General features: G+C 49.5%; 6 protein-coding genes, 4 long non-coding RNA genes and 1 other non-coding gene across 22 annotated transcripts; 5 read left to right on the forward strand and 6 right to left on the reverse strand.

Moving 5' to 3' along the window:
* The first annotated feature begins 1,711 nt into the window (after positions 1–1,711).
* Positions 1,712–27,582, forward strand: LOC149362596 (nose resistant to fluoxetine protein 6-like). The gene is made up of 16 exons (XM_089569767.1): positions 1,712–1,841; positions 3,567–3,907; positions 7,588–7,811; positions 8,801–8,924; positions 10,676–10,763; positions 11,132–11,241; positions 11,729–11,902; positions 15,267–15,360; positions 15,528–15,623; positions 16,809–16,974; positions 17,382–17,461; positions 18,167–18,289; positions 23,823–23,943; positions 24,856–25,042; positions 26,202–26,344; positions 27,121–27,582. Exons 2-16 carry the CDS (start codon positions 3,610–3,612, stop codon positions 27,412–27,414), a joined length of 2,322 nt encoding a protein of 773 aa, XP_089425893.1. The 5' UTR covers positions 1,712–1,841; positions 3,567–3,609; the 3' UTR covers positions 27,415–27,582.
* A 2,228-nt stretch (positions 27,583–29,810) lies between these two features.
* Positions 29,811–70,342, reverse strand: LOC149362597 (uncharacterized). Of its 3 annotated transcripts, none has more exons than XM_089569768.1 (12): positions 70,046–70,342; positions 65,978–66,070; positions 63,379–63,471; positions 60,416–60,522; positions 59,689–59,750; positions 57,304–57,367; positions 55,197–55,264; positions 43,376–43,485; positions 41,773–41,841; positions 36,334–36,453; positions 33,095–33,174; positions 29,811–29,947 (listed from the first exon to the last, which is right to left on the reverse strand). In XM_089569768.1, exons 1-12 carry the CDS (start codon positions 70,250–70,252, stop codon positions 29,818–29,820), a joined length of 1,203 nt encoding a protein of 400 aa, XP_089425894.1. In that variant the 5' UTR covers positions 70,253–70,342; the 3' UTR covers positions 29,811–29,817. The 3 variants fall into 3 exon arrangements, 2 of the variants coding, with proteins under 2 accessions (XP_089425894.1, XP_089425895.1); XR_016288516.1 differs by having other exon boundaries at positions 29,913–29,947; positions 36,235–36,453; XM_089569769.1 differs by lacking the exon at positions 63,379–63,471.
* Positions 70,343–77,945: 7,603 nt separating this feature from the next.
* LOC149362598 (uncharacterized) lies at positions 77,946–123,562 on the reverse strand. The gene is made up of 11 exons (XM_089568341.1): positions 123,465–123,562; positions 116,543–116,815; positions 114,591–114,721; positions 112,271–112,345; positions 106,193–106,351; positions 93,213–93,401; positions 92,714–92,797; positions 90,066–90,226; positions 82,578–82,745; positions 80,594–80,656; positions 77,946–78,071 (listed from the first exon to the last, which is right to left on the reverse strand). Exons 1-11 carry the CDS (start codon positions 123,560–123,562, stop codon positions 77,946–77,948), a joined length of 1,527 nt encoding a protein of 508 aa, XP_089424467.1.
* Positions 123,563–139,567: 16,005 nt separating this feature from the next.
* On the forward strand, positions 139,568–139,765 carry LOC149362599 (U2 spliceosomal RNA). The gene has a single exon (XR_016289303.1). It is a non-coding gene; the product is annotated as a U2 spliceosomal RNA (small nuclear RNA).
* A 17,973-nt stretch (positions 139,766–157,738) lies between these two features.
* Positions 157,739–324,864, reverse strand: Atg1 (serine/threonine-protein kinase unc-51-like protein Atg1). Of its 4 annotated transcripts, XM_089573115.1 has the most exons (24): positions 324,283–324,864; positions 295,060–295,152; positions 274,737–274,787; positions 273,984–274,016; positions 206,032–206,068; positions 188,347–188,397; positions 186,852–187,048; positions 186,268–186,369; positions 185,699–185,757; positions 185,338–185,420; positions 185,183–185,227; positions 184,378–184,592; positions 183,079–183,121; positions 181,079–181,434; positions 178,159–178,252; positions 176,859–176,981; positions 174,792–175,004; positions 173,387–173,494; positions 171,901–172,091; positions 170,011–170,139; positions 168,218–168,535; positions 166,602–166,715; positions 164,872–164,962; positions 157,739–162,374 (listed from the first exon to the last, which is right to left on the reverse strand). In XM_089573115.1, the coding sequence occupies exons 1-24, from the start codon at positions 324,370–324,372 to the stop codon at positions 162,301–162,303; spliced, it is 2,910 nt and encodes a 969-aa protein (XP_089429241.1). In that variant the 5' UTR covers positions 324,373–324,864; the 3' UTR covers positions 157,739–162,300. The 4 variants fall into 4 exon arrangements, with proteins under 4 accessions (XP_089429241.1, XP_089429242.1, XP_089429243.1 ...); XM_089573116.1 differs by lacking the exon at positions 173,387–173,494; XM_089573117.1 differs by lacking the exons at positions 273,984–274,016; positions 274,737–274,787; positions 295,060–295,152; positions 324,283–324,864 and adding an exon at positions 261,864–261,883.
* On the forward strand, positions 194,729–205,485 carry LOC149362601 (uncharacterized). The gene is made up of 4 exons (XR_016289027.1): positions 194,729–196,199; positions 197,073–197,166; positions 197,712–197,787; positions 204,963–205,485. It is a non-coding gene; the product is annotated as an uncharacterized LOC149362601 (long non-coding RNA).
* LOC149362602 (uncharacterized) lies at positions 247,858–257,032 on the forward strand. 2 transcript variants are annotated; one of them, XR_016289025.1, is made up of 4 exons: positions 247,858–248,084; positions 248,181–248,238; positions 248,651–248,803; positions 256,852–257,032. It is a non-coding gene; the product is annotated as an uncharacterized LOC149362602 (long non-coding RNA). The 2 variants fall into 2 exon arrangements; XR_016289026.1 differs by having other exon boundaries at positions 247,858–248,052.
* Positions 267,309–273,964, reverse strand: LOC149362603 (uncharacterized). The gene is made up of 2 exons (XR_016289028.1): positions 268,346–273,964; positions 267,309–268,219 (listed from the first exon to the last, which is right to left on the reverse strand). It is a non-coding gene; the product is annotated as an uncharacterized LOC149362603 (long non-coding RNA).
* A 428-nt stretch (positions 324,865–325,292) lies between the features above and the next one.
* On the forward strand, positions 325,293–421,585 carry LOC149362604 (KH domain-containing protein akap-1-like). 6 transcript variants are annotated; one of them, XM_089573121.1, is made up of 8 exons: positions 325,293–325,465; positions 393,478–394,562; positions 408,657–408,906; positions 410,068–410,210; positions 411,826–412,006; positions 413,690–413,837; positions 415,600–415,667; positions 419,686–421,585. In XM_089573121.1, the coding sequence occupies exons 2-8, from the start codon at positions 393,528–393,530 to the stop codon at positions 419,886–419,888; spliced, it is 2,028 nt and encodes a 675-aa protein (XP_089429247.1). In that variant the 5' UTR covers positions 325,293–325,465; positions 393,478–393,527; the 3' UTR covers positions 419,889–421,585. The 6 variants fall into 6 exon arrangements, with proteins under 6 accessions (XP_089429247.1, XP_089429252.1, XP_089429249.1 ...); XM_089573126.1 differs by having other exon boundaries at positions 393,664–394,562; XM_089573123.1 differs by lacking the exon at positions 325,293–325,465 and adding an exon at positions 351,682–351,704.
* Positions 335,221–383,818, reverse strand: LOC149362605 (uncharacterized). Its single transcript, XR_016289029.1, has 3 exons — positions 383,588–383,818; positions 379,303–379,599; positions 335,221–335,468 (listed from the first exon to the last, which is right to left on the reverse strand). It is a non-coding gene; the product is annotated as an uncharacterized LOC149362605 (long non-coding RNA).
* A 4,385-nt stretch (positions 421,586–425,970) lies between the features above and the next one.
* Positions 425,971–430,559, reverse strand: LOC149362606 (uncharacterized). Its single transcript, XM_089568342.1, has 2 exons — positions 429,573–430,559; positions 425,971–426,028 (listed from the first exon to the last, which is right to left on the reverse strand). The coding sequence occupies exons 1-2, from the start codon at positions 430,520–430,522 to the stop codon at positions 425,971–425,973; spliced, it is 1,008 nt and encodes a 335-aa protein (XP_089424468.1). The 5' UTR covers positions 430,523–430,559.
* Positions 430,560–442,927: the final 12,368 nt, after the last annotated feature.

Raw genomic sequence — 442,927 nt, forward strand, 5'->3', positions numbered from 1 at the left:
GCTCTTTTGACTAACCCTGCTTGCCGTGCGGCTACATGAACAAAACAGTCGTAGATTCTTGCATGCCACCCCTAAAACTGGGCTGTCAGGCATGCAGGGGCAAGAGGACTCTGGACTAAACTATTCAGGATGGTAGCGCTTGTCTCGTGTCATTCTTTGTCTGCGCGCTGTCTTTTGAGCACTTGGTCTTGAATCAAAACTTTCCTCGTAATTTTCGTCCCCCAAAGTTTTTGTGTTTCGCATGCATCGCAACGAAGCTGCCGTGACAGGAGTTGAGCGTGCGGCCCAAGACTACCAATGCGGACCGGGGAGGTATCTGCCCTTTCAAGGTTATAGCTGCACTTAGATGGTAAGTGAGACACACCCTCATATAAGTATTGTTTAAATGGAAGGACGGATCGTCCAATTTCATTATGCAGCCACTACTCTTTGCGGTCGTCGGACGCGTCTGGCAGCATCTCATTAGAAAATCAAACCCATAATTGCGAGAGTGAGCCCACACGCAAGTGTGGGCTCTTATTTATTTTTATTTTGTGAAAATCTAACATGAAACAGATTAAAGATATATCAAGTTGCAGGAAACAAAGACTTTGGTATAAAAAATGACAAGCAGTTTCCTTCACATAGTCAAACGCCGGTAAAACGTCACTTCTAGCACCGTGCAAGGATCCTTGAATGCCATACGGGAAGTTTTCAAGTGCGCGCCCTTTTGATGAAGCGGTGAAGGGCCCTTTTGGGGTGTATTCCAGAACCAGCAAAACAACTTCATTTCCTAAACCCTCAAAAAACTTTATCATGGACCTGACCACGTTCATTTTTGCTTTAGTGTGCAAAATAATTATTTGTGCACCCACACGTTTGCGTGGGCAGGGTCAGACAGGGATGAGGCAACTTGAACTTATTATGTGCCTTAGCTGTGTTGGATTAGGAGTAAAAAAAAAATACTGCTCGTGAAAACACGTCAGTTTCTGCAGCAGCGGCAGTTTCTAATGGCGCTCACCTGCTATTCAAATACTACTAAGCCACCATAAGTGGCTCTTCTAAGAACCAAGGAAAGGAAAAAGAAATCCGTTTAGTGACGTCAGCAGGCGTTTGTGAACAGAATACGTACGATACGTGCGGCATGATCACAGTTGTCTAGCTCGCGCGGTCGCTGTTTTTAGGCGTTATTCGTGAAGCTATGACAAGAGAAAGTCTTACTGGCTGGTGTTACTGGAACAATGAAGCGTCACTGTTCGAACGACCAAGTTTATTTCTAACGTTCTAAGCCGATGTGTTGAGTTGTTTTGTGTTGTGTTGTGTTTTCTTGTGTTGTGTATCGTTGTATGTGTTGTGTTGCGTTGCGTTGCGTTGTGTTGGGTTGTGTTGTGTCGTGTTCTATGGCACATGAGTAGCTAAGGCCACCATGCGCCGAACACAGTCAAGCAAATGTTTTCGGCTCCCTAACCTCCTTAAACACGCACCGATCTTTTTTTTTTTGTGTGAACCCTGGTTTCGCACACTTTCAGGCGTCAGCGTATCGAGGGATGACCTTGCACCTCTACTGTATGAAGGCAGCCTCTGCCATGTACGACGCGCTGCTACGCACTGCCGCCCTTCGTTTGCGTCCATCGGTCATACGCGAGCTCTGTTTGATTAGCTGCATCGCCCGAGCTGGCCAGCCACGGGCATTGCGATGCGTCCTTTTCCAAAACCCTCAGCTCGGCGCACCGGTACTTACGTGCGAGGTCACTGTCTACGATTGTGCCATATCGAAAGGGGCCGCACAAGTCGTCTACAGAAGTGGTGATTTGATGGGACTTGCGCTTCGTTGGTCACTGCGCTTCTCTCTCAGAGCGAACGTGAGTGTTTCGGTATTTTATCAGCGGGGATCAAAAACACGCGGTTCACGAGGTTTTTTAAAACCACTTTGTCCGCACGTGGGAATTTTATATTTGGTCTGGATTCATTTCATATTTTGCAAACTGAAATATGCGCGGTCGACAAGAATACACACCTATTCAGGCATACAATGGTAATTGTGTGAGCTAGTTGGTTGTTCGTGATTAAAAAACGGTGCAAACTGACGCAGAGACGAAGATAGCAGACACGAAGGGCGCTGTGTGAGCGTATACATGTTCGCGCTGTGTACTCGACCGTGTTATTTGTGCTGTTTTGTAAGCTCTTTAGGCAGATTGGTGGAGTGGTTGCTAAGCGCATAAAAATAAAAGAGTACAAGAAGGTTATCATACACACAAAATGAAAGCGCGAATGGATACCGATAATGGACAGGGTTGCGTTTTATTTATCTGCGTTTTTTTTTCTTTTAATGCGCTTACAACATGTGCGTAAGAGAGCAAGACAATTCTCTTTCTCTGCATACAGGTTTTTTGGGGAGAAGTTCGGTTAAGTATTTAGACTCGAGTTTTAGCAGCACAGAATTTGACCGGGGGACATCACGCCTTGTCCGCGGGCTTGTCGAAAAGAGCGACTAAAAGCTGCCTAGTGATTTCACCGAAGCTTTTATTTATCTTAAAAAAAAGAACAGTGATGCTAAAGATCATTGCTCCTGCATCCGCTCTATGATGTGATGTCATCGGCAGAAAAAGTGACAGGTTTAATTGTGGGCTTGTGCTCTGTTTTTAAGTACGCGCAGAACAAGAGTAAACTTTCATGCAATAAGGCAGCGGTATACGCCGTACCTTTAATGTCATAGCTCGTGGCAAGTCCTAATAAATCGTAACCGTGGTGCGCTCAAGCCTCGCTGTATCAAGTAGTCCCGGCTCATTCCAGATGCCTGATCGTGCCAGAGACGCATGCTTAAAAAAAAGCAACGTGGTGACATAATTACCATGCAGATATCAATCACGAGGGATTACTTCGTCGTCCGTAATGTTCCCCAAGGTTAGAAAGCTGAGCTAGTCAGGATTGTTCCACTTTGAAGAAACAGAAAGGGCTAGTCATACTTGCCTCTTCGTCGCTTCTCTCCTGCCACGTGCGTCGTCTGCCTGCGCCAGATGCGTCCCAAAATTCATCCGGCAAAATACGTTAGGGCTGACTCATACTCTCGTCTGCCCGATATTGTTTGCAGCAGTTGATTTAGAACTTGTCGCTGGCCTACTCGGTACATATTTAAGCGAGCAGAGTGAGTGAGGGAACAAACGCGGGTTAATGACACCCTTGTCGAAATCAAGAGGAAGCAATGGACTTGGGCAGGGAATGCAGTGTGAAGGCAAGATAACCGGTGGTCCTTAATGGTAATGGAGTGGATTCCAAGAGAAGGCAAGCGTCGCAGGGGACGGCAGAAAGTTAGGTGGGCGGATGAGATCAAGAAGTTTGCGGGAATACGGTGGGCGCAGCTGGCAAATGACAAGGTTTATTGGAGAGACATGGGAGGGGCATTTGCCCTGCAGTGGACGTAGTTTGGCTGATGATGATTTTCAAATGAAAATAAACACACAGAAAGTGGGCACAGGAAGGTAGCTCGTCGTGTGCCCTTTTTATGTCCGCATGCGCCGCTCTTCGGTCTGAAATATTCCTCCTGGGCAGTTAATTTCACTGCCCCTACTCCTGTCCTATTACACCAGAGTCCGACCTGCGCGTGCAAGAGAGAGCCACGACCGCCCCGCTATGCGCGCCAAGCACGTGGCAGCCTGCGGCCTCACGATCGTGTGCGGCGTGTTTGGGCACCTCGCGGTTGTCTCACAAGGGCTGTCAGCTGTGGACGACGGAGACAGAGGTGGAGGTGGTGGCAAGGCCGGCCCACCGGAAGGCACGGCAGCCTCGGCTCTGCTGCGAGGTCTGGTGGCCAGCGCGGTGCCCGTGCTGCAGAGGTCTTTCGCGCACGCCAACGTGTCCGCGACGTGCACCGGGGCCCTCATGGACTTCTCTAGGAGAGTGCTCAGGATGGACATGGCTGCTTGGAGATGTGAGTATGAAAACGGGCTGTGTGCTTCCTGTTCTCCTACACGAGAACTGGACGCGCGCAAAGATGCCGGTAGTGCACAGTGTATGGCTAAGACGAAATCTAACGTTGCACAGAAACTCGTCTGGTCGGGTAGAAGATTATTCAATTTAATGGATGGAACGCCGAGCAAAAGTTTGTTGTTAATATGAAGACTAAGACGTTTCGGCTTCCATACGGAAGCCTTGATCACTGGACGGAAAGCCCAAAGCACATCGCTTAAGTGCGTTGCAGTAATCGCCCCAAGCATCTTGCGTACGTAGGCGGGAGATTGCCTGCGTTGTGGTTAAGGGTTTTTCCTGATGTTTGGATTATTAGAGATTCCAGATATCGACGTGATAGCCAATTCTTTTCTCTTGCGATGACTGGTGCTTCTTCCCAAGCTATTCTGTGTGTCGCGGCTTCCACGTGTTCCGCAAGTGCATTAGATGCAATCCTCTTGTTCCTGACGTCGTTCTTGTGGTCCCTCAATCGTCTTTCGAAATTCCCGCTCTCGCCGATATAGCAGTAGTCGCAATCTGCGCAGGGAATCTTGTAGATGACGCCAGGAAACTTCTCTGTCTTTATCTTGTCTTTGACGGCCACCAGCTCGTGCCTCAGCTTCCACGCAGGAACGTGAGCGACGTTCCTCGGTGTTATTTCAACGAGCCAGGAGGTTGCCAATGGCTAAGACTACGTATACAATCCAGAACTCAATGTTCTGCGCTCAAACCAACTCGTTCTTGCCCCTTGAAATACTGGAGCTCGTTTTGTCTACTGATGTTTCCTTTTAGCACTATTTTAGACCATCACTAGTTTCCCGTTGGGCAACGATGTCTTCGGCTGTTTTCCTCCTTTCTCTCTGTCTTCCTCCCCTTCTCTCCCTGGCGAAAATCTTTCCCAGCCCAAATGGTTTATGGAACAATTTCCAGTTGGTTACAGTTGAAACCAGCTGGGTTCCAGTTGGTTCCAGTTGGAACCAACTGGAACCCAGCTGGTTTCAACTGTAACCAACTGGAAATTGTTCCATAAACCAGTTGAGCGGGGAAAGATTTTCACCTGGGCTGCTTTCAGACTCACAGCAGTCTCTCTGCTCAGCACTGCTGGAAACCTTCGACGTTATTTCAACGAACCAGGAGGTTGTCAATGCCGCGAACGAAGGATCTTTCCAGTCACTTTTGTTCGTAGCAGTCCTTTCTGCAGAAAAGTAACGCAGGAAAATGACATCTACGATTCAGACTTTCACATCTACCATAAGTGTGCAGTATTGTTTGCACATGCGTCTAGGCGACTTGCACAGTGCACGCCTCAACCAAGAGGCCATTTTTTGCAACTAGGTACTCCAATTTGAGCCAGATGTTCGGACTAAAAATATGAATCCCAATTCGACAGCCCAATTGTGTTCAAGGTTTTCAGATTTATCTGCCGTTGGGATTATCAAGTTACAATTCTATTCTACAATGTTGTTTTCAAGTTTGAAATTCCCAGTTGTATGTCCAGGTTCTAATTTCAAAATTCCCTTCAAGTGTGAATCTAGTTGGTAAGTTCAGAAGACAATGGGACTCCAGCTGTGGTGTTCCACGTCCACGGGGAATTAAGCACTGGACCTTAATTTGAGTCTTCAACTAGAAAAAGGTCATCAGACCAATCGGACTTAATTCCACTTTTAATTTTGGAGACTGCAATTAGAAGCCCAACAAACATCTTATAAACCAATCGAATGAACATAATGTCTCATGGGTTTATTGGCAACACAAGAAAACTTTCCCTGCCGTTCAGGAACTAAAAGAGTGAGGAAATAGATTCTTTCCATGCTACTGCATGGACGTTCGTACTTGGTGGAGCGATCTGTCGGTTTAATGCTGATAACAAACGAGGCTCTATGGCCTGTTAAATATGTTGGTGGTTCCGGTCTCTTATAACATTTGAAACAAAATTCCCAATAAAAAAGGCATTGGTAGCTTCTGAATACACAACTGAAACCATGCAGTCAGAAAAGAGTGGCTGGTTCTATTCGGATTACAACGTTCTCCGATTCTCTTTTTGAAAGTTCAAGCTGGTGAATTTGGACTGACAGCCCCTCGCAATTTTCCCGCGTTTAACAACAAATACCGAGTAGGCACGAATCAAAAGCTGGTACTGATCACTACCATTTGTAGGGACCACCAAACACTGCTACCTACTAAAGTCCTGCATTACGGATAAGTAGCGAGGGCCTAGTCGAAAGCCGCTCATGTCCAACTTTCTGGGACAAAAAATTTGAAAATTGGAAAATTGGAAGATACTGTTATGGACGGACCTCCGTCCAAGATGTTTTCGTTCAAATACTGTTGTGGAAATATTGAAGGTAATGGTTCATTGTTCTCATATGTTGAAAAATCTTTCTTTTAAAGTGTTTCCATCGATCGCTCCGAACCGTTGAGACTGCCATAAAAAACCAGCGGGGAACGCTTTTGATGATAGCACAAACGTTAATAGAAAAAAAAAAACCGGACTGCCGTCGGGTGATCTGTGATATACTCATTGTTATAGTGAAATCTTATACATTATATGAAAAAAAAAATGCGTTTATAAACGGCTTCCCGCTCAAAAATTCTTTTCCCAGATATGTTGGATATTTTACGCATAGTTGTTGCTGAGTATGAATCCCAGTGGTACCGCACATCAACTGAGGAAAAAAATCTTCCTTCGCCTGTTTGCTAAGCTTACTTGGGTGCTTTCTTTTCCTCTTTCTTTGATTCTTTCTTTCTTCCTTTCTTCCTTTCTTTCTTTCTTTGTTTCTCTCTTTCTTTTCTTTCCTTTCTTTCTTTCTTTCTTTCTTTCTTTCCTTCTTCCTTTCTTTCATTCTTTCTTTATGTCTTTATTTCCTTCTGTCCTTCTTTTCTTTTTCTTTCTTTCTCTGTTTGATATGGGACACCGAGAAAAGGGGTTACTCGGTTTCACATCCAGCCTTCCCCCTCCCCCTCAGCCAACTTACTATAACATTCCCTAGAGTCCGCACACTGTTCTATTTCCTTTTTTTTTCCGAATATACTATCGACGTGTTTCCAAATCGATTTTTTTAGTTCAAATCCGACGTTTTTTTTTTATTCTGTAAAGTCATTGCAACCAAATTTTACAGTCCGGACTTCCAAAGTATTCCAAATCCGCATTTCGAATTCGCATTTAGTTTGTAAAGCGCCGCACGCGACTTGCCGCTACCTGCCAGGCGCTGCCATACAAGCCCAATGAGGCTTCGGCAGGCCTGAATCTGTAAAATGTCTGCAGTGCAGAATAAACTGATTGATTGATTGATTGATTGATTGATTGATTGATTGATTGATTGATTGATTGATTGATTGATTGATTGATTGATTGATTGATTGATTGATTGATTGATTGATTGATTGATTGATTGATTGAAGTTTTCCATGTCAATCAATGGCTTTCTCGTTTTGTTTACAACTACTCTGCCCCGGACGTGGGGAATGAAGTTACAACAGATACATCACAGCGCACACTGCATCGTTGTCCAGCACTGCAGCTAAAACAAATTTAGCTTTGACACTACCACGTGACGATTTGTTTTACTTTTGCCCTTGGACTCTATGCGCTTTGTTGTGATTGCGGCAGGAAATCTAGGTCCTTGTTATATACATGCTTTTGAGATGTCGTCCCTTGCACAGTTCTCGACGCTACGGGCAAGTTCCCTTCGGGCATCCTGGAGGGCACCACCGGTGACCTGGGCGCCTACGACGAGTGCTTAGCCACGAGGCTCGAAGATCCCGGAGGCACCGAAGCGTCTTCGTTCGTCTCGCGAGGCCAGTACTGCAGCGTGTTCCTCAAACCCAAGCAAACCCGAGCCATGGACAGGCTCATCGCCCAGCTCACGCGGTACTCGGTCGTCAAGGTGAGAGCAAAATGCACTTGCGTGAAGTACACAAGGCTAAATAATTGGTCTTTTGTTTATTTGCGCTCGCTTAATTCGGACTTTCAGTTTATTCAGAATGATGTTTTTGGGTCTGTCAACATTAAAGGCGTATTAGAAATGCCCTCCCTAATTGGAATTTCGCATGATAAATGAGTTATACAGGTAGAGCAGTACCATGGGTGTAAAAATTAATATGCAGAAAAACCAAAGCAATGTTTAGCTGTCTCGGGAGGGAACAGCAGTTCACAATTTCTGGCTAGGTGCTGGAAGTGGTAATAGAATAGGTCTACTTAGGGCAGGTAGTGACTGCAGATCCGGGTCAAGAGAGTGAAACAACTAAAAGGATAAGAATGGGATGGAGCGCATTTGGCAGGTTCTCTCAGATCATGAATGGCAGTTTACCAACATCCCTAAAGAAAAAAAGTATACAACCGCTCTATCTTATCGGTACACACCTATGGGGCAGAAATGTGGAGGCTAACGAAAAGGGTTCAACCTAAGTACAGCGCAGCGAGCTATGGAAAGAAAAATGATAGGTTCAACATTAAGAGACCGGAAGAGGGCGGAGTGGGTAAGGGAACAAATACGGGTTAATGACATCCTAATCGCAATGAAGAGGAAGAAATTGGCTTGGGCAAGGCATGTAATGAGAAGGCAAGATATATTATGGTCCCTAAGGGTAACAGACTGGATTCCAAGGGAAGGGAAGCGTTGCAGAACGCAGCAGAAAGTTAGGTGGGCGGATGAGACTAAGAAATTTGTGGGGATAGGGTGTCAGCAGATGACACAGGACAGAGTTGATTGGAGAGACATGGGAGAGGTCTTTGTCCTGCAGTGGCATTGTCGTGCTGCTGCTGCTGCTGATGATGATGATATTTCGAGCCAGTGCGGAATGCCCAGTGTTTCCAGAAATGTGGTAAACAGAACGCAGTTCGTCTAGAAAGTATCCCACGTTGCGGCTTTTGCAGAAGCGGTTCAACCTGACCACCGTGCGCAAGGCCATCAAGAAGGGTAGGATACGCGGCCTCCGCTTCGGGATCTGCGTTCCTTCCGCCTGCTCGCCCGGAGAAGTGGAGGCCATCCTGAGATCGCGTAATCCGGTGTCTTACTCTCTTGGGCATATGCAGGGATTTCTTAACTCCTTCCTTACCGTGCATATTCAAAATCGTTCAGTGTGAACGATGGCGCAAAATGCCGCATTGGGAGAAATTCGAGCCGCTTCTGGACAAGTAATGCCATTCACTTTGTTGCAAATCTGTACCTCAGTTGCAGAATCGGTTTTCTCATGAACAGCATGAGGAAGTATTTTTAAACCTCGCTCGAAATTTGTCAACATGGAGCGACTGCTCAAGCATGACGTCCAAGGTGGCGTCTTCTTCCCGTACTGAGCCTGCGTAGCTGCGGCGGTATTCTAGCGATTTCGTAGCATTCCCTTGACTCTGGTGATGAAAGCGACAGGTTTGTGCGAAAAGCTGACGTCTATTCTTTTTATTTTAGTTGTGGAGAGGTGGAAGAGGTGGTCCTCCCAGCTCGGACTATCCACAGGTTCCCGTCTGTAACATTCGTTGCCGCCTTTGCCGAGGATATTCACTGCTTTCAGGGCCTCTCTTAATCTACCGGGCATGTTCTGAACGATTCCGTGCCGCCAGCAGTGAGGCAACATATATTGCGTTTTTTATTGCATCATTGGAAACAAAATTCTATCAACTGAAATATGATGTGCTGCAATAAAGAAACTAAACGAGTGAAAAAACAGTTATGCAGACTACCCTGAAAATTCTTGTTTTCCCGCGATAAGAAAATAATTAACGGGATTTTTTTTTACACTGGTGCTATGAGAATGCAGATGCGGGGTCAAACTGACAACATGCTCTGTCAGATTTATACCGAAGACGTATTGGAGTTCCCTATTGCCAAACGATTCGCTCCTTGACCGCGAGCGAGTATGGCTTTCTCATAGATAACAGCGTATGTTGAAATCATGATAGCGTTTCTTTCCAATAGAAAAGGCCCTTGCGTATATAATGTTTTTCGCCATGAGCAAGAGCGGCCTGTGTAACTGGTTCCTTATTAACGCCACAGCATTAGACGCCTCAGTGCGGAAGAAACACTGCATGGTTATTCATACGAAAAAGCGGCGTGGTCGAGATAGTAAAGAAGTCTCATGGTCACGTGATACAGCCTAGCACTGATTGGTCAAAGGAATCTGTGACATAATGAGACAACGTGACATGGCCGAGTTGGCAGGGACTCTGGCAGCTGACAGTTGACATGGCCGAGCGCTGATTGGTAGCCGGGGTATCTGACGTATGAGACCACGTGACATGGGATCATGTGACGTGGTCATGCACGGTGGCGGGCTCGGCGGCTGTTTGCACCTTCGCTTGGTTGTGTGGAGGTGTTTCAGACATCTTCGAGTACCAGATTGTACTGGAGCCAGAATTAAAGCCGCGTGTGTCCACCGCGGCTTTTCATGCGCAGATTTCCATGTGCAGAGTCCATGCGCAGCTTTGAAATGTTAAAACCGCATACCTTAAGGCGCTTCATGTTCGGCTACGCTCAGCTATTCCGCTGCCCCAAAGCGAGCGTTAAAGCATGAAACTGTGGTTCATTTGTTTCCAAAACGACTACTGGCGCGATAAGTTTGATGAGCACCGTCATTTTTGCTCTCCAAAATAGCAAGAGTGGACATTTGGGCTAGTTGGTGCTGGTTCATCTTAAGAAACAGTACAAATGACAGTACAAGAAAGAGACAACAGGACGAGCATTGACTATTTATAGACGTTCTATTTCAGAATCACTCCTTGAAGCCACTCTTTTTATCGCCGTGTCTTCTTGTGCAGTTACTCAGCTTGTCAGCTTGACTTCAGCAGTGGCAAGCTGCCGAACTGACGACAGGAACGAGCTGAGCGGCACTCAGGTTGCTTTCATGTAGGTATACTCACGCATTTGCGTCATCCCTCGCGTCCTCAGTTTCTCACGTGGTCAATAAGAAATGCTCAAAAATAAACCAGCATTTAAATACGTTGTCTACTTCTACCTTTTCTTTCCCACTGCGCGAGGCTTGGGAAGAAGAAAGGGCGGGAGGGGGGGGGGGGGTGTAAAAGAAGAGAGAGAGTTGGGAGTGTAATTACGGTGTTGGCATGAGTGTTGCATTGCCATTCTAAAAATAAAACTAGGGAAAATTGAAGAAGGGGACGTGGCCAAGGTTGCGTCTGCGCGTTTGTATAATAGATGTTGTATAAGGTCTGCGATATATAAGAGGTGTCAATTCTTATTTCTGCTTTTCTTTCTTTCAGAGTTATATATTCCATTCTAGCATTTCTCATGCTTCTGGGAACGGCAGTCGACGTGTTGTCAAGGCTGAGCAAAGAAGAGCCACTACTGCTGCGAAAGGACCGGGAAAAAGGCAAGGCGTAAGCCATAGCGAAGTGTAAGCGTAAGGAAGGAAGTAAGTTAAGCAATGACTGTGCACAAACATCCGGCAGGCTGGAATTGAGGATTCACAGTTGTGGTACGAACAGCTGCATCCACTGTATGTACCGGAGGCCAAGCGTGGATCGCTCCACCAACCAGACAACATAAGCCTCCGAATCACCATGCTTCGCTAGTTGTGCCGAAAATAACTACAAGCGCAAAGAATCAAGCGTATCACGTCATGAAGGCTTATGTGATGCCGCTGTGTCGTCCTTGTTTACCCTGTACAGTAATCCGTCAGTACAGCGTCCCTACTGTCGTTTAAGCAGCCGGTCAAAGCTTTGTTTGATGCATACGTTTCCGTAAAAAAGATAACTGAAAGCAAAAGAGGGTGCATTAAATGGTCCTTATTGTACGCGCTTTTAGATAATGGCAGTCATTGTTGCTTTTTAATACAGTGTGGTTCTCACGATGTGCAGCGCGCTGGACAGAGACGCTGAAAGCGTTCTCTGTCGTGAACAACACGGAATCCCTGCTGAAGAAGACACCGCCCGAGCACGACTGCCTCAAGTGCCTGAATGGGCTGCGTTTCTTCACCGCCCTATGGGTCATCCTGGGTCACAGCTACAACATCCTCGACCCGCACATACTGGGTGCGTCTGCAGCTCTTTTGTGCTGCAAAAGACGTAAACGCAGCGCAAAATCACAGACCCAATATTGACGCTCTCGAAGTGCGGATTGCTACAGCGACTCTGCTCGGACAGCATGTGACCTTTATGCTCGTTACCCTGTGTCGCTGGCGACGCGAAGTGTTTGTTTGTACACGCCACGAACGAGCAGAGCCATAACTGTACAATGCGTGCAATTATGTCTGTGTTTGTTTGCGGGTGGCGGGATGTCATGTTCTCGCACGGAAAAAGAAGTCCTGCTGCGCCTGTGCGCCAGTAGGATGCCGGCGTACATCCGGCCGAACTTTTAACTCGTGTGATTTTTGCATCCCTAAATGCGCCTGGTAAAAGGCTTCTCCCGACTAACCCGCTGGCATATTCATGCTGTCATTTAACGAATGTGGTGGCATTTGGTGGTCCTTTTTTTTCATGTTATGCTTGAGTGCACTAATTGCCTGATTAAATCATGATTATTAGTAATCTTCATCGTCCGCGGCTACGAAGAGCCTTGACAAGGGGGAAACGTAGTAATGGTTGTGGTGGCGCAACCACGCTTACTCTGTGCAAGCGACTAACCTAGCATGGGAGGACAAGTTTGCTCAGAGGAGGAATCAAGATCAACCAGAACCATTACTGCTTGTGCCGCTTATTCTGGCTCTTCGTAGCTGCAGATGATGCGGATTTCTAATAATTTTGAACCACTCAGCCATGTGCACCACTCAAGCATATTATGAAAAACAAATAGACCAACAAATTCTCTCCACAAGCGTCAAATTACAGCATGAATATCCTGCAGTTTAGCCGAGAGAAGCTCTTTACAAGGTGCAATTCGGGATGTAAAAACCACGCCAGTTAAAGATTTGGCCGGGCGTACATGCGCTACCATGCTTCTCTTGGTTTTCATGGCAATGGATCAACTTGGTTGCTTGAAATGCGTTAGCCAAGAGTTTCACGGCTACGACGCTAACGCAAAGGGCAGGCTGTTGGTCGCATGCGTGGGCATTCAATTTTTTTTGCATTCTACAGTCACAGGCTTTTCTATTACTGGTGAAGCGCAACGAGCTACATCTTCGAAAGCGCGAGCCAAACAATAACTCTGGATGTAATTCGCACTATTTTTGAACGATAAGGCCGACAAGGCTATAGAGAACTCTGTATAGCGCAGCCAGCTTACCACGCTGAAAAAAAAAAAAAAGAAATGCTCGTAGAGGTCCAGAAGGTTAATCTATCTTGTTTCCGTTAATATTTTCCCTTGGAGGTCCTTCAAACTCTACAGTGGGTGAACATTCAAGAAAACGTGTTTTGTTCAAGTAGCTTCCGAATTCATGACGAGCATACTCAATCACCATACATTGGTAACGTAACTGTGAAGGTGATAGTACGCGCAGTTGTGTCACAGTTATCAAACTTGTATGACAGTGTGTAATGCAGTTAGATAAGGAAAGTTCGTGCTCCATCTGAATAGGCTGAACTATGGTTTCCACCATGAGCTGGACGTAGAGAGAGCCTCGGTGGAGGCTATACGAAGTATACGCTGTCTGGCACTTCGATGTATTTTTGTTAAAATGTAGCACTTTTTACCAATATTATCGGCTGTAAATATTACTCTTTATAAATTTAAATATCATCGCAATGTCATCTGCAAAACCAAGCTGTTTGAATACTTGTCGTCTTTTTTTTTACTTTATTATAAAAAAAATTTCGAATATTCAACATGCTTAATCGATATTGTTTCTTTACTTGTCACATTCTGCAATCTCAGTAAAGTTTGTTAAATGTAATGATCATCTTCCAAATTTGCACGTATTCTATACTTGCACTTGGGGAGGGAGCGGGAGGGGAGGGGGGATGTTCAGTGCAGTGAATACAGCAACTCTGCTTTCTTAAGTAAGATGACAAAGAAAGTTTCTTAAGAGACTTCTGCTCGCAAAACAAATTAGTCATTAGATAGAATGTTTGCAGTAATATGCGCATTATTTCGTCGACGACACGAAGCGTTGTGAGACATTTTGCTCAAATAGTACATAAAAACAGGGAGCGAATTTGAGCATAGGTTTGGTGGCTGTCTTCGATTGGTATAGCCGTCCATAACGGTGACAGGACCGAGGACAGCTAGTGATAGTGCGACAGGAACGACTGTGTCTTGCAGCGAAGCTACGGCAGGAATTTTTCCAGCCGTACCTCGGAACCTTTTTCTCAACTCGAGCGCGCGGCTTGCAGTCGACGTTAACAAAACATAATTTAAAATGGGAAATCCCATTGACAGTTTTTAATTCAGGACTTCCTTCTGTAGTAATCATATTTTGTGTGTCATACGTGTGCTTATTGAACAGAACCTGCAACAATGCATAAACAAATCAATAAACGAAATGTAGATAAAAAAGTAGTTAAAAATCACAACTACATGCACGCTACACTGCTTGGATACTACATCCGCGCTGATATATGTATATTAGTGTCAACGTAGAGTAGCGTACATGCTTATTACAATGCGCCAGCATATGTGGGCTAAACGCACAGAAAATCCAGCACTCGAGAACTGAGTCCGGAGCTCTACGGTTCACCAGAAGGCAAGCAATGGCGGTCGTGCTCGTGTTGTGAACCCACATTTTGGAAGGTCCCCAAAATCGGGACATGTCTGAATGTATATGGTTTAGAACGGGGCGCCACCATGTATTCTATTCCTTGCGCGGAAAGTCCCGTCAGCTTCAAATGAAACTCAGATGCCTGTTTCTTCTTTCGAATGCTTTAATACACATCATGGGGCATGTCACACGTTGCGTAATACTCACTCCTACACAACAGTTATTGTTTCAATGGCAGATGCAGTTTCAACCGCTATGCGGCAACAGGAAAGGCGGGTCAGCCGTTGTCACGCAGCCGAAGCCTTCGCATTTGGGGCCCCTATACCAATCGACATTCTATACAGGTACACGCCTGCACGCTTCCGGAATACGAGGCGCCAATCGTTCTCTAATTTGCTAAACGACCAATCATCTCCTTCTGAAGTGTCATCGACGCATTCTGGTCGCTCCATCTCGACTCGCTCGCGCTCAGTGAATACCTTTTTAAAGTTCTTGTTATATTTTTTTCTAAGCGATCAATATCGAGGCATGGGACGAATTCAACGCGTCGACCTGCATGTATGTCACCTTGAAAAAATGCCTCTGATTGACCGACCAGTCAACGCTCCCCGAGGCGTGCTTCTGAGAGCAGCTTCTGGAATCATTCTGTGAACTTATTCTAATGAGCGCGTTTTTGCTTGAGTGCTACCTGTGGGCTCCAACCTGCACTTGCGATCGAAGCACACTGCAAGCTCCTCATTTTGTTGTTTCTTTTCTTTGTTTAGGAAGAGCTCTCGGAATCTTCGAGATGACGAACGAGTTTTTCTTCTGCATTATTGCGAACGCTTACCCAAGCGTAGAAACCTTTTTTGTCATCAGGTGAGAAGTACGTAGCCCATCATAAATGTTTCATCAATTACGTACTTGATTCTGGCCGCTATTACTGGCGCCAGAAGATTTTAATGAATAACTTATACCAATATTATTGCTGGCGGGTTAACTGATTATTTGCCTTGACATGTTATACTGAACTTTCACTTTTTCAGCGGCTTTCTTTTAGTGTACCAGATGTATCCGAAGCTAAAAGACGTTCGTTCCAGAATAATAGTCGTCTTGACAGCGGAAATAAGACGTTACATCAGGTGCGTGGGAACTTTTTTTAGAGTTTTTTGTTTCCTAAGCGGTAAATACACTGTTGAAAGGTGCAGGTGCGTGTGCATGCAAAAGAAAATAAGATGGCTGCCTTGTTGACACTTGGATGGGTACTTCACCCCCAGCGGCCTTGCACCTACAAAGGCCGCTAGCAGGTACAAGGGAGCTGACGTGGACGTCTTGACAATGGGTCGGTTCCATCAGCTGCAGGGCCTCCTTCTAGGGGCACTGGTCGCTTCCGTTCTCGAATTAAGCGTAAAGCGCCGAACTGAGAAGAAGACGGGAAAATAGGGCGAACCAGCGCCTTCCACCATGACACCCCATAGAGGCAACATTTTGTGACTATTTGTTTCGTTATTACTGTTTTCCCTCTTTAACGCTGAGAGCTACCGTCTGCGAGGTCAAGTGCTGATAGCTATCTAACGATATGGACAGCCAAAAGGCACAGTTGATCATTGTAGTATAGAAAAATCGGATGATTCGGGGAAGCATTCGCAATGTATATTACGGTCTCTGAACTCCTCAGAACATGCGAACATGAATAGAACATGCACAAAAGGAACACTAGGGATGTAGCGATAAGGGACAACAGTCCATTGATCGCTCTTCCTTCTCTGTGTGCTCCGTTAATACGCGGTAGTTTTCATCGCACCTCGCAATGGCGCGCAAGTACCGCAAGCCTGGAAGACAAGGCAGTGCGGCCGGGACTCTCCAGACTGTGCGTCACTAAGGTCCCTTCATATATGAGCGACATCAAAAAGCGTTTTATTTCGCGGTGCTCCCTCTGATTTAGACTTCATACTGCCTACTTCTTGTCGAAATAAACACAGACCACGCTGGAGTGGCTCACGCTTTTCAGTCAACACGTTCACTGCGTCGTGGGTCACAGGTGGGTCACGTCATTTATCCATGCTGTGCGGCCACGAATACCGGTTCACACAATGAAGCCGTGTGACATATTTCTTAGTGTCGTCCTCCTCCTTAGACCTCACAATAAAATCTGTCACATGGCTTCAATGTGTGACCCAGTATTCGAGACCGCACAGCATGGATAAATGACGTGAGCCACCGGTGACACACGACGCAGTTAACGTGCTAACGCACCTAGAACATACTGGTGGCATGTTGCAACAAGAGCTACGCCGGCGTCAAGCACTGCGTTTCCGGGACCACAGGCTGACCGTTCCCGCGGCGCTCCTCTTGGGTGTGGTGTTTCTGTTGCCGGCGCTGGTGCGAGGTCCCGCTGCTGACCAATGGCTGCCGGGCAAGGTGGACAACTGCTACCAGAGCTGGCCTGCCGTGCTTCTCCACTATAACAACTGGCTCACGCACGTCCACATTGTAGGTGCCTCACCGCAATGTCCTTGATTACCAGCTGTAACGAAAGTGCAGCGACCTCAGCTCCCCGGCGTTGAGACGACTCTTGACGGCCTGAGCTCGAAGCCCAATGTTTCGCGGAAGGACGCTGCGCACGCCTTCTAGGCTATGACCAACCTAATCACTCAAAGCGTATTTCGAGCACTGCTGCCGCCATTTCTGCAGTCACTGTAGCTGTGTTAGTCGCGAGCTGAATTGAAGGCGCACACTTCGCCCTCAGCCGAAATTCTCAATGTTTTGCGGTCTTTAAATGTCCGCCACCGACCTTATCCATTCGACCATAACGAACCGGGCGATATGCGTGAGGACCGAAGTCGACTGATATGAGCGTAAGTACCAGCGTGCTGTCTTTCCTTCTCAACATGGCACAGTGTGCGGGCCACCTGTGGTACGTGGCGTGTGACATGCAGATCTTCACCCTGGTGTCCATCCTCTGCGTCCTGCTGTCGATGTGAGTGGTGCGCGAGCTCTATTTCTCGTAGGCTTTTTCAACAACTGCATCCATTGACATCCTCCCTTGCCTTTACTTTTCCGTACTAGTCAGTGTCACTATAATTTATTATATTACGTCGCCAGACCTTGAAACACAAGATCGGAACGTGGACGATTCAATTTCGCGCTCGAAATGCAACGCAATACCGGATATAGAAGGACGCAAACTGACTGCGGTATTCATAACCTCAAGAATTTTTTTTTCACTTCCTTTCAGTTCTTATTCTAACGCCTTCTACTTGCACACGGCGATGATCGCGGCCCAAACGGAGACACTAGTCGGCAGGCCCGTGTGCTTAGCTCTTGTTTCTTGCAACCACATAACACTAGTAGTCACTACTTGATACAGCAATATGCACCAGAGTGTTTAAAGGAGCACATTTTTCAAAAAGTCTAAAGGTTGAAAGATACGAATTGGCAGTAACGTGACCATAATTACGTGCGAAACAGCCTTGAAAGGTTATAATTAGGATGAAAGATAAGCAATAGATCACTCATATACTTGACGATGATCTTGATGCACATGGTGTCTCCTGCTGTTAGGATAGATTCCCGACGAAAATTCAGCGTGATCGGTGGCTTTTCCGTTAGCTATTCAAGGGCTGCATGTTCAGGTCATGGAATTCACCGTGTTCGGCACGCGTTTCTTTCAACTGTCTTCTAGAAACACACGGCTGGGCATTGCTGCCATGGTCTCGTTGTGTGTTGGCTGCAACGCCTTCATCGCCTACTTCACGCACACGGCACAGATCGGACCTTCGAGAGTCAGCTCGGGCGGAGACGTCTCGTGAGTGTCCATCAAAACATCGCTGCTCATTCCTTTGTTACAGAATGACGGCCGTTACAGCGAGCCTTAGCAAAAGAAATCTGAAAGCAAGTTTGCGGTTGTTGTTTCGAGAATGTTCTATCCATTGCTTCGTCACACGAACATCTCTCTGGAAAAGAAAACACGCCCATCTACCGCTTGTCTTTTTACGCTGAGTTATCCATAGCGCTAAAGTTAGCGTACTCACAATATAAGCGCCGGCCTACAATTTTATTTTATTCTTCGATGCAAAGTTCTTCCTTCAAAGACGTTTTCGACGCTCAGAGATAGCATCAGCAGTGCGGAATCTGCACTACCTTTCTGGTAGGTCCCGTTCACAAGTCTAAAGTCAGATCCGACATTGGTAAGTCTATGTGATAGCGCCATTTTACACTTTCTGTTACTCCGGGCTCAATCACGCATCGGCGTTTTGAGTAACGCTGGCAAGAACGCTGACAAAATATGTTAATGTTGTGTCCCCTTATTGCTTTTGTGTGTGTGTTACCAGTGCAGTGTTCCGTCCTAACGGCCACTTGCCTCCTCATCGCGCGCTGTCGCCAGATGCCCCCCCCCACGGTGCGCCCCCGCATCCTCCTCCTGTTTTGGGAAGCCACTCCCTCCCATGGACGCTTCTCCGCTCCCTCCTTTCTTCGGGCGGCCAGTTCGGCTCCTGCCTCGGTCGACGCTGGTCGCACCCTCATCAGCTTTAAATAAACAAAGTCTTAAAGTACCGTGTGCGTCTTTCGCTGCATTCAACACAGCGACCGGACACGACAGTGGCGACGAGAAAGTGGATTCGACCCGCGCTACGCAACGCTATTGACAAGCCATGGCTACGCGAGGGTTTCCCAATCAGATACCAGAATTCAACGGCTCATCGTGGTCATCGTGGGTTGGACGCCTTCAGTTCTACTTTGAAGCTAACAACATCAAAGACCCAGCCTTGAAGAGGGCCAACCTGCTGACGCTGTGCGGGGAGCAGACCTACGATACTGTCTGCGCCCTTATTCAGCCAAGCACACCAGCGGCAGTGTCTTACGACGACATCGTATCAGCACTGCAAAAGCACTACGACCCAAGGCCATCCGAGGTCTACAGCCGCTCTCGCTTCCAACGACGAGATCAACTGGAAGGAGAAACTGTGAGCGCCTACGTAGCCGCGCTCAAGAAGCTCGCTGCCGACTGCAATTTTGGAACGCTGTCGACAACAGCTACCGGGCAGGAGGGAGACGCAGCTTCTTCTGCTAACACCATCATGCTTCCCTTGGACGTGATGTTACGCGACAGATTTGTGTGCGGACTGAGTGACGAGTCACTGCAGCAGCGCCTGTTCGCTGAGAAGGACCTCACATTCAGCAAAGCTTACGACATCGCCGTTCGAGCGGAGAGCGCCGGTCACCAGCAGAGAGGGATTCGCCGGAACACCGAGCCGGTACACCAGACAAGCAACCAGGTGCGCAAGCCTTCTGTTGTTGTAAAATCGGTCAAAAAGGCACAACGCTGCTGGCGGTGTGACGACCAACACAACCCCCAGGGATGTCGATTCCAGTCAGCCACGTGTAATTTTTGCCACAAGCGAGGGCATATCGAAAGAGCATGCATTACGAAACGGAGACTTGCCAAGATAAAGTCACCTTCCCAGCCTAATCACAGCGTCAACGCCTCAGAGAATACGCCGCTATCTGATCTCCATGGAGCAACATCAGCAACACCATCTGTGTTGTACGACCTGAACACCATGAATCTCGGCACGCGACCGAAGATTTTTACAGAAGTAAGCGTACATCACCAGCTGATTAAGTTCGAGGTGGACTCCGGCGCAGCCTGTACTCTGATCAGTGAGGACACGTTCCGAACTTCATGGCCATCTGACGCACCCGCCCTGCAACAAGACGACACGCACCTGCGAACGTGGTCAGGACAGAATCTGCCACTATTGGGCTCTGCCAACGTGCAGGTTAACTACAACGGCCAGACCCATACGCTACCTCTGCTTGTTGTGAAGGGCACAGGATCAAGCCTTCTAGGGAGAAACTGGTTTTCTCCACTAGGCGTGATGATATGCGGCATACACCAGACGCCGAGCCAGAACATGGTTGAGCAACTGCAAGAGAAATACGAAAGAGTATTCTCGGAAGAGATTCCAGGAAACGAAGGGCCCCCGGTCACACTGGAGTTGTTGGACAACGCGCAACCCAAATTTCTGAAGGCCAGGCCGGTGCCGTTTGCTCTCCGAGATTCAGTTGAAAAAGAGTTGGACAAACTGGAGCAGCAAGGTGTCATCGAGCCGACGCAGCATTCCATCAAACTCTCAGCGTACGACTACGCTCTGGTCTACCGCAATGGGAATAAACATCAAAACGCCGATGCGCTAAGCCGCCTGCCATTAGACGCAACTGTTGACGAACCATTTCCACCAGGAGACGTTCTGATGTTCGAAGCACCGCCAGAACCTCCGCTTACAGCAGGCACAGTTGCAGCATCTACGCAGAAGTTCGCAGCTCTCCGGCTAGTTTACACAGCTGCTCAACAAGGCGACGTGCACAAACTCAAAGGGGACAACTTCGACGCTTACCGCAGGCGAGCTACAGAGTTGAGCACCCATCGCGGCTGCATCATATTTGGGTCGCGAGTGGTGATTCCGAGAGAACTACGCGCACAAGCTATGTCTCTCATCCACGCTGGACATCGCGGCATCGTTGCAATGAAAAAGTGTGCCAGAAGCTACATGTGGTGGCCTAACATTGACAACGACATCGAAACAGTGGTGCGAGAATGCAAGCCTTGTCAAAGCAGCCGGAGCGCCCCGCCGAAAGCTCCTATCCCAGAATGGGAAAAGCCAGACACACCCTGGCACACATTGCACATTGATTTTGCAGGACCAATTGAGGGCTGCACTTTCCTTGTGGTCGTAGACGCCTACACAAAGTGGCTTGAGATAAGGCAAATGGGACAGACGACTTCAGTAGCAGTCATTGACAACCTCCGATCACTATTTGCTACGTTCGGCCTGCCACGCAAGGTAGTATCGGACAACGGAACACCGTTTGTGTCTGCGGAGATACTCAAGTTTTATCGCGACAACGGGATCTCATCAGTTACATCGGCCCCCTACCACCCAGCGACAAACAGACAAGCTGAGCGCTACGTGGCCGAGCTAAAACGCGCCCTTGAAAGAGATCAGGCAAGCTCACTGCAGCGCCGCCTTGCGCGCTTTCTCTTCAAGCAGCACACGACGGTTCAGAGCACAACAGGCCAGACCCCAGCGAAAAAGATGTTCTAGCGCGAAATGCGAACCCAGCTCACAGCCATCCTCCCCGAGCCAAAGGCAGAGACGTTCCGGGAAGAAAAACCAATTCCGCGCTGCGGTACGCTTAATGAGGGGCAGCGCGTCCTCGCCCGCCAGTTTCTCAAAAAGCCACGCTGGGAGGAAGCTACAATTGTCAGACGCATAGGCCTGCGCTCTTGGCTCGTCAACATACATGGCACAGCAGCACGCCGACACCTCAACCAGCTGCGTAGATTTACGACACCGTCTGAGAGCCGTCCGGCAGCGGAGAAAACACGTGCACCATCGACCCACATAGCCTGGCACCTCTCCCCGGAAGAAGAGACTTCGCCCAGGACAGACCTAGGAGACACAGCGAACAACAGCCAGCCTACAAATGTTTCTCCCCCGAGCGCACAAAGCCAGCGCGCCTCCACGCGTGAGCGCCGACCCCCTGCACGCTACCAGGCAACTTTCTAAGGGGGAAGGAAGTGTTGTGTCCCCTTATTGCTTTTGTGTGTGTGTTACCAGTGCAGTTTTCCGTCCTAACGGCCACTTGCCTCCTCTTCGCGCGCTGTCGCCAGATGCCCCCCCCCCCCCCCCCCCCCCCCCCCCCCCCCACGGTGCGCCCCCGCATCCTCCTCCTGTTTTGGGAAGCCACTCCCTCCCATGGACGCTTCTCCGCTCCCTCCTTTCTTCGGGCGGCCAGTTCGACTCCTGCCTCGGTCGACGCTGGTCACACCCTCATCAGCTTTAAATAAACAAAGTCTTAAAGTACCGTGTGCGTCTTTCGCTGCATTCAACACAGCGACCGGACACTACAGTTAAGAAATATATTTATTGCCATCTCTGTTGTGTTATTGTTTTCCTGCACTTCTCTCATGATAATGACAGCTTAAATGAGGTGCGCAAGTAGGGTTAGTTGGTGACTTGACAACATAGTAAATGCGAACAGCACAGAGTAGGCAGTACACAATGAGAGCACGAACCTCAAACACACATTTATGTGTCCATCGTCCGTTAAGTCGGTTATGTGATATGTGGCACGCATACATACCTCCCCGGCTATTCTTTTATGAGCAGACTGTTATTACTCATTTCGGAGCCGGAATTTCAAGTCGCGATTGGTTCTTGACCTGCGCGTTTTTGTTTTTTTACAGTAAGCGTCAACTCTGCGTCATTTCTGACGCGATCTATGCAGTTTCATAGCTGAGCCATTTTAGCTAATCGCCGTGTGTTGCGGTCGAGGAGTAACCGATGCATTTTTTTTTTCAAAGATTTCGTAATTCTTGCGTTTTCGTAGCAACACTGACTTGAATGTAGCAATTTTTGTTTCCTGTAATTGTTTAACAGTACCGTTTGCAGGGGCACGCTGCAATAACTATGGTGTGAAGCGGTGCTATTCTTGAAGCTATTTTATACTTTTCGAGAACGATGTATTGTCGTAGATCAATGAAACTGCTATAGTCGGACACAACTTAAGTCTGCAATGAAGCTCCACCCAAGAATTCCTCCACTACAAAAAAGTAGTGCTGTATTAAAAACTTTTCTTGCTACCTAAATAAGAAGCTAACCACAAGAGACAGCTATCCACAAGAACTTTCTACAATTTTGATGCCTGGCTTGTTCAATAAAATCAGACACTAAAAGCTGACTTCGTTTACTGTTGAGATTGACCAGCGGAGTAATACAGAACCCCGAAGACTGTGGCCTAGTGTTACCAGCTGCTGTTCTTTTTTTGTAATTTTCACCTTACTATACTTGGCGTAGTGACACTACAGCTGATCAGACATCAAAGTTACCATTAAAGCAATGAGTTCCCTACCGTGTGCTACGGTGACGTTTTCCTTGGCTGACCTTCAGTTGTGCTAGGCAGAAAAGGCTCTGTAACAATAGGCGTGGTTACGACTGGAATAGGTCCACCCACCACAGTATTGTCTATTACGGACGTGCTCTAACGCTTCGACGCTACCGTAGGTTTGAAGAATGGTACAAATTTAAAAAAAACTTTTTTGATGTTGTGAGAAAAGTTTGTGACGACAAGAGCACGTTGACACTTGCTAGCATTTGGCACGAGTCAGTACGGGTAGTGCGAAACCTCTGTAATGCGTCCAGGAAGGGTTGGCAACGTTTATTCTGCAGATATTTCATGTGTCCGACTATATAGCTTGTTTCTGTTCTGCCACTGTCGTAGCTCTTTGTAAAGTAGCCCCTATTAGAAGCTGATTGATCAATATTGTGGCGCAGCAAGATGATGCAGGCACTGGACCTGATCCACCAGCGGCCGTACCCCCACGTCGGCTCGTATGTCGTCGGAGCTCTGACGGGATTCGCTTTTCTTCGCTTCAGGAACGCGCGTATCGGTAAGGTGAGTGCACTCGCTGGCTGAAGTATTTAGCAAACAAAACTCTGCCGTTCGTGAAGATAACGAAAGCTGTGCGTTATCTCGTACCTGGACAGTGAATCATGCTTACAGCACCCAGAGAGCTGAAGCAGGATTCTGATATAACAAGCATCCGACATCTTTGCATACTTTTATCCAAAAGGCTTGCTTTGCTCTGTCAGGATATACGTAGCGTGAGGTGAGGGCGAGGTGTCCACATCTCGGTGGGCACCTGAGCCAGAGGGAAGGCGCATAACTGCCCTCTTGGAACAGTGGACACCTCAGCCGTGCTTTAAGCTAAGTGGCGGCAGTGACAGGTGTGCGCTGCATGCGTTGGCATTGACAACGTTGTGCCAGAAACGCGGCGCTAAAGCCATAGGCCGTCGGTGTTCGTTGTGTTCATTGGCGTTGTCGTTGTAAAAGTTTTACACTCCAATCATTTTAAGTAAAGGAAGGCGAGCGCGCGCGGCGAGGCGCGCCAGCTGTTCGTAGTGACGTCACTTGCTCCTCGCGCATGCGCAGCACGGCTCTCCAGGAGCCACGCGAAACTACTCAACCTCGGCCAGTGTAGCCCACTCTACAAAAACGGCCAGGGGCGGGCCCACCAGTTTAGGTTGGGTTCACGATGAAGGCTAGTTTAAAAATGTTATTTTTGGCACCTGAGAAATATTACAACAGTTCTTCGCAGATAATCACCTCTTTTCGGCAGGCAACCACGTGTTAGGCTTCCCTCTATCTATTGCCTCACTGCAACGGCCCAACCCAGGCAAAACTGTAAGCCGAGCTGCCCGAAACGACATACGGATACCACGGACATGTCGACCGTGTCCTCTGCGCGGCTTCTCAACTTGACCATGATGCCCTACCGGGGGATCTAAGTTCGTCTACGCAATGCAGATGGTGCAGCTGGCACTGTGGTCCTCCTCTGTGGCAGCCTGCGTGTACGGGGTGTTCGGCGCCTTCAAGTGGCAGAAAGGCGCCCCTCCGACGGGCCCCGACGTCGTATTCTACAACGGGATGCACCGCACGCTCTTCGCCATGGGCGTCGCCTGGGTCCTCTACGCATGCGCGTCGGGACATGCAGGTCAGACGGCGCACAAAATTAGAGCACATGCACCATGCCCAAGCTGCCTCCTGGCAGAGAAGTTCAGCATGAAAGAAGCGAACTGCGCGAAAGAGACACCGACGGCAAAGAGGAAAACATGCATAGAAATGCGTCTGTGACCCCCCGGGTGTTGCTCTCCCGTGTGCTTTTCTTTTGCCTTTAGAATGTACGGATGAATAGCAACCTTTGCCTCCCGATTCTTGGTCGATCCCCCAGTGTGGATATGTGCCATCTTTTCAAAGACTAACAGCAACAACGCGTTTGTGAGAGTCTGCCTCTTCGCCGACCGTGTCTCTTTCACGCAGTTCTTTCTTCGCATCTGTAATGAACCAACTAGACCGAAAAGTTCCACTGACAAAAAACCGTTTCACTCTGAGACGGTACTGTCAGATTCCTGTCAGCGCGCCGTTCGTGTAATTATTCGGGAGGACACATATAGGCTACTTTATTTTCAACACAGGGCAGATGAAGAGGAATGACTAACGAGCATTATTAAATTTTATTTTTCTTTTCCTTTGCTCTCGGCTCACGATTTCGCTGACTTAGTTTCCGATGCTCAACGAATACAGTAGTAAGAGGCGCAGACGCAACATTTTGCTGAGAAATATTTGCACATACTTCATTTTGTTATAGTAACACTGAGGCTGGTATTAATCAATCAATCAATCAAATTAGTTTTATTCAAACGGCTAGTAAAAGATATATCCGAATCATCTGGGTCCTTAGCCGTCTCGGCTAGACTTGGGCCCATGCACGATGTGCAAAAATAATCATAGTGAGACAACCCAGTATTATACACAGAAATCATGTACATGAATTCATGTAATGGTAGGTCACATTACTGAACGCACGCGTGCTTAACGCGATAGTTTGAAGAAAATGAGAAACTACTAGTTAGTTTTTATGCGCTACTGATATCGAGTTCGAGGTTGTTACTGGTTACAACCGAGACTAGCCCACTAGTCCTGCGATAAACATCGCCACTTACTCAGCCGCAATTAACTCTCTTTTAGACAAATGTCTAACAGATGCCATCCCGATTCGCAGTTCACATGTGTTTCGCAAGATCCTCTTTGTCGGGTCCGCTGCCGTATTAGGCTTTTTGTGCGACCCTTTCCCGCTGTTTTGGTTGGCGCAGAACTGGTGAACCGTTTCCTCGCCTGGGAGGCGTTCGTGCCGCTCGGCCGGCTGACCTTCTCCGTCTACCTCGTGCACTTCTTCGTGCTAGTCGCTTCGCCCGGAATGGCACGAGAGAGAATATACATCGCCCACTGGTTTCTGGTGAGCCCGAATTGCTGTTGGTCGAACTTAGATCCCTGAAGTTGTTCAATAGTCTTTGAAAAATTGACACTGGTGCCTTGCGCACAGAAAAACGAACGCCATGATCACGTTGTTTTGTCGGTCGTTGAAGGTTTGAAAGCTTCCTGCGCTATTATCTGTCGCTACTTTGCGTAAACTCAACAAGTTCGATAAAACCTTGGTTGCTTTCGAGCACACAGAGCAAGACCGAGAAACGACTACCAGGCAAAGACAGTTAATTGCTTCATTTGAAGGCTGTACACATTTCTTACTGACTAACCGACGCTTCATCGACGTGGTTCAGCCAATAAGCTGGTAGCTAAGCATTCAAACAGTACCCATTTGCCGTTTGCGCCATTCGCGTGCATTCGTTAGCTATGCTCTAAAGTTCATAATCAGGTAGACTGAGAGTACAAGCTGAGCTTTTAGGGATCCTTGAGAAAGCTTAGTTTGCAAAATTCCCCCCCCCCCCCTTTCCCGCAGTGCGAAAGCGACAAGGCTAAATTTTAGAATGTGAGCTTATATTTCTGCTGCTAGACATGACGTACCATGCTTTTATTAAGCCCATAGCCTATCGAACGGCGAGGGCTGTAAGTAAACTTGGTGCAGTTTGAATCAGCTTCACTAGAATAAAGGCCAAAGCAAATAAAAACGGCTGTCTTGTCTGCAGAAACCGAGGGTCTCGATGCAGCTTTCAGTGAGTAACGGTGAGCCACTCCGCTCTCATGAGCAGCCTTCTCTCTCGCCCATTCCTGCAGGTTCGCGGATTCCTGGGCAACACGGTGCTCAGCTACCTGTTCGGCTGGCTCTTCTACCTGGCCTGCGAGAAGCCATTCTCGAACATCGAGCGCTCCTGCTTCACCCGTCTCCTTCGAGGCCGAGCAGAGGCGCGCGGTGCTGACGAGTCGAGCTCGTCGTCCCTCGTTGTGCTCACCGTCAACAGGAAAAACGAGCTCCTCGACGACGCAGCCGCAGAGAACAAGGCGCAGACTGAAGCCCCCTCTGGCGTCGCCAACCCGGACTACGGAGGCTGCTGCCGCGACGCTCCTTAGCTCGAGTAGTCGAGCTAGCGTCTAAAGCCATTGTTTCACACATTGAACGGTACGCACGGCAATTTTTTCGCTATTAAACCACAGGATTTTCCCGAGGTGCATGAGCCGATACGCAAGTAGGTGGAACAAGGCACGACGATGGTAGTCGCCGTTGGTTGCGAGGACGTAAGTGTCATGTTTTCTGTAAGAGACTTATAGCACGAGGTATCAGAAATAGGTATCAGAACAAGTACAGTACGGTCCACTGTTAAAGGGAACATGCGATCGCGTGGCCTCCGCGCTTCGCGGAGCGCTTCCGCCGAGAACTTGTGGGAATTGTCGGCACAAGACGCATGCGCAGTAAGCATAACGGCTGGTCATTCCGCGCATGCGCCTGATGCCGCCTATTCTCGCCGCATCTAGGCGGCAGGGCTCCGTGAAGCTCGGAGGGCACGCGATCGCATGTTCCCTTTAACAATGGACTGTACTGTACATACGTGTAATAAACAATTTGTGCTTGAGCTCCGCTTTTTTGCTCTGTTCTGCATCTAAGGAGAAATTTCCTAATGAAAAGCTGCGGCCAAGGTCTCCGTGGGCTTCTGAAAGATCGCGTAAATAATTTTTCTTTCTAATTTGCAACGCAGTGAAAACAGCGCTACGCGGGCACAGACCAGTGAGAAGCTAACCTTTCCATAGCTTGTAAAGCAGAAGAGCACGGCGAGGACAAGAAAGCAAGCATTTAGTTCATGCTAGCAACGCCGTATACTGATCTATAAGAGAAGCGCTTACTATGTACAAGGGACACGTCATTTTGTCTCTGCTCCTCTTCTGCCTCACCTTCGCCGAACGCAAGACAAACAAATTTCTACTCTCTGCCTCGTCACCGAGAACAGCAGTAAGCATGAAATGCATTGCACGGAAGGTGTAGCGGCGTATTCTAGGACGCCTGATAGGTAACGGTAAAACACACTAGTAGTGGCCAGGTCTGTTCGCTGCTTGGCATGCGGCTGCTTTCTCCGTTCTAGTAGGATACCTGTGGAGCGTGCGCATGACCTCCCTAGCTGCCTTCGCTGTTTGAGGGGTCGTCTTAATCAGCTGCTTGCTTTGAGCTGTCATCTCCGATTTTCATGACTTGCGTGCTGCCGCATACACCCTCAACGTCCCTCGCTGCTGTTCGTGCTTGACGCGCCATGGCGTACGCCAGTTATTAAGTGTTAACTACGCATTAGGCCACCTAGGCCAGATTCTCACATGCGGGTTCAACCGCATAAATGTGCATTGTCGATATATAGGCGAGGCTGCCCAATTTTTTTACTCTTCCGGTTCTATTACACGACTACGGTGGTAACGCAGAACTAACAGATTGAAGGTGATGGAAGAGATTTAAAACATGTAGCTCAATGAGCAGCCGATCAAAACACGCAGGCGGTGATCGAGTGGTCTAAGGTTTCAGGAAATGAAGCACTGTGTTCGTGCTGGCGGCGGTTCGAATCACCGACATATAGTATTGACCATGTGAAATATATCAGCCATGTGAAAAGTGTGCGAAAATGCTGATATTGTTGGGCATTTTCGGACGCATTTTCGGTTGCGCCCCACATAGTGCCGTTGACGCTGCAGTAGACACGCCAACGCGTGGTTTACGTCGACATTCTCGCAGCTCGTTAGAAAAGTAGCCAAAGACAAGATATATAATTTTTTATTAAAATAATTTGTTAGTTTTGTCTACACTTTACTATTAAAACACCATTGTAATCATGAACACTGCCTCACCCGCCTTCCCTACTTCAGTAATATGGAGTGCTCGGAATATACAGTCGTGCTTGGGTCACCGAGTCGAACAGCGCCTTCAGCGTGCAGCGAGTAAACTACAGCATGGCACAAAAGTCAAGACACCTCCCTATGTACCGACTAATCCTCACATTCGCCTTTAAAATTTGCTTCACTGCCGAAAGTTAGGGTCCAATATAATATCCATAATGTTGCTAAGAAAGTTGATGTTTCTACATTTCATTTCATAAGAGAAGCAAACATTATGAGGACTCGGTGGAAACTTCTATTTAGCACCGCGCTGACCCCTTAGATATTTTGGCACGATTATCACTCATAAGAAAGAGCGAAGTAGCCCATTGGAAGAGTAAAAAAATTAGGTCTTCTCTTACACCCACCACTGCTGCATCGCTGGAAAGAGCGACGCTGTCTCTAAATGACACAGCACTGTCCCCATTGGCACCAGCGCAGCAAGCGTCCGACTGTCGTCACGTGGTATGCTGAGCTGAGACGAAAGCAGGAAGTTTAATGTATCGGCGCAGTCTCCATGGTCCCGATCGAACTACTGGCACAAAACACTAAACCAAACCCTCATCCTCCCCCCCCCCCCCCCCCTCCCTCCACAATAAAAGCGGGCCCTCATCGGCGACCGGGCTACGTCCATCCGGGTGGCGCCCCGACTGCCGAAATGCAGCGTCTTGTGGGCTCCTGCGCGTACACGTCGGTATCGCTGCAGTTGAAGATCTCGCGGAACTTCGGCCAGTAGCGCATCATGTAGATGAGCCTGCGTGCGCGAACACGAGAGAGATTAAGAGAGGGGGAAAGGCAGGGATGTTAACCAGAAAGGTTTCCGCGTTGGCTTCCCTGCACTGGGGAAGGGAATGAGGGGATTCAAAATGGAAGAGAGAAGGAACGAGAGACAAAGTCACAATCTAGCAAGCAAGGCAGTCTCTCGGAAAGACAAAAAGAGTGCCTTGTGAGCCTTGATGGTAGTGGCTTGTTGTGGCCACGGGCCGATGATCTTGCCTCTGTGAAAGGGCGGGGATAATCGTAAAATGTTGGGCAGATTCGGTTCACAGATAACCAGATTGGGAAGCGGTTGTGTCTGAAATCTGGGACTGGAGCCCGCGGGCATTCCACTGGAAAATAAAACCATGCGTGACTTTCTTCAGAAAAGGGTTCCGGCGGAGCCATGGTGTCTTCTTTTGTAGAGCTGCAAGAACTGGCAGTAGCGCGTCCAGTACTTGCAATGCTTTGTGTGCTACTGGCGTGCGTAAGCTGGACAGCAGATCACGCATGACATTCATCAGTGACGTGAGGATTGGAATCAACGCGAACACAAAACAGAGAAACTGGAAGCTCTGCTAAAATGAAGGAAGCAATAACCATATTACATTTAAAGTGACATCAGGGCCTTTATTGATGGTGTACGCTATTCTAATGACGAAAAGGCTAGTTTCATTTAAAACGGAGCTTTTGCTGCCTACAAAAAGCAGCAAAAAAATGCGTACTGCTATCGCCGCCACCAGCTGCTTTTGCAATCAGACTGCGGTGACGTCAAGGCATTCGTTTCCGCGCAAATCCTTGTGGCGAGGGTGCACAGCCTTTCATTTCGGAATAGAAATCACGCAGTGCTCCTCAGTCTTATTCACGAGTCTGAATCGAGGGAGGAGAAAAAAATACTATTTTTAAATCCAATTCCTGAGCGATAAATGCGTATTTCACTGCTGAACAAATCTCAGCATAACCAGAAAGGTATATATAGTATACGTGGCATTTAACAAGGAGTTTAAGAATCGGATGGAGTTGTTCTTGGCCTCCCTTTAAAAGAGTGTTTTAAGACTACATCCAATATAGTTGTACGGAGAACCACCTAGAAGAATGCTTGGTTTGGTTTGGTTTTGTGGGGTTTAACGTCCCAAAGCGACTGAGGCTATGAGAGACGCCGTAGTGGAGGGCTCCGGAAATTTCGACCACCTGGGGTTCTTTAACGTGCACTGACATCGCACAGTACACGGGCCTCTAGAAGTTCTCCTCCAAAGAAATTCTAGCCGCCGCGGCCGGGATCGAACCCGCGTCTTTCTGGTCAGCAGCCGAGCACCATAGCCACTGAGCCACCGCGGCGGCCTAGAAGAATGCATTCCTTGAGACGGACACTCCTTACTTTGCCGGCACCTTTTATAGAGCGTTAGCACTAGAGCTTCCTCTCAGCCGCTTAGCCGTTGCCTACGAGATCCTTAAATGGTTGAGGACGACCAGTCCTAGGTGGCCCACCAACAAAATGGGTGCCCCCTCCCCCCCGCCCCCCTCTCTTAGGGCCACCTAGATCATGTGACCTTGTGACAAAAGTGCTCCTGGGAAAGGAATCGACTGCATCTCGACAATCCTGAGCCAAGGGATACGAAGTAAACTTTTCATTAAGCATGCATGAGCCGCAGTCATGAGCAGGTTTACCGTCGGCTGTCATTTTTATAACTATATTATTGGCGGATGCGACTCGAGAACGAGGCGGCAGATGCCCTCAGTGGCCTTCCAGCCAATGGAGTGGACCAATTTTCGTGACGCCCAATTAATCCAATGTGGTGGAAATGTGGAAATTAATGTGGTGGAAAGCCTAGTGAAGTAGCTAAACTCTGGGAAGCGAAAAGAAAAGGCTCCCCAGACTAGGCGTCCGGCGGTGATCCCCTACATGCACAACGTGTCGCACCGGCTTAAAAAAGTGGCCGAGAAGTGCGGGGTATCCGTCGTGTTTTCAGCGCCCAATAAGCTCTCACAAAGGTGTCGAGCTGTCAACGAGGTGAATGACCATCCTGGGTGCACAAAGAAGCATGCCACCCGTTTCACAACCTGCGTCACAGGGGTAGTCTACGAGATTCCGCTCTCGTGCAAGAAGTCGTACATTGGCCAGACAGGCAGGTGCCTGAACGATAGGTTGAGGGAACACCGTCGTGCTGTGCAAGTGTAGCAACGGATGGGCACCTAGCAGAACACTGCAAGTCATGCAAAAAATGTGAAGCAAATGAGCCGCAGTTCAATGCCACACGCACGTGCGGTAAAGGAAAAAAAAAAGAGGCTAGACAGATAAATTATAGAGCCCTATCACATTGTAAGGAAAGCTGAAAATTGTATCAGCACTCCTTCCCTGACCTTATCACGCAAGGAAATTGCTTACCTTGATACCTGTTCACGCTAAACACACTTGTGATAAAGCCGATTCATTGTTTGGTTAATAATTTGTTTCCGCCCTCTATGTATCTGTATATATGTGTTTTTTTCCCGAGTAAAGAACTAGTTGATGTCAAGCGTTTGTCCTGCGTGCTTCTTCTTCTTGTTGTCGCTGTCTTTTTATTGCGCTTTGCTAAGTTCAACATGTATTACCAACTCGCCCAACTTTCTGCATTGCTTGTAATCCAATTAAGCCATGGTTATTTCCTTTTCATCTGCCACTCCTTGCGATTTCATGCTAGCAAGCCCTAAGGGATCGATCAAACGGGAGAGGGGGAGAATCCGGAAAGGAGGAGAAACGGTCGACGCCATTGGCTCGAGGGGCTCCTTTGAGGGACATTTGCCGCTTCGTTCTTCAGTTCTATCCGACTGTATGAACTGACACTCGGAGATGCGTCCGCGAAAACAAAACGGCTTGGTTTGCAGTGCTTTTCTGTTTTGTTTGACAAAAACGAACCCTCTGGGCTATAACATAAAGCTTTGAGCGAAATAACCTAATTTATAAATGCAAAACAGCTATAACCACTTTCCTTTCCTTTCCTTTGTAGCAGTATGGCTGCGCTCGGGTGGACGTCAATGAGTAATTACTCCCTTATTACAAATCTACTCCACCTTGGGGGATTCCCCTTAACATTTGGTCAACTATAACCACTGCGTGGCGCACAGGCTACCGACGTAACGCGACATATTCGCATACATAGCTCACCTTTGCTTTCGACTCATCCCGTTATTGGTCCTCTCTTTCCGGAACTGCTTGATGTCGTCGTCCTCTTTTCGGCAAAAGTTCTTGAATGGGAAAAACAGAAAAAAATTAATAAACGAAGGACGAATGGAAAAGACACAGAGAGGAATAAAGAAAACTCCGCAGGAATGTGATCACAGAATGAAGCCCCAATGAGACACTGAGAAGAAAATTTCTTTTTAATCCAGCGAAATGGTCCAAATCGTATCGCAGAAATTCGAACTGGATGTCAGTCATGTTCATGGTCATGTATCGCAGACCACGATGCGTTCCTTCGCGAAATATGTTATTCACTGAACGCGTTTGCTGGGGTGCGTCACTTTCTGCCGGTCTAAAGGACGTCTCACTCAAAGTCAGCGGAATCAGCAAATCAAATTTTGTAATTGTTCTGCTACTCACTTTGCTTGGCGACATGTCAGCCGGCTGCATTGGCTGTGCTCACCAGTTTTTACAGTTCACCGACAGCGGTTCATGCAGGCTTAACAATGCGCTTTCCAGCCGACACCACACAGATACTAGTCAGCTGCTAGGCTGTTTGGGACAAAAACAGCTTGTTTAATTAAGGGTCTTTAAGGGCACGGCCGGATTTATTGGTGTCTCTTGGAGGGGGCCAGCAGGAATTCGGGACAGCTCTCAGCCAGTGCCGATAAACCTAGCAGCCAAACGCGCTCTGTTCTGCAACCGGCTCGGCCACTTTTACTTTCTTACCTCACGGATGATGTCAATGCACTATTTTTTGAATCTTGAAAGCCATGCGCCATGTGGCTGCAGCCAAGGGAATTAGACGCGCTTGTCTCGAATTCCTGGTAATGTTATCGCTAGAATTCTGTCGTACGGACCTCTCTAGACTAATAAAAAGTTTTTTTTCACCAGTCTTTGCCGCTTACGCGAGAGACAGAGCAATGGCAACGACACATTGGTGATGATGCGAGCGGACTTCGCTACTCTGACCACCATAACCTCGTTTCACCGAATGCTGCCATGTTGCCCGCCTTATCTGGCATTAGGAGGCTATTCTACCGTTTTGGGTTAGCGTCGCCCGCTACCTAAAGAGCCAAAGGGCGTTTGCGTTCTACGCATGCGAACTGACACCCCACTATTCCCTTATATATCCCTGTAGCCGACCAGGTCACACTATTGTAAAACTACCAGTGCTAAAACTCTGTCGTCGAAGAAGTAGGCTTGGCTGCTGAACCTCAGGCTGCAGAGATGTGCACTCGCTGGCGGCGCCAGTTCGGTAGGTCAGGCTACAGGCAGGATTACGATGCGTTTGCTGTACGGACTCAGCGTACTAAGAAGAATCGCCTTTGCAGGTGCAGGTTATGCGCGCTTGCTCAAACGCTGTTGTTGGTTAGGGCCTGCTACCCGTTAACAAAGCAACACCGAGTCACCGGTGGCAAACCCATTTATCCACGCATGCCAAAAAGCACTGTGTTGCTTCTTTTTAGCGCATATTTCTGCTCTTTATTATACCCCGTACACATGGGATCCTCACATTCCCTCGAACTTAGAAACGCGAGGCCGTACACAGTCGAATACAAGTCAAGAAGGCCCCGCAGAGAGGGCCCTCCAGCCAATGGCGTCCACCGGTACTCATGACGTCGCGGTTGCAACGCATCAGAGATTAGGAAGGTAAGGGAAGATGGGCCTTTGTCCCCGTGCTGTAGTGAGTGGGATCCTCAGCACTAGCGATTCCGCACAGTCTCTCCAATTTCCCCCTTCCACCCACCCGCATCCCCGGCCCGAACAACTAAAAACTCCTTCCCTACGGAACGGGGCCAAAGGCCCCCCTCCTTCCCTTTTCTGCCTAGCTTTTCCTGCATTGCCACGAAAAGTTGTCCTCGAGTAGGGCGCCAAATCGCAACTGACTGGCAAGTGCCTCTGCGAAATAGGATTAACCGCGACGTCAAGACAATCGATCGACGGCAGTGGCTGGAAGACCTCATTTGAAGGGTATTCGCCGCTGAGGTTTATCTTACGGTAGGGAGCTCCATTTCGTGGAAACGGAGTTCATTGTCACACAGCTTGTAAGCAGGTTTTGGCAGATGTTGTCGGGGGTCCATTAATCACTGGTTATTTGACACCTGATAGCAAGAAAACTCTTTCGTGCAACTTCCGTACACGAAGGACGAAATAACTTGACACTTAAGTAGCGAAAAAAAAAACATTAAGAGCCACTTTTTTCAACACACCCGAATTTGCTGTCATGCATTATACTTCGGGCCGATGGCATCCACATCTCGTGAACTGTATTGTTGCATGGCCAGTCTTCGAGTTCGTGAACACGAGCGACAAGCCTGGGGTGAAGTGAGGACATGCAAGATTTCGCTACAATTTCCAGCCAGTTTCTTCACATTTTTTTTTTTCAGTTCTCGAATCGATTGAACTTCGCGCTTCTCCTCAGTGCACCGGAGGAGTGCAGAGAAATTCAGCGTGACGTCACGGAAGGTATGATTTCAAATTACCGCTGTCGTCAGCCATACCCTGCCCTCACTCGTTAGAGGCTGCCAAACAACTCTCGGCAGGGTTCGCCTTCGGTGGCGTTGGTTTGTTTCCTTCAAAGCAGGCGTTTGTGCGTTGGAAATGTAGCCCATACCTTCGATGACGTCATCATGCGCCACCCCCCAACATGGCGTTGTACGCTGCAGAGAAGCTTGAAGGGCGGCCGCATTTTAATCGGCGATTACCTCACCATTTCAAGTGCTAGCCCAAAAAGACTTCGCATGCTTTACCTGCAAGTTTCACACATTCGACCCTCTTAAGCTCGTTGATTTCTATAACCTTTGCAGTTTCCCTTTAGCTCGAGGCGTGTCGGGCTGCGGCGATAGCCTAAGTGTTCTCGCCCAGCGGCCCAGCGGCCTGTTCGCGCCACCGAGGGTGCGACTCCCAGTCGTGGATATTTATTTGATTTGTTCTTAACTTAACATGGCGTCGCCCTTGCTAGGCTACGGCACAGGAAAGATCTAGACAAGTTTCATGGTCGGTGTTGGTGAGCATATGAGCGCTTTCGCACTAAGATTAGTAAATTTTCTGGACGTCCACACTAAGAAAGCACCGCACTTTTTAGAGGGGAAAGGTCTGTGGTGGATACGCAGTCGCATTACCGCGTTTCCATTCGGCGACAGCTGTAGGCTTCACGTGCGTCGCCGGGACTTGTTCCACGTGCGTCATTATCAGACAGCACCGACGACAAGGGCACTCACGCTTCCGAGGGCAATGACGAAGAGCTTGTCTATGGTGACGTCCGGGTAGTCGTGCAGGAAGACCTGCTCCGCAGTGGGCTTGTCCTTCATCTTCCAACTCTCCGTCTTAGACATGAACAGCTGCGAATGGAACACTTTGCATGACTATGTACAGTTGTAAGTTACTTGAACTTTTTTTATGCGTAGCATATTGCAATCACTCAGTTCAGCCCTTGGGCGCGGCCGGGCAGCCACCGAACCACGTGACGTGACGTCACGACAGCCGGAGGAAAAACCGTAGGTAAAGATGATGGCGATTCTTGGTGAGAATTGCAAACAAAGGAAAAAAGAAAGGAAAACAAAAAGAAAAAAATAAATAAAAAAGAAAAAAACAAAAAAGAAGAAAAAAGAAAGAACGGCTGAGCATGGTGGCGGTTGCCACCGCCCCGTTTCAAAGGGGGCGCTCCTATCCATCCATACGTCACGGAGAAAAAGCTGCTGAGAAAATCGAGTGCCGCCAAGCAATACCTCGCGCAAAAAGACCGCGCAATATGCAACGCATTCTTGGTTTAACCAAGCTAAGCCTGGGCATCTTTTTTTCTCGTCATCGCGAGCGGAGACTGGGACTAAAGGTACCAAGCACCTGACGACAGGTCCCAGCCCCCTACAGTAAACAGAAGGAAATACATACAAAAGGCAGAAGTACAGAATTTACATAAGTACACATATATTTCACTTGTATATATTACATACATGTAAGTACACACATATTAAACTTGTATATAATACACATAACACAGCCGCAATGCACACATAGAACAACTGCACTCTACATATTCATTTTGTGAACGGATATACGTACACACAAACAAACAGAAAAGGAGCAGAATGACAGTGATCAAGAAAAGAAAACAACTTCGGTTAGTAGCAACGCGGTACGCTCTTTTTTGAAAGTATCCAATCAAGCGCTAAAATCTAACAGTTCCTCAACCTTGTTTAATATTTCAGTTGACTTATATAAGAATGTCTGCTTTCCATAATTTGTTCCTGTTTTCGGCATGTGTCTGATGTTTCGCCGCAGAAGGTGCCCAGATGTATCTGGATTGGATGTTTAAGAGAGTAATTTCTGTTTGTTTACTGTAAGCAGAAGCTTCTTATACTTAATTTTGTCGGCGCGAAGAAGTGAATAACGCCGGAATAATGTAGCTGTTGCAAGACCTGCGTAACGGCCATGGTAATTGCTGTATATACGAAGAATTAGCTTTTGTAAAAGAATTAGTTTGTGGGCTTGTGTTGTTGTTATCCAAAGTTTGCGTTCATCTGTGTCTCTTTTTTTCTCTCATATGTACTGTGTGTTGCGCAGTCTTCCTTGCACTACCTCTAGACGAGCTATGTAGAGCTAACTGTTTTCGCCGCTTGCGCGCGGGGTTGGTTTCTTTCGACCGAATACCCAGCTCGATCAATTCACTCTTGGTGCCCGCCGATTGGACAAAATTCTTCCCTCGGCCGCAGTGTAAGAGGGCAATACGTGTTAACAGAGCACGAGGAAAGAGTGCGACTGCAAACACTTTCACGCCTAACTAAAATAATTAGTTCTCGTGCACAAAAGACTGCAGCGCGAAAGCAGAACACCAGATAAAGATTTGCAAAATTATGTTCCGCTCAGCCACTCACTCCGACAGTGGTCATGAAAATGCGGTCGCGGCCTGGAAGATGTTCACTGTGCTCGTGGAACTCCTGATATGTAATAATGTATTCCGTGTTTCCAAGTTGGATGATGAGACCTAATCGAAGAAAGTGCAGCTTCGCAAGCGTCTGAACTAAATCATCGCATTCGGGAAATTCTTACCGCACACTACAACTTAAATGCTGTAAGATGTTGTAGGTCATCCATATCTGTATACCCAGAGAAAAAGCTCAATGAAGGTCTGAAACAGTTCCACAACGCATAATTTTCTTCGTCATGATACCTCCAGACTAGCTTTCACGACCTCCTCAGTCATCATCACTTGTGCCCAAGGGCTGTTCTATTGTTTCCACTGCATCAAAGTTAACTGCTGACTGAAACAAGCAGTCAGAACGTTAACACATATCAGGGTTGCGCTACCGGCCAAGATAAAACCGGTATGAGGTAAAAATACCATTCGAGACGAAAGTGTCCAGCGGCAGTATTCCTGTTCCATTCCGGGCTATCAGATTAGTATGAAGCTGAGACCTTAACGGTGGATGTCGAGATACTGGACACAAAAACTAGCTCCCCCCCCCCCCAAAAAAAAAAAAAACAATGTGTACGTGTAATCGCCCGCGAAAATAAAACTCTTCTCGGAAGAAAATCCAGTCAAAAAGTGGACATTCTTATCAGGGGAAAAAAAAGTGTAATGAGCACTCAGAAAAGTCACTATACGATTGCACGGTAAAAATTCGAGACACCTAGTCCGCGTCCTTGCCGCTAAGCCACGCCATATGACTTTTTTTTTCTTTATTGCACAACGAAGCATTTTTACTTGTGAGAAACAGGATGATATTTTCAATTCCGCCAGAAGTATTGTGCTTTAGTGACATGTAACAAAAACTAGATGCGCTTTTTCCGCTAGAGCTCTTTTAATCACCCGCGAATCCAAAAATGGAATAGGTTTGGTTGACTTGGTTTATAGGGTTTAATGTCCCAAAGCAACTCAGGCTATGAGGGGCGCCGTAGTTAAGGGGTCCGGAAATTTCAGCCACCTGGGGTTCTTTAACGTGCACTGACATCGCACAGTGCACGGGCCTCTAGAATTTCTCCCCCAAAGAAATTCAACCGCCGCGGCCGGGATCGATCCCGCGTCTTTCGGGTCAGCAGACGAGCACCATAACCACTGAGCCACCGCGGCGGCCCCCGAAATGGAATAATTTAATTGAGGATTGCAATTCGAGCAAGTGGTAATTTCACAGCATTATAAATGTGCGCAGCGCTTGTGGTTCGTCTTTTTATTTACCGCACGCTTTATCTACTTCGCGCTGTCCACATTTACAATGAAGAAAATAATTAGGTCGCCCTGTTTGAGGAATGCTAGTTTCAAAACCTCTTTAGGTGTGTTTCAGCGCCGTATAGCTGCCTGTTCTGCTGTTTGAGTATAACGTTTTGTCCGCGCGTTAAAGCGGCTAACTTCAGAACTAATATGCTAACACTGTAGAATATGCTGTAGAATATGCTAACACTGTAGAACACTTTAGAACATGCTAACACTGTTTGGTTTCCTCAGTCTGTAACCAATATTTCACGACTTGAAAAAATTCAACGTAAAGCAGTCAGATTTATTCACAACAAGTACATAAAAAACTGACTCACCAACACAACTAGCTGTAATCTCCGGGCTCGAAACACTATCAACTAGGGCAAAGCGCACGACTAAAATTCCTTTATCAGCTTCTTAACAACACTTTTAAGATCGATTCATCAAAGTGCATTTCACTGTCACAAAAACGTGTATTAAGAAACCAGCACGCCTATACGCTAACCGAGTATCCTTATCACAGTAACACTTTCAAAGATTCTTTCTTCCCACTAGCAACAAGAGAATGGAACCGTCTAGACGCATCTATAACTAACGCTGATTCATTTTCAAATTTTTGTTCTGAACTAGAAGGCGCGTTTTAAAACTACAGTTGTGGTTCGAAAGCTTTTTTCAACTTCAAGGAGTATACGATATGTTATGCCCATGTTTATATTATGTTTATGTTTCTGAACTAGCACGCTTTTTTCTTTGGTTTGCTTGTGGAAATCTGTCAAACTTCTTTTCAGTTTTTCTAAGCTATGTATTGTCTAGATTATTGCTGTCTTTTGCACAGCCACTTTTTGAAATGTTTATCCTTTACCCTGTATTATACATGTAATGCCCACCTGCTAAGGTCTCAACCAGAGACTGGCAGTATTTCAAATAAATAAATAAATAAATAAACACGCTGGAGACATGCAACAGGCAGAGTCATTAACAACGTTTAAAACAGCTACAGGTAAAGCGCTGCTAAACATATAAAAATAAAAAAATTGGCGGGGTTATAACGTAGTGAAACGGAGTAGACGTGCAAAAGCATGTGTTTAATCTGGTGGACTCATGGTTTTGCTTTGCTGGGTCGTCGGCACGTCTGGCGACGACCGTGACTAGACTCAGATTAAGCTCTGATCGAGGTTAAGCTGATCTGATCTGTTCGGGACGCAGATGGAAGACGACGGTGTACAATGCACAGTGCGAGTGTGTGTTGCAGTTTAAAACATGAGGCTCGACCGGCTGAGGCGACGGCCTAAGTGTTCTCGCGCAGGCTTCAGCCTGTGAAGCTGATCTGTTCGCGACTCCCAGCCGTGGATATTTGTTTTGTATTTTATTTCGGTAAGCATGATCGGCGCTTCTGAGCCTATGAGTCCTTTCGCACTTACAAAAAAATGCATGTTTGACCGGCTTTCGACTTTGCCACTACTATTTCCGACCAATAACCAGGTTATCCTGCGCAAAAGTTTTGCTAATGCTGGCCTTTAATTGCAGCATGCGGAGGTATGGAGGTGAGGGCAACCCAATTTATGACTTTGGGCAAAAAGTCTAGATATGGTAGGAACAATTTGTATAGTGCGCCACGAAAAAATCGAAGTAGAAAAATAAGTACAGTCAACTTTCACAGTTAGTTGACTGGAAGGAAAATGTCATAGTTGAATTCCGCTGGTTCGCTAGCAAAAAGTTTTTATTTCTTGATATATTTGCATGGGACTTTTTGAGCGTATTAAGAATTATTTTGCGAATATTCTGATAAAATATCGCCGTTATGTACCGAGAAAATTATTTTCTAATTATATTTTTGGTGTTAACCTCGTGAAACGGCTGCAGGGTTAAGAAATTATGCCAGGAGGCTGGTGTATTAAGAGCGAAAATAGAATTTTATGAAAGAAATTTAAACTTTTAAATTTTGAAAAACAAAGGTTGTCTTGACCTTCACTACGCTCCTAGGAATGCAACAAAACAACAGGCTTCAAAATAAATAAAATAGTCGTGCAGAAATTATGCTCTCTCTAGGCAGAAAACGTAACAGAGAAAAACACCCATTGTTCGAACGCTTTCCCGCAATGCAGATCCGCCGCAGTTCACGAATCAATTTTTCTAGGGTGCTTACTGATCGATTTCAGCAGTGAAACTTCGAGATATAAAAAGCGAGACATAAAAGCAGATGCATCAATTCTCGAAAAATCATTTTTGGCCGTTTTTTTTTTTTTTCAGAGCCGCGTACCCGCTTAACCGGCCCATGCGGGCACATAGTTATCTCACAAAACTGAAAGTTCATTCCGAGAGACGTCCATCCGAAGCTAACGAACTGCTAAGCGCATTCAACTCGCCTCCTTAAAATGGACGCTTCTGATTTGCCCGCGTCGATCGTCTCCGAATGCACTTAAGCGATTAAATGAGAAGCAGCGCGAGAAGACGTAAAAACACTCACATTGTAAAGGAAATCCACGAGGAAAGGTTCCGATGCTGCGCGCCATGCGTCGGAAGCAACCGGAGCGAACTGCGAAATAATCAAGCGACCACAACAATCATCATCATCAGCCTGACTACGCCCACTGTAGGGCAAAGGCCTCTCCCATGTCTCTTCAATTAGCTTTGTTCTTTTTTTTTTTTGAGTACCGAGAATGTTCGCCTAAAAAATTGGAACTAATAAATGGAGTGACACGTTCGGTTTACACTCATATGCACTGATTAGTCCTTCTATATAAAAAAACAACAACTTTTAGTCGATCCTCGGTGAATCGTTTAAATACGTTCGCATATCCGGGTTTTATACACTAAAATTCGATATATCGGAGGTTGTAACCTTATGTTCTTTATATCCGAGGTCGAAGCACAAAATTTCGTTACTTCCGAGGTGGCAGGTGTAGAAACGTTCGTTTTGTCGCACGTTACGGCAGTTGCCATTTCTACTTGTAGAGACCTTGGAAAGCAGTGCATAATAAAGGATTTTTTAGTGCAAATTACAGTATTGTTAATAACAGAACTTGCCGTAAAAATAATTTCTGTATTCTGCGGCAACAGGGGCTACGAAATATCCTCAAGTGCCAGATGGAGAGTTATAAAGTGAAATGTCATTCGTCTGGTTCTCATTTTTCTCTTCTCATTTCAAACTCTCCAGCTTTGTTAAGAAAGCGAAATCCCGAAAAGATTTCTCTACACAAGCCATGCACATATCTACCATTTCACTGGACATGCGCAACAAGCGGCCAGTTGGGCCTGTATATATTTGAGCTAAGCATTTATAAAAGCGGCGAATAAACTCGCAACTGACGTCGAAAGCCGATGCGCACCAAACAATACGCTGCAGATCCCTCAGATAGTTCGAAAATTTCATTTTCTTACAGCGCAACCAGTTGGGCTTCCTTTTTCTTCGCTTGAGGAAACATTCCTTCGTACAACATCCCGTCACTGAATGCAGATTCAGTTGCTGCACATCCTGCGCACTCGTGGCGCGCTGTCGACCGTGTTGGTTAAAAATTGGATGAATTCAATGGAAAAGAAACATAGTGTAGAACTATATCGATACTGGAAAAGGCAGATCAGGAAAGAATTTTTCTATGATAACTCAAGAGGCAGTGCCCTACTTTTTGAAGCTAGGTCAGGGTGCCTTAGAACGCTCAGCTACAAAAAGAAATTTAACAAAGAATATGACACATGCGCAGTGTGTGGTAGATCTGTGGAAACAATTGGACACCTCATAATCAAATGTGATGGTATCCATCCGGATGTCGATGCAGGCGCAGTCGCTCTTTCTGAGGCCCTAGGGTTTAAAGATAACAATGGTCATGTAAATAAATCTGCAGTGGAAGTTCGCAAAAAGCGATTGGAGGATTGGTGGCTGAAAAGCAGAGATGTGGCATAAGGTTAGAATTGTAGGAAACCGTTGGTAAAGATGATGGCGATTCTTAATGAGAATTGCCAACACAGTAAACGAAAAATTAATAAAGAAAGAAAAGCTGAGCATGGTGGCAACTGCCACCACCCCGTTTCAAAGGGGGCACTCCTATCCATTCATCCATCCATCGACTTACCCCGAGTCCATGGAGCATGCTGACGTGGCACACCTGACTTCCCGACCAAACCCTGTCGTGTCGGAAGCCGAAAGAACCTCCCGTTTCACCAGTCAGCAAGGCTGTCGCGACTGCAAGAGAAAAAAAAAAGAAAGGAGGAGTGAGCTAATTATTAGTTCGGTAACATTAGAAGCTGAATCGGCAAAAAAAAATGCCTGGGGTTCAACGTGGCTTAAACCTAGTTATCGGAGAAAGAGCTCTGTTAAGCATGTTTCCACAGTCTGAAGTCAAATTTCAAGGACAAAACTCAAGGTCAAGGTCAGGTGCCCATTGGTCATAGTCATATGATCACGTGGTCATACTACCAAGCTTGGGCCATACCACCACGCACTCAAGTTCGATTTGACCTTGTGAGGCACTGAAGGTCACTGTCAATGTGATGCACACTGCCTCAAATCAAATGTCAAGGTCAGGTACCCAATGGTCACACTCATATGATCACCTGGTCATACTACCATAGCTTGGGCCATACCACCACGCAGTTAAGTTCGGTTTGACCTTGTGACGCACTGAAGGTCACTGTAGATGTGATGCACACTGCCGCAAATCAAATGTCAAGGTCAGGTACCCAATGGGCACACTCATATGATCACCTGGTCATACTCCATAGCTTGGGCCATACCACCACGCAGTTAAGTTCGATTTGACCTTGTGAGGCACTGAAGGTCACTGTCAATGTGATGCACACTGCCGCAAATCAAATGTCAAGGTCAGGTACCCAATGGGCACACTCATATGATCACCTGGTCATACTACCAAGCTTGGGCCATACCACCACGCACTCAAGTTCGATTTGACCTTGTGAGGCACTGAAGGTCACTGTCAATGTGATGCACACTGCCGCAAATCAAATGTCAAGGTCAGGTACCCAATGGGCACACTCATATGATCACCTGGTCATACTACCATAGCTTGGGCCATACCACCACGCAGTTAAGTTCGATTTGACCTTGTGAGGCACTGAAGGTCACTGTCAATGTGATGCACACTGCCGCAAATCAAATGTCAAGGTCAGGTACCCAATGGGCACACTCATATGATCACCTGGTCATACTACCAAGCTTGGGCCATACCACCACGCACTCAAGTTCGATTTGACCTTGTGAGGCACTGAAGGTCACTGTCAATGTGATGCACACTGCCGCAAATCAAATGTCAAGGTCAGGTACCCAATGGGCACACTCATATGATCACCTGGTCATACTACCAAGCTTGGGCCATACCACCACGCACTCAAGTTCGATTTGACCTTGTGAGGCACTGAAGGTCACTGTCAATGTGATGCACACTGCCGCAAATCAAATGTCAAGGTCAGGTACCCAATGGGCACACTCATATGATCACCTGGTCATACTACCAAGCTTGGGCCATACCACCACGCACTCAAGTTCGATTTGACCTTGTGAGGCACTGAAGGTCACTGTCAATGTGATGCACACTGCCTCAAATCAAATGTCAAGGTCAGGTACCCAATGGGCACACTCATATGATCACCTGGTCATACTACCATAGCTTGGGCCATACCACCACGCACTCAAGTTCGATTTGACCTTGTGAGGCACTGAAGGTCACTGTCAATGTGATGCACACTGCCGCAAATCAAATGTCAAGGTCAGGTACCCAATGGTCACACTCATATGATCACCTGGTCATACTACCATAGCCTGGGCCATACCACCACGCACTCAAGTTCGATTTGACCTTGTGAGGCACTGAAGGTCACTGTCGATGTGATGCACACTGCCTCAAATCAAATGTCAAGGTCAGGTATCCAATGGTCACACTCATATGATCACCTGGTCATACTACCATAGCCTGGGCCATACACCACGCACTCAAGTTCGATTTGACCTTGTGACGCACTGAAGGTCACTGTCAGTGTGATGCACACTGCCGCAAATCAAATGTCAAGGTCAGGTACCCAATGGTCACACTCATATGATCACCTGGTCATACTACCAAGCTTGGGCCATACCACCACGCACTCAAGTTCGGTTTGACCTTGTGACGCACTGAAGGTCACTGTCGATGTGATGCACACTGCCGCAAATCAAATGTCAAGGTCAGGTACCCAATGGTCACACTCATATGATCACCTGGTCATACTACCATAGCCTGGGCCATACCACCACGCAGTTAAGTTCGGTTTGACCTTGTGACGCACTGAAGGTCACTGTCAGTGTGATGCACACTGCCTCAAATCAAATGTCAAGGTCAGGTATCCAATGGTCACACTCATATGATCACCTGGTCATACTACCATAGCCTGGGCCATACCACCACGCAGTTAAGTTCGGTTTGACCTTGTGAGGCACTGAAGGTCACTGTCAATGTGATGCACACTGCCGCAAATCAAATGTCAAGGTCAGGTACCCAATGGTCACACTCATATGATCACCTGGTCATACTACCATAGCCTGGGCCATACCACCACGCACTCAAGTTCGATTTGACCTTGTGACGCACTGAAGGTCACTGTCAATGTGATGCACACTGCCGCAAATCAAATGTCAAGGTCAGGTACCCAATGGTCACACTCATATGATCACCTGGTCATACTACCATAGCCTGGGCCATACCACCACGCAGTTAAGTTCGGTTTGACCTTGTGAGGCACTGAAGGTCACTGTCGATGTGATGCACACTGCCGCAAATCAAATGTCAAGGTCAGGTACCCAATGGGCACACTCATATGATCACGTGGTAATACTACCACAGCTTGGACCATACCACCACGCAGCTGTGTTCGGTTTCTTTTTGGGGCATTGAAGGTCTCCTCCACATCGAAATCTGAAGATGTACCCCGTGTAGTAGTGCTCTTGCTGCATAAAAAATCGGCGTCCGTCCGTCACACAATTCCCAGGGTCTGAAGTGACACTACCAGACTAATGTGGCAGCTATATGTTTCGACGTATCATAAAATGAGTCCGCGTCGCAATCTCTAGACACCTTCCTGGAAACATCTAACCACCAGCTAGATGACCCGAAGAGATGGCTGGTTCAGTGCAGGCAGAGGAGCCCGAAAACACAAACCACCAATGAATGACACAAAACTCGAATTTTTTATACGAAGCGGAAAGCAACCGACGCAATGTGCAACGCTAAATCTTAAGGGCGTACGGGATCCGCCTTGTCATGCAAGCGACACAATCGGGTACACAAGCTAATAACTCAGCACCGGATCTCAACAGCAGTACAATTTTATCAAGAATACGCCTACGTGGGAGTAAAAAGAGAGTAGACCGTCCTCTAGCGCACTCCCTTTTAGGGGCATGGTATGCTGCCCCAAGTTACGGAGTGCATTTCGGTTACTAAATAAACGAAATGCTTGCTCTCGGCAACAGAAATATATTCCTACTGCAAAGCATGGTAACTTGATGTAGATAGCAATAGGAGGAGGCTTTTCAACGCGGCTCCGAGGTGCCTTGAGGTTAGCGAAGAGAGTAAATCTTGGTTAATATCGCCGTAAGTGCCAGAACATCGCATGTTTTGAAGAGGGAATTTGTCTCCGCTGCCAACCTTAAGTATTCCGCATATTTAATGATGAAAATGTACCCCAGGTCTTGGATAGCAAGCCCTGCCACGTAAAGGGAGTGTGCTTGAGTACCGTTTACTCTCTTAGATGCTGTAGATGCTGTAGAGAGTGTAGATGCTTCTGATACTGTCAAACAATGTACCCGATAGCAAAGACGAAGAGCGGTTGTACAAAATTCTGACTATCAGCCACAGCCTTCATACCGCGGCACTGCCCACCCTTCGCTTTCAATATCTTTCACTAACATACGCAGCATCCTTCCAAAGCGCACCGAACTTTACTCGATCATATCTTGAAGATAGTAACTCTGACATATTAACTTTAACAGAAACGTGGCTGCACTCGGATATAACTGACGACGAAATCTTACCTGACTCTCGCGATTTTGTTATTTACCGGAATGACAGACTTAATAAAAGAGGTGGTGGCGTGATGATCGCCATAAAAAAACACATTCCTTCCTTTCGTGTTAACATTTCGTCCCCTCTAGAAATTTTATGGGTTTGCATCACGTCCTCATCTCTTAAGTCTCTTCTTGGTATATGTTACCGACCACCAGATAGTTCAGTTTCTTTCGTAACAAATCTGCATGCCAACCTCTCAGATATAAGAAGCAACTTCCCAAAGGCCGACATTTATTTATTCGGTGATTGTAATTACCCGAATATCAACTGGAATACCTTAACTGCATCGGCACAGGACTCGCTTAATTTCGTTGAACTAACATTAGACTTTTCTTTAACTCAACTAGTTTCTCAACCTACGCGCGATCTTAAAATATTAGACCTTGTTCTCACATCGGCTCCAGACAATATAAGCCCGATCTCCCTCACGGATGGTTTCAGTGATCACAAACTGCTCCATTTCAATCTAAAAATGCCGTCACACCAACGCAGACCACCTCAGAAATATATCTTCGACTATAACAGAGCAAACTACGATGCCATTAACCTCGGATTAAAAACCTTCTGTGATTCCTTTCTGCAATCCTTTCCTAATCAATCTGTTAACGAAAACTGGCGTCAGTTCAAAGATAAACTTACGCAGCTAATGAACACCTATATTCCCCTCATATCTTTCCGTGCTAACTCATCTAAGCCGTGGTACCACAGGAACCTTCGTACGTTGATGAACAAAAAAAAAACGACTTTTTAAAACAGCTAAGCGGCTCAAAACACCCGCGTCATGGGAAAAACATAAAAACGCTGATAAAGAATACTGCGCGGCCATACGGAAAGCTAGGCATAAGTTCATGGCTCACGATCTGCAATCCTTCCTTAAGCACAATCCAAAAAAATTTTGGAAAACATTATCACCTTCCGAAACTTCTTCAGATTTTACGTTGATTGATGAGGCTGGAGACCCCATTGCTCAAGACGAACGCCCTCAGACTTTCAGTAACTTTTTCGCCAATATGTTCACGAAGAAGACTATTCCAATATTCCATCGGCACCAGAATATGACTATGACTACATGAGCCCAATAGACGTTACTGTTGATGGAGTTGCGTCATTGATTAACAATCTGAAATTAAGTACTTCATGTGGTATTGACGGGATTAATTCGAAAATTTTGAAACATACCGTGGCTCATTCCAGCGTCATACTCACTCATATATTTCGGCAATCACTTTCAACAGGCGAGATACCATACGAGTGGAAAATTGGAAAAGTTATTCCAATTTTCAAATCCGGTGACCGAACTGACGTTGATAACTATCGCCCAATATCTCTGACATGTATATCTTGCAAACTTCTCGAACACATCATTGCATCTAACACGGCATTACATTTAGAAGGCAACGATTTCTTCTTTTCAAAACAACATGGGTTCAGAAAAGGGTTATCATGTGAAACACAACTACTCGAATTTACTAATGAGCTGCTTCACGGTATGGAAGAAAATCTCCAAATCGACTGTATATTCTTAGACTATGCTAAAGCCTTTGACCGCGTTCCACACTGTCGTTTAATAGCGAAACTCTCATCCTTGCGTCTCGATTCATTAACAATTTCTTGGATAAGAAACTTTTTGTCATTTCGTAAACAATTCACTGCTATTGATAACCATTCATCCACTTTAATTGATGTAACATCAGGCGTACCGCAAGGTAGTGTAATAGGCCCGCTACTTTTTCTGATTTACATCAATGACCTCCCATTAGGCATTACCTCAACACTCAGAATGTTTGCAGACGATTGCGTTATTTATCACAAAATCCGCTCCTTTAATGACCACATCGCCCTTCAAGAAGATCTACATCGCATTAATAACTGGTGCACATCATGGCAAATGTCCCTTAACACTGATAAATGCCAATTAATGACATTTAGCCGTAAACGGTCTAATTATCTTTTCACTTACTCGTTTAACAACAGTCCAGTCACTCTTGCGTCATCATACAAGTACCTTGGCGTCCACTTTTTATCTAATCTCTCATGGAAAACCCACATAGAAAAAATTACTGCCAAAGCTAGCCGTACATTAGGCTATTTAAAACGTAACCTCAGAGGTGCGCCTTCTTCCACACGCCAGCTGGCATATCAGACATTCGTCCGCCCTCAACTTGAATACGCATCTTCCATTTGGTCACCCCACCAACAGTACTTAATTCCCTAGAGCGTGGACAAAATCGTGCCGCTCGCTTCATTTCTCGCAACTATTGCCGACATTCCAGTATAACTAACATTAAGGCTTCGTTATCCCTTCCATCCTTAGAATCTCGCAGAACAATAGCTCTTATCTGCCTCTTCCATAAAATTGTTTACAGCCATCATTCCTTCACACTACCCCTTTCAAAACCGGCCCGCACATCTCACCGATTGCATAATCACCTCAGTTTTAAACGCCTTTCGGGAAGGACCACTGCATTCAACTCATCAGCCCTGCCCCGTGCAATCATTTATTGGAATAGTCTTCCTGACAACATTGTTCACATCACAGATTATGTTATTTTCAAAGAAAAAATAAGTAGCATTTTGTTCCGAAGTGTGCTTTTCCCTGAAGTGTGTTCTGTAGTGTGTTTTTTCAACTTAGTTTTTCAATTTAGCTCTATTTTCTGGTTGGTTGTTTGTTACTTGTATAACGATGTTAAAATAACCATGTTCTACCTGCTTCTTTTTCCCACCCCAGTTATGTAACCCCCCTCACATAATACTCCAGTCGGAGCCCGTGAGGTATTTGAATAAATAAATAAATAAATAAATAAATAAATAAATAAATAAATAAATAAATAAATGCATTTCATTAGCCTGCCTGCATTCCTGTAGCATAGAATGCGGCTTCATTTCAAGCTTGGTTCGACATCTGTAGTCGCAAGACTGGAATGATTGATTTTGTTTATAGCAGCCGCGGTGCCTCAGTGGTTATGGCGTTCGGCTGCTGACCCGAAAGACGCGGGTTCGGTCCCGGCCGCGGCGGTCAGATTTCGATGGAGGCGAAATTCTAGAGGCTCGTGTACTGTGCGATGTCAGTGCACGTTAAAAAACCTTAGGTGGTCGAAATTTCTGGAGCCCTTCACTACAGCGTTTCTCATAACTTGAGCCCCTTTGGGACGTTAAACCCCAATAAACCAACCAAACCAAACCGTTCATTTTATATAGTGTTGCAGCAAATTACACCAGAGCTATTCGCTTTCCTGCAACACCTACACAGTTTTGGCCTGTTCCGAGAATTCGAGGTTTGGTGCGTCAATGCCCTGGGTAACTGGCAGCGAAGGTTGTCTGTAATTAAATTCATGGCGAACCCATTCTAGCATGGTGTCTTCACACGCTGAGCAAATCGCCGAAAATTTGAGGACGAATTGTCGAACGAGTTTTCTGTGTAAATGGTTATTTTTTCGAGATTATGCTGAACCTTTGCGCCGGTACCTATGCTTTTAGGCAGTGCAAGGAAAATACGTTGCTTCAGGCCGAGCTTAACTTGTACGCTAAGAAAAAGCGAGCAACCTATAGAGCGCCAACGGCGATGTTCTGATGGTAACTTCCGCACGCACTTGGAGCGCCTTTCTTTCTTTCTTTCTTTCTTTCTTTTTTTCTTTCTTTCTTTCTTTCTTTCTTTCTTTCTTTCTTTCTTTCTATCTCTCTTTCTTTCTTTCTTTCTTTCTTCCTTTCTTTCTTTCTTTCTTTCTTCTAAGGGCGTGCGAATATTCGAAATTTTCGAAGATGTTTCGAATATTATATTTTTAGTATTCGTATTCGATTCGAGATCCAAGTATTCGTGTTCTTTCGAATATTCGACCTGACTCGAATATCCGTATCTAGCCGAATATTCATTGTGAGCACCGGCGTTCATTTCGGTCCGCAAGCCCTATCGACAGAGACATAACAACATGGCGGCGCCCAGAGCAATGCGCATGGGTGAAGGAAAATTTTTCCTTCGAATTTTTCCTTCGAGGAAAGCAAATTTTTCCTTGCAAGAAAGCTCACCAGCGCAGTCAGCTACGGCATGGCCCTTGGAGGAATGAAAATTTTTCCTTCCTCCAAGGGCCATGCTGTAGCTGACTGCGCTGGTGAGCTTTTTTGTGGCTACACCTGCGAAGCTGGTATAGTCAGAGCTGTGTACGAAGTACCTCGCGATACGTGCCAGGTCAGTGCCAAGTGAGAGGGAATTTTCTGTGGCGGGAGAAGTCGTTTCAGCTAGAAGGGAACGACTTCTGCCTGACCATGTGAAGCAGCTGGTTTTCCTTCTCGACAACCTTTTATGTTCATCCCAGCAACGCGCTTTTGTGCTGATGGCAAGCTAGCCTTGATCAATGCTGTGTACTAGCCATCCTCTCTGATTCTTCTACTCCTCTAAGAATAATGTTCCAGACTTTGATACTTTTTGTGCGGCCACACACACCTTTTGTGTTCATTTAATCATCGATAGTTGAACTGTGATGTTCTTGGGTGCTCAAATAAATGTTTTGTAGTGGTTAAATGCATCTGTCCTTGATTATTCGATATTCGATTCGATATTCAGAACCAAGTATATTCGTATTCGATTCGTATTCGAAAAATTTGATATTCGCACACCCCTACTTTCTTCCTTTCTTCCTTTCCTTCTTTCTCTCTTTCTTCCTTTCCTCATTTCTTTCTTTCTTTCCTTATTTCTTTCTTTCTTTCCTTATTGCTTTCTTTCCTTCTTTCTTTCTTTCTTTCCTTCTTTCTTCCTTTCTTTCCTTCTTTCTTTCTTTCCTTCTTCCTTTCTTTCCTTCTTTCTTTCTTTCTTTCTTTCCTTCTTTCTCTCTTTCTTTCCTCATTTCTTTCTTTCTTTCCTTATTTCTTTCTTTCCTTATTTCTTTCTTTCCTTCCTTCTTTCTTTCTTTCTTTCCTTCTTTCTTCCTTTCTTTCCTTCTTTCTTTCCTTCTTCCTTTCTTTCCTTCTTTCTTTCTTCCTTTCTCTCTTTCTTTCTTTCTTTCTTTCCTTCTTTCTCTCTTTCTTTCTTTCCTTATTTCTTTCTTTCTTTTCTTCTTTCTTTCTTTCTTTCCTTCTTTCTTTCTTTCTTTCTTTCTTTCCTTCTTTCTTCCTTTCTTTCCTTCTTTCTTCCTTTCTTTCCTTCTTTCTTTCTTTCCTTCTTCCTTTCTTTCCTTCTTTCTCTCTTTCCTTCTTCCTTTCTTTCCTTCTTTCTTTCTTCCTTCCTTTCCTTCTTTCCTTCTTTCTTTCCTTCTTTCTTCCCTTCCTTCTTCCTTTCCTTCCTTCTTTCCTTCATTCTTTCTTTCCTTCTTTCTTTCCTTCCTTCTTTATTTCCTTCTTTCTTTCCTTCTTTCCTTCCTTCTTCCTTTCTTTCCTTCTTTATTTCTTTCTTCAGCGGCTTTTCATGCAGTACTTGTGTTACAAGTTCTGCGGGCAAAAAGGCTTACATGATTCTTTGCGCTACTCTGATCACTGCAGGATTATATGCGGAAACGCTGGTACGGCCACTACGGAGGATGCTTAATGATCTATTTATTTATTCTATTCAAATACCTCACGGGCTCCGACTGGAGTATTATTTGAGGGGGGTTACATAACTGGGGTGGGAAAAAGAAGCAGGTAGAACATGGTTATTTTAACATCGTTATACAAGTAACAAACAACCAACCAGAAAATAGAGCTAAATTGAAAAACTAAGTTGAAAAAACACACTACAGAACACACTTCAGGAAAAAGCACACTTCAGAACAAAATGCTACTTATTTTTTTCTTTGAAAATAACATAATCTGTGATGTGAACAATGTTGTCAGGAAGACTATTCCAATAAATGATTGCACGGGGCAGGGCTGATGAGTTGAATGCAGTGGTCCTTCCCGAAAGGCGTTTAAAACTGAGGTGATTATGCAATCGGTGAGATCTGCGGGCCGGTTTTGAAAGGGGTAGTGTGAAGGAATGATGGCTGTAAACAATTTTATGGAAGAGGCAGATAAGAGCTATTGTTCTGCGAGATTCTAAGGATGGAAGGGATAACGAAGCCTTAATGTTAGTTATAGAGCACACTGGCTTAGAGCATGCTATTGTTTACAGCACACTGGTTCAATTATAGAACTATTTCTCGAAGTAGAAGTCCTTCGAATTTACCGTACAAACGTCGATCACCACAGCGCATTTTCTCGTTCTGCAACCCTCACATGAGTGCGCATTCCGACAGCTTAAGCACACCTAGAGTATGGCCAGACAAAGTAGACGTTACAATGTCGTTCGGCATCCTGGAATTCGATGAAGTGCAAAAGTTGGGTCCACTCGCTTCACAAATTGCGCCTAATCTTGGAATCATCACGCTACTGATAAGACATATATGGCACTACACAGAGCCTCTATCCGAGGCTCGGTCACTGTTTATCGAGCCCTGAGGTTTCGTGGCAGCTGGAGCACTCGATCGGGTAGTAACTGAGAAATTTCTGCCCGATTCAAAATTATAGCCGTATTCTACCATTACTTGCGTATGGGGAGAACCTTGGAGGCTAACTAACAAACTTCAAATTTAAATTACGTGCAGCGCATCGAACTGTGTAAACGGGAATAATAGCAAGTTGACATAGGCAGGGCGCATGTGGTGCGGAGAAAGGCAATTTACCAATTGACCATTTAATTGACCATCTAACTGACCGATGGTCAATTCAAATAACGGTGCTGATTTCAAGGGAATGCATACGTAGCATGGTAATGCCGAGAGTCAGGTGGCCATATGAGACTAGGCGGCTTGCAGGGCTATAAAGTTGTGGCAGATGGCGCAGGAGAGAGTTAACAGAAGTACAATGGGAGAGGGATTGGTCCCCTGCAGTGGACGCAGCTGCGATCATGATGATCATCGCGGCTCGTGGAACCTCGTGGAAGAAAAATCGCAAGATTCATGTAGGTTTTCGGTTCACCTATATGCTGCCTCTTGCTCTCTCTACACACCTTCCCTTTCCCCCTCCCCATCTCCTATTGGTGGCAGAGTTCAGCCGCTCTGCGCTATGCCCACCGCTATGGCTGCTTCTATTGGCCAAACCATCCATTTGCTGAGTACCACTACACCGCGTTTAGCTACAGCCTCAGCCCATCCACTTAATTAAATCACCGACCCGTACCTGCGGCGCATAACAAAGTTTTAAAGCCACAGTTGTATGTATGAACATCGTTCTGCGAGACCATGCCGTTGCCTTCGGCGGTGGTGTCTGCGCACGCTGCATTCCCCTCGCCCTAATCACCTTGTAAAGAAATCTACTGCTATTCTTACGTAGGGGCATCCAGATACGTCTCTAACGCCGGGCCACAGGCCCTAATTACAAATCAGCCTTACGGATATGCTTTAGGTGCAGATCCTTAGATGTCGCCGCATATTCGACGACCACTGGCGAATTGCGACAAGAAGCATCGAGGAGGATTCGCAATCCTAGATAGAAAACCTAAGAAGTTGGGAGGTCGCCAGTCGCTATAACCACAGAGGTGCATTTTTTCGGCGTGTGTGTGATGGCGTGGCGCCTTCACTACTGAGTAATGAAAATTAGGGGCCGACAAAAAGAAAAGCATCCTTGTCGCCATCATGGTTTCACATGCGCCGAATTGCTATAGATTTCTAGAACCACAGTGCAGTAAATTGATGCAACGTTGGCTAGAATGCACGTTCGTGTCTTCCATCTACAGGGCATTCAAAGCTGGCATTACAAGGGCTCTTCCACCCCTGGAAGTAGCCCTGTAGCCTCGCCTGTCCAGCGCACAGAACATAACTTTGAATACTGGTCTGGATAGCGTCACATCTCGGTCAGAGTGTCTGAATGCTTGGAAGCAGCGAAAATATTTACTTACGACCTTCCGACATCATGGCGGTAATCTCATGCAGTATGGGCCACCAGAAGATCGGCAGATCCAATGGGCTGCGGATAAGAATCGGTAATTGAACTCAAGTGAAGCCAGTGAGATGTGCGGTACAAATAAAAATGAGTGCAGCCAAACAGGTGATGAGGAGAGCAAGGCGCGACTGACAGCCTTGCTTCTACTCTTCGTTCTGTCCAGCTAGATCGTTTTATTCCCAAGCAACGCATGCGAATCTACGGTTCTCAGTGATATGTGTGCCTCCTGAAGCCTTAAAGCATCGCATGCACCCAAGGACCATGGGTAGTAAGGGATGTTTAAAGCCAACGAAAATTCGTGCAGATAACTAGCAAGCAAACCGTCCAATCACATTGCACTCGCTTGTAGAAAAGCAACGGACACTCCGGTCATACGAGAGTCAGAGCGGCACCCTACCGAAGCATTCTATATGAGCCGCTCGTATGAAATTATAGGAATGTTGGGTCCATAATATATGGAAATATATATGGAAATCTATGTCTTTTGCGCGGAGCCCATGAGCATTCAGCATAATTTCATACAATTTCCATACATTGTGCAAGGCGTCATATGGAGTCCGTAAAATTCCATACGTGGTTTCCACATAGTTCACATCGACTCTATATGCTCCATACTGGACTCCATATAGTCCCTATTGTAGCATATGAACTCATGGGACTCGTTATACGGAAACTTTCAGTTGGTGAAAAAAGGAGCATCGAGTCCAGAAAGACTTAGCCGTGGCTTTGCAGAAGCTTACGTTTTCAGTTAGCAGCAAATGCGCTCGTGCATTCCTTCGAAACATTACAATAGTTCATGGGTTGAGCAGGGAAGTTCAGAACTGCGTGCAGCAGCATAAAAAGAAAGGTTGCTCGTCCTTAGCCGCAACGAGCAGATACACTAAGTCTGTTTCATCGGCAGCAGAGGTTCAATCCACAGATGTCGATTACCGTATTATCGCTGCCCTTTTGTTCCAAATGTGCCAGCCATGAGTACACGCTACATTAGGCCTCCCCTACATCCCTGCATGTATCCTGTGTGCTACGCCTACACTACGCCGCGTCCTGCTAACGAGTACGGATAGGCCAGACAGTGGATGTTTGCTGCTTTCTGCTTGCAGTACGTCGGTAACGTTAACCACGAGAGGAAAACGGTGTGGTTCCCCGAAAGACTGCCTAAAGAGAAAATGCGCTCCAAATTTGAGTTCTAATTCAAACTTTATCAAAATGCTAAAAAAATGTATACTATAAATATATCCGTAAAGACTGCCTAAAGAGAAAATGTGATCCAAATTTGAGTTCTGATTCAAACATTATCAAAATGCTAAAAAAATGTATACTATAAATATATGCGTAAATGTCAAATTAAAAATAAATTGTTACATTACTCGGTTTTTCCCACCATTTATCCTTTTCTGCGGTATGCCCAACACGCCGAAAAATGGCTTTGTCTAGTTTTAACGCTTGATACCTATAATTTCTCCATTTTCTGCTATCTTTTAACAACCGTCCGGCCTTCTCAATAGATAGCAAACGGGTACTGAGGAACTCGTAAGCCGTGTTCGCGTATATTTCTGCCTTCGTCTATGTTCTTGTTCGGGACGAGGCTGCGTTAAGCAAACAAAGATGAGTGACTTGCTGATGTGCATGTGAGCCACGGCATTCCTTTGCCCCCAAATTCCTTTCAACTCGTTTCTAAGTATCTCGCTTGTGCACGCAGTTATCCTAACATCACGGAGTTGGTTAAGTTGGTTTAATCGCCCGGCCATTGGTCACGGCCCAAAAGTAGGAACCACGGTTCGACTCAAGCATAGTGCCTGCAAATGCTGCGTGTACGGCGGTAGTTAACACGACAACTGCCCGGATATAAGCCGAACCTAAAAGAGAAGGACAGAAACTCGCGCACACTTTTAACAGTAACAGCGCCTTCAACCGCTAAACGTCACACTCCCATTTCTGTCGCTACGCGACAAACGACTCCTGTCAGCGTCCTTATTCTGTATATTCCAACCATAGCCTCTCAGTTATCATCAACCCCGCACGGTGCCAACTGAAACGGCCGAGTATAAAATGACGCTCCTTACATGGCCTCTGCTTCCTTGGGGTCCGTCATTGACCAGATTCTCTGGTAGAAGACAGCCGGCACATCTAAAGAAGGAAAAAACAAAACAGTATGCCCCTAATTGAACAAGGCTCTTTACCGAAACTGGGCGTGGTGTTTTCTAGATGCTCTTCTTTCTTACGCCTATACCCCTTCCCAGCGATCATTTGAACAAAGGAAAAAACGAGGTGGAATTAATCGCGCTTCTTAGCAAGCATTGATGTTGTTATTAGTAGCAGCAGTATAGTATTAGCACATAGCATATAGTAGAGTAGTAGTAGTATGTAGTCGTGTTACGTAGTAGTTGCAGTATTAGCAGCAGCTGTAGCAGTAACAGTATACTGTAGTAGCAGTAGTAGCAGCAGGAGTAGTAATAGCAGCACTACTGGTAATAAAGTAGTACTCTTCCAGAAATTCAGAGCAAGCGATTCTAGTTCCCTGGGCTGTAACCATAGGTCGCTAGGCTTAGCGGCACAGGATGGGAGCAGTTCGAATTCCTGGTAATGGGTACCAACTAGAGGTAAATGGCTCGACGACAAACACAGAATGATATGAATTATTCGTGGGCTTTAATATTAAGGTCAATCGCTTAAGTTTGAAACAGACTACAGCATGTAAAGCCGCCTAAGATGAAACTAAACTGAATGGCGGCAACCTCCTTGAGGGGCAGCTGTGGAGGTTTTTGTGGTTGGTGTATTTTCATGAAACAATTACAGTGTGTTTTCTGTTCTGTCTTCATCATTTAGGGCAAGTTCGCTACCAGCACGTGGTTTCATTTCTGTGCAAACAATTTTAATGAATTTTTTTCTGACCTCAGTTTAGGCGATTTCTACGGGCAAAAATAGGTTTGCGACGTTACAGACATTGCCTGCTCTTTGACACCCGATCCGCACTGGCTGAACCAAAACATTTATTCCTGTATATGGCAATGTAAGACATCTAAGGAAGAAGTCATTGTCTGCGTCATTTCTACCGTTTAACGCGCGACCAATAGTTTTTTTTTTATACAATGATTACGAGGTCAACGCTTTTCGCAAAAGCGATAACTACGGTCACTGCAAGCTTTTTTACACCTCATTTAAAGAAGACTTCCAATAACTAGGAGAGGTAACTGCAAAAGACATAGTGCGACCATCAAGCCGAATTTTCAAAAAAACACCGAAATAGCCCTTTAAGAAAAATGCTTGCTTACACGGAACGATTGGCTCACCAACGAGTCAGGCGAAATATTTTCCGGTAAATATTCAGTTCAAAGTAAATTAAATAATTTTCTCTTTGAGAATAGACTAGTATAATTTATTATTTATAAAAGTAGGTGCGGCACATTTTTTACGGCTGCTCTTACTTGTGCATTACGAGGAGCGCAGCTTATGATTCGGATGAGTATATTGTCACCCAGCGGCGACGGCTGGCAGTCCAGAAGAGATGCGTGATGGAGTTTAACGTTCCATGGCGACTCAGGCTATGAGGCACGCCGTAGTGAAGGGCTCCGGAAATTTCGGCCACGTGGGGTTCTTTAACGTGCACTGACATCGCACAGTACACGGCCTCTAGAATTTCACCTTCATCAAAATTCGGCCACCGCGGCCGTGATCGAACCCGCGTCTTTCGGGTTAGCAACCGAGTGCCATAGCCACTGAACCATCGCGGCTACCTCTAGAAGACGAACTTTCGTCGAACTTGGAGAGACTTGTGCCCTTAAGCAAAAGAAAATCAGCGGCCATAGCAGGTGTTGATCTACGAATCGCATAATTCAAACTTATATTAATATCTACTACAGCTGTTCACCTTATTTCGGTTGATCACAGAATTCCCCTCGTCTCTTTTCTAGACTACCCGCCGTCACCGCTACGTGACAAAATTCTCAGTGAAACTACTCCCAAAATAGCCACAAAATAACCACACAAAGAATAGCCACAAAAAAAATACGCCCTAGTTACAGACTCTTGTAGGATTGCGACGGTCATATATCGGTAACTTTTTCAAACAAGAACTGCAGAACTAATCAGCTGCTATTTGATTGCCAGAAATATGGCCGTATGATCAACGCCGATTACGACGAGAAGAACCATCTGCGTGTGACAGCCATCTGTGACTTTGTTCCACGATGTGTTTATATTCATAACCAAAGGCTTGTAGCTACGGCGGTGGCTCCCGTAGCTGCTGAGCCTTTCGCTCCGCGCGCTTGCAGACGTGTCCATTGCGATGTGATATGCCTATCCTCGAACGACGTGTGCTTAGTTTCTGACGTGAATTTTCGCTCGCACAGAATAAATGTTCCGAGTTATCTATGTATGTTCCCCATCTCTACGTCATCCTTGTCATTCCCTATGGCAATATATCCACACGCGCACACGTGCAAACTCACACAACGCTCGGAGATACGTGCTGTACCGGGGTTCATTCTCCAGGGTGCTAAAGTGCATCCACCTGCAGAAGAAGAAAGCGACCTCAGGTGAGGGCTTATTGAACGAGTCTTTCAAAAGGGCTGGCCAAAGTTCACTAAAAAGTTCACAGTTCACAATGTTCACAGTTCAAGTTCACAGTTCAAAGTTCAAGTTCACAAAGTTCGCAGTACACGGGAGGCCACAAATTAAGATTAGAAATCAGAGGCACCAGAGCTGGAGTTCAAACGGAATCGAATGTTTGTGATGACATTGTAAGGACAGGTTTGGTTTATTGGGGTTTAACGTCCCAAAGGAAATCAGGCTATGAGGGACGCCGTAGTGAAGGACTCCGGAAATTTCGACCACCTGGGGTTCTTTAACGTGCACTGACATCGCAGTTACACGGGCCTCTAGAATTTCGCCTTCATCGAAATTCAGCCGCCGCGGCCGGGATCGAACCCGCGTCTTTCGGGTCAGCAGCCGAGTGCCGTAACCACTGAGCCACCGCGGCGGGGCCATTGTAAGGACAGTAGCGCATTGTAAGGACAGTAGTCACTGCTAACCGCCTACCTGAGCTTCTGAGCATAAACATGTGCACTAATAGAGCCTTGCTCTAACACCTGCCCCGCCGCCCAGATTTATTCCTTTAAACTAGCACCTGCGTGCTAGGACCGATTTCTGGTCCTTTTACATCACTCGCGTACTCACGTCAAATTGTGGGCGTAGCGATGGTCTTGCATTCCTTTGTCCCAAATTGCCTTCTTGATCAGAGAGAGATGTTCCCAGAAAGTGGCGTTCTGCGGCACAGGAATCGGCTGCAGGCAAAGAAATGAGCGAAGAAATATGCCTTTGCATCTATCCAATAATGCAATACTCATCACCCAACCTTTCTCTGCGTTATTAAAATAAAATGCTACTACGTATACTGAACACCCTTCTTCTCCGAGAGAAGGCTGTACTGATGAATGCTGTGTCAAAAAAAATTGCAAGTTTTCAACCCCGTCAGATGGTAAGAGTCCGCGACAGCAGTTATGCGAAATACGTTAGAAAGGGCTTTAAAAAGAAAGAAAAATAAAAGAGCCCTGCCCGCACCGACAGGTGCCACAACGGGCAGCGGGAATCTGTTGCACGCTTGCTATTTTGACGGCACCAGCACTGTTGAACATACTTATGACCTCGCAATGACTGTCATGGTCCGCACGTCTCACCGTAAGCCAAGACAGACTAAAATGATAATAACTAACAGTTGCTGGCCCAGACATTCGCCTGTTTTTGGTCTAAAACCACGATTACTCGCTGCCGCCCAATTGTTCAACCATCGGTCAGTCTCCCTACAGACCGCACACAGCGAAAGAACAGCTAGTATTGCGAGGATGCGCTCAAGAGACAGTGTTTATCGTTCAGCGCTCTCATGTATCTGTATCCAGCAGCCTCAGCGGTCAACATTCTCCAAACTGAGGACAAGTCGGTCTTGTCGATACTCAGGTCTCCACGAAACCCGAGTGGATGGGAACGCACGAGATACTGGATGGGTTTGTACGTGTGAAACCAATATGTTTTGTATTGAAGCACTGGCGAATAATTGTGTGTTGCTAAAAGGGCTGCTTCACATTTTTTTTTGTTCTTCATTAGCCGTTCCCGTTAGAGAAATGGCAATAATTCTCAAACTTCACAAGAAATGCATGTACAATGTGCCATGCTTTTAGAGGGCGACATTTTTGGAGGCATGGAATCAACGACGCTGCAATATAAGTCTCCTTTCTATGAAAGGTTGCCAACTTATAATAGCCGCTGTGCAAGTCGCCGCAAATAATAAGCACGAAAGCCAGCCTGTAAACGACATGAAGTTCCAGTGAATTTTGTGCAAGGCTCAGTGCCTCACCGTAGTGAATAGGCTGAAAGTCTGTTCACTACGTTTAGTGAATAGCCTAGTGAATTTCTAGTGGATAGGCTGAAATCCTTTTCACTATAAATTCAGTAATATTCACTACGATTGAGAAGGCTGCACATGGGCTGTTCGATTCGGTAGAATCTAATAGGCGCTATGCCTTGTCTATTTGCATTCCTTTCAGGTGCGCATCGCAGCGCTGTAAGCCGCTCATGTACACAGCACACAGGAGTTTTAAAAAAAATAGTTTAACTACAATAGCGAAGCTGTTGTAAAGTACTCGTAACTTCTATTTTTGCCCCTAAAAAAATGACTGATATGAGAGAGTGCACTGTGTCCGATTGGCCTGAGAGAAAGTGTGCTTTTTCGCATCCAGAGAATGTCAGTAATGCATGAATACAAAACACAGAACGTACGACACTTTGCTTAATAGTGACCCTACAATAAGCTTTCTCACTTTATGACAGGGTTTCCACAGCTCCTTCCAAACAAGGCCATTTTTGAAGCAAGACAAAAACGATATACTTACTGTGGGCAGCTGCGAAAATGAGTTGTGCATTTAGCATTTAGACACACGTAAAAGGCAGTTTGCGAGCGCAGTAAACACAAGAGGTCAGCATCCTTGTCTAGAGCGCTCGAGCGGTGCTATCCAGATAAAGAAAAAAGCAAATTTTTAAACCAGTTACAGAGTTTTCAGATCATGCTCTCTGGACAAGCGTGGTCACGTCTTTATATAAACGGGCTGACCACCACATACAAAAGTGATTCTGCTGTAGCTGTCCATGCGTTTCCACATGTTCGTAAACTAGCAGCACGTGGCTCATACACTATGAGCACTCAGGAATGCCTGTTGCTGAAGCGAATGACTGCTGTGCAGGCGCGATTTGTGCAACGCGGAAGAGAACCGCAGAATCGGGCTACGCTGCAACATAACATAATTAGCCAAAGACATTCCATGATCCGATCTGTCCAGACGGCCGGTAAGCATTCGACTTCAAATTGGGCAAACTGCTACGTATTGATATGAGCTAACCGAGAAAAAAAAATCGGCACAAGGAAAAACAGGACCAAGCCCAACTTGCTGCTCTTGTTACCCTCACATCAGGAGATTTGCGCGCAGCTTAGCTTATGCACCTGTGGACTCGAAGAAGCCTATCTAGCAATGCCACTTTGATAATTGTTCTCTAACTTGACTCCTCAGCTCGGTTCTCCTCTTAGCTCATTATGTATCGTTATTGTTGCAATAACCACATTCCGTTAGTCGTTGCTCGGAAAGTTTTAGTACCCAGGTTCACGCAATGCTCTGAATTCATTTGCCAAAGATGATGCGGTGTTGATCGGCCGCACATCGTTGACTCTTGCCCGCTACGGCTTCGGCGAAAGAAGTCTTCCACGCTACAGGCTTGCCGTCCGCTAGAGCGATTTCGAAAAGGTGACGTTTATATTTCGGCTTTTACACGTTGGCTGGTTCAAGTGGTCTTATTTGATGCTCTTAAATGTTAGGCCTAAATGTTAGGCTTAAATCTTAGGCCTAAATGCCTCCTGACTGACCAGATTACCGGTGTCGTTTTTCGTGGTTTTGCTTAGTCAGCGGAGCGCGACAAGCCAGTCTGCCGACAGAAATCGCTTGCGTAACAATTCTGTTCACCACTTCGCTTCCTGCTTTCGCTTTCAACGCATCCAGTGAGCATGGCGATGGCCGTATCTACGGCCAGCTGCCAGAAGTCGCTTAAAGCCGTAATCGCCAGCTATGGCCTCGGTTGTAAAGCAGGAAGGCGCTCACCTGATACACCAGTCTGGTGAGCGGGTACTGACCGACTTCATCGTCCGTCATGTTGCTGAACGGATACATAAACAGCAGCCGCAGTTCGTCCATCTGACAGCCGGATAGATGCGTGGAAGAAGGGTAAATCGCTTGCGCGTCGCAATTAGTCAAACGACAAAAGAAATGCTTCCAGTGAAAGCATTACGACCGAGGAAAATTCGAGCAGCAGCTGTGCAAAGGCCACCCTCTGTACATACCCCCAAGCAATTTAAATTTACGATCCGTAAATATATTTGAGACTAAAATTAAGCGACAAAAAGATCCTCGGTATCATCAGCCCGACTACGTCCACAGCAGGACAAAAGTATCTCTCAGTGATCTTCCATTCACCCTTTCCTCTGCCAGCTGCAGCCGCCTTACCCCCCGTAAACTTAATGTCATACCTCTGCCTGTTCTGTCGCCCACCGCTACGTCTGCCTACTCTTGGAATCCACTCCGTTTCCCTTAACGATCATCGGTTATCTTGCATTCGCGCTGTGCATATCCCTTTGTGTTGCAAGACGGTGCGGACAGGGCAATTGTTTTTCTTTAGCCCAATCTAACCTCTGTACATATGCTGTCCATGTTCATGTCCTTTTCTTCATTTCAAATAGGTATCATTAACTTACGTTTGTTCCGGAGACGCACTCTGCTCGCTTCCTGTCTCTTAACCTCACACGCGTAACTTTTCTTCCGATGGCTCGATGCGCTGTTCTGAATTCGGTTTCAAGCATTTCATTAGCCTGCAAGTTTCTTTCGTTAGCCTTCTAACTAGTGATCTTCTAAAAACTCGGTTTCTTCATATGAAAGCATGATGGACGGCGTGTTCATGAATTGGACCACGTTCTTTGTTGACAAATGCAATGAATCAGTCATGCGCTGCGATTACCACGGCAGTATCATCATCAGAAAAATTGCTAGTTGAAAATAGAAAATTCAGTCGTTTTTATCCCTAGTTCTTGACAGTCCAAACATGTAACAAAGAAATAACCACGAATAGTTTGTCTCTTCCTGCCCGACAACCTTCTGCATTGGTATATTCTGCCCCTTATCATATGGGACGCTACGGTAGCTCTGTGGCCCCTATTATTCTCGAACACATTTATATATGTATTTTCGGCATCCCTGTTACGCAATGCCTGCATGACAGCCGAAGTTTCGGCTGAATCGAATGCTTTGTCGCAATCCTGAAGGCTCTATTAGAGGTTGGTTATGATGGAGGCAATTTTCTGTGACCGGATAATGAACCGAATATGCTCTATTATCAGGTTCCGTTTGGGAAAGCTAACCGGTTTCCTTAGTTGACTTAGTATAAGGTTCCTCTGATTCAATGGTTAATGTGCTAGGCTGCTGGCCCGAAAGGCTCTGGTTTGATCTCGACAGCGCCAGTCGCATTTCGATGGAAGAGAAATGCTAGAGGCCCGGCACTGTGCGGCGTCAGTGCACGTTAAAGACCCCAAGCGGTCGAAATTATCCGGAGCCCTCCACCGCGTAGTTCCTTATAGCCTGAGTCGTTATGGTACGTTGAACCTCATAAATCAATCAAACCATCCAAAATTGCTTTTATTTCATTAGCGGTTACTTATTAAAAAATTCAGGGGGGCACTTTGTTGACCTAAAGTGCGGTGAGGCGAAAGCCTTTAGTGCGGTGTTGCTGCTTGTGTCACTAATGTGTGGTTAAGATGTTAATTAAGTATAGAATTGTTTGTGAATATTAAATGCTGGAGACACTAGAGGGCGTTTGGGAGGCATCCGCCTGATTCGACGCCTTTCTGCAAACACTCTCCAGCGTCCTAGACAAGAACTGCAGCCATTAGCGTAGCCATTAGCGCGCTCGTCTGCGGAACGGAAGCATGGTGGTTTGAATAGCATCGTGCACAAAGATTTTTTTTTCTGGTCTGACTAGAAAAGCGTGATATCTCTGCTGACAACCTTCTCTCGACAACGATGAGGCATTGAAGGCTCTCGCATTAATACGTTGTGAGCAACGAACAGTAATGTGGTCGGTATCGGCCGTGGTGGCCGCATTTCGGTGGAGTCGAAATGCAAAAGCAATCGAGTGCTGCCTGGCGTCCGTGCACACTGAAGAACCGCAGGTGTTCGAAATTTATCTCCAGGCCATCCACTAAGGGGCATCCATAGCCCACGTACAGCATCGAGACGTTCAACCACACATGCTACTACTACAGTGTACGCCCGTATCCTACGTAGCTTCTCGTGACTGGTGGCGATAAGGGCTTGCCTAGCCTATTTTAAGCGGGATTTCGCTTGGTGCTTCCTTTGCAGCGCACAAGCGAGATGTGAATACGCAACATTAGATTCGTTGAGTTGACTAAGGCTAACATTCAAGCAAGAAAATGAATGCCTTAGCACATAAGGGCGGAAACATTCGAAAGCACATGGAATTAAGAGAGGAAGCGTCGGGCATTGCGGTGGTTTAACATCACTAATGATAAATTTGCTGTCGCAAATGTGTTCGATTCATACTTCCAGGGAAGGAGGAGCAGGCGTTATGCAGGGTTAATGCGTGACTCAGAGAAGATATTATACTGTCCAAAGAGGAAATCGTTCCACTCACCCTGTGGACCATGTATTCTTGGAGATCGGGGCCTGCGAAGGTAGCGTTACGCATGAACATCTTGGAGTACTCATGAAACTTGGCGTACAGCTCCTACGAGTGCGGGAAGAAAAGAGAGGCAGGGGAAAGGGAGTGGTGAGCTGATATGAACAGGCGCAAAGCGTGTGCACGGGCAACCACAGCGATTGTCAAATACTCATTAGAATCCAATTTTAATGCTATAGCATAAGAGGCCCCATGGATCCAAAATGGGATGTCGGCCATAAAATTGGCATATCGGCTGGAGAAAGCGACGTCACAAAACCAGATCATTCGCATTGGCTGGAGGGAAGTGACATCACCAAACCGGATCATTCCCATTGGCTGGAGAAAAATGACGTCACCGGACGGAAGCATTACCATTTGCTGGAAGGTAGTGACGACGGCAAACCGGGAGGGACGTCACTTTTCATAAAAGCAATAACAGTTGATGTTATCGCATTCTCAACACAAAGTACTTAGGTGTACCTCTAGTTTTTTTTAAGTCAACGTATGTTACCTCAGGACTACAGAGTGTTTTTAATGTGTGTTTTACTATTGCGATAAACGAGGAAACTACTCCCTATCAATTATTTTGCTCTAATTTTTTTTTTTCTCAAAGGTTTGGCATATGGCTGCGATTTAGTCTTTTGTTTGCACCACTGCAAATACGCGTACTTAACAACAGAAGTAAACCCGCTCCAAGATCCAGAACAAATGAAACACGACCAGGGCAATCAAAACCTGAATAGGAGAAAGCCAAGGTATTAAAACAGATGCCTGCGTGGTCAAGTGCGACGACCGGTTCTCAAAAGTACTTGAGAATTCCGTTCGTATTTATGAAGTCATTATACTTGAATTTCATTTTCCTAGCCGCCATCATGGCGGCTCGGTTACTTTTAACGCGATAGCGTTAAGGAACTTGTGAGGTCGAAAAGCCGGCGTCGTCGTCGCCACAGGGCTGCCGCGGCTCCGTCGCATCGTTCGTGCCTGAAAAATTTCAGGAGCACAAGCGGTGGAGGCCTTGCGCAGCTGCTCCGTAAACGAGAGAAACCGGCACCCCGTCCCGTCCCCACGCGATGCAACGCAGCTTAATTTTAAACGCAAATTAGTTTTAAATTATCTAGTTTTGTGGCCTCAACCAGGGTGAGCCTCGCCGCGGTGGCTCAGTGGTTACTGCGCTCGGCTGCTGACCCGAAAGACGCGGGTTCGATCCCGCGGCCGCGGCGGCCGAATTTCGATGGCGAAATTCTAGAGGCCCGTGTACTGTGCGATGTCAGTGCGCGTTAAAGAACCTCAGGTGGTAGAAATTTCCGGAGCCCTTCACTACGGCGTCCCTCATAGCCCGAGTCGCTTTGGGATGTTAAACCCCAATAAACCAAAGCAACCAGGGTGATTTCTACGGGCAACCTTCCGTTAGTAACGTTACGGCAGTTACGAGCAACACTCCCGTCTATATGTACTCTGCCATTGCTGTAGAAGAAAAAAACTACACCTTGTTTTTTTATCATTTCAGACAAATAATAATCAAAGCTATTCGCGAGGGAAAACTTTTTTGGCTATGCAGCAGAGGCTGGGCAGGAAAGAGAGACAGGCATTTGTCCCCGTGCCTTGGAGGAGTGGGCTGCTCAGCCCTAGCGACCCCCCTCCAACCTGCCCCTTTGAACTCTCCGCAACCCTAACCCGAACGACAAAGAGAAAACACCCACAACGGCACGGAGGCCAAGGCCCGTCTCTCTCTCTTTCCTGCCTAGGCTCTTCTGCATTGCCAAGAAAAACTGTCCCCGAGTATATCCCATGCAGCGTGTCCTATTTTCTAGTTCCTTGCACCTTGCAGTCGCTGCTGTGAAGATTCAACGCCCACTCCAGAGGATTCGTGACAGTGTCCGTGACATCATTTTTTGGTCTATCCTGACGCCATACTTTTATAGAAACCCAGTTTCGGTTTCAGTTTCCTCGTTCTTGCTGTTTAATAATTATTTCGAAGAAGTATCAATCTGATCTAAGCTGGGCAAGTCCGATAAATGCAACGTATTAGTCAGCTCGAAATGTTCAAAGATCATCCGGAGTTACCCTGGGCAGCATGCCTATTGAACACCCTCAGACCTCGCGTCACTGTACCTCTCTCTCATAACCGCATTCAGTTTCATTTGCACGCAACTCGTATGCGCGCATTTCAAAGGATGCAGTGGCCCAGTTATAGTTCGTAGACGACCGACACTAAGGAGGAAGGAAAAGGTAGGAGAGGCTATTGTGACGTCATTTTATGTGAAACCGGAAGCACAGTCTACAAGTACACTATACCGGAAGAGAAGGGATCCGAGCAGCATGCCATTCTGCGCGGGAAAGTTATCCTCATTCTCTTTCATCCTATTTCCTGTTTACATGTAGGCTTCCTGTGCGTGCGCATTTCAGTGCAGCGGCATACGAACTCTGCCGCCGATAAGCACTACAGTTTTCTACGCACCATCAACTGCAACGCCGTGGCCACAATTACGATATAACTATCGTAATTGTAGATATCGTATCGTAATTGACGGTATAAACCGGCGGCCGTACTCCCATGACTGCCAGCTCCAAGCTATTTCTCACTGTGGTCACAGTTACGGTAACGCGTGTTGACATCCTGCTGTTACTTTGCGTAGCGAATGCAGGACATACAACCAGGCAACATCAAGCGTTTTATATCGCGTGATCCTAAGAGGTACGTACCATGCTGGCCGCTATAACCATGAAACTGAAAATCGTTGACAGGTTCTAGCAAAGTTTTCAAGAGCACGGAGTTCACAATTACAAAAAAAAAGATATTTATTTTAAACAGACGGACCAATTTCAACGCTTGTTGAGGCAGTCCGAACGACAAAACAGAGCGGTAGTACAACTCATGGGTGCATAGTATGCACCTTAAACACGAATATGTCTACACTGGTGTAAAAAGGGAGTAATCTGTGCACTAGCGTGCTCTCTTTTATATAAAGGAGTGCACTAGACGACACCTTACTCTCTTTTTAGTCCTCTCTGTTTAGAGTGTACGGACTCTAATGCGAAAGCGCCGTAAGCACAGCATCTGTACATTCTTTCCAGCCGCTGTTGCAGCCATTAATTACGACAGAGTTTCTTGATAGCCTGCCGCTCTGGGGTGGAAAAAATGCATGGTGTACTAATGTGGCAACATCGAACATTTTAGATCATGTGATCAGCTAACAGGTACCATGGTGGACGCTCCAAATTTTCAATTATTAATATCCGGGTGACCAGCTCGGAAATAAAAAAATATTCCCTTTCAACACGAAGCAGTTAGTTGTCGATTTTGATCCTGCTTTGGTGCAAGCAATCTTGGGGTTACCAGAAAAACGCCGAAAAGGATTAGCACTACCCGCTTACCGCGTTTTGCCTCGTTGCAAAGCAGTAAAAGGTAAGAAGAGGTTGTACCAATCTGACTCGGCGCCGTAATGGCAGCGAATTGAATTAGCAGCAACGCTTGGCGTCTAGCTTTAACAAGCGCTGAAAGCTTCTTGAACAGATCTTTCGGTATGCCTGAGTCCGCCGTGGTGGCTCAGTGGTTATGGTGCTCGACTGCTGACCCGGAAGACGCGGGTTCGATCCCGGCCGCGACGGTTGAATTTCTATGGAGGAGAAATTCTAGAGGCCCGTGTGCTGTGCGATGCCAGTGCACGGTAGAGAACCCCAGGTGGTCGAAATTTCCGGAGCCCTTCACTACGGCGTCTCTCATAGCCTGAGTCGCTTTGGGACGTTAAACCCCATAAGCCAAACATTCCTGAGTCCCCTGATATTGAAAATGGTCAATTTCAGTTTTATGTTAATTATGACATCAGGGTAAGACCACAGGTCACGAAATCTGAAAAGATCGCTGTTGCAGGATCAGTACGCCATTGATTCTGTCTGCATAAGAGCGGTAAGCTGTTAAGAGGAGTTCCATAATGGCTTCCACAACGGGGGGAGCGGCTCCAAAAAATATGACGTAACCGCCTCCCATGAGTTCCTTCCTTCCCCCATGGTACCGAGGCACACTACGCCAAGCGCGCTCACCCTGCCCCTGGCGGCTGCGTCGTCGGTGTGCAGCATGGCCCGCACCCGGTCGAAGGCGAACGGCCGCACCTCGGTGTCGAACAGCGTCAGGCAGCGCCGCTCGGTGTGGGCCTTGCCGAGAATTCCGCCCATCAGGGCCAGCACGGCGGTGGCCGACGGCTCGATGCCCGTCGCGAGAGCGATGCGAGCAGCCAGGTGGAGCCACATGTGAAGGCGCTGCGTGTTGTATCTCCGGCCTATATTACTGCACAGACACGTGATCACTCATGCAACCGACCCGCAAGATGTTTTTGAAGCGAAAAGCTCCACTAGGCTCGTCAACACCGCGCTTCGCGTGAGCCACCCCTTGGCGCCGCCGCGGCGCGCTACGTCGCCACTTCTCCTCGCCACCGGTTTACCCCCCGCCGCTGCCGCGCGGTCGCCGCCGCCGTCGCAAGAGGAGAGGGCATAGAGTAACATAAAAGTAAAGAGCGGACACTCGGGCCCTTTCGCGGCCGAGTTCGGCGCTTCCCCGTTTCCGCCAGATGGCACTCAACGTGCAAATAAAAAAAAAAAGAAAAAGAGTATGGTCTTGGCATATCTTGGCTTGCAGTGACGTGCGCTGCGCGCCTACGGCCGCAGTTACGTCAGCAACAGCGGCGTTTTTTAAGTGCGTCAAGCCAACGGGCAAGCACGTCCAGGCGGCAGTGAGCGACGGACCGACGGTGTGAGCGGCTGTATTTTTTTGCGGCGTCTGCAAGCTTCGTGGGCACGTCCGTTTTGTGTACTGCTGTGGTGCTGCGACGGTTGTTTCTTGGTAAGACCGCAGTTCGCTATTCTTGCTGTACTGTCTGCACGTAAATATTCCTCTATGTGTCTCGCTGGGGGGCATAGCCCTAAATACGCATATTTCGAACAAGAAATAGCGCATAACTGTAGCATTCGGCGCGAGGGCCGTTTGTTTTATTTACTAAAGCTGCACACGGCGGCTTCAGGAGATGTGAATTCAACTATGATATCGCCTTTGTGTGAATTTGGTTAGCTACGCGTAGCATGCGTTGTGAGGAATTGTGTATTTTGTATTTTTGTTAGTGTTCATTAGGTTTATCTCAACGCAGGAATTTGCCGATATGCAAAATTGTGGCTTTTCTATGTTCTCAGGCCATGCCACCGGGAAGTGGGGCTACGGCAGGTACTGCTGTGTCACGTGGTGCGGCAACAATGAAAAAACTCGAAGGAAGCCAGGCACAAAATTCTTCTGTTTGCCACGAGACAGCAGGTATACATTTTAATTGTTTAATGTTGCCACTTGTTTTCAACGTAAGCTGAATTTCTGTGGAGACGTCAGTCTGTGCACACATGTGTTATATTTCTTTTCATTTACTTTCAGTTCTACTCGTCGAAAGCATCCACATTCAGTTAGTTTAAAATACCGTTGTAAACTTCAAGCGTAGCCGTATTTATTTTTGACGCTGCACATCTTGCAAGTACACCCATCACGTCTGATAGCTGAAACATCGTCTTGGGACAACTACTGCCTGCTAATATTTTCTACCGATCCAGTGCTGTTTTGGTCAAAATCACCCTTGGTGTCACCTTCTGCCATGTGTTGTGCGTAAATCTAGACATTCTGATCTGTACTTGTTCTGTGAGACATTTTTTGTTACCTATCCTTAGTGCATTTATGTAACCTGCTTCCCAGACATCAACAATTTCATGTGTTTATGTACATATATTCACTACACTGTCTTTTTTTGTCCCAACTTTTTCTAATGCACCCGCACTCTTTTCTGCTATGCCCGCTGGCCTTGAAGGTAATTAAATGGAAAAAAAAATGTCTCCTGCTCATCCATGTGTAGCATTCTGATAGGCATCATTACAAGCTATAAATCACAGATTAAAGAACGGTGTGTCTATTCGTTTAAGCACGTGAAAACTTGTAGATTAATTTATCAAGGTGGTGTTCCTCACTTTTCGTAATTGTCATAACTGAACATTTTTGGCAGATATATATATATATATATATATATATGCCAAAAATGTTATATATATATATATCTGCCAAAAATGTTCAGTTATGACCATTACGAAAAGTGAGGAACACCACCTTGATAAATTAATCTACAAGTTTTCACGTGCTTAAAGGAATAGACACACCGTTCTTTGATCTGTTATTTATAGCTTGTAATGATGCTTATCAGAATGCTACACATGGATGAGCAGGAGACATTTTTTTTTCATTTAATTACCTTCAAGGCCAGCGGGCATAGCAGAAAAGAGTGTGTATATATATATATATATATATATATATATATATATATATATATATATATATATAATATGTGTGTGTGTGTGTGCCTCTTTTCATGAACTGTAAAATATGGCTTGGTTATGCCATCCTGCGTGAGCAAAAGCTTCATGCCAATAGGTTTTCTGAAGTATGTTTTTCAAGCATGTTTTGCATAATAAAAACACACCTCAGTCAAGATCATCTTGTGTGATTGTGTCGTTGCATTTACGTTCTTTTGCGTGACTCCAAGCGGTAGGTTAATAGCATGTAATAGCAATGCAAAGTTCCGTGCACTTGACACCTGGGCAAATCTGCACCAACCGACGCTATGCATGCGAGAACGAAACCGAAAATGAAAGTAGAGCCTCCAAGATTCATTTTGTAACCTATCATCTCTGAGGCCAGTGCGTTTCCCCGGGTCCGCTAGGTGCGCTGTGCACAAAAGTCGGCCGCTGGGGCCTACGGGAGTGTCCGCTCTTTACTTCTATAGACCAGAATTTTGAGCCTCTCCCGGGCGCGGCCATTTTGCGCCGACTGGCGCGCCGCGGTGCGGGCGTTTATTTGGGGACTGCGGGGCTGCGGCAGTTCCGCGGCCGCGTCTGCATATAGCCGCGCTTCGGGCGCTAAAAAAACATTGTCGAGCATACTTCCGCTGCGTGGCTGTGTTGCAGGAAGTATTTACGTTATCAAAGCGATAACATTGACGCGTTTTAATGACATTTAGTTTGACATTCAAGTTAATTGTGCCGGCGCTTAGAACGCGCTCGTGCTTAATCGAATTCCGTCTTGGTGCTCCACCGCAAAGAAACTTTTTATTCAATATCAAGAATTAGGTGTGCGGCTAGTATGCAGTTCCAATTCCCATGCACTCTTATTCCTTCCTGCCGGCCATAAAGCCCCCCCCCCCCCCTTCCACAAACGGCTTTCTTGTCGCCGCGCCTGTTTATCAACAAATTACCGCTGTGAGCTCAACTGAGTCGCAGCGCCAACAGAAAACAAATTTTGTCATGGTTTATGCAACCTGGTGCATAAAAACGTACTTTCGCTTAATTTATAAAAGCTTGAATAGATATGAGCAGCTAATCCAGCTTTCACTAATTCTGAGGTCCGAAGTCGCGTTATTTTAGTCAGGAGCTCTCGCCGCGTGTGAGAGCGTTGCGTAGGCGTTTGGCTAAGTGTGGAAAATGTAATGAAATCGCGCATATTTTCCTACGAATAATGTAGATACCGCACCGCTGCGGTGGCTCAGTGGTTACGGCTCTCTGCTCTGGCCCAAAAGACGCGGGTTCGATCCCGGCCGCGGCGGCCGAATTTCGAAGGAGGCGAAATTCTAGAGGCCCGTGTACTGTGCGATGTCAGTGCACGTTAAAGAACCCCAGGTGGTCGAAATTTCCGGAGCCCTTCACTACGGCGTCCCTCATAGCCTGAGTCGCTTTGGGACGTAAAACCTTAATAAACCAAACCAAGCTAAGGTAGATACCAACAGCAGAAAGATACTATAGATAAACCTTTCCCCAGATACCTCTAACATGCGTGCGGAAAAAGCAGCTGAAATCGGTAGCGGTCGTGCTTACAATCCTCTGCATGAAATGTGTTTAATGGGAACAAGAGCAAGCTCAGCGCAAGGGTGCCGAACACGTACATGGTGATCGAAAACACGCGCTCCGTCGGGACAACCTTCAGTCTGCAGCTCGCCTATCCAGTTACTACTCCACTGAGTCAAATCAATAGATCTACATTCTGATGCATAAAATTATCATAGATGATATCGCACATAAAAGGCGACGACAAACGACACGACAGCGCAGAAATCTGCTTAGAAGTGCCGGTTTCCAGTCCGTACACTACTTGGTCGACTACACTCGGATGTCACGTTAACGAGTAACTGCGCACAAGATAACCGCAGCACTGTCTGGAAGAGGGCAAATGTGAGTAGTGACGCACAGCACACACCCTCATACGTTAGCTGATGGAGCACAAAACGGCAGAAGCGAACACGTAAACATGCGTTCTATGCGCGGCGCCGGCGCGACCCGCAGTCCCTCGGGCCGCGCGCGCCGACAGATGGCGACTGGCGTCGAGAGTAGGCGCGCGTCCGCAGCCTGCGTGCGAGGGTAAAAAAATCTGGTCTATATTACTCTATGGGGTTCTTTCGCAAGGCGTTGCGAGAACGCGTGAGCGGCGGCGGCGGCCATGAAAGAGGCCGCGCGCTACGTCGCCACTTCTCCTTGCCATCGTTTTACCCTTCGCCGCTGCCGCGCGGTCGCCGCGGCCGTCCCAAGAGAAGGTTCTTTCGCAAGGCGTTGCGAGAACGCGTGAGCAGCGGCGGCGGCCATAAGAGGCCGCGCGCTACGTCACGCAACTACGTCGCCACTTCTCGCCATCGTTTTACCCTTCGCCGCTGCCGCGCGGTCGCCGCCGCCGTCCCAAGAGGAGAAGGTTCTTTCGCAAGGCGTTGCGAGAACGCGTGAGCGGCGGCCGTAGAAGAGACGCAGACATTCGCCATGGAAGGAGGAAAAGAAGGCCCAGAAGTGGTAGCAAGGGAGTTGGCTACTGCGCGCTTGCCTCCTCGCCAACGTTTGCCCTTCCGTTGCAGCCGCGTGTTTACCACAGTTGCCACGCATGCGGAAGGAGGGCTGATAACGCGCTTGCCTACACCGTTATCGTGGTGCTCCCAGTGAATTGTGCGCGAACTGCGATAGCCATGACGTCAAACAAAGCATAACTGCAGCTTTTCGCTTGCATATCCAGGCTTAACCAGAGCTAAGCCACTGCCAATTTTTTGGCTCCCATTCTCAGCAAACACGGGCAAATATCGTCTCGAAACTTCGGGAAAGCCGCCGCTGAAGCTGCAGCTGAAACTATCGGGAACTTTCCACATTTTCTTCCGAACGGTACCCAGCAGAAAAAGATCCCAGAGGGAGCTTAAGACTAGTTACGTACGTTGAATGCGAAATGATTCTTTTATTTTTATTTATTCTTCGTTTTTATTTTTATTTTTCATCTACCTTTCTAATGACACACTCACACAGTAGCACACAGTCGTAAGGAAACGCATATGCTAGGTCCATATTTTTGTTCGACAAGGAGCAATGCGGTTGTGTGGCCTGCCAGCGAAGCTAACTGGGACAAGTCTTTGAGACTGCGGAATGGTGTTTGGAGCAACACACTTCCGCTTCTTCAAAATATGCCGTGGTCTGTTACACCTGCGAGGTACTTCGGAGTACCGCTTGAACAGTAAAGGACCCGCAAGATTACTGGAGCGATGAGTGCGAACGTGTACGCGAAGCGGGGGGGGGGGGGGGGGGGGCTTGATTTGTCAATGTTTGCGCGTTCCGATGGTAATTTCTTCATTGTTCCAACAGTGTCGTATGTATTGCAAGCGCTATCCTTGTCATGAGTTACTGTACATACAATGCACAGAGTGCTTCATGACTTACCTGATTTTTTAGTGTCGTCTAGAAGCAGAAGCACCAAACGCAGAAGATCGGGCGGGTTACTTCGCGGAATTGTGGATGCTTTTATTATACTAATGTTCTCACTGCAATATCTAAGTTCTGTGAAAACAAGTCAGGAAACACTTGCTTGATGTCATGTTACCGGTTCCTGTTTATCGTTCCTTATACCGTGGAGGCGAAGGTAAGACGTCTAAAAAAGACGTTAGAAATACATATGCCAGTCCGATCGTCAACAAAAGTTTCTTCTTCCTTTTACATTGCGGTACATTGCCTGTTAAACCATGGTTGAGAGAAAAAGGCGTGTTTGTTCTATGATCGGTTGAGTGCCTCATATGCCGTAAACCGGAACCCACAGACCACATTTTTCTTCACTGCTGAGACGCAATGCCTCTCTGGAACACCTTGAAGTGGGCTTTAAAAAGAGATCTGCAAGTCCCGCCATATAGTATAAGGCTCCTACCTGTCGATAATGAAGGCGGTTTGCCATACAACTTCTTCATGTTGCTCTGCCTCCACAGCGTATGGAAAAGAAGAATGGCTGTAAAACACGCTGATGTGGATGTTCACTCAGCAAGAGAGTTCTTCATCGAAAGAGGGGCTTATCAAAAATAACTTTACAATGCCCAGAACGAACAACCTGATTGAATACCAGCGTTGAGTAATCTGACAAACTTAAACCGTTTTTGAATCACAGCGCAGCCTCACTTGTGAGTGCCACTTTGAATATTATGGTTCATATTCGCGGCCACGACCCTGTCCGTCCGTCCGTTACATCTGAAGTAAAAGTCGTAACTAGTCATTAACCAGTCGTCAACTAATTAGTCATGACTAACTAGTGATTAACCCGTCGTCAGCTAACTATTCATGACTAGTCAGTCATTAACTAATCATGGCTAGTTAGTCTTTGATCAATCATGACTAGTTAGTCATGGGTAATTAGTGATGACTAGCCAATCCAAATCACAGTAGCAGCCAAAGTTGCCTGTAAAGGCTTTCGCCTCGCGCACTTCAGATCGTCAATGTGCCGCCTGAATTTTTTTCCTAGCGTGCTCTGCCGTTGTCTACTTCGAACCTGCCGTGGCTGCGACTCTGCTCCACGGGTTGGGGAAACGTGTCGCGTACGAGTAAACACCTGCGTGTAGCCGGCACAGAAGCTCGCCTTCCCGGCCGGCTGGACGCAGTGACCCCATAGACTGCTGCTTTACAACTTGTCGCGAACATCGACGCCGTCGTCATAAACAGTCTAAGACACGTGGGATACATGTCTGCAATCGAACATGCCACTAGGTTGTCCATCTGGCTGTATAACTATGGCAAGAGCTCAATTTTCGAAGTAAGGCAAGCCCAATCATGTTGTAATGTTATGCAGTTAGCCGTGGATGCAAAGAACAAGGTGCCCTCAATTCTTGTGCGTTTATGCGTGGCGTGTTTTGTCCCCAGACATTGTTGTTAAAAGCTTTAAAGTCATGGGCATATCGAATGCACATAAACTGAACAGAAGAGGACTACCTTTATTAGGGAGATGACGATAACGGCCTGAGCAGCGCCGACAGTGACGAAGAACCCGAAAGCTATCTGGAACTAGGCGCTAGATATAGCGTCAAACTCTGATGGACAATGAAGTAGCTACCACGGAATATCGCTTGAGAATTTAATTGGAAAAACCACTTTCGGGTAACGGCCGCACCCCGCCAAAATTTCGAAAAAATTTCGAAAAGTGCGGCCCTTACCTGCATATATACGGTATTACAGTACAAGGCTTCATTCGAGAAACTAATACTCTGTTCGCGTCGGCGTGGATTCGAATCCAGCTCGGGGCTCTTTTTGGAACTTTTTCTCGCACATATGACTATGCCTTTCCAAACAAAAATTTCGCCTTCAGTATGGGCGTGATTTCGGCAAGATGTCCGACTGATATTGGCTACAATGAAAAGTAAGATCATTTAATGCTCGCGTCCTTTGCATCATGAGGCCTTCCATCATTCATCTGATGTTCTCAGCATGCATGCTTCTGTCTCCACATGTCATACCCTATAACTGGCCATGGACAGGAATCAATGGTCACAGCGCGTAAAACCAAGGGGCTTGTCGCAGGACTGCAGTCGTGAGTCATAGGTTTGTAGAAAACAAACTGTATCCGTCCCCTGTTTCTGCCAACGCGTAAAATGTTCACTTACAGATTGTGAAATTGAGTGGCGTAGTTGAGAACATCGTCGTACATGATGCGTATTTTCCCTTCGTAGTCACCGTACATGGAGAGGATGTCGTTAAAGGCCGCGATTTGCTCCCTGATAGTATCCTGAAAGCATGAGAAACAATGACAGTCACCAGCCGTCATGGGCGACCAAGACTTTTCTCCGAGTCTACAAGGCAAGGAGGATGGTGTTCTAGTAGCTTTTCAGATCCTTCATTTTATAAAAAAAAAGCCTAAGTGACGTTCGCTTCGACGCACCGCTTCCAATGCACTCAAGTTCAGAGCTTCATCCGCTGGGGTCCGGCTCCAGCTATTCGCACAAGCGAAAGTTGTGCATTCACCCCGGGTCTGCCACTGGCGAACAACACACCGCCTCTTCTCGCCCGAGCAAAGAGTAAGGTAACTGCGGCTCTCGCGTTTCATTCAGACGCGAAGGTCCTCGTGGTTCTGCCTTCTGTCGTGCTGTACAGCGTCCCCAGTTAAACTACCACCGACCAGAATTCTTTGTTTGAGGCGTGGTTTCATGCCTATGACAGCTGCCTAATCTAACTACCAATCTGAATAGCCCCCCCCCCCCCACCCCCCATCTATTTTATAGGCATTAGTACGGCAGCTACAATCCAAGAATGTGGTGGGAAAGATAGCCACGCCATGACAGGGTAAATGACTGAACTATACAAGCAAAACAACTAAAGCGGTCGTTGACTGGAACAAGCTGGAGTTCGTTTTTCTAGTTTTTTTCTGAATTATTTTTCTTAATTGTCGAAATTGTAAACTGTGGGATACACTCTACAGTTTTCAAGACTAAGCTTATTGACTGATTTCTCGCTTACCCCAGAGGAGCCAAGTAATGAAAACTGAAAGAAAGGCAAACCTCGGCTTGCAGTACTCACTGCGCCCATTGAGTCATCTCGCGAAGGCAAGGTGCTCAAGGAGGCTCTGGTTTTTTTGTTTGTTTGTGTTTTGTTTGTTTTTGTTTGTTTTTTTTTTGTTTGTTTGTTTGTTTGTTTGTTTGTTTTTTGTTTGTTTGTTTGTTTGTTTGTTTGTTTGTTTGTTTGTTTGTTTGTTTGTTTGTTTGTTTGTTTGTTTGTTTGTTTGTTTGTTTGTTTGTTTGTTTGTTTGTTTGTTTGTTTGTTTGTTTGTTTGTTTGTTTGTTTGTTTGTTCTGTTTTTCGGCGACAGAACTTGAGGGGCCAAGGCGGTGCCTCTCATCGCGGCACAATAGTTTGTAAACTCACTTCAGGTTAAAATTAAAAGTTTTGGCTGATAATGCCTCAACCACGTTGAAGAGTGCTCTTTACACTTTAGCCTCGTATGCATGAGCCCAACGCTTCTGGGTCGAGTCTGGTCGCGCCAGATGTCGGATTGAGTCAGCCCGACCCGGCCGCATTTATACAGGTATGAACCCGTTTCTGACGGCCCGTGATCGCCGCTGCACCTAGCGTCGGGCAAAGTAACCCCGCACAGACACAATACCAGTGTTGATGGAGGTCAAAAAACCGGCGAATCGTGTTACCTAGTAAAGTGATTAACTGCGTAACCGTACTAACTTATCACAATAGCTATATCGCTATATTAACTTATTCTAATTAACTATATTCGAATAGCTGCCTTTTAGTTTTTACCAACAGGCACCCCACTGCAATGAGAATAACCGGCCGTTAGTAAAAGCTATATCAGTTTTTTGGAATTTTGAAAATGGGATCACCCCCGCCGCTGTGGCTCGACTAATTTGGACCCTTTCTCACGCCATTCAAAACCGCTCGCTATCGGGAAGGCGCAGAGTGATGTCAGTCAAATCGCGATACTCCGTGATGCACATGCAACTTGACATTCTCCGCCCCGCCTGCGCTGGAGCAGGGATAGTATTCTAGTACACTGTAGCGGAGACGTGGCGACGAGCGGGGAGCACTGCAACACGGGAGGGGCTGACATTGTCGCGTGGTACTTGAGTCACGGAGTGTCGCTATTTGATTGACGTCGCTTTACGCCCAGCCGCAAGCCCGCGGTTTTCGAACGACATGAGAAATGGCCCAAATGACGCAAGAGGGGCCGAGCTGAGGGCGGAGGAAAAGATGGACCAAGCACTCCGTTTATTCACCGTCCTTCTCTTCTGCCAACCACTGTCCACACGTGGACCATCACATACATGTCAACCAAGTGTGTACTGTGAATCTGGGTGCTTTTACTGCTGACGTCTTTAGAACATAGAGTGAAGCATGGGGTTGACGCCGAACCAAGGAAACGCTTAACAGCTGAGCAACGACAGCATTATGTGCCAGAACAAGGCCGAACGCATCTCTAAGGTTGAACAAGAAAGGTGTACTAACGCCTCCCTATAAACGCCCAGCCGAAACCGGTTCCATGAAAGCGTTTTCCAGCATGTCTGACCTAACGTAGAACATGCGATGAACCTCCACCTGAAGGGTAGGTCTTCTAGCGTTCTTAAGAGACTTTGTAAAGCGTCATACGTGTCACGTAGCAGGTCGCCAATTTTTTATTCGTTGTTTTCTTACCTGCATTAATTTTTCACCTATCAGTTGTTGTTTCGTGTGTTATCTTGCGCATGGTGATTATTTCTGAACGCCGTAGAAACCAGATACACGAAGTAAAACTCAGTGTACTTACATTTTCGGCGTAGTGTACCTTCGTTGCAATGAAGGGCTCCACTAATTCCGTGCGTATTGATGCCTGTGCGTAATAAAAAAGCGCAACAGGAATAATTGCTCTCTCGTTACAGCTTTAGCTTCATGAACACTGCTTAACGAGAAGACAGGAAATGAACCACAGCGTGCACACGCGTTCTTTTTTCTTTCTCCGTGCACCACGTAATGAAATGAATGTATTCACTGCAGTAGCTCTGCAGCTATGTCGTTCGGCTCTGAGCCCGAGGTCGCGGTAGCGAATCCCGGTCATGGCGGCCGTGTTTTGATGACTGCGAAATGCGAAGACGCCGAAGTTCAGCGCAATGTCAGTACGCGTTAAACAATCCCATATAGTAGAAATGAAGCTGGAACCCTATCCTAAGACGTCCCTTACATCCCATTGGCAGCTTCGAGACGTTATAGACGCCATGCTACCACCGCATAAGTTATATATTGCTATCTGATTTCTGCCATCGGTCCCATAGGAGTCGAAAGTTAAGTTATCGGCAAGCCCGCTGTAACTTTGTGCGACTCAGGGTGCCAATTTCAGCTTCCATTACTGCTGCAGTATTAAGTGATACCCCGAAGTGCAGCCCGAATGTCAGTTCCATCCCCTTTACAAACTCTAAAGTAGTAAGTTGAGCACAATAGAAAACAGTATAGATATTGAACAGATATGTGCCTATGGCAACAAATAAGTTTTTGTGTAGAGAGCGGGCCGTGGTTCAGGCCTCTCTTGAGACTTTCGTCGACGTAAAGGTTACTGACGTTACTGATGGATCAAGTTGAAAAGCCGCTTCTATGACACGCTGACTGGAGCAGAGAGATAAAGGTCTTAATTGCACTGCGCATGCGCGATCACAGATTACGGATCACAACGCAGAGTCCGCCAATGGGTTCTTAGTGACTTGAGAAGTGAGGTTTTGTATGACGTATACACAGAGCCTTGAACTGAACACGGTACAAGCGGCACTGCGAAATCTTAAACTTCATACACAGATGCACTGAAATATGTGTCCTTTTATCACCAATGGGTCCGTCTATCACGGTGTGCATCGGTTCTGCAAGCGATCGTCCCGCAGTCGCCGTTGCGAAAGGAATTTTTACGTGCTAGATGGAGCTAGACTTTGGCAAAAATAACAGGCGCGCAGCGTCTCACCAACTAGAAACAATAGACTTTCCGCACTTTCAAGAACTTCGAACAATATAGAAGGAGGCTTCACAGCTACGTCTTTAACCCTACACTGTTATCAGCAACCTCGTATATTCAGCATTTGCAAGGCGGTGGCGGGATCCTTGTCTTCACTAGAAACGTGTAGCGCTGCGCATGTCATTTATTCCCCCCCCCCCCCCCCCCCGCTGATGTCCGCTCCCCACACAGCTATAAACGTTTCAAAGATGCACAAACTAGCCTCAGTCGTTCATACTTCGCATTCCTTCACACCGCGATGTTGCGAAGATGTGGTGGCGGTGATGTCGGCTCAGGGCAATCATCAACCTTGGGACTCAACGAAAGTTACGCTTACGTGCGTCCTACCGCATCAGCGAACCCGCATCGAACGTTAACGAAACCACATGCCCAGCTATAATCTCTAGTTTTTGAGCAAAACGGTGTCGTCAGGGTGCTTTAGTTTACGCACATGAAGGAGCTCTATGGAGAGCGCACAACGGTACGCCGGTAAGCCAGCGACGCGATCTCTGTACAGGTGCCGTCAGAAGTAAATGGAATGCAGTATTTCTGAAAAAAAAAATTAATCATTGCCCCCCAATTTATGCATCCTTGAATGCATATGTGCAGCCTAATTGTGACTGTGAGAATTACACTGTGCACCAACAAACATGGACCATTATGCTTTAAATTTAAAGAAATTAACATTTTTTGACAAAGTAGCCTTCCATTTACTATTGACGGCGAGTGTACAGTGCAGGACACATGCAGGTGAGGAAAGAGGCTCGGTGTCACGTACCTTCCCAAGAAATTGTTCGGCCTCTGCAAGAGTTAGCGCCACTCCGTCGCTGATTCGCAGCTCCGGACTTACGCCCCGCAACACGTCCTTGATGAAGTCCATCGAGTAGAAGGCGCCTGATCGAGTTGCAGCGAACCCGGGGGGCATGAGCGACGTCTCTCGTCCTAGCTGCGAGTCAGTATTGCAGCCGCAGTTAAAAGGCGAGCAGTCGGTTCTCACAGTGAACTTGGCCCGTCGCAAAAGACTCCGAGCCACTCGGCTTCAGCTCCCGTGAAAGCTGCTCTTGCCAAGAATAACGGAAGAGCAAGCGGTATTCGCTCTACTGTGGTGGCACATGCAGACATTTTGTTTTCACTCTGCTTGAGAAAGCGCTAACTTTCATCTTTCCGCACTTCCGCGCCGAAGAAACGGGGAGGCACCTATTTACATGTCAATAAAAGTGTACCGGTACATGTTTCAGACCAGAAGTCATGACCAGTCTATGGGCCTTGGCTCAGGACAATCCAGGGAAACCACAATACATTGTAACAGTTGTTACACTGAAAAGGAACTGCAGCGGCTGAACGAGGGCACCAGAGAAACGGACCTACACTTCAGCGTCGTCTACTTCTAGCGGCTGCGATCTCTTTCTTCTTCTACTTCCAATCCTCGTGTCACTGCCCCCTCTTCAGGAGCATCGCCCCGATGCGGTGTTACCGTCAGACCGAATAGCGGGGAGAAAAAGTGTTCAAGAGTTACACCACGAGTGTGACATCACGGAATATGACTACATGCAGCCGGAAAGTCACTCGGGGGGTCGCTCGTAGTACGGCTTCATTCGCACCACATGCACAACGTCGCTGCGCTTGCCGTTGTGCGATGAACGAGCTGGCGAGGCTGGCGCAACTTCGTACGTTACGTCGCTGAGGCGGCGGCCAACAAGGTAAGGGCCGAAGTAGCGGCGCAGTAACTTTTTGGACAGCCCGCGGCGACGAACGGGCGTCCAAACCCGCACATAGTCGCCTGGGTTGTAGGTAACGTAGCGGCGTCCAAGGTTGTAGCGGTCAGCATCGATCTGCTGCTGACGGTGAATGCGGTGTCTGGCCAGTTGCCGCGCTTCTTCCGCGCGCTGAACATAGGCGGCGACGTCGACATCAAGTTCACTCTCACTGTCAGGGGGGTCCACGGGTAGCATAGCATCCAGGGGGGTGGTAACCTGTCGACCGAAGACTAATTCGAACGGAGTGAACTGCGTCGTCTCTTGCTGCGCGGTATTATACGCGAATGTTGCGTATGGGAGAATTTCGTCCCATGTCTTGTGCTCGATATCAATATACATGGAAAGCATGTCGGTCAAGGTCCTGTTGAGGCGTTCCACCAAGCCATTTGTCTGTTGTACGTCTATGGCTGGTGTGCGTGACCTTGAGTACAGCCTGAGTGAAGCGGGCCGTAAATGCAGCTACACGGTCAGTAATGATAGCTGCAGGAGTGCCATGACGCAGGACGATGTTGTGGACGAAGAAGTCGGCGACTTCAGCAGCAGTACCATTTGCGAGTGACGTGATCTCAGCGTATCGGGTCAAATAATCTGTCGCGACCGCAATCCACCGTTTTCCTCTGGTCGACTTCGGAAAAGGGCCGAGGAGGTCTATGCCAATTTGCTGAAAAAGGGTCTTTGGTGGTGCTGTGGGCTGCAGAAAGCCGGCTGGCTTCAGAGGAGGAGATTTGCGCCGTTGGCAATCCCGGCATGTTGTTACGTATCTACGCATGGATGGTAGTAAATTGGGCCAGTAATACTTAAGCCGAATCTTTGCCAGTGTGCGACTAACCCCCAAGTGGACGGCAGATGGTTCATCATGACAAGCGCTTAAGATTTCGGAACATAACTGGGATGGCACAACAAGCAGAAACGTTTCCTTGTTGCTGTCAAAGTTGCGCTTGTAGATGACTCCATGCCGCAGAATGAAGGACTGTAGTCCACGGCGAAACACACGAGGTACATGAGAAATAAAACCCTCCAGATACTTAACGAGTGGCGCCAACTCAGAGTCTGCTCGTTGAAGCTGCGCCATACGGCAGATGCTAATGGCACAAAGAATAGGGCAATCTTCGGTGATGTCTTGCGTAGCCGGTTCCACGGGCGCTCGTGATAAACAGTCCGCGTCCTGGTGCTGCCGACCCGATTTATAGACGACCGTAACGTCGTACTCCTGTAAACGGAGGCTCCATCTCGCCAACCGGCTCTTGAATGCTGGCTAACCAGCATAGCGAGGGATGATCGCTGACAACACGAAACGGTCGGCCGTAGATGTAAGGTCGAAACTTACTCAGAGCCCATATGACGGCAAGGCACTCTTTTTCGGTCGTCGAATAGTTCCGTTCCGATCGAGAAAGTGTGCGGCTCGCGTAGGCGATTACTCGCTCTGCGCCGTCCTGCCACTGTACGAGGATCACTCCGAGGCCGACATTGCTGGCGTAAGTGTGGACATCAGTCTCTGCATTCTCGTCAAAATGAGCTAGTATTGGTGGACTTTGAAGGCGGCAGCGGAGTTCCTCGAAGGCTGCGTCTTGGGCACTTCCCCATACGAAGGGTGTGTCATCTCGAGTCAAGGCAGTCAATGGCTCAGCTAGGCGAGACAAATCTTTAACAAAGCGGCGGTAATACGAGCAGAGGCCCAAAAAACGTCGGAGGGCCTTCTTGTCAGTTGGGCGTGGGAAACTGGAGACGGTGGAAGTCTTGTCGGGGTCTGGAAGAACACCTTGTGCGCTGACAACATGTCCTAAGAAACGGAGATCCTCGAAGGCGAAATGGCATTTCTCTGGCTTGATCGTTAGTTGTGCAGACTGGAGAGCTTGAAGGACAATGCGCAATCGCTGCAAGTGTTGTTCGAAGCTAGACGAAAAGATGACCACGTCGTCCAGGTACACAAGGAACGACTGCCACTTCAAACCAGCTAAAACAGTGTCCATCATGCGTTGAAATGTGGCCGGAGCGGAGCAAAGTCCAAACGGGAGCACCTTAAATTCGTACAGACCGTCGGGTGTCACGAAAGCCGTTTTCTCGCGGTCTCGCTCGTCCACCTCGATCTGCCAATATCCGCTTTTCAGACCTAAGGAAGAGAAGAACCTGGCGTCCCGGAGTCGGTCAAGGGCATCATCGATCCTCGGGAGTGGGTATACGTCCTTTTTGGTAACATTATTCAGTTTCCTGTAATCAAAACAGAATAGCAACGTGTTGTCTTTCTTTTTCACCAGGACCACCGGCGACGCCCACGGACTTGTTGACGGCTGTATAACGTCGTCTGCAAGCATTTCATCGACTTGCGTTCTAATAGCTTCGCGCTCTTTAGGCGAAACGCGGTATGGACGCTGACAAACTGGTGGCGTGGCCGAATCGGTGACAATGCGATGCTTGGCTACCGGCGTGCGTCCGACCTTGGAGCTCGCCGCGAAGCAATCTTTAAAATCAAGTAGCAGCGACGACAGAAGGTTCTTCTGATGAGGTGACAACTCCGGGTTGATTTTAACCTTCTGAAGGGCGTTACTTGGTGCGGCATCGTCGTGAAGATTCACCTGTACGGGGCAAAGATTCGGCAACCTATCCACGTCGTCGAGGAAGGCGACGGCCGTTCCCTTGGTGAGGTGCTGAATTTCGTTCGTGAAATTCGTCAGAAAAACTGTTGCACAGCCGTCATTCAGTTCAACAAGACCGCGCGCGATAGCCACACCCTTTTCGAGCAACAGCGAAGGGTGACTGTCCGCAATACCTTCGTAGTCGCGAAACGAATCGTTCCTCACTAACACCGGCACACTGGACCGCGGTGGCAGCATTACGTCGTCTTCGACTATACGCAGAGCGTTGACTCCTGGGCCTTCTGTGTCACTGTGCGCCACGGCTTGCTTCGTCGAAAATGTGACTCGCGCCTCGTGTAGATCGATCACAGCACCGTTTGCCTGTAGAAAGTCGAGGCCCAGGATCAAATCTCTCGAACACTCGCTCAAGACGACGAATTCACCCACGTAGACGAAACCGCGGATGCCGACTCGAACTGTGCACCTTCCGGCCGGGCTAATGAGGTGACCTCCAGCCGTGCGACTGCTAGGGCCCAACCATGGTGTCAAAACTTTGCTCAATTCCTGGGCGAGGGTGTGGCTCATCACTGAATAGTCAGCCCCAGTATCAAGTAAAGCGATGGTGTCAGTTCCGTCAATCGTCACACACAAATCAGAAGTAGCGCGTCGGATGCTGTCGCTACCCTGCCCCGGTGAGGAATCAGCGTATCGGTATATCGGCGGCGGAGGATCTTCAGTTTTCCCGACAGCAGCGGCCTTGCCTCCGGAGACCGCTGGAATTAGTTTTCCCGACGTGGACTGGGAGAACGCCGCTCAGGGTAGCCGGCGTCTCGGCGAGGGCTTGGGGAACGGTAACGCAGCGGAGATGACCTAGGATCGTAGCGACCGTATGTCCCAGGCCTCTGACGGGCCGACAGATGAGCTTCAATTTCGAATGGTCGTTCGCCATTCCGGGGGCAACGGTCGTCGGGCGCGAAAACACGCAGACCCACTCGGCGGTACGGGCAGGCCCTGTAAAGATGTCCCGCCTCACCACAGTGGTAACAAAGGGGCCGCCGGTCCGGTGCACGCCACACATCACACTTCCGTGGCCGCTGATAAGCTGGTCGAGCAGGCACACGGGAAAGACCAGACTGCTGCGCTGCGTGAGTCGTGGTATTCACGTCGTAGCCTGGCGTTGGGGCCCGGCAGAGGATAGATGCATAGGTAGGTCTGACCTCAGTCTGACTTGGGATCTCAGGCAGTTGTTGCTGCTGTGCTGCTAGGCGCACCTCGTCCCGGACGACTTCAGACAGCGATGTAACAGACGGCGCGCTGGAAGGCAGCTGGAGGGCTTGTAATTCCTCCCTGACGATCGACCTGATTAGGTCCCGTAAAACGGCCGCATGACTCCCTAGCGGCATCGAAGAAACAGCGAGCCCAAGCGTGCTTACATCCCGATTGTATTGCCGGGCTCGTTGCAGGAGCGTCGTCTCCATGGTAGACGCTTCCGTGAGGAATTCGGCAACAGTACGCGGTGGACTGCGCACAAACCGGCGAAAAGCTCCTGCTTGACCCCGCGCATGAGGTGGCGAAGCTTCGTCTCCTCCGCCATGGATGGGTCAGCACGCTTGAAGAGGCGCGTCATGTCCTCTACATATATGCGGACGCTTTCGTTAGTCCGCTGGTTACGGGAGCGAAGCGCAGCTTCAGCTTTCTCCCGGCAGTCTGCGTTGGGGAATGTAGCTATGAGATTTTGCCGAAATGTCTCCCAGGTGGACAGGTTGCTTTCGTGGTTCTCGTACCATGTGCTAGCCGAGTCCTCGAGCGCAAAATACACATTATGGAGCTTACGGTCGTCGCTCCAACCGTTGTAGCGGGCGACCCGCTCGAAGGTGTCCAGCCAGTCTTCCGCATCTTCGTACACGTCGCCGTGAAAAGATGGCGGTGTTCGCGGCGTGTGGTAGAGGATGGGCGCCGGGGACCTACTGTCTGTCGCCATTTCCGGTGGGACCGCCGGTCGAGGCTGCGTCTTCCTTGTCGGGTTGGCAAGAGGCCCGAACTCAGATGACTCACCGCGGAGGCGGCGGCTTGGGCGCTGATGGACCGGTGTGAGTTCCGTCGTAGGCGTACGCAGGTCGGGAAGCGTACCCAGCACTGCTTCACCAGATGTGTAACAGTTGTTACACTGAAAAGGAACTGCAGCGGCTGAACGAGGGCACCAGAGAAACGGACCTACACTTAAGCGTCGTCTACTTCTAGCGGCTGCGATCTCTTTCTTCTTCTACTTCCAATCCTCGTGTCAATATAACTCTGTAAACACAAAACACAAACGGAAAACTAATTCCGGTAGGAAGTAAAATCAACTGTGCGTTCCATGAACCACACAAAACGCAGGCAGCATAGAATTGTATGCATAGTTATCGCAACGCGGTAAAATACCGCATAAGACTGAAACCAAACAAGTGTGGTGAAAAACTTTGGAGTACTACCATAGGGCCTTTCTCACAGATAAGCTGCTCTCACCAAAGGTCGCCGAAATGTATTTCACCTGCTTAATGCTCGTTCCTCGTAGTATATACCATTCTTAGTCATTCTATTCAGGGGAGACCTGCCTATGCGGGTTTTAAATAGGCGCCTACTTGGCCAGGGGCGGAGGTGTGGTAAGACAACCGCAGTGTCACCGAACACTCAGGTCCTAGCCCCCCCCTAGACCACAAGAGGCGCACCGTTGTAGTAGGCCGCTGTATCCTCTTCATCCCTCTCCTTAGACTACCAGCCTGAATTGCCCGAGTTCCCCTTGCCCTTCCTGTCCTGACCCCGTACCGATAGCGGCTAACCAAAGTAGTCCCATATAGTGGGTCTTCAAGCCGTAAAGGAACGGCTTTTCTTCTTGGCCCCTTTCACAATGTGTTCGTCATGTTGTGAAGAACAAATAAAATGAATGAATGAATGAATGAATGAATGAATGAATGACGGAGAGAGGCAACGGAGCGACGCACGCACGAGCGGCTGGTCAGCGAGAGGGCTCACTCCGGCAGCACGGAAAGCCTGCATCTACCGAGTGCTTCAGAGAACGTTTTCCAAAATTCTCAAAAATATGCTTTCTGGGCTCAAAAATATGGCTTTTGAGGCATAGTATTACCAGTGTTGGCGGCCACCAGAAAACCGGTGAATTGTCCTAAGTAGTAAGCTGGTTAACTAATTTCTGATAGCTGACTTTTTAACTATCCCAGATAGGCACCTAACTGCAATTAACGATTTGTAGCCGGCCGTTAGTAATAGCGATATCAGTTTTTAGAATTTCGAAAACACGATTAAGCTCGCCGCTGTAGCTCGACAAAATTTTGCTGTATCGTGCCAAAATACATGCGGTTTCGAAACCATGCAGGCAAAGAAACCCCTCTAGGATTCCTCAAACAACCCTTATGTTGAAAGCTTTATCTAAAAAAATTAGTGTTGCAAGTTGTTTTCGTGCATCTTAGTGTCATCAACTGCATGTCCTCATTTTCTCTAACTTCTATTTTGGTTAAGTGATATGTACAAATAAGATTTTTTTTTTTTTGCTACTGTCTTGCAGATTGTACAATGCGTGTCGAGGCCTTCGTCAGTCAAGCCAGCCTTTTGTCTCGGCGCCGCCTTTCCATGGAAACAAAATAAAGAACTGCACTGAATTGAACTGAACCTCTCTACTTTCTCTTTTTAAGGAACATCTCTCTCTCTCTCTCTCTCTCTCTCTCTCTCTCTCTCTCTCTCCATGACGATCTTCTCTGTTTTTTTTTTGTTTTTTTTGTTTTGCTTTTTGCGTGCTTCCGTTGTCGGGAAGCTTTACCGTACCATTCTTTCTGCTCCCAGCACACGAGACGAAACACTCTGCTCGGACATTTTTGAAACTCGCCAGAGCGACGCGGCCCGGTTTACGATGGGGACGATCACAGTGTTTCCAGCGGCGCTTACCACCATTGATTCTGAGCTCCTGTTTTCCTTCCTCCACGGGAAGGCGCTAGTAAAGATGTGATGGAAGACGGGAATCATCTTGTAGGCCTCCACGATGGCCGCCGTGAAATTGAGTCGGCGACTCGCGAGGTATTCGGTCAGGTTGTAGGGCAGGGGGGCCGCTGAAACAGGAAAGCGGGGCATAAACGATGTGAGCATGCCTGCCCGCACCGCACATGGGAACGAAACTTTCAGGAAAGAAAGTGAACAAGTGCAAAGAGCTTTGCACACTTTTCGTTACAGTGGCCCAACCACCTTACCTCCAACTGCACATCTTCTGAATCAATTAAGGCTGCTCATGTAAGCAAGTTGGTAACGATTCATGGTTTAGAAGCGCGGAGGTACACAGCAACACGGAGAGCAAACAGAAAAAAATGCACAAAAACAGCTGTTGTTTTTCTGTTGGTTTAGTTTATGGGGATTTAACGACCCAAAGCGACTCAGGGTAAGAGGGACGCCGTAGTTAAGGGCTCCAGAAATTTCGACCACCTGGGGTTCTTTAAAGTGCACTGACATCGCACAGCACACGGGCCTCTAGAATTTCGCCTCCATAGAAATTCGACCGCCGCGACCTGGATCGAAACCGCGTCTTTCGGGTCAGCAGGCGAGCGCCATAACCATTGAGCCACCGTGGCGGCTGTTGTTTTTGTGTGTTTTTCGAGTTGTTATGCCTTTCGGCGCTGTTAAACCATGAATCAGTACCAACTGCCCAAACCGCATCTTTAATTAACGTAATTCCTAGCACCGCGGACTCTCTTCTGTGTAGAAAGCTTGAAGTCCTGATATCATCCTGTCCCTCAACGCCGCGCCTGTTTGCAAGGCCAGTGTGCTTTCTTGGCATGTGAGGTATGCGCGTTGCCTACCTGCCGTTCAAAAGGTGTGCGGTTTCTTGTGGCCATTAAGAAAACTGACCGGAAAAGTATGCAAGATCGTGAAATATAAATTATAGCGACAAGCATGGCTGTTCAAAGACGATCATTACGAGTGGCGTGCTTCAGGACCAGTCGGCAGCGAGATTTCTCGAATTGGGGTCTGACGACGGAACGTAACCTCTGGAAAACGGTACGTCCCACTTTGTATAGAGACGGAAGGAGGACGTCATTGAGCCGGGAAAGGTTGTAATTTTGGGCGACTGTGAAGTGCCGTAAGGAGACCTGTGAACGCTTAGGATGGGACCTAAGTTTGCCGACGAGCAGTGTTTGAAGCCGGCTGAAGCACTTGCCAAAAAACGTTTACAGGCTTGCACAAAGCTAAAGCTTTTCGCAGTGCATCTCGGAATGCGTCGGTCTCCTCGAAAGCACGAATAAAACAACAAAACATCTGTAGCATGAGCAAGCCGGCGTAATTCGGAGCACCCAGCGGCCTCAGACTCATGGTTTTTGGTAAGAAAAGGAGCTTCGTGGTCCTTCCTGCGTGACGATTTGAATAAAATGTAGCCAAAGCCATAAAAAAATAACCCTGTGTCATTCGAAGCAAGCAAAGTCAATGCAAGTGCTTTTCGTCTTCTGAAAGAAAATAACCCAACCTGCAACTTGTGTTCTGCGCGTTGTCGTGTCTTCCCGCGCTTTTAGACCACGGCTCTAAACCGATGAAAGCGCTCACTCCGAGACCCGAAGGGCAATGCCGAAGTACGCACTTCGCGTAATGCTTGAGCCGCCTTGAACTGCTCCGGCGAATTCTGTCAGACTGAAAGCAGTCCGCCGAAGCCTATATAAAATGTCACTCAAGGTCAGGTGCTTCTGACAGAGCCAAGCAAAATGTGAAAACTGGCGATTCGCCTGCACATTTGCGACTATTCTTCGTGAGTGTCACACAGCGCAATTTATGGCCCTGGAACGGCGGGAAAGCCAGGGTATAATTGATCTGCAAGCTTCCGTACATGCCACACCATGAACTCGCATGAAAAGCGATGCAGGGAAAGGCCGATGGGTCGCAATGCTGCGGCGACACTGACAAAGCCTCGAAAGACAAAAAAAATTTGCACGCGATCTGCCCGGCTAAGCGTGGAATATCGTGCAGTAGCACTATATACGGTGAGAACTTAAGGTCTTTGCGTGCTAAAGACATTTGATCTCAATGCCCTTACCCGGAAAGTATTTACCATGAAGGCATTCACCCTAAAGGCCTTTACCACAAAAGTCTTTGACCTAAAGGCCTTTACGCTGAAGGCAATTATCTTGACGGTTTTCACCCAGGTAAAGGTCTGACAGGTTGCCTACAACCCGGCGGTTAGGTAGGTTGCCTGCTATGAAGCAGGCTTCAGACACGCTACTATCACGATGGAAAGAAACGCGTACAGCGCGGCGCCTACGTGCTCCGCTGTTCGATTTTTTTTTTTTTTTGCGCTTTTACCTGGGTGGTATGAAGACTTCAGAGTCACCCTAGAATGAGTCACGGACAATTCCGGCGTGTCTCTGCTTCCACCGAAGTAAAAGCGTTTTTAAAAGAAATGCTAACAGCGGAGCGCCTAGGCTCCGCTCTGTTCGCGTTTCTTTCCATCGTGATAGTACGTATGCCCGAGATCGGAATACGCGCTTGTGCTACCCCACGATAAAAAAGGAGCACACTAACAGGTACTACATGCGCGTCGAGTGAGATGGTCTACTTACGGGCTGCGTCGCCGGTAATGCAACGTTCGTACAGAGGCGACGTCAGTTCCCACAGGTCCTCGGCCACAAACTTCCGGTCCCACACTGAAAGTGGAAGTTGAATGCTGGCTGTCTATATCATACTCCAATAACGCTTCTACACACTCACAGTAAAAAAAGCTTGTGACGCAAGATAGTCCTACTGGCCAAAAAACAAAAGGCGACATAACGGTGCTCGTATACGCTCAAAATCAGTTCATGCCAAGGGCAAAAGCCACGTGCTGAACAGATCCCCAACAAACCAAGAACTAAGATTCCGGCAAGCCGAGAACCGATCTTGCTATGCGACGCTTAAGGAATAGCCTTGTGTGTTCACAGTTACGCGCACGGATCACCGAATACCATTGAATAAATAAAATACCATTGAATTGGATAAAACTATGCAGCGTTCAGATAGACTCGCGCTTCGGACGGAGAAAAAAAAATGCATCGAGGAAGCAGGGGCGAGAGGTGCACTGACCGGGCCCATCCGAGACGTTCCGCCGGTAGATGCCGTCGAGAACCTTGGTGAAGCGCGCGTAGTCCATGCCCGGCCTGGACCACTTGAGGTGGTCGATGTTTGCCTCTTTCTCGTAGCCCTCGCACACGTACTCGAGCAGCTCGTTGCACGGGTCCCGGCTGAAGTTCACGAACGAGACCACCTCGCGTGCTGCGGTCGTCCGAGCCGAGCAGTCAGTTGTGCATTTATGTACAACAGGGTCGGCCAAAAATTCCCAGGCGACAGGGTCTACTTTCGGGCGCTATAGTCGGCAGTTAGGAGACCCCCGAAGTCTAAAATCTCTGTAGAGAATAGGAGAAGTATCATTCTTCCCTCTAAAAACCTTGATAGCTTTATTGCCATTATAAGTGACAGAATATGACGCTTAAAAGCAGAGCGCATGCCTGGGGACTTTTGACCGACCATTTACCTCTTTGATCGAAAGTCCTGAATCCACCCGGTATACTTCACTTTGCCCAATCACGGCACTCGTGAAGCTCGAAAAATCTGGAGGAGTGAGGACCACGGTTTCCCTACTCTTCTGGAGATGCGAAACTTCGGGCGGGCCATGGCTGCCTACGAGGCCTCGAATCTTTTGACAGGTCCTGCACCGTGTTGTCGTCTATGACGCGTGCAGTCGTCGATGAGTAGCACGTCACAATGCAAGGGAGTGGTCTTCCAAAGAGTGTAAGCCAATGACTCCAGGGGTCGTATTCTATAAGCCGTCCATTTTCCAGTGTCCTTTTCGAACACTGTCACTGGTCACTCAGGTATACCCGCCGCTTTCAAGCGCCAAGGGGGAAGCGAGCCGGGGTTGACGACCAGCCCCGACCATTGGCTGCTATATGCAGCCAGTGGTGAAGTCCGGTCGCCAACCACCCAATGGCATGGTCGCTTTCTACAGACGCTTGAAAGCCGCAGCTATATCTGACGGACCAAAGGCAGAGGACCAAGTGGATGTGAAATGGACATGAAATGGACGTGAAATGGAGAACAACAGCTTATAGAATACGGTCCCAGGATATGCCCAAAAATATAAGCGTAGCTTGAATGCATTTTCTCAGCGCATATCGACGAAACGCAACACAAAGTAAGCTACACGCTAAGAACGAATGCGTATTCTGCGTGTGTCCATTACTCTGCCCTGCACTGTAAAAAATAAAACACCTCTAAAGGAGTTTCCAGGTGTCTATAACTCGCACCCTTGCACCCGGCCCAGAAGGGTGTTTTGTGATTTCAATACACCTTTAACGTGGGGTGTTTCATGAAAGAACCAACCCGAAAATGATACAACTTGACCCAAAGGTGTTGAGGTGTATCACACGCTATTACCACCGAGCCACAGGAGTTTTATGCTTCTTACACCCCTACACCCTTCAGGAAAAAGCATGCAATGGGTTCATAATTTGTTCCCACTTTTATTACTTTTCTTAAGCGTTCTTTAAATTTACCATTATAATGCCTACGTATTGCAATATACCTGTATTACTGGAGCTCTTCATAGCAGTAAACAGGCTGTATGCACCTAAGAAAAACGTTTGACAAAACTCACAAAACTGCAGAAATGTTGAATGTTTTTATTAGAACAAAACACATCCATAAAACAATGCACAAGAAGCTTCTCCAATGAATTCCTCACTGCCATCCAAAGAACTTAAAATTTTAAGGTACAACAGCCCCATACCTGCTGTTATTGGGTTTATGGTGCTGCAAGAATAAGGTTCCATTGCACTTACTCTACCTCCTAATTTTTCAGAGCAAACAGAATGAAAAATTCATGCCTGTGCAGCCTTCTATACCAGCCTGAAGAAGGCTTGGACTGTGACGCTAACTACCAGGAAAAACCAAAAAAGCAAACTTAAGGCAGCTTATGCTGAACACCCATATTCCTGACATTATGGCAGTTGTGGAGTGAGCCGCAGTGGTAAGCCTGCTGAGTAGTCATCCTCCCTCGATGAACAGGTTCTCAGTCACTTCAGGATTGTCTTCGGTGAACAGCATACATGGTGTGAGTCTGCATTTCAGACAAAAACAGTAAAATATTTCATATCAGTTTACACTGCTCAATGGTCCTTATAAATGCCAACATATTGCTCACTAACAATGTGTTTTATAATGCATGCTAACGCTAACAGAAAGAAGAAAATCTGTCCAAGTGGCAAGCAGGCGCCAGCTGTTATTTTTTTAACCATTCCAAAGAATCCACTGTGGTTTAGAAAAAAATAGCTCTAAACGGCATTATATAAACAATGTTTTAGCTAAAAAGCTAGATGTTATGAAATGGAATGAAGGTGGTCAGGCCATGCAATTAATTCTGCACGAACTGCTACAAGCTAGTGCAAACCACTGGCCTGCCTGGCGGGTAAACTGATTATAAAAGGCACAAAACACCATGACAACAAAGGCGAAAACAGAGCACTTCAAAATGCTTTACAATAAACCGAACGACAAGTAATGTGCAACATTCACTGTAACAGAAAGCACAGTATCTGATCAAAGTCAGCAATACGACCCCTTCTATGAGAGTGGTCGGCTGCAACTAACGCAAAGCATGCATTCATTATTACACCAAGCAAGTGACATCTTGAAAGGCAGGCAACAGTGCTAAGTTAACATATCTCCCATGTCCGCAGCCAGTAAACTCAAAAATCCATCAAGAAAAATTTGCACAAGGCCACTAAACTACTACAAGAAAAGGAGCTCGGCCAGTTGGTGTATGAATCTTTGCAAAACCACGCAGGATAACAGGACACAGACAAGACAGCTGCAGCGATAACTTCGGAATTCATTGTTTAGTTTGCAATGAATACAGGAACCATCATCCAAAATACAAAGAAGGAAAGTCATGGAATCGTCATTTTGTCAAATCTGTCGTGATTATTTATCCAGGTAGTTGATTTCTTTTTCGTTAAAGTTAGTGATCATGTGCTTAAACAGGTTGAACAATTCTTATGTACTATGCACGTCTCTTACATTTCCTCAGAATTTTACATTGTCGAAAGTGTGATATACACTCACAGTCCGATACGTGTCTTGGTAGCTTGCTACCATATCCTTTCTCAGTATTCCGACATGTTGCATTAGATAAATGTTAACATGCTGGCCTTATTTCCCAACACAGGACGCTTCGCGTGACGGAGGGATCTTGTAAACTATAGTTTACCACTGTCGCATGCCATGAATTTGTCTCTGTGCTTCGTCTTATGCTGGGCTGTTTTTGAAGCACCTTTGCTAGGAGCATTGCATACTACGTTCAGCTACTTTCTGTGAAAAAGCAAATGAAGTCACTGCAAAGAACTTCCACAAGCTGCAAACGAACGTCAAGCCAACAACTTGACCAAACTAGGGCTGGTTGTGAAAAAGAGTTAGGGCCTATGCCTGAATGCCTTCTTTATGGCAACAACGCAATGATAACTGGCCTTTCAGAGTAATTGTCTTTGAACAACGATCGTGGCAGCAACCCTTAGGGCAGTATCTGCAAGAATTGCTCTCCTTGCTCACCGTGGAAGACCTTTTCCTGGTAAAGAAGCCAGAAGTGTCCGCATTCCTCTTGAACAGCCGTCTAGAAGGAGTGTCTTCTCATTGTCATCAAGGACTAACATTACACGCTGCCACATACCACCTTGTTTGAGACGGTAAGAGAAGGCATTGATTCAATGGGAGCAGCACGATTCCAGAACCAATGCAGAATTAATGCTGATAGATTCCTCGAGCTGCTAACCATCTATTATTTTAGTTTAATGACCTGCACACACAGTGGCAAGGAGTATGCACCAGTTCCTGCGTTGCACTAATTCTCATTGTCCTGCTAGCCTGTCAAGATAGCCAACTATTAAAAAGCTTTGCATGACACCAATTTGATAATGACCTTCGAATTCTTGGACGACTTCCAAGTAATCCACAAGCTTCATAAACAAGGGCAACACAACGGCATTGTTCACATATTCAAGACCTTCTCCGAAGTCCTTGCTGGAGGTACAGCTTCTCGATCTATGGCTGCACATCAGAGAGGCCCATATGTGCTGGTGTTATGTTCCACAGTCGAAAAAAAGACTGTTGCTACTGGCACACTAAAAAATGTCTCAAACAGATTGTGTACTGAGTGTCGGCAGGAAAGCGTTGAGGCCCAACTAACATAGTTACCTGAAGCTAGTTTCCCGGATGACCTCGTCTGCACCCTTCGCTTGAAGATAATGAAAGAAATTTGCTGATCCACCCCAACGAGGCTTCAGAAAGAAGAATGGAAGTTAGCTGTGACGGCATATGTGCATGGTATCAGCCACGCGCAAGAGAAAGTGGTCAGGCGAGCTGGTGTGAACTTACTAAACAAGGTGCCTAAGTCACTGTCGCATGCTGCGGATTTGACAGCCTTCTTTTATACCAGGCTGTCTTTGAAGCACCCTAGCTGGGCGTGTTGCATACTAAGTTCACACCAGCCTGCCTGACCACTTTCTTTAGTGCGTGGCTGATACCATGCACCTATGACCTTAATCACCGTGTTTCCCACTACCCTACTGGCTTCCACGTACTCCTCTGGCTCCCTGCACACCATGTGGGCCTGGGTGAGAAGCTGCTGCCTCGTTGCGTGGTTCCTTACCGCGTCTTCTCTTCAGGCAACTGAGCAATGTGACCTATGCAATCACATGCCTGCACTCCCGCACTCTTCTCCCGGCCCCCTCCACAAAGCTCGTGCACATCACCTGTCTTAAGCCCTACCATTCACACCACCTTAGGGCGCCCAGGGGCTGTGCTTCCTTCCGCGAGGCGGAGGGGGTAGTGCTACAGTGCAAGTCGCAAGGCGAAAAGGACGTTGTTTTGACACTGGGCAGTTGATGACATCAGAGACGCTGCAGCTAGTGCTCGGGGTGACTTGGTTTGGGGTGCCTTCTGAGTGCAACCTGTCGCGCCTGCTGCTGAGCTAAACCACATAATAATATGCTATGGCAGCTACGTTCCGCTCTTTCTGAAGCCTTTTAGAGGTAGATAGGCAAATTTCTTTAAACTGAAGCCAAGGCTGCAGATGAGGTCATCTGGGAAATCAGCTTCAGGTAGCCATGTCAGGTGGGCCTCAAGGCATTCTTGCTGACGGTCAATACACGAGCTATTTAGGATATTTTGCAGTGCGCCAGTAGCAACAGCCTTTTTTTCGACCCTGGGAAGTAACGCCAACACATATGGGTCTCTACAAAGTACAGCCATAGATCGGGAAGCTGTACCACCAGTGGCATTTCTTTGGTCAGCTCAAAGTTAGCAAGAACTTCGGAGAAGGTCTTGAAGATGTCAACAATGACTTTGTGTTACCCTTGGTAATGAAGCTTGTGGATTACTAAGAAGTCGTCCACAAATCGGAAGGTCGTTATCAAACTGGTGCTATGCACAGCTTTTTAATAGTTGGCTATTTTGACTGGCTAGCAGCACAATGAGAATTAGTGCAACGCTGGAACTGGTGCATACTCCCTGCCACTGTATGCACACATCATTAAACTTTACATAGGTAGAACGGAAGTAGATGGTTAGCAACTCGAGGAATCTATTTGCATTAATTCTGCACAGGTTCTGGAATTGTACTGCTCCCATTGAATTAATACCTTCTCTTATCGTCTCAAACAAGGCAGCATTTAGCAGCGTGCAATGTAAGTCCTTGATCAGAATGAGATGACAATTCTTCTGTACAGCTGTTCGAGAGGAATGGGGACACTTCTGGCTTCTTTACCAGGAAGAGGTCTCCCACGGTGAACAAGGAGAGCAATTCTTACTGCCCTAAGGGTTGCTGCCTTGATCCTTGTTCAGCGACAATTACTCCGAAAGGTCAGTTATTGTTGCGTGTTTTTGCAATAGCGAAGGCATTCAGGCATAGGCCATCACTTTTCTTCATAGCCAGCACTAATTTGGACAAGTTGTTGGCTTGACACAAGTTTTCAGGTTTTGTTCTTCACTGTTTGGCGCTTGGCCTTCTTTTGCAGCTTGCGGAAGTTCTTTGCGATGGATTCATTTGCTTTTTTGCAGAAAGTAGCTGAACGTAGTATGCAACGCGCCCAGCAAAGGTGCTTCAAAAACAGCCCAACAGAAGATGAAGCACCGAAACAAATTCACAGCATGCGACTGTGGCTTAGTTTACGAGATCCCTCTCTCATGCGGAGCGTCGTATGTTGGGAAATAAGGTCAGCGAGTCAACATTTGTCTAATAGAACAAGTCGGCAATACTGAGACAGGATGTAGTAGCAAATTAGCAAGACATGTGCCGAACTGTGAGTGCACTCCACACTTTCGATGATGTAAAATTCTTAGGAAATATAATTAACAGCTCATGCCGAGATATAAGAGATGTGCATGACACATAAGAATTGTTTAACCTATGGAAGCACATCATCACTAACACCAACGAAAAAAGCAATTGACTATCTGGATAAATAATCCCGACAGATGTGACCAAATGATGATTCCATGACTTCCCTTCTTTTGTATTTTGGATGATATTTCCTGTATTTATAGTGAGCAAAGCAATAAATTCCTCAATTGTTAGTCAGCGCAGTACCTGTGTCTTCCTGTCAGTGCCCTGTTACCCTGCACGCTGCTTTGCCTAGACTAATATACTATCACACATTAAGAGATGAAGTCTACATCTGGAAAAAGACCACAAGGGGTTCCAAGCTGTTTCCTTTCTGGTTCGCGTTCCCTTTCTTGGAGGCATACATGCACTATGTAGTGAACAAAAGTACAAAGTAGATAAATAGAATTGATCATCTTGCAAATATCACTACTGTAAAATGGTGTTAAGAAATGGCCACATTCATCCTTAGGACAGATCTGCATTTCATCTGTCACTACATATGAAACATGAAACTACCAAGCAGCCAGGTGAATGAATACATTTTTCCCAGAAATTTACCGAAGGTACACACAGTGATACCATTCCAGTGGTTCAGTTGAGTATGCTGCTCAGGAGCAGCAATATTCATATGGGGTGAACGCTAGCAGCATAAAATATTGGCAACGCAATACAAGTTTGCATACAAGATGCGAAATAAATGGCATGATATGGAACCATTCCAATTATGCAAGCAGAAAAAATTGCATTCAACCTACACTGCAATATTAATCGAGCTACAAAAATATTATAAAGGCTTCTTCAAATCAGCGCACAGTTGGCATTTATATGCCATTGGGTCATTCCATGCCAATGTTCCAGGCTTAGCACTGAATCTTCGATTTCTTTAAAAAAATTCATGGCTTATGGCATTACTTAGGCAAACATTATCCCAGCTTGTTCTAGGCGGAGTAATTTTTTCCCGTCGTGGCCGCCATCTCATGTTTGAAAGTGATAGCCAAACGTAACCTTGCAAAAAAATTTGTAAAAAGGAACATTCTTACGCAGGACTATGAAGTTTCTGTTATATAAATTAAAGGTATTACATATGCAATGCAGTAAATTGAACTTATTTTGTTTTAAATAAAACAGGTAATAAGTACAAAATATAAAAATTTGAAATCTTTTATCAAATTTTATGTTCTGACAGTAGTTATTCTATTTTCTAAGCTGTCGAGAAGGCAAAGGCGATAAAAATGTTTGAGAGAGCAAAACACGTAAGGCAAGCCAGCGAAAGCATTCTAAAGTCGAGAAAATTTGCTTTTTGTGACATATTCAGTAGTCTACTACATAATGAGGTGATCTTAATTAAATTATGAAAGATAGAAAGTTAAACAATACTATTTAATGGCATTTATTTGTAGCTCTTTTTTGTTTTAAGCGAGAAAACAATCTTAAAAGTTGAGTCCCTGCGTTCAACATCGACACTGCTCAGTGCTTCCTTTTCACTCCAGCACACTTTGCCACCAGCTGTAAATTACACAAAACCAGCACTCCGCTGCCCGAATACAATGGTGTGCTGGTCTTCGATGCCACCAGCTTCAGTAATAAAGAAACCTGCTGAAGGATAGATTTACAAAAATTAAAAATGAAGTGGCCACATGGCAGGACGGCTCTCGTTCCTCGACACAAACAGTACTCAGCCGGGAAGCACTTTAACGGCATTGGTGGAAGTGTGAGGCCCCCTGCAGCAACAGAAAGCATTCAGAGGCCATAGAAAGGTCGAATACTGATCCTCTATAAGCTGTTTACATGGGCGGAGAAAACCATTAAGAGTGTCGTAGCCCTCTGGGTGCTCCAACAAATGATTCAAGAAAATAAAGGTGAACTGACTAGGCAGTTTACAAAAGTGCTACCATTAAAAGGAATACGCATTTTTCACCACATCAAGCCTTTATCTTTCTCTCAATGGTGCATGCTGGACTTAAGTCATGCTCAAGTTTGAACTGACAAAATTTGAGCGAATATGCCAGCAGACTTCTCAAAACCAAAATATGAGGAGCATCCACATAGAGCACCGTGCAGCAAAGCTTTGTGTCTTCTTGATGCCGGCTCTAGCATGCACCGCAGTGTCGAGCAAGAAGCCAGCAATGCTGGGGTTGAAGGTAGAGACTCAAATTGCGAAATTATTTTCTCGCCTAAAACGAAAATTGCTCCAATTAAAATTTTAGAAATGTCACAGCCATTAGAAAGTAAATGAGGCCAACCGCACTGTGCAACTGGTGGCTGAATATGCCTCAAAAATAGAATTTTTTTCAGCTGACTGACGTGCCTCGCGTTTTTTTCATCCATGAAACACTTTTATTCCATCCTTTGCCTTTTGGATAACCCAGAAAAATGGTTTAAATGACTTATGAGAACATAAATTGGATAAAAAATATCAATTTCCAATATTTTTGTACCTTCTTTCATGTTTTATACATGAGTCCAATTTATTGGATATGAAAGCACATCCTTTATTTACATGAAAAAGTTTCAGTCATGCGTAAAGCGTTTATTTTTAACATGTTTTTTGCAAGACTTAGCTTTGCTATTGCTTGTAAACATAGGATGGTGGCCACGACATGAAACTTCTTTTTCTCTGCCAAGAACATGCTGGAAAAATCTTTGTCATGGTAATAAAATAAGCCATGATTTTTTGTTTCTTTAAGAAATCAAGTGCAGTCGAGTGCAAAAGTCTGGATAAGGTGGCGTGGAATCACCTTATTCAGTATTGCACAGCAACAAAATAGACAGCCTACTTATCACCAGGCATATAGCAGCTTCCATATAGGTCAATATATTGGCTGGACTTTAAGAGGCTTCTGTAACACTAGAAAAATTACAATTGCAAGTTACAAAGACGACACCAATCTGAATCTTTACATTGTACAGATGTATAACCCTGACACTGAGAACTCCCACTCCCCTACTTCGATGGTGGCATTGTTCCTGCCAGTCTACCTAATATAGTCCCTGCAATATCATAATGAGTCGAGCATTTTGCCTTCTGTAGACGTGAGCAGCAAAGGAGACTTAATGCTGGTGATAACAAACATAAGCATCCGAAGAGTTTGGTAAGCTTGCAAAATTTAAGCTTGTTCGGTTCCAAAAAGATGCAATAGCAATCTGAATGGTCATTCATTCAAACCATGCGAATGCAATTGGTAAAATGGCTTCACAATGTAAAAAGTTACTTTCTTGAACAAGTCGGTACATGTTCGTCAGCATGAAGGGCATAGCATGGCAGTAATGGGATGAAAGAACTAGACAGACTTCGGCGCGCTGACTGACGATCTAAAGATCGCCACAAAATAAACAAGTGAAAAAAGGGCACAACCAACATTTTTTTTGCAACAGTTTGCCTGCTTGCAAAACATGTGGCACTGCATTAAAGATTGTCTGCAAAGGGCAAAAATGCTGGCGAATAAAAACAAAAAAAAGTGTTTAAAAATGTAGAAAAACCATTACTCTGCCGTCTAAACTGCTGAGGTAGCCTAGTTCTTTGCATGTGAGCACAACAGTAGGTTTGCTGATGCATTTGTCTTGCTCCTGACGGATCAAACGCATCAACAAATCTCCCGCGTGTGCTGGTCCTTATGTAAGTGTACAGTATGGTTGGCTGAAAGCACAGGCGCAGTTTACACACGACTGCCAATATATGACCATATTGCTTTCGGGAGGTGGTTTTAAGGAGCTCTTGTGTTCACTCAGACAGTCGTTTAGGCATCTCCTGTTTGACTGATACAGCCCGTTCCGCGGGATAGCTCACTTCTGTGCGCCACATTTTTGGGGCACTTGTACATAAGAGAATTCTTGGTTCTTTTCGCATTCTGCAGGTGCCAACCCTTCACAGTTGACACTCTTGCAGAGACGTTGCAATTTGATTCGAGCTGAGAATACTACTCGCGCACCGGCCCTAGCTCCTATTCTTTTCAAGTTGTGAGACACGTGTGAGACGAGATTGTTGTTGATGCGTTTGATCCATCAGGAGCAAGACAAGTGTGTCAGCAAACATTCTGTTGTGCTCACACGAAAAGAACAATACTTGGGGACAGCTTTCTGTGGCTATGCAGTGGAAGCTATGAGGGCAAGGCTTTTACAAGCGTGCCTCTTATCACACCGTCACGAGGGACAGAGATAGGTGTTTAAGCTGGCGGTGCGTGCTCGTACCTTCCACTGCATTGCCACAGAAAGCTGTCCCAGACTATAGGCTACCTTAGCAGCTTAGAAGGCAGAATAGTGATTTTTTCAACATTTTTTATTCTTTTGTTTTTATTCGCCAATGTTTGTTTTGCTTTATGTAGTCAATCTTTGATGCAGTGATACGTGTCGGTAGTGCTCGTTTTTCATCTATTTATTGCCTATGCTCTGCGCAGTTGAAATAATTGTGATGCCAGCTACTGCTACCTCAAAAAAAAGAACAGTGGGGTTATGAGCCACACAGTTAGCTATTCTGCTTTAACATAGACCGGACTGGCATAAGTGACTGTACAGGAAATAGAAGATGTATTAAATCCAAAAAGCCATTCAGCTTGCTCTTGCCTACATCTGTAAGTGTGCTCTTGGTGCCAGATGTCTCACAAACTAACCCTCTAGGCTTTCTATGCCACCGTTATCAATGGCTTTTAGTTGATTCTAGCTGCAGCTAACTAACTTGAATGCTGATGCTACAGTAAGGGTCTAGGTTTTTTTTTTAATTATCACTCTTGATTGTCTAAGTATTCATACCTGCTTCTGCATTGGGCTTCTGACTGGCTTATTTAAATGAGTGTACCTGCATTATATTTGTCATACTGAGACCCTTACATATGCCCACATATATTTAGTTACAAAAGCAGGTCTTAAAGTGAGCACCCAGTGAGTAGGGGTTCTGTTTTAGCACAGGATTTTATTTTGAAGCACTTTTTGTAACAACCCATTTTCCATTATCAACAACTGATAACGACAATGTTTAGAAATTCCCAACTTCATGACACACAAATAAAGATGCACCAAGAAGCTCTAGTTTTTGTCCTAATCCCATTCACACCATACAAAACAAACCCATCCACACATTTGGCACTTCATTTGCCGTCTCTTGGAATCCACTCCGTTGGTCCTCAAGTGTAACGGAGAGGATTCCAAGAGAAGGCAAACGTAGCAGTGGGTGGATGAGGTGAAGACATTATGCGGTAGCACACTTTTTATCACCAAATGCTAGTGCCAAGTTCGCAGGGATATGGTAGCCGCAGCTGGCAAAGGCGGTCCTTTGCCCTGCAGTGGGTGTAATCAGGATGATGATGATGAGAAAACTACGTTCAACAACACTCAAACTGGTTTGCAATAACCCTATGCTGACAACGAACTAGCAAGGATGTACAAATAAATGAGGGCATGGTAAGGCTATGTACCCTGTTTCATGAAGCAGCTTGATGAAGGAAAGAAGGGAAAATGGCCCAAAAGAGAACCAAGCATACAACATAAAAAGAAGCTTGCGGCAAGAACTAAAACGCACCTTTGCTTCCATACTGCTCATGAATATTGCCCAGCGGCAACAAGGTGCAAGCTGTGGCTGTGGACTCCCATGTGGATGTAGATGTTTCCCCCTGCAGACATCCATTTAACACCATCACGATTACAGACCGCCAAAATTCAGAAATTAGGTCACTATGGCCAAACAATGAAGCTTTTAAAAACTTGAAAAAGCAAGCTAAATATACCTAGCTGGCACAGCACAGGATTCTTTTATCTGGATGACGTTGTAAAAACAATTAAAAACCAAAATAGATAGCAGCGTCAACAAATTTATGCAAAAACCTGGTCTGATGCAAAAACGACCAGCGGTCAGCGCCTGCAGCACACAAAATTGAAAGCTTATCTCAGACGTCCCGCTGACGCAACGCATTTTACGCAGACATACAGAATAGATCTTACGCACGGGCGGAAAAATTACCATGTGCAGATAAACCGTAGGACAACGAATTTGACAAAATAGCGTTAAACGGCTTTAAATTTGACAGAACACACATACTAGAGCTCTTAAGTAGCATGAGGCAGTACTTTGCAACATTCGTTTCGTCAGAACAAAAACAGCTCTGAGTAGAATGATTCTCGGCGAACTCTGTTCAGTGCTGCTTCTCTTCCTGGATACACGGAAAGAGCTGCCTGTCTGCAGATCTCGGCACTTTGGTAATAGAAGCGGCAAGCCTTGAGGCCGCTCTTCCGTAAAATATGCTTTGAATAATGCAAACCAGCATGCATGAAGACATAGGATTGCTTACCATTCGAGGCAGGTGCGTAGCCGTGCCGAGCTGAAGTACGTCTCCAAACCCCCGCAACGCTCGTGTTTTTCATTAACGCCGACTTCAGGACAACGGTTCTACATTACAAATGCATTGTGGTGCATAAACACGCTCACATTATAACTTCGCCCTTGCATCCTGATATCAAACCTTTAAAACGTGAGCGAGCGTCGGCCTTTCTGCCAATCTACAACAAAGAAACGCATTCGGCAGAGCCTCCAAAGGCTGCTTCTGTTCCGATACGTGAGATACGAGTACATGGACAGCAGTGAACGAACCTACGCGCTACTCCAGTTATATATGCACAAAAACACTTCAGTTCAATGCGGTACCTCGGAAAATGCGGTCGAAAACGCAGTTCACGTCAACCACTGAAGCCCGCACACCACGACGCCGCGGCCACACCACGTGACACACAACAGGCGGGAACATGGAGGAAAGAAAGAAGGGTGGGAATAAATCAACAAAGTCCCGAAGGTACCGATGGCCGCCTAGCGGCGGAAATGCAGTTTCAGTTTCAGTTTTGAATTCAGTTTATTGGGCTTTTTACAGTGCGTACGTAAGCTAGAATGTATTTGCAGCACCGGAACAGCATACGCAACGATTGCCAACAGTTACCAGCTACGGAAAATGCGAAGTGATTAAATTAGATATATTTCTTCAGATTCAAAAGTTATCATGAATTGGTCCCCTTGCCGTTTTTTTCTTTTACGTTCACTCCAGCGGCTGCAATTCGGTAGTGGCAAAATATATATTAAAAAAAGTGTAGCCTATATCGTCGTCGAAAGTGGAGGAAGCATGAAATGTATGGCAGGCAGGTCGTAGCACATTTTAGGACGGCGGCCTCACCGTCAAGCGACACCTTCGAAGCGCCGCACAGGGATGGTGCCAGGGCATTCGTGGTGAGGTAGCTCAGAGAGGTAGAAGATGGGCGGGAGGGCGCTAGGTTATGATGGATAGGCATAATGCCCCTAGGCCTGTGGCATTGCTCTTCATAAAATTAAATTAATCAACAAAACGCAGCGGTGATTGAGAGGAACACAGAAGGCCGAATGCGTACTGCAAGGTCTGATCGCGACAGATGTTTCTGCGGTCAAGTAGACCTTCGGCTCCCTTGGCGCTCTCATGGGCCCGCACAGCGTGCTTCCACTCGCGGCGCGCCTGTTACAAGATCAGCGGGAGGATGGAAATGTTCGCTTAAGGTTCTAAAAGTTCTAGCTCATGTTCTATGTCCTGTGCGCTGCTGTGCGTAGACGATGTTCGCTAGTTTGTCCAGAACGGAAACCGGAAGCACTAAATGCCTAAATTGTCCGTGTGTTGTGCGAATGTCAGAGCTCGTTAAAGGACCCACGATTGCCGAAAATAGTATGTAGTCAAGGGCGTCCGCAGAATTTTTTGCAGGGGGGGGGGCCCCGTTGGTGCCCCGGGGGGGGGGGGGGGGGGGGGGTATGTTCGTAGCAGAAAGGCGCTATTTGCGGAGTAAATTTATTTATTTATATATAAATAAAAATTAAACAAAATGCACACATGAAAGAAAAATTACAAACAGCAAATTAAAGCGCGGCTAGGAGAGGTACATTGGAGTTTATCAACGAAGAAACAACTAAAATTAATAAAAATGCAAAAAGATGCTATATCACTTCGTGGAGAAGAGTGCTCAGTCTTGCTGCATACGGGTTCTCGACTCACCCGGATTGATGACCAGCACACAGCACAATATGTTCACAAACACGCAACTACAGTCACTCAGTCAGTCTTCCTTGAACAGCAACTGTAGGCGCCTCGGATTTTTCTGGGCGAATTGCGTAATTACACGTGTGATAAATTCACTTCTGTGCTTCATTACACGCTCTCGGTGCACACTCATCATACACATTGATTGGAAAAACTGTTGAACGCGTACGTTGAAAACAAAAGATGACTATATATACAACGAAAACTTATTTACAAGATAAATGCACGCTCGCAGCTTCATACACCTCGCTCCATCTTGCTTGCGCATCCGCACAGTCGAGCAACCGCACACACACTGCTCTCCGCTCGTCGTTTTCTCGTCCGCTGTCTTGGTTGTTCTCAGCTTCGCTGACAACCGGCCACTAAAAACACCCAAGCACAAACACAGAGGCGCGCACACGTGCAAGGGCTTACTTGCCGCAGTATCCCCGAATGCGCACTTTGGGGGTGAAAGGAACGCACAGTACATGGGCGCTGTTGTGATTTGAGGCCCAGCCAGAGGTGACAGGCGAGCCAGGCAGGCGCCATCGGGCTGCGTTGACCAAAGGCGCTGGTTTTCGCAGAAGACGCAAAGAACGCTGGTGTGGGGGCGCCTCGGGAGACTGCGTCGCCGTGAACAAAAGCAGCTAATCCCCTTTGCCGGAGATTCTGAAAGCGGCGCTTCTACCGAACTGCGCTACCCGTGGATCGGAGGAGACAGCGAGCGGCGGCGGCGCCAACTCATCGCCCGCTTGCCCCTGAGCAGCCCGACAAAGCAGGGGTGGACACGGCTGATTTTACCTTCCCTCCTTAAGAATTCATCGGTGACCGGCGTAACGATAGGCGAAAACAAGATGCCCCGTGCACTGTCTGCCTCCGTGTCGCTATCTCTCTAGAGATCAAAGAAACAGACACCCATCTCAAGGCGGCTCGAAACACATGCTCGCCGGTGCCGCTGTATGTCTGGAACAGGTCGCCCTTCAGTAGAGCTAACGATGGCGTGGTTTGAAAACGGCGGAACGACGCACGCCCGGACGCGGCATTTCGCAGATGTGACCATGCGGGGCTGCTTTTACCCTTTTGACTGAGCGCACCACCGCCCCTGGCGTGCGGCCATCACTCACGGTTCGAGTGAGTGATTTTCCAGGGGGATGCAGCCGCCCCCCCTTGCCCCCCCCTCCGGACGCCCATGTATGTAGTCCTCCACTACGGTGTCTCCGATAGCTCAGGTTTAGCTTTCAGACATTAAACGCCGTATACCACAGCATTTTTTTTGTAATGGGTTTGCACAGGTACCTACTGCTACTCGTTCAGTTTTTGTTCTCCTCCCTTTGATCTTTGAGCTTCTCAAGCTCTTCTGGGAACCTAATTAACTTCAGGTCTCCATAGTTACCTTTCTTCCAGTTGACACAGAGGTTGCTTCAAGAAATTGCTAATTTGGGTCTTGTTGTTTGTGCGTAGTTTCGTGTGTAAAGTAGAATGATTTCGCGTAGACAGTACTCCGTTTGAAACATATACAGGATGTTTCACGTAACTTGAACCAAGGATTTTAAAAAAGCGGTACACCGCAGCCAGCTGAAACCAACGATGCACTGTTCGCCATTATGTGGCGCTCCTCAGAATATTTTTTTATTGCGCTTAATTTGTTAATTAACTAAGATGAATTATGCAAATTTTCAAATATTCACTTTAGTGCCAAGACCGTTACGTTAGGTTGTAGAGCAGATTTATAAACAACCAATCCAGTTCATTGTAGCATCGTATCCCATACGGGGTCCTTTTTTCCGGCATCTAAAAAAAAGCCCGCGCGTCAGCACTTTCTGCAGCGGCGCGGCGGCCGTTCACTTCGCCACGGTCAGCGGGCACGCTGCGTTTGCTCGAAACGCCGTTGAGAGCGCTGCAATTTGGTAGCGCACGAGCGTAGTCACATGGTATTTTTTCATATTTCGCGGGCTTTCTTTAGATGCCGGAAAAAATGACCCCGTATGAGATACCATGCTACAATAAACTGGATTGGTTTTTTATAAACCTGCTCTACAACCTAGCGTAACGGTCTTGGCACTAAAATGAATATTTAAAAATTTGCATAATTAATCGTAGTTAATTAACTAATTAAGCGCAATAAAAATATTCCGAGGAGTGCCACATGATGGCGAACAATGTATCGTTGGTTTTAGCGGGCTGCAGTTAACCACTTTTTTTAAATACTTGATTCAAGTTACGTGGAACACCCTGTATTATCGCAAGACATTAACGTAATGATTTTTCTATTCACTGCGATGCAGTCGTAACAGCTTCACCTTGATATGGATTCAGTATAGGAGCACGTCATTATCAAAACAAGCAATGAGCACCCACATTCGTGGCATAGATATTATTCCAGCAATTTTTATTGGCATTTGTAATAAAATCAATAACTTTTTTTCAGCTGCGAGTGAACCAATATTTTTCTCGCCACTGCATGTATGTTCTCGGCTGCGAAAGATGTAAACCATGCCTCAAAGTGCAATCCTCAAAAAGCGCATACTATCACTCCCGTCAGAGCGTTTGTACTGCCTTCATAATTAGTTAAGTTGGGATCGCCATGTGGAATGTTGCCGTAACAATCGCGTCGATGCATCAGTGAAACATGGATAGAATGCCGAAAACGCATGTTACTGCTTCACACGTGCACGTGTTGTTGTCACAGGAACCACGCCAACATATTTTGTCCCATAAAACACACGAGCTACAGCTATATTTTGTTTTTTACATTTCCCTTCCCCAATTAGTCCGGCATGCATAACTGAGGTGAAGCCAGCTTTACATTTTTTAAAGGAACACCCTTGCTTGCACTGGGGGGTTTTTTGGCCATATGCACCCGCCCCTAAAATGCTAGGTTGCAGGACGGGTGCAGGACGGGTGCACGAGTAACAGAAACTCCTATTTTTTCGGGTGCGGGGGTGTGTTAGTCAGTTTGTTCCCTTTAAAGGTGTGAAATTTTTTACAGTGTGTGTCTCGTTGAAAAGCGCTGAGAAAGTGCATTCAAGGTACAGAAAAATTACCCGTCTTTAAAAAATACAGTGAAATTCCTCCAAACAGGCATCGAACAGTGTCCAACAGCCCAACGCCACATCCTCCGATTATCGCGCTTAATTTTGTTGAAGACATGAAGACACAAGGCATGAAGACACAAACGGCATAAAGCCACAAACGCGTTGACGGTCTAGTCGTGCAGTTCATTTCCGGATTGGCTTTTGAGAGCCGCAGATCCCACTTGAACAAATTGTAAGGCAAAGTGCAGAAGGGTCCCCTGACACCTAACGGCGCACAGGCTTAAACACTTCCTTCCTACGCCCTACACATGCATGAAACCTAGAGGGAACATTGCTAAAGTCACATCTTCACCGTCACGCATGACGCGGGAAATGCTGTTGTTGGCCATGTATTCTTAGCATGGAGGAAGGAAAGGCTAAGAGGGGCCTTCGCTATCCAAACTGCATCACAAAAACTGTGCCGGCAGTCGCATGTTTCCGCAACAGCTATTGTGATTGTCTGACCCATAGGGTTGCGGCGTCGTCTGCATCACCAGCGTATCTGCCAGCTGTCGGCGGACCGACGGAGACGCGAGATCGTCTGCTCGCCTTGGTCTTCGAGGCGCAAGCACTCTGAAATGCATGCCAAATGGCATGGTGGAGGACACACTTCCGGCTTCAAAAAACGTCCTCTCCTAAATTTTTTCCTTCCTCCATGGTTCTCAGGCAACGTCCAAGAGCTTCAGGGAAACGTTCCCTCTCAGCTTTTACCTTTGAAACAGCGATAGCTGCATAAAGAACTTTCATTGCGCAAATTACGCGGGCGTTGCGTGTGGTAAACAAAACGTTCTGTGATCTCAAGCTGTCCAAAGAAAACGATGTCTATTTCAAAGCTCTGATTGCACAGTTCGCAACCCCTAATACAAACTGTGCATCAAAATCTACAAGTCCGTCCGTCCATCCCCACAAACCACCCACCCTCCGCCAAGCGCCCGCGGCCAAGACGAGGTTTCTTATTTGGCTTGGCTATTGTTGGTCATAAGACGTGGATTCAGCCGTAAAAATACACCTCATCTCGAGGCAAACTCGAATAAATGCCGTGAAAGTTTGCATAGCAGCTTAACACCGAACTTTCACTTGCGTTAAATTTATTGTAGTAGTTAAAAACACAGTATTAAAACACTTTGATGCACGCACAGATGAGAGCATCGCACCGCAGCTACCGATTCCGAGGTATAATCCATGTTTTAGGGCCAACCCAAGCAAAGCCAAATAATAAACGTCGCCTTCCCGGCATTCCCGTGGGTGATGAAGTGCTCTCTACGAAACTCGCATAGACGGTGGCGCCAACTTTCCCTCTGGCTCTGGGTAATATTGAGAAACTCTGCGCCCGCAGCGAATAGCATGGTTTCGAAGTGGGAGCTTCACAAATGGTATGATCAAAAAATTGTGGTGCAGATGGGTATACGGGCATGAAGGGCAGGGAATCGGGTACTCCCGCGAACGTGCCCGGCAGGCTGTCATCACCAGACCTCACGTGGGCCTCGGTTCACCGGCATTAATGTCTCTCACCACTAAGCGGGCATGGTAGTGAGAGCTTTATATCTTTATTGGTGTGTGTGTGTTGGGGGGGGGGGGGGGAGGCAGCAATGCTATCACTACAAACCTGGAAACCCTACTTACTAAAGGACTTGCACAGCTTGGTGTTACAGTAGAGGTCCCTCAGCTTTGGTTTCTTCTTTACGCCTTTGTCGATCACTGCGAAGAAGAAAAAACGAGTTCGACAGGACGGCTGCTTAAAAACACGTACCGTCTTTGTCAAAAGTAACCAGGCTGCATGGTTTGCCTCTAGCTTGTGTAGTGGAGCCCTTGTGGCTTTCCTAAAAATCAAAAAGTGTTGGAAGGTAAGAAGGCCCCCAGTCCTTACCTTTGACGACCATTTCAGCTTCAGGGAAGCTTTAAGGGGTCCACTGTAGGAGGTAGAAGCAAACCATGTACCCTGGTTACTTTTGACAAAGACGGTACGTGGTAGTATACTTCTTGTAGTTTTTAGAAGCGCGGTTCTGGGGAAAGCAGGAGTCCTGTTAACGACCTGAACGTACAGGATGACGGGATAATGCGGACTGCCGGCATTGTCTCGGTGCAAGTGCAAGCCCATGCAAGTGTACCGGGCGTCCCAGCTAATAGTAACCAAGATATTTTAAAGAGACCGATCGTCCCAGGTGACTGAAATGAACTGAGTACTGTTGAGAATCACCTGGCCTAGTAAGAAGGATTTCTTTCCTTCTGGAAACAGGCCTAATTAGCGAGGTTTTGAAATATAGCTGTAAGGAATAGTGTCAATGCGGAAGTCTTAGATCGCCTTGAAAAACAGGCGTTTCAAACGTTCGCACCGTTAGATGTCAGACGACCCTTCTCCACTTTGCCTTATAATTTGTTCAAGTGAGATCTGCGGCTCTCAACAGCCAATCTGGAAACGAACTGCACGACTAGATAGTCGACGCATTTGTGTCTTCATACCTGTGAAAAAATGCATTCAAGCTACAGAGAAATTACCCGTCTTTAACAAATACACTGAAATTACTCCCAACAGACATCGAACAGCGTCCAACAGCCCAACGCCACGTCCTATTAAGTTGTAAGGAGACCTACAACTTCTGAATTAACACTTGATTCCTGAAGTGAATGTATAGAAAGTTAGATAATTAGTGTTTACTAATTAGTCAAATTTGAAGAATGAAAAGAAAACGCTGTAGACTGCCACGCGATCCTCAACGGTACTCAGTTGGTTTCATTCGCATAGGACGCTCCATACTCTAAAAAGAGAAAGGAGCAAAAAAAGGAGTAAGCTGTCCTCTAGCGCACTACCCTTTATAGAAAGGAGTGCGCTATAGGCCGTGCTGAAGTATGACCGGCACTGCAAGCGATCGTCCAAACAGCGCTGCTCAAGACTGAAAAGTGCGCGGTGCAGTGTCGCCCTCTGACAAGCGCGCATCGGCAGGCGTGACGACGACAGTGCCACTTGTGAGGGATCCACACCGCTACCGCCTTGCCCTGTGACGCACCCAACACAATTCGTCAGCCGTGCGCACGTGCGAATTGCATGGATAACATTCGCTACTGACATCGTGATTCAAGTCGTGCAGACGAAATACGGCATTGTTTTGTTTCCCCACTTGTGAAGCGCGTTACAGACCTCGACTCGCAGAAACCGAAGTCGAAACTATTTCACAGAACCTACGTGATATTAGATTACGTAAAGCCTACCATGGTGAGCAATATGTCCCGTTTTCAAGGTTACTGACGCTGCACATTATGTTTACAGACAACCGATAAATTTGTGGTTTGTCTGATTGTCGCCCGACCAGTCAATGGCACGGCTTCGCAATACTGGGAATACATGTTAGAAAATGGGACAGGAGGGTGCCGTTAGCGACATGTGGCCCTAGCCTTACAACGCAGGGCCGGAAACTGCTACATCCGGTCTCCGTCTGTAACCAGAATAGGACACGGTAGCCGAAAACGGAGAAAGTGGTCGGCATTTGTACTTTGTGTTTACTTCATCGGTCCAAACGAAACAGACTGCATCACCACCACACAGGCGAGTTTAGCTGTACAGAAATCACGCTAATAGTCTGCGCTGGATGGCTTTCAACCGACTCGACAGGTCCACCTGGGTGCCCCGCTCAGGTAACGATGCTGGGTGTTACCATCAGTGCAGAAGTATCGTGGTGGCCACTGCGGATATAGGCAACAACTCTTCTTAGACACAGCCTGCAGAAACGGTGCTGGAGTTCACCCATCGCCATGGAGAGGTCCGAACGCGCCTTCTAAAGATCACCGCGAAAAAAGTCGTCACCGAACGCGGAGTACGAACGCTTCAGAACACAGTGTCTCCTGCGAAGGAGAACTCGAGTAACGCGACGCTTGACGACGCGCTATGTTGCGCACTAACGCACGAAGTGCAGCGCGCGTGTTGGCGAAGCCTCCTTGCGACACTCACCGGTGACGATCTCGTTGTCGAAAGCCAGCACGAAGAGCAGCAGGGCGATGAAGATCAGAATGATGGCGGACGAGACGAGGAAGATGCAAAACTCGAAGGCACGGCTTCGCGGCTTCGCCTGCTTCACCACCCTGCGCAGAGCGAGACGCCGGGGAGTAGCGAGGTAAGGAGAAAGGGTCGAGCTCGAACGACATGCTCTCCTGCTTAAAAAGCGTGAATGGCGTCACGTCGACAGGCCCGTGAATGTAGAGATGTAAAATTTCAAGAAATTTGGAATGGCATAAAAAAAAACGTTTTTTTTTTCATGTTTTTTTTCATGAAAAATTGTAAATTTTGCAAACCTTAACAGAAACAGATTTATTTGCGACAGCACAACGATCAATAATAATGCTCCGAAGTTCAGTCGACTATGCAGTTATAGATGTCATATTGTGAAACGAACTTCTTGTTCTATTGCACCGAGAAGATAAATAATGATTTGCACTTCAGGCGAATATGGAGATATAAATATCATATTTCTGGAATGAACTTCTTGTTCTAGTGCACCGAGAAAGGGAACATGAAAACTGATCTATAAGTCACTCCATATCGGACTCAGAGTCACTGTCGCTGGATGCGGCACTACGCGCAGCAGCATGGATTGAAGCTGTGTCCACAGCTAGGTTCGACTGCACATACACAATCTTTCGAACGCGTTCCCCTGAAAGCCTGTTGCGAACCCTTGTATGGATGTTTCCGAAACATGACCAAGTTCGTTCGTAGCTGGCGGATAATGGTGGTATCTGCAGCAGTCGGCAATCCAGACGAGTTAGCGGCTGGTTGGTGCAAAGGCCTTGCCACCAGGTATATGGGGTCACTTGCTTCGCTGAAGACCCCTGTCCTGGACCATATTCCTGCGGATGTCCTGTACTCTGCTACGTTGGAAATCAGGAAGCTAGGCTTGTAGTATTTGTTTAAAACCGCTTACGAGCACAGCAGCCTATGTTATTTATGCCGTGTGTGTAGCGCCGTAGAATTCGCAGCCATTATACTTCAGCCGTGAGTTCAAGTATTATTGTGTTTTTAAGTCAAGCCTGGAACTTATATGTGACCTGGCCTTCAACCTACGTACTCGCAGCAGAAACGTTTTAAAAGCACTACTTGACACCGGCGATGACGACTGCTCTCCATTCGTTCAACGATGCACGCTGTAATGGTTTTCAAAGCAAAAACAAAAACCTAAACTAAAAGCAAGCAATCATAATACCTTGAAATTACATTGTGAAATTTATAATGTTTCTTTCCATTTTTTCTTGTCTGAAAAAAACGAAAAAAACCGGTTTTTTTTCAAAATTGCAGTGTTTTTTTCAGGCCTTCACATCTCTACGTGAATGTGGCAGTTTATTTGTTCTACCAGCACCCTGCTTTAAACCTCACTTGAAACGTAATGTTGGAATGATATCAGTAAAACCACACGTATCTCGATTGTAAATTGAGCAACTTCAGAATATCCCGACCTTGAGCGTTAGAGCTTGATGATATTACGTCGTTTTCATTGGTATCACTTATGCCGATAGTTCTGTATATCGGTGTTACCTTAATCATCGTGTGACTGCTGGCCGACAAGAATGTTAATTGGGTTAATGCAGGGAATGCGCCCGTGAGGAGTCACGCCACCTTGGTAGCCCAGCTGCACACGACCGGAAAGTGTGATACCTGGGCAGCCATTGAATGAGTACACTGACAATGCCTCCTATATTATGGTACTGGTGATTGGGCCATATATAATACCGTGATCGACGAGAATGTGGTAATGGACGCCACTGGGGGTAAAGCGTTGGGTACAACAATAGGGTTCATCATCATTTCATGGCGCCTCTGTGTTCCGGAAGCCCTTGCAGTCCCCTGCAGCCCTCAGCACCGCGGCAGCAATCTGCTGAGTCGAAAGCGCACACCCCCCCGTCGGGGCTCACCGCACAGCCGGCTGCTGCTCGGCTTCTTCCAGCAGTTCATCGGCCAGCTCCGGCGGCGGGCTGGTGGTGCCCGGACTGGCGCCACCGGACGGGCTGCGGCCGCCGGTGGGGGTGGCGGTACCGGAGGGGCTGCAGGCGCCGCTGGGGCTGGCGGACGGGCTGATGGCTGGGCTGGCAGAGCCCTCAGGGCTAGCGGCGCCCCCAGGACTGGCATTAGCGGGGCTGGCTGGGCTGTCGGTGCCGATGACGCGTCGCCGCCTCAGCTGCTGCCCCCTGTGAAAGAGCGTAAACGTCGTCTCACTATGTCTGGAGAAAGAGTGTTCAGTTCTGCTTCCTTATGAGGACTGCAGGGTGGTTAAGTTGGGGGATTTGACAGCACAGTATTTTATTTTCAAGAAAAGCGAGAAACAACGCGAAGTAGAAAGAACACAAAGAAGAGAACCCTTTCCGCAAGCATCGTAGTCGGTGGTCTCTTCTTTGTAGTCTGTCTACTTCGACGCTTGAGATTAAGACGAAACCTTAGACGGCTAAATCCGGGAATGCTGACTTACTGAGATATCGTATTGTGTTAAAGAACCACAGGTGACTGAAGCTCACCTTCGGCCATCCACAGAGGCTTGTCTCATATTCCGTAATTAGAAGTTAGACTTTTCGTTTTAAACCAAAAAGATAAAAGTACGTCGAAAGTGCGTCGATAAAAGTACAAGCGCGCCACAGCTAGATGGCTATTGAATAGATATTACTAACTCAAAGGATACAACAGAAGTCCGCAAGACACGGGAATGCTAGGACGGTGGTACCGTTGGTGCAGTAGCGCACTCGTATACGGTTTAAGGCATTGCTGCGTTACTTTACTCGCCTCTGCAGACTCAGAGGCCCAACCTCCTTGCCAAACGTTACCTGCCAGCGCAGCAGTGTTAACTGTCATCACCCGATTTGGGCAGCGGCTTGATTAAATAGGTTTCCTCGCCGCACGTAAGGACACTGACACGAAACTATGCATGAGCGTCACGAAAAATGTCATCTTCTGGCTACCACGACAGTTAAACGGTAGTTCCATCGCTGCCGTCAACTCGCAAATCACGTGAAACCCCGTCCCTTCGCTTATCTCAGCGCAACAACTTAGGTATAACATGGCAACTCACGTTTGGGCAATCAACTTCAACTGGAGTTATTGACTGCCGGTTTCATTATTTACGTTCCGTCACTCTTTTTAACGGCGATAGTATATTATTCTACGAGCAGTCTTCTAAACACGACCGTTCGAGCGTTAATTATTTGTTACTCAAATGGTCAGGCTCCCAAGATCAACCAGAAGTGTCCTTTTACCGCACAGGATTACCACACTACATCACTGATATAAAAATACAAAACGGTAGTTGACCAGTATAAAATAATATTCACCGCAAAAAAAGAAAACGAACGTTGTGTTCTGAAATAAAGTTAACGGTGCTTTAGCTTTGGTTAAACCGAGTGAGAAGCGGTAGCTTCATGATGGTTTACCCTGGCTATGTCTTGTTATGCTGTTGGTTGAGCGTTTATTTGGTATTTTCCAGGCTAAACCATCGTGAAGCTACCGCTTCTCACTTGGTTTAACCAAAGCTAAAGCAATGTTAATTTTATTGAAATTTCTAAATGTTTAGGCACGCCGCTGCTGCAGACCCTGATATCACGGCCTAGCACGTGAACACGTGCACGTGTGCACTTCGTGCCAGGCGCGCCGGGGCTACTTCCGTTATGTGCTCGGTTTAGGAGGGCATGACGTCACGGCCTAGCACCTAGGAATAAGTCGCATGTCGACTTATTCCTAGGCGCGCCGGCGCTCCTTCCATCATGTACACGGTTAAAGATGCGTGACGTCACGCCCCATCACGAAAACACCACGTTTACGCTTCTCGGCGAGCCCAAAGTCGATCACGTGACCAAACTCGGCAAGGGGTGGCAGAAAGTTGGGTGGTTGGATGAGAGGCAATTTCCTCGCTGGCGTCCCAGAACCCTCCTCGCAGCGCCGCCCCTCCTCCTGTTTTTCTCCCTTCTCCTCTTTTTTTCTTTCAGGGCTGTTGCGCTCGAGTCTGCCCCCGCGCACCGCCGCCGCGAATCTGCGCGTCTTCTGGACCGCGGCCTGGTCAGCGCGCCTCTCAATGTGCTGACGCATGAACACGTAGGTGGTGGTGGAAACGTTTATTGCCAATGATGTAAATCGTAGGGGCGCCTGGTTTGCCGCAAAAGTTTGCATGATGAGAATTGGTCTGGGTATCGGGCATGCAGCAGTATTGGGTATTGAGCAGTCCGGGTTTGTAGTTGTCGCCAATGTGCAGCCTGCGCTATGGTGAGGGACGGAGCGGGGGGTGCGTATTCCATTCGTTTGTCTCGGTAATACGAGAGAATATCACGGAAGGAGACCAGGTAGTGCGCGGGCCGCGGGCGAACGGACCGTCGTGTGAATCGCCCTTTAACGCCATTTTAAGTACGTGCGCAGTCGCCTTCTTTGCGCGAGGAACGTGCCGGCCACACAAATGGGTCGAAGGGCAACGCGAAAATCGCGAGCCGGCCGCCCTAGAAGCTCGCCAGGAGCAGAACAGCTGTGAAAGAAAATACGAGCAGGGGCGCTATGCCGGAAGGCCCGAGTTTGGCGCTCGCCCGAGTTTCATCCGAGTTTGCGATGACAGCAGTCAGTGAACGAAGATAGCGCGGAACGTGCGCAGGCAGAGGACAATAAAATGTAGAGATAAAGCCTCGTAAAGGCGATACAAGCGCACCCTGCGCGCCTGTTTCACACTTGAAACACAATACACTGCGCAATACCAGGCCGCAGCGCTACCTGAAGTTATCAGCGCCATATCAGCAATCGCGAAATCGTGACTTCTCTGCTATCTATCTGCACACTCGCCGCTAGCTGTTTGACACGCCTTTTCGGGCGCGTCAAAGGCGGGTCTTCTCTTTCAGCTCTATCTGTCTCTCCATTTCCGAATACGAGCAGTGCGCACTAGGTGCACTCTTGTATCAACCCTTTCTCTTCTCTCGAACACATTAAAAGGCAACAGATAATATTGTGAACATTTTGTTCATTTTCAAATGTATTTTAAAATCTGAATACAATGAAGTGTTGTTGAAAAGCATAGCTTTAGGAAATCAACAAAGATTTGACACTTTCTGCCGCTAGAGGCGATAGTGAGGCAATTGCTTTCAGCGTGGCTTGCATACGAACTAGAGCGGCAGCCCACCGTGTCGAAAACGAGAGAGCTCCTGCGCTGACACGCCGCCGGTAGCGCTGCCTTCGACTGGAAAGACTGGGCAACTACTACACGCTGAATCTGTCTTATTTTTCGGCCATTGCGGTAATATATTTTATTGTGTCGTTTATCAAAATATAACAGTCATGCATCTTCTGGCTTGCATAATAAACAAACGCAAAAACTGAGCTTCACTGCACCCCCGCGTCACTGCTGCTCTCTGCAGTGACCTGAGGTGGAGCTCTCCGCTGCTACGGCCGCTGCCGCACCCCGCTATGGCCAACCATTGCTTTTAGTACGCTCTTGGCGAATCTCAGCGGTAGAAATTGGCAGTGCGAGCGGCTGTGATGCGGCGTGAGAAAAAAAAATTGCTGTTTGGCTGTGTTCAATGATTCATTACGTATGCCTGTTGTGTGTGACGCCTCTTTAGTGCACTGCGGATGCGAAGAGCGTGCTACCCAGCGACACAACTCATCCTATGTCATCAGACGCTGACTAAAAGCTGTGAAGGGGGTGGCGCGCGTATCTGCGTAGTATTTGTTAACGTCGCGCACTTCAAGGTTTTGCGGACTGGTTTGGTCACTAACGTCGATCGCCGTTGTACACCGCAGGGACATCGCATTAATATCATTCGGGCAGGTGAGGGATCCTGTTTGTAATAATGGAATCGGACTTATAACAGAGAAAGGTATTACGGTTCTGAAGTACGCAGTGCTTGCGTGCTAGAAATTACAAACACTTTATTGCACTGGGTCTGGAGCAGCGATCGTTTGTCGATCCCAGATGTATTTGACACATTGATGCTGAGCTTTATCACCGATGAGAGGACGGCCAAGCCAAACACCTGTGATGCGATGTTGTTGGAGTAGGACGTGCTCCAAGCACCGGTTCGCCGTCGTGCTCCGTGTTTGACGCCTTGCAAGCAGGTGTGACGTGCTTTCAGCGTTGTGCTGTGTCTTACGTGGTTGCAACAGGCTATAGTGTTGTGCAATCTTGGTATGCGAGCGAAGAAATCGGCGGCTTTCACCACGTTGCGTGTCCTTCGCAGAGGTGCTTAGATTTATCAGTGACGACGTCCGTTTTGCCTGTTATATTTCGATGGTCAACATCGTCGATGTCTGTCAGCAATCAGCACAGCCGCGCAGCATACCTGTAGCCGGCAGGGATGTTGGGAGTGGCCCACCCATAGCGCGTACGCCTATAATTTATGTACGGCACGCCGGGGGCGTGACCAATGGTTTTGATTGACAGGTGAACTCGGAGCTAAACTCGTGAACGGTGAAGTGCCCCGAATTCATCTCGGGACTGTCATGGCGGCAGCAGCAGCAGCCTGGGTAATCGCTTCCTCTGACGGCAAATGTCAGTACGGCCGGCTGGACCCGTTTACTGCCTTGGCCGACGACGAATTCTAGCGACATTTTCGCCTCTCCAAAAAATCGGTACGATGGTTGTGTAAATAGTTAGGCGACGACCCACGCCTGCGGAGAGTGCGTACCGGGCTTCATTCGCTTTCGGTCGAAGAGCAAGTCCTCTGCGCCCTCCGGTTCTTCGCGACTGGGAGCTTCCAGGGGAGCGTCGGCGCAGACCGCTTTATTGGACGCCAATAAAGCACTGTGAGCCGCTGTGTGAGGGACATCTCCAACGCGCTTATCGACGCGGCTGTGCAGAAGCGGTGGCTCGCATTGCCCACGACTGCGGCCGAGCGTGCGTATGTTGAGGAGCGTTTCCTTCTGCGCGGCGGCATCACAGACGTCGTGGGATGCGTCCACGGGACCTACATTGGCGTAAAGGCCCCTTCGAAGTCGAGCCCTGACATGGTGAAGGCCAACTATTTCACGAGGAAGGCACATTATGCATTGAACATTGCAATCAGTAAAAAAAGATAATTGTTCTCGCCAAGTCCTTTGGGCTATCTCTACAGCACAGTGCCAAAGTCGGTCCCAGACTCCTTTGGCGAAGACTGGATCAGCCGCTAACCGGTTCCACAGAACAATTCATAACATGCCAGGTACCTTAAGAGAGGCCCACAAAAAAAAGTGGGCTCCTCGGCAACGGCGAAATTGATAGTTGAAGATGGCCACTTGTTAATCGGGCCACTGCAGAGCACTCACCACTGTGCTAATTAATTAAATCCGACGAATGAATGTCGTCTTTCGCACACACCTCTCACTTGCATCTAAAAAGTATAGTCACAATGCTGCAGAATAGGGAAGATAACCGCCACTGCTGACCAAAAACCGGTGCGAGCTCATTGACAACGAATTTCGGACAGCTCACATTAACGCGGTATGCATGAAATGAACAGATGCATGCAGTTCATTTCAGAACACGGCATAATATTCAAGCGATTCTGAACAAACCGAGTTTTCTCATTCAAGTCACGCGAAATTCAACTTGCCATGAAAAAAAAATGTGTGATAAAAAAGTTTCACCATGCGGGATTTGAACCCACGCGCTCCCATTGCCTGTCGACTCTCCGGAGCGACGCGTTAGACCACACGGCCACAGAACAGCGCGGAGTGATACACCTCTCTATTTTATTTTTTGCGGACTACTTCCGTAGCGTTGCAGATGTACCTCGTCGCCATTGGCGGTCAGCTGATCACGGGCGTTGGTATCGTTCCCTCGCGGTACAAGGCAAAATTTAATAATGCATAAATCACTCCAAAGCGCTTTAAATCCAAATCTTGCACACTATAAAATGCTTATAAAGGTGTACTAAGTGCATTATAAAATTCAACAAACCTTGTTTGTCTAATTGCACACGCAGTGCACTTGGTGGAGCGACACACAAATGAAAAGTGCACCGGCGGTTGGCTCAAGTGACCCGTTCTTTGTAGACCGCCCAAGAAGCCGATGAGGTGGCGCCGATGTGATGATAATGCACGGAATATATCCAGATAGCCCAATGAAGTTGGAGGCGTGACGAGGGTGGGATTTTGTCTAGATACCATTGGTTCACTCATCTGAGGGCGTCGCCAGAGCTCGGGAAGATTCCGAGTTTCAGCAAACTCGGGCCTTCCAGCATAGCGCCCCAGAATCGCTTTATTAAGGCGAAAGCCTTTAATGCCTCATACTGCCGTGAGCAGGGAATGCTAGCAAGTGTGTTCGAGTTCCGGCGAAGAAAACAAAAAAACTTTATTGAGACTGGGAATCGAACCAGGGCATTTGGCACTTCAATGGTAGTCGCCGCCACGAACACGGTTTGAGCAAGAATAAAGGCAGATCTAGTGAACGCGCGGGTTTCGTGAGTGAAATAAAACAAATGAAAAAATTGCGAGTATGAAAAGAAACAAAAATATAAGAAATTAGATCATAAAACACGAAAAATATTAGAGAAAAGGCACATCTAGTGAACGCACGGGTTTCGTGAGTGAATTAAACAAATAAAAAATGCAAATATGAAAAGGAACAAAATAATAAAGAAATTAAACTATAAAACATGAAAAATATTAAAGAACACAGACCGCGTGGTCCAGAAGACGCGCAGATTCGCGGCGGCGCTGCGCGGAGGCAGACTCGCCGGAGGAATAGACCGAAGAGCGCAACAGCCGTGAAAGAAAAAAAGAGGAGGAGGAGGAGAGCGGAGGAAGAGGGGCGGCGCTGCGAGGAGGGTTCTGGGACGCCAGCGAGGAAATTGCCGGATGAGATTAGTAATGATGATGATGAACATGCATCTCGGCACTTACCCATCGCCCGCCAGCCCTGGCTTGGGCTTGCCCGCGGGAGCAGTGCTGGGCGCTCCGGAGTGGAGGGTCTTGCGCGCTGCGCTCGTCGATACGGCCATAGCTAGACGGGGCTACCGGAAGTCCTGCACCACTGCGAAGGCAGATGGAAAGAGCGATTTCCTGTTCCATCTGTGGAGGCTCCGCCGAGGTGGCTCAGTGGTTATGGTGCTTGGCTGCTGACCCGAAAGACGCGGGCGGGTTCGATCCCGGCCGCGGCGGTTGAATTTCTTCGGAGGACAAATTCTAGAGGCCCGTGTACTGTGCGATGTCAGTGCACGTTAAAGAACCCCAGGTGGTCGAAATTTCCGGAGCCCTCCACTACGGCGTCTCTCATAGCCTGAGTCGCTTTGGGACGTAAAACCCCATAAACCAAACCAACCATTTGCGGAGAACAAGTACACTGGATCGTGGCAGCCTTGGGCTAGTGATGCGAGAGTCGAAGAAAAAAAAAAGTTAGCCGGGGTTTGACCTAGTTAGACTGATTTATCCGTGCGAAAGCCCTTTTTGGCACAATTGTGCATGTTTGGTGTGTTATGCATTAGGATGGGTACCACACAGTTGTCCCGCACCCACGAACAAAAAGTTCAAGTTCAAAGGGTCAAGGTCAAATGTCGTAGGTCATTACTGCGAATTTACAAGGTCAGGCATGACGTCATACTAAGTTAGGCTTAGACTAAGCATAGGCGTCGCTGCTGCTACAGCAACTACAGGTGGGGCACAAGACCGTTGGCGACAATTTTCTTGCTCGGGGTAGAACGGCTGGATGAGCGCTTTCACACTAAAAAGAAGTTCGGGAAAAAAACTTCTTCCTGGTTCTTTCGCGAGGTATTAGAAGGTCGCAAAAAAAACTGGCCGCGTTCCAGTGGCCCTTAACAATCAGCAGTTATTTTGGTCTTCATTGAGTGTGAGATGGACGACTGTGCCAAAATAAACGGAAATAGTATTCATGGTTCAATTACAAAGCAAATCGGGGTTTAACCACCCCACCACGCATACATGCCAGTTCATAAGAGGGGCTTGATTTACTACGGCACGAAGGTGGGGCTTGCTTAATCCTCGTGCCTTTTTGCTTCTCATTCTAACCGCGTTGGATCGAAGACTATATATATTTTTTGCGGCTCAATTCTGCATGAGAAACCGGCAACAAATGGTGAACACTTTTAAAAGGCGTTTTAAAATAAGCTGGCGTTTTAAAATAAGTTCCAGGTGGGTGTATACCACTCCTGTCCCAGTACCATACAAATTATAGGAACGATGGATGTGAAGAGTGGCGCCAGCGTTCGGGAGAGATGGAAACTATTATCTTATTCGAGACGGAATAGAGGGAAGATCCATAGACGTGCAAAGGAAATTTCCAAAACGTCAGAAAGCAGCTAGGATGCAAATAGAGGAACGTCCACTTCGGAAGGAAGTCTCAAAATGGTTGAAGAGACTCCGTCATGTCCACCTTCGCTAGTCCTTTCAACGTCGTGTGCCCTGTTATTTGCAGGTCGCAAACAAGTGCTGAGCACAAGGAGCGGAAGTCCATACGTCTAGTAACCTCCAGTGTGCTTTATATGTGCGCTTCTGAATCCTTATATGGCAAGGAACTCACGTTTTTCCCGTAAGAAAAGCAAGGAAAGTAGCCGGCTTTTTTTTTTTTTTCCAACGGTCGTTCACCGCATTTCAGATGAACAACCTTTTAACAAAGGGCATGTCCCGTAAAACGCACCGGAAGTGAGGAAATATCTCTCATGCCGCACCACTTCACCGCCGTTTCTGCGGATCGATTGTTTCAAGTGAGAGGCTCATGACAACATGCTCTTAGCTACCTGCGTGTACAAATTTATGGTCTAAAAGAGCCAAGCTTCAGCTCCACTCAGGCAGCTAATCTCAGCTTAAATTTTCTACCAACTGATCTGCAAGCATTGCTAAGATAATCTACTAAAAACTTGCACCGTGTTCTATCTGCAAACATTGCTAAGCTAATCTAACAAAACTTGAGCCGTATTCTACCGAGTCGGATATAGTGAGCAAGCCAACCCCAAGAAATGCAACCCCAGCTATCGCTTTGATAGACGCCACGCTGCAGTGTCTGCGACAGGATGGCCTGGCATCCTCGAACAGTGCACTGTCTTACGTCCGCAAAGCCGTAGCGAATACGGAACAAGAATGTGGGAAACATGGCAGCACAAACCTGATAAACACGAGTTGCTGGTTGTAGACGAACAGAGCCACTGGAGCTCTTGATACTTCGGTTTCTTTTTTCGAACGACGTCGACACGCGCAGACCGTGGCGGCGTCAGTCGTCAGCGTCTTCGGCGCTAGTAATAATTGCTAATCAAGCTGCGCGCTGCTGCGTATTTGCCGACTGCTGCCTGTACAGCCGCAAGGCTTGAAACCGTATTTATTGACCACGACGATTCAAGAGTTTCATTCGAGCTTACTAAAAGAGATTAGACACCCCAGAGAGTACGTATAATATATATCAAGGCGGAAATTTTGAACTTAAGATACAGAAATGATTCGCCAACCGTGTGACCAATTTTTGAAACGAAGACGGCAGAACAAGTTTAGCTTAGGGGGTCCTACACGACGTTATAAGCCACTAAGCATCTCGATTTGCGACCTAAAAGGTTGAATACAGCCAGAGATAATTATGAGTAATTTTCTGCAATTATGGCGGTGATCCGCCGCTGGGCGGCGCTGTCATCGTTATCTTTACCGGTTGCACTTCGCAAATAGGTCGCGCGCCTGCCCGATACGGCTAGAAATGGAAGCCATGTCAGCAGCACTGTCAGCCAGATGATTCCCATTAAACGATTAAAGGGAAGCTGAAACGATTTTTTGAGAATTCGAGGTTATTCAAGAATTCGAATCTATCAAGCTTCTAAACAAAGCATGCAAGGTATTTTTGCACTAGCATTTAAAATGGGGACATAATCGTCGATTAAAACCGCGACGATGCTTACGCTTCTCCTCACTACGTTGCAGGAGTGCGAGGAAACTCGGCAGTGACGTCATTGTTGCCGAAATTTCAGATGTCCGCTGCTTACGCCTGCATGCTGCTGTGCGTCGTAAGATGGCGCCAAACAATGCATCGTGTGCTTCACCTTCGGTGGCGTCGGTCTTTCATGGAATAACCGTTTCTCCGCTGGAAACGTAGTGCCGTCATACGTGACGTCACCTTCGATTAGCCTCCCGCAAAATTACTAACCTACCATGTCGTCGACCCAAACTCGAGTATGCATGCACTATCGGGGCCCCTACCTAGCTATAATTTACAATCAGTTAAAAACCGTGCTGCGCGTTTCTTTTTTTCTGATTACTCATACAAATCTAGTATTATTCATCTTAAAGCGCCAGCTAACCTCCCCAACGACCCGCATTTCTTCCACGAACTCTGCCATATGAACCCACTCGCATGTAATTTTACCGCCTATCATTACTCCTGCCGCATCATCCACTACTATGCTTTGTGGGGTTTAAAATGGGGGGATAAATACGTTCTCCCCGTTTTACCGCGGCTGACACAGTTCAAAGCCGCGCGGACCCCACCCAGTGGTCGCGAGCGCTACCGAGCGCTCGCCGACCACGGCGAGCGCTCGGTAGCGCTCGCCGTGGTCAAAGGAACGAACACACTGGCTGCGGGAACAAAGGAACGACACACTGGCTGACACAAACACGGCATTTATTGCTGCCATCTGTGGCAGCAAAACGCCATCCGTGGCGCTGGTGTCGCTGCGACGCGACCGGGGACCGGGGACAAATGCAGGCAAGAAAACAAGGATCTAGTTAAGTGCCTCAATGACGATATAAAGCAGATTGGAGACGGTGTCGATATTATTTTGCTTGGAGACATGAACGGCCACATCGAGGATCTGGATGGATACACAGATTGTAACGGGAAGTTAATGCTAGACTTGTGTGAGCGGCACAACTTAGTTATTGTCAATAGAGAAACTAAATGTGAGGGACAAATCACGTGGGAATCCCGTAACAGGCAAAACAACCATTGACTACTGTCTAATGTCGCAGGGCAACTATAGCAAGCTCGCAATAATGGAGATAGACAAAGAGGGGAAGGACAGCCTAGGAAGTGATCATAAACGTATTAGTCTACAGTTGGGAGCCCTAGTCAAAAGAGAAATGCAACGAAGTCCAAAAGACAACGCAAAATTAAATGATGAACAAATAGCGCTAATATCAGCCGATATAGAAGAAGTAATTGAGAAACGCCACATGGAAAATTGGGATTATAATCAGTTGGAACTGCTCATCGCTACAAAAATGAAACAAGTGAAAGGAGTTAACCGCTGGAGAGGAAAGAAGAAGCCACGAAGCTGGTGGAATATGGAAATTAAGGAGGCCATCGAACAACGACGGGTGGCTTCAAGGGAACACAGAGAAGCAAAGAGGGCGCAGTTATCTGTAGAGGAAATAGGAAACAAATGGGAATCTTATCGACAAAAGAAACAGCAAGTTCAGGTCCTAGTCCAGGCTAAAATAAAGCAGTCCTCTGATAAATGGCTGGCTGAAGTTCGCGAGGCAAATAAAGGGGGGCCAAGAAAATTCTGGAACCATATAAGCTGGTTGGGAAAAGCAAATCAAAGAACGCAGGAACAGATTATAGATGCTGAGGGAAAATGTTTAGAGGGAGACGATGCTGTGGACTACATTACGTCATTTATAGCTGCGTCTTTTAGCAACACCAATGGGGTAATCTCCCCAAGTGAGGCGGCAACACAGGACAGCACAATAGAGAACAGCTTAGAACTGACTAGTCTTAACTGGGAAAAGGCGGAAGCGAATATTCCTAAAACCACATCCGCAGGGATAGACGAAATTCCAATTAAGCTGATTAATGAACTTGGCCCAAGAAGCAAGGGCGCGCTGATAAAAGCATTGGAGGCAGTCATAACAAATCAGCAAATTCCGCACAGCTGGAGACAGAGTAAAATGAATTTGATTTATAAAGGGAAAGGAGATAAGATGAACATAAAATCCTTCCGTCCGATTACGATAACATCTGTTATGTACAGGCTGGCAATGCAGGCGGTAAAATTAAAAATTCAGTCATGGGTAGAAGGGAATAGGATACTCGGAGAACTTCAGAATGGGTTCAGAAGGGGTAGGCGGTTAGATGATAGCCTGTTCGTGCTTACCCAATGCATAGAATAGCTAAGGCAGAAAATAGACCTCTGTTTTTAGCCTTTCTGGACATAAGCGGTGCATACGATAACGTGAACAGGGAACTCCTGTGGAGCATATTGAAAGATTTAGGTGTTGGTGATGAGGTAATTGATTTTCTACAGGAAACCTACCGAGATAATGAAGTTGAAACTACATGGGAAGGGAAAAAAAGTACCACAACTGTGGGGGTGCACAAAGGATTAAGGCAAGGTTGTCCTCTATCACCGCTGCTGTTCATGCTTTACGTGATAAATATGGAAAGAAGGCTAGAAGAAAGTAATCTGGGTTATAATCTATCGTACAGATTAGGCGGAAATGTAGTTGAGCAGCGACTCCCGGGTTTAATGTATGCGGACGATATTGTACTGTTAGCAGATAGCCAGGAAGACTTACAAACTTTGGTTAATTGCTGTGGAGGCGAAGGAGACGCTCTAGGATTCAGTTTTAGCGCAACTAAATCAGGTGTGATGATTTTTAACGATACAACTGATCAGGTGCTTACAATACAAGGCCATGAAATACCCAAAGTGGCCGAATACAAATACCTCGGGATATGGCTAAACGAAGGGCAGATATACACGGAAAAGCATGAACAGGCTCTTAGGGCAAAAGGACGAAGAGACGCCGGGATAATGAAACATAGGGCATTATGGGGGTACAACAAATATGAAGTACTAAGAGGTATTTGGAAAGGAATAATGGTGCCGGGACTTACTTTCGGCAATGCGGTTCTGTGCTTAAAGGGAAACTGCATAGGTTTTAGAAATCAACGAGCTTAAGAGGGTCGAATGTGTGAAACTTTAAGGTAAAGCATGCGAAGTCTTTTTGGGCTAGCCCTTGAAATAGTGAAGTAATTGCCTATTAAAATCCGGACGCCCTTCAAGCTTCTCCGCAGCGCACAACTCGAAGTGGGGGACACATGGTGACGTCATCGAAGGTATCGGTACATTTCCAACGCACATACGCCTGCTTTGAAGGAAAAAAAACCAACGCCACCAAAGGCAAACCCTACCGAGAGTTGTTTGGCATCGTCTAACGAGTCAGGGCAGGGTGTGGCTGACGACAGCGCTAATTTTAAATCATACCTTCCGTGACGTCACGCTGAGTTTTTCTGCACTCCTCCGGTGCATTGAGGAGAAGCGCAAAATTCGATCGTCGATTACGTCACTATTTTAAATGCTAGTGCAAAAACACTTGGCATGCTTTACCTACAGCCTATATAAATTTAAATCCTTGTATATCGCGAAATTCTCAAAAAAGTGCTGCAGTTTCCCTTTAAGGGCAGAAGTTCAGTCGAGATTAGACGTAAGTCAGAGAGCTGTTGGAAGATTAGCACTAGGTGCCCACGGCAAAACCACAAACGAGGCAGTACAAGGGGATATGGGCTGGGCATCGTTCGAGGCACAGGAAGCTAAGAGTAAAATACTATATGAAGAACGCCTGAGGAAATTGGACGATAACAGATGGGCAGCTAAGGTATTTAAATATTTATACAGAAAGAACGTTGACTCACAGTGGCGTAAAAGAACTAGAAAACTAACCAGTAAGTATGCCGGTCATGAGGACGGAGAAAGAAAGAGCATTAAACGACAGGTTAAAAACGCGGAAGTTAAAAATTGGATGAATTCAATGGAAAAGAAACATAGTGTAGAACTATATCGATTCTGGAAAAGGCAGATCAGGAAAGAATTTTTCTATGATAACTCAAGAGGCAGTGCCCTACTTTTTGAAGCTAGATCAGGGTGTCTTAGAACGCGCAGCTACAAAAAGAAATTTAACGAAGAAGATGACACATGTGCAGTGTGTGGTAGATCTGTGGAAACAATTGAACACCTCATAATCAAATGTGATGGTATCCATCCGGATGTCGATGCAGGCACAGTCACTCTTTCTGAGGCCCTAGGGTTTAAAGAAAACAATGGTCATGTAAATAAATCTGCAGTGGAAGTCAGCAAAAAGCGATTGGAGGATTGGTGGCTGAAAAGCAGAGATGTGGCATAAGGTTAGAATTGTAGGAAACCGTAGGCAAAGGTGATGGAGAATCTTAATGAGAATTGCCAACACAGTAAACAAAAAAATAATAAATAAAGAAAAGCTGAGCATGGTGGCAATTGCCACCACCCCGTTTCAAAGGGGGCGCTCCTATCCATCCATCCATCCATCCATCCATCCGCGAGCGCCCTCCCTGTTAGTTAAAAATAACCGAACCGAGAGGAGTGCTTTGCGGGGGAGCTAACCACAGGGAACTAGTGCATTGAGGGAAAGCGAACGCAGGGGACGAAGGCGTCCCCACAGCTTCAGCCAGTTCATGGGCCTCTCTTTTCCTTCTTTTTTTTGTCTACAAAGTACAAATATCCAAGGACTGTAATGCTTTCACGCTGCAGCTGCCATCTATCGCGGCCCTCACGCCTTCAAGAATGTTGTTGAACATTTCATCTCTCATTAGAAATGCCCACCTCTCATGCACAACATCATTGGGGAATTTTAGGTATTGAAAAATAATTTTTAAAAAATCAAACAAAATTTGTTCTTGAACTTACCGTTGGGCTTTGCATAGTTATGCACTCAAGCAAGCAGCGCTGTTAGTCCCAGAATATACCGAAAGCTCTATACGTGCTATATACTCGAATCTTCGTAGGTTAACAATATCGGGTATGGTCCCGTGTTCAAACTGATAGAGTGTTTTTTATTTAATTGCAGCCAGTGAATAAAGTTTCACAGCTTTGCTTTGAGCGCGTATGGAGTGCAGGTGTTGGTATATAGTATTCCCTTTCTTGAACACGGCTGCCTCAGCCTCAGGGAGGATTCGCCACAATGCAGTTGCCTAGCAAAAGCACAGAGCGGAGAAAGCGTCCACAACCAGCCGTATCTGAATAGCTGCTTAATTTCAGCGCAGGTATCAAAATGCTCGGCGTCACATGGCAGTTATATACAGCTGCCTAGTGGAGGAAGCGTACACAGTCAGCCGTGCCTGAATACCTGCTTAATTTCAGTGCAGGTAGCACATGATGCTCAGCGTAACATGTCCCTTATTGGGACAAGGTCCGTGGCTGCCCAGGGTCTAATGCTTACATCACCCTATGAGGGGAATGTATACATGTTGGGCAAGCCCACATTCCGCTTGGCCCTGTCGAATCTGCATAGGCCAATAATGGCATTGGCAGGGCTGAACGGGCCGACATTCCCCTCATCCAACCGGCATTCGCCTAGTTTGGCTTTGTGTTGGACGACTAGGTGCAGATGCGGGCGGCGTGCAGGAAAAGCCTCAGTAAGCCCAAATTGTGCTATCTACAGGATATCGCTTCACCGGCGGTGAGCGGGCTTAAATGTCGGCATGCTTCCAATCTACTAACATCGATCCCCTGTGGCCTACAAATTTGCGCATTAAATGTAAACCTGCGCTTCATGCTGGGAGGACCTTGGCTAGACCAAATCGGGCTGGACGTAATACCATATATACTCACTCGGACTCTGCTGCAGCAGAGCTGAAGGAGCTAAGCCTGCACCCTATCAAGATCTGTCCTCCATTCTTTATGGATCGTTTCTGGAAGGGGCTGTTGAGAGGAATGAGGACGGGGGGGGGGGGGGGGGGGGGGGGGGGGAGCGGTCCCGCTTGAACCATATGCATTTCTTTGATTATTTTCGCATGTACTGTTTCTAGCTTGGACGGCTATCCGTCCCTGCAAGCCCCAATGGCGACGCCGACTCATTACCGCAGCCACACAGACACCGGCCATGGCGCGGCTGAGGCTGACGCGACTGCATGTACCCTGCCGATCAGTGCATTGCCCCTTGAGGGCGGACTGACGTATACAAGGTGTTTCAGATTTAAGCCCGTCAATGATATTTAAAAATAGGCTTCCTGAAACCGGCAGTGGCGGATGACTGGAAACAGGTTAGTTATTGGTTGGTTATTTGGGTTTAACATCCCAAAGCGACTCAGGCTATGAAGGTTATTTAAGGTGCACCGACATCGCACAGTACACACGCCTTCAGCATTCCGCGTACATTTCCATTGAAATGCGACCACCGCGGCCGGGATCGAACCCGCGTCTTTCGAGTCAGCAGCCGAGCGCCGCAACGACTGAGCCATCGTGGTAGCTTTCCGAAAACAGGTGAATCATGTTAATCATAAGCTGACTATGCACAAATTCTAATGCAGTCGAACCCGGATATATTGAACCTGGTAAAATTGGTAAATTGGCTTTTGATGAAAGGCTATACGCACACAGATTATCCTCCTGAAAATCCTGTGTAAAATTACATTAAAGACGGGCAGTACTCCAATCTCTCCGGTCGTTCTATATATCGAACCGCGCGCCGCGCGTGCGAGTGGCGCTTCTCCTAACGGCGTGTTGACATGTTTAATGCGCACCACATGCAAGCTCCGTCATTGTGTTCAGCCTTCGTTCGCTCGCACAGGGAGGAAGACTGTGTTTGTCGGCTGGTTCCTGCCGCGGCTCCCGCTCCGCTTGGACCGCCCAAATAAGCGATGTGGAATGCATACTGCTGGAGTTTGTGGTTCATAGGCATGGCGGAAACATATCCCAGGATTCCTCTCCATGGCGCCAGTGCAAGCTATGTATATTGTTGGTTGATTGGTTTATGGGGTTTAACGTCCCAAAGCGACTAAGGCTATGAGAGACGCCGTAGTGGAGGGCTCCGGAAATTCCGACCACCTGGGGTTCTTTAACGTGCACTGACATCGCACAGTACACGGCCTTCTAGGATTTCGCCGCCATCGAAATTCGACCACCGCGGCCGGGATCGAACCCGCGTCTTTCGGGTCAGCAGCCGCGCACCATAACCACCGAGCCACCGCGGCGGCTGGAACGACGCATTCGCAAATCTAGTTCGCAGTGCGGCGGTAATTATCGTGAACTGAAAGGGTCTGCAGGATTACGCATGTCGCTTCCCCCGATCACGCCCACGCTGCCCAAGCTCCACCACGCTGGAGCTTGAGTCACACATGCTCCTTCGGCGCCGCATTCTTTTTCCCGTTTGTGTGACATGCGCCGGAAAGACACTATGATGGTGGGTGGGGGGAGCATACAGATAAGAAGCCTGGGTAGCCGGATGGGTTAGGCCAAGCTTATCGTCTCACAGCGCAAAAAAAAGACGTGGGCACTGGAGAGAGCACTCCAGAAGAGTTGCAATCTGGGTAAGTTGGTAGTACATACATGGTCTTGAATAAATTTACCAAACGACGAAGGACAGAGCAGAGACGCAGTTTCAGTGTGTGCCTAGTCTCTGTCCTTCGACGTTTGACTGGTGGAGTGGAATAACCTTTATTGAGGGGAAAGGGGGAGGTGGTTTGGGGACCGCTGGCTGTGGCTCAGATGCCGTGTAGACTTCTGGCTCGGCAGGCCCACTCGATGACATTGACTTGCACGTCTTTGTCCTCGCTGGTCCTTCGCAGGTCCCAGGCTTCCTATGAAGGATCTGGCAGGATGTCCTCGGGAGGTCTATATATGGTGTCTACAGGCCCATATCATACGGCTTAAGTTGTTCTCCCCCGAAAAAGCGGCAGACAGGATTTATTCCGTCAATAAATTCAGTAAAACAGTTCGGGTTAGGGTAAGTGTCTGTTTGTATTTGTCTTGAGGCTATCTGTTTGAGTCTGTTCAGTAACTTAAGTGTTGGTGGGAGAGTTCCTCTGGTTATAGTTTGCTTCTCGTTGTGACCTCATTGTAGGTTATGAGTGGCTCTTCCTGGGTATCCGTGTTGCGAGGGGTGTCACCCCTACCCCTCCCAGAGAGGCATGGGAGACTGCCCTCCTCAACTGCTCCTCGCTTGAGTCCCAAAGGGCTCTGGTGAAACGGGAGAGAGACGGGGCCTCGTCATGCGGTGTCCCGGACTAGGGACGCCGACCATGTAGTGGGGCCACTCTGTGGCTCCCAAACACTTTTTCACAAAATAAAAGTTTTCACCACCACCACCACCTGCTCGGCCGGCGAGTACTCGAGCATGCCGGTGCGCTGCCTCATTCCCAGGTTCCCCTCATAATACGGAGTCCGAATTATTTGACTGGTTTATTTATTCAAGACCGGAGACAGCAATTCCACAGCGCGCGCGCTGACTCGCGGGGGTAAACCTATAGCACGATAAAATACCGCCTGTGCTTGGAGACGGCAGCTGCGCGCTGCTGCGCGCAAGTAGGAATTTCTCTTTCCATTATAGTCCAGAAAAGAAAGCATTTTCTTCCTGCATGCCCCCAACACGCGTTCACTTGTGGTCGCTACTTATTTGGCGCCAAACAGCGAAAGTTAAGCAAATTAACTGCTTGCGCCCCTGCAGCAACACTTGAATGGGAGCGCTGAGGCAGACAGGATACCGGGTGGGTTTTAGCGCTTTGCACGGTTTTCGCCATGGTTTTCGCAATTCGCTCCATTGCGATTGCGCAACTAGCAACCTGCGGATAAGCTTGTGATTGATAATGGCAAAGTAGATTAATTAAGTCGTTCGACTGGAATTCGCTCTTACAGCAGAATCACTTAGATGCTTATGAACTCCTTGCTGAGCAATTAAAATCAATTTATAATGCCTCAGAACCTAAGGTCAGGATGAAATAGAAATAAGGCAAGTTCGTGGATAAACAGGGAAATCATTGAATTATCCTATATATAAAAGTAAACTTTTAAGAAGGTGCCATGCCCATCTACATAACATTGCACTAAGGGAAGAATTCAAGCAGCTGCGTAATAAAATCACAGCGAAAATACGACTGGCGAAAAAAAATGGTACCAACTTAATCAATTTTCGACATGCAGTAAGAATGTAGAAGAAACATGGAACTTAGTACAAAACACTGTAGGAAAATCACCCAAGAAAAGCATTCATGACGTGTTAGAACAAGCATTTCCAAATAAAAACAGTGTAGACCTGGCTACCGAGAGAGAGAGAGACTCTTTAATGAAGAGCAGAGAATTTAGCCGGCGTTTAAAAATCGCTGGCATGCTACTCTGCGTAGGGAGGGGAATTTGGGAGATAAAGACAGAAGGAGAGCAGAGTGGAAGAGGTAAAAAAAAAACGAAGATAAAATGCGGCCATGAAATGGGTACTAAGGATGCAATGGCGAGTATTGATGTAACCTATGGAGTGATGGAGTGCATAGTCCGTCAAATGGGCTGACGAAGTTCACTGCATGAAGAATGCATGAAGGTACGTGCAAGTGAATTTAAAGCTTATCGAGATGTCCAATGTCTTTTAAATATGTGAATAGAAAAGTCATTGCAAGTCTCTGTTGCCTAAGACAGGCTAAGGGACCTAAAACTTTGTCCATTGTAAGGGGCACTGAGCAGAGCTTCTGCATGCAATGTTCATAGTACGCACGCTCGTTAGCATATGCAGGGCACTCAAGCAAGATATGCTCCACAGTTTCTATCGCGGCACAGTTGTCACAGTGCGGACTGTCCATTTGTCTAAAACGGTATCGTAAGCCGTTTGTATATGCAGCATTAAGACGGAGTCGATGATAAAGTGTTTCCAGATGTCGAGGAATTCTGGGTGAGAGCCTTGATCTAAGATGTGGGTCGATTGAGTGAAGAAATTGGTACTGATATGTCGGCAAACTCCAAAGTCGATACATTTCTTCGGAAGCAAAACTTTTGGCCACCTGGGACGCATCAGATTTCGTAAAAAAAATTCTAATGTATCTCCGATGTTGATGGCCCTTACGGGCCGCTTCATCTGCTTTTTCATTAGCCTGAATGCCACAGTGAGCAGGTACCCACTGAAATGTTATGCAGTGGCCTGCGTTAATAGCTAAATGATGTAGATATCCGATGTCCAGGGAAACTGGCTGGTGATTCGTTTTCTTCAGCAGGTTGGCCAGGATCTGGAGAGATGCTTTCGAATCGGTGAAGATAACCCAACGGTCGGCGGTTCGGCGCAGGATGTAAGAAACAGCTTCCTTAATGCCGTGAAGCTCAGCTGTCGTAGAGGATGTCCTCCGCTGCAGCCGGTAAGAAAGGGCATGGCCTGTTGAGGGCACATAAACGCCACATGAAGAGGTTTCTTTAGTAGTTGAACCATCGGTGAAGATATGGGTGTGCTGCCTATATTCCTCCGTTAAGTAGGCGAGAGTAGTTTGCAGAAGCGCTGCCTGTGGCATGCGGCTCTTTGCATTCACACCTGGAACAAACTTCTTCACCTTTAGAGGAGAGAGTGTCCATGGAGGAAAGGCCGGAGGTAGTAGTTTCTGTGGCTGATTAATAGTAGGGATGGGCAGGAGCTGCACTGCCTGGCCAAAGCTAGAGTTGCTGTGAGTTAGGTGGACAAGGTGCAGGAAGTGCTTCTTCCCTTGAAGAACATGGCGGAGATGGGTATGCATAGTTTCCTGGGCGGCAATCACCTCTAGCGGGAGACATCCTGCCTCCGCTACTGTTCCTAATGCAGAGGAACCCTTTGGGAGGCCAAGGCATATTCGCAGGCAGTTGTTCCGTGCGGCAACGAGAGACTTATTGCTTGATGTAGATAATCTTTGAAACACTGGTAGACAGTAGCGCAAGGTTCCTTCAACGTAGGCTTTTTCAAGCAGAAGCATTGATCGGCAGTTGCTACCCCACCTTGTTCCAGCCATGAACCTAAACACTTGCGATGCTGCAGTGATCCTCTCGCGGAGTTTTTTTATCTGAGGTGTCCATGACAGATTATAGTCGATTACAACACCCAGGAATCGCTGAGATCGTACATATGGTAGCGATCGTCCGCCTAGGAGCAGCGGATATCGGGTCATCGTTTTTCTTGTAAACGCCATTGCAACACTCTTTTCTGGCGAGAGACGAAGACCTCTGGAAGCCAGGTACATTGAAATATGCAATAGCGCTCTCTGTAGACGTTGCTGGGTGATATAGCGCGAGCGTGATGCGGTCCAGATGCAGATATCATCAGCATAAATTGTTATACGGACCCCTCGCGGAAGGTTTCTTCTTATGTGTATAAGGGCAATATTGAACAGGAGAGGGCTGAGCATCGCTCCCTGTGGTACGCCCCTCTCCACTGTGTGAAAGCGTGTTGGACCGTTTGGAGTGGTCATAAAAATTTTCCGTTCTTTCAAATAATGCCCAATCCATTTGTATAGCTTTCCTCCAAGGCCAAGACTGGCAAAGGCGGCGAGAATTGCATGGTGAAAGACAGAGTCAAAGGCGGCCTTGATGTCTAGGAAAACGGCTGTCGGGATGTACCCAACATGAAGGTACTCCTCAATTGATGAGACGAGGGAGATGATATTGTCAGTCGCAGACCTGTTTTGACGGAACCCGTTCATTTCTTGGGGGAACTCATTTCGGCTTTCTAGGAACCAAGTTATGCGTTTGCAGATCATGCGCTCCATCAGCTTACCTACGCAGCTCAGTAGGGCAATGGGCCGGAATGATGCGTAGCTTGTTGGCAGCTTACAGGGTTTCAAAACAGGCACAATTTTCGCCAGCTTCCATTCCGTGGGGACCTCACCAGTCATCCAGGAAGAATTGTAATACTCCAGGAGTCGAAGACGGGAGGTGTGGGGTAGCTTTGCAATGGCTTCATAGGTCACCTCATCATGACCCGGAGACGTGTGTCTATTTGTCTCCGCGATAGCTGTGGATAGTTCTTCCATTGTGAAAGGCAGGTCTAACGCTGGCACTGCCGCCTTTGGGATGCCTGATTGACCATTTGCGGAGAGTGTCGAATGAATGGCTACCGAATTCAATAACCACTTCATAGAATCTCTTTCCTTGTTGTGTAAACAGGGAACGTCAATGAGGAAGGTTACTGCTGCTGCTTCAAACATCCATTCAGCTTACGTGCCTGCTGTTACTGAGCTAGAATTATGGGACGTATTGAAAACAATGTCAATCACAAAATCGCCAGGGTATGATGGTGTTAGGATGAGGGATCTCATAGTGCATTTTGACAGATTTAAAGCCATATTACTTTATATTATCAACGAAATTTTCACTACCGGACACATTCGTAGGTATATGAAAATAAATTTATAAGACCATTCATTGCACAAAAAATGCTCAAAAAGAGCCTTTTTCCATTCGTTCCTTCCCTCAGAGAGCTCGTCGGTCGCGTTGCCGCTGCTGCCGCTGCGGCGTTTAATAGCGTTTACGAGCGCATGGGAGTAGCCTTGTTGCACGCGCGTGACGGCCCTTCTCATTTTTTTCTGTTGAACTGCACTTCTCCATTGACGACTAATTCCGTTTCGTACGGGGATCATAGGCCTAATAACTGCAGATACAGGCAGGATCCTTCCCGCACCCTTACCTTCAATACAAGATGTACCCGGAAAGGTACCAGAAGGAATGTGATTTCTGCAAGACTGAGTTAGGCACGCTCCAACATGTCATTGGAGTATGCAACTTCATCAAGGAAATCCCCCCACCTCTTACCTGCCCCACTACCCCACCCCATCCCTCATCCTCATGGGAGACCTTGCTAACCAGCCCCGCCGTGGAAGACCAGCTCGTCCTGATCTCCAGGGGCCAGGCGGCCAGGGATGCATATGGGTCCCGTGAAGAGGGAACCACTCCCATCGACGGCGTCTAAGCAGACGTCGTATTTAGCTCGAGCAAATAAAGTTGTTTCTCTCTCTCTCTCTCTTATATCTAGCTTCATGCACTCGTATGCAATCCTCGGTGGTTCCGCGACGACACCGCCAGGACGACCGCTGGCGATTTTCGTCATTGGTCCGAGTAATCGCCATGCAGTTTGTGAGCAGATTTGGGTATTATTAACTTCGAAGCACTAAAAGGCAAGCGCCTATGCAGCCACAATGGCCAAAGGAGCAGGCGCATTACGAAAGACACTGGAATTAGGGAGCATTGCCGCTTGCAGTTTGCAAGGTACCTGGGGCCATTTCGAGGGTCGACCGAGGGGGCTCCGAACTGTGGGCGCATTTGCCGGTTATCGCTTCTCGGCCTCTATATGGCTTAGATAGAAAATGTAGTATCTGTTCTTATCAGCTTAATATCTGATACGGGCCCTATGTGGGCCCTCTGGATATTAACTCAATTTTTGCAGTGCGGCAGAGTGCTTGAGGCTTGCTTCACCTCTGCCACGGGTCGGCCCGGCATAGCACTATAGCTGGGATCGGCCTACCCACCCCCTTATATGGGGGGTGGGGTATTTGAAATCCAAAATTAGATTCCATCTACTGGCACATACCGCTTTCACTTCAGCGCCCGTTACGAGCGGAAGTCCCAGCCCGACATTACGGCAACAAAACAAGTGTGTACTACGTGGACGCCTCATGCCCTTACAACGGGCCGGATGGTACACGGCCGCAGTAATTTACAACAGCAACACAGTTCGTGGCCTCACCCGTAGTGCAACTCAAACTGAAGAGGTCGCGATTGCTCTCGCGGTCTCACATGTTCCGATTCAAAATATATAATCACCGACTCGCAGGGGCCTGTTGGAACGTCTAGCAAAGCTGCACTCCCTTCCTAGCCTATCAAAACTACCAAAAAAAAATTACTGTAGAAATTACTGAAAAATTACTTTGGAAATTCTGAAGTGTGCTTGGCGAAAGCCTTGTGGTCAACCCACTGCCGCTTCCCCGAACCGCTTGGCTAAAACACATGCCATTATGTAAGTGAAACTTGCTTATCCAGGAGTGAAGTTATAACACAAAATGCCGTTGTTTTTAACCAGTTCTTTAAAAAAGTCTTGAAAAGGTTTTGGATTTCATTATTTTCAAACAATTACAAGCATAGACAGCCGAGCATGGATTGTCTACCTGGGTCAGAGCTTGAGAACAGTGGTGAACGTGCCGGCCATCCTGTGCACACTTTTCGGTAAACTGGCTATGAAGGTTGTATGATCGGGTCCTCAGGCCACGTGCACTGTTTTCCACTTGAGATTGAGAGCATATGGATCGTTGTACAGCTTTTTGAGAAGCATATCCTGTAGAAATGCACGACTGTGACTTGAAATCTTAATATTTATAATTATAAAGGGTACTTTAGAAGCAAATACCTCACATACATGTGTTGAGATACAAAAAGAATAGAAGATGTATAACTGTATCCCCAATAAGACCAAGTGGGATATCTGCCGGATAACCTGTCAGGACATCTAGAATAAGGACATCCCTAGTCCTCCCTCGGAAGATCTAGTAGGGATGAGGATACGGGGCTATGACTTGGATATCCGCGGCACCTGTTTTCAATGGGTTACTGCCAGGGAGCAGCTCCTGCTTGAGCACGGGTGTGCTGGCAGTAGCTTTGCTCTACTGTTTGCAGTTCTCTGATGCCTTCTGATGTGTTTCACGCTGTTGGTACCTTTGTCACAGGAGTGCCCTGGGTTTCGATGGCAAGCAGGCCTTGTCTAAAAGTGCTGCCATGAGACACATGCCGTGGCACATGACCAGTGTACACTGGCAACCTCAGTTTTGTTTTTATCTGTAACGAGAGGGCCAGTTCCTCTCTGATTCCTTCTTCAACAAGAGTGGTGCACATGCTATCGAAGTGGGGCCATGGCATGTTGGTGTGTAGTACCTGCAGTGGCTCAAATGGTTTGGTTTAGTTTAGTTTATGGGGTTTAACGTTCCAAAGCGACTGAGGCTATGAGAGACGCCGTAGTGAAGGGCTCCGGAAATTTCGACCACCTGGGGTTCCTTAACGTGCACTGACATCGCACAGTACACGGGCCTCTAGAATTTCTCCTCCAAAGAAATTCCAGCCGCCGCGGCCGGGATCGAACCCGCGTCTTTCGGGTCAGCAGCCGAGCACCATAACAGCTGAGCCACCGCGGCGGCAGTAGCTCAAGTGTTACACATGTGCACATAAGGTGCAAGTGACCATTTGCTTGTGGTATCTGCTCTGAGCACGAGTGTGTTGTAAGGGCGTTTATGAATCACGTGCATGCATGACCTGTGGCAGTTCGCTGGTAGCGTGGTGATCGAGTGTGCCACAGGGGGTGGGAGGAGGAATAAATTTACTTAGACAGGCCAAGCTCAGGGAGGGGAAAGGGGAATCGGAAAAATTGGGTCTGTTTAGTCATAAACTTGATCAGTCGATGTTCTTGATGGCAGTAGGTGTGGTTTGCTTGCAATAGAGGTTTTCTCAGTAGTGTTGTGTTGCATGCACCACAAGTTACAAGTGCCAAAAAGGGCAGTGTCTTTCAGCACTTCAACTAGCTAGGCGTTGCTGTTGCCATTAATGATGCAGAGTTTAGATTGTAATCCAGGTGCTTCCCAACAAACACAAAACCTCCTCAAAATCTCCCAAAAATGACCCATCGGGACATCTGGAATCTCCCCAGGAGGTGCTCATTTTTCCTGAACACATCTAAAAAACGTCCCCACAACTAGCAATGTCCAAAAAGTTGTGCGTCCCATGGAAAGCCCCAAAAGGTTAATGCTCGATTTCTCGGCTCTGGTTCAATAAAATTATTCCTCATTTTTCGTGCAGCCTGCAGGCATCCAAGCGCACATATGTGCCAAATTTCAGGTGCATACTTACGTTACAGGTGGTGTAATCCACCTTTCCACTCGTCTGAATGCGTGCTGGCTCGGCCGTTCGGCACTTATCCGTTTACGTGAAATGTCCTAGCATTTTGCACACAAAGGAAATATGAACTCAAAAAGTCACCCGATTTGGCTCATATAAGAGCAAATAGCAGCGCCATACAGAAGTAATTTCAGTTTACTAGGTGTGCTCTTAGCACGAATTGCATCCTGTCGTCCATGCCGGCGACCGCACCATACACCACCACAATCAAAATGCATTCATGTTTCAGTCAAAGAAAAACAATACAGACCGAATTGAAAGTCCGTGCCGAAAAACTTACGTTCAACGGCGCAAATCTGAACGAATACAAAAAGCAGACGCAAACGTATGCACCATTTAATACACAGTGTACATAACACTACGGCGCCATGCAATAATGATGGCCACTTTTTTCTCCAGCCCTGAGAAATCTGCAATATGAAGCAAGTAAAACAGAATACAGGCTGAAAGTTGATGCACCTTAAACGAGCATTCTAAGGGCTTCAAAAGCAGATATGCACATGCAAAAGCAAACGTATGTAAAGAGCAACTTCGGTGACAAAAGAAAAGACGAGATGGGCGTACGCTGCAGACACGCAGTTTCAGGTCACGGATTTTCTTCAACTTGAAACCCGCCTCACGCTTAGAGACTCGGAGCAAGCTTCAGCGACGTGTTATCAAAACAGAAAAAAAAAATATTAGTTCTACTAGGCGAAAATAAAAAAAAAATGCGAAAAGGGCCTGCAGTATGCTTAAATAAATAAATTAAATAAATAATTAAAATAAACCAACATACCTTGACAAGTTGACGGCGTTGCCTACGGAAACCCAGGGATGAAATACAAGAAGCGTTTGCGGGACGGCAGGCTGGAAACGCTGATTGGTCGATGGGATGCGCTTCTCCGTGACGTTTTTTGACTTCGCCCTCGTTCTCAACCGGACGTGGCGTCAGCGCGCCTTTCTCGACCTCTCCCTAGAGCGCCTGGGGAATCGCTAGGTGCACCCGCCGCGCCGCGCGTGCGTGGTGAGCGGGCATTCGTTTCGTGATCCTCGGCGCGCTCGTTTCGAGGCGTGTGCAACGCGGTGCGCTCGTCGGCGACAGCCAGCTGAAATTTCTGTGCAGTTTTTGCTTGCGGCTTTCGCCGTTTCGCCAGGAGCACGTGGCTAGTGTCGTGCTCGTATTTAAAGTTTTTGCCGCGGCACTACAAGGATCCGCATCAGGCGCGCTTTGAGGACCGCCGTTTGACAGCTACGCTGACGCGTTTGTCGGGCGTGCGCATTCTCAACCCCGAGGTAAGGACTGAACTACATTGTCGCAAGTTTTCTCGTGCATTGAGGGCTCACCAAATTTCGGTGCTTGTAACGAAACTTTGTTTTTGCAGCATCGTTCCCTGGATATGCTTCTCGGAAGCCGATGTCATTGTTCGCCGCGGACGCTGGGCCTACTGCTCGCCGCCACGCCGCTGTAGGTTGACGTTGAAGAGCTGCTCCAAACGGCCTTTTCAGGGCCGCTTCATTGCTTCCTGGAAGATTGCGGGCATCCAATCTCGCGGCCGTGTTCCCTCTCTTTGTCGAAATCGGCGCCAGACATCAGAACCCGCGCTAGGCCTCGTTGCAGGGTTAAACGAGTGCAGTGTGGCTTTAGAGAAGTTATGACTTGCGCTTAGTCTAGCTATATCATTCACCCAGTGCAGTGTGCCTTTGCTTCTTTAGCGACTTCTCACGCCTTGTCGAAATCAGATTTAAAGCTCACGGCACGCCTCGTTGAATGGGTTAACCGAGTGCAGCGCCTAGCTTTGTTTTTGTGTTCTAACCTGTAAGCAGTGCACCTTTCTTCGCTCCTTACTTTTGTTCTTTTCAGTCGTTTCCTGAATCCGTCGAAAGAGCCGGGCTTGCCGGATGGTTGTTCGCTGTGAATGGAACCACGAGGCGATCACATCTGCATACACAGCACGACTTTGTTCCCTCGTGTTTTTTTTACCAAGGATTGCTTCGACAGCTCGAGCAAAACGAGGACTGCGCACGCCGTGTCGTCGCTGCTTAGTGAAGAGGCACAAAACGGATGTCGTCCTTACTAAAGGCCCTTCTCGGGGCCACCTCAGTGTTTCCTTGCAGACCACGCGCTTTCCGCCCTGTGCACATGTTCCCCTCATTTCCAATCATTTGTAAGTTGCATATCAATGAATTAATAAATCAGTCAATGCACTTTATTTACCAGAAAAATCTGGCTGGTCACCCTGGGCTAAAAGCTGTGCACACAGCTTGACAAGGCCCAGGGGACCATTAGATGACAGTTTTGAACGTAGGAAAAACAAGTTGGTACTTTAAAAGAACATGGAAAGTACACCAAACAGTATAAGAGATAAACATTACAATCGCGCATTACGGTAAAGAAAAAGAAAACACTTTGACAGCAGACATACAGTATCAATTTGCACTATAATACATACAAAAATTACGACATTCAGCATTATGGCACGAAATATAAGAACAGCACATAAAGCAAAAAAGAGAATGCAAGTTACAATAGTACAGATAGATTAGCTATTTACATATGCATAAAATTAGTCCTCGTCTCCTTGGGCCTCCTTCCAATCCTGCAGAAGGCTTGAATTTGCAACTGCTAATATCAAAGAAGATTTAGAAGAACTTCATTTTGGGATACACGGTGCATAGTACTTGAGAAAACAAACAATAGCGCCTACAATGACACACACAGAAGAACTATGCAGCACAAGCGCTATCCTGCGCTCTACAGTATGGAACTGTGACTGAAAAATGAACCTTCCCGTCAGTGAAATATGAGCCTTTAGGCTGTCTACAAATCGTTATTACAGAAAGAAAGAAATATTAGTGAATGTCGTGTGAGAGGCTTGCATATTACTCTGTTTGTTTATTTATTTATTTGCCCCTCAAGGCCAGTGGCATTACACAGGGGGAATGGTAAATATACGAAAACTGAGAGAAAAATACAGTTGATTACATGAATATTAAACAGCGCCTGAATATACAATGTTAGCTAGTGCTACGCGGAACTGCTCGTAATTTTCAGTGCCGGCAACTTCTGCGGTAAGGTGGTTCCAGTCGCATGAGGTTCGCGGCAGGAATGACTGCGAGCAGCATTTTCTGTTGCATGACATACTTCCAACTTTGTGATCATGATCAATGCGGCGGGATACAGAAATTGTATGGGGGATGAGGTGATCACGAAGAGCGGGATGATGGTACAGCTTGTGGAACAGGGTGATACGAAACACTTTTCTACGCGATGTCAGTTATGGGAGGCAGATATTAGACTTCATAGTAGTTATACTCGCTGTGCGGTTGTAGTTAACAAGGATTAAACGCACAGAGTTATTTTGCACCAGCTCAAGATCATTAATGAAGTTGTCATGAGCAGGGTGCCATACACGTGTTGCATGCTCGAGTTTTTATCGTATTAGTGTTTGATAAAGCAGTAGTTTCAAATTGGAAGGAACGTTAAAGAAGTTGCGACGTAAGTAGCAAAGCATGCGATTAGCATTTTCAATCATGTTCTCGGTATGAAGAGACCAGTTAAGATAATAAGTAATGTGGACGCCGATGCACTTATATGATGAGGCTGATTCCAACGCACTGAAGTCGCACTGAAGTCAGTGGCGGTCTCGTCAAGTAGTCCCCTGCTTTGTACGTTCACCTTGTTAGCGGCTGTCTTATTTCACACAATTCCACGTTCAACACGTTGATAGGTATCGTGTTCCTGCCTTGCCGCCACCGTTGTCTTGCCATGCCGCCGGCGCGGCGGCGACGGCGGTGCCATTGACCTGCGGTTGTGGTGGCCAACAACCTCATCGGCGGGGGGGAGGGGGGGGGGGGGGGAGGGAGCCACCCATTCATGTCTTTATCCCACCATGGGACACAGCGATGCCAGCGAGGGGACCATCCCTTTCTGGCTTGACAAGGAGCGCCGACCAGCCGCCTTGAGGACTGAGGGAGGAACAAATTAAGCCACTTCCCAGAACTGAGAAATGAAGGCCGCTAACCCCACTGGTGAAATGTCCGGGCAGGTGCTTTGACCTTAGTGGACATGTCGTGGCGGAATATCTCAGACGTCGACTCGTTTCCCCTGGTATCGAAATGAATATTGCTCGCGTAAACGTTAACATTCAAAGATTGAGTAATGGTATAACGTCTATAGCGTTCGCCATTTATTTTTCAACAACAAAGCGGAAAAAAATTTTTGTGCAAATAAAATGAAAAATCGTTGTTTCTATTTTTTTTCTTTTTTTTATATACAGCAGTCTGTCCGCTCCCCCTAAAACCACTCTCTGTGACCGCCACTGACTGAAGTAATGTAAGGTTGTTAGTGTTGGTTATTTCTCTAAAAATGACGCAAACATCAGCGAATAGGTGAATATGAGAATCCATAAGAGAGCGGGGATCATTAATGTTAAATCAGGAACAGTACCTAGGGTCCAAGAACTGAACCTTGTGGACCTCCGGAAGACACCTCTGTAAAACAGGTGTTATAACCGATAGCAAAAACTAATTGTGAGCGATTAAGTAGACATTCAATACATTTCAATAAGTTACAGTCAATATTCAGATGTTTTAGTTTGTGATCCAAAAGGTTGTGACATACATCGTCGAAAGCCTTCGAAAAATCCAGAAATATACAGTCAGTTAGTGATGGTAGGTCTAGAATACAGTGCAATGCATGTGTAAACTATATTAATTGTGTTTCGCAAGAATAAGGTTTTCGAAAACCATGTTGCGCTGACATAAACAAGTTGTTCAATGAAAGGAAGTTAACAAGGTTGGTGAATATTATATATTTGAACATTTTGGGTCAAGTATTGGTAAGGGATACGGGACGATAATTAATAGGGGATGCTTTGCTGCCGGATTTGTAGACTGTAACCACCTTTCCGATCTTCCACTCAGTAGCAGCGTTGACTGGTCAATGCTGGAAAAGTTTGGTTAGTATAATGGGCGAATAAGCTGCAGTGCTTTTTAAGTAACGCAGTCATAACCCGGAGCGGAATGAACACTGAGTCCATCAATAAGCTTATTCACACCAGTAGGAGCAACAGTTATAGGTGGCATGAAAACATAAGTGGTGAGTTGTAGGCATATGTATACATCAGATATGGGTGTAAAGTTGTCAGTGATTGCGTGGTTAAGAATCGTGACCCAAACGTTGGAAGGGATGGGGTCGCCTAACGGGTCAGATAACGCAAAACTATCGTCAGTGGAAGGATTAATGACCCGCCAGAATTTTTGACATTGGTGGTTACATGTGAGTGGAAGTGCTTTTAGCGCTTTTGAGCGCCTGAACATACATGTTGGAAGCCGCTGAATACGAAGTCCGATCACTCACTAGTTGGCGAAAACTTTACGATGCGGTAGAGGCTTTCTTTTTGTTAGATAAACGTTTAATGTGATTATTACACCAGGGAGCTATTGAGTGGGTGGTGGCAGTGCGTTCAGGAGTGTATTGTTCTGTGAGTTGGGTGACTATAGCTGTGAACATGCTCCAGTTGGTTTGAATGCTGCGGACACCAAAGCTATGGGAAAGCATCGATAAAAAAAAATAGTTCATTATTTATCGCCTGATAATTTGCTCCGTTGTAGTCTCGTATTATTATTTTTTTCTTTTTGTTAGTGTTCGGAGTGGCTAGATTAATGTCAGAGTGCATTAGCAAGTGGTCGCTGATGCCTGGCAGGTATGTAATAGGTGAGACTATGTCAGATCGATTTGTCAGGATTAAATCTAGCGTATTCGCCGCGTTGGCTGTTATAGTCCCTTGTGAGCACAATTGTTCTATGAGTTGGGTGACTATAGCTGTGAACATGCTCCAGTTGGTTTGAATGCTGCGGACACCAAAGCTATGGGAAAGCATCGATAAAAAAAAAGTTCATTATTTATCGCCTGAAAATTTGCTCCGTTGTAGTCTCGTATTATTATTATTTTTTTCTTTTTGTTAGTGTTCGGAGTGGCTAGATTAATGTCAGAGTGCGTTAGCAAGTGGTCGCTGATGCCTGGCAGGTATGTAATAGGTGAGACTATGTCAGATCGATTTGTCAGGATTAAATCTAGCGTATTAGCCGCGTTGGCTGTTCTAGTCCCTTGTGAGCACAAATGCACTAACGAGAATACTGAGCGCACATCTAAAAATTCGCGACTTCGAGACGAGAACGGGGACATTAAAGGGGAGTTGGTATTCCATGTTATCTTCGAAAAAATTAGATCGGCAAATAAAACAATATTGAAATAGATCATGATGCTTTGTTTTTAAGTGTTTCCATAAAAAAGTATGGCAACAGATAAGGAAAGGCTTAGGTGATCGTGATCGAGGAGGTTAGAGTGAATTATAGTGCAACAGCTTGAAACAGGTCTTCACATCATTCATATGTACTGGAACATTGCAGGAGCCCGGACAAAGCAAAATTACACAAATTACGTTTGAATAGAGATCATGGCAGGAAAGTGGATGAAATATAGCTAAAAGAAGAATTGTGAACCGAAGCAAAGTATGTAATGAGCCGGAAATATGCCTATCAAAGAAGACACTGCACTGAGAAAATGGACAGCATGAAATAAATGAGCAGCACAAGTGCAGCGTACAGGCCTTTATCAAATAATTTATTTTTTGTTTATTTACCACGTCGTGGTAGTGTTAGCTCCATAAAGCATTATCAAAATTATCACAATTTTCAGTTTTATTTGCTTAGGAGAACGTTAGAGCAATAAGAACTTGGTTCATAAATGCACTTCAAATATTGCCATGTATGAACTCAAAATATGTGTGTTTATTTATAACGAAATAAAAACAAATTACATTAATTTTTTAACACGTACCTAAATAGATCCACTGGTTACAGCTTGCGTCAGACTTCTGTTGTGGTAAATAGGTCTCGCACCAACTACGGAACACAATCAATTGAGCACCAAATCATGTTGATGTGTAATTCTCATCCGTTTGTAATAGATGCAGCTAAAAATAGTTCCACGCGCAGGGGTTTTGAACGCATCTGTTCGTCTTTCTTTTTGTCTAACGTTGTGTCCTAGACGACAAAATGCTTACTTCTGGTTCCGTTTGATGTAACCCTGCTGGGGGGGAGTTCTATGATGCAATGGACTCATAGATCGTTCATCGTGGGATGTCGTGCGGTCTGTGTGGCATATCGTGCAGTCTGTGTGATATGTCATACAATTCGTATGATATGTCATACGGATTATGCGGTGTGTCGTGCAGATTGTGTGGTGTTCTGTGGTGGATGGTCTGTGGGGTTGTTGCGTCGTGGAGCTTTTTTTCAGCAGGGAATGCTATGTCGGTTCGAACAACCCTAATGTATTGTATTTCTGTACCATTTTTGTATATGATTTAGTGTGTATTATTATTTTATTATCTGTATATATTTACAAGAACTGTTTATGATGCGTCTGTTGTGCAAGTGATGGCAAAGACAGCCTTTTTTTGTTGTATAATCCAATACCGCTCCTGCTTCTGTACCCAGGCGAGGACAAGACCCAGTCAGGAGGTTCAGCACCTCCTTTTGTCTTGCCTCGTGGGCAATATCTGTATGTTGCCCGAAGGATGAAATAAAAAAAAAAATCATCGTACTCTTCGTCCTGGGCCACAAGAGCTGGGGCTTCATGAGATAATTATTACGGTGCATCAACGAAAATTTCAACATGCCATCAGCATGCAAAGATATTATACTGGCGCTGAAAAAACGGCATTTTTAAAATTTTCACTGGCAGGAGGGAGTAACTTTCTTGACTGCGCTGCTTTCTTCCTAAGCAAATGAAAGACGTGTATGCCGACCTCTTATACCTGTTCTGCAGCAAAAACAATTCGAAAATATGTAGCGTAAGATATAACACTAATGCACTGTGAAGCTTGATGCCTTATTGGTCCAGTAGAGTGGAGAGCTGGACGAGTTAATTGGTTCACGATTGTAGAAAGAAAAGCAGCGCAAAAGACGGGGACACAGTACTGGGAACACAGAATACAGGAACACAGAACACAGCGTCGTCCTGTGTTCCTGTTGTGCGTCTCCGTCCTTTGCCCTTGTTTTTTTTTCCTTAATTGGCCATGCACTTGTGGCAATTTAAGTGCACTTCCTGTGAATTTTGCACAAAAGTAGTGTATTTTTGCATTCACCTTTTTACACGCTGAGTTGTTTTATCTTTTGGTCACTTCAGAAGGGAGGAGTTAGTATAGAAGTAATTTACTTGGAGAATACAAGGAAATATATCTTGCGATGAATTTTCTCATATTTTAATTCTGCCTGATGGTAATGCATTACGCGTCATACGGTGTTACAACCAAACGCCCAGGGCTCTAAGTTGGGCAAAGCATGTATCATATATGTGGAAATGCGAATATGGCTGTGGTGCGCTGGGCGTCTTGCATGCACAGCAGGAAGTGATTTGTGTCTAGACCATCCAGGAGGGAATGTACAAGGACGGGAGGGTAGTACAAACGCTAAAAAAAAAGCTAGCTGGGGCTGGAAACGCGTTTTTGGTTCTAGCAAGTACCAACCTTGGGGAAAAGCAACCAGTTTTGGGCGCCTTGTAAGAAGAAAGGAAGGTTCTGGGAAGCGGAGGCAGGGCTGCGTACGGCGCACGCGAGGTCGCGGGGTCACGGAGTCGCGCGAGATGTCTATCTTGCAGCAGCACATCGGGAAAAGGTTAAATTCTTCCACTCGCCACTCGCAGCGTACCGTACCGCAGAGCCGGCAGCCTTCTCTCTTGTCCGCCTACCCGGCAGGAGCTACTCTCTCCCGTTCCGGCCGGGGAGACGGACAATAGTCGCGGGCGAGAGCGAAGGGGTGGCCCCCTCCACATGAATGGCATTAGAAGAATGTCACTGGCGCCTCCACTTAAAGGCCCGTTCACACTTGCGAGTCGCAGAGGTCGCGCGACTGTTTTGGTCGAAAAGCGACAGTCGCAAACGGTCGCCCTAGTCGAAAAGCGACAGTCGCGGGCCAGTCGCTCGCTGCTCGATTTTTCAGCCTCGCGACTGCGAGTCGCAAACCTCTGAACCAATCAGCGACCGAGCCAAGCTTCCGGCAACGACACCGCTCGCGGGCGCGCCGGGCGACGACCTGCGCTGCTCCCAGCGGGCTGCCGTAGTCGTCACTAAGCCTAGCCGGTTTCATATCGATGTCGCAACTGAGGGCGCTTCGGATCCTGGCCAGCGCTAGTAATTAAGATGCTGCTTTCGTCACCGCTTTATTGTTGACCTTGTATCATAATAATATCAAGACATGCTCGACTTCCGCGACGCCTTCAGCAGCGGGGCTAGCAGACAACAGTCGAGCCGCATGGAGCAGCAGCAGCAAAGCGGCTCTGGGAAGAAATTTGCTTTTGTCGCTGTTATCCCTTCTACCAGCAACTCGGTACTGGTCAGCGATCTTCAAAAATGATTCATTTTTTACATTCCTGTACCCAAGGGCTTGGTATGAACGCGAACAAGCAATATTTGCGCATTTTTGTGACGCCGCTGCGGCCGGCATACTGCAGGCTGGTAGCCCGGCCCTGCAGAGAAGCGCGCCTCTGTCATCATGACGCTTGTACGACCACGGTGCACATCAAAACTGTCACGACAACCTAATCTTCGCTCGGGTAGTTGTTCTACATTGTGAATAGCAGTTTAGACGACCGAGCGCGATGCACTGGAGGCGCGGCCAAAACAGACGAAACTCTCGAAAGCACGCGAACAACGTCATTCCCGAGAGTTTTCGCTTCAAACGAGAATCTAACGAGAAAGCGACCCGCTGGTCGCGCTTGCAAGTGTGAACAACGGTGTTGTCGAGCTGCTGCCTGGTCGCAAGCGACTGCTGGTCGCGGGTCCTTTGCGACTCGCAAGTGTGAATGGGCCTTTAAGCTCCACTACGGCTCAGCTCGTACTGGTTGCTGCGTTTCGCCGTAATTGCTTGTCAGTGAAGTGAACACAGCACCGTGCCTTCCCGTGAATAGTAGAAGCAGGGATGTCGCGGCCACATCGGCATTCGCAGGATAGCGCCGCCCTGTCGCTTATTTGCTCGCTTATCCTCTGACAAGTCAAAATCTTCCTGTCGTGGCACGCCATCCATGGCTTACGACACCACGTCTGTCATTCTCCTTCGTACTTCAAGCGTTTCTATTCTTGCTATGAAAGTATTAGCCGTTGCGGCCACCAATTCAAGCAGCGACAAAAATTTCAGCGCCGCAGGATTCGTAATGAAAGAGTGCCGCTCTTGTTTCGATCAAGCCATCATCAATGAACAACTTGCATATTTAGAGTGATAAATCTATACCTTTATGCATTGTGTTTTGTGTATAATCCCAAACTGTGATCTGGAATGCGAGGTCAAAATTTGAATGCCATTGAAATAAACTCATTTTCCTGAAATTCTCTTTTTGTGTCGTCGCCGCTTTGCAGGTCGGGCCGAGCACGAGCGTGCTCAGGGTCCTTCAGTGTCGGGCCGGGCTTCCTGTCGGTAGGTTAGGCCCCGGTAGTTCACTATAGGTCCCGGGCCGGGCGCGGGTTCGAAATTGCGGCCCGTGCACAGCTCTATTCAGAAACCTAATCACATTTCCTTTTGTGAAAAAAGAGCTATGTGCAGAGTTTAAATGGTGCAAGTATGAAGCTACAATGAAGTCAATTACAGACTTCTGTGCAGCAGCTAGAGGAATTTCAAGAGCATGCTATACGTGATGCTATACCTCAGTCACAATTGATGCAGTCAAGTATTATTTCGTATATTTTTTTTTACCCAACAGACATGAAATGTCTGAAGATGAATATGTACCAAACACATCGAAACATCAGTTGTGATGCCTGAAAAAAGTTGTACTGCAACATATAAATGCTCAAGTCTCGATAAGCAGGAATACTGAAGGGGAATAAAAACAGTTTTCTTTTGTTCGGGCTCACGCACCTGCTACAAACATATTCTTTATACATAGCAATAAAACTTGAAATAACTGTTTAAGAAAGCCTTTTGGTCAATAGTAAAGCTAAGTATGACTGAAAGGAGTCCGCAAGAAATGCACAGAAGCAGGCATGCAGTGTGACAGCGCAGCGCGACAGGTGCGCTTTTTAATCTCGCGCGCGCTCTGAAGAACATGGGTTTATGGTTTATTGGGGTTTTAACGTCGCAAAACGACTCAGGCTATGAGGGACGCCGTAGTGAAAGGGGTTCGGAAATTTCGACCACCTGGGGTTCTTTAACGTGCACTGATATCGCACAGTACACGGGCCTCTAGAATTTAGCCTCCATCGAAATTCGACCACCCCGACCGGGATCGAACCCGCGTCTTTCGGATCAGCGGCCGAGCGCCATAGCCACTGAGCCACCGCGGCGGGTCGAAAGACATGAGGCGAGCAGCCCCGTCCGCTGACGAGCGGTGGCGGGGAAAAATCTAGGGAAAACTGCCTGTCCCCAACCGGACATGACGTCACTAAATATTACGTGACCTATGACGTCACGCGTATGACGTCATATTTTTTTTGACCAATCAGCGTTTCCAGCCTGCCTACCCGCAAACGCTTGTGAAATACAAGGCTGCAACAGCTGAAACCATAAATTAAACGCAGGCTTCTGTCCTGCGCCTTCTCACAGCACAGCGAGCGCTCAAACTACGCGTTACACCCTCGTAACGATCCTGGGAGTTTTATTTTCTTGTGACTAAGTGTGAGGATAAGACTGCTTGGAGCCAGGCGGGAAGGTGAACGTGCTCAGGTACGTGCGGTGGCGCGCTGCATCCATGGTGCGGCAGACCGCGCATGCGGCACAGTCCAGCGTGGGAGTCGAGATAAGGCACGATTAATCCAGTGGGAGAGGGTCAATATAACCACGCGAACACTGCACAAACTATACCGCTGCGGCAGGATGGCTGCGCGGTGGCGAAGTTGGTAGAGCAGGCTAACCCATGGGCACTCGCAGAAAGAGAGTGGTGGGTCTCGGAAGGTCCTTCCCGCCTCAGACCGTAGTAGACGGCCACGCTGCCACCACCAACGTGCTGCAGTCGTCGGAGGCGCTGAGGAATGCAGGGTGCGTGCGAGGAGTCACCTATTGCCACGAACTCCGCTGCCACGAACGCCGCCTCTAACAGCGGCATCAGTAGGGCCGTGGAGCTGCGCAAAGGACTTGCGATGCGCAGCCGCGGCATCAGTTCCAAAAGGAATGGTGTGGGCACGCCGAGGTGCGCAGGAAAACTTCCGTGAATCCGTAGCTACGAAGTCCACGACAGCCCAGTTGGCGCAGTGACGAGAGCAAGAACTGCCGCGCGCTGGGGCTTGTGCTCGAACGACTGGGGCAGCGCGAATAAGCGTGCGCAAAATGGCGCCCGTCCAGCGAGGAAGCCGGGCGAGCGACGGGAGGCCATTACCGCACTTCTGCTAGACAGCGGCGCGGCGAGGAGTGCCGATAGTCGGAGACGCCTGGAGGGACCACCACACAATTTTGAAGTTGGGCGTAAGCTGGGAAAACGCTAGAAGACGGGAAAGATGTTGACCGCCGCTGCCGGCGGCGCGATGAAAATGCAGACCGCCGCCGCCTGCGTGCAGCATGGAGCCGACGGCCCCCGTGCGAGAAACGCATGCACCGAGAGAGATGCGGGGTTAACCGCTTCCTTCGGCTGTTCGAATGAAACTGCCGTTTCATCTCTCAAAACGACGAGTGCAAGAGCAAAACCTTCTCTCCCCGCAGCTTGTGGCGCGAAGGAGAGAGAAAAGAGAGCGCGAGCAGTCGATTTTTATTTCTTGTTGAAAATCATTGGTCCCAAAACGTTATGCCCAGTTACATTTCTGGGACGAAAATGCATTAACTCGCTTTTGTTGCTGCTTAACACTCCAGAAAAAACGTTTCTAGACCTTTAGTGGGAGCACTGCCTTTTTGCTTGTGTTTCTATGTCGTGCCTCTATGGTCTGGAAACGTTTGATAAACGTTGTACTGGGACTGGGACATTCCATCCTTTTTTGGAGTTTCTGAGGAGGTTATGTGTTTGTTGGGTTGTTATTGTGCTCTAGAGCGTGAATGCAAAAATGAATCTTGGAGCTGCAATAGTTTGCTCATGTGCCTGGTCTTATCTACCTCCAGTCTGACTTTTGGGCTCTCAGTCGTCGTGTTCAACTCTGACAGCAGACTTTGAGATCAGAAGGCCGTCACCTCTGTTTGTATGAGGCTTTGCATGTTCCCCTCTCAGCTGTGTCCCTTGTCACATGCTGAATTACACGTCATTTTCATCCTTCAATGCACTGCAGTTTCCCTATGTGCTGCATGCAGTGCATCTGGAAAAGGAAGGTCTTCTGGGAGCGATGGCAGTGAGAATGTGACAGATTGTGACTAAGTTATTCATTTCTTTGAAAAATTCTCTCCAGCTTGCATCAATGTCGCATTGTGGTATCAGCTGCAATTTCTTTCTGGAGCAAAACACGAAGATGAAACTAGATATTATTAAATGAAAGCAGATGCAGCTCACTATCATTAAAGACAATGCTTCACTGGACATTGCATTTTCCGGTAAGCAGCTTGGCATCCTGTCACGAGATCCAGCTCTACATACCTACATAGCATGCTCCCTTTTTGCATGCCTCGCGCTTTGCTTCCACCTTAGAGAACCTGGCACACATGGAGTGATTTCACCGGGGATTCCAAGAGGGGGTTTGCTGTAGGTGTACAGGAGAAGTGCTAGTCATTTTTAATGTCTTATTTGAGCTGACGTATCCCATAGGAAGAACGTTTATGCCTCCAGCATCCATGACAGAGATGGCGAAGAATTACTTAGTTCACATGACACAAGGACAACATAAAGTGTGTCGAGAAACTATGCAGCAGTTCAGACTACTAGAAATAAGCCTTATAAATAAACTAGCTGTTCAACACCACTCGCATAACGTAGACATAGAAAATGTTAAACATGTGCCTGTGCCCTAAGCTAATAATTCGCAGTCACCACGACGGCTCAGTGGTTAAGGCGCTCAGCTGCTGACCCGAAAGATGCGGCTTTCATCCCTGCCACGGCGGTTGAATTCTGATTAAGACTAAATCCTGGAGGCCCATGTATTGTGCGATATTAATGCAAGTTAAAGAACCCCAGGTGGTCAAAATTTCTGGAGCACTTCACTACGGTGTCCCTCATAGCCCGAGTTGCTTTGGGACGTTAAACAAACCTTAAAAATTAAATGCACACACCTAGAAGTCGCATCAGCTGGCACTGGTAGGTGGGAAGTGAGTGAGGTTGGAATACAGTAGGGCAATATATAAACCAGACAAAGCTTTTACCGTAGTGGGAAGCAGATTACAGGCTATAGGGACCCAATGTGCAATGCCTACAGACACGCCACAGTGGTGTCTGAAAGCTAGGCATCTGGGCCATAATGAACAATTCAACGGAGGGCTTCATATTAATATTGACTGCACAAGGCCATCCTATGCATCTAGCCTCCATCAAAGTGCAGTCACTGCGGTCAGGAACCAATCCCACAACCTTGGGCTCAGCAGCCAAGCACCCAAGCCTTGGGAGACCTACCCGGTGATGCAAAGCTGTACTCCTTCCTTCATTCGACATCAATAACATTTATTTACCAACTACACGAGTCGCAGTGAATGACAAGCTACCAAAGGAATTGTAGGGGGCTACAAGCTCCGTCATAAGAGTGTGACACGATTGGTGTAATGGGTTAATCCTCATATATGCAGAAGATCAATCCCCTATCTTACATTCATACCCCTCCTGGTACAGTGGTGCAGCGGTTAAGCGATGCGACACTAGCCCGTGATGGCAGATTCTCCCAGCGGTCTGCCTTGTGCAGGCCTGGTTGGTGTTCTTGACCGACCAATCATTAATTTAAATGAAACCTGCCACGATGAGCAGTTCGCTCACTATCCGGTGGGCAAGTTGCGATCACGCCACAAGGTCGCGTGACTTCAGTGGCCCACCTGCCTCCTAGGTTGCTGCTCTCTGGGCGCCACCTGCCAGAGTCAAGCTTCCGATTTTGTTGCTTTAGCAACACTATGCCAGGTTTTCGCCTCGTCGCGTAGCCGGTAGGCACAATGACCTTGAACCGCTGTTGCCTAGCAACTGTTTCTGCCAAGCTCCGCCAGGTGGCGTCGCCGTCATCGGCGCCGCTGCCGCGCGCGTAGTCGCTCGCTACGGCCAGATGCGTGCTCTCCACCGAGGTAGAGGGTGAGGAGGTGGCGCTTCGCGGGGGTGTACGCGCTTCGCCTCGGTGGAATCTTGTCGTTATGGAGAGTGCTAAAGAGAAGCAACGACGACAGGACCAAGCTAGAAAGAGACAATGTGCTAGAGAGACAGCAGAAGAACGCACAGCACAACTCGAGAAGTGTCGCAGCTAACGCAACTGACCAGGCTCAGCCAGAGCTAAACCATGCCTAACTTTTTCCCTCACAACTCCGACGCTGGATTTTCTGCATAACGGGGCCTTTAACGCTATCAAGTTAAAAAACGAATTGAGCCAGGAACTAGTGTTTCATGGGCTTTCCTTGGTCCTCTTGTACTAGATCGCAATATTTATAAATAAAATAAAAATAAAAAGATGTAGGTGACTCACTAACCAAGAATATTAAAGACAGAACAAGGCAAGCTACAGGCAGCAGACAAACTCTTTATTACAAACGACTGTACAAGATCAAGTCTTTTTTGTGAGGGTTTTATACTTTTTTTGCCTTCTGCTCCTCGAGCGGGAATAAAATACAAGCTTCCAAGGCAACCAAAGAAAGACAAAACAAGGACAACAATAAAACAGCACAGCTCAAAAGCATGCTACAATACAGTTTGCAACACTCTTTTAACTCAGCATGCACAACACAGTCAGTAAATGCACGCACACTTTGTCGAAAGTAGTTCATACAAGAAAAAAAAAACTGCTCAGGAGACATGCTTGTCGCAGTTTTAAAGCTTGCTCCCCCCTCCCCGACAAGCATGCTGGCACTCTGGCAGCCAACAAAGCCTATGTACAGTGTTCATTGTTGCATGTATACACAGCTATGTACAGTTGCAGCACAAAGAAAGCTGCTTCACACCTTCTGTCACTAGACACAGACCACGCACACATACCTTTTCTGCTCTAACGTCCTAACCAACCCAGCAGTCGAACAGGCACCACTCTCTATAGAGGCCAGCCATTTTTACACCAATGCTAGGCCATGACACACGTCAGCCAGGAGTGCACACGGATTAAATTAAGATAAGGAGAGTTCCAAACTGTGAACGCAGTGCTTGGTGATGACCACAAACAAAGGGTGTAACAAGTTTCTCAAACACAGGCTACTCCTTGGGGAAAGCATACAAAAACAGTGTGCCCTCGGGTAACAATGCCACAATCATCCACAGAGGTGGAGTTGGCAGCAAAGGATAGCTAGATCTTTGTAGATTGGCCAGCTGAACTTGCTTGCATTCTCAGAAAAGAAAAAAACAAGATCACTCAAAGAGATTTCCTTGGATAGTGCATATCAAAGCAGTCTGGCAACAATGAAAAAAATATAAACCATCTAGTACCTGAAGGTACTAGATGACAACAACCGCGATGACAACAGCTGGCCTCGTCAAACAGTGAAACCTGTTCGCAAAGTGACACACTGGCAGCATTTCTACTACACATGCAAATCCAAGCAGGCTCAGGTGGCATATATACTCCCTCGACGGCAAAGAAAAAAGGCCACATGGCATGGATTCTTAGCTTTCTTTTTTTTTTTTTCTCCCCTCTACATTCAGCATCGGTGATGCCCTACAGTTATAGTGATGCACAACCATTTGCGTTATTTATACAGTCTTATATAGCAGCAAAAAAGGAATTATCACAACACTTCCAAAACATTCACAAACAGCCTACAGCATTTTTTTTTTTATCCTTCTACTACGCTTTCCGAAAGGTACCCGCCTGCATTAAAATCGTGCTGTTTCCTTAGGTATATATACCAAGCAGAGTCACGAAGGAGTTTCTGCACGCTAGGCTCATCTAGCACAGACATAAAAAGAGACTGCCAGTAGTAGTGACCTCTACTTTGAAAACAAGACAGGAACACTAAAAAGGACAACAGGCGGCACAATAAAAATGATGCTGGCACAGACTCATGTTCACTAAATGAGATGGACGACAAGGACAATAGCTCCCATATACTACAGAGCATGACGTGTGCACACGGCGAAACGCTAGGGGCATTAAGATCAGTGAAGAACAGAGAGCAAGAAGTACCTCTTGTGCAAACTGAAATGAAGCCTAGCGAGTGTCTTGCAGTCCCTAGAACTGCTGCCCGGCGAGCTCAAACAATGCAGGATCACTATCGCCTCTACTGCACAGCTTCTAAGCGACTTCCGGGGATTACACACTACGATGGCCCAGCGCTACACCGTACATAACCCGTCCACAGAGCTCTCTGAGCACCTCGATGCTAAGCACAGTCACACTTGCGGCTATCAAATAAAAGACGGGTCAACTGAAAGGGACATGCCTAGGGGAACGGAACAAAACGACATAACCGCACATAATATACATACACACTACAGCAGTGGTGACTCGCTCAACAAAACAGGCACTTCCAAGACAGAAACAGTGCGTGGCACCAATTGCAAACCATGCAATTACACTTTGGTATATGGTATGTATTTCATCCACACGCTCTGCCATTCCAAAGGAACCTCATACTCGTTGAAAAGTGAAGCATGCAAGAGGAAGGGGATAAAAGTAAAAAAGGCAGAAATAAATGGCAGAATGAGTTTGTTTCAAGCTTCCCACAAAACATTTTTTTTTTTTGCCTTTTCTTTCGTTTCTTATAATCACGGGGTAAATAGCATTACATTCAGTGTGAATACAATGTACACAAGTGTTCCCGTCGCATCCCCTACATTTCATAGCGTGCGCGAGTGAATCAATGGCTTAAAAACAGGGTCTTTTTTCTTTTTTCTCAAAAGCCTAGCCCTGAAATAACAACGAAAACTCACGCAACCCCTGGTCTCCAATGTGCCAAGTGGCACCACAAATGGCACTTAAAAAAAAAACGGCCACAACTGCAGCGCTACAAGAAATCCTTCAATCTACGCCTCTCCACTCGACGCACTTCCTTTCCAAGATCGCTCAGAGCTGCTCCTCTAAAGTTGGACCGCAATCCACGTAACGGACAGGATTGTCGCACAGACTACTCCATTCTGAAAAGGCAAGTACACAGCATGGCGCAACCCCTGTGAACATTCACGGTCCTGTCTTCTCAGGCGCACTCGACAGTTGGTACACTAGGAAGGACCAAAATATACACAGCTTAAAAAAAAAATAAAGTTATGAAAAGTGCCCCGCTCCTGTTATGTTCTCAACTCTTCTTCAACAGCGAAAATGCCGCATTTTTGATGTCGTTGGATCATAAGTGCAAACATCCTTTGACGGCCACTCAGCGAACAGAACGCTTCTTCGCAATCAGACAGACTCGCAACACACTGAACCAAGTTACTCAACAGCAGTTTCACTTACTCCCTCTCTCAAACGTAATGGGGCCGAAAGCCATGGGAATAACCGGTAGGCTCAAATGCGCAACAGTGGGCTTCGATAGCTGCTAACTCGAGTCTTTTTAGGCTATAATCAGCCAACTTTTCAACTGCATGATGAAGCAGCTGAAGCACAACCCCAGACAGGACTGTGAATCATGTATCTGAATAAATGAGAGCGGGGAGTCAAAGCCTCTTCGAACCAGGGAAAAATGATGAATGGTCAGGGACCATCTCTATGTGAACAAACTGAGAAAGGAGGTTCTAGTTTTAGCTACACAACACAACTCCAGCTTTAACTACCAATCCTACGAATATCTCACAGTAGGCTTCACCGGCATTAACAAATTCTTCCCCTCTTACATCAGCTACAGACCAAACAGACAAGGAAGGAAATCAAACTAGGCCGAACACTCGAAGCGGAAACAAAAGTAATCCCCACCAGTATTCGAAGAGAACAAGACATGAGCCACACAGTCACTAGGAGCCCCGTGGCCTTGGGCTCGGAATGCACAGCGGTTCAGCATTCATCAACTGCTTCCGTCCTTCTCACTCAGGCTATCTGACTAGTCAACGCGGCAGCGGTAGAAAGCGCGGGCATGTTAAGGAGGAAGGGGTGGAGGGGAGCTGGCAGCCTGCGGAGGTTGTGACCCCTTTAGACACGCACAGCTTGGTCCACAGACAAACTACTGCACTGAACCAAGTGCCTGGCGCAATCAGCCTTGCCGCGTGCACATAATGTTTTATCACAAGTTTCCCCGCAACATCTGTCCGGGGTCGGGGAGAAAAAAAAAATGCAAAGAATAAGGTAAGCGCGGCAAATAAATTATTCGGAGAAAGGGGTGGGAGTGCTCTTGTAACTTAGATGCTGGCAGAAACGCTGGAGAAGAGAAGACAGAGGACCCAACGATGTGCAAAGCGAGGGGGTTTTTACTTGGCATTTCTGCCTCGGTTGCACAGTTTTGACTGTTGCAGCTAAGCTGCCAAAAAAAGGTTGCCTCTATTCACCGTTACTTTTTTTTTTATTGCGAACAGCCCATGAGAAGACTGGTGGCTTAAGAGGCTGTTTGATTGCAAACACCATGCCGCACTCACGGCAGCCAGAGTAAAATAAGCGAGAAAATTGCGAGTGAGCGAACAGTCGAAGCCTCGCATATAGCAAAAGTATGGGGGGAAAAAAATAAAGAAGTTAGAATAGCGCGCAGACCATGGCTAAAGACATGGAATCCATCATTATATTAATCAGCTGGTGCTTTTTTTCCTCTCTTTGCCCAAAGTTGCAATGAGCAGGCAAGACATCCTCATAGTGCAGGTTCACAAAAGAAATATGAAGAGGACGCGGCATTGTGCGGGATTCTTCTTTTTCTTTTTTTTCTTACTAAAATAGTGAAGAAGTGAGAAAGGTGCGCATGGAAGAAAGGGAAAGGACATGATGGATGGTTTTGGTGAATGGCTGACATGCAAGTTTGTGAAGACGAAGAAGTCCAGCTCTCCAAACAACCAGGAATAAAATTAAGGCGGCAGGCAAAAAAACAAGGGGCAATAAATGAAGGGTGATGGAGCCACCCAGCAGCAGCAGCAGCAGCAGCATCATGAAGCACGCCGGTGAGGGAGGATGAGGCGGAGGATGCGGAGAAGGATGCGGAGGACAAGTGGTGCCTTCTCTTCTTCCTCAGGTCGAGTCGTAAGCACACACAAGGCCCTCGCTTTGGAGCACGTAGAGTCGTTTCTCCACCGCATCCTTGTCTGAAAGGCCCAAATAGACAAAATGTTTATCAGTGTACTGTTTATCCACCAAAAAAAGAGCACACTAAGTGCTTACTGCAGTGCTCAAGCTTTTTGAGGTCTTAATACCAGCAATACTGATATCTCCACCCGGAGAGAAGATGAGTGATGGGTTCTCGAAGTGCATGGTTTGGTTTAGTTTGGTTTATGGGGTTTAACGTCCCCAAGCAACTCGGGCTATGAGAGACGCCGTAGTGAAGGGCTCCGGAAATTTCGACCACCTGGGGTTCTTTAAAGCACACTGATATCGTGCAGTACATAGGCCTCTAGAATTTCGCCTTCATCGAAATTCGACCGCCATGGCCAGGCTCGAACCCACGTCTTTCGGGTCAGCAGCCGAGCACCGTAACCACTGAGCCACCGTGGCGGCCCTCAAAGCGTAAGCTGGCATGTAGTATTTTCCCTTAATTTCCCCCATTTCCGTGTAGAATTTTTAGTACAACTTTATCATGCCCTCAAAACTCTTTTCTGTTCGTATGCACTGAAATATCGTGATCTGCATTCTCTCAATGAGTCAACAGATCTATTACAGAACACTGTCCTGTTGTAAGCATGGATAATGCTTGAGCACAATGACAGCTAAAGTTCATGCCTTCTTTTTTTTTTTTTTTTGACAGTGCTTACCGAGAAGTGTCAAGTGTTTCCAGAATTGTTTAATAAGTAACTTTCCAAGTCCCCGCGAGATTTTCCTGCACTCTTTATTCACTTATTAAGCACAGGCCTAGCGATGCTTCTAGCCATGCTGGCTGTATTCTGTGTTGTGCAAAATTACTGCTTTTTCTGCACAGACTAGAAAAAGTCAAGCTTTGCCGTCGTTACACAGAAAATCACATCCCTGTCTTAGGCCCAAACTCTGAAGCCTTCCTTGCCTTCGACCACTTCCTAACCTCAGCTTAGGAAGCTTTCATCGTGCCTCCTTATCGCAAATTATTAAGGGAGGAAGCAAGCACAACTCTGAAAGCTCCATACACGTCCTCAAGAAAGGAGCGCTTTCTTAAGTTAAGGAACGAACGCTGCACATCTAGGTTCGAGGGCACCCATCAATGCTTTATGCATATGCCTTTAACCAATAAAGGAAAGGAAATTTGTAGCACAATTTTAAAATTGAAGCACACAGGTGCTTTCTTCTAATTTTGTTTACTCAACGTAAAAAAATGCCACTGACCAGCGCAAAACAATGTGGTCTAGCAACACTGGCACGCCAGCGTCTGCCCATGCTACCTACCGACACTGTCGTTTTCCTCCGACTGTGTTTATGCTAAGCTCACGTCTCAACAGGCAACAGCACGCATGCAGAAGCGAGCATCAAGTGGGGCAGCAGTGACAGGTAGTGGTTGCCCAGGGGCAGGAGCAAAAAAAGAACGCATGACAGTATAACTTCGAGCTGTCTTACACAGAGGGCCCTTCACTAAGCAGGCTTGCCGGATGGCATAAGACGGCCTCACAGCAATCAAGGCTTTTTTACTGAGGTAAGGAAGGTTTCACAGTTTGGGTCTTAGGACATGATGAGTATCAGTGTATGCTTCCCAAATAAACTTTTGTACTCTCACTGCGTTCATTTTAAGCGATGAGACCTGCTAAAACCTGGTACCACAACTGTCGGCAACAGAGTGCAAACCAAACAGACCACGGAGATGAGTCTGCAGAAAAAAAAGCTACTTTAGTGGCATCTCTAAACCCAGAGGTGCCTCCTTCTTAAAACATTTCATGAATCACCTGACGACCCAACACACTTGACAATTACGGCAACGATCTTTATTCCTCTGCTCTTCCATCCTGCCTCCCTACGCTGCCCTGCCCCTAGTAACCTCCTGTGCCACTGCTCGCAACTAGGTCTGTTGCAGCAGATGTCTTCACCACCACACGCTTGTAGCAGACAGTCAACTGTGCTCCAGTGTTTGCCTCATCTGCCTACCCCAGGCAAAACACCTTTGGTTTGGTTTGGTTTATTGGGGTTTAAACATCCCGAAGCAACTCAGGCTATAAGGGGCACCGTAGTGAAGAACTCCGGAATAATTTCGACCACCTGGGGTTCTTCAACGTGCACTGACATCGCACAGTACACGGGCCTCTAGAATTTCGTCTTCATCGAAATTCCGCCGCCGCGGCCGAGATCGAACCCGCGTCTTTCGGGTCAGCAGCCGAGCGCCGTAACCACTGAGCCACCGCGGCGGGTCGCAAAACACCAATTCATATTCAGTTCACACTATGATTAGTACCTGGAGTGAGTTCATTTCAGAGCTGCACAGCGTCTGTCAAATTTCAGAGCTAACCAAAAGTTGGCAAAGCTGTAGAACTGCACACACGCTACTAGGGTACACCTATTCAGCAGGCAATAGGAAGCAGGCAATGTCGGAATATGGCCACAATCAGGCATCAACTTTCACGCGCGAGTAAAAGAAAACAACAGCAAAAAAAAAAGAAGAAAAAAAAAAGGGATGTGGGAAACCGGACTCACATCGGTTGAGCAGTGCCCTGTCTGAATCGTTCTCCACTTGTTGTGCCAGGCTGTGCAGAAGGATCTGGGCCGTCTGGTAACGCCTGAAGCACTGCACCCATAAAAAGTAAAGATAAACAAGACAACTCCAAGGGCATTTCCCCTCAACTCCCTGGCTATGGTGCTGGCAAAATGGCACCCAGAGGTATAGCAGAACCAGCACTCGATCTTTTTCTTAATTTAAGTAAAATGCAAAAATATGGCAAATGGACGGCGGCTACACAACAGACAATTTATATGGCACATGTCTGCTCTTCATACAAGCTGCATTACCAATTCTTCCTGTTGTAGTAAACTTCTGCAACAACTAACTAGACCATCTATCAGTCCTTTCATTGTTTTTTTTTTTAACTACTGTCCTTACTTCCTGACTTTATGGCACTACAGCCACCCCCGCTGCAACGAATGCCGCGACAGCAAAGCTTCCGCTGAAACAAAGTATTTTCGATTCCCCCCGTCAGCAAACCATGAAAGGCAGTGCAATTATTTCCCCCCACAAGAAACAATTTTTAGAGCAAGGTTCCGGCTTCAATAAATTTTTTCTGATAAGTAGCCACTTTTTTTTTTTGTGCATCCCCATATGCCCAATCTCGTTAGGTTTCACTGAAAATGGCTGCCGACTCAGTCTACACTTTCTATAGCACAACTACACTACCTGTAGAATTGTAATTAATGTGCAAATATGTGCACATAAGGTAGCGACGAGAGGCGGGTTCTAGATTTTTTTCGCTCCCTTTGGAGATGAAAGAAATCATAATGGAAATGAGTTCTGCGTTATTTTGGTGTGAAGTTATGTTGATGGAAACTGTGAGAACATTAAACAATGTATGATAGGTACTAGCTAGTTCAGAGCGTCTTTTCTTAAGTACCAGTGTGGAGCACGTTAGACCTAGCAACACCGAGCAAGCGGCACGCAACAATCTGCTGTCGCCTGGCATGTTGGTCGAGGGCATGTTGGCACTGGCAAGCATCGCGATAGCGTTTTATTTTTTTCTTTCCATTCTAGTGAACCCAGGCACTGACCTAGTACAGGCACGGCAGCGTCAATGGCAGTGCGACAGTCGTTCTAGGCGAAGTCTCAACAGAATGACATTGTGACCGCATGTTTGTATTGCACGTCGCAAAATGTCTTTCCAGAATCTGAGCAACATTTATGACATGTAGACTAAAGCATAGATTTCGAGGGGCATATGACGCATTCAGTGGACAGCGATGTAATCGAATGTTTACCTAGTCTTTGCCGAAACGTCTCCAAGCACCGCTGTAAAAGCAGGGATGCTTTTATAATGCATGTGGCAAAAATGTGCACTTTGAGAGCAACTAAAGCGGGCGTGTTTATTACGCGAATACGTCCATTGCCCGAGGCTTTCGGAGTAGCACCACGGCACTCATTTCGAAACAGCGAAAGACCAAAGCTGACAGATTTTTTTTTGCAAACAAACGCTGTTCATGAACTATCCAGACCAATCCCTCAGTGTTTTGGCCAGATTTCATGACAACGAAGCTTCTGCATCAGCAAAATTTTTTGTGGGTGCCATCAATTTCGTTGTAGCGGGATCAAACTGTACCTACGAGCCCAAGTTACTTCTGTGGCTAAAAATTTGCTCTCTAGCATGATTTGCAAACAACAGGCAGGCATAAGGTAACCCTAAACAGCACACAACTATGCTGGGGCCCAAGGGTGCACTTGCCTCTGTGAGGGTGGCGGTGACTGCCTCGCGGCTGTGCTCGCTCGACGTGCCATCGAGGGCGCCCGTGTACTCCTCCGTGTGAACATACAGCTCACCCATAGCAGCCGTCTGGCACTGAAAGGTCAACAAATGCATTGCAATGGCTCAGACCACTGTTTCTCAAACAACTCCGTGGGACTCTGGTTCCCTAGAGTGCGTGTTCCCCAAGCACCCACTATACTCCGTTTCACACATAGCAGGCAATGCTGCCAAAGCCAGCGCACCTGTTCGCGCAGGCTAAGTATGCACGCAAAAAGTAGTTCACCATGCAACCAAAGCGAACACAAACATATTTCGAAGCGACAAATCTTAAGTGCCGTGACGGGCACCTCCTGGACTTTTTTTCACCTCCTGCCACATTTTCGTCTTGCCAGTCGTCAAGATTTCGAGAAGCAAAAAGTACACGTGGCGGTATGATACGTGGTTGGTTGGGCGAATCGCTTCTACTAAATCCGGGCCCAAAAAGTAGTTCACACTCCGTGAAAATTATGGCCAGAGAGCCCGAACACTGAGCGCCTCACAGCTTCGACCATGATTTTCAATGCTACCACATCGTTTTATACCGCTCTTTGTATTCGTCCTGTAATGACGAAGAAGTGCCCGCACGGCAGCGGGACTGCTCTCGGCGAGCGCGTGCTTCCTGTTGGTGCTGTTGGAACCGCTGACTGTCGGTGAACGCCGTTGCGCGCTTATTGCTTTGTGCCGTGCTGTGTTTTGTGTTCTGTGCCCGAAATACCCATTACAAGTGGTGGAGGTGGACTCTGATCCCGTCCTGGAAAACCCAGTACAGTCCAAACAATGACCGGAGTTTCGAGAAAAATGAATGATACGTGGCGGAGTAATATGGTTTCGCGGAAGCACTACTTCAGCAACCTCCGCAGCGCTGCCTGCTATGTACCGCGTGTTCCGTATTTATCTGTCCCTGTTACGAAAAATTCCGCTGCGCAATCTACTGAACTATATGGGCTCAAAACGCCGACTCTAAGGTACCTTATGATGGTCTTCGTCTTTCGATAAGTAATTTAACATCTAAAATTGCCTGCATTTTCAGGAATCGGCGAAAAACTGCATTCAGCTGCGGCAGAACTTTTTGTCCAGGCGAGCAAAGAAGCCAGTTTGACAGACTGCGCCATCTGACGAGCCGTGTTAACTTCAAGGAGCAGACGACACACACATCCGAAGAAACCGCGCAAGGTGCGCATTCCCGCCACAAGCCGTGACATCGGTTGCCTCACCGCTTGCCAGATGGTGCAGCCTGTCAAAGTGGCTTCTTTGCTCGCCTGAACGAAAAGTTCTGCCGAAGCTGAATGCAGTTTTTCGCCGATTCCTGAAAATGCTTACAAGTTTAGATGTTAAATTACATATTGAAAGACGAAGACGAGGAAGCTACCTAGTAGTCGGCGTTTGAGCCCATATAGTCCAGTAGTTTGCGCAGGAGAATTTTTTCTAACACGGACAGATAAATATGGAACAGGCGGTATGAAACGGAGCATAAACACTCGTAGAGCAAAGCACTTCATGCTTACACCAGAGGGAGTGCCCTTTTTCTAGCACTGCCCACCCACTGAGCAGCTCACCATGTCGATGGCGTAGTTGTAGAGCAGCCGATCGGCCGTCAGTGGGGGTGGTGCCGATGAGCCCGCAGCCTGCAGCACCCCCTGGTGGGACAGCCGACGGCAGCAGTCCATGCAGCGGTGCAGGGTCTGCTGCATGCCCCGCAGCAGCTGCCGCACACTGGACGAGGCCCGCAGCCGCCGCTGGGCCACCTGGTCTCGGGCCAGGTTGAGGGCGGACGCCAGCAGCTGCACGGCCCGCACGTACAGCACCAGCTGCTCTGCCCGCCTGTGGCCCTCGCCCAGCGCCCTCGCCACCTGCTCCTCCGGGGAGGTGCAGCACTGCCAACATGGATGGGGGAGAGGAGGAAACACCGCCGTTAACACCCCATCACAGAGAAAACGGGGCTCAATAAAAAGAGGAGTGCATGTCCGTTTGATGAATGCACTCAGTCTCGTACCTAGCGTGCAAAGCTAGAATGTACAGCATGACTGGCCACATGTTCGAGCCCATTCACTCTCAGTTATTTGTCATTAGTGGTGCACACAACTGGGGTAGCACAACCATCAACACTGTGTAAGAAGGCTGATGATACACTCCCAAGCCCTTTTATACATGACAAAATACTGTTGGTGGTGCACTAATAATACTAATAGTAATTAGTTTTGCACTATAATATACTATAGTTACTTAACTTCTGTACTTTTTTTTTTCTTTAAACTAAGTCTTCATGGAGGTGGAGGAGGGGGCGGGTGCAAATTGTCCAAAGATTTCGCAAACACGTCCTAAAAAACTCTCCAAAGGTCATAAAACACCCACCAACCATACATGGCAAAATGACTTTTTAAATTAAATTACACCACTAATTTCTTTGTAATAAGGGAGTAATGACCCACTGGCATCTACCTAAGTGCAGCCATATGGCTACAAAGGACGTCAATTTGTCCTGGTCCGGGGTTCGAACCCGGGACCACCGCTTCACCGGAGCAGTCGCTCTACTAATTACTCTCCCTTATTACAAATCTACTCCACCTTGGGGGATTCCCCTAAAACATTTGACCAATACTAATTTCTTTAAGGAAAATTTCTAAAACGTAATTAAATTACATTACCGATTAGAGCTCACAAAAAGTAACGACACTGCATTACGATTACTGTCAGAAAGTAAGTGTGATTATCTCTAAAATACTTTCTATTCTTCGCGCATGCAAAAAAAGTGCACTGGATGCAGCTTATACAAGCATATCAATCATATTTCGCACTTTACTGCATTGTAAGAGTCGATGAATTTCAAAGTGGGGTTTAAATTTTTGCCTGCTTTGAGGATAGGTGCCCTTCGTCATGCCAAGTAGCCGTTCTACTGATGCATTTTAGGGCAGCCCTGTCTTGTGCATGGTGAAATGCTTTATCAGCCTTGGGCACAAATAAAAAAATTGTAAAATTGCGTGCCAGTATGTCAGTGTTCATATGAAGCCTCAGTAACTATTTAGCTTTCCCTTTCCCTCAGTTCCAAGGCGGTGGTAAAGGCCATGCGCACACCGCCACTCTCCCGCAACAGGCTTAAGCGAATTTTAAAATTACAAATTGGTCCACGAGAGGGCACAGTGAAGTGCACACATGCAGAGAAAAACAAATAGAAAATAAAATCGCAAAGCGACCTTGCAGCTGGAAACAGGCAGGCCTGGACCCCAGAACCACCCAGTGAAAAGATAGGAAGGAATGGAATGTTAGGCAGAGGGAAATGAGTTATGTGGTAGGGGTACTGATAGTTTCGTTTCCTGCCCAGCGTGCCAGTCCTTGCTCAGTGCCAGCCTACCTGTCGCCAGTAGACGGACTCTGTGAGGGCCGCAGCCAGGGGCTCCGCCTTGGACCGAGCCAGCTCCACTATGCACCCCACCAGGGCATCGATGAAGTGCAGCTTGGCAAGGGTCTCATTGTGCTCCCTCTGCAAAAGGGTGGGCATGTACTAATCTTGAGTGATTGCACATGCTTTTGAAAACTCTGCAATAAAACCACCAAGTCGCAGTCATCCCATTTAGTGCAAGGTCACAAAGTGGCTCAAATAGCTGTACAGAACGGGCAGCTACATAGGGGCAGTCAGATAACCCGTCTAGTTGGCAGCGTCATCGCATTTATCTTACCTGTGTCACAATAATAAGTGAACATTTTTGGCAAACCTAAACAGAGTGTGCCTGTGAAGAAGCTTTCCTCACGTATGAATTACAAAGTGTGCCAAAGCTTCTGTGGTGGTCTCCGCAGCCTCAAATACCGTATTTACTCGCATAATAGGTGCACTTTTTTCCAGAAAATCCGGCACAAAGTTCGGGGTGCGCGCCTATTACGCGGGGTAAAATTTCCGGGAATTTTTTTACTCGCAAAATTGAGCATACCGCATAAACGCACTAGTGTACGGGCCGCACCCCGTTTTCCCGAAGAAAATATTTTCAAAATATCCGTGTAGAGGCCGCACCGAAACTTTCCACGACCCACGCGGGAATAGCCTTCGAAATGCACGCGCCGAGGCCTCCGCGGTCAGCTCCGGCTGTGCGCAACGGGCGCCTGATCACAGAGGCCACACATGCGCACAGGAGCTTACAGACGCCGCCCACGGAGGGCGCCCGAGGCCAAGCTTATCATCATCATCATCATCAACGTTTTCCTCCGCGGCGAGCTTTCGTTATCTATATCGCCATCAGCATCAGCATCACCAGCTCCACTTTTTTTTTGTTGTTGTTAAGCACAGAGGAAGATGCTGTCAAGTGCTGTGATCTGCGGTAGTGCGTTAGTTCATCGTGGTTTGTGGCTTTGCCGCCGAGTGTTGCTGTTTTAGCTCGACGGGCAAATACCTTAATAGCTACACGGCTGGGAGTTTGCTCTCGAACACGGCAAGCGTGCGGCAGGTCGGAAATTCGACGTGGCCGAGAAGTGCGGCAGTTGCGACTGTGGCGTGCCTAAATTTTCGTACGTGACTCCAGGCGCTGAGGTTTTCGCGGGCCTAAGTCGTTAAACGTTTCCGGCTGAAGATGAAGCTTTCCAAACAGACGTTTAATGTGAGCATCCCTGAAAACTGTGTGCAGCTGTTCTACGCGATGTCGCTGTACGTGCTGTGGGTCCGCAGCAGCTGCGACGGCAGCAGCACTAGTGAGGACTAGTAGTCAGTTCAGCAAAAACTGTTAAAATAAAGACTGGGGGGCGGCGAAGCGTTGGCTTGCAATCGTGTAAATACAGTATTGGTCACAGTGCCAAGTTCGGGGTGCGCCTATTATACGCGGAAATAAAAAAATCTGATTTTTCGCGACCAAACTAGGGGTGCGCCTATTATGCGAGTAAATACGGTACTTTTACAGCGTTTCCAGCTCCCTCCCTCCTGCCACCTCAATCAAAAAAATTAGGCGTGGTTTAGCTCTGGCTAAGCCTGGTCAGTTGCGTTAGCTGTGACGCTTTTCGATTCGTGCAGCGTGTTCTTCTGCTGTCTCTCAAGCGCGTAGTCTCTTTCTAGCTTGGTCCTGTCGGCGGAGAGCACGCATCTGGCGGGAGAGAGCGACCACACGCGCGGCGCCAATGACGGCGACGCCACCTGGCGGAGCTCGGCTGAAACGGTTGCTAGGCAACGGCTGTTCAAGGCCATTCGTGCCTACCAGCCACCGGCTATGCGACGAGGCGAAAACCTGGCGTAGTGTTGCTAACGCAACAAAGAGAGACTCACATCCAGCAGGGTCTCCTGGGGCAGCTCTGGGGGTGGCACAAAGTTTGGTGGCTCGCCCGTGGGTGGTGAGGTGCCAAAGGGGAAGCAGCAGGGGGCCACTGCGGTGGCCCCCGGTGAGCCCAGTCGGCCACCTGGCCAGTCTCCACTGCCCGGGAACAGGGCACCCATGCTGCCCGGTGGGCTGTACGAGCCTGCACACCATGCACACTCCAATGTTGAGAGCATGCACAGGGGAGTCGGCCTCTCCAACATGAAAATCACTCGGGGCAAGATCCAGGCTCTTCCACAGGCCACAACATTTGGGAAATGCAACAATAACACAGTCACATGCAACAATAGTATGCTGGGCTCAGCACGGCAGGTTACAGTAAAAGTCTGTGAATAATAAGAGGTTTTTTTTTTTTTTTTTTCAGATTTTAGCATGTCAAATCTCCATCTCTTATTGCTATATGTGGATCAAACAATTTTCAGCCTAAATCCGGAGTTCTGGTTTTGTTATTCCAGCGAGAGGAGGCACTATCTAGCGGTGGCACAGGTTGGTAGTTTTGATATCACTAGGCCGACCTGACCTCGCAATGCCCACTCTTATCAGAAGCAGGGCGACCGCACCTCGCACAACGTCAAGACCGCAAAAGCAGTACTCGGCTGCTTTTAAAAGAAAAGTAATTGTAGCTGCCGAAAGCTTCAGCACCACGTCAAGCACTGCCACATGGACTGGATGAGGTAGGAAAGACCTGCGGTTACTGGCACGTGGATACGGGCCTCTTCAGCAATGCTGTGTAGTTGGATCGCGGACGCTTGGGCCCAGCATTCCTGAGGAGCCCGCTGGTCACGATTTCAAGAAATGTGGAATATCGAACGCGCTCAACGGTACTGAAGACATGTTTCTAAGGAAATGCATCTCTGAAAAGGGCCTCTCGGAAGGCAGTACACCCAATGACAACAATCATTAAAACTAACTCTGGAGACTGCCAAAGCTTGCGCGCCTGTGCATATGCTGTAACCAGTCTGCGCATGCATGCAGCGTCCGGATATGTACTATCAGCAAGAAATGAAATGCGAACAAGGCAACTGAACCACGGACAGCAAGATACGCAGCTCTTAGCCAGGGGAAGCTGAATACTGGCTTCTACTATTTTATTTTCGAAGGCGCGAAGACTTTTCTTTAGAAGTGTTATTCAACCTCACTAGTATTTCTCATCCAGGAGCTAATACTTCGGTGTTATTGTGTTGCCACCGACGTTTTCTTGTTCGTGTTTCATTCGTTGCTGATAGTACCTGCCAGATATCTGGTGCATGCACTATGCACACCGCACAAGCGTCTTATCCAGCATGTCAGCATACACCAATCGGCATCTGCAACTTCCCGAACTAGTTTTCGATTTGATTACCTTTCCTTACTCGCATTATAAGCACATGAAAGCTTTCTTTTTTTCGTTTTTATTTCTAGCTCCAGTGCGAGGTAAGCAAGGCAGGGATCACCCACCAAGTGCAGCCTGTTCAGAAGCCAGGTTGGCCCCCCTGAGGAACGCCCCGTGGTCGTACAGCCTGCCCCCAGCACTGCCAGACTTGTGGAGACTACCATCCAGTTGGTCTGCACCAAGGGGAAGAATAGAACTGTCAGTAAGTTGCCTTCTTCTATCCGTCTTCATGCACGCACTGACACTGCAGTGCACAGATCACCGATAAGATAAGGTTGCAACGCAATTGCATGTAATCGCAGCAACATTAGTAATAAAAAAATTCAGGGGGCACTTTGGCTCTCTAAAGTGCTGCAAGGCGAAGGCCTTTCCTGGCACACTGTTTGGCATTGACTGCGAGACTGTTTGTGCTGTACTAGTGCTTTATTTGACTACACATTACAACTACACACTTTGACTGCCGACTTTGAATGCTTCTTTAGCATGACTCCCTCTCTGCTTCGATGAGTTTGGCTGTATCCATGGCTCTGTCCGCAGTAATGAAGTATGCAATGTGGTCAACCACGGACGCCTTACGGGGGGGGCGTAAGGAGCGGACTACAATTATTTTTTATTAGTTGTCGTCTGCTCCAAAAGGGGGCGTCAGGCATCCGTGGGTGACCTAATTACTTCGAATCCATGCACTCTGGCGTCATAAGCATTTCGACCAACCGAAAAGCGTGACACCTCTGCTGACAACCTTCTGTCGACAACGATGGGGCATTAAAGGCTTTCCTCTGTAGGTCACAGAATGATTGCTCTGGCAATGCAAAACCTGTATTTTAGTCCGTTAACATGTCTACAGCGGTAGTGATTTTTGGCCTATATATGCGTAGCTGCTGATATGCAACTCTTCTGGGCAAAGATGGTGATCTAATATTGGGTCCTCCAGATAGTTCATTGATAGCTATTCGGAGATCATGAGAGGTGGCAACCTCCTAGGTTTACACGGTTTCTATCAATAGCTCAATTGCTGGCTCGGTATCGTCCGTGGCTGCGCGTGCCCTGAGAACACTGTTGACGTGTAGATACTAGTGCTTCATGGCATCATGTCACGAGCCTTGACTATCGTGCTTCTGTATCGCTCGTTGCAATAGTAGCTGTGAAAACAATCGGCAAGAATTTGGCCTTGGCCACCCCCGAAATATGAACTTGTTCGATTTGGGCCAAAATCGATATCCAACCATAATTTAGTGCACCCAACACGATGGCGGCCTCCAAATTAGACCCGGGCCACTGCCATCAATCTGGTCCGGGTGGTTAAAAGGTACAGTATGCCAATGCTTATGAAAACACCAGTGCATCATCCCGGTAAGAGTAGGTGCTAGAATGATGAAGAGTGACAGCTGCCAGCTGAAGATGAACTACGTATCAAGAGTCCACTGTACTCATGCTCAATCAGCATTCCAGCCCATGCAGTTCACTGTGTACCTGATCCACTGCTGCTGTCCCTGCGCATCTCGGGCAGAGTCATGGCCCGGGTGGCCAGGGCTGTGCCCCGCAGGCTGTTGAGGTTGAGGCCCCCCACAGCGCCCCCTACGTCGCCCTCCCGGCCAGCCAGGGGCGAGCCCAGGATGGGCGGCAGCTGCTGCTGGGGGTTCCCATTCAGCACCGCCAGCTGGTTCACGTTGGCCATGCCACACACTGCACGAGACGGCAGAGACTGCGATGCACAAGTGCCCCAGACGAGGGGAACTACACCAGCACCACAAAGGCATTCGGGACTGTTGTGGTGCAAGACCACTCCTCATAAGTTGCAGCCACTTGGGAGAACACCACTGAAGTTCTTGTTCAGACCACAACGCCAAGTAAACACAGCATGTCTGTACAAGTCTCTATCCTAGTCCAACGTGTGCAGCATTGTGGTTACCTGATGCCACCAAATGCTACCGTGATTTTAACACTTCTAAGTTTGCACTCGATTTCTTGCATAAGCGCCATTTGGCAGCTTGTTTTGTTTTACAGAAATTTTGAAACTGGCACACATGCCTGTTTTGGACAAAATTATGTCCACCTTGCCATGGTGTACGACGGCAAGTAGCAAAATAAAAATAGCAGAGTTTCCCACTGAAGAAGATGGCAGTTCCAGCTATCACAAGGAGGGTGAATGCCTAGACAGTGCCAGTACTCTGTCAACAGCAAAGTTCTGAATTTTCCGCAGACTGCCGCAAACTACAGGATCACGGTGACAGCTATGATGACGTCCCGGCAAACAGCAGAATGGAACAACATGCAACAGTCCAAAGAGCCAAGCACAGCAGGCCAAAATATGCAACCGCATAGCATGATGCGCAGTACACCACGTTACTATTTAGAACCACTCACAAGATTCGTCAACTCACTCAAAGATTACCGTAAAAACCCGCGTATAATACGAGGTTTTTTTTCCCATAATTAGCGTCCTAAATTTCCGCCTCGTACTATTTGCGGATCCGAACAAAAATTTTCCAAGTTGCTCGAAGTTTTGGTTTCGTTTTTGTAGCGTGGCTACGGCTTGGCTTTGCTACTGGTGCGTGGCTACGGCTTGGCTTCGTTACTCTCGACAAACGACGTCACGACGTCATTTCTTTGTTGATTCGTTGGGTGCGCCGGGGGGTCGCGGTGTGCCGTGCGCCTGTTGACAACGTGCGTGCTCACATGTAAGGCACGCTTCGTCAAGTGGATATTGTTTTAGGAAGCACGATGTCACGGTCTCGAAAACAGTACTCGGCTACTTTCAGGCGAAAAGTGATTTTAGCTGCGGAGAACATCAGCAACGGTGCGGCCGCGAGGCAGTTTGGTGTCGTCAAAAGAAGCATTCGTGGATGGCCACGACAGAAAGAAGCCCTTTTCGCGTGCAGCGGAACGCGACGAAGCTTTCGCGGCCGCTTGATGGTTGTGTAAACAAACCGTTCAAGGATGCAGTCAAGCGGTGCTACGCAGAGTGGATGCGCTCAGGTGAGCCTGCAGTGACGCCAACCGGGCGGCTGAAGCAGGCTTAAGAAGTGCGGTATCTCGAACGCCCTCGATGGCACGGAAGATGAGTACATTTGGGATGATTTGTCGGTCGGACAATGAAATGTCCGAAGAAAGATCTACTGAAGAAGAAAGTAATTGAAGTGAAGTGCAGGATGTGGTTTGAATAAATGTCTTCTATGAGCTTGTGTCACTCGTATTATACGCGGGTGAAACTTTTTTTTCTCCATTTCACGTCTCTAAAACTTCACCTCGTATTATATTCGGGTTCGTATTATATGCGGGTTTTTACGGTATATGTATCAAGTTTGATAGTGTGAAAAACAAATTGCGATTCCTAGAAAAGCAAGCTGCTGGGTTTGCTGCTTTTCGAATTTCATGAAATTTCTGACTAAAGAAATTAACTCTCAGCTGCTGCTGCTGCTACCGTTGTCCAAGATAAAGCTTTAGCTCCACAAAGGAGCCCCTGTGAGCTCATCACTGGCCGTGCAGTGCCAGCCCTGGTCAGATGGCATGCGCAGCAGGGGGGAGTGGCGTGCTCACAGTGTCGTCGCAGTGGGGACCCCGAGGTGGCGATGGGTATGGAGTGCCTGACCCTCGGTGGGGTGCCTCCACTCAGGTGGCGCCGACGACCACCCCCGGGCGGAGTCCCTATGTGGAACTGCACTGCAGGGAGGAAGAAAATACTGTCATATATCCCGGCAGGCAAAAGGGAGACACAGAAGAGACGCCGAACACATTCAAAAGAAGATCAGAGGCATGGTAAAAAGCAAGATCTCCCGCCCTTCCCCCCCCCCCCCCCCCCCCTTTTTTTTTTCAGTGGCACCCTACAATTAGAATCACATGACTGTCATGTGCTCAGAGCTCAGAGGTAGAGCACCGGACGCGTAATTCGGAGGTCGTGGGTTCGGATCCCACCGGCGGCATGTGGTTGTTTTTTCTTCTGCTTTTCTAATCAGTTATCTTTAAACGATAACATATTCAGTAATATTCTAAATTGATCAACACCACAAAATAAAATAACTTAAAAAAAAAAATCCCCTGTGCCCCTTGGTTTCTGTGGCTGTTGGCTTCTGTCATGTCATGCCCATCGGTTCGTTATAGGTTACACTATATTAACACTATGCACACTCAGTAAAATGACTGATACCTACATCAATCTGTTTCCAGTCTCTGCAAGTCATCTGACTAGATGCAACAATGGCATTACCCCCCCCCCCCCTTCCCCCCAGGACAAGTTTCTCAACAAGCGAACATAAATACTGCCGAAGTTGCAATCTGACAGGTGCTTCAATACAGCTACAAGCCAGGAGGCTTCATTGGTCTGGCCGCTTGTTCAAGTGTGAACGGTAGAAATGTTCCCACCTGCTGTGAATGACCAGAAAACACTTCTGAGGGCACACACACCATTCCACAACTGTCAAAATGCAGTGATATGGATCTTCACATGTTCAACAAAATGGTGAAAAAACAGCATAGAACACCTACGCAGTCCACTTTTCCACAAAATAACAAATACTCTTCATTCAACAGAAACCGAACACAAGCTGCATTTGGGACAAAAAACTGTGATGTCAGAGGAAGCAGGCCATCAACACCACAAAATCAAGCTTGTAAAAGCTCACAGGCCTGTGTGCATGACTCGTTCAGCCAAATGCACCACAATGTGGTCCTTAGATTCCATTTAATTTCATGCAGTAATTGAAACTTCTCGCAATACAAATGAAATGCAGTGGACACCCGCAGTTTAAACCACGATGCCAGTAAAGTGTAGGTGTTTTACGCCGAGCTGAACCACGTTATACAAGCAGGTTCCAGCCTGTTCACTGCAGCAGCCACGTACCTGATGGAGGGGACAGGTTGGAGAAATCTGGTGTCCTGCGCCCTAGGTCGCTCGAGTTCGACCCCAGCGAGTCCTTACGCTCCAGCTGCATCAGCTGAACACAAACACAGAAAAAAAAAGCAATCACCAAATTTATCCCGCAGTACCACAGTCAGACATGAGTTTTCATGGTGCATGCCTTGAGAAAATTTTGTACAGCCAGTGAAAAACACAATCTACACATGTGCATAGAGCAAAGAACAGAGTAGAATCTCAATGATATGATCACATGAACTTCAGCATGATATGAATTTGCAAAATTCCCTGGCCAAAGTGCATTGTGAACAATGGACAGAATTTTGGATGTTTCGAACAGAACACCCTCCCCCCTTGTGTGGTCTGTATCATTGAGATTCTAATGCACATGCGATTACACAGTAAAACTGGGGAGTGACACTATGGCAGCAGAGCTCTTGTACAAAACTTGCCCTTCCACAAAGCTAGCCACATTAAGGGGTTCTCTATTTTGTTCAGCAATGCAGTCAGCTGAGCAAGCTCTGCCAGTAAGGGTGTCATGAGCAAAATACATGACCCACTAAGCAAGTGTTTACAGTGACAACAAAACGGTAGAAAAACTGTCACATGCAAAACAAACATATGAACCATCTGTCATACACCAGAACAAGCATGTTTTCGCCAATGCCTTCTTACGCTCTTTTGTAAAATATCGATCAAACCTTTACTGAAAATAGCAGATCACTTCAGTCACGTGTTGTATATCTTGGTGACGGTAATTTAAGGGCAATAAAGCATGTGGCTACTAGTCACCACCTTATCTTCTCTGTTCCCTGTGTACACTGCACATACAGTAAAACCTCGCTTACCCGGATCTCGATAACTCGGAAATTCAGTTAACTCAGACACGCACCGCGGTCCCGGCAAAAATGTGTGTAGTTCAATGGGGTTAAACGCTTGTTAACTCGGCAGCATTTAGCCGCGTATCGGTTAACTCGGACAACCCCGGCGAGAGCTATCAAAATGTCCATACTCGGCGGCCCGAATGTTCAAACACCCCTAACCGACGACGAAGCCGGCGCAGCCGAGGAGAGCCGCACAAACTGAAACAAGACGAGAAACAGCCGCAGGAGGCGAGAGATGTGATTATGATAGTGAGAGAGCGATCAGTGGCCAGGTGGCGCAAGCCACCACCCAACGCACTGGTCGAGCATTCAGCCATCCAGCAACCACTAAAAGTTGCAAAAGATGACGGGACGGCTTGCTAGGTGTACTTTGTCACCGGATCTACGCGCAGGCTGCTCAGCCCATTCGACCCACGCTATGCCTGTGCTGCAGCTGTGTTGTGTGCGGACTCGTGCCCGTCTACGCTGACGCTGCAGCTGCTTTTTTTTTTAGTTGCGAGTGTGACAAGCCGCATTGCGCGCGGACTGGTGCATGCTGTCTCTGCCGTCACGCTTTGCTGTCTCTGCCTTCACGCTTTGCTGTTATGGCGGCCGCCCCCCCCAGCGAAGCGGCAACAGCAGCCGGCCAATAATGACATCATATCGGAAGTGCTCGGCGTGGAGGAGAATGAGTGTTCCGATGATGAAAATCCAGATCAGTCGCCGCGACGTCGCACTGTGTGGGAGGCCGCCGAGGCTCTCGCCGTTCTAGAGAATCCCGTAGAATCCCGTGACAGTGAGCGTGCGAACCATCACCTGATGGGGTTGAGAAAGATCGTTGTAGCGAAGATTCCGGCGACGAAACAAACGAAAGTAACGCAGTTTATCAAGCAATAAAGGTATGTGCATGCTGCGTACATTTGTTTCTCGTTTTCTTGGTACATTCGATAATCCGGAATTCGGTTAACTCGGACATTTTTCCCAGTCCCGTGAGATCCGGGTTAACGAGGTTTTACTGTACTAGCAAAGAAAATGGGGCACCAGTATGGCAATTATGTGGCTGAGCACTACTTGCTTTCAGAGGAATATACGTAACCAGGAGTGAAGGAACATCAAAATCATGTTTTCAAAGCTGTACAGGTAAAGCTGTACAGGTAAAGCTGTACAGGTAAAGCTGTACAGGTAAAGCTGTAGAGGGAGACCTGTACAGATCTGTGATGAACCTTTACTGCCAGAAATTTGTGCCAGATGATTCCCTGAATGAAAATGGCAACAAATATTTACAAAACAGCGCAAGGCAAGAGGCAGTCCCTGCATCTTAAAGGTGCACTGAAGAGGATTCTGAACTTGTCTTTTTGCCGCGGGAACTCGATCTACACGTTCCGAGCATTCTTAGAAACTGCGACTTATTGCCCGGTGTGGCCGATTTCCCTAATTAAATTGAAATAACATTCGGCTCCCGCCTTTACTTTTTGAATTCTTCCTCATACGGTGGGCGGAGTCGATCAACGCGTGAAGTGCCTTTCAGCCAGCTCCGTGGAGGCTTTGCTTTTGCTTTATTTTCTTTTTTTTAGGTTTCCATGAATAAATAGTTTCATTCGCAGATAATATAGCCGCAACATAAGCCCGAAGAAATAAAAATACGCGCGGTCTATTTGCTACTACGGACTACTACGTATTACTCCGCCGATGGCAGAGTGGCAAGCCGCCACGGGACTGGGTGAAAGGCACTCCACGCGTTGGTCGACTCTGCCCATCGTACGAGGCAGAATTTAAAAAAAAAAGGCGGGAGCCGGACGTTAATTCGATTTAATTAGGAAAATCGGCCACACAGGGCAATAAATCGAAGTTTCTAAGAAAGCTCGGAACGTGTAGATCGAGTTCCCGTGGCAAAAAGACAAGTTCAGAGTCCTCTTCAGTGCACCTTTAATGCTTAAGGATCCTACACAAACTAGCCTAAATACATGCACTCCTCCAAAAGATGATGCTGCTTGAGCCTATGCATGCCCTCTATCCTGTCAGAGTCCCTTTTTAGGTCTCACCCGTGGCGATGACGAGGCACCAGTGAGGGGTTCGGTGGGCGAAGCAGCTCCATCTGAGGGCAGAGCGGCGACAGTCGCTGTGGCTCCGCCGCCGCTGCTGCTGCCACCACTGCGCTGCATCTGCTCAAAGGCCCGCTTCTGGGACGGCACTGGGATCGGCTCAGTGCGGGGGCCACACGGAACCCTCGACGGCTGAGGCTGGGGCGGCTGCTGCTGCACGGGCAAGAACGAGGGCCGCGGGGAACCCTCGTGGCTGGTGGGGGATGCCGGTACGGTCGCCCCCGAGGCCATCTTTTTGGCTGGGGTGCTCCCCGAGTCCTCGCAGGGCCACCGAGTCCCTCCTGTCCCGCCGCTGCCTGCGCAAGTGGCAAGCCACAGGGAACTCTTAGTACGATGACAGTTGTTCGCACACCTGTAAACCAAGTGCCCTCTACAAGGCACCCACACTTGGAGGACAATTGGCAGGAGTGAAGGAGAATAGAAGAGAAATTTGTTTCATATTTAACGTCGCAAAGACAAACCATAGAGACGCCATAGTAGAGACCTTTGCATTAATTTCGGCCACTACGGATTCTTTAATGGGCACTAACATTGCTGAGCCCACAGCCACTTCAGCCTTTTGCTGGCATCGAAATGCGGACACCACAATTGAGATTCACTCCCGTGACCTCAGCCTCAGCACCTAAATGCCACACACACTAGGCCATCGCGGCAGGTAACAAAAAACAGCTTTCATATAGGCAAGTCCAAAAGACGTTCTGAATGCTTAGCGTCTCAGCGCTATCGGAGCTGCACCTATTATGGATATTGTGTGGTGGGCATTACCGTGCAAAGAAAAATATCCTGCACATATATAAGGACGCATATGTATAAAGAAATGGGCACTCACACAGACAACCGGACATTATGTCAAGGCTATCTTCTCCTTCTCCTCCCTCTTGTAAGCCCACCCAGATAGCAATGTACTCTGTCAAGGCTGAAGTAGACTTATGAAAAGGGCAAAGGTTGGCCCTGCAAATGCCTCACATTTCAAGAAACATTACGCACTTCACGTCATAATTAGGGCGCTCTAATGGTTCCGAGGCCAGATTCAAAACAGTCAGTACGACGCAAGATTGGTTCATATATGGCCAGTGTAAGGGAGCTTCCCAGTCAATAACTTGCAAAAAACTGGCTTTGTGAATTAGCACCAGCTCCACCCCGTATGCTTGCAAGCAACTGTTTCTTTTCTCCCTTGTTTTGTGCGCGTGGGTTTTCCTGAACACAGTGCCCTGCCCCAGAGTTCCCATCATTCTGTCTTTACACCTACTAGATGCTGAACTGCACCCAGACATTTTATTTATTTATTTATTTATTTATTTATTTATTTATTTATTTATTTATTTATTTATTTATTCAATAAACCCCTAAAGGCCCTCAATCGAGGGTATTACATAGGGGGGAGCAATGACACACAACGCAAAATAAGAATGAGCAAGCACCAAGGTGCAATACATAAATACAAAAAGCACATGTAGAAAACAAATCAAGAAACAAACAAAAACCTGTAGTATACATTGTAATTAACACGAAAAAAGAACAGATAGTGTTTTAGAGGCAATAACAATCGCAGGAACAAAACAAAATAATAAAAAAGCTCAATGCAGCAAGTGGTACAATCAATTAGTAAAGCTAAACAGACATTTGGGTTAGAAGGTCCTGAAACTTGTTAAGATCAAGTACAACAACATACGAATATCACTTAACGCGACTGGATTCCTTCGTGCCCTCCCCACACCAACTTTTGGGAACCTCATGAAAGGCTAATGAGAGTACATTAGCGTGGCGTTCACATTGGGCGTGAAAAAATATTTGTAGCACGATAAGGAGGAGACAAATTTAATTTTAACAGCCAATAGCAAGGTGTACAGCTCACACATCCCAAGAGGAATGGTGTACAATATACAGCAGCAGGACAAACATCTATGGGTGCTACAAAAGTGGGTTCCTTGCACACTTACTTTGCTGGTCGTCTGCAATCGAAGCTGGCACAATGACGAAGTCCTGCAGAAATTGAACAGAAACAAGACTGTCAAATGTCGCTTTGGGGCAGAAAAGACATACAGGCATAAGGAAAACAACAACAGAAATAGAGCCGAAAATGAAATTTAACGACTTGAAAGAGTTTGTAGGTCAAGAGTGACCTCCGGATTCTTAAAAGACTGCCTTTAAGCACTTGACGATAGTCAAGGTGACCAGTAAGGTGAAATGATCTTTTAGGCAAGTCAGGTTGAGTTTTCAAGCATCACCATTGAGCAAAAAAAATTTGTGTTCATAAGACAAGGACACACCCCAGCATTTGTCCTCGTTAATATTGTTTTCTTACATGGCAATAGGGGATATTCAAAATTCCGCAAGTGCGCTTTCCCACACAACTATGTTGCCCCAAACAAGATGGCCGACGTCGCTATAAAGGAACTATGTGGGCTACAGGACAGGCGCTAAAGGTGTGGATAGAATGTAAGAACCGTATTTTGGAAGAATCAAACAAAAAACCAGTCTTTCTTGCTTTGTTTCAGCTGGAAATGCATGGTCAGCCATCTTGTTTGGGACAACTTTGTTATGCGGGAAAGCGCACTTGCGGAATTTTGAATATCCCCTATAGGTGTGCGCACCCATCAGCACGGTATAGAGCAAGAATATGCAAGTTTCCCACGCATGCAAGCACGAGCACATCGAAATGTAACAACACTCCGAAAAGACTGTGCAAGAAGGAGGCCTAAGCACAGCGTAATGCCATGGATGCAGTTCAAGTACAAACCTCCAGCGTAGTTCGATGCGAGCGCATGTGTTCAAGAACTTCAGACTCCTCGCGGAAAAAATTCAGCATCACGAAGCATGTGATAAGCGTGTGAGCATAGTTGTCGTTCCAACTGACTAGAACCTGAATATTTTGTGACACTACACGGCTGCACTAATACCAAGCGGAACTTCTTCTTCGGTACATTCTCGCCCTGCAGACTTGGCACACCACCCAAGAAGAAAAGATTTCTTTCGGTTTTATAGGGTTTAAACTCCCGCAGTGACTAAGGACATGAGGGATGCCGTACTGGAGGGCTCAGGATAATTTCGACCACCTGGGGTTCTTTATTGTGCACTGACGTCGCACAGTACATGGATTTATGGCATTTCGCATCCATCGAAATGCAACCACCATGGCTGGGATCGAACCCTCGTCTTTCGGGTAAACAGCCGAGCCCCACAACCACTGAGCCACCGCGGCAGCACGGGAGGAGAAGGGGCGTGCATAAAGCTCTCACCTGGTCTTCGGGGGAGGAGGAGGAGGAGGCGCTCTTGAGGGCAGCCGCCTGCGTTGCCCCCGAGCCCCCCAAGTCCTCCCCGCACCAGCCCTGTGGGGAAGGGGGCAGCTGTCCCGACATGGGAGAGCCCCAGACTGCGGCAGTGGGCGCCACTGCTCCCCCGCCCACATCAGGGGGAGATGCCGACCGCCTCGATGGCACAGGCATGGGAGAGCCTGCAGCACACAAAGGAAAGCACAACCAATTGCAGGCATAGCCATTAACCATCCCTGTCATCTTCCGCCACCATTCCATCCACTCCCGTGGTAATAGCTGGATGTGCTTTTGTTCCCTGTCTTGTTTCGACATTATGAATCATGCTGCCAGTTTATAATAGCTGCCCTATTGACCTGCCCATTTTCTTTTATTTCTGGGCACTTATGTTCCCTTTGCTTTCAAGTGTGTGAATTTGCTTCCCTTCCTTGTTGGCAATTCAAACGTTACCAAGCTGCACAGGTACGAAAATAAGGAGCATGCCAAGAGAAATACTAATGATCCAGTAATAATTATCTACCTCCAGCCCACAGGGAAGCTGAACACACACACACGCACACACACACACACACACACACACACACACACACGCACACACAGGTTGCGAGAGCATGCAGTACTTGATTGCTTAAAGGAGTATATAGCAAAGTATACACTTTACTAAAGGAAACATATTTATTTGACTCAACGTTCCATCGGAAGACTGATCTTTTTCAGCCACATATAATATATATAGAGAGAGAGAGAAACAAGAGAGACTGCGGGTACTCACTCAGTTTAGCCACCCTCTTCAAGAATGGATGTGAGAAAAACTCATCTGCAAGGAAGGAACAAGAATAACAAGGTAAGCCCACACTTGAGATCAGGGGATGACGAATCAACAGCAGTGCACAGCTAGGGTGCAAAACTCAAAGGGGAGCGTCCTACCAAAGTCCATTCTGTCCTTCGCATTCTTCTTCAATAGCCTGCTCAGAAGGTCATGGAGTTCACGAGATGTTCCCGATGGGATCCTAAAGGAGGAGAAGGCACGCCTTATGTTTTTGTCACACCTCCAACCTCGGGTGGTTCTAGCTGTTGTCCTTTCACTTTGATCCATATCGATACGATAAGACTAAAATAATGGACACTATGCAGTAAGACACAGAGCCCATGCAGGGAGTAGCATGATAAAGTGTGTTTATCATAATTGCTCTGCTGGCATCCCTTAGGTGCGAAAAATCCTTAAAATATCCACACCCAAACACGCATCACATGCATGCCAGCATTCTCATCTTACACAGAGCCTTACCTGGGAGCTAGGTTAGTTGCTTTCTCATAGAACTGCTTCAAAGCCTGGGGTGTCTGTGCCTGGAAGGCGAAAAAAAAGGGGGGGAATTCAGTGGACCAAAAGGGTAACTGCTGATTATGCACACAGAGAAATGCTGACCCAAGATTCCAGGCCATGATACCCCTGTGGTTTCATCTCTGGGCATACAAAGACATTTTTCACAAAGTATTCACGCAAATGTAGCCTGGAACATATTCTCGTTTGTTTTTCAACACACATGGAATGGCATACCAAGAGTGCTGCACACAGCAACATGCAGACACATGCAGACCCTTTCAGCGACACATGAATGGCCAAAACGCTGGAAGCAGATCATCGACTTCCACCGTTTCAGCCAATTGGATGTCGCTGAAAGGGCTGTTTGCAAAAGAGACATTTCCGAAAGGGACACAAGTTGGAATACAGGTCCTGGTGTCCAGAAGCACATGAAACCATATGCTTTTCAGCTACTGCGCTTGGGTACATAGCGTTAAAAGAGGCGGCATCACCACCGCCGTCTGCAGATGCATCCGCGCATAGTGATAGCGTACCTTGAAGGGCGCAGTTCCCGTCAGGCACTGGAACACGATGGTGCCGATACTCCAGAGGTCGGCCTTGGCGTCATACTGGAGCGACATGATCACCTCCGGGGCCTGCACACGACAGAGAGAGCCGCATACCTATCACAACGAGGCTCTATAAAAACACAAGGCATGGGGCCTCGCGGACTTTGGTCGTTGGGCAAGATGGCGGGCACATTTGCCCATAGCAGACCTTTCAGATAACACCCGTTACGAAGCGTAGCAGTTTCCAGCTCAGAGACCAACGCAGCCTTCAATCACATGGCCCTGTGGAGAAGTCCACGTGCGCACAGCCAAAAGCCCACGCTGCTCCTACCATTTTCGCCTCATTGAGCCACAAGTTTATTCTCACAAATGTTACTAGAACAGGTGACATTTGACGATACCGAATTGTTAGCCCCAGTTTCGCACACTATGAGGGAGCAGGCCAGTGGTTTCACTGAGATGTTCCCTATGCACGTATCACTCGTGGATCGCGCTTACACCTTACACCGCCCTGGCACCCTACTGTTGGTACAATGCATATTCCCTCTTAAACAGGAAAGAGTACGCACCATGTACATGGGCGACCCACAGAGCGTGGCTGCCATGACTCCGTCCTGGAGGAAACGCGCAAAGCCAAAGTCGGCGATCTTGAGCGTGATGTCCGCAGGGGCTGGCTTGGGCCGCGGCCCATGGCACAGCAGGATGTTCTGCGGTTTCAGGTCTCGGTGAACGATGAATCTGGCGTTCAGGGCTCGCATGGCACCAGCTGCAATGGCGGCGGACACAAGGTTGAATTAGAGCACACCATGGCTACAAACACTGCTGCTTCTCCACATAAGCACCCACACAGTTTTGGAGCAGGCGTAACCTGACACGAGATTCTTTCTTCTGTTTTAAGGCGAATGCCTTTAATGCCTCATCGTAGTTGACAGAAGGTTGTCAGCAAAAGTGTCACGCTTTTTGGTTGGTCGAAATGGTTATGACGCCATATGACGCCAGAGTGCACGGATTCGCAGTAATGAGATCACCCACAGATGCATGACGCCCCCTTTTGGAACAGACGACAACTAATAAAATAGTTGTCGTCCACTCCGACAGGGGGAGTAAGGCGTCCATGGGTGACCTCACAGTCAATGCCAAACATCGGGCCAGGAAAGGCTCTCTCGCCTTGCCGCACTTTACAGAGCCAAAGTGCCCCCTGAATTTTTAAGGACACATGCTAAAGCATGCTGGTTCCAACCTCTCCATATACTCGTACACTTGGTTCCAGAACTATCTTACTCCCAAGCTCTTAGCGATTAATGTCTTAAAACAAGCACTTGTAATGGGGAGTGCTCAAGATTTGTGATTTAATGCTCCATCAAGGATTAACTACTTCAGTTTAAAACACCGTGATCCCCTGCCTGCCTTCTCAGACCTCGAGCATCAACGTTGACCTGTACAAAGAGATTGGCTTTAAGCCTAACAGTGGCTCATAGAGCCCAACATCAATTTGAATCCATATATATATCAAAGAAGGCAGGAGCACAAGGAAAAAAAAGAAATCATGCGGTACAAATACGGCAACTAAACCACATGCTCGAGCTGGGTGACGTTTCTAACGCTAGCACGGTTAAGGTTAACAGCCAGCTAGGGCACCTCATGCAAGTAAATAGAGCAGAATGCAGGTGAACTCCACGGAATATGTGGCCTCACATCGCCCCTTGACTGAACGTGGTTTCGACAGGTGTTCCTAGCGAAAGATGAGCGACCTCAGATTTTTCACCTTCCCGAAAAGCTCACATCCAAAACTGCATCAAAATATACCTATTGATTAAGGCGGAGTGCACAAATTTCATGCGATACATACAGCTCCTCATCCAAAATAGCCACTGCTCTTAGTTTACTTTAAGCAAAGTCTCCAAACAGTTAACTGCATGGACCCTAAACTCCACACTCCTAAAGTGACAAGAGAATCAATAATATATGAGCTGTCCATAAAGTAAGCGACGAGGCACACGGGCACAGAAAACGATCATAGGGAACAATGAAAACAAGGCAACAGTTGCCTCCAGCAAAACTCACCAATTTGCCTCAGGAAAAGACGGATGGTATTCTCACTCAGCGTGCCCTTTTCTGCGATTAGTGAACGAAACAAAAAAAGCGGAGGAAAAAAATTGCGCATTAATTAACCACGAGCACAGCATTTACTGCAGGCCGCCACATGAACTTGACAGCCACGAAAGCTCAACTCGAAATGACATCATATACATCAAATGAGGATGAAAGTCAGTACTGTGTAAAGGAGCAGACACAGACTCAAAGGAGGAAGTCGACACGGCACCCCTTCCTCTTGGTCATGCCCCACCTCCCTTACAAATATTTTTTAGGCAGTCTGCAGAACACAATATTTTGCAAGGACTCATTCGTGTGGCCTGACTGACCCAGCTGTTATCTCTAAACTACAGAGACTAAGAAAAAAAGAACTGTTAGCTTCTGCCCTGCTCAGAGTGCAACACATCCTTTGGGAGATACCTATCTGTCTACCTGAGTTCATTTACAGCCGTGTTCCTCGTGCAAGGAGATTAAAAAAGAAAACTTTTCACCATCGTGTTCTTGTTTGTGAGTACAGCATTGCAGTGAGCAGTGAGGTACGCTATGCACAGCTGGTACCTTGACAAGAGAAAATGATAACTGCATAATAAATGGTTAATGGCAGCCGAGCAGTGTTCCAAGTGTTCTGTAGGTAAAAATCTGCAACTCACAAGAGACTAAAGGACTATGTTACATCCATAAAAAGCTGCATTAGAAAACTACAGCTTCCGTTAAGGTTACTTCCATCACTGTCCAGGAGGAGATTCAAAATGCCTTATGGCCTCTGCAGGTGCAAACTTGACTTTATTAATGACAGCAAACACCTACTGTGCATGACACTGCATGTTCAGATCGGTGGCTTACTATAGTCTGAAGCAAAGCCTAACTGTTAGTGCATCTTATGCAGGCTTGACAGGTTTGCATTTTGAAGCGGGGAATTAGCAGAAACCAGGCAAAAAAAAAAAAACTGCCCCGTTCAAAACCATCGACTAGCAAGTTCACATAAAGCGCTTATTGAGCGCACAACCAAGGGTCAAGCACCACGAATTGTGTGACCCTAATGAACATTTTTTCTTGAGCCTATAATAGGTGAACGTGTCCTCCAGCTAAGGTACGTCTAGAGGCCCTAGGGGCACAATCAGTACCACCTTGGATTACGACAGGCTCCGCCACTTTTAACGCTCAGCCTCCTAGCCGAGACGGGGGTGAAAGGCGCAGCGCAGCGTTATGTTTCTGCCCGCGAGCTCCGGGGACGCACAGATCCACGGGGTCCCGGACTTGGCAATTAAACGCTCGCAGCACACAGAGGCCCACAGAGAGCAATCACTGTCCGCCGCGGCACAGCTCGGAGTGAACCGCACGCCACCAAGGACGACAACACATCAGCAGAGAGGCCCGCACGTGGGAATAAAAGCGGCGCGCAAAGCGAGGCGACGCCCGAGGCGGTAATTTCTTCGCGGCCCGCACCTCCGCGAGAGGCAAACAAAAGGTTCCGTAACCATGTCCGTAACCCCATCCTCCTCCTTTCCCCTCGGCCGCAGTTGGGAGCGGGTAGTGCGCGAACCAAGCAAAATAAGGCGATCCCGTTGCGCGAGAAACCCGTTCTCTCTTCGTTCTTTTTATTTTTTTTTTCTTTCTCTCTGGCCAGCGGGGGGGGGGGGGGGGGGGGGGGTTATGCCAACCTCCAGCATTGCAGCAGCCGGCGGCGGCCGCCGCGTTGGGGTGCGCTGCTGTTACAGACGCGGAGCGAGGACATACACGGCGGCGTGTCAATTATGATTTGCCGAGATAGCGCACGCGCGCGAACTGGACGCCGGTTATACTGCTCCGAAGGTTCAGGGAGAAAGTGCATTGGCACGGATAAGCACGCGCGCGCGCGCCTTTCTCGGAAAGCTTTCACGCTGGCCAAGGAACTCAAAACGCGAGGCCGCCATACGGCTTATTAATACGCACCGGCAGGTATAAGGCGTGTGTACAGAATGCGCCGTGTTTCCCCGCACTGCATGCTTGCATAGTTCACCGGCACCCGAATTCCAATCTACGCGGCGCAGGAGGCCTTGAGCGCGTCATCCTTTCCTTATCCTTGTCGCTGGCTGCGTTGTCGTTGGTTCTAATCATATCTGCTGCTGTGACTGTTTCTAAATAATCTCAATCTTGTGATACCGAAAATATAGTTTTGTTTTTCACCCTCTAATCTTTAATGCGTACTACAGACTTTTTACACTATATTGTGTGCACTGCCGCGCCGCGGTGGCTCAGTGGTTACGGCGCTCGGCTGCTGACCCGAAAGACGCGGGTTCGATCCCGGCCGCGGTGGCCGAATTTCAATGAAGGTGAAATTCTAGAGGCCCGTGTACTGTCAGTGCACGTTAAAGAACCCCAGGTGGTCGAAATTTCCGGAGCCCTTCACTACGGCGTCCCTCATAGCCTGAGTTGCTTTGGGACGTTAAACCCCAATAAACCAAACCATATTGTGTGCACTGTATCTTTTAATCTACACGCGTTAGGCATTACACGCGTTAGGCATTACTGTAGATTAAATAACCTGTAGTAAACTGCTCTTATCCTGTGCGACGTTGTAACCACCCACTCCCCTATGCAATGCCCTCTACATGGGCCATATGGGGGATCTTGGAAAAAAAAAAAATGTAAGACGCACGGCTCTCTTCGATGTGGCTGCGGTGTATAACGTAGGGGGAATCGATGAAGCAAGAAATCGGCGCCGGTCGATCGCTCGAGCTGCCAGCTCTTTTAATTGGCATCCCAAACCGCTCGGCATAAGCAGGGGGAAAATCGACTGCTTTTAAGGTTCTCTTCCGCGCACAGAGTGCCTAGGCATTTCAATTCAATTCAATTTAATTTATTTCGCATTTTTTACAACAGTACAAGAATGCGAGGGCAAGCAACAAAAAGCTGCTGATTAGCAGCTTGACGAAGGTTGCTGCCCTTGTATATTTGGCAGGTTGAAGGGCGTTAACATAAAGCTTTTCATTGAAACAACTATAAATGTCTGGATTAAAAGCAGAGATCACTTATACATATCTTGTAGACATTCTCATTGGACACAATCAACCTCTGAGGCATGAAGAACGGCTGAACGATCGGCTTAAAGCCACCCCCCTCCTCACCTGCCCAAGAAGGAAAATACCTGCTGTTCCGCGACACAAATATGGCGCCCAGATTGGACAGCTGTCAGTGGGGCTGCTCAGAACGCACGAGGACAGTGACGCACACAGAAGCCTGACAGTTCCACAGCGAGTCGTTACTAATTGTTCGACGAAAGGTTACTGTACTCGGGGAAACTTACTGCGAACCAGTACCACCAGCTGCAAAAGTTCCCCAAGCCAATGCACCGGCCTGTGTATTAAAACGCCAACGTCAAAGTTTTGTTAGCGCCCATACACTACGATCAACAAACATGTCGCCAAATAGCAAAATTTAGCACCTGCTCCCTTTTGAGGTGTCAGCGGAGTTGTGTGAAATACCAAGTCGAAGGCCAGGGACAGAAGGCAAGTTTTTGTGCAGAGGAAGTAATCCTTCCGGTCTTGCGATTCTCCACGTCCCAAGCAGACGTCGCAAACGGAAGAACAAAGACACTGTTTCTGCTTTGCTTTTTTTGTTTTTTCTTCTTCCAAGACCTGTTGTACAGGTCAGCAAAGCTTGTCGAAATGCGCGAAGCAGGCACAAGGATAGCGAGGGGACGCACCGGTAGCGTTCACTTCAAGCTCTTTTCTTTTTTTTCTCGCCATCCCACGCGCCGGCAAAAAGCAAAAGTATGAAAAAGCAAAACACACGTAAGAAACATTACTTTCCTAATTGACGACCCCGATTCTGAAAACAGTTTAGTTTAGTTTACAGGGTTTAACGTCCCAAAGCGACTAAGGCTATGAGAGACGCCGTAGTGAAGGGCTCCGGATTTTTCGACCACCTGGGGTTCTTTAACGTGCACTGACATCGCACAGTACACGAGCCCCTAGAATTTCTCCTCCAAAGTAATTCGACCGCCGCGGCCGGGCTCGAACACGCGTCTCTCGGGTGAGCAAGCTGAGTTTAGTTTAGTTTATTGGGTTTAACGTCCCAAAGCGACTGAGGCTATGAGAGACGCCGTAGTGGAGGGCTCCGGAAATTTCGACCACCTGGGGTTCTTTAACGTGCACTGACATCGCACAGTACACGGGCCTCTAGAATTTCTCCTCCAAAGAAATTCTAGCCGCCGCGGCCGGGATCGAACCCGCGTCTTTCGGGTCAGCAGCCGAGCACCGTAACCGCTGAGCCACCGCGGCGGCTGGTGAGCAAGCTGAGCACCATAACCACTGAGCCACCGCGGCGGCTGATTCTGACTCTGAAAAACACGCTCTCCCTTACTGACACAAGAGTCGCCCACACCCGCAATGTCTTTACCGCTTCGATAATTTGGTTTCATCCGGCAAAGTCTATTGCCCAAATATATAGCAGCTGACAAGGACAATTATCGAAACGGCGGAGGACTCGAGCGTGCGGGTGAGTGAGTGTCGGTAAGTGAAAGTAGTGCCTACGTAGCCCGAGTCACGCCATCGGAAAAGGCGCGCGCATTTTTAGAAATCAAGGTCATCTACGGGGAACTACACGTTGCATCACTGTGTTTCAAGGGAGCAACTACTAGCGAGTGACTGAGCAAAAACGATTCTGCGGACACTTCACGTAGCTTTTTTTTGTAAGGAGCAAACCTGCGCGGCTGAAAAAAATTCGTCCCGGTGCGGAATACCAGCTGTGGTTTCTACGGTGTGCACATGGCCACCAAACACCACGGGTTCGGGTGACGCCAAGGCACCGCTGCGGCGCGCTGCGCCGAGAGGTGGCCTAGCTGTGCGCACCGTAGAAGCCTTACAAGGTCTCGGGTCTCTTAAAACGAAAAAAAAAAAAAAGTTTTCTTCGTTGATGGGAAATTGCGAACAGCGGCCACCTCCGAGGTGTGACCTCCTTCCGCAGCCGTATTAATTTATTTATTTACTTATTTACTTCAATACGCACAAATCGCCCAAATAGGTGGATGTTGGTGCGCGATAACCCCCCTGATTGACATACTCATCTCTCCTCACTAACGACGGATTATCACTGAAATCGGCTTTACTCTAGTAAACATCCAAGACTCGGAGCAAGCGTTTAATCCAGGTAAGATCAATCGCTGCTTTGTGATGACGGCTCACAACGTTGTGCCATACATTGGTTTGGTTTACTGGTTTATTGGCATTTAACGTCCCGAAGCAACTCAGGCTATGAGAGAGGCCGTAGTGAAGGGCTCCGGAAATTTCGACCACCTGGGGTTCTTTAACGTGCACTGACATCGCACAGTACACGGGCCTCTAGAATTTCGCCTCCATAGAAATTCGGCCGCCGCGGCCGGGATCGAACCCGCGTCTTTCGGGTCAGCAGCCGAGCGCCGTAACCACTGAGCCACCGCGGCGGGGTGTGCCATACATTGATATGTGCTATACGAACAGCAACGAAAGTACCAGATTGCAGTGTATCGGCTACAGAGTTTTTCTGCTGAAATTATTCACAATGACAACCCTAATACGTAAGAGCTAAATGTCGCAGCACTAAACAAAGCAACGGGATGATGTTCACAAAGCAGAGGGATGTATGATGTCATTTATAATATTACACAACACTCTAAGAACTGATACTCCTCCATTAAGAGTAAAAGAGCCTCGCTACTCCTGCAGGTCTCAATCTACTCTCTCTACAAACGAGAAAGAGTGAAAGGTCCTGTTCACTCCTCTTGACAAAAGAGTAAAATGGCATTTCCACTCCTGCGTACTTCAAGGGAGTTCAGTGCTTGTTTTACTCCTCCGCCCTTACGGCCATACATTCGTAAGGGCGCGCTAGCTTCTCGGGGCCGGCCTGCCAGCCTGGATGCCGGCGTCAGAAAAATGCACTGGTATTGTTTGTTCACGACCAAAGCTCTGGGATAGAGTATCATTAGCCAATGTCGAGTTGTTGGTAGAAGCGATAACAGCCATACAAATTTCCTCCCATAGCCGCTTTGCTGCTGCTCTGGAGTTCGCCTGGCCTCTGCTATAGCTCCGCTCCTGAAGGGGTCGCGGAAACCGAGCATATATTTATTTCCCTATGACGCGGGGTTCAGAGTAAAACGGTGCCGAGGGTAGCACCTAAGTGCTGGCCAGTTTCGAAGCGCATTCAGCTACAGCATCTATGTGAAATCGGCTAGGTTTAGCGACGACAAGGGCAGCCAGCGAGCAGCGCACAGTTCGTCGCCCGGCGCGACCGCGGGCGGCGTCGATGCCGAAAGCTCGGCTCGCTCAATGATTCGCTCCGTAGCTTGCGAATCGCGCACGCAAGGCTGGAAAATCGAGCAGCGACTGGCCTGCGATTGAGCGAGCCTTTAGGCCCACGTTTGCAGCACAGGTGAACAAATTTAGCACACATGTATGCATGTAATATCGGCTGCGTTGCGGCGATTCTTAAGCTCGTCCTCGACGCCATCATCACCGTTCGGGTCGACCCGAGCATATCTTTATTTCACTACGAGACATAGTTCACAATAAAACGTACTTACAATGCAAAGAGTAGCACCTCAGCGCTAGCCAGTTTCGAAGCGCTCTCAGCTCTGGCATCGAAGTGAAACCTCCTAGGCTTAGCTACGAATACGGCAGCCAGGGAGCAGGCCGAAGCTCGTCGCGCGGCGCGCTCGCGAGCAGCGTCATTGCTGAAAGCTCGGCTCACTCACAGATTGGCTCAGAAACTTGCGAATTGTACTCGCAAGGCTGGTAAATCGAGCAGCTAGCGGCTGGCCTGCGACTGAGCGCACGTTCGCAGTACAGGTGAACAACAATTAGCGCACGAATGCTTGGGATACCGGCTGCGTTGCGGCCACGTTAAGGCGATTCTTAAGCTCGTCCTCGACGCCATCGTCACCGTACGTGACACACAGGCTGAGAACTTAAATTCGAGTACGTGCTAAAGTAAGCTGCTCGTATTTCTCGGAACAATCTGAACTCGAAAAGACAGTTGCTTCTGTCGGCTTCCATGCATGTGGGCTTTTGCTAGTGAAAGTACACTCGAACAGGATGCGGCGAGTGCGGGCCGCTGTTGCATATAAGCTAAAGTGTGAAGCAAGTATCGTCGTAGTTCCGTAACGCAGTTGATATCACAGTAATCCGCTTGTACGGGTCACATTTAAGCTCTGTTTCATGTAGATCTCCGTCGAGCATGCCAGTGTCGCGTTGAGTAATGCATCGCAGCAGCTCTTTGTCCTACCGCTCGCGTCGAACATATCCTTGATATGGACCAGTTTGCGATACGGTGCGTTTCTTCGCGTTTTTTGTCGCATTTAAGGGATTTTCGCTGCCGTCAATCGAAATTGCATTCCGTCAACAGCGTCGTCTGCGCCGTCGTCTGCTAGGACACCCGGGGATGGGATCACAGGATCGCAGCTTCTACAAACGACATGTCAGCAAAAGTATCTAAAAGCGCTTTGGTATTCGCATTTAATAAAGAAATAAAATGAAAAAATATAAGTTGTTTTTGTTGCGAACACAATTCAAATATTAGTAATAAAAAAAGCGCATTTGTAGGTTTTTTCAACGAAGCAAAACTGCAGCCGTCGTCACGTTTTGTGTTATTTGGGTTTTCGTAGCATTGTTTGAGTGCTCGTGCGGTGGACGTGTATGAAGAACACAAGTGTGTTTTGGAAACCAACGACGAGAATTACGCCCTGTCAACACTGGTGATTTTGAACGGGTAAAGCCGTGAAGAAAGGTAGCGCTACGACTTCTTGTCATCTGGAGAGGCAACGAAGAAGAATGTGCGGTTTTGCTAAGCCTTGATGAGCCGTCTGAACGGTGAGTCCCGTGTACGTTTCTTTACTTCTGATCTCTATTCGCACGCGTTATTAGTGTGCGCCTATATAGGGATGGCAGTGCAGGCAGTCTGCGTGCGGTTGCCTCAGCTATAATGCGTTAAGGCCGATTCACACGACGGTCCGTTGGCCCGCGGCCCGCGCACTACGTATTCAGGCGCGCTGTCGGCCGCGGCCACCAGTTATCACAACAGAGTTATGCGGTCGCTTGCTAGCGCTGCGAAAAACAACAGACAATGTTTATTACATTCCAATAGCATAGATTTGTGCTACGTAGGAGAGGATGATGAGCGTGCAGAGCGCTCTTGCTAGGCCAGCTGCGGACAGACAAGGGAACTGACAACGGTCGAGTTGCCTCGCGGCTGGTGTCCGTCGGATTGATTTGTGCTACTTAGAAGATGACGATGAGCGGCAGTGCCGCGCGACAGAGCACTCGCGCTAGGCCAGCTGCCAACAGACAGTGCTCAGTGTGTGTACTCGTGGGATTAGTGCTTACGCCTTAATATTTGTCATACAATTTTTTCGGGGACAATGATCGCGTGCAAAAGGCTGGGGCATATCCCTTGCCTAGTCATTTGTAAATTTTTATCTGTGCTTCCCCATGGAACAGAATTTGACACAGTATTATGTCAAAGTTAGATCGTTCTTGCGTCTGCCCTGAGGTGTAGGTGTCGATGCTTCCTCGCCTTCAGATTTTGAGAACTGTTTGGGATGCAACTGCGCACTTATTTAGGATTTCAAGCTTTTTGCTATATCCCTCGTTTGTGCGGCCCGCTTTCAAGTCGTTCGCTATATCGGTGATGGTTTGTTATTGATTTTCACTTTCTCTTATTTATTCTTGGTTGACTGCCACCAGCTGTGCTGCCGGCGATTCTCCGCGCTCGGAACTATTCCCAGGCACGAGACCCTACCCACAGACCTCCCTGCACCACACTCACCAGTTTTCTTCGGTATTTTTTTCCCTTGCTCTTACTTGCATTGCCACTAGGCAGTTTTTATTTCTGTGCAGATTTGTTAAATGCAATACCAATTTTCGTTTCATGCTGTGATGTGAGATATCGTGCTTCTTGCTAATGAATGCATGCCTTTTCCATCCTCTCGTCATTTGTGCAAAGCAGACGAGTCTACTGGTCGCTACGTTCAATTTAAAAATACCTTCGGTGCTGCTCCAAAGCACCCTAGTAGTAATAATTAAATCCTGTGCATGCTATATTCGAATAGTTACGCTCTTTTCATCATGCATAAAAATAGTGGTATTCCAGCCTGCTCATCTTTCTATGCGGTTGTGACAGTCATGTAAATCTACTGAAAAAATGTATATCGGTGCATCACATACAATCTGTTCATTTCTTTTGTCATGGGCCATCTCATTGCTTTTTGTGTTCCTATGTGAATACCTTATTCTAATTTATGAAGCAGTAGACAATTTCTTCTTTGTCATTCATGACATTGTTACGGCCACTGACAACAGTTGCTCTGACATATTTATTTGCAGTTGCCAGCTGCCAGTATCTACTGGGCCATTCGTGCTTCCAGCTTTTGGCTGTGCTATCTCTCCTCAGCTGTTTGTGGTAGGTATTGTTTTCCAGTGATGCATACCTTACCTGCCTATTTAGAAAAATTTCGTAGACATAGGCTCACAGCCGGGTTTAGAAATGCATGCAGAGCTCTACGTGCACTTAGCAGCAGTACCTCCCTGTATAATCACATGAATCTGATCCTGAATTACATGAATGTAATTGCATGATCTGTATGAAATAGTCGCTCATGAAGCTTTTGACTGCTGCTGTTAACATAATGGAGTTTACACTGCTTCAGGTGCAGTGACTATTTCACACATGTTGCCTCTTATGCATATGTGCCCTCTGAAAGGGCGAACATATTCCTTTATCCCTTTAAAAAACATTGTGTTCTATCATGATGCTTTACCGGTATTTCTGGTGTATAGACCAAAATGTCACTCAGTATTGTAACATGAAGCGGGAACTCAGTTTGTCCAATGTTTTAGAGGTAACATGAAGCGGGAACTGAGTTTGTCCAATGTTTTAGGGGTCCTAAAACATTGGACCAACACAGTTCCCACTCGAGTTATTGATCACTTCGCTCTCGCCCTACCATAAGCTTGCCGTCCAGGTTGGACAAATTGGTAGAGCGACTGCTCCAGTGAAGTGGTGGTTCTGAGCTCGAACACCGGACCAGGACGAATCTTTCTTTAACTACGAAGTTTCTGTGAAAGCTGTATAGCTTTCCTTTGTAGCCATTTGGCTGTGCTCGAGTGGATGTCAATGAGTAATTACTCCTTATTACAGATCTTTTGTCAACGCCAAACTGATTCAGTAGCAACAAATAGTAGAAGGGTAAAAGCATGCTGCTCCCAAAAATTCGTTAAGCATGTTATAAAATGTATGCTGTATTGTTTTAACTGCTGCAAAGAAATAACGGTGATGTTAGATGCCCAGCCCCTATTAGGTAAACATAGCTCGCAATTAACACAGTGGATCGAAAAGAAATATGTACTTCAACCCTCACGACGACCCTCACCCCAGTAAAACAAAAAGTGCCAGTGTTGCCATACTTGAGAGCTTTGCTCTTTAAAAGTGCAGTAGACTGCTACTCAAAGTTGACAAAAAAATGCGTCTCGTTTTCTGCATGTGCATTCCACAGTGCTGGTGCCATTTTCACTGGCCATTGACATTCAGTCGCATGATGTGCACCCCGCTCCTCGAGTTGATTTTGTTTGTCTTGTGAACCTGCCGTCAAAATCAGTGCAGGATAATGCTTCCCCAGTTGATCTGCAGTTAACCTTGTCCTTTGCCAGCTGCTGTCACCCTTTCTCCACAGAGAAGGGCGGTGGGAGTCCAAGCCAGGTGGAGTTGAAATATTTGACTAGTAGTGGACAGGGATCCTGCGGTTTGTTGAGGACACAGGCAAATTGGAGACTTATGGAAGAATTTTTTTACCAGCCAAAAAAGACGCATACACAAGAGAGAACCGCACAGGACAAGGGCTGGTAAAAGCCGTAGTCCTCTGTGGTTCTCTCTCTCTTGTGTATGCGTGTTCCTTGGCGGGTAAAAAAATTCCTCTGTAAGTCTCCAATTTGCCGGCTTCCTCCACAGATTGGAGGATCCCTGTCTGTTACTAGTCAAATTTCACTACTCCACCTAGATTGGACTCCCACTGCCCTTCTCAAACTTTTGAAATCCTGTTGCCCTAGCAGATCATCAGCTGTCGGTTGTATTACTTTCGCTTCAGTGAAATTTGACATGTAGCGGACAGGGATCCTAGAATTTGTGGAGTACACAGGCAAACTGGAGACTTATAGAAGAATTTTTTTACCAGCCAAGGAAGACGCATACACAAGATTCGTTGTCTGTGTTTCACTACTGAAAGTTCTAAATGTGTGCAAAAGTGTATCGTGCATTCGCACGTATTTTGAAAACTCAATTTTTGCAGCGTTAGGTTTTCGGAATTGGAGCTGTAGCATTGCCGCCACAGAATCCCGCTCGTGAACAAAGCGCACACTTATTTGCTAGGTATATATTCGGTATACCGCAACCAGTACACGTCACTGTTTGGAAGGTTCTGTCGCGAAATTTCTGATTGTGCAAGGTAGCTTTTCTTTTAAATTCAAGCGCTCTCTATTTGCTTTTTCCTGTGCATATTCATCGGTCGTTTCAATTCGGAAACGTTGGTGCTGCAAGATGTGCATACGGAAGCTACTTTTGTGCACAAAGCTCCTGAATTTTTGAAAGCGCAGCTCTGACAGTTCTCGTTGTCATAAATAAGTACAAAGCAGCCTAATCTTTTTGGACACACCATTTCATGCTCTTAGCTGTTTCTGAGAAACAGGCTGCCTTTTTTTCTGTTTTTGGTGTGAAACATTCCTAACAACTTCTTTCTTTCTCCATGCACAGATAGCCTATGCATACACGGGCAGCTTGATTGCAATATTTAGGGCAATATTTATAACAGGTGCAGTGAGCCTTGGTGCATGTGGACAGAAATTAAGCTAGGGTGGGGTGGGGTATTTTCGCACAGGGTAATGTTATGCGGAGGGTCTGGCGTATTGAAACCGAGTCTTTCTGAGCTCTTATTAGACGTCCCAGCACCAGGACAGTAGTTGAGGCTTTTCTTCTTTGTTGTCCAGTCAATGGTTTCCATCACATAAAATAGCCTTAATTCTAGCTATCCCGTGGCCGTCTAACAGAATGATGCAGATATACTGAAGTGATCAGTGTTGTATAAAAGTAGTGAGAACATTGCAAATGCAAGACAACTTCATTGGTTTGCAGTGCACTAACGTGGCAGTCATAGAGAATTACACATTACATTTGCAAATCTAAATTGTGCATAATAGTATGGACTGGCACGTAATGTGCGAAGTAATCACAGTTATCTCGTTCATGCCAAATGCTAGTGTCAAACATTGTCAGTATTGCATATTTATAAAGAGCAGACATGCTGTGCCTAACTTGTCGTTGGATAGATTTTATTACTATGAAAGCAAAAAGTTTACACATGGCTGTCGTGTTCTTGCGTGGGAAGTAGTATTATCTTAAATGAGTATAAACACCAAATTTTTGGTTATGTGTGTTCTTTGTAGCGACGTGCTGGGCATTCGTATACATAGAAGTGTTGAATAGTATTCGTCTCCAATCGCTAAATAATTACAACCAGATTTCTTTTCTTCCCTGTTTCAATAGCATAGCAATTGCTATGACATCAGTGTTCAGTATAGGTTATGGAAGGCACAAAAAAGCTACGATATCGCTACTTCATCATTTTAATTAGTTACAATGCTAAAGCCAGCCTGCCTTAAGAGTCGGAATCACAATGAATGACGAAGCCGCAATTATATTGCAGTTTTCCTCATGCCTCCCCTGGCTTATACTGACCTTTGATGCCATTGCTCAGTTTTTAAAAGTGAAGCAGGAGAGAGAAGATATTTAATTACAAATTATTTAGCAGTCATAGGCGAATACTGTGTGGTTATCCGTGCATAGTAATGCCTTATGCATCATTAAAAAAAAAAAATGTGCAACTGAAATTTGCTCGGCTGCTGACCCAAAAGACGCGGGTTCGATCCCGGCCGCGGCGGCTGGAATTTCTTTGGAGGAGAAATTCTAGAGGCCCGTGTACTGTGCGATGTCAGTGCACGTTAAAGAACCCCAGGTGGTCGAAATTTCCGGAGCCCTTCACTACGGCGTCTCTCATAGTTGAAGTTCAGAATGGCGCAAAAGACACACACACAGGAAAAAAGGGGATGACACAAAGAGCGCCTACTACCAACTGAATTTATTTCAGAAACACCCTCTTTTATAAGGCAAGACATATCAAACACGAACCGGAAGCAGAAAAAACACATATTCATGGTTTGATTTCACATTTTGAAACACCATCGGCAGAAAAGAAAAAGCCACAAGAACAAAAAACAGAATCTAGAACTACACGTGCCCGTCTAAGAAACCCAGCTCCTGGCGGCATAGTTTAATCGATGAAGTGCTAATGCACGTGGACCCAGCTTTCTGTATATGGTATGCTTCTATAATCTCTCTTTCAAATCGCTCCTTGCCTCTGCCGATAAACGTTGCCTGTTCCAGCATCGGTCCGCAATCTCTGCACTCCCTACAGTGATCCGGCAGGTTGCCCCTGTCATTGTTTTTAATTGTTCTTCTGTGCTCGCTAGCTCTCTCATTGAAACACCGGCCAGTCTGGCCAATGTAGGCGGATCCACAGCTGAGCGGTATGCGATACACGACTTCGGACTTGCATTCAGTGAACCGTATCTGATGTTTGATAGCGCATCTTCGGGGTCGTCTGTTCATCATGGAGCAAATTTTTGCAAGTTTGCATGGTGCTGAAAACAACACATTTACACCATATCGACCCCCTACCTTCTTGATATTGTGCGCTATCTTATGCATGTACGGAATTACCACCACAGGCCTCTTGTCTTCCTGCTTGCTTTGCGTATCACCGCTAGAAGTGACCTTGATTCTTTGTAGCAGAGATTCACATATCGCTGTTATCATCATACACGGGTAGCCAGCGCTACCCAGTCTCACTAGCTGCTTGTCAAAGCCGGCCTGCACACAATGATCGCAGGATTTCGAGAGAGCTGCGTGTAGGCACGTGATGGCAATGCTGCGTTTGACCAGTTTGGAGTGGGCACTGCTGAACGGCATGAGGCTTTTCTTAGAACGGGGGTTGTACACCCAACACACATGGTCTTTTTTAGAAAAATCAAACAATGTCCAGGAACTGGATTTTACCCTCTTGAGGCAGTTCCCAAGTAAAGGTAAGGCCTTGAGAACTGTCTCTAAAAATGTTAAGAACATCAGCAACAGCATCGTCAAAGATATCTTTGACGATGCTGTTGCTGATGTTCTTAACATTTTTAGAGACAGTTCTCAAGGCCTTACACCTTTACTTGGGAACTGCCTCAAGAGGGTAAAATCCAGTTCCTGGACATTCTGTTTGATTTTTCCAAAAAATACCATGTGTGTTGGGTGTACAACCCCCGTTCTAAGAAAAGCCTCATGCCGTTCAGCAGTGCCCACTCCAAACTGGTCAAACGCAGCATTGCCATCACGTGCTTACACGCAGCTCTCTCGAAATCCTGCGATCATTGTGTGCAGGCCGGCTTTGACAAGCAGCTAGTGAGACTGGGTAGCGCTGGCTACCCGTGTATGATGATAACAGCGATATGTGAATCTCTGCTACAAAGAATCAAGGTCACTTCTAGCGGTGATACGCAAAGCAAGCAGGAAGACAAGAGGCCTGTGGTGGTAATTCCGTACATGCATAAGATAGCGCACAATATCAAGAAGGTAGGGGGTCGATATGGTGTAAATGTGTTGTTTTCAGCACCATGCAAACTTGCAAAAATTTGCTCCATGATGAACAGACGACCCCGAAGATGCGCTATCAAACATCAGATACGGTTCACTGAATGCAAGTCCGAAGTCGTGTATCGCATACCGCTCAGCTGTGGATCCGCCTACATTGGCCAGACTGGCCGGTGTTTCAATGAGAGAGCTAGCGAGCACAGAAGAACAATTAAAAACAATGACAGGGGCAACCTGCCGGATCACTGTAGGGAGTGCAGAGATTGCGGACCGATGCTGGAACAGGCAACGTTTATCGGCAGAGGCAAGGAGCGATTTGAAAGAGAGATTATAGAAGCATACCATATACAGAAAGCTGGGTCCACGTGCATTAGCACTTCATCGATTAAACTATGCCGCCAGGAGCTGGGTTTCTTAGACGGGCACGTGTAGTTCTAGATTCTGTTTTTTGTTCTTGTGGCTTTTTCTTTTCTGCCGATGGTGTTTCAAAATGTGAAATCAAACCATGAATATGTGTTTTTTCTGCTTCCGGTTCGTGTTTGATATGTCTTGCCTTATAAAAGAGGGTGTTTCCGAAATAAATTCAGTTGGTAGTAGGCGTTCTTTGTGTCATCCCCTTTTTTCCTGTGTGTGTGTCTTTTGCGCCATTCTGAACTTCAATCATGAACCAACTAGCCCCAAAGCAAGTTCGTCTCTCATAGCCTGGGTCGCTTTGGGACGTTAAACCCCATAAACCAACCCAAACCAAACTGAAATTTGTTGTCTGCCTCTTTGAGATGAAAAATTTTGAATTTTTCCTTCACTATTTTAGAGCATGAAATTCAGTTAATGGTATCTGAGAAACAGGAATTGCAACAGCCATTTCTCTTCAGCAAGAAAACTGTCATTGGTTTAGGTGTTTTCCCGATTCAAGGTTACCTTATATTTTAAACTGCACAATGTATTATGTGACAAGAAACCGTCAAGCACAATAGGTGTGGTTTTAGAAATGACTGGAAGTGATAAGGGAATACATTTACTTAGAGCAGGTAGTGACCGCTGATCCGGATCATGAAGGGTAATAACTAGAGGAATATGAATGGGGTGGAGTGCATATGGCAGGTTCTCTCAGATCATGAATGGCAGTTTTTCAATACCCCTCAAGTGAAAAGTATACAACAGCTGTATCCTACCGGTATTCACCTATGGGGCAGAAACGTGGAGGCTAACGAAGAGGGTTCAGCTTAAGTTAAGGACAACGCAACGAGTTATGGAAATAAAAATGATAGGCGTAACGTTAAGAGATCGGAAGCGGGCGGAGTGGGTGAGGGAACAAACGCGGGTTGAAGACATCCTAGTCGAAATCAGGAGAAAAAAGGGTGCTAGGGTAGGGCATGTAAGACGAAGGCAAGATAATCGCTGGTCCTTAAGGGTAACGGAGTGGATTCCAAGAGAAGGCAAGCGTAGCAGGAAGCAGCAAAAAGTTCCATGGGTGGAGGTTTGCAGGAACACGGTGGACATAGCTGGCGAAGGACAGGGTTAATTGCAGAACATGGGAGAGGCCTTTGCCTTGCAGTGGGCGTAGTCAGGCTGATCATGATACTTGCAGAAGAGCTTGCTCATGTTAAAATTTTCATTTGGTAAATATGTGCTTGTTTTACATGCACACAGCTTTTGAAAGGACTAGGATAGTGATAATTGTATTGGGCTTAATAAAATTGTAGCTCTGAATGAAGGTTTGCAATGAAAGGTGTCTGCACTTGGTCACAATATAGGTACGCACTAGTGGCGACATGACACACACGATCAGTACATTCTAGTTGTATTCTTTCTTTTTTTCCATGGGGTTATATGCAGGATAGTATGAAAAGGGCATTGGAATTGACTCTTACTTGCATTATTTTCATTCATGTTTGCAGGCACCCGGAGAAATGCACGCATAGCCAAAGCTCCTTCACTCAGCCGAGCAAGCTACGGCATCATCCAGCATCTTAGTTTCTTTTGAGCGCTTACAGCTCACTGCGGTGGATTTGGTAGATGGGTTTGCTTTGCTTTTGGCAGTGTTCTTGGCATTTAATGTCAAGTACACCCCAAAAACAAAGCGGGTTTGTCTGCTGCTTGAGACACTAATGGGGCTTGATCCTAGCGAGCGCCTCCCGAGCGTGTTTTGGGCAGCCACAGCAATCACAGCAATGACTTGAGAAATAAAAGTTATCAGTGTTGTACATTTGTGTCATTATTTCTTGAACCATTGTTATTCCCAACGCAGACAGAGCACCATACTAATGTGCAAACTGTAGTGTAGCCATAAAGTAGTTGTATGAGCAAAAGTTATTCTACTCAAAGATTATAATCCCTTTTGCTCATTACTCTTTTGTAGATGTAGCGCAGGTGGATCCTGCAAAACATATGACCAACTTGCTCTGAAGAATATGTGAAATAAGAAAATTAGTAGGATACTTTGAAAACACGTGAAACTCCTTTTGAAGGAGTAAAATAAGATCTGGGCTGATACTCCCTGAAGGAGTATAGTCACTCTAACAAACGGAGTCCTGGAACTCTACCTGAAAGAGTAGTAGGATGCTGTTTCAATGTGGTAGCTTTACTCCCTCGGAGGAGTGCCTGTACTCTATTGCAGGAGTAGTACAGTACTCCTTGAGTAGGTGTTGGATCACTCTTTGTCCAGAGGGAGTAATTTTATTCTGGAAAAAGGAGTGGAATATGGGACAAGCGAATACTCCTTCAAAGTGTGTTCTGGGCACTCCTCTGCACTCCTTTAGTTCTAAGAGTGAAGAAGGCTGCAAGCACGTCAGTCAGTTAGCTGGGTCAGTCATTCAACGATTTCCTGGCATCACAGCTGAGCTATCTAATAAGTAGTTCCAGGTGTTAGCTGTCACAAAATCTATCTACAACAGGAGAAGCTAGAAAGAAAAAAAAAACGGGACTCTCTCGCCTTCTGACCCGCATAGAAATGTAGCTGGAACTCACCTAGAAGATACTCGGCCAAGTCTCCTCCATTGCAGTACTGCAAAGAAAATGGAAAAAAAAATAATTAGCACACCTGTCGTCCACTCACAACTTGAACCAGGTGCAATGCCAAGTGGCTTGCTCGCTCAGGACAGTTTCAATTTCGAACTCGAGATTATTATCGACCAATGACAGATATTATGCCAAACAAATGAACTTATTGTACACCGTCACAGCTCTGTTGCCTGAAGGGAAAGTGCAAACTTGGCACTGTAGAGACAAAGGAGAACGGCGACCACTGTCCCAGCATCCGCAGACTTTTCCGCCGCACCCAACTATTCGTCCCTGCATCTCCACAAAAAAAAACACCTCACGCGTGAGAGTACCATGAAATGTCGTGACGTAAGTGCTGACCTTTCACATGTTGTTTATTTGTTTATTAATATTTCGCATTTCTGTATCTGGAAAGCAATAAATGACTTAGGGTGAGGGTTTTCGGGCTAATGGGTATTTAACATGAGGTCACATATCACTGACCAAAAAAAGGACAAGGTTTTAGTGGAAGTTTGGCGCTCGTGTCTCGCCCCCTTTGTTTTGCGCTACTGGAACCTCATGTCACATAAATGACAACCAGCCCCTATCTTATCGCATTATCTCGGAATGTGTACACGTTTGCTGGGAACAGGCCCGGCTGTGTACTAGTGCACGTAGCACTACCCAACCGATACGGCCCAAAGGCAAGCACGCATTGAAGCCCTCACCGTGGTACATTGAAGCATACGCAGTGCGCACTGGAAACTAAAATTAAGGCAGTTTTTTTTTTATTTATCAACATGCGTAGCAGCTGCACTAGGAATGGCCGTCGTTACCACCATCACTGTAGGACAGAAAAGCAATAATGAAGAGAACATGCGCCACCCGCCGCTAGCCGCACTTCGGCCCAAGCATGCAATTTTCGCGCAAAACTATTCACACGTGCACCGCACATACCCCTGCTATACTACACCCTTCCTCCGTCATCCGACTTTACTTGCGGAAAAACTTGACCCAAATGAAGAAAAGGATGAGGGATGAAGGATGAAGCAACACGAGAGCAGAAATTATCTGCCCGACAACTCTGAACAAACTGCGTCCGGTTTTAGTACTTGGCAGCGATGTTGCACGAGGACAATTTGAAACGCTGGAGCGATCGACGTCTACCGACGTAGTTTACCAGCACGTTCCAGTGGCTCATTACCAGCGCGTGAACGCAAGCTCATTCCCGCATACCTACGCTCGGACATCGACCGTTCCACCCAGGTAGCACAAAAACGGGGGTGCGTTATTTTCGGAGGTCCAGAGGACGCCCGCATGCCAAATTTGCCGCAGCATGGTGCAAAACGTGGACCCTGCGGGCACTGTACCATGAGCCACAAATAATCACGATGGGAGGAAAGGAGAGGTGGGGGAGGGGTTTCTCGTTCGGTGTTGCACGAATGAGGAGCAAACAAAAGCAAAGAAAGAGCAAGAAAGGGGGTGAGGGAGACCTCCCCTCTCTTCCTCCTCACCCGTTTCCCACGAGCCAGAAAGAAGGTGGGCGTCCAGCAAACCGCAGGAATAGCGGCACACCGGAGTGCGAAATCGGGGAACAGAACAAAGAGCGAGGCCCAGCGGTCGAGGGGCGGGAAGCGAGGGGGAGGGGGGGGGGGGGGGGGCGCCCTTGACGCCAAGCAGCAGTGACCTCGGCCGGCGGCGTGCCCGCCGTGGCGCGGCGCCGCGCAGACTGGGCCAATCGGCGGCCACGTCCGGGTCTGCCCGCGGGGGCGATCCGGCTGGCGCCTTCCTGGAGTTGCGCAACCGTCTTCTACGAAGAAGACGCCAGTGCCATCCACGGTGCGCCCTCACCCAACCCCGATTCCCCTCTCTGCCAAGGCCCGCCATCATCATTATGCCCGCTGCCCGTGACAAGATGTCAAAAGCTCGGCCGGTTTCACGCCAGGGACGCCCCGAGGGGAGCGAGGAATTATAGAGGCCGGGCGCCAAGTGCCACGACTCGTCACGGCTGGCGGGTGCCTGCGCTGCGGAACCCTGGGATGGGAAGGGCTCCAAGAGGGACCGCAGTCTATTCGAAACGAGCCCGCGGGAGGCCGCCACGCACGAGGTAAGAGGCTCTCTGCCAGCACCCGGCGTTGGACGACTAGCCCACCGAGCGTAGCACGGGTGGCAAATGCTCGGCTCACGTCAGGCGGCTCTCCTGGGTGACTGAGAGCTTGAAGAGTGTGCGAGAGAAATTTAAGCCTAACCAGCGAATGCAGGGCTGCTTCGTTCCCCGCGCGAGTAATTTACGAGCTGCAATGCCCGTCCTCAACCAGGCCATCCTAGAAAAAGATGACGTCACACTGCGAGGAGGGGAGCCGTTTTCGGTCACGCGTCATCTGAGCAGAGAGCAAGTGTAGAAACGCGGACCTCGCGGGCAGCAAACGACGTCAAACGCGTTATACAGCGATCAAACTTCCAGAGAAAGGCATTGCGTAACACGACGGCGGCGCAACGCAACGCCGTTAAACGAGCGCGGAAAAAAGACGACAGCCGGCAGCGCGGGTCTAGAAATGTAACAGAGCGCGCGAAGAACAAAACAGTCAAAGGTATCGAAGAGTTGGAAGGAAAAAATGAAAGCAAACTTCGTGGCATCGCGTTGCAGCACCCGGCCGCCCGTTGTCGCGCAAACCGAGAAATCAGACCCGTTGGCAAAACACGCCGTCCGCGTGATGCTCTCGCGAGCAGTCGAAGGCAAGGAGAGTGCAAAAGGAACGGGAGACAACAGGGGCGGCCGGCTGACGGGCATGCCGCAAGGGACTATACGCCTACACGCCTCCGAAGGAAAAGAGACGAAGCCACAGTCCTTGTCATCGTGGCTGCCACGGAAACGTTACAAAACAGGCTTCAATAAAAGCGCACTTCAGTAAGCACCGAAGCGGTGGCCTTGTGGTTTGAGCATCCGCCTCGCATGCGGGAGATGCGCGGTTGGATACCGAGCGCAGCCGGGTACCTGCCGGTGATGCAATGGGTACAGGCTGCCCCCTGGCCTGGTACTCGGATTTGCTGTGGTGAAATGCTCGGAAATGGGTCTTGGGATCCCACTTTCAATATTGCAAACACCTTGCGCCGTGGCTCTCTTTGACCAAAGCTGCCCTTGCGCCATTAAAATGCATCACCATCACAAGTATTTGATGATGGTGACGATTAGTGTTAATCGCTGGGGGTCCAACCACGCATCTCCCGCAAGCGAGGCGGATGCTCAAACCACAAGGCCACCGCTGTGGTTAATCAACAGTACGGAAACAAACCTGCGGTATCAATAAAAAAAATCAATAAGAAAAAGTCCGGTAAGCCTAAGTCACGGCACATATTGGGTAGAACAGGGCAAGCGGACGAAAGACGGAAAGAACAAGGAAACAACACAGACGGACAGCTTTAACGGCACGCGATTGAAGCCACACAAACTTCTCTCCGACGGCGTCCGAGGGAGCGTTCTGAGATCGACAGAAACCATTTCGACGCCAATGCATTACGCTCTCAATGAAAAAGCCGCCGTCGGCAGGGGAAAAATAAAACACGTCGGTCTCAAGGTTGCCAGACACGCTAGCGCGCGAACGAAAAACAAACTTTCGAAAGAGCGTGAGGGGAATAAAGGAAAAAAAAAAAAATCTTCGCCATCGCGCGCAGCACAACGCGCTGCGGACAGCTCCTTTTTCCAACAGTCTGCCGGGTACATGGGCAATCGCAGAACGCAATGCGAGCCAAACATCTTTGGATATGTGCTTTTTTTCATCCACACGAGCCGATACACAGAATCGCCCTGCTAGAACCGCCCATGTAAAAGCTAACTTCGATACCACAAAACACCGGGCATCTTGCATCTGAACTATCCTTACGGCGTGAGTGTGGCACGCTACGTCGGAGATCTGGGCTAACTACCCCGCGTCCATCGCAGTGGCCACAGCTAACGGCAGCGAGAAGGCAGCTACCCCCAGCGATTAACCCGAAACGGAAAGAAAGCCGGCGCAAGCCAGCGGAGCGGCAAGGTCAGCGGGACGCTCCGAGAGCGCCTTCTCCCACCAACCACGCGCCATGCAGCCACGGCCGACACATGCACCAGAACCAAATCTAGGGGCACTGCCGGCCATTCGATCGCGATGACTACGGGCTACCGGCGATTCCAATCTTCTGCGCCCAACTTCTCCCAACAAAGAGGGATTAATGATCGTTAATAACACACCACAATGCGATGAGCGCAAAGCGGAGACGCGAGGCCGGGACCTGCTATTATTCAACGCGACCCGCAAACGCACAACAATGCAACGCCCAGAGAGACGCGGCCAGCAACAACCGCTGAGGGGGCAGTTACACTGCTTACGAACCTCCAAACCGCACGCCCACCCTTGCCGCCAACCCTTTGGCCACTTTGCATACCGCGATAGAAGAGGATGAGGCCGACAGGTATCACTAATAGCGCCGAGGCGGTGTATACGGGGGGGGGGGGGGGGGGGGGTGCGTACCGAGCGGCCGCTCACGAAACCCGAGCGGGGGACGGTGCAAGGACAGAAACAATGGAGGAGGAGGAGGAGGAGAGGCGCCGATAACGACAAAGAGGGGGGAAAACATGGCCAAGAAAGCGAAGCGAACGATGCGCGAGGAGGCGTTCAAGGTGCAGCAATTTCGCGGGAGGCCGAAGTCCACACCAGCGGGGGGGGAAGGATGAAGGGGTGGAGAGCGGCTGGCGATGCTTGGATGCGCGCGCGCGCGCGGGCGCCCAAGCCGCCACCACCACCACCCTGTGCCCCCCCGCCGCGCGCACATAAACACGCGCGTCGGGAGACAATGCGCTTCCGGCCGAGGCTAATTGAGCGCAGGCACGGAGGGGAGTCCCTCGCTTCGGTCGAACCCACCACTGTACCCTGGAAAACGCACGAAGTGGCGCAGAACCGGGAGAAAGGGGACGCAAACACGACCGAGAGACAAAGGCGCATACTGACTAGGGACATACCTGCTGGTCGCACACAACACTCGGCTTTATGCAATGCGCAGGAAAACAATCGCGATTCTGCAGAAACAATTCACAGCCCCCAGGGGCTGCTGCGCGTTAAAGAGTCGCACCGACTCTTCCAGGTGAACGGACAGAGCCTTGCTGGTGTTTTTACAGGGCGTGGGAATTGCTTCATTTGAGTTCTGAACCGACGCACTGACTTTGGCAGACGCGCATTGGAACCGCTCGAAGCGCTACGAAGCGGGAAGGAATACGCTCAACCTTAAACTGCTTTAACTGATCAGCTGCTTCGACAAATGTACAGTCTTTCTCAAAAGTATACAGCCCCAGTGGTATGCTGCTGAGCCCTGGAGCGCGGCTCCTTTTGCATACTCAGGGACCCAAATCTCACGAAGGCGGGAGGAATTCGAATCCTCAACCCTCCCCAGCTTAGGACTGTCAAGTGTGCTTAAGAACCCCGCTACATGGATTGGAAACAAACCCCATGGGCTGTATATTTTCGACAAAGACTGTACCTCGGAATCGGACCAGTTCGATCCATTCACAACATACAACGAGATCCTACGACACCTCACACCGCATGCCAAAAACGTTAGCAAAACGAGGTGATTTACCTCCATAGACTACAGGCTCAGATATTACACAGTCCTTTATACTACACGCCATAAACCCGGATTCCGTCCAATCAAAATGAAAATTCTGCGGGGAGAAGGTAGACCTGTACCGTATGGTACGAGCCTGCCAAGAAAACCAGGTCATGGATAGTATAACTCAGCCAACGCGGGAGAGGTGGGAGGCAGCACTGTCTAGCTAAGGACGTCAACGTCAGCTTATCGAAGGGGCAAGGGAAGCAGCTTTCGCCAATGGACTCCCGGACTAAGGACACCACCGTACAGCTGTACTTCAATAAATACTTCCATCATCATCGATCTACCCCGCGTGGACAGTCCGTTTGCGCGTGCATGCGACACTACATACAGTGACGAAGATGTGGGCCAAGACCAAGCACTGCATCGCGAATCGATTCGACCAGAAGGCCCGAAAACGGACTTCGGACAGCGCTCCCTCTCTCCTCGCCTTCAATCCAAATGGGGCGCTGGAGATGTGCCGGCCAAGTTCGTTCACAGACCCCCGCGAATGGAGCGATCGTGCACCGTGGTCCAAAGAAGGACCGACGCGGCCACGGGAACAAAAAAAGGCCCACGTGCCCTATACTATATTCCATTCGCCGGCTGTTGGTCCCGGGGCGAACGGACGAGAAGTGCGGACGCCAGCCCGCCGGCACAAATGCATGCAAATCGCCGCTTTCGCCCAGAAACCCCCAATCCGCCGAGGCTGCGCGGCGGCCTCGAAGAGTCTGCGAGAGAGGAGTGGCGCCATGGCGGCTGCCAGGCGCGCAGCAACAAAGGACCCCCCCCACCCCACGCGGCGGTTGCCTCCGAAACGGCTTTCTCTTCTCTGCCCACGCTCCCTGGGTGCACATTATATTCTCTTTCGTTGGTTTATTTGCGAATCTTATTTATCTATTCCCGTTTTCTTTTCTACCAGGGACGACCGACGAACCCTTCCCGTATCTTCGCCCTGACGAGCTCGCTCGTAGCGCCGTTGGCCGAAGGCAGTAGTGAAGAATGGCTGTCTGTGGCTGGCGCCTCGTCTCAATCGATTTGAAGCGGCAACGCCTAAAAGTTGCGGCGGAATCTTTTGCAAGTTTATGTCGTGGCCGATGCACACCATTTATTCATCTCCGGAAGTGGCTGAAAAGAAAGCGAATTCCGACGCGCAAATGTAACGGTTGCGTTGAAGCATCGGCATCTGCGCCCCCTAAGACACGTCATCCCTCACCTACATCGCCGGGATACAATACACGGCCAAACATAGAACTTGCAGCATAGATTCGCATGAAAGAAAAAAAAAAGAAGAGAAAATGTAGCCTTTTGTGCGTTCTTTCAGGGCTAACCCATAACGTGTGCAAGCAATTCCCGTCTTCGTATGCATATATGTGGGCAAACGTGCCGAAAAAGCTGCACTTGTTTACCTCGGTCAGGACGGGAAGGCAATCTAAAGATATGCGTTCGCTCAATCTTCTGCTGTCTGTAAGGAGCTGAAAGTTCTCTGCTGAACTGGTCAGGCCGCGGTGGTTTTGCTGGAAGGGTACACACAGCCTACAGCATTTCCCCCAACAAAATATATGCGCAGCGTCAGCGTCAGCGGCCGTTCGCAGTTCGCTTCGAAGTAACGTACAGCAGGCGGCGCTCCAGACTAACAGCTGCGTGACGTCAAATGCACTAAACGAGTGTTCACCTTTGCACATGAGCTCAATACAACGCCAGGACGACTGGCCATATCAATGGTAAGGCGTCGTTTAGGTTTGGTTTGGTTTGGTTTATGGGGTTTAACGTCCCAAAGCGACTAAGGCTATGAGAGACGCCGTAGTGGAGGGCTCCGGAATTTCGACCACCTGGGGTTCTTTAACGTGCACTGACATCGCACAGTACACGGGCCTCTAGAATTTCTCCTCCAAAGAAATTCAACCGCCGCGGCCGGGATCGAACCCGCGTCTTTCGGGTCAGCAGCCGAGCACCATAGCCACTGAGCCACCGCGGCGGCAAGGCGTGGTTTAGCTCTGGCTAAGCCTGGTCAGTTGCGTTAGCTGCGACGCTTTTCGAGTCGTGCAGCGCGTTCTTCTGCTGTCTCTGGAGCGCGTAGCCTCTTTACAGCTTGGTCCCGTCGGCGGAGAGCAGAGCACGCATCTGGCGGGAGCGAGCGACTACGCGCGCGGCAGTGGCGCCGCCTGGCGGAGCTCGGCTGAAACGGTTGCTAGGCAACAGCTGTTCAAGGCCATTTGTGCCTACCGGCCACCGGCAACGCGAAGAGGCGAAAACCTGGCGTAGTGTTGCTAACGCAACAAAAACGGTGCGAGCGCAGGTGAGGGTTTGCGAACGAGGAGAAGGTGGAGAGGAGGAGCTTTTACGTGAACAAGCGTCGCAGCGACACGATTCACAGATTCAGTCGGGCTCATACTGACTGGCTAACGCTGTGGCTCAGTTGGTCTCGTACACCGACACTAGCTACCTACTCAGGCTGACACTCATTTGATCCGGAACATGCCTGCCTGAGCTAGCTCGCCGATCAAGGGAGCCAAGAACCATGACGAACAGGGGACAGCGGGGAACAGGGGACCACAGCGCAGCAGGCGAAGATAGCAGAGCCGTCAGCAATGGCAAGGCGTGCCACACATCCAATGACACGCATGAGGACACTGCGGCTGGGTGCGCGGCGCTACGCGGGGCAAGACACACGCCCCGCGCACGGCGGAGAGCCGACATATATGGGCTCCGCAACAATGGCCCCGAAGCCTCTTTCTGCCGCCAACCATGACCGCTGTGCACAACGGTCATCTTCGGCTCCGCACCCGCATCGCTCGCGACTCTGTCTCAACGGCTGTTTTGGCCGCGGGTGCCTCAGGGACTCTAATTTGCCAGCAACACCGCCAGCGCGATAGGCAGATCGCTGTGACAGGTGGAAACTGGGGCGTGTTGGGTGGCTGGAATCCCGTGTCAAAGAAGGATGCACCCGCAGAAAAAAAAAAAAAATGTGCCATGGCGGCACTAGAGAGCGACAAGGTAGAGTTCCAAATAAAGTCGCTGACTTTCAAAGAACGCTGCGAAATTACGACCGGGAAAGCCGGGCCGACGATTGCAGCCATAAAAGCGTAAACTGCAAGCAAGTGGTGCGGTGAAACATGACAGGGCAGACAGCTCAGTCCGGGACAATGACCTCGCCGAGTGGGGGTGCTCCCGCGTGCCACGCTGTTCCTCTCGCAAAGCATCTTAAACTACACGTAACCACCAATAAAACTTCGTGAAACTTTGCTGGTTACACCTGACTGTGACGGTCCAGACACACTGTAAACGGAAGCATATACAGCGTGTTCCGTGTGCACCCGACTGGCAGGAAGGAAGGAAGGTCGTACGATACATGGCACGCTAGGCCACGGCGCTTGACCTTTCCACATGCAACGACCATCCTCCTCCTCGGTACACGTTCGGAAGTAGGGCCAAACAAGCTTCAAACATCGGACGCGACTGACCACTGACCACTCATCCGAACATCGAGACGAACGGACCCCGCGCCACAGAGCGCGTGCAATGCAGGGCTTCGATATTGAAATTTCAATCTTAGGGCCGCCGCCGCCAGCTATGTAGTGCCTACACCGGGCAAGGAGAGACGGCGAATTTCACCACCAGCGAGGTTGGGCAAGGGCCTTTCGAGCGTTCACCAAATACCACGCTCAGGCAGGCGGATAGCGCCGAGAGACAGCGCGCGCAGAAAACACCGCATACCCTGTCGCAAGCTCGCACCGCACGCGAGTCCCCGGCGAAGGCGATTGCCTCAAGAAGAGTATATAAAAAGAACCCGAGAAGAAAAGTTGGACGGGACGGCATTCCACCGGAGCGAGTACTTCGGCTGTACGTTACGCGATCGGCCGCAGGTAACCCGAAGACGGGAGGAACATCGTGCATGCGTCGCGGCCCACTCATCTTTGCCCGCGCAAACAGTGTCCCCCCCTCCTTCCCCGCATCGCTCCCCGGCGAAGGACTCGCCGGTCGTCGCGTAAGGAAATCTCCGCCCGGCAACGCTCCTCTACCACACACACAAAGGACGCTAATCGAATGCGTACAAAGTGCGCGCTGTGCTGCGGCCGCGGGTGACGAAAACTGGGCGTTCAATGGGCCCATTGTGCGCGCCGGAACGCACGCGCAACAGGCATGTCCGCGCCGTGCAATGCGATCCAGGGGCCAAGAGCTTTGCGTAACCATTCCGGAACCATTACCAGAGTACGCTCGCCTCGGTGACCAGAGCCATCGACACCCGCGCAGAATCTTCAGCAGAAACGACAGGCCACGGCGTCATTTCTCCTCCGCTCGCTGTAAGTGCTTCGTTTTCTACAACGTGCCATCGATAGAAGCACTGAGCGACGTCTGGGAAACATGGGTTCCCAAACGACGGTTGTTTATGGCAACCAAAGACTACAGCATTTAGGCGAAGACGTGTTCCCTCAGCGGCATGGTGGAACCATGCGCTGTCGTGAACGGCATTCGAAGAGCAGCGATTCGCGCACGCTGCGATGACAACGCATCCCTATCTCTCTCACAGCGTCCTGCTCCGCACGAACACGCAAGTGCTTTGACCTCCCCACATTGCAGCTGCAGCTGAAAATACACCGAATGACAATACGCGACCAACACTCAGGAAAGGAACACAAAGGAGAGGTAGAACCGATATAAACAATGGCACTTAGCGTATGCAATCAACTAACTGCTCCCAAAGTATGAGTGAGACGCACACCTTGCTTAATTTTTTCTTTAATGCGTCGTCGGTCACAAAATTCGCCCATTGGCTGGAGGAACGTGACGCCACCAGACCGGACGTGACATCACTTCCGGCACAGTCATCAACAACCACTAATGATGCTACGATATTACCAACACAATGTAAGTGGATGCTCGTACTTTTTTTTACCAGTGCCCCCGTAGACTATAGCACACACTCTACATTGGCTCATTTAAGTTGCATGCATAAACGCAAATAAATACCCTTAATACTGCTGACACTGCCCGTGTCTTCGCATCACTCGATGTGCGCCCCGCAACCAGCCTTGCAGACATAACCGACGAGGGTTGCGGCGAATCTGCGGAGCAAGCAACAGCAGAAAAAAAAAAATAATCTGCGTTCCGTGCCGTCTCCCACCTTGCCCAACGGCTTCAGCGGCAGCGGTGAAAAAATAGCCTCCATAGTTAGCACAGGCGGCCGCTAAATGCGCGTGGATCACGAAACGCTGTCGCGATTCACCGGTTACACAACATCCTGCGCGCGGCACGGACTAGGGAAAAAGCGATAACTATATTACACAGGCAGACCGTTCTCTGTCACTCCTGCCCCTTTGTTTTTCTCTCTATTTTGCTATGCTCGCGAGACGTGCGTGTGGTCACCGCGTGTGAAGGGAGAAAGAAAGAGAGGTCATTACGTAATCGCGCTGCGAATGAAATAATCAAGTCTGCTGCGGTTACAACAGCGCCAAAGCGCGCTGCGAGGACAGTGGAAAATTTCTCCCAATTGCGGCCTCGCGCGCACGTCCACTGCATTGGCGCGTCATTTCCTGGGCTTCGGCGACGTGCCAACACTTGCCTGCAGTGCACGCAGCGAACACGTGAGACGCGAAGGGAAAACACAGCAGATAATTGAGCACGGGATATGCCAGTATGCTTCGTGGCATGCATGGATAGTATCCCATTCTGCTACCAGTGTTATGCATTCGCACGGGTTTCTTGGGCACGCTTGAGCTTGACGGTATCTTGCAAGGTTGTGTGCTTTTGCTTTTGCGGTTTAACGTCCCAAAGCGACCCAGGCTATGAGGGACGCCGTAGCGGAGGGTTCTGCATAATTTCGACTACCTGTGGTCCTTTGACGTACGCTCACATCGCACGGTACAAGGGCCTCTAGAATTTCGCCTCCATCGAGATTCGACCGCCGCGGCTGCAGGATCGAAGCCGCGTCTTTCGGGTCAGCAGCCGAGCGCCGTAACCACTGAGTCACCGAGGCGGCTATCTTACGCGGACACCTGTTCGTTTTGTAAAAGTCAGTTTCTTTTTTTTTTTTAATAGAGAGAGAGAGACCAAAGGCCCGGACAGAAGACAAACAATTTGCGCCTGTTTCAATTTGCGATTTTTGCGAGGGGTTTTCAAAACAGCAAGAAAGGGCAACATGCACGCGCACACAAAGAACGACAGGCGACAAGAAATGAAGGGTAGATGGCGCGGGCGCGCGTCTTCGTCTGTGGGCGGTAACACCATCTGGGGCCTCTAGCCCCGCAAATTATCCTTTCTTGGAACCGCTTGCTCAGCGATGCAAGACAAAAAAAAAACGAAAAAAAAACGCGGCGCAAACATCCCACCGATGCCCCATTGCTTCGCGCATGCTTCGTTCCCAATCGTGGTGGTGGTGGTGGTGAAAACATTTATTTAATCATAGAGAGAGGTGTTGGGGGTCGTGACCTGAAGAGTCACGCCCTTACAACCACTAGGTGGGATGCCTAGTCAAGCACACCAATGGCGTTTGCCGCAGCCCGGGCGCGCTGCGTTAAGGCCCTTTGGGCCTCGAGGGTGCAGCAACCGGACAGGGTCGCCTCCCAGTCCTCTCGAGTTGGGGTTTGGGATAGGGGGTAGGTATGAGTTCTGCTGGCAGGCCCACACCATGTGGTAAGTGTCAGACACCTCCCCACAGTGTGAGCACCGCCCGACGAATTTAGGATCGAAATGCTGTAGAATTGCCGATCGTGCAGCACCACGCTCTCGAGGACGCAGCAAAGTTTCACCCTGTGGAGTAGATTCGTCCGCTGCTGCTCGTGTGTACAGTCAGCATGTTGCTGTACACCAACGCCACTTACAAGTACTTACTGCCCATGCCTGACGCATTAAGCGGCTTGGCCTCAACGCTTCGCGCGTCCGTCACTTTCTGAAATGTCGGCAGGTTATTCGCATTTCTGAATGGCTCGGTAGTCTGGGCGAAGAAAGGCTACCCCCAAGAAGCGCTACAGCGCTGCCTGAATGTTGATGACAATGATGAATTTTTACGGCACGAGGGCATCTGTGGCCAAAGTGCGCCATGGCACAAGGTTTTTTCGTCCTCTCAAGGTGGGGTCGAAGACCCATTTCCCAAGCAGTTCAGCCTAAAGGAGCCGAGCACCAGGCCAGAGGAAAGCTTGTGCCCATTGTACTGCAGGTGGGTACCCGGCGGCACTGGGGATCGAACCCCGCACCTCCCGCATGCGAGGCGGATGCTCAGACCACTAGGCCACCGCTGCGGTTGCTGCCTGAATGTTGCTCGGGGGCAGCTTTCGGGATAGCGCGTACGTTCGTCATCTGAGAACGTGAGTAATGACAAGTATAACCCGGGCTGCAGTAGGCGGAACAAGGATTCAGTTTTAGCATTAATGCGGCCAACGTTCAATTTCACAGCTGAATGTCGAAACTGCTGGTTATTTTCTGTAGGAATGGAGTGACCAAAAAAAAAGGAGGGGGGGAACAGATTTTCTTTTTTTGTGTGGAAACCAATGTAATCGCTTCAGTGCATCGGACAGAGCAATGCACAGCAGAGGCCTCGAGCTGCCCTTCGGCAATGCAGTGGCCCGATGTCCCGAGTCGATAACAATGCACAGCGCAGCAAAGCGCCCCGCTGTCTCGAACCCAACTCCGCGGTTTCGAATTACGACGCCCGCACGGAACGCACGGCACGTGCCAGAGAGCGGTGAAAAGAAAGCCGCCACACTTTGATTGCTGTCATATTCTGCGCTCCCAGCAAGAATGTGAAGCGGGGGGGGTTATCGTGGTTTTAGTTTGCCCAATTGCTGATAAGCGACACCCATCACATGAGAGAGTTACACACCGGGGAAGAAAAGACACGCACGCACCCGCAAGCCATTTGGTAGAGAGATAAGAACAGGCACGCGACTACAGGGAACAGATAACGACGGGCCCTTGCGACAGCCACGCGGGCGTGACACGGTTGCATCGACATCTGATACGACAGCGCGAAGAGACCACACGAGGGGATACACAAAGGAAACGAACTATCGCCTGAACACGGCTTCCCCCAACTGCTGGCTTTGGCGCTCGGGAAGGAGAACCATGGAAGGCCTATCGCTAGGATGCGCGTAATACGTTGCGCTGCAACCATTAGGTGACCACATTTCCCGCTCCGCTATAGCCGTTGGATAACCACATTTCGTAGTAGCGAGCACATCCACGAGTGAAGAAAGGGGAGTGTAGATGTATGGCGCGTTCGCAAAAGGGTCACTCAACGTGTACAGCTTGCTCATTCACCAGCGTCATTTCTATCACATCGGCAACGGCGTGTCATGTCTACTCCTCAGTCACAAATGATGGACTTTCACGTGTCAAACCACCACTGTAGGCGAGCTGTCAGGCCCGCCGCACTGGAGTAGAGACCGGATGAATTTTCACCACCCGGGCTTCAATCTTTAAGCCAGCACCGAAATCGAAACTCGCATGAAGTACAGCAGAACACCACAGCCAAAACTCCGGCAGATCCTTCTATTACTGTCGCCGCAATAAATAAGGACAGCCTCTCCAAGTGCGCCTTCCAAAACGACACACGGCTGTGGCGAAACAGTGACCGCATGCGATAACTATACGGCAAGCGGGAGCGTAGTAGTAACCCACGACATCCGAATTATGCTCGATACAGAAGCCGATCAGTAGCGCTTACTCCCCCCTTTTTCCCGCCTCTTCACACGTCGGCCATCATCTCCGTCTAAGCCGCTTCGATACGAAGTCAAAGTGAGCATTCGAAGACGCTCCCGTCCACGCCGGTTCCTCGTGTTGGGTAACCACCACTCACCCAGCACCAATCTCAGCCCACCCACTTAAACCTGCGCCACCATAACTGAAGGGCCAGAATGAACATCCACCCACAACGCTAATCAGAAGTTTGGTAGGCAAGCACCGTTCTCGGGGCGCCAGACGTCGTTGCGCAAGCCAACAACGGCCGGCAGGCTACCCGACACACCCAACAGCTCAGCTAAGGCCTATCCTCTGGGCGCTACATCAGGTGAGGAACTCGTGCCCAAACACCTGCGCAAAAGGCCTTTTTCGCTTACAACGAAGTCGAGCCCGGCGCGAGGTGCACGCCGTGACCTTTTTCGTACCCCCCCCCCCCCCCCCCCCACACACACACACAGAACGCGCACGTACAGAAAGACCACTTCGGTGCATCGCACGCAGATCGCGCGCGAGGGTCTCTTTCGAAACCGGCGACACCGGCGTAGCCCCGTGACACGACCCCGATAAGGGGACGGCGCCGCAACGCGCGGAGGAAGAGGTCGCTAGACGTATACCCACACGCGCCAGTCCTCCTTCGCTGTAACTACTAACGTTACAGCAGACAGCGCGAGTGCGCGTTGTCGTCAATCACATCTGCGAGTGGTACGGTGCGCCGAAGGGGTGCGCGTTTCACGAAGCGAAGGCGAACGGGCGCTGCCGGGTCGAATACCAAGCGCCCGCGTGACGTAAACACCACCAGTGCAAAGTGAAATGGATGCGCAGAGTCCATTAGGTGGAACTCTAGGAAATGGCCGAGGTTCCACTTACGCGCCGAGCCCTGAAAGAAGAAAAAAAAAAACTCATCTGCGGGTACTCCCTGCAGGGGGTCAAGCGTCACCGGAACCCCCGTAATAAAAAAGGGAGACAAAAATGAATGCAAAGACGAAGTTCGAGGATTGTTTAATTTCATCGGCCCGGCAGAAAAACCTCGACAGGGAAAACAGCTGTCCTAACCAGAGCTAGTCTGATCGGCAGCAAAATGGCAGTAGCCGGAACCAGCCGAGCGCTAAGGCGGTCTAAAAAGAGGACGTTTGAAAAAAAAAAAATAAAGGAACGGAGAGAGCGAAAAAGACCGGAGCACCTCAGGAGAAAAGAAAAGGCAGGGAGGCCAGGAAACACAGCCCCGCAAAAGAGCGAGATTTACTAAGCGGCGCAGAATATAGGCCGCTGCCGCAGAACTACGTACCCAGGCGCCGCGGACCTCAGGGACGCGTTTAAAAAAACCGTCCGCCGTCCGGAGAAAAACCAGCGCAACGCCGCCACACTTACATACGCACACCCGCTCCTGCACGCGAGATCTCAAGAAGCGCGCACGCACACACACACACGTACACACACACACACACGCACGCACGCACACACACACACACACGAGCCCCTAACGGGACGAAAAACAAACACGAGAAGTGACGGCTCCGGGCCGGGTGGGGGGTAAGCCCCCCGCGTCAGCTGAGCTCGACGGAAAACAGCCGAAGGGCCAGCGTCCCAGGCAGCGGCACCGGTGAGCAGGGCCTGCTCGGTTTCCGGTTTGGAAGCAACGGAGGGTCGAGGAGGAGGGGGAGCGGCGGGACTCCCGGGGAAGGCCATCCATCGCGCGAGGAAGGGCTGCAACACATCTCGAGGGGAGAGGCAGAGAGCTGAGCCGCTTTCGCGAGTAGCGGCGACACGCTGACACACTCTCAGCCGGCGGCCTGCTCTGCCTGCCACCTGGCCATGGATCCTCTTTTTCCGTTCTCCTGGAACCCTCCGCGTCCTCTGCTAGCGAAAACCCGCGACACCACGAATCCCCCGGTGATGGATGATCAGGGGGTGGCCACAGAAGTAAAAGTTCTTTACCCGACTTCTAGGGGCTCCGGAATAATGTGGACCAGCCTTGATTCTCTAACGGGCAGCCAAATCTCCTTCCCGAAACGTTCACCAGTTCACTAATGCACGATGCGGGCAGCGTCTAAAACTCTGTGACTACGAAGTGCGACTTTTGACGATATAACTGCCGAAGGATAAGTGACCATGAAGTGACCATACCTGAACACCGCGCCGAAGGAAACCGAAACGAGGCGCAGCTATGCTAGTTTAGAGCGGCTCTGTCGGCGCAGCGTTACGACCACGGGTCGTGCAAGACAGATCCAGCTTAGTGGTGTTGTTGTAGTGCTTTTTTTATTTTGCATTGAATATGGAAGGCAAAAGAATTTTTGCTACCCCGGCATCTGCTATCGCTGCTGGAAGCACCTGAGCTGGGGCAGCGGAAATAAAGGATAGCGGGCAAAGTGTAGAAGTGAAAAGAAAAAGGGGAGGGGATAGTAGAAAGGACAGGGGGAGGAGTACACTGACGGCGTGGCGCGCCTAATACCTTCTCCGCGTCGCGAAGCAAGCCTTCGAGGTCTCCCGAATGCCGAACCCTTTACTACAGCCGGGCGCCCTTACTCGGGCCGCGAAATCAAATCCCTGACATTTTGAGGACAAACCCTTGTGTTGCTTGCTCTCTCTTTTCGAGCACCGAGGACAAGAAAACCTGGCTCTTACTACACCTCCCACGTCAGAGATGCATGCATGCAAGTCACGTCCGCGTAACCACAATGCGCCGCTCGCTGCATAACAACTCGCGCACTGCGACAGTACAGCAAGGACATTCCGGGCAAGCGTCGATGGAACCGGACAGAGATGCGACTAGAGACGGATACGGAGCCTTCGCGTCACACCGCTCCCTTTTCCAAGGCTTGGACCGCTGCAACACAACACACAACCCTCGTGAGACGGGGCAGTTTAATGCGGGGGCTGTTTTGGCGACCTTCGCTCGGACCGGCTTCCGCGCAAGGACCCCACGGCGGTTGCACAGCCCATTCCGGGAACGGCGGCGGCGGCGAGACCAACGGGCAGCAGAGGAGCCCTCTCGCCGAGCCCCGCCCCCTGCGCTCCCATTTATACATACAGAAGGGGCGCCCCGCACCCGCGACGCCTTCCCGCTGCGATCAGCCGACGCGAGGTCGCCATCGAGCGAACCAGCAGCGCCCTCCGGCGCCGTGCAGGCACCGCGGCCAAGTCAGGGGCCCGTCCAAAACAATAACAAGAGAGAGAGAGAGCTCGCACCCGACGACCTCGGCCGCGACAGGAAAAGAGTTTCTGCGTTTTGTGTTATTTTCCCCTCGGTGGCCGGCGGGCATGTAACCGCCGTCAAAACAAAAGAGGCTGTGTTATCGCCACCGACGACGCCAACTCGTGCAGCTGAGGCGCAGAAGATAGCGCCCCAAGGCCCACCACTTAACAGCAAACGGCACAGTGTACACACACACAAACACTGCGAGCAGGCAACAACTCCGTCCTCCGCCGAAAACGGAAGAGGGGAGGAAGGGGGGGGGGGGGGGGCACTTTCGCTTCTACGGAGTGCGCGTCTTCCCACCACTATTTCCGCCCGAGAAAGGCCGAAACCGTGTCTGCATAACAGACTACGAAGTCCGGCGTCTGGTCAGATACGCGAGAGGCAAAGGAGGGGGGGGCACATCCGCTTATGAAAACACGTTGTTGTTTCCCAGTAAGTTCTACGCCCGGAAACGGCAGGCCGGCTCAGTTTTCCCACGCAAGTTTAGTTACCAACTGTCTTCTCACAAGTTCTGGAAGCGCCGAACGACCGGAACCGTTCAAAGCAGATGCGCATCTCGTGTAATAAGCTGATACACAGCTCTCACGGCCGGCAAACCTGCTAACTGTTTTCAGGACCTCCCTAACTAGGCCCATCTGCCGGCCGCCATTTCCGGATATGACGTAACTCAGTGGGGATGTTTTCTCTTTTAATTCTACGGAAAACAGAGCTGCGAAATGATGATGTGGCGTAATGTTCCGACGTGTTTAAAAAAATCCGATTCAGAAAACGATTCCTGCAGTCGTGCCGTCCAGCCTCGACGGCCGTAGCAAATCAAGATTTCCGCGGTAATTTCTGAATATTCAAAAGCGTACGGTGCGCAATGAAGCCACACAAACAAACAAACAAACAAAAACGTTTGCCCGGAGTTTCTGCGCCTAATTTAGCTAAAGTATCGTCTCCCGTGCTTTGAACGCGAAGCAGCTGTTAGAAAAGAAAAAGTGTGTTTAAAACAAAGACGGCACAAGAATAAAGCACAAAGCGACGCAACCCGTTCGGCCATTAAACAACCCCGGCCGCGCTCAGGCAACTGCCTCGTTCACATCCGTAGATAAGACTCCGCTTCGGTAGTACTCCGCGAACTGCCAAGGCATGCGTGCTCGTAGAAGAGAAAAAGAGCGACGTAAAGGGGCCGAGAGCTCACGCGCGAAGGCAATCAGCAGCTTCTGGGGGCGCTGTCGGCAGATGTTTTCTTCGCTCCTGTTTCAACAGTCGTCGGGGGCCAGAAAGTGAAAAGAAGACGCCGCAGGGTGTTACGCGGTGCCGGCTGTGTGTAAATCAAGGCCCTTATTTTTTTTTCTTAGTTACTTCCTTTCTCTACTTTTAGAAATCAGGTCAGACATGAAAAACGAAAGGCCACACACACACACACACACACACACACACACACACACACACACACACACACACACACACACACACGCACGCTGACCAAGAAATAACAATTAAAAAATGATAAGGCTAGTTACACGCAGGGCTCAACAGCGACCGGACCCCCAAATTCGCCCTTGTATTTGTTGCCACCCAAAAGCTCTATGATAAGAGACATGTATGGCGCACGGGAAATAATAAAGTATACCTGACAAGAGCCAAGTTGAAGATGAAGTTGAGTATACTCACATAACAAAACAGTTGTCAAGGACGTTGACGAAAAGGCAATAAGAGGACCGACTAAGCGTCAACTTCTTATGGCGGGTTACGGATCACAAAGAGCATTTAAAAACGAAGTATACACATAGGTGTATCTGCACCGATATGCACTTGTAAACAAAACATGGAACTCGCATCAATAAGTAAAGTAATCACTAATTTGCCAGCCAGTTTTGGACCGCAATAGGGACAATACCTTATCATCAAGACGCTTCTTGAACACTAACACAGATTGCTGAGTTACAATTGACATAACTGTGCACGCAAACCCAATTTATTACACGGCTGGAACGGCAGCAAGTCCGGAGACCAATAACCCTCGACTGCCTGGAGCACTCATCCCTTTCCATCTGGCCAATATGCGAGGCGTCACGTTTCCAGGCAAGGAGAACGTCCATCCAACGGCAGCTGCCGGACAGCGCAGGTGCCGTGAACAATCTGCGCCTGACAGACGGCGCTGAGCGGCCTTCAAACTGTGTGCGGGCGAAGCTAACGCGGAGGGACCACACACAGGGCACACGACGAGCTATACCCACCACCCAACGGAGGACGAGATCTCTGACCAACATATATACCGCCACAGAACCACTCATCAGTGAAACTACCCGTACCTGATTAAATCCAATGCCACATGAGATATGAAATATTGTAAATTGCGGGGTCGAACGTCCCGAAGCGACCAATAAAGGGCTTCGAGGGAAGCCGTAGCGGAGGGATCCGGATTAATTTAGACCACCTGGGTTTCTTTAGCGAATGCTGACATTGCCGGGCACACGGGCTCCACCGAATACGGCCGAGATCGAGCCCGCGACCTTGGGATCAGCAGCCGAAAGCCAAGGCCACTGAGCCACCGCGGCGGGTGCATGAAAAATGTGTTTCGGTGTTTACAGGGGCAAGGGCCGGTACTTAATTCTAACAGTTTCCGTAACAGCGTGAAAGCGGGCGCCATGGACGTTCACATTAACCATGCCACTTTTTCTAGTCAAAAATGATCCCTGAAGAGAGACTCTTACTGCTATTTCCCAAAGAACAAGGCCGCTGCCAGCCGCATGGCACGCATCGGCACACACAGCGCATCCCCCTCGTCAGCCTCTGGCGCACGCGGACTCGGCCGTGAACCCCCTCGACTGCCCTTTCAAGTTCGCTGGAAAAGCCGTTGTCCGGGGGGAGAAACAATGGAGACAAACCAGAACGCGCGCTCTCCGACAATGGCCGGCACAGCCCTCGGTGCGCATAACTACACACGCACGGGCGCCCAACAAAGGAGTCGTCGAAGTAACGGCCGCACGCGCCTCTGCTGCGCGGGCACGTGGGGTATTTGTGGCTCACACGCGCGGAGTCCGTCATCAAGGGCGCCTCCCTCTCCCCCTTTCGCGCACAGTCGCTTGGCTTCCCGGGGTGACCCAATTCGTGCCTTCTCGGGAGCCACGCGGTAGGCAGCCGTCTCTCTCTCTCTCGGCTCCCTCCGCGAACGGAAATAGTTGCAAACTGCGGAGCTCGCGCCGAAGCGAACGCGGGCTGCTGACAGCCGCGTTACAAGTACTTCGGCGCGCGAGGACTACGACCAGTAGCGCGGATCCAGACATCACAGCCGTCGAGACGATGTCGGGCACACGGAGTGGTTTAGCATGCTGTACACCCCTTCTATAGCCGCAGGACGGAGCACGCGGTTGGGCGGATCGAACAAATCACTCAGCCGTTGCGAGGCGGCGCACAGGCTGGCCTACTTAGCGCGGCTCGAAACCCGCAATCAAAGCGTCTCCAAAGGGAGCGAGTGGGTCCCAAGATCTTGCGCAGCCCGAAGGAGGTAGCGCGGCAGCACGTGCTTATCGCGGTCGTCGCTTGGCACCGACGCCGCTTATCGCTCGTCCAAGAGCGTCGGAAACGTCCACATGGCGCTCCGTGATCCGCGCGAAAACTTTTCATTCCTTCGGGCTATTCAGAATAGCGAATTACACTGCAAAGAGGTGGGGAATGGGCCGGAGAGAGGTATCCATCAGCTGTTGCACAATGCGCGCTGCAATAGCGGTGGCAAAGCGGTAACAATTTGCGAGGAAATGTTCACCGAATAAAACGATCGAGTACAGAGTATCAAAGTGTAGATTACCCCCTTACACGACACAGTTTTCATTTTATTTTTCATTTCACATTAAGCAGCGCCGTCCATTTCGTGTCAGCTGCTATGGTCGGTGAGGAAGATAGAAACGTATGACGTATCAATGTCACAGGCATTGGGAAAAATTATGCTTCTCAAAACAGAAGCTAGTTCACCTACCGTCGCTTTCCATACCGCTACCTCCCTACCCTCTCTCGTTTTTTACACTTATTCCCGTCCTGTCAGCCTCTATAGCAGTGCTCCTTATATCACCAGTGGGCGGCGAGCACCTGCCCTCTACACTGCGCGACCGTCGCGAGTTGCGTACGTGATGCATAAATTCAGCCGCTCGGAGAACGCGAATCTCCTACCGCGGGACCTATTTTTGGGGAGGGAGGGGGGACAGCCGCAGATGGTCGGACTGACGGTCGCAATCCACCTTCCCTCTCCCCCACTGCCCTTGCAGATTTCCAGCCTCGGAAACAGCGCTTCGCTGACGTCGGCCGGCGCGCCCCTGTGATGTGGCAAGGAGTGCTGATCGATTCGGCCCGCGACGTAAAGGGCCAAGGTGCGAGAGGTTCTAAAAAGGACAGAGCCGGTTGCGAAACGCCAGGGCTAAAACAACGGAGAGACAACGGGCTCGCGGTAAAACACGGTGCCAATAACGGCGCGCGAACAGGACGAAACGAGGGGCACAGAGGACGCTCAAGCGTCCGCTTGGGAGTGGAGATATACGCTGGCTTTTCGGCTTCACTCCGGTGCTTTCAGCGCCGCTGTGCTGCGCCATGTCTGTGCATGGTAAAGACCCCCAGGTGGTCGAAATTAGTCCGGAGCCCTCCACTACGGCACCTCTTTCTCTTCTTTCACTCCCACTTTACTCCCTTCCCTCACAGCACGGTTCAGGTGTCCACCTCGAAGCGAGACCGTTACCGCGTTTTTCATCTCCAGATAACCAATCTGCACCGCTCCAAATTTAACGGCGGCATCGGGGCCGCAGTCAAACTCGGGCACTTCAACAGAAGGGACCCAGAAGCGTATATATTAGGTCTTCGTGCGTCGTCGATGCGTCTTTTTCCTTCGCTCTTTTTAATTTTCTCTCCTTCTCTCTCTCTTGCTTGGCGTGGAGCCAGAGCAGGCAGGCACGGAGAGGTGGAAACGCGACTTTAAAAATAAGCCCGAGAGAAGAAACAAATATCCGGGAAAGGCCCCGAGGCGTTGCTTGCACGCGAAGGAGACGGGACGTCGCATCGCTCTAACACGCGCCAACGCCAAGTAGCCCGACGTACGCTTCTAAAGCAAGGCACGGGGACTCCAGCGAAACGCAGGTCAGCAACGTACAATAATCACGACGCAGAAGACCAGACCGACGAGTGCGCAGCAAAGCACACTCTTGTAACATTAACGGTAATGAACTGCCCGCCCCTCAATCGATGCAGGAGAGGCAGCGGGGGCTGAAATCCATCCAAACCCCGTCGAGCATTTTGGGCGGCCACGCTGCCGTGAGCGTTGCTACCGCGAACACGTAGTGGCCGCGTATCCGATATCAGATCGAAGTAGGAGGTCGCCATTATCTTTGTCCGAGTAGGGACCTCTTCGCCTTCGGAAGCACTCTCCATCTGATGCACCGCGCCCGACTGATCCTAAGCTAAAGTCCGCGTAAGGCCCCGAAAAAAAAAACACAAAAAAAAAAACGGAGGCGCACTTTCGGCTTTACCGTTTCGCTAAGGGTTCATCCTACGAGAGTTGATTTGCTGTTCCCCTCCGGTGCACACGCAAAGCAAGAGTCGCAAACGCGCACACATCGCCGCGAGAACGACCACTCCGGCAACCTCCGTGCATCCCTAAGCGCGCTAGCTCCTCCCTCATCGAGTCCAGTGCGCGCAGTGCCGGAATGCCGATGGCGAACGGCAGCTGAACAATTTGCCGCCGGAGCGAGCTGACGAGGTTCGGGGCCCGTGGCTTCGGTGCGGTCCACACGCGCGCCAAGAGCAAACGCCAATCGAAGCGTGCGCGCTATTTCGCTGCTCCTCAATGTGTACGTGTACAGCACTCGGTGCAGCATGAAGGAAGGTGCAACAATGCGCCGGAAACGCAGTGAGGGTAATGCGCACGGAGATACGTAGTACTAACGGGGCCAGCCTCTCCGCGAGCTCGCCGACTGCTGCCCTGCTGTACGAGCATCGTACGCTGGACGGAACAACTAGCGAAACGGGGCAAACACACTACGGGGCCAGCAGATGGAGAGGCCAATCTCCATCGACACCGAGATTGGGTCGGGCAGCCGGGCCTTCCTTCGCGGCGTCGTCCGAGAGGCGACCGGAAGGGCACGGGCCGGCAGGAACACACTGCGGCCGACGGACAAGCAAAGAACGAGGAGGAGGAGGGGGGGGGGGGGGCAGAGAGGACCCTCACGGGCATTATTCCCTTTGTACAGGCAAAAACCCGGGGCACCGAGATGAAAACGAGGGGGCAACGGTGCACAGCACACACGCCGAGGCAAACAGCATTTCAAAGGGGCAGCGCATCAGAGCGGAGAGATCTCCGCTGACCGTTCGCAGGCCGTCGAAGCCCTGCAGGGAGAGCTTTGTCCATCCACTATAAAAAAGGGCCCCTGCCTCTGTCGACAGCGAATACGCGACGCCATCCTCCTCCTCCGGGCGTCCCGCTGCGGCATTTTCTGCGAACGTCGCCGCGCGAAGGAAGAAGGGCTTCCGCTCCGTGCGCGTCAGCACCACACCCCGTGCTCCGACCCGGGGGAAAGAAACGAACAGCCGGCCCGAGGAAAGAAAAGGCAGGGTTCGGCCGAAAGGGATGAGTGTCGCCCGCAGTCGGAGAAGAGAAGAGAGAGAGGGGGTTACCGCGCCGTCGAGCGGAATGAGAGCCGCCGCATCGGCGATCGCGGTGGCTCCTTCTCGTTACAGGGCGGGTCCCCATCAGACGCCGGTGCCCGGATGAGGAGGGCGATGCAACCTAATGTGATGGCGGCGCCTGCCGCAACGATCTCCGGCTACTAGCTGCCATTGCAATGTGCGTCACGCAGAGACCTAACGAGGTAACACGAGTGCTCGGTACAGCGGCGCGCTTCCGACAGGAATCGCGCGGAGATTCCGGGCAGACTCGGGGAGTCGGAACGGAAATGCGCCAATCACGGGTGCCACGCAGAAAAAAACAACAAAAAAAAACAACGTGCTCCGCAAAATGAAACAGTAAAGTCGTAGCCTTGAAACAAGAGGAAAGGCACAGAACAAGTTTACGTTGCGCACGTTTCCCGAAGCGCTCAGTATCCGCGATCGGGTCAATGTTGTCGTCTAACTCACCGCACGGAACTGTCACGCGCTGTGTTTAGTCTTAGAGAGCTGTCCATCGAAGCAGTGCGCTTCTGCACGGAAATAGGGCCATGTACGGAATCGCCATCTCAGATATGAGCAAAGCTATTAAGCTAGGGCACATCCAGATCAAACGACGGAACAGCACGGCAGGGAAAACTGCACTCACGCAGTTCGAAAGCCGAAAGGACACACGGAGCGGGTACCCGGTAATAGAAAAATTACGCAACCCTCGCGCATGCCGCAGTGCCCGTGTCGGGGGTTATCAATAAACGGTAGATATTTCCGGCAAATAAAAACAGCGGGCGAAGCTTTTTTTTTTTCAACCGACCACGTACCCGGAAGCGTCATTCGCGCCCAAATGCGCGCACGACTCGCGCGCTACTACCGGGGGACTCCGCACTGTACGCACCCGCTCATGGCGGCCAACGTGACGGCCGATGCGAAAGTCCGGTCAGCAGCCTGCTTACCGCTCACTGGGCCAAACGGGGCACGCGCGGAGCGGCACGTCCACTGTGTGTGTGTACCGAGGCTGTTCCGCTATATCTCTCGAGGAGCAGCGCGGCCGGCCGGGAAGCGCAAACACGCGGCGCACCATTGTCCCGGCGCATTCTTAGCACTAAGCACTCCAGAGGAAGGGGCTCTGCGCACCCTGTTTGTGTGCGTCCCTGAAAGTGACCGACGGCCACCGAGAACCGAGGGTTCGACGGCCGAGCGCGCAGCGGACCGAGAGGTCCCGGAGGAGTAGCCGGAGCGTGACTGCACGCAGAACCGGTCGACAACGGGGCAGCGTGTACGGGACCCGCACGGGGCGCGCGCAGCTATTCCGCTCCACCTCGGCACGGGACGTTACGGGGGCCGCGCTAACTTTTTTTCTTCGCGCAAACCTTCTTCTCCCACAGCCGAACAAAGAAGAGAGCGAGGAAAGTTGCCAGGCTTTCAAGGCGCCCCGCGCAGAAGCGACGGTGACACCTGTGCTGCGCCCCCCTTGTCATTAAAGGGCCAACGTGGTTCAGGCCGAACAGAAGCGCACATGGCGCACATTCTAAGCGGCCCCAAATCACACTGGACACACGCTCTAAACAGAAAGGAATAAAAAAGGAGTAAGATATCATCTAGCGTCAAAGGACAGCTTACTCCCACACAGGCGAGAGGGCACGGATGGATGATCGATGATAATGGCTTAACCTTTTGTATCGGGCGGTAGTTTGCGCCACCTAGCCTATACTTCCCCCATTGTTAATTGGTTTTTCTTTTCCCTTTCCTTCAATTTCGTTCTTTCACGTGCGCACAGGGTGGCCAACGGCGGAAGAGCCTGGCCACCTTTTGCGCTTGCAAGCGGGAGGTTCTGCTTCGCTTCCCAGATATTATACGAACTGGAAGGTGCTATACGAACTCTGTGCTACCCATTTCATGGAGAGATGTACACGCTGACATTTATCGGGGTCAGAGAGCTCTTACCGTTACGACGGACGTACTACGACGGAGACGATAAGAGCTACGCCGTAGACGACGGAAAACCTACCCAAACCGATCGTCACCTCGGCCGCAGAAGCAGTTCCGAGGCGGCAAGGAGAAGAGTCAAAACGCGCTGAGGAGAAGGGTCCGCCCGGTGTAAAGATCGTAGTACACGGGCCTGGAAAGAATTACTACCAGACGTGGGTCGTCGTTAAGCAAGGTACGGCGAAGGCTAGGCAGCGGCGGAGGCAGCCAGCACACATATGTCTCCTGGGTGGCTGAGAGTACCTGCTTTCTGCTCGGCGACCGTTGCCCCAAGCCTGCCGTCATGGACCACACAGGGGACCCAGGTGACAGCTAATTCCATTTACCGAGCCCTTCCCGGTCGGAGTACAGAACCATAAAGAAGGGGTTGAAGTTTTAACAAAAACAGACCGCCTTTCCAAAGTCTCTTCAAGCGTCGCCGCCGCCGCCGCCGGCCGCCGCGGGGAGGCCGACGTTATCTTCCCCAATTGCTGTGAGCGTGCCGGGGGAACAAAGGGCTTCGTTTGCTGTGGCTCTTTGTCGTGCCAAGCTCCGCGACGAGCTGGCGGGCATCGTTCGAACATCTCCAAGGACAAGGGACCACTTTCTGGCCTTTTCGTGACCTCTTTGTTCCGGCCGCAAGCGGCGGGTATCATTTGAGGAACAACAGATGTCGGGACCCACGGAACCTTCGGCTAGCCAGAAACCATCACCTACCGCATTCGACGCTTCCTCGACGGCAACCTTCTTTCCTTCGGATTCAATATGTGATGGGGGCGTGACCCTAAGTGCGGTGTTGTGTTTGTGCGCACAAGTGAAAGCTCTATAGGCCCCTCCCACTCCGGCGCGGGCGTCCTCAACCTAGGGAATTTGGGGAACCAGAAGTGTATAAAAGTCGACAACGGATGCGGAAGAATCGTCTCTCACTTCTCTTCACTCTTCCTGTAAAAAAATGTAAATAAACCTTTTCTCCTATCGCCACCCTTCGAGCCTCTTCGCACGGCGGCACTCCTGTCCTGAACCCTCGACTTCAACACCGGGAACCGGCACCGCTAGCTCGCGGAAGGAAATAAGCACCAGGTCGAGACAAGTCGGGGCGCCGAGATGCCTGACCACAGGCCGGAGACGACGACGAACTCTGTGGACAAGCGCTAGCTGACCACTCATGCACGTTTGCGCTGCTTGGCGTCCTCTCTTTGTTCAAAACAAAACAACAAAAGACAAGAATGGCTGCCACCACTGCATGTTATTAACGCCCAAGGCGGTTTCGGAAGAGAAAAGGGGCACCGCTGACGTCGCCCAAGCAAACCCCTGTCGGATGTGGCTCGAACCCGGAACAAGCGAGAAGTGTCGCGCCCGAGAAGGGGTGGGTGTCCACGGCCAATCCCAGAGTGACGGGCACGAGTGGCGTCGCGCTCGGGCAAACATCAGCCGCGACAGGGGGTGAGAACAAACGGCCGGCCACAGCAGCAGCAGCGTGGGCGAGCCTCTCTCCTCCACGTTGGGGGGCGATCGCCACACACGCACGCAGAGGGCCGGATATTGGGCAGCGGGCACGGTGGTTGCACAAGCGCGCGTATCGCGCGACAGCGTCGCGTCGCGCAAGCGCAGCGGATGGGCAGCAGTCCCCCCCCCCCCCCCCCCCCCCCCCCCTGCTTCCTCACATCGATCGCGCGCTACGCATGCCCCCGGCCTCTTCTCTGGGAGAGACTGGGCCGTCCATTTACGTCCGGAGATTGTGTACGCGTATACAGAGAGAGACAGTGCCGCCGCCTCTGCTCTGTCGCGCAGCCCGTCGTCCCTGTAGTAGTACCTTCACGCCAACGCGGCGCCCGAGGGGGGCCCCAATCAATGCACCTCGGCGCAGCCGTATAACAACGGCGCCGAGGCGGCCTCTGCCTCGTGGTTCACTCCGGCGAAGCTATGCAGGCGTCAGCTCCGGGCGTGGCGCGTGTGATCGGAGACGCGAAGCTTCCGGGCGCAAAGTCTTCGGCGGAATCGAGCAGCTTCCAGGGGAGTGCCACAAGGAGAGGAGGCGGCCGGAAGAGTCGCGTACGACTTCTCCCCGTGTCCAGAACGAGCCAAACAAATAAGGCGATAGAAAGTCTCAACGTAGCTAACTACAGTAGACGTATACGAGGACCAGCCGTGTGCCTGCTAGTGCAGTGCCGTCACTGCGCAGGCGCAGCAGGTACCCGGTTGGTCCGGTGTATCCACGCCTCCTCAAAACTAAAACTTGCTAAAGGTGATAACCTGCGCAAAAAATTAAGTTGCTATGAATGTGCTAGAACTTACTACGCCAGGAGGAAGCACAGTGTTGTCCGCAAGGAGAGGGGGCCTTCCTACCGGTGGACGGATAACGCCGCGGGGTCTCATATATCAGCCGTTGCAGAGAAGCTTTTACTTCCGCGCATGGAATTCGGTAAGGAACGGAGAAGGCATACGCATATGCCTGCAGGCAAGGGCGTCCACAGAACTTTTTCCAGGGGGGTGCAGCCGATGTCTGGGGATGGGGGAGGCTGTAGGTTTGTAGTTATTTTCTACTAGGGCATAAATAATATCCGTAATTCCAAGGGGGGGCAACCGCCCCCCCTTGCCCCCCCTTCCGGACGCCCATGCCTGCAGGCCTCACGTAGTACAGTTTACGACAGAAAGCGCGGGCACGCACTCCGGCGTGCCCTCGCGCAGCATACCTCTAAAAAACTTCTTTAGACCGACCGTACGTGGATGTTTCTTTGCAACGACCACCTCACATATGCGCAAGTTTTTCCACAAAAAACCAGCCCTGTATCCCCTAAAAGCGGGCGAGTCTCACCCGCCCCGCCCATGGAGCACCACACCGGAGGACTGGCTACAATACGCGAGCACCAATGTACGCAGCAGCACAAGACCACGGCCACCGAGGGATCGCTCTCGAACGGGCTCCTTCTGCGCGAATCGCGACCATTTCAGAAATTGGAGCGTCGTCCAAAACACGCATCCACGTTCGCGATCGATGCGGACAGAGAGAGAGAGGGAGGGCTAGAGCACAACGGCACGTACTCTGCTCCGTGCATGCATCATCGCCATCCGGCGTCACGCATCACGGCGCACGCAGCCTGCGATGTCTCTTCCGCAGCACACGCCCGCTCGTATTTCGCCCCCGTGGTAAACACTGGCCGACTTCCTTGTTTTGTCGGGGCCCCACTGCGGCGCGGAATACAAAGAACACCAGGCAGAACACCGAGCTATACACACAAACCGACCGCGCAGCAGCGCGGTGCTGGATGAAATCAAGGCCCTGCGCCGCGGAGCAGAGCCGGAAGCGCGGCACTGAGCGCAGAGATGTATAGTGCAGCTCGGCAACGGGCACTGCGCCCGTAATGCGCGTGTGCAGGGGGGAAACATAAAACACGCACGTCACAAGCGATACGGTCCAAAGCAGCCCAGGAGCTCCGAGAGCACACGCGGAGTCGGCCGAATCGACGCCAGTGGTCCGTGCGCCGGCGTGGCCAACACGCGGTGGGAACGGGTTCAGAGGATTAAAAAAAAAAAAATAAAAGGTTCACGTAAAGGAAGGAGCCCGCCCACGGGCCCGACAACAGACCGCTTTCGTAATTCCCTAAGCTGGCTTCTTCACGTGGCACTCTGCCCTAATCACAGCAGCTGTGTTTGACAGGTTAAGTATGTGTGTGCTGTCGCGGGAACCGCATTCACGTGTTCGGATTAATAGAGCACACAAAGCAACGTCCAAGTACTGTTTAAAAAAAAATTCTTCGCCCCGGTGGTAGTCCATGCAACATTATGCTTGACATTTATGAAAGGGGTTCACCGTCGCAGCAGCCCAGCAGGTTCACGCTTCGTGAGCAGATGCCGCGGCTAGCGAAACCTTTTCCTCCCGTTTTATTTTGTTTCCAATAAGCCACTAGGAAGAAGTTCACCGTCGCACTCTCGGTGGTCACCCTAACTACGCTGAGGCGGAAGGGGCGTGTGTCATCCCTCCCATCACAGCGTGGTTCAGGTGGTTACCAAGAGTGTTCTTCCTTGCAACCAGCAGGTACCAACCGTTGGCAACTGCAATTACTCTCGTTCACCTTGGGGTAATTCCTCCAAACCCTTTGATCTACAACGTACGCCAGATGACCGCCTTATCGGATACGGGGCGTCACCTCGTAGCCATCGAGCGCCCGCATCGTGCATCGTGCTTTATTCGTGCCCCACCATCTTTGCGCAGATTTCCTAAGCATGACATCGGATCTCCGCACCGACGCTCCAGCTCTTCGATTTCCGCAACGACACGATAAACCGCGTACTACTCTAAAATGGGAGTAAGCTCTAAACGGGATTAAAATGGTAGTAAGGTGCCCTCTAGCGCATTCCGTTTTATGAAAGGCCGTGTGCTAGAGGAGAGCCTACTCCCTTTTCACTCCTTGCTGTTTATAGTGTACAGCTCATTCCAGTCGGCGCACCGAAGCTAGGTTCGCACCTGGCACGCCGAACTTAAAAGCACGGTCTTGCAATTATAATTTTCCCCTTGGAGCGTCGCTTCCCCCGAGGAAACCAGAAAGGTCCGCACGAGACTCGATCAAGATGCGATCCGCGACTCCTCCGCCACAGGCCGTAGCCAGAGCGGCGCAAGCGCTGCGCGGTGGAACAACAGGGACCCGAACGCGCAAAAAGTCGGTCAAGGGGCCGGTCGCGAAAGCCACGCGCACAAATTCATTTGAGGGCCCAGCGCGCGCACACACACTGGCCTCGCGCAGCAACGGTGCAAGGTCGAAAGCGAGCCGCCGCAACCGAGTCAAGGGCCTCCACGAAACGAACCGGTGCCAGCCAGACAGCGCGTGTTTCGTTATCTGCGCGTACAGGGTGTTGTATCGGACGGTGCTACTTTTATGCGAAGCATACTACTTTAGCTACCACTTCAGCCCTTCACCGTGGTTATGCGCCTCCAAATCACGTGATACATGACGTCACACCACGTGACACGATGACGTCACGACAGTGGAGAAACGGGGGCCCACCTCGCGCCGTCGCTGTGGTTGTGCGCCTCCAAATTACGCGACACGATGATGCTTCGCATTCTCCAGGCTTAACCAAGTTAAGCCTCAGCCTTTTTTATAGATCCCTGCGTACGGGGCGTGGGCGGTGCTTTCGCGTTATACACATGGCACGAAAATAACGTCCCTCTTGGTTCGAGTACACCACGACGAATAACGACACTGGGGAATGAATAGGTGACTCTCATGCAAACCTCATCGTCGCCTAACCCGTGTCTCGACGCACAAAAAAAAAAGGGGGGGGGGGGGGGGGGGGGTTCTCTCAAGGTCGGGGGTTCGATCACGGTGGGAAAAGGGGCGGGGCGATCGAGGCGAAACGCTACAGGCGCTCGAGTGCTGTGCGATGTCAGCGCACGTTCAAGAACCCAGGGTGGTCTAAATTAATCCGGAGGCCTCCACTACGGCATCGCTCACAGTCATAGCAATTGTGTAAAGCACACATAGCAAAGAAAAAGCGTAGAAGCCGCAGCAATGCATGTGACGCATGTACCGTCTTTGTCAAAAGTAACCAGGCTGCAAGGTTTGTTTCTAGCTTGTATGGTGTATGGTGTAGCTTGTGGCTTTTTGAGAGCGACTGCCTTAATTGACAGACTGTGATTATTTCCCGTTACTTCTCTCTTTCCTCTTTAATTCCCCTCATTCCCTTCCCCTGTGCAGGGTAGCCAACCGGAATCCTTTCTGGTTAACATCTCTGCCTCTCTCTCTCTCTCTCTCTCTCTCCCTCTCTCTCTCTCTCTTGTATGGTGGAGCCATTGTGGCTTTCCTAAAGATCAAAACTTGTTGGAAGGTAAGGAGACCCACTGTCTTTACCTTTAACGAAGCGGCTCGGAAGACAGCCACAAAACCGGGCTTCCGAAAGCAGCCACCACACCACTGCGCCACTGATCCAAACAGGGCAATCGCTGGTATCCATCGGTCGTGCTTTAAATGGTCGCCAATCACGCGTTCACTCAAAGCGGCGCGGTAGGCGCCTTCGCCGCAGCGACAACCGCGGACCACTTTCGAAACACGTATGGCGCGGCACTCTCCTCTCCTCGCCCCTCCACGGCGCCCTGTTACCGCTTCTTCCGCGTGGCAACGCAACCGGGCCGGCGTCACGCGACGACCGCGTGCACGCCGAGCGGTTGCCCAAGCCGCGCGAGGTGTCCGAAGCTACCCGCGGCACGGTAGAGAACCCGCTCGAATCCCTCCGCAGCAGCAGCACCACGCCCCGAGGCTGCCGCAAATCGCCGCCGCCCGAGCGGCGGCGACGACCACGGTGACCTTGTTTCGCAAGCGCGGCCGCTGCCGTCATCGCCGCGAGCCCGCGCTCCGAAGCGCGAGCACCCCGTGCGCGTCGCCCCGGGCAACAGCGGAGCTCGCACCGCGCGCCACAGGGAAGCCCCGCCAGCTTCGAATACCGACCGCTGGCGCACGTGTGCGGGAATTCCGCGAAGTGAGGCAACGTCGGAGGACGGCCGTGCCGCCAGGTTCATCAAAATGTCGTCTCCACGTTTCTCTGTTCCCACTGCCGACTTGGAACAGGAAGGGGAAGGCCGTTTGAAAAAGACACAATTAAGACGGGGGCTGCCGTGAACTCGGTAGCTGATGCAACGTCCCTCGGAATACAGCGTCCGCCGGCGACCAGCGCTGGCGAGATATGTCATCCGCCGCGTATGCCAAGGGAAGCAGCACATCGCGCGTTCCATTCCGCCGAAAATCCACGAGTGGACCCGCGCTCTCTTCTCTCCATCACGGAGTAAGAAGTACTTACGCCGTGCTCTGCACATAGCACTGGCACAAGGTTTCCGCGCACGCACCTCTCAATTTGTGGTGGCGCTGTGTCCGGCGGACATCCCAACGATGCCGGCCAAGAAATCGAATCGCTTACGATTCGGACTACATGTGCAACTGTTTTTTTTGCGGCAGGGTGTTTCTAGCAGCGCCACAGCTACGCTTCACCGATAGGCAAAGCAGCCAAGCTAGCGGCCTCCATGCTGCAGCATAGCAACGGCGCTTCGTCGCCTTGGCACTGCAGCAGCATATGTGCATGCGCGTCGAATGCGCTCGCGGTACGATTCCGCTCTGCAGCGAGCGGCGAACCCTCCTCCCTCTCGAGACGTGCTCTCGCCGTCCAGGCAGCTCGCCAGCTGGCGAGGCGCCGACACGCAGTCTGGCCGGTCGCGTCACGTGATCAGCCTCTTTCTTTCTTTTTTTTTCCCGCTCCCGCCATCGGCGACCTTGGGACGACAGGCGTTCATCGCCTCGCGCCCGGTACGTCGACGCGCACACGATCGGAGGGCGCCCACGCAAATCGCACACGTGCGCAGTGGTTACGCGACGTCATGCGCCGCGCATCCCAGCCGCGGCGCAGATACTGCGTCGCACCTCGTACTGCGCGATCCCACCCGAGCCGAGTGACCTGCGCAAAACGGAGACGCACGAAGCACAGAGAGGGAGCCCGGACTCAAATGTACTACAGCGCGCGATTCCGAGGTCAGGGCCAAGGTTCGCGACGACACTTTTCTTTGTACGGAGAATACAAGTGCGGAGACGGTCTCTTCCGTCTGCTCACATGGGCAAGATGTCGGCCGAGGCGTCTCGCGATTTCACACCGTAAATGAGGAGGCCGTCGAATCCACACCAAGTATAGATGAAAGCTAAAGGCAACCCGTACTCTCACTCTAAACACGAATATGCCTATACGGGAGTAAAAATGCAGTGAGCTGTCTCCTAGTGCGCTGGAGGTCAGTTTACTGCCTTTTTATCCTTTTCTGTCTACAGTAATGGACAACAGAAGGGGAAATATAGCGGTGCGGATTGAACTGCTTGTTGTTCCCGTCATCCAGAAACTCAACTTGAAGGAATGCCCACACGCTTCCGCGAACACGGAAGCAAGCTTCCAGGGAAAGCGGCATTCAAGTAGTCGGCAATCGCGCCAATGAAATCGGAGGCGATAAGCGAGCCGGTATATGACCCCGCGCATGCCGCGAAACCTAACCCTAGTATCGGCGACACCAGAGGCGGAGGAGGAGCTCCCTCGTCTCGGCGTTGGCAGACAGCCCGGAGTTGTCACCAGGGGTGTTCCCCTTTCCCCCCCTCTCGGGAGTTACACGCGTGCAACCACTGGCTACATATGAAACGAAAAGAATGGGAAAAGTAAATAGACAGCCAGAAGAGATAAGACAACCTTATACTCCGGTTCTCGTGAATCACGTGCGCAGCTACGCAATATCAAAAGCCGCGTACAAGATTGTCAGAAGTGGGGCGGCAGACAGGGAGCGAATGATGACGCAACTGCATACAGATCCACGCGAGCTGCACATGTCTATGCTCAGCGGCGTGCCACCGGACGCCGCCCAGCACATGACGAAAAGCGGTCGTCGCTTACGACGAGAACGTCACAATTTGCTCCTTCCCTGCACATGCGTTGCGGAGCCATGCCTATACATCCTTTGTTGCAGTACGTTTCACTACACGCAGCGCGACACCGTCGCTAACTGCTGCGAAATTCCCTCACTTGACGTACAGCCTCTGCAAAAGTACACCAAGGGGTTTGCTTCTATGCTGCCCAGCGCGGCCCCCTAGCACATCTATCAGTTCAAAGCTCCGGAGGACTGAGGGCACGAAGCCATTCTTCCTCTTTCTAGAGATTACGGTCACTGAGGACGCATTACGAGGCACGCTGCAGGCTTTGCAACGAAGCACCTTGGGCTGTATACTTTCGACGGGGGCTGTACGTTCGAACAGTGCTAGCTTGCAAACGAGGATAGGACTAGGTGGAGCACACGAACACAAGCGCTTCGTCCAGAGTGCGTGTGATTCCTCCTGCCTGGTCCTGTCCCCGTTAGCAAGCTAACGCTGTACCAACCGGACCCCAGATCTGCCCCCTTTTTGCCCTTCACTCACACTGCAACTAAAATATCAGCGCGCGCAGACGACTTGGCTTCTCGCGCAAAGCACCCGACCCCAACACCCATCGTATGCAGCGAGAACAAGACCGAACGCGACACGAAACGCATTACGACCCGTGGCCACGCACAAAGCCAGCGGAGAGATTCAATCACGACGAATGGGTCCGCAATCCGAGAAATTAAGCGGCTGACGGGCGAACGGCGGCGGCGCCCTCGTCCGCGCAGTTTTGAAAGGAGGAGGCAACGGGATGACGAGTCGACGTAGTACCCTTCGCGCTCGGTTTGTCGCCAAGTGCAGGGCCATCAAAAGAGCAGCCAACGAGCACGGGGCGCGGCACCGCGGAGACGCATTAAAAGCGAGACAAGGATCAGAAGACGGGGGTTCTGGGTATTCCGTCGCGGACAGAAAAAGAAGACGTGGCGAGATCTCTCGGAACGTTCCTCCATCCCTCGGAGCCTAACCCTTCGCGTGGCGAGGACGCCGCCAACGAAAACAACAGCGGCTGCCGGAGGGACGGGACGACGAGATGTGGCAGTGGTGGCGGGAAGGGCATCGCACGCGTGATGCTCTCGTCCTGGCGCCGGGCATGCATGCATGCATGGCCACGGACGCGTGAAGAACGCCTTTGTGCGCGCACTGCGGGCCGGGCGTCGCTCTTTCCGGCGCGTAGAGGCGTATATAGCATACACACTTGAGCACGCGAACACGAAGAAGAGGCCGGCAGCCGGGGCATACCGAGGGAAAAACCCGGGAGTCTCGGTAGAGAGCACACGAAGGGCAACCCGCTCGATTCGAGGCGTCACGAAGGAACACACGAAAGCGCGGTGGCATCCAACGCCTGTAAGGCAGCTTGCGCATAGCGGCGGTGTAGTTAGTCACTGTCGTCGTTCTCTTTTCGTCAGGCATTCGTTCTCAACCGATCATGAGAACTGGTTACATTTTGTTGTCGCGCTAAAACATATGCGCCTGAAACGATACCCAGCCGACACGCTTATGCCGAGAACGATTACATAGTTCAAAGATGTGTGGCAAAATCGCGAAGAGCTCGCAACGGGGTGTGGAACGTCTCCAGTTATACATTGTAATAAGGACCTCACTACTCACTGGCGTCCATCCATTTTGGGTGCCTGCGCTTGGGTGGATGCCAAAGAGTAATTGCTCCCTCATTACAAATACACTCCGCCCCGGCGGATTCCCCTAAACATATGACCAGTTATATATCACTGGCATTGTGCCTATAGTAGACCCACTACGTCGCACTCGTCAGATGCACGGGCAGCGCTGACCATGCTGGCGATCTGGGTGAGTTGGTAGATAGATGGTCTAGGAACAAATAAACAGGTCAAGCAACGAAGGACCGAGGAGGGACGAGGCACACACGAGGTTAGTTTCAGTCGTAGTGTGTGCCTCGTCTCCCCTCTCTCCTGCGTCGCTTGACTGGCTTATTCGTTCAAGACCACGGTTTAAAAAAACTGCCTTCATCGCCAAAACCGCTATGCAGACTCAAGCTATTACTCCGTAATTAGCACGCCACAAAACGTGGCTCCCCGTTGAACGTTACAGAGCGCTGGGCTGTTTCCCGAGGCGAATATGTGGAGCTGCGCCGTCCAGAGCCTCCAACCGCGCAAGGGTTTCACGCCGTACCGGTCAGTACCGGTGCCTTTCGCCGCTAGTGGGCGAACCAGCACCGCAAGCGGGCGCCTGCGAACAAAACGCAATGGTCTCGCGACGTATACAAACAACGCTATGCGCTCTTTGACCAGGGCCGCTCGTCAGCTTTCAAAGAGCAAGAACGCCAGGTCTCGCTTAACCAGTTGAGCGCTCCCGAACAAAAGCTCAATCAGCGCCGACGACAGAACCGAAACCATAACTGCGAGACGGCCTGAGGGCGCGCACGCGAGTCTCGCTCGCTCGCTCGGCACCGTCGCGAGCGAACGAACACCGCTGTTGCCGGGCGGGCGGCGAAAGCGAGCGAGCGACGCCCGCACAAAGAAGCGCTCACTACTGCGCTGGCAGCCTGTCACTGGGGCGGCTCGCAGTTCCCTCCAGTTCAAGCATAAAACAAACAAATAAAAGAAAGCGCTCTCGCGACGGCGAATCGCTGCGGCACACTCTTCTGTTACAGTTGCCGCGCTCGGAGTCGAGAACGAAACGGCCGTCAGCTCGCATGCAAGGAAAGGAGCGCGTCTCAGAAATGCGAGACAACAGCGGCGACCCACAGAAAGGAAATCGCAACGCGGAGACGTAGGAGAAAAAAAAAACAGCAGAAAAGAAGAATGAGAATGGGAAAAACAAGGCGCAGGTAACACACATCGGTCAGCGATACGCAGCCGCGCCTCGCGTGGAAAGCGACACGCGCCGAGTAGGCCCGGTGACAAAGAGGAAGGCGAGCCGCCGACAACGCGCAGTTGTATAGTAGCATATTCGAGGCCAGGTAGTAGCGGCGGCGCGACAAACGACAGACCGAGTGCGTGTCGGGGGAACGGAAGCGGTCCCGACTTCTCCGCTGCCTATCATCACACATGCACGCGCGGCCCCGGAGACAGCCGCTGATGTCGATGCGCAGGTGCGTTCTCGCAAGGCACAGCGACGGAGGCGCTATCACGACGAACGCGTCTCCTCCCCCTCCGCGGGACGACGGCGACGCCGGGATAGCGTCGAGAGCGATACGGAGCTCTCTTTACAACGCCGCTGTGATGACGCCGTGTTCGCCAACGTCGACGCATTCGCCTCTGCCCCAGTGGCACGCAGTGTCAGACTGAAAACACGCGCGGGTTGGGCAGAGGCTCCCGAAAGACTGCTTATCGCGCAATAGGCCGGAGGGTCAGTCTTTTCCGCCCGAGGCCCGTTCGGCTGCGTTCGAAGAGGGCCGAGTTTCGTAAGTCGTCCCCGAGTACACAAAGCCACGCGTATTATACAGGCACACGTGGCATCGTGCCCGGGCGTCGTCCATGGCCTCGACGATGCACGAGCGTGTTATGCATACTGGACTCGCCAACGTCCGCCAGCGGCCAGAGAGGCTGCTACGAAGAACTCGCTCGCGCTGCCTCTCCAAAATGAAATATAGTATAAAGAGCGGTCGTTTTCAAGCGGCGCTTTCCGAGACCGACCTCGCCTCGTGTGAACGAAAGGGATTCTTCCCGCAGCGCCTGTGTCACAAGTCTGGCAACTGCCGGCTCAAATTTGAGCCTCGTTGACGGTGCGCGCTGATGGCTGCACACAAAAGATACGCGCTAATCGTTCAACAACAATGCACGCTTGAAGAATGCCGCAGCTGCGATAAGCAGCTGGAAAATGCCGGCGCCTGACAAGCTCGGAGCTCTCTGCGTCTACACACACCCTATACACGTTATGCAGCGCTGAACACCGGGCTCTACAAAACAGCATTCCCATGCGTTAATTCCTTTAGGAAAGCCAGAGGCTCGCGGCGCACCTCCCTTTGCGTACGCACGTTGAACGAGTAACTCGGTTAGGAAAGCAGGCCGCTGCACCCGTACACCGACGTAAGAAGGAAGCCCTGCCCTGCCACCGCGCAAACAGTAAAGGGGCTGCCGGGAGTGTCTGCTTCGCAACCCGCAGGTAACCTAATGTAACCAGTCAGATCGTCCAAACCTACGCAGTCTGGCAGCTTACGAAGCCGACGCGCCTGTTCAAGCTCAAAAGAGAGCATTAAGTGCTGTACAATGTTTTCGACAGCCGCTGTAATTCTGCCTTCTCAATATACTCAGTCCTCGGTACTTCATGCTTGTATCACACAGCCCCAGCGTGTTTTTCTTATCTGCACAGCGAACGAAACGCTGAGGCGGAAACTGCGGGGCTTGCCTGCGAGAACAATATCGTTCGAAGAACGCAAGTGACGAAGGACGAGCTTTGTTCCTCGTATACACACGTAGCGGAAACCCGGAAAACCTGCCGAGTCGAAAGCTCGCGGAACGCTGATTCCCGTCGGCTCGGGCAACCACAACAGTCGCCCAGTGTGTTCCCCCGCAGCCGGAAAGAAAACAGATCGTGACGAAATTTCCTGTCAACACGCGGGCCTCTCTTCACGGGTGGAAGAAAGGCTGCTACCACGCCAAGACGCAGTGTATACCTGCACAAACACCGCGCGCCTTCGACGGTGCGTGCAGCGTAACGTTTCCGCAATAAATAAATAAATAAATATATAGTTTGGTTTGGTTCATGGGGGTTTAACGTCCCGAAGCGACTCGGGCTATGAGGGAGGCCGCAGTGAAGGGGTCCGGAAATTTCGACCACCTGGGGTTCTTTAACGAGCACTGACACCGCACAGTACACGGGCCTCTACAATTTCGCCTTCATCGAAATTTAGCCGCCGCGGTCGGGATCGAACCCGCGTCTTTCGGGTCAACAGCCGAGCGCCGTAACCACTGAGCCACCGCGGCGGGGCAAATAAATGTATAAAATAAACGACCGGTTTAGTAGCCTCAATCCACAAGTGGACAAAACTAAAGCGAGGGGGAAGCAAGAGAGAGAGTGAGAAAACCAAAACAAAACAGAGAAACGCCACGCAGTTTAAAAAAAAAAAAATCTCCCGCGAAGTCAAACAAGAAAGATGAAACATGAGTGCCCCAGAACATCCCCAGCATGCCTTCCAGCAGTTTCGATCGCGTCGGGTAGGTGCGGCCCGATCGGGGCAAGGCCGCCCGCTTGTCGCACGCAGCCAGCCGGATCGCCAATTCCGCTTACGCGCGCTAACCACACACTTTCGACGCACTGGCGCGCACTCGTAACCCGCTCGCGCAAGGTGACCCCTCCAACTACGGCGTGTTTATGGACACGGCTCTGGCCGGACCCGATGATGAGAGAGGCAGGTTTTGCCGCGGCCCAGACTTCCCCGAGTGAGTCAGACAGGACGCATTATCCGCGGAGAAGAAGCGAGCGGCAAGGCAGGTCCTGCGACTATGCAAATGACGACGTCCCCGCCTCGAGAACATCCTTTTCCCGGTGCTGCAGGACGCCCAGCCATCACAGTCGTCCCGTCCCCGCGTACGAGCATCCGTGTTTTGTCGGCCAAGAGGCACGCGAAAAAGAGATTACGATGCGCCTCCATCGGCGGCGAAGTACGGGACGCCCAAGAAAAACAGGAACAATCGTCGCGGCCCTAATTGGCTGCAGCATGCAAGGTGTCCCGTCACTAGCTAAGAGAGAGAGAGAGAGGGGGGGGGGGGTGCAGAGAAGCCGAGGAATGAAGAGGTGCGTGGAGGGCTCCGCATCAGTTTCGACGCCCTGGGGGTTCGTCAAACGTGGAGTGGAGAGTCTCAGTGCATAGGCGAATTTTTTGTGCACCGAAATACGGTTGTCGAGGCTCGCAGGTGGAAGTCGACAACTCGCGCTCAAGTGTGGGAGAACATCAGTGGTTTTCGAGGAAAGGAAATGGCGCAGTAACTGCCCCACTTCTTGTTGGACGCCTCAACCGCGCCATAGGGAAGGGATAAAGGAGGGATAGGAAGAAAAAGAGAAAGAGGTGCTGTAGCGGAGGGCTCCGGAGAATAATTTCGACTACCTGGGGATTTTTAACGTGCACAGACATCGCACAGCACGCGGGCGCCTTTTTGCGAAAGCCGCCGCGGTCTGGTTCGAACCCGGGCACTCGGGATCAGGAGCAGAGCGCCCTAACCACAGAGCCGGTCACCGCAAACATCAGAGCCAGGGTGGATCACCACGGGGAGAGAAAGTGGGGTGGGAGGTGGAGGACTTGGCACTACAGCGCAGACAAAACTGGACGGATAAGGTAGTACATAATAGCATTAAATTAGGCCACACCGTTCCGCCATGTTTCACTAAATAACACGATACGCGCGAAAAATCGCGTCTCGACCGCTAAGTGTACCAAACACAAAGGCTTAGAAACGAAAACAATGACGGCAGCGTTTCATAATTTATTCTTTTCACCTCCCAACTTGCGCAAAGAATAAGTTTTAATAATACGCGAGCGCTGCAGCTATACTTGCATGCATTCGATGCAAAACAAGAACCCACGAAACAAACCCACGGTGCCTACCGAACAAAAGCACAAAAATGCCGAACTATGCCGGGACCGCGCATACGCAAGTTATTAGATAAACCAGGTCAGATGACACAAATCACTTGGCCGCGGCTGCTCATACGACGCAACTGCGAACGGGCACGCAAGGAAAGTGCGCAGCCACAGGCGATTCATTCGACCCATTTCCCACGAGACTGTCAGCTCTTGCAACAAACTCGGACAGAACGGGGGTTCCTTGTCTGGAAATAAGCCCGCGGACTCCAGTGACGCCCAAAGACCGTCGCGCTCGATTCCACCAGTCAGCCAAGGCCCACAGGCTTGCTTTGCACTCGGGGGTAATTCAAGGCCGAACGCGTTTCCGCGGACCGCGGCCTCATTATCGCTGCTAACGAGGCAGCGCGAAGCCCCATGGTTTGTCAGCGAAGCCCATCCGGAAGAGAGATGGGTCGACAGCAGAGCTCACAGAGTTCCACCGACACGGAGAGGGATTAGGGCGCGGATTACGAAGCCGCCGCTGCGGTGCGTCGTTGAAAGGCAGCGATCGATTAATTGATACGGAAAGAAGCCCTGCACGAGCCGCCGACATGTCCCATAGTGGGCGCGCGTAACAGGCTCAGACTGCCGGCTCTGTTTTGGTCCCGGTGCGATGAACTACCCCGCTGGGCAGCCGCCGGACGAGGTATGTGCAGCTCGACTACTGAGGCTTATTCCGACGGGCCGCTATATCTGCCGCTGATGGGGGCAGCCATCTTGGGCTGTTGGCGCGTGAATTAATGCACAAACGCGCGGGAAGTGTCTCCTGCGACCCGGTCGCAATAACGCAAGCGTTATTTTCACCCGTGACGTCGCATCCGGTTTGAAAAATGACGCCACGTCCGGCCAATTTTTTGTTGTTTTTGTCATGTTTGAGCCGAGCTACAGCCGAGCCGAGCATTGCTTGCAGTAGGAGAATGGCCGGACGGTGGGAGCTACGCGCGCTCGTGTTGCCCGTGAGCAATTTCTCTATTCTTCCTGTCTTTTGGTATGTATGTACTGTATGTATTGAGTTATTGCCCGTTATATGGCATTCGGCATTTCATTTTGAACTTCCTTGCACCCGAATATTTTGTATTTGCAGATCACCCAGGACTAGCACTGAGCCCGCTTGCCCGGCAGTGGACACAAAGGCCGTAAAGGTGAGACTCGTCTGTTTTATCCTGAGTTCTGCTCAAAAGCTCAGTGCAGTTCGACAGAAGAGAATATGCGCTGCGTATGTTTTTGTACCTTTTGTCAGCCCGGCCCAACGTAACTTTTGGTCATGTAAAACAGGCATGTTTAGCGTGCGCCCGAAAAAAAGGCGGGAAACTTTTGACAACAGTTCAAACTAACCGTTTATGCGGTGAGTTCTGTGTGCGGTCCGATTTTTGTGCCCCCGCTAATAGAAAAGTGTATAGATTACTGATTTAATGATTCATTTTACAGTTTTGTTGCTGTTTATCCATACGAGCCGCTTTCCGAAACAGGGGCACTAATTGCGGCGAGATAAACGATTACGCTTTGGTGTCTGCAGCGCGTAAACATGTTCTTTTAAATTTATTTTCATTTCAGAAAACGGCACTTGAAAAACCGAAATGCAGTTTACTTGTAGGCACGGACCTTCCCGATTCCTGCATCGAGTCCGGCGTTCTCTTGCTGGCGCAGAGGCTGAACAAAATGGGACGATAGAATGCGGAAGCAGCAAAGGCTTTAAGGCGCCACTAGGTGAGCTCTCCACCTCCTGTGAATTTTAAAACTAGTGCTGTGCCACCTGCACTGAGCTTCGGTATTACACGGGGAAGGTGCTTGGACCCACGTAGCTAACGTGATGTCCTTTGATATTTTGGAAGCTTGTGAGTTGCATAAAGCTCACAAGGCACTGTTGCAGTGTGTGACAGGTCATTGGTCAAATGTTTAGGGGAATCCCCCAAGGTGGAGTAGATTTGTAATAAGGGAGTAATTACTCATTGGCATCCACCCGAGCGCAGCCATACGGCTACAAAGGAAAGCTATACAGCTTTCTCAGAAACTTCGTAGTTAAAGAAAAATTCGTCCTGGTCCGGGGTTCGAACCCAGGACCACCGCTACACCGGAGCAGTCGCTCTACCAATTGAGCTAACCAGGACGGCAAGGTTATGGTAGGGCGAGATCGAATTGATCAATAACTCGAAGTGGGAACAGTGTTGGTCAAATGTTTAGGGGAATCCCCAAGGTGGAGTAGGACGAATTTTTCTTTAACTACGAAGTTTCTGAGAAAGCTGTATAGCTTTCCTTTGTAGCCGTATGGCTGCGCTCCGGTGGATGCCAATGAGTAATTACTCCCTTGTGACAGGTCATTGTGGTAATGATGATTATGTGGCCATTTGCTTTGCACGGGTGAGTGGCAGTTTTTTGCCCTGGCTGTCTAGTAGAAAGAAAAAACAAAGAAAACGTGGGAACATTAACTCTCAACATGGCTTTCACCTGCAGACCCCAGGTGAACAAAGCCTGCCTGTATAGTAAACAAAGCAACTCGGCTGTTATGGATCTAGCAAATTATAATTTTGAAAGTGGGCCTCCTGCTGTGAAACCGGGAACATTTGTGCCCCTAGAGATAAGCAGAGGCGAGAAGCCATAGGCGAATGTAGGTAGGCCAGGTAGCTGAACGAGGGAGTAGTTCCCATATTTGAAGAACACATGGGAAGACAAGGACGAGGCGTTGTTTGTGTTGTTCCTTCTATGTTTGTCTCTTTTTTTTTTCCCCCACAAGTAAAAGCCGATATTTGTTGTAGTTTCACTTTTTGAGGCAGCCAAAAGATAGAGCACAGGGATGACTCACACAGCATTAGTGTTTTCGTTTCGTTCCTACTGTTTTGTGTACTTGCACCTCTTGACCTCAAATGCGGCATTGTCATGATCTTACGTGGCGCTATGCTGATAAAAGATGTGTGCGGCACACCTATGGGTGTGTGGCGTTCAGGTTCAAGCACCAACGTAGGGCTTCCAGTGCAGCAGGAATTATGAGAGGAAAAAAAGCCTCAAGGATGGGGATGGGCAGTGTAGCTCTTCAGTTTGCTTTTTGTGAAAAATTCTGTGGCAGGAGGTTACATGTCAGCCCACCCCTTATGTAATGCTGCCTTTGGGCCGTTGAGGTACAGATAAACTGATAAATAAACAACAAAAAGTAGTTTCTGTTCAAACAGTATAATTTGCAGCTTTGGTGGAGGATTTTCTGTGGCCCCTTCAGGGAGTGTTTACCCAGAAATTGTAGTTATTCCTTAATGCCTCTTGGTCCGAAGAACCAAACAGTAATCAATTGCCCTCATGCCTCTTGGTGAGGGAATCTGAGAGGTTGAAATGATAATTTACCATAGCTGTGAACAATAATGGCTGGGTGTATCGCCGGAGAGAACCGAGGTCATCTACTGGACTGAGTGGTAAGAATTTCGGGTTGGTTAAAGCACAGATGGCTTAACATCATATCGCCAGATCTTGCACTGTTGGCGTGTGTGATTGTTGCGGTGTGTGTGGCTGGTGAGCTGTCAACTTGGGTGTGACAGAAGTTGTAAGCTCAGCCAGACATGCCTGTGCTGTTTGAGCTCTGGGCTAGAGCTTTGAGCGAGGCCACTGCATTGTGTCCCTGTTGTACATTTGGCTTTTGTGGTGCTCCAACTTCCTCCTTCCCCCACCTTTGCTCGGAATGTCGCCATGGGAGTGAGAGAAAGTGGTGTGATGTACTTAGAGCAGTGGCATGGCCATAAGATCCATCCGCACAGTACCACTTATAGGTTGTTTGCTGGTTTGGCACCGCCGTCAGGATTGAGGTGAGTTGTGAGTGGGCCACTGTAGAAAATGACATTAGAGCAGCAGCAAACGTGGCACCAATGGTGGAGAGCAAACTTTGATGTCTGTGTTGCCGTTGTTGTCAAAGTTATCTGTGAGGCCATCAAGGGCAGCACCTGTTCTGAATGCATCGCATAGCAGTAGATCAGAACTTCACCTTTACACATGGGTCATGGGCCTCACTGCAGGAGGTGTATCAGTCAGTTCAGATTTCACGTTGAGACGCATCAAATTCAGCAACCTTACTACTCATAAGTACAGTGAAACCTCATTAAGGCGTACCTCGTAGCACTGCAGAAAAACTATGTGCAAAGCGGCAATATGCCCAAACTGAAAGCGGCCTGAATATATCCACTTACCTGGTAAAAAATGATTCCTGATCAATTTTTTAAAATGTGCACTCGAAACCTTTTAACTGCATAGCTACCGTTCAGCCTCGAATGTGGCTTGAGCAGGGTATGTAATCCGAAGGCAAAATAACCGCTGGTCCTTAAGGGTCCTTAAAGAAGGCAATCGTAGCAGGGGGCGGCAGAAAGTTAAATGGGCGGATGAGATAGGAAATTTGCGGGGAATACGGTGGCCGCAACTGGCGAAGGACAGGGTTAGTAGGAGGGAGACATGGGAGAGGCCTCTGCCCTGCAGTGGGCGTAGTCAGGCTGATGGGGATGATGACACTGCCATCCTGCTGCAGAACATCTGCAAAGAGCCCTTTACAGGCAGTGTAGCTGTCAATACTGAGAGCTTCGCCCTGATGTGACACACTGCAGCTTATTTAATTTGGGAAGCAGGCTATCCATGACAGCGTTGGTAATATGAGAACGCAATGAGAAGGGGCTGGACCACAGCTGCACAGTGGCGCAGATCAGCCGGCAATGCAGCAATGGTAGGTGCGGCGCATGGAGGAAAACTGAAATCTGCTGCAGAAAGGCCAAGTCATGTGACAGCAATGGGCACATCTGCATGGCTAGGGTCGTGGCTGCTCGTACACCAGCACCTGCAAACAGGTTAGTGACGAGCCTCGGGTGTGGTGGGCACAGGCTGGCACCCCCCTCTCCTTGCAATGGGAGGGAAGAGTTCTCTCTTTCCAGATGCGTCAAGCAGCTGCAAGTAGGCTAGGCATGTCAGCAACATGTCTTATTATGTCAGTGTGGCGTGCGCATTAAAGCACTCATGAACTTTCCTTTTAAATAATATGCATTTAAAAAAAACTGTGCAGCCAGTAGTTTTTTAAACTTTGGCATATCCGTACCTTTACCTTCTCTCAGTATTGGTCACCTGCTACAAAACTGGAAAACTGCTCCTAATGGAATTTTGGCTTGCGGCAAAGACTGCTCCAAAATGCTCATGGCCATTCCCTCCTCTGCACATGCTGTGTGGTGTGTAATATTCATTTTTCCCATGGGCATTGTCACATATGGCAAGCTGGGTGGTGTATCATCGTTTGCGTAAGAACTTAAAGGCACTGAGAAATTCCCTAGGCAGCTGCTTGGCCACCCACTGATTTCAAGGTGATTGCACTCTGCTTTTCAATGAATGCTAAATCCTGACGCGATGGTGTCTGCAAATTTTCTTGCCACCTTCCCCCCCCTCCCCCACTTTTTTTTTCTCCTTCTTTTATTATTTTTTTTTTTCTTGGATGTTGCAAGTGCTGTTTTATGCAAGAAGCTTGAATTAGGAGCTTCGAAAAATTTGATTCCTGGTCTGCACGTGATTGTCTCCATGTCCAGGTTTTGCGCCATTTCCTAATCCCTGGCATTTATTGGCACTTTCACTTCATTAAAAGTTTTGTGTGTGTGTGTGCTGGCACAAATTTTGGAAAGCTCTTTTTCTAGCGCTTGCAAGTTCTTTCCATATTTTCGTTTTTCATGGGGCTGGAGCTTCATGGCACGTCCAGTCCATCAACTATTCCTTGGCGTTTTGATACTTTGTCCCATTGCATTTGTGTAGTGTGGAGGAACTGCCGCTGCGCTTAAAATGCTTTGTCTCCTTGCTTTTTTTCATAGCCTTCTCCGCAGTGCTCAGGTGCATTTGGGCAAAGTATCGAAAAATGATGACTAGCTTGGCTGGCATTTCTTCTTAGTCAATGAATGCACCGTGCCGTCAGAATTTGACGAAATTATGGACATGTACACCGGGGAATCGTTTCAGAAAGTTATCCAGGATTTATATTGTGAAGAAAAATAGTGTAACACGCATAATTTTTGGGTTTGTATACGGCAGATTACACGAACCAAGAACAGAATAGCAAGGTTCTGCTATATTTCTCTGAAGGGCTGTGATGGCTTTACAGGGTGTGAAGGACTGACTGAAATTAACGCAGTGGTCTGCCGCAAGTTTCAGCGGTGCCCAGCACACGGTCTGTTCACATTGGCGTGGCATATTTTTGCTTCTAACATGTGTGAGGCATGGCAGCCTGTCTGTTTTGGGTGTCTTTCTTGTCGTCCATGATGTGAGCATTGTATATACTGGTTCATTCTGTACAGGTTCCCGGACTCAACAGTAAATTTGTGCTGGTGCATACGAATGGACATTGCTGCATTCAAAAGTATTTTCTGTGGAATAAGCCGTAGTCATAGCAATGTGCAGAATTCATGCACTTTCAGTGTACTCATGCAAGGAGCCACGCCACCCTAGCGTGGCATCAAAATCAATCTGAAAATCTTGCTCTCAGGCCTCGTCAATCTTGTGGGCCATTGCAGAAACAAACAGGCTAGTTTCTCTGTGGTTTGAGCTGTGATAAGGTCATAGGAAGCTGATATTTTTTATGGAAATCTCTTGGTGCTTGTCCCATGGCATTGCTGCTGTCGAAAGGGATGCCAGTGTGAGCACAGGGTGCCTTCATTGGAAAGGCAGGAAACGGCAGTACTTTTCACTGATGGAAAAACCAACCTTTGAAAGCCTGAAATAATCTCTGGCAGTGCAATGAGCAGTTTATGAATCCCCTGAAAGCATGCAGAGTGTTTCGTTTAGATAATTTTCCAGCATTTTCTCAAAGTGCTGCTCTTTGTTTCTTCTGTAAAAGCACATATGGCCACCACTCTTATAAACCATTAAAAGAGAGCAGAAACTTGTGAGCATAATTTTAAGAAACTTCCAAATCTAAGAGCCCAGATCACTGAGGCACTTTTCGTCAGGTGAGAAGGAAAACAGCTGCCGAAATTGCTGCACAGATTCCGAATTGAAATGTGCCAGCATCTGTGGGCCCGTTATGGCTAGGGATTCCAGTGTGGTGAAACCCATACACAAAAGTTAAGCGGGCCATGTCCCGTCAAGAATGGTGCATCTGGGACAGCATTTCACGGTTGGATCTGTCTCTAGGTGTCACGAGGCAGCGTGGAAGACGCAGTCTTGTTAAAGCTCTCACTCGCGTTGTAGCTTGAGCTGCTGTTCATTGATTTTTCGTGTAATCTTTTGTTTCTCAGCAGTGTGCCACATCACGTCATACGCCTTTTCAGTGTGAACTGTGGCAAGAGCATCTCCACTTGCCACCTTACAAATTCAAGCTGTCAGGTTTTTCCCTGCACACAGTTATGCTTTAGGCAAATTTTACAATTCTACATGATTTCCCCTCATTCACTGAGATGCTCATAAGCATTAGATGCTCATAAGCATTCTCGCCCGAATGATTAAAATTCTTGATGTCCCTGTTTTTCCGTCAACTCTTTGAATTCTCGTGTTTTTCTTGTTGTGATGTGCCTTGTAAATATTTACTTTAATTATGTCATTGCAAAAGTATGCACCTTCCTCCTACTTTTACCTTGTATAATTATGTGTTGTTTTTTGTAATGAGAGTGTATGAAGCTCTTGCTTCTTTTGCCGCTTGTCCTGAGCATTGTGTCGGGTGCTTGGGCCCCGTCAGGCAGAGTGCATCTGCCTTTTGCCCCTGTATCCGAGACCTTGTTGTCTAAATAAAGATCTATCTATCTATCTATCTATCTAAATTATGAGAAGTAAAATATTGGTGTAGAATATTCCGTTTCATTGCTGCATTTTGAGGAAACATGTTTTTATTGTAATTTTAACTATCTGTATTGATATCTGCTGAACTACTCTAGAATATTCAATTGTATTTGCCGTGAATTTTACTGCTATTATCTGCTTGAAAATGAAAAAATTGATGTTGCCACGCACTTGGTAGAGAACATCAATTGCTGGGAAGAATAAAGAAAAGGGTAGCCACCTATAATAAAGAGATGGACTTCGTAAAAGGAGCTTTCTCAAACAGGGGAAGCAAATCTCTTTTCAATGCAGCTTCATTACTTTTTTTCTGTGAATTGATCATGTATACTGTCCATTATTATCGCCACTATGTTTCTCGCTTCGGCCGTCGGGGATTCAAAATGTGTAGCTTGCTGGACGCCCAGTTTTAATTTTCTTTGTTGAATGCTTCAGCTCGCCTAGATAGCATATTTAACGGCTACATTTTAGTCTTTTTGTCCGCAGATTTTTGTTATTCCGTGCACACCGCAAGGAAACTCGACTATGTAAACCACGCGGAAAGATATTTGTTTGAGTGGGATTAGCTTCTTATTTTATGTGCAATATGGATAGCAGCAATGCACTGCACTGGGTGCATTTCATCCAATGCAAGCAGATGCTGCTTTCAGTTGGCATCTAGATCACAAGGGCTTATCCAAGCTGCAACGGGAACAGGAGCATTGCTGAGAACTAGCTCTAATTTCATACGCAGCAAAGCACAAGGAAAGCAAATATTTATTTTAAAAATGCATTGTACAAAACAAATTTTATCTGCTTGTGAATGCACAATATACTCGCGAGATCACCAAAAAGACTCCCAGAAATTGTTGCACCCTTTTATCCTTTTGGAATTGGCAGAGTGTTCCAAAGCTAAATACAACGCTGAAATCACGTATTCGGACTGAGATCGTCCCAAGTGAGCTGCTTGGTTTCAGAACTCAACGTTGCCCCTCACTCGCTTGGCTTTGCTAAGCATATTGTAGTACCGGCCGGCAATTCGAAAAGCCCTGCTATGCACAGCATGTGTACGAGAGCAGACGACGCAGCAGTCCCTTTGTCTACTTTTGGAGCCCGCGTGACCAGGGTGGATGCTCTTGGGAGTGACGTCATAACACACCCCGGCGCTCAGAAAGCGAAACCGCTCAGTATAAGTAACACGGTAATAGATTATTTATAGTGCATATATGAATCGTGCAGCATGTGTCATATGTGCCCTGGGGCAATGCAATATTTGAAACAAGGACGCCAACCAAAAATTTGGTGTCCCCCCATTTTAAGGTTTTGGGTTTAGTATATGGAGCTTTTGACCTCCTGTGTGCCAGCGTCGGAAGCTGCAAAAGGAAATGCGGCAGTGTTGTGGGTTGGCCAAGCTTAACTGCCAAGACTTGAAACCTGATAATTTCATTCTCTTAATTAGTACTGGTCTGACCCAGTGAAAACCTTCCGTTGTTTGTCTTGACTATTTTCATTCTCTCTTGAGGTCTGTGCACACTTCTTTTTGTGTGTGGTTCTTCCAGCACATCTTCAACTATGTTGCTTTTATCCTTTTTTTTTTTTTAAGGTCTTTCAAATGTCCATGCACAAGGCCACTACAGGAGTGCGTAGGCTGCTGCGATAGTCTGTTGGGCGATGTTTAACAGTACCTTTTGCTGGGCTAGTTGGTGTGACATTGTGTTCAGGAAAGTAAAAACAGCGCTAAATTCTACACAAACCACACAGAAAGACTGCAGTGCCCGTCTTGTCCGTCTTTCTGTGTGGTTTGTGTAGAATTTAGCACTGTTTTTACTTTCCTGAACACAATTGGGAGATGTTCTTATCTTTTTCTCTCTTGCATGCATTCCATTTTTTGTTGTGTGTGTGCATTTGTTTGTGGGTTTCTCCTGGTGGTTTATTAGTTGCATTTTACTTTTCTGAGCTTGCCCATTTTGTTTTCTCTTTTCATGGCATCCAACCCTGCATATGGCTGACACTAGGGGAGGGACTGCAGCAACCGACCTTGCATGACGCAGCATTCTCTGGTCCAAGGCACCTATTCATCGTTCCAGGCTACTGGCTCAAGAACATGCTCACAAGTCTGCATCTTGGCCTACAAGCAGAATTACAATATACCCATTGCTGCCAGAACTGCTGTGCCAAATAAAGTATTCCTACCAACGTGCCTTGTCGGTGATTAATGAAGCATATGAATAGATTACTAACAACTTGGTTGGCCCTATAGAAAAATCATGTTACAAAACAGTAGGTTGACCATACCCAGCCTCCACTTTGTTTCCTCTGCAGAGCTGCATAGTGCCTTTCTGTTTATGCCCCTGCAGCAGAAAATGCTGCACAAAGTTAATGAGGAAAAGAAATTTCACTGACAAGCTGCTCTGAGACTACTGCTAAAAGGGTACTGAAGCCCCGTGAAAATGTAGATCAGGTAATGAATGTTCGTGGGTGCTGCACGTGTACTTTCGATGCACAGGAGGGACCAGTTTCAACTTTTTTTGACAGGTAGGTAGCACCTTTTCTGATTGCACCATCCCTTGATGCGGGATGCTTCTGCCTATACCACCACCTCATTCAGCACTGACAGTGCTAGGAAAGCTCTAGCTGAATATTGTAATCTGGGTGCTTTTAACTGAATGGTCTTTGTAGGTATTTCAAAAAGGCTAGGCAACCATCCTAGCACTACTGGGGTTCCAACCCACTGCAAATGAGGCAGATTCTGTAGCGCTTGGCTCTCGCTCGCAGTTAGTGAAATTGGTATCTCCCTAAACTGCACTCTGAAAGAGCATAAAGAACACTCTTCCACGGTAATTCATGTCATGCAACATGACATGGAAAACATCACGTGGCTAGTTCATCCATTGTTTTCAGGTTCAAGACATCTGCCAATTTCTATACAGTAGCTTCAGTCTGTTGCAAACTACATTTCTCTTGAAGGCAATTTTTGAGCAGGAATTGGGTTTCACGCAGTTTTCATGGTGATGCTTTGGGTGCACAAACTGGGTAATGTTGGTCTTTACCTGTTAACAAAGGGCCCTAAATGATTAAAATGATATTTGGTAAATTCGATTTACAGTGTTCTCTTACCGTTTCTGACCTATCTTTCCTCAAATAGAACAGTGGCTGATTGAATTCGCATCACTTATTAATGTCAGATTTAATTTTTTTCTTGCTCTAACCTTTCTTAGCTGCTAAGGGCCATTATTGCCCGAGAGGTATGTGTGTGTACTGTACACACACGGAAATCGCTTCATTCAAATCAAGGTACTTCGGTCCCGTCAAAATCTCGTATTTCAGTGCGACAAAACTGCCGGCAGTACACGCTTATTCAACGGCCCTGCAGTTTACCTGTCCTGGCCGATGATGAAGCATGGCAATGCAGCGTGCTGCACGCGGCCATCGTGTTTTCGACAGCCCCCGGACCGATAGTCTATGAAAGGCCATTACATGCACTATGCGCGCGTTGCTTGGTGTGGGTTGTGGTCTTTGCGGCTGCTTCACTGCAGTTCCCTTTTTTTTTCCCCTGCGCTCCTGTCACGACGTGGGACCAGTTTATTTTAGAACGTGCGAGGCCTATCGAGTGGCATCTCTGAGGCGACGCTAATGCTGCCAGTGCTGATGAGCGGTCGCGTAAGAATGACAAGACCAGTGAATGAATTAAACTTTCTAGTCGGGCTTTCTTTATTCCGAACTCTGTGTCAAGAACTATTTTCGGTCCCCTTACCCTTAATTTCAAATCGGCATGATTTGAACAAATTTTCAGACCCTTAACTGTTTATGCCCGACCATTGGCGCTTGGCGTTGCAACGATATATATCCTTTTTATGGCGCGCGCACAATTTGGCTCTAAACGTGATGGTCCTTGCTTCGTCTTCAAAAGTCTTGGCGCAAATCTCACAAGTTTACTCGCAACAAACATAAATATAAGACTGCTCAAAGAGAGCAGCACGCGGCTACAAAACCACCGTGCCGCGTGTCCACTCTTGGCACCCTCAGTTCGAATAGAATTTGACCAAAAGTTTGAGCTAAGAAAGCGAGCACGAAACAACGAGAGTTCACCGTGAGTGCGTGTGTTTGAGGAATGGTCGAGCACAATAGGTTTTGCCACTAAAAGCACTCATCGTGGTGCTTGCGTGCGGTACAGCGAAACGGTGATATCGATACGAGATGGAAGTACGCGTTATATGTTGTTCCGCGGAAGTGGAAGAATTGATTTTTTTTTTCTGCAAAACAAACCTCGAGTAGAACCCCGCTGTTACGTTCGCAGTTGCTGCGTTTTACCAGTGCTACGTTTTCATGAGCCAGTCCAGCTGCCATAGATCGAAACCCATGTATACGTAATTGAAACTCGATCGCCTGTATCTGTTACATAATGCAATTGTTGCATCATTTCCGCATCGCATGCCGCGGAAGTCGCCTCGCGGTGACAGTTTACACCATTCCGGCATTGGTTTAATGCGCTTGTCCGCCGCTGTGTTAGGCGACTTCTGGCGGGAAGCCCCCACGCCAAAGCGAGCACGCTTAGAGAATAGGTGATTTTTGGTGCGGCTGTTGGCACAGTTACATCGCCGCTGTGATGCCAGCACGAACGACCCTAACGCGCGAAAACGAAACTATGCCGCGGCAGACGGCACACGAGATGCAGCTGCGCGCGTTGGCTCCGACGGTTTTGTTTCTGCCATCCGCTTTATTCTTGTCACCCGCACCTTAAGATACACAATTTCGAGATTCCAATAGGCGATGATCCTATGGGATTAATGTGGCCACCGCGAAAAAGCGAAGAGGAGCGCGCGTACCGCACCTTCGCACGCTCTAGGCATGCTCCCTCTTAGCTGCTAAAACCCTTCCACAGACAGCTGCTCAGAAGCGGAATCAAAATTTGAGCTATATGTATAGTTGGCATAGCATCATGGAAAAAATGGCACACTCATCACTTGTGTTGTTTGGTCTTCTTTGCTCATGCAGAACGATCCTGAGAACCACACAGCCTTGCTAATTCCAGAAAAGGATGTGACGCACACGTCATAATAATAAAAAAAACTGCAGGCAACAGTGCATAATTTTTTTTCACGCTAAACATTCATCTGTTACCTGGCTGTTACTTTTTTTTTTTGCGGTCCTATGAAAAACTCTGCAGCAATGTGTTTTGTTGCATTTGATGCTCTGGTGCATTTAACAACTATATGTGGACACTTGAGTGCACTCTAAACTCTCGCCTTAGGTCGTACACACATATGTGTAGCCCAAAAAAATTTAACTTCATATTGTCTCTCCCAGATGCACACAAATCACATACATCACCACCTGGACAACATGACCACAGAATTCATGCATATTCAAGAATGCTGATTCCATGGCTGCAGTTGAGGTTTTCGGCCAGAAGCATGGGTAACGGGGTGAGCTGGCACAGGTTGATTGCTTGCAACAGAGATGTAATCACTAGCGAAATGCGTCGTAGTATGTGCACCGACATTTGCAGCTGAACTGGTTTTTACTGAAATGTGAAATTTTTAGTAGCAACTGAAGAAGAAAATAAGTAAAGCGTGTATTGCAGAAACAAAAAAAAAATAAAATTAATTCAGCTGGTGAATGTGAGAGTTTTCAGTTGCAAAGTATATATGCCAATCCTAATTTATCTTTGAGAAAGTACTCCACAAGCTATAATTAGTCCAAAAGTGATGGCCTACAGAATGTTTCACTGAAGATGTGGCAATTTTTTAAATAGATTAAATACAGCTAAGATATTTATTTAACCCGCAGGCTTGTAAATTAATATATAATATTTAACTTTTTACCAGTTACAGTAATGCCCCTTATTATAGCTGACCATAATATCCGCATCAGTTTTTAGATTTCTCAAATTGTGATTCTCTCGGCTGCAGTGCAGTGAGTTTGGGGTGCCCAAATGGGCGAAACTGCACGGGCCAGGTGCACTCGCAGCCACGCCTATGAGTGCATACCCAGCTCTTTCCTCGAGCAGTTCCCACTGCGGTCACTAAAGTATATACACACTTCATTCCCTACTACTGTTTTTCAAGCTCAGCCAGTGTAAAAGCAGATCCCTTTAAGAGCTGTTAATTCCTTATAAAAGAACTAATCCCAGCTGGGACACACCTTGCACAGAAAGATTACAGCAGAAGCCTTAACACAGCTGCAATACATGCAGGTTTTTGACTGGTATCAACTGAAAATGTAGACAGTTTAGTCTGACAAATCCCAACTGACCCCTGCTGAGATCACACACAACCCTGTGGTTTCCATAGCTGGCGACCACTCGAAATCTGCCATGCTTGTGAAGTTGACCTGCTATTGACTAGGACAAACATTTGGCTTTTATTATGTCATTAACCAGAACTATTTGCAATGATATTTCAGGCACACTTCAGTTTTGATTACACAGTTTCACTTAGTTCCAGCTCGAACAGTGAAGCTGCTTTGCAAGAGAAGGTGTGGCATCATATATTAGCAAACAGCTATGATTCTTAATTTGAAACTGTGGCCAACAGATTTCTGGTTGAGGCTGAGCGATATTAGTTCATATCAGCTGCAACTATGTCAAATTCTCAGTTTAGGATGTTTCCCTTGCACGTATGTAAATCCAGATGGCAATTGCCCAGTGAAAGCAAATTATATTCACCTGAACTATAGCTTATCTACTGTCTTCATGACTGTAGAAAAAAAGGTTTAAAGCTCCTTCAAGTAAGTGCAATATCAGTACAAGACCCACTTAATTTTCATTGAAAGGTATGATGGCATTTTCATCAAGCAGAGAGATACAGTAGGGATTAGAACTGCAATGTGGGACATGTGTCATATGGTTACTTGGTCATCACAAAGCTGAACTTTTCTTATTAAATAGAAGTAGAAATAATTTGCTTATTGTTCAGATGTCAGGTTGAAAGCTCTTGACTTTAGTTGTTACCAAAGCTGCTGAGGCAAGAAAATTGTGTAAAGCACACATTTTACCCCATTGAAGGTGAAGCATGGAAGAACATACCATCAGATGAACCTGTGCTCACTGAAAAAATAATGCAGACAGTACAATAAGAGCCAGCAGCCCCTGTAAAAGAATTTAAAGACCCAGATTGCAGTATAAATCATTCATAAATCAATATGTTCAGAACAATCCTTGCAAAGTTTCAAATCAGGTTATTTACTGAGCAGAACAAATAAAATGTACTGCACTCATTCTGCCCACACATTTTTGAAAAGGCATGAATGAATGCCTGACAGTGTAGCAGACCTCTTAGCTGCTTTTCTTCCATTCACACAATATTAAATTAAAGATTACGAACAGCCTGACAATTGTAGATACATTTGTAGATACAACTCTATTTTAGATTGTATATGTGCTACATTGTTGTGTGAATGTGTTTTTCTGCCCTCCCTGCCTGGACCCAAATGAGGGTCTGCAGTATTGTGAAAATAAATAAAATAAAATAAAGGCAAACTGTGCAATTACTCCTACCGGAAGCAAAAGAATCAAAACAAGCAAAAGCTACAAGAAACAATTATTACAGGTACAACAAATACAGATTAATTTTTTTTTCTTTTTGAAATGTTAGTCATTCTGATCCTAGTGTATCAATAATGAGAGTGTGATATTGCAAGAAGTGTGCTATAAAGTAGAATTCCTTTTCATGACATAGATTCTATTGTGCCGCGATTATACATTGTCAGCCTCACCTTATTTATGTTCTTTCCCAAGATGCCATCTTGGAAAGGCACTTTCATTTAACCTGCATGCACACACACACATCTTTTTCACTGCCAGAAAACTGCGCGTGGTAATGCAGCAAAACACTGAAGAATAATACAGCAGCTTCAGCTGCCCCTTAGGTTGTGCACAGATGGTACAGTAAAGAGCTCTTTGTGTGATCCACCAAAGCTGTCAGGTACATATATGCCAGTGTGCTGCCTTCCTGTACCTAGCTAAATTTTGTGGTTCCGCAACTTTCGATGGGAAGTGAATTTTGTTGAAAAGTTTCATATCTAAAAATGGTGATGAGTAATGTCTGTTTGTAAAAAAGACTATGGAAAGACCTAAAAACAGGAATATGCGAACACTTGGTGACATAAGACAGCTATTCAAAACACATTTGAAACATTCTTCAAGCTTTATTGCCCACATGGAAAACATGAAGGAATTGAAACAAATATTGTAATACCTTATCTAAGAGTATCATATCTGAGTTCTAATATTTTTTTTTTCTCATGGATACTAGAGTCAAGGATTTCACATTAAAGAGCAACCACAGAATCTTCCGTAATGTGACACAAACATACCATAATAAGCTAAGCTACCACTATAGTATAAGAGAATATGCTAGAATATTTGATTCAGTTCACATATTCCATTGAATTTCAGCTGCAGGAGAGAGAACCGCGAATAAGTAAAATACCACTCTATCATTAGCCTTTGAAATATTCCTGAAAGAGATCATTTTTTTTTTGTGCGTTAGCTGAAATTCCATTGTCAGAAAATGATTTAAGCATATAATTTATGTTTTCCTGCAACTAATGCATTGCTGTCTCAAAGTGTACTTGATCTGTGGGCAAAACTGCGCTGTCCATGCACTGGAAGACCAAGCACCTGAAGTCATCGAGCTGAAGCCACTAGTGATTAAATTTTTTTAAAGAGTATGGAAGATAAAATAGAATCCAGCAGTTTACCAGTCTCTATATATTGGCAGTTTACCACCAGGTTCAGTTTGGTTATTTAATTTAATAATGAGCGACTATACAAAAAATTCTCAAGGATAGCGAAAAACAGAGCACAAAAGCCAAGCAGGTACAGTTTGCTTGGTAAAATCCTATGTTTCATCACATCAAAGATTTTCTGAACACTGAGAAAAAAAGTGCAGTTAAACAATTTGTCAAATGACGAATACAGCTCAGCTGCAAATTTGTCAAGAATTAATGCAATGCCCCTTCTTGTAATATCGCGTTCCTGATGATTAAAAAAAACAGAGACAGTTAAAAAATTTTTTCATGCATTCAAATAGGAATTTTTCTAGTATTTGGGATGGGGTCAATGACAGGTAAATTGGTCAGTAGTTCTCAATGCATATTTTGCCTTCCCTTTAATAGTGGCCTATATCAAAGCTTATCAAATCATATGACAGAATTTTCCTGAAACCCTTCAGTCAAAAAGAACGGAATGTTTGCAAGAACATGATGATACCATGGTAGCAATGAAGTGGGCATATTTCGCCTAAAAGTGCACAAACTTGGACAGATCCCCCTTCGAGAGCCTCAGAATGTATGTTAAAGCAGGTGAAAGTTTTTTTTTTGTGCGCAAGTGGTGTTGTGTTGTGTTACTGCCATTCTTTTTGCAAGCCTGAAATATTGATTGAAATTATCAGCTTTTTATGATGGATTATTCAGCAAACCATCAGTGCATTGAGAGACCATATCTCTTCCGTGAAGGGGGTTAATCTGCGACACCTTTGCAGGGTTTTTTGTTTAATTAATAATAACAGTAACAATGATGATAATGCTTTGTATGCATTAAAACAACTCTAAGTCTAAGAAATGCTTCTGAAATACTTCGGATGCAACTGCAGCACAAGCACTCACATTCGCATGAAGGCACAAAATAATCTTCTTGTGACAACATAAGAGGATCTCTTTTGCAGCCTTCTTGTTCCTGACAAACCTCTCACCACTCCCCAACTTCGTTCTCTTCAGTGCATCCTCTTAAGATACACCCCTCACCCCTGGCAATTTTTTTATCTACCATCTCAGAGCTTCCCCCTGCATGCCCCATTTGCTATCATCCCTATGCTAATCAGGAACGTGCCCTCTTTTCTGCCCCATAATCATCATCATCATCATCAGCCTGACTACGCCCACTGCAGGGCAAAGGCCTCTCCCATGTCTCTCTCCAGTTAACCCTGTCCTGTGCACAGTTGCGGGCACCGTACCCCAGCAAACTTCTTAATCTCATCCGTCCACCTAACTTTGTGCAGCCCCCTGCTATCTGTTTGCCTTCTCTTGGAATGCACTCTATTACCCTTAAGGAGCAGTGGTTATCTTGCCTTCACATTACATGCCCTGCCCAAGCCCATTTCTTCCTCTTGATTTCGACAAGGATATCATTAACGCGCATTTGTTCCTTCACCTACTCCGCCCTCTTCCGATCTCTTAACGTTACACCTATAATTTTTCTTTCCATAGCTCACTGCGCTGTCCTTTGTTACTAGAGTAATAAATCGGTAGCCCTGCAACATGTATGGCTCAGTTGTGTAGAACTTTCCTCAGCATGTCTGAGCGGCATTAAGGTTAGGTTAGGTTAGGTTAGGTTAGGTTAGGTTACAGCATTACCCATAGCATCGGACAAGCTGACATGGACCAGATGGCTTTGGTGACCCTGGCACAAGATATCCACGGCGCTTCATGTTGCATCATAATAAATCTGTTTCTATCTCTCTCAGACACACATGTGGCTGTTGCAGCATCCATGTATGCGTGTGTTCCTTAATTTGAATGTGGGTGTTTGCGCTGCAGTTACATCTGAAGTGTCAAACAAACTTTCCTGGGACCTCGTTTTCCTCTTAATATATTTTGTTTACTGGTGATTATGTTGGAGTGCCTGTCTATTCTTTAGCTTGGCGGGTGCCATATATCAACTTTCTTCCCTTTGTGTAAATTAAATGGATGATTTGTTGCTTCACCCCACGTCTTTAAATAATGCTGCTCATTCGCCTACTTCTTTTTTGTATCGTATATAGGACAGTTGACCACTTGCTTTTGTTCTGCTGTTCAGTATTGTGTAATGGGTATGTGAGTGCAGTTTACGACCACATAGAATGAGACCATGGTTTTATGCGGTTTATCGTACGTCCCAAAGTGACTCAGACTATGAGGACGCCGTAGTGGTGGGCTGTGGATAATTTCGACCACTTGGGGTTCTTTAACGTGCACCAACATCGCACAGTACAAAAGGCCTCTAGCATTGCGCCTTCATTGAAATCAGGCCAACAAGGCCGGGATCAGGCCCACATCTTTCAGGTCAGCAGCTGAGCACCACAACTACTAAGCCATCATGGCGGCTTGCCCATGCTTTTCATTCAGTGTTTCGGTATATACACTGCATTTGTCATCACCTGTTGGGTCACTTTGTCAAGCCACTGACAGCAGTAGCTTTTTGTGGCTGCTCCCTCTTTGCACGAAAAGAAAATTCAATTTGAATTTAAAGAAATTATGCGTTAAAATATTTCGTTCCATCACCTTACTTATTCACTCTCAAGGCTCAAGGGCATTATTTAGAGAAATGGGTGAACAGAACAAATTATTAACAGAACAAATCAGTTGCAGCTTTCTTGAAGGCGATGTTATTGACGATCACAGTGACAAAGGCAAAAAAGTAGTTCCAGTCGTTACTGGTGTGTGGATAAAATGAACATATGACATGCGAGAACACAGACTTTAAACATGTGGTCATTACGTGATGAAACATTGTAGTGCTCGTGAAACGCTGAAAATCAGTGCACCAGAGGAAAGAAATAGAAGTTGTAAAACAGAAAACAAGACTCTCTGTAGTGTTGAAATTGAATGGTAAAAAGAAAGAAAAATTTATAGTAAAGCAAAAGAAATATCAATATTGTTTTGACAAATTTGGCATCAAAAAAAGGGCATTTGAAATGTTAAAAACATCTTGCCATCCTAATATCACTCCCAAATTTTAACTAGAATTGCAGACAATTTTAGAATGTGTGGTAAAATAACTATTTTGATTCAAATTTAATACCCGCCTTTGCTGCTCTGCCAATGCCAAAACTGGTAAAAAATTTTCTCGAAACATGTAATACCTAGGAGCACAATTTGAAACACTTTTTGTATAACATGTCCATACCTCTGGATTGTGAAGTTGAGATTTCGGGGCATGGTCAAAGGTGTCTACCACTCATATTAATAAGACAGCAAGAGCTGAATTACAGCTATCCAACATTAAAATGATCATTACACTGCAAGATCAAATAGCCCCAGTTGAAGGACTCATTGTGCTTCTGCAAGTTCCAGTGGTTCTCGCTAAGCTGGTCCCAACAATACACGATCCCAGCTCTTTGAACAGCACTTCAAAAAACCTTGTTAGCAGAAGCACGAAGTTGGCAGTGCACAAAGTGCCATGAAATTACGGCCGACCATGCTCACGTCGAGGACCTCATTTCAACAGCAACATACACAAATATCTACACAGTAGCAAGATTTATTACAATGAAAAAAAGGTTTTCCTTGCTGCTAACCAATACCAAGTTGCCGATTTTGAGTATTTGCGACACCTATGGAGAAATGAATTGTGCCTTGTAAATTACTTCTGCTTATATGCATTGCTTACAAGGTGAGTTATTATTGAGAAAGTTGGCTTAGAATTGAAGAAAGCATATCATATCAGTTTGAGTAGTTTAAGCACACAAAGAAAGAATGAAAACATGGGAAATGAGCTGCAACCAATCAATTTATTTCCTGGCTGAAGCACTGTACACAGGAAGAAATGAATCATTATTAGTATATATGGCTTCAATGCAAAGCAATACTGCAATTCAATAAGAAATTCAAGACAAGCCAGTTATGAAAGTTGTTCACGTGCCATCATGTCTGTGCTATTATAACCGGTACCCTAATCTCTTAAAAGACGTTCAATCTCATAGGTAAATGAATGTGTCTTAAAGGGGGAGGGGTATACTCCATTGCCACGCCATCTAGCATGACCTACTGACAGAATTAAGTATTCCCACAGAACACCACTGCAGTACACCAATTGTCTGGAATGTCTTTTCTGACACCCATGCTTCCTAACACAAAATGTGCGTGGATTCAGGCAAGACCGCTTGAAAGAAGTGGTACAAAACAATTAAGGATTCAGGCCACCTTTTTGATGTTAATTGTGGAATATATTGTGGGCTTAGGGCACAACTGCTGTTAGCTTCGGTGCATAAGGCACACTTTGTCGTGGTTTCCATTTTGCCTTAATAGTAGAATGAAACTTTGGTCACTGACCATGTCGAACACATTGATTGACATTTCAGAACCCTAACAGATTGCTCGTCCAAAATGAAGGACCGGTCATGAAAAAGCAGCTCCTTAACTAATCAGGGCAATGACTTTGCATAAGCCTGGTGAAGGTTTGTTTCCCTTTGTTCTGATGACTGTCTTCAGCATCATCTATATTATAAAGGATTCCAGGTGCAGCCACACTTACAAATTTCTTTCAGTGGCAAAGATTTCCACATTCTCCCAAGCAATTTCGCGCCCTGGTTGTGCATGTTCTGCCACAGCAGCTGTTCGATTCCTGCCGACATCACTGCGATGCTCTTTCAGCCGCCTGGGTATGTTTCTAGCTGTCTCCCCCTACGCAGACCGAATTAATCGTCGCAAGGTAAACGATTCCAGGGAACTTCGAACGAGGCAGAGCATCTTCAACATTTGCACAATCCCCGCGCAATTTACCAGTTATAGCACGTGGGCAATATTCACCTGGTGCGTTTTGAAAACTCCTGCCCTTCGTCTAGAATGTACAGGGTCGTCCACTCTTAGAACGAACACGCTAGTGCGTGGCCCCACTCTGGAGGGCCACTGCGCACGACACGGCCGCGCATCGAAGCGAAGTGGTAGATGACGTGAAGCACCACGTCCAGGTCCAACTTCTCCTGCGCCACTTGGCTGCGATGAGCGGCCGTGCCGGACACAGTGGCCCTCCAGAGTGAGGCCACGCACTAGCGTGCTACGGGTGGACGACCTTGTAGATACGGAACCACTGCTCGCTTCAACTGACGAATGCCTCAGGGACTGCAAAACCACCGTGCCTGGATCGTATTTATGACCCTGGCCCCACGTTGTACTGAATTCACATTATTAACATGCATATCCTCTGCGCAAATCAGGTTGAATGCTCGAATCAAATGAGCGCACATATTCATGTCGATTAATTATAACAAGACTTTCCGGAGAAAGGTGGAGCGTCCTCGAAGGCACTGCACAAGCGCGAGCACCCAAACAACGCAAGCACAGAAGAGTCCTTTCACAACGAATCCAGCGATCACAACGCGTCACGCAAAAGTCAAGGTCACATATACACGGTGGGAATGATGCAAAATGCCATAGGAAAATGCCATAGGATGCATGACCATAGGAAACTTTACCACACCGCCTAAAATCGAAGCGCGACCCCGAAATCACACGTCCAGGCGTGGACAGAGGCTGACCAAATAAGCAAACGATGCAAAAACGGCGGCTCAAAACCCGTCCGACAACAATAAACGAAGCCAAGGCAATCCATGGGTGAAAATAACGCTTTGGGCTGGCTTTTCGTTATTTCCACCGGGTCGCAATAACGCTTTGGCTTGGATTTCCGTTATTCTCACCCGGTCGCAATAACGCCGGCCCAAACGCGCGCAGTTCTTGAAGTCGATTGCTAGCCGACATGGTGGTCTGGAACACATTAATATTGTTCATAAGGTTTAGCCGCAAAAGCATTGAAATAGTAACATTGTGAGGAGGATCGCCCCCCTCCCTACGCAAAGAAAGCGCACAAACGGACGGCACAGATATAGGGAACCCAAGCTCAAGTTTGGGAGCGCGACGCCAGCGCCGCAGCGGCGAGCAGCGGAAACTCGGGGCGGCGCCGTAGCAGACGCCCTGCTAGCCTTGTGTGCACGCGCGACGGGAGAGTCGCGCGAGGCGCAATCTTCGTGTTGACAGACGCGGCCTCGGCGAAGCAAAAAGGAGGTAGTACGAAGGCCGTAATGTAAAAACCAAAGCGTATGTACACGGTGATCCACTCTTACCGCGAACACGCGAGTATGCGACCGCGCTCTTCGGAGAGCCAGTGAGTCTCTCCCTACCATCCACGAAAAGTGGCAGACGACGCGCAGGCAAGTCGCTCGCTGCTCGATTTTCCAGCCTTGCGACTGCGAGTCGCAAGCCGCTGAACTAATCGGCGAGACAGTCGAGCTTTTGACAATGACGCCGTCCGCGGACAGTCGAGCTTTCGGCAACGACGTCGCCCGCGGCCACGCCGGGCGACGAGCTGCGCTGCTCCCTCGCTGCCGTAGTCGTCGCTAAGCCTAACCATTTCGCATCGATGCTGCAGCTGAGGGCACTTCGGAACTGGCCAGCGCTGTAATAAAGGTGCTACTCGCGTCACCGTTTTACTATGTTCACCGTCACATAATAAAACAAAGACGTGATCGATTTCCGTGATGCCTTTAACTGCGGAGCCAGTGACAACAGGCGAGCAGCACTGGGCATCAGCAAAGCGGCTTTGGAAAAGAAATATGCTTGTATCGCAATTATCACTTCTACCAACAGCTCGGTATTGGCCAACGATCCTCAAAAATGATTCATTTTTGACGTTGCTCTACTCCAGGGTTTGGTATGAACGCGAACAAACAATATTAGCGTATTTTTCTGACGGCGGCGGCAGGCCGGCCCTGAGAAGAGCGCCGCTGTCGCTGTCATCATGACGCTTATACGACTGCGGCGCACATCAATACCGTCACGACATCCTCCTGGTCGCCGTAGTGCATTGCGAATCGCACCGAGCGCGAGTGCAGGAGACGCGGTCAAAGCAGACGAAATTCTCGAAAGCGCGCAAACAATGCTATTCCGGAGAGTTTTCGTTTCGAGCGAGAAGGCGACCCGCAGGTCGCACTTGCAAGTGTGAACAATGGTGGTCAAATGTTTAGGGGGTTCCCCCAAGGTGGAGTAGAATGTTGACGAACTGTTGCCTGGTCGCATGTCCTTTCGACTCGCACGTAAGTTGATCGCCCTGCGCATCGCATGCAACAACTGACAACTACGATCAACAAGTGTCTCGCTTTATTTCGCAGAGCTGATAGTACTTCGCATATTTCGAGCACATAATTATACAGGGGACTTACCTCTAGTTACATGTCATACAGTACGACGTTAATACTCACTCGAGAAACGCATTTTACAGTAAAATGGGCCTCCTCATCGTCGATCGTCTGCTCCACACAGTAGACGCGACTAATCAGTTTCCCTCCTTTAATTAAGTTTGCATTGCAGTACTGCGCGTCAGTCTGAACGATCGTATTGTGGCTAATGCAGGCGACACATCGCGACAGCGCTGGCGCACGCACGTGCTAGAAAGCGCGCGTGCAAAGAAGCGTGGTGAAAGCAGCGCGAGCAGCGCCCCAGTTTTTACTTTTCTCCCATAGATGGCGCTGCACATCAGGCGCACATGGACGATAACAGATGGGCAGCTAAGGTATTTAAATATTTATACAGAAAGAACGTTGACTCACAGTGGCGGAAAAGAACTAGAAAACTAACCAGTAAGTATGCCGGTCATGAGGACGGAGAAAGAAAGAGCATTAAACGACAGGTTAAAAACGCGGAAGTTAAAAATTGGATGAATTCAATGGAAAAGAAACATAGTGTAGAACTATATCGATTCTGGAAAAGGCAGATCAGGAAAGAATTTTTCTATGATAACTCAAGAGGCAGTGCCCTACTTTTTGAAGCTAGATCAGGGTGTCTTAGAACGCGCAGCTACAAAAAGAAATTTAACGAAGAAGATGACACATGTGCAGTGTGTGGTAGATCTGTGGAAACAATTGAACACCTCATAATCAAATGTGATGGTATCCATCCGGATGTCGATGCAGGCACAGTCACTCTTTCTGAGGCCCTAGGGTTTAAAGATAACAATGGTCATGTAAATAAATCTGCAGTGGAAGTCAGCAAAAAGCGATTGGAGGATTGGTGGCTGAAAAGCAGAGATGTGGCATAAGGTTAGAATAGTAGGAAACCGTAGGCAAAGTTCATGGAGAATCTTAATGAGAATTGCCAACACAGTAAACAAAAAAAAATATTAAATAAAGAAAAGCTGAGCATGGTGGCAATTGCCACCACCCCGTTTCAAAGGGGGCGCTCCTATCCATCCATCCATAGCAGCGCCACCCGGCGATGCTTTGGGAGCCTATACGACCTCCAAAAGGATACCCGAGATTTCTTGGCACGGACACACAGCCACTGGTCGCCACGCGGAGAAGATGGGGTTGTGTCATCCCGGCGCATCACCCGTTCTCGGTCCAGCGACGTCGATCGTTACGCTCGCCGTTACTGATGGCGCAAGGTAACTCGAGCCTTGAAGAGAGACCGTCCACCCCAGCCAGGCGCTAATCACCTCAATTTACGGTTCCCTGCGCCCGCGAGTGATTATATAATGGGCCCTCGGCGGCGGCCATCTCGGTGCGCGCCCGCGCCACAATAACGCTCCGAAATAAGACGGGCTTCTTCAAATTACCCCTTGGCAGCATCGCAGCGCAGTCCGAAATGCTCAGCCCGGTTAGGATCGTCGGAAAGCACGGGAGACAAAAAAAAATAAAAATAAACTCGCTACACGTGCTGTGAACTTGGCGAAATCGCTTGGGCAGCTTCGGAACCCACGGAAGGCTCGGCAAAGGGCGGTTGACTGCGCAGTAGCCTCGCCTGAAAGTAGGCTTCGCCGGAAACGAGATTGGCGAACGTGGAAACTGTACTTCCGGGCATGCGGGTACCCGTGCTATGGTAAGTGGTCGCGTGTCTGCGCGGCTGCGCTGCTCCTGTGCACTCGTCACATCGTCACCGCGCACAATTTACTCAGCCCGCTCCGGTGACCACCACACGATGGCGTTCTGGAATCCAAGGGCACAGGCCATGACGCACAGAATGCGCTATTTTTATCAGCAAACATTTTTATCTGCAATCAACCCCAGCCGGTCAAGTTAGGGTATTTGGTTCGATTCTAGAGTGTTGCCCTTGTCGCGTGTTGTTTTGTATTTTAATGTAAAATGTTTGTTACTCATATTATATATTACACATATATTATTCGAGTTGTTCGGCAGAAATTTTGTTGCCTACTTGCAGGCCTTCTTTTTTTCCTTTTTTTTTCGTTCTTTGCTGTTGGCAAAGCACTGTGCAATTGTGTCCCCACTCCTGCCTTGGCCACCAAAAGGCGGCTGGCAGTATTGAATAAATAAATAAATAAAATGAGCACCTTCCCTTCACTAAGTTCCATGCACGCGATATAGCTGCCTAATGAGCACTCGCTATACTATATACAGTGCGATAGTATATATAGTGCCTCGCTATACTATATACGTGCTCGCACAACACACGAAGTGCTCAGGCCCCGCAACAAAAAATTAAAAATGAGTAAACAGACCAGGCTGCCGTAAAACGCAATTATCGCCGTATCATAACCTGCAACTGAAGTACCGAACATGGCCGCTTTTTTTTCTGCTTTCTTTTCGACTGCGTTAGCGCTACGCGTTTAGACGAGCTTCTCAAACATAAAACAAGGAAGGATCATTCGCCGCCCAAACAGGTGATCAGGAACGCACAACCGGAGTGGACCGGCCGTAGCGCGAAAAAACCGCGCGAGATAAGAAGAGCAAAGAGAGTCCAGGAAATGGTGGTTCCCGCAGCGATGATCTTATCTCCCGGAGCACGGTTACCGAGCAACACATGCGGCGCAGCTTCCAGGAGAGCCTCATTCGGGGCGGCACAGAGATAAGGCCCCCTAACGACCACCATCGTCAGCTGCGTTCACACGTGCGGAACAGTTCCGTTACACGCCTCAGGCGCCGTAGTGCCACACGAGGCAAACAGGGGAGCAGTGAACAGGACAAACACGGTTCAGCGGCTTCAGTCGTCAACGGATCCAACGCCACGACGAGCGCGCGGGGTCCGCGGTAAATAATCCGCCTCAGCAAAGCGGATCCCTACTTGGGGCCACGCTCAAGCAAGAACGTGCTATAGAGGCGCGAACACTAGCACAGCTTTATCAGGGAGGTTCGACCCGTTCGGCGCAGAATCTCCCAACAGACACCACACCGCGCTAAGCACGTCTAAGGCAGCGCGCCATTTTGCGCAGCGTTTAGGTCGTGAAGCAGTGTACACCCGCAGACATTAAAGGCTTAATTTTCGTCGCCGCATCTTACTGCAAGGAAACTGGAACGAATACAAGCTGCCTAATTCCGAGTGCGTGCACTGCACAGATTTCCTTCCCCAAAGTCACGTGCCATAAGCTTAAAGCAGCGGGTGTAAGATCACCGACTGTCAACAGCGGGGATTAACGAACACGGAAAGAAAAGATGCAACTCACCTCCATGACGAGATGAACATAGTGGGCGGTTTCCTAAAGTGCAAAAAGGGGGACAGGGGGGGGGGGGGGGGAGATAGAAGAAAAAGCACGTTAAGTTTCAAGATCAGAGCACATAATGTGTTTAAAGCAACAGGAAGGGAAAAACGCTCTTCGCGACTGGAAACGATGTTGGCAATTTCCCTTCCATTTTCTAGGGCGTCGCGCTGACGCTCGCCATTTCTCCAGAATGAAAAAAAAAACGAGAAAAGAAAAGGCAATATTTATTAATGCAAACACTGTCCCCCGTCGACACCGATGCTGATACAAAAGGAAAAAAATCGGTATAGTAAGTAGCAGAGTCTGTTTTCCTATTCCCAGTTGTCGGGTACCCCCTAAAAGCGCCGCACGACTTCCATTCGCGCCAACAGGGTTACTAAACGCGCCATAACTCAGAACACGTACTAAGCTCGAAACAAAAAAAAAAAATCAAGAATGAGCTTTCCACGGGGCGATAAAAAAATCGAATCGACTTTCAGCAGTCCTTTCCCGGCGGGCCATAAATCTTCGAGGTCGCCCACGCGTCGCGCGCCTAACGCCGCACGCAGCCCGGCACACCACTACAGCCAGCGCCAGCGGCCACAGCAGGAACGGTATGGGTATAATAGCACCAGGAGGCGGACGCCATGAACAGCGAGCCGGCAAAATAGATTTTCTTTTTTCTTTCAGTTTGCCGGAGATAAACAGCGGGACGGTCGGGGAAGAGGGGGAGCTCACCTTGCAGTCGAGCAGGGCGACCACGTTTTCGTGACACAGCGTGGACAGCTCCTGTGGGAGGAAACAAGAGAGCACGTTTAAGCACCGAAATCCGTGCCACACAAAAGGCACGACGAGATGGAGAGGCGCCCACCCAGCAGCAGCAGCAGCTCCGGCTGTCAGGCATATACGCCGCCATTACACATCACACGCTTGCTATGCACCGCCTCCTCCGCCACGCCGTGAAAAACAGCGAACTGCCGACAACTAGACACGCGTGCGCCAGTGTAGTATACGTACTACATACACAGGGTGTTCAAACGACAGAAAGGGCGTGCACTCGAACCCCCGCCCTCTTACTGCGTCGGTACAAACACTTCGGGAAGGGGGGGGGGGGGGGGGGGGGTAGCTACTATAGGGTGCGTGACCGAAATACGTGAAGGCTCGCGCGCGCGCGGTTTGTATCGCATATATATATATATATATATATATATATATATATATATATATATATATATATATATATATATATATATATATATATATATATATATATATATGCAGATCGCCACGACTGACAACCGTGGAGAACGCGACCCCGCGCGTGATACACATCTCGGGACCTTCGTCTTTCGCTTCTTGCCCCTTCGGAGGAGGTGCAAACAAAGTGAGAAGCAGGCACTACCTCGTAAAACGAGTGCACTGCGATAGGGAACATACACTCGGTTTATTGCGTGCACTCGCGTATTTATTTTGTATATAAACTCTAGATAGCCTCTCCGACCTCTTCTCCAATCCCGGTTCTTCGCTTCCTCGTTCTGTGCATACATTTCTGCTGATACTCGTCCACTTCCCGCTCTCAGACCCCTTGGCCCGAGCTAGGCAGTTGCGCATGCCGGTTACCCTCCTCCCTGCTGGCTGTTTTTCCTTTTCGTCAGAGACCATAATGTGCCGTACTAGGCGGCGCAACAAAAGTCTGGCCTCACGCCCGAAAGGTCGCGACCGAGGTCCCGAGACAACGGGGCTGGGCCCATCGAGATTGCCCGCTCGGATATGCGTAAGACACACGGCGGTACTCTGGAATCCTTATCCAGACGCGGCGGGGTCCCCGCAACCCCTCCCACGAACCGCGACAGAAAAGAATAAACGCATCGAAACAGGGAAGCTCGGGCAGCCATGCCGGGGATACGCAGCTCTCGGACTTTCGAAAAGACGAAGGCACATGCTCTTCGTCGATGGCCAAATCTACAACCTCCGACATAGACCAGAGAAACACAAAAGACGTTCAGCACAGCACACGGATCGCCCTCGTCAGCGCTGACAACCTCCACCTAACTTTCCCAGCAGGATAGAGTTGTTCACTCTGTTGTGAAATAAACGCACCCATTCATTTTTACTTCGTTAGCAGTGCAGTGCAGTGCGTGCGTGCGTGTGCGTGTGTGTGTGTCCAATGCAAAGATTCGGGTCATCAAGGTGAAACAGAAAAGTCCAAACACAACACCCCTTCTAGCACACACTTCCCGTACCAGATCGCAGGATCGTTTCCACTTTTTTTCCCCCTCATTTTACTTATGTCGTCTAGAATGATCGCTCATAACCGCCCTCCCCGCCAGCCCCTGGAAGTCGGTGCCGATCAGCGTATCGCAACGAGCCCGGCGGCACCATACGGAGCAGCGCGCGACAGAGCGAGCGCGCTCAAGAACGTGCCGGCCGTCGGCTCTTCCGCACCGATCGCCTCGTTTCCTTTTCCCACCGACTGCGCGGGATGGAGCAGAGCCAAGCAGGCTGGGCACACGCAGGTAGTGCCGTGCAACCTGGAGCGACGCAGAGCTGACGGAAGGGCCGCACAGACAGGCATTGTTTCAGGCCCGGCAGCCTCCGCTTCCGCGTTCTGATTGCCGGCGGGAGGGCCCCGCACAGCATTGGGGAGCATGCCCATCAAGTGCCGCAGTACACGCGTATATACTGATGGCGGGAGGGGGGGGGGGGGGGGGGGGAGGACACTTCCTTTACTCTACGCTGCCAGTGCGATGAGGAAGAAGCTTGCATACAAGGTCAAACTGAGAGACAATCAAGAGCCAGGCCCAACAACCATGGAAAAATAACAAAAGAACAAACACTGGCCGACGCGGTGCGAAAGTTGGAGGACACAGCTGGAGTTTCCCATAATGCCCCGCGCTCTTCGGCCGAACCTCCATCGCCACTAAAACGATGTCACCAAATAAATGCTTACGCCCAGCAATAACGGCCGATGAACCACAAACCGACCGTGTAGCACACTGCGTTTTATAGCGTGCACATCCACGCACGCAATTATTCTACGCGAAGACGCAACATCCGATAACTCGTGCGTCTCGGAAGATAAAGCGCTACCCCCCCGCACAACTGCGCACGCTCTACTGGCCGACGAATCTCGTTCCGCACCTCTGCCCTCGCCAGAAGAGAAGCGTTGGCGTTCGCCACATGGGAAGACGCCCCGGCCTTCTTGGGGTCCACCGCCAGGCGCACGTGTTCTGGACCGCCTCCCACCCACTCAGCGGCGGCATCATCCCGTTGGGGGCGCCGCATCCTCCGCTTCCATGCGGCGCCAGATAAGAGCGCCGCAACGAGCCACGCGTGCGCGCTGGCCGGCCGAAGAGCAAGATCGAAGGCGAAGGTCGCGACGTGAGCGCGACGCGAAATCTTTTCCCCGACCAGCAACCGCCCCTCCATCACCCTGCTGCGACCTCTCCCCCGCCCCTTCCTTCACGCCCTCCGTCCCGAGTAGTGTTGTTCCAGGAAGAGACGAGGGGGGTTGCGACTGCAAACAGCGTCGACGCTTACATAACAAGCAGAAGCACAGGGAAGAAGGTAAGGCGCTACGGTGAGGCAAGCGGTGTTTGTAGTATCTAGTATGAAGAAGTACCACACAGAAGCGCCGCTTAGTAGTCGACGCATGCGTCACGTGTCTTTCAATATCATTGCCACACTTCGCGACGCGTAACACCCTCCTGGCCTTGCGCTACTCGCGATTCGAGTGACCGACTCTGACTTCTCCAACAAAGACGACGCTGAATGCGGTCCAATGCGATATGCTTCAACACCACATCACTCATGCAAAACAGGGGAGGGGTTGGCACACAGATTGAGTGCACATGCGGACAACCCCGAAGTATATCTACACGCACGCTTGTGGAATACGACCTCCACGACAGGCAATCTTAAAGGGCCACTGCCCAGGGTCCGGACATTTTTGAAAAACAAGCCCACTGCATAGACGAGGCATCGAAGATAACCTCTGCAAAATACTAGAGCCATGCGCGCCCCGAAAAGCTGCGAAAATTCAAATCGAAGCCCGTTCGTTCTTTCCTTCCTTCAAAAACGGGCCCGGCCCACTACTCTGCACCCCGCTGACGTCAAGGGGGGCTACTTTCGCTAAAGGCACTCCATTGGTGCATCGTTCTGACTGACGGGAGAAGGTTGGGCGTAGCCTTGGCGTCGCGTCGTCTGCACAAGGCTTTCCGCAGCGCCTTCTGTTCTGGCTCATGCCTACAAACCCGCATGAAGGAACAAAAAAAAAAAAACTGCGGAGGGAGCGTGCGGCGACAGCCTTGAACCCTAGCCATAAAAAGTAAAAAAATAGTAAAACTGAGGGAGTTGGTTCGCCCCCCCCCCCCCCCTCCCCCCCCCCCCCGCCGTGATCACGTCACGAGACGCTCTGCGTGCGCGCTCCCTTCTCAGTTTCTTTTCTTCTATGCGAGCCCCCCAAAACAAGGTTTTAATTAGTAGTGCAGCAGAGCCTTTCCCTCGCTCGCCCACTTGACCGCTCCGCACACACACCGCTTATCTTTCGTGCATCTTGCGTACGCCTTGACTCCAATGAATGACATATGCTTTGGAGCGGAGAAAAGACACAAACACACAGAACACAAACACGCATGGAGAAAAGCAAACGGGCGGTTGCCGGGTCCGCGCTTCGCCGTGTTTCGAACACAACCGACTTCCGCCCCTCCGCTCGTGAAACGGTGGGGAGGCCTAAAAGAAAATGAAAAGGTGGCTCGTTAACTGGGAATGACAAACAGATGTATGAAAGGATGCGCTCGCTAACAAGTCTAGGTGGTCGAGCCGATCGCGCCTCTCGATCGTTCAGTGTGCGGAGAAAATGCAAAAACCAAGAAAAGAATTCTATTGAAGGCGGGGCCATGACGTCGCCCTGTGACGCACTCCACAGACACCACGCCTCCGGCTTACACCGGAGAAGGAAGGGGTGATTTTGCCTTGCCGAGCCTACTCGACGAGGAGCGGGAGAGAAGAATTTCGAGGAGGGAATGGAAGGAGAGGAGGCTCGCTCAAAGAGAGGTAGAGAGTGTCTGCTGCGCTGGGGTGGGCACGGGCCCTTTAAAGCACGGCGTTAGCCGAGAGCCAAGAAACGCCGTTTTACGCAAAAGTAGAAAAAAAGAAAAACATCTGTTGCTCTGAACTGTGCATAAAAATGGCTTTGGTGGTTTCCCCAACAATGAGCGAGGGCACTGCGCGTTGACAAGCTTCAGCCATTTGGTTGGTGCTCCCGAATGGTCTCAGCCAGCACTCCATGTAGTGCAAAAAAAGAAAGGATGCGTAGCACACGGCACACGATGGAAGAAAGCGAAGGGGTACAGGGTCATTTCGCGACGTCGCCACGTGAAGCGGGGTCAGCGCAAGGTACAAGGTCAGGGCGTCCAAGATTAGCCCCCGTCGGCCTCGCCCATATCTCGCGGGGCGGCTAATCGTGCCAACGAGCGCGCCCCCGGTTTAGCGCCGCCGCGCTTACACGCGGGCTGATTACGCGCGGTGACGTATCTCCCCCGCTGCCTTGCATCAGCCGGCAACAGAGAGAGAGCCAGAGGCCTCGTCCGGTTTCATCGCGCAGCTTCATTTCAGCTCGTCGGAGAGAGCCCGCTGTTTCGTCACCCCGCACATTGAGGAAGGCGCCGCACAGGCCCCGTTCCGCGCTCGAGCCATTGTGAAACCGCGGGGGAGGGCACAGAGGCGAACTATCTCAGGGGTCGAAGGAACATCCTCGCTCGAGGACGCGGCGCGGTCCGGCGGAGCGTTAGCCAACACCTTGAGCATTTTTCACTAACGTCGCGAAGAGACGAAACGCAGCGAGGGAACGTTACTCGCCACAGTTGCCGGTTTTCCCTGGCTGCGCGAGAGCTGCAGAAGGGCTGAACCGTACAACGCGGCTGGTTGCGAGACAGCTACAGACTAACTACAGCACGGGCGCGGTTCAAGTGCGCATAATAATAATAGTGATTATTGTTTGCCGCGGTACAGCGCTGGGGGAGGGGGGGGGGGGGGTCACCGCAACCGGGGAAGTGCGCATGCACGAGATCGCCTCCTGTACTATATTGCACCTGCGTCTAGCTCTCGGCCGTCATTGGTTATGCAGGAATCCCATTTTTTTTTTCTACTCAATGAGCACAGCATGGCGCACATGATCCACTGCCAGGCGCAGTACAGCAAGCAACACGATGCTCTGTCTCGTGTAGTCATCTAGCGACTCTGGTCTCTTGTAGTGTTCCTCCGTCTGTCTCTCGCTCTCTCCGTGTGTGCGTGCGTGCGTGCGCCTGCGAGAGCACACATAGGAATACTAGTCTCCTGTAGTGTTCCTGATTCCTGTAACGCAAAGCTCCATCTCGCGAAAAAAGAAGTGAACAAAAGTTCTCCTTTTTCGCGGTATGACTCCAGCTATTGTGTGCACTTCCCCTCTCGATGCATGCGCGGAGCAGGAACAAAGGCCAACTAATGGCAAAAGCGTAAGAAACGGCAGCAGGAGACGACCTGACTTGGCGAAACTCGCTGACCTGTCTGGCAGTGAAATCAAGGAGACGTTCATTACGACCACGCCCGACAGAGCGACGTGCGTCAACGAGTGATGCCAACTGGCCGGTGCCTTACCAGGACTTCTTTCGTACCACGTGGGCAACGCGTGAGCGGCCTTGAAACCCGGAGGACGCAGGCGGACAGTTCCGCGCATGGTCGCTGCCGTTATCAGACACCTTCGTCAGCGAATGCCGGACAATAACTCCCGATCGGTGCTTTCTCTTCTGACCCTTTATCGGCGCAGGAAAGGGTTGAACAAACCGCGGTGGGCCAACACGAATCCGCCGCAGCCGCGTCATCCGCGAAACGGAGGAGGAACACATATACACGCGCTATTCGCAAAAGCCTGACAAGTCGCCAGGAATGCGCATACGCAAAAAGCTAACAAAGGACCCCTGATTGCAGCTCGTAGCTGCCGAGTTCCTCGTTTGGCTTAGTGCTGCTCGTCGCACAGCAATAATACCCCTGTATACACCCTATACGTGCAAATGACAGCAAGAAACGCCGCGTCTGACGAATTAAATTATACACAGTGGGTGAAGGCGCGGAGTAGCTTTTATCGCGGGCTTACGCTCTTAGCATGAACTTCCAACCTGAACCCAAGGAAGGAAGATATTCTTTGTTCAGAATACAAGCAACTCAATACCAATCACAACAGCTTGTTTCGTTCCTTACACCACAGAAGCGAAGTTCGCTGTCGTCACACACTAAAAGAGTGCTTCATCATCGCTTGTACGATGGACTACTGAACAGATTGCTTACAGCTAGACCAGCCTCATAGAAAGAAGTCTGTATCAGAAGGAGGTTACGAGGGAAGGAAAGGCGGGCTGGCCTTCTCATCTGGAGCGGGTGTCCTGACAGCGCCGTTAGGCATAAAACGGAAGGGTTAATTAAGAAGGGCAAGTAGTAGCGCACACCGAAACAACTAAAACAAAATACGGCGTCCGTTGAAGAAGCTGAATACGGTCGCATCAAGGTCTTTCCGGAATGCGCACAACGTCAGCATGCGCTACTCTCAAAGACTACGCTAGCAGAACAAGGGTGCCAGCCTTCGCACGGTCCCGCGTCAATGACCGCTCGCCGTCAACGCGCCGGTGAGGGCGCGAAAACGTCGACAGGCCCGCCCTCTCGACGCCAGGCGACCTTCTCTCGAAGGCGAAACGTACGAATCAAAGGCACACGACAGAGAGAGACCGGCGATGAGATGCCTCCCAACTGAAAAGGTCAGGGCACGACCCTCTCGCCTTCACGTCCTCAAACTGCTCGCCGACGCGTTCACCGTTGACACTGCGCCATCGACGCCTCTGTTCTGCGCTCGTTTGCTTCGGAACTTGAGCAATGGTGGCCGATGACGCCCGCGCGGACCGGCGAGCGTTGCTTCGCGAGACAGGCGCGCGCCTCAGATGTCGGGTTCAACGACCTCCCCGTTCGGAAGAGCGGGAGTTCTTGAATGTATTTTGTGTAACGAATGTGCCGGATAGTCCAGCAGCTTCCCCATTAGAAATGACGGATGGGGGAAGAACGTCGCCTTTGTCTCTGCTGTCGCATATCAATCCGTGCCCACATTAGGCGAGAAGGACAGCGCGGCGACAGATGGAAAGGGAACCTGCGCGACGCTACAGGAGAAAGCCATGCAACAGCGTGCATTAGACGAGAGGTGAGGTCCGTGAGGTGACGATATTCCAAATGAAGCGAAGGCAAGGAAATAAGACCTGCTCAAGCTTCGCTGCAATGCGCAGAATGCCAAACAGATGCTTTCTCTTGGAAGTGTCGATGTGACCGACAAGTGTGGAGGACAAGCGTAGTCGAGAGCGAGTGTCTCAGAAGGACTGGTACGGTTTGCGAGTATGCACAGGCACTGCGGTTTCGTTGGAGTTGCAAGAAAACGGCAACTCGAAGTCTGAGCGAGAGGGCTTCCCCTAAGTGGACTTATTTATATTATTTTCTCCCTCATAATCGCAATCATTATGTGAAAGACCGCACGACATACACATAAAGCCCCGCTTTAACCAAGTCGTACGAACGTTCTTGCGTGGCGTAGCGGCAGCGTGTCTGACTCGCAACCCGAGGTTCAGGGTTCGATTTCCGTGTTGGCTACAGAGATGCGGTTACTAGGAATACACAGGGCGTAGCAGCCTGAGAGGCGACGCTTGTAATGTGAGTCGGTGGGCCTCTTGGATTATCCGCCTCTGGCAGCCCGCGGGTTGCTTGCGGGCTGCCCGAGCGCGCTCGATTTTCTCGGGTTGCTCCGCCCACTTCCGGTGGCTGCCCGGAACGCGTTCGTTTTTCTCCGGGCTGCCAGCCGGCGGCCAGACTCGCAAGGACGATTTTGTGCTGGCAGCGCTCGGGCAGCTAGCAGACGACAGAGAGGTGTTTGGTAGCGGGAAGCTCGCGCGGCCATTTTTATAAGGACTAGAAGGACCGCGGTTCTCCATGCGATGTTTTGCGCGATGCAGGCGCTTGTTTCGACTAGGCCACGGTGCATATCGACTGTGTCGCCTGCAATGACACCTTTTGCGGTAGTTCTCGCTGTTTATTGATATGTTTTGCGTGCGTATGCGCGATCATATTTCGATCGTCTCACCACCTCGAAAGCACAATTGCTCGCTTCATATTACGATCGCATACTTCTGATTCACAAAATATTTCGGCTGTTAATTTCGTGCGCCCGGCGGATATTGCGATGGTGTTCGAGGCCTTTCACGAGAGCAGCCGGATTCCAGTTCCGAGTACGCGAGACGCGCGCATAGATGCATGTGCCGACCGTGTTTTACGAAGTGTTGGTTGAGCGCGATACGGTAGCGCATGGTCTTCATTGCGTTTGGCGCAGTGCAAAAGTGGATATGCTTTGAAAAACGCTTGACTGAAACATGCCCTTTACTAAAAGCCCTAACGAGCACATTGCTCGAGACATCTCTGCGGGCATATGGCCACACAGAATTGTCGCGCCGACCATTCTGTTGTCACCAACTGTTGAACAGCTTCATGCTCGGGCCTTCTGCCACATATGCTCAAAATATCTGAGAAGTACCGCAGGCATGCACCTCCTCGCGTTTGGCCCATTTAAAAAAAATAGATAAAAATGAGCTCTAGCGCTGATCGTCATGCAAACACACGCGGAACGTGAGGAGCCAACACGCAGGGCTTTATTGTAGCGCCTTTCATTTCAGTGCCAATTCTCTGCTATAAAGCTGTATTATTACAGAAACGATACGCAGCTAAATTTATACAGTGCACCCGCTTGTTCTAGGTGGACGTCCAACAAGCTGATATGCGCAAATTTTGCCGAGATTAGGCGTTCCTTGCCCGCAGCAAAAGCCGGCGGCCGACAGACTACAGTTGAACGAACGTATCCCGATTCTTTTCTGCTTACAGCTTACAGGAAGCAGGTTACGAGCGTAGAAATCGCAACGACCACAGCAGAGTACACCAGCTGGGTCGATCGTCGGCGGTCATACCAGTCATATATACTTACTGCGTAGTAAGCAAACACGCAATAATCCGAGAGTACGGCTTGTCGTTTGATAAACAACGCACGGGCAGTTTTTCCGTTCTATGTGGTGTCGACTGAAACACATTAGATTGCGATTGCTCATCGCAATTTCTTGAAGCTTACACAGTGCACCGAAGGCACACGCTCGCGTTGTCGTTGCCGATGTATACGAGTGCGAGCTTGATCAGGTGCATGTTCTGCAGTCTGCGGCACGCAGCCCTCAATAACTGCAAGTCGTTGTTTTCGATACCAAGCAGCCTATTTCTACCGTACGCGTGAATGAGACGCAGAACGCGAAGCTAGAGAGAGCATCTGCCCTCCGTGATCCGCGACTTGCTTGCCGCCGAGATTGCCAACCGTCTGGTTCCGGTGGCCGCCAGCCCACGTGACCATGATGCGTTTTCCTGTCAGAGACAAACTTGCGGGCCGCCAGCGGGCTGCCCGAGCCCGGTTAATCGAAGAAGCCCGGCGTCTGCTCCGTGTTTATACGAGGGTGAGGAGGAAGACGGAGGTCGACAGCCCGTGCTCTCGGCGCATTGCTCGCGGTTGCTCCGATCGCTGAAGATCCGATGCGCTGCTTGTGCGACTGGCGCCATCTATGGGAGCTTCTTGTTAACAGCCACCTTTAGAACCAATCCGGATTTTTCCATCACGCCGACGACAACGCCAACACCGGCTTTTTCTTTGCGGCACGCGGCCCTTCCGCTGTAGCGTGAATGCACGGCGCTGTTATCATTGCTGGCACACGCAAGGTGTCTAAATACCGCCTTCTGTTGCCAAACTCCAATTCTGGTGACACCCTATGGGACAGATGTCAGATGACGAGCAACAGTAACAAAAATTTGGAGGGGAAACTTAAGCTCCGTCTTAGGTTATGATGTGATAGCGTAGTGGGTTAGTTCCCATATATGCAGAATGTCATTCTCTGCTAAAGAGGGTATCGTGAGCGCCCCTAAAGTGCACAGGACCTATCGGGTTCCGTATCAGGAACACGTATGTATATGGCGAAGGGCGAAAGACTTGCATTACACACATAATGAACGATCAACAGTCACAGGCACGACCATTGAGCCCCTTCCCGATCCCCAGCCATTTATTTTATCGCTGTTTTACCTCACCGTTATCTGGCGGCTGGAGGAAGTTGCTAGCAAAGAGCCGCCCAAGAAAGCACGACACTTAAACGACCTATCAGACAAAGCCGGTCCCATGAAACCGCGGAAGTCGTTTTTAACACAGTAACAAAAGGCGCCAGGAGCGAAAGCTCCCGCGTGCGAGCCATAAAGCCCGCCATGACGAAGGGAGCACAAATAATGATACACTGGGTATATAATACACAATGGAAAAAGGAACCAACAGTGCCGGGAGCATAGGCGGAAAAATGAAGAACACGCGGGGGCCCGTCCTTAGGCGAAAGGGCGGCCGCAATGTGGCTGCACGATCGTCCTTCCAAGGTTACGTAACCGCCATAAAGCCTCGTCGACGGTGCAGGCGCGTACCAAAGCGACGGGCGCGTACGCACACGAAGCCCCGGCGCGCGAGGAGCAGAGGAGCAAGGACGCCGGCAGTCTGCGCGCCAGCGGAGCGTGCAGGAAAGCCGCAGCTGCGGGCACCGGGAGTTCCGCGCAGCAGCGGCGGCTCGCATGCCATCATCACGGCCCGCGGGGGCGTCACTGGAACTCCGGTGACTTTAGGCGCCTCGATGCCGATCGCTGTGGTGGCAGCCATTCTGAGACCGGGATATGCCATTTCGGTTTGTAGAGACGCCGCAGACCCCTGATATGAACGTAAAGTCTTCAAAAATTTCAGCCCGAAAAAAAAAAAAAAACGCAGTCCTGGACCGCCTTGTAGTCCAATGGGCCGAAAATGCGGCCTTCCGAAATGATATTTGGGGCGGCCAGACACTGAGCCGCTGCCCGTAAATGGCGCAAAAGTATGCGCCCTGGACGGCGATGACGTGGACATTGAGGCACCCTACCGCACTCCATAGCAAAAAAAAAGAAAGAAAAATAAAAAAAGCTAGTTTCCCCACATTTTTCGAACCGCTTTCGAAGTGCCCTGCGAGGGGCAGAGTAAGCTTGTGGCTAGCGTAAGGGTTCTCCGTTATTCGAGAGGACAGACATCTTGGTACCACTACAGCGTTACTTGGAAAAGGTACGGCTACGCCAATACAGCGCAATTGAGCACAGTCTCAGTATTCCTACCGGCAAAGGAAAAGCTTTTTTTTTTAACTAACGCTCGTGTTAGTTAACGAAGATCAGACGTGCTAACACCATTTCCAAAGAAAAAGTTTCCTTTGCTCTCTTTCTCAACCTATTTTCTTTCAAGCCTCTACTAAAGGCCCTCCATTCAAGCGCCCCGGAAAAAAGTGCTTTGCTCGAAGACGCCGCGCCGCGCCTGGCGAAAAATCCCGCCAGGCGCCGCCACCGTACGCTCGACGAGTTCGCATAGCAACAGCCCCTCCACAAAGGCGCGTTTAGGGCACCTTTTTCTTCTCGACATTCCAGTCCGAGAAAACAGCGGGTTTCTAATTGCTAATAAAGACGGCGTCAATCAGTGAAGGCGACTTGAAACCGCGAAGGGCTATTTCGGTTCTTCGATAACCGCCGATCCATGTTTCCATTTCATTACGACCAACCCATAACAACAAACGTCGCTAATGTCCGGCCGACTTCACGCGTAGTACCATCCGCTAGCGCCGTTCCCAACACGAATATCGATTAATTGACTTATTCAGATCTGCCTTTCTGTTACGAGAAATTCCCGAGCAGAAACGCAGTAGGCGTTGTCAGCTTCGACATACCTCTGCCGCTGCACGAGTCCTATCATTCTTGACCCCCTCAAGCAAGCAAAAGGCTACTGGTGCGGGTGCATACCACCGCAGTGGCGCAAAGTTGCGGACTCCCCTGCCGTTTACCTATCAATTGGGGCCCGGTTGTCGTCCGCTGCACACAACAGCCGTCGGCTGCAGCCGGGCCTGGCGCGCGACCAAGCGAGCATGAAACAGACACCACACAGCATAGACAATCGAATGAGGAGGCAATGCCGGAGCCGAGAGAGAGAGAGAGAAGCAGATTCATGCGGCGGCGGCGGCAGACACAATGTGCTTCGTAGTTACATAAGGAGGAGCCCGCGCACGTCCGTCGCGCGGCGCTCATTCGCAGCCAGAGAGATAACGGGACGCCGCCGTGTCGCGAGCTGCAGACTCTTCTTCCTTCCGCCCTCCTGCTCTTCGCGTAGCTTCCTGCGAGAGGGCGCTAAAGCAGGAAAGAAGGAATAAGAGGGAACTACCTCCACGTCTAAAAAACGCTTTCCGAGTAACAACGAACCCGCAGCTGCCGGCAGGCAGACAGGCTAGCCCGGCAACAGCACACTGCACGCTCTGAAGGCGACTGCGGCAAAACTTAGCCAAAAAAAGAAAAGAAGAAGAAGAAACCGCTTGCGCACGCCCGCTCCAGGTTCATATATCGGCGCAGTGGGGTAAATGAGTACGCGTTCGGCGTACTGGAGTATGCCGTGACAGCTAGCGTTCCAGGACTAGGGCGAATCTGGCATTGCGTGCAGGAAGTTTTGATTTGGTTATGGGGGTTTAACGTCCGAAAGCGACACAGGCTATGAGGGACGCCGTAGTGAGTAGTAGTAGTAGTAAAAACATTTATTTATTTTTTTTTTCAAAAGGAAGAGTTAGGGAGTAGGGGGATGGGGATAGATAGATGTGGAGCTACAGTGGTCGGTCTTCCCTAGTCCAGGATACCGTTGGCCTCCGCCGCTGCCTTGGCCCTCGTCACCAGCATAAGCTGAGTGCTCGGGTCGGAGTCAGCCAGGAGGGCCTCTGTTAAGCTAGACGCTATGGCGCCAGTAGCTAATTTCCCCCTACCGTGTCCGTCTGGAGGGGTTAGGAATGGCGACAGCGGGTCGCGCGCTTCGGATGCCGTCCAAGGCTGCGGGAAAGACCGCGACCGCCTTGTCGGGGACCAAGGGGCCGACGACCCCTTGAAAGGATCCCTTGACAAACATAGAAGTGGGGGTGGGGGACAATAAGGTCGACGACTCCTTAAACCCCCGACTGTCTAGCTAAGCAGTGGCGCCTCCCGAGTCGGGCCCTGGCGTGCACTGGGCTCCGCCTACTTGTATGCGCAGTGCCACTGCAGCAGTATTGGTTGGAATTGGGCGAGAGCCGGTTTATTAAAGCTCCGCCCAATTATCGAGGGGATAAAAACCGCTGCAAACAAAGAGCGGAGAGGGAGCGCGCCGAGTCTCAGTCTCGGCCGCTTTTCTACAGCCCTTTTTTTAAACAGCCCTTTTTGACAGCCTTTCTTTAAACCGCCTTTTTCTTAAGTTCGTTGTGTTTTGGTCTCGTCTTCAATAAATTAGTTTTTTTGCTTCAGTTTTGTCGCAAGAAGTTTGGAGTTGCTGCCCCAACCGGCAACGTGTCGCCGGACGAGCGGACGAAGTACCGCTGACCAACGTACGATCAGACAAACCGGCCAAATCCGACCACCATTGTTTTAACTGGTGCCGTGACCAGGATAGTCCGAGCGGCTTTCTGCGAGCGGTTGGAGGCACTATCTTCCGGAAGCCTGACGGGGCAATTACCTTGGTGAAGAGTCCCGGGGACCAAGGTCCAAGTGAGGCGATACCCTTGCGCGAGGCCTCGGAGCCAAGACTCCGCGACAGCGCCAAGGAGCGAGCGAAGCGAGACCGACGGAGCGAAGCGCCGCGACCTCGGCGGTACCTGAGATTGGCGACTCCGTCCACTGCGAGGACGTGGTGGGACAACTGCGAGCCCTGGATGCCGGCTACTCCTCTGCGCCTATGGACGCAACCTGCCGCTGCTGCGCTGCAAGTGCCATGATCGACAGCCCGATAACAGAGTGAGTTTCTCCAGTCTCACTTTACTTGCCTCAGGAGTGCTTGAGCCGCAAGGTTAAAGTAACCGAGGCGCAATGAGTACATTAGGCTGGCGAAGTGGTTATGGCTGTGGATATTGGGATGGCCATGAGCGAGCCCCAATGTCAGAGGCTGAGCGAGCCAGAGCAAAAGAGAGGAGCGACGCGTACATTCTAGACCTCAAGCGTCAGTTAGCGATAGCCGAAGAGAAGCTACGGCAGGAGAGGAAACGGATTAAGGAGGAGCAACGCTCACGAAGAGCGTCTAGTGCACTGCCGGAGCCGGCACAGACACAGCCATGCCTTATTAGCGCGAAGGACGCTGATAAAACGCTAACCGAGGAGGTGAATATAGAGGATAGCAGCAGCGGAAGTCAGTCGGTTCCTATTGAGAATAGACAAAAGGAATCACGGGCTCCTGCAGACAGCGCGACTGTCGTTAGCGCAGAGGAGCCGCACATTGTGCAGTCAGCCATGACTGTTGACACAGAAAACCAGGAGTCCTTGATTCCCAAGGTGGAAGTGAGCTCCACGGATGTGACTGCGAAAAAGTCCACCTATGATCAGACTGTGCAGGTCGAGTGTTCCGAGGCAGCCGAGCATTCTTTTAGTGACACTATTGGCGCTGATGAGTGGAACGACATGAAATGCTCGGCCGGCCGGGTTGCCCACTGCGACCTTTTGTGGCCAACTCAAGCACCAGTGGGCGAGGCAGGGTTTCATGAAAGCGACATGTGTGTTCAAACACCATGCGCGGCACCCACAGCGGTGTCGGAGAAGCCTGCAGAACAGCTTGGTAGGCGAGGCTATTCCGAGCTAGAAAACTCAGATTCGTGTAACGCCGCAATGAGTTTGGCGGTAGGTGAATGGAGTCTGAGCAGTGACGACGACGAAAAATTCGTCTTACTCCCCGAAGGAGACGAAAGTACACCGCCGCTGATAGGGTCGCACCGCGACCCCTGCCGCGATCACCTTGCTGTTTTGCGCAACAGGTGGATCGCAAACTCAGATGTCGCTGATGGTGAACTGGTTGAGCTGGCCGTGCCACTTTTTAAAAGGCCCTTTGTGAACGAGAGCTTAGAGGCTTTCATGGAGGCTTGCGCCCCATACGCGCGCACAGGTGGCGGCCCTACCGCGGTAGAAGCGGAGCGACACAGGCGGAAAGCAGCTCCAACGAGAGGGTGGTGCAAGCGGCAGCACGTAATGTTCACTTTTATGAGACCAGATCAGGTGTTTGATCCTGGTGGATAGCGACAAACGCCGAATGGCCACAGCCTTAACCCACTCTGTCACTGCCAGGTTGCGGTACGCGCAAAAATGCCTTGTGGCTTGAGCACACGATGAGGCAGTGGGTGAGAGTGGGGGAACGTGGTGGAATGTGAACGCTTCACAGTGAAGAGACTCTGAATATTATTGGACAGAGCCATGCTGGTGTGCTTGTGCTGATTTCGCCCTGTGTGTACTGTTTTCTTTTGTGATAACATGTAATCCTGAAGAGTACCGTATGTGTTGCAGTGTGTTGCATGTACCACTGATTTGTGTAATGATTTATCAGAGGGTTTCATTTGTTGCTTGTCTGCCCCCAGTCTAAATGTGCAAGCTAAGGATTGTGCTTGTACCTCATACCTAAAGGTTTCTTCCTGAGCATTCTTTCTGCGATTGTTAGTAGGACGCAGAAGCGCTCCTTTTTTTGTCGTTGTTGGTACAGCGCTCAGTTGAGACCCCGGTCTTTGTGCTGTTGAGGATTTTTTTATTTTATCTTGTTGACGGCCGGGTCTTTTCTGCCTCTGCGCGCCTTTGTATGTTGTGTGTACGGCCAGCGTCCACCCAACATTCTTGGTGGGGAGGTGTTAAGCTAGACGCTATGGCGCCAGTAGCTAATTTCCCCCTACCGTGTCCGTCTGGAGGGGTTAGGAATGGCGACAGCGGGTCGCGCGCTTCGGATGCCGTCCAAGGCTGCGGGAAAGACCGCGACCGCCTTGTCGGGGACCAAGGGGCCGACGACCCCTTGAAAGGATCCCTTGACAAACATAGAAGTGGGGGTGGGGGACAATAAGGTCGACGACTCCTTAAACCCCCGACTGTCTAGCTAAGCAGTGGCGCCTCCCGAGTCGGGCCCTGGCGTGCACTGGGCTCCGCCTACTTGTATGCGCAGTGCCACTGCAGCAGTATTGGTTGGAATTGGGCGAGAGCCGGTTTATTAAAGCTCCGCCCAATTATCGAGGGGATAAAAACCGCTGCAAACAAAGAGCGGAGAGGGAGCGCGCCGAGTCTCAGTCTCGGCCGCTTTTCTACAGCCCTTTTTTTAAACAGCCCTTTTGACAGCCTTTCTTTAAACCGCCTTTTTCTTAAGTTCGTTGTGTTTTGGTCTCGTCTTCAATAAATTAGTTTTTTGCTTCAGTTTTGTCGCAAGAAGTTTGGAGTTGCTGCCCCAACCGGCAACGTGTCGCCGGACGAGCGGACGAAGTACCGCTGACCAACGTACGATCAGACAAACCGGCCAAATCCGACCACCATTGTTTTAACTGCCTCCCACTGCTCTAGACTAGGGCTATTTACCTTTGGTAGTAAAGGGCTTTTTTCGCAGCCCCAGGTGGCGTGGTACGTTGTGGCGTAGCCCCCACACCACACGCACTCTTTCGCGTATCTGTTCGGCCACATTTTGTGATACATGGCTCTGCTTGGGTAGGTGTCTGTTTGTAGTCGTCTGAGCGTGGTGGCCTGCTCTCTGTCGAGGATATCCGCCGGAGCCGAGTACTTCTTGCGCGCTCCCAACAACGCCTTCATTGCCTCCCCGTAAGATTCTGGCGTGCTGAAGGGTTCCACCGGCAAACCCGCCCTCCGGTTCGTGAACCCTCGGACAACGGTGTCTGCCATGAGATTTCCCTCAACCCCAGTGTCAGGGACCCAAATGATGGTGTGTTGAATGTTTGTGTTGTTTGATCCATGTCTGTGTTGTTTTTGTTCGAAGAGGATACTCGCGGCTTTTCGGCCGATCCTTCCATCTCTGTACGCCCTTGCTGCAGCCTGAGAATCCGTGGCTATCCAGTAACTCAGTCCCTGCCGATTGGCTTCAGTCAGGGCTAGAGCTATGGCGATCTCTTCCGCTGCTTGTGTTGTCCTTGTGCGCACTGATGCACCAGTAACGATATTCCCATTGGCGTTCACTACTGCTACCGCCCTAGCGTTTTCCTTCGTTCTGTACTTGGACGCGTCAACATACAGAACCATCTGTTTCTTCTTTAGGAACCTGTCCAACTCCAATGATCTCGCCGCCCGTCTTCCTTCGTGGTTCTTCGGGTCCATGTTTCTGGGCACTGGTTTAAGGTATGTCACCACCTTTGAAAAAGCGCTTTTTTTGGAAAAATGACATTTTTTCTTTTTTATATTTTGGGAATCCCAAAACATTCAAAAATGTTTTGCAGCAAGAATAATGTTCGTATCTTATTTTGTTAAAAAGTTATAGCCAACTTTCGAACAGGTGGTGAACAGTTCTGAAACCGAAACTAATGTGGTTTGGTAACAGAAAATGATAACTCGGCAATAATCAGCGGCGTATATTGAAAATTTTTTGTTTTGTTTCAGTCTGATATGTAAAAGATTACTCAAAGGCAATTTTTAAGGCTTATTTTGTTTTTTAAACATTGCTTTAAATTTCCGCAAGGGGGATGCATGAGGCTACAAGCGTCTGAGTTTGCTTCGCGCTATCGCTTTGAATGCTACCGAATTCGTCCTTCAGTGATGGCAACAGAAGTACAGCAGATATTTTGAGGGAAGAAGGCATCGAATCTGGCCGCCACACTCTCCTACCATGTTGCACCAGTGACCATTACCATGTGATGAAGGCCCAACGTCAATCAACGGGTGAGGCAAAACATCTCCGCAAAAAAAGGACGGGCAGCAACAAATGTCAAAAGAGAGCTCACATCAGCTAAGGAGGGCCCTAGCTATGAACCTGAAGGATTTTAACTTCCTAGGGCATGATGATCTTCTTTCTAGAAGGACTGAAAAACTTTAATCTTGTTTTTCTCAAAACTTTATTGCACTTTCGTGTTGCGCAAACAGTCGTAACTTCGAAATAAATAAATACTTTTCAATGAAACTTTGCACGCTCTTTCCTTTGTTATTAGCCTGTGCAATGAACTAGGATAAATTAAATCGAATGGTGAGTTTTGATATAATCATGTTTTATGTCAAGGAATGCAGGCAAAAATGACAGATTTTTTTGTTTTCTTTGGCATTTTTACTATAACTTTTTTCCCAATTATCAGATGGCAAAGATCCTAGTTGGTTGCACAGTATGGTTAGTTGACTAAGTCTGCGCCAAAAAGTTTAAAATTCCTGCTCTCCATTCGCTAGTTATGAATGTTTGCATAACAACCAAGTTTGGGCATTTTTTTGTGAATTAGTAATACCAGCATGGCTTTTTTCACTCTTTCTTCCTTTTGAATATCATATAAAACGGTGCTTTATAACGGAAATGTGAAATAAAAATTTAATACTCAAAATTAAAAAAAATTTTGAAAAAGGTGGTGACATACCTTAACCAAGTGAAGGGCTCCGGAAATTTCGTCCACCTGGGGTTCTTTAACGTGCACTGACATCGCACAGTAGTACACGGGCCTCTAGAATCGAAATTCGACCGCCTCGGCCGGGATCGAACCCACGTCTTTGGGGTCAGCAGCCGAGCACCATAACCACTGAGCCACCGCGGCGGCGCTTCCGAAATAAAGGCTGCTATGGGAACCTTCTGGGAGGTGCATGCGTAAGTTCTGTGTTTTGTCTAGTACTTCTAAGCGTGTATAGGTCTCGCTGGATCACTAACTAGGCACCCTCCGTAATACCGGGTGTTTCACCTAATATGCTCATCAATTTTTAAGAATATGTTGTTTGAGCTATAAGAGCGCTTTTTTCGAGTGAAAGGCTCCGGAAATTTCGTCCACCTGGGGTTCTTTAACGTGCACTGACATCGCACAGTACACGGGCCTCTAGAATTTCGCCCCAATCGAAATTCGACCGCCGCGGCCGGGATCGAACCCGCGTCTGTCGGGTCAACAGCCGAGCACATGGCGGCCAAAAGAATTAGGGTTCCGAGAGAAACTGAATGGCCACAACCCATGGTCAGGGGCGCTATACACGTATGCATATTGTATATATCTGGGGAAGCTGCTAATCCTAACTACGCTACAACACGACAGCTCAGGAGGAAATCTGCGCATGGCACGTACCGATGAGAATAACTCTTGCGTTCGGTTTTTGGGTTAATGTGTATGGTGAGTGTTCCTTTTCTTTTTTTCTTTGAGCTCTACTGATTTCAGAGTCAGAATAAGATCACTAGTGGCGTTTCTTCGAATAAAAAAAAAAAAAGCCAGCTGATAGTCAGCGCTTGTACTGTGCGCTTTTTCTTTCTTCCTGCGTTCGTGCGCTGCTTAAAGGCCGTGAATTACTATACAGTTTGCCCGAATCTCGGACTTAATCAGCTCCCCAAAAACAAATCAGACTCCCTCAAAACAGCAAAACTATTTTTCTTTTCCATGCAGACTTAAACAGCTACGATTGGCCACAGGAGTGGTCGGGCTTACGTAATGAGCGGAAAAACCAAAAATGCACCTCCGAAAAACAGTAAAACAATGTTTTTTTTCAATGAACGGCCTCAGTATACAGAAGGACGGAACGTGTTTACCTGTCGCAGTTTAAGAAGCCTCAATCTGCTCGCGATCGGAGCACAGCTACACAAATAGCAGAAAAGAAAAAAAAAGAAAACAGACTGCTCGGGAAGACCCCGCCTTCGAGAACCTACCGAGCGCAAGGCCAACGCGTAGAAAAAGAGCCGAGCATTCGGTTCGTAAGAAGCTAAAACAACAACAACCACAAAAAAGACCCGTCACAAATGTGCGGCGCATATGCACAGCGTGAAACGAGCACAAACGCGGGAGCCGAACAGCCAGCCAAGCAGCAGTAATGAAGAAGCGAAGAAAAGAGGAAAAAGAAAAGGTGGCGAAGGCGGCGGCACCTCCCTTAATTCCACTTTGTTTTTTTTTGTTTTTTTTTTCCTCCTTCCCCGCGTGGAATAAGAGACGCAAGAAAAGGTAGGCGTGGACGGAGTACCACCACCACTTGCCTTGAGAATTTTGATTTCCTTGCCGAGGAGATTCTGAGACTTTGCCAGGTTCTTCTTGGTGATGCTCTTGATGGCCACCGGCTTCTCCGGTTTCTGCGAGAGAGAGGGAAGAAAAGAAAAAAAAAGAAAAAATGAACGGTCAGCACATATGCGGCAGCGGCTCGAAAGGCCAAACGTTCAAATTAATGGCTCTCGATCGCGACCGCTAACGAGATTCGCTTCGGGGCAGCCTATTTTCGGGGCTAGAGACAGAAGGTCGCGCGCGCGCTGGGCGACATTGATGAGAGCGTGACGAGTCGCCCGCAGCACGGGCTAGCTGGCCGTTACAGTTGGCTCGGACAGCGCCTTTTTGGCCGCCTCCGCTGGCAGCGTACACTGTTCTATCGATCCTGGAAGCAGCGGCGAGTCTGTACGCAGCGCGACTGATAGTATGATAGTACAGCAATGACGAGCGGGCCGCGGGACTGTGCGCCCTAGAGCGGCAGTCACTCTACGGAATGAGAGCAGACAGGCACGCTTTTCTGCAGCTCCACAGAAGGAGAACTGCCGATAGATAGTTTAGAGTGCACTGGACGTATCACGAACATTGGCTGGTGACTCGAACGCTAATAAGTCACGGCTTCCGGATGTTGCGGTCAACCCTGCCGAACTCTCGAGAGAAATACACCCAAACCGAGCTGCTCGTTTTATAGAGTCAGGGAGCGAGAGAGAGAGAGAGGAGAGAAATGAGAAATTGTGCTGTATATAAAATCTGTAAACAGTACCGCGAAAAAAAAAAAAACGCAGAACACATTGTCTTTTTTCTCACTGCTTGCTCGTTTTTTTTTTCGTTTCATTTTATTACTGCAATGAAAAAAAAAATGGCCCGTCGTTAATACCTACACATTTGTGCGCTCCGCAAGCGCTAACCATCTGCACACCTATACCGCTGTGGACTTTATTCAACGCGTGCTTTCTTTGGCTTCCGTGTAAAGATGTGACGATCTTGTGTCTAATGTAAACAGAAACTACTGGGCGTTTTTTTTTTTTTTTAGGCCGTGGCTTCGCCTGCAGTGCAAGCTCAAAAACGTTTAGCAGCGTGGAATGCAGCTTTCAGAGCTTTGAAAGGGTGGAGGGTTCAGTATATATATAGAAACACAGACTGACAGAACCCCCCTATATGTTTCGTCGTTGCGTAAGCGACCGCTCAATTTGTGACACTGCTGGTCGGCTCGTCGCACTTTCCAGCAAGACTCGCAGCTTAGTACAGGAGCATAGGCGTCAAAGCTATCGGCACTTTTTTTTTCTTCTTGCAGTGACTCCGAAACAATGTGAATATGACACATGGGCACTGAACAATACGCACCTAATAAGGGAGTAATTACTGACATCCACCTAAGCGCAGCCATACGGCTACAAAGGAAAGCTATACAGCTTTCTCAGAAACTTCGCAGTTAAAGAAAAATTCATCCTGGTCCAGGGTTCGAACCCGGGACCACCGCTTCACCGGAGCAGTCGCTCTACCAATTGAGCTAACCGGGACGACAAGCTTATGGTAGGGCGAGAGCGAATTAATCAATAACTCGAAGAGGGAACAGTGTTGGTCAAATGTTTTAGGGGAATCCCCCAAGGTGGAGTAGATTTGTAATAAGGGAGTAATTACTCATTGACATCCACCCAAGCGCAGCCATACAGCTTTTAGGGGGATTCCCCTAAAACATTTGACCTACAATACGCCTGTTACCAAAAAGAAAGTGTTCCCCACGGATATTCAGATGGGCAATGCGGCGTGACCGATCAAAGGACGAGTCGTGTTTACTGCGGACTTCTTCTGCACTCCAGCTTTTCAAAGGTGCGAGGCATCATCAATTGGTAAGAAACGAAAAAAAATAACGAGTCTTTAAATTGACGGTAACGGACCCTCTCATTTTCTATCAGTGGCAACAATTTCAATGACGCAGGGAGCCAGTACCCCTCCCAAAAGAGACCGAACAGCAGGACAGCGCACTGCACAAAGCACGCTTCAATCCCGGGACTCGTGGGCGTCGCTCACGGCGATTCCACCACCCTTTCTGCCACACCGTGAACAAAAGCACGCGAAGCAACCGGCAACTACGCCAAAACAGGGAAAACAAGACGCGGGCACCTGAAACAAAAAACAGCCAAGGAAAAGAACAAAAGAAAAGGTAGCGTTGGACGACGCATCAGTGCGGCCCGCGTTCCCCTCAGTGGGAGCCGAACAGAGGCTGCAGCGGGGGGCGGGAAAGGACCCGCTGGCCCCGATCGGTCCGACACGCACCAGTTTGCCCGCGTACTGCGCCTCGCTCCATTCGGCCGCCCAAGATCCTCTGTGGCGATTGTGCGCCGACTCTGGCGGCGCCACTGTACAGAGTCGGAGAGAGCTCACGACAACAACGATGATGATGATGCGGCCGAACGACGCGACGCAGCGAGGCGAGGACGGAGCCGCAATACGCCGAACGACGCAATGCGGCGGTCGTCCCCTCCTCCGTCTCCTCTGCCCCAGTGCCTCAGAACGCACTTCGTGGAAGCGATCGGGGATGTTACAACGGCGAGCCAGTCACGGCTGCGCGCAGCTGAGTACACGATCCCCACCACCCGATTGCTGCATTGGGGTGATCAGACTACTCCGGCACAGTGCTTAGGTGCAGTCGGGGACAAAAGTCTCCGTGGACCATGTGCTCCAAAAATGAATCCGATAACTATGCTACTATCCGCTGGCTCGAGACCACTCTTCTGGAGATAAAATCTAAAATCCTGCTCTTTCACCTCCACAAATGTGGTCTCCAGCTGGCGGCTGATATCAGAGCTATCGACTTCGTTTCCGGAGCACATGGTCCACAGACTTTTGTCCCCGACTGCACAGTGGAGGCAAAATTGAAGCCGGCCTGTATCCACAGATTACCGCATTCTAAAGACAAATACGCTGTTTGCGCTGATAACGGAACCTTTATGAGAGTCAAGGAAAAAAAAAAGCACAATGAAACACATCAAGTCGTTCTCGTAAGCGAAATGCTGCGCGTCATAATTTTTCACGCGAATCTCTGAGGCTAGGCTACATCGCCTTTCACCTCCTAACGGCAATCACGGAGTCCTTCTCGGTCGTGACGTCACGAGTGCCAATCCAAAGCAGGGAAATTTTGTAAACCCAATTTCCCCGTCAATCAACGCGTCCTCTGCAGCCGGACAAAACAGCGCCGCGGCCAGGAAGAGTCCTAGAGTCAATTTTCACCACGAAGGAAAAAAGTAAGATCTGCATGTTCTCAGCGTCCCTGAGATACAGGGCGGGAGAAAAACACAGGGATGAATCCACGTTTCTCAATTTTGTCTAGCGTCTCCCGCGCTAACCAATGGCAGGGCCGCCGCGGTGGCTCAGTGGCTATGGTGCTCGGCTGCTGGCCCGAAAGACGCGGGTTCGATACCGGCCGCGGCGGCTGAATTTCTTTGGAGGAGAAATTCGAGGCCCGTGTACTGTGCGATGTCAGTGCACGTTAAAGAACCCCAGGTGGCCGAAATTTCCGCAGCCCTCCACTACGGCGTCTCTCATAGCCTGAGTCGCTTTGGGACGTTAAACCCCATAAACCAACCAAACCAACCAACCAATGGCTGTGTCACGTCAACTGTGCGCGCTGGGCAACATCATTTTTATTTCTTTTTCATCCACCCAAACTAATTTGTGTCACATCAACTAGCCCAGAGAGGGAGGCTAGGGGGGGGGGGGGGGGGGGGGAGTGCGTGTCCAGGGACCTGAACCAGCGCCACCAGTCTAGAGGACCAGTCTAGGTGGCGCTGCCTAACACTACTGTTAAACACCCCCCTCCCCTTACTCTTTTCACTCTTTTCGCTCCCTCCGCTTTCCCACCCTACAACGCTACCCCTGTACGCCTGCAACTCTGCCGGCCAACTAAAACACCCTCCGCAAATAAACTCAGGCCGCGCGACTGCTAAACATAGTAGGGCGGACTTCCGCCTGCCTGCACTTCGAAAGTTGCTGCACTTGCCGACCTCTGCCCAAACCCTCAATTCGGGACGGCGAAGACAAACAGATCACACTGCCGGCGCTTCCGCTCTTAAAGAGAAGACACTGCGCTCGAGGACACGGGAGAGGAAGATACGGGCACGCGGAGAAATGAAGCAACAACAACAAAAAAAAACTCTCAGACTTTTCGCAATCCCCAAGAGGCAAATAAGCGAGAGCTGCACTGCAGGAAACAGCACGCGCACGATTTCCAAGGCTCAGTTATGGCGCCTGTATACGCAGCTCTGCGTCCCGCCTCGGCATCGAGTGCGTGCAAAGCTTTAGCACCAGCATGCGCCGATAACAGCGGCATATCGGGCCTCACTGCGAACCTATGACAAAAATCCTCGCCAATATGCCGCCGACAACAGGCACAAGGTCACGTTCATTCACGAGGCATCTCGCAAGAGGCAGTGTGCGTCGAAGAGGAGGAGGAGCTGCCCCCCCCTCAGGTGCACCTGCCTCCGCTTTCGTCGTCCTACGCCCGCATTCGCCGCGCACCAATTCAAAAGAAGGGACCAGTCGATCCCACCGCGTGAACTGAAGTAAAGGGGAAAAAAAATATAAAGCTAGGAAGAGGAATAAATCGCCCACATCTAGAGCAGCGCGCGTGGAGCAGAAGCGTAGCAATCGACTCGCAAGGCCTCCGTGTCATGAAAAGCGCCCGCACGTCGTTGACACCGAAGCGCGGCGCCTCTGAATGTCGTAAATGCAGCCAGGACGGGGGAGGGGGGGGGGGGGGGGGGGGGGGGGGGGGGGGGGGGCAAGGCTTTGATACGGCGGCAGCCCCGACCGACGGAAGACGACTGCTCCCTTTCATACGTCGTCCCCGGCAGGGGAAGGAAGGACGACGGCAGGCCAGACACGGCCGCCCTGTGTTGTCGGAGCCCGCGACACCCTCCTCATTCTCTCCTTCGATCACGGGGAGAAAGAGAGGAGAGAGTAAAAGAAATAAAAACCTCCCCTGGTCCAGAAATAGAGGCGCCGCAACATCAGACACGCGCGTAACGTTACCGTCGACAAGCGCAGACACGTAAACAACGGGACGGCGCAGAGACCCGCGTAGCGAGACAGGCGAATTTTGCGAACATCCGGTGGAACGTGATGTTTCGCGCGGTGCAGAAAAACAGCGGACAGATACGCACCCACAATAACAGGCGAACATGACTCAGTGCGCAAAAAATGAAGGGGTTAAGGGCGTACCTGTCTTACAGTGGAAAGTGTAGTTGGAAACCCGAACACGCGTTATAACAAACGACGCTGTACGGTGGAGTGCGAGGCTACAACGTCGATGAACGACGCCGGGCGACGCGGAGGAAGACCATGGCGCGGGTCTCGATAAGAAACCCCACACCTCGGCCTTGACACAGGTATGGCCGCCTAGAACAGCCATTAAATGTCACGAGTCTGCAACCACGCGTATGCAGTCCATAACGCCATGAGCTTCCAATGGGGTGGATACTGCGCACAAGCAAGACATACGCCTGTCGTATGTTTGGTTTGGTTTATTGGGTTTAACGTCCCAAAAGCAACTCAGGCTATGAGGGACGCCGTAGTGAAGGGCTCCGGAAATTTCGATCACCTGGGGTTCTTTAACGTGCACTGACATCGCACAGTACACGGGCCTCTAGAATTTCTCCTCCGAAGAAATTCAACCGCCGCGGCCGGGATCGAACCCGCGTCTTTCGGGTCAGCAGCCGAGCACAATAACCACTGAGCCACCGCGGCGGGGCTGACGTTTGTTCCAACGCGATCGAAACGCATACAGCCCGAAAGGTGAACTAAGCGGCAGAACGAGCCCAAGTGTCTGCTAGTTATTTGTGCGCCAGACAGCTTGTCTGCGCACGCTAACTGCGCGACTGTTGATATAGGAATTCTCCGTTGGCCAAGCATGCCCACAACAACGAGGCGGTGGAGTGTCAGTTCAGACATGGCCCCATTTCCCTTCCCCGCGGAGCACAGAGCCGAACTGTAGGGTTCGGCGATTGTCTCGAACGTCCGAAAGTACAACCCCGGTGCCGCACCATCCGACGAACGTGCCGCGGTGAAAACGAGAGTCCGTGCGCGCACGGTGACACCCAGTTCTTCTTCGGCCGTGCGACCACAGAGAAAGGGACTGGTGCGACCATGAACGGGCCGCGCCTGTCATTCAAAGAGGTGTGCGCCTACGCAGCGCTGAAAGTTCAGAAGCGGCGCGAACGCGCGTCTCGTCGCGCGCAGCTACGCGCAGCCACTCGCGAACACCGGAAGCGGCCATAGTATCGCCGGGGGAAGAACTCCGAAGCCGGAAGGCCGACGGGCTCGTAAACAAAGGCTACCACTACGCACTCACAGCCCCGAGGCTGGCGAAACACTAACGGAGTACTTTTTTTTGGTTGTTGTTTTTTACGCGCGCGGCCTCGTGAACGAACCTTCGTTCGACGAGGGACAACGCGTGTCTGCCGCAATGCTGCAGAACCTTCTCCTCTTATGTACGACCATACACCGCTGCCCGCCTTTTCAGAAAACACGGAAATGTTGCGAAACAATGCGGTGGTATGTGGGGTTGAACATCCAGAGGCGATACATGCGCTGTGACGGACGCCGAAGTGGACGGCTCCGGATTAACATACACTACCACGGGTTCTTTAACGTGCGCTGATATCGCGCAGCGTGCATGCAACACGGGCGTTCGTTGTATTTCGCCTCCATCGAAATCCGGCTGCAGCGGCTGGGTACTCAATCCCGCAACCGAGGGATCAGCTGCCGAACCCCAAAGCCGATAACGCAACTGCGACGAGTGATTCCAATCACTTCAGCACCAGCAGTAGCTAGCTGCGATCAGTGAGCATTGGCGGAAGCTGCAGAACATTTGAACGCAAAACCTGCGACTTCGAAAGCAGCTCGATGAGTGTCGCCAGTCGGCAGAAAGAACGCTAGACTCTCGAAGAGGTCCGAAAGAACGCTAGACTCTCGAAGAGGTCCGGCAAATAAAAAATCTTACGAAGAAAGGAAAGTAGCAGTAAACTGTTCCACTGTCGGTGGATACCTGAACGGCACCTTGAAGAAAGAGATTATGGACAGAAAAACCCGCCTTAGCAGAGGGCTCCGCATTAACTTCTCGACTAGATGGGGTTCTGTAGAGTTCACTGACGGCGTTCAGCACAAGAGCATTTTTTTTTTTTAATGCAGACTGCAGAGCGAACATGAAAGCACTAAGGCAGTGGCGGCGCAAGGATGCTTTCCGCAATGCAAGCAGCACGTATTCCGCCTCTGCGGCGAGAACAAAGGGGAGCAGGAAAAGCGGCTCCCGAAATGCAAATGTATTTCCCCCTCGACAACGAACGCGAGCGCACGGCGGGAGGCAGCTGGCAGCGCAGACAGTGCGGGAAAAGCAGCTCGCTCGCTGGCTCCGACCTCCAGCGCGAAACTGCTTACATAACGGCGCTTTCGCGACGCGAGCTTCACGCCTGGAACTGGCTGCGCTATGCACAGATGCGCTTAACTGAGTGCCGACGGTAACAGCAGTGCAGCGAGATAAACTACACTGTTTCGACTGTGCATTGTTCGAAATGTCTCTGCGGTGGCCTCTAAGATACTAAATAGCTACGCTTAAAACCGCTATAGCGTTGGTTAATTGCACACGACGACGCACCACATTTATCTTCCACTGCTAAGTATGTATGCTCCCTTACAAACCATTTCGAAATGCCCCACAAAGCACGACTTTTCTTTATCGGTCTTTTTGTGCGCGACTGTGATCGTGAGTCATCGATGAAGAAGCCAGCAGCAGAACAAAACAGGTCTCCCTGTTCTTTACCATCATTCGCTGCCGGCTTGCGAAACACGTGATCCGACTGTTTCCCGGGCGGCAGGACAGTCGCGCCAAGGACGACGCTGCTCTGACGTCGTTGGAACCCACGGAACTTTCAAGCCGCCCCACGCTCTGTCGGGGGCCCACGCAACGCACTCGAGCGACCCCGTGGCGCAGTGCGCGCAACCCTTCCCCGCGCCTCCTCCGCAAGCACAGCTCGCGCGGGACGCGCGGAGCCCCGCTCGCGACGTCACACAACAGTGGGAAAACGGAAACGAAGCAACGTTCCGGCGGCACCTCATCCAGCACCCATCCTATCGCTGAATGAAGCACAATGCAACGCATCCGCACTGTATCCTTCCTGTAAATGTTATTCCAACCGATGTCGCATGCCCCCCTAGCGACGGGAAGGTCACTCCGATTTGGCAGCACTTGCTGCACCAGTTCAAGGAGTGCAGCACTTTCACACACTCGTTCTGCCACTGCTGCACTTCCGTCTTGGTTGTGCAAAAGTGCCAGCCTATAGTCCACCACGGGTTCTTGGCTGGCCTTGCACTCGCATAAGCAGAAATGCAGTTGTAGGGCAGCAGTATGAAGGCAACCATGTTAGATCGGAGAAGACACGACCGCAGTCGTAATGAACCGGTTGTTTAGAAGAACTTCTATTTGGGCTTGATGGTTCACTGTATTTAAAAGGTTGTTTCTTAAAAGGAGAACGTGGGTAACTGTTCGTGGCGTCCAACTGTAAACCTAAGCGGTCAAGTCCAGTCCCATGGGAAACATTTAAGCGCATACTCGTAAATAATCTGTGTGCATACATGCACGACTTTTTTTTTTTTTTTTTGTCCTCAGCAGAACGACCATTTCCTATGGGTGGTTCATGGCAACATTTTATTGCGATTTGATGCTTCAAAATTTTTCATGTTTGTCGGGATTCTGGAGGCCGTTGATGTCAATGATTCATGCGAATGATTGATGTCAATGATGCCGTGTTTGTCGGGATTCTGGCAGCCAATGTGCTCGGCGGGCACAGCAATTTACCAATTAGTACAGCTGAACTGAATCAGGCGCGAAGGGCCCACGGCACGTTGAAAAGCGCCGCCAGCACTCGACCGGCGATCGTTTTAACGCGTGGTCGCATTTGAAACCCCGCCATGAAGCCAGTGCTGGCTGAACAGTCGACAGCACAGTCAACCCAGCACAGGTACAAGCAGGGCGATGACTTTCCAGCAACCGAATACAAGACACACAGCTCGGGCTCGTCAAGTCCTGACAAGCGCCCGCCCCAAGGTTACCCCTTTATACTCCAAGAGTGCGCACGCGTGCCTCTGCGTATAGGGCGCGCGCAACGCGATGTGGGAAGACGCGCGACCGAGTTGCCAGGAAATCGGGACGCGACTCCAACAAAAAAAAAACAAACACAAGGAGCGAAAGAAAGACACAGCACGGCACAGCGAAGACGACACGACACCGCCCGGGGAGCGTTCCGGCGCAACACCACCTCCGCGCTCTGAAGCGCTCGGTCGTGTGTGCGCGGCAGGTGCGTGGGACGACCGACAGCCGCAGCGAAGCGAGCGCAGGACCGCCTGGCAACAGCAGCTACGCCGCCGCCGCTTGTGTATATGTGCGCGCGTCTGCGCCGCCGCCTTGTGTACTTTCTTTTATTCGCCCGTTACGCATTTTTCCGCCTCATCCAGCCAGAGTCCCTGGCCAGCAGTCTCCTCACGCTCGTCGCGCACTGATCGCGCCCGTTTCGCATTAGCGTCCTTTTTAGAAAGCGCCGGCCGCCCGCTCAGTCCAAGGTCGTCGGTTCGATTGGCCCCATCTCGGCCGGAGGAGAAAACGACGAGGTCGCCGAAACGCCCGCGGACTCCGATTCGAGAAGAAGCTGCTCCGGCGCTGTCCGGCTCGCACCGGCGGACGTGCAGGCCGCGTAGAACGCGAGAAAATTGCGGAAGCGCCGGGCGCTGCTCTTGTTGCTGAAAGTAAGTGGACGCATCGCCGAAGCCGTCGTAAAACTTGAGGCCCGTAGTCGCAGGACAGAGTTCAGTATGAATTCTGAGCGCCAAGAAACGGCGCTATTCCAAAGCTCTCTATTAGCTTTAGAATACAGAATAGGTGGACCCTATAGGTTGTGGGATATGGTTGTGAAAATTAGCGGACCGCCAGTGCGCAAGGGCAGAGTAACAACATTCATTTGGTTGACTGAAGTCTAAGGTTGTCACGACTCTTTTAGCGATTACCTTAGTAGATACCTTGTAGCCAACGGACAGTAAGCTGATCGGTCTGTAATTTTTCAAGTGCTTGACGTCTTCTTTATGAATTAAGATAATGCTAGCGTTCTTCCAAGCTTCTGGTACACCCGAGGTCACAAGGCATTGCGTGTACAGGGTGGCTAGTAGTTTTCCTAGCACAACCTCCCCTCCGCCCTTCAACAAATCTGCTCTTATCTGGCCCTCATCAGCTGATTTCCCCCTTTTCATTGCTCCTAAGGCTTTCTTTACTTCCTCTTTCGTTACTGGAGGGAGGTCCCATTGCTGTGCGCTACTGTATCTCTCATTAACGTTCTGATTGCATTGGCTACTGCATAGATTTGTGTAGATCTCTTCCTAATGACACTGCCCTCTTTGTCTTTTAACGCATACAGCTGGTTTTTACCTATGCCGAATTTCCTCTTCCCAGCTTTTAGTCTGCCTCCGTTCTTTAGCGCATGCTCGATTCTCTCCGCACTAAACTTCCTGCCTTGCGCTTATTTATTAACTTTGATATATCGGCTAGTTCTATTCCGTTTGTAGAGTTAGAGGCCCCCATGCTTTGACGTTTCTTAATCCGATCATTCGCCTCCAGAGATAGCTTGCCGGTATCCTGTCGAACCATCCTACCGCCCACTTCTACGGTGCACTCCGTAACGAGTGCGCCGTACAACCTACATACATACCTGACAGTAAACGCGTTCAGCGAAGTGGGCGTCATAAAAAGGTCATCTTCGCGAAGCCAAAGAGAGGGGGTCGACTGAACAAAACCAAGCAAAAAAAAAAAACTCTACTAATAAAATACACTCAGCCGTGCGCCAGAGAAGGCAGTTCAGTGAGCGAGCCCGGGGGATTTACCAAGGCTTATGACGGCGCGAGGGACGACCGGCGTTTCGCAAACAACCGGCGGAAGCGCCCTGCCGAGCGTTTGTCACTCGCCCGAGTCGAGGGCGACCTCTTTTCCGCGTGCGGTACAAGCGCGACGACTCGCATCGAGCGCCACGGGGCTCCTGTCCCTTCCTCATTGCAGAGGGCAATTATTCGGGAAGCTGCACCAGCGCATGGCCACGCGCCCCGTGAATCCCCGGAATCCGTTAATAAGAGCCATTCCGAAACTTGCACTCCAAGACCCATCGCTTAGGCGACAGCCTCCACCGGCTTGTACCCAATCAGCGTGTCAGAAAGAAAGCCGTGCGCGGACACTCGCGGCCGTACGGATCGCTGAAGGTCGTACATCTTGCCGTACAATCGCCGCAGGAAGCCGTGCCACGCCCACCCAGTGGCGTTGGGGAGGTGTAGTCAGCAGCCCAATACTATAGGAAAGCTCGACCTTCGGCTCCGCCACATGGAGGCAGAGCCTACTACATTTGCGATACCTCGGAGCGAACCATCCAAATATTACGCTGGCCTACATCTCCCCAGCGGTCCACTGGCTCGACCCGGGCCTGTCAACGAGCAGGTTCTCGGCGCCCACAGGAAAACAACAAATTCGTGTGTGCGCGAGAAAGAGCTGCGGGTATAGCGACGTTGGTTTGCACCTCTAAACAGCACGCCTGTGATGTGATCATCGGAGAGCTGCAAAAAGCATCGACCGCCGCTGCTCTGACCCCCACGCACCCCAGAAACGAGCCACATAGAGAGTAGTAATACTGCTTAACTATCAACATGCATGACGTCACTACAAGCAGCGCTCATGTTCATCAGATTTTAGCGCGCCAAAACAAAGCTGTGAGGCACTGCACGGGAGGGCTCCCGATAAATTTGCACCAGGTGGGGCACTTCAACGTGCATCGAGATCTCACTGTGCAACGGCTCCCGCGACGTTATTCACGAGAACCTACCTGCCTTCGCCTGTACCCGAACGACAACGTGGTTGCACGTGGCGCTCGAAATGGGAAAGAGACAGAGAAGGGAGGAAAGGAGGGGGGCATTAACGGGCAGCTTCGGACGTTCCAGTCTTCTTCCGTACGACAGGCGTTGCAAAACGGAAACGGGGCCGCGCCGCAGCGCGCGGGACTCGGAGCCGAGGCGAGGGCGGAACCGAAGGCGAGCGGCAAGGTCACGGAGAGCGTGCGGTCGCGGCGGCTCAAGCCGAACGGCGGCCGGACCACAACGGCCGGGACACGAAGCGGGCCAAGGGGAGCCGGAAGAAGAGGAGCCGGCCACCCGGGCGAGGCGGAAAGGCTCCTCCTTTGTGTTTCCTCCCTGGCTCTTTTCACGGCCGCCCGCCGAGACGTCCAGCCAAGGTCAGCGGGACGGACACTAGCCCCCTGGGATTGGAAACAATGCGATGCCGGCCGCAGGGCCGTGTATTGGTCCGCCTAGAGCCACTGGTCCACTGCGCGCTTGGCAGGGGGTATCAGCGCACCCCAGAATAGGAGGCGACAGAACTGCACGCTGAGCTCCACGCTTCGAACCCGTCGGGATAACACAGCTGCAAGTATGCACGTGCCAACTCAGTAAAGAAAGCGCTTTTCGTTTGTTTCTCGGTGCCGTTGAAACGGAATGCCCGGTCAATTTACGTCAGCCGCAAGGGTACATGCATTTACCTGTCAGCGGGAAAGCGACGCTCGAACAGCCGATGCTGTTGGCTGTATGATCACGGCCGCTGTAGACGGCACCGCCAAGCGACAGTGGCGAAGTACTCGAACTTCAACTGGTCCAGGTCGTAAAAGCGGTTTTACATGTAAACGACTGAGCGGCGCACAGAAAATTTTCAAACTTGTTGGAACCTAGTTGCTCTGGCCAAGCCATCCGCCGAGGCAACTCGACAAAGGTTTTTGCGGCGCGCTGGCAGAAATCGCGAGCGTTTTCGCTTGCATATGAAACAGGCTAAGTAGTTGTCAGAACACACGGTCACGTCTTGCTTCGAGCGATGCCAGTGAGACAATGGTAAAAAGAAAATTCGCTTAGCTCAGGCACTACAACAACTGGCCATGTGTCAATATGACATGCACTACAGGACATATTGTACGGCTCTGACTTCAACCAACCAGTGGAGTACGGATGACGTCGGACGCCATTGAGAAACTGTATGGCAATGCAGAATGCACCTAGGCCTCAAGAACAAAAAAAAAAAAAAGAAAAGTGCGTTCGCGTTTCGAAGTCGCCGCGGGCATCAAGATGAAGAGAAATACGATGTATCTGCGCACAACCACCTGTGCTCTATATAAGAGACTGGCCGTTTTCGTCCCTACCAAAACCAGACTAATCGGCACTTTACGGGCGCGGTATAAACAACGCGTCATTGGTTCTTCACTCATCCCAGCAATATCATTATACGCTGAAAAACAAAAATGAATAAATAAACGTTTTCCCCGTTAAACGCGCACGAACCGTCGAAAAGCGGACAGGCCGTCGTTGCCCGGGGGAGAGAGACCGTAATAAAGGAGCGGCGGCCCCTCGACGCTTTATGGCGGGCCCCATTGGCGCCGGGAAGTCGTAAAGGGACACGCACCACCAGGGCCGCCTTTAATGGACGCGTCCATCGAATGGCGCTGCCTACGGGAGCGCGTCACCCGGCGGCCCTGTCCAAATGGATGGGCCAGCGAGAGACCGGTCCCGTGACAGCGCCGTGACGGAGACGCCGGCAGCGACGACGACGCGTGGCGGGATTGGACACGCAGAGTCCGGGGAACGAAGTCCCGGAACGTCCACTGCAAACGCGTTGCCTCTGATGGGTCCCGAGAGAATTAAACATCGACAGAATAATCCGATGAATAGCCAATGGGCGGCATGCAGTCGCTGCCGGTCGAGGACCGTAACGGCTGGCGGGTGTATTAGGTCACACAGGCAGCAGCAAAGCAACACTGCGGACAGCCGGCCCAACGAATTCCCCGTCAGTAAACGCCCTACGTACGCGGAGCGAGCGAACTGGCTCGCTCCACCACCCCAGATTCCGCGGATATACCATGATGCTCTGGTGAAGCACGTCAGAGCTGCCCTTACGTCATAACAGCGGGCATGGGTGTTTCAAGAAACCGGGCCATAGTCGGTACGCGTTCATGTGAACACACCTCAAAAAGACAATGGGAGAAAAAGCGCTCGTGTCGTGTAGTGTCTCTGTGAACCGTCCCGTCCTGTACACTGCCTCGTCCTGTACTGTCGAAGAGGGTCTGCATAAACAAACAACGGGTCCCAACCGCGACACCTTTCAATCGCTCGTTCCTCGTGCCCTGCGTCGTTGCCATGGTAAATGCCTTTTTGCTGCGCGGGGAAGGCAACTTCGGAGATTTGCGAGCGGTCCGTACTATGTCGGCAGAGCACCACTTCGCGTGCACCTTGCAACGAAAAAGGAAAGAAGAGGACACGCCTTGTGGCCGCACGACCGGCCGATACGACTGCGTGCATTGGCCGCGTTACGCAGGGCTCGGCAAAGCGGCCCCAACATGCTCTGAAATGACTCCTGAGAATAGACTCCCGAGAAGAATCGACTCCCGATAAGAAGAATCGACTCCCGATAAGAAGAATCGACTCCCGATAAGAAGAATCGACTCCCGAGGAGAATAATCGACTCCCGATGAGAATAATTGACTCCCGAGAAGAATTGACTCCCGAAAACTGACTACGATGAACACTACAACGAATGATTAATGACTACGATCAATGAGAGAATGACTCCGAGAAAGCTCCAGAGCAGTGCACAGTAGACGACGGGCGTTTAGGTGACCCTTGGGCCGTGCCCTTGGGGCAGGCAAGACAGCCAGATGTGCGGCGCTGTCCGCAGACAGGTCACCGCGTCGGGTCGCAGTGACAAAACACGCACGACTTCGCCCCCGCACAGGAACTGACCAACTCGCCAGCTATGTTTGTGGCGACGGCTGGCTAGGCACACGCCTCATGTTCGCTGCATCACGCAGTAATGATGAGCTCCGAGATGATGCCGCGCGATTACGCGAGGTCACCAGGAGCGAAGCAGGGCCCGCATATACGCATGGGGCTCACAGATAACGACGGGAGCTCGCCCGTACACACACGCACATAGCACGAGCTCCTGCGCATCTCTCCGGATGCGGCGAAGACCGGGCGCGCTCCTCCCCCTCTTCCTCATAGGGGCAGGAGGGGGCACGTTGAACCCGGTTGGGAGGGCATGCACCGGCCGCTTCTCCTCCACGCATGCCGACGGCTGAGGTACGCGCAAGCATACATCTACGCGGGGGGAGAGAGACGCTTGTGTATATATATAAGGGATTCGGCGACTCGGCTCGGGCCCCGTCCCGCGCGCTATATAGTAGGGTACCCGGAAGGGATATAGTACAGCGCAGAAAGAGACGCAGGCAGTCCGCTCTGTGCTAGTCCGCCAGGAGTTCTTATTTACGGAGCACGTTACAACAGTGGGGCTCTCTCAAAACGGAAGCAGCAGCGGCACGGGGGAGGAACCGTGTCATTGAGAGCACGCTTCACGGATCTCGCCAAAACAGGAGGGAAGGCAGGCGACGGTTTCCGAGTAATGCGGCGTCGCTCACGTCGTCTCTCATTTCCAGCGAAACTGGCGGCCGAGTCGGAGCGCCGAGCATTGCGCAACCTCGCCGAAAATAGGAGCAAGGTGTATACGCAGTCAAAACAGCGGTCACGTCACGCCGCGTGCTGCTGCGACGCGATACCTGGACAGAAAAAGGCGAAAAGGAAACACGCGCGCTACCGATGGAATGGGGCAACGCCACGGTCCAGGAAGAGGCGGCGGACATTTAACGGGGATACGTTGCACGGAGCGAATGAAAAGAGGGAGGGGTCATGGGGTACGGCGTTATATATACAGAACGCGACTCCATTAATAATTTATCAACCGCGGATGCGGAATGGATTTTCTTTTTATTTTCCTCGGTTTCACTCTCGTTCATTACCAACCTTCATATCTTCTGACCTGTTCTTGGGTTGCAAAGCGCACTCAACTCTTGCTCTATAGAACAGCCTTGTATTTACGCTTACATGCATAAATATGCGCCTCTTACAGCTGTCCAATCGCTTCCATCATTCATGTCATTTCTTGCAATGACTTTGGCGAATTTGACTGCCAGTGAATGTGGGTGTCCTCGGGCTTGACCTAGTTGGGTCTCAAGATGGAATTGGCCCACCCCCCGAAAATTTGAAAACTGACTTGACCCAAGTTCGGAACGGACCTGGGACAACCCCAGAACGAAGTTTGCCCACCCCCAAAATTTGGTTGACCCACCGAGCGTTCGCACAATATTTCGTGCTAAGCAATTTCTAAACCGCCAGCCATTTCTTTCGTTCCTAATTCAATTTCTGCCGAAGTAGTTTTGCCCTTCCATTTTCTTCTCTTTTTCCTTTTGGTTGGTGCCAGCACAGTAAACATCCGCCGGTAGGCACCCCCCCCCCCCCCCCGCTTTTTATTTATTTTCTTTTTTCAGCACTGACAGGCCTAACTAACGAGAAGCGGGGGGGGGGGGGGGGGGGGGGGGTCACACGTTTCCTCCTCGACTCCTCCCGATGCCAGTAAACAGTGGCGGCAACCGCGGGAAACGAACAGAAATCGGACAAAAGCGCGCTCGCTACCAAGCTGTTTGTTCAACAGTAGCCCATCCTTCCCTGACCGAGTGCAGCGACTAATCTGTTTTTGAAAACGTCATCCCCCCGAGGCCGCTAATCCCGGGTGCACACCTGTTTCATAAACACTCTAAGAGGAATTCCGTTCCACAACAGCGACAGAAACAAAAGGTTTGCCCTGAGCGGTTGAGGGGAAGGCAAAACAAACAGAAAAAAAAAAACAGGCGCTGCCCGCAAGGTCAGCACGCGGATCCCTTCTCGCGCAGGCATACGTTTAAAGCGTTCCAGCTTTCGCATTCAGCTGTCCGGAGCAGTAAAACTACGCAGCGGCAGACAAGCTGCCGCTGTAGCCGCTACTGTGTTTAACCGGGGTGACGCGGCTAGCGGGGGCAGCAGCCGATTTGAGCACGACCACCGCGTTGGAACAATTACTCGCCCCCTTCTGATGAGCGGATATTTATAAAAAATGTAGGCAGGCGCTCGAAACAACGAGAAGCGGCTTAAAAAGTTAATGCGCATGTTTTTAACGCACACACGTAAACACCTTTCCGTTTGGGCGCTGAAAACGAGTGCATGCTGTGAAGCTCGTCGCAGAAGCTGCGACGCCCGATCATCTGCGATGTATACTATCGATGTATACTAACGCCGACGGCGGCGGTCGGCTTTTGTGCTAACGGGACATAATGCTTTGGCATCAAGGGCGCGGCTCACATGTGCGGGGAAGGCTGCAACGGCAGTCTATGGCAGCCTAGAGTCACTGGAAGCTTTTCCACTGACTTTATGGCAGCCGTGGACACGGACCCACCTCGCAGGCGTTCCCTTTCAACCAGGGCACCACCGGATAACCATTCTATCCAAAGCGGCATCGAAGGCCATGCATGAAGCGACCACTGCAGTGCCGATCGCTGAGTGGTTGCAACAATCGGGCTTCGCATTTATTCCGTTCGCCCGTACTCCTCCCGCCTATGCCCTGATATATTTTGCCGTACTAGTAGGGTGTCCCACCAGGCATCGGGTACAGGATCACCGCCGCATTGCCGAAGGAGGAAGGAAACGTGGGCCAGAGACGGGGAGTAGGGGAAGTGAAGGAAAAAACTATTTACATGGTTACATGATTAAATACATTATTTACAAGAGCGGGACTGAGAATGGATCTCAGTGGAAGGGGAACGTCTTCGTCAACCGTAGTCGACTGGAGCTAGCAGGCTTCTCTCGGCCACACTCACGGCCGAGTTAAATATCGTTCGGTTTCCCCAGATCCCTGGCTGGGGAATAATGGTCGACGAGCACTGTCCAATCGGATGGACCGAAGGGGACGTTCTTGTTACCACCCACGGCTGGGCAGGTGCGGGCTTTTCCACTCTCTTGCAGCTGGGTCGATGGGAAGGGGGGGGGGGGGGGGGGGGGAGATGCTGACTCATCCAGGAATCTCCCGAAGTCTTCCAGCAGGTGAATGAACTTGCTTCCCCGCCGATTGCCCAGAACGCGAGTCGGGGACACAGAATTCTTCAATTATCCGCCAGTGTGACCGGCGCCGGCACGTCGCCTCTGCTGTGGTCGCTCGGACAATACCTCCGGCGCGTCCCCGGCCTTCGCCGCTATAGTGGTCACCTCCGCTCAAGGAATTTCGCTGGGGTTACTGCTGACAATGGCCCTAGACATTCCTGCTACACTAATCCGCTGAGGCTCGGAGGGGCATTCCAAGCATTCCACTTCCCACCGCCGTCGCGGGGTTGTCGGCCTCGATGAATGTTCACGGTAGCTGCTTGATCGGGCCCACGTGGTCCGAAGTACGGTCACAACAGCCCGCTGCCAATTACGGGAGCCGCCGCGAGAGAAATAGACGCAGCTTCGAGGACGGCTTTTTTTTTATTAAGGCGAAAGCCTTTAATGCCTCATACTGTCGTTAGCAGACGCGTCGGCAGATTTTTCCGCCTTTCGGCGTCACTGCTTAAAAGGCTCAAGGTTCCAGCATGAATAAAGGCGCATCTAGTGAATGCATGGGCTTCATAAATAAAATAAAAGGAGTAAAGTCAAGAAAAGGAAAATAAAAAATAAAAATAAGAAAATAAACAAAAATGAGAACAGAATAAAAATAAGATGTGGAAATAAGAATAAAAGACAATAAAATTAAGTAAAGGAGCAATAAATAAATAGTAACAAAATATGAAAAATAAAAAAGTAAATGAAGAACAAACAGTGGCCAGGAAACGCTATCGCCTTGCAGCACTTTAGATAGCCAAAGTGCCCTCTGAATTTTTATTACGTTGGTTGTTCCTCCACAGCGCAGGCTTCTCCCCTCGCTCGACCTGAACGACCGAAGTCCCGACGCGCTCGCAAACGCGATGTGTGCAGCCTTCAGGCGCGGCCGCCGACGCTGCAACGGCTGAAAAACGCCGCGGAAGCCTAATCCGAGCACGGACAACTTGCTCGCGTTGCGCGCTTCTTTTTTTAACCGCGCGGATAAGCGATAAAAGGGAAAACCGGCGGCGAGAACGGCGCGATGACCCAGTTTCGACCGACGAGAGTGATGCCGTCAGATGCACGAGATAGGACGGGACCACGGGCCCTTTGTTCGCTGCAGCCAGATAGGCTCGGGATACGATCGGGGGGCGACAATAAAATGCCGCGCGCTGTTTATGGAAGCCAGAAACGAGGTCTGGGGCGATGTCAAGGCCCCCGCTTCTGCGTATTTCCCCCTCCCCTCTCAAGCTCCGCTGATTTCAATCGGCCCACACGCGGAAATCGGAGCCCACAACACGCCCTGGGAACACGAATAGGCCTATATGGGAATAAAAAGAAAAAAGACGTCCTTTAGCGCAATGCTCTAATGCTAATGTGCTCAACACAAACAGAACAACGTCCGTACATGCATCGCGACGTGGGTGTATGAAATATGAACAGTGCAAGATGCTCCACGCAATGACGCAAACGCGGGCCACAAGTAGGAAGTGACAGTACAGCCGGCCAAATGTTTAGCTGGCGTGCGTGACGGCCGCGTTTTCCGTGCTCCTGTAGCTTACGACGGAGCAAACTTGCAAAAATATCAAATTTAAGCCCAGACTTAACATTGAGCTATCCGCAAGTTTGCTTCGTCGTAAAGCGCAGGACCGCAGAAAAAGCAAGCTAAAGATTTGGTCGGCTGTACGTGGTGGATGAGTAAACAAAAATGATCACAGCCCTTTTAGCCGCGAAAGAAGCGCTAACAGCTGGAGATATTTACTGCATTGCCCGCAATAAAAGGAGGAAGAACTGTTCTATCACACACACACACACATACGCGCGCGCGCGCGCGCGCGTGGCTAAAAACGGGATATAACAACCCATAGTGGCCTCTTCCATCATCAGCCTCCACGATAGTGACTATCTTTTGCTGTCACAGCCATAGGAGGGGTGCTGACACATGTCGAACCTTCGCCGTCTATACATAGCTTTGACGACAAGAGAGATTGCTATCTTGGAGGCTAATTATAAAAAAGGGGACAATAGGGCGCTATCCTGTTTTAGCTGTGCGTGGAAATACTATAGTGAGGATGCAAAATATGCATGTGAGAGGAAAGAATGGATGTATACGTCACGAAAAAAAGTATATAACGAAAGAGCAATAACTCGCGTGGCAGGTAACTGCTTTTCGAAGCTAGGACAGGTGATTTGAGAGCGAAAACGCCCAGGGATAAATTTGAAGAAGCGAATATATACTGAAATGGAGACCATTACAGCACATAGTTTCGAGGTGCACAAAACTTCGACTTGCCCTTACCTAGGGAACGGCTTCAGATCTAGAGGGGGCGTCATAACAAGGGGGCCGAAGACGAACGTATTATATCAGACAGCCTGCGACATTAGTAGGAAACAGCGAATAACACGATTTACTCTTTTTTCACAAAATTCTAAAAGGTGACGAAGTCAGCAACGGGCAGCTGGCATAGCCGTACAGCCGAGTAACTTTCTCGCATTCTCTCCTTGAACTCTGGGAAGCGGCACCACATCGCGAAACGCGATAGTCGTTACCAGAAAACAAGGGCAGGACAGACGAAGTCTTTCGCAGAGCGTGAGAGAGAGAGAGAAAGAATGGTCCAGCGCCTGCGGGGACCTCGATGCAGTGCTAACTGGAGCACGGGCGACAGGAAGAAAAAGAGAGAGGAACGGTTCGCGATAGCGAGCTTCCGCACACCGCGCGCGGCAGGCAACGACGGGCGCCCTGGGGCCCACGGCGACAGCGCTTTGCCGTTGACGATAGCACGTCCTCGCACACGCGGGGTGATGTAAGGACGGCGTGGTAGCGCATCAGCTGCATCACGCACCTTCCAAACCCGAACAACAGACACTTATCCTCTTTTGTAGCGAAAGCTACATTGGCCACGAACTTGCGATTTCGCTGTGGCGGTACTCCGAGGAGGTACAGTGACCGACCTTGAGCCGTTGCCTAGCAACCGCCGCAGCTGGCGGACGCCGCGCCATCTGACATGACGTCACACCGCGAGCCTCGCCGCCGTTTCGTATGACGTCACACCGCTCGCTTCGCCAGCTGTGTCGCATGCCTGCTTTCGCCACGTATATCCTGGCATAGCCGAGCTGAGCCAGTGCCAATTTTTTGGCCATGGCGTGCTACGTCCACGCGAACACTGAGCGTACAGTCTCGAGCAATATGAGTGGGTTCAAGCTTTTTGCACAAAACTGCGAATTTTCTGGTTATTGCTCTATTAAATTTGAGAACGACTTCTGAGGAAAACTAGTTAGAAAACAAAAAATAAACAGTGCTAGCCACACATGATTAGGTTTGGTTTATGGGGGTTTAATAACGTCTCAAAGCGACTCAGGCTATGAGGGACGCCGTAGTGGAGGGCTCCGGAAATTTCGACCGTCTGGGGTTCTTTAACGTGCACTGACATCGCACAGTTCACGGGCCTCTAGAATTTCGCCTCCATCGAAATTCGACCGCCGCGGTCGGGATCGAACCCGCGTCTTTCGGGTCAGCAGCCGAGCGCCATAACCACGGAGCCACCGCGGCGGCTACACATAACTAGGGAGTAATTATTAACCGAGTGCGGCAACTCTGTTCCCTCCTCCTCACGAGTGCACACTCGCAACCGATACTAATACGCGCCAGCCGACCGATAACCCTTTCCTGGTGTGACGGTTTCTTCGTCTCTATTCCAGGTTGGCCAAACTACGATGCAGAGGCTGCCGACGGTGACTAACACGATCCGCTCCGCTGGGCGCCATGTCCAGGACACAAACGACGGCAGTTAGGCCTCTCCACCCGACAACCTCGGCTACCTCGATTGCGCGCCGCGCTAACTGGCTGCCGGGACGCCGTGGTCACACTCGACTGCCGCCCGAAAGACAATCCACTTCGCGTTAAGGAGTCATCGAGAGGGCGCCGCGGGCCATTAGGCCGTCAAGGCGACGCCCGCGGAGGGGGGCGAACTGGACACGGCAGTTGCTGAGAAGGAGGGCGGTGAGTGCAGCTGAGAGTACGCATATAAAAAACACGGAACTCCGACACAGAAACTGGGATGCACGGATGCCTTCGCACCCAAACAGGAAAAATAGTATAGAGGAATTAAAAAAAAAAGGTCCCGCTTCCTGCCACTGAGCACAACGGGGCAGGCGTGACACTCTTCTGACGGCCCGAAGCAAAATATGCAAAGTAACATGTAAATAAGAGTGAAGGGGCCGAATTGGAACGGGAAACCATCTATTAAGAAGCCAAAGCCAGAGTTTCGCTTTTCTTTTCGTTGCACCGCTCGTGCCTCTTGGTCAAACGCATTCACACAGTTCGAAAACATCCATGCATTGTGGAGAAGCCGACATCTCCACATCATTTGGCACTACACTGCTGTTGGAAGCCCACTGGTGCACCTACATTTCTCGTGATTTCCGGCATTTGATGTCACCCACGTGCACATATTCAATTAAGAGATACTTTTGTATCAAAAACACGCAATTTTATGAGAAGTTTTCGCTAACTGCATAAAATGGAGCGCTGTGATTTCTGCAGTTTTCAACAGATGGCGCCACACATCCACAAAGCCGAGTATTTTCTTTGTAACTCATCGAGATATGTCTTGGTCCAGTCAACGCAATACTAAAAAGTTGTGTCATTCGCTGCAACAGTACTTTGGATAGAATAAAGCAAGGTCGGCAGCGAAAGATACGCGGATTGAGCCTGCACCCGCTCCAACTACAGTCGAACCTAGTTATAACGAAATGATGGATATAACGAAGGAAGACGATTCCCCTTGTAAGCTCTGTCAACACGGGCTATAACGAAGCTACGGCTATAACGAAATAATTACCTGGCCCCTTCAGATTAGCTATAACGAGGTTCAACATTACTTTGCCAAGTATTCCTCCTACAAGCAAGAGCTTCCGCTTTCCCTAATAACTTGGTTGCTGGAGTAACTCTAGTGAGACGAACAGCAATGCTCCGCCACTACACCACGCTGTCTAGCTACACGCTCGAGCAGCAACACTCACGGGTGTTCAAGTTTGAATAAGGCACGATAGAACAACAGGAGCCGCTCAAGACACCCTCAGCCGCGCGAAGATTTGCCTCAGCCAATGCTAGAAGCCTAGAACGCGCCGCTCCACACTGCGGGGCAGCACCAACGTAGTGCCAAACGAGAAAGTTCAGCGTGATGTGCCTGTAGACGTCTGGCGAATGGACTGTGCTCTCTGGTAAAAATAAGGCCATAATGTGTACTATTCTTCAGCACCATTCGATGATACTGTGTTATTCCCCATTTGTCTTCAGCCTGTCAGTCGATAACATGGTGGTTCACACTAAAGCCCCTGAGGGGCTTCAGTTCACACCGGTCCTAGATAAGGGGATTCCTATCAGCCTCGTACATGAAATGCTTTGCCGAGAAAACTGGGTCACCATCTCGCAAGGCAACGAAAAGCATGCTAACAAAGCCAGATAAGGCTGAACCAAAACCTGGTGTGAAACTGGCTCGAAGAAAAGGGGCGCACGGCATGACGAAAAACTCCGACGGAGAGCGGCCATAATTGCATCACGCGCGGACTTCTTTAGCCACGCCGTCCCAGACCAGCGCGGCCTCGACAGCGTCTACGGAAAAGAGCTGCCACTCCTCTCGGGGCAACAGTTCTGTGCAGTGAAGCACAACGAACGACGAGGCGGCACCACCTTAGGTAACGGCGCGCGGGATTCATACAGCGAGAGCTGTAACCCTGAAGAGCTGCGGGAGTGACGGCGTCGGCTGCAACCATTAACAGCCCGATGACGTCACCACTCTGGGGTTACATCCTTACCTTGTGACCGGCTGAACTGAACCACTGTCGCGTTCACATGTCAGGCAACGAGTGCGAGCAATCGAGGCGGCTTGGTCTAGGTTAATTGCCGCTGTCGCCCTTTCGCACGAGAGCGTGACGAATAGTTTTTTTTTCTATTTTTTTTCCTTTCTCACTCCACGCGAATGACCAAAGGTAGACAAACCCCGCAGAACACCCTGACTGCCTCGAAGGCTGCTGGCACGCGCTTTACTTGGCGCGCATCCACGCTTTTTGAATGACTGAACTGGTGGAAGGGTTCCTCACTGGACAGCCCGCTCTGAAATTACGGCCACCCGGCCGTGAACGCTGCCGTCGCAGACGACAGGATTCCTGGGCCGAGGTGACGCGCTCGCATGCTTCGACGTACTGAGCCGCGCGCAATGACCTTCCCCGCCTATTGCGGTACAGCGGAGTAAACACAACGCGGACGCGCGCTGTCCAGGAAACGCTGGGGCATGCGGATTCTGCCGATCCTGTCTAGAGCCACTAGAGACCTTCGTCGTCTCCCTGCCGAGTCCTTCGCGTACCCGCATGCCACAACCGCGAAATGGAGCGCTGCATTACGCAATATACCGACCTTTCAAACTAGAGAAGATTGTCGTTTAGCAACCCCATGAATCACCCTGTATTGCCCGGCAAGCCCCTCACCCCACTGTGAGGGAAAGCCGACATGTTCTTTTTTAAGCATGAAATGCTTTTAGCCCCCGTTGTCGGCAGTGTGGTGACGTCACGCCGAGACCGAGAGCCATCATCCGGGCACTGAAATCCACTCATCCGGGCACTGAAATCCAGTCATCCGGGCACTGAAATCCAGTCATCCGGGTACTGAAACCCAGTCATCCGGGCACTGAATTCCAGTCATCCGGGCACTGAATTCCAGTCATCCGGGCACTGAAATCCACTCATCCGGGCACTGAATTCCAGTCATCCGGGCTCTGAAACGAGAACATCCGGGCACCGTACGAGACTTAACGAGATTTAACGAGACTCTCTAAGCCCTCCTACGCGACCGGCATGCAAGCGCCGGTTGGTCTCCAAACGAGACAAAAAATAACTGCTGCCAGTGCCTTCTCAATGTTTATCAAGATATCAGTGGAGCTGTGGGTTTGATAATGCACGGAATTATAATTTCCGATTTCTAATAACGCGTGCAAAAAGCACATAAATGCCACGTTACACTTCGTTGTCATACGTGATCTCTTAGGGGCTTCGCGCATCGAAGCAAAGCCGCGCAGGCGCACAGGGGCCCGGGGGAGAAACGCTGCGTTCAAAGGGCAAGGCATCGCGCCGAACGGGTGGTGGCGTTCCTCCCTTCCTTTACGGTGCGGTTCGGGTGTCCACCGAGATGGCAGAGAATTACTGCGCCATTTCCTTTCCTCAAAAAAATCTCTGCCTCTCCCGTAACCGAGAGCAGAGTAAGCATGAAATGTTTACTTTTGAGGAAAGGAAATGGCGCAGTAATTCTCTGCCATCTCGGTGGACACCCGAACCGCACCGTAAAGGAAGGGAGGAAGCCACCACCCGTTCGGCACGATGCCTTGCCCTTTGAACGCAGCGCTTCTCCCCCGGATCACGTACGACAACGAAGTGCAACATGCAATTTATGTGCTTTTTGCAGGCGTTATTAGAAATCGGAAATTATAATTCCGTGCGTTATCAAACGCACAGCGCGACTGATATCTTGATAAACATTGAGAAGGCACTGGCAGCAGTTATTTTTTGTGACTCGTTTGGAGACCAACCGTTGCTTGCATGCCGGTCGCGTAGGAGGGCTTAGAGAGTCTCGTTAAATCTCGTTAAGTCTCGTACGGTGCCCGGATGTTCTCGTTTCAGAGCCCGGATGACTGGAATTCAGTGCCCGGATGACTCGATTTCAGTGCCCGGATGACTCGATTTCAGTGCCCGGATGACTCGATTTCAGTGCCCGGATGAGTGGATTTCAGTGCCCGGATGATGGCTCTCGGTCTCGGCGTGACGTCACCACACTGCCGACAACGGGGGCTAAAAGCATTTCATGCTTAAAAACCTTGCGGTCAAATGGCAAGGCATCGCGCTGAACGGGTGGTGGCGTTCCTCCCTTCCTGTACGGTGCGGTTCGGGTGTCCACCGAGATGACATTAGGCCCGTAAACATTTCATGCTTACTCTACTCTCGTTTACGGGAGAGGCAGAGAATTTTAAGCATGAAATGCTTTTAGCTCCCGTTGTCGGCAGTGTGGTGACGTCACGCCGAGACCGAGAGCCATCATCCGGGCACTGAAATGCACTCATCCGGGCACTGAATTCCAGTCATCCGGGCACTGAAATCGAGTCATCCGGGCACTGAATTCCAGTCATCCGGGCTCTGAAACGAGAACATCCGGGCACCGTACGAGACTTAACGAGATTTAACGAGACTCTCTAAGCCCTCCTACGCGACCGGCATGCAAGCGCCGGTTGGTCTCCAAATGAGACAAAAAATAACTGCTGCCAGTCCTTCTCAATGTTTATCAAGATATCAGTGGAGCTGTGGGTTTGATAATGCACGGAATTATAATTTCCGATTTCTAATAACGCGTGCAAAAAGCACATAAATGCCACGTTACACTTCGTTGTCATACGTGATCCGGGGGAGAAGCGCTGCGTTCAAAGGGCAAGGCATCGCGCCGAACGGGTGGTGGCGTTCCTCCCTTCCTTTACGGTGCGGTTCGGGTGTCCACCGAGATGGCAGAGAATTACTGCGCCATTTCCTTTCCTCAAAAAAACCTTGCGTTCAAATGGCAAGACATTGCGCTGAACGGGTGGTGGCGTTCCTCCCTTCCTGTACGGTGCGGTTCGGGTGTCCACCGAGATGACATTAGGCCCGTAAACATTTCATGCTTACTCTACTCTCGTTTACGGGAGAGGCAGAGATTTTTTTTTACCCTGTGGGAATCCTGGCTTTCCGCCGTCGCCTTTGCGCGGCTGTGCCGGCCTCCCGCGTTGTTTTCTCTCTTTTCATAATGTACCGTTTTCTCTTCCCTATCCTTTCGTTCGTCAAAGCAGAATAAAATGTCGAGACCAGAGCGTTCACTATTTCATTTATTGTTTCCTTAAAGGCCCGAAGGCATTACATAACGGGGGGGGGGGGGGGGGGGGGACATATTGGTTTACAACGGCGAAAAAGTGATGGGAACATGCATAAGAATAAAACAAACATACAAGCAAACATAACAGGGGTTGTAGTCCTGTCAGGGTTTCCCAGCAGGTGATACATCACTCATTAAAATATATCAGACTGGAAGGCAACAACAACAAAAAAAAACGTCATCTTTGATGTATTTACGCACGGTGATATACAGCCGACCCTCAACGACTGTTCCGAGAATCGAAAGAATCCACATTGTAATCTACGTTCGACGGCCTAGCCCAACGAACGCACCGGGTGAAAGCAGAACCGAAACCAGGGCAGAAGGAGCTCCGGCTACGACTCGGGCTGCGTCCCCGACCGACGTCGAGGCGACGCAATTGATCGGCCAGCTCGCCCCCAGTCAACGGCCGACACCTCGTGCACAACCGAAGCGGTTTCACGCTTCCCGCCTGACAAAGTGCCCGAAGCTGCGGCGTGTGAAATTACCCACCGCGACAGCTGCTCCTCTTATCTTGCCACTTCCCGTGGCTGTAACCACGCGGTAAGAAAAACAACAAAGCTAAGTAAAAAACGAATTCGCCGTCCACAAACACACATGCATGGAGTACGTTCTCTCTCTCTCTCTCCAAACTTTGTTTTCTTTTCCTTTTAACAAACTAGGCAAATGGAAAGGGCAAGTACCATAATCCCTGTCGCCGCTTTCCTCCTCGCAGTTACCTCGCACCAGGCGAAGCGCAGCGATAACGCGGAGTATGAAGAAAATACCAAACCGACACTCCCATAACAATGTGTTGCTGCTCACGGTGATCAGCTCTCCGTTAGGTAAAGACACAGGAAAATGAGGCTCGTCAAGCGACAAACACGCGCAAAGGACAAGGCGCGGAACGTTAGCCTTAGAAAAGTTAACGTAACGAATCATTCAAAATGCCTCCTACGTCGCCGCTCCAGCACAAAACGCGTCGCACATAGGTGCAGACATGGCAGATGGCGCGGCATGTGGCAAGGATGGGGCTCCCGCGCGTCATCCGGTGATGAGCGAGACCAGACGATCCGATTTTTCATGTGTGTTTGTTTATTGGGGAGTTGTTGCGCTCTCTCGAGTGATTGATCTTTCATGGCAGTACGCCGCCGCGGCATCCTAAAGCAGCATGGCCTGGCATCGTGAAGGTGAATTGTAAGAAGCGTCACCGCACAAGTGGGCGGGTCAATGTAGAAACGACCGCGGCCCTTTAACAAGGACCTACTAACACCGGTGTTGCTGCCACCACTCAGTACTATCTCGCTAAACATTTGCAGATGCGACTTCCATCACACATTTCTGCTTAGTCATCTGTCATGACACAGTGACGGACAGACTGCGCTTTTGCAACGGTGGAAGGCCTTGGTTCCAGTTATGATCACCAATGATGGTTCAAGTGACAGCTAGGGTAAACCGATCTGAAGACGGGTACCTCCGCGAGCGGAGAAACCGAACTCGCGGCGCAACTCACGGGATAGGAACCAGACAAAAGAAGCCCCGCCGATCGCTTTAAGCCGCAACGGATGCGCGCAGCCGGCTAACAAAGGAGATCAAGCAAAAGCGCGCCGTAAAGCGCTCGCCACCGAGACGGCGCGGAAGCGAAATCCGGCCGCAGCGAACGGCAAGAGACGGTGCCCACGACAACAGCGCTGGCGAAACTCGAGCAGCAGGAGATCGGGGTCGGCCGGTGGACCGGCTGGATCACGCATGTATCAGCTGATAGATTAGGCAGCACGGACACGAGCAGCAGGAGAGGGGGGCGCGAGGAGGTCGGGTCGCCTGCTTCACGCGCGGAGCAGGCATCGGCACGAAGGAAAACAACAGCGCAGCAGCAACAGCAATGCGCATCCTACATGGCCGAGGCGAGATGACGCACTTGGCGTGTCGGGCCAGTGGCCGACGCTGGACGCTCAACCCGGAGGCAGCGACAGACGCGAGCGAGCGAACGCAGCACACAATGGGCAAGCCCGTGCATGTTTACTTGCGCTGGGACCCCCCGAGCGCGTACTAAGAGTGGCCAAAAACGGCACGGACGAGCTAGTGCCTAGCTCTCGTTGCACAGTTTTGTGAGCGACGGGGGAAACAAACGCCATCCTGAGAGCGAGTATTTAAAGGGACGCGATCGGGGGCGAGGAGGTCGTTAAAGGGCCGGCCGCGCATCGCCGAAAGCAGACGTCAATAAGCGGCACGGCGCGCTGCTTCGTGCGGGAACAGTGTAGGTGCTTACCGCCTTGTAGCGGCCCTTGTAGACGACCGCGAAGGCGCCGTGGCCGATCAAATCCTTGGTGTTGTACTCGTATTCTCCGACCGTCTCCATGGTTTGAGGCTGGACGCGTCCCAACGCGTCAGGCTCGGTGCTGCTGGCAGTCAGCTGTCAGAGGAGTACGCCTTTGTCCCACGCAGAGAGCTTTGTTAGGCCTAGAGCAGCAGCCGACGCTCGCGTATCCGAGGCCCATCGTTGCTGCCGCATCAATCGTGGTCGCTCGGCGCTACGACGGCACCATAGCGACTCGCAGTTCCACGAAATAGGAGGCACAACGCACTGAGTGCTCTCGGCTGTGACAATGGTGATCACGTAACGCGCCCTCCTCGCTCGCTTTCTTATTCATTCATTTAATCCACAGACGATATTATATATCGCACGGAGTGACGGAAGAAGACGGTGCAGTTTTTTTCTAGCGATCGGGGGCCCGCACAACACCTTGCGACAACACAGGAAACACTGTCGACCACCGCGATCACACACGAAGCTCCGACTGAGCAGCCATGATTCACATCACTGCGCGAAAAGCACACGACCGCAGCACACTCTTGCATCCATTTGCAGCACTTGCCTTGCGAGCGTTTCTTGTACGAGCGACCGCAGCGCCGCAAGTCATCCGCGCGCAATGTAGTGCGCTTTTGTACCAACATAAATATGTTTCACGCAGCACGTAGTGCGCAACCACGTACAATTATTGATATAATAAACAAATTTGTTTTAATTAATATAATAAAATGTTTTATATAACGGTTTCTTAGCGTCCTTGTTTTTGCGCTTAGAAACAACAACAAAGATAACATGTCTTTTAGGACCACAGAAATGTCAATTGAGAGCAAAAGAATACTTCTTCTCCGTGCTTGAATGTTAACTATATTAAGGTTACATTGCTTATTTTAAAATATTTTAAACTATCATTTTGCCTAAAAAAAAGAGAACTGTGTTCTTGCGCCAAAACATGTGTTCCCGTCGGCAGCGAGAATCCGCGAGACGAAACATTTTCTCATGGCGACAGAGTTGCTAGCCACGTGGGGAAAGATCTGCAGGCACATCGGCGTGCTAAGGCATCACTAAGAGCCCCGAGACACCTGGAGATACCTCGCCTGTCGTCGTTGTTGCGGCCCAGCGTCATCCTTTCCTTCCCGTGTTGGTAAGTAGCCGTCCAGGCAGCGTCTGCGTCGAGTCCGGCGCAACGAAAAGGCCACCATATTGTGTTTTGGTCCGGCTAAGCCTGACCATCCGTTGTGCTCGCTCGCCGCTCGGCACTCTTACGGAGCCGGAAAGGTCCCGATCGGTGCCTTGGCAGGCCGCTTGCGGGGCGGCACTCGCGTGACCGACCCAGTTCGACTGTGTTGCGGTGCATGCGGCCCCGCGCTAGGCCTGCCGCATTCGCCCCGCAATGTTGACAATCGGAGTCCCGAGCTCGCGGCCGTCGCGTGGCGACTACGCGCTGCCCCCCACCAGCTGAATCATATGGGCCGGTAAGTTTCACCTTTGTGCTTGCAGCGGCCCGCTTTGCATGTGACAGGCGCGCGCAGGTCGGCGTTTCCGTCGAGCTTGGCCCGATTTTTCGGGTCAGCGGGAGCTGTATGGGGGGCGAATATGCCGCCGAGCCGCACTGCTATGCAGTAGTTTCGCGTCGCGTGCGCTGTCATCTGCGGACATGCTCGAGCAAGTTTCGGTCGGACAGCGTTTCTGCCGGGGGGTTTTTTTCCGCCGCTGTTGGCTCTCGTACCGTCTTCGTCCCTGCTGCCTCTTCGCTTCCATCGGCGTGCTACCCTTCCCGGCGATCTTAAACGCTCGCGGTCGGCTATAAATAGCCGCAGCGTCGCAGTGGTTCTTTTTTTCCCCGCTGCGTTTTTGTACCCGCGTCGTCCACCGCGTCCAGCACGGTCCGGTAGCCGCAGCGTTCCGCGTTCGCGAGCGGGGTTGGCCGGCGAGGCCTCGGAAAAGCCGATTGCCCGTTGTCCTTGCACCGTGTAGCGGGCACCCATCTACCGAATGCCCGCACATGCGACGGACCGCTGTGTCAACATCTGGAGCGATCGCCCACGTTGGGGCTGCGTGCGTTCATTGAGCGTCCAGCTTCCGGAAAATGACTCCGCACGGCGCGTTCGGCTTCTTTTGCTCGCCGGTCGTCGTTTCCGTCCGTTCTTTTGTCGCGACCTGGGTGACCGTAGCCCGCTTGCCCTTCCCGTGCCGGAGGTCATTCGTCCGCCTTCCTGGTGCCGGCCGCGGCGACTTCGGGGGCAAGAGTAACGGTAAAGAACCTGATATGAAGGCTTGTTACGTAACTATTGCGAAGTAGCCGTGTGAGCAGCTCGTTCAAATCATTCGTGCCGGTCGCGGTAAACCCAGCGTCCTGATAAGAAGCACGTGTTCCGTCCTGAACGAGTTTTACACTTCCTGTACGTGCTTTTTTTTTTTTTTTGCTCGCTTTCAGGAATTTGTGTTGGTGTGCTGATCTGCCTGCCGCTGGCTATCGGGTTTTTGTGTTGGATTGACTGTAAGATTGCGATTTTATATCCACTTGGCTGATGACTTCGTTTTCACCGTTCCGAAGAAACTTGTTCCTTGGTTTCGCATACTTCCGTGGGCTTTGAAACCGTGATCAGTGTTTTTCATTGTGTTTTTAATGAGAACTAATTCCATGATACGAGGTTAATTTAAAAACAGGATTGATATGTTAGTTCTCCACAAATTATTTTTATTGAGGCAAGGCCGCAGTTTTCGGTAGGCCATAGACTGAAATCTTCTATGTAGACATTGTAGTGATTCCAAATTGGGAGCCTGTCGACATGACCAGAGATGTGGGACTGGTGAATGAATGAAAATAAAAACCTTGTATTTACAAATTATTCCTCAGCAAATATGTACCAGAGTAAGTACATACTTCTTATCTTTCATACTAGTATAGTATAGACGATTAGAAAGCCCACATTTATAGAATTTAGGGCACCATTGCTTGAAGTTTAAGGATATAAGCATTCGAAATAGTGAAAGGGGTGCTTTGCATGTTTTGACTGATGTGCCACAAACTCTTCTCTGTAAAATGTTTCCTGTAAATCAAGGCAATGAGGAAAAGTCATTAGATAACAGGAATGTCTGAATAATGGTTGATGCATTTGTAGGTGCATTCTTTTTCAAGCATCGTATGGTTCAGCGGCCGAGGAAAATGAGGATGGCTTCAAGGACTCTCCACGCAACCAACTTTTTCATAGTCTGCTCTATTTAAAGCCGATGCATTAGAAAACATGTCTACTTTCCAGAGATGCCATTCATTGATACTCCATCAGTGTCTTTGGCGGTTGGTTGATTACAGGACAGGGGCATTATTATTTATTATTATTATTATATTTCTGCTGGCTTTTTGCATCCTCTGTGCATGAGCCCGTATTGTTTTACTTACTGCGTCATGTGTCTAGAGTTGAGTTTAATGCTAGCTGCAAGAAATAATCGTGTAGTGTTTGCGGAAACGGTCAGAGAGGAATGGGTGCACAAGATTGACGCTAGCATGTAAAATGTACTGCTGAGGTTCACTGTTTGAGGCATTTGGACGGAACAGTACTGGCCCATGCATATTCGTGATCGTGTGGTGCTATTATATGCTGGTCAGCCGTTTATTCACGGTAACCTAATTCCAGAGCTTTAGTAACTAGGTCTGGGATGCAGCTTAGTCTTGGAGAACAACTCCGTGCACCAGTGACGCTGTGCTAATCAAGATGGAGCCTCGTTAATAAGGCTCCTTAGGGAAACAAGCGAAGCTCTTCCTTCTCCAGAAAGGATCTGGTCACTCAACTCTTTGAACTCTTGACGTTGTGGCGGTCAGCGTTTCATCGCATCAAAAGGATGCCAGGGATCACTGCATATGAACAGGCTGCTGTCGGAAGCTGAGTCTTGCGATGTTTAAATGAGGCCACTTTTCCTGAAAACCTTTCTAATAGCAGATTAGGTGTCTACCATAAGATTAGGTGTCTACCATTGGTTTATCGTAAACAAAATATCAAAACAGAAAAAAAAATTTAAAACATGTACTTACCGTACATCTCGTGCCAGCTATCACAACTTTAATTTAGTCTGCCGCCCCAGTGGCTCAGTGATTATGATGCTCGGCTGCTGGCCCAGAAGACGCAGGTTCGATCCCGGCCATGGTTGCATTTCGATGAAGGTAAAACGCTAGAGGCCCCTGTACTGTGCGATGTCAAGGCATGTTAAAGAATACCAGGTGGCCGATATTATTCCGAGCCTGCCACTATGGCGTCCCTTATAGCCTGAATCGCTTTGGGACGTTAAACCACATTAACCAAACCATTAATAGTCCATTGCTTCTGCTGTTAGCCCTTTCAGGCGCCATTTTTTGTTTTGACTGAAATCAATTATTTTTTCACCTAAGTAGTATATTCAGGCCTCAAGTAGTAGTAGTAAAACCATTTATTGTTGCAAAAGGAACAGTTAGGGGGTGGGGGATAGATAGATGTAGAGCTTCAGTGATCGGTCTTCCCTATTCCAGGATCCTGTTGGCCTCCGCCGCTGCCTTGGCCCTCGTCACCAGCATAAGCTGTGTGCTCGGGTCGGAGTCAGTCAGGAGGGCCTCCCACTGCTCTAGACTAGGGCTATATCTATCTTTGGTAATAAAGGGCTTTTTTCATAGCCCCAGGTGGCGTGGTACGTTGTAGTGTAGCCCCCACACCACACGCACTCTTATATCTGTTCGGCCACATTTTATGATACATGGCTCTGCTTGGGTAGGTGTCTGTTTGTAGTCGTCTGAGCGTTGTGGCCTGCTCTCTGTTGAGGATATCCGCCGGAGCCGAGTACTTCTTGCACGCTCCCGACAACGCCTTCATTGCCTCCCCGTAAGATTCTGGCTTGCTGAAGGGTGCGACCGGCAAACCCGCCCTCGGTTCGTGAACCCTCGGACGACGGTGTCTACCATGAGATTTCCCTCATCCTTAGTGTCAGGGACCCAAATGATGGTGTGTTGAATGTTTGTGTTGTTTGATCCATGTCTGTGTTGTTTTTGTTCGAAGAGGATCCTCTCGGCTTTTCGGCCTATCCTTCCATCTCTGTATGCCCTCGCTGCAGCTTGAGAATCCGTTGCTATCCAGTAACTCAGTCCCTGCCGATTGGCTTCAGTCAGGACTAGAGCTATGGCGATCTCTTCCGCTGCTTGTGTTGTCTTTGTGTGCACTGATGCACCAGTAATTATCTTCCCTTTGGCGTTCACTACTGCTACCGCCCTAGGGTTTTCCTCCGTTCTGTACTTGGACCCGTCAACATACAAAACCATCTGTTTCTTCTTTAGGAACCTGTCCAACTCCAATGATCTCACGGCCACCCGTCTTCCTTCGTGGTTCTTCGGGTCCATGTTTCTGGGCACTGGTTTAACCAAGAAAGTGCTCCTAATTTGGCTGTCAATGTCTGTCTTGTCTTCGCCCTTGTCTTCTGCCAGGTATCCTAGCTTTACCAGTGGTGCGCGGCCAGCGGCCGTTCTTTTGAGTCTTTCCAGTTGAAATCTGAGCATGGTTTCGCTGCGGTCCTCATAGGTGCCGTACACCCCCATGCTCATCAGTTTCTCTGTCGAGGCGCAGGTCATGACGCCTAAGGCTTGCTTATACACCTTTCTGATGCATGTTTCCCTTTTGTTCTTTTCCCTTTTGTTAGGTTGTAGGTACGGAAGCGTGTACGTCATCCTCGGTATGATGAGCGCAGAAGTGATCCATAACGCATCTCGCTCCTTCACCCCTTTTCACTTGTTCGTAATCCGGCTTAGCTTCCTGCATACTGTTTTGTTGAGTGTTCCATGAGCTGGATGGTATGGTCCCGTTCGCCTTTCTCCTGCAGCCACATTCCCAAGATGGAAGCTTAGTTGTCCTTCTTACTGGTTGTCCGTCTATCTCTAATTCTATCGTTCCCGTGTCCTCTTTGTTTTTGTGAAGTCTAATAAATTCTGATTTTTCTGGGGAGCACTGCATCCCGCTAAATAAAGCAAATTGACTGATCTCATCCACCGCTCTTCGCAGTATGTCTTGCTTGTTTCCCGTCGATCCTTTTGTCGTCCACACTGTTATGTCGTCCGCATAAATAGAAAGGGAGTTTGTAAGTTTTCGAACGTGAAAGACCAGCAGGTAAGTTTTTACAACGATCTGGAGAATTCCATACAAAGTGTCGGATTTGTCAGAAATAGTAACATCGAAACGTTCTCGTGTGTCAGGTAAACACCCTAGGGATCATGGAATCACTGTGTTTCGAAGACTCACATTATGCTCTAAATTGAACAAAAACAATCGTGCTTTCACTCGCGGCAAAATCTGTCTGCACAAAAACGGCGGACGAAGTGCCACCTAGCTCACTCTTATGTGAAATATTACTTACTGCATTCGGTACATGGTACAAAAAAGCAACTTATTTGCTACAAGAAGGGTGCTCAATTTGACTAAAGTAATGAAATCACTTTCAAGTGCTCCAGTATCTCAGAAAAAGCTGTAAATTTGCCGTTTATGCAATTGTGTACAAAGCGCCTGAAAGGGTTAGACACATAAAGGCAGGATCTGTTTGTTTGTTTAATGTCCCAAAGCGACTCAAGCTATGAGGGATACCACAGTGGAGGGCTCCGGATAATTTCAACTATCTGGGGTTCTTTAGCATGCACTAGCATCACACAGTAGAGGGACCTCAAGAATTTTGCCTCCATCGAATTACGACCGCCACATCTGGGATTGAACCTGCATCTTTCGGGTCAGTGGCCAAGCATGACTACTGAAGCCCCGCAGCGGCACATAAAGACAGGATCTGTGCAGTGAACCCACATAATTAAGATTTCGTCGATTGCCATTATGAATGACCAAAAGCATCGATTTCATATAGGGATCTTTTGAGAAGAAATGCAACAGTGAAGAAGCTAATTGCATGATTTTATTTATTGCAGTTCATTGTATAGCTTAGATACCTTGAAGTGGCACTGTGATGATTTCCTCAGTACCGGTTAATATCATTAAATAGATTCATCATGTGTTCCAGAGAGCAGGGCAAAAAGAATTATTGAAATGGGAGCATGCAAACGAAAGCTATTACACTTTGAAAATTCAAAAATGAGAAGCTCAGTCGAAAACGCATTTCACTCGCCCATTTCACTCACCCAGTACCGAGATTGGGCGCTACCAGTCAGAACCGCACCTAGCGCACAAGCTCCCCGGTGTTTCTTTTTTAGTCCGTCGGCAATACCCCCCCCCACCCTCCCCCCAAACTCGCCTCCCGTCTCCTGTCCGGGCTTTCCGATTACAATTTTGGGCAAGGTGTGTCGACTGGCTTTTTTCTTCTTTTTTTTTTCACTGCCGTCTTGGTGGCAGTTTTTGTGGCATGCGAAAAGCTTTCAGTACTCAGAGACTTAATATTTTGGATCCATTTCGCGAATATAAAGGAACAATATGCAAACTGGACGCCCAACCAATGAGAAAGGCGGTGCCCAATCTGGATGCCACCTCATTTCCGCTGCCACAAATGGCCGCCGCGTTGCGACACCATCTGCTCGAAACAAGCATTTCTGGCGAAGATTAAGATATTAAATATTATTTCAGCGATTTCGTTGCACGTTCAGGACTCACAATGTTGCTTACTTTGCATACAAAGAATAAGGACCTCATGCTTATTCAACGTCGCAGGGCACCTTTAAGAAATAAGTGTTCAGCGTTTGGATAAAAGTTCTACAGGGATAATGTTAAGGTTTTTTAAGTGAGAACGAATGGCAAAAAATTGAGTTTAGAGAAAAACAAGAAGGAAGGTTAGGAATAACTGCAACTGCTGTTAATCCAGAACAGTTTAAATCCACAATGTTTTATCTTGTCTCTTTCCAAGTCTTCTGTTTTCTTGATTTTTCTCATGTGGCAGCTCACTTCTTTTTTTTTTGTGGCATCAGTATACTGAAATGAATATTTCCAGGCATGCTGTTGGTCACCTATCATCGAAGCTTTCTCTGTGGGTGGACCAGATCTGATCCTAGTGTTCATCAAAGCGTCTTAACGTAGTTACTACCATGACACATGTCATGGTACTAACAAGCTGTTGGTATCCTGACACGACCGCCCAATGTTTTCCAAACATCTTGCATCGCTTTAATGAGCATTTAGTCATTAAATACAAACAAAAAATAGACAATAAAAAATACTTATTATAAGTCTGAATGAAAAATGACAAGAAGTAATAATATAAAAGTTTGGTTTTTATTTCGCTGCAATACTTTTAGTTTCGCTTTCGCAAGATGCGTTGGGGGGTTACAGCTTAGGCTGGATCTTTGTAACAATTAACTATAAACATAATTTTTGTTTTAGTTCATTAAGGAATGAATTGGCGTTTTGACAGAACAGAATTTGAAAAATTTTATTCAAAAACATTGCTTTGCAAAAATGGTCTCGTATCGTAATGCAAATTCACTGACCAGTTGGTCTAGTCCAGCTCTACTGCTCAAGTCTTGTGACAAGATAAATGAAATGTCAAGGGGTTTTGCGAGTTCAGGAGGTTTGTTGAGGCATATAGAGCATTGAACGACTGGCGTGTCTTCAGCTGTTGGAGGGCTGCCCAGCAAGGAAGAACACTGAGCGGGACACTTTTATTCACGTGTTCTTCAGTATAACTGAAATGGTAGGAGTTTTTTTTTTTTAAATTGTACCCTACCATGCTACGTCTATTTGCGTTGGATACATCTGTGCCTGAAAAGTAGCTTGTGATATGCCCAACCAGAAGTAAGCACCACGGAAATACCACTCTTGCTGAAAACAAAGCCCTGGCAAGGTAGAAAAGAGTTACAACTAAATTGCAGGTAGTTTACACATTTGGATATTGAAGTATATAAGTTTTGAAACCAGGTAGACTTATGGTCACTTCCTGGCTCTCACCCGCCGTGCTCGACTCAGAGGTGTGACAGTCTGTTGAGCCACTCGACTTCGGTGAAGTTCTTAGCCCTCACCTGCCATGCTTGCGAGAGGGTCCGGCGGTCTGCTAGAAAAGCTGGGATTTGGGGACTAGGAAGATTTGACTTCGTTTATTGCATGGTCTCCCAGTTCCCAAAACGCACAATTTAATAAGCAACTAAAACAGCACATCAATCAATAAGATGCCCACGCCCTGTGGCGGAGCCTGGAATCCCTCTCCATTGTTTCTCTTCGACCCTGGAGCAGGCCACCAATCACTGCCGCCACTGTCTTGACGGTCAACACAGTGCCGGGGAATTGCTGAATCACGTGGTCGGCCAGCAAGCAGCATTAAACTTAAGGTTTCCTGCGATTCGGGGTCATCATCACACAACAGCTTTCACCGCTGCTGCTGGTTCGATGAGTTGCTAACGTGTGGTGCCTGGTACCGCCGATTTGCAGGCTGGTCTATCCGCGGGAGACCATTGTAGACTGGCCGGCTTGTCACAGTGGTACTGAGTTGAAGGCTGACCTGGCCACAAGACCCTCTTGTGGAATATCTCCCCCGACTAATCCTAGGGGAGGCCTTTAGGATGAATCAGGCTTTGGGCTCCCACGAGGTTGTTCGAGGTTTGCTGGTTGTGTTCAGGAGAGACGACGCGTTGATGAGCGCAACAAAACCATTTATTCCATCCACTTTTATCACACGAGACAGATGAAAAAGAAAACGATCTGTATGTTGGAAGCCCAAGAAAACCTATACTTGGCGGCGCCACAGGCAGCCAGCTGAGTTTCAGTATGTTTGGTGCTTCACAGCTATGCGCTTTGTGTGCCCCCATGGTTCCGTTTTTCACATGCCTCGATTTACAAGTGTGGGGCAGTAGAGGAACTCCAAGTGCCCCTCTAGGTGCTCCTCGGACAAAGTTCTTGACTTTGTCAGCTCACCAAGACGCTGGCCTGCATAACCAGTGTTACGAGGACTATTATTACAGAATTTAATTATGTCCTTACATACCAGTCTCCACTGATCAGTCGTGATGGTAGCTTGTTGCCAACACTGCCGGCTCGTCAGCGCTTGGATATTCTTAGTGTCCAGCTAGTCCAGCCACCTCAGCCCTCAAAAACGTTGCACGCTTTGTGGGGATGATGTCGCTGAAGTGCAGGCTGGAGTTGAGTTCGGCTGATAGATGCCTTCAACTTCTGGCCGCCGGTAGCTTTGATTCCGGCAGCTGCTAGGCCGTACCACTCGCTGCCAGCAATCATGGAGTCCGCGTTGAAGTCAGTCCACTTCACTTTTCGGGTATTACACCTCCGGAGAGTCCAGAGTTTTAATCAGATCACTGGGAAAAACTTTTCCAGCTTTGAATACAACTCTCTTAGCAATAAATGCATCCTTTGGTGCCGGACAAGCAACAACAAGGCTAAGAAATACCGAGCTATCGGGTTTTGCTTACAAAAGAAAAATATCAATTGTCCTCAGTGGCAGGTGTTGAAGGCATTCCTGCATTATATCCAGAAAGTGTTATTCACTTGGTTGGAATCTTCCTTATTCATATTCCTGCTCAAGGGTATCTATCTCTTGGAATGCATTGTGCAGTCATGCAGCCATAGAAAGAATAGCATTATTGCATCTTTCATGATGGCACACTGAGTTTACATCACTATCAGCCATTTTCATCAACCGCTATCTTCAAGCAAAACATGCAGATGTTCCAAATAGACTGCATTTACGTTTGTGGGGTGCATATTGACCTTTCCATTAGATGACGGAGATGCTGAAACACGCCATTCTAGGCTGCAGCAAACTGATTCCGCTGTCACTTCCACTGTGCTGGCGTCAGGTGCGCGGACAATATGGTGCGACCCAGGGAGCCCTTATTGGAAAGTTCTATACTTGGCAGTAGGGGCGCAACCAGAGGGGGGGGGTTCGGTGTCGAAATTTTCTCAGTGCTACCCCCCCCCCCCCCCCTTTCTTTCGGCTTTTTTTTTTGCTCAGACTTTTTGCACACCGTGTCGATATATTAAAATGTAAGAACAAAAATAAGAATAGTGAGGTTTATTGACAGAAATGGTTCTTGTTCTAAAAATCAGATGGTGCCACTGAGCTAAAGTTATTGTTGCATGTCCGTTTGCATGCGCTGAGCTAAAAGTACAGATGTGCCAGTGTAAATTACCGCAAATGCTTGCATTTAGCGCACATAAGCCTTGGGATGCAGACAGCTAGCAACAATGCCTCCGGATCAGCACCTGCAAGAAATCAGCAAAATGTGAGAAGCCATCGGGGGTTTCATGCTGACAACCGCAGTTGTCTCTGTACACATTTTCAATACATCTACATAGTTTAAAAATGCAATTGTGGACATTTTCACCTTTAACAGTTATAATATGCATGAATAAGACTACTTATTTCTCCTGCACATCGTGCATACCTCAAATGTTGTGACGTGATTGAATGTACAATGGTGTACCACACCCCGTGCAGGAATGCTATTTGTGGGCACTAAAGTAGGCAAATAAATAAATAAGCAGTCTGAAAATGCTTTTGTCCCTTCGTTCAACATTGAGGCTTTCTTTCTTTCTTTTTATTTTCTGGCTACACACTGCCTGGGCGCACTATGTAACAAAGAGGTATCCCATCACGGTTTTATGAGAGGGGTACTGAGAATCTAAACAATCCTTGCAGGTATCCCATTAGTTTATTGGAGCTTGAGCTGTGAAAGGAAGGGTAGATTATTGTGCAAGGACAAAATACTTTTGCATCAACAGCTGTACACTGTCTCAAGTCTCTGGCAGCCGTGGTACTTGTATGTACCGTATTTTCCGGTGTACAAGACGCACCCTTGTATAAGACGCACCCGCCATATATGCAGGCTGTCATTGAAAAAATTGGTATATAAGACGCACCCGTTTATAAGACGCACCCCAATTTACCCAGTTAGGCTAGTGAGGCTTAATTAAGCATGCTTATGCGACCATCGCAAAATGCACCGTACGTGGGAGAAGTTCTTAAGCAACGCTAAGTGATCGAAAAAGGCAACACTCACGCCATACCCGCCCACGTTTTAGCACAAAAGGAAAAAAAGCGAAAAAACTCTTTATGTCCACAACAATTTATATTTACATAAAACCTTCAAAGTCTTCATCTTCGGATGCGCTATCGAAAAGGCAACGCGGCTGAAGCATTCTCTTTGTACTACATACTTGCAAAGGGCGACTAAAAAAAAAACATCGGCTTTTGGCTTGTCTTGACAATGGCGAGAAGCGTGACTGTCGCCATCTTTTGGCATTTCACATTACCTTTGCTTGGGCTCTCCGAAACGGCCGCGTGTTTAAGATCCCGGAAGTGGTCAACCTCGCCGTTTCATGATAAAGTTCACCTAAAAAAGTTGCGCACGGCGGTCCCCGTATTGAAGTATTAACCATGTTACAACCGCGTTATTGGTAGTAATATTTTTTCGGTGAAAAAAGCTTGAACATGAACGTGAGTAATTTCTGAACTCGCAAAAAAAACCGAAAAATTCGCATATAAGACGCACCCTTGTATAGGACGCACCAGCAAGATTTTTGAAAAAAACCCGCGTCTTATACACCGGAAAATACGGTACTCGTTTTTTTTGTGTGTGTGTGTGTCACTGTAAAGTTTAGTTTTGGGGCTCCGCATGCCTGTAACAGGAGAATCTGCTTTCCACCCAAGTGTAGCTATGCTTGCCTGAAAGAAACTGACCTGCGTTTTCAGAAGTAGGGTCCGCCTCTGCCATTTGAGCGAAGATATGCTGATTCATGCTCATTATACTTGCATGCTTTCTTTAGCACTAATAAGTGTCAACAGAAGGAAGTAGTCACCTCTTCGTACATTTACTTGCAAATGCATTTTGGTCCTGTACACTTGTCTAAGGAGTGCACATTCCAAACAGAACTGTTTTTTGTTTTCTTTTCTAGGTGTTCTCTTGGCTCTCTCAAGCTTGAAATGCTGTAACATGTGAAGGGATTTGGTAATGAAGTCATGCCGCTTCGCTCTTTTTTTTTTTTACTATTAGTATCGCACAGTGCTACTGCACTACTAACCAGGCACTGGTGAGGTTCACCTTTTGTTTGCTGCACACTGCACCATTCACAAACAGCATCCAGGCAGGCTGCAATGCTTTTTATTGTGGAAACTCAAAGTATGGACATTTAGGTCTCAAATGCGTTACTAGTGCATCCCCTGCATGTGTGAGCCATTGTTCTTTGAGATAAGGACTCCAGGCGAGAGCAAAGACAAGATGACACAGAACTTTTAGAAGCACATTGTGTCAAGAAAAAAGGCATGCTAAGCATTGGCAGCACATCCTTATCACTTGTCGTCAGTACTTGTTCACCAGTATGTAGAACTCTACGTGATTGCTTTCAGGTCGTAGCCACAGCGAGTTAAGCAAGCTACTTGTGAGCTCTTTTTCTTTCTTTCAGGAAGCAAGAATGTCTGGGGCAGAAAAGACCCTTTTTTGAGCTGCAGTATTGGTTTTAGCATGTTTAGCCTCTTGTAAGTTCTGTGCTATGAATTCAGATTGGAAAGCCAGCGGAGGTCCCTTGAGCAAAATGGAAGCTTTATTTTTAGTTAATGCGGCTATCAGAAATTCTAGACTGTCACTTCTTATAAGAAGCCTGTGGTGCCAATCCAAGCTGAGGGCTCCATTCTTCGTTGATTCTTAGAAAGCGTGCGGTGGTATTTGTGAGACAATGAAACGTGGGCTACCATCTGGCACTCTTTGGGTGCATGAGGTCTCGGAAATTAGAGTAAGTTTTAACATCCTGGAAATAGCTGGGCAATGCAGGACTAGGGGGCAAGTTCTCCAGTGCAAAGTTGAAAAAGAAGAAAGAATTCAGAGAGTAAATAAAGCATTTCGATAATTTTGAGCTTTTGTGTTCATTTTATTTCTAGGTGCATTGCACATAAGTTATGATACCATTTTTATTTCACTGCTTTACTCTGATTATCATTATTATGGAAGAGTCAATGCTCCACTCAGTTACTGTTGCCTGGCACTTATTATTTTAACCTGACTGGGTTATTTTTATTTTGAGCTTGTGCATGGCTCATTAGAATATTATACGAAAATATAATGCTAAACCTGGCACTGCATTTCAAGTCATGAATTCGGAAATTTTTCATCGTGGAAGGTTTTATATTGGTATAATTTTGTTCTTCCACCTTGCGTGGCTTTTCCAGTTAATTGTTTCCTTACAGCAGAAAAAGCAGTCATTTCCACAGCCTTTATGCTCTTCTTGATTTCAAAAGTTAGTAGATCTAGTAAATACGGCGATATATTGAACTGCTTATTCAAAAATTCTGTGAGTGATCTGTAGCGTGGTTATAAAATGTTGGAGTATTAGTAGAAAACCTGGCAAGCAGCATACTCGTGAGGAAAGTTTTTGAATTGTACCAAGCGGTGCCATGGCGAAAGTTGCGACTTGAGTTAGTCGAACCACTCTGGACTTTTTTATGTTCATCCTGGTCCAAGAAGTTGTCACTTACGGCAGTGAAACAAAGATGGACCTTGCACGCTGTACGTGCTCCACTTTTTAATTCTCGGAACATTGCTTGAATTCTGTTTTTCTGTGTTTCCTTTTTTTTTTTTTCTTAAGTATAGTAGTTTGAAACAGAGGTTTCTGGCCACCTTCCACATTGACGCCGTTGAAAGTGTGCTCGATCAGCGCCTTGTTGACAGTGAGGTCACCTAACCTGGCAAGGCACTTGTGCTTGTTTCCAAGGTATGGAGAGCAAAGTGCTACTTCTTGAGCATTGAGCCGCCACGGTGGCTCATTGGATGTGGCGCTCGGCTGCTGACCTGAAAGACACTGTTTCGATCCCGGCCGTGGCAGTCGAATTTCGATGGAGGCGAAATTCTAGAAGCCCGTGTACTATGCGATGTCAGTGCACGTTGAAGAACCCCAGGTGGTCGAAATTTCCAGAGCCCTTCACTACGGCGTCCCTCATAGCCTGAGTCTTATTGGGACGTTAAGCTGTCAGAAACTACAAACTTGAGCATTGATTTTGATTATTCTTACAGCATATTAAACACTTTCGATCACATGGATCAATTGCTTACAGGTGCACTGAAGAGGAATCTGAACTCGTCTTTTTGCCGCGGGAACTCAATCTGCACGTTCCGAGCATTCTTAGAAACTTTGATTTATTGCCCTGTGTGGCTGATTTTCCTAATTAAATCGAATTAACGTCCGGCTCCTGCCTTTTTTTTTTTAATTCTCCCTCGTACGGTGGGCGGAGTCGACCAACGCGTGGAGTGCCTTTCAGCCAGTCCCGCGGCAGTTTGCCGCTCTGCCATCGGCGGAGTAATACGTAGTAGTCCGTAGAAGCAAATAGCCCGCGCGTATTTTTATTTCTTCGGGCTTATTTTGCGGCTATATTATCTGCGAATGAAACTATTTATTCACGGAAACCTAAAAAACAAAATAAAGCGAAAGCAAAGCCTCCAAGGAGCTGGCTGCAAGGCACTCCACGCGCGTGTTGGTCGACTCCGCCCACCTTACGAGGGAGAATTAAAAAAAAAAGGCGGGAGCCGAATGTTAATTCGATTTAATTGCTCAGAACGTGTAGATCGAGTTCCCGCGGCAAAAAGACGAGTTCAGATTCCTCTTCAGTGCACCTTTAAACTGTGTAAGGTTAAGTGAGGTGCTGAGTGCTGAATTCTATCCGGCATCTATGTGCTGTGTATCATGTCACTATTACAGCATGCCACACTTCCTCCAATCCTCTTGCTTTGATCCTGTAATTTCCGAGGCCTCCTTTCATGCATGATGTGCTTCACATTTGCTTTATGTAAATTGAAGAGAAACAAGGTCCGGGGCTGATGCTTGTGGGATGCCGGAATTACGGAAAGAACAAAGCCAACATGTCACTGTCGAGTGTGGAAAGCATTTGTTTCAATTCAAGGTTGCCTGCTCCCTGAATCATGAGGGTGTGCTGCTGATTCTCACCCGTGAAGAACGAGTTCAGTTGAAACCAGCACCTCCAACTGTACATCTTGGTCTCTTTGGTTTACAAATGGTCTTCCATGGAAGTCGAAGTGAAGATGGTTGATTACTCTAACTTGTATCTATCTGTCTGGTGCCATCACTGTACTCCAATACAAGGTCTGGTATGCTATTCTTTTCCACGGTGAAAACTTCTGTTGCTTTGCTTGTTGGTCTGAATTGATATCTCCAGAAGTGAGACTCTGTACTTTGTGTCGACTACAACGTTCCATGGCACGCTGGCTTGCCTGACAGGCTCTGAAACTGCTGTAGCCACACGTCATCTCCTTGTCACAACATTGGTGAAGGTGTGCACTGTGCCATCTATGAAAGTCATGCATCTGTGTTTGGTGTCCTTTGGCCTTCTCCATCTATGAATCCTAGTCTTCGTGTTCATTTTCTGTGCTAGCATCGGCTCATTGCTGCGCAGTTACACTCCCATCAGGAGTTCACATCTGTTTAAGGCATTGTGTTGAGCGTGATGTAGTAGCTCAAGAGAGGGGAAAAGGTAGGAATCTTCCGCTTTGCTCTACACATGGGATGAGATGACAAAGGTATACAGTGGACAAGGTGAACACTTTAAAGTTGAGTCTAGAGAGAGAGAGATCAGTTATTTCAATTCAAAGTCCCTCAGATCCAAGCACTGAACCACACGAGGTTACTAGACCCTGTAAATAGTTCAGTTTCTTTCTTTGGTCAAACAGTATAGAAGGACAAGCCTGTCTATTCATTTGTAATTGCGATCATCGCTGTCGGCACTATTGTCAGTGCCATCAACACATCGGTTATCTTTGGCAAGTTGAATATAGTTCAGTGCCGCTGGTGCTGCAGTGACGTCTGATGCACAAACCAGAGGCAGGAGAGTGCACGCTATGTCGTATAGATTGGTTTTTGAAGATGCCCAGTGTGGCAATGACAGATCGGTGACCCATCTGTCAGGGTTGCCAAAAAGTGTTTCATTCCTTCCTCTGCAACAAGAAGTGAATCGTTTTCAACAGCAAGCACTGTCGTGAGCAAAAGGCAGGAATGGTTCCAGCAGAACTTATTGAACAGCTGGTTTTTCTTTTAAACAGCCTGTAATTATTTAACCCTTTATAAGGCACAAGCTCTATACATGTCTCGCATATACAAATGGCACAACTGCACTCAGATTGCCTATAGGGATTGAATGGCATTGCTTTGAATCTTTTTTGACTACTGGTTTCATAGCAGAAAGGGTACATTTTACTTCTGACTTTGTAAAAAGACCTAAAATGTGCCATGTATGCACACCTGTCTTTTGGACGCATAAGACAACTTGCATTAAAATTGGAAATTGCTTCAATAAGTATAATGAGGCAATTGACAATGTACAAGGCTGGAGCTCGACGATTTTTCAATTTTTTTTTTTACCCTGCAAATGGATCTAGTCAGAACTGTAGACCAGCACATGAAAAACGTACTGGATGGTTTGTTTGAAAGTTTGGTAGTATTCAGCATGCAAAGTAATGGTATCTAGGTGCACTGTTATCCATTTGCCGGCACTTTACGCAGATGGGATCCTGGATGCGGCGCGTGCATTTCGATGGAGGCAAACTGCTAGAGGCGTGTACTGTGCAATGTCAGTGCACGTTAAAGAACCCCAGGTGGTCGAAATTATCCGGAGCCCTCCACTACAGCGTCCCACATAGCCTGAGTCGCTTTGGGACGTTAAACATCCATAAACCAAACCAAACATGTCCTGCTGCATTACAAAGGGTTAATATTCAGTTTCTGGTGCAGCATAAGCAAGATTTTAGTTAAATGTTGCCAATGTTTGTAAGCATCTTTGTTTTGGTCTTTTTCTGGGAAGTAAACTCACTGATATAAGCATGGATGATGTCCTGCCATTTGTAAGGGTAATTTTGGGTTACTGTATGAAAATCCAAGGTATTACAGTAAATTTTAGTTAGTATTTCATTAGCAGTACTAGTCACAATTCTATCGAAAGATGTGCTGTGCCGTTCATTATTTCTTTGCACATTTAGTACAAGTGCATGGCTAAGTGACAGTACGGGTATTTAAGCCATTTCAATCGAAGTCCTTTTTTGCCCAGCATTAGTATTGACTTCAGCCCTAAAATCCACTATTTGTTCGTGCCTATTACATGAACAGTCTGACATCGCATCATTTAGAGCACGCCCACCCTGCTATTATTTGTTGCAGAATGAAGTTATCTCTTCCTTGCAGATTGCATGCAAAGGTTATAATGACATGCGGTTTCCTTGTCTCCGATTTGTGTGCCCTTGTCTTATCTGCACCAACTGCTGCAATGCCATGTGCAGTAGTGTTGAGCTTGGGCCGTGGGCTTCCCCATACTCTTTTTCTTTATCTGCGTGAAATTTGTACCTAAGTGTTGATTTGTGCAGGGACAAAGGCTTTTGTTGCCGCATTTTTGGGAGTTACCTTTGTTCTTTATCTGCAAGTATTTTCGAGAGCTTCCTGCATGGGTTATCTGTCTCTTGTGTAGCAGTTGCTTGCGAATGAGAGGTATGGCACTTCAGTGGTGTAAGAGTTTTTCTCCCATTGTCTTGTGGCCAGCCATGTGGGTATGCTCAGTGGAGAATTTACCTGATAGGTTTGATTGGCTGTGGTATAATACGCACTCACACACCGACAGACTTACAGAGAGCGGCATTTTGCTGAAAAAGGACTATACTTCAAATGCAGCAGAGCACAGAAACCAATCTGCAAACACCGGAGAATGAAAAGTAGTTCTCACACAGTGCGCTTATAACTGCTCCAGATGCTTTTTTTTTCATGTGTCCATCGAGGAAAAAAAATTTTCACCGCAATTGTCTGTTCAGGCGTCCGGAAATATAATGGTTTGTTTTCCAGCTTGAAGTACCAGCGGTAAATTTTTTACAGGGATGTGCAGTTTCATACAGAGTTTCATAATTAAAATAGCAACATCCAAGTGCCAGGATTTGTCAAGCCAACACCCAAAGTATCATGGAATTGATTTCTGTATCGGCGCACGTTATGCATGAACTTGAGGAGGAAAAAAAATTTCCGGTGACAAAATCTGTGTACGTAAAAATTGCGGACATGCTACCCCGTTCACTATTTCGCGAACCTGAAACAAAGAAATCGCTGCTAGGTGGAGCATACGCTGAGCAAAAGATGTGGTTTTGCTGCGTACACAATTGTGTGCAGATTTGTAAAGCGTCTTAACAGGTTTAGTGATTCACTAAGGAATCGGGCACTCTCTTGCTGGGGGCACCCATTTTGAAAGAAATTATACCATGTGTTTGGCGCATTATGGTCTGAGTTGCTTATGCGCCATAAAACCGAATACAATACAATTCTTTATTGCAGAATATTGCCGTTGGTGTCCTTCGGCTGGCACCGTTGCAGATTACGTACAGCGTTTGGTCGCTAAGCAAGCGAATCGTGCAAGCGAAGCGCAATGTCAGGGCCCCTATCTGCGGAGAGCGAGTGAAATAGAGTAGAGTGAAATGCTTTCCAGCGCCTCCGAGAGGTCGCGCAGCTGCTCTTTACATTTTCCTTCCCCTCTGCGTTAGCTTCTCGCCATGTGTACGAGATGGCGCGACGGGCGTCGCGCGCAGCAGCAGCTCTCGGCTTGCGGCGCGTCCATACGAATGCACGTTTCGGTTTTTAACTCGTAAGTGGGGGTCATAGAGTTTCTTACTACTACCTAGAGGGAAAGCTGGCGGCGCTGCAGTTCAGCCAACATGGACGCTCAAAGCATCATGGGGCGGTGAGCTACTTGTTGCGGCACAGTCGTAGTTTTTCGGGAACACAGAGTGGCAGTACTAAGGCGTTTCATTCCGAAAACGTAGTTCGTGTGTGCGCAGACGACTTTCGCGCGAACGCAGTGTGCAAAAGCCATAGTAGTGAAGACGCGACGACACACGACGCCAATAAAAGGTTTTACTCTTCCGAAATGCCATTAAAAAACCTCTTAAAGTATCTAAACAACAACATTTTTTTTGAAAACATATTTACTTTTAAAAGTGCGCCTGTTAATTACGAAATATTAGTTTTTTTAGTGTTCATCACTTGGCCAATAGGAAAGCTAGCCATGTCTTATTTTAGGCAAACTTTGCACTTAAATGCTTTTCTGCTCGTTTGTTGCAATCATTAGACAAGATATTGAATGTTAGGACGTTTGTAGCTATCAAACAGCTTTATTTTCTTATTATTTTTTGGCCAAAAGTTACAGTTCCGCAACAAGTAGCTCACCGCCCCATGATGCTTTGAGCGCCCATGGTGGCTGAGGTGGTCACGTGGGGTCTCCATGCAAACTCCCATAGACGGCTTGCCAGCTTTCCCTCTAGGTAATAGTAAGAAACTCTATGGTGGGGGTGTCATGTTTCCCAAGAGTTTCCGGTTTCGTCGCAATTGACGTCACGGCTTTCCGCTCGCCTGTTTTTTTTAGCGAAATCTGATTTCCCTTCTCGTCTTTCTGTTTCCTGTTTTTTAGCGAAATCTGATTTCCCCTCTCGCCTTTCTGTACCGTCCGGTCTCTCAGAGTGGTTTAAGATGAAATTTCGACTTGCTTGGTCAGAGCGAGGAGCGACTTGCCCAAGCTGCGCCGCCATATTGCGACGCGATGCGCTCTCGGACAGCTTCGTGACAGAACTTGCGTATAAAGGCTGCACACCTGCTTTGAAGCCTGTTGCGAAACCTAGCTTATATGGTGATATTTTTTATGCGAAGCATACTAGCCGCACAACCGAGCTCTTCCTTGCTGCGCCGCGCGCGGCCGCGTAGCTACCACTTGACCTACATCGGCGCACCACGTGATATGACGTCACAACAGCTGTGAAAGCTGGGGCTCAACTCGTGCGCTCGCCTCCACCGGCGGCCTAACTCCCGCTCCTTCCGCTAGGGGCGCTGACGTCACAACAGCTGTGAAAGCTGGGGCTCAACTCGTGCGCTCGCTTGCGGACGCGCAGCCTCCGCCGGCGGTATGCTTCGCATCCTAGGCTTAACCATAAGCTAAGCCAGGCCTTTTTTTTTTTCCACCTCGGTCGTTTTTGGCGCTGCAGCCGTTGTGGAGGTATCGCGGTCGCATTTAACCGGTTTCGTAACACAAGATCGATATAATGGAGCTTGAGTTGGCTCGGTGTTCACTCACTCAGCGCACATGTCAGGCGGCATTTGCCTTCCCTCATTTCCGTCACCCTCCCTTTTTTACTGGAGTGCTTAGTTTAGTCTGTACTTGGTGGATCACCAACGGGCTGTAGCGGAACAAGCATTCCTTGTTACGGGACCGTAGTATAGTGCTGGCCTCCATTGATCGTGATAAAAATAGTTTTTCCCACTCTCAGTATTTCGCACCCGTGTTTGAAGTAAGTGTATCTCCGGTGCCTCTAGAAACGGGGTAGCTGTTTGCGATGCGCACCTGTATCACGTTTAGTTTTGGTTTTGGGGGATTTATTGTCGCAAAGCGACTCGGGCCATGCTGGACGCCGTAGTGGAGAGCCACGTAAAATTTCGACCACCGGTAGTTCTTGAACGTGCACTGACATCGCACAGTGCACGGGTCCCTAGCATTTCTCCACCATCGAAATGCGACCACCGCAGCCGGGACCGAACCCGCGTCTTTCGGGTCAGCAACCGAGCACCACCACTCAGCTACCAGGGGGGCTCACCTGTATTACAATGGCCAAATTACATGTACTGTGGAAGTTTGTTTGCGTCTGTGTGCGGGTGGAATATGAGTTTGAAAAGATGGTATGGGGAAGCATTTACGCGCTAGCTTAATGACGTCCCACTCGTCTCAGCCCAGATTCTAAATTCGGGCGTGTGGCAAATGCGCATGCCAAAGGTACTGCGTTTGTCAAAAAATATGCATCTCTAGGCCACGCAGTGTCTCGTTTTACCTCGTCAGCGTTCTAGATCTCTCGTCGACGGGGGGAATCCTAGTCCCCGTTTTTCCGAAGCTTATAACTCCTGTGGATGCTGTGCCTCACTACGCGACTTGGAAGTAAACGCCCCTATATGTATATTTTTTTGACAAAGGTTGCTCACACTGCTATTGGCCAACGTCGTGGTGTCCGCGATGCATTTCTCTGGGGAAGGATTCTTCTTTATTTCCGTAATCTCCCTTTCTCGTGATCCGGCGCCCATTGTCGCTTCTGCTTGGCTGCGGGGAGGTCAAAGGTGGCCCGCTGGTCTCCACCGCACGCCGAGGGAAACCAATTGTCTGCTGTCCTCGGCCGATGAGCCTCTGCGCTTCCGGGGCCCCGTGATAAGGTCCGATAGTGGAGGCGAGGTGCCTGCCTAGATAGCTGCTCCCGTCTTGAGCTCGTAATGGTGCGATAGCGGCTGCCGTTCGCCCGGCCGCGTTGCGCCTGCTTCCTTTGGCTCGTGCTGGTCTCTCTCTCTCTCTCGCGTTCTCTTTTTTTTTTTTTTTTTTTTTTGTCGGCCAAGTGCTGGGCTTCGTGTCCTGCCCGGAATCGCGTGCATCTTGCTTCCGGGCTTGGACTGAATGGCGGCTTCGGCTTTGGTAGCAAACACTGGAAACACTTTCTTTCCTTCTCTATCTCATTTTTTTTTTCTTTTCCGATGCCAACGAGTATCTGGAACGTCGATACGTTTGCGCATATCTAATCACCCGTGCCATTTGCGACTGCGGAACGTGGAAATTTTTCTCTCTCGTCGCAGTGGCTGAGAAGGGAACGCGCGTCCGAAGTTCTGAGTTTTTGTTTTTTTTTTCTTTTAACTGGACGATGGCTAATTGCTCGAACGAATTGCTCTGGCCTGCCTTGTGGAAAGGGGAAGCGTCTAGAAGCGCCTTCGTTTTTCACCGACTGTTCCTGAACGCCATCGGCAGTATTGACTCTGGGGGGTTGGCAACGATCGATGAACAGCGCGATAGCAGTGATGTGGGGTCAGTGGATGATGCCCGACGGATTTTTATGGCCGTCTTGTGGGTTGGACGGGCTGTCGGACTTCAGACTGTCGCTGACGCCGGTTTATTTCGTCGCCTGAGAGCGAAGCGTACTGTCGGCGTCCGGTTTTCTGCCTATCCTCCTTCTGCAGGTTGTTGCCTTTCTCTGGCAATCAGCAGCGCTCTCGCTACTCTGCGAACGACGACGTCCCCTCTTGTGGCATCTAATGAATGGAAGCGACGTGTCCGGTTTCGTCTTAGTACATGGGTACGGGCTACATTCCGATCCAGAGGGTCTGTGCACCCCTGCGCGCTTTGTCCGAGCTGGCTCGCCCGCCCTGAAGTAAGGCCTGTGTCGAAGGTGCCCGTTCCGTGAAATCCGCTGTCGCAGTGTATAGCACGGCACCCGTATACGATCCAAATCCCCGGGAGTCTAAGTACGTAAAGACCTCTCGTTCTTACTCACGCGCAACCGTAAACCTCACAAATTTCCACATGCTGCGCACAGACTGCGTTCTCGAAGGAACCTTACAGCTCGCTTAACGCGAACTTCCGGTTTATTGGAAGCGGGGCATTAAACACTAGTTAGTTGTGTTACTAAGGCTGCCCTTAAAGGGACACTGGGGAGAAGTAGAAGTTGGCCCGCATTGATAGGGTACTGCGTTCAACTCACATAGACCACTTAAAAAAATGAAATACTGGTGTCGCCATCAGCGGCCGCTTTCGCAACTAAATGCATGCTAGACACCCATTTTTTTCGCTGATCTCGGAGGCTACGCAACACCGGCATCCATTTCCGAATGGTGGCAGCCCGGCACTTCAGTAAGGAAGTTTGAATCAATTAACTTGCGCGAAGGTTTCGAAGTCATTGTTTTTCCTCTTTTTTTTTTTGCAGGACACGATAATTGGGTGAAGTTGTTATTCGTGTCCTTTTAATTCCGGCTCCGCATATTTATGTGCCCCCCCCCCCCCCCCCCCCCGTTTTTCCCCACGAGTTCGCATTAGCGAGAGTCGGTTTTACACCGCTGTACAACTCGGCAGCCAACTCCGTGGGCCGAGAACTTTTGACGAGGACGGCACGTGCGTCGAGTTGCGTCCTTCGTAATAATTTGCCTTCGCGCTCGGCCTCGCCGTTTCGCAGTGTTCGCCAGCGCCCGGTTAGGAAACGGGCTAAGGATTGCGCGGCGATAGGATTGGCCAGGTCACCCCCTCTCACGACCTCTTTGTTTTGTGCCCGGCCACATGATGTGGCTCGTTCTGTAGGTGCCTCTTTTTTATTATTTTTTTTTCCACCTTCCTCTCCGGCCATCCGCACCGAAGAACTGGTTCGCCCACCTCTGCCAAGGCTTGACCGCTCTTCTTCGCGGCAGCGCCTCGCACGCGAGTATCTCGTTGCCCGATTTGGGTGCTCTGCGCGGGGTCTGTCCGGCCGGACCGTCCAGTTTCCTTCAGCATCTCCCGGGGCGACTAGAGGGAAAGGGCGTGCTGGCTGGCGGCGGATACCGCGTGGTGGTCGAGAGCGAGGCCGGAGGGCTAGCCGCCGTTCTCCGTCCACGTCGTGGGTGCCGGCCTTGCAGAGTTCGGACGTGCGAAGGGTGCTCCGTTGCGACATTTGCTGGGGGTTCCTTTGACGTGCGGCGAAAGATCAATGCGGTTGTTGAGAGCGTTTCGCTACCGTCGGGGCACGGCGGCGGTGGACGGAGGAATTGCGACATTATTTCGCTTTGACTGCGTTGTTCTCGATTCTGGACTCATTGCTGCTCCAGTTTCCTTGGGAGTCCTTCGTCGCAATCGTGTTGGGCCTCGAGACGAACAAGTCCGGCGCACCACACGTTGGATGCGCGCCATGTTGCTTTTCTCTGTGGCCCGATGAAGACGCAGATTACGAGCGTGGCCTCTTGCCCATCGCGGTGAGGCGAGATAATAGGGAGTTTTAGAATAGGGGGCCCCAAAGCTTGGGGGCCCCAAGGAAATAGCGGGCCCCAGCGCTACGTACGAGTGCGCCGGTGAGTTTTAGAATAGGGGTCTCCCCTACGCAGCGGAGCCAGGCTTGCGTTTATCGACTGCAGCGCCACTACGGCAAACCAAAAAGATACTCTTAAAAAAGATTTTAAAATATGCGTTCATTTCATCGTCAGAAACTGTTATTATTGCAGACATACGATTTAAGAGTAAAAATTATAAGTGTGTGATTTTACTGAGTCTAGAAACTCCATTCGAACGTCCCACCAAGTCATCTCTACGGCAACCAAACGATGCGTACTCGCTTAGCCTAGCAGCTTTGTAAACACAGAAGCAGTCTGAAAATATAGGGCATTTCATCGCTAAAATTTTGCGGTGAGGGCATCATCAGACAAAGCCATAGCTTCGTGTGCCTTTTGTTCGCCGTTAACTTAATACACAGAGTAACGGCGACAACAAATCGGTGGTGAAGCGGAAGGCCCCGCTTCGACGGGTGCCGCCATGTTGCCTGTACGTAGAGCGGCGTTGGGGCTCACGTCTGTTTGAACCTCGCGCGCTCTCTGACGTCAAATGACGTATACTCGCTAAGCCTAGCAGCAATGTAAACACAGAAGCAATCTGAAAATCTGGAGTGTTTTATCGCTAAAACTTTGTGGTGAGGGCATCATCAGACAAAGCGATAGCCTCGTGTGCATTTCGTTTGCCGTGAACGTGGGGCACAGCGCAGCGACAACAACGAATCGGTGGTGTAGTGAGAGGCTCCGCTTCGACGGGCGCCGCCATGTTGCCTGAACGTAGAGCAGCGTTGGGGCGCACGCTATTTTGGCGAAATAGCGTTCGCCGCTAACGTTAACCCAAGACGCAGGGCGGGGCTTGCGTTCTGCGCATGCGCACTTCGACGCCCCAAACTTCTTGGGGCCCCCAAAGCTTGGGGCCCCCTATTCTAAAACTCCCTAATGGGCAGCGCGGATGCTAATCCGGCGCTGTGTCTGCTTCTCGGTGGGGACTGTTGCTACCGGACATCGTTCGCGGAACGCTGCAGTCAGTGCGGCGCGAGCCGCTTTCCTCCGGTAGTGAGAAAGAAGTATATAGAAAAGAAACTGTGCTGAGTAAAAATCGTACATTTGCGCTCCCCGCCATCTGGCACTTGCTAAAGCGGTAACCGGTCGAGAAAAAGTGGGCTTGGACCCGCAGCGGTGGCTCAGTGACTTTAGCGTTCAGCTGCTGATCCAAACAAAGGTCGTGGGATCGAATTCCAGCCGCTGCGGTCTTATTTCGATGCAGTTGAAATTAAAAAGACGCTCGTGCGCCGCTTCGGGTATATAAACCTCACGTATTTCATACTACTGCAGATTGAACTTTGCTTCGATCCTGTGTCTCATTTTACTCTCCGAGTTGCGGCTGCTCTAGCATGCACCCCTTCAAACGCGGTCGTTCGCTGCAAAGGGAACTCGATGCTGGGTGCGGGATTGTTTCGCGTCTTCCTTCATCACTGATTTTGGCAACGCGTTTGATTGGTTCTAAGGGCTTCGCGTCGCTTTGTGCCCTGCGCTAGCCTGTGCTCCCGTGTGGCATACTTGGTGCGAGTTACCATCTGTTAGCTGTTCCCGACTGTTGACTTTCCAGTTGGGAGACGTGGTGCTAGCTACGTCGCGGAGTGTCAGCTGCTGTCGGTCGCTGCCGCGATAACTGCAGCCTGGGCGCATGCAGCCAGCAGCCGCCCGGCGTCCTGTTTACCCCTTTTTTAGTCGGCCGTGTATTAACTCTCAGTGAAGGACCTTGTGTAATCCGTGCGACCCGACGACGTGCGTGAGCAGTTGTTAGCTTTCCCCCCCCCCCCCCCCCTTCCTTTTTTACCTTGTTAAAGTATATAGCGTCGTTCCTCGCTGACATATGCCCCTTCCGTAACCGATGTCGTTTTCCGTTCATTTTGACGGAGCTCAGGCACGCGCGTTCAAACGGACGCGCGGACGCAGCCAGATGAAAGTGATATGGGGGGGACCGAGTTATATTTATACGTACAGTCGGGGGACAAAAAGTATCTTAGCCGCGCGAGCCGCTAGCGAAACTGATAGCGGCATTATTAACCCTCGGATCGAGACCGCATTTGTGGAGGTGCAAGCCGTACTCTCCCTTTTTGATGTATGGTTGCGACATGATGTGAACTCTTGTCAAACATGGCGCGTGTGGGACTAAATCGCTTTTTGAGCGTGCTCGAGGCTTTCGCTTAACACGGCTGCGTCGTTTTCTCCCTCTGTTTTTGCGAGCTGTTCCCTTCCGAAGCCAGGCACGTGTACGTTTCGAGGGCGGGAATGTTATGCGGCGACAGGATGCACATGTTGTTCCCACGTGTAACAGCTGTTACTGGCGACGCTCACCGCCGCGGCCCCAGCCTGTGCTACTGCGTACCCTACATGCGGCGCTGCGTGAAAAAGAGCGCGCGTAGCGCGGAGGTCTGCGCCGGGACAGTAGCGGAAGAAACGCGGTCGGCGTAAGCGTCCTGCTGTACAACTCGTGTTTACTTTCTGGCGTCCGCCGCGTCTGAGCGACTCCGCAGGCTCCTCGCGCGTTGTTCTGCGGACCGCGTCCAGCAGCGGCTCCGTCGGCTCGGTGCAGAATCCTCCTCTCAGGTACGCAGTTTGCTGCAGATGGTCTTTCTAAGGATCATAGACTCTGAATAGGTATATAATTCCCGTCTCGATCGAAATTGCCCCACCGTGGAAAGTTTCAACGAGTGACACAACTGTGGCGAAAGACCGCGGGGAAGGAACGCAGTGTTTTACCGACGGGTGAACTTCGTGGGCCGCTGGCTCGCAGTCTTGTCACCATGGAACACCAACTCGCCCAGTCTGCTGTCCTTCTACACTTCATTGTCTTTTAGGGTTTTACCATGTTCCGCGTTACTGTTTCTCCTGCTCGGCCATAAGTAGCAGGAACTTCGCGCTTCCCCGAGTGGGTGGGTGGGGGGAAGGGGGCTTGTTGCTACCGCGCCGAGTGAGTGGCCTTGTCTCCTCTGTGCTGTCGCTGTGGCCGGCGTCCTTCTCCCGCCTCTGCTGCTTGTCGGCCCTGAGCGTGTCTGTCTGCGCCGAGTGTTGATTCAAAGGGCCGACGACGTGCAATTTGCTGAGCGCACCCGCCGGCCGGTTACGCGCCCGCCTGTCAGGTCGGCAAACGGTCGTGTGCGTTGCGTGTGTGTGTGCGGTACGCCGGTACGCTCGGTCGACAGACAGCCCTTCCCCCTCTCCCGTCGCCTTCGTGTGGCAGCCCGAGTGCTTGCGGGGAGTGGAAGAGCGCCGTCTCGTCAGCCGCCGCGCGTGCCTTTGCTGCGGTGAAGAAAGTTTGCGTTCCGCTCTTTTCGTTTTATTTTGTACTATTTTCCTGCCCTTGGTGGCCCGTATGTTTCCTGGTTTCCCCCTCTTTGGCGCCTCGCATCGCGTAATGTGAAGGTTGGGGCCGTCTTTCACTACAAGCGCGCACCGCTGTATAGAGCAGCGCTGCAGGTGTTTTTCTTTTTTTTTCTGGGGATCTCTCTCTCTCTCTCTACCTTGATGGCAGATGAGGGAAAGAGCAAGAGTTTTCCGGCGTTCACTTCATCTCCTGCGGAAAGCGTAATTTTCGCGTCTCCTGTGGTAGTTTTTTTTTTTTTTTCCGCCTCTCGGCACGCCGAGGCGCGCTTTTGGCTGTGCAAGCGCACACCTCGCACCGCTGGCAGAGAGACCGCTGTGAATTAAGAGCTGCAAAATCGCGTGGGAGTCGGGGCTCCCACCATGTGCGCTCCCGAAAGGCAGATCAGTGTCACCTGTTGGAATGCCTCGGCTGGCGCTTTTCTGTCCCGGCAATTTGTTGCCTAGCTGAACTACATTTGATGCTAGTATGGCACGGGGGCAAAGGTTTAGTAATTTTTTTTTTATATAAGCGGGGGGGGGGGGGGGGGGGGTAGTAAGCGATGGTCCGAAGAACTAGAACCAAACTGCACTTCAGACAACTCTGTAGCTTAGGTATAGAATACACACATATTCACGCGCGTATTCGCTCTGTATAGTTCGCGCACTGTGAAACTAAGTCGCAGTGATCCTATATTGGGTTCCGTTGTTGATCTGCAAAGCCCTTAAAACAGCGTAGTCCCAGTGCTTTGCGATGTCGGGGAGTGTTAAATACCTCTCGGTGGTTGAAATTTATCACTGGCTATCCAGCGCGACTCCTGTAACTCGCGTCCGTTCGTATGTCGGGGGTGCATTTTTACCGGTGCGAGCCCGGCGGTGAGCCTGCGGACGCCTACGCCAACGGCGCGAAACTGAGCAAAGAACTAACAATTAGCTAACGCCGTAACTACTGGGGCCACCGCAGCGGGAACCTAAGGATTGTAGCGACCGCCATTGTATGCGGGTGGTGCTGGGCCAAGGCGAGGTGCGGTATGTTTTGATGAGAGGTGCTGAGCTTGCAGGTGGGATATTGCATTTTTACGTGATAGCTCAAGGAGCTCGTGTCGAAGAAAATTCCGCGTCGGCGCCGTTCCCCGGAGAAGCAGCCTAGGTGGCAGAGGGCAACCTGCTCGGCGGATTGTGAGTAAACCTCCCACCGCGGCAGACGGCAGTTAATGATCGGTCAGCAACCTTCGTCTCGCTTAGCCACTGCATCACGAAGGGTGTGAGGACTCCCAGGGATGTATGATTGCCGAGAATGAACTTCTGCATATGTGGGAGTCGACCCATTACGCCATAGAGTTTACTATTACCTAGAGGGAAAGCTGGCGGCGCTGCGCTTCAGCCACCATGGACGCTCAAAGCATCATGGGGCGGTGAGCTACTTGTTGCGGAACAGTCGTAGTTTTTTTGGAAACACAGAGTGGGGCTATTAAAATATTCAATTCCAAAAACGCTGTTCGCGTGTGCGCAGACGACTTTCGCGCGAACGCAGTGTGCAAAAGTCATAGTAGTAAAAACGCGATGACACACGACGCCAATAAAAGGTTCTACTCTTCCGAAATGCCATTAAAAAAACCTCTTAAAGTATCTAAGCAACAACATTTTTTTGAAAACATATTTACTTTTTAAAGTGCGCCTGTTAATTACGAAATATTTGTTTTTGTAGTGTTCATCACTTGGCCAATAGGAAAGCTAGTCATCTCTTATTTCGGGCAAACTTTGCACTTAAATGCTTTTCTGCTCGTTTGTTGCAATCATTAGACAAGATATTGAATGTTAGGACATTCGTGGTTATCGAACAGCTTTATTTTTCTATTATTTTTTGGCCAAAAGTTGCAGTTCCGCAACAAGTAGCTCACCGCCCCATGATGCTTTGAGCGCCCATGGTGGCTGAAGTGGTCTCGAGGGGCCTCCATGCAAACTCCCATAGAGGGCCGCCAGCTTTCCCTCTAGGTAGTAGTAAGAAACTCTATGCATTACGCTATCGCGTCGTCATACCCTTCAGGCGGGAGCCACTCCCGTCTTTTACGGATGGGTACCCGGATGTGCAACCACCAGTGGGTTGTCCGGAGGGCTAAGGAAACGGCGCCGACGACGCCGCATGTTCGAGGCGCGAACCAAGAACAGCCAACGCCGTAAAACGCGATGAAGTGTGAAAGTGAATGCCGGACAGTGCAGATCGCAGTGTTTCAGACATTGTAACAACCAGCTTCATCGTGATATTGAGGCGTTCATTGTTGCTTTCTCTGATTCAGCCCTAGTTCAGGATGGTGTGGCTGAAGGCCAGTTGATAAGACATTGTTGAGCCGAAGAACTGCAGTAACCGTATTGTTGTCTCTCCTTCGGTCGTTCTGTTTATTAGCCGCCGCGGTGGCTCAGCAGTTATGGTGCTCGGCTGCTGACCCAAAGGACGCGGGTTCGATCCCGGCCGCGGCGGCTAGAATTTCTTTGGAGGAGACATTCTAGAGGCCCGTGTACTGTGCGATGTCAGTGCACGTTAAAGAACCCCACGTGGTCGAAATTTCCGGAGCCCTCCACTACGGCGTCTCTCATAGCCTTAGTCGCTTTGGGACGTTAAACCCCATAAACCAAAACCAAACCGTTCTGTGTTATTGCGATTGTTTTGGTCAGTGACGACTTTTCAGTTCCAGTCGGTGCTCACGGCCTCCCCCCCCCCCCCCCCCCCCCCCCCTCCTCCTCCCCGGGGGGAGGTACCGTACGAAGCCAGCGCGAACGGGCGTGCTAGCTTAGACAGCGTCGCGTGCTCGGCATGGAACGGGAGTATAGCTAGGCGCAGTTCGTTACGTTCACAGGAAATTTCGCTCCCGCGTCGCGTAGTCCGCCTTCCACTGTCGGAGGACCGCACAAGGACGGGCGCGGCCGGACCGTGCCAATGCAGTGCTATGTGTAGAGGGTTAAAGAACGCCTGGTGGTGGCGCTCAGCGGGGTGTTGGAAGGTGGGAAATGAACTGCGCGACGGGGGAGAGAGAGAGAGAGACACAGCGGGGCGAGGGGAAGGGTTGCTGCATTGTAGCGCGCGAAGGTGTCACGAGACCGGGGCGACGTCCGCATTCGGTCCTGCGGGTTTTGCGGAAAGGAAATGAAATTGCGGGGCTTATCATGGGCCGCGCCGTTTCTCCGCGGCTGAAAGTGGGCCCTAAATTTGAGTCCTGCGAAGATTAGCCGGGCCGACGGAAGAGGGAGTGTTGTGCGCGAAATTGCTCCTGCGTATCTCTCTCTCTTTCCGGAGGTGGGGGGGGGGGGGGGGGGGGGCTGCGAGGAGGTCAGGGGAGCGGGGAACGCTAGTTGGCTCAGTGGAAATTTCCCCGGGCTTCGCACTTTTGTTTCTGTTTCGCGCGTCCTCGCGCGCACACCTGCTCTGCTCCCTTTCGCTGGCGACGGGTTGCTTTTCATTCTGCCGTGTGCAGTCTTTCATCCCCCCCCCCCCCCCCCTCCTGCGTCTTTCTCGGCACCCCTTTTATTTCGCTGGTTCCTTTTGCGGCGGCCGTCGTGTTCGATTCGAACAAGGGCAGCAGCCCCGCACTCGGCTGACTTGGCTTGGCTTCGGTTGGCTGCTGCCTGGCAGGCTGGCCGCTTTCGTGGTGGTGGTTCGATAGCGGGGGGGGGGGGGGGGGGGGGGGGAGAGAGAGAGAGGAGGGGGTCCGTCTCATAAGTATGCGTGACTGGTGCGCGACTTCTTGGCCGAAGGAGCGCGCGGCGTTATTCGATCAGCGCGAGGACGTGGTGCGCGTTATTCACCGAAGGGTTATTTGTATTCCCCGCAAATAATACGTCGACTGCTCCGAGGATAAGGGCCAGGCCGCGTAAAAAAGGATAGAAAAAAAAAATTACCGTCAAGTCCGCCTGCGTCCGATGCGCGCTAGCGGAGGAACCTCTTTGGCTTGCATTTCGTTGCTTATTGAGAGGGAGACCTAGGTCGCTGTGTCTCGCATTTGTGACGGCGAACTGCGCGTGGGCCGGCTTTCAGAATACCGCCTATTTTTCTGTGGCGGTCGCGGTGGCCTTGATATGGCGTACCGGGTGGTTCGGGCGCGACTACTATAGAGCAGGCGTGCCTGCCGTCTGGCTAGAATCTCTTGCACATAAAATGTGTCGCTTTAATGAGCGCGAGTAACGCTTGTGTGGTCGTTGCATGTACCGCCACTCTCTCGTTGCGGTGGTGGGGGGGGGGGGGGGGGGGGGGCTTGTTTGTGTTTTGAGGAAGCGGAAGGCTGTCCGATACTTCCAGTCCTCACGCATGCTCGTTTCCTTCCCGGAGTACACGTGTCGCTTGCGCTGCCGATGGCTCTTAATTCGGCGCGGAACGCCCCAAAGGGGGGGTGAGGTCTTCGATTTGGCGTTCTAATTCGCTAGGTACGATTGGTCGTGGAGCTGGTGGCCGAAACGGGATGGCTAAGCCCTGCGCGCGTTCCTCGCATTTTTCCCCTGAAGTCGTCTGGACGCCTTATTGTGCTTTTTTAATCCGCGCTTTGTAATTGTTTTTGCGAGGCTCCACACGTAACAGGCGCTGGCGGGACACTTCAGCGAGCGCCGTCGTTTCCCACGTCCTCCAAAGTGCCTTGACACGTTTCGCCTTTCCCGTTTATGGTTTATCTACTAGTCTGGTTGAGTTGCGAGTCGCCTGTTAGGTCGGCGTCCTGAACGCGTCGGTCGATGCCAAACCCGGGCGGCGGGAGAGGGACTTCCGCGAGCGCCGATTCTGTCGGTGGGGAGCGGAGGAGACCGAACTGCGCCGCGGTCCCCTATCTGTTCCTAGGAGGAAGAGATGAAGATCGCCTCCTCCTCTTCCGCGGCCGACGGACGAATCGGTTTCTCTCCCCCCCTCACCGGGCGCTGTCGACCCGATCGCTGCTGGCCGGGAATACGGCGCGTGGCGAAGCGGACGAAATACAGAAATGTGGGGGGAAGCTTAGGCTAACCGCTGGGCTTATTTTCGGTCAGGGCGAGAAAGAGATGGGGGGGGGGGGGGGAGAACACGGAAACGGGGAGAGGAGGAGAGGCCGCTGCTTCCGACGGGCGGCGGAAGCTCGCCGTGGACTGGACATCGGCCGGGCAGCGACGACTACGAATCAACCCTTCCTGCTGGGAGCCGCCTCTTCGCTTCTCCGGCTACGTTGGGGTAGTACGGAATCGTGCCGCCCTGCGCAGGAATGACGGCGGAGGAGAGGGGGGGGGGGGGGGGGGGGGGGGGGGGGCGTAGGAGTGTCTGTCCGCCCCCTGGCAGCAAACTCGGGGCGATTCGGCGGCACCACCGACCGTCGTCTCGTCGCAACTTCCTCTTGCGTGTAAGCTGCCACCTGTCTGCCCCGCTTGCCTGGAATAGCAGGCTAATGGCATAGGAAGTGGACCGGCCCCGTTTCGCTGCCGCCTCATCCTCCTCCTCCTCCCTTCGGTTTTCTTCTTCCTTCTTCTTCCCTGCTGGCATTGTTTTCTCTTTTCTTTTTCCTCCCCGTTTCTTCCTCTCGAGCCGCTGTGGGCGCCAGCCGACGTGCGTAAGAACGCGTGTTGTGTCTGCGCTCTTTGCACCGCGTCTGCCTACTTTTCGGTCGTCCCGTTTTGTTCGTTTTTCGGCCGTGTTTGTCCCGCCCTCTTCTCATCCGCCTGTTTTTCTGGATAGCGCCGCGGTTGTTGCGACGCTTTTCATTTTTTTTTCTTCTTTCTTTCTTCGTTCCTCCTCCTCTCCCTCGCCAGTGGCGCGAGGAAGCGAGGCTTCGGCGAAAGCGGCGCTTTCCAGGCATTAAGCGACAATCGAGGGTGTCTTGCGCGAGTCCGTGTTGCATGTGTGTCTGGCTTCTTTTTTATTTTATTTTTTTTCCTCTCGGGTTGCTTTGCCGTCGATTTGCGTTTCTCGCGGCGGCCTCTGCGGAGTCTCGCTGCCCGTCGCAACTGCGGTGACTCGCTCGGTCGTTCGGGTAAAGAGAAAACGACCGCCTGACGACTTCGCCCGGGCTTGAAAAGCGGTTTCCAGGCTTTGCGGCCACGGCGGGTCCCGCGTCTTTTTTTGTTTTGTTGCTCTTCTTTCAGATCGGTCGCGCGGGTCTTCCGGTCTTCGGGGCGTTTAGAAGGATTCGATTCGCCGTAGGCCGTTATGCGAAGCGGCGCCAAGTCGGTTAACTGTCTCTCTCCGCTGCTGTGCGCCGCGCGTAACCGCGCTTTGTTATCGCTGAAATAATATTGGGAGAGGGGAGCTGGAGCGCGTCTTGCTGGACAATGCGGTCGTACAACAACCCTGCGGCTGTGGCCCATTGGTCGTGCCGTTCGGCTGCTGAGCATTTGGTTAGCGAGATCGAATCCCGACCGCGCGCGTTTCTGCAGAGGTGATATGCAAGAGTTGCCCCTCTGCTGTCCGATCTCAGCGCGCGGTGAATAAGCTCAGGCAGTCGAAATTAGTCCGGATCTTTCATCTGTGCTGACCCTCTCCCCGCTACCTCAATTCTTTCTCCACATGGGTGTGCATTGTTAAGTGACATTACGTCGCTTTTGGGCCCGGCCACAGAAGTAGCTAAACGGATCTGCCCCAGGTTAGGATGGTCTAACCCTAATTAGCCTAACTAAGCCCCTCATCCCTCGGATTAACCCCGTCCTGTGCCAGCTGCGGCAGCCTTATCCGCGCGAACTTTTTAATCTCATCCGCCAGTCTGATTTGGCTGCCGCCCCCAGCTGAATGCATTTGGATGTAATCATTTTTTTATGGCGCGCAAGGTCCTTCAGTGTTTTTCTTTCTTCTCCCCCTGCTCAGAGAATCGTTCGCACTGGGGAAAGGGGGGGGGGGGGGGGGGGTGCAGTACGCTGACGGGGCTCATTCCCAGCCCAGCCATCATTTTTTTGCTCTGCGAAACGGCGACTGTGATGCGCCCGCAGATCGCTTTCCGACTTGCGTGGGTCGGAACTTAAACTACTAGTACTGAAATGCTGTAGCAGAAGCGCTTAATTCTGTTCTTTTTTTTTTAATTTCGCCTGAATCAAGTCCTACCGCCTATGTGCCATGCCGTACCCGAAAATTCCCTCTGTTAGACCCAACAATCCCCAATTTCAGGCCATTTTTCCTTGCAGCAGCTCCAAAATTCCGCAGTGGGTAAAAAAAGTGAGACAATTTTGGTTTCTAGAATTCCTCGGAAATGGGAAAAAATTCCCCTTTTGCCATATATACTCCCCAAAATCGATGGAGAAGAGCAAAGTCCCCGAGAGGAACATCAGTGTCAACGCCGTAGTCGCTGAGCTGCCGCGGCCGGTTCTGGCATTCTCGGGCCCAAAACACTGCGTCGACTCTCCCGCCGTATAGTTGAGAAATCTGCCGGTGGTGGCAGTATTTTCCCTTTAAATTCCTGGCCTCCTCTTACTTACGAAACTTCCGTTTTCAGTGAAGTATAATCGTCTGTGTCGTTAGAATGGGGTAATCCGCCGATGGAGGTCAGCCTCAGTTTTTGTCTCCTTTGGTGTCCCGTTAGGGATGGCGGCGTGCGCCCGTGGACCATTCCCTTTTCTTCAACCACGCACGCCGCCGTTTCGCTAGCGGCGGGGGCGACCGGGGCATTGCTTAAGGCCGATTCACACGACGGACCGTTCGCCCGCGGCCCGCGCACTACGTGTGCATACGTCAGCACTTTGAGGGGCGCGCTGTCGGCCGCCATCCATCCATGCATCCAGCGCGCCTCTCAAAGTGCTGACGTATGCACACGTAGTGCGCGGGCCGCGGGCGAACGGTCCGTCGTGTGAATCGGCCTTTAGCGGAGCGTGTGGCGGATCTCGCGCGCAACTTCTGCCCTCCGAGCAGCCCATTTCCGTCCTCCGTCTAGGCGTTGTTTACCGTCTCTGCCGTCGCCTAACGAACGAATTTGGGGCCGCGTGTCTCTCCGACTGGGAAATCAAGCCCGGCGCGATGTAGCCGTAATCCGCGCGCGGGTAAATCTCCTTAGCCTCTCTCCTCCGGCCGTGCTCCATTTCGATTACGCCGGTTGACGGAAAGATGCCGCTGGATTTGTTTTCTCTTTAAATGCGTGCTCGACGACGTCCACAGAGTCGGGCTCTTTCTGCGACGTCGCCGCCGCGCCTTCGAGGTTTCAGGAAAGTGTGCCGCGTCGTTCGCGCCTGCCTTCGAAGAAACGAGCGTGTGAGGGAAATGCTGCAAGAAAAAAAAAAAGAAGATATTCCCGTTCAATTTCTCGCAATTCCTGTTATAGCTCTTCTACTCTCTCTAGTAGAAGAGCTATAACAGGAATTGCGAGATATTGAACGGGAATATCTTCTTTTTTTTTCTTCTACTCTCTCTAAAAGCCGCCGCGGTGGCTCAGCGGTTATGGTGCTCGGCTGCTGACCCGAAAGACGCGGGTTCGATCCCGGCCGCGGCGGTTGAATTTCTTTGGAGGAGAAATTCTAGAGGCCCGTGTACTGTGCGATGTCAGTGCACGTTATAGAACCCCAGGTGGTCGAAATTTCTGGAGCCCTCCACTACGGCGTCTCTCATAGCCTTAGTCGCTTTGGGACGTTAAACCCCATAAACCAACCAACCATCTTCTACTCTCTCTGTCCGAGTTTCACGTCCGCCCAGTGTAGCTGAGGCCCTCAGTGTGTGGGCACGTTTATAGCGCACGATGGCGGCGTCCGAGAGCTTGAGAATTCGCCACAGGATGCGTTTCGCTCGCGTTTTCCGGCGGAAGGTCAGCTCCGTGTGTGTATGCGTGTTAGGGAAGCTGCGTGCCGTTGGAGCTTTCTGTACCCGATGCTCCTGTTTGCTCGTTCTGTGGTATATGTGTATTCCCCTTTCGTCCTGGTTTCCTTTGAGCTGCCTTTTATATGATGCTTAACCGACTAGCCCGCACGAAGATATTGGTCCGGCGTGCAGAATAAGCCTGCTCATGCATTTACCCTAAGGGCCCTCGCTGGCACTGCGTGGGAGAGAAAAACAACGCGGCTGTTTAACTATGCATTTGGTCGTCGGATTTCCGTGCTCGTTGCCGACAAGGAACGACGAATAAAATGCAACCACCCTCCGCGCATGGATTTATGTAAGGCGGTCAAAATCGTTCCCTAACCCTCCCGTGTCCCTCACAGCTTTTGGTCGTTAAACCCCCACATACCACTGTTTTGCACTTGGTTATCATCAGCGCTCACTTGTGAGAGAGGGGGGGGGGGGGGGGTGTTGAAGTGACGTCTTCGTGCGCACCGGGTGTTTGTCGGAGACCAGGGTTTCGCCTCACGTGGCAGGCAAAGTGTAACACAGCGAAATCTGATTGCTGTGTGAAACGTGTCGGCGGAGTTGCGCGCGCGCGAGAGAGCGATCTTGTGGCTAATCGCTGGCCCAGCAACGCAGCGATGCGTGCGCAATTTTGCGGCGAAGAGAGCGGGTCGCCACCGCCATACGGGGGAGAGAAAGAGGGAACGGCGCATTGTCGCTAGTGGTGGACGAGCGACTAGATAATCGGTGTGGGTGATCACAGCGTCGCGAGACTCGTCTCCTCATCCGCGCCCTCGTCTTGTGTGGTGGCCGTTGTCCTCGCTGCAAAGAAAACGGTTTCCGAGCGATCTTTGTTTGTTTCTAGAGCGCGCCGCGTCGAGGCGGCGTCGGCGCGCGACGGGATCTGCGTGGTCCTAATCGCCGGGGCCAATCTGACTCGAAAATGAGTCCGAATAAACGAGAGACTGGCATCGCTGGCGCGCGCGCGCGTGCGCCAACGAGCGGATAGGATCGCGAGGTGACTGCATTTCGGACCATTTCCTTTCTCCTCGCTCTATCACCGTGTCGCGAGAGAGGCAGAAGGGCCGGGAAAGTGGGAGGGGGGGTGGGGGCAGCAGAGCACGGTGCCTGTCGCCGCGTGCTACGCCCAGCCTCGGAGGCACTGTGTCGGTCGACGTTTCTTTCGGAGAGGAGGGGGAGTCTCTTTGGTGTTGTTCTTGGTCCCGAAACTGGTTGAAGGCGCGCCACCGCTAGAAGGGACCCTCGGAGGGCGAGGGTAGGCTGCCGACGTTGGCCCCCCGTCAGCAGCGCGGCGCTCCTCGAGGAGGGCGAGCAGTGGTCGCGCAACCCTCGGCCGACCGACCGGCCGGTCTGGAGACTCGCCGTAGCGGACCCTCTTCTTCCCTTCCCCCCACCACGTGTGCAGTCGGGAGCGAGCGAGAGCGAGCGCTGCCCCGCCGCCGCACTATCGCGCTGCCCCGCTCGCCGACGTCGGTGCCGCGTGGCGCTGCTGCTCGCGGTCCTCTTGACCCGTCGACGCTGCGTCGTCTTTGACTGCGTCACCCCGCCATCGTCCGTCCGCGCGCGGTGCTCTGCCGCTCGTTCGCACCAGGAGCCTAGATCGACGCGCATCGTCGAGGCAGCTCGGATTACGCGGCCATCGCTGCCACCCGTCGTCTTCTGAGCGTGTTTGTTCCGGGCCGTCTCTTCTTCCGCCGTTTATTTGGATCACTGCGCGAGGGACGTCTCTGTGCTGACGGCATCATGAGGTGCGTATTTTGTTCCGTCCCGGCTGGCCTTTTTCGAACTCTGGGTTCCGACCCTCCGGGGTGGTGTTTCCCACGCGCGCTGCCAGCTGCTGTCGAGGTCGACGAACCGCCACTCCGTGGAGAGAGTAGCAGCCCGGCCCGCCGTGGCTGTTCCTCGCTGGACGCTGCTGTGAGCCGGGCTGCCTCTGGTCGCGGCAGTGTAGTGGTCCCGTAGTGAGTTGCATGTCCAGGCTGTGGTTGTGTCCCCGAAGGGTGCCGCCTGCCTGATTATTCTGCCACCTGTGCTCGTGGCCGGAATTTGCCGAGCGTGGCGCGGCTACGGGCCCCTGCGTTCCAGCCGGCACGTGCTCTCGGCTCACTTGCGCGTGGCGAACTAATTGGGCTTCCTTTTGGTTTTTTTTTTGTGTGTGTTTGGTGCGTTGACTAGCCCATGCCAGTTGCGACGATCCGATGCCGCGCATTTTCTGTTTTCTTTTTTCGTCGGCACGGTGCAGGGGCTGAACTGGCTTCGCGGAACATATTGAAGCTATCGCAAGCCACGTGGACACGGCAGTGCGTGGCTTTTCGCGAAGATGCGTGTCTATGTGTTCGGTTCGCGATATGTGGCAGTCTTCGCGAAGATAACGATGCTTGTGTACCAACGACCATTTCGCTTCCTGCGGTGGCGTTTCTTTATCTTTTTTTCCCTGTCCGTTCGTGCAGGGGCTTTGCGTCGGCGGGCATCCGTCTGCGTCGTCGCTTAGATCGCTTGAGGCGAGCTTCCGCGTTGCGCTTTTAATCCTTGCCCCGAGTGGCGGCAAAAGATTTCTTCGCCATGTTTGATGTCGTGCAGCTAACAGTCTTCGTTTGTCGTGAGCGTGCTCCCGAACTGAAACTGAACTTACGGTAAACTGAAGTATCACGACATGTGTTGCTACCGCTGTTGCGGCATCCCGGAACCCTTCACTACGGCGTCCCTCATAGCCTTAGTCGCTTTGAGGCGTTAAACGCCAATAAACCAAACCATAGCGATTCGGGCTGTGAGGGACGCCGTAGTGAAGGGCTCCGGATAATTTCGACCACCTGGGGTTCTTTAACGTGCACTGACATCGCACAGTACACGGGCCTCTAGAAGTTCGCCTCCATCGAAATTCGATCGCCGCGGCCGGGATCGAACCCGCGTCTTTCGGGTCAACAGCCGAGCGCCATAACCGCTGATCCACCGCGGCAGCAAGCCCTTCCTCTTCACACATACAAATAGTTCACATGGTACTTGGTAATGGACTGGCCGCTAAAAATATGCCTGTATGGTTAGTGGTCTCCTGTGAGCGCCACGAAACGGGGCATTCGTTTCCTTCTGCTCTTAAGCAGTGCGTGTGTGGGGCCTCTTTCTGCCATCCAGTGCATACACACACGCACCCCCTCATTTGGCCCTTTATCGCCGCTTGCCTTGAGCAGCCGTCGCGAGGCCGCGACGAGATTGCTCCACCCTCGTATCTGCGACGCGGAAACAACTCTCCTTCGCCGTTCAGCCCGTGCTGCGGCGGCTCTGTGTTACTGGGCTTCCTCCCGTAGTCTCTCCTCCCCTTAATTATTTCTCCCCCTCTGTTTAGTTTTTATAGGGCGACGTTGCAGAGCCCGCATATGCCGACCCGCTAAGCAGCGCGGGGGTTTTTGTTTGTCTGAAGCGCTCCGTAATCCAGCCTCTGCTGGAATGCGCTTCCGTTCGCCGTCTCTGCAGGTTCTGCGCATAGCTGTTGTTTGTGCCCCGTTATTTTTTTTTTATGCATTACGTGGCGGCCTTCCGCACGTGGCTGCGAGCGCGCACTTTGCGCGACGCATCTCGTATCAAGCGCGGCCGAGATACCTCCGGTGTGTGCTATTGTTCCGACGTAAACGGCCTCTGGCGGTCGTCGTCCCGGCGGGGCGCGCAATTCACGCCACTTGCCGCCTAATTGCGAAAACACGATCAGAGTTATGTAGCGCTTAATTCTCTCTCCTTTGCAGAGTGGCATGTATGCTTTGAGCAGGCCTCGTTTTTCGTTATCGTACAGGATTTTATTGAGGGATTTTCTTTCCTTCTTTTTGTCGTGTTCAACGGGTAACGGATGAAAGACGGAAAAACAATAGGGCTGGGCGCACCTAAGCGAATTAAGGTACAGTCGAGCGCGATTTGAAGGTTATCGCGCGAGCGTCGACCAGCCTAGCACTCCATGCACCTGGCGGCCGGTTTTGCAACAGGAAAAAATCATGATTCGGCACTCTTCTCTCCCACGTTTGCTGTTCCATGCAACAACCATCACCCCCGCGACAAACCCACCGCCCTTCCTCTCTATTCTAAGCTTTTCATTTGTTGCGATAAAGTGTGGACTTGGTTACCTCGTATCTTCGCGGGCGATAACAAAATTGGTGGGAAAGATCTGCTAAAGCCAGTGCTTGGCACTTCCTGATTTTAACGACTTTGAAGTTGGAAAAAGTAATCAACGCAGCATCGCCTCGTCATATCACCTTTGTTCACCAGATAATACCGAAGAATACCTCGTGCGCGCTACGATCACAGCCTGTTCGCAGTACAAAAAAAAAACTGATAGCCCAGCAGGGAGTGACGGCTGCTGAAGGAACAGCAAAAAGAGTGGGGGAAGCTGGCCTGATACCTCCCTCGCCTCGGCAGAGAATTCTGGACATGGCGCTGTTCATGTTCCCTGTCGGCGCTCGCACGGTAACCTTCAAATCGCGCTCGACTGTACAGGGTCAATCACGCTTATAGGGAACACGGCTCCGCGTGGCTGCGCTCACGCGCAGCACCATTGTGACCAAGCCTGTTGCAAACCCGCGCGGAGGGACAGATGGCACGAAGCACCACGTCGAGGTCTCTCTTTTCGTGCGCCACTCTGCATTGATTCGTGAACGGATGAGATGCAGTGGCACTCCGCGGGTACGTGGCCACGTGGAGCTGTGTTCCCTCTAAGCGTGATTGACCCTGTACACTCTGCCTCCGTTAAACGCGAAAGCTCAATTGTTAAACCGGTTCGGCAGTCTCGACGACTGAAGGGAACTATGACTCTTTAAAACAGCGCGAAAGACAAGGACACAGATAGAAAAGAACAGGACAAGAAAAAAAAGAAAAGGACACAGATAGAATCTGCCGCACAGGGCAATAAATCGAAGTTTCTAAGAATGCTGGGAATGTGTAGATAGAGTTCCCGCGGCAAAAAGACGAGTTCAGATTCCTCTTCAGTGCAGCTTTAATCGGCGAACACGGAATCCATAACTTGAAAGACTGGCCTTCTTTCGCTCGGGCGGCGGAACTTGACACTGCCCTGATTATTTCCAGTGGTAACCACGCGACATTTCGATTTAGAAATTACGAGTTCTCAGTCCTTGGAGGAGCACCCGCCAATGTGGCGAGCCGCCCGTTGTTCTGGTCCATCCTAAGCGCGTACTGGTGGGCGAGTTGATTCGGCGTTCTTGCGAAAAGGCGTAAAAAAAAAATACACAGCAGACAGAGACGAGGCCGCGGGACATACGCGTAGCCACACTAACAGATGATTTGTTCCTTGTCCCACGGAATATGTACATAAGTGTGATAGGACTAAAGTGATAAGCACCCAGAGACTTGACTCATCATGCACAGCATGCCAAAAACCACGATCGATGCATATAATTCCCGTTCTGCGCATCAAACCCAAGGTATGCGATATCCTTTGATAAACGCACTGAGGGGTCGCTGGCCACTGTTCGTGATTTTAAACGCTTCTAATATTTCCCTTGTAAGCTGATTTTCAGCCCAGTTGAGAACACGTGTCCCGCGGACACTTATGTGGCCCGAAAGCAGGTTGTCAGTCCTGTATCGGTGCTCATACAATCAGTCATGTAAACATCGTCCTGTTTGCCCTATCGCTGCTACACTTAGTTGAAGCCCACTTTCGATGACGCATTCGGGGCAGGAGACGGAGGGTGATGACGACAGGGCTGCACAAGATTATTTACAGTACTCTGAGGTACAGTCTTTGTCAAAAGTAACCAGGCTGCATAGTTTGCTTCTAGCTTGTATAATGGAGCCCTTATGGCTTTCCTAAAGACCAAAAGTTGTTGGAAGGTAAGAATACCCCCAGTCCTTACCTTTAGCGACCATTTCAGCTTCAGGGAAGCTGTAAGGGCTCCACTGTACGAGCTGGAAGCAAACCATGCAGCCTGGTTACTTCTGACAAAGACTGTATATGAAGGTACAAGACTATACGAAGATAGCTGAGATTCGTCATATCATGAGCATGCGGCGGGTTTTTTTGTAGCCTCTGGTGTCCCTAGCTCCCCAACTGGGGATCGCGGCACTGGATGGATGTCCAGTCAGGGATCCTTCGAGCAAACCTTGGTTGCCGCCCACCGCAGGGGGGGACACCGGTCCTCCCCGTAGTGGATCCGGTTTAGGCAGGGGTGAAGTGCTGCGCCATTTGCGCCTTGCTGTGCCAATTCGATCTCCTGCGCCAAGCTGCGCCTAAACGGCAATTTACGCCCATTGCAGGTATACAGTGCCAAATTTAGCAGAGTGTTGTCGGCTGGGCAACACTGGGCGCTAGCGGCGAAACGGCATTTATCTGGTAATATAACTTGACCGCGGCCGGTTTGTGAACTGACCTCACATAGCAAGCTGTAATTATTGTGTGGACGAGATACCAGGTTCACTCGCATAATTTGGGCACTTTTTTCAGTAATTTAGAGCTGCTAAAAGAGATGCGGAGATTTCGCAGAAACACATCCTAAAAAACTCCGTAAAGGTCATAACGCACATATATGTCTTACATTGTCACGCATACGTCGACCCCCTCCCCCCCCCCCACCCCTTTCACTCCTCGCTGTCGACGCAACCCCCGTCCCCGAGGGATGGTATGACTCCGCGTGCGCAGCTCTAAGCAATAAACGCTCAACGATACATTCGCAGGACCAGCAGTCAGGAGCCAGTGGAGATAAACGGCGCTCCTTGTGATGGGCCCGGCCGACTAGCGGCAAACCGAATCGCCAGCGGTTCGGTTGTCTAGGATTTTGGGCACCTTGTCCTGGAAAGGAACCACCAGCGCGAGTGGGCCGGGTGAACGGCGCGCGAATATAATTTTCTTTACCAGAGCTAATTTAACAAACGAATTACGAACTTCTTACACGTGGAACTGCCAGGGAATGGGCACCGGGCTTACTACCCGTCGTGCTCGCATTTCGCACCCATTTGACGCGTTCGTGCCGATCATCCATAGCCTGCCTTGCGTGCACCCGCGTGCACGCTGGTGCATTTTTTTTTTCATATATGCTTGCGTAATAAATTCTGGGTGCAAATTTACGCAAGGGCGCAAATTATGCGAGTACCTCCTTGTTGTTTTGGCTGCGGCAATTTTCCGAATTTTAAAATCCATTGGTTGGCGGGTATTGATTCTTTTTTTTTTTCGGTCCTGACGTAGTATATTCTAGATTTTGCTGCACTCTTTTGACGGTTTTGACGAACTGTCGCCATTATGTTGTTGTTTTCTTTTTTTTTTTTGAACTGAAATTAATAACAGCTAATGTACTGCAACTCATGTTTGTAGTAGTTGCCACATGTATATTGTTTATGAACTTTAGCAAATATCTTTAGAACAATTGCAGTCCTTTTAATTAATTCTGGCCTGTGGAATCCGTGATCAATATTTATGCAGTTTTTGGACAAGTTGCAAACAAAATTGCTTTAAGTCGCATTTAAATGTTGCCAGTCTGCTCCAAAAGTGCACCGAATAGCCTACAAATTGCTCCAAGATGGGAATTTTGGTGCTCCAAAGCTGCTCCAAAATAAGACTTTTTCTGCTCCCGTGCCTGCTCCAAAAACCTGGAGCCTGCTTCCACCCCTGTTTAGGGCTCGTAGTCCGACGGTGACGTCGTTGATGGCCCCATGGACGATGATTCACCACGCAGTGTCAGTGCGTCTTCGTCTCTCAGTCGTAGCTGGTTCCAGCTTTACGGCACCGGCGTCGAACCCTTTCTTCGCGACTCGAGGTGCGGCTTGCGCTCTGTGTCGTACCCATTCCACTGCAACTCTCTGCCAGCCCCGGTTTTCGGTCGTCGTCGCCCTCCTCCTAGCCTAGTGTCTTGGTCGTTCGCTCCTTTGGCGCGCTCTGTTTCGGCACGTGTTTCAACACGTGGCCTGGTCCTCTAGTTTTTCCGCCCCGTGCGCCCTCACCCGTGTTGCGGGCACGTGCAGTTTCTCGCTGGCGTGTTCGCTACGGACACGGCACGCTCTTTCCTTCTTCCTGGGCTTCCTTCCCGCCGCCTGGCCGTGACGCTCTTCGCACATGGCGGGGGAAGAACTGCCGCTGACGTGAGCAGCTGCTGCTGCTGCCTGCCGTGGTTGCTGGAGGACCGGGGCGCATCTGCGTTGCGTATGCGACTCACCCTGCTGCTACTGCGAGTTGAGGCCTTTTAGCTGTGCAGAGTACGAGGTTGCGGGTTCGATGCCTGCTGCCGTGTTTCGACGGCGGGTAAACTGCGGAGACTAGGAAGATTTCGGGGTGTGTTTTGAAGGTGTTAACGCCGAGCCCTCCACTGACTCATGCTTTGAAGGCGGGAAAAAAAGTCTGTTATTGGTACCAGGAGTGAGTCATATTCAGCTATGACTCCATTGTGATGGGGATCTCTCTTTCGCCGAAGTGGGGCGCCTTGCCCCCGGCTAATCGAGTGTACTCGGCGGCTGTTTGGCAACGCAGTCATTCTCTGTTGTCCTCGAAATAGCGTTGCGCGCTGTGGAAACGGCGATAATCGTCCCGCGAGTGGCGATAACTGCGATATGAAGGTCGCCTCGCGTGATCTCGAAAACAGCCCGCTGAGGCGCGTATACTACGTATGCTCTGAACCGCAGCCGATAGCTGTCGTCGAGAGCGGCTGATCTGTCCGGGCGCGATGATAGGGGCCAGACAATATATATATATATATATATATATATATATAAAAGCAAACCACTCACATGTGTATTCAACCGTAGGCCTTGCTGGGTACGAAAGCCGCGGTTGACATTGTCAGCAACATGCAGTAGAATGTTCAGCTCGTACATGCTGCTTGTTTCGCGAGTGGAAACTGCAACTGGTATCTTTTTAAATGCTCCCCCCCCCCCCCCCCTCCCCATCTCTCATGTGGCATCACTTGCGGCAGTTGTGCTGGCTGTGACAGTGCAACCCGTAACGTTCATGGCATTGAAACGAGCTGCGAAATTTGTCCATTTGGAGCATTTCGAGTTGAACCGAGAGAATTGGCGTTGGGCCCTTGACGCTCGTTTTTCTCGTTCAGCTTGTGCGCTTTGTGCGCTGCACTTAACGTGTGCGATCCTTTTCAACGCCCGCTTCTCCGAGACGTGTCCGTTTGACGCCGCCGCTGTTATTAGCGTTGGCCGTCCACTGGCTGCCCAGATCTGCCGCGCTGTCCGTACCTCTGCCCCCCAGCCCCCTCACTTCCGCCCACGTCGGGCACGCGCCTGCCTCGAGGCCGCGCGTGCGTCGCGTGACTCGGCTGCCTCCGCCGAGGTCGCTGGCGCAACGACTCGCCACGCCGTTCGGAAGTGGGCCTGTCCGGAACTCTGCTGGTCGCCCCGTTTGTGTCCGCGCACCAGTCGCGGCAGCGCTAATGCTCTCGCGACAACGACCATCGCGGAAGTGTGCCGTCTTCTTTGGGACGACGATGTATGTACCCATCAGGAAACAGCCCCCCTTCCGCGTCCGACTGCCGGAATGCCGTACGGGGGTTTCTTTAGGGCGGTGCTCCTCCAAACGTGCGCGTCGTCGTCGCGTATCTGACTCGGAACGTCGGTCATTAGTGGGCGCGTGCCGCGTTTTTACAGCGACCCCGACACGCGTTCAGTCGTGACCCGCGTACTGCGCGGCGTCTTCATGATGGATGTCTCCCGCGGACGCGGCGATATTAATGTCCGCGGTGGACATCGATCCGCAGCCGTTACGTGGCTGCAAGCTGCCTGGATTGCTCGTTAACCCTTGCGACTACTGGCGTCGTCGACGCCCGCGGCCGTCCGTCGACACCGATCTCGGGCGCGTATTTGGCAGCGGCGGACCTTCCCCGGGGTGGGAGGCGGCGCGCATGAAACTGGGCCGCGATTGCCTTGATGGATCGCGCGGCGCCAAGGTTCGACCTCACCCCACCTGCTCTCTCCCGCGCCCACATTGTTTCTCCCCGGCTTCCTTGACACTGTTTGGTCGCTAGCCGCGCCTGTCGCTGCTGCGCCACCCTTCCCTCGCCCAGGAGGAGTGCGACGCGGCTAATGTGGCGCTTCTGACCGAGTCCCGTAATTGCCGCTGCTGAGACTGCTACTGCTATCCCGTGACGCGCGTTCCGCCCCTGCGCGATGCTGCCGATTTCTGGTCGGGTACGACCTGTACGGCCGAGCACTTCCTGCTTAGCCTGCGGTGGGTGTGTTCGGGTGGTGAGGGAATCTGGGCTCCGAAAGGTTGATCAAGCGAGGCCTGACGCATCTGCGTGCCTTCCATCCTCGAATCGGGGCGACCTATGCCGCGCGCTGATCTTATCGTGAGTGTGGCCATCGCCGCTGGTGGACGCGTTTACTGACTGGCTTTACAATCCTGAACGTAGGATACCGTTATTCGTGCAGGGTTTGTCTTGAGTCCCCAGCAGAGGCACTTACCGCGCTTGTTAAGTTACCAAGGTTTTCAGTGGTGAGGATTGCACCGTTCCCCACCCTGATACAACACAAGAACGAAGCGGCGAATGGCCTTCAAAGGAGGCCCATCAGTCAATGGCGGCGACTGCTTCTCACGACGTCGCAGTCAATCCCTTAGTTGAAATCACAGATGAATGGCAGCTGCCTCCGTGAAAGGGATTAACCGCGACGTCATGACAATGGGTCGACTCCATTGGCTGGGGGACCTTGTTAAAGGGGTGTCGAAAATGCCACACGGCTCAGACGCAGACACTTCTGGAGAGTTCGATCCCGGCGGCGGCGGTCGAAATTCGATGGAGGCGAAATTCTATAGGCCCGTGTACTGTGTGGTGTCGGTGCACGTTAAAGAACCCCAGGTGGTCGAAATTTCCGGAGCCCTCCACTACGGCGTCTCTCATAGCCTGAGTAGCTTTGGGACGTTAAACGTTAACTTGACTAAACCAATCTAGTCTGGAGAATTTTGTCCCATACCTGATACGTTCTCGCCCACTTCTCCTCCGGACACACTCGCGAAGTCGAATGACGCCCAGCCTGTCTCTTCGTTCCTCCTAAACGTTCCCGCATGCTCTCGCGAGTGCACTGCCTGCGAACATAAGTAAACGCTGTTTGTCCATGAGAAAGCGCACGTGTGTCCACTGCCAGCACGCGCCTACCATAGGTGTCAGTTTCAAATGAGGCAAAACGCGAAAAAAAAAAAAAACTATGGAAGGGACACGTAACCTTCGCTTTAGGTTAGACGCGGTAGCATAGTAGTGGGCTAATCCTCATATATGCAGAATGTCGTTATCTACTTTACATTCGTATATCCCAGGGAGTCCTCATACCGTTCCTGACGCAGTGGTGCAAGGGTTAAGCGGTGCGCCACTCCCCTGCGATGGCAGGTGCTGCCAGCGGTCGGCATTGTGCGGCCCATTTTGATCACCCTGGGCGTTATACCAATCATTAGCTGCCACCCGCCGCGGTGGGCAGTTCGCTCACTATCCGATTGGGGCAGGTTGTGTGATGACGCCGAAAGGTCACGTGACCTAGGCTGCCCACGTGCCAGTCATGCTCTTGATTTTTCGCTCACAACGCCGGATTTTCAGGACAACGCGGCCTGCAACGCTGTCGCGTTAATGTGACGGGGAGTCGCATGCTCCATTTACTTTCTCGCCTGTAATTGCACGCCCCGAAGGTTCGGTATCGACTCTCCTCTCCTTCCAGCGGGTTGTTTTTACTCCGCTCGCCAGGCGATGCGAAGCGCGAGGCAGGGACAACGGGGGTTGAACCGCCGCTGCTCCCTCGGCGGCGCAGCACTGCTGCCGCCTCCCCGCTCTGATAAGCACCGCTGCCTTGCGCGCGCTTATTTCGCCCGCGTTTCGCGGCCCCCCTTCGACGCCTCTCGAAGCGGGGCGCAGTGAACCCGTTTCCGTCGGAGCGGCCGTTTAAAGTGTTTCCCCTCTGCGTAAAGTGGCTGCTTAGGCCTCGAGAAAGTCGCTTGCGCGGCACGGTGATAGAGACGTTGCGGGAACTTTAGTCAGCTGTCTGGCGTCAGCGATTCGGCTCAGAAGAGAGGGGGGGACGGGAGTCTGTCGGTGGTGCGAGCACGCGTGGACCCGCTTCTGTGCGAGTCGGGGATATGAGGTCGTGGGCTGCGGTCGCTTTGTCGCGGGCGTCACTAGAGCACTGCACGGGCCTCAATCTGAGGCCCGGCCCGGGCCCGAGACCTGGAGCCCGAGCCCGGCCCAGGCCCGCGGCTTCAAGCCCGGGCCCGGCCCGGGCCCGCTATATTATCGCTCTAGCGAGCCCGGCCCGGCCCGTGAATCCCGGAGTGAAGCCCAGTCCGGGCCCGGCCCGGGCCGTTTCACAGTAAGCTTGAGGTATATTGCTCTCAAGGCGGAAAGCTGGGCTAGTTGGTGTGTCATAGTTAATTAAAAGACTAGCGCATAAAACTAGGACAAAGACAGAGAAGGAGACAGGACGAGCGCTCGTCCTGTCTCCGGGCCGTTTCACAGTAAGCTTGAGGTATATTGCTCTCAAGGCGGAAAGCTGGGCTAGTTGGTGTGTCATAGTTAATTAAAAGACTAGCGCATAAAACTAGGACAAAGACAGAGAAGGAGACAGGACGAGCGCTCGTCCTGTCTCCTTCTCTGTCTTTGTCCTAGTTTTATGCGCTAGTCTTTTAATTAAGTATATTGCTCACTCTCAGCAAGTAGTCTGCGACTACACCGATAAGGAAATGGCCGACAAAGGTTCTGAAACGGCAGTTTTCCTTCCAGAAAGTTGCTTCTTTTTAACCGAGAAGGAAGTGAAGAGTAGTGCTCGGCAGGCCCGTCTTTTGGAGAGTGATCTCGTGTAGGTGGGCAAAGATTAAATCGGAAGTTCCGAGAGCTAAATAAAAAGAGCTGCATACACGCGTAGTAGTCTACTTTGCGTTCCCCGTGATTTTAATCAGTTATATTCTGCCGCCGGCGAAGTATAAATATTAAAGCTGCCTTGCAAGCAGCAGGATGACTTTTTTAGTGAACGCGATTTTACACGTTGAGCTCATAGCCGAACTGATCGCCTTTCAGCAGAAACGAAAAGCTAAAAGGCTTGAGTATTTCACGGTATGTGCTTGAAGACTATAAGCGTCCTAAACTAATATGTTCTTAACGAATGCATTTCTAATAGTGTATAGGTATGTTTTCGGATGATGAACGATCAATGGCCAATTAAGGCCGGTTGCATTTTACTCTTACACACCGCGGCGTGGAAATAAGGAAATAAATAAGTCAGTGAATAAAACTTAGTTTTTCTCTCAGCGCGTACTATAACTCGTAACTCATCCGTGTCGCTGCTTCAATGCCGCAGTTGTGTACAATAGTGAACAATAGTGAACGAAAAGTCGGACACCAGCCGTTTCTGTTCGGACCCAAGCCCGGCTCGGGCCCGCAGCTTTAAGCCCGAGCCCGGCCCGGGCCCGCAACTTCAGGCCCGGGCCCGGCCCAGGCCCGGCATAATAAATCATGTTCCGGCCCGCGGGCCGGGCCCGGGCTTCCGGGCTGGCCCGAGCCCGTGCAGTGCACTAAGCGTCACTCCCCCTCCCGCGCCTAGAGCGTATCTCGGAAAGACTCGCGAGCTTGCAGCGCTCAGCGGGTTCTTGAACGTGTGTGAACCGGGGTTGCCTTAGTTTCTTTGTGTTGTGATCGATTCGCTCTTCGAGTCCCGTATTTCTTCAGCAAAATTCGATGCGTTGCGACAGGCTGACAATCCTGGACAGCATGCGCGGTGACTGCGCGACTACAGGCGTTCATGTCGCGGTGCATCCGAAATGCCTAAAGAGTCGTCTCTGCTGTGCGGCGCCTTAAAAGAGTGCCTCTGTCGCCTGACGGGCGCGCAGCAACTGTGTGGCGGTACGCGGAACAATCGGCAGCGCACTCGGCGTCCGCTGGAAAGTCCAAGAGAGTAACAATGCCTCATTGCGTCGCTGTTCTTTCGCGTTAAACGGCCGCCGCTTCGTTTCGCAACTTTCGTCGCGTCCCGACCATTGACGCACTTCCTTCGTCCGACTTGAATACGCGCAGTACTGCATCTTCTTCGGCGTGACTGGTTGTGAGCGCGGCTGAATTTTGTCGGGAGGAGCGAACAGTGGTAGCGGATGCGGTCGCCCGACACGCGATCTGTATCTGGAGCGTGGCGGGGCCGACCTTCGCGGACGCCTTTCTGCGGACCCATTAGGCCTCGGGGGGAGGGGGGAATATGCTCGCGCGCGCGCGTCGCTGCCGGCGGCGGCGGATTTCGGAGAAATGAAATGCGCCTTTTCTTTCGCTGGGAAACGCGTTTCTGCGCCGCTACCGGGGAAAGGGGGGACACGTCCTGGTTCGGCGAAGCCGCGCGTCACCACGAGTGGAGCTTCGTCGTCGTCGCCTCTGGCGCGCGGTCGCTGGTTATCGCGGGTAACACGCCACCTGCATGTATATCTATTGCGCGTTGCTCTTATTCCGTGAGATGACTTTGGCGCTTCTGTCGGCCTATTCCTCCGCGAGGAGCCGCCGCGGTGGCTCAGTGGTTATGGCGCTCGGCTGCTGACTCAAAAGACGCGGCTTCGATTCCGGCCTCGACGGTCGCAATTCGATGGAGGCGAAATTCTTGAGTCCCGTATTGTCTGCGACGACAGTGCTCGTTAAAAAAAACACGGTGGTCGAAATTAACCGCAGCACCGCCACTGCGACGTCCCTCATATCCTGAGTCGCTTTCGGACGTTAAAACCTCATGAAACCAAACCTTCGCTGGACCGTCACGGGCTGTTTGACGAAGAAATCTCGTCTGATTTTTGGAAGTGGGGGGGGGGGGGGGGAATCAATTGCGCCTCACTGACGCAAATCGGCGCTCCTTGCGGTTTAAACGCCAATGCGCTCGCTCGGTTTGGTCGGTTGAAATGAGTGGCAACTTGTTTGCTCTTTCGCCAATGCATACACGTTGAGAGGCTGCTGTTTGCACGCATATATGTGAGCAACCGCGCCGGTGTGGGGCGGAGCCCCTGCTCTGTTGTTAATTGCTGCTCTGGGAGCACTTCGTTCGGTCTGAAAACAAATGAGCTTAAAAGAAGCGAGAGAGCCGTAACGCGCCTAAGCTTTCCTCTCTCTCCTCCTTCTCTTCCTGATCGTTTGAAGTCTAAGTGGGACACCGCCGCGGCGCTCTGGCCGCACGGGATTGTGCGCACCGGTAGCATGCATAATGCTCGACATGCCCGTAGTCGATCGGATACAAGGTATACACACCGGGCGTATCCCCTCCCAATATTTGGCCGATGCGTAATTGCCTCCCCTTGGTGGCCAGAGGTCAGGTCCGCGGGGCTGTTCTGCTCATTTAGCAGGCCGCCGAGAACGGGTGGTGCGCATGTGTGAGATGGCGCCCGCGATATGAGTAGTGCAATGAGGCCACCAAAGAGCGCGCAGCGGGCTTCGTCGTCGATTCCGGCGATGCCCCAGAAAGCTGCTGGCATGCATCACACGGCCCTCCGCATTTTTATTTTATTTCGCCGCCCAGCGCCTTTGTTTCGCCGTCTTTTTTTTTTGTCTGTTTATTGCGTGTGCCTCTTTTTTCTCTTTTTTTTTTCACTTGGCCATCGATATTCGCCAAGTCGCGATGGACGGTCAGATTGTCTCAGGGTTGCTGGGACGCAGGACTTTGGCGGACATGTTTCCTTTGGTCTTGCTCATAGCAATGAGGTTAACAGTGGGCACAAAACTTTTATTAAATTTCCTGGGCCTGGTAACGAGGACTTCGCTTGACCTCCGAAAACGTTCTCTGTTGGCCTGGATCTGCGGACTGGCGATATTCGGGGCTAAAGTTTTTGTTTGTTTGTTTGTTTGTTTTAATGCGAGAATGCAATACAGGCTCGTGTGCTACATTTTCACCCACTTCAGCTTCCGCTCTGCAGAATTCACCTGGACTAGACCATCTATAGAAACGCGTACACGGTGTATCTTTCCCGGCGGTGTTGCGAGTCGTGGTAGCAGCATCCCACCGCTGCCACCAGTTGCGGATCAGGTAGCATGGTCGGGTCGGAGAGGGGATGAGGGAGGTCGGAGACGAGGTTACGGGAAAGACAAGAAGAACTTTATACAAGTGAATTTACATTATATGCAACACAGCAACTGAGAGAACGTCTCAGTAAGAGAGTCTCGAAAACAAGGAGCAAAGCTACATGGCGATGAGCTCGATGGTCAGGAGCTGCTCGGCCGTCCAAGGCGCCGAGTTTTATAGCGTTTCCTTTCCCTGGGCTCCCTAGATGCGGGCCAGGACTGCCGAGGAAGGAAAGTTCACTGTGGCACCCATCACACACTCTTTCATTAGGGAACACGTCCCCGTCACGTGTGGGGGGAGAGAGGGGGGTGCCATCTGCGCCGCGCAGACGCTGGAATGTCGGAGAGCGGCGTTCCCGCGCTTTTCATGTGGTCGCAGGTGCAGGGTCCAGGCTACGTGCAAAGTCCACGCGGTGCAGGAGAAACGCTCGCTGTTAACTTCTTCCTGGAAGACGGGTGCTGCTGTCAAACTTGATGATTGGACTCTGCTGGCCCCCAGGCCCCAGGCCCTCGCTGTCGCTCCCCTCTATACTTCTCCTCACTATCCTCTTCCTTTCCCTTTCGTTTCCGCCGGCTGCAGCTCGGGTGCTTAAGATATTAGATAGCAATTGCCGCGGCCGGCAACACTCTTTTGCTTCACTTTTTATTTTTTTAAATAAACCACTACCACCACCACCGACCGTGGCAGCTAACTTCTTTCTGTAGAGGAGGGTGCACTGCAGAGCTGCGCTGTCTAGTCGCGGGGTGGATTACTGAAGCCGCTTCAGTGGCTAATCCAGGCACTGACCCCGCGTGCCTTCGGGACTCGTCGGCATTCCGCTGCAACCGCGCCGATTTTTCCTCACGACGAAGGCGAAACGTAACAGCGGGTAAGATGATAAGTTATCCATCCTAGCCTGTAAGGAATACGAAGATAGGAACAGTAGCAGACGAAGCAGCAAAGCGAGGATGTATGAGGGGTGGGTAGAAGAGACCATCCGCTCCCCCAAACGAAAGAAATAAAAGTTTGAAGTTTTAACGTCTTTAAACTGAGTATCACGTGCGAAAACAGTTGGTTTCGAATTCGCATGACTGTTGCCGTACGCTGTCCTACAAGACAATTTCTTTTAAACTTTGGTACCACATGACCTTCCCCTTGGCACACCGTATCCGAGTCGCTTCATCTCAAAGGGTCAAAGGTCGAAGCATCAAAGACCCGTTGGCTTTTTCAGGATTGCTAGCGAAGTACTGCTTTGGCACTAAAAAAAATGGCAAGCTGCGTTGGCTGTAGTTGTTTGGACGGCCACAAATCAGTTCCTCATGGAAGTAAACTAGGTGAGCGTAGCCTTTTTGTTGATGTGGACTAAACTGTTAGAGGAAATAACCCTGTGCGAGTATCGTCACGTTGTTCTGACGTTGCTTTTTTTCCCTTCCTTGCCCCCTCTCTCCACTAATGTCCGTAAGGGCGCTGTAGATAGCCTACCTGAACAACTAATAAAATATGTGGCACCGCGCGGTAAATCGTAACCAGTTATCGATGCGTGTTTGCGTTACACCACTTAGCGTGAAACTAAAATCGCATGTAATTCTCCCGCATCACTTTGTGGGCACGGGTTTTACTGGGGCCAATCTTGCGTGGTGTGTGGCATCCACCGGACTCCGCGCATGCATTCGGTTCCGCCTCGTCGCGAACGGACGCAAATTTGCCACTGTCCCGCGAGCAGCATACACACTTCCCGCGCGTATCCAGCCATGGCTTCGCTCCCGCGTGTGGGATTGGCGGCGTCTCCCCGGGGCTGCCGATCGCCATAGTTGCTTCGCGCTCGGTACAAAGTGCGACCCCGATCCTCGGGAACCGCAAACGCTCGTCTGCACGCGACTCGTGTGCAGATACGTGCGCATACTCGGCGAGACGGTAGAGTCCAGCGGGCCGGAAATGCGTCCGCGCAGCGCGAATCTCTTCTCTGGATCGACGGGTTTCGCGCGCTCCCTCGGATCGCCGTTCGTGCGGAAGGAGAGAAGGGACCGCGAGAAGAAGCGGGGCTTAGCTGGAAAAAAAAAAAAAACATATAAAGCACGGCACAGGGCGACGCTCGCTTCCGGCACAGCGCGGCGCCGTTGCCCGTGTGTTCACCTGCGTGCGTGGCCGACCCGCTCCGTTCTCGTCGTCGGTCGGCGTCCCGATTTACCTGGGCGCGTGTTCGACCGCGCTGCTCCCCGTGTGCCATCCCCGTTGCGGCCCGGGTTGCTGCCGAGAGAGCGAGCGTGCCTGTTCTCGATTTCGTTTTGGGCGCCGGTGTCGCCGCGATATAGGGCGGCCCCGGAGAGCGTGCGTGCAGGCGCTGCTTGGGGCGGAGGGCGACGACGACTTTTGAGTGGGCGTCCACTCGCGTCTCGATGCGCTCATCGTCTCTCTTCTGGGGAACGCCCGCTGTGGATAAAAATTCAGGCGGCACTTTGGCTCTCTAAAGGGCTGCAAGGCGATAGCGTTTACTGCGAGACTGTTTTTGCTCTACTAGTGCTTTATTTGACTACACACTTTGACTGCCGACTTTGACTGCTTTAGCACGACTCTCTCTGCTTCGACGAGTTCGGTTCTATCCATGGCTCTGTTCGCAGTAATGAGGTATGTAATGTGGTCACCCACGGACGCCTTACGCCACCTGTCGGAGCGGACGACAACTATTTTATTAGTTGTCGTGTGCTCCAAAACGGGGCGTCAGGCATCCGTGGGTGACCTCATTACTTCGAATCCGGGCACTCTGACGTCATAACCATTTGGACCAACCGAAAAGCGTGACACCTCTGCTGACAACCTTCTGTCGACAACGATGAGGCATTAAAGGCTTTCGCCTTAAAATGGCAGCGCTCAAGTCGCGGTTCATTTGGCGGGAAAGCTGCGATATGTCGGTTCACACGTTCGAGAACCCCGTCCAAAAATAATCCGGAGCCCTTCACCGCGGTACCCCTTTCCCTCTTTCACTTCCTGCTTTGTGCTTGTCGTTGCGGCTCAGTTCAGGTGCCACCGGTAGTAGGATACTGCGCTTTTTTCTCTTTCGTAACCAATAGACCGATTTCACAAAGCCTACTGCGCATGCGCGCGTTTACCGGAAGTAGCCAGCCGCCATCTTGGTTGGAGTCCTTCGTGGCGTCGTCTGCACGACAGCCCACATTACTTTGCGCCTTGACAAGCATTATACCCGGCCGCACTTTCCGCAGTTTCGTTTATTGTGTTGCGCTCTATAAAGGAAACAGAGGCTCCACGGCGGAGTTTCGAGGGGTGCAATGCTGATCGCGGTAGGAGCAGCGCAGAGAGGGTGGTCAGTTGCCCCTTGAAGTGGAGTGAACGTGGTGGCGACGCTGCGCTTGTTACTAGAACCTTGCTTTGGAAAATGCTGCAGGTGACGATGCAAACGCGCTTGATCGCCGCTTTCGTTAATTTTGTCAGCAGAATATTTCAACGCATAGCTTTGCACGCGATTTTATTAACGTTTTCGGACAGTATATACATTTCTTGCCACCACATTTAGCGGTTCCAGTATTCGCTGTATTCATCTAGGCATTCGCTATAGACGTGTCACGCAGCGTTTGTTATTTGACTTTATTTCTTCGTCATAGCCCTTGCTGAAAACTGGCCATGCGATAGTTTTTTTTATTCACATAAACACATAAGTGTATTCACGACGTGCTCGGCGGGTCACCAGCAGGAAAGATGAGCAATCGATCGAGCTATGCCGTTTTTCTAAATGGAGATGTGACAAATGCTTGTGTTCAGTACAAAATGAGAAAAAGACAAGCCAATCGGGGATCTTTTGAGTACGCTTAATTAGGGGTTTTTAATTTCGTGACCAATAGTTTTATTTTGATTATTGCTACAATAATTACTTTTTTATTTAGGTTAATATAATCTTCTGCCAGGGCGTCTCCCGTACGACTCACCCTCGCTATTTTCGCAGTACGAGTACAGTAGATGGCCTTTCTTTTCGAAAACAACGGGCAAATTGTGAATGATATCCCGGCATAAATGGTATGTAGCTGATACTGGAATGCCACTTATGCTCAACGACCAGTGAGCTGGAATTATTCCACATTTCTACAGTTTTATAGCCTCGCTTTGTCCTTCCGTGAAATAGAGAAAGCATTATTGCTAGTATGGCAGCTCGAGACATCAGGAGTGAATACGTGTATCAAACGAACATTGTGGTTTGGTTTATGGCGTTTAACGTCCCAAAGCAACTAAGGCTATGAGAGACGCCAAACGAACATTGTGGGTTCCTGAATATGACAATAAATCTGAGCACACTTGTTCCCTTACAACCTTGAACCGGGTAGAAATCTCTGCAAGGACGGCTTGACGACGCAGCACGAAGGAAAATCCGATCGCCTTCTTTTTAACAATTTAAGGAACCGCCTCAAAGCTGAGCGGCGCGTAAAAGACATTTCATACAGCTTCAGAACTTGAAAATTTTTCATTGTCCACTGATCAACAGGGACAATACGGCTAAATGCACTGAACAGGACTTCTTCACCTGCCTTTCGTGAACAGCTTCTACGCAATGTCTTGGGTACTTTTTCTCTTCTATAAAACGGAAAATCCGGGACCCTCTGCTTCGCACAGTTGTCGGAGCTCATGACACCCCTCAGGTGTCCACAGTGCCGCAAATCTAGCATTCATGCAGAGAAACATCGTGCGGCGACGCAAACAGGGCTGCTTCTTGCGCGTGCGCCACGCACCGCGCCGACGCGGCCGCCGGCCGGAGTACTACAACTCCCAGAGTGCATCGCGGCGGCGGTGGCGTAGCGCAACTGCTTGTGAAGTCGGTCTATTGGTTTGCCAAGAAAAACAGCTCTCGCTGTCCTTTTTGGCCCAAGCGGTTTTTATTTTAAGCATGAAATGCTTTTAGCTCCCGTTGTCGGCAGTGGGCAAGGCATCGCACCGAACAGGTGATGGCGTTCCTCTCTTCCTTTACGGTGCGGTTCGGGTGTCCACCGAGATGACAGAATTACTGCGCCATTTCCTTTCCTCAAAAAGCGTCGCGTTCGATGGGCATCGCGCCGAACGGGTGGTGGCGTTCCGTGGACTGCCTGGCAGCGCTACAACACGCTGTCGCGTTCCACTCCTAAAGGCGAAGCTTAAGCGTCATTAATTAGCAGTTAATTAGATTTTTGTCATTAATCAGAAATTAGTCACCAATTAGTAATTTGTCATTACTTCGTCATCAATCACGTGTGATGTAATCCAGTTGTGACGTCACCAGTGTCACAGGCAAAGTGGTGCGGAAAACGCTTTCGCCTCTACGCACTTTAGACAGTTTCGAACGCGCTGCATTACATTCTTGTCAGGCCTGCGTCTCGTCATGTCCGCGTACGCTTCTGCATCGTTCTGCATTCCATGCTTACCCTACTCTCGGTTACGGGGGAGGCACAGATTTTTTTGCCATACAATGACCGGCAAGCGCAAAGGCGTTCGGCGACGCCGCTCGCGGATTCATCGGTCTTTCGGAGGCAGGGGCAGCCATTCTGTGGAGTTCCGAGAAGGGATCTCGGAGCATGATCTGGTCTGCGGTCCTTTCGAACTCCGTTAGCTGTGGAGCACTGTCCAACAAAGGAAAGGTTGCTGGCGAGCGACTGTCCTCCTCGAGCGACGTTGTTCATTATCCTCCTCCTCCGTAGGCGAGACACGAACCCACGTCAAGGCGTCTGCGTCATGACCTCTGTGCTTTGTGTCAGCTGGGCCGCCTACGCGGGTCGCGGTCGGAGACAATGGTGGATCGCCCAATTTCGAAAACACGTTTGCCGCAACGGCCTGAGTCGAAAATGGAGAGCTTGCCAACGCGAGCGCTGCAGATTAAGAAAAAAAAACATTCAGGGGGCACTTTTGTACTGTCTAAAGTGCGTAGAGGCGAAAGCGTTTTCCGCACCACCGACTGCCTCTGACACTGGTGACGTCACCACTGGATGACGCCACGCATAATTAGTAATTACTAAGTAATGACTAAATACTGATTAACTGCTAATTAATGACGCTTAAGCTTCGCCTTTAGGAATGGAACGCGACAGCGTGTTGTAGCGCTGCCGGGGAGTCCACGGAACGCCACCACCCGTTCGGCGCGATGCGTTGCCCTTTGAACGCAACGCTTTTTGAAGAAAGGAAATGGCGCTGTAATTCTCAGTCATCTCGGTGGACACCCGAACCGCACCGTACTGGAAGGGAGGAAGTGGGGAGTGAAAGAAGAAAGAGAGGCCGTAACGAAGCAACTGAAAATTGTATTTGAGGACAGGAGTATCTGTCTCGCATATCTCGGTGGACACACGTCAAAACGCGGACACATCTGTCGACACGGCTGCTAACGACAGTATGAGGCTTTCGCCTTAAAAGTCGTTGTAAAGGAAGGGTGACAATGATGCATTCCGAATACCTGTCTCGACTCTGCTCCTGGCGTTCGCTGCCCTGCTCTGTTGTATCCTTTCAACTGCTGCCCTCTCCAGCAGAAGATAAAGGGGCGTCTCCCCTCTGCCTTTTCGAACAGGAATGGGAGATCCGCGACCGAGGGTTTTCGGTGGTGCCCGCACGCGCAGACCTCGAGCGAGAACACGCCAGCTGGCTTTCAAGCGTCCTTGAGTGGCGCTGACAGCGGGCGTGTTTTGCGCATTGGTCACGCACACCACCTGCTCTGTGCGGAGCCAGAAAAGCCGGGGGGGGGGGGGGCAAAGGGTAGCTCGCGGAGCGCCTACGCGCGCGTCGGAAGCCGCCTGCGGTCCTACAACAACCGGAGAGTCACGGGGCCCCTGGGTGACTCTTTTCTTCATGGGTCTTCACGGCTTGAAGCTCTTCGGAGTTCCCCCAACTTTTCTCGGAATTATTTCAACTCCCCAACGTGCTTTGCCCACGGCTTGACATTCTTTCAGTCGGCTCGAGATGGGGAGCAAGCTTGGAGGTGCATGCCTCTTCTCGCGGCGTGGCGCAGTACGCCTAGGGATATATTGTCCTGCGCCCTGGCCCCCAGCTAAACCCTTGTGCCCCTAACCGATAGTCACCCTATTCAAAAAGTCTAATGTCCTCGTCTGTCTGTGAACCCCTGTGCTAAAGCATTGTAGGAATGAAGTCATGTGACGTCAGTTGCGCGGAGAGCCTCTGCAGGCAACCATGGCGCGCAACAAGATGGTGGTCGCATCCCCAGGAGTCAGGGAAATTCCGGCAAATTCGATAATGACCCACGCCCCGAGGAGTGACGGAGTCTATTGAGGTCAACATGCAGACGCGTGTCCGCTGTGCTGCCCTGCTGCCGCCGCGGTGGCTCAGTGGCTATGGTGCTCGGCTGCTGACCCAAAAGACGCGGGTTCGATCCCGGCCGCGGCGGCTGGAATTTCTTTGGAGGAGAAATTCTAGAGGCCCGTGTACTGTGCGATGTCAGTGCACGTTAAAGAACCCCAGGTGGTCGAAATTTCCGGAGCCCTCCACTACGGCGTCTCTCATAGCCTTAGTCGCTTTGGGACGTTAAACCCCATAAACCAACCAACCTGTGCTGCCCTGCTCTGGGTCAAGGGGTGTACGAAGATTAAATGATACAAAGGGCCCAGTGAAGGTCGGTTATGATAAAAGTGGGAGGACTTCAAAAATCTCTTTTCTGTTGCGGCACGCGTCGACTCATCCGCGCCTGACGTCGTCTCCCCATTGATCAGTGCGCGTGTATCGCGGTGGCGTTGGTGTTCCGTCGTCGATCGCTGGCTGCCTCAGTGTCTGGAACGACGTCGCCGAGGCACAGCAGTGATCTCGGTCCCTCGTGGTCGCTGCGTTCTCTCCGGTCCCATCTACGGCTGTCGCATCCTTGCGTTCTCTGCATTGGTCTTCTCGCAACGGTGAGCGGTTTCGGTGTTAATCACGAATTCCTCGGATGTCCTGCGCGTGGCAAACCTGAAACCGGAAGCGAATCTTTGCGGCGAGTCGCTCTCCGATTTTCTCTTTGGCGTGTTGCATTTTTTGCGTGAATGCCGCGAAGAGGCCTGTTAAGCCTGTTTCGCATGCAAGCGAAAATGCTTGCAAATCCTGCCACCGCGGCGGAAAAGCCTGTTTGAGTCGTCGCTGCGATGAGCGGAAAGCCGCATGCATGTGAAATCAGCCACGCTGGCGCGAGTGTTTAGCCAGGTTTTTTGATGAAGCAAATAACTTGTACGCTGTTGCGTTTAGAATTTGCATTGCCGGCTGCATGGAGGCCCGCGGAGTGCACAGCGCGTTGTTAACGCCGAGCGAAATAGCCGCCGCCAGCTGTGCGCCACGTTTTGGTAGCTTCCTCTTTGTCAACTCTTGTCGCGTTGACGCACCCCCACGTGTTTCGCACGTGTTCGTGCGGAAGTGATCGCAGCGAGTGCTCTCGACATTGCGACCCACTTGTTGGAACCCATTTGCCGAGCAGTAATTAATTTATTTTGTTTATTCATTCTGTCATACGAGACCGACGGTCGTCTGTCGCATAGGCTTTATTTTTTTTTTTTGTTACCCACCGCCATGTGAAAGAATCTTGGGAGAGGCAAAATGACGGACGGACGGGTGGAAAATGGACGCGTCCACTTTGAAACGGGGCGGAAGTTGCAGCCATGCTCGGCTTTTTTGTTTTCCTTTACATTTTTTCAACGCGGTAATAAATCCGTCTAAAATTCGCTTTTTCTCTAAATAGTTTTTAAACCTGCACTTCCAACCTTATGTCACCGCCCTGCTTGTGAGCCACCAATTTTGCGATCGCTTTTCGCCGACTTGTACCTCAACTTCATTCAGTGACTGTTGGAAGCCTAGGGCCTCAGGCAGAGTGTCTGTGCCTTAACTGACGCCGGATGGATACCAGTACATTCTGTGATAAGGTGTTCAGTCGTTTCTGCATATTTATCACCCACTGGCCTTCTGTTATCTTCTTGGTTAAATCTCTAGCTACGGCTGCCTAATCGGGAGGACCGTGGCGTGTTTTTTTTTTTTTTCATATCAGATCCTGCGAATGTCCGCTTCGAAGGCAATAATTCACCAGTTTTCTAAGCTACGTTTTGCTCTCCCTGACCTGTAGAAGCTCCGCTGGTTGTAAGCGTATCAATGCCGTAGTGTAGCGCTGTGTAGTAAACGTAAGTCGCATCAGTCATGCGTGGAGAAGTGCAGCGGAAGTGTCCGCCGCGCAAGATGTGAAGAAATGGCGTGAACAAGTACGCCCCGGCGCCGCTTTTTTGTTTCCTTGACGAAATATCTATCGCGCTCGCGTGTGCAGTAGGGGTGGCGTGGGCGCCACGGGTACCGGAGTACCCTTGGGAAGCCGTGCAGGAGCAACGCATTCCTTGGGGCAGCCGCTTTCACTGGCGCGTGCCTTCGTCGTCGCGAAGGGAGCGAGCAGTGGCGGGTAGCGAGGCGCACACGCTCTTTTGTCGTCGTAGCGTTCTCGCTGCGGCGAAGAGTGCGGGCGCTTGCGAATAGTGTGTTGGGGACGTTTTAATGGCAGTCAAAAACTCAGGGGGCACTTTGTCTAAAGTGCGTAGAGGCGAAAGCGTTTTCCGCACCACTTTGGCTGCCTCTGTGGGACTGGATGACGTCACACATAATTAAGTACTAGGGCCATTTCTTTAACCTACACCAGCTACACCAGTGTAGCAAACGTCCCATTCCTCCAATGAAGCTTTGCTACACTGGTGTAGCTGGTGTAGGTTAAAGAAATGACCCTATTGATTGCTAAGTAACGACAAATTACTACTTAACAGCTAATTAATGACGCTTAATCTTCGCCTTTAGGAGTGGAACGCGACAGCGTGTTGTAGCGCTGCCAGGGAGTCCACGGAACGCCACCACCCGTTCGGCGCCATGCCTCGCCCTTCGAACGCAACGCTTTTTGAGGAAAGGAAATGGCGCAGTAATTCTCTGTCGTCTCGGTGGACACCCGTCATCCGTTTGTAGAGGAAGTGGGAGTGAAAGAGGGGCCGTAATGAACAAAATGGAAACTGTATTTGAGGAAAGGAAATTGCGCAGTAACTGTCTCGCATACATAGGTCGGCACACTCACTCATGAGTGCACTCATATCGCCTCACTCAGTGAGTGATCGTGAGTGGACGTGAGTGTGAGTGGATGTGAATGAGGGTGGTCACGAGTGTGAGTGCGAGTGAGTGGTTGTGAGTTTGAGTAGACGTGAGTGTGAGTGCGAGTGAGTGGATATGAGTGTCGGTGGTCATGAGTGTGAGTGAGAGTGAGTGGATGTCAGCATGGGAGGCCATGAGTGTGAGTGTGAGTGAGTGGATGTGAGTGTGAGTGCGAGTGTGTGGATGTGAGCGTGAGTAGAGGTGAGTGGTGAGTGGACATGTTTGATGAGCAGGTGTGAGTGGACATGAGTGACAATGAGTGGTTGTGAGTGGACGTGAGTGGACGTGAGTGGCAATGAGTGGTTGTGAGTGGACGTGGGTGGCAATGAGTGGATGTGAGTGGTGGGTGGACGCGACAGCGAAGGCGGTCGCGTATGTTTCGCGACGACGATAACCGCTTAGCTATTTTCATGTTGTTGACAGCTGAGGGAAGCAAATATTGACTACTGAGGGCGCTCGAGGCAGCATAAGGCTAGAGTCACTATAAGGCATCATGCTCGTGTCTTTAGACAACCGAAGCAGAAGATTCTGCTGGCACAGGAATGGCAATCTTTCGTTGCATTTGTAGTTCACCATTGGCACGGGCGGAGGCCCTTCGCGGATGCAATGAGCCGCTATAAGTTTCGTGAAATCCTTTATCGAATTTCGCATTGCCAGTCCTGAAAATCATAGACAGGTGTATCTTGCCACGCTCCCCGCACGGCTCGATCTCATATACACAAGAGATACGATGCTTACTGATGAAACGACTGTCCGCTTCTTGTCAATAACTATCGTAAGATGGGATCTCGAGTGCTGCGGTGTACTCTTAGCTTTTTTTCTGTGCCCAAGTGTGTGCATTGGAGAGCTCTGCTCTGGCCGTAATTTGTTGATTGGGCCAGACCGACGCAAAAACCTGACCTAGTTGGCGCCTAAGCTTTGTCACTGCGAGAGTGAAATCGGAATGTGCTTGTGAAGTGCGATTTTGTTTATTTTTCGTGTTTTCAGTGAAGTAAGTGGATTAGCTTCTGTTTGCACGCATCGATTTCAGCAATCCTACCCACACTGATATCTGGACAGCATGAGGTATCCTTTGAATCGGAAACTACGATTTCCTCTGTGAACTTCTGGATAGCGCTTTTTCCCAGTAAAGTCCTTTAGTTTCAGAAGGGCGTGCGCTTCAAAATGGCTCACAAGTTACCTGCATGCGCATTCTTCCGCGAACGACATTGAAGAACAATAAGGTGAAATCTAAGCGCCCCCTATCACCACGCGGATGCGCACGTGGTCTCCGCAAGCACTAGCCTAAAATAGATCGCGCTGGTTTGTAAAACCTCTTTCAGACAGGAATTATGTGCAATGCAGAAAACGTTCTGCACTGCAGACATGTCCACAGTCGGTCACACATAGTAGCTTAGGAGGTTTTCTAAATGGATTGCTAATGACAACTCCCCCTAGCATCGCTATTGCGCGGGGAAATCCTCTACTTGCGGCCCATTCCAGCGATTTTCCTTTCCGTGAGGAAATATGACTTGATCGTTTGAAAAACACGCTTCATTTTCCATGCCGCGAAAAGTATTCATCGTTGCCACTTGTCTCCAATGTGTTCATGCAGAGTAACGGAACGTCATTGTCAAGCAAGACCAAATATTGGTAATTAGACACCATCCAAGACTATTGTCAAGACAAACTCATTATTTTACTTAGACATCGTCATAGGCGCGCGCACAAGAGAGAGAGGTGCGCCCCCCCCCCCCCCTCCCTCAATCGTCTAAGCCCCCTAATCACCGAGTCTGCCTCATACATTTACTCTGTCGGACCTGTTCCGTCATTGTTCACAGTGCAGTGCTATGGCCAATCAGATTTTTTAGTGGCTGAAGACCCATGATGTTGCGTTTGAAGAACTGTTTACTGGCCGGGTGATTTTGAGGCAAGCTTTTCAGGTTTTTTTTTTTGCTGTGACAGTAACAAAACAAATCTGTCAATTTGCTGGGGTTTAGAGAGAATGGAAATTACTCTGGAAGCGCGATGTTACATTGATACTCCAGCGACGCATTGACATGCCTTCCTCTGCCATGGTGAACAAGGGAGCCGAAAACCTCAGTGTGCTTGCAAACGTTTCAACAAGAGGGCTGTCTTAGTCAGGATAAAGACAAGACCTCTTGTGGAAACGCTGGCAAGCACCCTGAGCCTTTCCCCTCCCTTCGTTCACATTTTGAGTGTGAAGGAACCAGCGGCTTATCCTCTCTGTACCATATATTCCTCTGCCGATGTTACAGATTAAAATAAAAACTTCTGCTGAATAATAATTTGTATATTTTGGAATTACACCGCATGGAAATAAATGTTCTATAATCATTCCTCACCTTTGCGCTCCGTTCTAGCCGTAAGGGTCCTAGGTGAGAAAAGATTGGGTGTGGGGGTGGGGGGCACTGCGCTGAAACATGGCTCATTCTCATGGAGAACCCTGCGCACGCCTATGGACACCGTTCAAAAACTTGTCTGAGCATCTTAGCTGATGCTGAACGGGAACTCATCGTCTCAGCAGCAAGCCCAGGAGAGCACGTGTGTACCATTCAGTGCATGGAATATGCGTGATCAGTGACCACTTCCATCGAGCAGTGAAACTGGAAATTGGCCAAGTAGCGCGACAAAGCCTGGGCGGCTCTGCACCCCATCTTTGCGACTCAGGGCAGTCGGCTGCGGCAGTAAATCTCTCCTCCTCTCCGTTGTTAGCAAACAAGGAAAGAGTGAGTGAACATGAATGAGTGTGAGCGGACATGAATGAGTGTGAGCGGACATGAATGTGAGTGAGCGGACATGATTGTGAGTGGTTGCGAGTGAGTGTGTGAGTGCGAGTGGTCATGAGTGTGAGTGAGTAGTTGTGAGTGTGAGTGGTCATGAGTGTGAGTGAGTGGTTGTGAGTGTGAGTGGACATGAGTGCGAGTGTGAGTGAGTAGTTGTGAATGGGAGTGGACATGAGTGCGAGTGTGAGTGAGTGGTTGTGAGTGTGAGTGAGTGGTTGTGGGTGGGAGTGGTCATGAGTGTGAGTGAGTGGTTGTGAGTGCGAGTAGTCATGAGTGTGAATGCGAGTGAGTAGTTGTGAGTGCGAGTGGTCATGAGTGGGAATGTGAGGGAGTGGTTGCGAGTGTGAGTGGACATGAATGTGAGTGTGAATGAGTGGATGTGAGTTGGATTGAGCCACCTCTCTATTGGTGCCGAGGTATGCTCGCATATCTCGGTGGACACCCGTCAAAAGCGTGACACCTCTGCTGACAGTGTTACGACCCATCTTGAGACCCGAGATGAAACGGAGGGAGATTCAACGTAGCGGCAATTTTGACGGGTCGTTTGACTTCAACTTGACCCCTCGATGACCTCACAGAAAAGGGCGACTTTCTGGGAAGTGGCCCATGAGGCTCTTCCCACACTCGGCTCGGCGAAAACGACCTCCCCTTCGAGAAGCAACCGACGACAGGAGAAAAAAGGGTGTCCCTCGTCTTAAAAAAAAAAAAAAAAAAACCGGAACGAATCAGAGGAAGCCTGCGCAGCTGCGGCTGTGACGTCAACAGGACACAATGCTATAGGAATGCGGACTTAGCATCTTACTCGCCAGTTCCCACGTGCGGGCTCTCGACAGGTGTCTTGGCCAGCTGCGTCTGTGACGTCATCCTGCCACACCTGTGTTTGATGGACGGGAGTGGCTGACACAATGCTATAGGAATGCGGACTTAGCATCTTCCCCGCCAGTTCCCACGTGCGGGCTCTAAGCAGGTGTCTTAGTTGGCAATGACGTGTGGTGGCGATCTTTTGTGCCACGATGAGTTACCGCCTAGTGAGGGGGCTCAACAGGTCTTCGATGGCGGTGCTGGTGCCGATCTTTTGTGTCGCGATGGAATGTCGCCTGGTGCAGGGGCGGAGTCTTGGGCTATATAACCTGCGACCAAAGTGGGCACGAACGCTCTGGACCTTCGGTAATAGGTTCATCCAGTGTGGCTCTGGACCTACGGTAATAGGTTCATCCAGTGGCTCTGAGCCTTGGGTATCAGGATCATCCAGTCGCTCGACGCTATGAACTCTTAAATTTTGATTCCTTGTTCTTCTTTTTATAAATAAGTGTCTTTGATTCTTGCCATTAAATCTGCTAGTTCTTGTAATCTCCAACCATCTGAAGTTCAGACCGTTCCCTCATCCTGTACGAGCCCCTTGGTGCAACAACAACGCGCCACGCTACCTCGAGCCGTAACAACAGCCTTCTGGCGACAACGATTGAGGCATTAGAGGCTATCGCCTTAAAAACGCAGCCGTGATGCATGCTCGTCGTACCGTAGCTCGTTTTGACGGTCAGTGCGCTGAACTACCACAGTTCTTATCGTGGCTCACCCTAGTAGGCAAAGCGGAGGGCTCTTAAATGTGCTGCTTGCTATCTGCTTTCTTGCGTCCCCCCCCCCCCCTTCTGCCTCGGCGCTGTCAACCTTTGGGTGGGCCAGCGCCCTGTCTCGCCTATCGCCGGGCTCGTGTGTTGTCCTTTTTTTTGTCTCGCGTCTGCATTTCCGCGCGGTCAAGAGTTTCGCACATGCTGCGGCCACCTTTCCGCACGCTTCGCGGCGGGTCGCGCAGAGGTCGCCTCGTCACGCGCCGAAGGCGTGTTTTGGTTTGTGCGCCTCCGTATCGGCAGGCGGCCGAAGGACTGGAACTAATGTTTCGAGGGGTAGAAGACGTGTGTGTGGCCACAGCGCTGCTGGCGAATATTTCACGCCGTAGACCTTTATTAGACACTTTAGTTTGGCGTACGCAGCGTGTCTATGGGCAACGAATGCGCAGAACGCTACGTCTATATATATATATATATATATATATATATATATCAGCGTCTTGCGGCCAAACCATAAGGTCTCCGGTTTGGCTGCTCTAGTTCCGTCAGATTTCGCGACCGTGCAGCTTGAGTTTAGTGCGGCTTTCCGCTGGCTGCTTCCAAAACGAATGGTCGAGTGCAGGTCTGGTCGTCTGCTAGCCTTGACGTCGGCACCAAAATACAGCCAGCCGCGTGCCGCCGACATCAGCGGTCGCAAGAGTCCCTACAAACATGAAAAATTTTCGAACAGCAAATGGCATTAAATGGCAGGAAAAAGTCGTTTCGCTGAGAAAAGAAAGAAAAAGTCGTTGCATGTATGCACACAGATTATTTACGAGTACGCGCTGAAACGCTTCCCATGGGGCTGGACTTGACCGCTTTCCTGCTATTCTGCAAGATGTCAGTTGAACGGAGTGGTCTGCTGAAGCGCATTCGAAAGTTGATCTCGCCCGAACCGAAGCAGCCGCCTGACCAAAGCGAGCGTGCTACCGACGCCACGCTCTCGCAGAGTTTGTCCTGCCGGCGCGCAGCAGGGGTGAGGATATCCAGGAAATTGCGCCTCGCGGCCAAATCCCTACGTGCAGCTGCGGGAGGCGTAACGTTGCGCAGTTCCGGGTGCCGACGCTTCGCCCCTTTGTGGCGCCGTTTGCACAGAAGCGCCTCACACCGCCGTGCAAGTTGCTTCCTCAGCCGACTGCCGCGTTTTTAGCGGTTGTACGCATTGTTTCAAAACTTTATTCGTCTTTTTTTTTTTTTTGAAAGGGTCGTGTCTGACATGCTTGCGAAGTGTTTTGCGTGGCAGTGCACATCCGTGGTGCGTAAGATTGCGGTAGTGAAAGGTACAGGTGTGTGTGTGTGTGTGCGTGTGTTTAAGTGCCTTTGCCAGAAGTGCAGAACTCATGGAGGTCTGCTTTTAAGCCGCACTATTTCTTGTAGCATCCGTGGAAGCGCTAACTTCCTGTACTACTTCGCTTCAATGAACACCTTGATGCTGAAGAGTTAATGCCACTGAAAAGTATGGTGCGAGAGAAATGGAAAGAGCACAAGACGAGCTCTCTGCGTCCTCTTCGTGTGCGTTTCCGTCTCTATCTACCTAGTTGGTGCAGAGCAGTGTGGCTGCTTGCGATTTTGCCTGTCGTGCCTGCCAACTTTGCTTCTCTCTACCTTGCGCCCACTCTCTCTCTCTCTGTTGCGGCGGCTGCGTTCTTTTTCTCTCTCTGCGGGGCCGCTTTTCGTGGGGGCCGATTTGCTTCCCTAATTCCCTGGCCGGGGAAAAGTGTCTCTGTAAGCGGCCTTGCCGACTGCTCTGCTCGTGCACGGGGTGCGCCTTCGGGTGTGCTGACTGGAGCTTCGCCCCTCCCTCAACCCAGGCCGCGGCCACTGGCAGGGGACCTTTGGAGCGGGCCCGCGAGGCCAGTCCATGGCCGGTCTGGGGCCGAGGGCGGCTGTCACGCTTCCGGCAGCCGCGGCTCTCGCACTTCTGCTCTCCTTCTTCCTGCTCAAGAGGCGCCGCTCGAGGGCTAACTCTGAGTGCCGCTCCCTCTCTGAAACCACAGCGTGCCTACTGGGTAGCGACCAACCCCAGCAGCAGCAGTGCTCGCCGGACCACCCGCCGACGAGCGCCGGCGACGATTCCCCCGTGCTGGCGGTGGTGGTGGCTGCCGAGTCGCCCGACATGCGGCTTCGGGACGGCGGCAAGATGGGCGACGTGAAGCTCAAGGGCCCCGCCAAGGGCTCCAGGTGTTCCTCCGCGACGACGACGACGACAAAAAGTGGCGGTGGCGCCCTCAAGGCGCCGTGCGCGAACAGCAGCGCCCGGGCGTCCGAGTGCAATCCTCCCGCGCCGCAGCAGCCGGTGGCGCGCCAGAGGCAGCAGCAGCAGGACAATGCCGACGTGGTCATCGCCGCCGCCACGGCTCCCGTGACGACGGCAGTGCGCGAGAAAAGCTCACCCCCGTGTGCAGTGCTCACCGTGGAGATCCCCGAGCAGAGCGCGGCCGGCGGCGACCGGCGTCCGGCGGCGGCAGCGTCGGACGACGCGTCGCCGGCGCCCGTGGTTGGTGGTGGAGACGCAGTGTGTGGGGCTAGTCCCAGCGGGTCGGTGGACTCGCTGCTCGGCCAGTCGTCGTCGTCGCCGCCCAGCTCGACGGTGTCGCCGGCGCGGCGCGAGAGCGGGTCCGAGTCGGCCTCTCCTTCGCTCGCCCAGGACGTGGCCGCGCTGTCGCTGGCCGAGCAGCAGTCAACCGTGGAGACGCCACAGCCCGAGGCGGTGGAGGAGCCCCCCGTCGCGAGCAGCGTAGCCTCAACAACGACGTCCTCTCCGGAGGCGCAGCCGCCGACGCCTGCGGAGCACGACGGCGCGTCGTCCCGCGCCGACGTTCTACAAAACGACGAGTCCGTGTCTGAGGACAGGAGCCAGGCACAGGCGCTGTCATTCTCCGACGCCCACAGCGAGGTGAGTACTTTCAGCATTCAGTGTGGAAAGAGTGAAAAAAGTGACAGCCCCAGTGTTGAAATAGGCTAAACAAAATTGTGTAATACTCTGGTCTCACGTAACGACTATGAGTCGGCGTTTTCAAATCCCCTTCGAGTTCGGAACGCCACTGCGCTATGGTGGTTCAGTGGCTGTGGCGTTCTACTACCAACCCCGACGCCGCGGGTGTGTTCCTGACAGCTCGCACCTCATTTCGATCGTGACGAAATGCAAAAAACGGTCGTGTCTAGCAACAACACCTAATCTTGATAAGAGGAAAATTCCTGTAAGCCGTCTTACGGCCGCGGTCGTCCGCGCGAGCGTTCCCCCCCCCCCCCCCCCCCTTACCTTTCGACGCCGGCTGCTGGATTACATCATGACACGATAGAAGAGCCGCAAGCAGGGCGAGAGATCCTAGTTTTGCGCATCACTTGTTAACGTTATGCGCTTCTTGAATCTGGTAACCTTACTTACATTTTGTCGGTTTCGAGCATGATAAAGGGTACACAGGCTGTGATCAGCATGTTTGTGTTCACTAAGGAACTTGACCGAACAAGAGCAAGTAAATTAGTATGGACATTAAACTTGAGGGAATGTTGCGTAACATTATCGCACACAAAGCTGTGTACTTGATTTTGTCAAAAACAGTCCTGTAGCTGTTTGGTACGGCATGAACTTCGTTGTGCTTAGAGGTCTCTCGACCAAGTTTGGACATTTCAAACAAGCCCACTGCATAAATCGGAATGTTGCATTTATCTCTGCAAAATGTTAAGGCCATAAGGGCTTTGAAAGGCAGTGAAAATATTAATTGGAGCGCTTTTGACAATGCCACTTTCCTCGTCCACTCCACTGGCTTCTAAGGTGTGGCTGGGGTGACATTGCCACTGCATGAGGATAATCCACATCTAACATAATTGACCTATGAGCTGTTTCTTTTTTTCTTTGTTTTTTTTTTGCTGTTGTTAAAAGATAGCAGTTAAAGGGATGCTGTTCCAGATACAAGGCAGTGTGGGGAATTGTGAACCATACTTCTATATCTTCTGTTTTGAAAGCCTAGAAGATAGAACTGGATGACACAGTAAAGGCCCAGGGCCTCGACAGCACTGCTGTTTATGCTTGCAAGGGTGACCCGCGGGTTGCGTTCGCAAAAGGGCCTCCTCCGGACAGAGAGCTTTCAGTGTTTGCTGTTGCCAGCAACAAGAAGCCGGATGTGGATCTACTCTCCATCCACTCCCGAGGTGCCGCTGATTGATTAGTGGCCTGCAACTTGCAGTCAATAGTCAGGCACTGTGCAATTATCGCTTTTCAATTAAAGGGGTCTCTCAGCCTCTGCGACTTTCAAGTGTGAATATACTTAATGGGACACTGAAGACAACTTCACTTAATTTAATTTAAATTTAATTCTCTGGCTCGGTCTTATTATGTTTACATTTGCCAACTGCAAAAGACTGGTTTGGCGATGCGAAAATTGGATCTAAAAATGTCTGTTCAATTCAAATTTGTGGTGTCCTTACTGAAAAGCATTGGCTGTGAATGGCCAAAAATCTTACTTGCAGAATTTGGTGGTGGTGGTGGTGACAGCTGTGTATTGTTTTGCTCTTTCCTTGGTTGATGGAAGATGAAAGGTGAATTTTTGGTGAGAGTGGTCTTTTTATCATTAGAATGCTGTGTCCACTTGCTACAGGCCCGCTTCTGTCCTCGGTGTTCCGTTAAGGGCACGGGATTTGAGAACACTTTTGTGCCCCTTCTATGTGTCATCCAGTGCGTGCACATCATCATGACTTTGAAAAAAAAAAATGCATCAGTTAGGCTGGCAATCTTTTGCTGAAGATACCACCGGTTTCCTGTAAATGCAATGCTGGCAATGCGCAAGCACCCAGCGCTTGCAATGATTGCCATGTGGGGCTGTTGCCTTGGCCCGAGTTTTGACTCCTGGGGGAAAGAATTAATTCACCCTTGTTTGTAAGCTGTCAATGGTCAGATGTTTTCCATGAATATTGGAATGAGTCCGGTGTATTGAAGGGCGTTGAATGTGATGCCTGTATTATGAAGCAGTCCGTCTTCTCGTCCGCTGCGTTCTGATTCCGTTGGCATTGCTTATAATTAAATGCCACTGCACTCTTCATCTTCATTATTGTGGAATGTGCACAGGTGGCGAGGGTTGAGACGAGGGCTCGTACATCATTGCTGTCAGCACTGCATGAGCAGCAGTTTGAGGGCAGCTGTGTAGCTTGTGCTGCGTGTTTGTCCTCCTGGCCTGCTATCTGCCACATGTATTGCAGTGCAGGGGGAACCGGTGCTCTTTCTTTTTTTGCATGTAAATTCCTCCTTTTGTGGGCATCGAAATTTCCTTGTCTTCTTTTTTTTTTTTTACGGAAGTTAATCTGTGCTGAGTACATGGGCTTGCGCACACTCTGCAGGCTAATAGAAAAACCTGTTTTCATTAATTGGCACACGCTTTGAAACTGCCGCAGGTGTGTGCTGGTTTTTAAGATTTTGTTCCAGCTTGGCATAACAGCTGTGGAAAAACAAAACTTGCTGGATCTTACCTTTTGGTGTTCAAAGGACAGTGTTTGCAGAATGCATATTATAATATTATTTTGCTTGCAGAAAGAGTACTGTTTTGTGTGTGACATGTAAACATTGGAGCACTGTTTATTTATTTATTTATTTATTGACACCTCAATTATTTGTAGTAGTAGTGAGCTGCTTTCTACTAGATGGTAATTGATGCTGGATGTTTGCTTATAACTACTTTAGGAGTGTGGTAGATAACTTTTAATAATTTTCAGTGGTAAAATTTAAATCTTAGCAGATTGTGAAGTGTATAAAACCTCACTGCTGTCATGGAAGTGCATATCAATGTTTTTCCCTGTGTGGGAAGTTTAAAGCTCCCGATATGCCGAGGATATTTGTACATTAGTAGTCTGCCTTGTTAGTTGAAATCCTGTTTTTTCCTTTCTTTTTTTTTTTGAGCCCTCATGTATTTTATTTTGCAGCTTATATTTTTCTTGTTCAGACTTATTTGACTGGAGCGCTTTTGCATGCAACCGTTGAACGCATTCAAGTCCTGTACTGCAACGCTTGTATCCAACTCAAGAGTGAAACTCGCTTGCTTTGCTGTGTTCGCAAAAGCGCAGCACCTTGTGTATGTGCTAGTCTCTGGATTTTGCTGGAACAGTACTTTCAGTTTTCAAATCTTGCTTGTACTATATGCTTGCACTTTCTCCTTATGACATCTTAATTAAGAAGGGGGAGGGGGTGTGGCAACCTCTCAAGGCTACACATTGTGTAGAGTTAGCCCTGGAATGAACTGGCAGTAAAGATGAGAGGAAAAAATTCGGGCGAAGGCATTTGTCATTACAGGCCCTTCCACTGCAGAACTGTTGAAACTGATAGGGAGCTGTCAGGAATTTTTTCTGCACTTAAAAGTAACATTAGAACACGCAACTAAGGTGTGCCCAGTAAATAAGTAATGAGATTCAATATCATTTTATCACTTGCTGATATAGCAGTAAAGTGTTCAAATTTTCGGCTGTTTTGTCAAGAGAGGCTAACTTGTGGTGAGCAATCTGACAGGATGACTTCTGCTTTTTTAGCAGCTGACAGCATAACTTTGCTTTGAGAAATGTGTTGGTAAATGCAGGTTGCATAATGTTACACGGATTTTGTGTTGTTTCGCGAGCAAAAGTCCATGCAGGACATTACAGGCCTGAACTGGGAGTCTGCTGTTGGCAGCAGTTTGTGACATATCTCATTCCTCTGGGCCCCCATGTTGACAGGGAAATACACCTGACCCCCCCCTCCTCCCTTTATCTCGCACAGCTGTGCAAATGTCGCGCGCATGTGCGTGTGACCGACAGTGAATGCTTTCAAAGTGCTGAGAAGAGTGCCTTGGAGGCACACTCACGCTGTGGTTGCCTGCTGCAGCAGCAGCAGCCTGCCATTTGTACGGCCTACACTAGCTGTGGGAACAGCTGTTTTGTGGAGACAGCTGCTCGCTCGCAGTGCTCCTTTCCATGCTCCCCCCCCCCCCCCCCCCCCCTCCCTCCCTTGCCTCACCTTTTCTTTCACTCGCACCGGAGGGGGGCAAGAGGGAGGGAGGTCTCCTCCTGAAAGCCTGCCTGCCACGTCGGAGGCTTGCAGCTGGGCAGATTGTGGCCCCGGCCTCCGCCTCCTGTCATCCGCCAGCATTTGGTGGCTTCCCTGCAGAGCTGGTGGCAGCCCATTGCTTTGAGAACTGTGTAACCCTAGTGGATGGTAGACGGCTAGCTGCGAGCTCCTTCGCTATAGGCGTGTATGTGTGGCGGGAATCCTGGTCACGCATGGACAGCATAATCGCGATGGGCAGCAGCGGGTGTGTGGAGGTGGTGTGTCCGGACCGGTGCCTGGGATTTGCGATGAGCGACCGCCGGCTGTCGGCCATCGAGGACATGCTCCTCAAGGAGATGGAGGAATCGTGCGAGGTAGTGGACTTGCTTTCGTCGTCTCTGGCCTCGTTTCGTTGCGTCCTCCTGGTGAGCATGCCGTGTGTGTGTTCCTTTTCACGTAAGGATGGCACGTAAGGGGCCTGTCGTGGCGTTCGCATGCAGTTGCGGGTTGTCAGTGTGTGGACCTGGGAGGTGTGGACAAGGGACTCTTCTTTTCCTGCCCCGCGTTTGACAACTTTTGCTGTTTCTCTCTTCTGTCTCCCCATCTGCTGTCGAGTAGAGACATATGCTTTTCTGTTTTTTGAATCCACTCGAGGCAGGCAAAGGGACGCCTGGAAACAGCTGGCGGTGTTTATTGTTGTTGTTGTCGGCCTGACTGCATTCAGCTGTGTGCGCAGCTGTGAGGAATTCTGGCTCTCGAGGCTCTTGTCAGAGTTATGGGCAGTTTATGGCGGTGCAATTGCCTGTTTGCACTTTGTTTCGTCTGTGTGTTCTGATGGTGGGATTTTATGATGGCTGTTAAGCGCGAGAAAATGGATATGAAAGTTAGCAGCTAACATGCAGCTTGCGTGTTTTGCTGTGCATGCATGCAGTCCATTAGCATCTTCGAATGGTTCAGATTGGTGCATTAGTTTTGTTTTTTTCCCCATCATTTTCTTTTTTTTTTCTCATCTCCCATCGTATTGCTGATGTTCCTTCATTATTTAAAGTAGTCCTTACCAGGCGCTTATGAAGTGATAGGGCAGGTAGAAAAACAGCTTGGTTCCGCAGTGGTACTTTTTAAATAAACTGAATGGCATTTGAGCAAATTAAACAATGTAAACAACTTTCCGAAACTTTTTTCAGTTTTTTTTTTCTTTCTAAAATTACATGCACCTGGCAGTGTACATTAAGCACTTGAAAATTGAGGGTACGAATATGTTTTGCAGGTGCACAAACAGTGACCTGCTGTTCAACGTGACTGCCATAGGGGACGTACTGTCACTGCCAAATTTGCTTTAGTTAAAAAGAATCGCATTTTTGGCACAGTGCACAGTGGTGACAGAGAATTGCTTACAGGCTATTTTCAGTTAGTCTCGGCTAAAGTTGAACCGCACCAAAAGTTTTTTAATCGGCCCGGGGACTTTTGCGCTGCGTTTTAAGTGCCTGCAGTGCAGCTGTGATAGGCCACCACAGTTAGTCTGTGCACTTTTCGTGAAAAGTCTGCAATTCACTGTTCTCGCTTTAAATATGCGTTAAAGAGGATTCCACGTGCTTGGCTGCTAATTTTTGAATAGTTTTCATGCCACATGACACTAGTTGCTCACTAGTTTCGAAAAAGGCTCAGAAATTCATGTGCTGCTTTTTTGAAGTGAGGGGTGTGCAGTCTGCACATAGCCTAAACTTAAATGATATTGAAAGCAGTGAGTGTGACTTTATCCGCAAGGTGAGGATTAGGACTCTCGCCCCGAGCCTGGCACTTCAGAACGTAGCTTGAGTCCCGCCTTGGAAAATGTGAAAGCTTTCAGGGAAATATTCATCAGTGTGATGTGTTTCACCATTTATAACTGCTGCGTATTCTACCAAAATGCAACTGAGGAAGATTATGCCATACTGACAGGAAAGTTGATATCGTCAGGATCATTCTAGCAGCTAGCTATCCTTGCCCTGAGACAAGAGTGCTGGAAACCAGCTGTAACTCCACCCCAAATGCGTCTAGAGTCTTGTCAGTAGAATCATTTTGATAGTCAAATGCAACCAAATCATAACATAGCAGAAAGCATTAAACTAACATTCAGTATATAAAGCCCATGAAAGAACAGCGAAAGCTGTTGGGAGTGTGACAAATGCCACTTCACACACCTGACTGCTTCAAGATTTTTCACAGAAAATAGAAATTTTACTTTTTCTAGATTTTCCATTCTCTTGGCAGCTGAATAGAATAAAAATTCCTTGCATGCGACCTTTTAAGTGAGAGTTATTGCAACCCAGGTCTTGCTGTGCCCTCGTGGACAGACCGCTAATGGATTAAGTGGCGTTTCGCTTTTTGAACGCCAGTTCATTTTTTTTCTTTAATCTTGACTGAGAGCTTCAGTCCTGACTTTTAAAATACAGGTGCTGCTAAGTAGTATACAGTTAAATTACTGCTTGCATATGCAGTTTTTTTTTCGTTGTTTTCCTTGCAATCTTTTTAGCAGAGTTTCTTTCACGAGTAATATGCTGCCTAGGTACGATTTATGGAGAAAAATTTCGGTGCATTTATTGCTGCATTTGAATTTGACATGTCGGGTTTCATCACCTTTTTATGCCCTGTCAGGTGCAATGTCCACATTCTTTTGTCTGCATGATAGAACTAATAAAATTTTCGGTTCGGTTCAGCTTTCATTTGAACTTTGCAGTGTTGATGGACTCTTAACAAAGTTGTAAAGAACTTAGCAAGGTCAGGAAGACTATGACAAGGAACAACAAAGCTGTAGAGAGCTTAACAAGGTGAGGAGACTATGACAAGGAACAGTGGAAGAAATAGTCTATACTTAGTCTTATGTTGCTAATTGAAGAGTTTAAATATAATTAAGGGTAGGTTTAGCATAGAACACATAAACAGCGTTTTTGACAATACAGTTTGTAGCACAAACCTACTGTTCAAATGCATACATTTCACCAAATACCATTAATTCCTTACAAAGTTTATTGTGCAAGTGACATGAAAACGTCATAAAATGATTTGGTTCTTGAAATTCTTATGATTGCAACAATTAAAAAAATCTTGTCACAGTGCTACTATTTCAGCTTTTATTTAAATGCAACTGAAATTTATTCCTGATTGCTCAATACCTGCTGAAAAGTCTTGTTTCCATTCCATTTGCCTGGGAGTTCCAAAACTGAAGCTTCTTCCTAAAGGTCCAGACAGTAAGTAATTGATCAGAAGATTGACGAGTGTACGTCGGATGTGTTTTTGAATGGTTTAGGTAAGCTTAGCCACCATAGGGTTGTGTATATAACTTCAGAGAACGTGCTTAGCTTTCTGCTGGCGTAGGTATGTCCTCGAGCACATTGCGATAAGGGGTCCATGCTTTTTCAAAAGCGCGCCAAAGCTCCTTCGTCAATCACCCAAACAAAAGTTGACTTTTTTTCTTCCAACTATCAGTCTGTTGCCCAGTCCAGGGGACAGTGGTCTGGTGTTCAGTATGTCTGGGTTCACCCAGCCTAAATGTGGCTGTGCACTGTAGATTTTCAGGGATTTTATCATTCCTTTACTTCACATTTCGATCTCAATTGAAAAAATAAAATTAAGTGTATTTATGTGGTGAAAAAAAGTTGCCAGTGCTGCTGTTCTGTAAATTCCTCATTCTAAAAAAAATTCCTTGTCGTTTTATTCACTGGCATCAACATAATTTTGTGTGTGGTACACCGCGTCTCTTTGGTTTGTCTTTTTTTTTATAGTTAAAGCACTTCATTTCTTGGCTGTATACTCAATGTTGAGTGGTTGAGAGGTGCCTGTTCGTTAACAGTGGGGTGAAATTCGGGGTTTTTTTAGCAACGCATGGAGCTATTTCAGGCCTCTTATGCTATTTAGAATGTTATTTGTGCCAATTACAAAGGCTTGCAGCACCTGCTACGGTGGATCAGTGTTTATGGTGCACGGCTGCTAACCCAGAAGACACGGGTTCTATCCCAACCGCGGCCAAATTTTGGTGGAGGCAAAATTCTAGAGGTCCATGTACTGTGCGATGCCAGTGCACGTTAAAGATCCCCAGGAGGTCGAAATTTCTGGAGCTGTTCGCTACAGCGTCCCTCATAGCCCGAGTCGGTTTGGGACGTTAAACCCCATAAAACAAACTAACAAAGGCTTGCAGTAACGTTTCTCAACTTGCATGTTATTCCCCCCTCACCATGAACTTTGGAGAAGAAAGCGTTCGTTGGTATCAAAGTTGCTCTTTAGAATGCCTGACGGGTCTTGTGAAACATGCGTAATAATGGAAGAAACAGTCATGCAGTCGTGCTGACTACTCACTTCAGACAGCTGCTATGTTCTTTGCCCCAAAATGAAGCCTGATCTTGAGATTTGGAAGTTTTAAACGCAAGTAATCAAACAACTAGATTACATGCCCACCACTTTTCTAAATAGGTGCATGGTAGCTACAAGTGTTTATTTTATATTGTGCCTCCAGTTTTCTGCATTGTCGAGCACTGCCTAAAGGCAACACATTTTCAAGGCAACGTCTTGAGGAGTTGGGTTTAAGAAGTTTCACGACACTTGTTTGGCATTTCTTCTGAAAATGAAGGGGCAGAAATAAGATTGACTCGTGATTGTTGAGAAAGCCCTCTATGTTATGCTGGGGAGCTGTTTCACTAGCATATATACCGGGTGTCCCAGCTAACTTGAACCAAGGGTTTAAAAATGAAATATTGGGGTCAGGAGAGTGAAACTACCTGCATATTGGTGACAGGCATTTGGCGCACCACAGGAAATTTTTTGTATTGCAATTACTTAACTCGTAATTAAAATAATTTTTTTTAAATTTTTAATATTGACTTTAGACACTAAGTGTGATTCGCAAAGTTGGAGAGCACTTTCAGAAACCCCCATTCCATTATTCGCCATAAAGAAAACCTTACGTGTACCTCTTTTTTCGAGCTCGAAAGAAAGCCCGCGAAATACAAAAAAAACCACGTGACGAGCGCATTCGCGCGCCGCGATCGTGCTGCTCTCAACCGTGCTTTCAGTGAACGAAATCAGCTCCGGTATTCATTCGGCGGCCCCGTTTCAGAGGCAGGCCGATATCTTGGTGGTGGTTTCTTCGGCCGTGTCAGCCAGTTCGCGCGTGACGGTGTAAATTGCAGCGAGTGCGCTGCGCTTTGCAGTCGCGATAAAGACTGCCAAGCTCGAAGTTTTCAAATGAGAGGAGTTTTATTTGCCAGTTGCAAAGAAAATAAAAGTGGCGGTTTATGGCTTGGCTGTGCGGCGATGACAGCCGTGGCATGCGGTTGTCCTGACTCCATTTCATTTCGGTTTCTTACCAATTATAAAAAGTGCTCGAATAGGTCACCTTGTGCGACGATACAGCTATGGCATCTTGTAACCAAATCAGCCGTTGCATTTCGTATGACAGCCTCAGGCATGTTTAAACAGACTTCCGTTATTTTGTCTTTAAGGTCTTGCGGTGTGGAAGTTGGTGTGCTGTACACCTTGTCCTTGATATGACCCCACAAAAAGTAGTCCAGAGGTGTCATATCAGGAGACCTGGCTGGCCAGTTCACGGGACCTAGTCGTCCTATCCATTTCTGCGGGAACGCTGCGTCGAGCCAGGTCCGAGCCTTGGCGCTGCTGTGCGCGGGGGCGCCATCGTGTTGAAACCACACATTTGTGGCCCTGGCGAGCGGTAGATCCGAAAGGAAGTCGTCAACGGGTCCTCTGAGGATATCATTGGTGTAGCGATCTGCTGTCAGCGTCTGGTCGAAAAACACAGGCCCGATCAAACTACCGTCGAAAAGTCCACACCAAACACTAAATGACCACTGGTACTGGTGCTGCGTCTGTAAAACCCAGTAGGGATTTGAATCGCTCCAGTAATGAGCATTGTGCAGGTTCACCTGTGAATTGCGCGAAAAACTAGCTTCGTCACTCCATATTACTTTGTTCAAAAAATCCGGGTCGTCCTGCATCTTTATCAGAATCCAATTAGCAAAATCGGTCCTGTTTTGGAAGTCCCGTGGCAACAGATTTTGATGAAGCTGTACGTGGTACGGATGCAGGCGGTGTTTGCGCAGTATTCGCCAAACTGATGACCTGGAGACTCCGGTATCCTCGCTCACGCTGCGCACGCTTGCTTGGGGTTCCAGAGCGAACAGCGATAAAATATGCGTCTCGAAGTCCTCGTCAAAAACAGGTGCTCTGTGTCGTGTGGACGTAAAACTGCCCATCCGTCGCAGCGTCTCGAAGGCACGCAGGATCGTTACTGAACTTGGCCGCCTGCCTGGGTGCCATTGTTGCATAAGGTCTGCAGCGCGCCTTCTGTTCCCATGACATGCACCTAGAGCCAGAACCATGTCTGCTTTCTCTTCATTTGTAAACGGCATGTCTGCAGTGCTAGTAATCACTACACCAAAGATTCAGTCTCGCATGAGAGTGGCATAAGAAGAGCACACGACAAACTGTGCTTCACCGCTGCTTCCAGCTTTCAAAATCCTCATTAGGAAACTGCAACACACAGCCGCCAACACCTCGCGGCGAAACATTATTCCCTGTATTTCTCTTTTGCTTCTGAGTGACAAAGCAGACTCGCCATCTCAGTATCTTATCAGATTGGGACTAAGTCGTCGTCGCCGGGTGCCAACTAGCTGACGCGGACGAAAAACCCCCGCCAAGATATCGGCCTGCCGCTGCAACGGGGCCGTCGAATAAAGGCCGGAGCTGATTTCGTTCACTGAAAGCACGGTTGAGAGCAGCACGATCGCGACGCGCAAATGTGCTCGTCACGTGATTTTTTTTGTATTTCGCGGGCTTTCTTTCGAGCTCGGAAAAAGAGGTACACGTAAGGTTTTCTTTATGGCGAATAATGGAATGCGGGTTTCTGAAAGTGCTCTCCAACTTTGCGAATCACATTTAGTGTCTAAAGTCAATATTAAAAAATTAAAAAAAATTATCTTAATTACTAGTTAAGTAATTGCGATACAAAAAATTTCCCGTGGTGCGCCAAATGCCTATCACCAATATGCAGGTAGTTTCACTCTCCTGACTCCAATATTTCATTTTTAAACCCTTGGTTCAAGTTAGCTGGGACACCCGGTATGAGTACCTCCTACACTCTGATGACATTGGCTGTGTGTCTGGCATGAAAAGTTTGCATTCATAATGAATACACAGTGGGGTCATGAATCTTGCTTTGTGTCCAAGTTGCTTTCACCGTGTTGTGCTTGGGTGAGGGGGGGGGGGTGAATGAACGTGGGTTGAGAGCAAGTTTGCCTGTTGGGCGGGAATTTATGGATTTTTCTTACATAGGTTTTCATGCTGTTCCTTTCCCTGTTGAAAGCTTGCTTCATGCAGCATGCATAAGGCAGAGCCTTCTTGCAAGTGCACCATCCTAGTGATCATATTGGGCCAAATTGCTCTGCTGCCCCTGCTGTAAGAATAAAAAGGCCTTATGAAGCAGTGCCTGCCCCTTCAAGAAAGTGTGTGCAGCCAGTATTTGCAGCTGCAAGGACAGCGTTGTATAGCCTCCAAATCTTTTGTGTGTGACTGCTGCATGCTTTGAGAAGGCAGACAGTTTGGTCACATGAAAATTGGCTTGGGAAATAGTGTAAAGGATGTTTGGTGCAGTGCAATCTTCCAGTTTCTCGAATGCGTTGCTTAAAGGTGCACTGAAGAGGAATCTGAACTTGTTTTTTTGCCGCAGGAACTCGATCTACGCATTCTGAGCTTTCTTAGAAACTTTTATTGCTCTGTGTGGCCGATTTCCCTAATTAAATCGAATTAACATCTGGCTCCCGCCCTTTTTTTTTTTTTTTTAGAATTCTCCCCCGTACGGTGGGCGGAGTCGACCAACGCGTGGAGTGCCTTTCACCCAGTCCCGTGGCGGCTTGCCGCTCTGCCATCGGCGGAGTAATACGTAGTAGTCCGTAGTAGCAAATAGTCCGCACGTATTTTTATTTCTGCGGGCTTATTTTGCGGCTATATTATCTGCGAATGAAACTATTTATTCACGGAAACCTAAAAAACAAAATAAAGCGAAAGCAAAGCTCCACGGAGCTGGCTGAAAGGCACTTCACGCGTTGGTAGACTCCGCCCACCGTACGGGGAGAATTAAAAAAATAAAGGCGGGAGCCGGACGTGAATTCGATTTATTTAGGGAAATTGGCCACACACGACAATAAGTCGCAGTTTCTAAGAATGCAAGGAGCGTGTAGATCGAGTTCCTGCGTCAAAAAGAGGAGTTCAGATTCCTCTTCAGTGCACCTTTAATATAGTGTAACCTATAACCTAGTTGTAGGGTGCCACTGAAGAAGGGGGGGAGCTTGCTTTTTACCATTACTCTGATCTTCTTTTGAATATGCTCGGCATCTCTTCTGTGTTTCCTTTTAAGTGCACCTTTAAGCTCTGTAGTCCACATGCCTCTTCTCTGGTTTGTTCCATGCACAGAAATGCAGAAACATAGGAGGTACAGTCTTTGTCAAAAGTTTAGAGCCCAGGGGGTTTGCTTCTGAGCCTCGCAGTGGAACTCCTGAAGCATTCGTGGCAGCCCTACCCATTGGAGGAGGCAGGACCAGAAATCCTCTTACCCAGAGGAAATTTGGAGCCCTGGAGATGCATTACGAACCACACAGTGTGGCTCAGAAGCAAGCCCCCTGGGCTCCAAACTTTTGACAAAGGCTGTACATATCCCTTTCAGAAGCAGCGTACCATTTTTGTATGAAGTAGACTAGCAATTTCTGTGCAATGTGCAAAGCTAGCAGTGGGTTTTCTTTTGTACACAGCCACCGCGGTGGCTCAGTGGCTATGGTGCTCGGCTGCTGGCCCGAAAGACGCGGGCTCGATCCCGGTCGCGGCGGCTGAATTTCTTTGGAGGAGAAATTCGAGGCCCATGTACTGTGCGATGTCAGTGCACGTTAAAGAACCCCAGGTGGTCGAAATTTCCGGAGCCCTCCACTACGGCGTCTCTCATAGCCTTAGTCGCTTTGGGACGTTAAACCCCATAAACCAACCAACCAATCTTTTGTACACAAATTTAGGGCCCTTCATGTCATAGCTGGAGTGCTTTTTTTGTAGTGTAGTGGACGTGTCCTTCAATATTTTCCTGTGGATAGGTTTTGTCACCCGCAATTCTCTATTTTAAGTGTCACATCCACCTACAAAAGTGATGCGATATTTTAAGCGTCACATGCACCTGCAAGAGAGACGTGATAGGGCAATCCCTCGACTGCTGATTTGAAAAGCCCTGGTGCTCTGTGGTTCTTTGACATCGAAATTCAGCCGTTGCCATGCTTTGTAGTAATTTTCGTATATGCATGCAGAAGCGATTGACATTGCAGAGCCAGCTGATTGGCTTTTGTGAAGCCTGTATAGATATATTGTCATTGTCATAATAGTCATTGTCTCAACATGTGCTGTGCAACCAAATGCGTTCACCGAATAGCCAGTTGTGTGTACTGTGTAAAACCCTCAGGAGCACGTATTTTGGATCCATGTGAATAATCCTTACAGGCTCATTACACATTTATATGTGCCACTTGTTCTTGTGCATAGCTAGAAGTGCTCTTCAGGCAAACCTTGCCATGTTCTTAGCTGCGAGCGAATGTCCCTGTGGCCCCTGTTGCATTTTTTGGCTGTTGGACCACAAATGGTTCAGTTGTAATTGGTTTCTTCCTGCCGTGTTGCCGCTGGCTTTTGTTCACTCCTCCCCCTCTCCCGCAAAAAATAAAACGATTGTAGACAGCAACATTGCATAACAAAGCCATTTGTAGATATGTTTCCTGAGGAGCACATGTGTACTTTTTTTGCATGTGTGTCTCGGCAGCAAGGGGCTAGAGCAAAGACATATTCTGAGTGGCGAAAATGCTCAAGGACATCTGACTTTTTTTCCCACACAGCATCTTAAGTGTTACCAAAGCCTCCTGAACTTTTGCTGTGAACTTTCCTTGAGTTAGAGTCTCGCCCTTGGGGTTGCAGGGCTCGAGTGACAGTGGCAAGGGTGGCAGTGACATCCACGGTGGCAGCGAGGCGGCCGGCGGTGCGGGGAACCTCTCGCCCGAGGAGGAGCTGCCACGCACGTACGAGTTCGAGCTGCCCCGCGAGCTGTGCGGTCGCTTCATTGGCCAGGGAGGCCGCAATGTGACTACCATCAAGTCGCGCTCCAACACTCGCATATACGTCCACCAGCATCCCTTCACATCCAAGCTCAAGATTTGCTCCATCGAAGGTGCGTGTGCGCAGTCATCCTGCCATCATCGCGCGTTTCCGCTCATCCCGCTCTAATCTTATTAAATTGAAAGAGGAGGTTGAGGTTGTTCAGCAAGACATTATAATGAGTTTGGCCCACTGATCACAGTGGTTTGCCTTTCCTGCTGTGTGGTACTAGACAGCCTGTCAAGCTTCATTCCTCATTTCATGTATGATTTGTCTTTGTATGCTTGTTGCCAGCCACCTGCCTGCAGCCCCAGTACATCCTCGCAGAATTGCCAGTACAAGTAGTATTGAATCTTCCATTGCCTTCACACGAAGGAACGCATTTTGTAAAGGAACGAGAAAGAAGACAACTTCTTGATTCACTGTGTGTATCCCATGCCCACTGTTAGCGTAAGGTGCACCACGTTCTCTGGTGCTGTGTTCACTAGCTGCATGAATTCTATGTAGTTATTAAGCTGAATGGCCACAGTAACTGGTGTAGTTGCCTTTGAAAGTTGCCTGAATTTGGCTCTTTAATGAGCTCCTTGTTCGCGTGTGAACGTTTTCACTGCTCTGAGAAGTTTTCGATGTAGACTTCTTAAAAGTTGTTTCGATGTAAACTATTGCATTGTTTTTGTGGTTTCTTGGTGGTTTCAGCTGCAAAGCTCTTTATACTGCTGAAAATTACCAGGTTGCCTTTTATCATTAAGCGCAACCAGTATTCTATATTCCCATGAAGTTCTTTCAGGTTTAGTTTCTGACAGAGCATTCCATTTGTCTGTATGCCAGTCACATGGAGTGAATTATGTTGTGCGAGATGAGTCTCTCACAGGTGAATCTGCAGTGTTGTGGATTGTGTGCAGTGACTGCGTGCATCACCTGGAAAGGTTGAGCCATGCTTACCTGTGGCATAGTTGACAGCCACCGGCATTCTGAGCCAGCTAACCGTGAATTGTGGCCATTGAGTTGCTCTTTCTCTGGCGCAAGTTCTCACAATGAACATACTTTATTGATTTGCTTACATTGTCATCGCTGCACTCACTTGGGTCTTGAATGTTCTGGTGCGTCTCTTTCCACATACAGTGGGCTGCAGTCTCCGTAAGCATTTATTTTTTTTTTATAAATCAGTGCTGCTTATGAGTGGCTTGGATAGCTGCACTGTGATTGACCAGCCGTGCCCTTGTTGCCCATGCAGGGACACCAGAGGAGATCCGGACAGCGCTGGAGCTGATACGGAAAAAGTTCCCGCTGCACGCATTCCCCAACCTGACATTGGCCCAGGTGAATGCGGAGCCTTTGCACTACCCGGGCACCATCACCCTACCGGAGACTCTCCAGGTATGCCCTCACAGCGCTGTGCACGCATGTGCTTTGAAGACAGTTCCTGCTGGTTTCTACAATCTATTGGAAGCCTTGGGAAGTCAGTTTACCTGCTGCGAAATTATCTTAGTGCAGAAGAGTGTCTGGTGGATCGGGACAGGCACTTGACACTTGCACTGTTTCCTTATTAAAGGGAAGCTGAAATGGTTTTCTGAGAATTCGAGATTATTCCGGAACTCGAATCTTCAGCACTCCTATGTGAAGCATGCAAAGTGTGTTTTCACTAGCATGTGAAATTGTGACATAATACAGTGGAACCTCGATTATACGTCCCCCGGTCATGCAACGACCCGCATTTTACGACGAATTTGTGCGGTCCCGGTAAAACCCCCATAGAGACAATGCATTAAAAACCTCGGTTATACGACGCAAATTTTAGAAGGACCCCGCTTCGTACGACGTCTGGCTCGTACCGTCGGTCAAAAAAGGTCGTCAGCAAATGCAGGCCGGGATGTACCGTATTTTCGCGATTCTAAGCACCCCCCTATTTTCGGGAAAAAAAATTCTGAAAAAAAACTTTGCATTTTGCAGTTTAGATTTTTCGAATCTAAGCACCCCCTCTCACTTTAGGCATCGCGATCGTGAAAAAAAGGGGGTGCTTAGAATCGAGTAAATACGGTAGGCACACTTTAGCCAGCCGATAACCGGTACCGCCTTAATCTTTCCACGTATCAAGAAAACCGCCTTAATCTTTCCACCTATCAAGAAAACCGCGTGAACCTCCATGCCCGCTGCTCACGGCAGCCTCAACGGCCATTTTATCTTGTTTGTTGAAGACTAGCCCTCTGCCGGCAAAAATGTGCTGCATTTGTGTTCCGAAAAAAAAAAAAAAAATACAGAGGTTAAAAAATATCACGCTTGATTTTCGATTATACGACACCCAGATTATAAGACGGTTTCATGCGGTCTCCTGAACATCGTATAATCGAGGTTCCACTGTAGTCAATAAAAACATCGGCGATGTTCAGGCTTCTCCTCACTGTGTTGGAAAAGTGTGAGGAAACTTGTGACAACATTATCACCATAACTTCAGATGTCCACTGCCTTCATTTGCAGACTGCTGTGTGCCGCCCAATGCCGCAAAACAATGCTTTGTGAGATTCGCCTTCAATGGGGTTGGTTTTCTTCCATGAAACAACCGTTTCTTCGCTGGAAACGTAGCGCCGTTGTATGTGAAGTCATTATCGGGGCCACTGCCCATCCCTGTGCACTGCAGAGAAGCCTGAATGCCAACGCCACTTTATTAGGAGATTACACTGCCATTTCAAATGCTAGGGAAAAACGATTTCGCAGGCATTAACTGCATGTTTCACGCATTGAACCCTTTTAAACTCATCGAATTCTAAAACCTCTTCAGTTGCCCTTAAACAGAGGTCTATTTTCGGTGAACTGTGCGTGCTTGACATACCTGCCAGGTTATCATTGTAGATGGACCCTGCATTAGGCTGGGCAAGTAGAACTGGTCATGCTCAGTTGGTTGTACGGATGTAGTGTCATTAACTTATCTTGTTTCTCCCCTCTGTGCTCGCCGTCTTGGCTAATTTTGGGTCTGCTTTCTTTCTTCCCAACCCAGCTGCGTCTGCCAGATGGTGTCACGTGTGACGTGGTGCTGACGAGCCTGGTGACGGCGGGCCACTTCTTCCTCCAGCAGCCCACACACCCCACATATCCATCGCTGGCACGGCTAGACCAGTTCATGCTGGCCTGCTATGGCCAGGGCCTCGACACACCACCCCTGCCCCATCCAGTTGAAGGTGTGTGTGTGTGTGTGCGCACTCTGGGCTGTAGCGGACAATTTGTTGGGCACTGGGTATGCCTTTCATGCATTGTTGTGACAGTGCAGTGGTCGTTGTCACTGTTACTAATTTATGCCAGTCTCTTCGATTCCAAATGGCCCCTTTCAAAGGGAGCATCTCGGAAACAGCTGAGCTGTAGACAGCTGTGAGAACAGTACAATCTGTAGGTCTCTTAGTCGTTGTAAATGTGAGGCTGGTCAGGGAAGGGAAGCAGCGAATGCGGCATTCTCAGGTACACCTCCTTCACCAAATTCTACACCTCTTGGCCTGTCCTGCAGATGGGTTAGCCCTTTGGCGAACTTTGCCGACAAGTGAAATGGGCTTTGCCAGCCGTGGGAATATTAAAAGGGATGGGTGAACATGTTCTCCAGACATAGTGTCATTTTTTTTTCTTTTCCCAGTCTCGGCCCCTTTGAAATGAAAGCCAATTTTTTTTTCTCCCGATTTAGTGAAGCTTTTGATTTAACAAAGCTCTCTGACATCGCATGCACTTACCAGGAGCTTCCTTGACTGGAAGATAAAAACGACGACTTCAGCCGGGGCAGGCTGCGATTTGCATGTGCCCTCTTATGCACACGTCAGTAGAGCAGAACAGGGGCAGGACATACCACTGCTGTGCAAATGTGTTCGCATCATCCGCTTCGGGTGGAGAAATTGTTAGCATTACTCCGAACCATAACATAATGTATATAACACACTGTGGCCGGTATGTTTTTAAATTTTATATCTCAAAACTCTGGTCAGTTATAATCGCATCATGAGATTCTACTGCATTTGCAAGGTGCCAACCAACCAGGGGTGTTCAAGGGTCTGTAACTTTATTTTCGACTGCTGAAACACAGGAGTCTTGACTTACTGAAATTTGCGATTTAACGAATTTGTTGGTCGCAAGTATGGTTTTGCTATATTGAGGTTTGACTGCATATCAGACTAGTAACGAGTAACGGGGATCGATACCCCCGCACCTCCACCACGATGTTACGGCTATAATCTCACAGCTGGGGTGTTCTAGCTGGTTCAACAGGCCAGCAGCGAGAGTTTGAATCGGCGAGCGGGAATCAGCATCCAACGGGGCACAACACTCTCAACTTCCTCTTCTTTCGTCCTCTGCCTTGCTCTTCCACCCGCCGCGGTGGCTCAGTGGCTATGGTGCTCGGCTGCTGACCCAAAAGACACGGGTTCGATCCCGGCCGCGGCGGTTGAATTTCTTTGGAGGAGAAATTGTAGAGGCCCGTGTACTGTGCGATGTCAGTGCACGTTAAAGAACCCCAGGTGGTCGAAATTTCCGCAGCCCTCCACTACGGCATCTCTCATAGCATTAGTCGCTTTGGGACGTTAAACCCCATAAACCATAAACCAAGCCTTGCCCTTCCTGCGTTTCTCCAAGCACGTAACACTATGTTTGTTCGGTAGTGCCCTGCCTCCTGTTTCCTCATCCTGTATTCCTGTACTCTCAGTGTTTTGATGTTGCCTGCTGTTCTCTGCAAGCATTGGCCAAACACGACTCTAAACTTTTGTTGCAGTGGAGTTGTCTGTTTTTTGGGTCCATTGTTTCAGATGCCATGTGCATTATTCCTTTTTTGGATTTTTTACAAGTAAGTGGCAGTTTTCAGTATCTCTCCCCCTTTCTTGGCTGTGCAGCGGGCATAATCTGTGCGGCCCAAGTGTGTGGCGGCTGGTTCCGTGCCCTTGTGGTGGCTCCCTCGGACGAGAACGAGGAGTGTGACGTCAAATTCCTCGACTACGGCGGCTACATGACCCTGTCCACGTCACTGCTACGACAGATCAGGTGAGACTTGTCGTGGGAACCAGTGGTAGCTTTATAATCCCTTTAAGGGGGGGACCATGGGTCTCGGAGCATTTTTTTTATTTACGGACCAAATGCAATGAAACTGCACAGACTTATTCAGTTTTTTTTTTTTTGCTGATTTCAAATATGCAATTTGTTTATTTCTAGGCCGATTAGTTCCTGAGATATTAATATATATAATGCAATTTTCTGCTCAAGCAATAGAAAAGAAAATGGGCCACCAGAAATTTAATTTTAATACGTGGGTAGATACTATAATGTGTGAGGAATGCAACGCTAGAAGCAGTTTTCAGTTTTTTTGTCCGTGTGGACAAATGGGCTTAATAGCTAGTTTCATGTGTGTCATGTGTTTCTGGCTCTGTATGTCTGGTTAACTCACTTGAAAACTAACTATTAAGCCCATTTGTCCACACGGACAAAAAACTGAAAACTGCTTCCAGCATTGCATTCCTCACACATTGTAGTATCTACCCACATATCAAAATTAAATTTCTGGTGGCCCATTTTTTTTCTATTGTTTCAGCAGACAATGGCATGATATATATTAATATCTCAGGAACTAATTGGCCTAGAAATAAACAAATTGCATATTTGAAATCAGCAGAAAAAAACTGAATAAGTATCTGCAGTTTCATTGCATTTGGTCTGTAAATAAAAACAATGCTCTAAGATCCATGACCCCCCTTAACTTCAAAGGGGTCACAAGGAAACATCAGGGAGCTCCATTTGTTGTGTTAGTTGCTCCTGTACCCTCCGCAGCGTGTACAGCAGTACTGTCAAAATGCATGGTTGTGGGCTTCCCTGGCAAGGCAACAGTTGCCCTCTCCCTGGTGTAAACAGTGTGACGTCAAAAAGGTGTGGCCCGATGGGCAAAGTCGTCCACTTTTGGTTCTGAACTGGTTTTACCAGTGTCAAGTGCTCCCCCGCCGCCTTTATTTAACATTCTTTTTTTTTCTACGCTCAGATTCAAATGATTCTTTTTGCACCAGTGTCGTGAACACACGAGATATCCCTCTAACCTGAATAATAGGCAATGAGAAAAGATGTCGTGTGCCCCTTTAAACTTGGTATGGTGCAAAACAGTTTTTAGCAGCTTTTTGACTCTCTAAAGGTGCTTAGAGAGTCTGCTGTTTGCTCAGGTCAAGCTTGCACGCTTAATTTCTTCGCATGGCGTTTGCAGTCATGGCGCCTTGGCACCCATGAGGGGGCCAAAATTGCACCGTTATAATCTCATTTTGTGCCGATGGTGTTGTATTGTAACTGTGATTTTTGCAAGTAATTGGCTAGGCATCTAGTTAGCAGAAGAAAAAAAACTCCAAGGTGTCTCTATTTTTCTTCGTCATTCGACCATGAATCGAACCTCGCAGAGACGCTGGAGACAGATGAGAAGTATCTCAGATAACTGTGGTGGTGCCTTTATCACCTTGCCTTTTTTAATGCATCCTCGCTTTGGGACGTTAAACCCCATAAACCAAACCAAACCAAACCAATCATGCATCCACTGCTAATATGAGCTGCACATCCCCGGTGAAAGCAATCCAGGCAGCGGAAAGCGCTGCAGAAAGAGAATGGGAACACGGGAGGCCTTTGTGGCCATTGTTTGCACCTCTGTATGTCCCACATTCTTGTGCAGTACTAGCTTGTTTCATTCGGGTCTCACTGTGTTGCTATTTTTCCCGTCTTGTGTCTGCTTGCATTGCACTGTGGGCAGCTGTGTGAAGTGTGTGCCCTGTGTTTGCAGGAGTGACTTCATGATGCTGCCCTTCCAGGCGTCCGAGTGCTACCTCGCCAATGTGCAGCCTGCTGAAGGTGAGGCCATGCACGCAAATTTGGCACACTGTGGTCATGCTAAAGGATTATAGAACACGTTGGCAGTGTGCACAGTAGTAGTCAATATCACAGCGGCCGCGTGCTTTTCCCCAATGGCCACTAAAACTCTCATCCTGTGGAGTGCTTATTGGGTCACTGTACTTCTGTAGGGCTGCTGTTGATAGCATCGCGGGTTGTTGATGCTATCTGTGATACGCGATACCTTCAGAAAGACTGCATGGCAGACTCGGTATGGAGATGCCTCTGATTGGGAATGTGACACCGTGGCTAAAGTTTGCCTTCAGTACAGTAACGCGCAGACATTGGAGATGAATAAAAAATCTTATTGACGATTAATTGCATAACTGATTAATTGAACTATATGAAAAATCAGTACCACGTTTGAAATCAGCTTGAAAAACTGCATAAGGCTGTGAAATTTCAATAGTATTTGTCTATAGACGAGAAAGTTGGCATTAATCAAGGCAGTATGGATCTTCACATATGCCGTCTCATGGTATCCGACATGGAGCATGTATGTACCGAAAAGATCTGTGAGGCTCTGAAAGAGAAGTGTGTCAAAGAAAGCGGTAGTAATTATATGTGCCTGGAGGGTTTTAATGCCAGGTGAACTTGTTTTTATGCCTTAATTTGTCATAAATACATTGAGGCCATGTTCTGGAACTTCTACCCTCGTTTTCTCAGCATTTTTTTTTTTGTATGCTTCCTTGTTAAAACAAATGTATCCAGCAAGAGAGCTTTTCTACACTTATCGTCACCCTTTCAAGGTAACTTTCCCACGCCTTCTCTCTAAGGTGCTGGGAAGCCAGGATTCCCTCGTGCTGACATGACCAGATCTTGGCATGTACACTTGCCTGAGTACACCTGATCTTGGCCTGAGTACACTTCCTGATAAACATGGCATTTACAGATTAGACGGAAACTGATGAGTTAATACGGCAGTGGTTTTCATGGCACCAAGATCTAACATGGCCAGATATCAGAGCTGCATTAGTCACTTGTGGCGGACTGAAAGGCATGAGGCACACCTGTTCCTATATACAGTATAATCTCGTTACTACGAACCTCACATTAACGAATTTTTCATATTTACGAACTTTTTCAAAATCCCCGCCAAAATATCTATATTTTCAATGTAAAAATATTTCACTACTACGAATTTCAAAATACCGAACATTTCAGAATAACGAGCATAATTTATTTGTCCACCTATTATAAATGCACCTCATTATTACGAACTTACCCCGGAGAAGTGAGCCGACTCCCCGAGAGGCACACGCTAACTCTGCTAATCGCCAAGGGCAGGCATCCGATACAATCCAGTCCAATCCGAAGCCGCCTCGCAACCGGAAGTTGGCTCGTCTCTCCTCCTCCGTTTTTTTTTCTCCCACAGTGTGCCACGGCCGGTCTCGACGCGTGCGCTCTCTCCTCTCTCCTTAAGAGAGAGCGAGAGAGAGCGCGCGCGTCGAGACCGGCCGTGGGTGTGCATGTGACTAGACTACCTCCGCGCTTTTCTTTTTTTGTGTGCGACCGCCGCGAACGCGAGGCCTAGTCGTTTCTCGCCGCTGCGTGTTGACTGTGCTGACGATGAATTCTGCGGGCGCCGGCGTCAAGATGAAGCGACGGCAGTTCACGCTTAAGGAAACACATCGTTACGGAAGCGCCTAGTGCAGCGCTGTTAAACCTTCGGCTCGGACTCCCGACAGCCGTAAATGTCCGCCAGGCTGCCGAAATGGTAACTGGGGTGTGGTGGAACGTAAAGGCCTCGACCATCAACAACTGCTGGAGGAAAGCTGGCCTGGTGAAATCGCCGCTTCACACAGAAGACTGCGATGACGCTGATAGCACGGATGACGACAGCGCAAAAGAGGTGCGGACTGAAGTCACTGCGAAACTCTCTGTAGACTCTTCTGTAACTTTTGCCGACTACGCCGAGTTGGAAAATGCTGCCCCTGACTGTAGAAGACATCGTGAGCAGCGTTCGCGAGTATGGAGAGCGCGGCGAAGAAAATGAACTGGACAACGATGCCGACTCGCCGCCTGCAGACCAAGCGGCCGAACCTGTGTCTAGTGCGGAGGTTCTTGCATCCATAGGCAAACTTTGCACATTCATCGGACGTTGTAGCGATGTGCCTGATTCTGTGCTCCAAAAAGTTGACGTTGAAGAGTTCGTCCTGGGGCGCCTGTGTCGCACCAGCCAGAATCACGGATTTCTTCAAATAAACGAGCGCTGAACCTCTCGTTTGCGTTCCTGTTTGAAAATTACATAGCTTGTCGTGTGCCCTTCCTGAAGGTACAGTATTTTCATTGTCCAGTAATACTACTACCTTTTTTCACGAGTCTTTCGTTATTACGATATTTCAAAATAACGAACGATTATTCGCGACCCCGCGAAGTTCGTTGTATCGAGATTTCACTGTACTTGACAACATCAGTGTTGTAGAAGGAGTGGAATAAGATAAAAATGGTGGTAGGTGTTCAGAGTTGTACCACATGTCTAGTCAGCTGGGCGCGTTCGTTGTGCTTGCGGTTATTGCAAAAGCGGTAAACAGGAAAAGAATGCAGTTAGTCGTGACTGTCAAAAGGTGGGAAAATTGGAGCAGTGACCAGTGGAATTTTCACACCCTTGCTGCTCATCTCACTTCATATGCAGTGTTCTGATTAAAATTATCACTGCAAGGTCTTTTTTTTTTTTTTTTTTCATTCTTCTCATGTGGCAGATCTTTTGATAAACTTGGCATGCTCTCATTCTGGGGAACTTCTGAAAACATAAATTTTCATGGTCCCTTCGGAGTCTACTGTACTTTGCTATTTGACCGAAAATTGGAATCATCGATTATTCACACAAGCCTACGTAAACTCATAGTTGGGTTGCTTTCCATGTGTGGCACCCACAAATTGCCGTAATTTTGTGGCTGAACTTTGTTCAGGCACACATGCATGGTGCTGCTGGACTGTGATTGCGGTTGGCCATTGTTCTACATGATATTTTATGCCTGTAACATTGTAAGGATCATGCATGTGGGCTGATTTATTCCTTCTGGTTTGGTATCATGTACTTTTGTGCTGTGCTATGCTGAGTTCAAGGTGTTTAGCATTTTTAGCGACTGCTTGCCCCTGCTTAAAGGTGTTGATTTTAACTACGTAGTGGCTGCAACCATTGCTGTAAGCATTCTTTTGTTCAGCACAGCGGCACACTGGCAGCAGTTATACATGTGGGCTGGCTGCCAAGGGTGACATTGCCAGCTCGCCTTATACCCGTGCCACACGCGCACAAGAAATGGCAGTAAATGCTTAAGGCCTTAAGTTTGTTAATGCCATTGTTTTCGGAGTTGGTGCTACACGTCCACTTTTAATGCCATTATCGAAAGTGACGATGACGATAACGCTTGCAAGGTAGTTAAAAGTTTCATCATAATATAAACATTCCTAATAAGCAGAATATATCGGGAATGTTGTTAAAATGTAATGTAAAAATGATTTTCCAGAAAATGCGGCTGTTCCTGCTTTGCAAGTCGAAAAAGTAGCCATAAACTCGCATGTCAGCACATAACTCGAGAGTACCTGTCAATAAGGCTGGTTAAAATGGCTCCATTTGCATCGAAAATGCAGTATAGATGCTTAATCTGACTGAAGGCTAAGAATTAACCATTTCTTACTGGTTAGGAAGTTGTTACTAACAAAGCTGCTTGCTTTTCTGCGTGTGGAATGGGAACAAGAGTACACATTGCACGGGCGAATGAGTTGTGGCGAACTCAGTAGGTCGGGAATGGCAGTAAGGCTAATGCCATTAAATTTATGCGCATGGCACCGCACGAATGCCATTAAAACTTAAGGCAGTAAGCACTTAATGGCATTAAATCTGTCCATGTGGCACAAGTATTATTTTCCACCTAGGTGTTCACTTTGTTTAGTTATTTTTTTCTAGGGTCTTGTTCTTTGTGTTGGATGTCATACGAGTTGCCTTCTTTCCTGTCCCCTTTTGTTATGTATGCAGATGACAACGTGTGGTCAGCTGAAGCATGCGCCACATTTGAGGACTTGGCCCAGGGTCAGATTCTGCAAGCACTGATAGTGGGCTATGCAGACAATGGGATTCCCCTGGTGCACCTCTACCGGGTGCAGGGGGTCTCCAGCGTGTTCATCAACCGCGAGCTGGTCAACCGGGGTGTGGCCCGGTGGCTGGAACATCCCCTCTGACCGCACACCATCCGGGCCCCCTTGGATGCGGCCGCTGCCTCCTCCTCCTCCTGCCAGCAGCAGCAGCGTCGCCGCTTCCGGGGGCCCCCCCGCGGGCCCTGGGGGGCAACTGCTCACTCGTCGCCACCATTTCGAGTGGTGGCACGGGGTGGCCGACCCAGCCACCCGACGTGCCACCACACCACTGGCCACATACCAGACATTAACCTCCACGAGGCGTTCAATGTGGTGTCACTCTCACCCCTGCTGCAGCTTGAGCCTGCCTGCCCCATCATTAAACATCATCGGTCATTTGACACAGCGTCACAGCCGCCTCTGTCCCTGCATTTCGAAACCCGACCGTGTCACACAGTGCATTACCGAGTCGGCAGCTGCAGCCACAGCGGTGGTGGGCCTTGCCCCGCCGCCACAGAGCAACCACCTGCAATGCTGAATGCGTGCCGCAGACGCCGCCAGACCACCGGTGATCACAGAGACCAGTCTGATTACAGGCACTTGTGCCTGCCACTTCTTCAGAGGAGTCAACCGCTGTCTCTCAGCAGTCAGCATAATGAGCTACATGGACCCTGTTCTTCCCACTGGATGGGTTCCAAGAACTCCGCAGGCAGGTTGCAGGGTCCCAATTACGCTTCCCACAGGACATCCAGGATATCGAAAGCCAAACAGTGGGGGACTCCCAACTCCCATTCTCGTCCGTGGTTCTACGGTGGTAGCAGGCCGTTCTTTCTATCTGATCGGCAGAGTTGTGGTGGCCAACAGCCACAGTGTCCCATGCCAGTCACCGAGCCCAGGCTTCTGCTGCCCCCGCTGGGGCACTCGTGGCTCTGACATTGTGTCCACGACGGGCGTTTGGTTTTCAGTGGGACATGGCTACTCTGGCGGGTCTTTCTTTACACGGCGCACAAGGGTTTAAAAACGAGGGCTGTGCAGCACTCCCCCACCTATGTCTGCCTATGTCACCCTCCTCCCCCTCAGTTCTTCTTGTATGGGGAAAAATGCTCACTGCGCTCTTCGTAGCTTCCTCTGCGGTCAGGCCTTTCTTTCATCTCTTCTTCCTCTCCTCTGTTGTGAACCTGCTTTTTCATATGCAGCATGTCTTGCAGCAGGTACGGGTGGCCACAGCTCCTCCTTTCCCCATGTTTTCTGTTGGCGTCTTTGGTGGGAGCACATTTTCCCTTGACCGCAGCTCAGGCAGCGGAGGAGCGGGCCCTCCAGTCTCTCAGCCCCTGTTATGCATATGTTTTGTTTTTTCGTTTTCCAATGTAAATACTATTACCGCGGGAATCAAGCCATCCCAGGCTGGGGACGCACCGACCAGTTAGCGTGTAGTGTCTGCTGCTTTAGCACACGCCAGTTGCAGTTTTTAATGCCACAGTTTCTGGAGTGGAGACGGCAGGTGTTTGCTTTTCTTCCAGGGAAGTTATGTGGGATCAGTCACGTTGTTGCCTGTACATAGTTTTTGCGTGTGTACATGTGTGTGTGTGTGCACGAGTGTCCGGCACGAGCTCCTCCTCCTCTTTTTTTCTGCCTCGTCTCCCCCCTCCCATGCTGTCCTTTCTTCCTGTGTAATCAAACTGTTGGCCTATGTGGATTTTGTTTTGCCAAGTGCTGCCGCCAGTGCGTCAGTGGAGCCTGCTTTCAGATTGTGCAGTTATTTAAGAAAGTTGGATGATAAATAAAGAGTTGTTTTCTCGTTACTCCACGTTGTCACATTGTTTTGTGCTGCATAATGGTTTCCCTCGGAAACAGATTCCGTAGCAGTAGTGGAGCTCTTTACTCCAGCACCCTGCAAAAACTTTTTTAGTTTAAGCCTACCACACTTGTAGTTGCAGAGTGCAAAGTGTGAGCATAGATAGAAAAACAAGGCATGCAGTATTTTGTCAGTTATTTGCATTGCATATTGCTCTTGTACAGTCCTATGCCTCCATTTGTAGACATGCATCTCGGTGGCCTGTGGAGAATCCTTGTCACACACATGCTGTGCAGTAGCGATATGCAGATGGGAATATTCAGCTTAAATTGAATTCAGATAAGCTACATGTGGTGTGCTAGTCGCAGGAAGCAGTTTGCATCGCCAGAGGTAGTAATTTTGTTTTTTGCTTGCTTGGCCAGTTGCTGCAATAGTGATGGAGCCAAACTCTGAGGGCAAAAAGTGTTTAGGTCTGAAGCAGGAGACTGTCAAAAGTGTGCTTTCACTTGAACATAGCTTGAGTGCACTAGCATTTGGCCAACAGTATGGTATGTTAGAAAGAAAGAATTACGCACGCATTAGCATGCAATCGGAGCATTGTTCCCAAGCCATACAAATGTGCCCTAGTTGGTAGGGTGTCTGGCTTGCGACCCAATGGGTGTGGGTTTGAATCCCACCTAAAATTCTTGAAATTTTTCACACAGTGAAATCAACTACTTTATAAAGTAGTGTCATTTGACACATGCAGCGACTTTTAATTTGCATTACATGTCATGTTTTAAAGGAACCCTGCAATGATCTCAATGGGCATATGCTAGTGCAACAGATCTGTAGAGGTGGTCCTGGTGGGTATTCGAGTCAAATTTGAAAGCACTGCGTGGACCCTGTAGAAATTTTTAAACGCTGCTCGCAGTAGCTTGAAACCTCTCCGTGCCCCCTGCCTTGATGACGTCAGCGGGCAGTCGGGGCGAGCTTGAAGGCTGGCTGATGATGATTAAAACTATTTCCACCTATGCAGGAGGCCCCCTACTCCCAAATTAAGGTGATCGTGCGATCGATTTTGGCTGCGGGCAGGACGCGAGCCGTTTCCGGCGAGACGCTGCCCTTTCCGATGTTCCAGATTGCAGTTTTGCTGTCGCTAAGAATCAAACTAGCCTTGGTTCCGGCGCAAGCGAGCACTATTGCGACCTCCTCAGCCATATCTACATTTCTACTAATGGCAGCGACTGGTGCACCTTGGCCGTCGACTACCGACCAGCCACTGGCTGCGACGTTGGCTACCTCTCCTCCCCTAAATTTCCCGGGGCCCTTTTAGCCAGCGCCTCTGCCCTCTCCTCCCGCCTTTCCCTATGGTGTTTTGGGTGCATTTCTCCCCACTGACGTCATCGGGGTAGGGGACGCGTGGTGAGGTGTGTCGCCCTAATCGGTTACGAGCTACTGCAGGCAGCAATTTTTGAAAATTATTTACAAATTATAGGTTCTATGCAGAGCTTTCAAATTTGGTTCGAATGCCCACAAAGACCACCTCTAAAGATCTGTTGAACTGGAATATGCCCATCTAAATCATTTCGGGGTCCCTTTAATCGCTCATTCCACGCCTGTCGTGTTCAGCATGAGCTGTGGGGTGTTTGGAATTCCCTCGCGAGGTCATGTGGCTGTGACATCATGACCCTGTCAGCCAGTCGGGAGTTTGCGCTCACGAACGCCACTGCTGCCTTTTCTGCAACACGGGACCCTTACCGCTGAGTAAAAGCAGACAAGTGAAGAGTTTTTTTTCGAAATGAGCCAGATCCACCAAAACAAAGTTAGAACAAGGCCATAATTTCTTGTCTGAAAGGAATGCGCTGCTATTTAACCCAGTACCTCACAAGTTTTATGGGGCAGATAGAGCAGTCAAACAGCATTAATCGCCAAAAATTTACGTGCATAGTTTGGCCTATACAACAATGGAAACATTGGATTTGGCTCATATCGAAGCGAAGCATTAGATTCGACCCAGCTTTCTTCTCGAAACTTTATTATTACTGCAGTATGTTTCAGGTTACATTCAAAACAATATGGAAAAATGCTTGTGCTGTGACTTCAGCAGAAAAAAAAATTACAAGTATGCGTCACCCACTTTACACTCGTACATGGATAGCAGGCCTGTCTTCCTGGCAGCATAAGCAGCCTTCTTCGCAATCTGCCATGGGCTCCTTTTCTTGACAGCGACGAAAGGCAGCCTCAAAATACGCAAGTTCTTCGTTTTCTTTCTATGACACACCAAAGTGAGTCACCAGAAGGTTGGTCACGTCTCTCACCTTCAGTTCGTTGAGGTGGTGTGCATACAGCTCGCACTATTTCGGTGTTTGTACAAGGGTATTTCCCCTCTTTAGGACCGATACAAAATTAGACACCGAAACCCTGTAGTGGGGTTCGGCTCTAATTTGAGGGCTTCGGCCTGTCACATTTCTCTGAATGTAAAAAACCTTCGTTTCAGTAATCTTGAAAGGCAGGTTGGACGTTGATCTCATTACTTCCGTACAGTACGCCTTCCAGGGAACGTTCACCGACCTCTTCATACCCATCGCAATCCATGCGGAACTAAGTCCATCAAAGCAAAAGTCTTGAAAAAACAAAAGAGCTCGCAAAACAGACCACGCATCCGCGCTATCACGCACGAGCACCGCCGGTACAGAGGCTAGAAGGTTTTCCTAGTGTCGTGAACGGCCGCCGTTTCAAGGGGCCCCTGTGAAACCGGTTTGGATGCACAGCGTAGGTGGCGCTGCAGCTGCCAGGCGTGCGGCTTTTGGCGCGCTATGCAAGCCGCGCCGTTCGCCCAGCCAGTTGGCAAGTGCGCGCGGGCGATTTGTGACATTGAAGGTGATGCCACACATCACCCAATCACATGTGCATCCAAACGCATTCGAAAAAATGCGAGTAAACCTTGCATTTCAGCTGTTCAGTCAGGAGGTACTAAAGAGTATTTTCTTTTACCGGGACCATTTGCAAAGGGACAACGTCAGAAACATCGAACCGACAGAACGGTTTGTAAAACTAATGGAAAGACTAATTTTTATAATGTCATCTAGAATCCCATCAAAAGGCCTTCGTGCTGATTCAAGAAGTGCACAGTTTTTGAATGAGTTCATTGTTTTTCTCAAGGAATGGGAGGAACATGCTGCACAGTATGGTGGCGGCTTTTTAAGTGCAGGAACTGCCCTTGGGCTGCGTGTAACGCTGCAAAGCACACTGTCGTTTGTAAAATACCTCACCACGTCGCTGCAATACAAGTACTTGTTGACTGCAAACCTAAGCCAAGACAGGATGGAGAATGTATTTGGGATTGTGCGCCAGTGCTTCGGTTGCAATGATCATCCAACTGTGGGGCAGTTTTTGATAATTATCAACAACCTTTTTTTCTACAGCCTCGCAAAGCCTCCAAAACGAGCAAACGTACCTGCAGAAGTCGTGACTGCCCTCTTGCAACCATCTGATGTTCCCAAAGAAAAAAATGAACGAATAACTGAACTTGTCGATAATTTACTGGATGGCGGAAACTTGGCTTCTGCTGCAGAGCTGCTCGAGGAGCACAGCAGCCTGAGCGATCATCAGGGCTGTGTAGACAAAAAAAGTGACAGCAGACTAATTTTTTATGTAGCTGGGTATGTTGTAAGAAAAATCCTTAAAAGATTTCCGTGCCCCGAATGTGCAACTTGTTTCAGCACTTCGCCTTTGCAAGCCGAGTCAAACAATGCCTCACTTACTCGAAATTTTGACCATGGAGGCTTAGTTTATCCATCAAGGCCAATTGAACAGCACATAGCTAAGCTTGAGGACGCATTTACGGTGTTTTTCAGCCGCAATGAGCTACACGCAGATAGCATGGTCAGCTTTCTGCATTTTCTTCAGGGACGTGAGCTTCAAGGTGTGGGCTGCGTGGAGCATGGACGTCGAATTACGACAGAAGTGGTCAAGTTTTACGCCTTGACTAGGATGCATTTCCTTGTAAAGTCGGTAAACAAAGAGCGCGGCGCGCAGCGAGAAAAGAAAAAGTTGCTGAAAATGAGGCGCTGTCAGTAGCCTCGCACACTTCGCCTGGGCACTTCGCACAAAAAAAGGCATTAGTACATTGTTGTCATGGAACCTTGTGTAATAAAGACGTTCCACCCTGCAATTTGTGCCGCTTCCTTTTCTCATTTCGGTATCATGTACAAAATGCGTTTTTACGCGTCTTTACAGCGCAGTAGGTGAGGCCCGACGTGACGCTTGCATTTGCTCATGCCGCGGCACACTGTTGGTGTTACAGCTAGTCCGTGTCGAATCTAAATGAGAAGAGAACCTATGCCAGTGTTTGCACTGTATTTAACACTTTAACGCCTTGCAAAAGCAGTGATAGCAACCCACACACGATCAACCGGCTGAACCAGCGAGCACTACCCATAGGAGCTTCTTGAGCCCGCCCGCACGCCTGCGGGCGGCAGCGCCATCTGCCTTAAGCATAGCAAGTTATTTCAGCTGCGCCGGCCCGGTCGCGACACTAGGAAAACCTTCTAGCCTCTGTACCGCCGGCACGAGCCTACAAGGAGGCTGCCATGTTGGCTGAATCACGTGGTCTCCGGGTCAGTCTCCTATTGGTTGAACGGATTTGGCTCATTTCGATCCACGCAGTGGAAGGATTTGCCTCGTTTTCGATTTGAAACGTGATCTGCGGGCTAGCTCAGTTGGTGTGATTTGACCCATTTTGTTCTGATCTGTTTTTTAAAGGAAAGTTGACTGGCTTAGCTTGCCACTACAGTTGGGGTTGTGTTACTTTCGGTTTGTGGATTTGGCTCATTTCGAAAAAAAAACTCCTCAAGTTGTGAACTAGCAGTTCGCTGCACTGTCCAAGTAATGTCAGCTGTTTCTTTCTTTGTAAAAAGTATGAAACCAAGTCCCAGACACCTGACATGGCAACATGAAGTAAAATTCTCGCCACCCACTCTCACAGATGAATTTCATCTTGGCCGGGCTAACTATGTTGGCCAGCTGCAGTGCTTTCTCGACATGGCAGGTGTCTGCATGGAGATGGGAGATGTGCATGCGACACCTGGCAGCCAGGTTCCCCTCCATCTCGAGAAGCCAATGACACCTATTTTGGTAATTTGCCCAGTCAATGCCATTCTATTGCCTGGGCTTATTTTTAAGCGAAAGCTTCACCACGCTAAGTAAAGCCAAGGTCACCGCGTCCGGAGATTTCGTCTTCATTTGACCTTCAGATAAAGGAAAGGAAAGGTGCATAACCGATGAAGAGCTGGAGCTTCGAAAGCAAAAGAAAGGCGCAAAACTCCCCTCTTGGAACAGTGGACACCTCAATCGTGCTTTAAGCTGGGAAACCGATTAAGAGTGGGAGCTTCGATATTAAAGGAAAAGGGCATAACTGGCCCCCTGGGACAATGGACACGTCAGTCGTGCTCCAAGCTACGTGGCGCTAGTGACAGATGTGCGCTGCATGCGTTGGCATAGACAACGTTGTGGCAGAAACATGGCACTGAATCCATAGGCAGCCGCCGCGGTGGCTCAGTGGTTAAGGCGCTCGGCTACTGAGCCGGAGTACCCGGGTTCGAACCTAACCGCGGCGGCCACGTTTCGATGGAGGCGAAACGCAAGGGGCGCCAGTGTGCTGTGCGATGTCAGTGCACGTTAAAGATACCCAGGTGGTCGAACTTAATCCGGAGCCCTCCACCACGGCAGCTTTTTCCTTCCTTTCTTCTCTCAGTCCCTCCTTTACCCCTTTCCTTACGGCGCGGTGACCATCGGAGACTCAGCACCAGGTAAGTATTCAAGTGTCCACCGAGATATGACAGACAGATACTGCGCCGTTTCCTCCCCCCCCCCCCCTCAAAAAAAAAAAATCCATAGGCCGTCGGCGTTCATTGCGTTCATTTTTAGACTCCGATGATTTTAAGGAAATGAAGTGCGCATAACTGGCTTCCTGGGTCAGTGGACGCCTGAATTGAGTGTATAGGTACAGTCTTTGTCAAAAGTTCAGAGCCCAGAGCGTTTGTTTCTAAGCCTCGCAGTAGGACTCCTGTAATATTAGTGGAAGTCCTACCCATCGCAGGAGGCAGGACCAGAAATCTTCTTACCTTCAGCAAATTTGGAGCGCTGGTGATGCATTACGAACAAGACAGTGTGCTTCAGAAGCAAACCCCCTGGGCTCCAAACTTTTGACAAAGGCTGTACGTGGGGTGATGAGAGAGATATGTGGGCTGCACGCGTTAGCGCTGACAATGTTGTGGCAGACACGTAGGCCGCAGCGTTTATTGGGTGAACTCGTGATCGAACATTAACTGGCAGAGCGGGCGCGCTGCCTATCCAGTGTCCGCAACGCACTCAACGTTACCGACGCCAAGCCGCGAATAGTTAGTTGCCCGATACGCCATAGCTTTCGCTCTCTAACCAGGTTCAACAGTAGTTAAACCTCAGCTATTTTTAGAGCGCAGCTCTTTGGCGCCTGTTTCTGCGTTTCGCGGCGTCGCCGTTGTCCGTTGTAACCAGCAGCGAAACCAATGGAGCGGGAGCTTGAAAGCAAAGGGTAAAATTGGTAAATTGGTTTTTGAGGAAAGGAAATGCGCAGTATATGTCGCACACAGCTGCAAAACCAATGGAGCGGGAGCTTGGAAAGCAGAGGGTAAAATTGATAAATTGGCTTCTGAGGAAAGGAAATGAGTATCTCACAAATCTCGGTGGGCACCTGAACCAGAGGGAAAACCTCTTGGAACAGTGGACACCTCAATCGTCTCCCCTCTTATCCCCCTTCCCACCTCACTGCCCATCCCTCCCCAAGTCTCCTCCTTCCTAACTGTTGGATGGATGGAAACCACTTTATTACACACAAAAAAAAAATCTTCCAGGGTGGTCCCCTACTGGTCCAGGAGTCCACGGGCTTGTGCTTTACGGGCTTGTGCTTTACGTAAAGCCCGATCCACCAGCCATTTCCGGCCGGCGGGCTGAGCGGTCCGTAAAGCAGCCTCCCAGGAAGAATGAGTGGGATTGGGGATGGGGATGGGTACTGCCTTTGGGGAAGGACATTCCCAAAGGTAGTGGAAAAGTGTGGATCTGGGCACGCCACAGGTGTTACAATCAGGAGGAAAGGTGGGGTGAAAGCATGAGAGACGGTGGGGTGAAATAAAGCAGTCTGTCTGTAATTGTCGCCATGTGGCGCTGGATAAGGGCGACAAGGTACTGTGGGGTGGTGGCAGTGTCATGCGGCTCAATTTGTAAAATGTGGTGATTTGGTGATATGTAGAGAGGACCGATGGGGTTCTTGTGCAGGGTTGGGTGCCTGATCATCCGGGGTCCGGGAGGAGAGTTCTCGGGCCAGCGCATGAACGCGCTCATTACCGGAGATCGAGGCATGCCCAGGGACCCACAACAGAATAACTGTTCGGTCGAGAGTGGTGGCCGTGGTAAGAATACGATGTGTTGCCGACGTCGCCACTCCCTTGAGGTAGTGGCGGTACGCGGCCTGGGAATCTGTGCGAATTTCGGTTATGTTTTTGTCAATGGTGGAGTGGGCCAGAGCAAGTGCGATGGCAGCTCCTTCCGCCTCTGCAGGCGAATTAGTTCGGATAGTGGCGGCGGCCCCCACTGTGCCGTCTTCATAGGCTGCGACTGCCGTGAAATATCCTGCTTTAGAATTTTGTGCCGCGTCGACATAAAGGATATCGGAGCGGTTGGTTGGTTGGTAAACATTTATTAAAACAGTCAAGGGGCCGAAGGCCCGATCTAGGGGTCGGCCAAGACTCCTTGGAATCTGGCAGCCTCTAGAGCGAGACCGATGAGCGTTCGTTGGTCGTCTAGGGTAGAGCTGCGTAGACGAGCCTCCCAGGTATCTTGTGTGGGTGTTGGCATGTGTTGTCGTGGACAAGTCCAGACCATATGAAGGAGGTCTGCTGGGATATTGCAGTGTTTGCTGCTGCTGCTGCTGCTGCTGCTGTTGCTGCTGGTGGTGGTGCTGCTGCTGCTGCTGCCATTGTTGTTTCCGGGACTGCCGGCCGCCGGTCGTGCTGCCCCGGAGCTCGTCAGTAGTCCTGAGGCGTCGACGGCACTCCCTGGTGACGTGGTCGCCTTCGCACACCATGCATTTGGCCTTGCACGGGTGGCCTTCTGGTGGGTCGTGTGTGCCGCACGTCCTGCAGAGCTTGGTGTTCGGCGTTGGACAGACGTCCGAACGATGGCCTTGCTCTCCGCACACGTAGCAGATCTGCCTCGTTGGACGATATGGGTAGGTCTTGAATTCTCCGGAGCGGTAGATGACCCACTGCGGGATATACGGGCCGTCGAACGTGATGAGCGCCGTTTCCGACTTGCCCAGCATTCTCGCTTCCAGGATCTTCACTCCTTGGGATCGAAGCCGCAGCCTTGATTTCAGTAGGGCCGGTGATTGCCCCGGCATGACGCTGTGTATTACCGCACGCTTCAGGTCGTCCGGTATATAGGCTGGATAGGTGTTGGTTGCATAGGTCTGGTCATCGATCGTGAGCTTTTCGATCTTCCTGAGCACGTCGCCGATGTCCAGGTCGGGCGTGCTCGCAATCATGATGTTCGATCCGGGCCGGAGTCTCATGATGAAGTCTTCTTCCTTGATCTTTCCTCCGCTGGCCGCGACGAGGGCTTGCGTTGCCTGGTCGACACGGATTTCGCTGATTTTCAGGCCTCCCTTGGGGCGATAAATGATCTTGATATCATCCTTCGGTAGCGGCGGCGGACGTGGCCTTATCTGCCGCTGCGCTCCCGCCAGATGTGGTTTTAATGTAAAGCGCGGCACGCCACTCGCTTGCGTCTCTGCTCCGCCAGCTGCGGCTGTCGGCGCTATCTTGTTGCTTGCTTCTTCCCGGGGATCGCCTGGCCCCTTCGAGCCTTTCTTCGAGCCTTTCCTTTTTAGGCGCCGTTTGTAAGAAACAAGCTCCCAACGATCCATGTCTTCGTCTTGCAGTGGGTCGATGTCGGCCCCGTCGTCCCGCTGCGGTGGCGGTCTCCATGGCCTCGGTCACTGCGTCCCCGAGTCCGGGGCTCGCATTGACCGGCGGCGCGGCAGGAGATTCGTCCGTACCTTCAATATTCGCCGAACCTTAGGCCAAGGTTGTGGGTTTCTAAGTGGACACAGGCCACCACCCACCGCGGGTTCGAGCTTCGCGCGAGCGAAGGGCCCCGATCAGCCGTCACCACACACACAATGGGACACCGATGCGGCGCACTCAACCTCCGCAGGGAGGAGAGCGATTCGCCGCAAAGAAATAGGCCTCCAAGTTCACAAAGGAGACGTTTATTCACGTCGTCCTTCAGCAGTACACACGCACTCAATCGTCACCCCGTCCCGGGGGCGCGCGAGGAGCAAGGCTCCGCTGCGCGCACGAAGCGACTCGAGCAATGTGCGCCGCTAGCACGCCGCTGCAGGAGAATGTCCCCGCGGCAGTGCTGTGATCTCTCTCTCGTGTCGACCGTTGGGCCGGTTGCGAGAGAGAGTGGGCAATCAACGCAAGGTACGCCTGTCGGAGGTCGCTGGACCCCGCTGGACAGGCTCGAGCCGCTGCAGGTCAGAGGACACGTGCGAGCGAGCTCGAGTAAGCACTGGTCCGAACGGCAAAGGCCGGCACGGACAAACAGTAACGTACGCACCTTACGCTGTCTCGGAGGGATCTCTCTCTCTGGTCCCCGCTCGGACGGTCGCGGGGTGCGCGGCCGCCCAAAGCGGGTCCCAAATTCCCGCCAAAAGGCGCCAATGGCAAAGGCCCTTGGGGAGCCGGGGCGGAGCTGTGGCTAAATGACAGTGATTAGTCACCCAGCCGCCTCTCCACCGCCTGAGGCGGGAGCAAGGGAAAGAGGAGAAACAACGCGGGAGGCCGGCTAGCCGCGCAAAGGCGACGGCGGAAAGCCAGGATTCCCACAAGGTCCGGGTAGGTTCATTCATGATAGGGTCGTCAGCGTCCCGAGATTCCATGCTGGCCGATGTCTAGACACGCAAGCACCGCACGGGGCCGCTCCGGGAGCGCGCTAGGCCTACGCTAGGCTCAGCGCTCCCGGCCGCAGGTGGCCACTCAAAATTCCGATAAAAGTCCAAAAAATGGGCCTACCGGCTCAAGAGTGGTGTCGCCGTGGTGCGGGTCACGTTATCCGTCGATGTAGCCGAAAAGTTTCGGTGGCCCACGTTAAAATTGGGTCGGAATCTTCGAAAAGACACGGAGCCGATGTGGAGTGCGTCCGTCCACATGCATTGAATGAGCAGCAACAACCGCAGCAGCAGCAGCGGAACCCGCGCCTGAGTCGAGAGCGCCGACCCAGGTGGCTTAGCTCGGAGCGGGATCATGGCCGCTCCTCGAGCCGAGGTCGTAGCACCGTGCGAGATCGCAGCCAGACCCGATCCAGGGATGACTCTTTCCCGCCGCTCAACCGGTCAACGGCCAAGCCGAAGCAGCAGCAGCAGCAGCAGCAGAAACAACAGAAGAAGGGCGGCGTCAAGGTGAGCTGGGGAGCGGGCTCTCCAAACCCACTGATTCCGCAGTCGGATCAAGATAATATTACGCGTAACTCAAAAGAAATTAAAGCACTAAGAGAGGAGAATGCCCATCTCCGAAAAAAAAAATCGATGACCTCATTAAAGAGATGCAGGCTCAGAGAACAGGGCACGTACCGCGGCCCCCGACCCCGGCGGCCGAAGTGCAACGATCTCCAACCCCCTTAGCAGTGAACCCCGAAGAATTAAGAGCTTTAATGCAGCGCATGGAGGATTTCATGATTCGCACCGAAGGACAGTTCCGCCAAACTCATGCAAGATTAGATGCCATGCAGGTCCAACTCAACCTGTCAGAACAGAACGTCACATTACTACAGCAAAAAGTTGCGTTGCAGGACCAAAGTTTCCGCAGCCACATCAAAAGCCAAAATACGCAACGAATAACAAACGAGGCCCGGGACAGGCTCATACACGAGCGCAGTTTCGGAACTGAAGGCTCCAATCAGAACAATGCCCAAAACCATGGCTAAACAAACTCCACTAGAAATCTGGCAATGGAACTGCAGGGGGTACCGCCAAAAGCAGGGACTCCTAATGCAGTTTTTACATACGCAAGGCTCCACACCCGATATAATAGCTTTACAGGAAACTAACACGACACCGTCACTCAGGGGATATACGTGCTACGATAGCGGACGCACGGCAACCTTGGTCAGCAAAAAGTTGGTAGCCATAGCCCATGACCCAATTCCCAACACCAAAATTGAACACTTAGTGCCAGAAATTATTCCCAAAAAGAAGTGTAAGGAAAAGAGTGTCTTTCTCGTAAACCTCTATAGCCCGCCTCGCCAGCGGGACGCGAATTTTGATACACTCTTTCTAGGGGCCAGCAAACTTGCGAAAAGCAACTTGTTGCTCATTGTAGGCGACTTCAACGCTCGCGGACAGCAATGGGGATACCCCACTAATAATCACAAAGGTATACAGGTCGAGGACGCGGCGGAAGCGATCCAATGTACCCTCTTAACAGACGAACTTCATCCCACGCGCCTTGGCATTTCGATCTGCCCGGATACGTGTCCGGACTTAACGTTTGTCAGGGGAGTGAAGCACGCAACGTGGGAGAATCTGCTGAAGAATCTAGGCAGTGACCACTATATCCTGAAGACCACGATAGCAGCCACCAACATCAAGCGCAAGCTCGGCACGGCCAAAATCACCAACTGGCTGGCTTTCCGCAAGGCTTGTGCGTACCTGGAAGGGGGTATTACTTCCATAGATGATTGGTGTCAACAACTTAGACAACTTAGACTCTAGTTTGAACCTGTGGGTAACTAAAAACATTTACGCCCGAAGCTTATGTGACATCCAGAAGCGGTACACTCAGGAAGTGGATCGCACCGAGCAAACACCAGAGGTGGACCCTCGGCTCATCAGGCTATGGGAGGCACATCGAGGACTCACCAAGCGCTGGAAGAAGCAGCGCTTTAACAGGAAGCTCAAGCTCAAGATCGCAGAAGTCACCAAGATAGCGGAGGAGTACGCGACCCAACTGGCCAGGCAGAGCTGGCAGCAGTTCAGTAGCTCGCTGGACGGCACCCTCAGCACGGCCAAAACGTGGCGTATACTCAAGACCCTCCTCGACCCTACCCAAACCAGGGCCGAAATCGGGAAAGCTATCCGCAGACTCGTCCACACCTTCGAGGGTACGGAAGAGGAACTGCTAGATAAGGCCAAAGAGAAATGCTACGGCACGACCTTGCCTGCGGCATACGCGAAACCATACCTGGGGAAACCGAACACCCACTTAGACAGGCCGATCACCAGGGAAGAAGTGTTCGCTGCCATAAAGGCATGCACGCGAACACTGCGGCGGGAGCAGACAAGATCCAGAACGCACTCATACGCAACCTCTGCGACGAGGCGGTCGACCAACTGACCACCTTCCTCAACGGGCACTGGGCCGCAGGAACAGTTCCTGAAGAGTGGAAGCATGCAGAGGTCGTAATGATCCCCAAACCGGGTAAGAAACTCCAGCTCGAAAATCTCCGACCTATCTCACTCACCTCCTGCCTAGGCAAGCTCTACGAGCGAGTCGTTACTCGGAGGCTCCAAAGCTACATGGAAGACGAAGACCTGTACCCCCACAGTATGTTCGGCTTCCGAGCCCACCTCTCCACCCAGGACATCCTCTTCCAACTCAAAGAGGAAGTCCTCACCAACGTCCCGAGCGTAGGCGAGAACGTGCACGGTTATGGCCCTCGACATCAAAGGAGCCTTTGACGACGTTAGCCACACGGCTGTAATGGAAGGACTCGACAACCTCCACTGCGGCGAGAAGATTCACAGCTACGTGAAGGCCTTTCTCTCCAACCGCACTGCAACGGTTGGGCTCGGAGGCCTTAGCAGCGCTAAGTTTTCGACCCCCAACAAAGGCACACCTCAAGGGTCCGTCATCACGCCACTACTTTTCAACGTGGCCATGATCGGCCTCGCGAGACAACTCGAGAAGATCGAAGGCATACAGCACGCAATATACGCTGACGATGTCACGGTCTGGGTTACCACTGGGTCGCTCGGCCAGAAAGAAGAACGACTGCAAGCAGCGGCTACCTGCGTGGAAGAATATGTCAGTGCACGAGGCCTCGCCTGCTCCACCGAAAAATCAGAACTCCTGCGAGTCCACAAAGGGAAACACAAGGAAGGGTCCCTCAATGTCTCCCTCGAAGGACAGCTAATTCCCGAACGAGACAAGATACGAGTCTTGGGAATGTGGCTGCAGAGCAACCAGCGATGCGGCCATACGCTCGGCCTTCTCAAGCAATCGACCACTCAGGTCGCCAGAATGATCACGCGCGTGTCGCAGAAGCGGAGCGGCATGCGAGAGGGGGATACCCTGCGCCTGGTTCAGAGCCTGGTGGTCAGTCGCGTGGGTTTCGCCATCCCGTACTTCAACCTCAACAAAGGAGAAGTGGATAGTGCAGATACCATACTCCGCAAAGCTTACAAGACAGCCCTGCATCTACCAATGAACACCTCCAACGAAAAACTACTGGCTCTTGGAATTCACAACACCTTCGAAGAGATCAAAGAAGCCCATCTGGTCACGCAGTTAGCTAGGCTCCAGCAGACTCCTACGGGGCGCTCGCTCCTTAGGCGATTGGGGCTAGGCGGAACTGCGGAATTCGAGAATCGTACTGCGAGCATACCGGACGCAATCCGCCAGACGCTAAAGGTTCGCCCCCTTCCCCGGAACATGGACCCCAACTTGCATGCGGCCCGTAGGGCAGCCCGGGGGAGGTATGTACAACAAAATCTTGTTAAAGACGGGGCTACAACCCCACCGCTGGAACCAGTGTTAAAGATGGGGCTTCTATCCCACCGCTGGAACCAGTGTTGGAGACGGAGGGGTCCTGGAGATGACTAACTCGTTTAGCCCCACAGGTACCGGCTCCGAATGACGTTGTCGGACTGCGCTATCGAGGAAACTGTACAGAAGGGTTTATTCTACATATTTACAGATGAGAATCGAATGGAATGCTCCGATCACACAACAACATCCCGTTAAATACGGTTCGCGTTCCCCAGATCCCTGACTGGGGAATTTAGTTCGAATAACGTTGTCCAATCAGATGGGCCATTGATGACGCTGGCGGTACCACCCACGGCACGGGGCGGTGCTGAAACTCTCGCTCTCTCACAGCTCGGGGGATGAGAAGGGGAACACCAACAAACACTGAGGTGTCGCCTTGTCCACTGGGGCTAGTCTTCTGTGCGTTGCCGCCGCGGGAAAGGAGAATCCCGCAGTCTCCCTGCAGGTGAATGACCTCCTCGATCTCCCCCGCCGGATGGCCTAAGCACGAGACCTCTTCGAGTACACAGCGTCTTTCAATTAGCAGCCTCGCTCGGCGTGACCTTGTGTAGCATCACCTCGTCCGGTGACCCGAAGACCGACTCGGCCAACGTATACCGCTGCTTCCGCCGTGCTTCCTGTGCATTTCTGCTTCCACCGTTGCTGCTGCTGTCGTAAGCTCTCGCCGCATCTTTGCCTAACGACGACACTCGTCTGACAGTAATTTCTCCCAGGCCCGTGGGACACAGCGTCCTTCGATCGGTTCGGAGGTTCGGTGATTTGGAGTGCAACAACCCCGTCCGTCGTCGTCTATGCTTCTGCCGCCGGCGCCAGGCCTCGTCATATCCCTTGCTTCGCGATGAGTCACACCCGGCTCCCAGGACCACGTTGTGCACTCTTAACAGTATGTACAACAAAATCTAGCTACAAAATCCACAACGGTATACACGGACTCGGCTCCGTATGCAGGAAGCTCACATAACAGCACAGTGGCGGTAGTTATTGATTCGAACTTAAAGGAATTAGCTAGCGCCTCAGTGAGGGATTGCACGGTAACCGAAGGGGAGGAGCTGGCCGTAGCTCTAGCGGCGGTAGCCGGTTATCGAAGCAACATGTCCCTTACCATCCTTACAGATTCGAGAGAAGCGTGCCGTAACTACATGAACGGCCGCATAGGTCGCGCCGCGCTCCGGCTCCTCCAGAGCGCGACCCCACCAAAAGTCACACATAGCATTTACTGGGTGCCAGGACACACCGACATAGCGGGGAACGAACGCGCCGACGAGGTAGCTCGAGGGTATACGAGCCGAGCTTCCTCCCAATCGGACGATCTACCCGACCGAGTCAGCCCTACGTACTCAGACATTCTCAACTACTATAAGGGGGTACGGATCCGCTATCCGCCGCCTCATCCTGATCTAAATCAACTAGAGGCAGTGTATTGGCGAAGATTGCAGACAGGAACATTCCCAAACCTGCATATCCTTAGCAAGATTTACCCGACGCAATATCGGGACACTTGCCCGTGGTGTGGCAGCAAACCATCGTTGTACCACATCACGTGGGAATGCAGTAAAAACGACAGCTTTCGCAAAGACCCGAGTGCAGAACAGTGGGAGAGCCGGCTCTCCAGCGGCGATCTGGGTTGCCAACAAGGTCTGATCCAGCACGCCCAACGAGCAGCGAAGCTCAGCGTAGCCCTGGAATAGGGGCACCGTTGTTGTTGTTGTTGTTCACCTCATGGGATGGCGCATACCCACAGAGGGGGATCGGCCAAGAAGAGGGGTGCATAGAGAGTTTTTGAGATTTTTTGCTTGTTTGTTTAGTTTTGTTTTCTGGGGAAAAGTAAATAGATAAATTAAGTAATAAATAGAAATAGCAGAATGCTGGGGAAAAGAATCTTTATGAGAAAGCAGAAAGACTAAAAAGAAACAGGGCAAGCATAACGCACGCAGGAGCTGGACTCAGCAAGATCTCTAGCAGAGGGAGTTGATTAAGAAATAAATGAATGAAAATAATAATAATAATAGTAACGGTGGATAGAAAAAAAATGTAATGATGTGTAAAAAATTAAATAAATAAATAAAAAATAAAATATTAGCAAGGTAACCGTTTAGATTCCAGTAAAAAATTTTGAATGGCGGTAAAAACAGACCTGTGACTGTAACCGAGAATGGTGGCCCCAAATGACAATATGATCGGGCTGCTCAAACTAAGGCCAAGCTGTTGCAGTGGCTGCTCTAAATATCGACGTCTCATCATGGTGAAGCGTCGACAAAACAACAAAAAATGGTCTATTGATTCTTGTTCACCACAGAATGCGCAGACGGGAGAAAGCGCCAAACCAGACCTGTGCAAATAAAAATTTAAGGGGGGGATCCGGCAGCGCAGCCTAGTTAGAGAGACTTCAAGCTGTCGCGAATGGCATGATTTCCTGCTCCACGGATACTGAAGATGCAGGAAATCATCAGATCTTAAAATTGATCCTGATGTCATGCCTAACAAAATGCTTCTCCGAAACCTCGCTGCTGTGATGTACGCTGTAGCCGGGAGAATAGGTAGCACGGGGCCATTGAGGGACGCTTTTGCCAGGCTATCAGCCACTTCATTGACTGTCACACTGCTATGACCCGGTACCCATATCATATGTAAAAGGCTCAAATGGGGAGGAAGTAATGATAAGAAGGAGTTGAGGATTGGAGAATCCATAGCTGAGGCAAGGGACAAGCACAAAGAAAAGGAGTCAGTAATGACAGCCACTGCGGAGAAAGAAGGGTCTAGTTTCCGAAGAGCAAGCACCACCGCCAGAAACTCCGCTTGGAAAATTGGGGTGAAATCCGGAAGACGCACAGAAAAAGACCAATCCAGAAGAGGGCAATATATTCCCACTCCTGCCTTTTCATCACTTTGGGAGGCGTCAGTAGCAATCATGATGGAAACAGGTAGGCTTTTTAAATGGTCTTCTAATAATCCATTTAAAATGCTTGATGGTAAATGCTTTGCATTCTTCGGGAAAATGTCATCATAGACAATTTTCACGGCAGGCCCACTCTTCTGTGTCGGAAGTATGTCGGACAGGAGTACATTTAACGGGTGAAGTAAAGATTGTACCAGTACTACCTGCGGTGTATGAAATCGAGGCCAGTGGATTCCAAAAAAGAAGGTCGGCTGGCAACAAAACACAGACGAGGAACGGTGGAAACTTGAGTCATATATCGTGAGGTACGTCTGAACAGTGAGAAATTTAAATCTAGATACTAAAGGTGGAATTCGAGCTTCAAGGTAAAGCACGTCGTTAGCTACAAATTTAGGGAGGCCAAGGCACAACCGTAGAGCTTCCCGCTCTAAAAGAACAAGCGGGCGAATTTTGTAAGCAGCTGAACCAGAAAACAGCACTGATCCAAATTCTAACATTGGTCGGACGTACATAACATAAATCATTAAAAGTGCATCTCTCCGCATTCCAGACCGGGGATTGCTTAATCTACGCAACATGCCCACAGCACGAGTGCCTTTCGCTGCAACATGGTCAATGTGAGAGCGCCATGTGAGCTTGTCGTCATAAATGACACCAAGATATTTTAAAGACTGAACTTGGGGAATAATTTGTTGCTTGTAAGTTAGAGAAAGAGCAACAGGATCTTGGAGTCGGAAAACAAGGGTAGCGCATTTGCTAACATTTAAAGTGAGTCGTAGGCCACCCAACCAACTCTCAAGCAAGTTCAGGTAAGATTGCAGACGCACGTAAAGAGATTGAATGTCAGGAGCAGCCGAGAAAAAAGCAATGTCGTCCGCATAGACGTACGTGCGAATTTCGTGATGACTGGGAATTGAGCTCAGTAGAATGTTGAAGAGTATGGGTGAAAGGATTGCCCCCTGAGGAACACCTCTAGTTTGTTTATGCCATCCAGAGTTGACACCATGGAGTGTACAATAAAACTGCCTCTTATCTAGGAACGCCGAGATCCAAGCAATTATGTAGTGTGGAAACTGCAGAGTCTGCAGTCTTTGCAATAATATGGTGTGTTCCACACTGTCGTAAGCTTTGGCTACATCTAATGTAACCAAAGCAGCATGCATTTTTTGACGCCGCGCAAGGAGGATTCGACTTTCGAGGTCAACATGGGCATTCCATATTGAACATTTTCGACGGAAACCGATTTGACAGTGACTGAGGATATTTTCACTATCCACAAACTCCGAAATACGTAGGAGCAAGACCCTTTCAATTAATTTAACCACATTGGATGTCAATGAAATAGGTCTAATGTTTTCCAGAGAATAGCCGCCGCCATTATTTTTAGGTAAAGGAATCACTTTGGCGAGTTTCCATTCAGGAGGAATCCAAGCATGATTGATGGAATCATTTACTAGCTGTAATAAAGAGTTAGGATACTCCTCAAAGAGGATCTTTATCATTTTTGAAGTTACCCTATCAGGTCCAGGAGCAGCTGATGGTAACCTCAGCACTATAGGCGAAAGTTCTGAGAGGGTAACCTGAGGGACAAGCTTAATCTGATCCACTGACGCTACACACACGGATTGCAAAGGTAGTGCAGACGAGAAACGCTTCTCTAATCCTTTGGCAATGGTTTCAATGGTGTCTGTTGCTTCTTGCGGAGTCAAGACACATGAGGGAAAATTACCTGGGGCCGGTACCTTTTTCCGCGAGTGTAAAAATCTGAAAAGTGCACGTCGGTTTCCTGATTTCGTCAGGAAATCGAAACGCTCAGATTCATAATCGTCTTTAGCTCGCGAAATCGTGCGTTTAAAAGTGGCTGCAATAAACTTATAATCATGCCAATTTTTCGGGCACTGATTGTGGAGGAGCTTCTTCCATGCAGCCTTTCTGCGTCTGTAGTCCCGCGTACAGTCTGCATTCCACCACCTTGTTGAATTGGTCCCTTTTGATGTACGCACCAGGAATTCGGCCTTTTTGCGGCATTCCTCAATAGCCAAGCAAATGTCTTTTGAATTATGATCGTCTTCAGAACTTAAAGATGACGCAAGAGAAGAGCGCAAAGTAACCTGGAACTGGTTATAATTAATATATGATCTCAACTGTGAAGACGCTGGAGTTAAGCGGCAGTTAACCTCAAAAATAATAGGTATGTGATCACTAGATGTACCACAACCAACTGTCGACCAATTCAGAACAGGAACACAAGGGCTGGAGAAAGTTAAATCTAATACAGATACGGTTTGAGCCCGAAGAAAGGTCGCCAAACCTGAATTCATGCACATAAGGTTGTTATCTGTAACCCAATCCCAAAGGCGTTTGCCACAGGGATCTATCTGTCTTATATCCCCACGATACATGGTGCGAATTGAAGTCGCCTGCCAACAGAACTGACTTCTGGCAATTGACTAGTAGAAGATCTAGAGGCCTTGAATCCTGCACACCATTAGGAAAATAAGCATTAACTAATGTGAAGGGATAGCACCCAGGAATTACAAAGTCTAAAGCCATCATCTCACAGTCTAGAGAAGAGAACTGGAAAACAATTTTGGCCCTGTGACAAAATTTTTTAGGGGCACCGACCCTGTGAGAAGAAGGAAGATGGACCTCTTCTTTCTCGTCTGCTACTAGCACCTTTCTAGAGCAATAAAAGTCTTTCCTACCTACCTACCTACCTGCAGTGTTTGCACATCGGCATATACCGTTCAGGAAATATATTATGGAATCTTTTGGGATTGGGAAAAGTGTCCGTCTGGAGTTGGCGCCATGTGACGGCCTCTGTTTTTGTAAGTTCTTGGTGCGGACCTGGATAGAGTTGGCGAGAAAGACGATAGTGCTGGAGCAGATCGCGTGAAGTGATTATGGTGTCCTTCCTGACCAAGGCGGGCATGTTGGGGGCGGGGTGATAAGCTGCTCGGAAAGTGAGCCCTCGAGCTAGCTCATGTGCCCCATCATTACCCTTCAGACCCATGTGGGCTGGAGCCCATATCAGTAGGGTCAGGTGTTTAGGAGGATTTTATACGAGTGCGCGAAACGCTTCGACTGAAATACGGCCATGAGTAAAATTAAGAATGGCGCGCTGTGAGTCACTTATGACTACTCGAGCCTTAGAAGTGGAGAGCGCGAGAGCAATAGCTACTTCCTCCGCTGTAGTGATGTGTGAAGTGCGTACGGAGCAGGAGGCATGAAGAGTCATGTTCTCATCTGTGGCAACCGCTGTTGCAGCAGTCCGAGTAGGATGGTCTGCCGCGTCTGTGTAAAGCACGTCAAGTCGGCCAGCATATCGCTGCTGGAGTGACGCGGCCCGAGCTTCTCTGCGATCTTGATGATGAGTTGGATGCATGTTGCGGGGGAGAGGGAGAGTCTTGATGTTGGCCCTGATGGCAGGTGGGAGATTGACCACCGAGGATGGCGGACGGAAGGGAGCGATGCGAAGTCGTTCGAGGATAGAGCGGCCTGCGGAAGTCAGGGGAGAGGCGTTGGCGCTGGGCCAGGAGCCTCTCCCTCGGAGCGGTTGCTGTATGTTTTGGTGTAATAGCTCGCTCATGCCTGCCGCCTACCGTGATGGAGACTAGCACTCATATTGCGCGGTAGGGGCTTCTGATGTATGTGATCCTGCGTGCGCAAAGAAATCATGTAAGTTGTAGGACTTGTTGGGGTGGGAATTGGTGGATTGAGACGTAGCTGTCGCAGTAGGCATTGTCCTGTTTCCGTACGGCTCAGGCGGACTAATTGGTTGGTGCGTTGAGCCTCTATTAATTCGATAACTGTATTGTGGGTACCAGCGGCCAGGAGACGTTTCGTGCTAACCGTCCGTGGAAGACCATCCCCTCCCTAAGAATATGCATCCTGAACACCACCCTTCCCGCAGAGCAGCGCGAGCCTCGGCGCTCTGGCGTGCGTACGGTCGGAAACCTGCCGTTGCTTATGTGGATGCCGCCCCGTACAGCCGCTAGCCAGACCCACGCCCTTGCAGTCACTGACAATTCTCTCAAACCCACTCTTACTGCCTCAGTCTGCACTTCGACCTCTGTAGGCGCAGAGGAGGCAGCATATTGCCCTTGCCATCACGCAGACCTCCGCGGAATACATTTTCAGTGAGTCCAAGCCTGCAGTCTATAACTACGTGGTTGGAGGGGTGGCACCAGGTTGCACCCCCGGCCATCGGCATCTTACGTTCACACACCGTCCCCTCTCGCCCCATCCAAATCATCTGGGTGCCCGCTCACGCGGCCCATCCTGGCAACGAAGCGGCTAATTCTATCGCTCGCGATTCGACCGACCGAACAATTCAGCACGCCCCCGCCGGGAATGGATACGCGCGACGCGCTCCTCACGTACCATGATATTACTTTACACTACCGCCTCGCGACCCTGTCCTGTTGCTGCACCCTCGAGGCCCAAAGGGCCTTAACGCAGCGCGCCCGGGCTGCGGCGAACGCCAATGGGGTGCGTGACTAGGCATCCCACCTAGTGGTTGTAAGGGCGTGACCCTTCAGGTCACGACCCCCAACACCTCTCCTTATGACTAAACAAAATTCAGGGGGCACTTTGGCTCTCT

Source organism: Amblyomma mixtum, chromosome 2 (genome assembly GCF_055824585.1).
Source record: "Amblyomma mixtum isolate Tamu chromosome 2, ASM5582458v1, whole genome shotgun sequence".
Classification (NCBI taxonomy): Eukaryota; Metazoa; Arthropoda; class Arachnida; order Ixodida; family Ixodidae; genus Amblyomma; species Amblyomma mixtum.

What these genes read in the sequence shown, in the direction of transcription:
- LOC149362604 (XM_089573121.1), top strand. Translation starts at nt 393,528, where the DNA reads ATGGCCGGTCTGGGGCCGAGGGCGGCTGTCACGCTTCCGGCAGCCGCG. An exon ending in CAAGATTTGCTCCATCGAAG is followed by an intron (nt 408,907 to 410,067) that starts GTGCGTGTGCGC and finishes TTGCCCATGCAG; the next exon opens with GGACACCAGAGGAGATCCGG. An exon ending in CAATGTGCAGCCTGCTGAAG is followed by an intron (nt 415,668 to 419,685) that starts GTGAGGCCATGC and finishes TTATGTATGCAG; the next exon opens with ATGACAACGTGTGGTCAGCT.
- Atg1 (XM_089573115.1), bottom strand. Translation starts at nt 324,372, where the DNA reads ATGGAGACGGTCGGAGAATACGAGTACAACACCAAGGATTTGATCGGC. An exon ending in GAAGAGGGTGGCTAAACTGA is followed by an intron (nt 184,593 to 185,182) that starts GTGAGTACCCGC and finishes TGTGTGCTGCAG; the next exon opens with GCTCTCCCATGCCTGTGCCA. An exon ending in CAGGGCACTGCTCAACCGAT is followed by an intron (nt 162,375 to 164,871) that starts GTGAGTCCGGTT and finishes TGGGCCTTTCAG; the next exon opens with ACAAGGATGCGGTGGAGAAA.
- LOC149362598 (XM_089568341.1), bottom strand. Translation starts at nt 123,562, where the DNA reads ATGGCCGTATCGACGAGCGCAGCGCGCAAGACCCTCCACTCCGGAGCG. An exon ending in CGACAACGAGATCGTCACCG is followed by an intron (nt 112,346 to 114,590) that starts GTGAGTGTCGCA and finishes TCTTCTTCGCAG; the next exon opens with TGATCGACAAAGGCGTAAAG. An exon ending in CCGAACAATTTCTTGGGAAG is followed by an intron (nt 80,657 to 82,577) that starts GTACGTGACACC and finishes TATTACGCACAG; the next exon opens with GCATCAATACGCACGGAATT.
- LOC149362597 (XM_089569768.1), bottom strand. Translation starts at nt 70,252, where the DNA reads ATGTGGCTCCACCTGGCTGCTCGCATCGCTCTCGCGACGGGCATCGAG. An exon ending in TCGTGGATTTCCTTTACAAT is followed by an intron (nt 36,454 to 41,772) that starts GTGAGTGTTTTT and finishes TTCCATTCGCAG; the next exon opens with CTGTTCATGTCTAAGACGGA. An exon ending in GGGATGAGTCGAAAGCAAAG is followed by an intron (nt 29,948 to 33,094) that starts GTGAGCTATGTA and finishes TCGCGCACGCAG; the next exon opens with GCTCATCTACATGATGCGCT.
- LOC149362596 (XM_089569767.1), top strand. Translation starts at nt 3,610, where the DNA reads ATGCGCGCCAAGCACGTGGCAGCCTGCGGCCTCACGATCGTGTGCGGC. An exon ending in GGACATGGCTGCTTGGAGAT is followed by an intron (nt 3,908 to 7,587) that starts GTGAGTATGAAA and finishes TCCCTTGCACAG; the next exon opens with TTCTCGACGCTACGGGCAAG. An exon ending in GGAGGCCATCCTGAGATCGC is followed by an intron (nt 8,925 to 10,675) that starts GTAATCCGGTGT and finishes CTTCTTGTGCAG; the next exon opens with TTACTCAGCTTGTCAGCTTG.
- LOC149362606 (XM_089568342.1), bottom strand. Translation starts at nt 430,522, where the DNA reads ATGGATCGTTGGGAGCTTGTTTCTTACAAACGGCGCCTAAAAAGGAAA. An exon ending in CAGTCCCGGAAACAACAATG is followed by an intron (nt 426,029 to 429,572) that starts GCAGCAGCAGCA and finishes TGCCGCCCGCAG; the next exon opens with GCGTGCGGGCGGGCTCAAGA.